General features: G+C 40.0%; 1 protein-coding gene and 2 pseudogenes across 3 annotated transcripts; 2 read left to right on the top strand and 1 right to left on the bottom strand.

The window, feature by feature from the left end:
- Window positions 1-24,005: 24,005 nt before the first annotated feature.
- LOC106991460 (histone-lysine N-methyltransferase SETMAR-like) lies at window positions 24,006-43,244 on the bottom strand (annotated as a pseudogene).
- Window positions 43,245-265,707: 222,463 nt separating this feature from the next.
- Window positions 265,708-268,704, top strand: LOC101102162 (cysteine dioxygenase type 1-like; annotated as a pseudogene).
- Window positions 268,705-274,356: 5,652 nt separating this feature from the next.
- KCNK2 (potassium two pore domain channel subfamily K member 2) lies at window positions 274,357-513,457 on the top strand. 3 transcript variants are annotated; one of them, XM_042229207.2, is made up of 7 exons: window positions 274,357-274,775; window positions 378,945-379,255; window positions 419,374-419,491; window positions 447,822-447,982; window positions 450,089-450,275; window positions 466,565-466,704; window positions 509,784-513,457. In XM_042229207.2, exons 1-7 carry the CDS (start codon window positions 274,742-274,744, stop codon window positions 510,099-510,101), a joined length of 1,269 nt encoding a protein of 422 aa, XP_042085141.1. In that variant the 5' UTR covers window positions 274,357-274,741; the 3' UTR covers window positions 510,102-513,457. The 3 variants fall into 3 exon arrangements, with proteins under 3 accessions (XP_042085141.1, XP_012043137.2, XP_004013930.2); XM_012187747.5 differs by lacking the exon at window positions 274,357-274,775 and adding an exon at window positions 375,013-375,344; XM_004013881.6 differs by lacking the exon at window positions 274,357-274,775 and adding an exon at window positions 375,013-375,479.
- Window positions 513,458-576,716: the final 63,259 nt, after the last annotated feature.

The raw sequence follows: 576,716 nt of genomic DNA, 5'->3' as shown, positions 1-576,716 counted from the left end.
CAGGTTATATGAGCTCCCTCTTTGCTGGACTCTTGTTTTGAGTATATAGCATACCCCGTTCAATCCCTACTCATAAAGTCTCTCATATTATATATGTACTTCCCTAGTGGCTCAGTTGATAAAAGAATCTGCCTGCAATGCAGGAGACCTGGGTTCGATCCCTGGGTTGGGAAGTACCCTGGAGAAGGAAATGGCAACCCACCCCAGTACTCTTCCCTGGAGAATTCCATGGACAGAGGAGCTTAGTGGGCTACAGTCATGGGATCATAAAGAGTTGGACACGATTGTGCAACTAACTTTCTTTCTTCTTTTTTTCCATTATGTGATACAGGTGTGTGTGTGTTTGTGCATCTCACACGTGGTTACATGGTTTTTATAGCTATGACTTTGACATAATACTGGACTCATAAGAGATTCTCATTCTGCATGTGTCAGTTAATAGGTTAATATTCTGAATTCTTGGTTGCTTACTTTGACATTCTTAAGGATTGTTTGGGAAATAGTCACACAGCTGTGTTTTCCTTCCTAAAACTTTATTAGTAGAACCCTCGAACACTATCTTAACATTTTAATTATATATTAATGTTGACTCTTTATAGAGTGAACTTTAAGAATTGTCACATATTAAAGTAATTGCTATCACATTTCCTAAAATTGTATTATCTCTATAAATGGCTGTTCTTAGGCATTTATCACTATATTAAAAAAAAAAGCTTTTGCTACTAAAACTTTCATTATGTAGATGATTATGATCATCTTAGAACTGAGATATAAAACATCTTTATGGAAGTTGAGTGGAATAATACATATTCCTCTTTTAATGTATATTTTTAAAAGATCTATAATATTTTTTGGTTAGTCAGTTCAGTTGCTCAGTTGTGTTGGACACTTTACAACTCCATGGACTGCAGCACCCCAGACTTCCCTGTCCATCACCAACTCCCAGAGCTTGCTCAAACTCATGTCCGTCGAATTGGTGATGCCATCCAACCATCTCATCCTCTGTCATCCCCTTCTCCTCCTGCCCCCAATCCCTCCCAGCATCAGGGTCTTTTCCAATGAGTCAACTCTTCACATGAGGTAGCCAAAGTACTGGAGCTTCAGCTTCAGCATCAGTCATTCCAATGAATATTCAGGACTGATTTCCTTTAGGATTGACTGGTTTGAGCTCCTTGCAGTCCAAGAGACTCTCAAGAGTCTTCTCCAACACTATAGTTCAAAAGCATCAATTCTTCGGCGCTCAGCTTTCTTTATGGTCCAACTCTCACATCCATACATGACTACTGGAAAAACCATAGCTTTGACTAGATGAACCTTTGTCCACAAAGTAATGTCTCTGCGTTTTAATATGCTGTCTAGGTTGGTCATAAATTTTCTTCCAAGGAGCAAGCGTCTTTTAATTTCATGGCAGCACTTACCATCTGCAGTGATTTTGGAGCCAAGAAAATAAAGTCTGTCACTGTTTCCATTGTTTCCCCATATGTTTGCCATGAAGTGATGGGACCAGATGCCATGGTCTTAGTTTTAACCAATTGTTTGACTCTCCTCTTTCACTTTCATCAAGAGGCTGCTTAGTTCTTCTTCGCTTTCTGCCATAAGGGTGGTGTCATCTGCGTATCTGAGGTTATTGATATTTCTCCCGGCAATTTGATTCCAGCTTGTGCTTCATCCAGTCTGGCATTTCTCATGATGTACTCTGCATGTAAGTTAAATAAACAGGGTGACAATATGTAGCCTTTACATACTCCTTTTCCTATTTGGAACCAGTCTATTGTTCCATGTCCAGTTCTAACTGTTGCTTCTTGACCTGCATACAGATTTCTCAGGAGGCAAGTAAGGTGGTCTCATATTTCCATTTCTTGAGGAATTTTCCACAGTTGGTTGTGATCCACACAGTCAAAGGCTTTGGCTTAGTCAATAAAGCAGAAATAGATGTTTTTCTGCAGTTCTCTTATTTTTTTCTGTGATCCAGCGGATGTTGGCAATTTGATCTCTGGTTCCTCTGTCTTTTTTAAATCCAACTTGAGCATCTGGATGTTCTTGGCTCACGTACTGTTGAAGCCTGCCTTGGAGAATTTTGAGCATTACTTTCCAAACATGTGCGATGAGTGCAATTGTGCAGTAGTTTAAACATTCTTTGGCATTGCCTGTCTTTGGGATTGGAATAAAACTGATCTTTTCCAGTCCTTTTGCCACTGCTGAGTTTTCCAAATTTGCTGGCATATTGAGTGCAGTACTTTCACAGCATCATCTTTAAGGACTTGAATAGCTCAACTGGAATTCCATCACCTCCACTAGCTTTGTTCATAATGATGCTTCCTAAAGCCCACTTGACTTTGGACTACAGAATGTCTGACTTTAGGTGAGTGATCACACCATCATGGTTATCTGGATCATTAAGATCTTTTTTGTATAGTTCTTCTGCCACCTCTTCTCAATGTCTTCTGCTTCTGTTAGGTCCATACCATTTCTGTCCTTTATTGTGCCCATCTTTGCATGAAATACTCCTTTGGTATCTCTAATTTTCTTGAAGAGATCTCTAGTCTTTCTCATTCTATTGTTTTCCTCTATTTATTTGCATTGATCACTGAGGAAGGTTTTCTTGTCTCTCCTTGCTATTCTTTGGAACTCTGCATTCAGATGGGTATATCTTTCCTTTTCTCCTTTGCCTTTCGCTTCACTTCTTTTCACAGCTATTTGTAAGGCCTCCTCAGACAACCACTATTTTTATTTTTGTAAAAGCAGCTAAATTAAAATAATTTGCTAAATAATGATTTGCTAAACTATTAAGAAACTTATTAGAATAAATATTAAAAATTATACCCAAATTATTAATGTAGTTTTAATGACAAAGCAAATGGATGCATTTTTTTCATGTAGCATTTTACTCTTCAAATTTTGTCTATATTGGTGTACGCCAGCATGCTGATTGCTGCTGCTGCTAAGTCGCTTTAGTCATGTCCGACTCTGTGCAACCCCGTAGATGGCAGCCCACCAGCTTCCCCCATCCCTGGGATTCTCCAGGCAAGAACACTGGAGTGGGTTGCCATTTCCTTCTCCAATGTATGAAAGTGAAAAGTGAAAGTGAAGTCGCTCAGTTGTCTCCAACTCTTAGCGACCCCATGGACTGCAGCCCTGGACTAGGCTCCTCTGTCCATGGGATTTTCCAGGCAAGAGTACTGGAGTGGGGTGCCATTGCCTCACCTCAGTTAACTCTTTGTGACCCCATGGACTGTAGCCCACCTGGCTCCTCTATCCATGGGATTCTCTAGGCAACAGTACTGAAGTCAGTTGCCATGCCCTCCTCCATGGGTCCTTCCAGACCCAGGGTTCAAACCTGTGTCTCTTATGTCTTTTGCATTGACAGGCAGGTTCTTTACCACTAGACTCACCTGGGAAGCCCATCTGTATTAGTATGTTTTTATAAATGACTCCAGCAAAAATAAACCTCTTCTGTTCAAAAAGATTGTACTGCTTGTATTTTCTTGGGGAAAAACGCAACCCTTTCACAAGCTTCTTCAAATTATCCAAGTTATCTGGCTGAGATAACACAGTAAATCAACCAAAAAAAATATTTAGTTTTTTTTGAGAATGTGACCCATGTATATTACTTAGAAAAGTTAATTAAATTATGAATAATTAACGCATGGGCATGGTTCATAATTTAAATGGTTCAAAGAGAGATACAATATGAAACAAATTTTGTACTTATCCTTCTTTACCAGTAACCCAATTTTCTATCTGAGTCATCTGCTATCAATTTTATTATATTCCTTCTAGAAAGAAAATCTATATTTACAGATATATAATGATATACATATTCTTCTTTTCATAGTATACAATACAGTTTTTCTTTTTTTAAACAAAGAATTTATATTGGAGATTGTACAGTTTCAGAACCTAGTTGTGGTGGCTATTTTTTAATGTGTTATATATAAATATGTCTTGAGCTTGGTGGACTATAGCCCATGGGGTCACAAATAAGTTGGACACGGCTGACCACGCACACACGTACACACACTTAAACACACATATGTACCAAGGTGTATTTACCCAGTCTGCATCAATGGGTTGTCTGCAGCCTTAAACAGTCTTTTGTTCTTGCTCAGCTAAAGCTTTGCACTTACAATGCTGAGGACGTGTTGGAGCATTTCTGTAGGACTCATTTATAGATGTAGAGTTGTTAGGACAAAGGAACCATGTTTTAAAATTTGGTAGATGTTGACATACTAACACCATAGTTCAGTTCAGTTGCTCAGTCGTGTCCGACTCTTTGCGACCCCGTGAATCGCAGCACGCCAGGCCTCCCTGTCCAACAACTCCCGGATTTCACTCAGACTTATGTCCATCGAGTCAGTGATGCCATCTAGCCATCTCATCCTCTGTCATCCCCTTCTCCTCCTGCCCCCAAACCCTCCCAGCATCACAGTCTTTTCCAATGAGTCAACTCTTCGCATGAGGTGGCCAAAGTACTGGAGTTTCAGCTTTAGCATCATTCCTTCCAAAGAAATCCCGGGGCTGATCTCCTTCAGAATGGACTGGTTGGATCTCCTTGCAGTCCAAGGGACTCTCAAGAGTCTTCTCCAACACCACAGTTCAAAAGCATCAATTCTTCAGTGCTCAGCCTTCTTCACAGTCCAACTCTCACATCCATACATGACTCCTGGAAAACCATAGCCTTGACTAGATGGACCTTAGTCGGCAAAGTAATGTCTCTGCTTTTGACTATGCTATCTAGGTTGATCATAGCTTTCCTTCCAAGGAGTAAGCGTCTTTTAATTTCATGGCTGCAGTCACCATCTGCAGTGATTTTGGAGCCCCTCAAAATAAAGTCTGACACTGTTTCCACTGTTTCCCCATCTATTTCCCATGAAGCAATGGGACCAGATGCCATAATCTTTGTTTTCTGAATGTTGAGCCAAGTTTTTCACTCTCCTTTTTCACTTTCATCAAGAGGCTTTTTAGTTCCTCTTCACTTTCTGCCATAAGGGTGGTGTCATCTGCATATCTGAGGTTATTGATATTTCTCCTGGCAATTTGATTCCAGCTTGTGCTTCTTCCAGCCCAGCATTTCTCATGATGAACTCTGCATAGAAGTTAAATAAGCAGGGTGACAATATACAGCCTTGACGTACTCCTTTTCCAGTTTGGAACCAGTGTGTTGTTCCATGTCCAGTTCTAACTGTTGCTTCCTGACCTGCATACAGATTTCTCAAGAGTCAGATCAGGTGGTCTGGTATTCCCATCTCTCTCAGAATTTTCCACAGTTTATTGTGATCCACACAGTCAAAGGCTTTGGCATAGTCAATAAAGCCGAAATAGATGTTTTTCTGGAACTCTCTTGCTTGTTCGATGATCCAGCGGATGTTGGCAATTTGATCTCTGGTTCCTCTGCCTTTTCTAAAACCAGCTTGAACATCAGGAAGTTCACGATTCACATGTTGTTGAAGCCTGGCTTGGAGAATTTTGAGCATTACTTTACTAGCGTGTGAGATGAGTACAATTGTGCGGTAGTTTGAGCATTCTTTGGCATTGCCTTTCTTTGGGATTGGAATGAAAACTGACCTTTTCCAGTCCTGTGGCCACTGCTGAGTTTTCCAAATTTGCTGACATATTGAGTGCAGCACTTTTGCAGCATCATCTTTCAGGATTTAAAATAGCTCCAGTGGAATTCCATCACCTCCACTAGCTTTGTTCGTAGTGTTCTAAGGCCCACTTGACTTCACATTCCAGGATGTCTGGCTCTAGATTAGTGATCACACCATCATGATTATCCGGGTCGTGAAGATCTTTTTGTATAGTTCTTCCATGTATCCTTGCCACCTTTTCTTAATATCTTCTGCTTCTGTTAAGTCCATACCATTTCTGTCCTTTATCAAGCCCATCTTTGCATGAAATGTTCCCTTGGTGTCTCTAATTTTCTTGAAGAGATCTCTAGTCTTTCCCATTCTGTTGTTGTCCTCTATTTCTTTGCACTGATCGCTGAGGAAGGCTTTCTTATCTCTCCTTGCTATTCTTTGGAACTCTGGATTCAGATGCATATATCTTTCCTTTTCTCCTTTGCTTTTCACCTCTCTTCTTTTCACAGCTATTTGTAAGGCCTCCCCAGACAGCCATTTTTCTTTTTTGCATTTCTTTTCCATGGGGATGGTCTTGATCCCTGTCTCCTGTACGGTGTCACGAACCTCATTCCATAGTTCATCAGGCACTCTATCAGATCTAGGCCCTTAAATCTATTTCTCACTTCCACTGTATAATCATAAGGGATTTGATTTAGGTCATACCTGAATGGTCTAGTGATTTTCCCTACTTTCTTCAATTTAAGTCTGAATTTGGCAATAAGGAGTTCATGATCTGAGCCACAGTCAGCTCCTGGTCTTGTTTTTGCTGACTGTATAGAGCTTCTCCATTTTTGGTTGCAAAGAATATAATCAATCTGATTTTGGTGTTGATCGTCTGGTGATGTCCATGTGTAGAGTCTTCTCTTGTGTTATTGGAAGAGGGTGTTTGCTATGACCAGTGCATTTACTTGGCAAAACTCTATTGGTCTTTGCCCTGCTTCATTCTGCATTCCAAGGCCAAATTTGCCTGTTACTCCAGGTGTTTCTTGACTTCCTATTTTTGCATTCCAGTCCCCTATAATGAAAAGGACATCTTTTTTGGGTGTTAGTTCTACAAGGTCTTGTAGGTCTTCATAGAACTGTTCAACTTCAGCTTCTTCAGTGTTACTGGTTGGGGCATAGACTTGGATTATGGTGATATTGAATGGTTTGCCTTGAAAACGAACAGAGATCATTCTGTAGTTTTTGGGATTGCATCCAAGTACTGCATGTTGGACTCTTTTGTTGACCATGATGGCGACTCCATTTCTTCTGAGGGATTCCTGCCCACAGTAGTAGATATAATGGTCATCTGAGTTAAATTCACCCATTCCAGTCCATTTTAGTTTGCTGATTCCTAGAATATCGACGTTCACTCTTGCCATCCCTTGTTTGACCACTTCCAGTTTGCCTTGATTCATGGACCTGACATTCACTAACAACATAAAGTAGCACTAATTTCACACCAGTGAAGAGATTAGGGGCTGTTTATCCCTACCCTTACCAAAAAGTATCAGACTTTTTGATTTTTGGAATTTTGTTTAATAAGGTGATAGATACGTAAGAAAATACCAGGTATCTTATCGTTTTATTTAGAATTTCTTTTATTATGCGTGAAGTGCAGTATCTTTTAAAATGTTGACAGGCATTTCTGTTATACTGTGAATCATCTGTTTATATCCTCTGATCATTTTTTTCTGTTGATCTGTTGGTCTTAATAGGAATTCAGTATATATTAATGGTTAATGACATATTGCTGTAAATATTTGTTTCTGTTTTTTGCAATGAAGAAATTTATTTTCTCTATGTGTTTGAAATATTTAGTCTTTTCTCTTTGTCTTTTGGATTTTGTGTCATATTTCAGTTCAGTTCAGTGGCTCAGTTGTGTCCGACTGTTTGCCACCTCATGGACTGCAGCACGCCAGGCCTCCCTGTCCATCACAAATTCCCAGAGCTTGCTCAAACTCATGTCCATTTAGTTGGTGATGCCATCCAGCCATCTCATCCTCTATCATCCCCTTCTCCTCCTGCCTTCAGTCTTTCCCAGCTTCAGGGTCTTTTCCAGTGAATTAGTTCTTCACATCTGTTGGCCAAACTTAGAAAGGCCTTTTATACCTTAAGATGAAAGATAAAATATTTTTTTTCCCTTGGTATTTGCTAATGGTTTATGGTTTTATTTTCTTGTCTACTTATATATATATGTAAAGAATAAAATGGCTTTGCAGTTGGCTCAGTGGTGAAGAATCTGCCTGCTGATTTAGGAGCTGTAAGAGAAGTGGGTTCCATTCCTGGGTCAGGAATATTCCCTAGAGAAGGAAATGGCAAACCACTCTAGTATTCATGTCTGAAAAATCCTCTGGACAGAGGAGCCTGGCAGGCTACAGTCCATGGGGTCACAGAATCAGACATGATTGAGCATGAGTAAAGAATGGAAGAGGAGTGAAGTAGTTTTTCCTATATGGCTACCCTGTTGATACAGCAGTATTTATTGAATAATAAATTTATCCAGTAATCAGTCATTATTTTGGGGAATAGAAAGAGACAAAGACCGCAATATGTTTGCCCCTATTTCTGGATCCTTTGTTCTGATCCATTGATTATTGTACCTTTAAAATAGACTTCAATATCTGGTGGGTCTACCATGTCTAGTCATCATTTCTCTTTAAATTTTTTCAGAATATTTTTTGTTCCCCCCCTCCATGGGAATTTTGGAATCAGCTTGCTTATATAAAAAGTAACTCCCATTTTGTTTTATAAATAGTTGCAATGGTAATAAACATTTATTTAGGGAAAACTGGCATCTTGGTAACAATGAATTTTCCTATCTAATAATAGCATTGTATGTTTTCCCACTTTCCAAGGTCTAATGTATCTCTCAGTCACATTTAAAATATTTCTGCATAGAAAGTTTTCATACTTGGACTAAGTTTATTTTTAGATATTTGATATTTTTGATACTATTTTGAGTGTCTTCTCCTCTAGTGTGTGCCTAGTGGTTTTGCCTATCGTTTGAATTAATTTTGAACGCCATCCTCTTTTGAATTCTCATATGTGCGCAGTATAATAGTTTTCTAGTGAATTATCTTGGATTTTCCAGGTTTATAACGATCTCATCTTGAAAAAAATGTACATGTTACTGATCTCTGGTGACTTTGGCCTGAATCGGCTTGAAGCAAGGTTCTTGGCCAGAGGTCAAGGTCGGGCAGAGGTAGGGAGAGCAGTGAGCCACTAGACCATCAGGGACCGTGGTCAGTGGCGAGACCCTGGCCTGTCAGCTGTATAGAAATGGATTTCCACAGAGAGATGGAAAGTAGTGAAACAAGGAAGTGTTTATTAGGAGGAAAAGAGTATGTATACACAGACACATGGGTAGGCTCAGAGAGAGTTATGCCCTTATGACAGTTTGAATCACATTTATGGGGCATTTCTTCTGGGTTTCCTTTGGCCAGTCATCTTGCTTTGCCTGATTCTGAGTCCGTATTTGGTGTATCTCAGGGTCCTCCCACGTGTGCACATGTATCTCTTAGCCAAGATGGATTCTAGTGATGAGGCCTATGGGTAGTCCACCTCACTTACTATGAGGTGACACCCCCTTCCTTTTGACCTCCAAGGAGCCCTTCTGTGCATGTGTAGTCAGAGAGCCTGACTTATTTCTTTCTGTTCGTTATTTGCCTTGGTTAGTAGGTTGAGAACTCTGCTAGTCAGTTGTGGCAATAGTTAACAAGCCAAGACTTATCCTTGATCTAATGAAAATTGTTGTTCAGTAGCTAAGTCATGTGCGACTCTGTGACCCCGTGGACTACAACTCACCAGGCTTCCCAGTCGTTCACCATCTCCTGGAGTTTGTTCAAACTCATGTCCACTGTTTTGATGATGCCATTCAACCATCTCATCCTCTGTCACCCCTTTCTCCTGCCCTCAGTCTTTCCCAGCATCAGGGTCTTTTCCAAATGAGTTGACTGTTTGTATCAGAGAATAAAAATTATTGTACTGCTTTTGACTCTTCTAGAAAGCAATTCATTTCATCTATGTTTTCTTATTTGTTTGCACATAACTGAGAAGTCTGCTTTGATTTGTGTTGCTATTTTTGTGATTTCTTTCTCATCTTTATTAATTTACTATTTATATGCAAAGAGCCACCTACTAAAACTGAAGTTCAAGTTTACTGGAAATAGGCATCTGCTGGGCTGGCTTTTATAGTCATGACTTTATTTATGGCATCTGGAGATTTGTTACTTTCTTACAAGCTCAGCAATGCATTTAAAAGTGTTTAAACTCTCTTATCTAGCATTTCCAGATGTTTTATGGCCCATGGCTTTCAATCTGCTGTTAATGGAAATCCTATGTGTTTTTAAAAGTTACCAATATTTGTTTTTAGGAAGTGCTTTTCTTCAGCTACTCTTATCCCTTTGTCTCTTACTATATTTCTTTCATTCTTTTTCATTTTTGTTATTATTTCCATTTCATAAATGGTGGATTTTGTTTTGCAAATGCAATTTGTTTGCTGAATATACTGGAATTAAAACATAATTAGAGAACCACAGAAAGTACAATGCTTCATTTGCTACCTATTGTTAATGAATTGAAGTTGTCTTTTGAAAGAATTCAGAAGAAATTGGCGATGAGAACACCAGGTTCTAAGACGCCCTCAGCCAAGGCATGTGGGTGCAGAATTTCAAATCATTTAAGTGAAACTCTTAACAACCAGTACTTTCACAAACCCTAAAATATCTGTGGTCTCCCTCATGGCATTTTTCAGGTAGATCGTTGCATCCTTGAACATGTTGGGTCAACGGCCCACAGGAACAGTGGGTGAGGAATTCTAATGGATGATCTTTCCAGTCCCTCCTAGTTCTGACACAGATGCTCCCACACACTACCTCTTGGCCTGGCTGTCACCCTAAATATCCCTTTGATGGCATTATTGGTCTGCCTGCCTTGCATTGGGTCTGAATATAATCAGGACTCATTATTCATAAAACCGCCTGAACACTCTTGCTCATTTTGTGGGGCTCCTGGGAAACATTTCTGGAGGTAAGCAGGGATGAAGAGAAACGCTAAAGCATTTCTTTTGTAGGATTTTAAATGCTGAGTTCAGTTTTCAATTTCTCTGCTGTCTAATTTGTTAAATAGAAAATACACAGAAAGGCTCGTACGTAATAGTGCCTATATGACTTTTAAAGTGATGCTTTTCATTTTTTCATAGGTCACTGTTGAATCTTGAATCATTTTGAACCAAACAGTGGGCTGGGGCTATGCTACTGGAGGGGCAGGACATGCTGCGAAATCACCATGTTCAAATATGTAACAACTTGACAGTCAATGAAAATGTCCTTGACCAATAAGCATTCAGTATTGTCTGAGGTTCAGTACTGTCCTATCCATTCTCCCCTGATACATTTCTCACCTGTAGTTCTGAAGATCATGACGCCTGCCCCCACTCTCTTTTCGTCCCATACCCAGCCTGCCCTTCTGTCTGGTATGATAGAGCACATGGCTTCATCCTTCCCTACTGCAACCAATTTTAACCTCACTGCCAATTAATCTTCTCCAGTCATTCATTGGTCGTGTCCTCTCTATCCTCAGAAAACTCCCAAGACTCTTCACTTCTGTTGACTACTGATCACTGCTATTTATTGAGCTTGCACTATATTCCAGTCACTCTGGAAAGCTGTTCCCATACACTTTCTGGTTTAAATATCACAAAAGCTCCAATGAAGTCTATTTTCCTGCCGCATCTATTCCATAGATGATGAAAATGAAATTTACAGTGTCCTTTGTCCACCCTCATGCAACTTCTGTATAGTGGAGCCAGGAATGAGAATTTGCTTGGCTGGCTAAACATTTTGTCTTGGTTTGAAAAAGCCCTTTACAATCTGCTCCAAATGCAACATAGTGCCTGACATGTAATTGTGACTCAATAATTATTTGCTGATGAATAAATAAGTGTCTTTATATCTTTACCTCTATGCTGTAGCAACAAAGGTCGGTTCATTGTTCTGCCTACCTGTTGTGTCCTCTCAGCTGAGTAACCTTTAAGGCTTAGGTAAGTATGTCACACCCCTCAATCTCATGTCCTTTGGGAAGTCCAATGTTCTCCCCAGAGCTCTTATAAATATCTGGAGGTTCTTATTCATATAGTCAGTTTTGATTCTGGGAGTCATGTATTCCCCTCTTAAGAAAAAAGAGGCTCTTGAAAGAGGAGGCTTAAAACTGGCTTAAAAGCTGGCTTAAAACTCAACATTCAAAACACGAAGATCATGGCCTCTGGTCCCATCACTCCATGGCAAATAGATGGAGAAACAATGGAAACTGAGAGACTTTATTTTCTTGGACTCCAAAATCACTGCAGATGGTGACTGCAGCCATGAAATTAAAAGACGCTTGCTCCTTGAAAGAAAAGCTATGACCAACCTAGAGAGCGTATTAAAAGACAGAGACATTACTTTGCCGACAAAGGTCTGTATAGTTAATGCTATAGTTTTTTCTAGTAGTCATGTATGGATGTGAGAGTTGAACCATGAGGAAAGCTGAGTGCCGAAGAATTGATGCTTTTAAAGGATGGTGTTGGAGAAGACTCTTGAGAGTCCCCTGGACTGCAAGGAGATCAAACTAGTCATCCCTAAAGGAAATCAGTCCTGAATATTAATTGGCCACCTGATGTAAAGAGCTGACTCTTTGGAAAAGGGAAAGATTGAAGGCAGGAGGAGAAGAGGATGACAGAGGATGAGATGGTTGGATGGCATCACTGACTCGATGGACATAAGCTCCGGGAGTTGGTGATGGACAGGGAGGCCTGGTGTGCATGGGATTGCAAAGAGTTGTACACGACAGAGAGACTGAACTGAACTGAAGATTAGTTGTATTTTAAGTTTATATTGTTATGTACTACTATTGTTAGTTTCTCATTTTATAAAGCACTCAATTAGTTGGTAACATCTTCAATGAAATGTATAATCTATATTTCCCTGAATCACTATCATAGTGCCTTGGTCATGTTCATGATTACTTGACTAGTGCTGGTTTTACCCTCTGGCCTCTGGCTCCATGATGGCAAGAGTCTTGTCTATTTTTTGCTAAATATTGAATCCGTAGGGCTGAATGCAGGAAGACTCTATAACAAGTGCTCAAAAAGTTAATATTCATACTCATTTTGCATTCTAAGGTACTAGAAAAATGTACTGACTTTTGAAACAGACTTTGCTTTTGCCCCTTAATAACAACGTGATCTTACACAAATTAATTAACCTTTCTGAACTCAGCTTCCTCATTTGTAAAATGAAACAATAATTGCTACCCACACAGGGTTGTTGTGAACGCTTTGCTCTTAGGGTGAGCATAATAAATGGCTTGGTTGAAATGAAAGTGGAATACAGATGAACTGTTACTGAGATTTATGTCGTGATTCAGAAAGTTCATTACAGAATAACATAAAAGTGCATTCCTTCTTGAAAAGTCCTAGAACACCATAAATCAAAGAATCATGGGACACATCCTAGGACTCTAAAATATCATCCATACAGCTTTTTGCCTTACTGCTCTCTAATCCAGCATTTCCCAATGGGCTGGCCAAATATGATCGATGTTTAAGATGTTTATAGATGTTCTGTGCAAAAAAAAGTTTTGTAGCAAAAACAAAATTTACAAGCACTAGATGAAAAATACTCAAGTATTCTCTACTGCAGGTCTTCTCATACCTTTTGATATGCCTTGAATGTGGTGTAACTTGTAGCATTTTCTTCTCTTACAGTTATTATTTGCTTACATCCTGTAGGATTGATTACTAAGTGTGTTTCTAAGACTATCCTTGAGAAAAATTTAGGTTGATTAGGTTCTAGTCTTGTGTCAAAGTGCTGTAACCTATTCCAGTGAAAAGAATGTTCTTTAAAACAGGGATTAGAATACATTTATGAATAAGTGAGATAGGTATTACTAGAAATCAGTGCTTTGTGATAATGACAGTTACTAAAATAATAATTGACTAACCAGTGTGATGCTTGGATAATGAAACAAATAAAGTCAGATTTAAAAATTTTCCCATTTTCCCATTTTCCCTGCAACCTCAAGCCTCAAACCACCGTTTATCCCACCAAGTGTGGAAGTTTTAATTGGTATGCTGGAGAGAAACTGACAACTTGTTTTCATTCTAAATGCATGCCTCTTGGGAGAAAAATTTAAGCATAACAGGATCCTTTAGGTGGAACTAGATATAAATAAATCAGACTATATCATCCTTCATTGCATAGCTGAGAGATTTTATTTTTTACTCTTTACAGAGGTCAGAAAATGACAAAACTCCTATTCATTAGCGATCATATGTTGCAAGTTGAGGCCTGGTTGCCATTTTTAAAGTTTTGAGATTATTTTCTGAATCTGAGAAATTGCTTCTATTTTTACATTGTGTTATGGCTATGATTATCTTCTATTGGAAGCATTTTTAAGTTTTTTTTTTTTTGGGGGGGGGTAGATACTGTCTTAAATAAACATCCTTTATTATTGAAGTTTACTTTTTAATGACCTCCAAGAGCTGATGTTGAAAAGTTGAGCTGTCCCCAAAATGGCTTGCTTGGATTCTTCATGTGATAGTCTGAGATAGTGGGAACAGTGTTCTGCTAATAATATCCTTTTTTTTCCCCTTATATTTTTTCTTTCACTTTCTTTTTAAGCAAAAATATCTCAACTTTGCAATGGACTTTTCTCTCCTTAGGCAGAAACCAGCCATTAAGTTTTCTCTTTTATGAACTAGGCCTTTGGAGAGCAAGAACTGAGGATTTTCTGACACTGTTCACAGTTTTCAATTATGTATGTACTTTAGAAAGGCAATATTCTATATCATAGGAAGATCTACAAGATATTTTTTGAATTTTCACATTAACTTACCAAGTAGGCAATTCAAAGGAAAAATTTTGTTCTCAAGACCTAATTTTTCTATTCAGAGGGCTTACTATTTATCAGACTATAAAATAATGATCTAATCATCACAGCAGTTTTATAGATGGAAAAGCAGAAGAGCCAGGATGTCACCCAGGCCACAGCTCTTGAAGCCTGGCTCCTCTTCACCTCCTTCTAATTGACCAAGCCAGGTGTTCCAACAGAGTCCAGGAGGATTATTGGGGAATAGAAGCTATACCTCACACTCCATCCCCCACCAACCTACTCTCTCCTTACCCCTTTTCTTGACCCTCAACTCTTGCTTCTAAAGTGGGAGTATACCTCTATTGCTGTGCTTGGTTGCTCAGTCATGTCTGACTCTCTGTAACCTTATGGTCTGCAGCCCACCAGGCCCCTCTGGGGATTCTCCAGGCAAGAATACTGGAGTGGGTTGCCATGCCCTCCTCCAGGGGATCTTCCCAACAGGGATCAAACCCAGGTCTCCTGTGTTGCAGGCGGATTCTTTACCGTCTGAGCCACCAGGGAAGCCCATACCTCTGTTAGTATAGCAAATAAATACCTGAGTAGTGAGTAGAGGTAAAATGCGGAATTGAGGATGGGGCAGAAAAGTGATGCCTGACTGTATTCCTTACCAGCTCAGCCAGCCGTAAATACCTGGTTAATGGTGTAAACCCAGAGTAACAAATGGCTCTGCCTCCCAGGGGAGCTTTGCCAGTGACCTAGGAGGAGGGACTGAATAAGAAGTAAAAACTAAATAAAAAAAATTAAGTAAAATTTGCACCATTAAGCATTTCTTTAAGAAATTGAGTGAATATCCAGAGTTGGTGGTAGGTTGCAGTGCAAGTGAATTTTCTCTATGTGACCCCAGTCATAATGAGCAGTGGGAGGATTATGGCTGGGGCTGTTATTTTCGCACCCTGGGAACCATTTGAGAATAGGAGTAGTGAGGGAAGGGTGGTGGCATTCATGCCATTTGTATGCCTGTGAGAGAGGCCCCAGGTGGCCTTTGACCTGGACCTGATACTAGGTGAGTGAGAGAAGTCACTCAGTCATGTTGAACCCTTTCCGACCCCATGGACTGTAGCCTACCAGGCTCCTCTGTCCATGGGATTTTCCAGGCAATAGTCCTGGAGTGGATTGCCATTTCCTTCTCCAGGGGATCTTACCAACCCAAGGATTGAACCCGGATCTCCTGCATTGTAGACAGATGCTTTACCGTCTGAGCCACATTCTCCTATGTGAAGTCAAGTGGGTCTTAGAAAGCATCAGTACGAACAAAGCTAGTGGAGGTGATGGAATTCCAGTTGAGCTATTTCAAATCCTGAAAGATGATGCTGTGAAAGTGCTGCACTCAGTATGCCAGGACTGGAAAAGATCAGTTTTCATTCCAGTCACAAAGAAAGGCAATGCCAAAAAATGCTCAAACTACTGCATAATTGCACTCATCTCACGCACTAGTAAAGTAATGCTCAAGATTCTCCAAGCCACGCTTCAGCAATACGTGAACCGTGAACTTCCTGATGTTCAAGCTGGTTTTAGAAAAGGCAGAGGAACCAGAGATCAAATTGCCAACATCTGCTGGATCATCGAACAAGCAAGAGAGTTCCAGAAAAACATCTATTTCTGCTTTATTGACTATGCCAAAGCCTTTGACTGTGTGGATCACAATCAACTGTGGAAAATTCTGAAAGAGATGGGAATGCCAGACCACCTGACCTGCCTCTTGAGAAACCTATATGCAGGTCAGGAAGCAACAGTTAGAACTGGACATGGAACAACAGACTGGTTCCAAATAGGAAAAGGAGAGGGTCAAGGCTGTATATTGTCACCCTGCTTATTTAACCTCTATGCAGAGTACATCGTGAGAAACGCTGGACTGGAAGAAGCACAAGCTGGAATCAAGATTGCTGGGAGAAATATCAATAACCTCAGATATGCAGATGACACCACCCTTGTGGCAGAAAGTGAAGAGGAACTCAAAAGCCTCTTGATGAAAGTGAAAGAGGAGAGTGAAAAAGTTGGCTTAAAGCTCAACTTTCAGAAAACAAAGATCATGGCATCCGGTCCCATCACTTCATGGGAAATAGATGAGGAAACAGTAGAAACAGTGTCAGACTTTATTTTTTTGGGCTCCAGAATCACTGCAGATTGTGATTGCAGCCATGAAATGAAAAGACGCTTACTCCTTGGAAGAAAAGTTATGACCAACCTAGATAGCATATTCAAAAGCAGAGATGTTACTTTGCCAGCAAAGGTCCGTCTAGTCAAGGCTATGATTTTTCCATTGGTCATGTATGGATGTGAGAGTTGGACTGTGAAGAAAGCTGAGTGCTGAAGAATTGATACTTTTGAACTGTGGTGTTGGCAAAGACTTGAGAGTCCCTTGGACTGCAAGGAGATCCAACCAGTCCATTCTAAAGGAGATCAGCCCTGGGTGTTCTTTTGGAAGGAATGATGCTAAAGCTGAAGCTTCAGTACTTTGGCCACCTCACCCAAAGAGTTGACTCATTGGAAGAGACTCTGATGCTGGGAGGGATTGGGGGCAGGAGGAGAAGGGGACGACAGAGGATGAGATGGCTGGATGGCATCACTGACTCGATAGATGTGAGTCTGAGTGAAATCCGGGAGTTGTTGAGGGACAGGGAGGCCTGGCGTGCTGCCTTTCATGGGATCGCAAAGAGTTGGACATGACTGAGCAACTGAACTGAACTGAACTGAACTGAACTGAACTGAACTGACACTAGGTATCAGTGAACTTAGAAGTGGCTCTTGTTAACTCTAATGTTGATCTTTTTGTACCCTCTGATCATTTTATTTTGGAGAGATATGGGTCACAAAGACTGATGTTCATGAATCTGAGAGAAATTTAGGATAGTTAAAAATTCATACTCTCAGTATGCCTGTGTTGTGCTTATGGGCTCTTTGATCTAATAAGTCTTCTTTTATTTAGGAATGAAAGAACAAGAGTCTGTTTATTTTCATATTCTTATTTCTGTTTTCAACATATGTCATATTTTCATTTTCTTATGTTTTATATTCCACTTTGACAGTTTTAAACTTTCCTATGAAAGAGCCATAATATTTGATTTGAACATATAGTTAAGTGGCTCAAAATCTGCATAATTTCTGAACCAGAAATTTCTTCTTTTTTTTTTTTTGGCTGAAACTCTCTAGTATACCATATTATCTCCTGAAACCCTAAACTAGAGGAGAAAATGTTCTCTCTCTACCAGGAAATGAATTAACCATCATAATATTTTTAAAAAGATTTAATAGAGTACCTGGTGGACATGTGAAAAATAATTCCCTTTCACTACTGAGAATTATGCCTGGCCAGAGTACACCAAGTTACCATGAAATGGATTCTTATAAACTTGATTTCTTAGTCTATCCATATCTATACAAAACATGCAAATTATTCTGGTTCAGTTATTGACATTTGCTAATAAATAAAAGATATATGTGTATATTTTAACATATGTCCATGTTTTCAGGTTTCAACAGGAGAGAGTTAGTTATGCAAATAAATCTAGGTTAACGAAACTGGACTTGGATGAATAATTACAATAATTTGCATTTTTGATTTTCTAATCAAGAGCATTTCCTCAATTAAAACTTATTTATGTCACTGACTTTCTTAGTTTATATTTCACAGCAGAGATGAATTTTTTCAAATGTCACTGTCTAGTCATCTTTTAAAAAGTCCATATGAATCTTTCAGTTCAGTTCAATTAAGTCACTCAGTCCAACTCTTTGTGACCCCATGAATCGCAGCATGCTAGGCCTCCCTATCTATCACCAACTCACGGAGTTCACCCAAACTCATGTGCATCGAATCGGTGATGCCATCCAGCCATCTCATCCTCTGTCATCCCTTTCTCCTCCTGCCTTCAATCCCTTCCAGCATCAGAGTCTTTTCCAATGAGTCAACTCTTCGCATGAGGTGGCCAAAGTATTGGAGTTTCAGCCTCAGCATCAGTCCTTTCAATGAACACCAGGACTGATTTCCTTTAAGATGGACTGGTTGGATCTCTTTGCAGTCCAAGGGACTCTCAAGAGTCTTCTCCAACAGCACAGTTCAAAAGCATCAATTCTTCAGCGCTCAGCTTTCTTCACAGTCCAACCCTCCTCTACAAATACAGTTTGCTTCCTTCATGTTGGTCTCCCTCCTGTTTCTTAGCCCTGCTATGCTCACATTTACCCTGAGTTTTAAAAAAATACATTTATATAATCTGGAAGGCCTTTTCCAGTCCTGTTTTACCATATTCTATAAGACCTCATTCCGGATATCTACACACATTGATTTATTTCCTTCTCTAAATCCTTCCAAATTTGTGCTACCTAATCAGAATCTTAATATATATATACTGCCTTGTTCTTCAGATGTTTCTGCTGTGTACTTTTACACAAATGGTAATGGATGTTAGTTTTGTTCATGAATTATTTCATTGTACATCCTTACTTCTTCAATTACAAACCTCCTCCGAGAAACTCTCTCAGTGTAATTATTTTGTGTTCCTTCATACCTAAAGAAGGGCTCGTATCTGTGAGAGGTGTTTAATAATTTCTTGGGTTGGTTGCAATTTTATGTTTTCCCGGAATAGCTTTTAATTAATCTATGGGCAGGTCAATTCATAGGCTAATTTAGGTAATTTAATAGGCTTCCAATGTTAAAAATGTCATTAGCAAGATATTTCTCTCAATTAAATATAAAGACTATATTTTTAAAGAGTTTTTTCCCCAATGTTTTGTACTCAGTTGCTGAGTGCTAACTGAACGTAAGGCATCCTTCTTATGTGCCCAAGTGGGTAGAGTGTGTGTAGTGCTTATTTTTTTAATCATATTTTAAATTCATCCTAAGGGGTTAGTTATGATATAGGATATAGTGTTTATTTTTTAAATCATATTTTAAATTCAGCCTAGGGGGTTAGTTAAGATATAGGATGTATGATAGGATACAAAAAATACTGCAGTTCTCTAAACATTTCCTATTGTATGTTTTTTAAAAAAGTATAATTACATAGTGTAGGAAACATGGAAAAGCAGAGCAAGATAAGAATCCCCCATAACATGATTGGTTTCTTCATTGTTAGTACCACGTATATTTTGGTCTGTTCAGTACTTTTTCTAGATCAGGAGTGAATCTAGAACTTTTATGAGATCCAAACTTTCACATTTTGGAGGACTTTTAAAAGAATACACAAGCATAGATACAAATTTGAGTTCAAAAGTGAATATTTATATAGAAAGGTAAAGGAAATCACAGAAATCATGAATTTTATAAACTTGAAAATGACCACAAATGTCACACAATCCAGAAAAATAACAAATTACTGTTTAATATTTTGTTTGATTATCCTCCCCCCTGCCACATTTTGGGTTGAGCAATCATTTATTGCTTCTTCATAAGACAACAATTTTGAAATAACATATTCTATAGAAATGGGCTTCCCAGATGGCTCGGTGGTAAAGAATCCTCCTGCCAAGCAGTAGATGAGGGTTTGATCCCTGGGTCAGAAAGATCCCCTGGGGAAGGAAATGGTAACCCACTCTGTTATTCTTGCCTAGGGAATCGTGTGGAGAGAGGAGCTTGCCGGGCTGCAGTCCATGAAGTTGCACAGAATCAGACATGACTTAGTGATTAAACAACAAGAACAACATTCTATATCAAACCTAGAAAGGTGTTTCCATCTAGGCAGTGACTAGGCGGTGACTCATTCAGATCCTTCTTTTAGGGGACAAACATAGGATCTAAATGCTGTAGAAGATTCTCTGAGGTGTGTGTTTGCAGACCTGGCAGATATGCAGGTAGGTCTGGAAGCCTGCAGGCTCACGAACTCCCAGATGATCCCCGGGATATAGACGGTGACCTCCAATCTAGGGCAGTGACTGAAGCTGTTCCTTTCCTCTTGAGCAAAGATATGCCTGACTTTAGAAGGGCGGGTGCAAAGTGGGGGTTGGAACTGAAGTGTACTGGCTTTGTAAGCAGTCCACCCCTTTTCTGGATACATATTTGAACAAAATAGTATTTGAGTGATGTGATTTTTTTTTTCATTTAACAATCTATTGTGACTTTTTTGCAGGATAACAAATATTTTTCTAGAACATATTTAATATATGCTTGGTAGCCACCATGTAACAAAATGTATTGTCATTTTCTTAGCCAGTCTTTTATTGCTAGATATTTAGGTTTTTCCTGATTTTTAATATGATTAACAATGTTGCATCTAACATTATTATGCACATATATGATGCCATCTTTCAGAGTAATTTTTTTCTTAGGATAAATTTCTAGAAGTTGCAGGTTTTGGACAAAAGTATGCAGTTTTTTTTTTAAGGCTTTCAAATGTATATTAGGGCTTAATACATTGTCAAGGTATTCTGTGGAAATACTGTAACAGTATATCCTATCAGTAAGTTTATGAGTGGAGAAGACTTTATAATTCTTGAATGGAGAGCAGTATAAATTAAGACTAATAATTAACTCAGCACCCCAGAGAGAGCCATTAAGGAACTGCTTTTAGAGAGAAATATACCAGGCATGTGTGCCTGACACAGCAGTCTGCATGAACAACTTTGCAAAAGCTTTTTACTGACATAAAAGCCTGTGTTCTATCATTGAGTTTTATTACTTAGTAGTATGATGTATGATCTGATACGGAAAGAAATTTAAGATGGAATCTTGAAGGTTTGGCTATCTTTGGGAAGCTGAGAGAATTTGGTGCAGCAGGAATTTAAGACCCGTTCATATTGAGTGTTTGCAGTGCAGTATTAATGTCTTTTGATTTTGAAGGATGGTAACAATCCGTGTTTCCTAGTCAGGCATGAATGCATTACTATGCTTTTCTGTCAGTAGATTTGATGGTGTGATTATTTTCTACCTATTGTATTTAATATAAAATGAGGGGAAATGGGGGCATATAGCATAATAAAAATGATAGAATACTGTATTGTTGTTCCACTGTTATTAGTGAAAGCCAGGAACGACAAAGAACAAAAGCTCTGTAACATACTGCTAAACAAATAAAACAATTATTTTCAAATAATGGCTAGAACCTCGACACATTACACAGGAAGGATTTAATTTATAAAGAATTTAATTGCTTTGGATATTTAAAATCTCTTATGAAGCCTAGAATTTAAAATTCATTAAAGCCTTACTGTCTGGGGAAAATACTTCAGTGTGACATGTTATAAATAAGTCAAAGAAATTTAATCAAAAAATCCGTTTCAGATTCCATGAAAACAAGTAATGATTCCTTCTAACAACTGGCTGATGTGTCTTTTCTAGGAAATGCACAGTGAAAAACTACAGACATAATATCCCAGCCAAATGTAGTTATAAAATTGAACTAGAAGAAAGAGAAATGCCATCTGAGTAAATGGCACATGACACTTGCTGCCTTTGGGCCTGCACAGGACATTGCTGTAAGCAGGCAAACGAGTCTCTGGCCAGTTTCCTTTAGTGAGGCACTGTCTCCATCACTCATACCCACTTCCAACTATAATGTGATTGTGTTTGCTTTCTTGGTGTCCAAGTCATGTGAGGAGCCCAAGTCGTTACATATGTATGTATATATATAATCAAATTTCTGGGAAGTACAGAAACTGTGGCTGGTGTGTCCCCAGGTCCCAGATTTCCAGCCTCTCTAGTACAAGAAGCCATGTTAGAAGGCTCCTTGCTTTCCAATAAGCACCTTTGTCATATTGGACATGGTGATTTAACTTTTCTTCACACAGAACGTGTGTCATTTCATGTGTTAGCAGTTGATGCAGTATGTGTCGAATTCACCCAATAATCTTATTCAGTCATATTTTGTGAGGGGATACGTACCAGGTGCTTTAGGATCCACAAAGAAAAATATTTAAATATTTCCATTCTAAAATGAGAAGAGAAGTCCATGAATAATTATAAGATGGAATACTATGACTGATGTAAGAGAAGAAATGCGAAATACTCTGAAAAATTCAAAAGAAGAAGAGATTATATGTTTTGGGCGGTAGATTTGCAAGGTATTATGTAGGAGGTGCCGTTGGAGATGCGCCGTAACTGATGGATGGAATTTTAATGGGTAGAGATGTAACAGTATAGATGGAGAGCACAGGGTAAGCAGAGGTACAGTATCATAAAAACATGGTGTGTGCTTTGGAGAACAGAAAGTCATAGCATTCTGTAGAGACAGAGAGGTAGTGGGCATAATGCCAGAAAGCTCATCCATGGTGAGAGGGTATCACTTAATTCAGTAGGTGGCAGAGGTGAGATATGTTGGTAGATGGCTACTAAGATTTTGAAGAGTGAAATGATCAGAGTCCAGACTTAGAATATTCTGGTTTAAATATCTTGGATTGCTTTAGAACAGAGGGATGCTGATGCTATGCTTCTGCATAACTCTTTAGATAATCCCTTGCCTCTCTCTTTTTTGGGGTCGGTTTCAGTTCAGTCACTCAGTCGTGTCCGACTCTTTGTGACCCCATGAATCGCAGCACGCCAGGCCTCCCTGTCCATCACCAACTCCCGGAGTTCACTCAGACTCACGTCCATCAAGTGAGTGATGCCATCCAGCCATCTCATCCTCTGTCGTCCCCTTCTCCTCCTGCCCCTGATCCCTCCCAGCATCAGGGTCTTTTCCAATGAGTCAACTCTTCACATGATTTTTGGGGTCAGGATGATTCTAGTCTTGCCCATTTTTTCACTTCAGTATTCCAAATGCCTATTCCAGTGCCTGGCACAGAGTAGGTTAATTAATTAACTCTTCCTCTAGACTTGACTATACCAGGGGGATTTTACAAAAGATAATCTGGCCTCTGGCCATACTCTTTTTCTTGTCCTCCAGGCAGTAGCTGCCAGTTTATTCTTTTGGCTCATCAGAAATAATCACCAGTGCCATACCATAATTTCCCTCATTTTTACCCATTATTAGAAGATGTCTGAAACTGTCAGCTTCCAATGAAACCATTGTTAGGTTCCATAGATTTGCTTCTATTTCAGAGCATTTACTGTATCTTGCATGGTAGCAGTCCAGCTTTTCAACTTTTGGATCCTTTTGGACACTGTGAACAAGTCTCTAATGACTGATTGTCTAATATCTGTGCATGTAAATGATGATGAATATGATCATACCAGTGAATCCCATGGCCCCTAGCTTTTTCCTTTACTATAAAGTGATTTGACTATTCTGAAGGAATGTTGTTTGGTATACTCTTACCATGAGACTTGAAAAGAGCTGGCACAGCAGCAGGGCTAGGCCAACTGGAGTAAGAGGTATATGCAACATGCTTGGGCAACCTGTGTCTTTAGGACTTGCTGGAGCCCAACTATACAAAATACACAGCGACCTGTGTATTTTTTTTTTTTCTTGAAGGTGGATATGCCAGAATTTATACCATCCAGATCACATACAGCTCAGATGCCATGGTCATTCATATCTTGCTATAAATTATACACTCTGAAACTAATTGTAGTTTTGGACAGTGAATTTTAAATCATTATAACTAGACTCAAATACACTTTTATTAATTGAAATAGGAACCATTACAATCAGCATATTTTTACCAACAAGAAATAAGTTTGTTTATTCTTGCAGCATAAAAATCTGTGCTTCAGCATTCATTGAACTCTTGGAAAGCATTTTCTGCCTCCTTCTGGTTGTGGAAGCATTTTCTCAGCAAAAAGTTGTGGAGATGCTTGAAGAAGTTGTAGTTGCTTGGCAAGAGGTCAGGTGAATATGGTGGAAGAGGCAAAACTTCGTAGCCCAAATGGTTCAGCTTTTGAAGTGTGATCATGCGAAGTGTGGTCAAGCATTGTCGTGGAGAAAAACTGGGCTCTTTCTGTTGACCAGTGTCAACTATAAGTGTCACAGTTTTCAGTGCATCTCATTGATTTGCTGAGCACACTTCTTAGATGTAATGATTTCACTGGGATTCAGAAAGGTGTAGCAGATCATACGGGCAGCAGGCTGCCAGACAGTGACTGTGACCCTTTTTTGGTGCAAGTTTGACTTTGGGAGGTGCTTTGGAGCTTCTTCTTGGTCCAGCCAGTTAGCTGGTTGTCTCTGGTTATCATATAAAATCTACTTTTCATTGCACGACACAATCCAGTCAAGAAATGGTTCATTGTTGCTGCATAGAATAAGAGAAGATGACACTTCAAAATGATAATTTTGATTTGGGGTCAAATCACAAGGCACCCACTTACCAAGGTTTTTCACCTTTGCAATTTGCTTCAAATGCTGAATGACCATAGAATGGTCAATGTTGAGTTCTTCGACAGCTTTTCATGTAGTTGTAAGAGGATCAGCTTCTTGATGATTGCTCTCAGTTGGTTGTTGTCAACTTCCAGAGGCTGGCCGCTACATTCCTCATCTTCAAGGCTCTCATTTCCTTTGCAAAAATTCTTGAACCACCACTGCCCTGTATGTTTGTTAGCAGTTCCTGGGCCAAATATGTTGTTGATATTGCAAGTGGTCTCCACTGCTTTATGACCCATTTTGAACTCAAATAAGAAAATCGCAGATAAGGTATGCAGATGACAACACTCTTATGGCAAAAAACGAAGAGGAACTAAAGAGCCTCTTGATGAAGATGAAAGAGGAGAGTGAAAAAGCTGGCTTAAAACTCAACATTCAAAAATGAAGATCATGGCATCCAGTCTCCCATCACTTCATGGCAAATAGATGGGGCAACAATGGAAACAGCGACAGACTTCATTTTTTTGGGCTCTAAAATCACTGCAGATGGTGACTGCAGCCATGAAAATTAAAAAAAAAAATGCTTGCCCCTTCGAAGAAAAGCTATGACAAACCTAGACAGCATATTAAAAAACAGAGACATCTCTTTGCCAACAAAGGTCCATCTAGTCAAAGCTATGTTTTTTCCAGTAGTAATATATGGATGAGAGAGTTGGACCATAAAGAAGGCTGAATGCCAAAGAATTGATGCCTATGAACTGTGGTGTTGGAGAAGACTCTTGAGAGTCCCTTGGACTGCAAGGAGATCCATCTAGTCCATCCTAAAGGAGATCAGTCCTGGGTGTTCATTGGAAGGACTGATGTTGAAGCTGAAGCCCCAATACTTTGGCCACCTGTTGCGAAGAGCTGACTCATTGGAAAAGACCCTGATGCTGGGAAAGATTGAGGGCAGGAAAAGAAGGGGATGACAGAGGATGAGATGGCTGGATGGTATCACCGACTTAATGAACATGGATTTGAGCAAACTCCAGGAGATGGGGATGGACAGAGAGGGCTGTCATGCTGCAGTCCGTGGGGTCACAGAGAGTCGGACACAACTAAACGACTGAACAACAAGAACAAATTAATTTGCTTTTTGTCTAATATCATTTCCGTAGCCTAAAATTATAAAATACGCAACAAGTAATGTCATTCACAAAGAAATATAAAGCAAGAAATGCACATTAAAATGATGTATAACTTAACCACTTTTATTTGAGTGTATTTAATATCAAAGGGCAAAGTTCAACAATATGAAACCGCAATTATTTTTACGCCAACCTAATAGCAAGGCAGTAGCTTCTAAAAGGGGCCTTCTATCAGTGAGTCAAGGAAACTTTTTTTTTGTTTGTTTGTTTAATATTGGACTTACAAGGACATATTTGTATGTTGAAAAGGAAAATCCACTTGCCTTGCTTTGTGAGTGTAGCTGGATTCAAGTGCAGCCTGCCCATTATTGGCTTCCCTTTTCCTACTCCACATGTCCCCAGAGAGGGGAAGAGGATAGATTTCACTGTTTTTAGTACCGATAAAGATTGAGTATTATGTAGTTATCATTGAAAACAAAATCCCATTGTCATCTGATTAATAGGCACCTTGTGATCACTGATTTTAACTATTCTACATTTAACATTCTGTGTAAAATATAGTTGAAAATCCCTGTATAATAAGAGAACTTTTTCTAGGTAATATGGTCCATCAGTTGTTTCAGTGATGAGTTGTATGGGCCTTTCTATAGTCCCAAGAGGAGCAATATGATTCAGTAATGAGAATACAGACTTTGATAGCAGTCAGACCTAATTTCAAGTTCTGGTTCTGCCTCTTCCTAATTTTGTATCTATTTTGAAAATAATAAATATGGATCTTAGCCAAATTAAAAAAAAAAGATAAAGAGGACTTTCCTTTGGAACCCAAGGGGACTCCTCTGTGATTGTCCTAGAGGAGTTTGTTACAGTCTCCATACAACAACTTGATCTGCCTAAGACCCTTTGAGTTTCCTGGCATCTTTGGGTCATAGCGTTGATGGCAAAAGTTCCGATGACTGGCTGGTTCTACCGTCTAACCAGCCAGAAAACATTATCTTGTTGTTGACCTCACTCAAGGCCAGTGGTTGATAGGTCATTTAGTAAATGTATCAGAGCATCTTCTCCAAGTGTGACTTATTTTGCCTTTCACATGGGAAGAGGCATAGGTATATTGTGCCTCTGCTTCCTATTGGTGGGGTGAGGAATTTTTTTCTTTAGAGGAGATATTCAGTCACTTGAAATGACTGTATGCTGACTTGTCTTCATTACTGAGCTGTCAAGCCTCTTTATTTCTCTAGGATCTAGCCCCTGCTCTCTAGTGCATGCATCTGTTTCTGAGGTATCAAGAGTATACGCCTTGGGCTAGTGAGCCAGTCTAGAGAGCTTTCCAGTTCCTGAAAAGATCTATTTCAGCTATTGGGTTAGAAACTGGGGAAATAACTTCAAAATATGTTGGTTGGTTTACTGAGATTGCCTTGTCTGAACTCCATTTATTATTGTCACACCAAACTTCTGTTTATTAGGTTTGGAACATTTTTCATTTAAAAAAAAATCAAATAGGATCTTAGCTGCCCATATATTTTCCTCTTACGGGCCCCTGGTCGTTGCCAAAGAATTGGACCATTTTGATTGCTTGCTTTGCTACCAGTGGCACTTGAACAGAGTGACAATCTATGGGTTCACCGTCTGCAGAGCAAAACTGGTGGTCTCACCTGGCCGGGGAATTCAGTGCCTCCTATGGGCTGATTTGGTCCCCAAATGTTCAGCTGCACAGGCCGTGGGTCCAGTGCACCGCAGTTAATTGATAGCCCCACCTACTACCGAATGGAGATTCCCAGGTGTCACAATGGTAAAGAATATGCCTGCTAGTTAAGGAGACTCGAGAGACGCAGGTTGGATCCCTGAATTGGAAAGATCCCCTGGCGGAGGAAATGGTAACCCACTCCAGTATTCTTGCCTGAGAATCCCATGGACAGAGAAGCCTGGTGGGCTATAGTCCATGGGATTGCAAAGAGCTGGACATGACTGAGCACAAATGTGTGCACACACTACTGCTGAATGTGGTATCTAATCCTAACCAACTAGTCGGCCTGACCAGAGTCCAGACAACCACAGAGCTCATCTTGCAGCCTTACTTGGATAGGGACCACGCCAGCAGTCTTTTCCAACTATCCTCAGCCTCAGCACAACACCCATCCCTGTCCTCAGAATCTGAATAGCAGACTTGCCCTCAAGTAAACCATAATAGCAAGCAGACCCTACTAGTCTAAGGACATTATCAAAAGACACATCTCGCAATGCAAACTAAACTTAATGGTAAAAAAAAGTCTCTGCTAAAGAAATGTGTGAATTCTGGAGGAGGGACTTGATTATGCAAATGTGCAATAAGGAATCAAGGGTCAGAAAAATAAAGTAAAAATGACATCAGCAAAGAAAAGCAAAATAAAGCTCTATTAACTAACCCTAAAGAAATGGAAATCTATGAATTGTCAAAGAAATAATTTAGAATAATTCTCTTAAGTTTAGTGAACTACAAGAAAACACAAATAAGCTAAACAAAATTAGTAAACAAGGAATAAACAAAAATGAGAAATTTGACAAGGAAATAGCAAACATAAAAAAGCTCAGAAATTCTAGAGTTGAAAGGTACCATAACTGAACTGAAGAATTCAATAGAGAGTTTCAGAGGTAGACTTGACCATGAAGAGTCAGTAACCTGGAGGATAAGACATTGGAAATACCCAGTCAAAAGGGCAAAAGAAAAGAGAATGAAAAAGAGTGAAGAAAACCTGTGGGAATAATGGGACACAATGAAAATAAACATGGAAACAATGAAAATGTGAAAGTTCCAGAAGAGGAAAAAGAGAAGGGACAGAAAGAATATTTAAAGCAATAATGACTAAAGGCTTCTGAATCTGAGGCTAGAAAGGAACATCCCAGATGGTGAGGCCAAATAGGTTGAACCTAAATAAGGCTACAAAGGTCAACAAAAGTCTGTCTAGTCAAGGCTGTGGTTTTTCCAGTAGTCATGTATGAATGTGAGAGTTGGACTATAAAGAAAGCTGAGCACTGAAGAACTGATGCTTTTGAGGGGTGGTGTTGGAGAAGACTCTTGAGAGTCCCTTGGACTGCAAGGAGATCCAACCAGTCCATCCTAAAGGAAATCAGTCCTGAATATTCATTGGAAGGACTGATGTTGAAGCTGAAACGCCAATACTTTGGCCACCTGATGTGAAGAACTGACTCACTGGAAAAGCCCCTGATGCTGGGAAAGATTGAAGGCAGGAGGAGAAGAGGACGACAGAGGATGAGATGGTTGGATGGTATCACCAACTCAGTGGACATGAGTTTGAGTAAACTCCGAGAGTTGGTGATGGATAGGGAGGCCTGGCGTGCTGCGGTTGATGGGGTCGCAAAGAGCCGGATATGACTGAGCGACTGAACTGAACTCGACTGAAATAGGGCTACATTGAAACATGTTATAATTAAACTGTCAAAGGTCAAAGACAAAGAATTTTAAGAGCAGCAGTAGAAAAGAGAGAAGTTTTATACAAGGGAACCACCATTAGATTGTTGGCAGATTTTCAACAGAAACTTCTCAGGCCAGGATGCAACAGGATGACATATTCAAAATATTGAAAGAAAATAGCTGTCAGCCAAGAATTATATACTGGCAAAGCTTTCCTTCAGAACTGACCTTTAGAATGTCTTCTTGAGAAGACTTTCCTAGACAAAAGCTGAAAGCATTCACTGTCACCAGACCTGCTGTACAAGAAATACTAAAGTGAATTCATTGAGTGGAAGTAAAAGAACACTAATTAACATCATGAAAACATAGAAAGGTAGTGTAAATCTCGCTGATAATGGTAGTCATAGTTCTGCAATATGGTACTAGTGATGCATAATTCACAAAAAACTCTAAAAGTTAAAAAAAGACAAAATAGTAAAAATAACCATAATTACAATAATGTCATGTTACATAATACAAAAAAAAATGTAAATTGTAACATCAGTAACCTAGCATATGAGGAGAAAAAGACAGAGAAATAAAAATGTTAAATTTACAAATGCTGTTCAGGTTAAGTTGTTATCAGTTTAAAATATGGTATTATAAGTTTAAGATATTTATGTAAACCTCATGGTAATCACAAGAGAAAATATTGTAGTAATCATTCAAAAAAACACAATTAAGAAGTTAAAGCATACTGGTACCAGAAGGCATCAAAATAAAAATATACTCATCCCTAAATGTAATATTGTCAGATTTTTAATATGTTTGCAAATCAATTGCTGTTGAGTTAGAAGAATGAAAGAAGTAGTTAAAGAAAGGGAACAACAGATCTGTAAACAACCAAAGAACATTTAACAAAATGGCAATAGTAAGTCTTTTAATTTAACTATAAACATGAACAAATTAAATTCTTCAATTAAAAGACATGGAATGACTAAATGGATAAAAGAACAAGATCCAACAATATGCTGCCTATGAAAGATTCACTTTAGCCTTAAAGATAAAGGAAGACAGAGCATGAAAGGATGGAAAAAGACATTTCAAGCAGATATTCAGTTCAGTTCCCCACTCAGTTGTGTCTGACTCTTTGCAACCTCATGGACTGCAGCTTGCTGGGCTTCCCTGTCCATCACCAACTCCTGGAGCTTGCTCAAATTCATGTCCATCGAGTCAGTGATTCCATCCAACCATCTCATCCTCTGTTGTCCCCTTCTCCTCATGCCTTCAGTCTTTCCCAGCATCAGGGGCTTTTCCAGCAAGTCAGTTCTTCACATCAGGTGGCCAAAGTATTGGATTTTTCAGCTTCAGCATCAATCCTTCCAATGAATATTCAGGACTGATTTCCTTTAGGATGGATTGGTTGGATCTCCTTGCAGTCCAAGGGACTCTTAACAAGCAAGTGTTAACAACAACCAAAAAGCAAGGGTATATATCCTTATCAGACACAATAGACTTTAAAATTGGTAAAGAGACAAAAAGGCCATTATATGATGATAAGTGAAGTCAATACATTAAGGCAAATAGAAGGGGAAATGGTAGAAGTGACAGTTTCTATTTTGTTGGGCACCAGAGTCACCATGGACAGTGATTTCAGTCACAAAATTAAGAGATGCTTGCTCCTTGGAAGGAAAGCAGTGACAAACCTAGATAACATGTTCAGCAGAGACATCACTTTGCTGACAAAGGTCTGTATAATCAAAGAAGGCTGAGTACTGAAAAACTGATGCTTTTGAATTGTGGTGCTGGAGAAGACTCTTGAGAGTCCCTTGGACTGCAAGGAGATCAAAAGAGTAGATCCTAGAAGAAATCAGCCTTGAGTATTCATTGGAAGGATTATTGCTGAAGCTGAAGCTCCAATATTTTGGCCACCTAGTGCAAAGAACTGACTCATTGAAAAAGACCCTCCTGATGCTCGGAAAGATTGAAGGCTTAAGGGAAGGGAATGGCAGAGGATGAGATGCTTAGACAGCATCACCGAATCAATGGACATGAATATGAACAAACTCCAGGAGGTAGTGGAGGATAGACTGATTAGACACATACTAGAAAAGGGATTGAGTCAGTAATCAAACATCACCCAATAAAGAAAAGCCCAGGACTATATGGCTTCACTGTTGATTTTTTACCAAACGTTTAATAAAGATATAAAACCAATTCTTTTCAAACTCTTCTAAAAAATCAAAGAGAACAGAACACTTCTACATGCCTTTTACACGGTCAGCATTATTCTGACACCAAAACCAGAAAAGGGACTTTCTAGGAAAGGGAAGTACAAACCAATATTCCCAAGAAATATAGATGCAAAAATTCTCAATAAAATACTAGCAAATCAATAAATGGGGCTGAGATAATTGAATTTCACATGTTAAAAGAAACTGGACCCATATATTTCACCACTCACAACATTAACTAAAAATGGATTAAATACTTAAGTATGAGATCTATAACCATGAAACTCCTAGAAAAACAGGAGGAAAGCTCCCTCAAGCTTCCCAGGTGGCACCAGGTAAAGAATCTGTCTGCCAGTGCAGAAGACCTAGGAGATGCAGGTTCGATCCCTGGTTCAGAAAGATCCCCTGGAGGAGGAAAATAGCAGCCCATTCCAATATTCTTGCTTGGAGAATCTCATGGATAGAGGGGCCTGATAGGCTACAGTCCATAGGGTTGCAAAGAGTCAGACATGACTGAAGCGACTTAGCACACATGAACACAAAGCTCTTTGACATAAGGTCTTGGTAATAATTTTTGGAAATGATACCTAAAGCATAAGCCAAAATAAAAGTAAAGAAGTGGGGCTACCTCCAATTAAAAAATTTCTGCAGAGAAAAACAAGTCATCAGCAAAGTGAAAAGAGAGCCTATGGAATAAGAAAAAATATTTGCAGACTATACATATGATGAGGGTTTCATGTGCACAATAGGTAAAGAACTTGTACAATTCAGTAAAAAAAAAAAAGCCCAAATAACCCAATTTAAAAAATGTACAAAGAACCTGGATGAACATTTCTACAAAGAAGATACACAGAAAGTCAACATGTACATGAAAAGATGCTCAACATCGCTAGTTATTCAGTTCAGTTCAGTTTGGTCGCTCAGTCGTGTCTGACTCTTTGCGACCCCATGAATTGCGGCACACCAGGCCTCCCTGTCCATCACCAACTCCCGGAGTTCACTCAGACTCACGTCCATCGAGTCGGTGATGCCATCCAGCCATCTCATCTTCTGTTGTCCCCTTCTCCTCCTGCCCCCAATCCCTCCTAGCATCAAAGTCTTTTCCAATGAGTCAACTCTTCTCATGAGGTGGCCAAAGTACTGGAGTTTCAGCTTTAGCATCATTCCTTCCAAAGAAATCCCAGGGTTGATCTCCTTCGGAATGGACTGGTTGGATCTCCTTGCAGTCCAAGGGACTCTCAAGAGTCTTCTCCAACACCACAGTTCAAAAGCATCAATTCTTCGTTGCTCAGCTTTCTTCACAGTCCATACATGACCACTGGAAAAACCAAAGCCTTGACTAGACGGACCTTTGTTGACAAAGTAATGTCTCTGCTTTTCAATACGCTATCTAGGTCGGTTATAACTTTTCCTCCAAGGATTAAGCGTCTCTTAATTTCATGGCTGCAGTCACCATCTGCAGTGATTTTGGAGCCCAGAAAAATAAAGTCTGACACTGTTTCCACTGTTTTCCCATCTATTTCCCATGAAGTGATGGGACCAGATGCCATGATCTTTGTTTTCTGAATGTTGAGCTTTAAGCCAACTTTTTCACTCTCCTCTTTCACTTTCATCAAGAGGCTCCTTAGTTCCTCTTCACTTTCTGCCATAAGGGTGGTGTCATCTGCATATCTGAGGTTATTGATATTTCTCCTGGCAGTCTTGATTCCAGCTTGTGCTTTATCCAGTCAAGCGTTTCTCATGATGCACTCTCACATAAGTTAAATAAGCAGGGTGACAATATGCAGCCTTGACGTACTCCTTTTCCTATTTAGTACCAGTCTGTTGTTCCATGTCCAGTTCTAACTGTTGCTTCCTGACCTGCATACAGGTTTCTCAAGAGGCAGTTCAGGTGGCCTGGTATTCCCATCTCTTTCAGAATTTTCCACAGTTTATTGTGATCCACACAGTCAAAGGCTTTGGCTTAGTCAATAAAGCAGAAATAGATTTTTTTTTTTCTGGAACTCTCTTGCTTTTTCCATGATCCAGTGGATATTGGCAATTTGATCTCTGGTCCGTCTGCCTTTTCTAAACCAGCTTGAACATCTGGAAGTTCACAGTTCACGTATTACTGAAGCCTGGCTTGGAGAATTTTGAGCATTACTTTGCTAGCGTGTGAGATGAGTGCAATTGTGTGGTAGTTTGAGCATTTTTGGCATTGCCTTTCTTTGGGATTGGAATGCAAACTGACCTTTTGCAGTCCTGTGGCCACTGCTGAGTTTTCCAAATTTGCTGGCATATTGAGTGTAACACTTTCACAGCATCATCTTTTAGGATTTGAAATAAATCAACTGGAATTCCATCACCTCCACTAGCTTTTTACGTAGTGATGCTTCTTAAGGCCCACTTGACTTCACATTCCAGGATGTCTGGCTCTAGATGCGTGGTCATACCACTGTCATTATCTTGGTCATGAAGGTCTTTTTCATACAGTTCTTCTGTGTATTCTTGCCACCTCTTCTTAATATCTTCTGCTTCTGTTAGGTCCAGACCATTTCTGTCCTTTATCAAGCCCATCTTTGCATGAAATGTTCCCTTGGTATCTCTAATTCTCTTGAAGTGATCTCTAGTCTTTCCCATTCTGTTGTTTTCCTCTATTTCTTTGCACTGATCACTGAGGAAGGCTTTCTTATCTCTCCTTGCTATTCTTTGGAACTCTGCATTCACATGCTTATATCTTTCCTTTTCTCCTTTGCTTTTCACTTCTCTTCTTTTCACAGCTATTTATAAGGCCTCCCCAGACCGCCATTTTGCTTTTTTGCATTTCTTTTCAATGGGGATGGTCTTGATTCCTGTCTCTGTACAATGTTACGAACCTCCGTCCATAGTTCATGAGGCAGTCTCTCTATCAGATCTAATCCCTTAAATCTATTCCTCACTTCCACTGTATAATCATAAGGGATTTGATGTAGGACATACCTGAATGGTCTAGTGGTTTTCCCTATTTTCTTCAATTTAAGTTTGAATTTGGTGATAAGGAGCTCATGATTTGAGCCACAATCAGCTCCCGGTCTTGTTTTTGCTAACTGTATAGAGCTTCTCCATTTTTAGCTGCAAAGTATATAATCAATCTGATTTCGGTATTGACCATCTGGTGATGTCCATGTGTAGAGTTTTCTCTCGTGTTGTTGGAAGGTGTTTACTACAACCAGTGCATTCTCTTGGCAAAACTCTCTTAGCCTTTACCCTGCTTCATTCCATATTCCAAGCCCAAATTTGCCTGTTACTCCAGGTGTTTCTTGACTTCCTACTTTTGCATTCCAGTCCCCTATAATGAAAAGGACATCTTTTTTGGGTGTTAGTTCTAAAAGGTCTTATAGGTCTTCATAGAACCGTTCAACTTCAGCTTCTTCAGCGTTACCGATTGGGCCGTAGGCTTGGGTTACTGTGATACTGAATGGTTTGCCTTGGAAATGAGCAGAGATCATTCTGTCGTTTTTGAGATTACATCCAGGTACTGCATTTCGGACTCTTTTGTTGACCATGATGGCTACTCTATTTCTTCTAAGGGGTTCTTGCACACAGTAGTAGATATAATGTTCATCTGAATTAAATTCACCCTTTCCAGTCCTTTTTAGTTTGCTGATTCCTAGAATGTCGACGTTCACTCTTGCCATTTCCTATTTGACCACTTTCATTTTGTCTTGATTCATGGACCTAACATTCCAGGTTCCTATGTAATATTGCTCTTTACAGCATCAGACCTTGCTTCTGTCACCAGTCACATCCACAACTGGGTATTGTTTTTGCTTTGGCTCCATCCCTTCATTCTTTCTGGAGTGCTTTCTCCACTGATCTCCAGTAGCATATTGGGCAGCTACTGACCTGGGGAGTTCCTCTTTCAGTGTCCTATCATTTTGCCTTTTCCTACTGTTCATGGGGTTCTCCAGGCAAGAATACTGAAGTGGTTTGCCATTCCCTTCTCTAGTGGACCGCATTCTGTCAGACCTCTCCACCATGACCTGCCCGTCTTCGGTGGCCCCAGATGGTATGGCTTAGTTTCATTGAGTTAGACAAGGCTGTTGTCCGTGTGATCAGATTGACTAGTTTTCTGTGATTATGGTTTCAGTGTGTCTGCCCTCTTATTCCCTCTCGCAATACCTACCGTCTTACTTGGGTTTCTCTTACCACAGACGTGGGGTATCTCTTCATGGCTGCTCCAGCAAAGCACAGCCGCTGCTCCTTACCCTGGATGAGGGGTGTCTCCTCACAGCCGACCCACCTACCTTGATCGTGGAGTAGCTCCTCTCGGCCCTCCTGCACCCACGCAACCACCGCTCCTTGGACATGGGGAATAAACCATTAAATAAGCCATTAAACCAAAGAAATCGTACCATTTTCAGTAACATTTACTTCAATGAATACCTTGAAGACATTTTGCTACGTGAAGTAAGTCAGATAGAAAAAGGCATCTGAAACAAAACTAAACTAAACTCATGGAAAAGTAGATCAGGCTTATATTTGCCAGAGGGAAAATGGAGAGGGCATTAGAGGAAGGTGGTAAAAAGATACAGATTTTCAGTATAAGATAAATAGGTATTATGAATGTAGTGTAAAACATGAAGAAGAGTAAATCCTGAGTTCTCATCACAAGGAGCCTTTTTTTCCCCTTTGTTGTATCTATATAAGGAGATGTATGTTAGATTAACCTATTGTGGTAATCATTGACAATATATATAAATCAAACTATCATGCTATATTCCTTAAAGTTACTACAGTGATGTGTATCAATTATTTCTCAATAAAACCAGAAAAGAAATCTTCTGTGAACCAGCCAAGCACACTTTTAGGACAACTGCCAGCTATTGAGCAAGGACATCAAATCCAGAATTTCTGTTAAGTGTGCTTGTATTGATAAATTTAGCCCCAATATAAAACTACTTTCTTTTTTTCCTTGATAAAATACTTCATAATACATTCTTGTACATATTCCCCAAGATTTTGCCAAAATCAACAAGCCACATTCTGAAGAGGTTTTGGTGTGTAATTCTTTATTCTTGAATTTGATTTTTTATTGGTCCTTTGGGATCTATTTGGATCTGGCTGTAGTAAGACTGGTGACAATAAGGGGTGTTTTGTGTGTGAGTGCCTGCCTGTTCCCACATATGTATTGGGGGTGGAGCATGATAAGAATTAACTTCATCTTTATAGATAAGTCTCTGAGGCAAGGAAGATATTCTATAAATGTATTTTACATATGAGTATCCAGTTTGAATTTGCAGATTGGTATGTAAACTGCAGCGACATAGAATAATGACTGTTCAGAAAATGTTGCCAAATTGTTGAAGTCTGATTTCCCCAGGGATTCATTATCATAAAATCTCTTTTCCAGACCAAGGAAGATTTCACTGGATCAAAGGGGTTAGATTTGGCTGGTTAGAATTGGTCTCTTACTTTCTAAATCAAAATCAAGACCAAATAATTCCACTGAGACCTTGCCTTGAATCTGATAGTCCTTGTGATCAAAGATTTCTTTCTGCTCTCTATAACCTCGCTTTTTCTTTCTTTTTTTCTTGCATCGAATCATCTGATCTTCTCAAGGATTTGATAAACAATCATCTATTGTTTGTCATAGATAATAACATAATAGACTTACACAAGCACTCAATTTGTCATACTCTTTTGGGCTTACAAGCACGTAATTTTGCAAGTTTGAATCAAAGATGGATTTTAGGAAACTGTTTAAAAGTAGAAACAGAAGCCCTGAGCCATCATTTATTATAGTGCTTAATTTTGCACAAGATGGTCAAGTGAACTCTGAAAGAGTATAATAAATGACATATTCCTCCAGTAACAAATATTAGCACACAAAACATGCAGACGTGAATCTACTCTATCCAGAATTTTACCCAGTAGAGTTTCTTTTGCCTGAGTATAATTTGTACTCACTTGCCTGGGGATCTGTGGAAATTTGCAGCAGAGCCAAGTTCTTTTGATTCCTGCTGAGATTCTTATGATGCCAAGTCACTTCTCACACCCCTGACCTTGGGTTGATACTGCTTGGGAGAATATTGTTTACTTAAGAAAGAACAAAGTTGCCCCCAGAGTTTAAGTTTTTATATATTATTTCTTAGCTTTTATAAAGACATTGTTAAAACAATTATAAAACATTATGAAAGGAAATAAAACTCTAGTTTCACTTGTAACTCAACTCCCTACCACAGCAGCTATTTTCACTTTCTCTTGTGTTCCTTTCATTTCTGAATGCGGACAAATTTAGGGGGCTTCTTGGGCAGCTTAGCTTTCTCAGGCACTTAGTACGCTTTCCATGTGTTTGATGCCAATCGATTTCATGTATCAGTAAGTGTATCACAGGTCGTTTCTAGACTTCTGTACTTTTATGCTTCTCTCTCTGTATATTTGGCTTTCTGCTTCCTTTTTCTCTCTTGACAAAATTATTAATTGGAAAATCTTTATTTATTTTCGTGCATCATGTCCAAAGCGGGTCAGCAGTGGGCTCTGCCTAATCTTTCATTTCTCTCTTTTTAAAAAAGCTGTCTGCTCCTATTGAATGTCTTTTCTAAATATCATGCTCTTAGCTGACTATTGCTCTCGGAGACGCTAATCCATTCAGAGATTTTAGCAATGAGTATGATTCTTTTGACTTGTTAGCTAGGATTGATCAAGGCTGAGTTTTAATCAACTTTGTTAGTTAAAGCATTTCTAAATTTTTCATTGTAGTTTTTGGGTCTGAGAAGCAGTTGCCTCTTTTCACTCTAACTCTCTGAATTCATGGACTTTATTACCTATCTCTCATCTTCAAACTGGGCCAATTAGTTTCTGTGGCCAGTTCGTCCCCTCCCTCTTGCAGACCTCGCCAAAGGCAATGACAGCACCAGTTCCCAGTATCAGCAGTTTGCTCCCACATGGCTTTCTCTGCACCTCTAAGTTTAGCACATGTGTGTTCTGCTTCCCAAGTTTTCCCAACACAGATTGGCGCCTTACCGGCCTCCATTAGCAGTTTTCCTGCTGTCTGCCAGTTGACCATGAAGCCAGTATCACATAGTTCAGGTTTTCATTAGAGCTACTACAGTACATTCTACTTTTAGGTTCCAATTTTTATATCTGTCCGTACAGGTTCAGTTATGGTGTAGTGACAGACAGCTCTGACGTCCCAGTGACTTGACATGGGGGAGATTTATTTCTTGTTCATAGCAGCCAACGGGGTTGAAGCCTTATAATGTCTTAGGGCATCAGGCTAATGGGGAATTCATCTGAGCACATCCTTGGATGGCTGCTGAGGCAAGAAAGGGGTGGATAGGATTGTGTGCTGGAGTGACACCCTGACATTGGGTTGGTCATTGTAAGTCATGTAATCAGGCCTAGCTTCAGAGTGGGTGGGGAAATGCTGTCCTTCTGTTGTGGGTTGAATACCACTCATCAGAAGATGTTGAGGCCCTAACCCCCAGAACCTGTGAATGTGACCTTACTTGGAAATGGGGTTTTTACCCAGATAATCAAATTACAATGAAGTCATTAGAGTGGGCTGTAATCTGATATGACTGATGTCCTTTTAAAAAAGAGAAATTTGGGCAGAGATGAGTATGTGTAGAGGAAGGATTATGTGAAAACACAAGGAGAACATTAACTACAAGCCAAGATGTGCCTGAGGTTACCAGAAGCCAGGAGAGAGTCTCCCACACAGCTCTCAGAAGGAGCCAACCTGGTCGACACCTGGACTTCAGACTTCCGGCCTCCAGAGCTATGACGTGATAGATTTCTGTCGTTCGAAGCGTCTCAGTTTGTAATGCTTTATTACTGCAGTTCTAATACACTTCCTGTATATCTAGGAGGAGAAGATTGGAATATTTATAAACAGCATTAATGACCATCACAGTGTCTTTATTGATGTAAAGCATACATCACTTTACTAGTTTTAATCCCAGTTTATAGAAAAATTTGCATCCCATTTTCTTCACTTAGCATTAATTAATGTCTTTGTCCTTTTATACCGACATATTTTCATTGCTAAATTGCTGTTATATATAGCTATTTATATTCTATCTTTAATTGTAGGATAATTACTTTATAATATTGTGATGGTTTTTGCCATACATTAACGTGAATCAGCCATAGGTATAGATATGACCCCTCCTTCTTGTGCCTCCCTCCCGCCTCCCTCCTCCTTGCATCCCTTTAAGCTGTCACAGAGGACCAGCTTTGGGTTCCTTGTGTCATAGAGTAAATTGCTGCATTATATCTTATCATATAGTCCTAAATGTTTAATTTATAATTTTCATGCTGTTAACAAGTACTATGAATTGCAAAATCAAAAATAGAAAAAAAATATAAAATTCTCAGATAATATCAATTTCCAATAAAGCAGTGAATATGAGGCACTAGGAGTGTAAATATATTGTCCAGTATTGCAACAAATGTACTTAATGCAGACTCTTAGAAAGTCTGAGATTATTGCCAAAAGTTGTTTATTATTACACAGATAACATGTATCAATTTGTTCTGTTACTAGACTTCATTGAAGCTAAAAAATATATATGCAATATAAAAAATTCTCTGTAAATATTCCAAGGAAATTTCAGTGTTATCCCTTAATTCAGTGGTAAAGTAAGTCCTGATTTTCTGGGGAATAGTCAATGGAAAAAATCCAAATTAAATTTATTCTTATTCTCAATATCTGGTGTTGCTCAAGAAGAAAATTCTTTGATCTTCAACTCCTACTCAGATATATATCCTTGTAAGGGATGTTGTACTACATGCTGGAACACTTTCTTTCTTCTTTCCTGCTCCAGCATTAAATTATGTATGACTCCCTAGTGTATATAAATATTTCCTTCTAGTTGGAATCTCACTTGCAGATGGTAGAATGTCATAAATATAACTTAAAAAACCCCCCCAGTAACAGACTCAGGATACTCAAGGTATATTAATGTCACACATCTATGAAAAATGCATGAGATTCTTTCATAGAGTGATGATGCCATTTTTATTTCTCATCTATATTTAACCCTGAGAAAAGTGAGCAGAATGACAGAGTAAAATGAAATATGTTCTTTAAGCTACATTTCATGGTTTCATGGTTGAATTAAAGATATCCTTATTTAGTGTCCTGAAATGTCTGCAAGTTTGCTGAGACCATTTCAGTACCAAGCCCAGTTTAATACATTGAAGAGAAGATTCAGCACAGTATGTGGGGAATAAGGTTCTCAAGTTGTGTTCTTGTATTCTGTGTGTGGCTTTTTTTTTTTTTTTAACTGTGTTTCATAAAGTTCCAGATAGAGGAGAGACAGAGTTTTGGTTATCTGAGGATGTCTAAGGAACTAACTTATAAAATCAGTTTTATAATTCGAGGCTTTTCATCAGAATCAACCAATAACTTCCTTACCACTCTTATGGAGATACAGCTGTTATTTATTGCAATTACAGCTTTATTATTACAAAGCTCAGCTGGTAAAGAATCCACCTGCAATGCAGGAGACCCTGGTTCGATTCCTAGGTTGGGAAGATCCACTGAAGAAGCGATACGCTACCCACTCCAGTATTCTTGGGCTTCCCTTGTGGCTCAGCTGGTAAAGAATACACATACAATGTGGGAGACCTGGGTTTGATCCCTGGGTTGAGAAGATCCCCTGGAGAAGGGAAAGGTTCCCCACTCCAGTACTCTGGCCTGGAGAATTCCATGGACTGTATAGTCCATGGGGTTGCAGTCACAGCAATTACTACGTACTGGGCACTGTGCCAAGTGATTTACATACACCACTCATGTAGTTCTCTCAAGAAACGGATAGAGTAGCTATTGTTATCCTTATTTTTTATAGATAAGGAAGCTACAGTTTAGAAAGGATTCGTCCAAGTTAATGGATACTGAAATGTGAATCTAACCAGCTTGCTGTCTCAGTCTCTTCTAACCATTACTCCAGAACTTTCCAATACCGTTTCATGTAGTAGCATGCATAGAAATTGGCAACACTTGCATACACACTTGAGAAAACTGAAGGGGATTTGGGAATATATATAATGGGGCTTGGTGGAAAACAAGTTATTAAATTTTCCCTGTGTTATGTAACTATTAGAAGAAAAATAAAAACAAAAGAACAAGGACTTTTTAAATAAAAATAATAAACCTTGTCCCATTTTATTTTTTCAATTTTAGAGAAGTATGGTTGATTTGCAATATTATGTTAATTTTTGCTGTACAGAAAAGTGGTTCTGTTATACATATGTATATTCTTTTTCATGTTCTTCTCTATTATGGTTTATCTCAGGATATTGAATGTAGTTCCCTTTGCTATACGATAGGACCTTGTTGTCTGTCCATCCTACATATATTAGCTTGGTACAAATGTAATTGTGGTTTCAGACTATGAATTTTAAATAATTATAACTAGGCTTAAAAAGCAGAGACATTACTTTGCCAACAAACGTCCGTATAGTCAAAGCCGTGGTTTTTCTAGTAGTCATGTATGGATGTGAGAGTCGGACCATAAAGAAAGCTGAGCACTGAAGAATTGATGCTTTTGAACTGTGGTGTTGGAGAAGACTCTTGAGAGTCCCTTGGACAGCAAGGAGATCAAACCAGTCAATCCTAAAGAAAATCAACCCTGAATATTCATTGGAAGGACTGATGCTGAAGCTTTAATACTTTGGCCGTCTGATGCAAGGAGCTGAAAAGACCCTGATACTGGGAAAGTTTGAAGGCAGGAGGAGAAGGGGATGGTAGAGGATGAGAAGGTCAGATGGTATCATCAACAAAGTAGACATGAGTCTGAGCAGGCTCTGGGAGATGGTGAAGGACAGGGAAGCCTGGTGTGCTGCAGTCCATGGGGTTGCAAAGAGTCGGACATGACTGAGCAACTGAACAACAACAACAGAAAAAAAAAAAACCAGCAAGGCTCAAATACATCTTTATTAATCAAAATAGGAACCATTACAGTTAGTTTTGGCAACGAGAAATAAGTTGGTTTATTCCTGTAGCATAAAAATCCATGCTTTGGAATTTGGTGAACTCTTGGAAAGCACGTCTGCCTCCTGCTAATTGTGGAAGCATTTTCCCTGGAAAAAGATGTCGAGAAGCCTAAAAAAGTGGTAGTCAGTTGACAAGAGGTCAGGTGAATATGGCAAATGAGGCAAAACTTTGTAGCCCAATTTGTTCAACTTTTGTAGAACTGATTGTGCAACATGCAGTCAGGTGTTGTGGAGAAGAATTGGGCCATTTCTGTTGACCAGGATTGGCTTCAGGCATTGCAGTTTCGGTGCATCTCATCAGTTTGCTGAGTTTTGCAGGGATTCAGAAAGCTGTGGTGGATCAGATGGGCAGCAGACTATCAAACAGTGACTGTGACCTTTTTTTGCTGCAAGTTTGGCTTGGGAAAGTGCTTTGGAGCTTCTTCTCAGTCCAACCACTGAGCTGGTTGTCAACGGTTGTCACTTATTGTTGTACATCACAGTCTGATTTAGAAATGGTTCTTTATTGTGTGCAATAAGAGAAGACACTTCAAAATGACAATGTTTTTGATTTTCGGTCTGCTAATGAAGCACCCAGTTTTTCAACTTCCAGTTTGCTTCAAATGCTGAATGACCATAAAATGGTCAACATTGAGTTCTTTGGCAACTTCTCATGTTGCAAGAGGATCAGCTTTGATAATTGCTCTCAATTGGTTCTTGTCAACTTCTGATGGCCAACCACTATGCTACTTACCTTCAAGGCTCTCGTCTTCTTTGCAGAACTTCTTAAACCACCACTGCACTGTAAGTTCATTCACAGTTCCTGGGCCAGATGCGTTGTTGATGTTGTGAGCTATGTTCACTGCTTTATGACCCATTTTGAACTCAGATAAGAAATTTGCTCAAATTTGCTCATCATTTAACATCATTTCCACAGTCATATAAATGGAAATACACATACATATAAAATAATCAAATAATAAGTCATTAGCAAAAAAGCATAAAGTAAGAAATGCACATTAAAATGACATATAAAACATAACCACATTTATTTAAGAATGTATTCAAGAATCAAATGGCAAATTTCAGCAGTGCAAAAACCGCAATTACTTTTGCACCAGCCTAGTATAATAGTTTGCATCTGCTCTTGGCATATTTTAAATAAGGGACATGAGCTTATTTCTATGACCATATAATTTTGGCATCAGATTTTAGGCTTGAAACATAATTTCTGACCAGATTGTTTTTAAGGACAGTTTCTTCAAATTCTTGACAGTGATCATCAACTAGAAACTTCTGCAAACAAACAGGCAAAAAAATTTGAATTCATTTTAATAACCAGTTCTATTTGAAGGGGATGACAGAGGATGAGATGGTTGGATGGCATCACCGACTCGATGTACATGAGTTTGAGTAAACTCCGGGCATTGGTGATGGACAGGGAAGCCTGGCGTGCTGCAGTCTGTGGGGTCACAAAGAGTCGGACACGGCTGAGCGACTGAACTGAACTGAATTATATTTAGTAACTCTAAGGATTCCTTTCATCATGTTGAAATAGTCAATGGTAGAATTTCATGTGAAAATGGATAAGCTTCGAATACCGACTTTTTCACATCAGGGATTTCAGAGTCATGATAAAGCTCTGCTTCTGCCTGGAACTGTCTGGACAGTTCTGGTCCCTAGCCCCCACCCCCAAGAGTGCAACTGGGGGCTTTGCACAGAATGTCTTACATGTTAAAGGGATCGCTAGGCTTTTTGTTAAGAATATGCTTATAAGGTAAAAGGGGTGAGCCTGAATATAGTTTGCTAATAAGATTTTAAAAAAGGAAGTCCAAAGGTAATAGATTTTGGCCTAGAGAATTGAAGTCACGTATGTAAGTTCATAGAAAATACATTAGGATTTGAACCCCAAACTCCAAAGCCTGAACCCCCTACTCCCACATTTGTCTACTAGATAACATTTATGGCCTGATTCTATTAGAGTCCTTCACTGTTGACTGATATTTAACATTCTAAAAATGGGCAATTTCTAAGTGCCATTCAGAGTCTTGGTTAATCTTTTAAATCATGATATTTATTTTTCTGTCACTTTTTTTTTTTTTTTAGTACTTCCCTAGACATAACTAGGTAAAAAAGAACATCATGCCTTATATCAACAGTGAGTTCCCAGAAGGCAGCTATGCCCAGAACAACATTGAATAAGTATGCATTCATATTTATTGGTCATCTAATATGTGCCAAACATTGTGTTAAATTGCAGGATAGCATACAAACAATTTAAGTGGTGGGGGTGGGGGGTGGCGAGGGAAGAAAGCCCTGTAAATAGAAAATGGATTGCTTTTTCTCATAGGATTACAGAGAATGAGGCCATGACCTATACTTGAGGGCATCATGAAAGGCTTTTCAAAAAGTGACATTTGAGGTGGGGTTTTGAAGTATGAATAGGAGTTTGACAAACTCTCTCTATATATATAAAATATGTATGTATATATACATATGCATCGTGATTATCTCAGTTCTCTCCATGTGGTGAGGTGATGTGATATAGTGAAAGAATATTGGGTGAAAAATCAAGAAAAACATGTTCCTGTCCTGAGTTGTACATTATAATTTAGGGGTAAGTCATTTAGCATCTCTGTCCTGTGGACTGTTTCGTGAAAGAATTTTGAAAAAAAAATCTTGACAATTCTCAGGGGATTAATGGCACCCAGCAATCAGCATTTCTACCCTCTGTTCTTTTACACAAGATTTTGTGCCTGTGCCTATTTAAAATCCACTTTTCCTCCTTTGCCTCTCTCAATATTACCTTTAATTAAAAGTCATCTCTTTTCTTTTAATGAAGCATTTCACAGATGATTCTCATTCAATACCACATGATTATTGAGGAAAAAACAAATTTTAAATTTAAATACATACATGAACTCCTGCGACATCGGGCTGTGTACCATGAGTATATAAAGATTGATATGGACTGCCCAGTCCTTGGGAATTTATAATCCAGGAGAAGATACTGTTACATTCAGAGATTGCTCTGGCACAGGCAGACAGGAATAAAATCAGGGAATCTGTGGTCCAGTGGTGGAGGGACAGATCCACTGTACATGAGGGACTCTCAGATAAGTGAAACTCTAAATGAGAAATAGTGTAGGTCCCAATAAAGTGTGGCAATAACCTAAGGCCTATAGAATGTTATTCTGTTTACACCACACTTTATTTTACATTATCTCATTTGATCCTCATAATAACCTTGAAATGTAGGAAGGTATCATTTCATTTTATGAGTGAGAAATTCAAACTCAAGGAAATTAACTCACCTCCTCAGGGTTCTTAGCAGTGAGTGGGAGAACAGGGACTGATTGCTAAATTCAGTAATTTTTGTGTAGCACCAGCTGGTTGGATACAGACTCTGGAGGCTGGAGGTGGAAAAGAATGGGCCTGAGAGTCAAGTTCTTCATATGGCTCCTGTTTTTAAAGAACTCTTACATGGGGGGGGGGGGGGGGGGGGGGGTGGTGTGTGGGGTGAAACTATTGAATACCTGCGTCACCAGTTTCATGGATTAACCGACAGGTGGCACCACGTCCCAGTACAAGCCTTTTCTCCTTGAAGCTATAGCACAGACCACTGACCTTCAGTTAAACTTGACGGACTAAAGTGAGGCTCATAACCCTGCTTCCCCCCTTCCTGAGATAATCAGGATCTGTTTACTTACGTACTTAAAATCAGTAAAGGAGTGGGAAGCATGAGGATGTTAGAATGTAATGGCTTGGGAATATCCACTCTGCCTTTCATTGCTGAATGAAAGTCCCTCTCAACTCTGGCTTTGGACAAGCAACAAAGTCCCTCTCAACTCCAGCTCTTCACCTCTCAAGTGAAGTAAACTTTCACAGAAGTTTTCGTGAAGGTCAGTCATAATGTGTGACTGTGGGCCAGCTACACAGCTATTCAGCAAACGGTAGTTATATTTACCCATAGCTAAACATGGCAAGGAAACCATGATCATACCATCATCTCTCTACCTACCCATTTGTTATTAGAAACACATCTTCAGGTAGTTAGTCTAGTGTCTACTATTGGTAGGGTGTTATTCTTGCATTTTTGGACTCTTCAGCAGAGGATTCTTTCATGAAGGTCGGGCAGGGAGAGTAGTAAGAGGTAGAAAGAGAATACGGATGGCCTTTGATTATGCTGTGAGGGCTTTCATCATCCTCCTGATCAACAACATGATTCTGTCAGAAGTCCCCAAGGTAATGAACTAATGCGCGTTTATTAGGTATATAACTAAGTGTTCTACATGGTTGAAATAGCATCGAAGTTCTTTCTCAAAATTTATATTGTTATAAGGGAAGAGAACTATTAACCGTGAAACAACTGAAAATACTAGATTATGGTTATGCATATAGTTAACTGCTAAATGATACTTTGTGTAGGATTAAGGGAAGTTTTTGATTTCCTGCTCATCTAATCTGGCTCTGCTCACTTCTGATACTGGTATTTTGAATAGCTGGTTATCAGGGTAGTTTCTGGGAAATCATAGCCAATTTCTCAATAAATAACCTGAAGAACAACAATAAGTGAAATCTACAGATGTCAGAAGTCAAGGGCCCCTTACAATAAATCTTTTTATTTTTATTTTTTAATTTATTTAATTGGAGGGTAATTGCTTTACAATATTGTGTTGATTTCTGGCATACATCAACATGAATCTGCCATAGATATACATTGTGCCCTCCCTCTTGACCCTCTCTCTCACCTCCCACACCTTCACACCAGTCTAGGTTGTCACAGAGAAACAAATCTCTTTTCATTTGGCAGGACAGGTCACCCTCAGGAAGTAATAGGGTGAGTCATGTGAACCTGTGAGCTGCTTCATCTCTTTCAGGTTGCAAGGTAAGAGAGATGTCAGGTCACCTAAGGAGAAGAAAGTCTTCTTGCAAGGACGTGTAGAATAGGAGATGAACAGTGGGAAGCTTTCACAGAAGGCTCATGGAATCTAGAAGTTTGTTCAAGTGCCACACTGTTCATGACATCTTATTCCTTCCGTGTCTCCTCAACAGCAGAAGTTTTTGCTTCCTTTCTCCTGCACAAGTTTGGACACTGTGTTTGTACTGCTGTTACTTTTATCATATAAGTTCCTATGGTCCCTTCTTTTTTCCCCTATAATTGCAGGGTTTCTGCTAACTTGTGGCTTATAGTCATGCCTTCTGTTATCTTCTGAATAACTTATTTTTTAATACTTTTCTTCCTTTGTTTCCTTTTTCTGTCTAACGACTGTCTGTCTGATGACTCTTTTGGAGTTGAGTAGAGGATTTGATTCTATCATCCATTCTTCATGGAATAGAGCATGCTCCTGGGTCACCTGCTAAACATCTGATAAACTATTTTGGTTGCCTTTGGTCAGATATCCTTTCTCTGTTCATTGAATTCCATTCAAGGTATTAATTAGGGCTACATGTTTCAGGGCATGGAGACCTATATGTCAGGAATCTAGAGATGGGCTAAGTCCATGGCAGCCAGTTTGAGGATTCTCAGCTGGGGCAGTGTCAATATAGTCACATTTCATGGTGTTCCTAATGGGCTGCGTAGCCCATAAGAAATAAGTAGATTAAAAAAATTTTTTTCTGCCTTTAGTTTTATTGGAGTATAGTTGCCTCACAATCTTGCATTCGTTTCTGCTGTACAGCAGAATGAATCAGCCATACATATACATATCTGCATCTCTGTCTTAGTCGTGTCCAACTCTTTGTGACCCCAAGGACTGTGTAGCCTGCCAGGCTCCTCAGTCAATGGAATTTTCTGAGCAAGAATACTGGAGCAGGTCACCATTTCCTCCTCCAGGGCATCTTTCTGACCCAGGGACTTAACTTGAATCTCCTGAGTCTCCTGCATTGGCAGGTGGATTCTTTACCACTGAGCCACCTGGAAAGGCTGCAAATACATGGATACATGTATGCACAATGTATCCCCTTCCTTTTGGATTTCCTTCCCACTCAGGCCACCTTTAAGTAGAGTTTCCCCATGCCATACAGTATGTTCTCATTAGTTATCTATACACAGTATCAGTAGTGTATGTATATGTGTAAATCTTAGTCTGCCAGTTGCTTCCCCCACTCCCATTTGCTCCTTAGTATCCATGTATTTCTTCTCTATATCTGTTTCTCTTATTTCTGCTTTGCAAATTAGATCATCTATACCATTCTTTTATATCCCACATATATGCATTAATATATGATATTTGTTTTTCTGCATCTCATGCAGCTCAACATAAAAAACAAACAACCCAATCAAAAAATGGGCCTAAGACCTAAATCGAAATAATGATTTTGAAAGAGGTTCCCCAAGCAAGCTCTGGGACCTGTGCCCATGTTAATTAGTTTTCTATTTTTGCTGTAATAAATGATCAATGTAGCGGCTTAAAGCAGCACAAATTCATTATTTTATAGTTATGTGGGTCAGAAGTTCTGTGTGGGTATCACTGGACTAAAGCTGGGTGTCATCAGAGCTACATTTTTTTTTTTTTTTCTGGAGGTTCTGGAGAAGATTCCACTTGCAGGATCATTTAGGTTGTTGGCAGAATTCAGTTCCTTGGAATAGTAGGATTAAGGATTCTTTCCTTGCTGATGGTCAACTGAAAGCTCCTTCTAGGAGCCACCTACCTTCTTTGGCTTGTGGCACCTTTCCTACCTTCAGAGCCAGAAACAGAAAGTCAAGTCCGTCTCAAGCTCCAGATCTCTCCTGCTTCTTCTTCTGTCTTCTCATCTGCTTGACCGATCCTTCTGCTCTCCTCTTCTGCTTTTAAGGACTCATGTGACTAGATTGGTTTACCAGAATAATCTAGGATAACCCCACTGCCCCAAAGTCTATAATATTAATCACCTCATCTGCAAAATCCATTTGCCATGTAAGGTAACATATTCACAAGTTCCAGGATTAGGACATGAACATCTTTGTGGGGCCGTTAATCTGGCCTAGCACACCATTTTTTGACTTGCACTTGTCTTGACCATGACAAATATAAATCCTCCAGAAACTATCACAGTTTTCACATCCTCCTGAAGCCTTGCTCACATATGATTGGCAATCCTGATTTTTTCTTTCTTAAACTTCTTATGCCATATTGTTTATGGTGTAACATGATCACATGATCACATTTTGTCACATGATCTTGTAGTACTCTTGATGCTTCAATAAATATTTAAAGTATTATATAAGTAGCAGGCTTTGGGGAAAGGAAGCTTGATGGAGTACCAGTCCCTGGGCTGATGATCACTTCACTGATGTATCTACCACCAAAGTGGAGCTACTAAAAGATTCTTATGTTTTCTAGTTCCCTCTCTTACTCTGGCAGCCAGAGTTGATTAGAATTTAAATCATTCTTTCAATAGAGTAGAGCTTCTGCCCTTGGATTTTATTGTTTGTTTCATGAAAGAGAGCTCCAGTTGACAATTCAGCCATGGTTAGAATTCAGGAAATCTTTGTTGACAAAGATCACATTATAATTACCCTGAATCCAAGTCTCTATGAAGATAATAGAATGTTAGGAAGTTTAGGGTCAAGCTTAATGCCTAGATTTCATCACTCCTTTTCTGTTCACTTCCAGAGTTCATTGAGTATGTCCATAAAGACAAGACCATGGATAAAAATATAAATGTTGTGAAAGTACCAAACAACAGTTCATTAATCTGTTTCTTAGAGCAGTGCTTTTTAGTAAGGGACTAAGTTGAGAAGTGTCCATTGAGAAATGACCTTGGGACCTGTGCTATTCTGGTTTACCCACTTACCTGCAGACAGAAAGCTTTAGGCAGGCAAGAAGCCAAATTAGATGTCTCTTTGCTTACTGCGTCACTTCATGGGAAATAGATGGGGAAACAGTGTCAGACTTTATTTTTTGGGGCTCCAAAATCACTGCAAATGGTGATTGCAGCCATGAAATTAAAAGACGCTTACTCCTTGGAAGGAAAGTTATGACCAACCTCGATAGCATATTGAAAAGCAGAGACATTACTTTGCCAACAAAGGTCCATCTAGTCAAGGCTATGGTTTTTCCAGTAGTTGTGTATGGATGTGAGAGTTGGACTGTGAAGAAAGCTGAGCAACGAAGAATTGATGCTTTTGAAGTGTGGTGTTGGAGAAGACTCTTGAGAGTCCCTTGGACTGCAAGGAGATCCAACCAGCCCATTCTAAAGGAGATCAGCCCTGGGTGTTCTTTGGAAGGAATGATGCTAAAGCTGAAACTCCAGTACTTTGGTCACCTCATGTGAAGAGTTGACTCATTGGAAGAGACTCTGATGCTGGGAGGGATTGGGGGCAGGAGGAGAAGGGGACGACAGAGGATGAGATGGCTGGATGGCATCACTGACTCGATGGACGTGAGTTTGAGTGAACTCCAGGAGTTGGTGATGGACAGGGAGGCCTGGTGTGCTGCAATTCATGGGGTTGCAGAGTCGGACACGACTGAACAACTGAACTGAACTGAACCTGCTTTCTGCATGGAGGAGGAAGCCAGGGGTTTTAAAAATGTGTTTGTTTTATAGACTTGAAGCAGGCAGCTCATAGTGAGTGAGAAATAAAGGAGTCTGTCTTGCTTTGAGCAGCTTGCTGGTTTTGTGGCCCGGTCTCATTAGTGACTCTGAATTCAACACTCAGAGAAGAGACTTGAAACTTCATTCCTGTTTTTCCTTCCTGGATAGTAGAACAAGAGTTCCCTTTCTTCTTCTTCTCTCCCTTCTACGCACTTGGAGCTTCCCAGGTGGCTCAGTGGCAAAGAATCTGCCTGTCAGTACAGGAGATGTGGGTTTGATTCCTGAGTCTGGGAGACCCCCTGGAGAAGGAAATTGAAACCCACTCCAGTATTCTTGCCTGGGAAATCCCATGGACAGAGGAGCCTGGTGGGTTACAGTCCCTGGGGTCGCAAAGAGTTGGACAGGACCGAGCGGCTAAACAACGACGATTGCTCCTTCCTGAACAGTGGAACAAGAGGTCTGTCTCCTCTATGTACATGTGAGGGCTGGGCATAGACACTAACCCATCTGTGGCCTTTCAGGAGCTAGACTTTACTGAGCCCCACTTATTTATCAGTCACCAAGTTGAGCTCTTTCTGAGTATATTTCCTCATCAACCCTCAATAGCTTTTGAGTAGACATCAATGGCACATGCTTTGACCTCCAAAGACTCTTACTTCTGTACTCCCCTGATAAGAGTTAAGGACCCAGATCAGCCGCTGATTATGGGTTGGAAGTTTCTTGGAAAGAGTAACAGTTGCTAGCCTGTGTCATCCACGTGTAGTTCCATTTTGCTTTTGTAGTTCCTTTCGCTGTGTTGCTTTGCTGTGTTACTTTATCTCCAGGATTCTTCTCTTCTGAATCCTGCCTCTCATGTAGCAGTTAAGAAATGGTTCTCTCTCCCTAATATCTTCTTAAAAAGCCTAAACATTGTAGGTTTACAGAAACATTGCAAAAATTGTGTCTAGTTCACATACACTTTTCACCAAGCTTTTCTTGATGTCAGGAACTTATGTAACCACAGTATAGTGATCAAAATAAATGACCAAAATCAAGAATTGAACACTGATACACTTGTGATCAACACAGAATTGTGGTTCAGATTTCACCAGTTTCCCTGTCATCAAAATATCCTTTTCTTATCCAAGAACCCGATCAAGAACTTCACCGGCACTTACTGCATCCGTCTCCGTAGTCTCCTGCAACCTGTGACACATTATTTCTGTATCTTTCATCAACTTGACAATTTGGATGAGTATTGTTGAGATGTTTTGCAGAATTGCTCTCTCATTTGGGGTTTGTCTGATGTCCTGTCATCATTAGAGTAAGGTTGTGCTTGTTCAACAAAAATACCACCAGTGATGTTGCGTCCTTCTCAGCGCATCCCAACAATAATTTTCATCACTTGGTTAAGGTAGTGTCTGCTGGGTTTCCACCGTAAAGTTATTATTTATGCATTGGAAACTGATAATTATAGTAGGGGAGAAATTTTGAGAGTGGAGTGATATCTTTTTCATCAAACTTTTGCCCAACAATATTAGCATCCATTGGTGGAGCTTGCCTGTAACAGATATTACTGTTGTGTTGGGATCATGGTAATTTTCTAATTCCTTCTTTATTTTTACATTTGTTAGTGGGAATTTTTCTGATAAGAGATATCCTGTATCCCCAACTTATTTATTCAAGTATTTATAATATATAGGGTCTCCTGGATATTTATTTTACTTACATGGCTTATAAATCCAACACTTTCTCTTTTCCTCTCTTTTCCTCTCTAATTTTCTTCCTCCCTCCCTTCCTTCCTCCCTTTCTTTCTCTCTTCTCTTCAGTGTTTTCTTTCATTGTTCAAACTTTGGCTGTTTGGATTTCCTTGCCATTGGCTCTTGTGTCTCTCTGACATATCTCATTCTTTTTGTACACTTCCTTATTTTTCTAGCATCATGAGATGTCCCAGGCTTACCTTATATTTTCTCTGCTCTGGTCCTGATATCAGCTAGTCCTCTCTGCTTTCATTTTTGGAGAACAGAATTTAGAAGATGAAGATCTGGGTACTGGGTGTGCTCCTTGTTACTGTAGTATCATTGATCCCAGGCCCTCTTAGTGGGCAGCATATATACTAACCCAACTATACACATATTTTGGAGAAGGCGATGGCACCCCACTCCAGTACTCTTGCCTGGAAAATCTCATGGACGGAGGAGCCTGGTGGGCTGCAGTCCATGAGGTTGCAAAGCGTCGGACATGACTGAACAACTTCACTTTCACTTTTCACTTTCAGGCATTGGAGAAGGAAATGGCAACCCATTCCAGTGTTCTTGCCTGGAGAATCCTAGGGACGGGGGAGCCTGGTGGGCTGCCATCTATGGGGTCACACAGAGTCGGACACGACTGAAGCGACTTAGCAGCAGCATGCACATATTTATTTACATTTTTGTCTATATTCATAAATCTGCATATACATTAAAAACTGAGTTCTTCGTATTGGTATCTCTGACTCCAGTCCAACACCATAAGGTCTTTGTAGCCTTCCTTCTTTCCTCATTTTTATGTATTTATTTATATTTACGGTTGCACTGGGTCTTCACTGCTGTGCACAGGCTTTCTCTGGTTCTGGTAAGCGGGCTTCCTGTTGCATTGCACAAGTTCTAGGTGCGTGGACGTCAGTAGTTGCGGATTGTGGGTCCTGGAGCTGGGGCTCAGTAGCTGCGGTACATGGCTTAGTTGCTGCGTGGCATGTGGAATTTTCTTGCACCAGGGATTAAACCCATGTCTCCTGCACTGGCAGATAGATTCTTACTCACTGCACCACCAAGGAATTCTGCTCCTTTCTTATTTTTAACTTCTTTCCCCCAACAATGAGAAAGCTGGATCTCAATATGTGCAATACCTTTACTTATTTGTTCAGTCCTAGAATACACGTAAAGGATTTTAGAATTGCTAGCCCATACTGCTATGAGAAATAGATTTGCTAACTAGAGTACAATATTTTTGTGTACAGTGTGAGATATTTATCTGGTTTTACCTTTTTTAAGCAACTTGTCAACATCCATAGGTTGTCCCAGCACCATTTATTAAAATGTCTGTTTTTAACTCGGTGATTTAAGATGCCATTTGTAGCATATACTTAGTGCTCATTGATACTTGTATCTGTTTCTGGGCTTTTTATTCTTTTCTATCGATCTAGTTGTCCACAAAGTGTGCCAGTACCACACTTTTATTAGTTACAGAAGTTTTGTAGTGCTGCATTCAATATGCCAGCAAATTTTGAAAACTCAGCAGTGGCCACAGGACTGGAAAAGGTCAGTTTTCATTCCAATCCCAAAGAAAGGCAATGCCAAAGAATGCTCAAACTACCGCACAACTGCACTCATCTCACATGCTAGTAAAGTAATGCTCAAAATTCTCCAAGCCAGGCTTTAGCAATACGTGAACTGTGAACTTCCTGGTGTTCAAGCTGGTTTGAGAAAAGGCAGAGGAACCAGAGATCAAATTGCCAACATCCGCTGGATCATAGAAAACGCAAGAGAGTTCCAGAAAAACATCTATTTCTGCTTTATTGACTATGCCAAAGCCTTTGACTGAATGGATCACAATCAACTGTGGAAAATTCTGAAAGAGATGGGGATACCAGACCACCTGACCTGCCTCTTGAGAAATCTGTATGCAGGTCTGGAAGCAACAGTTAGAACTGGACATGGAACAACAGACTGGTTCCAAATAGGAAAAAGAGTACGTCAAGGCTGTATACTGTCACCCTGCTTATTTAACTTCTATGCAGAGTACATCATGAGAAATGCTGGACTGGAAGAAACACAAGCTGGAATCAAGATTGCTGGGAGAAATATCAATAACCTCAGATATGCAGATGACACCACCCGTATGGCAGAAAGTGAAGAGGAACTAAAAAGCCTCTGGATGAAAGTGAAAGAGGAGAGTGAAAAAGTTGGCTTAAAGCTCAACATTCAGAAAACGAAGATCATGGCATCTGGTCCCATCACTTCATGGGAAATAGATGGGGAAACAGTGTCAGACTTATTTTGGGGGCTCCAAAATCACTGTAGATGGTGACTGCAGCCATGAAATTAAAAGACACTTACTCCTTGGAAGGAAAGTTATGACCAACCTCGATAGCATATTCAAAAGTAGAGACATTTCTTTGCCGACTAAGGTCCGTCTAGTCAAGGCTATGGTTTTTCCTGTGGTCATGTATGGATGTGAGAGTTGGACTGTGAAGAAGGCTGAGCACCGAAGAATTTATGCTTTTGAAGTGTGGTGTTGGAGAAGACTCTTGAGAGTCCCTTGGACTGCAAGGAGATCCAACCAGTCCATTCTAAAGGAGATCAGCCCTGGGATTTCTTTGGAAGGAATGATGCTAAAGCTGAAACTCCAGTACTTTGGCCACCTCATATGAAGAGTTGACTCATTGGAAAAGTCTCTGATGCTGGGAGGGATTGGGGGCAGGAGGAGAAGGGGACAACTGAGGATGAGATGGCTGGATGGCATCACTGACTCGATGGACATGAATCTGAGTGAACTCCAGGAGTTGGTGATGGACAGAGAGGCTTGGCGTGTTGGGATTCATGGGGTCGCAAAGAGTTGGACATGACTGAGTGACTGAACTGAACTGATAGTGTATTTTAATGTGTGATATGGCTAGTTTCCCTCTGTAATTTTTCTCTTTGGGTGTTTTCCTAGCTATTCTTGCATATTTATTGTTCTATGTAAGTTTTAGTTATCAACTTATGTAACTCTGTTAAATAATTTCTTGGTAATTTTATTAGGATGGCATTGAGTTAATAAATTAATATAAGGGAAACTGTCATGTTTAATGCCAAGTCATCTAACCAAGAACAGAGAATGCCTTGCCATTCCTTGAAATCTGCTTTTGTTTCTTTCAGGAGGTCTGATATGGCTGTGCTAATTTGCACCAGCCTCTTGGTTGTTTCCCTTCCTCAGACTCTCTGCACAGGCGTTCAGGCCATGCCCTTAAAGATCCTTCCCTATGTCTGGCTGCCTCATGGCACTTAACACACATTTTTTAAAAGGAAGAAAAGAAAAAGAAGAGAGAAAAGAAGAAAAGGTAACTTGTTATAGGCTCATTAGTGTCATCTCCCCCCACAAAAACAATTTGTATTATTGTCCTAACCTTAGAATGAAACCATATTTGGAGATTAGATCCTTATAGAGGTGATGAAGTTAAAATGATGTCATTAGGGTGACCTTAATCCAATCAGATAAAAAGGGGAAATTTGGACACAGATTTGTTCTAAGGGAGGATCATCTGAGGACACAGGGATAAGACAGCCATCCAGAAGCCAAGGAGAGACCTCAGAAGAAAGCAACTCTGTTCACAGCTTAAACTTAGCCTTTGGAACTGTGAGAAAATCAATTTCTGGGGTTTAAGCCACTCAGCTTGTGGTAATTTGTTATTGCAGCTTAGCAAGCTAATATATTTGTCTAGAGAAAATTTTACTTACCTCAAGAGATCAGCCCTATTGATTAATTAATAGTAAAGTGTTTCTTTGCAAATTCTACTCTTGAGATAGACTTTTTAGACTAGTATGGACGTGCTTTGAGCCTCAATATTGCTGTCATTGAATCAGCCAATATACAAGTGACGTGATCAATATTTTCAAGCGGTATCCTCAGGGATGCTACAAATATGACTTTATTTTTTTCTATCACTCACCCTTATTTCTGTCTTGATCCTCAGTGCTGCCTGATGGCAGAAAATTTACCCAGTTAATTCTAGTTTTAAGTATTTCAGATTAGGTCCGTTTGGGGACTTTGCCTTCCCAAATGACTTCTCAGAGATTGGTTCAGAAAAATGCAGTAATCAGTCATGCTTTGTCATGGCCAAGCTTAATAATGCCTCCTCTTATAATCTTCCCTGCTTCTCTCCGTGTCTTTCATGCCTGCTTTTTGAGTTCTCTGAAATGTGTAGCAGATACACCTTCTCTAGGCTCTCCTTTTTCTGCAGACTAAAATAACGCCTTGGCTTGTCTCCCTGGGCCCCAGTTGGAAAGAAGCTCAGTCTGCCTTTGCTCTCTGAATGCCAGGATTATCTGAGGAGCATTTATCCATCTTTCTTTTCCCTTATACTAAGACCTGATCCTGGGTTGGAGATGTAGGGTTAAAAGCCCCTTCTTTAAGGATGGAGACCCACTGCCTTCACTAGCCAGACCCATGGCACTTCCTCATTCTTTCCAGTGTCACAGTCCACTCTGTGTATATTCTATAATTTACTTAACTGGTATCCCATCAGTGGCTATCCTCTGCTATTGCAAACAGTATGGCAGTGAATATCCTTGTCCATTTGATGGACATTTGCAAATTGATCCAAATACGACATGTACAGTTTCTCATTGTCTGTACGCCGTCCTCAGCATTGTATGAATTTCATCCTACAATTCTCCAGTTTCACCAACACTGACGGCTATCAATCTTTGATATTTGACAATTTTGTAGATAAAATATTGCATATAATTTTAGTTTAGATGTTTATTTCTCATTTTCTGAGATAAGATACTTTTTAATCATATACTTAAGAGCTTTTTATTGTTTTTGTAGCTTATCTGTTCCTGTCCTTTTTTCCATTCTTCTGTTGGTTTGTTGGTGTTTTGGTTTTTCTGAGGCCATTATAAAGGAAATTATCTGTTTGTCTTTCGCTTGTTTTAGCTATCTTTTTTCTTTATTTTTCATTTGTAGTTTGACTTTTCTAAAAATGAGTATTTCCAGGAAGAATTTTTAATTTTGTTATTAACTTTATCAGTTGTTTTCTTTGGCATCTTAGAACATCTGTGAATATTTAATACTAGGAGTAGTAGCAAAGAAATTGCTTTTTTTCCTGTTCCTCCCTGCTAGAACTGAAAGCGGGAAGAGCACCAGTGCTGTTTTCAAACTTTGCCTTAAATACCTCCTCAGTAGGTCTACATCAGAGTGAATTTGAAGTGTTGTTACTCAGTTCTTACAGAATAATCTGTTTGATCCCAATTTACAGAGCTACTCCTGCCTTGTATAGTCCTTCAAAACTGTGGACAAGTTTTTCTAAAAAAAGAAAGAAACAGAACAAAACTAATGGTGCAGAACAATCACTTGACTTGATGCCGTGCGTGAGAAAAGCAACTATTCCACTGTTGATAACTGCTCTAATGTACTTCATTGCCCAAGTTAATGGATAACAGTGATACAGAGTAAAAAGATATTGTGCTTTTTGCTTTCCTTTTCTCAACAGATTTCAATGAAATAACAAAGAATATTCTTTAGAACATGTTTCAACATTTATAACACTTTTTCAAAACTTCTAGTATGATAATGCTACCAGATTAGAGCAGGTAAGAATGGCCTTCTTACAAAAGGAATTTCGTTTCTAAATGCTGCAGGACTGGAGTTTGTCATTTCCTTCTCTTATTACTAGTATAATTTAAATAATCGGCAGAGGTTCTTCAATTAATTTGGCGCATGCCTTCAGTGTACCTCAAGTAACCTCTTCCACGTTGACAGCCTGGTTTATTTTAGGAAGAAAGGGTGACCTTAAGAAACAACTCAGCCTGTGTGCTCATTGTTGTCAGTAAGGTGGGCTTGACATCAGCTAACTAAGACAAGAATTATAGTCTTGGTTAAAATTTTCTCCGAATATAAGTGTACTGCACCCCTACAGTTATCTTTCAGCAGAATATAGCAAAATAAAGAAAAAGCCCTTCTGTCAGTGCAGCTCATTCATTGGGTGATGGTAACAATGCTTATTTTAAAGCCACACATTAAGTTGTATTTGCTGTTTGTTAGAGACCCTCAAACTCTTCTGATGATCACATGAATTTCTTACTGAAGGTGCAGGAGCTGCCTGACTTAGGGATAAAGAAAGAGTTAATAAGAATTTTTGGGTTTTATTTTTTCCTAAAAATATTTGGCTCCCACATATGATTTTACTGTCTGTTGCTTAATACCGTTTGAAAATTACTGTTAAATGACATAAATTTATGAAGTTATTACCAAATATTCAAGTGTTGAAGCAGATTTAATACTTCCTTTTTTTTAAAGAAAAATCTTGGTCATTCTGTCTTTTACAGCAGAAGAAAACACATAGGAACTTAAATTAAAAAGTTGGTTATAAATTTTTTTCAAATTTTGAAATTGAGGTATAATTTACATATAATAAAGTACACAGATTTTGAATTTAGTTTTATTAGTTTCAGTAACTGTCCATCCACCATCCATAAAAACAGTGTAGAATATTTCCGTTTCCTCCAGGAATTTCCCTTGTGTCCCTTTTTAGTCTTTACACGCCTCTTCTTACAACAGGCAACCTGTGGCTGGACATTTGAATTGTTTCCAGAGCTTTGCTGTGTTGGGTAAGTTTTGCGAACATTGTTGTACACATCTTTCTGTGGATATATGTTTTCAGTTCTCTTGGGTAAATGCCTTGAAATGTAACTGCCAGCCGTGAAGTAGATGTATATTTGTATGAAACTGCCTAACAGTGCACCAAAATATTGTACCATTTCACATTTTCATGGCAGTGTATGAGAGTTCCAGGTGGTCTACATCATCACCAACATTTGGTAATATCAGTTTTTTATTAAAAAAAAAAAGATTTATTTATTTATTTTTGGCCATGTTGGGTCTTCATTGCTGTGCACAGGCTTTCTCTAGTGGTGAGTGAGGGCTACTCTGCATTGCAGCGGCTTCTCTTGTTGCAGAGCCCGAGCTCTAGGCACGTGGGATAGTTGCAGCGTACAGATTCAGTAGTTGTGGTCCACAAGCTTTGTTGGTCTGTGGCATGTGAGATTATCCTGGACTAGGGACTGAACTTGTCTCTTCTGCATTGGTGGGTAGATTCTTAACCACAGGACCACCAGGGAAGTCCCAGTGTGATTTTTGACACTAACTATTCTAGTGGGTATGAAATGGTATCTCATTTTGATTTTATTTTGAGTTTCCCTTGAATAATAATGAACTTCTTTTTATATCCTATTGATCACTTGTATGTATAGCTTTTTTTGGGTGAAGAGTTTGTTGAAATATTTTGTCCATTTAAAAACTTAGGTTGTTAATTTCTTTTTCTTAAGTGTTGATTTGTAAGAGTTCTTTGTATATACTGGGTACAGATTTTTAAAAACAGATTTAGCAGATATTTTTTCCCTAGTGTGTAGTTTGCCTGTTGATTTTTTAACTGGTGGTTTTCAAGGAGCAAACTTTTAAAATTGTGATGGGTTTGTTTATCAATTTTTTTCTTCAATAGCTAGTGCTCTTGTGACCTAAGAAATCTTCATCTACTCTAGAGCCTTATGGCTCTAGTTTTCAGGTTTATATCTATAATCCACCCCAAATTATTTATGTGTAGAGTGGCATCTGGTCCCATCACTTCATGGGCGATAGATGGGGAAACAGTGGAAACAGTGTCAGACTTTATTTTTTGGGCTCCAAAATCACTGCAGATGGTGACTGCAGCCATCAAATTAAAAGATGCTTACTACTTGGAAAGAAAGTTATGACCAACCTAGATAGCATATTCAAAAGTAGAGACATTACTTTGCCGACTAAGGTCCATCTAGTCAAGGCTATGGTTTTCCAGTAGTCATGTATAGATGTGAGAGTTGGACTGTGAAGAAAGCTGAGTGCCGAAGAATTGATGCTTTTGAAGTGTGGTGTTGGAGAAGACTCTTGAGAGTCCCTTGGACTGCAAGGAGGTCCAACCAGTCCATTCTGAAGGAGATCAACCCTGGGATTTCCTTGGAAGGAATGATGCTAAAGCTGAAGCTCCAGTACTTTGGCCACTTCATGCGAAGAGTTGACTCATTAGAAAAGACTGATGCTAGGAGGGATTGGGGGCAGAAGGAGAAGGGGACAACAGAGGATGAGATGGCTGGATGGATCACTGACTCGATGGACGCGAGTCTGAGTGAACTCCGGGAGATGGTGATGGACAGGGAGGCCTGGCGTGCTGCGATTCATGGGGTCGCAAAGAGTCGGACACAACTGAGCGACTGAACGGGAACTAAACTGAGAGTGGAATAGCAGTTGAAGTTTATTTATGTATTTATTTATTTTTAAAGTAATGCACAGAAGACTTTATTTCCCTCATAGAAATTCCTTGACAATTTTTTTTTTGAAAACCAAGCAATATATGTGTGTGGATCCCTTTCTGTAATCTCTATTTTGTTCTGTTAATCTGTTTATCTTTGTAGCACTAGCGCAGTGTTGATTACTGCTGCTACATTGTGAGATTTGAAACCAGGCAGTATACATCTTCAACTTTGTTCTTTCTTAAAAATACAACTTCTGATTCTTTGCATTTCTGTAAACATTTTAGAATCAGCTTTTCTGCTGGAATTTTGGGATTGTACTAAAACATTAATTTGGGTAAAATGTATATTGACAGTGTTGAGTCCTTCAATCTATGAACATAGTATCTTTCCATTTATTAGGTTTTCTTTAATTTCTTTCAGAAATGTTTATAGATTTTAATCTATGCAGCATGTAAATTTTTTGCTAAAATTATTCCTATGTACTTGATGGTTTGTGTTGCTATAGTAAATGGTATTGTTTAAGAATTGCACCTTATTATTGTTTCTTGTTTGTATGTAGAAGTACAGTTGATTTATATGTTTTGCCCTAATATTCTTCAAACTTGCTAGATTCACTTGTCAGTTCTAATATAATTTGTTTTTGCAGGTTCTATAGGAATTTCTGGGTACCCAGTCATAACTGCAAATAATGATAGTTTTATTTCCTACCAAAAATGTATGCTTTGTTTTGATTTTTTTGCTGTATTTGCCTATTAATTCTAGTACAATAATAGTACAATATTTCTAATGTCAGTTCAGTTCAGTTCAGTCACTCAGTCGTGTCTGACTCTTTGCCAGAATAGAAAAATGAGTAGAAATGGTAAGAATTAGTATCTTTCCTTCTTCCCAGTATTAGGGAGAAAGATTTCAGTGCTTCACTTTTATATTATTGTATTAGCTGTTAACTTTTTATTATTATTATTACTAATATTCACTTTATTAGATTTCCTTTTCCTCATTTAGAGTATTTCTATTCTTTCTAGTCCTATTTCCTTCTATTCCCTGTATTAGATTTTCTTCTCTTCCTTATTTGCTGAGTATTCTTTTTAAAATCATGAATAAGTACTGAACTTTGCTGAATTTTTGCTTTTTTGTTATTTTTAGCAATAATTTTATAATTTTTCTTCTAATTCTGTTCATTGTCAATTAACATCAGTTAATTTTTATACCAACCTTGCGTTCCGTGTTTATGTTTGTTGTATATTGTTGAATTTGATTTATTACTATTTTGTGTCTATTGTATATATATTCATAAGTATATAGGCCTATCAGTTCAGTTCAGTTGCTCAGTTGTGTCCAACTCTTTGCGACCCCATGAATCGCAGCACGCCAGGCCTCCCTGTCCATCACCATCTCCCGGAATTCACTCAGACTCATGTCCATTGAGTCTGTGATGCCATTCAGCCATCCCATCCTCGGTCGTCTCCTTCTCCTCCTGCCCCCAATCCCTCCCAGCCTCAGAGTCTTTTCCAATGAGTCAACTCTTCGCATGAGGTGGCCAAAGTACTGGAGTTTCAGCTTCAGCATCATTCCCTCCAAAGAAATCCAGGGTTGATCTCCTTTAGAATGGACTGGTTGGATCTCCTTGCAGTCCAAGGGACTCTCAGGAGTCTTCTCCAACACCACAGTTCAAAAGCATCAATTCTTCGGTGCTCAGCCTTCTTCACAGTCCAACTCTCACATCCATACATGACCACAGGAAAAACCATAGCCTTGACTAGACGGACCTTAGCCGGCAAAGTAATGTCCCTGCTTTTGAATATGCTATCTAGGTTGGTCATAACTTTTCTTCCAAGGAGTAAGCGTCTTTTAATTTCATGGCTATAGTCACCATGTGCAGTGATTTTGGAGCCCCCAAAAATAAAGTCTGACACTGTTTTCCCATCTATTTCCCATGAAGTGATGGGACCAGATGCCATGATCTTTGTTTTCTGAATGTTGAGCTTTAAGCCAACTTTTTCACTCTCCTCTTTCACTTTCATCCAGAGGCTTTTGAGTTCCTCTTCACTTTCTGCCATAAGGGTGGTGTCATCTGCATATCTGAGGTTATTGATATTTCTCCTGGCAATCTTGATTCCAGCTTGTGTTTCTTCCAGTCCAGCATTTCTCATGATGTACTCTGCATATAAGTTAAATAAGCAGGGTGACAATATACAGCCTTGACGTACTCCTTTTCCTATTTGGAACCAGTCTGTTGTTCCATGTCCAGTTCTAACTGTTGCTTCCAGACCTGCATACAGATTTCTCAAGAGGCAGGTCAGGTAGTCTGGTATTCCCATCTCTTTCAGAATTTTCCACAGTTGATTGTGATCCACACAGTCAAAGGCTTTGGCATAGTCAATAAAGCAGAAATAGATGTTTTTCTGGAACTCTCTTGCTTGTTCGATGATCCAGCAGATGTTGGCAATTTGATCTCTGGTTCCTCTGCCTTTTCTAAAACCAACTTGAACATCAGGGAGTTCACGGTTCACGTATCACTGAAGCCTGGCTTGGAGAATTTTGAGCATTACTTTACTAGCATGTGAGATGAGTGCAATTGTGCGGTAGTTTGAGCATTCTTTGGCGTTGCCTTTCTTTGGGATTGGAATGAAAACTGACCTTTTCCAGTCCTGTGGCCACTGCTGAGTTTTCCAAACTTGCTGGCATATTGAGTGCAGCACTTTCACAGCATCATCTTTCAGGATTTGAAATAGCTCCACTGGAATTCCATCACCTCCACTAGCTTTATTCGTAGTGATGCTTTCTAAGGCCCACTTGATTTCACATTCCAGGATGTCTGGCTCTAGATTAGTGATCACATCATCATGTTTATCCAGGTCGTGAAGATCTTTTTTGTACAGTTCTTCCATGTATTCTTGCCACTTCTTCTTAGTATCTTCTGCTTCTGTTAAGTCCATACCATTTCTGTCCTTTATCGAGCCCATCTTTGCATGAAATGTTCCCTTGGTATCTCTAATTTTCTTGAAGAGATCTCTAGTCTTTCCCATTCTGTTGTTTTCCTCTATTTCTTTGCACTGATCGCTGAAGAAGGCTTACTTATCTCTTCTTGCTATTCTTTGGAACTCTGCATTCAGATGCCTTTATCTTTCCTTTTCTCCTTTGCTTTTTGCCTCTCTCCTTTTCACAGCTATTTGTAGACAGCCATTTTTCTTTTTTGCATTTCTTTTCCATGGGGATGGTCTTGATCCCTGTCTCCTGTACAATGTCACGAACCTCATTCCATAGTTCATTAGGCACTCTATCTATCAAATCTAGGCCCTTAAATCCATTTCTCACTTCCACTGTACAATTAGAAGGGATTTGATTTAGGTCATACCTGAATGGTCTAGTGGTTTTCCCTACTTTCTTCAATTTAAGTTTGAATTTGGTAATAAGGAGTTGATGATCTGAGCCACAGTCAGCCTCTGGTCTTGTTTTTGTTGACTGTATACAGCTTCTCCATCTTCGGCTGCAGAGAATATAATCAATCTGATTTCGGTGTTGACCATCTGGTGATGTCCATGTGTAGAGTCTTCTCTTGTGTTGTTGGAAGAGGGTGTTTGCTATGACCAGTGTGTTTTCTTGGCAAAACTATATTAGCCTTTGCCCTGCTTCATTCTGCATTCCAAGGCCAAATTTGCCTGTTACTCCAGGTGTTTCTTGACTTTCTACTTTTGCATTCCAGTCCCCTATAATGAAAAGGACATCTTTTTTGGGTGTTAGTTCTAAAAGGTCTTGTAGGTCTTCATAAAACCGTTCAGCTTCAGCTTCTTCAGCATTACTGGTTGGGGCATAGACTTGGATAACTGTGATATTGAATGGTTTGCCTTGGAGACTAACAGAGATCATTCTGTCGTTTTTGAGATTGCATCCAAGTACTGCATTTTGGACTCTTTTGTTGACCATGATGGCTACTCCATTTCTTCTGAGAGATTCCTGCCCGCAGTAGTATATGTAACGGTTATCTGAGTTAAATTCACCAATTCCAGTCCATTTTAGTTTGCTGATTCCTAGAATGTCAACGTTCACCCTTGCCATCTCTTGTTTGACCACTTCCAATTTGCCTTGATTCATGGACCTCACATTCCAGGTTCTTATGCAACATTGCTCTTGATAGCATCGGATCTTGCTTCTATCACCAGTCACTTGCACAACTGGGTATTGTTTTTGCTTTGGCTCCATCCCTTCATTCTTTCTGGAGTTACTTCTCCACTGATCTCCAGTAGCATATTGGGCACCTAATGACCTGGGGAGTTCCTCTTTTGGTATCCTATCATTTTGCCTTTTTATGCTGTTCATGGGGTTCTCAAGGCAAGAATACTGAAGTGGCTTGCCATTCCCTTCTCCAGTGGACCACGTTTATATTGGCCTATAATTTTCTTATTTTTGTTAGGTTTTTATATTAGGGTTATACTGGCATCAAAAGGAGTTGAGAACTATTTCCTTCTTGATTTTTCTGTAAGATTTGTATAAATCATAGGATTGTCTCTTAATCAACATTACAGAATGACAACACTTGAAGCATGATGAGTTGATGGTTCAGCATTTTCCAAAATTTTATTTTTGAGTCATCTGATATTTTAAAGAAGATATCTAATAGACTTTTAATTATGAATTTCTCTACTTTTTGTAAACCTTTCCATTTCTCAGGTATATAATCAGAAGTTAGTTTTCATGGTTCTAATTCCTTGAAGATATACTTTGATTTTTATGTAATACCACCCACTGTATATAAAGATGATATAAAGTAATCATTTATAGTTTGTGTTATTTGCAATATCATGATAGTAAGTGTTTCCTACTCTCATCCAATGTCCCTGACATTAAAACCTGCACAATAAACACTTCATAGATTTCTCCAGAAAAAAAGTACTTTTTTTTTCAAGCAAATATATAGGTCTTTGAAGAATTTGAACTTTTTTTTTTTACAGAGCATACCTCATTTTGTTTTGCTTCAGGTCATTGCATTTTGCATTTTTGGAGGTTTTTTACAAATTGAAAGTTTGTGGCTACCTTATATGGAACAAGTCTATAGGCCCCCTTTTTGCAGCAGTATTTGTTAAAACTTAGTTACTATGAAGCTCAAAGTTAAATTTAACATTCAGTTGTAATGTCTAACTTACACCAGTTGCTTTATATAGCTTTGGTAGCTCAGTTGGTAAAGAATCTGCCTGCAATGCAGGAGACCCTGGTTCAGTCCCTGGTTGGGAAGATCCACTGGAGAAGGGATAGACTACCTACTCCAGTATTCTTGGGCTTCCCTTGTGGCTCAACTGATAAAGAATCTGCCTGCCATGTGGGAAACCTGGGTTTGATCCCTGGGTTGGGAAGATCTCCTGGAGAAGGGAAAAGCTACCCAGTATTCTGACCTGGAGAATTCCATGGACTGTATAGTTCATAGGGTTGCAAAAAGTCGGACAGGACTGAACAACTTTCACTTTCACTTCTGAATTGGCTGAAGAGATTGGGAAGAAAGGAATTAATAAAAAAATTTTCACTGTTGCCCATGGAAAGCTCCATTTAACTGAACACACAACACCAGATTCTTAAACTAAAGGCAAGTGGTATGATTTACCTGCTCCACACCACTTATTCCAAAGTGGAACATTCTTAGCCCAGGATTCTTTTTGTGTGTTTCGTAGTGGATGGGTGGGAAGAAACTCCTCTTGGATCATGACTTGACTCAGTTTTTGGTTAAAAGCAGAAACCATAGATGACATATCAGATCTCAGAGCATCTGAGTAAGCATACGGAAAATCTGCACCATAGTAGTCCTGATCCACTAAGTGTAGCCCTCACTGAATTCACTTTGTCCTCTGAACCTCTTTCTTGCTTCCAGTTGGGTCATCATAGATCCACCTGGCTTTGTCACTGGCCCACGGTCTTCAGTGCTCTTAAGTCATTTCTTAAATATTGATACATTTGGGTCATTGGAGACAATGTTCTTAATTAATACTAGGAATCAAAACAATTTTGTGGTTAGATCTCATTGACTGGTATAAACCTTTTATTCATTGATTCAAAATAATACGTTAATTTTTTTTCCCAAAGAGATAAAAAATAAAAAGATACAAAATTTCCTATGGAGTCTATATTTGGTATCTTTTCTTATTCTTGCAAAGTGTGATGATCATAAAAAGAATCAAAGAAATCTACCCATAGGTACTTGGCTTACCTAACTACTCTAATTGCCATTTTTCCTTTTTTAATTGTAATTGTCTTATTTTATGTCTCCTAAAATTGTAAGCTGCCTAACAATTTTTTAAAATTAAATAGAAGAGGTATAAAAATACTTAACAATCTAAAACATTGAACAGGTTGTGGTAAGTCATTTTTATAGTCCTTCCCCCAAGAAGAGTGTAGAGCCATCAAAAGTTGAAGGCAGGGTCATCCTCTCCACATGGTCAAATTAAATACTATTTCTGCAGGAAAAGAAGATGTATTATGCAGGAGAGTTAGGAATACCTAGACATAGGATGCTGCCTCTGTTCCAACAACTTCTACATTTGCATCTCCTGCCCAGACTTCTCCCTAACTCCACCTTGTATTCCCAGAATGTCCTCACATATATCTAAGTGGCATCATATGGTTAACATGTCCTAAACTGATTCTTGATCTTCCTCACCATGCCTCATCCTCCCATGCCCATCTCCTTTCAAGAAACGGCAAGTCCATACTTCCAGTTCCTATGACAAAGCACCTCGAAGCCATCTTTGACTCTTCTCTTTTACTCACATCCCACATCTGATCCACAGTAAATTTAATCATTGCATCTACAAAATACACTCTGAAAATGAACCTGTAGTAGTGATCACTTTCACTATCACTGCCATCACTTCAGGTCAGTCGCTCAGTCGTGTCCGACTCTTTGCAACCCCATGAATCGTAGCACGCCAGGCCTCCCTGTCCATCACCATCTCCCGGAGTTCACTCAGACTCACGGCCATCGAGTCAATGATGCCATCCAGCCATCTCATCCTCTGTCATCCCCTTCTCCTCCTGTCTCCAATCCCTCCCAGCATCAGAGTCTTTTCCAATGAGTCAACTCTTCACATGAGGTGGCCGAAGTACTGGAGTTTCAGCTTTAGCATCAGTTCTTCCAAAGAAATCCGAGGGCTGATCTCCTTCGGAATGGACCGGTTGGATCTCCTTGCAGTCAGTGATGCCATCCAGCCATCTCATCATTCTTTCTGGAGTTATTTCTCCACTGATCTCCAGTAGCATATTGGGCACTTAATGACCTGGGGAGTTCCTCTTTCAGTATCCTGTCATTTTGCCTTTTCATACTGTTCATGGGGTTCTCAAGGCAAGAATACTGAAGTGGTTTGCCAGTCCCTTCTCCAGTGGACCACATTCTGTCAGACCTCTCCACCATGACCCTCCCCGTCTTGGGTTGCCCTGCGGGCATGGCTTGGTTTCATTGAGTTAGACAAGGCTGTGGTCCTAGGGTGATTAGATTGGCTAGTTTTCTGTGAGTATGGTTTCAGTGTGTCTGCCCTCTGATGCCCTCTTGCAACACCTACCATCTTACTTGGATTTCTCTTACCTTGGGCATGGGGTATCTCTTCACGGCTGCTCCAGCAAAGCACAGCTGCAGCTCACTGCCATGGTCGAAGTCATTTCCCACCTGGATTATTGCAATACTTCTCTAACCTACTTCCAGCTTATTCTTTTCAGAATAATTTCAGTAATGCAAAGATCTTGTTAAAATCTAGGTCAGATCTTACAACTTTTCTGTGCCACTTCCCTGTTCTAGACTCTCCAAGAGCTTCCTTTTCCCTCTGACACAGAGTGAAAGCTAGAGAGAGACTTTCCAGTAGTCCATAGCTTGTCCATGATCAGGCCGTGGATCACCTCTCTGAGCTCATTTCTTCCTCCTCCTCTCCTGCCTAACATTCCACTCCAGCCACACTGTTTTCTCAGGGCGTCCTGTCTGAACCACTTTCTCCAGGTATCATCATGTGTTACTTTCTCATCACTTTCAGACTTTAATCACTGTGATTTTCTCATTGAGGATTTTCCCGGCCAATGTAATAGTGCACTCTCCTGGGTACTCTCTGTTCCATTTCACTGCTTTTTTTTTCTCCTTATCTTTTATTATCACTCACAAATTGTGCTAGTTTCCTTGGGCTGCTGTAACAAAGAACCACAACCAGCTGTCTCAAAACAGCAGGTATTTATTCTTCCGCAGTTATGGAGGATAGGAGTCCAGAATGAAGGTGTAGCAGGGTTTGTTCCCTCTGGAGGTTCTGACGGAGAATCTGTTCGTGCCTCTCTCCTGAATTTTGGTGGTTACTGGTCATCCTTGGCATTCTTTGGTGTGAAGCTGCATCACCCCAGTCTCAGCCTTTATCATCACAGGAGGTCTTGCCGTGTTTCTTTTCCCCCTTCTTGGAAAGACATGAGTCATGTTGGATTTAAGGCACACCTTAAATCATTATGGGCTTCCCTGGTGGCTCAGATGGTAAAGAATCCACCTGCAATGTGGGAGACCTGGGTCTGATCCCTGGGTTGGGAAGATTCCCCTGGAGAAGGGCATGGCAACCCACTTCAGTATTCTCGCCTGGAGAATTCAATGGACAGAGGAGCCTGGCGGGCTACAGTCCATAGGGTCGCAGAGAGTCAGACACGACTGAGCAGCTTTCACCTTCACCTTTTAATTGAGTGTGGCTTCCCAGGTGGCACTAGTGGTAAAGAAAGTGAAAGTGAGAGTGAAGTCGCTCAGTCGTGTGCAACTCTTTGTGACCCCATGGACTGTAGCCCAGGCTCCTCCATCCATGGAATTTTCCAGGCAAGAATACTGGAGTGGGTTGCCACTTCCTTCTCCAGGAGATCTTCCCAACCCAGGGATTGAACCCAGGTCTCCCGCATTGTAGGCAAATGCATTACTGTCTGAGCCAACCCAGCTGCTAATGCAGGAAATGTAAGAGACATGGATTCAGTCTCTGGGTTGGGAAGATCTCCTGGAAAAGGGAATGGCTAGCCACTCCAGTATTCTTGCCTGGAGAATCCCATGGACAGAGGAACTTGGTGGGCTATGGTCTATAGGGTCACAGAAGTCAAACACTATTGATGGGACTTAGCATAAACGTCTGGTCATCAAAGCCACCCTTTCTCCTTTTGATCCAGTATGATCTCATCTTACCTTGATTACATCTGTAAAGACTGTGTTTCTAAATAAGGTCATAGCCATCGATTCTAGATGGATATGAATTTTAAGGGAAAATGACACTATTAAATTCAGTACACTAATACATTTATCTTGTTTACTGTCTGTTTCCCTTACTGAAAGATACATTTGGGAGAACTTTGCTCATCACTACATCCCTTTTCATAGAATAGTCTGAGACACGTGGTAGGGCTTAGTGATGTTTATTAAATAAATAATATTCTTGGTTGGTCAGACTAGGTTTTAATTAGAGGGCAGATGCCCAGATATATTGCAGCTGATGGTGATTAGTGTGTTAAAGAGAGTCCATTTTTCTAAGTGAAGCCTATAAGCTAGTAATTCAATCATAATTCTTTACTCCTTGATTTTTCCTCCAAGATCTATTCACAGGCCTTGGACTAGCCTTCAGTCACCTCTGAAGTCATAACTTAGAAAATAATATTGGTTGTAAAAGACTCTGAGGTCTTGAATAAATGTACCATAACCATGCAAGAACCATTCCTTAAAGACAGTGCTAATGTCACTCAATGATAGAGGGCACTAAATAAACTTTTGATGTGTTTCTGACTTTTCTAAATTCCCCGGATGACAGGAAATCAAATAAGACAGTCCAAGAACAATATTTCCAAACAAAGCAAATAAAAGCCCCCAACATACTTTTGACGTCAAAGCAAAGCTCTTCTCACATTTAATCCTAGTGTGTAAACTCTTGGGTACAGATGAATCAACAGCAGCTAAGTTAACAAATAAAATATGAAACCTCATATCCCAATATGAGCCTTCCCATCCCATTCAAAGAAGGAAACTTGAAGGCATACATTTTTCTCTCAACTAATGGAAATTACATTTGATTAGCAAAAGTTGCTGCCGCTGATTTTTAAAAATGAAATGATTGTCTTACTTAAAAAGTGTTCTCAATTTTATTGCTTGCTATTAGTAGCAAGCTAAAAAGAAAAAAGAGCATTTTGGTGCTGGTGTCAGTCTTGCTGTGTGAGTTGATTATTTATTTGCTAAAGTTGTGGGTCATTCACTTGAGTGAGATTTCTTGCCAGGCTTTCACAGGGCTCTTTAGTTTTTATCGTAACCGTATTTGAAGTGAGACAGTGTCCTGCCAGTAGGGTGCCCTGAAGAAACTCAATGTTTTTCCTTTGGAGAGAGACTGTTATGGACTGATCTGTATCCATCTTCTACCCTTCTCCCAATTCATATGTTGAAGCTCTAACCCTCTGTACCTTAGAATGTGACCTTATTTGGAAATAATGTCTTTGTGATGTAGTTAGTGAAGATGAGTCAGTTAGGGTGAGGTCTAAATCCAGTATGACAAATGTCCCTATAAAGGGGGGAGGGCAGTTTGGACGCAGAGACATGTGCACAGAGAGAGCTCTGTGAAGATGAAGGTAGAGATTGGGCCGATGCTTCTATAAGACAATAAATACCAAAGATTGCCGGCAAATCAGTGGAGATTCATGGAATAGATGCTTCCTCACAGTCCTTTGAAGGAAAAAGCCCTGCTGATTGATTTAGGACTTCTAGCCTCCAGGACTCTAAGATAATAAATCTGTGTAGGTTAAGGCACCCAGTCCATGGTACTTTGATATGGCAGCTCTAGAAAACTGATATACCCTGGATGGCACTCTGGTGGAACTCTTTCAGTATGGCCTTAGCCTGGCTGCCTTCATGGTCTCCACTTGGCTTGGCAGACAGGAAGTCACATGCCATCTTCTCCTTCCAGACACCCAAGCCCTCCCTCTGTTTCCATGTTCTATAGTATTGGGAGATTCCAGGTAACTCCTCTCCTCAGAGTTTTCTATTTCAGCAAATATGCAGCCAGGGAAGTGATGTCACGTTCCCCTTTTGCAAAAACCCCAGACTCACTTGGAGTCCTCTTCACTCAACTGAGAAGTGAAGACTGAGGAACCTACAGTGAAGGAAATGTTCTCTAGTAACAAGTTCCTGCCATTCATTGGCATTCATGCATCCACCTCCTTGCATTCACGCATCCTCCTCTTTACCTTCATTCTGCTGGCAAATATTGTTGAGTGTCAAGCTCGAGGCATTAATAAAACAAGGTTTCTGCTCCCTTGTATTCTAGAGATGAAGACAGAAACTATTAACAAATAAATAAAATGTATAATATGTCAGATGATATTAGGTGCTAAGAACAATGAAACAATATGGGAAGGGTTGATTTTTATAGAAGAGGAAAAACCTCTCTGATATAGGAACATTTGTGTGTAAATTTGTGGGAATCAAGAGGAGAACAGGGAGGCTGTTTGAAGGAAGAACCATCCAGACAGAAGGAGTAATAAATGCAAAGACCCAGAAGTGAGCGTGCAGGTGGTTTGTTCACAGAAAAGGAAGCACAGCAGTATGGCTGCAGTATAGTGATCAAGGAGAAAATCGGTAGGAGATGAATTCCGGAAGGTGGGGTGCTTGCAGAACCAGAAAGGGCTTATGAACCATTGAAAGGACTTTTGATTTTACTCTGAGAGAAATTGGAAGCGTTGAATTATTTCAAGCACAGGAGTGACATGATCTAATGAATTTTAATGAGGATCTCTCTGGCTGCAGGTGAAGAATAGTCTGCACAGAGAGGAAAAGAGAGGTCAATGTGATGAGTCTGTGAGCTGCCAACTAGGGTCCATTCTCTCTATTTTTTCGTGTTTAGAAATTCCTAATTAACAGAAGTGATAATAAACTCAGATTTTGAAATTCCACAGACTACATTAACCAATCTTCCATGCACATAGGGGAGGTCTTGTGGCTATTTCTAGCCAATGAAATGTCATCAGAAGTTGTTAGGAGGGGCCTCTAGAATGCCACTTAGAAAGGGTGCTGCCTTTGCTAGCGTGTGCTTTTTGCCTGTTGTCTTTCACTTCTTCCTGCATGAAGTATGAATATGATGGCTGGAACCAAAGGAACTATCATTAGGGAAATACAATGTAAAAACATAATGGTATAAAATAGTTCATACAACTCAACAACAAGAAAACAAACATTTGTTTATTTCCAGTATTCTGGGAGGTGGATCATAGAGGATCCTGCTGTGATTTATGTTGGAGAGTGTTTTGCCTATGTTCTCCTCTAGGAGTTTTATCGTTTCTAATTAAAATTAAAAGCTTCTGCACAACAAAGGAAACTATATGCAAGGTGAAAAGACAGCCTTCGGAATGGGAGAAAATAATAGCAAATGAAGCAACTGACAAACAACTAATCTCAAAAATATACAAGCAACGTATGCAGCTCAATTCCAGAAAAATAAATAACCCAATCAAAAAATGGGCCAAAGAACTAAATAGACATTTCTCCAAAGAAGACATACGGATGGCTAACAAACACATGAAAAGATGCTCAACATCACTCATTATCAGAGAAATGCAAATCAAGACCACAATGAGGTACCATTTCACACCAGTCAGAATGGCTGCGATCCAAAAGTCTATAAGCCATAAATGCCGGAGGGTGTGGAGAAAAGGGAACCCTCTTCCACTGTTGGTGGGAATGCAAACTAGTGCAGCCACTATGGAGAACAGTGTGGAGATTCCTTAAAAAACTGGGAATAGAACTGCCTTATGACCCAGCAATCCCACTGCTGGGTATACACACTGCGGAAACCAGAATTGAAAGAGATACACTTACCCCAATGTTCATTGCAGCACTGTTTATAATAGCCAGGACATGGAAGCAACCTAGATGTCCATCAGCAGACGAATGGATAAGAAAGCTGTGGTACATATACACAATGGAGTATTACTCAGCCATTAAAAAGAATACATTAGAATCAATTCTAATGAGGTGGACGAAACTGGAACTGATTATACAGAGTGAAGTAAGCCAGAAAGAAAAACACCAATACAGTATAATAACATATATATATGGAATTTAGAAAGATGATAATGATAACCCTGTATACGAGACAGCAAAAGAGACACAGATGTATAGAACAGACTTTTGGATTCTGTGGGAGAGGGAGAGGGTGGGATGATTTGGGAGAATGGCATTGAAACATGTATACTATCATGTAAGAAACAAATCGCCAGTCTAGGTTCGATACAGGATACAGGATGCTTGGGGCTGGTGCCCTGGGATGACCCAGTGATATGGGGAGGGTAGTGGGAGGGGCGTTCAAGATTGGGAACTCATGTACACCCGTGGTGGATTCATGTCAATGTATGGCAAAACCAATACAGTATTGTAAAGTAAAAAATAAAAGAAAGAGCAAAAAAAAAAAGAAAACAACCCAATTGAAAAATGGACTGAAGACCTAAATAGACATTTCTCCAAAGAAGGCATGCAGATGGCCAAGAGGCACATGAAAAGATGCTAAATGTCACTAATTATTAGAGAACTGTGCATGAAAAGTAGAACGAGGTACAAGCTCATGCTAGTCAAATGACATCATCAAAAAACCTACAAATAACAAATGCTGGAGAGGATATAGGAAAAAGGGAACCCTCCTACACTGTTGGTGGGGATATAAATTTGTACAGCTGTTATGGAGAACAGTATGGAGGTTCCTTAAAAAACTAAACATAGAATTACCAAATGATCCAGCAGTCCCACTCTTGGGCATATACCTAGAAACAAACGAATTCAAAATGATCCATGCACCCCAGTGTTCATAGAAGCACTATTCACAGTAGCCAAGACATGAAAACGACCTAAATGTCCATTGGCAGATGAGTGGATAAGGAAGATGTGGTGCTTAGGTGCAGTGGAATCCTACTCACAATAAAAGGGAATGAAATAATGACATTTGCAAAGATGTGTATGGATTTTAGACGTGTATTGCCATACTAAGTGAACTGAGTCAGAAAGACAAATACCACATGATCTCACTTACACGTGGAATCTAAAGTATGGCACAACTGAACCGATATGAACAACAGCAACAGACTCACAGATGTAGAGAACGGACTGTGGTTGCTAAGGGAGGGATGTGGGGGGGGGAGGATGGATTAGGAATTTGGTGTTGGCAGATGCAACCTATGATATATAGGATGGGTAAACACAAGGTTCTACTATAGCACAGGGAACTATAGTCAATATCCTGTGATAAACCAGAATGGAAAAGAATGTGAGAAGAATGTGTACATGTGTATAACTGAATCACTTTGCCATACAGCAGAAACTAACGCAACGTTGCAAATCAACTGCATATTAATTTTAAAAAATAGGGTTATAACTACTCATGCCTATCAGAATGGCTAAAATGTAAGAAAAATGATAGTCCTAAGAGAACACTGCACACAAACAAAACCCTGTGCACACCAGGAGAAAGGAGCAGTGTCCCCACAAGAGACTGAGCCGGACTTGCCAGTGAGCGTCCAGGAGTCTCCAGGGAGGTGTGGGTTGACAGTGGCCTGCTGTGGCATCAGGGGCACTGAATATAAGTCCTTTTGAAGGAGTTCCCGGTTACTGTCCTCATTAGCTCTCCATAGTTTGGCCTCAGGCCAAACAATAGGGAGGGAACACAGCCCCACCCATCAACAGAAAATTGCCTTAAAGGTTTACTAAGCATGGCCACCTACATTAGAACAAGAGCCAGTTTTCCCCACAGTCAGTCTTTCCCATCAGGAAGCTTCCATAAGCCTCTTATCCTTATCCATCAGAGAGGAGACAGAATGAAAGCCACAATCACAGAAAACTAACCAAATTGATCACATGGGTCACAGCCTTGTCTAACTCAGTGAAACTAAGAGCCCTGCCATGTTAGGGCCACACAAGATGGACGGGTCATGGTGGAAAGTTCTGACAAAATGTGTTCCACTGGAGAAGGGAATGGCAAACCCTTCAGCATTCTTGCCTTGAGAACCCTATGAACAGTATGAAAAGGCAAAAAGATAGGACACTGAAAAAGGAACTCCCCAGGTCGGTAGGTGCCCAATATGCTACTGGAAAAGAGTGGAGAAATAACTCCAGAAAGAATGAAGAGACAGGGCCAAAGCAAAAACAGCACTTAGTTGTAAATGTGACTGGTGATGGCAATAAAGTCTGATGCTATAAAGAGCAATATTGCATAGGAACCTGGAATGTTGGGTCCATGAATCAAGGTAAATTGGAAGTGGTCAAACAGGCGATGGCAAGAGTGAACATTGACATTTAGGAATCAGTGAACTAAAATGGACTGGAATGGGTGAACTTAATTCAGATGACCATTATATCTACTACCGTGGGCAAGAATTCCTTAGAAGAGATGGAGTAGCCCTCATAGTCAATAAATGAGTCTGAAATGCAGTACCTGGGTGCAGTTTCAAAAATGACGCAATGATCTCTGTCCATTTCCAAGGCAAACCATTCAGTATCACAGTAATCCAAGTCTATGCTCCAACCACTAATGCCAAAGAAGCTGAAGTTGAATGGTTCTGTGATGACCTACAAGACCTTCCAGAACTAATACCAAAAAAGATGTCCTTTTCTTATTAGGGGACTGGAATGTTAAAGTAGGAAGTCAAGAGATACCTGGAGTAGCAGGCAAGTTTGGCCTTGGAATACAAAATGAAGCAGTGCAAAGGTTAACAGAGTTTTGCCAAGAGAACACAGTGGTCATAGCAAACACCCTCTTCCAACAACACAAGAGAAGACTCTACACATGGACATCACCAGATGGTCAACACCGAAATCAGATTGATTATATTCCTTGCAGCTGAAGATGGAGAAGCTCTTTACAGTCAGTAAAAACAAGACCAGGTGCTGACTGTGTCTCAGATCATGAAGATGTTATTGCAAAATTCAGACTTAAACAAAGTAGGGAAAACCCTAGACCAGTCAGGTATGACCTAAATCAAGTCCCTTACAGGTATGACCTAAATCAACTACAGTGAAAGTCACAAATAGATTCAAGGGATTAGATCTGATAGACAGAGTGCCTGAAGAACAAAGAACGGAGGTTCCTGACACTGTACAGGAGGCAGTGATCAAGACCATCCCTAAGAAAAAGAAATTTCAAAAGGCAAAATGGTTGTTTGAGGAGGCCTTACAAACTGAGAAAAGAAGAGAAGCTAAAGGCAAAGGAGAAAAGGAAAGATATATCCATTTGAATGCAGAGTTCCAAAGAATAGCAAGGAGAGATAAGAAAGCCTTCCCCAGTGATCAATGCAAAGAAATAGAGGAAAACAATAGAATGGGAAAGACTAGTGATCTTTTCAAGAAAATTAGAGATACCAAGGGAACATTTCATGCAAAGATGGGCACAATAAAGGACAGAAATGGTATGGACCTAACAGAAGTAGAAGATATTAAGAGGTGGCAGGAACACACAGAAGAACCATACAAAAAAGATCTTAATGACTCAGATAACCATGATAGTGTTATCACTCACCTAGAGCCAGACATCCTGGAATGTGAAGTCAAGTGGGCTTTAGGAAGCATCAGTACAAACTAAGCTACTGGAGGTGATGGAATTCCAGTTGAGCTATTTCAAATCCTAAAAGATGATCCTGTTAAAGTGCTGAACTCAATATGCCAGCAAATTTGGAAAACTCAGCAGTGGCCACAGGACTGGAAAAGGTCAGTTTTCATTCCAGTCCCAAAGAAAGGCAGTGCTAAAGAATGTTCAAAGTACTGCACAACTGCACTTATCTCACACACTAGCAAAGTAATGCTCAAAACTCTCCAAGCCAGGCTTCAATAGTACAGGAACTGTGAACTTCCAGATGTTCAAGCTGGATTTAGAAAAAGCAGAGTAACCAGAGATCAAATTGCCAGCATTCGTTGGATCATCAAAAAAGCAAGAGAGTTCCAGAAAAACATCTACTTCTGCTTCAGTAACTATGCAAAATCCTTCGACTGTGTGGATCACAACAAACTTGGAAAATTCTTCAAGAGATGGGAATACGAGACCACCTGACCCGCCTCCTAAGAAATCTGCATGCAGCAGTCAGAACCAGACATGGAACAATGGACTGGTTGCAAATTGGGAAAGGAGTACGTCAAGACTGTATATTGTCACCCTGCTTATTTAACTGATATTCAGAGTACATCATGCGAAATGTCAGGCTGGATGAAGCACAAGCTGGAATCATGATTGCCGGGAGAAATATCAATAACCTCAGATATGCAGATGATATCAACCTTATGGCAGAAAGCAAAGAGGAACGAAAGAGCCTCTTGATGAAAGTGAAAGAAGAGAGTGAAAAAGCTGGCTTAAAACTCAACATTCGAAAAACTAAGATCATGACATCCAGTCCCATCACTTCATGGCAAATTGATGGGGAAACAAAGGAGACAGTGACAGACTTTATTTTCTTGGGCTCCAAAATCACTGCAGATGGTGACTGCAGCCATGAAATTAAAAGATACTTGCTCCTTGGAAGAAGGGCTGTGACCAACCTAGATAGCATATTGATGAGCAGAGATATTAGTTTGTCAACAAAGATCCATCTAGTCAAAAGCTAGTTTTTCCAGTAGTCATGTATGAATGTGAGAGTTGGACCATAAAGAAAGCTAAGCACCGAAGGATTGATGCTTTTGACCTGTGGTGTTGGAGATGACTCTTGGGAATCCCTTGGACTGCAAGGAGGTCAAACCAGTCTATCCTAAAGGAAACCAGTCCTGAATATTCATTGGAAGGTCATGCTGAAGCTGAAACTCCAATATTTTGGCCACCTGATGTGAAGAACTGGCTCATTTGAAAAGACCCTGATGCTGGGAAAGATTGAAGGCAGGAGAAGGGGGTGACAGAGGATGAGACGGTTAGATGGCATCACTGACTCAATGGATATGAGTTTGAGCAAGCTCTGGAAGTTGGTGATTGACAGGGAATCCTGGCGTGCTGCAGTCCATGGGTTCACAAAGAGTCAGACAGGACTGAGTAAATGAACTGAACTGAACTGAAGAGAGTACTAAGAGAATGTGGTGCAATTGGAACTCTCATACGTTGAAAGTGGAAATGTAAAATGAACAACTCAAGTTTTCTTAGAAATTTTAATCTACCCTTACTGTGTGATCTATCTATCTCATCTATGTATTTACCCAGTAGACGTTTAAACTTAAGTTTGTGTAAAAATATATATATAAATGTCAATGGAAACTTTATATATAATCTCTAAGCGCTGAAAACAACTGAAATGTCCTTTAGTGGATGCATAGGTAAAGAAACTGTAGTATGTCCATGTAATGGAATACTACGCAACAACAGAAAAGAAAGAATTATTGATGCATGTGACAGCGTGCATGAATTTTTAATAAATTTTGCTAAGTGAAAAAGCCAGATCCAAAAGATTTAATACTGTCTGATTTCATTTATATGTCATTACAGAAAGGGAGAACTGTAGAGATAGAAAAGAGAAGAGAGGGGATATAGGCTGCAGAATGGATTGATTATAGAGGGCAGTGTGAGAAAATTTGGGGGAGTCAATGGACCTGTTCTACATCATAATTCTGGTGGGCATACATCTCTGTGCATTTGTCAGAGCCCATAGAACTGTATATCACAGGGTGAAAATTTTATAGTATATAAAGTAAGAAATAATTTTTTTTAATGGGGAAAAAAGGCTGGGAAAATTGTCAGTCTAAATCTGTATTTTCTATTAGAAAGTGGCAAAATAAAATTATCTTGATTCCTGAAACTCAGTTTTGTGGTTCAGTAAAAGATAATTCCTCTTCATGTATACATAGTCCATTTCCCATTTTTTAAACAAGTACTTGCGTTAGAAAGGCACCATAGGGAACAGAAGGGTCTGAACAATTGAGTTTGGTGTATTTTTTTCCATCTTAATATCTACTCCTGGAAACATTTGGAGAGGGTCAGAGCCGACAGAAAGATAAGTCATGCTTTTAGCTTCTTTTCTTTCTGGTACATAAATGTTAATATGCCAGATAAATTGCTCTATAACAGTTGTTGTAGGAATAACATAGGGATAAAAAAACCAATTTCCCCTCTCCCAGAAATCTCTCTCAGTTGAGATATGTAATTTTCAAAGTCTTTATATATAAATGATTTAGTTATTTTTGTTATTATGGATGAAAATGTTTTGGAAGGAATATTTAGCTCTGGGTAGCAACCGAATGAGACAGCTGAAATGCAGAATCCCAGTAAATAAAGCTGCAGTCTGCTCAGCCCACCAGATGGAGAGCCCTGCAAGGCTCTTATCCTGTCACCAATTAACCCCCATCAATCTTCTTTCCAAGGACAGGCTAAGAAAGTTCTTCACTTGAATACTCACATAGAAAATCCTCAAGTAATTCCCTGCCTTGTCCCCAGGCTACTCCGGGTCACTCTCCAGGAGAAGTGAGACGAGCTCGAATTTAACTAGCAGGGAACACCAAACGGGTGAACGACATTCATTCGACTTTGTGCCTGCACACGGCCCAAATGTTCTAAGATTAAAAAAAAAAAAAAACAAAAAAAAAAAAACCAAAGATTTATCTGGAGAAGCGGATGAAGTGGAACTCAGTCACTGTGTTTTTACTGAAGGAGATTTCTGAGTCAGAGACAGAGACAGACACTGTTTTATCTCCTTAGATGAGCTCATACCATGTGTGATGATGCCCTCGCGTATAGATGATTCCATGCTATTCGAAAGACAGCCAACAGAGGCAGTCCTGAACTGGTTGTCTTTCTTGGTGTATCCTGAACTAGGGATTAAGAAGGAACAGGGGAAGTAAATGTCTAGAAGGGCCCCAAAGCCTCTCTTGATCATTCTCAAGTCCAGCGGCATCTGGACTTTTTACTGGGCTACAAAGCAGTTCAATATTCTATTTTAAAGCAGTTCCTTGGCCTGCTGGGCGGTAGTGGTGTCCTGGCTCCAACAGTCATCTTTCCCAGCTGTGCAAGTGCAGGGCTTTCCAGGAGGGTGGGGTTGAGGGAAAAGAAGGGATGATGGGCCAAGCAGTGAAAAACCTACCCACCCGTGTTTATGGCTGGGTACAGAATCCTTCCTTTGTGACCTGAAATACACCTGACACACAGGCCAGGACCTGAAAATAAGACTTAAGTAGAGCTGAATCCAATGATATTGGCTAAATTGTGATTCCACATGGGAATAGTTTCCACAAGCCATTAATAGAGTTAAAATGGGAAGTTGGTACTGAAAAGTGTGTGCCTTGCACAGAGGAGAGATATTGTCCTTGGTCCCCAATCTCCATCTGCTTGCCCCAACCTTCTCTGAAGCTGTTGCACTTTTTCCATCTGCACTGTATCCTGACCCCACTCCCCATTTGTTCAAATCCCAGTTTTATTAGGATATAATTGACATATAACATTATTTTAGTTTAAGATGAACAATATAATAATTTGATATATGTAAATATTGTGAAATGATTACCCTTGAGTTTAGTTAATGTCCATCATTTCACATAGTAACAATTTTTTTCTTATATTATAAAACTTTTAAGATCTACTCTCTTCAGTTCAGTTCAGTCGCTCAGTCGTGTCTGACTCTTTGCGACTGCATAAACTGCAGCACGCCAGGCCTCCCTGTCCATCACCAACTCCGGGAGTTTACCCAAACCCATGTCCATTGAGTCGGTGATGCCATCCAGCCATCTCATCCTGTCATCCCCTTCTCCTCCTGCCCTCAATCTTTCCCAGCATCAGGGTCTTTTCAAATGAGTCAGCCCTTTGCATCAGGTGGCCAGAGTATTGGAGTTTCAGCTTCAACATCAGTCCTTCCAACGAACACCCAGGACTGATCTCCTTTAGAATTAACTGGTTGGATCTCCTTGCAGTCCAAGGGACTCTCAAGAGTCTTCTCCAGCATCACAGTTCAAAAGCATCAGTTCTGTGGTGCTCAGCTTTCTTTATAGTCCAACTCTCACATCCATACATGACCACTGGAAAAACCATAGCTTTGGCTAGACAGACCTTTGTTGGCAAAGTAATGTCAACATTACTTTTAATTTCTATTTTATTTTTAATTTTAGTTTCTACTCTCTTAGCAACTTTTAAATAGAAGAATATTTGTTAACTGTGGTCACCATTGCTCTGCATTGGTCCTGTAGAACTTATTCATCTTATAACTGGAATTTTGTACCTTTTAACCACCTTCACTCCTTTCCCTCACCTCCCACCCTGACACTGGCAACCACCAATATGTTCTCTGCTTACCTGTCTGTTTTTTTAGTATTAATTTAAAAGTGAGATCACATAGTACTTGTCTTTCTCTGACGTACTTCACTTAGCATAATGCAGTCAAGGAAGGTCTGTGCTGTTGTGAAGGCTTTCACTGAAAAATATTTTTCACTGAAAAATATTCCATGATGCCGTCTTCTCTGTCCGTTCATCTGTAACGGACACTTCGGTTGTTTCCATGTGTTGACTGTTATAAATAATGCTGCAATGAACGTGGTTGTTCAGGCACCTCTTGGAGATAGAGACTTTGTTTCCTTCAGATATGTACCCAGAAGTGGGATTGCTGAATTGCATGGTAGTTCTAATTTTAATTTTTTGAGGACTCTCCATACTGTTTTCCATAGTGGCTGTGTCAGTTTACATCCTTGCCAGCGGTGGACAAGGAACCCCTTTTCTCCACATATCTCTTCTCTTTCTGATGACAGCCATTCCAGCAGGTCTAAGCTGCTGTCTCATCGTGGATTTGCGTTTCCACAATGATTAGTGTTGTTGACTGTTGAGCACTGTTTCACTTTTCCATTTCTCATCAGGACTCATGCAGCAACCTCTTGACAATAATCTCTTGCTTCTATTCCAGTTTGTTTCCACATTATGTCCAGAGTGATCTTATGACCAATACACCAGCTTTTATATCTGCTTGTGACATCCAGTGATTTTCTTTCCGCTTAGAGTAAACCCCAGCATTTTTAAAATCATGGCTTATGAGGCCTTGAACTCACAGGCCTTGTACCCCCCTCTCTACCTTCAGTCTAAAACACTTGCCTACTTGCTCATGACATTCTTGGACAACCCTCCTCTTCTTCAACATTCAAAGCCCTTCCTACTCCCAGCCTTTATCCGTGCTGTTCCATCTGCCTAGAACACTCTTTCTCCAGCTCTTTGCATGACTGGTTTCATTCTCAGAAACTCTAGCCTTCCCTGACATCTCTTGATAAGATGGCCACCCCCAGGGACTCTGTGATCATTACCCCATTTATTTTCTTTAGAACATTTTCCCAAACAAACACTTATTTGCTTATTTAGTGTCTTCCCTACAAGAATGTATCGATCCCTGGGTCGGGAAGATCCCCTGGAGAAGGAAATGGCAACTCACTCCAGTATTCTTGCCTGGAGAATCCCATGGACAGAGGAGCTTGGTGGGCTACAGTCCACGGGTCGCAAAGAGTCGGACACGACTGAGCGACTTCACTTCCTACAAGAATGTATACACTGTGAGGGTAGACAGCTTGTCTTGTTCACAGCTCTTTCCCCAGTGCCTAGCACAGTGTGGAACATTGAAAAGAGCTTTTAAAATACTGGTCAAATGACTCAGTGAATATTACGAGAAGGAACAAATGAGTGATTGAGTGACTAGAAGGAACATCTGGTTTCCCGATCTTTTGTTGGCTCATCTCAGAAAGTTTTTGATGATGACTTTGCTGTCTGTGGCACTAGTGGTAAGGAACCTGTCTGGCAATGGAGAAGAGACACAGGTGCAATCCCTGGGTTAGTAAGGTCCCCTGAAGGAGGGCATGGCAACCCATTACAGTATTCTTGCCTGGGGAATCCCATGGACAGAGGAGCTTGGCCAGCTCCTGGATTTTTCTATATCTGGATTTCTTTTTCTGACATTCTGGGCCCTATTACTTGCAGACAGGGTGAACGTGTGATGACTGTTTGTCTCTTCAAACACCCGCTGTCCCCACCTTGCAGCTGAAGTACAAACCCAGACTTCATCCTTAGCTCTGTCTTTCCTTTCCTCCACACCTAGTTAATCAGCCACTGTGATGTCTTACGCCTACTTCCTAATATGGAGCTTGACTCTCCTACTTCTGTCTACCTCCACTGTCACCCTAGTCTACATATCACCAGTTTCCCTGCCTGGACTACTTTAGTAGCATCCTAAAGTCTTGAGAAGCCTTGAGTTAAGGTTTAATCAAATGCATCTTTGGCACCAAAGCCAGTGATATGAAAGAATGTAGATCAGATCACCTTTCTCCTCTGCTTCTATTCCTTAGTAACTTCTAACACTTAGGTAAGTCTTCACCTGACTCACAAAACCTTAGGAAGTTGCCCTTATCTTTCACACCTTTTGTATTGCTTCCCCTTCTCCCCCAGCTGGCATATTCTAAATTCTGGCTGTGATCTTTCAGTCTTTCAGGCCCCATGGACTCTTGTTTTCCCTTAAAACCATAGGATGCCTCTGGGTTTGGGATACTGTTTCTCTCCCACTTCATCTGGCCATCTCCTGTTCATGCTTCAGGCTGACCAAAGGGGTACTGATCCCAGGATTTCTCTCCTATCCTCTCTGCCTGGATGAGGCACTCTTTCTAAGATCCTCCTGAGGCAGATACTACTTTCTCCGTCACAACTTTTGTCCCTTCTGGACACAAGGGTTCCTCAGGGAAGAGACGCTTTCTAGTTGGTTCACTATTTCTGGCACCTGGCACAGTGCCTGGCACATAATAAGTGCTTAATAAAAATGGCACCAGTGGTAAAGAACTCTCCCTCCAATGCAGAAGACAGAAGAGATGTGGGTTCAATCCCTGGGTCGGGAAGTTTCTCAAGAGGAGGAAATGGCAGTCCACTTCAGAGTTCTTGCCTGGTGAGTCCCATGGATAGAGGAGCCTGGCAGACTACAGTCCATGGTGTTGCAAAGAGTCTGTCACGACTGAACTGAATTAGCCTGCAGAAATGTGTTGACACCAGGAATATCCCTGGATTCTTCTCTAATGCATTCAGTGGTAGGTGTTGGGAGACCTTATTTCTCTGTGCTGTTCCACTCTGATTCTCACTTTTTTCTTTTCTAAAATAATTTTATCTATTTATGGCTCTCCTGGGTCTTTGTTGCTCTGCGTGGACTTTCTCCAGCGAGTGGGGGCTACACTCTGGTTGTAGTGTGTGACTTCTCATTGTGGTGGCTTCTCTTGCTGCAAAGCATAGGCTCTGGGTGTGTGGGCTTCAGTAGTTGCAGTTCCCCGGGCTTTAGACCACAAGCTCAATAGTTATGGCACACAGGCTTAGTTGTTACAGGGCATGTGGGATCTTCCCAGACCAGGGATCGAACCCCTGTCTCCTGGATTGGCAGGCAGATTCTTTACCACGGAGCCACCAGGGAAGCCCATTGATGCCTACTCTTGACTTCACTCTGTCTGTACTCTGCCTATTGCCTTGGCACCTGGGTACCCCTCCACCCCCAGTGTACCCAGACTCTGGTTCCTCCAAAGCCAAGTTCAGTTTAGAAGCAGCTCTTCTCAGCATACTCTGTCCCACTCACCTTTGCTCAATTCTTTCATTAGATTTGGCAGCAATCAGAGAGGAAATAAGCATTTTTAATGCCCATTGTTGAATAGAAGGAAACTGGAGCCCCAAAATGAAGTACTTGCCTCAGGTAGCCATTCTTTTGATAAAGAAGTCTTAGGTCACAGGTGGTCCATGTGTTAAAAACTTTTCCAAATTCTGTGACTCCATAGCAAGCTAAATAGAAGGAAATGAAATTCTCTGGGATGACATTCGGGGACTTGGTAGATTGCCATTCTGTCTTGCCCACACTTGAAAAAATGCTACTCAGTGAGCTCCATCCCCTCTCCCGCTCACTTTCTCTGGAAAGCCCTGATTTTAGGTGTGAGGTCTGCCTGCCTTTGGAGCGGCTAGTAAAACTCCTGGAACTTGTCTGTCAGCCTAGGTCTCAGCAGTTCGATCCCATTATGAGAATCTCCCTCCCCTTCACTCCCACTCAGACGTTCTTTTCCGTATCTTGCAGTTTGACACTTACCCATGAAACATCAAGAAAAGTCACTTAAAATTGATTTTTTTTTCAGTCAGAATGTCGAAAATAACAAGATTCAGAAGGAGACTGTAGTAATAAACTTGACCCCTTTCTTACCTCCTCTGGCCGTTCTTTGGCATTCCCGCCTCAGCATTGCCATGGAAACCGCTGACTCCTTTCTTGTCAGGGTGATTATACCTTTTCAGATTTTGACAACTGGAAGATACAAGTGAAAGAAATCCAGACTCTTTCATTCCCGCTCCCCCTTCCACTGATGCTGCTTATGCAAATTGGAGAAAATGGGCTTTGTTATGTTTTATTTCGTATTCTGCTGACAAATAAGTGCATCTGTGAAGTGCATGTGTGATAGAAGACTGGTTGCCCAGACATTTGGGGAAGCATCGGATTTTCTTGCTTTTATTATATTACTTTAACTACCTGCTTGACAGATACGGTAATCATTACAGATTGGAAATAGCTTTGTCAGACAGCAATTTCCTGAGATGGGCAGCCTCAGAAGTGTGCATAATGTATTGAGTTGACATCTTGCAGGGAGATCCAGGAAAAAAAAAAAAAAAAACAAACTTGTGAAAGGGAAAAGCTTATTTTAGCATCAGACTTGGAAATTTCACAGACGTTATAGAGTTCTTTTAAAGTGATGCATGATTTTTCCCCATCAGCTGCTAATTAAGGACATTAATTTATGTATTTGTTTGACACTGGAGACATAAGGCTTAGTTTAGCACGAGTTACAATTGATCATAGTTTTAGTCTTTTAGGTAATCCAAAATTATCCTTTCCAATAAGTGATTTATGAGGAGTTTATAAGTATTCTTATTAAATCAGCATTTTTAAAAATGTATCATTCTCTGCCGTTATGTACCTCTGGAGACTATTAAAGTTTATTACTCAGTGTTCATTTTAATAAGAACCTTCTGACATTCCCAAGGGCCTGAGAAAAACTCTCCATGAGTTTCTGCCCAATACTGAATGTGGCTTTGGTGGTAAGGCAGTCTTCTTCATCAATACTTTGAAGGGAGAAATAAGTTGATGGTTCAGATTTCAGCTTTGAGGCAATGGCGTAGGCCAGAGCTTCCTAGTCATTTTTACTTCATGACTCACTTGTAAACTTCCAAATTTGCAGCCGCGAGACTGGCCCACAGTGAATGGGTGCACATCTGGAAAACAGGAGTGTTGATAGCTGCCGGGGAGGAGTATCCTAGCTGCCGCATGCCCCATGCACCTGAAGTTGGCTGGGTCCCGAGTTCTGACTCTGGAGGGAGAAAGGAGAGACAAGGACTTTCTGGGACATTGAAGAGGGTCCTAGACTATTGGGCCCGTGTTATTCTGGAAGCAGTTTAATGGAAAGAAATTGTCTGAGGTTCAGACAAAAAGCCAAACTCACTTCCCAGACAGTCATGGAGAGAAAGATAGAACCTCTGCCTTCCAGACACCCTGCCCTGTTACACACATGAAACCATCGTATGTCCCAGGTGAGAGGTGAAGAGTGTAACGCTTAAGAATAGGACCACAGGTCTTCTTTCTCTTCTGTCTGATATCTTTATTCTTTTTCATAAACTGTGCAAGGGTACACTCAAACTGCCTCTCTTCTTATGCTGCATTTGGCCTGATGTCTGACTGGCTGTCACTGTTGCCAAGCAGCCGTTCAGTGTTGTCTGTATAGTAGTGTTTGTCTCTGTTTATTTAAAGAAATATTTTATTGCATATAATCCTTAATATTTAAATATGTGTGGAAAACAGGGAAACCGAATTGTTGACATTAGTGATGAAACTATTGAGGTGAAGATTGTTCTCCCCCCTCCACCCCCAAAGTGTTTAATTTTTAGCTTCAATCGACGCTTATCAGACCTGAGTTGCCAGTGATGTTCAATTGTAAAGGAAGGGGAAAAAAAATAGAGGACAAGTTGGGAATATGTTGTTGAAGATGGTCTAAATGGCATGGTGTAATTAGGGATTTTCCTTTGTCTTTTAGCTTTTTTGGAATAGATCTTCCCCTTGTAATATGTAAGGTGATTGTTCAGCTTTTCTATTTGGTGTTCATGTGTAAAAATTAAGAATTATCTCGCTGTCTCATCACTTTTTTGCCTTTCTGCAAATGGGTGCTATTAGTTTAAGAAAATGTCTTTGTCTACTAATCTGCTAGCATAGTATTTATCATTAGATGTGTTAAAATCCAGGTGTCAGTGTTGCCAGTTTTCAAAACTAAAAACTCATTTTTAACACTTTATTTACCACAAATGCTATTTCTATATTTTATTGTATGTCTACCTTTGAATAGATAAGGGGAATCTTCCCAGGAAGACTACTTGTTAGAATTATCTAAATGCAACTGTAATTGCCCTGGGATTTTAAAACAAAAAGGAAATAAAACAATAAACCCAGTAGATATTACTGCTAACATTATTTTAAAACAATTATTTTTCTAAAAATCTTTACTTTTGTGACCTTGAAAGGCATAGACAGGAAATGGAAATAGTGGGTAGGGGTTGATGATTCCTATAGGACTAAGTCCTCAGAAATAAATTGAAATCAAATTGTTACTAACTTTTACGCAAAAGTTATATATTGAGAAGGACCATGGAATAACACTGTATTGACTGACACTAGAAAGTGAATTAAAACACATTCATGTGATAGAGGTAAATCTCCAGCACACACGCTAAATCTGGCCTCTATTTAAATTCTTCCAGTCCCTGAGGTATGTACTGAAATATATTAGTCCTGTATGCACCTGTGATGAAATACAGAATAGGTGAAATTCTAATGTAATTCAGTATAATTCCAACATAGTAAGAATCATACTCCAAAATGATAGACTCCTTTTCTTTTTTTTTTTAACTGAGATAGAAAGATGTTATACTGCTGTCTTTTAAGATGGAAAATGGGGCTGTCAGCTAAGGAATGCTGGTGACCTCTAGAAGCTGGAAAAAAAGAAATAAGGAAACAAATTTTTTTCCTAGAACCTCCAGAGGGTGCACAGCCCTGCCTATATTTTGATTTTAGCCCTGCTGCTGCTAAGTCACTTCGGTTGTGTCCAACTCTGTGCGACTCCATAGATGGCAGCCCACCAGGCTCCCCCGTCCCTGAGATTCTCCAGGCAAGAACGCTGGAGTGGGTTGCCATTGCCTTCTCCTGGTTTCAGCCCAGTGACACCCATTTTGAGCTTCTGATTCCCAAACAGTAGGATAATAGATTTGTGTTGTTTTAAGCCCCTATGATTATGGTAATTATTTTAGCAGCCATAGAAAATGGATACACTGATGACTGATGACTGTTAATATTTTGATAGCACATGGAAAGGAAAGATGACTCCTGCCCCTCAGTGCTATGAAATGGAAAGTATTTGATCTAAGCCAAGGCATGGTAAACCTATTGGCTTTTGTTGGCAGTGGTTTAGAAATGAACTTGTGTCCCAGTTCCATTCAGTGAGGCATAAAGGGAAGACTGATGGTAAAGAGACTTCCTGGGAAGAATTTTTCTCCTTTATATAAAGAGCTTTTGAGATGAGAAATCTTGCCCCTTCCTGCCTACCATGACCAAAGTTAAGGGAGGTTTGAATGGTTGAAGCTGCACTGAAAGACTTGATAATCATGGTGAAATCTGTGGTAATAAGAGGCTGAAAAGTGTGGTCAGAAGGACCGACCAATAGCAACTAATGACTGCTTGAGGCGAAGAGAAGCTTGATGTATTTCCGTTAGGGAATCGTGAAGAAAAAGCATTGTACTTGCAGTTCAGGCAGATTTAGTTTTCTGCAGGGAGTTTGCGGTTGATTCAGGAACATTAGATCATGAACTTAAGATGTTCTGTCAGAAAACAAGCATCGGACAATACACTGGCGTCGTTGTCCCAATGTAGGGCTGGAAACTCACACAGAGCATTTCAAAAAAATCTGTTTCTTCCACTGAGCTTTTTATGAAAGGACAAACAAATCAAGTCCCTGATACTGAACTTGACCAAGGCAGACTTGCTACAGAGAAGAATGCCATGTGAGGTGGGTCTCTCTGGAAGCTTCTACAAAGGAATCTCTCTCTCTGGAGAGCCTCCCTCTGTTTCTCCTGTGGTGGTGAAGAGAAGCCCAGTTGCATTTCCAGTTATCTAGGCCAGAAATCTGAGCCTCTGCGTCTTTTCCTGCTCTCCTTTCCCTCCTCGTAACACCTACCTGTGGCCTTTACTGTTTCCCGTGTCTCTGTCCTCCTCTGTTTCTTTCTTGGCTCAGCCTTTCCCCATCACGAGTCTAGATCTCCCAACCTGTCTCCGCATCCCCCTCTAATCCAGGCTCCGAACTTCAGGCAAATGATGTTTTCAAAATGCAGAGCTGATCATCACCATCTCCGGCCTCCCAGTTATTTGATGCCTCCTCATTCCCTGCAGGGTACAGCCCAAACTTCTGAGCCTTCACCTATAAATAGTAAGAGCCAGCATGTGGCTCTTCATTGAGATCGCTGGCTAGGACTCTTCCTTCTAGCATCTTTAAGTCTAGTCAGTCAGAAGGAGACCTTCAGGTCTCTGATGGAGCCTGGCTATTTCATACCTCCCCACCTGCCTTTCATCATGTTGCCTCCTCTCCTGGAATTGAAACCCTTTACCACTCTGCAAACTCAGCCAAACATCCCCACTTCTGTGATGCTACTCTGGCCCTCCTCGGTACTCAGGGGGAATGGCTATGTCCTCCTTGGTGCTACACCCTCCTTCAATACCATTTTTGTGTGACTTTCTTACCGTGTTACATTTTTGATAGTCTTAGAAGTTATTCTCTCCATGTTAGACAGTGAGCTTCTGTAGAATAGGGAATACCATTCTTAAGTTGTCTGTCTTTTGTTCAGGCTCAGCACAGTACCTGTTACATACGGGATACTCAATTTCAGAGATAAATAAATACATATTGGTGGGATTTTAGAAAATGATTAACTTCAGAATTGATGTTTTTAGAGCAAAAGGAAACTTTTATGTATTGTTTTGAATTTATGTATTATTTGTATCATATAGTTTATATATAACTTTATATGCTATTTAGTCCAACTCTTTCATTCTCTACTTCTAGACTGCACTGAGCAAGCTGTCCTTTAAACACTTGAAATGTGGCTCTTTTGTACTCAAATGTTCTGCAAGTATAAAATATACATCAGATTTCAAAGGCTTAGTCCTCTCTCATTAGTAATTTTATATGATTATATTTTTATAATGATAAGACTAAAATAGATTAAAATTTAATTCGGCCTATTTGTTTTTACTTTTAAAACATATGACTACTGAAAAATTTTAAATTACTTGTGTGATTCACATTTGTGGCTCACCTTATATTTCTCTTGGACAGTGTGATTCTAGAACAGGAGTTGACAAACTCAGGCACGTGGGTCAAATCTGACCAGTGACCTGTTTTTTGATGTCTATTAACAACAACAAATTTTTTTTTTTAAACATTTTTTTCCAGTTTGATTCTGATTATTTTCATGGTTGCATTTTAAATGTTTTTGTATATACCTATATAATAGCCTTGATTTTGCTTCTGGGCCCAGAGTCTAACATATTTATTATCTGGCCCTTTAAGAAAACGTTTGTTGATCCTGTTGTAAAACATAAGGCCTCCTGTGTGACATAAAGTAATGACGATAACAACACGAAACAGTAGATATTGCCTTCATAGTGATAGCTCACCCGTCACATGTTCTGTGTGTCGTGATCTGTTATGAGTGCTTTGCTTGTAGTAACTCATTTCATCTTCATAGCTTATTGGGGTGGCAACAGTTGTGCTCACCATAGTTTGGAATAGGTAATCAAGGCACGAGGAAGGTAACTAACTTGCTGAAAGATGCAAAACTGGTAAGTGTAGAGACAGAGTTTTAACTCGGGCATCTATTTTGAGGTTGAGAGGTCAAAGACGAGAGCCTTGAAGATGAGGAGCACAGTGGCCAGCCATCGGAAGTTGACAACAACTAGTTGAGAGCCATCATCGAAGCAGATCCTCTTACAACTACATGAGAAGTTGTCGAAGAACTCAGTGTCGACCACTCTGTGGCCATTTGGCATTTGAAGCAAATTGGAAAGGTGAAAAAGCTCGGTAAGTGGGTGCCTTGTGAGCTGACCACACATCGAAAAATCTTCTTCTTGAAGTGTTATCTTCACTTATTCGACACAACAGCAAGGAACCATTTCTCAATCAGATCGTGACATGCAATGGAAAGTAGATTTTATATGACAACTGGCCATGACCAGCTCAGTGGCTGGACCAAGAAGAAGCTCCAAAGCACTTCCCAAAGCCAAACTTGCACCAAGAAAAGGTCGTGTTCACTGTTTGGTGATCTGCTGCCCATCTGATCCACTACAGCTTTCTGAATCCTGACAAAACCACTACATCTGTGAGGTATGCTCAGTAAATCAATGAGATGCACCCAAAACTGCAATGCCTGCAGCTGGCATTGGTCACCAGAATCGGCCCAGTTCTTAACAACACCAATCGTACACTACACAACCAATGCTTCAAAAGTTGAACAAATTGGGCTATGAAATTCTGCCTCATCTACCTGACCTCTAGCCAACTGACTACCACTTCTTCAAGCACCTTTTTGCAGGGAAAATGCTTCCACAGCCAGCAGGAAGCAGAAAATGCTTTCCAAGAGTTTGTTGAATCCCAAAGCATGGATTTTTATGCCACAGAAATGAAGAAACTTATTTCTCATTGGCAAAAATGTATAGATTGTAATGGTTCCTATTTTGATTTATAAAGATGTGTTTGAGCCTAGTTATAATGATTTAAAATTCATGGTCTGAAACCACAATTACTTTTGTACTAACCTAATAAAACAATTATCCATTTGTTTTTGAATAGGTTACTTGTGTAGATGCATAAAATCTAAGTACCCAATGATATACCATTTAAGGAATGCTTATTCTGTCCACCTTGTCTGCCAGCTTCCTAGACCCTTGCTCCAGAGGCTGCCACTGCTCTTCATTTGCTGCACACAATTTTTTTCCTAGCTTTATTGAGATACAACCACATATAGCTAGAGAAGAACATGGTAACCCATTCTAGCATGCTTGCTTCAGAGATCCCATGAGCATAAGAGCCTGGTAGGCTACAGTCTATGGGGTCACAAAGAGTCAGACATGACTTAGTGACTAAACAAACCTCATGTAACCTTGTATAAGCTTAAGGTTTGATTTGGTGCATTTTATTTGCAAAATGATTATCACCATAGAGTTGTCTATACAGTTCTTTTTATTTATACTTTATTTTTATTTCTCAGAGGGAGGGAACTTTTCCGGAGTCCTGTCAATTCAGGTGAAAATATTCACTTTGATATTAGCCACGGTCATGCATATAAGGGAGACTTCCCAGGCGACTCAGGATAAAGAATCCACCTGCCAATGCAGGAGCTGCAGGAGACACAGGTTTGATTCCTGGTTTGGGAAGATCCCCTGGAGGATGAAATGGCCGCCCACTTCAGTTTTCTTGCCTAGAAGATCCTGTGTACAGAAGAGCCTGGAAGGTTACAGTCCATGGGTCACAAAGAGTCAGACACAACTTAGCATGTACACAGCACATTTCAGACACGAACACAGCACGGTATACACATGCATGTGAGGTTCTGCAGGTCAGTGATTTCTAACTCTGTGTTATAAGTGGAATTTCTTGTGCAAAATGCAAGTTAAATCTGTGAGTTAAGTGATTCAGATGGGAAACACCACTTCTGAAGAAAAGGAAGCTTGTTTTGGATAATAAGTATTGACCCAATGAACAACTTAATTTTTTGATTTACATCTTTGACTTATAAGCATAATCACCAGTAAAAAGCACAAAACCCATCACTCTCTCATGGAAGATCCATGGAGAATTTTGTGGGTAATATTGCTTATTGTGAACTTTCTATCCTAACACAGATTAACCCCTTCTGTTTAATAACTGTTTTTTCACTTGATAATAGTTAATCTCATTTAATAATTCTTTCTGATAAAATAAGAGAAGGATAACATTGATTCTAAGCCACATAAATATAAGATTTTATAAATACAAGATTAAAAAAATGTCTACATCAAACATATTTTTTCCTCTTTGTTAGTGAAAAAAGGGGAATCCTCAGTTCCAGAAACTTGCAGCCTCATTCAGGTATAGGCTTAATTGACTCATAGGTGTCAGCCAAATATGTGTTCCAGGAATGAATTTCCATCAGAGGCTTTGTTTGGGAAAGAAGGATGTCTATGTTTTTCAACAGTAATAAAAATCATACAACCTAGTTTGTAAAATTTTCCTATAATTTGGGGGCAGATGTTTGGCTGAAGAGTCTAAATACTTTTTTTTTCTTAAAGCAACTATTTGCTGAGCACTTACTACTTGCATGTCACTGAGATAAGAGCCTTACATGTTTTAAGATGTATGAATTACTATTTGCATGTTGCAGGTAAGGAAACTTAAGTTTAGTAAGTTTTACTAACTTGCTAGATTCAAACTAGACCTGTTTGACTTCAACGTTCTGTAATGTAATACCGCTTGTCTAATGACTTATATGTTTTAAACTGTTATAAATCAAGGATTATTTGAAAAGAGCTAAGGAGGTTCCTACTCAAAGGAATCTTATGGGGAGTCTTTTCATCAATCATCAAACATGTAAAGACAGTCCTTCTAATTTAGTCTTTTAAAATGGCAGCACTCATATTTATTTGTTGTGATTAGGGAGTGATTTAGCATGACAACATTGATTGGCAGGTTTCTAAAAGACCAACACATCTTTTTCTCAGGAAGAACTGGAAACTTCAGTGACTCTATGAGAAATAATCAGTGTAAAATTGTATAATCAACTAGAGTGGTAATGAGCTCCTTGCCTCTTTGTAGTTTAACTTCTTATGTCTTAACTGCTCTTGAAAAGATAGACTCTTTTCTGTGAGTGAGCCACTATACTGGTTTGTTTTCTTCAGAGAATTAACAATACAATTTAAGGCCCAGTCCACTCATTTTAAACCATATTTAAGCCTTCATCTGTCAGGGTCTTTAGCAGTTGACAAGCATCGATCCATCTATTCATTCATTCTCTAAATATTGTTTGACAGCCTACTTTGGGCCAGATATTGTGAGTAGGTATTGCAAATTGAGTGTTGTACAAAACAACTATGGTATACTTTCTGATGGACGTTAGAATCTCTCGAGGAAGATATTTCTTAAGTGAATAAATAAAGTTATAGAACACAAGAGGAAAGGCAGCATGAATTTTGGGAATAATAACTTCTAAGTAATTAAACGGAGAAGGCAATGGCACCCCACTCCAGTACTCTTGCCTGGAAAATCCCATGGATGAAGGAGCCTGGTGGGCTGCAGTCCATGGGGTTGCGAAGAGTTGGACATGACTGAGCGACTTCACTTTCACTTTTCACTTTCATGCATTGGAGAAGGAAATGGCAACCCACTCCAAGTTAAATAACATAATTTTTAATTACTTAAAATAACTTAAAAGTGATTAAAAGCTAAGTAATTAAAAGCCATCAGACTTCGCTCATGGTAAGGAATCCATCCGCCTACAATGCAGAAGACCTGTGTTCGATCCCTGGGTCAGGAAGATCCCATGGAGAAGGGAGTGGCAGCCCACTCCAGCATTCTTGCTTGGGGAAGAGCATGGACAGAGGGGCCTGGTGGGCTGCAGTCCCTGCGTTGCCAAGAGTAGGACCCAACTAAGTGACTAACACTATCCTAATGCCGTAGCCCTGACGCTCTTAAGTTATTGGACTGATCTACTTAAGACTTATTGACTGCACGTTTATAGTTAGTATTCCTGTAAATGGTGCTTAAGATTGCTTGAGAAATTTTATCTCTCAAGTTATTTAGAAATTATAACACTGTATTTATTTTTTCATTGATCAATTTATTCTTTTATTTAGGCATTGCAGCACTGTTTATAATAGCCAGGGCATGGAAGCAACCTGGATGTCCATCAGCAGATGAATGGATAAGAAAGCTGTGGTACATATACACTATGGAGTATTACTCAACCATTAAAAAGAATACATTTGAATCAGTTCTAATGAGGTGGATGAAATTGGAGCCTATTATACAGAATGAAGTAAGCCAGAAAGAAAAACACCAGTACAGTATACTAACAGATATATATGAAATTTAGAAAGATGGTAACAATAACCCTGTATGCAAGACAGCAAAAGAGACACAGATGTATAGAACAGTCTTTTGGACTCTGTAGGAGAGGGTGAGGATGGGATGATTTGGGAGAATGGGATGATTTGGGAGAATGGCATTGAAACATAAATATTATCATATGTGAAACGAATCACCAGTCCAGGTTCGAGGCATGTTACTGGATGCTTGGGGCTGGTGCACTGGGATGACCCAGAGGGTTGGTGTGGGCAGGGAGGAGAGAGGGGAGTTCAGGATAGGGAACATGTGTACACCCGTGGAGGATTCATATCGATGTATGGCAAAACCAATACAATATTGTAAAGTAATTAGCCTCCAGTTAAAATAAATAAATTTATATTAAATAAAAAAAAGAACTTGTATTGAGGGTCAGTGGTATAGCAATCTTGGCTCTCAGGAAGCTAGAACCCATGGAAGGGTCAGCATATTCTTACCATGTGATTAATGCTCAAATATGACTGCTTTGTTGTGAGAATATGGACTTGGAAATTTTTTTCAGGAGAGATGATGCTACATCAGTGAACAGAGCTTTGCCTTGGATAAAAGAGGGATGCATTCTAGGAAGAAGGAGCAGCATATGTAAGGGAATGCAGTTTCATGTATTTTAGGGACAGAAGGGACTTCAGCTAAGGGGAGTGTAGGAGTGTGGATGAAAAATGAATTTGGGGGGAGAACTAGAACCTGCCCATGGGTTATCTGGGTGTCCTGCAGAAAAGGCTGAGTTTACTCCCAGTTGACCAGAAACCTCTGATTTTTATTATTTATTTAGCAGTACAGTCTGAATTTTTCAAGTTTATCTTTCTTCTGAGAGACACACGGGGAAAATGTGTGTCTTAGAAGCCAGTTTGAGACTGTTAAAACACAAGTGAGAAATAAAAAGAAATACGAATCTGGGCCTTGTGGGAGGATCAAGAAGGAAAGTAGACTTGAGAGACATTTGGAAAGTAAAGTTAATTGATTGTGTTGTTGTCGAGCAGTATGATATACATGCAAGGAAAGGGAAAAATCAAGATGGCCACCGTATTTTTACATCGAGAGCTCCTGGATTGTGACTCTGTTAGTTCAGAGAGAAAACGGAGAGCAGAGCAAGCATGGGGCATTAGAACTTCAACACACAAGTCTTGGGAGTCATGCAGACATTCAAACCGTAGCAGCAAGATTAGCTAAGATACAAATCACCATTAAATCACAGCAGTGGTTATAATATGTAGGATAAAAACAAACCACAGCTCCCCAGTTACTCCTGTTTGATAAAAAATAGAGCCCAGGTAATGAGTTTCTAGGGCTTCCCTGGTGGCTCAGCTGGTAAACAGTTTGCCTACAATGCAGGATCGATCCCTGGGTCAGGAAGAGCCCCTGGAGAAGGAAATGGCAACCCACTCCACTATTCCTGCCTGGAGAATCCCATGGACAGAGGAGCCTGGTGGGTGGGCTACAGTCCATGGGGTCTACACATTGGCACTGTTAGGTCTTTGATTTTTTTCTCCTGGGCAAGAATTTTGTCTGGTTCTATGAATTCTAGAACACTGATATTTCTAACAAATGAATACTTATAAAAGAGTAATGAAAATGGCATTTGCTTTCTTTTGAAATCTCGCTCCCACTTCCATGCTTATCCCACAGCTGCTTTTTCTGGCTGGGGTTTTGATTGTTTCCTTTCTCATATCCTTTTCCTCTGGATATTTTCCTTAGTCTTTTTTTTTTTTTTTTTTAAATATGGCACCATCTGAGTTTTTGCCATTACAAATGTTATTATCCTCCAGGATCATTTACAGTGCCCTGAACTACCTTATCCTTGGGAAAAGAATGGAAAAAAAAGATCTGAGTTTGATATTCAATATATATTATCCTCACAAATATTTGGCCAATTTCTACAGCAACTTTTATTCACAATTTCCACTGGGGATTTTTTTTTTTTAATAAAGGGGCAACTAGAGTAGGTATTATTTTAGGGATTTATACAATTTAAAGCTTCTCTGCTGGCTCAGCTGGTAAAGAATCTACCTGCAATGTGGGAAGACCTGGGTTCAATCCCTGGGTTGGGAAGATCACCTGAAGAAGAAAACGGATACCCTCTCCAGTATTCTGACCTGGAGAATTCCATGGACTATTCCATAGGCTTGCAAAGAGTTGGACATGACTGAGAGACTTTCACTTTCATACAATTTAACAGGATTCTTCTAAGGATAATTTTGGTGTGGCAATTAAAGAGTGTGGTATATAAAGCCAATTATCCTAATTAAATATCTTTCTCATCATCTTATACTAGTGTATATTATATTAGTCTCTAATGAGTTACTGAAATTTTTACAAGCATAATTTTACTATTGTTATTTGAGGGAGAGTTTACCTTACTTCTATTACTTAATAGCCAAGAAGTCCATTCTAGAGGAGTGCTATAGATTCAGAGTTGCCGTAGTGAACCTGCTGTGGGCAGCTTTTCTCAACTCAATCCCCCTGCAGTTACGGTGAATGCTTGGATGGCTCCTTACTGTGGAACCCAGTAGCAAGGTCACAGGTGTATAACCCTGTACCAAGGTCACAGGACAAAAATCTCTAGAACTGACCAATCCCCATAGCAGCTGTTGCTGTGAGCCTCCAGATCTAAACCTGCCAGTTCCCTGACCCCATATTGGGCAAAATACCCACCCTGTTGCCCACCCTATAGCATCCTAACCAGTCACCTAATGCCGCCCTTCCAATAGGAATTTTCTGTCTTGATGCTATAAAAAATTGGCTACTAGCCCATGAAAAGGGGTTGACTCTCCCTTAATCTGGCCTGCTGTTCTAACAGCGTCTCCCACGCTAGTAAACTTTATTCTCCTCTCATTCTGTCTCATGTCTGGAAATTCTTTCCCAGCCTGTGCACAGACCACGACACTAAGTATTAATATCAAGGCTAGGAATTTCATTTGCTTTCCACAGTCCCTGTTCTTCCTCTGATCTTTCTGTTACAGAAACAGAGAGATTATCACATACAAACTTTGATTATTTTTGCTTTGGCCCTTAACTTTCTATTGCTTTAGCAGGGCTTATATAAACTAAAGTAGAAATGCTCCAGTTCCTTCAGCTACAGTTTCTTGTAAAATCTGCTTCTGAGACAGAATATGGATTGGCAGAATTTATTTAAATCAGAACCAGTTTCCTAAAGGATACAGCATTCTTCAAAGTTAAGTTATTTTAACCAACACTTAAAAAGAAACTCTAACCTGGAGCCACAGTCCTTCCAGCTGGTGCCTCCCCAATCCTCAAAATCAGCTTCAAAATAGAAAGAACAAATGAAAATTCATCAGTCTATTTTGTTAGTTGAAGAGTGGCTGATAATTGGTAAGAATACTGGTAACAACATTTTTTTTTCCCCTTGAACCCACAAACAAATCTTTGCTCTTTGGCTACCTTAACTATAAAGAGGGAGATAGTAATATCCTGTTGATAGGGTTGTGAACAGCATCAAATATGGCATGTGAAAACTATTTGAAATATTAAATATAAGCAGTTATTGTTGTTATTGTTTTTGGTAGTGGTGATTATAGTTTTAGATGTTGTAAGAATGGGAGTCATATTAATACCTTATCTTCCGCAGCCCAAGGTACAGGCAATGTCAGTGGAGAGAAAAGGAAAAAGCAGGGAGAAAGATGGTAGGAGAGGAAAGAATGTGCCTGGGACAGAGTGAGAGAGCTGATCAAGGACAACTTGTAAGGTTGAAGGATATTACTTCCGTAATAAATGGAGCAATCTTGATTTAATCAGAGTGGACAAGAGGTGGACGTTTAAGCAGCACTTGCACCATCATTGAGAGCTTAAAGGTGGTGTTTCACTGAATCTTCACAACTCCCTGATGCAAGTTTTATCAGATCCATTTTGCAGATGTGAAAACTGATGACAAGAGTGATCATACAGCATTCTCTTAAGTCATCACACAACTAGTAAATATTAGAAGCCAAGATCAGAAAGTGGAATATGGAGATCTACCAGAAAATAAAATAAGCAAGAACTCAGGTGCAGGCACGTGTTGCCTAAAGGTACCTGAATTTACTTCGCTTCCCCTTTGTATCCCAACACTGTGCTAGCCTCTTGTTATCATTGGTTAGTCGCGAAGTCCAGCTCTTTGAGACCTCATGGACTGTAGCCTGTCAGACTTTCCTGTCCTTGGGATTTCCCAAGCAAGAATACTGGAGTGGGTTGCCAATTCCTTCTCCAAGGGAGCTTCCTGACTCAGGGATTGCACCTGCGTCTCTTATGTCTCCTGCATTGGCAGGTGGCTTCTTTATCACCAGAGAAGCCCAGTGAGGATGCAGTTTTGACTTTACTTGACTATATAGGTATGAATAAAATTCGAATATGACTGGGTACTAGATGAAATGAAAGGATTATAGCTGTGTTAAGTTTTTTAATGTATTGTTGTCATGCAAGAAAATATTCTTTTTTTTTTAAAATATTCTTATTTTAAAAAATTCACCCTGAAGTACTTTGGACTTAAATGTCATTGTATCTTGGATTTGCTTTTCAATAGCTGAGAAGGTGAAAAAGCAAGAAAGAGTGAGAGAACGTGAGAGAAGGAGAAAGATAAAATATGGAAAAATACTGGCAATCATCGAATCTAGGTGCTGTATAAACTGTGGTTTATTGTGCTATTCTCTGATATCTATTTAAACTCTTTTATAATAGAAATTTAAAAAAAGAGTTCACTTGAGTTCACTGGAGCCCAGTGGTAATGCCAGCATCAGTATATGACAAATGAATGTGGTAAATACACAGGGCCAACTTAATACCACTAAGCAATTTACATGAAAGTATCATTTTATGCCACAGAATTATACTGTTTGCTTTTCATGTGTTAGTACTTTTTGTAAAAAAAAAAAAAGTAGGAAGGCAATAATATCTAAGTCTGTTTACTAGCAAAAACACTTGTATAATTGTTTTAATATGCTGTAGCTCCATATTTATTTTTAGCTTTCTTTGTTTTATTGGTTAATTAAAAACACAAACACTTCCTGGCTTAAGCAAAATCAGCATGTCACATCCACACCAGAAGAAGATCATAATCACTTGTTCTGTCTCATTTGAACTTTGTGAAAAGACAAATTTTCACTTTTTAAAAGTTCACAAGTAGAAGGCAAATATATTTGCAAAAATTTTCCCCATTTAATTACAGCTCAAATAACAAGCACATTTTTAAAAGAAATCTTTTTTTTTGCACATTCACAATTCTACTTTCCTATAATATACAGATAATTGAAAACCTAACATCTGATAAAAGTTCTTTCCACTTTAAAAGGTATATTCCTAGCTATATTACTTAGGTCAGTATAGATTTCGCCCAGTCTTCTTATTTTCTTTATAAATATTTGTCTTCCCAACTTTTTTAAATTTAATTTTTATTTTATATTGGGGTATAGTTGATTTACAATACTGTGTTAGTTTCAGGTGGACAGCAAAGTGATTCAGTTATTAAATATACATATATCCATTCTTTTTCGGGGGTTCCCAGGTGGCGCTGCTGCTGCTGCTGCTGCTAAGTCACTTCAGTCGTGTCCGACTCTGTGCGAGCCCATAGACAGCAGCCCACCAGGCTCCCCCGTCCCTGAGATTCTGCAGGCAAGAGCACTGGAGTGGGTTGTCATTTCCTTCTCCAATGCATGAAAGCAAAAAAAGTCATTTAGTCGTGCTCGACTCCTAGCGACCCCATGGACTGCAGCCTACCAGGCTCCTCCCATTCACCTACCCATGCAGGAGGTGCAAAGAGAGTTTGATCCCTGGATTGGGAAGATTCCCTGGAGTAAGAAATGGCAACTTGCTCCAGTATTCTTGCCTGAAAATGTCATGGGTAGAAGAGGCTTTCAGGCTACAGTCGCTGGGGCTGCAAAGCATCAGACACAACTGAGTGTACAACACACACAATTCTTTTTCAGATTTTTTTCCCATAAGGTTATTATATAATATTGAGTAGAGATCCCTGTGCGGTAGGTCCTTGTTGATTATTTATTTTATATATGCATGCATGCATGTTCAGTCACTCAGTCGTGTCCGACTCTTTGTGGCCCCAGGGACTGTAGCCTGCCAGCCTCCTCTATCCATGGGATTCTCCAGGCAAGAATACTGGAGTGGGTTGCCATTTCCTCCTCCAGGGATATCTTCCTGACCCAGGGATGGAACATGCATCTCCTGCCTTGGCAGCTGGATTCTTTACCACTGAGCCACCTGCAAAGCCCCTATTTTGTATGCAGTAATGTGTATATGTTAATGCCAGCCTCCTAATTTATTCCTTCCCCCACCTTTCCCCTTTGGTAACCATAAGTTTGTTTTTGAAGTCTGTGAGTCTATTCTTGTTTTATAAATAATAAGGTCATTTGTATCATTTTTTTAAGATTTCACATATAAATGTTATCATATATTTTTCTTTGACTTCACTATCACTAGTACAATAATCTCTAGGTTCATCCATGTTGCTGCAAATGGCATTATTTCATTTTAAAATTTTTATTGGAGTATAGTTGTTTACAGTGTTATGTTAGTTTTTGCTGTCCGGCAAAGTGAATCAGCTATGTGTTTACATCTATCCCCTCCTTTTTGGATTTCTTTCCCATTTAGGTCACCAGAGAGCATTGCATAGAGTTCCCTGTGCTATACAGTAGGTTCTTATTAGTTGTCTATTTTATGAATATACATAATAGTGTATCTGTCTCAATCTCCCAATTCATCCCTCCTTTCCCCTTGGTATCCATGTATTTGTTCTCTATGGCTGTGCCTCTGCTTCTGCTTTGCATATAAATTCATCCGTATCATTTTTAATGGCTAAGTAGTATTCCATTTATATATACATCACATCTTTTTTATCCAATAACCAATCTGACCTAAACTGATACGATGCTCCTTAGAATCTTTATTAATGTTTGTTGCAGACATAAGAATGCATTTGACTGCAAGTTGGGCTTTCAGATGCCATTGGAGACATTATGTGGTATATAGTGCATACCAAGTAATACTTCCCTAAAATCAGAAACACACAGAATTTGAAACACACTTGACTGCAAGGACTTCAGAGGAGAGATTATGGACCTGTATATGCAAATGGTAATCTTTTAAAATTAGTTCAGTTCAGTTCAGTTCAGTCTCTCAGTCATGTCCGACTCTTTGCAACCCCACGAACTGCAGCATGCCAGGCCTCTCTGTCCATCACCAACTCCCGGAGTTCACTCAAACTCATGTCCATCAAGTTGGTGATGCCGTCCAGCCATCTCATCCTCTGTCGTCCCCTTCATCTTCTGCTCCCAATCCCTCCCAGCAGCAGAGTCTTTTCAAATGAGTCAACTCTTTGCATGAGGTGGCCAAAGTACTGGAGTTTTCAGCTTCAGCATCAGTCCTTCCAATGAACACCCAATACTAATCTCCTTTAGGATGGACAGGTTGTATCTCCTTGCAGTCTAAGCGACTCTCAAGAGTCTTCTCCAACACCACAGTTCAAAAGCATCAATTCTTCGGCACTCAACTTTCTTCACAGTCCAACTCTCACATCCATACGTGACTACTGGAAAAAACAGAGCCTTGACTAGATGGACTTTTGTTGGCAAAGTAATATCTCTGTTTTTGAATATGCTATCTAGGTTGGTCATAACTTTCCTTCCAAGGAGTAAGCGTCTTTTAATTATTTCAGAATTTGCTAAATCAAACTTGGAAAGATGTTCACCACAGCAGTATTTACAATAGCCAAGACATGGAAGAACCCTAAATGTCCATTGTTCATTACCATTGGGATTTTAGCATTTCATATCAAAGACTCGAGAGCTGTATACTCTGGATAAGAGGTCCATAGTACTCTGGAGTCAGATCAGTTTTATCTGTGACTCTTAATAGGTGTGTAACAGTGTAAACCTCATTTTCCCCATTTGTAAAATGGAAATGATACCTACTTCATGAATTGTTGTGAAGATAATTTGTGCAAAGTGCTAGGCATAATGCCTGTTGATGTCAAAAAGCAGTAACCAGTCTATCCTAAAGGAAATCAGTCCTGCGTGTTCATTGGAAGGACTGATGTTGAAGCTGAAACGCTAATACTTTGGCCCCCTGATGTGAAGAGCTGACTCATTTGAAAAGACCCTGATGCTGGGAAAGATTGAGGGCAGAAGGAGAAAGGGACGATAGAGGATGAGATGGTTGGATGGCGTCACTGACACAATGGGCAATGGGTATGGGTGGACTCCGGGAGTAGGTGATGGACAGGGAGGCCTGGCGTGCTGTGATTCATGGGGTCACAAAGAGTTGGACACGACTGAGCGACTGAAGTGATTATAATACCGTGGGGGTTTCTCAGGTGGCACTAGTGGTAAAGAATCTGCCAGCCAAAGCTGGAGAGCTAAGAGATGCTGGTTTGATCCCTGGGTCAGGAGGATCCGCTGGAGGAGGAAATGGCAACCCATTCCAGTATTCTTGCCTGAAGAATCCCATGGACAGAGGAGCCTGGCAGGCTGTGGTCTGCTGGGTTGCAAAGAGTCAGAAACAACTGCGTGACTGAGCACCATTGTAATGCTATATTTGTACTGAATATAAAAAAGATGTGAAAAGCATTCTATTATTTTAAATCAATCTCCAGGTCATTTTGTGTTTGGGTAGGGTGTGTACTTGGGTCCAAGCTATTAAATACATTAAACCTTTGAATAATGATTATGGAGCTCTGACTGATGACTTTCACCCAAACTAAGCATCAACTAGGCAATATTCTGAATTAAAAACAATGGAATTTTCAAAAATTTGCAAAGTAATTTGTTATGAAGATTTGGTAAAAAGTCACTTCTGAAAGTTAAATTAACTTTAAGCACTAAAACAGTTATTTGCCATATTGTATATATTTTATTTGAAAAGTAAATATTTCTGAGTACACACTATATACAGAGCATTGAAAACCAGAAAACAGTCTCTATCCTCAGTTCTATTCCTTGGCCCATGGTTTATTATTTACCAAAAATTAATAAAATAAATATATAATAAAGGCATATTAAATCATCACACTTAACATGAAAGTTTCTCTTGTGTTTGCATAATACAGCTTTTTCTAAGCTTCAAGTTAGCATTCATTCAAAATTAAGGTTTTTCTCTAAATGGATAAAAAAAAATATGATCTCTTTTCTGAGGCCTGCTATATTTATATTTTGGTTTTTGTAAATGTGCATGGTAGGTTTATATTAAAGATTTTGTCATTGTTGATCCTTTTATTTAATTAAACATTTGAAAGATTGCATTTTTTCCACATTCATAAGTGATCATACAGATTTTCTCAAATTTTCCAGAGAGGAAAAAAATAACTATATTTGGGTGGAGCTTGAACATGAAATGGAAAGTTTCAGCCTCAAAGACATTTTTTTTCATCAAGTTATGAACATGTGAACATGGATTATAATTGAAACCATTCTGTATACTTCACCATCAAATTCATCTGAAAAGAATGTTTTACCAATTTAAGCAACAGTTATAACAAAGTCTCACCAGTCCCCAGGATTTATTCAGTATGCGCTGCAGCACTCCTGCGCTAAGTACAGGGGAGTGATGCATGAAATAAATGGTGAGTTATTAAGGATGTTGTTAATAGATACACATAGAATAGCTAAATGAAGCCTGCAGATGCATTTTTGTTTTATTATTGCTTAAAAATATTTTTAATGTTTTGCTTTTTATTTCAGACGTGAGGTGTAGTGGACATATAAAATTATAAGATATTTAAAGTTTACTTTGTGGTGAATTGATGTATGTGTACATTGTGAAAGGATTCCTTCTAGTCAATTAACACATTCATTATGTCACATATTTAACTTTTTCTTTTCGGTGAGAGCATTTAAGTTTTACTCTTTAATAAATTTCAGTTATACAGATTTCTTGTATAAGTGTTATTAGTAACACTTGTGTAAGTGTTGTTAAAATCACCATGTTTTATATTTGATCCTCAGACCCTATTCATCTTATAGTTAAAAGTTTGTACCCTTTCCCTTACCTCCCAGCCCCTGGTACCTATTTTTCTATTCTTTTGAGTTTGACCTTTTTCTTTTTCTTTCTTTCTTTTTTTTTTTAAGATTCCACATATAATTGACATCATGTAGTTCTTGTCTTTGTCTGGTTTATTTCACTTAGCAGTTTACCCTAAAAATACATCCATCTTGTTATAAATGTCAGGATTCCCTTCTTCTCCATGATTGAATCGTACTCCATCTTGTATATGTGCATCTTCTTTGCCCCTTCATCCATTGATGTACATTCCGGTTGTTTCCGTATCTTGGCTGTTGTGGATGGTGCTGCGATGAACATAGGGGTGTGTGTATCTCTTTCATATCCTGTTTTCATTTCCTTTGGATATATACCCAGAAGTGGATTTGTTGGATCATATGGTAGTTCTGTTTTTAATTTTTTGAGAAACTTCCATATTGTTTTCCATAGTGGCTGCACCAATTTACATGCCCACTAACAGTGCACAAAGGTTCCTCTTTCTCCATATCCTTGCTCAGTACTTGTTGTCTATTGTTTTTGTAACAGTAGCCATCTTAACAGTTGTGAATTCATATGTCATTGTGGTTTTAATTTGCATTTCCTGATGATTAGTGATGTCGAGCATGATTCATGTACCTGTTGGCTTTCCAGTGACTATATTTGATCATCTCTTTTGTGCCAGGTGTTATGATCAGCTCTGGGTAACTACTAATGAAGGAAACTGATAAAGTAATGGTCCTTGGAGTTCACAGTTGAGTTCAGTTCAGTTCAGTTGCTCAGTCGTGTCCAACTCTTTGCGACCCCATGAATCACAGCACGCCAGGCCCCCCGTCCATCACCAACTCCTGGAGTTCACTCAGATTCACGTTCATCGAGTGGCTGATGCCATCTAGCCATCTCATCCTCTGTCGTCCCCTTCTCCTCCTGCCCCCAGTCTCTCCCAGCATCAGGGTCTTTTCCAATGAGTCAACTCTTCGCATGAGGTGGCCAAAGTACTGGGGTTTCAGCTTTAGCATCATTCCCCCAAAGAAATCCCAGGGCTGATCTCCTTCAGAATGGACTGGTTGGATCTCCTTGCAGTCCAAGGGATTCTCAAGAGTCTTCTCCAATACCACAGTTCAAAAGCATCAATTCTTCGTTGCTCAGCATTTTTCACAGTCCAACTCTCACATCCATACATGACTACTGGAAAAACCATAGCCTTGACTAGACGGATGTTAGTCGGCAAAGTAATGTCTCTGCTTTTGAATATGCTATCTAGGTTGGTCATAACTTTTCTTCCAAGGAGTAAGCATCTTTTAATTTCATGGCTGCAGTTCCCATCTGAAGTGATTTTGGAGCCCCACAAAATAAAGTCTGACACTGTTTCCACTGTTTAACCATCTATTTCCCATGAAGTGATGGGACTGGATGCCATGATCTTCGTTTTCTGAATGTTGAGCTTTAAACCAACTTTTTCACTCTCCTCTTTCACTTTCATCAAGAGGCTTTTGAGTTCCTCTTCACTTTCTGCCATAAGGGTGGTGTCATCTGCATATCTGAGGTTATTGATATTTCTCCTGGCAATCTTGATTCCAGCTTGTGCTTCTTCCAGTCCAGTGTTTCTCATGATGTACTCTCATATAAGTTAAATAAACAGGGTGACAATATACAGCCTTGATGTACTCCTTTCCCTATTTGGAACCAGTCTGTTGTTCCATGTCCAGTTCTAACTGTTGCTTCCTGACCTGCATACAGATTTCTCAAGAGGCAGGTCAGGTGGTCTGTATTCCCATCTCTTTCAGAATTTTCCACAGTTTATTGTGATCCACACAGTCAAAGGCTTTGGCATAGTCAATAAAGCAGAAATAGATGTTCTTCTGGAACTCTCTTGCTTGTTCAATGATCCAGTGGATGTTGGCAGTTTGATCTCTGGTTCCTCTGCCTTTTCGAAAACCAGCTTGAACATCAGGAAGTTCACGGTTCACATATTGCTAAAGCCTGGCTTGGAGAATTTTGAGCATGACTTTATTAGCATGTGAGATGAGTGCAATTGTGCGGTAGTTTGAGCATTCTTTGGCATTGCCTTTCTTTGGGATTGGAGTGAAAACACCTTTTCCAGTCCTGTAGCCACTGCTGAGTTTTCCAAATTTGCTGGCATATTGAGTGCAGCACTTTCACAGCATGATCTTTCAGGATTTGAAATCGCTCCACTGGAATTCCATCACCTCCACTAGCTTTGTTCGTAGTGATGCTTTCTCAGGCCCACTTGACTTCACATTCCAGAATGTCTGGCTCTAGGTGAGTGATCACACCATCATGATTATCCGGGTCATGAAGATCTTTTTTGTACAGTTCTTCTGTGTATTCTTGTCACTTCTTAATATCTTCTGCTTCTGTTAGGTCCATACCATTTCTGTCCTTTATTGAGCCCATCTTTACGTGAAATGTTCCCTTGGTATCTCTAATTTTCTTGAAGAGATCTCTAGTCTTTCCCATTCTGTTCTTTTCCTCTTATTTCCTTGCATTGATTGCTGAGGAAGGCTTTCTTATCTCTTTTTGCTATTCTTTGGAATTCTGAATTCAGATGCTTATATCTTTCCTTTTCTCCTTTGCTTTTCACTTCTCTTCTTTTCACAGCTATTTTTAAGGCCTCCCCAGATAGCCATTTTTCTTTTTTGCATTTCTTTTCCATGCAGATGGTCTTGATCCTTTTCTTCTGTACAGTGTCACAAACCTCATTCCATAGTTTATCAGGCACTCCATCTATCAGATCTAGGCCATTAAATCTATTTCTCATTTCCACTGTATAATCATAAGGGATTTGATTTAGGTCATACCTGAATGGTCTAGCGGTTTTCCCTACTTTCTTCAATTTAAGTCTGAATTTGGTAATAAGGAGTTCATGATCTGAGCCACAGTCAGCCTCTGGTCTTGTTTTTGTTGACTGTATAGAGCTTCTCCATCTCTGGCTGCATGGAATATAATCAATCTGATTTCGGTGTTGACCATCTGGTGATGTCCATGTGTAGAGTCTTCTCTTGTGTTGTTGGAAGAGGGTGTTTGTTATGACCACTGCGTTTTCTTGGCAATACTCTGTTAGTCTTTGCCCTGCTTCATTCTGCATTCCAAGGCCAAATTTGGCTTTACTCCAGGTGTTTCTTGACTTACTACTTTTGCATTCCAGTCCCCTGTAATGAAAAGGATATCTTTTTGGGTGTTAGTTCTAAAAGGTCTTTTAGGTCTTCATAGAACCGTTCAACTTCAGCTTCTCCAGTGTTACTGGTTGGGGCATAGACTTGGATTACCATGATATTGAATGGTTTGCCTTGGAGACGAACAGAGATCATTCTGTCATTTTGAGATCGCATCCAAGTACTGCATTTCGGACTCTCTTGTTGACCATGATGGCTACTCCATTTCTTGTGAGGGATTCCTGCCCGCAGTAGTAGATATAATGGTCATCTGAGTTAAATTCACCCATTCCAGTCCATTTTAGTTCGCTGATTCCTAGAATGTCAACGTTCACCCTTGCCATCTCTTGTTTGACCACTTCCAATTTGCCTTGATTCATGGACCTGACATTCCAGGTTCCTATGCAATATTGCTCTTACAGCATCGGACCTTGCTTTTATCGCCAGTCATATCCACAGCTGGGTATTGTTTTTGCTTTGGCTCCATCCCTTCATTCTTTCTAGAGTTATTTCTCTGCTGATCTCCAGTAGCATATTGGGCACCTACTGACCTGGGGGTTTCCTCTTTCAGTATCCTATCATTTTGCTTTTTCATACTGTTCATGGGGTTCTCAAGGCAAGAATACTGCGGTGGTTTGCCATTCCCTTCTCTCTTGACCACATTCTGTCACAGTTGAGAGGAGGGAGATATAACAAGCAATGAAGCAGTGCATAGTGGCAAATTCTGAGTACCATATAAAGGAAACAAGCAGGATTAGAGGGGGCTTTCTCTTAAGGAGTCTGTAATGTTTGACCATGGACAGCATTCACATCCCACAACTCTTCCTTCCTCCCTTGTCCCACAACTCAGCAATAAACTTTCTAATAATAAAGTTGGGTTCTCCCTCAGTTAGTGCTGGCAGGGAGTTCAAACAATGTCAGGCCCATCTCTGAGAGGAAGCCCTCATCCAGTCCTGATCCTCCTAACCATCATATAATCCTACGCCAGTTGTCCCTCTGTGCTGTCTTAGAACTTGGTCAGGAGGATACACTGGAGTCCCAGAACAGTGTGAGTGATAAGCCTTTTCATACCCTCTCATGTGTGGCATGATCAGTCTTAATATGCAAACCAAATTTGGGGTGGTAGGTCCATCCTTTCTGTGAGATAACCCCAACAGGCTTGCTACATAAATATCATAGTCCCAACTAATATGATAATAACTATATTTATAATTTAGATGGTTTTAATGTGTCTATTTCTCTTAGAGTTGTGGCATAATTTTCTAAGAGTTCCAGAAAGAAATCTTAGGCAGAATTGAGATAAATAAATATATATTTAATAGATAAAGTCAGTATGAGCCCCTGGTGGCTCAGACGGTAAAGCATCTGCCTGCAATGCGGGAGACCCGGGTTTGATTCCTGGGTCAGGAAGATCCCCTGGAGAAGGAAATGGCAATCCACTCCAGCACTCTTGCCTGGAAAATCCCATGGATGGAGGAACCTGATAGGCTACAGTCCATGGGGTCACAAAGAGTCGGACACAACTGAGCGACTTCACTTTCAAAGTCAGTATATAAAAATACTTCCAGATTTTTCTTTTAGATTATTTAGATAGCATATTAAATTTAGTTCCCAAACTAGAGTCAGCTCTTCATTTAAGTAGGCCCTGTGGTCTGGAGAACAGAAGGTTTCCATCATCCAAAATACCTACTCCAGAGATATGTCACAGGCCTATCTTTAGACTCACTCTCAAGGGCTCTCTGAAATCATTTATTTTAATCATGGGAGGGCATTAAATAACCTGGAGAAAGAACTCCCAAGGAAGTCCATGTTAGGAGCAGCAGTCCCTGGAAAGGACCTAGCATTAGAAAGCCTGGACTCAGGCCCCTGCTCTGCTGGTTTCAGTCTGTGAGGTGTGAACACTTGTTTTTCTCATCTTTGAAAATAATGGTTTTCTTTTCAATATCTTTTTACTTCTGCTTTAACCTGCCACATCTGGTTGAACGTGCCAACGTGTCCGACTCTGGAAAGTCTGATAAAGGGACCAAGTTTCACTTCTGCAATTATTTTCTGATTACCCCATCAACAACAAAGGCTCCCTGGTAGGTGAGCCACGACAGGTGAGGAGAGTATGAGGTGTTGGAAAGTGAGGTGGTGCTGTCAAGAGCGCACAGTGTGTTTTAGAGTTGGTGACCCCAGGACTGAAGCCTGGCTCTCCAACTCCTCGTTTTCCTTCCATATAAAACAGAGATTTTAATAGTAACCCCCTGATAGACTTGTGAGAATTAAATACAGAATTTTAAGAAAAGTTCTGAGGAAGCCTTCAATAATATTAACTATTATTACTGCTATTATTAGCAGTTGTATAGTCATTTTGATTCTTTCTAAAAGAACTGGAGAGCCTAGAGAGTTTTAAGAGGCAGTCTCTAGAACTAACTTTGCCAGTTTTCCCCAGATCTGACTATCATTCTAACATTCTAACATTCTAACATTCTAACACTTAGTGTTATGAGTGAGCATGGGAAAAATTTTAAGACTATTGTTGATGCTTTTTTAATTAAAAAGATAGGATAAAATACCTGGCTAAGCAGCGAAGGGCTCTCAAAGTCAGATATTTGAATAGTGTCTGCGGCGGAGTGGTAATACCCATGGTACACAGTTGCTTTGTAGTCCTGGGCTCTTTAATTGAGCAGACCGATGTGTCGCTTGCATAATGGGTGTTTGGAATATCATGAGTGCCAGGCACTGCTATCCCTCCTCCCTCGAAGCTGTATATTTGAAGTGTAGGTGAATACAAACCAGTCAGGAAAGAAGGGGCCTGACACTGTAACAAGAACAGCCATGTTGGCAGCAGGGCATAGTGGTGTTAACTCAGGTAACAGGAGATCATGAGGCTAAGATATAGAACGCAGGATTTCCCCTGTTTGAAATCTATCAGCATAAGAAATAGAGAAGAATTACAAACACAATCCCAACCTTTTTGATGCTAGTCTTTTCATATCAGTAAAAAATTTAAAAAGCCTTCTGTCTTCAAAGTTAACTAAGTTGCAGCAAGCGAATTTAGAAGTCTATCCTTAATTTTTCCCCTTTTTTGGTTTTATTACGTCTGTATCGGGTTAGCAAACTATGGCCCAAGGACCAAGTCCGGCCCTCTACCTGCTTTTATAAATAGGTTTTGGGAGCGCATTCACGCTCTGTCACTTCCGTATTGTTCACAGCTGTTTTCATTCCATAATGGCAGAGTTTAATAGTTGTGCAGAGAACTTATGATCCGCAAAGTCTAAAATATTTCCCATCTGGTCCTTCACAGAATAAGCTTGCTGACTCTGTGAACTGTTGTCACAGGTCAGTCAAGTCCATTCCCATTTCTTTGATTAAAATCCTTAAATGACATACTGGTGCCTCCAGGGTAAGTCTGAATTTTGAACTTGATTTCGATGCATCTGACTATGTTTTATATTAAACCCAAAAGTTTTGGAGGTGGTTTGATGTAAAACAAGTAAGTTTAGCTAGTGTTATCTCCTAGAGTAGGTATTAAAATAAAAATTTGTCCTTAACTTGGCATAGTTTCTTTTTTTACTGTTCACTCTCTAATGATGATTTAAATGACCAGTGCAAAGGATTCAGATCAAGATGGCCAAGTAGGAGGACATGGAACTCAACCTCCAGCCACAAGTAGGTGGAATGTAAATCTACATGTGGGGCAGTTCTTTGGGGAGAGTAACTGGAGACTAACAGAAAGGCTCTTGTACAACCAAGGCTGAGAAAGATCCACATGGAATTGGCTGGGAGGGGAAGAGGAGAGGAGGGATCAGGTTGAAACCGGTGCCCCTGGGAGGGAACAAAAGAGGAGGTAGATGACACAGGCGGAGACCTGCCCTGGGAGTGCGTGGTTCGAGCCACATATTTGGCATGCCAGCTCTGGGTTCCGTCACTGGGAAGATGAGTCCCCTTAGCTAGTTAGAAAACCAGTGGAACTAACTGGAGGGCTGGGAGAAATCTAGACCTTGCTTGTAAAAAGTATGCACCCACTTGTTTACTATTTTCTAAAAAATTTCATTGGAATGTCATTGATTTACAATGTTGGGTTAATTTCAGGAATACAGGAAAGTGAATCAGTTGTACGTATACACATATCCAACTCTTTTTAAAGATTGTTTTCCTTTATAGACCATATTGAAACAAAGTGGAGACGGCAGCTTGAAAATGCAGTGAACTCTGGCCAGTTTCCCACAACCACCTTGGCGTGTGCCCCAGCCTGAGCCAGGTGCTCGCTGCAGCCCTGCTTGCTGCATGGCCCAGCTTCATCCTCTGCCAGGGTCTGCAGCAGCTGAGGGGAGTGGTCAGTTATGAAGGATATGAGCTGGACTTGGACCCAGAATGCATCTAAATAGGGTGAGGGTTGCTGGGATGGAGTGCTTGCATGGAAGCAGCATATCAGAGGGGGTGCAGAACTCTGCATGAGGCCTTGGCTGCCAAAGCCTGCACTCAGACCCATGCAGAATGGCTGCTTCAAGTCTCACTTGCTACAGTACCACTCCCTTCTGGGGCAAGGGCTTTGGTGCTGGGAGAGGGTAAGTGTGCACTTGTAAACACTGTAAGGGAGAGAAAAACTGAAAGGGTAAGAGGCTGTGGGCAGAAAGCAAATGGAGACTTAAGATGTTAAAGGTCAGGCACCTCTGGGTGATGACAGAGGAGGTAAGCTGAAAGCCAGGAGGGCTAGGAGACCCTGGTGCTTTTGCAGCAGCTACCCTTCTGTCACCCTGCTTATTTAATTCCTATGCAGAGTACATCATGAGAAACGCTGGGCTGGAAGAAGCACAAGCTGGAATCAAGATTGCCAGGAGAAATATCAGTAACCTCAGATATGCAGATGACACCACCCTTATGGCAGAAAGTGAAGAGGAACTCAAAAGCCTCTTGATGAAAGAGGCAAGTGAAAAAGTTGGCTTAAAGCTCAACATTCAGAAAACGAAGATTATGGCATCTGGTCCCATCACTTCATGGGAAATAGATGGGAAACAGTGGAAACAGTGTCAGACTTTATTTTGTGGGGCTCCAAAATCACTGCAGATGGTGATTGCAGCCATGAAATTAAAAGACGCTTACTCCTTGGAAGAAAAGTTATGACCAACCTAGATAGCATAATAAAAAGCAGAGACATTACTTTGCCAACAAAGGTCCATCTAGTCAAGGCTCTGGTTTTTCCCGTGGTCATGTATGGATGCGAGAGTTGGACTGTGAAGAAAGCTGAGCAACGAAGAATTGATGCTTTTGAACTGTGGTGCTGGAGAAGACTCTTGAGAGTCCCTTGGACTGCATGGAGATCCAACCAATCCATTCTAAAGGAGATAAGTCCTGGGTGTTCATTGGAAGGACTGATGCTAAAGCTGAAACTCCAATACTTTGGCCACCTAATGCAAAGAGTTGACTCATTGGAAAAGACTCTGATGCTGGGAGGGATTGGGGGTAGGAGGAGAAGGGGACGACAGAGGATGAGATGGCTGGATGGCATCACTGACTCGATGGACATGAGTTTGAGTGAACTCTGGGAGTTGGTGATGGACAGGGAGACCTGGCGTGCTGCCATTCATGGGATCGCAAAGAGTCTGACATGACTGAGCGACTGAACTGAACTGAACTGGACCCTTCTAGAAGCCTATACTTTCAAGTTTAGTAAAAGGGTGGCTTACATCTATCCTGCCTACTTCCTCTCTTTTTATTGACTTCTCAAACCACTGTACTAAAATTGTTCTTGAAAAGATTAGTCCTAACTTCATTTTATGTTTCCAGTTAACTTAATTGAGTTTCCTGTAGTATTTGCATTATTGATCAAGCTCTATTTGAAACCCTCTCTGCCTCTGGCTTCTCTTGATTTCCTTTCTATCTCTGAGATGAACAGTTTCTCAGCTTTTTCTTATTCTCCACTTGACTTTCTCAATTCCCCCTTTCCCTGACTGTCCAGTTTTACACTTTTCCTAACTCTCCCTGTCCCCTAACCCCCAGTGATGGTGACCCAGGGCTCCATGATATCTTTGCTGTTTATCCTCTCCAGGTTAATCATCTACTCTTTGGTTTAAATTCCAGCAATATTCTGGAGAAGTCCACATATATATCTCCTGTTTAAATGTCTCTTTAAAGCTTCATCTACAGCTCATTAAGAGGCATCTTCACTTGGATGTTGTGTTGGTTAGGGTCCAGTTAGGAGATAGAAAGTATACCAGTAATTTAAATAAGAGGTTATTTAATAGAAAAAACTGACTGTCGCCTACCAGGCTCCTCTGTCCATGGAATTCTCCAGGCAAGAATACTGGAGTAGCTTGCCATGCCCTTCTTTCCAAGGGAACTTCCTGACCCAGGGATCAAACCTGGGTCTTCTGCATTACAGGCAGATTCTCTACCATTTGAGGCACTAGGGAAGCAAAAGGAAACGTAAGTCTCTAAAAGTAGAAGATTATTAAATGCAGAAAGCAACTGCTACCTCTAGGGCTGTGAAAGAGCAAAAATGTAGGAAATTCAGAATTTAAAAAAGCCACCTTCCTCCCTCCCAGGGCTGACTCAGGCCCCTTTGGAGATTTTGGCTGTCAGAGGAAAGAGGAAAACTGGCCAGAGGGCATGGGAGCTGACCTGAGAGGGGTTCTGAGGTGAGCGCCCTGGCCTTCTGCATGCTAATTCACTTCTGCTGCTTTGGTCTCAAAGGGTCCCTCCAGTGCTGTCTGCTGATAAACCCTAACACTGAGTCAGCTAGTAAAGGATATTTGTGTACAGGGGTTGCTTTGGTACACAAAGCAAGGAAGGGTGGATTTAGGGGCCAGAGACAATAATTGATACCTGGCACAAATGGTTCCCTTGTTACCTCCAAGGCAATCTGTCAAAAATAGAGCTAATTACAGTATCTGCTGATTCTTGTTTTACTAAATGGTATCACTTATCTTCCCAGTCAGACAAATGGAAAGCCTGTAAAGCAACCAAGACTCTTTCCTTCTCCTAACCCTTCCATTTTATCAGTCAACAAGTCTGACTGATTTCACTTCCTAGATGTTTATTCATTTAATACATGTCTCTTGAGTACCTGCTATGTACCAGGCATCTTTCTAGGCACTGCAGATACATAGCAATGACCAAAACTACCCACATGGAACTTATAGTCCAGGATGAAATGAAGAGCATGAATAAAAAATAAAGTAAAATATTATACAGTATATTGGGAGATAAAAAGAACCATAGACAAAATTAATCAGGGAAAAGGGAATAGGGAAAGTTAAGGATGGTAATTTTCTAGAAAATTCCCTCTTCCATGAGGAAACCCTCATGGAGAAGATGGCATTTGGGCAGATTTGAAGGAGGAGAGGGAAGAAATATTTAGGGGAAGTCATTCCAGTAAAAGGGAAAAATCTCTAAGTCAGTAGTGTACCTGGTGTGTTTAGGGATGCATAATGGGAGAAAAGGTCAGCGAGATGAGAGGGGACAAGGCTGTATGACTTTGAGGCTCATTTAAAGAACTTTGGTTTGTATTCGCAGTATGATGCCAGGCCATTGGAGGATTTTAATCAGGGGAGTTACATAATCAGATCTAAGTTTCAGCAGAATCATTTTGGTTGCTGAGTGAGAATGGGTGAAGGCAAAGTGAGGAGGGAAATAGGGAGACCAGCTGGGAGGCTTTTGTGAAAATCCAGTCAAGAGATAATAATGGCTTGCCCCAGTGTGGCAGTGTTACCAGCAAGGGCCCGACATGCATAGAATCTAGTACTATGGCTTTTGAGGGGGGAAAAAGGGCTTTATTGTGAGGTCGACCAGCAAGGAGAGGAGGGAAGAATCAAATCTTTCTATTCCATCCAGGGTTGGGGCAAAATTGAAGGGTTAGGGGAACACAAACTAGAAGCTGATTGGCTAGTTTCTGTTCGGTCCATAGATGGTACTCTTGCTGCTGGAAACCTCATGGTCCCTATTGATGGGCATCTTGCTTTGTAAAGGGATGGGTAGCAATGTTGTTATTCTTTGAGCTCCCCAGACAGGAGATTCTTGGTTCTAGGATCATCTTGGAGATCTGATTTCCCATCTTGCACGCGTGCATTGCTGTCTGTAAAATAACTCAGGGTTTGATTAATCAGTCAACCTGTTTAAGGAAGTTGTGTGCTGTTTCAGTTTGGTTACAATCAACAGTCTGTGTAAGGAGGCAAAACCAGTTCAAGCAGGTCAGTGTTTTATGTGCTGTAGCGGTGGGGGAGTGAGAAACAGCCCTGCTGTGGATAAATCTAAAGTCTGTCATCTCTACCCACATGGTCATCATCTTAGAGTTTGTTTTTTGTTTGTTTGTTTTCCATTTTACCTCCTAATTCAGCTCCCCACTTGCACTTTCAATCTCTGCTAACCTCACTAAAGTTTATTTTTCACTTTAATGCTACAGTAGGCATGTGGTCCCATCGCTTCATGGGAAATAGATGGGAAACAGTGGAAACAGTGTCAGACTCTTTTTTTTTGGGGGGGGGGGCTCCAAAATCACTGCAGATGGTGACTGCAGCCATGAAATTAAAAGACGCTTACTCCTTGGAAGGAAAGTTATGACCAACCTAGATAGCATATTCAAAAGCAGAGACATTACTTTGCCAACAAAGGTCCATCTAGTCAAGGCTATGGTTTTTCCAGTGGTCATGTATGGATGTGAGGGTTGGACTGTGAAGAAAGCTGAGCACTGAAGAATTGATGCTTTTGAACTGTGGTGTTGGAGAAGACTCTTGAGGGTCCCTTGGACTGCAAGGAGATCCAACCAGTCCATTCTGAAGGAGATCAGCCCTGGGATTTCTTTGGAAGGAATGATGCTAAAGCTGAAACTCCAGTACTTTGGCCACCTCATGTGAAGAGTTGACTCATTGGAAAAGACTCTGATGCTGGGAGGGATTAGGGGCAGGTGGAAAAGGGGACGACAGAGGATGAGATGGCTGGATGGCATCACCGACTCGATGGACTTGAGTCTGAGTGAACTCTGGTAGTTGGTGATGGACAGGGAGGCCTGGCATGCTGCGATTCATGGGGTTGTAAAGTGTTGGACACTACTCAGCGACTGAACTGAATCATTCTAAAATGTAATTCTAAATTTCTTTAGCTCTTGACTTCCCATCTGTAATAGACTAAAAAGCTCGAATTCTTAGCATGGTATACAGACTGTTCAGTGCTCTAAATCTGTTATCTCCCAGCACGGTGCCTTGTGCTCTAGACAACCCAATTTATCCTTAGGTCTTCAAACTGGCCATAACCTCCCTTTCTTTTTTGCCCTGTTTGTATTCTATTGCTTCTCTCTAGAATACTTTAGCATTTCTTAGTATTAGACCCTTCAGTAGTTCGTCAACTTTTCCCTGACCCCTCTTCACGAGGTTCTTGCCCTTCCACTGACCCTGATTATCCCAAGTGTAGTTGCATTAGCACACTTACGTATGCTGTTGTTTGAAGTCTGTCTCCCTTACTAGTCTGAGAACCCATTGAAGGCAGTTAACCTCATTTTCATCTGTGTACTCACATTTAAAGTACTCAAACATTTGTGGAATGAATACATTAAACTAGTAAATGAGAAGGGTAAACAAAACTAATGCTGATGCCTCTGCAAAGGCTTCTCAGAGAAGAGTTGTGCCTCAGCAAAGCTCTGTGGATAACAGCTATGGGCCAGAGCTTAAAATGATCAGTCTGAGTCAACTGCAAGACTTAGATCTCTGTGTGAGATCTGGGACCAGGGAAATAAAGGAGAAGGGTACTTTCCTAATAGTTATAAATTATGCCATGGCTCAGTGCTTTGTGTGAGTGTAACCTTGAGATCTGGGCTCTGGACCTCTGCTCATATCAGGAGTGAGATTTATGCTCACTCCACAAACAAACGCTGAGATAGTATATGAGACTAGAGCCAATATTGTACTGTACACATTGCCACATTATATTATCATTTTATCCCAGCCTTCATCTTATCAGAAGAGAGTGGGTGCTTCTCTACTTGTGTAGTGTCAGGGCCTCACTAACCAATAACGGGGGCTTCTTTCTCAGGCTCTTTTGTGCCCTTCTTGATGTCTTCCTCTCTGAGAGAAGGCAGCGGATCACAAGGCCACCTTCATGTCTGCTACCGCTCCTGTCCCTAGCAAATCTTGGAAGAATGAAAGTGAAAGTCCCTCAGTTGTGTCTGACTCTTTGCGACCCCATGGACTGTACAGTCCAGGAAATTCTCTAGGCCAGAATACTGAGTGGGCAGCCTTTCCCTTCTCCTGGGGAATCTTCCCAACCCAGGGATCGAACCCAGGTATCCTGCATTACAGGTGGAATCTTTACCAGCTGAGCCACCAGGGAAGCCCGAGAATACTGGAGTGGGTAGCCTATCCCTTCTCCAGCGGATCTTCCTGACCCAGGAATCAAACTGGGGTCTCCTGCATTGCAGGTGGATTCTTTACCAACTGAGCTGTCAGGGAAGCCAGGAGGAATATTGCTAGGCTATTTATTCCTTCTTGTTGTTCATTCGCTCAGTCGTGTCCGACTTTCTATGACCCTGTAGACTGCAGCACGCTGGGCCTCCCTGTCCTTCACCATCTCCCAGAGTTTGCTCAAACTCATGTCCATTGAGTCAGTGATGCCATCCAGCCATCTTGTTCTCTGTCGTCCCCTTCTCCTCTGTCCTTCAGTCTTTCCCAGCATCTCAGGGTCTTTTCCAATGATATTGTTTATTAATAAACAGAATTCTCCTAAACTTCTGACTTTAATGTGCATAAGATAGGCAAAAATTGCTAGTTGCTTTTCATCACATAGATCAGAACATTCTTCCTTGCATATAATTTAATGTTATTTGAGATTTATTGAGCTAATAGGTATGGATCAGATACTTAATGAAGACCCCAGGAGGAGCCTTTAAGCCATCAGAAAGCAGGAGTTAGTGCACAAAATTTCAGTGATTACTAAAAAGCTTTCAGCAAGAAATATGCTGCTGGGCATTTTGGATGGACTTCTCAGAAGATTGTTTCCCGCCTTTTCAATCCGGGGCTGTGTATCCTCATTTTCCACACAGATTCAGCTGGTGGTTTGACACAGTCACCTGAAAACTGTGGGATGCAGGGCTGGTGTCCTGGTGGAGGGAGCAGATGACAGTGAACCACGTTGTTGAGTCCGTAGCTCAAGGTGAGAGCCCGGGCTGGAAGCAGGGTCTGTGAAGGAAATCTGCAGGAGGCCGAGCAGCACTGGTTCCGCAGGAGTACCAGGGATGGGGGAGGAGCTAGGCTGGGAAAGAGCTCCGAGCCCTGGAGGGGATTTAGCCCAGACTTGACCCCGCCAGCTCCTGTAAAATGCCTTGTTGCTCTTTAAACTGCTTTTCCAGTGGGTTGTAAGACTATGTAACTCTAGCTCTGAGAATATCTTTCTAAAAGTAATTTAAATTTTAATAAAAATGTACAAAGAAGAAGCAAATATTGAAAGGGTGCTAAAGGCTTATGAAAATGGTCATCTCCCCCGCCTAATTCCTAGCATCTGATCTACTCTCCAGAGGTAAATTATTCATAGTCTTTTAGTAGCTTCTTTCTGTATTTATCTTCATATTTCTAAATGTTGTTTAAATTATTTCATGGTGAACCAATTTTAGACTTTGTATCAACTTTTGCCTGAGGATGATTAAGAATTAGCTGTCATATACATAGACTTGTTGCCCAGTCATCTCACTTCCTACATACACTCTGAGTCCTTACACCCATCTTTCCAGTACAGTTATAGGACAACTTGGGATAATCAAAACTTAGAGTCTGCATTCTTATGACTGTTATACAAAACACTGTTCACTGCTGAGACAATAACATACTAAAATTTATTTTCTTGAAAGAAAAAAAAAGTTTTTTTTCCTGGAGTTAATCATTGCCTCCTTTCTTTGTTTGAATTTTCTTTGTATCCATTATTAACTATTTTCATTACCTTTCATGGCTTTTCAATACAGTTTTCCGTATTTGAATTGAATGAGGTCATCAATCAGATTCTTGTTTGCCCTTGAAGGAGTTTTTCAGCTTCTTGTTTCAATCCGAATGGTCTTCTCTAGCCTTCTTGGCATCCTGGGGTTCACACTGGGATTTACCTTTGAGTGTCTTCCTGTTCCTTGCTTCCTATACCCTGTGTCTTTTTTTGATTTTTTTCCCCACTTATCTCATTGTTGCCCTTAGGTGGTTTTTGAGAAAAGTATGTGGAAAATAAATTTCTGAGGCATTGTGTGTGTGAAAATGTGCTTATTATACCTTCACATCTAATTTATAATTTGATTTGGGGTAGGATTTAGGATTCAAAATGATCTTCCTTCCTCCTTGAAGGAATTGTTCCATTGTTTCTAACTTTAAATGTTGTTGATTACTTGTCAAGTGTCATTCTTTTTCATCCTTTGTATGTGGTCCAATTTTTCCTCTCTGGAAGTGTTTATGATTTCATTGTTTCATTTTTCAAAATGATGTGCCTTGGTATGGGCCTGTTTTTATTCAATGAGCTTTGTATCTAGTGGGTGCTTTCAATCCGGAAGCTTCTGTGTTCAGTTAAGTGAAAAGTTTTAGTAGTCTTTCTTTGATAAATTCCTCCCAACTTTTTTATTGTTTCACTCTGGAAATTCCGTTAGTAGAATACTGGGCCTCTTGAAGTCATCTTCTCATTTCCTGGTTTTTCTGTTTTTGTCCAGCATTTGGTCCTCTCACTCCATTCTGTTGTGCTTCTTGGCGATATCTTCTATTTTAGTGCATTATTTATTTTTTCCTTATTTTCTGATTGTTCTTTTTCTACGCATGGTGGGTTAAGGAAAGGAGGCATTTCAGCTGCTGCTTATATAATCCTCATCTATTTTCTGAGTTTTTTTTTTTTCTTTTACCACAACTCTTCACATTGCTTTGTGTTATAAGCTTCATGCTGTGAGTCTCGAGCCTTTCTTGTGAGACTTTCTGGGAGTAAATAGCACTATTCATCACTCATGTTGCAAATCTCTGGGCACTAACATTTTGTGCTCTCCTTTGTTTTTGCCATTTCTCTGACTTGCTTTCAGTTTTCATTTATTGTGGTTTAGCTGTCTTCTCTTTTTACCAAGGATGAAGTTTGTAGTTTTGATTCTTAACACTTTCTGCCATTTTTGGATAATTTATGAGGGTAGAAATGGACAGAAATATCTATTTTGCCATAAAAAATCCTTGGAATATATCTTAAAGCCATAATATAATTGTTCACTCAATAAATATCAGACTGAGCCCGTAGCCCATGACTCTATACTTGTGACTTTCACTTCATAATCACATATGTGTAGCCTGATATTTATTTACACAATGAGGAAAAATTGTAGCACTGTAAACTTGCCTCAACTTGAGGGTTTAATCTGCAACTTTATTAAATCAAAATAGCTGCTTATCTGAATCTATCCATTTCTTCAAAATTAGATAAGCTGTGCGCTGATCCTATGCTTTGGCTTAAACCCTTGACCTAGTGTTTTCCACAGCTAAAGGCTAATAATCTGACACTGGACAAGAACTTCTCTGTTTTCACACTGTTGCCTCATGCCAGTTGTATTAAAAGGTACAGGCACACCCTTCGACCCCACTGAGAAGAGCTTGATCCAGCCAAATGGGAGGCTATCTCGCTGGATCCCACCACAGACGTCAGGCAGTGCCTGGTAGTAGGGAGCTATAGCTTGCTTCCAATGTGATACCTGTTTGAAATGGTGGCCTTTGACAACTGTGAACACCTTTTAATGTTTGGAAACTTCCCCAACTTGTGATAACTCTGTCCTCAAGGTAGAAGTGAGTTGTTGGCCTTTCCCTTGCCTTTGTATCTCAGGTGCGTGACCTGAGCCCCTAGCAATCAGACTCACTGAGAGGCTTCAGTTCAGAAACTAATGGCCTTAAGCAGCAGGTGTTGTGGGGCATCCAGCCTGGTGAGGGTGGAACAAGAGATAGCAGGATGGAAGTCCAGTGACAGCGTCAGTGGGGAAACTGTGGGGTCCTTGCTCAGGTGTGGAAAACAGTGGCATCTCCACCAGGGAAAATCTATGGTGTAATTGGGGCATTGTGGCAGTAGCATAGCCTCTAAGCCTGGCTTTCTGAGACTCCCTGCCACTCTCATTTAGGAGTTGTGTTTTTGTAAAGGAGTCAGAGTTGGTTCCGTTTGCAGATCTTTTTTTTTTTTTTCTTTTTAAAGAAGGTTGTGTCTATTATGTATTTATTTATTTTTATTTTTGACTGCGCTGAGTCCTTGTTGCTGCACACAAGCTCTCTAGTTTTGGCCAGCAGGCATTGTTCTTTGTCGTGGTGAGTGGGCTTCTCATTGCAGTGGCTTCCCTTGTTGAGGAGCACGGGCTCTGGGGCATGTGGGCTTCAGTAGTTGTGCACGGGCTTAGTTGCCCTGCAACATGTCCAGGATCTTCCTGGACCAGGTATCGAACCCGTTCCCCTGCACTGGCAAGTAGACTTTCAACCACTGGAACACCAGGGAAATCTCCAGCAGACCTTATTAATTCATTCACTTGAGAGCAAGCATAACATCCTTTCTCACCCATGTTGTTCCCATTATTTCTGACATCTAGTTTGAACTTTGATTTTGTTGATCACTGTTGCCTTACCGGCTTGTGACTGGCTTTACTTCACGTGAGGAAAACGTTCTTTTAGTTGATTTTGAAGTTTTGATGCAAGAAGCTAAAAGCTGCCTTCTGAGAAAGCATTCTTAGTACTCCTAAGCAGGGCACATGAAGTGTGGATCAGGCTGGGTTTGGTGTCAGACCGGGAGGGCTCCAAGTGACTTGTGTCCTCCCCACTTGGGAGCAACATCACTTGGAAGAACTAGTGACCCTCAGCAATTCCTCATATTAGAATTCTTCCAGCAAAATTCAGTGGATGCCACGGCTGAGTAAGGTTATCCTTTTCCATGAATTTTTATGAGAACATTTATTTCTACATGTATTTCAGCTCTTTTTTTTTTTTTTTTCTCAGATACATTCTGTATACTTTGTGAGGAGTGATAAAATACTGACTTCCCAACAGGTTCTTGCTCCTTTCGTAGATGCAGTTCAAGAGGTGAATATGGTCCTTTAATCTCAAAACAGATGTAAATCCAGTCTGTTGCTTGTGCCCGGAGGAGAGACAAACAGCCTGATTATTTTGTTTTATCCATTGCTCAGCCTCGACATCAGGACTTTGTCTCTGCTGTAGAAATCAAGCCATTGCTTGTGATGTCCACTTTCGCTCTGCAATTCTGAGCCTTGAGGTAAATCTCTGATGTATTTTGCACCTTGGGACTTTTTGGAGGTAACCAGTTAAAGCTAATTATAAAGGGTATATATTTTCTTTGGTTTTGTGTAACCAAGGGAAAAAGTATTTGAAGGCAGCAGCTCAGGAATGCAGTGAACATTACAGATGCATCTCATGCATAGTTTGGTTTAAAACCAGCGGTCTCTAGGGACTTCTCTGGAGGTCCAGTGGTTAAGACTTTGCGCTCCAGTGGAGGGGTATGGGTTTGATCCCTGGTCGGGGAACTAAGATCCTACATGCCTTGGGGTCCAAAAACCAAAACACAAAGCAGAAGCAGTGTTGTAACACAAATTCAATAAAGATTTTAAAAAACAGTCTGCATCAAAATATCTTAAAAAAAACCCCAGTGGTCTCTAAACTTTTCTGATTGCTTCTTGAGCATATCTTCAATATGTGTATATTAATGTATAAATTATATACACATGCATCTCTAACATGCATTATATGTATATATATATAAATATATAGAAATAGTACAGATGGGTTATATTAAAATTAATATAAATAGAATTTTTGCTGTATTCTTTTCCCATCCCGATGGGTTGTTTTGTGTTTTGCTCAGCATCCACTCCAGTATTCTTGGGACTTCCCTAGTAGAATAGATGGTAAAGAATCTGCCTGCAGTGAGGGAGACCTGAGTTCAATCCCTGGGTTGGGAAGATCCCCTAGAGAAAGGAATGGCTATTCACTCTAGTATTCTTGCTTGGAGAATCCCATGGATAGAGCAGCCTAGTTGGCTACAGTCCATGGAGTCTCAAGGAGTTGGACACGACTGAGTGACTAACACTTTCACTTAGGGTATATGCTTCCAGTTTTGAAGATGACTACTTGTCTCTGTGTGGACAAAGCAAATAGGAAATGAGATAGCTCAGCATTCTGCAAGGAAATACCCTAGTTTTGAAAAGATGACTGGTTTGTGTCCTGCCTGGATTCTCATTCAACTTGGATATGCTTTCTGCCCTTTGCACTTGCCTTACAATATGCCTCTCTCATGGGTTCCTCCTCCTGCAAGAGAGGAAGCGTGGTTGAGTGGAAAGAGGATCACTAAGACTTTGGAGTGTCGATATTGCAGCTCCTCCATTAACTAACCTTGAGGATCAGGAATATGCTATGAAACATTCTTCCCCTGACCAAGTGTAAAGTATTGTCAGATCTATTATGAAAAGCTGGTGTGTTTAAGAGGGATCAAGATATTCCTTGGTGGAAAGTAAGGTAGTGTTGAAACTCTGAAGCTTACCAGAAGATAGAGCAGAGATATCTGAAAGTGATTCAGTGCCAGAATATCATCTATAGCATTTCTAACAGAGGGTCATCTAACTTCCAGCTCTTCGGATGGAAAACTCATTTGTTTTTTAAAAAGACAATTCATTCCATTAAGAAAAAATTGAACTGAGATTATATATTTAATGCTTTAAAACTAAGAAATAATGTACAAATGGAGAATAAAATGATTTACATTTATACATATACGTAGGGCTTCTCAGGTGGTGCAATGGTAAAGAATCCACCTGCCAATGTAGGAGATGCAGGTTCAATCCCTGGGTCGGGAAGATCCCCTGGAGTAGGAAATGGCAACCCACTCCAGAATTCTTGCCTGGAGAATCCCCTGGACAGAGGAACCTGGCAGGTTACAGTCCATGGGGTCACCAAGAGTCAGACACAACCGAGCATGCATGCACCCACAGATAAACATGGCAACCCTTTAAAATATCTGAAGATAACCATTATACTCTTCTTAATCTGTTTACCTTTAACACAAACATGATCAATCCTTTAAAAGTCTTCACTTGTAATCACTTCCAGACCCTTTGTTATCTCATTTGCTATTCTCTGAACAAACCTGGAATTGATTTGAAGGTTACTGGTTCCCAAAAGGTGGCTCCCAGAGTTGTTTTTCTGAGCAGGCCCCAGCCTCTGGAGACCATTGCCTCACTTCGAGAAGCACCTACTCTGTCTCTTTCTTATCTACTCCCTTCAAGGAGTCTGAAAACAGACAGGGCTTCAAGCCTTTTGGATGAAACCCCATTCTTCACTTGTTACCAGATAGCTGGCTTGAGGACTGAAACCTGAGTGTGGATGTATTTTTGGATTTTACTTCTACTGTGTCTTTCTGCTGGGCTTGGCTGTCTGAAAGTCAAACTTGGTCAATTTTCTTAGATAGAAAATTTGTTTGTATCATTAGGCTTGCCCTCATACCTTGGATTCTGACCCTCATCTCTGCCCACAGGACGCCCAGTAACATTCTGCTCTGCATGCCCAAATCCTAGGACTAATTTTCTTAACATTGCTTGTGTGGTTATCTTATTAAGCCTGGAACAGCGGTCTCTCTTTCCTCTCAGTTTCTCCAACTCTTAATGGCTGCAGAACTCATTTCACATTTAAATACATAGGCCTTCCTGTCATTTGCTTTTATAAGCACACCTCTTGTTTGCCCAGCTGGATTATACATATTCTATACGTAGGGACTAGGGTTTTTTGCATCTTGATATTCAGTACAATGCTTAGTGTAAGTCCTTGAATTACAGGCTTAATATTTCTTCTTAATAGTCCTTATTAAAGGAATGGCAAGATATTACTTCTACCTTAAGGTATTTTGGAAAATTATTACACTTTTCGGAGAAGGCAATGGCATCCCACTCCAGTATTCTTGCCTGGAAAATCCCATGGACAGAGGAGCCTGGTAGGCTGCAGTCCATGGGGTCGCTGAGGTCGGACACGACTGAGCGACTTCACTTTCACTTTTCACTTTCATGCATTGGAGAAGGAAATGGTGACCCACTCCAGTGTTCTTGCCTGGAGAATTCCAGGGACGGGGGAGCCTGGTGGGCTGCCGTCTCCGGGGTCACACAGAGTCGGACACGACTGAAGTGACTTAGCAGCATTACACTTTTTGGGCTAATCACTCTTTTTATGCTTTGGAGAATTTATTTCGTCCTCACTGATGTTGCACATTGTATAACATATTAGATGTCCCTTTTAGTTCGGGGTATCAGGAAAATTATAACTAAGTTCACTTATTCTATTGACTCTCTACTTCCCTACTCTCCTCAATGCTAGTTTTCCACTTCCATTTCTATTATATTAGTTTATTTTATGCTTCTTTCTTATTTTTTGTAAGGCATTTTTAATCCCTTTTGGAAGGAAAAGATATTATGAATATACTTGCATAAGACTTTTTAATAGAAATCTAACTTTTTAAAATTAATTTTCCGTTTAGTCATTCAGGAAATATTAAAGGAACTGAACTGAAGAAGATGTAAGAGGCAGTGAAGGTCTAGATGCCTACCCATTAAAGAAATATTCATTATTTTTCAAAACACACTGATCATAATTTTTTTGAAAGGCAATGAAATCTAGGGTAAGCTGAGTAACTGGAATGTCAGGTGGAAAAGAGACTAAAAAGTTCATGTATTTCAAATAATACTGTTAAATTACTCAGAATAGAGCCATCTGGACAAAGTCCATGTTAATAAATGAAAGAAAGACAAGTAATTTCCGTAGAGTATACCTTCATGAAATATTTTTCAAAATGGGCAAAGTATTAGTTTGGGGAGCAATGAGAAATACCGAACCTAAATCAATGTTAATGACCCTAAGGGACATAGAGTAACTACAAAATTTTCAATAGAAGTTTCATGTGTTGTTTTTGAAGTTATTCTTATTTGTTTTGTAGTCCTGTCTCCATATTACCATATGTTGATGACAAGGTGAAAATAGTGCGTTTCACATAATCATTTCTGGAAATTAGAATATATTCCCTATCCAAGTTTCATATGAGTTTGCTTTATACTACTCATTTTAGTACTTTAATCTTATATTGTTCCCTAATTGACTCAGCAAAATATTTATATACAGGAGGCGCAAATAAATAAGACTTGGTAATTGGCTTTCAAGAGTTCGCTACTTAATAGGGGAGCTCATACTCTGGATTAACCAATTATATCAGTTGCATTCATCTTGCTGGTTCAAAATATATGATGTGTAGCCCAAATAGTATGATATCTTTGATACCCTTCTGTTGTGTTGAGTAGCAGTAACAACCCACAGAAAAATAATAAGGCTTTTAACCATATGGTACAATACTGCTCTCAAACTTTTGAGTTAATCCTGTCATAAATCTGCAGTGTTTAACTTCAGAATAAGGAATCATGACCTTAATGGAATTAGAAAGGAACAAAAAAATAAGATGCAGTATTAGTTGGCATATAGATACTAAATATTTCTCATAGTGACTGGCACATGTGACCCAAAGAGTTGGTGTTTCACAGATCCTTAATGTTTGGTTGGTATACAGGAGCAGCTGGTCTGTTGGAACTTTGAGAAACAGGATCACAAGACCACACCAGTTTATAAATCAGTTGATGTGTACCTTATGCAAGGAGTGCCCTTTTCTGCTAGGGGCATGAAAGATATTGTTAGACATTAGGATGGTGGTAATAGAGGAGAAATGTATGAATGAAGGTTACGATAGTGGTGGAGTCTGGGTCTGGTCTCAGAAGGAGGATAGTGCTGTTCCTAGATCTGAAAAGATAATTGTTTGGTTGGTGGCTGGAAGTCACTCAGGAGACAATAAGTAGGTAAGAAATAGTAATCTTGGGATTCCACTAGCCATGACTTTTAGATGACTGGGAAAATAAAGGTCACAGAGAATGACCACGGTAAGGCAAATATCACCTTTGGGGAGAAGTTATAGGGAGAGGGGTTCAGTGACCCATCAGATTGAAGTATATCAATTGCTGAAGAAATCAGGGGATCTCAAGTCTACTTTCAAGTATTTATAAATCTAGTAGAGGAAATAAGAGAATATTAAACTATAGCCTAAGGTAATTGTCAAAAGAATGTGCCATGAAAAACTATGCAACTTCAGAGACTAAATGTGAGGGGATATAATGTCAACTAAATGTATACCATGTGCCAAGAACTTGTTTGGGTTTTTTTTTTTTTTTTAATGTACATGAGGACATTATCATGTGTGGTTGGAAGATCAGAAAAAGTTTTATCATTAATTCTTTTTAAAATTGAGCTTAGTCAGAGAACCAAGTCTAGAGTCCAATGATTTGAATTCTGATTTTTTTCATTAATCGTTGTACAATTTTTGGCAAATCATTTAAAAAGCTTCAGCTTGTCCTTCTTAATATATAAACTAAGGATAACAATAGTTGCATAACCTTGCAGAGTGATGGTACACACTAAATGTGGTGGCTGATTTCAGACCTTTTTTTTGCCAGCTCATGATATTTTTGGTTATGTAAATAAAAACTTGTTTGCTTTTTCTTTTACAAGGGTCCCAAGACAAGCTATGGCAAAATATGAAAAGCTATGACAAATCTAGACAGGGTATTAAACAACAGAGACATCATCTTGGCAGCAAAGGTCTGGCATATAGTCAAAGCTATTATTTTTCTGGTAGTCATGTACAGATGTGAGAGTTGGACCATGAAGAAGACTGAGCACCGAATAATTGATGCCTTCAAATTGTGGTACTGGAGAAAACTCTTGAGAGTCCCTTGGACTGCAAGGTGATCCAACCAGTCAACCCTAAAGGAAATCAGCCTTGAATATTCATTGGAGGGATTGATGCTAAAGCTAAAGCTTCAGTACTTTGTCACCTTATGCAAAGAGCTGACTTATTGGAAAAGATCCTGATGCTGGGAAAGATTGAAGGCAGGAGGAGAAAGGGGTGACAGAGGATGAGATGGTTGGATGGCATCACCGACTCAATGGACATGAGTTTGAGCAAATTCCAAGATAGTGAAGGACAGGGAAGCCTGGCGTACTGCAGTTCCTGGAGTCTCAGAAAGTTGAACGGGACTTAGCAACTGATCAACAACAAGAGCAAGACAATTCAATGAAGGAAAGAATAGTATTTTCAGAAAATCTATAGATACTCATTTAGAAGAATGAAGTTGGACTTCTAACTCATATTGTATTCAAAAATTAATAACTCAAAATGTATAATGGACCTAAATGTAAGGGTTAAAACTGTAAAACTCTTGAAAGAAAACATAGGAGTAAATCTTCAGGATCTTTCATTAGGCAGTGACTTCTTAGATATGATTCCAAAAGCATAAGCACCAAAAGAAAAAAATAGATAAATTACAATTTATCAAAGTAAAAGATTGTGTTGCAATGACACCATCAAGAAAGTGAAAAAGATAGTTCATAGAAGTTTGTGAATCATATATTTGGTATAGAGAACTCTTAACACTCAACAAAGTGGGCAAAAGATTCAAATAGAAATATCTGTAAAAAAATACATGAATGATTTACAAGCACATGGAAAGATGATCTGCATCATTAACCATTAAGAAATACAAATTAAAGCCACAATTATATACGATTCCACACTTCCTGTTGTTTAGTCACTAAGTCATGTCTGACTCTTTTGCGACCCCATAGACTATAGCCCTCCAGACTCCTCTGTCTGTGGGATTTCCTAGGCAAGAATACTAGAGTGGGTTACCATTTCCTTCTAGGACAGCCAAAATAAAGAGAAAGGCATAATAAGTATTGATGAGGTTGTGGAGAGTTTGAAACACTGTTACATTGCTGGAGGAACTTTAAAATGGTGCAGCCACTATGGAAGATACTTCTGATAAGTGGGTAAACAAAATGTTTAAGTGGATAAGCAAAATATCCGTACAGTGGATTTAAAAAAAATCAGGCACTGGCTTATTTTATAACACAGATGACACTTTAAAATAATTATACCAAGAGAAAGCAGTCAGTCACAAAGGCCACATGTTTTATGATTCCATTTATATGAAAAGCCCAGAATACCCATAGAGATAAAAGTATATTAGTGATTGCAAGGAGGTTGGGAGAGATGATATGGGCAGATTTTCAACATTTTTTATGATGTTAGCTGTAGCTTTGCATATAAGGCCTTTATTATGTTTGGGTATGTTCCTTCTGTGCCCAATTTCTAGAGATTTTAATCATAAATTATGTTGAACTTGGTCAAAAACTTTTTCTGTATCTATTGAGATGACCATATGGTTTTTATTCTTCAATTTATTGATGTGGTATATCATGTTGGTTTATGTATATTGAAAAACTCTTGCAACCCTGAGATAAAGTCCACTTGATTGTGGTGTATGATCTTTTAAACATATTGCTGGATTTGATTTGCTGGTATTTTGCTGAAAATTTTTGCATCTATGTTCACTTGTGATATCTTTGTCTGGTTTTGGTATCAGGGTGACTCTGGTCTCCAGAATGACTTTGGGAGTGCTCCTTCCTCTGCAATGTTTTGTAATAATTTGAATAGGCGAGGTATTAACTCTTCTTTAAATGTTTGGTAGAATTAACCTATGAAGCCATTTGGTTCTAGACTTTTGTTTGTTGGGAGTTTTAAAATTACTGATTCAATTTCACTGTTGTCAATTGGTCTATTTATATTTTCTATTTCATCCTCCTTCAGTCTTGGGGGATTGTTCCTTTCTAAGAATTTGTCCACTCTTCTAGGTTATCCATTTTACCCGTCTGTAGTTGCTCCTAGTAGTCTCTTATGATCCTTTGTATTTCTGTGGTTTTGGTTGTAACTTCTTTTTCATTTCTAATTCTATTGATTTGGAGCCTCTCCCTTTTTTTTTCTTAATGAGTCTTGCTACAGTTTTATCAATTTTGTTTACCTTTTCAAGGAACTGACTTGTAGTTTCATTGATCCTTTTTTAGTCTTTATTTTATTTATTTCTGCTCTGATCTTTTTGATTTCTTTCCTTCTATTAACTTTGGGTTTGTTCTTCTTTCTCTAGTTGTTTTAGTTGTAATATTAGGTTTTTTTTTTTAATTTGAGATTTTTATTGTTCTTTGAAGTAAGCTTCTATAACTATAAACATCTTTCTTAGAAGTGCTTTTGCTGTGAGCTCTAGATTTTGGATCATTGTGTTTTCATTTTCATTTGTTTCTAGGGATTTTTTTATTTCCTCTTTTATTTCTTCAGGGATTCAATCAATAGCATGTTATTTAGCCTCTAGGTGTTTGTGTGGGGTTTTTTGGAGTTTTTTTTTCTTATAGTTGATTTCTAATCTCTTAACACTGAGGTCAGAAAAGATGCTTGATGTGATTTTATTTCTCTTAAATTTGCCAAGGTTTGTTTTGTAGTCTAGCATAGGAAAAGGAGTATGTCAAAACTGTATATTGTCACCCTGCTTATTTAACTTCTATGCAGAGTACATCATGAGAAATGCTGGGCTGGAAGAAGCACAAGCTGGAATCAAGATTGCCGGGAGAAATATCAATAACCTCAGATATGCAGATGACACCACCCTTATGGCAGAAAGTGAAGAGGAACTCAAAAGCCTCTTGATGAGAGTGAAAGAGGAGAGTGAAAAAGTTGGCTTAAAGCTCAACATTCAGAAAACTAAGATCATGGCATCTGGCCCCATCACTTCATGGGGAATAGATAGGGAAACAGTGGAAACAGTGTCAGACTTTATTTTGGGGGGCTCCAAAATCACTGTAGATGGTGACTGCAGCCATGAAATTAAAAGACATTTACTCCTTGGAAGGAAAGTTATGACCAATCTAGATAGCATATTGAAAAGCAGAGACATTCCTTTGCCAACAAAGGTCTGTCTAGTCAAGGCTATGGTTTTTCCGGTGGTGATGTAGGATGTGAGAGTTGGACTGTGAAGAAAGCTGAGTGCCGAAGAATTGATGCTTTTGAACTGTGGTGTTGGAGAAAACTCTTGAGAGTCCCTTGGACTACAAGGAGATCCAACCAGTCCATTCTAAAGGAGATCAGCCCTGGGTGTTCTTTGGAAGGAATGATGCTAAAGCTGAAACTCTAGTACTTTGGCCACCTCATGCGAAGAGTTGACTCATTGGAAAAGACTCTTATGCTGGAAGGGATTGGGGGCAGGAGGAAGAGGGGACAACAGAGGATGAGATGGCTGGATGGCATCACCGACTGGTTGGACGTGAGTTTGAGTGAACTCCAGGAGATGGTGATGGACAGGGAGGCCTGGTGTGCTGCGATTCATGGGCTCACAAAGAGTTGGATATGACTGAGCGGCTGAACTGAACTTATGTGATCTATCCTGGAGAATGTTCCATGTGCACTTGAAAAGAATGTGTATTCTATTGCTTTCAGATAGAATGTTCTACATAATCAATTTAATGTTAAATACATTTATTCTAAATTTGAATATTACAAAATTAATATACAGAAATCTGTTGCATTCACTGACAGTGAAGCAGCAGGAAGAGATATTAAAGAAACAATCCACAAAGCCTTTGCACAGCAAAGGAGACCATTGACAAAACAAAATGACAGCCTACTGAATGGGGGAAAGTATTTGCCAATGATATGATGAATAAGGGATTAATAAATAGCTCATGCAACTCAACATCAAGAAAACAAACAACCCAATTAAAAAATGGGGCAGTACTTAATAGACATTTTTCCCAAGAGGAAATGCAGGAACATCCCTGGTGGTGCAGTGGATGGGAGTCCAGCTGCCAGTGCAGGGGACTCATGTTCAATCCCTAGTCCAGGAGGATTCCACATGCCGTGGAGCAACTAGGCCCACGCACAGCAACTGCTGAGCCAGCACTCCAGAGCCCATGAGCCGTAACTGTGGAGCCGTCATGTGACAGCTACTGAAATGTGCATGCTCTCGGGCCCACAAGCCACAATTAATGAGCCCCAGTGCTACAGCTGCTGAAGCTCACGCACCTAGAGCCTGTGTTCCGCAACAAGTGAAGCTCCCACAGTGAGGAGTCTGTGCACAGCATCAAAGAGCAGCCGCTGTTCTCTGTAACTAGAAAAAGCCTGGGTGCGGTGACAGAGACCTAGTGCGACCAAAGACAAATAAATTGTGAAAAAGAGGAAATATAGATGGCCAACAGGTACATAGAAAGATGCTCATCATCACGAAATGCAAATTAATACCACAATGAGATATCACCTCACACCTGTCAGATTGCCTATCATCAAAGGAACACAAGTAACACACATTGGTGCAGATGTGGAGAAAGGGGAACCCTTGCACATTGTTGGTGGGAATGTAAATTGGTGCAGCCACTGTGAAAAACAGTGAAGAGATTTCTCAAAATTGGAAATAGAAGTACCGTATGACCCTGAAATTCCAATCCTGGAAATTTATGTAGAAATTTATGTAGAAAACAAAAAGACTAATTTGGATAGGTACATGCACCCCTGTGTTCATAGCAGTGTTATTTACAATTGTCAAGATATGAAAGCAACCTAAGTGTCCATCTGTAGCTGAATGGATAAAGAAGCTATGGTATATTTATATGATGAAATACTACTTGGAACATAAAAAAAAGAGTGAAAACCTGCCTTTTGCAGTGACATGGATGGACCTGAAAGACATTATGCTAAGTGAAATTAGCCAGACAGAGAAAGATAAATGCTGTATAATATCACTTATATGTAGAATCTAAAGAATCATACAACAACAAAAAAGCAGAGTCACAGATATATAAAACAAAAGAATGGTTACCAGCAGGTGGGTGATATAGGGGAGGTACAAACTATTGGATGTAAGATAGGCTCAAGGATGTATTGTACAACTTGGCAAATGTAGCCAATATTTTGTAATAACTACAAATGGAAAATTACATTTAAAATTAGTGTAATAAATAAAAATAAATTTTAAAAAAAGAATATCATTATCCATTAACCATCATCTTTAGAACCCAGTAAGTCAAAACACTTTGGTTGACTTTCCAGTTTTGCTGTTCATTGCAGTAATTATGTCCATCTAGCCTCGGCCAGTCAAGTGCTGCCATTTGCCTCTGCATCCCAGGATCCTACCATCCCCATTTCTATAAAGAATCCAAATCCTCCCACCCCCACCGTCACTCCCAAATTACAGAAGATATCCAGAGCAGAATTTTCCAAAGACGCTACTAGCCTTTTCAAATGACAACAGTAACTGTCTTTGTGAAGAGAATATCCTAAAGGCCCCCTCCTGAGAAAGAGTTAGATGGAGGTGCTTGCACCCTATACAAGAAAAAAGGAAGATGCTGATCCATGTTCTGTTGCTCAGCCATGTCCGACTCTTGCGACCCCATGGACTGTAGCCCACCAGACTCCCCTGGCCATGGAATCCTCCAGGCAAGAATACTGGAGCAGGTTGCCATTACCTACTCCAGGGGATCTTCCTGTGGGGACTGAACCCGTGTCTCTTGCGTCTCCTGCGTTGGCAGGCGGATTCTTCCCACTGCACCACCTGGGAAGCCCGATGCTGATTCAGAGTGCATTTATAAGCAGTTAACTCCATGGGCAACTGGCACCTAATCCCAGTGGGCATCTCCGGGAGATGGTGTGCGTATGGAACTCAGAATGGTCTCACTCAAGGAGTGAGGGGACTGAGGGACCATTTTCTAATTCTCAAGTGGGATTGAAGGTTACCTGTAAAGGTGTGGACTCCCTAGCACTTCAGGCCATCCCAGCTGACCCTAAAGATGCACTCAGGTGAAGAGTTACAGGTGCTTGCAGTTAGACACCTTTGTGTGCATGCTCAGTTGCTCAGTTGTGTCTGACTCTTTGTGACCCCTCGGGGCTCCTCTGTCCATGGGATTCTCCAGGCAAGAATACTGAAGTAGGTTATCATTTCCTCCTCTAATGGATCTTCCTGACCCAGGGATAAAACCTACATCTCCTATGTTTCCAGCATTGACAGGCGGATTCTTTACTGCTGAGCCACCTTTGGCCTTATGAAAGCAGTGTGTACCAGGGGATATGGGCAAAATCTCAGTAAATTTCAGCTGGACAAATAAACAAATCCCACATTCTTTAGTATTTGACTCTCAAAAATCACATTCTTGATATTCGTTATTCTTGTATCAGTGGAGAATTGAGAAGTGAACAGAAGGATCATTTCAAACTTATATAGAAATGCTTCCTTTCAGCAGACTGTAGAAACCATGAGAATAATGATTTTATCTCCTTTGATCACTGTGACATTCCCAGTGGTCTAGTAGAATACCCAGTTAGTTTTTATTTGCCTCATTTTATAGTGTCTGCTTTCTCATATTATTGAAATGGGAGGATTCTCTCTCTTTCTTAATTTTTGAAATTATGGTTCAGAGCATTCTATGAGGTAGGAATCAGTTAACCTGGGCCTGGTAAAAAGTAGGTGGTAGGTAATATTAGTAGAATGAAGGAGAAGCACAGAAAATCATTATTAGTGTTATAATTTTAGTCATGCTATATTTTGATAAATTTTAATATTTTGCTGTTATAAATATTGTGTTAAATTTTCATGGGAGCTAGAGTGCTTATTCTGCTGATAAATATTAATACTAAAAGATATATATTTTCAGTAAATGATACATGAGTCTATTTCATCTGCATGCATTTATTATAGTGTAGTATTTAGAATTTCAGATTATCCAGTTTATGGCTATACTAAGGAATATTTTGACTTTTGAGATGCAAACACACAAATGTACAACTTGCCATTCTCCTTTATTCTGTTCATGGATATGTAGATGATTCCACTGAGTTCAGAATAATTGATATTTTGCACTGAACTATGTTAAGTAATTTATTCTTGCAAATGTTCTTCTTAAAGATTTTCCCCTTAGGTCTTGAAATTGGTTTGTATGCCCTGAACATATATCAACTGAAAGCAGAGAGAGGTCTGACCCACAAAATTTGGGATAGAGGGGAGAAACCAACCTAAAATTAAACATGGACTTTATAGGATCCACAAAATATAGATTTGGCTTTGTCTTTTCTCTGTCATATACCTATCTTTAGAGCATTTGATGTCTTCTTCATCTAAATTCTTCTTTTGCCAAGACTGTATCTGTCTAGATGCAGTTTTATTGGCCTATTTTATTGGCCTATTGCCCTGGTTTCTTACAAGTAGAGAAAGATGGAGCTAATTTGATGTCTGTTATTTTTCCAGTAGTCATGTATGTGTCATGGATGTAATAGTTGAACTATAAAGAAAGCTGAGTGCCAAAGAATTGATGCTTTTGAACTGTGGTGTTGGAGAAGACTCTTGAGAGTCCCTTGGACTACAAGGAGATCCAACCAGTTCATCCTAAAGGAATTCAACCTGAATATTCTTTGGAAGGACTGATGCTGAAGCTCAAACTCCAGTACTTTGGCTACCTAATGCGAAGAACTGACTTATTAGAAAAGACCCTGATGCTGGGAAAGATTGAGAGTGGGAGGAGAAGGGGATGACAGAAGATGAGCTGGATGGGTGGCATCACCAACTCAATGGACATGAGTTTGAGTAGGCTGTGGGAGTTGGTGATGGACAGGGAAGCCTGGTGTGCTGCAGTCCATGGCGTTACAGAGTCGGATACTACTGAGGAACTGAACTGAGCTGATACTGTTGGGAGGGGGTTCTCTGTAGGAAAATATTTCTTTACTCTTTTATTTCTGCCAAACATTTAGAAATAAATAGCAGATTTAACACTTGCAATTTCATCTCACAATTATCTCCAATTACAAATTAGCTGCCTAAAATTATTTATAAGTAACACTTTTGCTGACATATTCATTGTAAATGTCTGTGGCTGTATCATGCAAAATGTATATTTAGCTTTATAATGCATTATTCTGTGAAAAATAACTATTAGTTGAGCACATGATGAATTTAGGTTTTGTGAAGACCAAATTTTATAATTTTGAGAAGCCTGCTTTAAAAAATAAAAGCATTAATATTATTAATATAAAGTTAGGTATAAAGGCAAATATTTATTTAGAATGAGGAATCATAACAACTGAAAAATCATACTTAAGACAAAACCTGGACTGATAATACTACTTACTATTATTGACTATCTGATACATATGTCTAATAATGTTTCCCTACATTTTTAACTACATATTTTTGAAAGTCTCTTCATAACAGCTATGTAATTTAATTTTTCATGGAGAATAGAAAGATAATTTAGTCTTTTCTCTAAGAATGTTCAACCAAAAGTTGTTTTTATTACTGCTAGTTTAGAAAATTTGCTTTCTGTTCCCTAACTTGTTATGGACAATGTGCTATCCTTGCAGGGAGTGAGGTTGTATTTGGGAAGACTCTCAGATTTCTTTCCTATCTGAACTGTGAGTTTGTAGGACATCACTAGTCATCTCCTTATGAATTGCCTTTTCTGAACTACTCATCTCCCCTTAGAGAAATGTTGGACTTTTCCATTATATCCTCTATGCTTCCTACCTTTTCTTTCACTTATAATCTCCTCTCATTTTTTGTTGTGTTGAATATTTTCTTCTGGTTTATCTTTCAGTTAATATGTGTTTTCCAGATCTATTACTAAATCTGACTTTTAAGTTTTAATTTCAGTTATCAAGGTTTTTATTTCTAGAAGTTCTTTTTGCAAATTTACTTAGGTATGTTTCAATCCCTTGATGATATTATCAATCTGCTTTTTACTTCTTTAAACTGTAATGTTGGTAGCTATTTGATATTCTGTTCTCAACATTCCAATACCTGAATATTTTGTTTAATGTTGATTTTGTTGATTGATTCTGTTTAGTATTGATTTTGTTGTGTCCTGCATGGCACCATGTTACTTTGTATGTTTTGGTTTTGACTGTGAGCTCACATTTTCTAAAACTTGATCTAGAGGAATATTTTAGGGTTTGAGTTGCAGGTCCATAGAAGCAAATAAGATTTTTCTTTGTTCCTGCTTATTCATTAGCACTATCAACTCAGGATTACTTTAAAGTCAATTCTCAGCTCAAAGCTTTATTATTTTTCTTTTCTTTAAAATCTCATAGATAGTATGAATTTGTATGGTGTCTTGTGTCTCTGAATTCTTGGAGGGAATTTCCCTCTTGACTGGGCACTGAAGTTAGGATAAGTATGTTACCTTGAAAGACCCTTCAGTCCGTGGTTCGTTTCTAGTTCTGCCTCACAGTGAAGGTGAATCTCATTGATATCCCACATTTGTGCCGGGTCCCTATTTGACTCCCTATCTTGGGTTACCCTCGGGCTTGGTCTCTTTTGCCTCATATGCAGGGCGCTGGTGGTAAAGAAACTGCCTGCCAATACAGGAGACACGGGTTCCATCCCTGGGTCGGGAAGATCCCCTGGAGAGGGCAATGGCAACCCTCCACAGTGTTCTCGCCTGGAGAATCCCATGGACAGAGGAGCCTGGTGGGCCACAGTCCATGGGGTCACAAAGAGTTAAACATGAGTGAAGCGACTTAGCACGCACAGGGCCATCAAAACTCGAGCTCAAGTTCATCAGGGTTCAGCTGTTGCCCTTGGAGTGAAACCGGAAGCAGTGCTGTGCTTGCCTTTTCAGTTCCCCTTTCCCCGAATTTTTTTAGCCTCTGAGCATTCTTTACTTCCTTTCCACAACAGCAGTGCTTTTAAAAAGATGTTTAAAAAATGTCCACTGTGTTTATCTCTTTCAGCAAGAAATTTTTTTCAGATTATCAGCGTTAAAATAGGCATCTCTTTGGCTTTGTGTTTAAAATAGGAACCTGTGGAAATAGAACAGGTTGTGGGTTCCTACAGCTCTGTGTTTGGAGCCCAGTTTCACCAGTTACTTCGATAAACTTGCATTAATCACAATTTTCTTATATCTGTTTCTTCTACTTTAAAGAGAGATGGTATTACTTGCTCTACCTGGTTTTGTAATTATTATTAATGTGTGTGTTTTAGTTGTTCAGTCATGTCTGACTGCAATCCCATGGACTATAGCCCGCCAGGCTCTTTTGTCCGTGGAATTCTCCAGGCAAGAATAGTGGAGTGGGTTGCCATCCCCTTTTCCAGGGGACCTTCCTGCCCTAAGGACCGAACCCAGGTCTTCTGCACTACAGGAGGGTTCTTTACTGTCTGAGCCACCAGAGAAGCCAATTGTTATTAACAGTGTAAAGTAACTAGCTTAGTGTCTAATACATTGAAGATATTTAATAAATAGTAGCTATTATCATCATCATCACCCTAATATTTTTGTATACATAATTTACTACAGTATTTATTATTTTAATATCTTGTTAAAATATACACATACAATAAGATATTAAAATAGTAAATATTGTAAAGAGTTATGTATGTACATATATACACATATATGCACATGTATCTCCATGTTGTTCAGTTGGTAAGTTGTGTCCAACTCTGTGACCCAATGGACTGCAGCATGCCAGGCTTCCCTGTCCTTCACTGTCTCCAGGAGTTTGCTCAAGCTCATGGCTATTGAATTGCTGATGCTTTCTCTATACATGCTTACATATATACATATAAAGTTTATTCTTTAATCTTCATTTTTTTTTGGTTGATGACAATCGCAGACAAATTAATTCTATGGAACAACATTTCTCCCAATAATACTTCACTGCTTTTGCCCTAGTCCAGGCCATCATCCCCTCATCCCTCATTATTACGATATCCTATTAACCAGTCTTTCTTCACCCAGTCTTGGCCTCTTCCAATATACTCTGAACACCTCACTGAGAATTACCTTTCTGAAATGTAAGTCTCTTCATATCACCCCTGTGCTTCATGGTTCCATTGCCCTTGAGATGACATGAAACTCCTTTTTGTGGCCAGTGAGGCCCTTTGAGACCTGCCTTCACTATCTCAAGTTTTGCCTGGTACCTTGCCTTGCTTCAACCACAATGAACTTCTTCCAGTCTCCCTCTCCAGGCTTCTTCTTCCTTCTAAGCCTTGGCACAAAGTTTGGTCCTCTTGCCTGGAACGTGCTTCTTTTTCATTCCCTTTTCCATGGGAAATTCTCTTAAGGGCCCTGTTCTTCAAGAAGCTTTTCCTGAATTCTTGTCCCCTAAGTTGAAATTAGGTGCTCCTACTTCCTATTTCTGTAAGAGCTCAATTACCCCCCCTCCCATAGCACTGTGTAAGCCCAACAAGAGCAGCGTCACATCTGTTCTGCAGAACATCAGACCCAGCACAGAGTCTGCCATAATGTAGGTGCTCAAAATCTCAAAATGCATGAAAGGCTGAAGCAGTAAGTCATCAGTGATCTTTGCTGCCGGCTTCACTTCCCTCCCCTTCCACCTCACCCTACTCTCCCAAACTGAGTGTATTTTGAGCATATTTCCTCAGTGGCTCCAGGGGTTTTTTCCTTCCCAGGCTTGGCAATGCTGTTTTCTTTCTTTTCCTCTTTATCTCACTAAGTCCTCCTTCTCTGCGCTATCCACTTACAGGCCACCCTCCAGTGTCATGCCCTTCTTACCTTCTACCGCACTTCAGTTGATTATTACACTTCTGCCCTCCTGACACCACCTGCATGTTCTAAGAATGCTTGTTGAAATAGGCCTTCCCCATTCTCTTTCTAGTTCCTGTCACTGTGCCTGTCCCAGCTGATTTTTGTAGAATGAATAAATGAATGACCTAGTATTCTGCGGAACACACCTTGTGGAAAATACTTTAGAAATAGTTGCCTCCAGGCATTTATTTTATTCTTTCTGATTTCTTGCAAAACCTAAAATGAATTTAAATTGAATGTGTTAATAGACACGCTTTTCATTCTGAGTGTGAGGTATCAAATTTTAAAAAAGAGCTTCCTAAACTAGGGAGAAGGAGAGCAAGAGTGCAGACAAGCAGGAAGCTACTGAAATAATTCAGGTAAGAGATAATGGAGGCTTGGGCTGGGAGCCTGTAGCTGTCGTGGTGGGAAGTCTGCAAAGCTAAGGCTGTACATCCACCATGTGACTGGAATCAGCATGACATACACGAGAAAGAGAAGTCAAACATAAAATCCAAGAGAAGACATAACTGGCCTGAGCAACTGGGTGAATAGAGGAATCATTGCTGAAACAGAGCATTAGGTGTTGCCCCAGGATTTTGGCAGGAAAGGCCATAAATTTGATTTTGGATATTTTGATATGTTTATTAGGCAAAAAGTGGACATGTCAATAAGAGTTAGACACATTGTCAGGGTTGAAGATGGAAATTTCAGAACCATCCATGATAAGTTGACATTTACAGCCAGCAGGCTGGAAGAGATCACAGAATTTTCTTTTCTATCAGGTTTTCTTTTAGAAACATCAAATAATAACTTTTTTAGTCTTTAGTGAAGCAGTCTATTACTGCGCAAGAAAATCCAAGTGATGAGAATGATGTATGTCAGGAGTGCATTTTGTTGCAAGAGCTAAGGGTTCTTTTGGAAATTAACCATTTGTAAGATAATGATCTAAAGGGTTTATAGTTGCGATGCATTTTGACTTCAAAATGAGCCTTAGAATTTAAAGTAAAAATTTTAAAAATTAGTTCCATTTGAATAATGAAAATGAAAGGATACACTTTTCCAGGAATGCAAAAGGAATCTGAAAGAGATTGTGGTTTGCCAGTGGTGTAAAGCAGTAGATGTAAAACTTCAATTTGAAGCCAGGTTTTCTTTGTTTTCAGGGCCCATTCTTTAAGCTACACAAATGGCAAATCATCATGTTTGGAAGAGAACAAAGAGAATGCCATGTCTTCCACTTCTCTCATTTGCTCTTTTGTGAAATCCACAAAACATGCTTTTAAATCACAGAACTGTACCTTAAATTATATCAGAAAAATAATATTATTTTTCATGTAGCAATCTTAAACATATATTTACTTTTTGTTATATATTTCAAATGTTCCATTGACTTTTCTGATTAGAAAATGAAATATATATAATGCAGAAATTAGCATGATGCGAAAAATATAAAGAGGAAATTTCTACCACTTGTACCATGGAAAGATGGTCATGATTCAAATTTTGATGTTTTTATTTCAAGATTTTATTTTTCTGTGCATGCTCATTCACACTCAAGCTTTTATTTTTTAAAAAACATAGAAATATAACAAAATGGTAAGGCCATGACATACTCAAGCTTTAATTTTTTAAAGACAAAGATTGAAATATAACAAAATGGTAAAGCCATGAGGTATTATAGACACCTAAATATATGGACTAATATGATCTATATTATTTTTTGTATAAGCTATAGAGCATTACATTGGTAGAAAATCATAAGTTGTGTATATCAAATGTTCTACTGATGAACATTTCAACTATTTTAATTTTATTATAATCAGTGTTGTGGGCAGTCATATAAAGGAGTATATAACACAATAAAAATTTTTATGTCAAATGAGAAGTTGTTTTCTGTGGACATTGGTTACCAGTATATATTTCTTTTGGTACAATATGAGAGTGCTCATTTCTTCAAATTCTTGCCAACATTTTCTTCACTTATTCATTTTTTTTCTTTTTTAAATTGGGGTATAATTGATTTACAATATGAGTTTCAGATGAACAGCATGCTGATTAAAATTTTTTATAGATTATACTCTTATTATAGAGCTTCCCTAATGGCTCAGCAGGTAAAGAACCCACACCTGCAATGCAAGAGACGCAGGAGACATGGGTTCAATTCCCTGGAGAAGGAAATGGCAACCCGCTCCAGTATTCTTGCCTGGAAAAGTCCATGGACAGAGGGACTTGATGGGCTACAGTCCAAAGTGTTGTGAAGAGTTGGACATGTCTGACGACATAACGTACCACATAATTGTATGAAGTATTGAGTATATTCCCAGTGATGTACAATATATCCTTGTAGCTTATTTTATACATACCTCTTAATCTCCATACCTGTTTTGCCCCTCTCCACTTTCCTCTCCCCACTGGTAAGCACTGATTTGTTCCCTATATCTGAGTCTGTTTCTATTGTTATATTCATTTATTTGTTTTATTTTTTTATATTCATCATATAAATGAGAACACAGAATATTTTTCTTTGACCTATTTCACTAAGTGTAATACCACTCAGGCTCATCCATCTTGTTGCAAATGGCAATATCTCATTCCTTTTTATGGTTAAGCAGTATTCCATTGTATATATACACTCTAGTAATACTCTGTGGCTTTTTCTATTTTTCAAAGTGATTTCTTCTATAGTGGTGGTGGTGGTTTAGTCACTAAGTCATGTCCAACTCTTGCAACCCCATGGACTGTAGCCTGGCTGGCTCCTCTGTCCATGGGATTCTCCAGACAAGAATACTGGAGTGGGTTGCCATTTCCTTCTCCAAGGGATCTTCCTGACGCAGGAATTGAACCTGGGTCTCCTGCATTGCAGGCAGATTCTTTACAGACTGAGCTACAAGGGAAGCCTCATTATATCCATACAATAACTCTGAGATATAGGCCAAATAAACATCATTTTTCTAATTTCATTGAAGGGAAAGTTGAGACACAGTTAAGAAATAAGCCTGAAAAAAAAAAGAAAGAAGCCTGAGATTTCACAGGTAGGAAGTTTTCAGACTAGGAAAAGGACATTAAATTCTATTATGTTCTCTCCATGCTAATGAAAGTCTTGTTCAGTAACTGTTTATGTGTGTAAGATTTCTACCTTACCTCTGTGTCTTCTAATCCTATTTTTCCCTTTTAACAGCAGGAGTTGGAGATACATGGTAGATACTCATGAAATACTTTGATAGATGCTCTCTATCAGTGAGGATAATGGTTCCACCTTAAGTGACTACCATGATTGATTGTACTTGCTACCTAGGGGACTGTGAGAAATATTCTGAGAGAATATCTGGGCTCAGGTGGAAAGAGTGTGATAATCGATGAGCGACATCTGTTTTTGAGCAGAAGAGGGCCATATATTCCCGCTAGTGAAGAGAGTAGTCATGTGTACAAATTACTTCTCATTTTTGAATTTCTTATCTACTGTTTTTGAAGACTATTTTAAAAATAGTCTTTCAAGTCCTTGTTCTTTTTAATTTATGGATAAATTTATTCAATTCTAGGAAACATTACAGATCTATACTTATTTCAAAACAATGATTTTATGAGTTATGCATACTTCGTGTTTGTGTTTTATAAAAATAAATTCCTTGGGGAAGGATCCTTGGTTTTCTTGTTCATTGCTACATCCTTAGTGTCTGTGTATATTAGGTGCTTAATCAGTATTTATTGAATAAATGAATGAAAGTCTCAGTGGTTTTTATGTTTTTTGAAACCATGATTCCTTTATGTGTTGCTTTAAACTGATCAGAAGCTTAAATCCATCCTTGTGTGGGGGTTGGATAGACTCTGAAAATCTTAGAATCAAACTAGTTAAATAATTTACTTAATTTTAGTGAATATCTGTTGCTGTCTTATAGACCCTGTGACTATATGAATCAAAAAATTTGAAACTGCTTAGTTAGATTAATGCATATTTAGTAGAATAATGTGGGCTTTCTGGTGGCTCAGACGGTAAAGTGTCTGCCTGCAACGCGGGAGACCTGGGATCGATCCCTGGGTGGGGAAGATCCCCTGGAGAAGGAAATGGCAGCCCACTCCAGTACTCTTGCCTGGAAAATTCCATGGACAAAGGAGCCTTGTAGGCTACAGTCCATGGGGTCGCAAAGAGTTGGACATGACTGAGTGACTTCACTTCACTTCAGTAGAATAAGGTAGGTCTAGCCTTTGAAGGAGCTGATAGTTGATTCATCTGCCTTTTACTCCAACTGTGTGAGCCGTTTGTGAGGTTGTAATGCTGATCCTTCTACCCCTTTACCCAGCATAGTGCCTTGGGAAGGAACCAATTTTATCTTTCAAAAATGGAGGCGAAATTGAAAAGTCAACTGTTCAGAGGCACAATTTATTACATTATTGTGTTAAAGGACATTAAAACCCAGCACTCACTCATAGCTTCTTTTATATATATCTGTGTCTCTATATATCTATGTTTGTATCTACTATATGTACATATCTTTCTTGTTTCTTTCTTAGGAAAGTCATGGCCATAGGTGAAAGTTTTTTATTCATTTTAATTTTATTGTAACTAAATGAATTAAGAAGAGGTGGCAAGAATACACGGAAGAACTGTACAAAAAGATCTTCACGACCCAGATAATCATGATGATGTGATCACTCATCTAGAGTCAGACATCTTGGAATGTGAAGTCAAGTGGGCCTTAGAAAGCATCACTACGAACAAAGCTAATGGAGGTGATGGAATTCCAGTTGAGCTGTTTCAAATCCTGGAAGATGATGCTGTGAAAGTGCTGCGCTCAATATGCCAGCACATTTGGAAAACTCAGCAGTGGCCACAGGACTGGAAAAGGTCAGTTTTCATTCCAATTCCAAAGAAAGGCAATGCCAAAGAATGCTCAAACTACCACACAATTACACTCATCTCACATGCTAGTAAAGTAATGCTCAAAATTCTCCAAGCCAGACTTCAGCAATACATGAACCGTGAACTTCCTGATATTCAAGCTGGTTTTAGAAAAGGCAGAGGAACCAGAGATCAAATTGCCAACATCCGCTGGATCATCGAAAAAGCAACAGAGTTCCAGAAAAACATCTATTTCTGCTTTATTGACTATGCCAAAGCCTTTGACTGTGTGGATCACAATAAGCTATGGAAAATTCTGAAAGAGATGGGAATACCAGACCACCTGACCTGCCTCTTGAGAAATCTGTATGCAGGTCAGGAAGCAACAGTTAGAACTGGACATGGAACAACAGACTGGTTCCAAACAGGGAAAGGAGTACATCAAGGCTGTATATTGTCACCCTGTACATTATGAGAAACGCTGGACTGGAAGAAACACAAGCTGGAATCAAGATTGTCTGGAGACATATCAATAACCTCAGATATGCAGATGATACCACCCTAATGGCAGAAAGTGAAGAGGAGCTAAAAAGCCTCTTGATGAAGGTGAAAGTGGAGAGTGAAAAAGTTGGCTTAAAGCTCCACATTCAGAAAATGAAGATCATGGCATCCAGTCCCAGCACTTCATGGGAAATAGATGGGGAAACAGTAGAAACAGTGTCAGACTTTATTTTTTGGGGTTCCAAAATCCCTGCAGATGGTGACTGCAGCCATGAAATTAAAAGATGCTTACTCCTTGGAAGAAAAGTTATGACCAACCTAGATAGTATATTCAAAAGCAGAGACATTCCTTTGCCAACTAAGGTCTGTCTAGTCAAGGCTATGGTTTTTCCTGTGGTCATGTAGGATGTGAGAGTTGGACTGTGAAGAAGGCTGAGCGCCGAAGAATTGATGCATTTGAACTGTGGTGTTGGAGAAGACTCTTGAGGGTCCCTTGGACTGCAGGGAGATCCAACCAGTCCATTCTGAAGGAGATCAGCCCTGGGATTTCTTTGGAAGGAATGATGCTAAAGCTGAAGCTCCAGTACTTTGGCCACCTCATGCGAAGAGTTGACTCATTGGAAAAGACTTTGATGCTGGGAGGGATTGGGAGCAGGAGGAGAAGGGGACGACCAAGGATGAGATGGCTGGATGGCATCACGGACTTGATGGATGTGAGTCTGAGTGAACTCCAGGAGATGGTGATGGACAGGGAGGCCTGGCGTGCTGCGATTCATGGGGTTGCAAAGAGTCGTACACGACTGAGTGACTGAACTGAACTGAAATAATTGAATGAATTCAAGGCTCATCTTGTGACCCAGACCATCTCTCTCTCTGAAGGTAATTAACACATGCTGTATTCTACGTTTAGAGTAGGAATAATGATGGGAGTAGTTAACGTCACAAGCTTAGACTTAAGTCTGAAAAGGACTGAACAATCAGTAAGTTGATATTTTCACTTCTTTTCTCCTATTGCTCCTTGTTTATAGGGTTGTTGATCTGAAATCCTTCAGGGATTTTGAAAAGATTCATCTATTTCAAATAAATTGCCCTCTGATTGAACTATAAAATGTCAGCTACTTTAATAAGACTAAAGTTTTGAATTAGAAAATGAGAGTTCTGTACAATATTTTAGGGAAAATTTTGATCTTTGTAGAGACAGATGGTAGAGTTCTCACCTTCAAAAAAAAAAAAACAAACCCACAAATAGGAGCTTTTAGAAGCCTGGTGTTAAAATCACATAAGAATGGAAATTAAGGGAGGAAAGCTGGGATCTGAGAGATTATCTTAATGCATTTTAGATGTGTTCAATTCTATTTAGTGATAACTTGTCAATCATCTTTAGTATTAAGTGTATACTTTTTGTAAATGAAGAATTTGATAACCTCTAAGTTAAGAAAGAAGAGATAAAACATCTTTATCTAGCTGCTGGGAACACCCCAGCACACATGGAGAACATGAGCAGATGAAATGGAAGTTACTGGGTTGAAGATGCAGTTTAATGCACTGTACTGAGATAAAATGTGAATGTCTAAAAACTATTAAAAACAGCATCTATTGGCATTGGAGCAGGTATGGTATAAGAACAACAAGAAGACTATGATGTAAACCAAGACATATCCACTACAGGAATTTCCATATTTTATCCTGTGCCACAAACCCATCTTTCTCCCCTTCTTGGACCACAATTTGAATCCTATAATTTGGGGATTCCTATTAAATTCTTATGATCCAATGAATCACGCTACCAAAAATATTTTTATTTCCATTCATTTGGAATAAAATAATGATGATGTGATTTCTGTTGAAGAAAAATGAAAAAGGGAGATAAAAAGCAAATAAAGGAGACAGGCATAGGGTATCAAGTCCTGGGAGAGGTGCTTATCAAAAATAGGTGAAGAAACTGAAGACAAAGAGGGGCTCATTTTCAGCTTCAGCTCTCTGAACTCCCCTTATGTATACAAGGATTATATAATTTATTGTCAAAACAGAGACACCTTTCTGAGCAAGATGAAGTGCTGTTGATAATATGCCCGGATGGTGGTATAAATCTAACTTTTCTGGGGAAACGGGAATGCATGACCACTCTACCCACTTGGTTCCTTGTGGCATGAAATCCAGCTGCCATGATCAACACCTGTATTTTCTCTAGCAGATTCCCTGAGAGGTTGGTCAGTGTTCTTAACCACACAGGCTCCCACAGGTGGATCCCTTGCCTTTGTTTACTTTGTCCTCCTGGCACACAGCCTAATGCGACGGGTGTGAAACTGGCCAGGGATGCTTCCTTTCAAGAGAAACTCCAACAGTCTCTTTTTACTTTGGCTTCTCATTTGCATCCTAGACTCTTCCAGTGCGACGTTTCGGTGCTGTAAGTTGACCAACCAAGTAGCTTTTCCAGCCTTGGGCTAAGAACTGCCTCTGGGAACTTCTCTCCTTGCTGGTGTGTGTTCTCTGAATTTCCTCACCAGAAGTACAAGAGACTGTTGTGAGTTTAGAGGTAGAAGACAGTAACCTAGTTTATTTTTCTATCATTGTTTTTGCTCCCTGGGTTCATGTAAGCCTTAGCAAAAGTAACCTGATGAGTCGATCTAGTTTATTAGGGTCCTGCATTGAGATTTGAGCTCAAATTTCCAACTAATAAGTTATTCCTTTTCCTGGTTTATATAAGAGGAGTCTTTCCATTTTAGCTGTGTGACATTTTCCATTTTAGCTTTTTGGCGCTCACAGTTGATCTTCTAGAATATTCTTTTACCTGCCTAGAATATTTAGACAGTATCAGAAGTGTTTGGAGTTGGTCTGGATCTCTTTCTCAGAAGTCTGTAATTCTCCAGTTGGGACTATTCACAGATATTTGGAGACAAGGGTAGTTCTTTTTATTTACTTCCAGATATCAGCTTTTTCTGCTAGTCAGATACTTTTGGCTCTGCTTCTTTGCTGATAGATTGAACATCATTTCTAGCCTTTTGGGAAGGCTTTTTCTTTCCGTTTATTCCCTTTGTCCTCTCCCTGAGGCACAACATTGATTTTGCTTTGTGTTCTTTTTTACTTTATTTTTCCTTGTAAAAATGTAAAATATATTTCTATAAGGATGTGTAAACAAATACATACCTTTTAAAGAGTCAATAAAAATCTAATGTGTAGCCACCACTCAAATCAAAACTAGAATTTCACAGACACTTTAAAAATTCTCTGTATGCCCATTCCCAATTCTGTCCCCATCCTGGCAACATTCTGACTTTCCTGTTAACCATTCTCTTGCTTTTTAAACTATTTTTATTTTAAAGTCAACTTTGTATTATGTGTCTATAAGCAGTATATTACTTAATTTTACCTTTTCTGAACTTTTCTATAAATGAAAACTAGCTCTCTGGAATTTTGGAAATAATTAACTAATTTCAGTGGAAAAGTTTAACTATAATTTTAAGTAGTGGTATCTGAAATGATTAAAGCATAAATTATATCTGTTTAGTCATATTAATATTGATTAAGAAACTAGATTTGTTAAACAATTACATAAATTTTGAGGATTAACATTATTAAAAGTGTGACTTTGTTTTGCAAAATTATTAATAGTTTCCTTTGATGCATTTGGGCTTTCCTAGTAGCTCAGATGGTAAAGCGTCTGCCTACAATGCGGGAGACCTGGGTTTGATCCCTGGGTCAGGAAGATCCCCTGGAGAAGGAAATGGCAACCCACTCCAGTATTCATGCCTGGAAAATCGCATGGACCAAGGAGCCTAGTGGGCTACAGTCCATGGGGTTGCAAAGAGTCGGACATGACTAAGCGACTTCACTTTGATGCATTTAAATCTTGGCTAATAAGTAATTAACTGCTTTCAAAAAGCAAGGAGAAGGAAAGGCAGAAATTCTGAATGCTATACCTTTAAGGGCCATCACTTAGCAAAATAATTCAGGATTGGAGTTAAAGTATACCTAAGAGTATAAGGGAATAAAAAAGAAGTTGTTTTTTTTTTTTTAAACAATCCTGACATCTCGTCCTCTGCTGCCTTTTCCTTTTGCCTTCAGTCTTTCCCAGCGTCAAGGAGAGTCAATTCTTTGCATCAGATGGCCAAAGTATTGGAACTTCAGCTTCAGCATCAGTCCCTCCAATAAATATTTAGGGCTGATTTCCTTTAGGATTGACTGGTTTGATTAACTGGGTTTCCAAGGGACTTTCAAGAGTCTTCTCCAACACTGCAGTTTGAAAGCATCATTTAGTCAGTGATCAGCTTCTTTATGGTCCATTTCTTACATCCGTACATGATGACTACTGGAAAAACCATAGCTTTGACTAAATGGACCTTTGTCAGCAAAGTTATGTCTCTGCTTTTTAAGACTCTGTCTAGGTTTGTCATAGCTTTCCTTCCAAGGAGCAAGAGTCTTTTAATTTCATGGCTGCAGTCACCATCCACAGTGATTTTGGAGCCCAAGAAAATGAAATCTATCACTGCTTTCACTTTTTCCCCTTCTATTTACCATGAAGTGATGGCACCAGAAGCCATGATCTCAGTTCTTTGAATGTTGAATTTGAAGCCAGGTTTTACACTTTTCTCTTTCACCTTCATCAAGAGGTTCTTTAGTTCCTCTTTGCTTTCTGCCATTAAGGTGGTATCATTTTCATATCTGAGGTTGTTGTTATTTCTCCCGACAATCTTGATTCCAGCTTGTGATTTATCCTGCCCAGCATTTTGCATGATGTACTCTGCATATCAGTTAAATAAACAAGGTGACAATATACAGCCTTGATGTATTCCTTTCCCAGTTTTGAACCAGTCCATTGTTCCATGTCTGGTTCTAATTGTTGCTTCTTGACTAACATACAAGTTTTTCAAGAGACAAGTAAGATGGTCTGTTATTCCCATCTCTAAGAATTTTTCAGTTTGTTGTGATCCACACAGTCAAAGCCTTTAATGTAATTGATGAAGCAGGTAGGTGTTTTTCTAGAATTCCCTTGCTCTATGATCCAACAAATGTTGGCAATTTGATCTCTGGTTCATCTGCCTTCTCTCTACCCAGCTGGTACCTCTGAAAGTTCTCAGTTCACGTACTACTGAAGCCTAGCTTGAAGAATTTTGAGCATAACCTTTTGAGCATGCAAAATGAACGCAGCTGTCCGGTAGTTTGAACATTCTTTGCCATTGCCCTTCTTTGGGGTTGAAATGAAAACTGACATTTTTCTATCCTGTGTACACTGCTGGGGTTTCCAAATTTGCTGGCATATTGAGTGCAGCACTTTAACAACATCATCTTTTAGGATATGAAATAGCTCAGCTGGAGTTCCATCACCTTCCCTAGCTTTGTTTGTAGTAATGCTTCCAAAGGTTCACTTGATTTCACACTCCATGGTGTCTGGCTCTGGGTGAGTGACCACACCCTCATGGTTATCCCAGTCATTAAAATTTTTTTGTATAGTTCTGTGTATTCTTGCTGCCTCTTCTTAATCTCTTCTGCTTCTGTTGGGTCCTTATCGTATCTGTCCTTTTCTGTGCCCATCTTTGCATGTGATGTTCCACTGAAGAGATCTCTAGTCTTTCCCATTCTATTGTTTTCCTCTGTTTCTTTGCATTTTGCATTTAAGAAGGCCTTCTTATTTCTCCTTGCTGTTCTCTGGAACTCTGTATTCAGTTGGGTATCTTTTTCTTTCTCCCTTGCTTTTTTACTTCCCTTCTTTCTTCAACTATTTGTGAAGCCGCTTCAGATAACCACTTTGTCTTCTTTTTTTCTTTTTCTCGGGGATGGTTTTCGTCACTGCCTCCTGTACAATGTGGCAAAGCTCTGTCCATAGTTCTTCAGGCACTCTGTCTACAGGATCTAATTGAGTGAATCTATTCGTCACCTCCACTGTATAATCATAAAGGATTTGATTTAGGTCATATCTGAATGGCCTAGTGGTTTTCCCAACTTTCTTCAATTAAGCCTGAATTTTGTAATAAGGAGCTGATGATCTGAGCCACAGTCAGCTCCAGGTCTTGTTTTTGCTGGCTGTGTATATAGGTTCTCCATCTTTGTCTGCACAGAATACAATCAGTTTGATTTTGGTGTTGACCATTTGGGATGTCCATGTGTAGGGTCATTTCTTGTGTTGTTGGAAAAGGGTCTTTTCTTTGACCAATGTGTTCTTTCGACAAAACTCTGTTAACCCTTGCCCTGCTTCATTTTGTACTCCAAGGTCAAGCTTGCCTGTTACTCCAGGTATCTTTTGACTTCCTGCTTTTGCATTCCAATCCCCTGTGATAAAAGGATGTCTTTTTTGGGGGGCGGGGGTATTATTTCTAGAAGGTCTTGTAGATCTTTATTAGAACTGGTCAACTTCAGCTTCTTCAGCATCAATGGCTGAAGCATAGACTTGGATTACTGTGATGTTGAAAGACATACATAATAATGTGTTCAAAGACATATAACATTATAATAATGATGTATGTCTTTCAGTAAATCTCTTATCATCTTTCCTGTTCTGCTGAATTCTATTTTCAGAGGTCTTTCACATACTCTCCTCTTCTTTGAAATAGTTATATTACTCTTCTGAGGAAATCACCTACTTGAGTCCCTGTTTAGTAGCTGAGATCCATTTTACTTGGATCATGAATAGTCAATGAACAAATAGTTGGTGGCTATAGTGTATTGTTATTAGAAAAGGAATCAAAAGAAGGAGACTCCATAGTATTTGAAAATTCATTTTTAAGTATTCTCTTTTTTGGAAATAATCCTTTTTATGTTTTATGATAAATATGATAAACTTGCCAAATAGTGTCTTAAAATAAGGTGAAACACAGTTGAACATCTGAAACATAGAATATCACAAAGAGCAAGCTACAGTCCATGGGGTTGCAAAGAATCAGACCCAACTGAGCACAACACAAGCTAGCGATGTTATACATATAATCTATTTTTGCCTTATAAAGAAGCACAGAGTAACTTTACTTTTCTCATAGAGAAATTCTTTCTTGTTTTGCTTTCACCTCACAGTACTTACCCAATCTTATAGTAAGAACCATTTCTACTTAAGGATGGGAATATGTAAGAAGTACAAACTAATTAATGGGGCAACTTTCAAAGTAAATGTTTTATCCTCTCCATGATTAATCATCTAGCCTTTGCTTTAAATTCCATCAGTATTCTGGAGTCTTCCAAGTATAAATCTCCTGTTTAAATATCTCTTTAAAGCTGCATCTGCAAATCATTAAGAGGCATCTCCACTTGGATGTTGTGTTGGTCAGGGTCATGTTAGGAGATAGAAAATACATGACAATTTAAATGAGAGGATATTTAATATAAACAACTGACTGTGGCCTACCAGGCTGCTCTCTGTCAAAGGAATTTTCCATACAAGAATACTGGAGTGGGTTGTCATTTCCTCCTCCAGGGGATCTTCCCAAGCCAGGTACTGAACCCATGTCTCTGGCATGTCTTGCATTGGCAGACATGGATTCTTTACCCCTAAACCACCTGAGAAGACATATGTATAACATATTGGCTTACGAAATAAGTTGGCAGTGAAAACACTTGCAATAAAATAGCCAGAAATTATGTATATGTAATTTACATAGATAGCCTTCTTTGGTGTCTCAGCAGTAAAGACTCCACCCGCAATGCAAGAGACACAAGTTCAATCACTGCATTGGCAAGATCCCCTAGAGAAGGAAATGCAATATTCTTGCCTGGGAAATTCCATGGACCAAGGAGCCTGATGAGCTAAAGTCCATGGGGTCACAAAAGAAACAGACACGATTTAGCAACTAGGCAGTTTATTCAGTTCAGTTCAGTTCAGTCTCTCAGTCGTGTCTGACTGTTTGCAACCACGTGGACTGCAGCACACCAGGCTTTCCTGTCCATCACCAACTCTCGGAGCCTACTCAAACTCATGTCCATTGAGTTGGTGATGCCATCCAACCATCTCATCCTCTGTTGCCCGCTTCTCCTCTTGCCTTCCATCTTTCCAAGCATCAGGGTCTTTTCAGATGAGTCAGTTCTTCCCATCAAGTGGCCAAAGTGTTGGAGTTTCAGCTTCAGAATCAGTCCTTCCAATGAAAACTCAGGATTTATCTCCTGCAGGATGGACTGGTTGGATCTCCTTGCAGTCCAAGGGACTCTCAAGAGTCTTCTCCAACACCACAGTTCAAAAGCATCAATTCTTTGGCTCTCAGCTTTCTTTATAGTCCAAATTTAACATACATACATAACTACTGGAAAAACCATAGCTTTGACTAGATGGATCTTTGTTGGCAAAGTAATGTTTTTGCTTTTTAATATGCTGTCTAGGTTGGTCATAGCTTTTCTTCCAAGGAGCAAGTGTGTTTTAATTTCATGGCTGCAGTTACTATCTGCAGTGATTTTGGATTCCCCCAAAATAAAGTCTGTCACTGTTTCCATTGTTTCCCCATCTATTTGCCATGAAGTGATGGGACCAGATGCCATGATCTTAGTTTTCTGAATGTTGAGTTTTAAGTCAATTTTTTCACTCTCTTCTTTCACTTTCATCAAGAGGCTCTTTAGTTCCTCTTCACTTTCTGCCATAAGGGTGGTGTCATCTGCATATCTGAGGTTATTGATATTTCTCCCAGCAATCTTGATTCCAGCTTGTGCTTTATATAGACATGGAAATTATTTGAATATATATCATGTTAATACAGTTTTTGCTTCTTGCACACTAAATGATTTGATCTATTAGCTGTTGTCAGTTCAATATGGACAGATTCTCATTCTGACATCCAGAATATTTATATTTTAGAAAAAGATTGCAAAGCACATTAAGCTAGACAACCAGATTTGAGAAATAACTGCTACTTTCCACACTGAAGACTGACTGTAGGTTCAGAATAAAAGGCTGAGAGGTACTTTTCCATTCTTATCCCTTCTGGAGGATTAGCCAAGCATTTGTATTGTAGGACCTTGTTCTTGTTTGTTCCTGGTCACTTAGTCATATCCGACTCTTTGTGACCCTATAGACTGTAGTCCCCCAGGCTCCTCTGTCTATGGGAATTCTCCAGTCAAGAATACTGGATGGGTTGCCATACCCTCCTCCAGGACATCTTCCCAACCCAAGGATCAAACCCTGCTCTCCTGCATGGCAGGCAGATTGTTTACCGTCTGAGCCACCAAGGAAGCTCACTGTAGGACCTAGGCCAATATTTTTCCAAGTGTGGTCCTTGAACCACCTATTTCCAACTTATTCAAGGCCCTTCCTATAAAAGGATCCACTCAAAACTGACTGACTAAGATGTATACATTTAAAGGTATTTCAAGCTATACTGATCCAGAGTGTGTTTTGAGAATCATTGATCAAGGGCCCCTCCTTTTCCCTTTTGTATCACCTTCAGGTTTAGCCAGGTAGCCTTTGTTGGGGAAGTCAGGCTCAACAAGGGATGCCATGAAGTTGTCAAGAGAATAAGAGAATGAGGGGAGAGAGGCTGATGCTTAGAAGAAGAAGAGAGTGTTCTCAGCAGAGATTCACTGAGGCAGGCTGTGTTGATGGGTAATAGATTCTGTGGATGATGGAGATTTGCAAAGCTCCTCAACAGGTAATGGGCCACTGGTGGGAGTGGCTCATGGATGCTGGAGGACTTAATCCCTGTAGACAAGGTCTGGGAGAGGCACTTCTTTAGCTTTTCCTAAGAAGCAGTATTTAACAGGTACTTGAAAGTGGCTTCAAGTATAGCATAAGAAAGACAATAACTGTGGAAAGCACCACCATTCAAAGCCAAGCTGACCTCAGTTTCTTGAAACATGAGGATTCAGAGTTTTGTATAATCCAGTGGATTACAGGGTATGGGTTATGTGGGATAGAAGAATGAGAGCAAACTTAAATATTCAAATATACTCTTAAATGTAAAATACTCTAAAGACTCTCATAAGAAGACCAGCTAGGAACTCTACATAGAGAAGACACCATTGTGAAAATCCCAGAACCCAGGGTGAGGCTGAAGCACTCACTGGTCCACAGAGATGAGGAGAATTGGATTAGATGAGTTTGACAAGCAGTTTTGCTTTGACCACTTTGCTCCCATCGCTCCCAGGATGGCATAGCACTTCAACAATATAGCACCCGATCCCCACCCCTTGGCTCGTGATTTCTCCAGTGGCAATGCAAAGTGGATATCTAGCTTTCTCAGCATTGCAGGACCCTTCACAAGAGGTCTCCTTAAATTTCACTTCATGGTGATCATCAGGAGAAACACTGGGGATCAATCAGATAGACAGAAAGCAGACAGGGTTTCCAGCAACTGGGCTTCAGATATTGTTCAGATATTCCTACTTGCGGTAGATCTCTAGCAGAGATCTCAGCTAATGGGACCTTCCCATCCGAATCATATGAGGAGAGTCAAGTCAGTGGGCCCATTTAGCCAAGAGATGGAAACTGTCCCTGATTTAGACCCCTGGACAATAAGCCCTACCACTGTGGAGCTTGTTTTATGAATCCACTTGGGCCGAGAGACAAATATGCAGCTCCAGTCAACTGCTGAACAAAGCCTCTTGTCCGACTCAATCAGGAAGCCTGGTGAAAGCTGCAGAACCCATTCGACAGTCCCAGGAGCCAAGCCAGCAGCCCTGCCCAACCGTTGAGCATAGCCTGTGACTCTGCCTAACCAAGGACCCTCAGTAATGACCTCGAGTGGCCTACAGCCCAGCCCTGCAGCCCTGCTCAATTGTTGAATGTAGCCTGCGGCCTTGCCCAGGCAAGGAGACCAGCCAGTGGCCCTGTCCAGTCACAAAACATAACCCGTGGTACGTGGGAGCCTGAATAGTGACCCTGCTCTGCTGCAGCGCACAGGCTTCAGCTCCATACAGCTGTGGAGTACAGCTGGAGGTCATGCCCAGTCAGAGTGCCCAACCAGCAACCTTGCCCAGCAGTGCAACACAGCTGCACAGCCAGTGGGCTACTCGGGTTCAGAGCCCCAGCTGTGGCCCCACCAGACCCTGTAGCACTGCCCGTGGCCTCACCCTATCACAGACCACAGACTGAGTCCCCCCCAACCACAAAGCTCTGCACGCACCCCACTGAATATGGAGTCTTACAAGTGGCACCATCCAGTTTAGCACAGCCTGGGGCCCCGCGAGACCAGGAGCACTTGTTCAACCCAGCCCACAGCCATGCCAAATGGTAGAATCCAACCAGTAGCAGTGCCCTGCCAGGTTACTTAGCCTGCAGCCCCACTGACCAGAGCCTAGCTAGTGGCCTGACCTGACTGTGAAGCACCACCAGAAGCCCCTCCTGGGCACAAAGACCACACCATGGCCTTGCTAGAACAAAGAAGCCAGTCGGCAGGCTCACTCAGCTTAGCCAGAGGCATCTGCTGCCTCTCCTTGACCTGAGAGCATGGGCAGTGGTCTTGACCAACTAGAGGCCCTAAGAGCAAGCCCTGCCTGCCCATGGACTCTGCCTGTTGACCCAGCCAGTACCCCACCCTCAGCTAACTAGTGAATGTTTTTCCATGCTGCAGTGAATCTGTAAAGACTGGAGGAAGAGACCACTTACTTGAATGGTCTCCTCATCACTTCATAGCAAATAGATGGGAAGCAATGGAAACAGTGGCAGCCTTTATTTTCTTGGACTCATAATCACTGCAGATGGCAATGGCAACCATGAAATTAAAAGATGCTTGCTCCTTGGAAGAAAAGCTAAAACAAATCTAGACAGAGTATTAAAATGCAGAGACATCACTTTGCCAAAAAAAGTCCATATAGTCAAAGGTATGGTGCTAGAGAAGACTCCTGAGAGTCCCTTGGACTGCAAAGAGATCCAACCAGTCAATCCTAAAGGAAATCAACCCAGAATATTCACTGGAAGGACTGATACTGAAGCCAAAGCTCCAGTACTTTGGCCATGAGAAGAACTGACTCATTTGAAAAGACCTTGATGCTGGGAAAGACTGAAAGCAGGAGGAGAAGGGGACGACAGAGGATGAGATGGTTGGATGGCATCACCGACTCAATGGACATGAGTTTGAGCAAGCTCTGGGAGATGGTGAAGAACAGGGAAGCCTGGGGTGCTGCAGTCCATGGGGTCACAAAGAGTCAGATGCGGCTGAGTGACTGAACAGCAACTTTAAGTAAGGAGGATGTGGAAGCGGAGTACATTGGTTGTTTCCAGGGCCGCTGGGAGAAATGGGTGAAGGTGATCAAAGGGTACAAACTTCCATGTATAAGATGAATACATGTTATTCATCTTATAATGTACAACGTGATGACTATAGTTAACAACACTGTATTGCATACTTGAAAGTTTCTGACAGAGTACATCTTAAAAGATCTCAAGGCAAAAAAAACAAAGGTCCTCTGTGAGTTGAGAGGTGATAGATGTATAAACTAAACTTATTGTGATAAACACTTCATAATATGTAAGTACACCAAATCATCACATTTTATACCATAAACTTACACAATTTTATGTTTAATTATATCTCTCAGGTAAGCTGAAAGGAAAAAAAATACTCTGATCACACTTGACAGTTCTTGTATTCAGGATATATGGAGTTAATTAATATCATGAACCAGGTAGAATTTATATATTCATTGAATATTGAAGTTATACCTTAGAGGAATAATGAATGTTCTCTGTTTTGTTTCTTATTTCAATACATATAAAATATTTAAAACAAAATGTTTAGTTTGTAAACCTTACTGAAAAATGTCTATGGCAGGCACAGAAACCAAGTCATCTCTTTTTATTTGTTGAGATCATGGGAGATAAAAGCTTTAATGAAAATTCAAGGACATTTTTTTTGTTGTTGGAATTTCTATAGTATTTAATGCTTTTGGAAGAAACATCAAGTTATTTAATCTACTGCAGATTCACCTATCTCTTAAACTATTGGCTCAAGTCTTTATATTTCCTGGGGGAAAATTATACAATCATATAATGATGACAACAGTATTTTTTAGATTTCCTTTTTCCTCAGTTGTGTATGTATAGTGTGATGAAAATTGTTATTTTGACTATGCTCATTAAACCCTTTCCCACTATTATCTGGATTGTTGGAAATCATTTTAAAAGGATTTTTCTTGAACTCTATTATTTTACATCCACTGGTTTCTGTCTGAAACAGTACAAATGTTCTGAAAAAGTGTTATGCTTTTGTTTTGTTTTTGTTTTTTTTTTTTTTAAGAAAGGCAGTTTGAATCATAATATTATAAGCTCTATTCTAAGGTTTTGCCTTTTTTTTTTCTTTTGCTTTGAGTTTTAGTTAAGTCCTTGGGTATGAATGAAAGCCGTTGGTTTCAAAAATGTTTTTAACTGGGTAGGATGTTATCCTAGAAATAGTGGTAGGTGATGGGTAAGGCAGTCAGGTTATTTGTCCCGGCACTGACACCCACCAACTGGATGACTCTGAAGTGAGTCAGTTCATGCCTCTGCAACCTAGTTTTTCTACCTATAAAGTGGAGATAATATTTTTTTAAATTCTATTTTGCTAATGTACTACAAGTTTAAGTTTACCTTCTTTCTAAGGGCCAAATGTTTCCAGGAATAAAGACACAAAGACATTAGCAGTGAGGAGAAGAAGGAAGATCCGTTAGTAAATGTAAAATTTACTGGATCTTGAATTGGCACCAGAGGGATAAGTCAGGATACAATGAGTGTATGGGCTCAAATTGTACACAACTTGCTGGAGAAAGACTGCAAGGTCAACAACAGCAGGACCTAGGACTGCAGACACATGGAACTAAGGTACTGAAGCCCTGGGTATTGTTTCCTTGGTTTAGCGAGGGGCATCATCACTGTCAGCTATCAGTTACAAATGGAAGCCTTCAGGGATGCCCCTGGAAGCTCAGATAGTAAAGAATCTGCCTGCAATGTGGGAGACTCAGGTTCAGTCCCTGGGTCAGGAAGATCCCCTGGAGAAGTGCATGGCAACCCACTCCAGTATTCTTGCCTGGAGAAGTCCATGGACAGAGGAGCCTGGCAGGCTACAGTCCATGCGGTTACCAAGAGTCGGTCACAACTGAGCAACTAACACTTTCACTTTCAGGGCTGGAAAGACAGGAAGAAATTGAGAAGTTGGAGGCAGATGATCAGAAGACAGAGGATGAAAGAATGGCACAAGGGAAGAAAGTAGGTATTCCCAGTTTATGTTCTGTAAGGGCTGCAGAATAAGAGTATGAAGACCTTCTCAAGGAAAGATGTGGCTTAAGAATCTGCTGAACATCTAGTTATAAGAAGCAGTGTAGCCAGGGCATGTGTAGTGGGGACTGATTAGATATTCAATTTGGATGAGCAGAAGAAGTTTCTTTGTTATAATCCAAATTCTGGAGTCAGGGACGAATGCATTTCCCATCACCACAGAAGCTAGTTCTAATTGTAACCGTTTAAGAGAGACAGGGCTAGAATCTGTAGACTTCCTCATCTGTTACCTAGACTAATATAACAGTCTCTGTATTTTCTCCCTCTTGCCAGTCACTTTTTATAATTTATACTAGGCACATTGTTGTCAGAGTGTTCTTAAAATAAAAACAAAATTTAAAAATCCACAGGTCTGATCATTGCTTAAAATTATTGACTACCTATAGAATGAAGTCCAAATTTTTCAATGTGATATTAGTACTTTTGGTCATAGTCCAGCCTACTTTTCCAACCTCATCTCCTAACCCCCTTACATTATATAAATTTACTTTATATAAAGTTCAATCTATATAAAAAACCTTCAATCTGTAATACTGGTTTTCTTGCCCCAGAGTTATTGGAAGCTTTGAGATAAAATCTGTCCTGGATTCTTCTCACAGACTGAGGTTTCTTGTCTCCATGCTGCCCGTGGGCCACTGTGTATCATTTCAAGATCGCTTTCGGTGATCTCCAAATAAATTTTACTTGGATTGTAGCAGTGGTTAAGTCTGAGCTGTGAAAAGTCTGCAGTGTTACTGTACTTGCAAGCTAACAAGTTGGCCTGCCATAGTTTTCTGTCTCCGTCCTCGTATGTATGTCTCCAAACCCTTATCTGTGTGTGTGTGTGTGTGTGTGTGTGTGTGTGTGTGTGTGTGTATGTAATCTATATCTTTATATATATAAACGTAACATCTCAGGATCAGGGAGTGGACCCTTCTCATAGAGCAGCTTCCATCAGTTCCCTGACTCCGAATTCTCCAGGGGGTGAATGCACAGTGAGTGCTGTATGAACCCACCCATGCAGAGGTTTGCACTGTAGGCGAGGAATCCCCAGATTATGAAACTTGGAATTCATATAAGAGTTGCAGGCACAACTGCACATCGTGCCCTCTGGGAACTTCAAGGGGAACTGGGGAGGAAGGAGATGACGGGTAGAGGGAGGGAAAGAAAGCACAAGAAAGAGAAAATGGTTTTTGTTTTGTAATGTGAACAAATCCTCACTGTGCAGTGTGAACAAATGGTTGCAGGGTGATAACTCTTCGTTCTCTCCAGATGTCCATATCTTTAGGGTTGCTCTTCAGCTTTCCTTCTACACAGGCGTCAGTGCTGTTCGCTCAGAAGGTCCTGAGTGCAGAAATGTGAAAATCCTGATGGAACACTGCCTCCCAACAGCTGCACAGCCTGGTACTGTTCTCATCCTGTTACCTCCTTGTGCCTTCTCTGCTTTCCCTGGGTGGAAGATGAGTCAAGGGTATAAAATTTGGCACACTTTTAACAGAGATTTGGGAATAACAGGAAGGAAGCGCGACACAGGGAGGAATTTATTGTTGGTTCTAGATGGGCCCAGTTTCAGAACGGATAGACCCTGACACAGGCCCATCCTCTGGGGATCTCTTTGGGATCATCTCTTGCCTACATGACAGGAACCAAGTGCCTGAGCCCATTAAACCTCCTCCAGAGAAGACTTCTCTGGAGTAGTTCACTGTGCTTGGAGAGCCTGGCATTAATGTGGGGATAGCAATAGTGCAGCGGGCACAGTAGAGAGCCCTGGCTCAATTTCAGCTAGATGTTCCATGATGCTTGTGTTATAGATCAAGGAGGAAGAGAAATATGATTAAACAAGTGATTCTGGGACAGTTTTTCATATTGAAGGAAGTGAAAATACATTTTACTTCCCATCATAAGTAAACTTTAAAGTAGGTTAATTATTTAATTGTGAAAGGTAAAATGTGTTTTATTTTTTTGTGTAACTATTAACAAGTCTGTCTCAAAACCAGACTGTGTTTTCTGTCACATAGTATGAGTTTATTACATGATGTTTGAAAATGTGTTTTGAGACACAGGGGAGATATTTTTGTGTCTCTAGAGTGCTTTATCAAAAAAAACACCCCAATATCGTTTATTATGTCCCTACTGCCTTCATTTGTAAATTTTTAATATTTTAGATACAATTCTATAAGAATTTAAGATGAAGAAGTATCAGAGATATGAAAGAAAATTGGAAAACAAGGCAAATACAGAAAAGTTTAGGGAGAGAGTACACTTCTAAGATTTACTTTTTCTAAGACATTTTAAAATTTGAGTAATTTCCGAATGTTTAATAAAATATTTATGTAAGGCATTCTACATTGCTTCTCATCTCAAACAACTCTGAATTATTACTAAATACCACAAGTTGAGATTTGGCACTTAATAGATACTTATTGGATTGCTTGAATTAATGAATTGAAAAGAATTTTTAATGCCAGAAAATGTAAACTTCTGGCCATCATACTGTTGTTGTCATGATTCCGAGGTAGAAAATGAAGGTAACAGTGGCCAAAACTAATTAACATTTGATTGTGTTCTAAATACAACACCGTATTTACAACATTAGAAAGTGTGGTGGTCATTTGTCACTGTTTATTCAAACTCTTTGCAACGTTTGGGAATCCCCCACGTCGGCAGGAGACCGGGGACTATTGGCAAAGACCTCTCTCCTTCTGATGCGGCCCACTGGCTGGCTCAGACTGCCTTGCAGTTAGAGGGCGGGCAGATTACCCAGTGTGCACTGCGCAGCTGCCCTCCCATCAGGTATCGTGTCAGGAGCTAGGGACGTGGGGGAAGGAAGGGTCAGAGCAGAGGCAGCAGGAGCTGTCAGGTCGGGCTCCTGGGCGGAGAAGTGCACCCAGCTGTTGTAGTTCAGTTCAGTTCAGTTCAGTTCAGTTGCTCAGTCGTGTCTGACTCCTTGCGACCCCATGAATTGCAGCACGCTAGGCCTCCCTGTCCATCACCAACTCCCAGAGTTCACTCAGACTCACGTCCATCGAGTCAGTGATGCCATCCAGCCATCTCATCCTCTGTCGTCCCCTTCTCCTCCTGCCCCCAATCCCTCCCAGCATCAGAGTCTTTTCCAATGAGTCAACTCTTCGCATGAGGTGGCCAAAGTACTGGAGTTTCAGCTTTAGCATCATTCCTTCCAAAGAAATCCCAGGGCTGATCTCCTTCAGAATGGGCTGGTTGGATCTCCTTGCAGTCCAAGGGACTCTCAAGAGTCTTCTCCAACACCACAGTTCAGAAGCATCAATTCTTCGGCGCTCAGCCTTCTTCACAGTCCAACTCTCACATCCATACATGACCACAGAAAAACCATAGCCTTGACTAGACGGACCTTAGTCGGCAAAGTAATGTCTCTGCTTTTGAATATACTATCTAGGTTGGTCATAACTTTTCTTCCAAGGAGTAAGCATCTTTTAATTTCATGGCTGCAATAGCTGCAGCAAAATGGAGCAGTGGCTGAATTGGGGCTAGCGGGACGTTTGCTCTCCAGAGGGGAGCCTACTCACAACTCACTGTGTTGTCCTGAGACCTGGCAAAAGATCATCAACTCCAAACACTGTCCAAAATAAGTCTATTTTCCTGAGTCTGTGTTGTTCCCTTTTGAACAATACCATATGTTGAGCCTTATATTTCCAGTTTCTTTACTGTTTCTTGTCTGCGCACAGCAAATATCGTATGTCTTCAGTTTTTAGCATCTTTGCTCCCAGATTGCCTCTGAGAAAGCGCTTGAACTCAGGTACACACGCGCATGCACACATTGCTGCAAAAACAAACATGACAAAGACATAGGGCAGTTTCTGATCTTATAGAAAACTGGCAACATTTATCTCAACAGCCAGCTAAATCTCCAGAGACATAGCTCTGCTAGAAACATCTGTACTCAGGATGCTCAGGATGGATGCTCTGTTGTGCAATAGGTGTTTTTTTTGTTTGTTTGTTTGTTTGTTTGTTTTTTTCCTTTTTTCAGAAAATGAAGGGGAAGTTTGCCTCAGTGGTTAATTTGATTCTCCATCTGTCAGGAGACAGAAGTATTTGTAGTTTTAAAATGATGTTTTTTCTTCCCGATTTCTGGTCATAAGATTAAAAGAAAAAAAATTAGGCTGAAAGCATATCTTATAAAAAGGGAAGCAGAAAACTATGATTAACTGGACTTAAGGTGCATAAAATAACATGGTGTTAGTATACCAAGGGCTAAGTTTCTTCAGTCGTGCTCAGCTCTGTGTGACCCTATGGTCTGTAGCCCGCCAGGATTCTCTGTCCGTAGGATTTTCCAGGCAAGAATAGTGGAGTGGTTGCGATGCCCTCCTCCAGGGCATCTTCCCCACCCAAGGATCAAACTTGCGTCTCTTATGTCTCCTGCATTGTCAGGTGGGTTCTTTACTGCTGGTGCCACCTGGGAAGCCCAGTATAATAAAATGGATATATGTCTTTTGGCCAGCCAGGCAGCACAACACCGAACCAGTTTGATTTTTGAATGATCTCATTAGGTGAGCCAAAGTGGGATGCACAGCCCTTCATCCCTTTCGCTATGGAAATTGAAAAAGGCCAGTTAGTCCCTCCCCCATCTCTGACAGCCAGAGCATGTGCGCCTGGTTTCAGCTCCACCATTAAGATGCTCCTGTCTGGGAACCTGGTCCTTGAGAAGAAGCTGAGGAGCTGTGAGGCCTTTAGCAATGACTTCAGAAATGAGCGGTGAGAGCTCACACTCTGCAATCGGCTTCCAGAGCTTTCTTGGCTCCTGTTTACATATCAAGCCTGCTTCGATACTTTGTGAACCCTTCTATGGTTTTATTAATCTCATCTATGCATAAGAGTCAGTGTTCCTTTCTATGGCCTGCAATCAAGGATGCAGACAGGAGAATATGATAATAATTTTTTGAGTTAGGAGACTGAAGAACCTACAACATTGTTCTTTCTTGGGCTATAACCAGGCCAATAAGCAGCTCCTCTGTATTCCTTGCTCAAGTTTTTGACCAGTATAATTTTACTCACTTACCTTCCTTATCTCTTCCAACCTTAAAGATAGCAACATAGATCAATGAACACAGGATATCTCTTTTGTCTGTTTTGTTCATGGCTGAATCCTCATGATAGATTGTGGTTGTTTAGTTCTCAGCCATGTCCAACACTTTTATGACCCCATGAACTGTAGCCTGCCAGGGCCTCTATCCATGGGATTTTGCAGGCAAGAATACTTGAGTAGGATGTCATTTCCTCTCCAGAGCATTTTCTGATCCAGGGACAGAACCTGCATCTCCATGTCTCCTGCATTGCAGGCAGATTCTTTGCCAGTGAGCCACTGGGGAAGCTCCTTGTTAGATTAGTACCTGGTTTATAATAGGCACTTAATAATTATTTGTTGAATGGGTGAAGGAATAAATGAATGAATGGGAAAGGCATATGAAAATAAAAACATCAACTGTATTACAGATATGAGATTATATCTGAGAATTCAGGAAATGTATGCACTTAGTTGCAAGGCCCCTTAGGCCACTGGAGGACATGTGTTCACCAAGGGCAGACCAGCTGTCAAGAATAACAGGGAGGGGGAGTGATAATTATGCCAGCTTATCACTTCTAAATCTGCTTACAGATAATGGGGGAGAGTGAGCCAGGGGTGGACAGAGCCCAGGAGCTTCATGACAGGGAAGCTTGCTCCACAAGGAAAATAACAGTGGGCTGAGAAACAATGTCCTGTGGTAAGACTTCCAAAGAATAGCAAGGATATATAAGAAAGCCTTCCTAGGTGATCACTGCAAAGAAACAGAGGAAAACAGTAGAATGGAAAAGACTAGAGATCTCCTCAAGAAAATGAGAGCTACCAAGGGAATATTTCATGCAAAGATGGGCAGAATAAAGGACAGAAATGGTATGGACCTAACAGAAGCCAGAGATATTAAGAAGAGGTGGCAAGAATACACAGAAGAACTATACAAAGAAAGATCTTAATGAGCCAGAAAACCATGATGGTGTGATCACTCACCTGGAGCCAGACATCCTGGAGGTGTAGTCAGGTGGGCCTTAGGAAGCATCACTATGAACAAAGCTAGTGGAGGTGATAGAATTCCAGTTGAGCTATTTCAAATCCTGGAAGATGATGCTGTGAAAGTGCTGCACTCAATATGCCAGCAAATTTGGAAAACTCAGCAGTGGCCACAGGACTGGAAAAGGTCAGTTTTCATTCCAATTCCAAAGAAAGGCAATGCCAAAGAATGCTCAAGCTACCACACAATTGCACTCATCTCACACACTAGTAAAGTGATGCTTAAAATTCTCCAAGCCCGGCTTCAGCAATACGTGAACCGTGAACTTCCAGATGTTCAAGCTGGTTTTAGAAAAGGCAGAGGAACCAGAGATCAAATTGCCAACATCCGCTGAATCATCAAAAAAGCAAGAGAGTTCCAGAAAAACATCTATATCTGCTTATTGACTATGCCAAAGCTTTTGACTGTGTGGATCACAATAAACTGTGAAAAATTCTGAAAGATATGGGCATACAAGACCACTTGACCTGCCTCTTGAGAAACCTGTATGCAGGTCAGAAAGCAACAATTAGAACTGGACATGGAGCAACACACTGGTTCCAAATAGGAAAAGGAGTATGTCAAGGCTGTATATTGTCACCCTGCTTATTTAACTTCTATGCAGAGTACATCATGAGAAACGCTGGGCTGGAGGAAGCACAAGCTGGAATCAAGATCGTCTGGAGAAATATCAATAACCTCAGATGTGCAGATGACATGACCCTTATGGCAGAAAGTGAAGAGGAACTAAAGAGCCTCTTGATGAAATTGAAAGAGGAGAGTGAAAAATTTGGCTTAAAGCTCAACATTCAGAAAATGAAGATCATGGCATCTGGTCCCATCACTTCATGGGGAATAGATGGGGAAACAGTGTCAGACTTTATTTTGGGGAGCTCCAAAATCACTGCAGATGGTAATTGCAGCTATGAAATTAAAAGATACTTACTCCTTGGAAAGAAAGTTATGACTCACCTAGACTGCATATTAAAAAGCAGAGACATTACTTTGCCAGCAAAGGTCAGTCTAGTCAAGGCTATGGTTTTTCCAGTAGTCATGTATGGATGTGAGAGTTGGATTATAAAGAAAGCTGAGTGCTGAATTGATGCTTTTGAACTGTGATGTTGGAGAAGACTCTTGAGAGTCCCTTGGACTGCAAGGAGATCCAAGCAGTGCATCCTAAAGAAGATCAATCCTGGGTGTTCACTGGAAGGACTGATGTTGAAGCTGAAGTTCCAATATTTGGCCACCTGATGCGAAGAGCTGACTCATTGGAAAAGACCCTGATACTGGGAAAGATTGGGGGCAGGAGGAGAAGGGGATGACAGAGGATGAGATGGCTGGATGGCATCATCGACTCAATGGACATTGTTTTGGGTGGACTCCAGGAGTCGGAGATGGACAGGGAGGTCTGGCATTCTGCGGTTCATGGGGTCACCGAGAGTTGGACATGACTGAGTGACTGAACTGAACTGAGCGACTGAACTGAACTGAGCTAGAAAGATTCCAGAGTCCCCAGGTAACTAAGCCCATGTGCCAGAACTACTGAAACCCTTCCTCCAGAGCCTGCCAGTAGCAGCTACCAGTCTCAAGTACCTAGAGCCCATGATCCACAACCATAGAACCTGCTGCAGTGGGAAGCCAGAGCTCCACAATGAGGAGTAGTCCTGGCTTACTGCAACTAGACAAAGCCTGTGCAAAGCAATGGAGAGCAGCACAGCCTATATATATGTATATATATGTACACACACATGCATATGTGCACATGAGCTCAGTTGTGTCCAGCTCTTTGCAACCACGTGGTTCTGTGAATTGCCAGGCTCCTCTGTCCATGGGATTTCCCGGGCAAGAATACCGGAGTGGTTTGCCGTTTCCTTCTCCAGGGGATCTTCTCAACCCAGGGATTGAACAGATTGGTGATTACCAGGGGCTGGGAGTCAGGGGAGTACGAAGTGTGTCCTTGCTACTGCTAAGTCACTTCAGTCGCGTCCGACTCTGTGCGACCCCATAGACGGCAGCCCACCAGGCTTCACATCCCTGGGATTCTCCAGACAAGAACACTGGAGTGGGTTGCCATTTCCTTCTCCAATGCATGAAAGTGAAAAGTGAAAGTGAAGTCGCTCAGTTGTGTCTGACTCTTTGCGACCCCATGGACTGCAGCCTACCAGGCTCCTCCGTCCATGGGATTTTCTAGGCAAGAGTACTGGAGTGGGGTGCCATTGCCTTCTCCAAGTGTGTCCTTAATGGAAATGGCTTTTCTTTTGGGGGTGATGATAACATTTTGGAACTTCATAGGGGTAATGTTTGTACAGCGTTGTGAATGTGCTAAATGCTACTGAATTATTCACTAAAAAAAAAACTAGCTTGTTTGTATTTTTATTTTTTGGCCAAGATACGGGGCATGTGGGATCTTAGTTCCCTGACCAGGGATTGAACCTGTGTCCCCTGTAGTGGAAGCATGGAGTCCTAACCACTGGGCTCCCAGAGGAGTCCCTGAATTGTTTACTTTAGAATGGTTAATATTAGGTCATATGAAAATTGCCCCAATAAGAATGGCAACAACCACAAAAAATCCCATCTTTGGTAGAATACACAAAAACCTGATGATCTCTGGGAAGCTGTCAGCCACTTAAAAAGACAGAACCAGGAAGAGAGTGCTCAGGCTAGAGAGCCAGCACTACCAAAGCCATTCGTGCAACAGATTTTTACTGAGCATTTATCGTGTGCCAGGCTCTAGTTTACGTACTTGGAATGTATCATTGAATTAAAGTAAACAAAGCCCCTCTTCTCATGGAATTTGTGTTATAATGAGGGGAGACACACAATATATAAGAGACAATTTATAAAGGATATTCAAAGAATATAAAGTGCTATGAAGAAAAAAACTTGTGGTAGGGTAAGTGAGATCAGGAGTACTGAGGGGATTTTTCAGTCTTAAATAGGATGGTCAGGGTAAGTCTCATTGAACAAGCGATGTGAGCACAGATTTGAAAGCAGTGAGGGAATTTGCTCTGTGAAAGAGAATTTGCTCTGGGGAAAGAGCATTCCAAGCCAAAGGGATACGCTTGGTATTTCTAAGAACAAGGAGGCTGGAATGGGATGAGAGTGGGGGATAGCAAAGTAGGAAGAGCGGTATAAAGGGACCAGTGAGGTCAAACCCTTTAGTGTCCTGTGGGCAGCTATAGAGGTTGGATTTTGATGACCCAGTGCGTGAGAATTTTTGTGGTGTTTTGAATTATATAACTAAACTTTTATGTGTTTTATAAATGACTGTGACTGCTGCACTAAGCCCAGACAAAAGAGAGGCAACGATAGAATCAGGGAGATGAATTAGGCATCTGTTGCAGTTGCCTCTGAGAGAGATGAGAGTGCATGATAGCAGGATAGTAGCAATAAAGCTGAGGAGAAGTGGTCAGAACCTGGATATATGTTGAAGATGGTGCTGACAGGATTTCCTTGCTGGCTTGGCTCTTCTTTGTAAGAGGGGTGGGGGGTGTGGGAAACAACAAGGATAGCTCTGAGGTGTTGACCTGAAACCTGGAGAGATGGAATGACTGTGAATTAATATGAGAAGACCATGGACCCAGTGGTTTGGGGAAGGAAGATCCTGGTAGAGTTTTGGACACATGAGGTGGAAGATGTTCTTTTAATGTGCAAAGGGAGTTGTTATATAGGCTGTGGGCTATATGAAGACAGAGTCTGGGAGGGAAATCTGAGCTTGGATGTGTAAGTTGGAAGCTGTTGGAATGTAAGTAGTACTTAAGATCACAGTCAGAGAAGTGAGGAGGGCTGAGGACTGGGTCTGCGATCGCGCCAACATTAGGAACTTTGAGAGACAAAGAGGCACCATCACAGGAGATGAGAATGAGCAACAAGTGAGATGCGAGGAGAGTCAGGGAAACGTGGAATCCTGGAAAGTACAAGGGCAGCCATGGCTATGCAGTGTCATGGATACTACAGTGACCCCATGTATCAAACATTGCTGTGTGTTCAGTTAGGTGTGGACTGAGAATTGAGCACTGGATTTGTCAATGTGATTGTAACCAGGGACCTTTACAAGAGCAGTTTCAGAGCACTGGTGAGAGAGATCCTGCTCACGTGAATTTAGAAGGGAGCAGAAGAAGGATTGTAGGCAAGGAATGCAAAGAATTTTGTGGATAAATTTCACTACAAAGCAAGGGCAGAAGCTGGCAAAGGAAGTGGTTTCAAGAGAAGTTATTTGAAAGTGGGGAAAATAAGATCATATGTATAGAACACATTAGAGAAGAGTACAGATAAACCAGGAGGGCTTAAAGACTGGTGTTGAGTGTCCAGGTAAAGATGAAGACTGAAGATGAGTAAGGAGGCCTAGAAGCAAGAAGCCGACATCTCAGTGCTGATTGGATCACGTGGGATGTGAACAAGAGGGAGACTCTGTGAAGGGACCAGTGGAACTGATTCTGTTGCCTTCATCACACAGGCAAGGAGACATGGGAAATTCTTGTCGGAATCCACTGCATAGCACATTGTATGTACTTCTCCTTACAGTTGATAACAATGTGCTTTCCTCAGCAATACTTTTCATCCCCAAGGCTTGGTTTCTTCGGCTGTAAAATATGGCTAACAGGGGGACACCTCCTTAGTACACGGTGCATGCAAAGCTCTCAGAAGAGTGTAGGACACAGAGAAAACGTTATTGTTATAATGGTTGTTCTCAAGCAGCTCTTTTTTTCATCTTCACAAAGCCACAAATTAAGGAGAAGTATCTAACGGCCGGTTTATCATCTTCAGGGACCAAGGAGTGGCACCAGCTATGGTGCTTGAGCAGGGCTCCGGGGTCCCTTGCAGCGGGAAACATTATCCCTTTAGTCAATGGACTGTGGAGAGGTGAGTGTTTGGATGAGGACGCAGTGGGAAGCCTGTGGGGACTACAGCCATGGTAACCAGGGGACAGCTATTTTCAAACATGATATAATATTTCAGGATTATTACAGCCTGATGAATAGTGTGGCTCCTATCTGAATTTAGGAAAGAACTATAATTTTCAGAGCAGGTGACATCAGGGTGGGCAACCTTTACTGAAATGTGTAATGGAGATGCTTCTTTCTGTTGGCTAGCTTAGTTTTTTTTAAAAGCAGGGAAAGTTAGCAGATACAGAAACTTAGGATGAAAGAGTTCCTCTTTGTTAGCATGCCTCTGTGTGTGTACATATTGTGGAGTAGGGGGATATTTTTTCCTGGGCTGCCTCCTCTGCTTACCCTGCACAGAAGAACATTCTGATGTATTTATTGGTTAAATTGTTGGGAATACTGACTCACTGTGTGTGGAAGGCTGTGCATTTATTTACCCGTGAGTTGTTTCTACTGCAGCCTCCGCCAGATAACCAGATGCATGAGGTCAGCTGTTTTTCTCCTTTTGTCTTGCCTTATAAAATTCACTTGTTACTTTTTAGAATCCTGTACCACTTAACCAATTAGAGGATAATAGGAGCCTAGGTAGCCTTCTGATGAGGCTTTTAGTTTGGGTCAAGTGTTCTTCTGCTGTCTTTGATTTGGAATGGTGTCTTATATACTACTTTAATTCATTGAATGTTTGTTTTCATGGAGGAATTCATGGGTGTGGAAGGATTGACCACACACAATTAAGGCACCTCTAGTTTCTCTAATTAACACCATTAAAGTCTCATTCTAACTGCTAACTAGTAAAATGAACTTTAAAATATAAAAGGAATGATTAATGTAAAGGCCACCCTGCTCCTTTAATAAATGACAGAAGTGTCAAGGGATATGTTTTCAAAAGAAGCAAGTAATCGAGGTGAAGAAACAAAATCACAGAGTATTTGAAGAAACGTAGTAGATATTCCTGTAAGCTAATGCAATCCATGAAGATTAGAGATTGATATGAAAGGTTAAGTAACTGTGAATAGCAAACATTTGAGAACAAAGACAATAGAAATCAAAGTTAATGAAAGCACGTTTCTCAGTTGTCAATAATGACACCATCAAAAGCCAAAACACAACAGACTTCCTGAAATTTTCAAGAGGGAGGGAAGGGAAGTGGTTAGACTAAGAGATGAATACCACCGGGGCTTCCCTGGTGGCTCAGAGGTTAAAGCATCTGCCTGCAATGCGGTGAGACCCAGGTTTGCTCCCTGGGTTGGGAAGATCCCCTGGAGAAGGAAATGGCAGTCCACTCCAGTATTCTTGCCTGGAGAATCCCATGAAGAGAGGAGCCTGGTGGGCTACGGTCCACGGGGTTGCAAAGAGTCAGACATGACTGAGTGACTTCACTTTCACCACTTTGCTTAAAATGGCATTTATCCAGAAATGATGGAGAACACAATTATTAACTGAACTTTTAGCACGCACAGTGTGAATGATTGAATATTACCAATACATATTATAAATCACTTTGTCCTTTTGCATTTGAAAGGTTTAGAAAATAATAGTTATAATGCTAAATTCCTTTGTAATTTGACTATTTCTTCGTCTAAAGTATATAAATAAACATGTCCTATCAGTTAGCTTGGGTCAAGTTCTCTGGAAACCAGATGCAGAGGCACAGAGAGAGTGTGTGAAGGAAATTTAGTAGCGGGTACTCTTGGGATCAGCGCCTGTGAGGGAGTGAGGGAAGCAGTCTGTTGAACTGTGATGCACAGAGCCCTCAGCTAGAGTCTTTAGAGTGGCCCAGAATCAGTGAGTGACGTAAGGCAACTCTGGCTGACATCAGCCAGCCGTTGGATATGAATTGCCCTTGTCAGTGGGACATAAACTTGGATGAGGCAGGTCCTCTGACTCAGGCAGAGTCTCAGCGCTGAGAGGTCAGCGGCCGACCGTCCCGGCAGCCTGTGGAAAGGGTGCCAAGAGCCTGAAGGGGGATCTGGGTGACATTCCACAGCACCCACCCCACTAGTTGCTATGGAGTATTTTCTCTCAGGTAGGACATATGTCTTCATGTTATCCTTTTCTGCTAAAGAATAATATCCATTAACATTAGGGAGCTAGGCAGATCATATTGAAGGAGATCTTGTTAGGGCTATTTGAGAATAGCATATAGAGGAAGAAAATAAGATTTAAAAAATCAAATTACCACTGTCCTAGGGCAGATTCTAATAAGTACTTTTCTAGACATTCAGTAATCTGTATTTATTCTTTTATATCAATTACTGTAATATCCAACCCAGTGACCTGAGAGATTTAATGCAGCTACTAAAAAAATATGCCTAATTTTCACTAGGCAATGGTTCTTGCTGGATAATAGCTGTGCTAATGCTACATTTGCTTCCTTGGGACTCTCAGCTTTATCATTTTTTTTTTTTAGAATGGAAGTGATGTATGGCCCCTCAGACCCCTATGATTATCCTTATTCCATAGCTGTGAAAATAAGAAAGTCATATTCTGGAACATTTTGAATACATTTACCCGAAGAAAATGAGAACTGGGTTAAGACAAATAAGTTGTTAGAACTTAATAGGAATTAAACCAGCTGCTTAATTCGGATCTGCTACATCTCACACTGGTTTCTTCAACAAAACAGAAAACCCAGGAGGGCCCTGTGATGCCATATTGCTTGATTTCTGTGCAGCAGTGACGCTATGACCAGTTTGTCCTTCTGGAGACTTGCCCTCGTTGGCTCTTGAGACACTAGTTTCTTCATGATTATTATGTTCCTCCATTCTGCCAGCTCTGCTAGGCTCTCCAAGGACTTCTGTTCCTCTCTCCACTCTTTATGTGTGGATGTCTCCCTGAGTTATGGTCACTTTTCTTTTTCATCCACATTACATTGGTCTGGGATGATGTAATTTATTTTGTGGCTTCAAACCTACCGATGTTCTGGGGATGTTTAAATGTCTTTCTACAGAGTTCAAGATGAGCAAGTCCAATGGCCTGCTAGACAACTTCATTTGCATGTTCCACAGACGTATCAACTCAGCACATAAGATAGAACACACCAACTAATGATAATCGTCCACTATTTTCTATCTTGGTGGCTGTCATTATCGTTTATGGTCATCCCAGTTGTCCAATTAGGAAAACAGAATCATCCTTGACCTCATCTCTCCTGCCACAAGCTGGTGCCCAATCTGTTTATTCTGTCTTGCCATCTCTTAAAACAATCTTCTTCTTTTCCCCTTATATCTCTGTATCAACTATGTCTTTTTTTTTTTATTGCAACTTTGCCTTCTTTCAGTGATTTTTAACACGATGAAAAAGATCTAATTTGCTAACAGTTGTGAGAGTTTCTTCTGAGGAAGAAATACTCTTTATGGGAATATGCCTTGATATGCCTGCTTGGGGGTGGCTGAACCACTCCAGGCAGAGAAGTGTACAGGAATCTGACATCAGAGCAGAGGGCATCCTGGCCAAATAGAGAAAAAAACCATTTCTTGCTCCTAAGAATATGCCCAAAAGGAGTGAGAAAGTCACAGTGATACAGTAAGGAAAGAGAAACAGGTAACTGCTAAGGGAAACCCAGTTAGACTCCAGTGGGTTGCAGTGGATGGCCAAGGGGATTTTGTGTTGTTGACATGTAAACCTTTCTGCATCTTACCGAAGAAAATTTCAGTGTAGTCTTCAAAACAAAAGAAGAAAAAAAAAAAAACCAATAAACTGAAGACTTGATGTGGGCTTCCCTGGTGGCTCAGATGGTAAGAAATCTGCCTGCAATACAGGAGACGCAGCTTCGACCCCTGGGTGAGGAAGATCCCCTGATGAAGGGCATGGCGACCCACTCGAGTATTCTTGCCTGGAGAATCCCGTGGACAGAGATCCCTGACGGGCTACAGTCCATGGGGTCGCAAAGGGCCCGACACAGCTGAACAACTAATACTCACAAGGACTTGGTGTAAATGAAGAAAGTTTTTATTGTGTGTTTGAAATCAAAGGAGAAAGCTGGATTATCTATTGGGGTTGATATTGAAAGGGAATAGAAGCCTGAGAGACTGGAGAAGCCAGGAAACAAAAGCTCCTCAGGGAACTAGCAGAGCTCTCTGAGAGGACCCTGCCCTTGGGGGAATCCCAGGGCATTCTTATTGTGTCACTAGACGGGGTCAGTGCTGCTGACATCAGGGTTACACATTGGTCACGCTGTCATCAGAGCCACTGTGCTTTCTAAAGTACAAGCACATCTTTTGCAAAATACTTCAGTGATTCCCTGTCGTTTCCACATAGAATCTACACTTCTCATCAGTATAGAATCTATGCTTCTCATCAGTGAACACACAATCTATTACCACCTGCACCAACATCTCTTGTCATTGTTCTCCCGTCTCTAAACTCTGGTTCAATGCAGGTAATAAACATCCCCTTCTCTATGATTGGATGCCTACTTTGTCTTTGTCTGGCTAAGCTCATATATTGATAACCATGAAGATATTTTCCCTACCTTTTCTGTCTTCCCCTGCCTTTGCTCCTTTTTTCATTCACCTGAAATTTCCATTTCTTCGAATATATAACATTCCAGTATTTGAAAGGCATGTTCATGTAACAAAATGGATATGAGATGGAGAAAACAGCATTTATTGGAATTCTTGGAGAAGGAACATATTTGGAAGAAACTCAGTAGGTATGCTCATGGAATTAGGAATGGTGGCTAAGTGATCAAGTTAGCTTTGTAGGTATACAAAGAAAATTACAACACAATGTGGAAAGTGTGATGGAACGGGCCTACAGAGGGACCTAAGGAGTACAAAAAAAAGAGACACTTGACTAATTTCAAGGGCTAGGAGACTCTGTTTCTGAACCCTGAATGCCTGGATCCTAAAATAACTAGAAGCTATTTTCAGTATTTATAAAAAGCCAGTGGAAATGATTCATTATTATTGCAGACCTGCCCATGTTAATTAAAATGCCAATTTTCTTTGCTTTAGCCTGGAATTATAATTAGCACACTGTAGAAATACCAATTTTGCTAGGTTGTTTGAAATTGATGAAGGTAAAGTCCCTTATAGATAGTTGGACTTTTCCTTCTTCTGTCTAGTGAGGCTTCTATCGCCATACTCATCTGCCATATTGTCCCACTTTAAAAATGTCAATTTCTCCTCTCTTCTGGCCCCATTCTATCACTAGATCTTTCTCTTGTACACAAATTCTGTCCATTTCCCTAAGTACAATGCCTGCTTCATAAACTTGTGGTTTCACTGCTGTGGTAAAGTATAATTTCAAAGTGATATCTATTTCCCATTCTCTGATTTAAGCAAAACCTGTCTGTTTCGTTATCCTCCTGGTGAGTTCCATTTGCCGCTCTATAGATTACAAGTGTGACTTTCATTTGTGACAATGGGAATTCTTCCTGTGAAATCAACTCAAAGAACCCCAACTGGGGAGGAAGAGAGTCTCAGGAAAAAATAAAAGCAGAAACATTTGTTCTTCAAGGATGTTCTAGGCCTTTTGATGCTTCTTTGACTGCAGCTTTGTGTGGGAGTGCCCTCCGAGGGGGCTAGAGAGGGAAAGCACTTGGATTCTTTGTTCTTAGGACTTCTGGAACTTTTTTGGCTATGTTTTTTCATATAATAGTACCTTTCCAAAGCATCTGGTAAGTGTTTTAAGTGGTTTCACATCTATCATCTTATTTGATTCTCCTAGCAGCTGTTTCTAAAATCCATGAAATTCTGGAGCTGAAAGATAGCTTGAGGTCATTTAGGTTAATCCTGTTCCTCTTACATTAAAAGAAGCCCATTCTAGACAGTTTAAGTGGTAAAAATCTGACCATCACTACTAGGTCTTGGCCTGTGCCCTTTTTTGAACAAAATAGATCATCAGAGTCTCAAATTCCTCCCTTCCCAGTTCCCATCATGGAAAAGCCCACTCTGGGTTCTAGGTGAGTTCTAGGTGTTTTGCAGACAATGGAACTAAGGGCTTTAAATTTCTTCTACCAAAAAAAAAAAAAAAAAAAAGGTTGTGATTGAATAGTTATTGCTCCAGGGCCTACTTTTTATGCTCCTTTTTGTATTAACCTCATGCTAGTGATACCTAGCCCAGTTACACTTTGGTTCTCTCCTTTGATTCCTGGAGATAAGAAAATCATTTATTTTTTGGGGTCATGGAGGGAGGGTAGGTTTTGTAACCTGTCACTTATGCCAATTCCTATGGGAGCTTTCAGGCTTCCCAGGTGGCTCAGTGGTAAAGAATCCACCTGCCAATGCAGGAGACGTGGCTTTGATACCTGGTGACTGTCAGGAAGATCTCCTGGAGAAGGGAATGGCAACCCACTCCAGTATTCTTGTCTGGAAAATCCCATGGGCAGAGGAGCCTGGCACGCCTCAGTCCATGGAGTTGCAAAGAGTCCAGAACAGATGAGTGACTGAGCGTGCAAGCATGGGAGATTTCAATCAAGATGTTTAATAACCCAAATAGGAACTAAGAGCCAATTTATAAATATCTGGAAGAGCCCCCAGTAACCCATCTCCCAGGATGCTATTCAGAGCTCAATAGAGTTTGTAGCACAGTCCAGGGAGCCTGTAGGGGGACCCTTATCCTTTGCCTTTGAATCTTGGTTGGACTGGCAGAGCTGATTTTTGACCTGACTACCCATTTAACTTCCTCATGGCAGAGGTAAAAGAGAAAAAAGTGGCCCATGACCTGACTCAGAAGACGGGCTTTGCCCTGGTCAGCTTACCATAAGTGGTCTCACATGGGTCCTGTAATCACATTAAGGGAGTATGATCTTTCCTACCTTAGCAAGGCCTTTGCCTCCAGCTCTGAACTCAGATTGGCAACTCCTCCTGCACAGTAGAGGGTTAACTAGAGCAGTATGGGGTCAGGAGGCAAAACACTCCTTTCTCACACAAGGCTGACTTCAGAGAGCAGCTGTAAGGCAGGAAAGTATTAATGCAAGCAGACTCCTTGGAACACAATAAGGACTCACCACATTTTGGCTCTTATTGTTATTTTTTTTTTTTAAGATTTTTTTATGTGGACCATTTTTTAAAGTCATCATTGAATTTGCTACAATACTGCTTCTGTTTTATGTTTTGGTTTTTTGGCCCTGATGTAGGTGGGATCTTAGCTTCCTACCAGGGGATGGAACATGCACCTTCTGCATTGGAAGGTGAAGTCTTAACCACTGGACCACCAGGGAAGGCCCTTAGCTCTTATTATTCCTGGGTGCTCCTCATCCTCTGGGGAATTGTGATAACCAAAATAAATCCCATCATATAGGAAATATAAATGTTTGAACTACACTGGGAAAGGGAGCCCATAGGTAAGGTGAAATCTTTACTTTTTCCCCCTAGCTGAGGGGTCCAGTCTTGGTGAGCAGTAATTAAAGCTCCAGGAATCTTTTCATTTTTACAGGTTGAGACTAGGAGAAACCACCTATCAACTTCTATAGTTTTAGCAGATGTTTGTTCAGTTACAGTTTACATTTTGATTCAGACACCCTTTTAAGGGCTTATCTCATGTCCTTCTGTATGCCCTTGTACTAAAACATCTATTTTTTATGTCTCTGTCTGAATCATTCTATGTTGATAGAAAACGCTTTCCCCTATTAATGCCTCCTATCATTGTGCCTTCCAAGCTATTAATGCCCCTGAATTTAGGTGTTCAAGTGCTCTGTTAGTTTAGTCCTATTTATTAAAAGTTTAGGAAGTTCATGATTCCAAATACTTTCTAGGTCTTACCATTGGAGTAGCTCAAAGCCAGGCAACTGGTGTGTAATCTAAATTTTACTATTAATATTTACTTGTCCTAGAACTCTGATCAAGATACTTAGTCTATGTTTGTATTAGTTTCCACATTTGCAAAACAGAGGTAATAATAGAACAACCAAATAGGATTAAAAGAATTAATATACAGAAAGCACTTAGAGATCTATTGAATGCATATAGTAAACATCACCACTGCAATTATTCTGTAAGTAAAATTATTATTATCCGTGTGGATCACAATAAACTGTGGAAAATTCTGAAAGAGATGGGAATACAGACCACCTGACCTGCCTCTTGAGAAACTTATATGCAGGTCAGGAAGCAACAGTTAGAACTGGACATGGAACAACACATTGGTTCCAAATAGGAAAAGGAGTATGTCAAGGCTGTATATTGTCACCCTGCTTATTTAACTTCTATGCAGAGTACATCATGAGAAATTCTGGGCTGGAAGAAGCACAAACTGGAATCAAGATTGCCGGGAGATATATCAATAACCTCAGATATGCAGATGACACCACCCTTATGGCAGAAAGTGAAGAGGAACTAAAAAGCCTCTTGATGAAAGTGAAAGAGGAGAGTGAAAAGGTTGGTTTAAAGCTCAACATTCAGAAAACAAAGATCATGGCATCTGGTCCCATCACTTCATGGGAAATAGATGGTTAAACAGTGGAAACAGTGTCAGACTTTATTTTTGGGGGCTCCAAAATCACTGCAGATGGTGACTGCAGCCATGAAATTAAAAGACACTTGCTCCTTGGAAGGAAAGTTATGACCAACCTAGATAGCATATTCAAAAGAAGAGATATTACTTTGCCGACTAAGGTCCGTCTAGTCAAGGCTATGGTTTTTCCCGTGGTCATGTATGGATGTGAGAGTTGGACTGTGACGAAAGCTGAGTGCCTAAGAATTGATGCTTTTGAACTGTGGTGTTGGAGAAGACTCTTGAGGGTCCCTTGGACTGCAAGGAGATCCAACCAGCCCATTCTAAAGGAGATCAATCCTGGGTGTTCATTAGAAGGACTGACGCTGAAGCTGAAACTCCAGCACTTTGGCCACCTCATGCGAAGAGTTGACTCATTGGAAAAGACTGTGATGCTGGGAGGGATTGGGGGCAGGAGGAGAAAGGGACGACCGAGGATGAGATAGCTGGATGGCATCACGGACTCAATGGACATGGATTTGAGCAAACTCCAGGAGATGGTGATGGACAGGGGGGCCTGGCGTGCTGTGATTCATGGGGTCATAAGGAGTTGGACACTACTGTGGGACTGAACTGAGCTGAACTGAACTGAAAGGCGATCAACCCTGAATATTCTTTGGAAGGACTGATGCTGAAGCTGAAGCTCCAATACTTGTTGAGAAGAGCCAACTCACTGGAAAAGACCCTGATTCTGGGAAAGATTGAAGGCAGGAGAAGGGGGCAGCAGAGGAAGAGATGGTTGTATGGCATCATCGACTCAATGGACATGAGTTTGAGCAAACACTGGGAGATAGTGAATGATGGCGAAGCCTGGCATGCTGCAGTTCATGGGGTTGCAAAGAGTCAGACATGACTTCAGAACTGAATAACAACAACAGCAGTATTAAGATCCCTCCCACACAGGGAACTATATTTAACATCCTATGGTAAACCATTATGGAAAATAATATAAAAAAGAATGTCTATATATGTATAACTGAGTCACTCTGCTGTATAGCAAAGATTGGTACAACATATTAACTCAATTATACTTAAATAAAAAAATAGATTCTTTCCCATAATGCTTTATGGGAACCATGTAATTTATGAAATATGTTACTACCTTACTGCCTTGCAATATCAATATCAAGTTTGGGTCTTGGGATATCCTCATTGTTGGAAAGATGCCATAAACTATAAGATTAGAAATAAACATGTAAATAAAATAAAGGAAAACTCAACTATCGTCTAAAAACAAAAATGATTCAGTAGTTTTTAATATATCAGTAACTGTTCTCACTAGAAACTAAAGTCCATTTAATTTAAGAACTGATATAATTCTTCCAACCACAGACAAACAAATTAACGCTCAGTTCAGTTCAGTCGCTCAGTCGTGTCTGACTCTTTGCGACCCCATGAATCGCAGCACGCCAGGCCTCCCTGTCCATCACCAACTCCCGGAGTTCATTCAGACTCACGTCCATCGAGTCCGTGATGCCATCCAGCCATCTCATCCTCGGTTGTCCCCTTCTCCTGCCCCCAATCCCTCCTAGCATCAGAGTCTTTTCCAATGAGTCAACTCTTTGCATGAGGTGGCCAAAGTACTGGAGTTTCAGCTTTAGCATCATTCCTTCCAAAAGAAATCCCAGGGCTGATCTCCTTCAGAATGGATTGGTTGGATCTCCTTGCAGTCCAAGGGACTCTCAAGAGTCTTCTCCAACAGCACAGTTCAAAAGCATCAATTCTTCGGCACTCAGCCTTCTTCACAGTCCAACTCTCACATCCTACATCACCACCGGAAAAACCATAGCCTTGACTAGACGGACCTTAGTCGGCAAATAATGTCTCTGCTTTTGAATATATTATCTAGGTTGGTCATAACTTTTCTTCCAAGGAGTAAGCGTCTTTTAATTTCATGGCTGCAGTCACCATCTGCAGTGATTTTGGAGCCCCGAAAAATAAAGTCTGACACTGTTTCCACTGTTTCCCCTTCTATTTCCCATGAAGTGATGGGACCGGATGCCATGATCTTCCTTTTCTGAATGTTGAGGTTTAAGCCAACTTTTTCACTCTCCTCTTTCACCTTCATCAAGAGGCTTTTTAGCTCCTCTTCACTTTCTGCCATAAGGGTGGTGTCATCTGCATATCTGAGGTTGTTGATTTATCTCCCGGCAATCTTGATTCCAGCTTGTGTTTCTTCCAGTCCAGAATTTCTCATGATGTACTCTGCATAGAAGTTAAATAAGCAGGGTGACAATATACAGCCTTGACACACTCCTTTTCCTATTTGGAACCAGTGTGTTATTCCATGTCCAGTTCTAACTGTTGCTTCCTGATCTGCATATAAGTTTCTCAAGAGGCAGGTTAGGTGGTCTGGTACTCCCATCTCTTTCAGAATTTTCCACAGTTTATTTTGATCCACACAGTCAACGGCTTTGGCATGGTCAATAAAGCAGAAGTAGATGTTTTTCTGGAACTCTCTTGCTTTTTCGATGATCCAGCAGATGTTGGCAATTTGAACTCTGGTTCCTGTGCCTTTTCTCAAACCAGCTTGAACATCAGGAAGTTCATGGTTCATGTATTGCTGAAGTCTGGCTTGGAGAATTTTGAGCATTACTTTACTAGCATGTGAGATGAGTGCAATTGTGCAGTAGTTTGAGCATTCTTTGACATTGCCTTTCTTTGGGATTGGAATGAAAACTGACCTTTTCCAGTCCTGTGGCCACTGCTGAGTTTTCCAAACTTGCTGGCATATTGAGTGCAGCACTTTCACAGCATCATCTTCCAGGATTTGAAACAGCTCAACTGGAATTCCATCACCTCCACTAGCTTTGTTTGTAGTGATGCTTTCTAAGGCCCACTTGACTTCACATTCCAAGATGTCTGGCTCTAGATTAGTGTTCACATCCTCATGATTATCTGGGTTGTGAAGATCTTTTTGTACAGTTCTTCCGTGTATTCTTGCCACCTCTTCTTAATATCTTCTGCTTCTGTTAGGTCCATACCATTTCTGTCCTTTATCGAGCCCATCTTTGCATGAAATGTTCCCTTAGTATCTCTAATTTTCTTGAAGGGATCTCTAGTCTTTCTCATTCTGTTGTTTTCTTCTATTTCTTTGCACTGATCACTGAAGAAGTCTTTCTTATCTCTTCTTGCTATTCTTTGGAACTCTGCATTCAGATGCTTATATCTTTCCTTCTCTCCTTTGCTCTTCACCTCTCTTCTTTTCACAGCTCTTTGTAAGCCCTCCCCAGATAGCCATTTTGCTTTTTTGCATTTCTTTTCCATGAGGATGGTCTTGATCCCTGTCTCCTGTACAGTGTCATGAACCTCTTTCCATAGTTCATCATGCACTCTATCTATCAGATCTAGGCCCTTAAATCTATTTCTCACTTCCAATGTATAATCATAAGGGATTTGATTTAGGTCATACCTGAATGGTCTAGCAGTTTTCCCTACTTTCTTCAATATAAGTCAGTATTTGGTAATAAGGAGTTCATGATCTGAGCCACAGTCAGCTCCTGGTCTTCTTTTTGTTGACTGTATAGAGTTTCTCCATCTTTGGCTGCAAAGTATATAATCAATCTGATTTCGGTGTTGACCATCTGGTGATGTCCGTGTGTAGAGTCTTCTCTTGTGTTGTTGGAAGAGGGTGTTTTTAATGCTGCAAAGATTTTTTTCTACTAAAAGAGAATGAAGTAAGCTCTGTACATGAGTAGGAACATTCTAGAACTCTCTGCCAGGATTTCATTTACCCAGAGATTTCAGTCTTGTTCTAAAAGCTAAATTATTTGAATGTCCTTGTATTTGTCTATAGACTTTCCTGGGTTTTTTTTTCTTCAGCTGAAGTCAGTGATTGTCTATATTAGTGACTAAGATGACTGTGAATTTGCTGTATATAAACCTTGTATACTGTGCTTTAGATCAGTTTGAGGGATTTTTGAAGGATAGTTTTGATTATAAACAATTATGTCTTTAACCATGGAGACATAGGATTAATTTTCCTACCACTGATCCCCTGCAGGTTGGCCTTCTAGTTAAGTAATTGGGTTTCCTTGAAGTTCCATACAGACTGGTTTTGAGTCAGTGCTTAAGATGATCAGTCCTAATCAGCTGCAAATTTGGACACTGACCTCCTGTCTTCATCTGTACCATCATGGCAGGAAGGTGCTGGAGTTATCCTCAACAGTGAATACTTAAGATGAAAGGATATGATTGGAACCAAGGCTCTGTTAACTGACATTGCTGTTGTACCTTGGCCCCTGTTCAAACCAGGAAAGGGGCATGCTTCCTTAATTATGCAGTGTAGGAGCCCTAGAGGCCCAAAGTTTGGGTCGCTCTTTTATCATCTGAAATACAAATGTGATAGATTTCTATGCACAACCCAAGCAAGTCTGGTATATGGGACGATTGGCTATTTGCACCAAATTGTGTGATAACCATGGCTTGTATGGGCACATGCTAAGTCGCTTCAGTCATGTCTGACTCTTTGTGACCCCACTCAGTGTGGCCTGTCAGGCTCCTCTGTCCATGGGATTCTCCAGGCAAGAATACTGGAGAGGGTTGCCATTCCCTTCTCCAAGATGGAATAGTATATATACATATATTTTATACATTTACAAATCTTACTTTTTAAATTTTAAAGAGGCAAAATTCTCCCATTGCTTCCTCTATCTTTTCCAGCAGAGTTAGAAGGTTAAGGAAGACATAAGCCTAAAACCCTAAACCTCAGTTTTTCAGCCTTTAGCACTTTTCTGCTTGTTATATTATTGAAGTCTAGGCATTGTATCTATGTCATGTTGCTATAGTCTGTTGGCTTCAAGCAGCAACAACAACAGTAGAAAGTTTGAATATCATTTTCCAAGCACTTGTGACAAGCAGTTCAAAGTATTATCTTCCTTAATTCTCATAAGTACCCTCCAAAAAATTATTTACTATTTTATAAGTGAATAAACAGATGATCAGAGAGGATGAGGAACTTGTTTGTGGATCCATAGCAAAAAGATGACTGATCTTTGAATCAATCCCAAATCTGTCTGACTCCAGCTTTCAAGCTCTATAACTTAATCCTCTACCACCTTTCAACTCTGGGAGGGAGGTGGGGACCCGGATCTGCCACATCACCTCAGTCTCTATTCATGTCTCTTCATCCACAATATTATTCGAAGACTGCTTCCTATAAAGAAGCCTGTATTTTATTTTTCTTTAGATATTGGAGGCACTGACTGTGGAGTTGCTGTTTTTTTCTTAGAAATGTTATTTTGTGATACTTCCTTCATAAAACAATTATCTTCAGTAATTTATTTACAAGTTGATTTACAAAAGGACAATTCCTAAAGGCATTAATTTAATATACAGACACCTTCCTGATATGACTGATTATCTGATTTCAAAGTTCACTGTACTTTTGAAGCATCAAACAAGAGACAGCAGAGCGCGTTGATGCAGGCTAGGTGTGGTATATGACCACCTTCTATCCTACTCAAATTATCATTTTATTTTAGTTTTTATATATTGTCCTGACAAGTAAAGGAGTTGACAGAAAAATAACAAAATCTGATATGTAAACTTAAGTTTAAGATTTGGGTAAATAATTCCACTAACCTCAGGAGATTGTCAGGTGAAACTGTGTAGTAGTATTTTATGCTGGTTGATGTTTATGTGATGATGTTGAGCCATTCCATTCCATATATAGTCTCTCTTAAAAATGGCAATAACATTTTAAATATATATTTGGAATGCTTTAATTACAAGTTAGATTGTATAGTAAACATTTTTATGTTTATGAGGTTAAACCTAAATTAGAAATCCATCATTCAGAAAAACACTGTTTTTCAGAGGATGTCCACTTTTATGGTGGAGTACATCAAAGCCCATCAACACCTGAATCTACCATGGATTTACTTTCAAAATAATGATACTTTGGAGTCATTTGGTGGATATATTGAAAGTCTTCTCTCCTCAGCTAGTTTGCCTGTATGTTTCTCTTTTCCTTACGGTGGGAGTATAGGGGATTTGGAGTCAGTTCCGATGAGAATGAACCTTAGTGCTGTGACCTTGGGCAGGATTTACACCTCCTATTATAAGAATTTATTTTTAAACTCTGGTGGCTCAGATGGTAAAGCATCTGCCTGCAATGCGTGAGACCAGGGTTTGATCCCTGGGTTGGGAAGATCCCCTGGAGAAGGGAATGGCAACCCACTCCAGAACTCTTGCCTGGAAAATTCCATGGACAGAGGAGGCTACAGCCTCTAGCAGGCTACAGTCCATGGGGTTGAAAAGAGTTGGACACGACTGAGTGACTTCACTTTCATATTATAAGAATGTGGTAGCTACGGATTTTTTTTTCTTCCCTGAACATATTTTCTTGTCCTTAACTTTCTCTGGTCACTGAACTCTTCTTTCTATGGGGACCTTCTTTGTGTGGTTTGGTTGAGGCTGATTACACCCTCTCACTACATGATGGGCATGTGACCCACCCTGGCCAGGGTGCCCTGTTCAAATCATTGGTTCAGATAGAGTGATGTGATCCAAGCCAAAAAAACCAGAGACTTCCTTGGAACGTTTTTCCTCAGAATTGTCAGGAAAAAGGCACTCTTTCTCCCCTCTGGGATTGTGAGCTCTAAGGCTGATGTCAGCCTGGCACAATGGTGGTCATCCTTGACATACAAGGCGAGAGTCTGTCTCAGAATAGGGCCAACACAGAGGGAAACAAGACTGAGCAAAGAAGATGAAGCCAGCAGTATGATAACCTTTGAACCTCTGGCCTCAGCCAGGCCTGAAGGCAGTGCTGTAGATTTTCCAGTTGTTTGAGCCAACTAAATTCCTTTGCTTAAAATAGTTTGAATTGGATTCCTGGCAGTTTTACCCAAAGAATCCTTATTCATAGACTCCTTTGGTTTTCCAATTTGTGAAACGGTAATGAGATTCAGTACATCGTAGAGTAAGGTTTAAATAAAATGATGTGTGCCAGCTACACAGCACACATTACATCCTCAACAAATGAACTCTGAATTCAACAGCAGGCAAGCCCTCCGATTTTCTTCCCTAGGAAGAAATCTCTGTCTGCAGTTTCTGTCTGCCCGGCTCCCAGCTGACAGCCGTTGTTCTTGCCTTCTCCGGGATGGGTCACTTGACTGTGGGGCTGCCTGTTCCCGAGCCCAGTTGGTCAGAGAGGCTTGCCCGGCTCTTGGTGGGCAGATGTTCTTCAGAGGGTGAGGAAGGAAAGGTCTCTTCCCTGAGGCGTGCTGGAACTGAGAGAGGTCTCACCTAGAGAAGACAGCAGCTCTCACAGGAATGCCCGAGGAGACCACATTTAAGGCCCGGATGAGCTGATTTTGGTCCTCGTTCAGGGACATCTGGAGGAACAGCTGTGGGTGACAAGAAGTGTTTATCTCTTTCAAAAAGAAAAGTAGTGAAAAGGCAGGGACTGCAGCTCGACCAAACAGAGATGTGCTCCCATCATCCAAACTTGGGGTGGAGAATAATGGAAGAAAAACACAGCTTGTTTTTAAATCAAATAGCTTAAAGGGGAATGAGTTGAGGGGGCGGAAGAGAGAACCAGTCTTCAAGCCTTGATGCTTCCTATCTGCTGCTAGTGGTAGTGGTAAGAATCTAGAAAATATATCAATATCTGACTTCAAAATTTTCTCCACTGGCAAAACCTAAACTTCTTCCTTATTATTGGAAGATTAACTCCCTTGGGATTTTATTTGGGAGCTAGTATTATTGATGACCTGAAAAAGTCCCTAAAATTTACTATACTTTCACAAGTTAGAATTTTCTTTCTTTCTTTCTTTTGGCAGCATTAAAAAGACTACTATGACTTTTTCATGAACAAATTCAATAGTTTGGGCTTCAACCTTACAAATTTATGATCATGGCTTTTAAAAGAATTTTGTTTTCTAAAAAAGTGCCTGCCTCATATTTCCCAAAACTAGGAAAAATAAAATTTAAGCATTTATGATACTTGGAAAAAAGTAGGCTAGTTGCAGTTTTATGGTCTAAACTCTGACTATAATAACCACTTTTTTTTTCTTCTTGTAGCCAAGTTACCGAGGGTTTTTTCTGTCTCCTTATAAGCAGATGAAGCTTCAAGTAAATGAAGAAGAATTAGAATCTGATATTAAACTAGTTGTGGAGGCATGTTAGATTGGTTATTATTACATACTTTCTAATTTTCCTTTGTGGGGAAATGATAACAAATCATATCTAGAATACTCATTTGTGGTAGTGCAATGGGGAAATTCAGGTTTATTTTTAAGAGGGAGAAAAAGCCTTGCAAAACATATGGGCTTAGCTTTATAGGAAACAGTTTCTAGACAAACATGGATGAATGATTTAACAGCAGCAGGGCACCCATTTATGTAAATACTGAACTGTGGGACTCAAAAAAACAAATTCAAAGAAAAACATTATTAATCAGCTTGAGATCCCCCCGCCTCCTCTCAACATTCTAAAAGAACAAACAGATCAACATTAAGGAATGCTTTCAACAAGAACAACAAGCAAAGCATGATTTAGAGTTGCCCTTGATAAAACTTTTCAGAGTTAAAAAAAAAACTTTTCAGAATTATTTAGACTCTTTAGCTATTCTTCATTTTCATGCATCATACATGTGGAAATAGTCAAACATCAAAATACCATTCTGTCCTAATTGCTTTTCCTTTAAAATATTGCCTAATCAACTCTGGTTGACCCACCAAATATGCTCCACCCTCTATATGATGAAATCCTGCTTTCATATATACCTGACTTTCATAGAAGAGTTTACATACCAGTGCTCAAACTGCCTTACTGAAAGTGTCTTTGTAGAAAGATACCGTAGAGTATTAGCTAGAAATCTTATATTAACTAAATTTGCAAAGTGAAGTGGAGATTTAAAAAGCTCTTCTGAGTAATCTAGATCTGAAACACTTTCAGGGTAATCACCTAAAATAATTAAGAAATGGACAGAGAATAATTTTTGTTCCTTGATTTATCACTGTAATTTTCTTCATTGAATGCTTAGTTCAGCCAAAACTTGTGCAAAAGTTCTGATAGTCCCATGACAGACTCTAGGCACCTGTTAGATAAATGTTCAGTCACTCACATCTTACCAAGCGGAAGACAGGGCCACTGGCTCAGTTCCTCTCTGGCTAATCATTTTCATACTCATGTTCTTTAATCAGGGGTCTCCAACCTCTGGGATCTAATGCCTGATGATCTGAAGTGGAGCTGATGTAATAAAAATAAAAAGCACACAATAAATGTAATGTACTTGAATCATCCCCAAACCATCATCCTTCCAGTCTGTGAAAAAATTCTTTCTTGAAACAGGTCCCTGGTGCCAAAAAGCTTGGGGATCACTGCTTTAGATAATTTTGCTTACATTTGAAGAAGTTCATTGCAGGGTTGGGATGGGGGACAATTTTTAGATATAATAGTAAAACTGTCTGCACATTCCTAAACAGTGTTATTGACCATGAGGTTAATGCATTTAGATTCTTGGATGGCCGATGTTAATCTGTACTTGGATTTGAATGTCTCTTTATATATATCTTTGTTAGGGTTAAAGATTGTGTTTAAATGTAATTGTCAATGCAGAAGATGCTCCTTATTGTATTCTTATAGATAAATGGGTATAATCACACATAAAATGGTCAATAAGTTGTAAATGGGGGTAAATACTTTCTCAAACACATTAAATGGTGCATTTATAAAAATCTAACCCATGTTGAAAGATATTTCTCAATAGAAATAGGTACATAAAAAAAATTTCTCAGTAAGTCTATCACTTTTAGTGTCTAGATTAGAGAGCTAACTAGTAGATCTAATTTCTAGATATTTGCAACATTTAACAACCATTTATCTGCTATTAGGAATCCTAGTATAACCATTTTCAACTATTTGAGGATTCCTTATGAATTTTTCATAATGTTTTAATAGGTTTATAAACTATTACAGAGAAGTTCTTTGGACAATGAGATTGCTTACCTTTTTTTATGTGTATGACCAAAAAAAAAGAATAATAATGAGCAACTTTCCATAGTCAAATAGCTAGATTTTTAAAAACAGTTTAGTAGGTATGGTTATGTGAACAGTGTAAAATGACATGTAAGCAACATAATAACAGTGAAACATTTTTTAAAAAATCTTTATTTTCCTGGAAATTTTGTCTCTTCAACAAAATCTAGCTATTTTAATTTTTTTCCTGAGCTTTTTCTAGTCCTTATCTATATACTTACAACATTTTAATTATATAGCATGCATTTGTAAGTTATATGTATATGCTATAGAATTTACATTTAAAGTATTCTTAAATGTATAGTATATACTTTATAAAGTATATACTTTATATATTATTTATATACTATATAAAATTAGTATATATTATTTATATACTATTAAAATATACATAAATATTATAAAAAATATAAAGTATATACATAAAGTATACTTAAATGTATAATATATACATTTAAAGTAGTCTTATTGTTATTTACACCATTGGCGTTGTATTTCAGCTTTGGTTTTTATGAAGTGCCTTAGTCCATGCTTATTGGAGATCTACATTTGTAAACATAGAAAGTAAATGTAAGCCTTAGGGTACTAAAAATTGAAAAGTATTAAAATCAAATATTTCTTTTTTGTTACTTAAACACATTTTCTGGTCATGAGGATGAAATATATTAATAACATGATAATTTATTATGGATAATTTATTATTGGACATTAATAACATGTCCAAACAAAGTTGGACAACAGCAATTATTGTAGTTCTGTTACTAGTTTCTAATAGTCAGTCAGTCAGTCAGTCATGTCTGACTCTTTGCGACCCAACTGACTGCAGCATGCCAGGCTTCCCTGTCCATCACCAACTCCCGGAGCTTGCTCAAACTCATGTCCATCGAGTTAGTGATGCCATCCAACCATCTCATCTTCTGTCGTCCCCTTCTCCTCCTGACTTCAACCTTTCTGAGCGTCAGGGTCTTTTTCGATGAGTCAGTTCTTCACATCAGGTGGCCAAAGTATTGGAGCTTCAGCTTCAGCGTCAGTCCTTCAGTGAATATTCAGGACTGATCTCCTTTAGGATGGACTGGTTTGATCTCCTTGCAGTCTAAGTGACTCTCAAGCTTCTCCAACACCACAATTCAAAAGCATCAATTCTTCGGAGCTCAGCTTTCTCTATGGTCCAACTCTCACATCCATACATGGCTACTGGAAAACTTGAATCTAACTTGATCATGAAATTATATCAATATTATCTTTGTTCGGGCTGCTCTGGTGAGCACTGAAGGGTTCATCGTGTCAGTCACCGACTTTCCATTCTATAGGGAAGCAAACGAAGGAGAGAGTACTCAGCAGAGATGGGCTCCGGTTCTGACTATTTATACATAAATAAAGAGCAATGAATAGCTTTTCATCTCTACTAACTTTTTTCGATTGCAGTAAGTGTTGTACCAAATAGTTTCATCTATGTTTTCTTTCTTAAATGCTCCTAACAATCTTATAAAATAGATCCCATTTTGCAGATAAAGAAACTAAGATTCCAGTGCTTGAGAAACTTGCTTAAAGTCATCTCTCTACAGAGCAATGCCGTCAAGCCATGTGCTAAGCCAGGTGGTATGACTCCACAGCAAGTACATGTAACCGCTAAAATGCATTTCACCTAAGAGTGAAAAGTTGAAGGAACTCTAAAGATTTCATTGTCAACATCAAGGTCATTAGTCTGGTGAGACATTCTTGAGCTTGTCTTGGAGATGACTCATTTATCTTATTATGGATTTTATATATAATATACTGTGGTACCATGTTGTATATTGGATCATCACATCGTCTTTCAGTATCTGCTCAAGAGATTGAGCCCTTCTTTCCTGGAAGGGGCCTGGATTTACTTTGGGAAAAATAGATCCAAATATGTTTCACTTTTCTCTATGTAGATGATCTAAAAATTTATGAGACGGAAGAGAAGGTGGTGCAGATGCTACTCTCTTCCTGTTAGTGCCTGGCCATTATCACTGCATATTTGTCCTTTGCTACAAATGTGGAGCTGACTCAGTGTAGTGGAGGTCCCAGAGCCTAGATTATATCCATGTCTAGTCCCAGGAGTCTGGAGTGGATGGACATGGAGACTATTTCTCTTGGAGAGAGTTGATAACAGTCAAAGAGTTGGACTGTGAAGAAGGCTGAGCGCCAAAGAATTAATGCTTTTGAACTGTGGTGTTGGAGAAGACTCTTGAGAGTCCCTTGGACGGCAAGGAGATCCAACCAGTCCATTCTGAAGGAGATCAGCCCTGGGATTTCTTTGGAAGGAATGATGCTAAAGCTGAAACTCCAGTACTTTGGCCACCTCATGTGAAGAGTTGACTCATTAGAAAAGACTCTGATGCTGGGAGGGATTGGGGGCAGGAGGAGAAGGGGACAACAGAGGATGAGATAGCTGGATGGCATCACGGACTCGATGGACGTGAGTCTGAGTGAACTCCGGGAACTGGTGATGGACAGGGAGGCTTGGCGTGCTGCGATTCATGGGGTCGCAAAGAGTCGGACATGACTGAGCGACTGAACTGAGCTGAACACTACAGTCTAGAGCCATTTAAACCAAGATTTTCAGCTCAGTCTGTCTATAGGGTCACACAGAGTCGGACACTACTGAAGCGACTTAGCAGCAGCAGCAGCAGCAGCAGCAGCAGCAGCAGCATCCTGGAGTTAGTGAGAAAGAAAGCAACAGCTTGTTTCTAACCACTGAGTGCTGGAGTTGATAATAACTGTTCCAAGGGACAGGCATATTACAAAACAGTTTATTCACTATGGACAAAGTTCTGTTAAGAACTAAGGACTAGGATTGGCAAGGTGCATTATGATTGCCTGGGCAAATGGTGCTTCATAGTTTATCTCTATTGTGTTCTTCTTTAAGATATTTTTCTGGTCAGTTCATCTTTTGTGGCTTATACACAGGTGCCATCCAGTTCTTTTAGGCTGTTGAACCCTTTGGAGACAACAAAATCAACTGGAAAAGCTATCAAAGTTATGAGTCAGTTTTCTTCCTCAAAGTGGAAATCTTTCAAGAATTAACTAGGGAAAACATGTTCAAGATGTGTTCACTAGATAGATATGGAATAAATTTAGCTAGAAATAAGAATACAACTTTCTTTAAAATATCTTCATGATATTCTGCACTTATGTGAAGTTAATTTTCACTTAGATTAATCACTTTGCTTGGTTCTGTTTACATAATATAAAAATGTGTCTAAAGTATCATAATAATTATTCCAGAACCATCTGCTCCTTTGTGTCTCCAGAAGCAGAGAATGGCATGCTTGAGCATTTTAAGTTATTCAATTTCTAACAAATGAGAAAATTTTAGAACAAAGATAGATTTTTATGGTTCATACAACACTATACATAATTAGGCAACATACTTTTCAGTAACTTCTCAAGAATGTGAAAACTCTGGGTAAGAGAAAAATCAGATAAGAAATTAACCTCTTATAGAGAGATTTCATTAGGAAACTATCTAAGAATCTACTATATGATTCATTAAAGACTTAATCAATATTTGCAGTGAATTGTCAATGTGATTACTTCCTAGAAAGAACATGACTCTACAGTATATGATGGAATTAAAAGCCAGTAAAATTTAAGATTGTAAGAAATATTATACTTGTTGTACATTGTTTATCATTTTAGATTGATGACTGAAACATTAGCAGAACATGGTGATGTCTGGTATTATACAAAGAGCTCATATTAGAAGCTGTTAGTGTGGGATGTGCTTCACAATAGTCTTGCATTGACTTGTCAATAATGTCTTCTTTAGTGTTGCTTATGACTGGTAGCAGGAATGTTTAAAGCCATATGGAAGTAAGAAAATATGTTGTTTCACTAGAGCCTTCAACTTTACATGTTCTTGAGCTGGATAGGGTGAGTAGGAAGCAAGCAAATAGGCAAGTAAGTTGTTTTCCTGGCTTGGGATACTGATGCAAACAAGGACTTTCTGTCTCTAGCTTTCCGCCTAATCATTGTCATTGAGTCATCCATGTTTTATTATTTGGAAAGATGTGTATAATAGTTATGTCTGTATGGATTCAATACAGGTATGTTCACTATCAACATTTAATCTCTCTCTCTATTCCTTTTAATGAAAGTCTAAACCTTTGGCTTAGCTACAGGAAGCTTTCTTAGCATTTAAGCAATTAAACATTTTCCTTATCCCTCCATGTCCATTTCTGAAAACAAAAATACGGAAAATGATGGAATGGGTTTTAGTTTCAGATCTCTTCCTACATAGCCAATAATTATGGACAAGTTATGGGCAAATTGCTTAACCACTCTTGGTTTGGGTTTTCTTATTTGTTGACTTGAAGAGATTGGATCAGGTAAGTTCTAAGACTTGTATCATTGCTGTGTTTTTGAGTCTAAGCATTTTATTCGGAGAAGGCAATGGCACCCCACTCCAGTTCTCTTGCCTGGAAAATCCCATGGATGGAGTCGGACATGACTGAGTGACTTCACTTTCACTTTTCACATTCATGCATTGGAGAAGGAAATGGCACCCCACTCCAGTGTCCTTGCCTGGAGAATCCCAGGGACGGGGGAGCCTGGTGGACTGCCGTCTCTGGGGTCGCACAGAGTTGGACATGACTGAAGCGACTTAGCAGCAGCAGCAAGCATTTTATTGAGTTAGTCCTCTTATATACACTTATGGATAAGTCTATACAAGTACACATCTCCATTCTCCCCTTATTTTGTCTCCTGTGAACTTTGGAAAGAGCTATCTCTGTCTCTTTTTTGAAACATTCCTCTTTTTTCTTCAGTGACACCACACTCTGCTGGTATTCCTCTTAACTCTCTAACTGCTCTTTCTCAGTCTTTTTGCTGAGAACTTTTTTCCTCATTAAATATTTCTATTGCCTTTCCTGAGCCCTCTTCTATTTTGCATACGTTCTCTATCTATTATCTTACTGATACTCATACCTCTAAATGTTATCTATATCTTGCTGATTTTCATATCCATATATTTAGCTTTGATTTTTCCTTTGAGCTTTTGGCTTATAGTGTTTTAAACTGCCTGCTTGATCTCTCCATTTGAAGGGTTAATAGAAGCTCTAATTTTAACACGTCTTATCCTAAGCTCTTGATTTCTCTACCCTCGCCATTGTCAATCCTATTTTTGTTGTTGTTGTTGTTGTTGTTGTTGTTGTTTTGTTTGTGTTTTAGTTGCTCAGTCATGTCTGACTCTTTGCAATCCCATGGACTGTAGTCCACCAGATTCTTGTGTCCATGGAATTCTCCAGGCAGTAATACTGGGGAGGGTTGCCATTCCCTTCTCCAGGGAATCTTTCTGACCCAGGGATTGAATCTGAGTCTCCTGCATTGCAGGCAGATTCTTTACCATCTGAGTCACAAATCCTATTGGTAAATAGCAAGTCCACCTGTCTTCTGATTGTTCAAGCCAGAAATCTTAGACCCATTCTTGATTTCTTCTCTTTCTTCAGAATCCAACTGTCAGCATCAGTTCAGTTCAGTTCAGTCGCTTAGTCGTGTCCGACTCTTTGCGACCCCATGAATCGCAGCACGCCAGGCCTTCCTGTCCATCACCATCTCCCGGAGTTCATTCAGACTCACGTCCATCAAGTCCACGATGCCATCCAGCCATCTCATCCTCTGTCGCCCCCTTCTCCTCCTGCCCCCAATCCCTCCCAGCATCAGGGTCTTTTCCAATGAGTCAACTCTTCGCATGAGGTGGCCAAAGTACTGGAGTTTCAGCTTTAGCATCATTCCTTCCAAAGAAATCCCAGGGCTGATCTCCTTCAGAATGGACTGGTTGGATCTTCTTGCAGTCCAAGGGACTCTCAAGAGTCTTCTCCAACATCACAGTTCAAACGCCATCAATTCTTCGGCGCTCAGCCTTCTTCACAGTCCAACTCTCACATCCATACATGACCACTGGAAAAACCATAGCCTTGACTAGATGGACCTTACTCGGCAAAGTAATGTCTCTGCTTTTGAATATACTATTTAGGTTGGTCATAACTTTTCTTCCAAGGAGTAAGCGTCTTTTAATTTCATGGCTGCAGTCACCATCTGCAGTGATTTTGGAGCCCCTCAAAATAAAGTCTGACACTGTTTCCACTGTTTCCCCATCTATTTCCCATGAAGTGATGGGACCAGATGCCATAATCTTCGTTTTCTGAATGTTGAGCTTTAAGCCAACTTTTTCACTCTCCTCTTTCACCTTCATCAAGAGGCTTTTGAGTTCCTCCTCACTTTCTGCCATAAGGGTGGTGTCATCTGCATATCTGAGGTTATTGATATTTCTCCCGGCAATCCTGATTCCAGCTTGTGTTTCTTCCAGTCCAGCGTTTCTCATGATGTACTCTGCATAGAAGTTAAATAAGCAGGGTGACAATATACAGCCTTGACATACTCCTTTTCCTATTTGGAACCAGTGTGTTGTTCCATGTCCAGTTCTAACTGTTGCTTCCTGACCTGCATATAGGTTTCTCAAGAGGCAGGTCAGGTGGTCTGGTATTCCCATTTCTCTCAGAATTTTCCACAGTGTATTGTGATCCACACAGTCAATGGCTTTGGCATGGTCAATAAAGCAGAAGTAGATGTTTTTCTGGAACTCTCTTGCTTCTTCCATGATCCAGCGGATGTTGGCAATTTGATCTCTGGTTCCTCTGCCTTTTCTAAAACCAGCTTGAACATCAGTAAGTTCACGGTTCACGTATTGCTGAAGCCTGGCTTGGAGAATTTTGAGCATTACTTTACTAGCATGTGAGATGAGTGCAATTGTGCGGTAGTTTGAGCATTCTTTGACATTGCCTTTCTTTGGAATTGGAATGAAAACTGACCTTTTCCAGTCCTGTGGCCACTGCTGAGTTTTCAAATTTGCTAGCATATTGAGTGCAGCACTTTCACAGCATCATCTTCCAGGATTTGAAACAGCTCAACTGGAATTCCATCACCTCCACTAGCTTTGTTCGTAGTGATGCTTTCCAAGGCCCACTTGACTTCACATTCCAAGATGTCTGACTCTAGATGAGTGATCATATCATGATTATCTGGGTCGTGAAGATCTTTTGTGTACAGTTCTTCCGTGTATTCTTGCCACCTCTTCTTAATATCTTCTGCTTCTGTTAGGTCCATTCCATTTCTGTCCTTTATCGAGCCCATCTTTGCATGAAATGTTCCCTTAGTATCTCTAATTTTCTTGAAGAGATCTCTAGTCTTTCCCATTCTGTTGTTTTCCTCTATTTCTTTGCATTGATCAGCATATCCTGGTAATTTTTTCCCTGAGATTTATAATGACCGTATTTCCTCTCCTCATCGCTACTCCACCATCTTGGTCAAGAAAATCACTCTTTCTCATCTGGACCTTTACAGAATGAGATCCAGACCCTCACTTCCACTTTTGTCCTCTACAACCCTTTTTCCAAATAGCAGCTGGAATAATCTTCCTATTATGTAAATCAGATTATGTAAGACATCACACCAAAGATTGTCCCTTACTGGAAAATCAAAGCACTCTGCTGCTGCAGCTGCTAAGTCGCTTCAGTCATGTCTGACTCTGCGACCCCATAGACGGTAGCCCACCAGACTCCTCCATCCCTGGGATTCTCCAGGCAAGAACACTGGAGTGGGTTGCCACCATGGCCTTTAAAGACCCAGACTTTGACCCCCTCTGCAGCTTCATCTTGGGCTTCCCTGGTGATTCAGACAGTAAAGAATCCACCTGCAATGTAGGAGACCTGGCTTCGATCCCTGGGTTGGAAAGATCCCCTGGAGGAGGGGATGGGAACCCTCCAGTATTCTTCCATGGAGAAGTCCAAGGACAGAAGAGCCTGGCACGTTATAGTCTATGGGGACACAAAGAGTCGGCCATGACTGAGTGACCAAGCACAGCACACACAGCCTCATCTTATGGCCCTTTCCCCTGCACTCACGGCTCCACTAGCCTTTTAGTTCTGTGAAAAAAAGTTTTTTCTGCCTCAAAACCTTTGCATTTTTAATTCCTTCTGCCTCTAAGACTGACTCTTTCTCATCCTTCTCATCACACTTTATCACCTCTTTAAGAGGCTTCCCTGTGTAATAAGAGAAACATCCTATCTAATATAGTTTCATTCCTCATTAGTCCTCATTCCTTACTAGCAGCATCATACCTTTTATATTGTACTCATTACAGCAACTATTATTTTTTTGTAGATAGTCTTCTTGAGGTGGACACTGTTAGATGCCTTCCTAATATCTCTTCTGGCTTTTTTCTTATTGAGAAGCCCTTGGTATTCTTCAGAGTGTCATTGTGCCCAGGTAAACAGAAATGCTTCACTAAGTTTTCTTGCTCCTAGTATGGCAGTGTGATACAGGTCTAGTCAACGAGGCTTAAACTGATGGTTTCCTGTGAAGCTTAGAAACTCAATCCCATGTGTAATGCATTCTTGATCATTACATTTTCCTCTTGGATGCAACTGAACGAGAACAGCAGCCATGTCCATCTTGCAGTCCCTGCATGTTCCTTAAATGCCTGACACACAGTAAAGCTCTCAGTTAATGTTTGTTAATTTAAGACTAGAATTTGAGGCACAAAAACAACTGCTACAAAAAAAAAAAAAGCCAAAGCAGACATTGGGGAAGAATATTTTCAGCATACATCAGAAATAGTGTTAATATATTTAAAATATGAAGATTTGTAAAAAGCAATAGGAAGAAATATTAATATCAAAGTAATACATACTAAAACAATAAATTGGCATATTTTAATCAAATATTTGAAACAATCCATTGTTGCTGGATGCAAAATGAGATGGATATTTTTAATTGATTTTGTTTGTATTGTAAACAGGCTCAACTCTTTGGAAAGAATTTTAGTACAGTTCATTTCAGTACAGTCGTTCAGTCATGTCCAGCTCTTTGTGACCCCATGGACTGCAGCATGCCAGGCTTCCCTGTCCACCATCAACTCCTGGAGCCTATTCAAACTCATGTCCATCGAGTCAGTGATGCCATCCACCACCTCATTCTCTGTTGTCCGCTTCCCCTCCTGCCTTCAACCTTTCCCGGCATCAGGTTCTTTTCTAATGAGTCAGTTCTATCCATCAGGTGGCCAAATTGTTGGAGTTTCAGCTTCAGCATCAGTCCTTCCAATGATTATTCAGGACTGATTTCCTTTAGAATGGACTGGTTTGATCTTCTTGCAGTCCAAGGGACTCTCAAGAGTCTTCGCCAACACCACAGTTCAAAAGCATCAATTCTTCAGCACTCCGCTTTCTTTATGATCCATACATGATTACTGGGAAAACCATAGCTTTGACTAGATGGACCTTTGTCAGCAAAGTACTGTCTCTGCTTTTTAATATGATGTAATATTTTTTGGGGCTCCAAAATCACTGCAGATGGTGACTGCAGCCATGAGATTAAAAGATGCTTACTCCTTGGAAGAAAAGTTATGACCAACCTAGATAGCATATTCAAAAGCAGAGGCATTACTTTGCTGACTAAGGTCCGCCTAGTCAAGGCTATGGTTTTTCCTGTGGTCGTGTATGGATGTGAGAGTTGGACTGTGAAGAAGGCTGAGTGCCGAAGAATTGATGCTTTTGAACTGTGGTGTTGGAGAAGACTCTTGAGAGTCCCTTGGACTGCAAGAAGATCCAACCAGTCCATTCTGAAGATCAGCCCTGGGATTTCTTTGGAAGGAATGATGCTAAAGCTGAAACTCCAATACTTTGGCCACCTCATGTGAAGAGTTGACTCATTGGAAAAGACTTTGATGCTGGGAGGGATTGGGAGCAGGAGGAGAAGGGGACGACAGAGGATGAGATGGCTGGATGGCACCACAGACTTGATGGACGTGAGTCTGAGTAAACTCCGGGAGATGGTGATGGACAGGGAGGCCTGGTGTGCTGTGACTCATGGTGTCGCAAAGAGTTGGACACGACTGAGCGACTGAACTGAACTGAACTGAACTGAACTGAATAGGTTGGTCATAGCTTTTCTTCGAAGGAGCAAGTGTCTTTTAATTTCATGGCTGCAATCACCATCTGCACTGATTTGAGAGCCCCCAAATATAAAGTCAGCCACTGTTTCCATTGTTTCTCCATCTATTTGCCATCACTTCATGAATGCCATGATCTTAGTTTTCTGAATGTTGAGTTTTAAGCCAAATTTTTCACTCTCCCCTTTCATTTTCGTCAAGAGGCTCTTTAATTCTTCTTCACTTTCTGCCATAAGGCTGGTGTCATCTGCAAATCTGAGGTTATTGATATTTTTCCAGGCAATCTTGATTCCAGCTTGTGCTTCATCCAGCCTGGCATTTCACATGATGTACTCTGCATGTAAGTTAAATAAGCAGGGTGATAATATACAGCCTTGACATACTCCATTCCCTATTTGAAACCAGTCAGCTGTTCCATGTCCAGTTCTAACTGTTGCTTCTTGACCTGCATACAGATTTCTCAGGAGGCAGGTCAGGTGGTCTGGCATTCCCATCTCTTGAAGCGTTTTCCACAGTTTCTTGTGATCCACACAGTCAAAGGCTTTGGCATAGTCAATAAAGCAGAAGTAGATGTTTTTCTGGAACTCTCTTGTTTTTCTAAGATCCAACAGATGTTGGCAATTTGATCTCTGGTTCCTCTGCCTTTTCTAAATCCAGCTTGAACATCTGGAAGTTCATGGTTTATGTACTGTTGAAGCCTGGTTTGGAGAATTTTGAATATTACTTTGCTAGCATTGAAATGAGTACAGTTGTGTGGTAGTTTGAGCATTCTTTGGCATTGCCTTTCTTCAGAATTGGAATGAAAACTGACATTTTCCAGCCCTGTTGTCACTGCTGAGTTTTCCAAATTTGCTGGCATATTGAGTGCAGCACTTTCACAGCATCATCTTTCAGGATTTGAAATAGCTCAACTGGAATTCCTTCACCTCCACTGGCTTTGTTCGTAGTGATGCTTCCTAAGGCCTGCTTGACTTCACATTCCAGGATGTCTGGCTCTACGTGAGTGATCACACCATTGTGATTATCTGGGTGATGAAGATCTTTATTGCATAGTTCTGTGTATTCTTGGCACCTCTTCTTAGTATCTTCTGCTTCTGTTAGCTCTATACCATTTCTGTCCTTTAATGCACCCATCTTTGCATGAAATGTTCCTTTGGTATCTCTAATTTTCTTGAAGAGATCTCTAGTCTTTCCCATTCTATTGTTTTCCTGTATTTCTCTGCACTGATCACAGAGGAAGTCTTTCTTATCTCTCCTTGCTATTCTTTGGAACTCTGCATTCAAATGGGTTTATCTTTCTTTTTTTCCTCTTGCTTTTAGCTTCTCTTCTTTTCTCAGCTGTTTGTAAGGCCTCCTCAGACAACCATTTTGCCTTTTTGCATTTTCTTTTTCTTGGGGATGGTCTTGATCACTGCCTCCTGTACTATGTCGCAAACCTCTGTCCATTATTCTTCAGGCATTCTGTCTGTCAGATCTAATCCCTTGACTCTGTTTTTCACTTCCAGTGTATAATCAGAAAGGATTTGATTTAGGTCATACCTGAATGGTCTTGTTATTTTCCATACTTACTTCAATTTAAGTCTGAATTTTGCAATAAGGAGTTAATGGTCCGAGCCACAGTCAGCTCCCAGTCTCGCTTTTGCTGACTGTGTTGAGCTTCTCCATCTTTGACTTCAAAGAATATAATCAGTCTGATCTCAGTATTGACCATCTGGTGATGTCCATGTGTAGAGTCTTCTCTTGTGTTGCTGTTGGAAGAGGGTGTTTGCTATGACCAGTGCATTCTCTTGGCAAAACTCTGCTCACCTTTACCGTGCTTCATTTTGTATTCCAAGGCCAAATTTGCCTGTTACTCCAGGTATCTTTGACTTCCTACTTTTGCATTCTAGTCCTCTATAATGAAAAGGACATCTTTTGGGGGCGTTAGTTCCATAAGGTCCTGTAGGTCTTCCTAGAACTGTTCAACTTCAGCTTCTTCAGCATTACTGGTTAGGGTATAGACTTTCATTACTGTGATAATCAATGGTTTGCCTTGGAAATGAACAGAGATCATTCTGTCATTTTTGAGATTGCACCCTAGTACTGCATTTCAGACTCTTGTTGACTATGAGGGCTGCTTCATTTCTCTAAGGGATTCTTGCCCACAGTAGTAGATAAAATGGTCATGTGAGTTAGTGTTTTTAGTGTTTCACATCAAAAACTGTAAAAGTGATGTCCTTTGATTCAGTAGTTTGTATTTTTTTCCCCCGAGAAGGAAATTTTGATAAAGGACATTCTTCTTCACAGGAAAAGTAATTGAAATGTCCAACTGTAGAGGAATATGGGTTCCCCACCTTCTAATAGAGTATTATGTGACCATTACATATAATTATTAAGCCTTTGTAGAAATATAAAAATGATTAAATCAGGTGCTAGCACAGTTGAAATGAAAGGTAGGAATCAGAGGGCTCTCTGGTGAGTCGTGGACGACTGTGATGAGGCCTCGTTTATGGCTACCATAGCTGTAAGCTATCAAAGGTTTTCAGAATCGTCCAGGTTTAATAAGCCACAAAAGATGGGAAACTTGCTGTCTGTTAAAACTAGAGCACAACAGTGGGTGGTGCTTTGCAGTCTGAGGAGGTCTATTTTCCATCTTTGGTTGCAGTGTGGGCAGTATCCTCCCAGTAGCCTTATTGGCTGCAAAGTCATGCAGCTGCTCATGGTTGGATCAGCAGTCGTGAATGACACTCTAGATTTAATAGAACGAGCTGGAATCATGGTGGTGGTACAGGCCCTTGCCAGTATTCCACTGGTGCTCAGCTGGCTGGAGATCTTTCTCCATTGACTCCAGCCCAGTTATGCCCTCACTATGCACAGACTCCAGGCAAACCTCCACAAGCCAGGGTTGACAATGTATAATTTTAATATAATATAGCTTCTAAGTAAGCACAGGTAGACTTCATATAACCTCTTATCTCTATCATAAGAGTTTTGGGATCAATTACAAAGTGTTATGTGTTAGTCCCTCAGACTCTTTGCGACCCTATGGACTATAGCTCGCCAGGCTCCTCTGTCTGTGAATTCTCTAGCCAAGAATATTGAAAAGTATTTGCCATGAAAAGGGATTGCCATGCCCTTCTCCAGGGGATCTTTCCAACCCAGGAATCGAACCCTGGTCTCCTGCATTGCAGGCGGGTTCTTTACCATTTGAGCCATCAGGGTAGCCCTGATTAGGAAAAACAATTTCCTAATAAAGTATTTGAGCAAGTATTTTGGCTTTGGTGTACATGGGCACTGTAAGCAGGCAATCTGGCTAATTCAGAATTCAGTCCTGATTTCAGACTACCCTAACTCAAAATTACATATAGTTACCTTATTGCCTCCTACAGTGTTGATTGACTTTCATGTAAATATACCTATGAAGTTGGAAAATATAAGAAAGGATAAAGAAAAGAAAGTGGCTGAGTGGAAGGGCTAAATTGCTGATTCTGTGATGTATGAATGAAACAAATAATTATCCAGATGACTCTCTGTAGGATTCACTTCAGAGGGTAATCAGCTCAGCTCTATTTCCTTCCTCTGGACAGTCCTTTCCTGTTCTGTGTGAGATCTGATTCAGCTGAAACCGATATTATTTTCTTTTCTTTTGTCACTTGAACTCCTGGTTTTGTTTACATTAGTCAAATTAAATGGCCTTGGTGGAACTGAAGAGTTTTGTCCAGGAAAAAATTTAATAAAAATAGCTGCCATTTATTGAAAGGTCTATTAGGTGCCCATCTTCTGTGGTGGATTATCTCAACCAGTGGCTCAGTGGTAAAAGCATCTGCCTGCAATGCAGGAGTTGCCACTTCGATCCCTGCATTGGGAAGATCCCCTGGAGGAGGAAATGGCAACCCACTCCAGTATTCTTGCGTGGAGAATCCCAGGGACAGAGGAACCTGACAGGCTGTAGGTCCATAGGGTTACAAAGAGGCGGACACAACTGAGTGACTGAACACGCAGCATAGCACAAGCCTCAGAATAGTTCTGGAAGCTGGATATTATTATTTCATAGTTATTTTGCGTATCATGGATAAAGAGTCAGAGGCTTAAAAAGTTAAGCTATAACTATGACAAGTTACACTCATCCCTGGTTCCGAAGATCATGCTATTTGCCTCATATATGAAGCTTAAATTTTTTTTTTTCTCCTTTTGAGAGTTAACCTTGCCTGTGCAGATGTGATTTTAGCTTTTTATTAAGGACAAAGGTGAAGAAGAGTTATTACACATGTATGGCATTTGCAGATCTTAGGATCTCCGATTTTGGAAAGAATTGTAATAATGCCACTCAGTATTCCACCTACCTCTGGTGAAAGGAAGATTAGAAGATTGGAAAATTTGACATGACTTTGATGTGTTAAATGCTAAATAGTGCTGCACAGGATAAAAATTCTTTGGAAGAAGACCATAACTATTTTTGCAGGTGTTTTAAGAGCAAAAATCTGTTCACTCAGTGATTCCACATTTTTGGGAAGAAGGTAACTAGGAAAAATTTTAGTCTTTTTTTTTCCCTCAAGGAAGGAACATGAAAATGCCAGAAATATAGAGGTAATTATTTTGATCAAGCATTTATGTTACTCATTATGATGGCAAAATCAATTTGTCCTTTATAGAATCATTTGTCAAAAAGCTTGGGAGTATAGCACATTGATAATTGCGGCAAAAGCAATTATATTTGGTTTCTTGATTAAGAAGAAAAAAACAAGTATAACCCATTAATTAACAAAATTATGAAGAGTCTCAAGTCAAATATACACTTATTTTTCTTGATGACTATGAGGTGATTTGACATTCATAAAATCCCATAGCAGTTTCAGCAGTCCAGACTTTCTAAATGTCAAGAGAAGATAAATTGAAGCTTCACTGGTAACTTGTTCAATAAAACATGTAAGAAAAAGATTAAGGTTTGCGAAAAGGAAAATATTGATCTATCAGGACACTTGAAACTACTAGAGAGATGGGATCCACATAGAAATATTTGACATAGTCTTGGAATATAGCTTTGTATTAGGCTGTAATCCAAATTACAAATCTGTATTTAACCAGATGACAACTAAGGTCAAGATCTGAATCATCCAAAAGCTTGGTCCGGACCTTTTGTGAGGCCCTGCTAGCCTTTGAGACTTCCCTTGGCATCTGGGTTGACACAAAGAAGCATTAAATATACTGCAACAAGATCGGGAAACTGGCTCCTAAATAAGGCTCATTTCTTCTAAAACCATGGATTTAATATCCATTAAGCTCGTGAAAGTTCTTTCAGAAACTTCTTTGTGTGGGCTGTAGCTCATTTTCGTACTGTATTTTTTTCACCCCATCACTTAGGACAATTAAAAATCCACCAAATTTATTTGAAGTAACCAATTAATACTTTGAGAGGCAACAATTAATATGTAAATTATACCACATTAAGAGTCTCAGGAGGAATGAATTAAATTGAAAGTATACAACCCTTTAGAAGTTAAAAAAGATATTGTTTTACCATCACAGAATTTCTAAATCCATGTGATTTTTCTTCTGTGGTTCATTTTATTATCTCCTTGCCTAGAAGTACCAAAACAAATGACCGTGCCTGTCTTAAATGCATTACATCAGGAGACTAATAGAAGGATATTACACATGATAGTTACATTTGACAGAAGACCTGATGAGGCAAATAACAATGCACATAAATAAATGTGAATTCAAAACAGAATAATTACATCAAACAGTAAATAATTATCATTGCCATTTCCTTCTCTGAAATGCTCACAGGGAAATGAAGGACCAAGAGGTCATTTGGAAAACATTATCAAACAGGCAAAGTCTTTACTCATGCGTGCAAATTCTGTGGTACAATTAGATTTTAAATGGTTTTTCCTGGTGACTGGATAATGTTAGGGAAATATGACTGTTATCAATAGAACACTTTTGAAATAGTAGCTGAGTCTCCCTGGGTGCTTTTCACACACAGTTTGCTTTTCTCAGGGGTTGGCCTGTCATCTAAACATCACAACAGCTCTATGAAATAGGTATCGTGGTTACTGTCTTACAGGAGAGGAACCCCAGGGCAACGTGATTGACTGAGGCTGCCCAGAGAACAGGGCCAGGGTCTGAGCCTGAAGATCTAACTCAGGAGCCCACCTTTTCCACCATGATGTCATCTCTGAGAAAGGGGCCAGAAAATATCATTGTATTTTTTTGAGCTTAAGTATTAAACTGTTAGAAAATTAGATGAATATTGCTATTTAGATGATTGTCATCATGTTTACTTCTTGCTATTATTATTACAATCTAATTATTATTATTCTAAATATATGATAAAAATATGTTGTAAGAATTAATGCACAGGTGTATTGTTTTTCCACTGAGCTCAGGAAGGTTTAAATGTATCATCTCATTATTTTACCTTCAGTTCAGTTCAGTTCAGTCATTCAGTTGTGTCTGACTCTTTGCTACCCTATGAACTGCAGCACACCAGGCCTCCCTGCCCATCACCAACTCCCAGAGTTTACTCAAACTCATGTCCATTGAGTCGGTGATGCCATCCAGCCATCTCGTCTTCTATCGTCCCCTTCTCCTCCTGCCTTCAATCTTCCCCAGCATCAGGGTCTTTTCCAATGAGTCAGTTCTTCACATCAGGTGGCCAAAGTATTGCAGTTTCAGCTTTAGCATCAGTTCTTCCAATGAATATTCAGGACTGATTTCCTTCAGGATGGACTGGTTGGATCTCCTTGCAGTCTAAGAGACTCTCAAGAGTCTTCTCCAACACCACAGTTCAAAAGCATCAATTCTTCGGCACTTAGCTTTCTTTATAGTCCAACTCTCACATCCATACATGACTACTGAAAAAACCATAGCTTTGACTAGATGAACCTTTGTTGACAAAGTAATGTCTCTGCTTTCTATTATGCTGTTTAGGTTAAATTTTCCTTAATTAGAGATTAGAAGAAGCTACATTTATTCTCCTAGTGTAAATGACAAATATGGAGGTGGTTATTTAGTTATTGGTAGTGGATATTTGCAAGAGAGTTGAGCTAATTATTAAAATTATTGTGGAAAACAGGTATTTTACAAAGAACTACCCAGTACTAGATTCTCTTTTTTCTTATATATTGAGTTGGCCAAAAGTCTGTTTGGGTTTTTCCATAAGATATTATCATTATCATCATCACCATCATTCCTGTCTTTTTCCCCAAAGATATGAGACAATTGCTTGAACTATATGCTTCAGGTAGAAGTCACTTTTGGCCTAAAGGATAAATTAAGTCAATTAACAAGTGATTATTAAATGTGTATTCCATACAAAACACTGCATTAGCTGCTTTGTGATGATAATTTTGAAATGTTCTAACTTTTGAGAGCCTGCAGTTTCACTGGGTCAATAAATCATACACACAATTAAAATCAAGGATGTCTGAGGAAAATAATTTTACAAGTAAAAAATAACATAAGAGTGTATAGAGTATTTCCAAGTGGGAATTAAGGATAAGTAGGAGGAAAATCTGAAAATGGTCATGGAGAAGGTTTTTAAATTGAGTTTTATGAGCACAGTAAGTTGTGTACACTCATCTAAATCTATTTATTTTGTGACAGCTTACCAACTTTTCTCTTAAAGATGGAACTTTTTTACTTTCTGTGAAAAATACTGTGCTAGGCAGTCAGTACAGCAGAACTTGAACCACAGCTCTTCTGCTTAATCACTGTGTGATCTTGGGCAAATTCCTCTGCCTCTGTTTTCTTACCTTTGAAGTGGAGATGATAGTAATATCTGCCTCATAGGGTTCTGATGATAAGTGAATTAATATGAGTAAAGCCGTACAGTGCTTGGCACTATATAAGATGTAACTACTTGGATTATTATTTCAGTGAGGATAGCAAGTTCTAACCATGTACATTTAAGATGTAGAGGTATTAAGGCAAGAGTCATTTTGTATGTTTCAGAAATAAGAGGGAGGGCAAAAGACATGAGCTAAGAATGTGGCAAAAGCCCAGATATGGAGACACACAGGGCTTGTTTAATGTCATTCTGGTTTTTTTTGGAGGAAACAAATAAGTGTTATGTCTTCTTTATCATAAGGCATATTTATAGATCAGATAAAGAAAGATAAAGTTTTTGAGGACTCATGAACATTAAATGTTGAATTCCCGTTTTGCCTTAGACGTCTTAGGTTTTTGATAAGAGCCAATACATCATTCCCAAGACTGCCTACATGAAGTGGATAAAATATTGGGAGACAAAACAGGATAGAACCCACTGAAAATTAACTGACCTTTCAAGAGGATTAAAAGCAATCATTTCCTTCTCCCCCACGTATTCATGTAGTAAGGAGACATTTTATTCTTGGTTTTTCCTGAGAGTAAAAACTGTTCTCAACACTATAAGACAATGTAACTGATTTCTATAGGAAAATTCTCACTTAAGCAGTTATTCACCTCTCTGATAACGTAGCTCATTTGTTATTGTTAACCCAGGCAAAAGTGAAAGTCCTTCATTTCCAATCTTGTATTCCCAAAGCTTATTGACTTATTTTTATAGGGATGCTCAGGTTTTTATAGTAAAAATCCACTTGAAAATCTTGTCTAAATGTATTCAGGTGCATGCTAATTGATTTTCCTCCTTTTATTAAAATTTGACAAGAGGACAGCTGGAGACAGTTTATTAACTAATTGGAAATCTTGGGCTCGAGAAATACTTGGAAAAGAACAGGAGGGGGAAACTAGAATGATTTAAAAGAACACAAGTGTTCTTCCTGACAGTGAGATATAATATTTATACATTTGCCCATTGGCTACTTCCTCTACAAAACTTCTGGCTCAGAAATAGACTGGAAATTAAATTAAGACTGTCTCCTGCATGATGCTCCAATATATGTATCTTTTGGTATTTGATAGCTGCTACTGCTGAAATATATATTTCAGAACCTTCTGTTCCAAATGATAATCACTCAACTCAAAATATTTTAAGCAAAGGAAGGAATTTATTAACTCGTTTAACTGGAAATTTCAGAGTGGTTCTAACTTCAAGCATGGCGGGGACTCATGTAATATCTTTTGGATTCTATCTTGCTATATCTTGTAACTTTCCTTCCCTTGTGGTCTGGGTACACTTTCTGATGTGTTGTTGTTGTTTTGTAGCAGCAAAAATGGCCCTCACAACCCCAGTCTTAAATCATTGTGGCTTGAGGTTTAGAAGGAAAAGGAGCCCTTCTCCCTAATATGCATGTATCAGGTATGAGAGGAGTTCCTGACTGTATTTGCTTATAACAAAGGTCCTCTCATGTATGATAATTAGCTGCTCAAACTTTAACATATATACATATCATAAGTAAACTCAATAAACGTGTTAAACTGCAGATTTTAATTCAACCCACTTTTACATTTGTTATATAGGTAACTTAACTCCCAAGGCATATAAGTTGCCACAGATATCTTTTAAGCCGTATTATAAAAAGGAAGAAAAAGAATAAATGGAAAAAAGAGAAGTCTTCTTCTAGAAGGACCATGCCTTGAACACGCTGTATCACTGAAAACTATTAGAGCTTGTGTGCTCCATCAGTCAGCTGTGTCCGACTCCTTGAAGCCCCATGGACTGTAGCCCACCAGCCTCTTCTGTCCGTGGAATTTTCCAGGCAAGAGTACTGGAGCAGGTTGCCATTTCCTAGTCCAGGGATCTTCCCAACTCAGGGGTTGAACCTGTCTTTCATGCATCTCCTTCATTGGCCAGCGGATTCTTTACCACCAGCGCCACCTGGAAAGCCCATGTTGTTTTCTAAGAATTGAAAGAATAATATCCTCAAGGCACACTATTAATATTAGACCTCAGGGTTGAAACATTTCATATGTATTACTGAGTTGCAATATGTTTCCAGGAGAAGCAGTGAGAAATCCTTAGAAGTGAGAACAGCGGTGAATATGGGAACCTAGGGAGGTGGATACACAGATACGCTGTTCTTTTCTTGAGAGCACTCAAACCATGGAGACTTTGAGCTTACAATTTGATGGTTACACAAGATGCAGGACATACTGACAAAACCTAGATCTAAAATACACCTAATTGGAGATTCTGAGGTTCATAATAGAAAAATAATGAGAAAGAGAATTATTTGAAAAGATAGCTGTGAAGAGTTTTTTTTAGTCAACATGAGAATGTTAAATCTCTAAGATTTAACTCTGTTGTTTCTGTTGAGTTGCTTAGTTACGTCTGACTCTTTGTGACCCTGTGGACTGTAGCCCACCAGGCTGCCCGGTCCATGGGATTTCCTAGACAAGAATACTGGGAGCGGGTTACCATTTCCTTCTCCAGGGGATCTTCCTGACCCAGGGACTGAACCCGTGTCTCCTGTGTCTCCTGCACTGGCAGTTGGGTTCTTTACTACTGAGCCACCGGAACTCAAATGTTTCTATATCCTTAAAGTGAAGTGAAGTGAAGTGAAGTCGCTCAGTCGTGTCCGACTCTTTGCGACCCCATGGACTGTAGCCTACCAGGCTCCTCAGTCCATGGGATTTTCCAGGCAGGAGTACTGGAGTGGGTTGCCATTCCCTTCTCCAGGGGATCTTCCCAACCCAGGGACCGAACCTGGGTCTCCCGCATTGTAGGCAGACGCTTTACCGTCTGAGCCACCAGGGAAGCTCCTTAATGTAGGTATAAACTAGAAATAAAACCATTCCTCAGGAGGAAACAGTAAAGGATGTTGCTTATCCTAACATGCAGCTGAGTGAGAGGAAAAAACAATCCCTTGGAAATGTATAACTATAATCTTCATATAGATATGTGGTCTAGGTTCATCCTATCTATGTAGCAAACAAATAAACAAAATCCATTAATTTGTGATTTCGTTGAAAATCATTCTAGGATTGTAATGCCCAGAATTACAGTGCCTAGTAGAAGCAAACACATTGTCTCAGGAAAACCTTCCTTTTAGGCCTCGGACTTCTCACATGTCAAGATTAAGTTACATGAGTAACACAAATGTCACAAAATACATGCAGACATAAGGTACCATGAGTCAGAGCTAGCAGAAAAACAAACAAACCTGAGGACTCTTTAAATATCAACACAGAGTGCGTGCGCGCATGCTCAGCCGTGTGTGACTGTTTGTGACCCCATGGACTGAACCTCCATCACTGGCAGGCAGATTCTTTACCACTGAGCCGCCTGGGAAGCTCACAGAATATAAACATGTTTAATATATTTATAGAAACTAAAGAGGGAGTTGAAAGTGTAATAGAAGAGCAAGACACTTAAAATTTTCTTGGTAGGTAGAAAAAGAAAAAAACCCAGAACAGTAAGAAATGGAAAATAAAATAATTAAGAAAATGAAAAAATATGGTTGACATATATAAGAGGCTTTTTTTTAACTATATCATAATCTAATTATCTGGTCAAGCAGTTGATTACAGAAAGATTAGGGGGAAGAGTAAAGTATTGTTTAATAGCTGAGAATTTTCCAGAATTGGTAAAAAATACCAATGCTATGGTTTTTCCAGTGGTCATGTATGGATGTGAGAGTTGGACTGTGAAGAAAACTGAGCGCCAAAGAATTGATGCTTTTGAACTGTGGTGTTGGAGAAGACTCTTGAGAGTCCCTTGGACTGCAGGGAGATCCAACCAGTCCATTCTAAAGGAGATCAGTCCTGGGTGTTCATTGGAAGGACTGATGCTAAAGCTGAAACTCCAATACTTTGGCCACCTCATGCAAAAAGTTGACTCATTGCAAAAGACTCTGATGCTAGGAGGGATTGGGGCAGGAGGAGAAGGGGATGACAGAGGATGAGATGGCTGGATGGCATCACCGACTTGATAGACATGAGTCTGAGTGAACTCCGGGAGTTGGTGATGGACAGGGAGGCCTGGCGTGCTGTGATTCATGGAGTCGCAAAGAGTCAGACACGACTGAGCGACTGAACTGGACTGAACTGAACTTAACTGACCAATGCTTAGATTCAGGAAGTTCATTAAATCCCCATGCATGGTAAATTAAAAGAAAATTTCAGTTAAACACATTATGTAAGGTTGTAAACTGAGGTGGGGAATGGTGCAGATAAAGTGGGTGGGTGGAGGAAAATGTTTTAAATGTTGTTGTTGATCAGTCACTAAGTCATGTCTGAAATACAGTGCTGAACTTCCACAATAGAGAAGGAAGAAAAGGAATATAAAAATTTCGTTTAACTGAAAGATCAAAAAAGGAAAGAGAAAAAACACAGCTCAAATGTAAGTGCAAAATAATATTGTAGCAACAAGTCCACATATGTTAGTCATCATAATAAACATAAATGGACTAACTTTTCATTTAAGAGATAAAAATCGTCAGGCTCTATAAAAAAATAAAACATCCATTTGTAAGGGATACAACTAAATTGCAGGATACAGAGAAATTATAAGACTAAACAAAGATCCACAGGGCAAATGTTAAAACCTCCTCTGTAAAGTTAGAGTAATTAAAGCATTTCAGTAATGGTGCAGGGACACTCAAATAGGCATGTCATCCAGGCTCTGCCACTCAGTGGCACCCATGCCAGACACGAACTCTGGGCCTGGTGACAAAAGGCAGGAGGGCAGTAGTGTTGGTGATGGAAGTGGTTGCTGCAGTTGTTTCCTTATCAGACCAGTTCTACAGTGTGATTTTCAATGTTTTCCCTGGAAGATTACCTGGAGCTGGAAATTCTGTAATCTACCCTATGTATCACTCACCTAGAGCCAGACATCCTGAAATGTGAAGTCAAGTGGGCCTTAGAAAGCATCACTACGAACAGAGCTAGGGGAGGTGATGGAATTCCAGTTAAGCTATTTCAAATCCTAAAAGATGATGCTGTGAAAGTGCTGCACTCAAAATGCCAGCAAATTTGGAAAACTCAGCAGTAGCCACAGGACTGGAAAAGGTCAGTTTTCATTCCAATCCCAAAGAAAGGCAATGCCAAAGAATGCTCATACTACCACACAATTGCACTCATCTCACACGCTAGTAAAGTAGTGCTCAAAATTCTCCAAGCCAGGCTTCAGTAGTATGCGAACCATGAGATTCCAGATGTTCATGCTGGTTTTAGAAGAGGCAGAGGAACCAGAGATTAAAATGCCAACATCCGTTGGATCATTGAAAAAGCAAGAGAGTTCCAGAAAAACACCTACTTCTGCTTTATTGAATATGTCAAAGCCGTTGACTGTGTGGATCACAATAAACTGTGGAAAACTCTTCAAGAGCTGGGAATACCAGACCACCTGACCTGCCTCCTGAGAAATCTGTATGCAGGTCAAGAAGCAACAGTCAGAACTGAACATGGAATAACAGACTGGTTCCAAATCGGGAAAGGAGTATATCAAGGCTGTATATTGTCACCCTGCTTATTTAACTTATACACAGAGTATATCATGAGAAATGCTGAGCTGGATGAAGCACAAGCTGGAATCAAGATTGTCCAGGGAAATATCAGTAACTTCAGATATGCAGTTTACACCACCCTTATGGCAGAAAGTGAAGAAGAACTAAAGAGCCTCTTGATGAAAGTGAAAGCTGCTGCTGCTGCTGCTAAGTCGCTTCAGTCGTGTCCGACTCTGTGTGACCCCATAGACGGCAGCCCACCAGGCTTCCCCATCCCTGGGATTCTCCAGGCAAGAACACTGGAGTGGATTGCCATTGCCTTCTCCAATGCGTGAAAGTGAAAAGTGAAAATGAAGTCGCTCAGTCGTGTCTGACTCTTAGTGACCCCATGGACTTCAGCCTACCAGGCTCCTCCACGAAAGTGAAAGAGGAGAGTGAAAAAGTTGGCTTAACACTCAGCATTCAGGAAACTAAGATCATGGCACCCGGTCCCATTGCTTCATGGCAAATAGATGGGAAACAGTGGAAACAGTGACAGCCTTTATTTTCTTGGGCTCCAAAATCACTGCAGATGGTGACTGCAGCCATGAAATTAAAAGATGCTTGCTCCTTGGAAGAAAAGTTATGACCAACCTAGAGAGCATATTAAAAAGCAAAGACATTACTTTGCCAACAAAGGTCCATCTACTCAAAGTTATGATTTTTTCAATAGTCATGTATGGATGTGAGACTTGGACTATAAAGAAAGCTGAGCACCGAAGAATTGATGCTTTTGAACTGTGGTGTTGGAGAAGACTCTTGAGAGTCCCTTGGACTGCAAGGAGATCCAACCAGTCCATTCTAAAGGAAATCAGTCCTGAATATTCATTGGAAGGACTGATGCTGGCCGCCTGATGCAAAGTACTGACTCATCTGGAAAGACCCTGATGCTGGGAAAGATTTAAGGCAGGAGGAGAAGGGGACGACAGAGGTTGAGATGGTTGGGTGGCATCACCAACTCAATGAATATGAGTCTGAGTAAACTTCGGGAGTTGGTGATGGACAGGGAAGCCTGGTGTGCTGCAGTCCATGGGGTCGCAAAGATTCAGACACGACTAAGCGACTGAGCGACTGAACTGAACAGAACCCTATGTCTTTAAACAAACAAATGCTCTCCTGCTGTGCTTTTTCACTCAGAGTCAACTTCTATAACTTGCAACTAAGAATCCTGACTAATACAAAATATGCTTCCTGAGAGGAAGAAGAGAGTATTTTAAGGTTTTAGCCTTAAATTAGTCTCTGGATTGCTAGTTGGGATCCTGTCACTCTGATCTTTCCTGCAAAATGGGAGCACATTTCTGAATTCTCCCATGATTTGCAATGATTTCTTCTCTTCCATTTCCCAGCAAAATGTGAAAGATTAGACTCTATGTTCAGAAATACATCCAATTTACAAACAACCCGAAGCAAGAGATACTTTTTTAGGCAAAGTTCAGCTTTCAGAAGTTCTGGATGATAATTTTAAAAGAAGTGATAATTTAAAAAGAAACCTGAAGGAGGAGAGTTGATACATGAGGTACATAACTTTTATATTTTTAAATTTTATATTACACAATTTTATATATTAAAAGTGATATGTAATTTGTTTGGAGATTTTTTCTTTCCTTTCAAGTTTTTTTTTTTTTCTTGAAATTCAGGCCTAGTTATTTGTATCTTGACCCAGTATTACTTTTCTTAAATGATTTTTCATGTGACTTTGTTTAAATGCCTGCCTACCTGGGAGACTGTAAGCATCACGAAAGCAGAGAAGAGCTTGTCTTGTTTATTGGGTTCTCCTGGTGCCTAACAGAGTGCCTAGTATATAATAAGTGACTGAAAAAAATAGTCTCAGTTAAATGAAAAATAATGAATAAGTAGAATATGGTAAAGGCAAAACAGTTTTTACTCACTTATTTCACTAAAATGATAATTTCACACTGAGTGGTTTTAAATATAATACCATAGAAACATTTGAAAAATATATCTGCATGATTGATTAGCATGAAGAAGTACAAATTGTCTTTTTATATCTCCAAACCAACAAGATGACTTTTGATTACAGACAAGTTTAATGTTCTCATTCAAAATTCAACTATTCCAGAAAAAATTTAATTTAATTTTATGTATCAAATAGGCCCTCTCCCAGGATTTTCTTTCAAGAAGTTCATTAAATCTTCTGGATTTGAACAGAAGATTAATCTCCAGAGCTTTCATCTAAATGTCTGTGTAGCACTATCTACCCTAATGAACTTGCCTTTCTTTAGGAATTATTCTTTTTCAGTCTTTAAATAAAATTTCCACTTCTTCCCAGGACCTTCTAAATTAAACAATTCATCTGCCTGGACAGCGCCTATTCCTTCTTCCTCTAGATTAATATTATTTGGAATTTTTACTTAAAAAAACCTTTCTTGATATTTATGATGAAAGTGAAATATTAAGTCAAGTCCATAGTGGACTTCCATGATTGACATTGTACTTTGCTGGCCTTGAAATGTATGTCCATGCTGGTGGAGGTGATGGTGAAGGAGTGAGATGGAGTAGCCACTGTTGAATCTCTCTGGAGAGGGACTGCCTGCCATGGATATGCCCTAGGATGTACATCCCCCGGATGGTCTCCTCATCCTGGATCAGTCTCCAATGTTCTAATGCACTCCGCATTTCCAGTCCCTGCCTGATTGAACAATGCTCAGTGTGTCTCCTGTAGAGCCAGAGCGTCTGGGGGATTCTTCATTCTTTTTGATCTATTATCATGGCCTAAGCTGGTGGCTCAGAGGTTAAAGCGTCTGCCTCCAATGCGGGAGACCTGGGTTCGATCCCTGGGTCAGGAAGATCCCCTGGAGAAGGAAATGGTAACCCACTCCAGTATTCTTGCCTGGAGAATCCCATGGACAGAGAAGCGTAGTAGGACATGTCAGAGTTGGACACGACTGAGCGACTTCACTCACTAAGCGCTCTGTATTATTCTGCTAGGGCTGCTATAATAAAGTACCATGGACTGGGTTGCTTAAGCAACAACGGCTTATCTTCTCACAGTTCTGAAGCCTAGATGTCTGAGATCAAGGTGTCAGCAGGGTTGATTTCTTCTGAACTCTCTCTCCTTGGCTTATAGGTGTCTATCTTCTCCCCATTTCTTCATGTAGTCTTTCCTCCATAGTTGTGTATCCTAATCTCCTCCTCTCTCAAGGACATCAGTCATACTGGATGAAGGCCCACCCTAATGACCTCATTTAACCTTTTTCCAAATACAATCAAATTCTGAAGTACTGGAAATTAGAACTTCAGTGTATGAATTTGGGGGCCATACAGTTCATCCCATAACCCCATATATCTTGCTTCTTTGGGCTTCAAAAGCCTACTTGTGAATTGTAAAGGAAAAAGAAAAAGACAGCCCAGAACATTTGTTGCTGCTTCTTCATCTTCAGCCTTGAACAACTCTAATTTTCCATGAGGAAATGATTCAGCAATGGATGGCTATTTTAAAATAGTGTTTCACTGCTCCTACACTTTGCCATGAGTTGTGCTGGGAACTTCCTAAAATTAATCACCTCACTCACATGGGCACTGAGGTGAGAGTCTATGCAAGAGGCTGCAGACCCAAGAAGAGTTTGGGTTAGGTGTACAAGGTTAGTGATAGGATTGCAAAGCAGGACAGTCCATCTCTAAAACCCAAGCTCTCATTGTAAAGGTGACTGTTCTCAATGTTAGTTGGGCAAGAAAGTTGCAGTGTATGTAGATGCTATTAAAGACTCATACTGATTATAGCTAATGGATGAAGAGCATTGGGAGAGTAATATGGTGGCCTGCTCTAAAATTAGCATAGTAGTAATAATTACTGGAGTTCGTGGCAGGATCCTCTTCCTGCCATAAGACAGCCAATGAATACATGAGCCTTATGTTTTTGCCATGTGATTCTAAGGCTTTCAATAGGGCAGAGTGGGCAGGAACCTCGCTATTGTACTGATTGGAGCAGAACTCGGGCCTCTCAGCTCTCTAGGTTTTAGTCCACTCTTGGAAGAGGATTACATCACTTACTACCTCCAATATCCCTTGTCACTTTTTTACACTTCTTACAAAACACCACCAAGGAGTGACAGAAGCAGTAGGCATATAAGCTACTGGGTTAGGAAGGAATTTCAGTGGATATTTTTCTACATTTTTAAGAAATGTTTTCCTCTGCAGAAAGGAAAATGACCAATCTTATAATTTTGATTATGATGATCATAATGACAAAGAAACAGTATAAATTATTACCATGTGTTATGTTTTGGGCTATGCACATAATACTATTAATGAGTAAAAAAGTGATCTTTACAGACTGAAATGGAATAAATCACAAAATTAATTAAATCTATTTGTCATTATTCCTGGCAGATTTTATTTTTAGTGTTTTTATAACAAAATCAATGTATAAGTTTATTCATAGCAAAGTAACTTATTTATGTGAACTCCAAGTCACATAAATTACATTTTCTTTTAGGACCAATGTAGAATATATCTGATACCACTTATTAATAATTAAATTTTAAACAAAGAGATTGAAAAATACAAAGTAATGCAGTGACTTATTTGCTAGACCAGAGGTTACAGGGAGAGGAGCATAAAATTAGAGTGAAGAAGCTCATGCACGGTGAGATGGGGAACATGTGGGAATAATAAGAGCCTGTGCATTCTGAACTAAGAGTTCAAGGTTCTGAGACTGCTAGGGAGAGGCTGAAGGTTTGGGTTAATTTACATCATAATAGAAGAGGAGGGCGTGTGTAAGCAAAGAGTACTATGGAGGCATAGATGTGTTCCTCATCTCCAACAAAGGTGAATTAAAGATGCGTCTTAGTTACAGGTTTTAAAGAAATTTTCTAACTTAAAGTTGCCAAATCCAGATAAAGGTCAATAAAGGAAAATCATTCATTAACTCATTAAACCAACATTTGTCGAGTGTCTTATGTATAAGCCAGTGTGTGGGCACTGGGCTTGCATCGATAAGTAAGACAGAGATTTCTCATTGGCCTTATTTATCTTATAGTCTTGTAGAGATTATCCAGTCTTTCTGGATATCCTAATGAATAGAACAGAAGTCTTCAATTAGATTATTTTGAATTCTGAGAGCTCACCTGGTTAAATACAGAAGGGAACTTGCTGTATTCTCCCAGGTTTGCTGCTATTTTTGAAGTATAGAAGAAGCTTTTTTTTTCTTTTTTTTTAATCTCACAAGGGACTATGAGCAACATTTCCATTCAAACCGCCTCAAAATTTCAGGAAGTTTTTAACAAGAGCTCACTTGGAGCCCAGAACTTTGGAGTTAGGATAAGTGACTGCTTTCTGTGGTAGTTGGACAGAGCATCTCTTTCTTATGTATCTGGGAGCCAATGGGCTGCAGAAGAGGGGTAGAGGACTGCGAAAGGGAAGAGAGGAAGAGGTGCCAAGGTCAAGAGAGAGATACGCGATCAGTGAGAGGGAGGCTCTAGGCAGGGCAGTTTGCAAATAGACGAGTACAGTAAAGTTCCCTGCATGCAGACAAGTTCCATCCTGAGGTCACCCTCCTAAGTCCAATGTGTTTTGAAGTCCAACAGAGTTAGCCTAGGCAGCCAACTAACACCATTGGCTATATATTAATAGGACTGTACTGTAATAATTTTATGATATTTTTCACACAAATAATACATAAAAAACAAACACAAAAATAATACATTTTTAATCTTATACTACGATACCTTGAAAAGTACAGTAGTGCAGTACAACAGCTGGCATACAGGGGTTGGCATCCAGTGAAGAGGATGGACGTGTTACTAATTGGGGGGCGGGGGTGGGAGATGGCAGAGCTGAAGGAGCAACAGCAATAGATGGAAGACAATAGAGGGCAAGCTGCAGTTTCACTCAGGCCTGATGTTGATGGCACAGGTTCTGGTTCCTTGTTGGAACCAGATGTACGTTCACATCTTTGAAAGTTCTGGAATTGAAGGTTCATAGGTAGGGGACTTATATGTTCTTAGACTGCCTGTGATGTTTCCTCCTTAGCAAGATGGTGATGCTCATTTTGAGAGACTTTCCAAATTTCCTATTTCAAGGAGGTGTCTTTTAGGAGGTAAATTGCTCATCTGCTGTCTCTCCCATCCCAATACTTGGGAGGCAGCAGGGTCTATCGCTACAGGAACTCTACTGTCTACTGCTGGGTCTTCCTAATACTCACTTGCAGACAGAGTCCAATGCAGGTCCTACCAGAAAGGCTTCTTGCTTGAGGAGAATGAGTCTGCTCTTCCCTGTGCCCTTTTCAGTTAAATGGGCTCCTCATTGTTTCTTGCGATCAAGCCTTTATTTGTAATAGGGTCCTGGTCCTAAAAGTTCCCTAGTATCTCTATTGCTTGGATCCTAGATTGCTCCTGGGACTCCTTTGTCCTTTCTCTTTAGAATGCCTTCCCATGAGGTCACTGCTTTCTTCCATCAGGTCCTCCTGATGCTCAGTGCCTCTTGGCATTGGGTTTGCTACCTACTGGAATAGCCCCCTGACTTCCTACTCAGTCTCACTGATATGTAGTGCTGCCTGTACTTCTGTTGTTTTTGGTAAAAAGGGATTTGGGAAATAATTAATAATCCTTAACTCATCAGAAGCATCTCTCTCTTATGAAAGTATATGAAAGTGTTAGTCACTCAGTCATTTTCTAGATCTTTGTGACCCCAAGGACTGTAGCCCACCAGGCTTCTCTGTCCATGGACTTCTCCAGGCAAGAATACTGGAGTGGGTTGCCATTCCTTTCTCCAGGGGATCTTCCTGACGCAGGGATTGAACCCAGGTCTCTGCATTGCAGGCAGATTCTTTACTGTCTGAGCCACCAAGGATACTCTGTAAAGATGCTAATTCTGGGTTCAGTGGAGTTCTGAAAATGTTAGATATGATTAATGTTTACTGTGTGTACAAACCACACATTTTGGTTTTGTTTTTATTGAATTTGTTTTGGTTGAATATATTTATGTCTGAGAACCACATAAGATCATGGGAGAAAGGAATGCTGGCTGAAAATGTTGAACATGAATTAAATGACGAAGTATCTTTAATAGTTAAAATTACCTGTGAAGGTGCAAAACCGAGAGCATGAATACAGTTGGGCACTTGGCTTGATAAAGATCTTCTGATGCTCACCCTGATCACTGGAACCACAGACCAATATGTGGCTCTTCGAAGAGTGAATAGGTATTTTGAGAAAACCTCTTTAGGATGAAGTAACTTCATGGTCTGCTCTCTCAGAATTCTGTGAGGAGCAAGTCTTCCAGTCTGTCTGCTTGGACCCCAGGAGCTCTGAGGTACAGGGACTTGTCCAGCCACCCTCGGGGATCTCTAGCCTTTCATAGTCCTAAAATCTAAGCTTTATTTTGTGCTCTGGTAATTAGAGGTGCAAGAAAGAAGGCAAAGGCTTCAGCTTTTTCTTCTGGGTTCTCCTAAATAGTCCTAGGGCTAGACCCTTTTGGGGGAGGGGGGGAAGGAGAAAGGAACTTTAATTAGAGTTTTGAAATGCAAATCTGACTCACTTAGCTTACTGCCAGAATGCCTGATGGCCGTTTCTCTGCTTGTATTTTGGAGTGTAATTTTTTTTTTTATCAGACAAGTTACTATATTTTATTTTCTGATTCATTCTACTTAAAAATGAAAAATTTCATTAAACAACTATGTTAGGTTAATAGTTAAATCAATACAGTTCCTGATTTTAAGGAGGGAAACTAATGGATAAACCAGTAAGTGGCATGAAGTGATAGGTCATGGTAGAAAGTACGTACAGGGTGAAGGAATGAAGGTGAAAGGAAGAAGGGTCAGATACCGAATTTGAAATTACTCTTGGGTGAGTTTTAAAAATACCTTAAGTCAACCCGTTGGTGATGGACAGGAAGGCCTGGCGTGCTGTGATTCATGGGTCGCAAAGAGTCAGACACGACTGAGTGACTGAACTGAACTGAAGTCAACCCCAGTGACTGCTAAGCCCTGGCTCTAAGACTTGGGCTTGGCTAAGCCAGGCTTGCTTCCCATAACAAAGTCCATTGGCCTCTCAGATTAATTATTCCTATCCACAAAATAGCAAAGAAACATCAGGCCAAAGCACTTGATTATCTTCTGCTTGAGGCTTTAATTAATCAGGTTTTCGCTGATTTATCATAATCTCAAGCAAGTGCCAGAAAAACATCACGGTGGAATGGAAAGGCACCTTTATTTGCTCAGAAATCACGGAAGATTGAAAGCTCTAAAGAAGCAGCTTAGAACTGGGCTTTGCCATGTACCTGGGCTTCATCAGTCTGAGAATGAGGATGTTTCACTGCTATTTAAAAGCAGAAACAAAAACCTCACCTGCTACTTGCATTTTAAGAAACTGGCATTCAGCCTGTTTTGGGGAATTGACATATGGCTTCATTTTCCTGAATTTCTGTGGCTGTGCTTCTAGGGATTATCTAGAGATACAGACAGTCACGGTGGTTCTACTGCAATAGTTTTTCAAGTATTGGCTACCAATATTATAGGATATATGATGTTATTGATTATGGGAAAGAAAGTCCTTTTGCCTCTAGATGGAAGTGGGTTGTATTTTAACATCTAATGCATTTATTTGGTCTCACCATTTTCCCTGAGTTTGGCAAAACTTTGAGAAAGATCAAACTAAGGTTGTCACAAATGGACAAATTTCTGTCAGTGACCCAACAATAAAAAGTTTTAGGTCAAGAACAAACTCATCTTGAAAATGTTTATCCATCTTCTTCAACAGCTAGCTTTCTTAAGGAGAGCTATAGTTGTTCAATTTTAAGAGTGGCTTGGTAGAAAAATTTGTTACTATTATTTAAATGCTATCATCTCATTTTATACTCATGTGAACTATATGGTGTAGGTTGTATTATCTCTGTTTAATGAATGATGAATTCAGAGCAGATGAAATCTGCTTGTACAGGTGGCTTGTACAGTTTCAGACAGGTGGTATGGGGCAAAACTGGGACTCAACTTCACCAAATCCACATGGTTTCCATTAAACCACTCTGCAGTTATGCAACCAATATTGTAGGCTCCTTGAAAACTAGTGATTATTTGTAGCATTTTTTTTCCCCTCATTGTACCAGCTATCACTCTGGGAGTAGATGGCTTGATTTCCTCAGTTTATGGCACTATTTTCTAGAGATGTGTAGGTAACTATACCAAATAAATATGGATATATGGCTATACACTATAGCCAAAATATGGAACTATAAAATCCCATTGACTGGAGAAACGAACATAGAGAATAGACTTATGGACATGGGGAGAGGGGAGGAGAGGGTGAGATGTATGAAAAGAGTAACATGGAAACTTACATTACCATATGTAAAATAGATAGCCAATGAGGATTTGCTGTATGGCTCAGGAAACTCAAATGGGGCTCTGTATCAGTCTAGAGAGGTGGGATGGGGTGGGAGATGCGAGGGAGGTTCAAAAGGGAGGGGATATATGTATACCTATGGCTGATTCATGTTGAAGTTTGACAGAAACAATAAAACTCTGTAAAGCAATTATCTTTCAATAAAATTTTTAAAAATCCCATTGACTAACATCTTACAGAGTACTTTTAAGGACTGTGAATTAAGGATTAGATTTTACCCTACTTGCAAACTATGAAGTAAGCCTGCCACAGTTTCATAGAGGCTGGTGGAAGACCCAGATTTCTCAAAGTAATAGTAGTAGCCATCAACATTTTTCATATTGTTTCTCCAAGTTCTGCTTCCTATCTGGTGATACCAAGAGGGCCAGATAACACCTCTGTATGCAATGAGTTGTATTATAGGAAGGAACTATAATGGGATAGTAAGCATGCTTCTGGGCTTCCCTGGTGGCTCAGCTGGTGAAGAATCCGCCTGCAATGCAGGAGACCCTGCTTCGATTCCTGGGTCAGGAAGTTCCCCTGAACAAGGGATAAGCTACCCACTTCAGTATTCTTGGGCTTCTCTAGTGGCTCAGATAGTAAAGAATCCACCAGCAATGCAGGAGACCTAGGTTCCATCCCTGGGTTGGGAAGATCCCCTGAAGGAGGGAATGGCTACCCACTCCAGCATTCTTGCCTGGAGAATCGCCTTGGACAGAGGAGCCTGTGGGCCACAGTCCATGGGGTCACAAAGAGTTGGATATGACTGAACAACTAAGCATAGCACAGACAGCAAGCATGTTTCTACTCCAAAGTAAGACTGTATTTCATTAATATCTTCTCAAACTATTCACTATGCAAACAGTTTAGAAAAGAGTGTTATGGGAAGCAAGTCTGGCTTGGCCAGGCTCAGTTCTTAGAGGCAGGACTTAGTGTGCACTGAGGTTGACTAGAATGTTTTCAAAACTCAGCCCAAAATAATTTCAGCTCTGGCGTCTAGAACAAAGGGTATGTAAGCATCTTGCAAGAAGGTAGATAAAAGAGAGGACCGTGGAGAATTATCTCCCAGGACATACTCAACTCCTTTACTTGTGTTCGGCATACGGTTTCAGCGTCTGGGGAGGGCAATTTCCCCACACCATCCAACAATCAATTCTCTGACATCAGTGAGGTGTCCTTCAGTTCAACTCAATTCTGAGGCTATATACCTGGAGATAGCATCGGATTCCACACACCCCACAGTCCTGCAAGACTGCTCCCCTTTCCGATGCCAATCTCAAGCCCAGGTTCCTCTGCCTGCCTATAAATCAGAGGTTCCTATGACTCCCTCTTTGGTTTGATTAACCTGGTGGCTTACAGAACTTGGGAAACCCATGTACTCACTAGATTACCAGCTTATTATAAAGGCTATTAGAGGATGTGAATCAACAGCCAGGCGAAGAGATGTGTAGGGGAAGGCATGGGGAAAGGGCTCCATGCTTCCTCACTTCCTCTCCTTCTCCAGGCACACCACTCTCCAATTATGTGGTTGGTTCTCCTGGCAATCAATCTCCACTATCAGCTTCTTATTCTTTAGGCCTCAGTTTAAACCTTCCTCAAGGAGACTAATCCTACCCCCACGCCTTGAATGGTCTGAAGCTCTACCTTCTGTGTAAGCTAACATTTTATCCTGCCACACTTTCATAGATGCTGGCAGAAGACACAAAACTTGTGGGTCAGAGACAGTCTTTATTATTACCAGACCAGGTTCATTTGCCAGACATGCAACACACCAGATGCTGAAAGGCTGAGGCTTACAACAGAGAAGAAATTTACTTGCAAGGTAGCCAAGTGAGGAGTCGGGAGAACAAATCTCAGATCTGCCTCCCAGAAGATGGGGTTTAGGGATGTTTAAGGGTTAGAGGGGCAGGGTGATCTGAGGCATGGGGAAAAATGACTGCGGATAAGAAAAGTGAGGTCACGGCTGGTCTGCACGAGAGTACTCAGCTTTCGGGCCTGTTACAGGCTGCATGTTCAGAGAATGACTTCATTAGCTGCTCTAAGGGTGGAGTTTTGGGCCCTATGTTGTCAAAAAGTCATCCATCGAGCATTCACTCAGGCCCACTCAGATGGTCCATGGTCTCAACTGGTCCCAACGGGCAAGATCTAGCTCCAAGTTCCAGAAAGATAAGCAATCGTTACTCCAGTGACCCATATGTCAGAGGTGTTTTCTATAAGGAAGCTCTTGGGAGTTTAGTTTAAAATCCGCTAGAAGCCAGCAATCAAAAGCCAGTGAGGCAGTTAGGTTTGGCAGCCTTACTCAGATTTGCCCTTACTTTCATTTCTTTTAGTTCTTTTCTTTTTTTGGCTGCACTGACTCTTCAGTGTTGCGTGCGGACTTTCTCTAGTTGAGGCGAGCAGAGTCTCAAGTTGCGATTTGTGGGCTTCTCATTGCGGGGGCTTCTCCTGCTGCAGGCTCTGGGGCATGCAGGTGCAGCCGTCGGGGTGCACAGGCCCTGGAGCACAGGCTCAGTAGTTGTGGTGCATGGGCTTAGTTGCCCTGTGGCATGCGGAATCTTCCTGAACCAGGGATCGAACCTGTGTCCCCTGCGTTGGCAGGTGGACTCTTAGCCCCTGGTCCACTAGGGAAGTCCCTCAGCTTCCTTATTACTCACAGCACAGGAGGCAACACAGCTGTGCTTTTGCCTCAGTTCCTCTTGTCCCCGAAGGCTCAGGGGGATGGTGCAGAGTAGAGCATGTCAGTGCTGTACACACAGTGGGTTTGCCGCGCAGCTGCGGAAACTCATGCCGAAGAACCCTGATCTTCTAAAGGGGACTTTCGGCAAACCTGCCCATCCTTTGCCATGGAGGGTGCAATAGGAAACCTTCCCTGTGCTTCAGAGGGAGACACTATCTCTATCTTTTGAGGCTGCTTCTTATATAAACATCCATGAAAAGAAAGAAGGGAACAAAAGCTGACGCAAGATATACATGAATGTGAGAGACCCAAGGAGAATGGTCTCCCAATACCCCTTGACGACCTCATCTGCATTACGATAAGTTCTCTTGTTATAAATTCTCATAAAACTGTTATTTTCTCTTGGTAACACTTATTCCAATGACATTTAATAAAGTGCTAGTATAACTGCTTGTTTTATTTATGTCTTCTTCACTAGATTCTGAGTTCCAGGTGGGTATAGACTAATTTGAATGCTAAACATCTAACCCTTAGCAAAGCCTACACAAGGTGATCCATAGATGCTCATAGAATTTTGTAGAATGATGAATGAACATGGCTGGGGCCTCTCTGCAAGGAGGTCCAACCAGTTCATCCTAAAGGAGATCAGTCCTGAGTGTTCACTGGAAGGACTGATGTTGAAGCTGAAACTCCAATACTTTGACCATTGATGCAAAGAGCTGACTCATTTGAAAAGACCCTGATGCTTGGAAAGATTGAAGTCAGGAGGAAAAGGGGATGACAGAAGATGAAACAGTTGGATGGCATCATCGACTCAATGGACATGAGTTTGTGTAAACTCTAGGAGTTGGTGATGGACAGGGAGGCCTGGTGTGCTGTAGTCTGTGGGGTCGCAGAGTCGAACGTGACTGAGCGACTGAACTGAACTGAACTGGGGCTTCTCTAGTGCCTGGAACCTCCTTTGAGAAGTCTTCCCAGATTCTCTAAATATTGGTTTGATGTCCTGTGAGCTTCTGTCCTATCTTATATGTGGTCATATTGCAACGTTCACTGCACTGCTGAAATTATTTACATAACTTTGAACTTCTCCACAGCAGAGTCATCATTTCTTCCCCAGTGGCTGGAACAATGCTTTGCACAGAGTAGAAGCTTAATGGGTATGTGCTTTTGTCTACACAGACCTAAATCTCCCTGTTGACAGCCTTATACATTAAACTGCTCTTGCAGGTCATCTCCTAATATCCTGTAAGAAAACAGATAAATGAGTCAAAAAATATAAAGTTATACCATTTTGATTCAGTGTTTGACCCATACTTAACTCAAAGAGGAAAATATAGGTAGGTAGCTCAGTTGAACAGCAGTGACTATTTTGTCTGGGAATATCAAACCTAAATCAAATAAACATGATCACCAGTTTAAGATATTTTACTTTTCTTATATGTCTGATATTTCTGGTGTTGTCTAGAATATTGAATTGGGACAATTCTCTCTCTTTTTTAGAATAATTCTTATTTTATTAAAAGAAAGTGGCAGGATAGCTTAGTTGAAAGTTCATGGACTTTTGAATCAGAAAAAAATAAAACAGGAATTCTGGCTTTGTCATTATGAATTCAGGTAAGTTATACCTTTTTTGATTTCTCAATTCAAAAATAGGAATTGTTATATTTATTTTATTGTGCCAAGAAATGGATATTACCTCTGTCATTTGCTTTGAAAACACATCTGCGCCCCATCCCTTTTGACATTTGCGAATTCTTTGCAAGTTTTGCCGTGTGCCAAAGACCAGCTTTTCCCGTAATGCTGGAGATGGCCTGGATACTCAGGCACAGGTAGGTGACAAAGGGCTTGCCAATCAGAGACACCTTCTCCAGTGGTTGACTCTGTACCTAGTGACACAGCAGAGATGCTCACTTTGTGCCCCTCTCTCTGTCAACAGGGCATTAGCCATACTTTCCAGGCTTAGTTCTTGACACAGAAGTGACAGTGCCCAACCCCTGAGGATGGCTGCACTATTTTCTTCATCACGTCACTCCTATAGCATGATTTTGACCATTGTTCCCAGAACCTCAGCCTCGACCCTGCGTCCCTAGCGCTCCCTGTGGTTCTGGGAACTTTTTTGCTGTTGTTCAGTCGCTCAGTCCTGTCCGACTCTTTGCAACCCCATAGACTGCAGCACACCAGCCTTCCCTGTCCTTCACTAACTCCTGGAGTTTTTTGAATACTGGAGTGGGTAGTCATTCCCTTCTCCAGGGGATCTTCCCAACCCAGGGATAGAACCTAGGTTTCCCACGTTGCAGGCGGATTCTTTACCATCTGAGCCACCAGGGAAGCCCTCTGGGAACTACATGATATCTTTAATCTCATTTTCTACCTACTCAGTCAGAGACAGCTTCTGTCACTTTCATCTAAAAACCTCAAGCCGACACATGGCCCCGGATTTTGAAGGTCCAGTGGGTTCGGCAAGTGAGAGTCAGACCAATTAGCTCAGGTCCAGGCAGGGTTGAGAGGCTTCTCGACAAGCCCAGAGTCTGGGGCCTTAGATGACTGATGATCTGAGCACTGTACATAATTATTTAGGTCCAGAAAGGTGGAAATGAGGCAGTCGCTGATTCAAGCAAACACGCATGTTCTTTCCTTTGACTTTCTTTTTTAGGGCGTGTGGTTTGACTTCATGCTCAGAATTAACTCAATTTCATGCACTTGCCAGAGAGGCATGTGCCAGGGGCGTCAGTGAGTATGAAAAGCCTTTCCTCTAAAAAAGCAAGGAGCAGCCAATTTGAGGATGCACCAGGCCCTCAATCAAAAAGGAGGCATTTACAGAAATCCTAAAATTTTATGAAACGCTGGCACCAAATTAAGGCATTATTTCATCATCATGTATTTTTGGTGGAAGTGTTTAGGTTTTCTGATCATAAGCATTAAAACTTTATGTGCAGACTTAGCCTTTAATTTTGCTTTCAAAGACTTTCTAATTTTCCCCAAACCACAAAGAATAAAAAGCTATTTTAAAAAGTCCTATACAACTTGGTTTTAAATAAAAACAAAGAGTAACTTGATTTTAAGAGCTCTGGGCTTAAAGTCGAAAGTTTGTGATTTCTGCCCCTCCAACTTGCCCACTTCCCACTGTTTGATCCTTCCTCGCTTCTGTTTCCCCATTTGTGGAAGTGGGTCATAAGATTTGTTTCACAGAGCTGTTTTGAGGATAAAATCCTGAGACTGTGTTTACTAGAGTCCCTGCCTGGAGACTGGACATAGGAAGACGTTGAAGAAGATTGACATTTATACACTATTGTCCCTAAAGTAGGCTTCCCTGGTAACTCAGCTGGTAAAGAATCTGCCTATAATGCAGAAGACCCCGGTTTGATTCCTGGGTCAGGCAGATCCCCTGTAGGAGGGATAGGCTACCCACTCCAGTATTCTTGGGCTTCCCTGATGGCTCGGATGGTAAAGAATCCGCCTGCAATGTGGGAGACCTGGGTTCAATCCCTGGGTTGGGAAGATTCCCCAGAGGAGGGCATGGCAACCCACTCCAGTATTCTGGCCTGGAGAATCCCCATGGACAGAGGAGCCTGGTGGGCTGTAGTCCATGAGGTTGCAAAGAATTGGACATGACTAGGCAACTAAACACACACACACGTGTGTAAAATAGCTATTGAGAAGCTGCTGTATGGTACAGGGAGCTCAGCCTTGTTCTCCGTGACGACCTAGAAGGGTGGGATGGAGGTCGTGGGAGGGAGGTCCGTGAGGGAAGGGATGTATACATACAGATAGCAGATATACTTCCTTGTACAGAAGAAATAGCATTTAAAGCAGTTATGCTCCAATTGAAAAAAGAGGTTGAATTGATTTTGGTTCTGAAACTATTCTGACATAATTTAAGATAAACTATATGGCGAAGGGGAGAAATGTTAGGTTCTTCTATACTGCAGTTAATGTTTATTTTTGGGAAACTGCTCTCTCGTTATTATTATTTTCCCATAGTCTTAAAAATCTGAAAAGTGAAAGTGGCTCAGTCTTGTCTGACCCTACATAGTCCATGGAATTCTCCAGGCCAGAATATTGGAGTGGGTACCTGTTCCCTTCTCCAGGGGATCTTCCCAACCCAGGGACTGAACCCAGGTCTCCTGCATTGCAGGCAGATTCTTTACCAGCTGAGCTACCAGGGAAGGCCTTAAAAATCTGAACCCAAATGATTGGTCCAAATTCTTATTAGAGAGAGGAATTTTTTTTTTTTTAAATATAAGAATGTCAAGATGGGGGCTAAAAGGAGGGAAGATCCAGATTGTGATAAATGAGGACTCCATAAACCTAAGTTTGTTTCTTTGGGGCAGGAGAGAAGGCATCGTGGGAAACTTGGGGCATCCCATAGGAGGGTCTATCCTTTATTTCTGTCTGGTTTCCTGCTCCTGAGCTGTAAGCGCTACAAATACAGTGCGTATCAGCCCTCCTTTGCCATCTTCCCTCGCCCCCGCACACAAGAACAATTTGTTACTGTCCTAGGGCTTGCAATTACTGAGTCTAAGCCTGCATACACATAAAGGAGTACAGTTCAAGTTGAGCGTCAACGTGAAAGAGCGGATAGCATTTCTAAAAACCTGCCTCCTTTGAGCCTGAAGGATTGAGAGATGTGTGTGTTACACAGAACGTCTTGGAGCAGGGCATTTGTTTGTGCTTTGATGTGTGGCCAGAGCCATTTGCAGGGCTTATCATCATGTGATGTTGGTTTGAAGCCTCTGCCTGACGAGGGCCGGCTCCCAGCTCCTCCACCAGCCCTCTCCCGGGTTGTTAGTATCGGCCCTTGGTGTCTGAGGCCACTTGGTCACAGCAGTGCCTCCATGCACCCTGAAGTCACTCCTTTAACCTGCCAGGCTTCTGCTCTGGCTATTTCAGCTTTCCTGACAGTCTTGTCAGAGCAGTTCTGTTGGGCAATGAGGTTCTTCATCTCCAGCCTGGAACTCTAATACAGGCCCATGTTAAAGAACATCAAGGGAAGGCTGGACCCACAGAACTGGCACCAACGTTTAGGTCTATAGTTGTGCCTTGGATGGAAGGGTTACATAAGGGTGTTCATCATTCACTATGCCCAGCCTCGACGAGCCTGTACACCGGCTTGTGGAGGAGATGGCTTCTCTGGGACTCATTCGCACACATCAGGCACTTTCAGAAGGGCTTCTGGTTTTCGGGTCCCTGCGGGTTGGGTTCAGACTTCTAACTATTGGGATGGTCAGATGTGGCCAAAGCAGCTACTTGAAAAACTCATTCAACAAGAAGATGCTCTTTTTCATGGCTATACCACTGACCCCACTTTTTTCTACCCCACACTCCACAGACAGCTTGTATTTAACTAATTTTGCTGTTAGTCTCTCTGTCGTGTCTGACTGTTTGTGAGCCAGGGCTGCAGCCTGCTAGGCTCCTCTGTCCATGGGATTCTCCAGGTAAAACTACTGGAGTGGGTTGCCATTTCCCTCTCCAGGGGATCTTACTGACCCAGGGGTTGAACCCAGGTCTTCTGCACTGCAGGCAGATTCTTTTTAGTCAAAGCCATCAGGGAAGCATCAATTCTTTAATGGCTATACCATTGACCCAACTTTCTATGCCCTACACCCCCCAAAGTAGCTTGTATTTAATTAGCTTTGCTGAGCCTCAATTTTTCTTGTCTCAGAAATGGGGACAGTATTTTATATCTCATAGAGTTTCTTTGAGGATTAGGTGAAATAATGGTTAGAAATCACTTGACAAATCGGAGGCATTGTGTTTCCTTCTCTCTATGTTTATAACAATTGTCACAACTTGTCATCCTTAGGGAAGATTCCACCATCTGTTCTGTGTGTCATGCCAACAAAAATCATGCTGAAATATATATAGAACAAAAACTCAGCACTTCTGGCCAGTAAAAACCTAATGAGACCTGTTAATTAGCTAGATTATGTTCAACCCTGTGCTTTGGCAGAACAAGATAAGTGACAGAAATTAATCCATGACTCTTGTATCAGCTGAAATGAACAAGGAATTTCATGGCATGCACTAAGGGCTTATGTATACAGTGGTCTTAATTACATGTACGTTATTGCAGTGGGGTCATCAGTGAAAGTTGTGCGTATTGACTCTAAATCTGCTTAGATCCTTAGCTACCAAATAAATATTATATTCATTATTAGCCCTCATATTTGAGTAGCCTAGGCTTCCCTTGTGGCTCAGATGGTAAAGAGTCCGCCTGCAGTGCAGGAGACCTGGGTTCAATCCCTGGGTCGGGAAGATCCCCTGGAGGAGGCATGGCAACCCACTCTAGTATTCTTGCCTGGAGAATCCCGCGGACAGGGGAGCCTGGTGGGCTACAGTCCATGGGGTTACATAGAGTCGGACATGAGTGAGCAATGAACACACACAGACGATTCTGATGATGGAGATGATTCCAAATTCTTAAACTTCTGGTATCTCAAAACTTCGCTAAAGAGGTATCCGATCAGGAATGGTAACCAGTGCTTCATTTAGAACATGGAGATAAGTTGCCAGAGGTGGATCCTGACTCTCGTAATTAATTTCAAGACCACAATCGAAAACATCTAGCTTCCAATCAGAGTGTGTATGTGTTAAGTCACTTCAGTTGTGTCCAACTCTCTGTCACCTTGTGGACTGTAGCCCACTAGGTTCCTCTGTCTTTGGGATTTTCCAGGCAAGAATACTGGAGTGTGGGTGCCATGCTCTCCTCCAGGGGATCTTCTCCACCCAGGGACTGAACCCTAGTCTCCTGCAATGGCCAGGCGGGTTCCTTACCACTAGCACCACCTGGGAAGCTCCTCTAATCAGAGTAACTGCTAATTACGCTCAAGATCCCATTAGAAATTTTAACCTCGTTATAACTATATAACCTCGTTATATATATATATATATATATATATATATATATATATATCTTTCTGATTTAAATAAGAATGCTAAATAGTTGCTTATACCTTGTAGTAGTTTGGGGTTAAAGTATAAAGAACAGAAAGGTAATTGATGACAACATTATCTTCACAATCACTTGCATTGATTGCATTACTTCTGATTCAAAAGAGAGTCAGTTTGTTCAGATTATAATCACATGTGTTATATTTTTTTTAGATGGCACAATTTCATCGGGGGTGTGTCTGTGGTGCTTTACAATTGGCAGATTCATTAATGAGTGACCAAAGCTCTGCCTCAAGATTTAGCATGTTTAGTAGTAATTGGGGTCTCAGTAGAAAACATCCATTCCTAATATACTATGATTATTCTATTAGGCTGATTCTAGGAGATGATGCTTAATTCTCTATCCTGTCATTTATAGCTGGTTTTCCTAGTAATGGTGATTCACTTATATCTTATTCTTGATTGTCCGTAGCCAAGTGGCGCTTGTGGTAAAGAACCCACCTGCAATGCAGGTAGGCATAAGAGATGCGGGGTTGATCTTGGGGTCAGGAAAATCCCCTGGAGGAAGGCATGGCAACCCACCCCAGTATTCTTGCCTAAAGAATCCCATGGTCAGAGGAACCTGGCAGACTACAGTCCATAGAGTTAGAGTCTGACACGACTGAAGGGACTTTGCACAGCACAGCATACACAGCCAAGTACTGTAATACTAACTTTAGTAAACAGAGTCTACAGGTAACTGGACACCATATTTGGTTAGCTGTCACTTGGGAGCTGTATTTGTTTTGTGGAATTCTCTCTGCTAGATCTAGGAACAGGGAAAGTTGGCTTGAATATTTGAAAGAATACGATTCTGTTGGCATAGAACAAAGAAACATAGTACAAAATCAATGAAGAGTGATTTTGCTGTGTGTTTTACTACTGCATCGGCTGAACAGTTTATTTGTGTTTTTCTGTAACATGTTATGAAAAGCCCAAATGAACTTTTTGGCTAACCCAATACTTTACATTACTCACTTCCATCCTTAGACAGAGATAAGAATGTCTATGTATCAAGCTAAGGACCGAAGAAGAAAATGACCAGGACTGTGTGTTTATTAAGCAATTACTTCTGCTTCATTGATTACTGTAAAGCCTTGGACTGTGTGGATCACAACAAACTGGAAAATTCTTCAAGATATGAGAATACCAGGCCACCTTACCTGCCTCCTGAGAAACCTGTATGCAGGTCAGGAAGCAACAGCCAGAACTGGACATGGAACAACAGATTGGTTCCAAATTGGGAAAGGAGTGTGTCAAGGCTGTATATTGTCACCCTGCTTATTTGACTTATATGCAGAGTACATCCTGCGAAGTGCCAGGCTGGATGAAGTACAAGCTGGAATCAAGATTGCCAAGAGAAATATCAATAACCTCAAATATGCAGATGACATCACCGTTATGGCAGAAAGTGAAGAGGAACTAAAGAGCCTCTTGATGAAAGTGAAAGAGGAGAGTGAAAAAGCTGGCTTAAAACTCAACATTCAAAAGACCAAGATCATAGCATTTGGTCCCATCACTTCATGGCAAATAGATGGGGAAACAATGGAAACAGTGAGAAACTTTATTTTCTTGGGTTCCAAAATCACTACAGTTGGTGACTGCAGCCATGAAATTAAAAGATGTTTGCTCCTTGGAAGAAAAGCTATGACAAACCTAGACAACATATTAAAAAGCAAAGACATTACTTTGCCAACAAAGGTCTGTGTAGTCAAAGCTATGGTTTTTTCAGTAGTCATGTATGGATGTAAGAGTTGGACAATAAAGAAAGCTGAGTGCCAAAGAACTGATGCTTTTGAAGTGTGTTGGAACAGACTCTTGAGAGTCCCTTGGACTTCAAGGAGATCAAACTAGTCTATCCTAAAGGAAATCAGTCCTGAATGTTCATTGGAAGGACTGATGCTGAAGCTGAAACTCCAATATTTTGGCCACCTGATGCGAAGAACTGACTCATTGGAAAAGACCTTGATGTTGGGAAAGATTGAAGGCAGGAGGAGAAGGGGACAACAGAGGATGAGTTTCTTGGATAGGATCACCAACTCAATGAACATGAGATGGTGAAGGACAGGGAAGCCTGACGTGCTGCAGTCCACGGTGTCACAAAGAGTCGGCCATGACTGAGCAACTGAATAACAACATATGTACCTCTTGGTTTCCTAAACCAAATTTTGTCAGCAAGGCACCTTTTCACATAAAAATGCTTCTGCCACTAACCCTCAAATACTGTTTGGCCTTATGATGTCATGGAAATGATTGGAGACAGAGAACATGACTGTATACAGATGCCTGAATTGATACTGACTGGAAACAATCTTGTGACTTGATTCTGCGTTTATATAAAGGCAGGAATTGGAAGTTCCAGACTCATTGCCCTCAGAATTGAGAAGGCACTGGCACCCCACTCCAGTACTCTTGCCTGGAAAATCCCATGGACGGAGGAGCCTGGTAGGCTGCAGTCCATGGGGTCGCAAAGAGTCAGACATGACTGAGTAACTTCACTTTCACTTTTCACTTTCATGCATTGGAGAAGGAAATGGCAACCCACTCCAGTAGTCTTGCCTGGAGAATCCCAGGGACGGGGGAGCCTGTTGGGCTGCCATCTATGGGGTCACACAGAGTCAGACACGACTGAAATGACTTAGCAGCTAGTGAATTAGTTTAATCAAATGTTTTGAATCTCTAGCCATTTTCAGCTCTTAAACACCCAGCTAGGGTCTTTTTTCTGTTAGGGTCTCATCCCAAATTAAGGCACAAAAACAGTAACCAGAAACAGTTTCTTCATGACGAAGCCAAATCTGAAAAGTTGCCGTCTTGAAAGGTAGCAAATTCAGTCTTATTTGAGTAGGAAAAAGCAAAAAAGCGCCCATGTCAATTTAACTTTACTCTTGGGAATCACAATACCACAGTTTTGCAAGTGAAGTATTCCTTTGTATGGAATATGTAACAATGGGAATTTTTGAGCAGCTCGGATAAATTGGAAAGAACATGGACATGAGTAATGAAAATGATGAAGGAGCTGGAAGATCTGATTTATGGCAGAAGATGAAAAGAATTTAATATGGATATCTTGGCTAAGTAAAGAATAGATCCTTTGATTAATAACTATGCATTCTTGAAGTGCATGAGCACTATGAAAAAATCAGTAAGTTTGGGGGTGTGGAAAACATGAATAATGGAATCAATTAAGTAAAGGAAAATAGGCTGAATGTAAAATGGAAGATGTCTATTTCTAGATTTTTCAGATGTGCCTCTTGAGGTACTTTCAATGTTAAATATTTTCTAGTAAGATGAATAAGCTCTTAACATTTTCAATTGTTTTTTTTTTTTTTTCTAAAAGAAGCAAAATCTCCCAAGAGTTTTAAAAGGATGCATTTTGTCACAGGGGGATAGTGGTCAGATTCTGGGGTCTATGATCTTCAGGACAGAGACTTTGTATCTGATGTTATCCATCCTAAAGCTGAAGAACAGGGTTCTGATTTTTCTCTGGGAAGTTTGTCTCAGGCCTGTAAGAGAGGCTGAGGGAAACAGTTGCCAGGGCTTTGACACCCATTGATTCAGGATGACCTGAATGCACGTTGTCACCTAGTAAGAGGAGTCTGAGGCTTGGTTCAGAAGTTGGAAAAGTCTTCAGTTGAAAACTGTGAATGAAATACATCAGCATGGTTATGCTCAGACTTCAGTTGCCAAGACAGGAGTTACAAATGCACCCAAGGATGTGGAGGAGCGAATCTGGAGATTCCAAGCAGGCTGGTACCGTGGTTTAACTAACACATGTATGTGGATTATCCGTCATTCCAATAAATCTTGGAAGCCAGGGTGGCAGCTCCCTGTTTAATCTCAGGCAAATGCCCACCCTCTCTGCATCTCAGTCTGCTCTTTGTGGGCAGTTCCAGGAACTGTTGTGAGGATTGTGTCAGAGATGATATTTACAGAGCACAGCAAGTGCCTGATTTAGTAAGTGTTCATTGCACGCATGAGTGTGCAGTCGCTCAGTCATGTCCGACCCTTTGCAGCCCCATGGACTGTAGCTTGCCAGGCCCCTCTGTCCATGGCATTTTCCAGGCAAGAATATTGGAGCAGGTTACCATGTCCTTCTCCAGGGGATCTTTCCAACCCAGGGATTGAACCCGAGTCTCCTACATTGGCAGGTGGATTCTAAGTCACCTGGGAAGCCCCTAAGTGTTCAGTAAATCTTAGTAATTATTCTTGTTACTAGCTGGGTTCTTTACTCTGACTATATCCTCCACCACTCTGATCACACCTCTTCTTCCAAAGGTAAGGACCAGTGATGGGCTATTCTTGGGGAGACATGAAACAGAATAATGTCATCATTCCATGATAAAGTATGGGATATTTCACATATATGTAGATTTCAGGAAAACCTCCATGGTTTAAACTAAAATCTGAATGGTCTGACATGTCTAACTTATAATATTCTAATAGATATTCAATCTTATTCTATTATATTATGAATGATAATCACTTTGCTTATTTCTCTACTTTTTTCAAATCTTAATTCACTGCTTTTATTTGTATTCTTTCTGTTATTAACTTTTAAATTCTAATTTATATTTTACTAGGATTTTTGTGATTTCTAGTTTCACTGTAAGCCATCCCAAACCTTCCGTATAAAAATTAAGGGTATAAGCAAATAAATAAAATACACATAATTGAACTACTTATAAAACAACATTATATATATATAGTTTAGGAATATATGCTCATGTTCTTAAAGAATGGAGAAATTCGTGTCAACAAAGAATAGCAATCTAATGATGCTGATTCACCCTGGGGGAAAGAAAAGGGAGTTTGGGAAGGTGCATCCTGAAAGCTTTGGCTGTCCTGGGAATGTATGGGATGGATCTAGGGAGAACAGTAGGTTCAGGCTTCAGTTGTCATTCAGTCGCTCAGTCACGTCCGCCTCTGCAGCCCCATGGACTGTAGCATGCCAGGCTTCCCTGTCCTTCACCATCTCCCAGAGCTTGCTCAGACTCAGGCTTCAGTACCATGACATAGTTTCCATGTTGAGTGATCCTGGAAAAACTGGCATAAAGACTGTCTACGAAGATCAACTTGGTAAATTCAAGGGTGGTGAGAACTCTGAAGCACAGTTGGCTTCTGCATGGGCTGCTTGTAACTCGGGTCTCTGTGCTTTGTGAGGCACCTTCTGACAGTGCTTATGTTCCTTGCTGGTTTGAATCTTTTCTGCCCTTATTATTTTATTTTCTGGGAACTCGGTGTACATACAGGGTTCTATTAACAGCACTGACAGCTAGAGTTTTTAATACCAAATGCTTTACAGGCACCATCTAATCCCATCACTTTAATCTTCTCCTAAAAATCTTTGCAATTCTACACTCGAAATTAGAGCAGAATCAACTAAATTGCAAGTCCATCCCCTCCAGGAAGGCTAATCTAACAGTGATGTCAGCTACTGGGTTTTCAGGTACAGGGTTTGGCTGAGCACTTCTGCCTGGGTTAATTGTTGTGACAGCATAACTGCATTAGGAAGGCTTAGAAAATGAGCAATTTGAAATTAGAGGCAAAACTGGAAAATAAGAATCTTGGGGGCTGCAGATATAGATCAAGAAAAGGGATCAGTAACACAGTGTGGGATTGAATTACATGGGCAAGGCATTAAGTTTTGTAAATGGATAAATATCAGAAATCCAAGTCAGATGAGAATGTCACATCAGAAGAGGAAAATGAGGCTTACAGAGCATTAAGTGATGTGCTCATAGCCACATAACTAGTGGTGGGCAGAGCTGGCTTCAAATCTAGATTTGTCTTTCCTCTAGAGCTCCTGTCCTTGACCTTTAGGTCATGAATGTATGTGCAAATTTCATAGCTGCTTTTACTCAACTGAGCAAACATGTATATCTCCTCACATGTCAATAAAAATTTTAATTTCTCTCTCGAGCTCCTCTGATTTCTGTTGCAAACATTTTAATTTAGACATTACCAGGGAAACCCAGTCGTATTTAATTTTGTTGTCGCTCATTTCAGGTTTGAAGTTATTCTGCTACACACCCTGCTTTTCCCTGGAGTTAACACTGTGCTCAGCTGGCTACATAGACCGTGCAGAGGTGTTTTATTTTCTGACTTGGATGTGTCTCGGTGGCCCGCTGTTGTCCGTTCGACCTTCCAGCTTGTCTCCACCGTAATGTGGTGCCTGTGGCATTTTAATAGTGGAATCCCTACTGGACAGGCCACTTTATAGTCTCTGTGCTAGTGACCTGCTGTAATTCCTCTGTAATCTACCAGCACTCTGCACTTTGGCCAAATGCTGCTCCCAGCCTGGGGGACCACAACAACCTCTCAATGTGTTCCTGCTGATTCCAGGGTAGAAAGAGTCTCCTCTCCCCAGCCGTCTTCTCCACCTCACCCCCCCCCACCCCATTATAGTTTATTACAGTATATTGAGTGTAATCCCCTGTGCTATAGAGTAGGGCTTTATTGGTTATCTATTTTATATATAGTGGTTCATCTGCTAATTCCAAACTCCTTATTTGCCCTTCCCCCACCCTCTTCTCCCCTTTGGTAGCCATAAGTTTGTTTTCTATGTCTGTGAGTCTGTTTCTGTTTTGTAAATAAGTTCATTTCCATCTCTTTTTTTAGATTCCATATATAAGTGATATCATATGGTATTTGTGTTTCTCTGTCTGACTTACTTTACTTGGTATGATAATCTTCAGGTCCATCCATGTAGCATCATGGATCCAGCCCTCTCCTTTATCGTTGATGGTGCCCACACCACCCTGGCACAGCCAATTTCTTTCCAAGGTCCTCCCCAAGAAAACGGAGGCCCAGGTTTCCCCATTTTTGGAATTTAATGACTTCATTGAAAGGTTGAAGGTATTTTTGGCTTCCCAAGGAGGCTGAGCTTAAAGAATGGAGGCTTAGGATACCACTTCCTGCCTCTCTCATTAATGGATAACTCTCATGGTTTGTATCTGTTCTAGCTCTCATATCTTTTCTACCTCAGCCTGCAGCATTCTCTCTAGATTGATGTAGGGGTGAACAACAGAACCAAGCTGACGATGTCGTTGTTGTTGTTTAGTCGCCCAGTCGTATCCGACTCTTTGCGACCCCAGGGACTACAGCACGCCAGGCAGTTAACAATATCGTCTTCCTAATCCTTCGGTCTTACTCATGGATCTGAAATATTTGAGCTTACTGGTCCAGTTGTTCCCTTTGAAGCTCTTCCTTAGAGCAAAATGGCTTGAGGGCTCCCAGCCTTGTTGGGGAGGTCACATCTATGGGGGGGCGGGTGATGAGATGAAATAGCACTCCAGTTTGTGCTTACAAATCATTTTCCAACTTCAGTGAAATACTTACACCTTGTTGGAGGCATCTGCTGCTGCTGCTAAGTCTCTTCAGTCGTGTCCGACTCTGTGCGACCCCACAGATGGCAGCCCACCAGGCTCCTCCATCCCTGGGATTCTCCAGGCAAGAACACTGGAGTGGATTGCCATTTCCTTCTCCAATGAAGGAAAGTGAAAAGTGAAAGGGAAGTCGCTCAGTCGGAGGCATCATTTTGGGGGGGATTCCCAAAATTCATATTATTCTGTAAGTTGCTGATGTTGAAAGGTTGCCTAAATACTGAGGACTTCATAAGTTCAGTCAAAGTTACTTAATTTGCTACTCTGCTGTTACTTCAGGAACCTTGACATTTAAGACACATAAAAGGGAATAATTATGTAAGTCATAAAATTAACACATACTGCGGCAGTTCACAAAATACGTAAGCCAAGTCTGTCTTCCTGCAGGTGTTGGGAATTCAAGGGTGAGAAAACTTTGGCATTGACACGGGATGCTGATTATTATGTGGGCTTGTGCAACTTACATTATCAATCATCCTTGTTTGCACAAGAGAAGCCCTGTTACAATAGTCTTTAAGGAATTGCCCAGATTCTTTTGTTCACATCAAAATGGCTTTAATCCTGGACTCTTGGTTCATCTCCATATCCATGCAGAAACCAAATTCTGTCTTGCAAATATTTGTCCTGGCTTCTCCATCCCCATTATTACTGCCTTAGTTCAGACCCTTGTCTGAACTAGTTTATCTCTTGTCTATAATATTATAAGATCCTCCAGACTCTTCCTGCCTCACCCAGTACATACTTTGTGTGTACCCAGGTATTTCTTATTAAATACAGATCTGATCTTCCGTTCCCACTTGGGAAGCTGTGATGCCTGGCTGCTGCTTATAGAATAAAGCACCATCCCTTTGAGCAAAGTGTATAAGGCGCTTTTCTATCTGCATCTCAATCGTGTCAGCATGTATGCATGCGTTCACTGACTTGTTCAATAGATTTTTACTGAATGCGTCATGGAAATATATACAGAGATTAATGGGCACAGTTTCTGCCCAGGTAAGAGTGGGGTTCTGGGTAAGGAGTAGATAGAAAGGAGAAAAGGAGAGAAACCACTATATTGGCTGTAATAGAAGATGAAGAAGATAGAGTGGAGTGCGTGTGTGCGTGTGCTCAATTATGTCTGACCCTTTGTGACTCTATGAGAGATACAGAGGAAGTGTTCACTAAATCTGTTGGGGAAAGTTAGAGAAGACGTTATCTTCTAGTACTTAGACTTTCCTTCTCTAAGGCACCTTTAATTCAGCTGTTCCACCATCATCTTTCAATTCTGTGAAATTAAGAGTTTCATGATAAGAAGATTCTTTTTCCTTATCTTTGTTGTCCCAGAGTTGCCTAACAAAGTACTTGGAACTTTGTGGCCTCCAGTAACCACAGTTGAATTAGGATATCACACTGAATTTTGTCTGAAATATGCTGAGGTTTGGAACTGTGTTTGCTCCTGAGGGATGTTCATTTTAATGACAATTATTTATGAAAAACAATATATTTTTTCTCCTAAATATAGCCTTAGATGTTTGCCTTACTATCTGTTCTCTTTTAATATACTTGTTCGCATTTAATTCTTAAAGTTAATACTTAGCATTTTTAAGAGATGGGATTCCAATAGTCATAGAAAAAAAAAAGCTTCTTAATTATAAGGACAAACAACATAATAGAGAAAATACTGCAATAGAAGCACTGAGTAGCTGAGTACTGAGACTAATCATAAAAAGCTTCATGAAGAAGGTTAGCATCTAGACTGATTTAAAAAGGAGGGGTCAGGCAAAAAGAAGCAATGAGAAACATTTCAGAGAAAGTGGTCATATGCAAAGGTGAGAAGTATGTATAGGGCATGAAATATGGGTGGTTAGACTATAGGGAGAGGAACATTTAAGATTAAAAAAGAAAGCGCTTGGTATGCTTGTTTTTTTTTTTAAAGATTGTATCTTGTGCTTATAAGGTGCTTAATCCAAAATTTATTGATTTCCTGGATTAATAGAAGAATGATTAAAAAAATTAAGAAAATTGAAATCCAGATAGAATCTCCTGGAGAGTACATGAATTTAATTTTAAGTATATAACACTTCTTTTTAAAATCAAAGTTTTAGAATATAATACAGTGGATCATTTCTGTCTACCAGGGCTTCCCAGGTGGCTCAATGGTAAAGAATCCACCTGTCAATGCAGAGATGCAGATTTGATCCCGGGGTTAGAAAGATTCCCCGGAGGAGGAAATGGCGGCCCACTCCAGTATTCTTGCCTGGGAAATCCCATGGCGGAAGAGCCTGGCGGGCTGCAGAACCATGGGTCACAAAGAGCCAGACACAACTGAGCATGTATATATACATATATATATATATATATATATATATATATATATATATATGGAATAGTAAATGGTTGGGCTCTGATCCCCTAAACAAAGCCAGTATGAAAGAAGGAAGTTGGAAATCAAGAGAGGAGCTGTCTTGAGAGACTGGAGAGCATCATGGTAATATTAGCCCTCCACCCTCCCTACCCTTGTTTTCTCTAAGTCCAACTTCAGCTTAGGCCTAGCGGGTGAAAGGTCTCCCCACTTGTTTTGCCAGGTTAAGTTATGTTTCTTTTATTCGGAGCAGAAGCTGATCTGGCAAGGTTAGTGACATATCCACCGAATCATAAAAGAGACTTAATTTTATCGTGAGAAAGCGCTTACAAGGCCTAACCAATTTCTGCTTCCCACTGTCATCAATGCTCTGATTCAAAATGTGTGTTAAGTTGCTTCAGTTGTGTCCTGCTCTGTGCAACTCTATGGACTGTGGCCTGGCGGTCCTCTGTCTATGGGATTCTCAAGGCAAGAATACTGGAGTGGGTTGCCATGCCCTCCTCCAGGGGATCATCTTGACCCAGGGATGGAACCCACATCTCTTGTGTCTCCTGCATTGGCAGACAGATTCTTTACCACAAGTGCCAAATAATGCCCACCTATTTTTAGGATAGTCTAGATTAGAACACTGCTATCTCAACTTCTGGGAGAGGAGGGTGACTAAGAGTCATCGTCCCCCATCCAGGTCTGAATATCATGATTCCAGCTTTCACAGCATACTAAGAAGGCATTTGAGTGTAGAAAAGACTCTGTTTTCTGGTAACTCAGAATCTCATAAATGCTTGTTGCTTTAGCTGCATCTGACATTCTACTGGGGGACAAATGGGCCCCTGCAGTGGCCAGATTGTTTTCATGTTTTATCTGTTTTCCTTTGGAAAAGGTTGAACTCTCTACTTTGTTTTGTGATGTCTAAGGGTACTGTGTTTATGTGGTTTTTGGCAAGTTTGTTTGACCCTGGATTCCTCCAAATGTCATTCTCTAAGGCAACAGAATATTCACTGAAGACTCTTAAAAATGCAACAGTTTTTTTGGGGGGGAGGAGGGAGGGAAGTTGTCCTTGATTGATTAAGGTATAATTATTTGTAATAATGAATATACGATTACAGGAACATTTTGGAGCAGAAGCAAAACATGTAAAAATGCAACAATAACAACTGCATGTAAGAAAAACAAGGTATCTTTTGATGATCCCTTTAAGATTCATATCCCTATTCTCATTTTTGCATCAAATATTTATTTCGTAGGATCTAATAGAGAACATCTTGCCAAGACTTGAGGACAGCAAAAATGACTATATCTCCTGACTTTTCAGGAATTGCAATCTTGTACAGAAGTCAGGGCATATAACCAGAGTATATCTAGGCTCCACAGAAAAATACAGTTCACAGTGATAATAAAAAACAAACCAGCAATATTTCTCCAGCTCATCTACTATATATAGTTTGGTCTGCCATTTCCCACCTCAAATTTTCCCAGCTAATTCAGGAAACCCTGAGGGAGTATCTCACCTGTGCTAACCAGCAGCAGTTTCTTGTCTGTGAGGTAGGCTCCAGTTCTTCATCATGCCTTGGTTGGCTAGTTGGTTGTTTAGTTGCTAAGTCATGTCCAAGTCTTGCAACCCCACGGATTGTAGCCTGCCAGGCTCCTCTGTCCATGGGATTTCCCAGGCAAGAATACCAGACTGGATTGCTATTTCTTTCTCCAAGGGATCTTCCTGACCCAGGGATTGAACCTGCGTCTCCTGCATTGCTCGCAGTCTCCTGAGCCGCATGCGGATCCTTAACTGACTGATCCACCAGGAAAGCTTTCATCATGCCTTACTGCGCAGGTATCTTGGCCACCTTGAGAGCCTACCATGTTCGCTTTCCTGCCTTTTGCTCTGTTCAAGAGAAGAACATGCTTTCTGTCCCTAGTTGGTGGTATGGTCTACTGCCTGGACTAAAAAGAAGCAGCACTGAGTGTGCTCTGTGCCCGGTGGATCTTAACAAAGCATCACTTTCATTTAATCACGTTATAAACTCTAACTCCCTGGGATTTTGGCTAAGTTCTGCTAGAGTTATTAGGTAAGATGGTGATGGATGGGCTGAAGGAAAATGGGAACAACATACTTCAGTTCAGTTCAGCCAGTTCAGCTCAGTCACTCAGTCGTGTCCGACTCTTTGGGACCCCATGAATCACAGCACGCCAGGCCTCCCTCTCCATCATCAACTCCCGGAGTTCACTCAGACTCACATTCATCGAGTCGGTGATGCCATCCAGCCATCTCATCCTCTGTTGTCCCCTTCTCCTCCTGCCCCCAATCGCTCCCAGCATCAGAGTCTTTTCCAATGAGTCATCTCTTCGCATGAGGTGGCCAAAGTACTGGAGTTTCAGCTTTAGCATCATTCCTTCCAAAGAAATCCCAGGGCTGATCTCCTTCAGAATGGACTGGTTGGATCTCCTTGCAGTCCAAGGGACTCTCAAGAGTCTTCTCCAACACCACAGTTCAAAAGCATCAATTCTTCGGCGCTCAGCCTTCTTCACAGTCCAACTCTCACATCCATACATGACTACTGGAAAAACCATAGCCTTGACTAGACAGACCTTAGTTGAGTGGTGTTTAAAACTACCCCTCCTTTCCTACATGACCCACTGGTCTTGGATTAATCGTTGCTGACATTAATTTACTTTCATAGAATGCTTCTTTGCTTTTCAGGCACATAGATCTTGTGCTCTCTCAACCTTAATGTTCCTCTACCTATGGATTTATTTGATAAAATATACTGAGTACCTACTATGTGTCAGGTACTCTGTTGGACCTTGGTAATATACTGGTGGATGAAACAGTCCCAGTTTCCGTTATCATGCATCTTAGCAGAAAGAATTACAGCCCTAAATGGTCTGAATATTCATTAGATAGACAGCTTATGTTTTTGAAAAATTTACTTATTTTTAATCGGAAGATAATTGGTTTGCAATATTGTGTTGGTTTCTGCCGTATGTCAACATGAGGCAGCCATCAGTCGCCTCCCTCTTGGCTTCAAACCCCTGCTGCAGAACTAATGAACAGCAGAAGGCTGTTTGTTAAATGCAGAAGAAAGAAGCACTGTAGGGTTTCAGTGGAGCAGTTGATTACCTGAAAGGCTGGACTAAACTCTGTGAAAGAGATGAGAGTTGAGACCTTGAGAGAAAGGACTAGGCAGATGGAAATGAGCAGGAACAGCATTCTAGGTAGAGAAGGAAATGGCAACCCACTCCAGTGTTCTTGCCTGGAGAATCCCAGGGATGGGGGAGCCTGATGGGCTGCCGTCTATGGGGTCGCACAGAGTCGGACATGGCTGAAGCAACTTAGCAGCAGCAGCAGCATTCTAGGAGAACTGCATGTGGCGGGTCCCAGAAGAGAGAAGCAGTCCAGGTTTGTGTCCATGCATACCAGGAGAAATTCTCAGGTCAGTGTAAAGTCTCGATGACCTTGATTCAAATCACAGTCCAATGGCTTAGTGTGGATGTGAGTGACTTTGGGTTTCTAGAGACTAGATTCTCTGAGCCTCAGTTTTCTAATCTGTAAAATGACAATATTAAGACCTACTTCCCTGGTGGTCCAGTGGCTAAGGCTTCGTCTTCCTGTGCCAGGGGCGCCAGCTTGACCCCTGGTTGGGAAGCTAAGACCCCACATGCCTCATCGCCAAAAAAGGAAAACAACAGATTCAAATACAAGTTTAACAATGGGCCACATAAAAAATATTTTTCAAAAGGACCTACTTCTTGGATTTTTGTATTGATTATGAGAGCACAAAGTATATAAATATAGAAAAAGTGCTCAAACTGATAGGGCTTGCTGTTTTGGTTGAGCAGATGATGCAGGAAGTACTTACTTTTAGATTATTTATTTTTGGAGTTTACCTGTTGCTCTTGAGTGGGTGAAAATAACCGAGAAACATTCTCTTGTTTTGTTACCCGCAAGGTGAAAGAAAAACCAATAGAAAAATAAATGAAGAACACAGACTATTTTCTTATAATTCTTCCAACTTCTTATCATATGTGTTGAGCAGCTGAATTACTCAGCCAGATTCTGTGTTTGGGAACATGTGCTGGGCCAGTTGGGGGCTGCGAAAGGACAGCCCTTTTTTCCCCATTGCTCTTTACTTGGCAAATGGGGAGCAGAGCTGTGTGTGAGATGATCTAACCACATACATCATTGTTATGCCAGAACATCAAGTTAGGTTATTTGAATTTAAAGGCTATTAACAAACAGGGCTCATATGTTTCTACTTCCCATCATAAACACTAGCTTATAGACACTCATCTCTATTTGTTCTCATTGTGTCTTACCCTTTATTTGTGACAAAATCAGCTTCACTGATTTAACTTGCTCAGTCCTACTGTTGGCTTCCAATCTGTTTCCTTTATAATCACTTTGAACTCAAAGTCAATTGTAGTACCGTAAAAATGGCAGCTTCAAAGTGAAGATGCCGTTTCTCATAGAATAAAGTAGATCTTTAATTTCGATTCCACATAGTCAAGGCTTTGAACAAGTCCTTGTGGAAATCTCACCTGAGTTTCTGTTGTAGCCACACTACAGTAAAATGAGCAGAATCAGAAATAATATGTCTGGCTCTTTTTAGTTCTCAGTGTCTTTTGCTGAAAGAATGCCAGCTTGTACCAGAAAATCTAAAAGAGAAAGACAGAGAGTTGTCAGTGGGAGTGAGATATTTCATAGTTGCAATAAAAAACCAACTAAAATGAAAAGGAAAGTGAGAACATTTGGTAAACATGAAAAAAGAAAAGCAAGAAATAGGAGGAAAAGAATTACTAGATAAGTTAACAGTTTTCAAGTAAGACAAATGGCAAGGAATTGTTGAAAGAAGAATGGTATAAGATTACTGGCCAGCGATTCAACACTTGTTCCGATTGAATGAGATGGAAGACTCAAAGGGGATTATAATTCCAATCCAGTGGGTTTCTTTTACTCTGAATTATTAGCAAACTAGAACAGCTTGTATCATGGTTTAATTGAGCAAGGCATCTCTCAATTTGTAGCCCCAGTCCTTTTTGTTCCTAATATGGTTCCTTAGCCTTTCTTCTGAGATTGAACACCTGAGCACCGTTGTATTCAAGTTAATTGATTAAGTGTATCATTGTAGCTGCCACTGAGACTCTTGAGGGCATGGAGCCTGTTGTGTCCATCAATGAGTTTCCAATCCTGACCCAAGACTGGGCACACATTAGGTGTTCTCTGAAAGTTGTGACATGAATGAATAAACTAGTGACCTTTGGCATGGCCAAACAGGCTTTCAGCCCATTTCTTTGAGTATTCTTTCGACAGATTGCTTATTATTCTACTTCCTCTGAAGCAATGAATTCTCTCTGACATCCAAGAGACATTCAAAAAGAGAAATAGGACTTTGATTCCCAAAAGGGTTTCCCTGCAAACACAAAGTATTTCATGTGTAATGATGAAAGAACCCAAATCAGTCTGGCACCATCATGACAGTAACTGACAGGCTGACAAGCTGTGCTTTGCCTGAAAAATCTCAGAGGGCTGGGTGTGTTTTTCATACCCTGCCAGTTTTGAGCTTCCACCTGACAGATGTCTGTCGGGTGGCAGCAAGAAAAAAATAGCCTCGGGGAGGCCCAGTGGTGTTGCCTGTATGTGCAGCTGGGTGTGAAAAGTGGCCTCACTTTGACTACTACGTGATCTCATCTCTGGATCTGGAACCTAAGATATTTTCATTTCCCCAATTCTGGGAATTAGAGTCACATTCAGAAATAGGAACTTCATTGTCCCTTTGTTCTAATCTGTGTGTGTGTGCGTGCTCAGTCATGTCTGACTCTTTGCAACTCCATGGACTGTAGCCTGCCAGGCTCCTCTGTCCATGGGATTTCCCAGGCAAGAAGACTGGAGCAGGTTGCTGTTTCCTACTCCAGGGGATCTTCCTGATCCTGGGATCAAAACTGCCTCTCCTATGGCTCCAGCATTGGCAGGCAGATTCTTTACCACTGTGCCCCCTGGGAAGCACGTGAAGTGAATTAAGACAGCTTATTAAAAAGGTATAGATTTGGGAATCAGATGAATAGTTTTTAGGTAAGTGAAAGTGAGCAAGTATCAGTGAGTCTGTGATTCTTAATCCAAAGAAGTGTGTATACTTGTTTCACAGAGTTGTTGAGAATGGAGGTAGTATGCCTGGAGTTTATGTTTGTTTGTTCTCCCTGAAAATCCATATGTTGAAACCGAATCCCCAGGGTGATGGCATGAGGACTCATGGCCTTTGGAAGTGATTAGGTCATGAGGGTGGATCCCTCATCAGTGAGATTAGTGCCCTCTCAGACCTTGAAGTGCTTACTCTTCACTTCCACCCTGTGAGGACAGATCAAAAAAGATGGACTGTTTATGACCCAAGAAGCTGATCCTCACCAGACACCAAATCTGCTGGTGCCCTGAACTTACTTTCCAGTCTCTAAAATTGTGGCATATAAATGTGAGTCATTTAAGCCACCCAATCTATGGTATTTTTGTTATAGCAGCCCAAATGGATTAAAACAGGATCTATTGAGCAGTGGTTCTTAACTGGAACAATTTTGTATTCCCCACTATCTAGGGGCATTTGGCAATGTCTAGTGACATTTTTGTTTGTCACAGCTAGGGAAGTTGCTGCTGGCATCTAGTGGCTAGAGGGGTGCTGCTCAACATCCTGCATGCACCACCACCACACACAACCCCCTCCCTCTAAACGAGGAACTATTCTGCTCCAAGTAATCAGTACTGCTTAGCCTGAGAAATGCTGCTGGACAGCAGGAATGCTCAAGCCCTGAGCAGAAGCTTGTAGGTTTAGGTCCTAGAAGGCTTGTTGTCTTGTTCTCCTTAAATAAACCCCCACTCAGAAATCATCTGACCATGCTCCTCATTTAAAAAGCATTTGGGCTTTAATCTTTTAACACTAGGTTGAACCAGAATGTTCTGTAACATATTTTAGTGACTCAGGCACGCACTCTTTCAGGTCTGAGACCCATGTCATCCTCCCATAGTCTCACAGAGTCCTGCAAAATATTTCCCCGGGCTGTCTCTCATCTTGGGCCACATTCCATGGAGTGATGTGTGGGGTCTGCTCTCTGGCTTCTAACTTGCTGTGATTTCTGAGGCACTGTGTTGGCAGAGTTTGCTCATAACTCAGTTGTCTAGCTGTTATGGGCAACTCCCAAACCCCCAAATTCACATGATAAAGTCCCAAACCCCCAGTGCCTCACAATGTGACTGTGTTTGAAGTTAAGGTCTTTAAACAGGTATTCTAGTCAAAGTTAGGTCATTAGGATAAACCTTAATCTAATATGACTGGTGTCCTTCTAAGAGGAGATGAGGACACAAGTGCAAAGACTAGCAGTATCAGGGGCACTTGAGAGCTCATTAAAAATGCAGATTCTCAAGCTCTATCTCAAACTTACTGAATCAGGAACTGTAGAGGTGGGACACAGCAATATTATGTTTTTAAGAAGCCCTTCAGGTGATTCTGATTTCAAATTTGAGACTCATATTCAAATTTGAGACTCTAGATATGGCATCTTTGATCCTCAGAATTCTTTTTGTCTTCAGCACAATCTTTTGTCTGAAAGGGCACTCTGGTACCTAAATGTTGGAATTCCTCCCCAGAGTGACATACTATTCTTTCATTAAAACACCCTTCAGCTGCTTTTACTATGGGGAGATCATCAGTAGGTTCACAGATTTTATGATGGGAAATTCAATGCTCAATCATCCTTCCATCAAAATCAGAGCACTGGCTAGCTCATCCCCTGAAAATTATTTTTCCCTGACCAGGCTTGTAACATATTTATCCCTAGTTGCAACATTAAATGCCCTTGTGTGTTATCACCAGGCTGCAATTTCCAAATGTATGTGCTTGATGAGGAAAGGAGGAGGGGAGGGGATCCTCTCAATAGTTTTAGGCAAATAGTAACATGAATAGTTTCACGTTGTAAAGCATTTTCCAATGCACAAAACTCTCTTTACCTCCTGAAATGTTTGTGTCCTCATCTGTACAGCAGGGGTAATTCTGTTCAGCTAATAGGGATTTTAAAACACGCTCATGAGTTTGGTTCCCCATTTCTCAGAAGAGAAACTGAGGTTCAGAGAAATCACGTGACACAAGCTGTGAGTCCTGCAAAGAGATTTTCTGATGCTACCATTGGAAAGCAAGACAAACCCATTTGCTCCCATGTTGTAATGTTTTAGCACTAAATAGGAACGGTCTGCAAGGAGATCCAACCAGTCCATTCTGAAGGAGATCAGCCCTGGGATTTCTTTGGAAGGAATGATGCTAAAGCTGAAACTCTAGTACTTTGGCCACCTCATCCGAAGAGTTGACTCATTGGAAAAGACTCTGATGCTGGGAGGGATTGGGGGCAGGAGGAGAAGGGGATGACAGAGGATGAGATGGCTGGATGGCATCACTGACTCGATGGACGTGAATCTGAGTGAACTCCGGGAGAAGGTGATGGACAGGGAGGCCTGGCATGCTGCGATTCATGGGGTCGCGAAGAGTCGGACACGACTGAGCGACTGAACTGAACTGAGGAATGGTCCAGCCACCAGGACTCTCACTGACATGTGCCTGGAAGTCAAATTATGCTTCTTATGTCTTTGGTTGCTGATCCGTGGCCTCATTATAAATAGCTGAAATGTACAGCCCAAGGGGGCCGGCTTTCAATTCTCTCCTGTAAATTTACAGAAGGGGAAGACAGAGTTCTTACTCCAGCTAATTACAGCTAAAGTCAATGGGAAAAAAGGAGTTGAGACAAAAGCCAGCCATCAGTGGCAAGGTACTGTCAGCAGTGGGAGGACTTGGGAAGGCCGGTGATGCATGGCTGTGGAAAGCTCTGAAGATGAAGGTGGCTCTTCCTGTTACTGCTGGACACCTGCTGTAAGGAGCCTGAGGATCCGGGGGAAAAACGGGCTCTGTCCACAAGTTTGAAAACTTTCTGTATTAGAATGTTGAACATTGCCTGATGCAAAAACTCTGGGGGGATGCTACAGATGATTGACAATTCCCCCAAAAGAGAATGGTGATAGAGTCTTGTGAAAGACTTGCAAGAAACTGGAAAAACTCTGCTGAAACCTTGATGCTTGAATGAGAAAGCGTATGCATTTGTGTTTGCGTGTATGTATGTACATGCCCCCCACCCTCTCTGTTTGTTAGTCGCTCAGTTGTGTCCAGCTCTTTGCGACCCCGTGGACTGTAGCCTGCCGAGGCTCCTCTGTCCATGGGACTCTCCAGGCGTGAATGCTGGAGTGAGCTGCCATTCCCTTCTCCAAGGGCATATGCATGCCTACGTGCATGCAAGTGCCTGTGCTTGCGTGATTGTGTGTGCTTGTGTCTGTGTTTAATGCTTCCTTTTATTATACCTTTTAAAAGCCCCACAGATGTTTGCGGGAGAGGATTCTAAGTAATATGTGGGCATGTCAGGTTGTCTTTGAGAAAACATAAATTTCTGGGAGCCATGGAAATTGCAATGGAATTTTCCTAGGTTCTTAAAAGAAGTGAGTGCCAAAATTTAAGGTATAATTAGAATATGTTAAAGTATATTCTTGGCAACCACCTACTTAATAGGTATTTTATGTCTTTTTTTTTCCCTCCCTTTCAAGATGAGAGTTAATTGTTGGCCACTCCTTAGCATGTTGGCATAATTTGGATACGTAACCTTGTTCTGACTTTTGAAAACTGCCACCTTGGCCCTTTTGTTTTTCGTTTTGAATGTATAAGTTATTGTTGCTTCTTGCAGTATGATGATATAACTAAAGCTCCAAATAAGTCACAATAATAATAATACAAGAGTTGACGTTTATTTTCTACTATCCACTGGATATTGTTCTAAGATTTTATAGGTAATATCAACTTTAACTCCTACCGTTTAGAGGCAGACTGTACTTGCTTCCCTTTTTTTCTGAGTTCATTGTAATGAGGGCAGACATAATCTTTTTAAAAGTATAAATCAGAGATTGAAAGCTGACAATCAAGGTCTGCATTTGCCAGTGAACATATCTTGATTGGCCTGCAAAGTGTTTGGAAAGATATTATTTTCTAACCGTTTAAAAACTGATTGCTTCTCATAAGAGTTCATATCTCCGTCAGTTTTGAAAAAAGATTGGATATTTACCATTTCGGATATTTGACATTTCCTTCTCACAGGTCAGTGATTGGCTTGGGGTGGGATGTGGCTGCCATTTTAGATGAATAGTTGAGTCTTCAACATTCTGCTACATGGTTATTTTATCTTCCTCTAAAATGTTGAAGTACCTAGGGCTTGATCGCTAGATCTCCTATTTTTCTGTCTATACTCATCAATCTGTACTTACTCCCTGGGTGATTTCATCTAATCTCATGACTTTTAATATTCTGTCAATACAGATTAATGCAAAATTAATATTTTCATTACAAAATACTCTGCTTTTCAGTAAATGTCTATTAGCAGATGAATGGATAAAGAAGATGTGGTTCATATATACAATGAAATATTATTCAGAAGGAGTAATAAGAATAAAGGATGAAATAATGCCATTTGCAACAATGCCATGGATGGACCTGGAGATGATCATACTAAGTGAGAAAGAGAAAGACAAATACCATATGATGCCGCTTATAGGTAGAATCTTAAAAGATGATACAAATGAATTTATTTACAAAACAAAAGTGGATTCACAGACATGGTTACCAAAGGGCAAAGGTGGAGAGGGATAAATTAAGAGTTTGAGATACTATTGCATGCAAAGTAGATCAATGGAGAGGATCTATTGTGTAGCACAGTGAACTATATTTAATATCTTATAATGACCTATAAGGGAAAAGAATCTGAGAAAGATTATGTATACATATATATATATACATATATGTATATATTTATATCTGAATCACTGTATATACCTGAAAATAATACATTGCAAATCAACTATACTTCAATTTTAAAAAATGCAAGTCAGTTCATGGCTCTACACTGCTTAAAATCCTCCGCTGACTGCCCAGTTCACATAAAGAAAAGCCTCAGTTCAGTTCAGTTCAATCGCAAAGTCATGTCTGATTCTTTGAGACCTCATGGACTGCAGCGTGCCAGGCTTCCCTGTCCATCACCTGCTCCCAGAGCTTGCTCAAATTCATGTCCATCGAGTAAGTGATGCCATTCAACCATGTCATCCTCTGTTGTCCCCTTCTATGGCTGCCTTCAATCTTTCCCAGCCTCAGGGTCTTTTCAAATGAGTCAGTTCTTTGCAGCAGGTGGCCAAAGTATTGGAGCTTCATATTCAGCATCAGTCCTTCCAGTGAATATTCAGGACTGATTTCCTTTAGGATGGACTGGTTGGATCTCCTTGCCGTCCAAGTGACTCTCAAGAGTCTTCTCCAACACCACAGTTCAAAAGCATCAATTCTTTAGCTCTTAGCTCCCTTAATGGTCCAACTCTCACATCCATACATGACTCCTGGAAAAACCATAGCTTTGACTAGACCAACCTTTGTCAGCAAAGTAACGTCTCTGCTTTTTAATACATTGTCTAGTTTTGTCATAACTTTTCTTCCAAGGAGAAAGTGTCTTTTAATTTTATGACTGCAATCACCATCTGCAGTGATTTTGGAACCCAGAAAAATAAAGTCAGCCACTGTTTCCACTGTTTCCCCATCTATTTCCCATGAAGTGATGGGACCAGATGCCATGATCTTCGTTTTCTGAATGTTGAGCTTTAAGCCAACTTTTTCCACTTTCCTCTTTCACTTTCATCAAGAGGCACTTTAGTTCTTCACTTTCTGCCATACGGGTGGTATCATCTGCATATCTGTGGTTATTGATATTTCTCCCGGCAATCTTGATTCCAGCTTGTGCTTCATCCAGTCCAGCATTTCACATAATGTACACTGCATATAAGTTAAATAAGCAGGGTGACAATATACAGCCTTGACATACTCCCTTCCTGATTTGGATCCAGTCTGTTCCATGTCTGGTTCTAACTGTTGCTTCTTGACCTGCATACAGATTTCTCATGAGGCAGGTCAGGTGGTCTAGTATTCCCATCTCTTTAAAAATTTTCCACAGTTTGTTGTGATCCACACAGTCAAAGGCTTTAGCGTAGTCAATGAAACAGAAGTAGATGTTTTTCTGGAATTCTCTTGCTTTTTCAATGATCCAACGGATGTTGGCAATTTGGCCTCTAGGTCCTCTGGCTTTCCTAAATTCATCTTGAACATCTGGAAATTCTCAGTTCATGTACTGTTGAAGCCTTGCTTGGAGAATTTTGAGCATTACTTTGCTAGCACGTGAGATGAGTGTAGTTGTGCAGTAGTTTGAGCATTCTCTGGCATTGCCTTTCTTTGGGATTGGAATGAAAACTGACCTTTTCCAGCCCCGTGGCAATTGCTGAGTTTTCCAAGTTTGCTGGCATATTGAGTGGAGCACTTTCACAGCATCATCTTTCATGATTTGAAATAGCTCAGCTGGAATTCCATCACCTCCACTAGCTTTGTTCCTAGTGATGCTTCCTAAGGCCCACTTGACTTCACATTCCAGAGAAAAGCCAAAGCTGTCTTAAAGGTGTAAGACTTGACACAGCCCTTTGCCCTAACCTTGCGCATTGCCTTCTCATCTCATTGACTCCTCATCCTCTCCCCTGTACAAGCCACTTCAGTGGACTCTTTATTCTTCTTTAAACATGTTAGGTATGCCCCAGACTTGGAGCCTCTTTAATTTCCTGTCTGGAATGCTCTTTTCCTGGATATCTCATTTCCTTACCTCCTTCATATTCTTGCTGAAGTATCACTTTCTTACTGAGGCTTTACCTGACCACCCATCATGTATTTCATTGCGTTGCATTCCTACCTCCTCTCCTGCTTTATTTTGATCCTTTGGGAAAATTATCACCAGCTGAATTGCTATATGTGTTTATTTTACTTTATTATCTCTTTCTCTTTGAATTGCAATGTTGCTTTCCAAAGGCCAAAATGTTTTTTTTTTTCCATTGCTATGACCCATATGGTACAATGTTACCTGATACTAAGTAGGTGCTCAATGAATATCTGCTGAATAAATGAATGAATGAATAAATAACTTGGCTCCAAGTAAAATGTTTTCAATGTGAATGGAACAGACCCAAAGGAATAGATAAAACAAGTGGCTAAAAAATACTCAAAATTAGATTAAGAAGGTATATATTTCTTTTTCCAACCTGAAATAACATTTATGTGTACTATTTGAAATGAACATTCTTACAAACCAATAGTGTAAAGGGACACAGAAAAAAAATAGAGCTACGTTTAATAATGAATTTTTAAGTGTTGGCTTAAAAATCACTGAAAGTTGGAGTTAATTTTAAATGGACCAGGCTTTAGCTGATACCAACATTTTAAAGTCACAAGCTTAAAGAGCCTCTTCTGTGAACATTACTTTCACTTTCTTGCACTAACCCAGTGGATTGGATCCCCCAGGAAGAGCAGCATCAACATCCTTGGAACTAGTTAGACATTCAGATTCTCAGACCCCACCCCTATCTGCTGCATCAGAAAACAGATAACTAATGAGAACACGCTGTATAGTACAGGGAACTCTACTTAATGCACTATAGTGACCAGAGCTGGAAGTCAGTCCAAAAGGGAGGGCATATATGTATACGTATAGCTGATTCACTTTGCTGTAGAGTAGAAACCAGCACGACATTGTAAAGCATCTATGCTCCAATAAAAATTAATTTAAAAAAGGAAGTCCTGGGGTAGGGTTCAGAAATTGGAATGTTAACAAGTCCTCCAGGTGATTCTGATGCATGCGACAGTTTGAGAACCATGGCTGGCTGTCACCCGCTCTCGCTCTCCAAGGGACGCACTGCTTCCCTGCTGCCCTCCCAAATGGAAACTGTATTCCAGTTGCTTTCTTTGGACCACTGGCTTGAAGTGAGCTAGTGGTGTAGTTGTTAGGCCTCCTTGCCTCTCAGGCATTTTCACTCCCTCCTCTGACAGTGGAAACATGTACACACACACACACACACACACACACACACACACACACACACACACACACACAGAGGTTATCAGACCAGACTTATTACCCATTGCACCTTCTCATTTGATATCATCCTTGTCTTCTGCCTCGTGCACCAACAAGGTACGCTTTTCCCATTTCTAAAACAAAACAGGGCTTCCCTGATGGCTCAGTGGTAAAGAATCTGCCTGCTAATGCAGGAGACGCGGGGTCGATCCTTGATTGGAGAACCCACATGTCCCGGAGCAACTAAGCGTGTGTGCCCGCAATACTGAACCTGTGCTGGAGAGTCTGCGAGCCACAACTACTGAAGGCCACGTGCTCCAGAGACTGTGCTCTGCAACAAGAGAGCCACCACAACGGGAAGCTCACGCTGCAGCTGGAGAGCGGTCCTCTCCTGCCACAACTAGAGAAAAGTCCCTGCAGCAACGAAGACCCAGAATAGCCCCCAAATAAAATGATAAAAAATGAAACAAAAACTTGAAAATTCTCTCAAGAACTTCTTTTCCCCTAAGTCATTCTCCCATTTCTCAACTTATTTTTATAGCAGAACTTAAAATGAATTCTCTAACATTTCTACTTTTTCTTTTGAATCCACTAAATCAGGCTTTTTACTGACACTGCTTTACTAAAACTGCTTTTATCAAGGTCATCTCACTTTGCTACATCCAATGAGCAGTGTTTAGTTCTCATATAGTTCGTCTTCTCTGAGTACTGACCACTTCCCTATTCTATCTATGGCCATTCTACATCTAATACCATGGCTTTAAATACCAATAAAGAATCTGTCTGCAATGCCAGAGACCCAGGTTTGATCCCTGGGTCAGAAAGATCCTCTGGAAAAGGATATGGCTACTCACTCCAGTATTCTTGCCTGGAGAATCCCATGGACAGAGGAGCCTGCAGGCTACAGTCCATGGGATAGCAAAGAGTCAGACATGACTGAGCGACTAACCCTTTCACATTCATATATTGATGACTCCCAACTTTGTATCTCTAGATCCAAATGGTACCCTAGTTCTAGAGTTCAAACCTATATCCAAATGTCTGCTTCTCGTATCCATTTTGGTGATTAACAGGCATTTTGAAATTAATGTATCCAAAACCGATTGCCTGTATGTTCCCTCCCAGACATACTTCTTTACCTTCTTATCTCAGTTGATTCTAACTCCATTCTTCCAGTTGCTTAGACCAAAAACCCTGATAACCTTTTCACTTTTTTCTCGTTCACGTCACATGCAAAGCAACAGCAAACACTGTTGGCTCCATTTTCAAAATACATCCAGAATCTGACTGCTTAGATTCTTCTTCCAGAGCTCTTACACTGGCCCAAGCCACAATCATATCACGCCTGGATTGTGTGGTGAGCTCCTAAATGGTCCTACTTCTCTTGTTCCTGGTGAGTCCATCTCAGCGCAGCACTGGCCAGATCTTGCTAAGCCTAAGTCAGATCTCCACTCCTCTGCCCAGATCCTTTCAGTGATTGCCTCACCAGGCCAGAGTGCAAAGCAGAGCACTTATGATTGAAGAGGTCTGCTGTGATCAGTCCACCATTAAGTTTTTGACCTGAATTCCTGCTCACTCTCTCCTAGGCTCCCTGGCCTTCTTGCTATTTTCGTTCTTCCTTCTTTTCTGAAAAGTTTTGTCTGTTTGGACGCACCATGCAGCACATGGGATCTTAGTGTCCTGACCAGGGATTGAACCCGTGCCCCCTGCAGCGGAAGTGTGGAGTCTTAGCCACTGGACCCCAGGGAATTCTCATCTTTGCCGTTTTCTTAAACACTTACCAGGCGCAGTCCCACTTTAGGGTCTCTGCCCTGCAGTAACTGCTGCCTTTGCCTGGACTATTTCCTTGCAGTTTTCTGCATTCCTCTCTCTCACATCCCCCAAGGTCACAATTCCAATGTTCCTTGTCTAACGTTTTAATTCTCTCTGATAGCTTCTCTCTCCCTTCCATTTATTTATAACACAAACTTTATGACTTAGCACCATATGGCAGATGGTGTATTTTATTCATCTGTGTTGTTCATTGTCTCTCTTCCATACTAGACTATAACTTTGTGAAAGTAGAAATTTGTGTCTCTTTTGCTCTTCCCCAGCACCTAGAGCAGTGCCTGGCATGTTGTAGACACTGAATATCTCTTTACTGAGAAATGAATGAACTAAAATGTAAGCTCATAATTTCAAAAAGAGCATCTGTACTTATCCACAGGCCAAAGGGATAATATAAAACTCTTGCATTTTTAATGGAAAAAAATTTATAAATATTCTTGTGATGACTTTGTTAAGGCCTATCCCTCCTCCCACTTGATTCTGAATAGCATGAAGACTGGAACTGAGTCTCATTTGCTCACAGTTGTCCAGGAGCAACTGTGACAACTGAGGCTTGTTCTTTGGACATAAAGTGTAATTGGAGGAGGGCACACCAAGTAATCAAGATACATAATATTTAGATACAATATTTTTAAAATGTCAAGATGTAAAAATCTGATGAATAGCATATCAAAATAGGATTAGTATTCCTGACTGTCTTTAGTTTCAGTCTCCAATTTGGCTTCACTTGGTGCTAATTTTACCTTTTTTTTAACCTATATTTATATATATTGACTTGATTGATTGATTAGTGCATGGCTCATAGTAAGTGTTGGTTGCTTTAGTTATTAATGCCAAAGCATAAAGGAAGGTCTCTAAGAGATAGGTTTCTCATACTCTGTACCTTTGCTGGCCTTCATTTCTTTGTTCATGCAGCAAGTGCTTATCAGGTGGCAAAAGGTTATGAGTGTGTGTGTGCGTATGTGTATAATAATTTATTAATTTAAACATTCCCCACACACTATAAACAGTTATTTCTGCTATCACCCCCATTTTACAGATGTGGAAATTGAGGGCCAGAGAGATGAAATGACTTGGGTGCGTTCATAGTAAGTGGCAGCTCTAGGCTTGATAGTGGCAGATCTTTTGTGGATAGGAAGTCTGATAGTCTGGGCTGCACCAGGATACATTCCAGGAAAAGGGAATCTAAGCAAATTCCTTTTACTCTTATAGAGCAAGTTCACACAGACACCAAAATAAATCATGAAAACCTAGGAAAAAACATATGTCACGATCTAAACACTAGGCTAGGGAAACTAATGTGGAATCATTTTATGAAGCCTGTGAAACATATGGAACACGTTACAAAGCAGGGTCATTAGTTTCTTTGTTTTGTTTTGTTTTTTGTTTTAAAGTACAATTGGCTTCAGGAACCAGGGTGTAGTATACAAGAAAGAAGAATGAAAGAAGGAGGTAAATTATCCTACCCTCTACAGTAACAGAGACAGGTTGCTCTGATAGTTTTCTTATCATTATATACCTTTTAAAATGCTTTCTCCTTGTGAGAAATAATTCATGGCGCCCTTATGCGAATGCAGGCAATCCACTAAGCTCCAAATGGTTTTGTATATAACAGGTAGGATCCCAGGTAGAGATTACATGCTAGAGATTATTTGTAAGTCACTCATAGCGAATACCATTGGTGTTAGCTATACTAATTTGGAATAGTGCTTCAAGGCTATTGTTGATGTTTATCACCAGAAAGATAGCTTACCATTTAAAATATGTAAGCAAGTTTTCAGGAAATAACATTAACACATTTAAGTGAATATCATCTCTACGCCATTACTAAAAGCACCATCTCCCCTTGCTTTGTGCAAAATAGTGAACTTTTATCGCATTTGGTGAATATTGGCAGTAACATAAGTAAATCTTTGAGAAATGGGTTAAGGGTAAATAATGTGAGAGGCCTGTAGGTCTGGTTCAGGCTTCTGTCAAATTACTGTTCTTCTCCCTTTTCCTAGTGCATGTGAGGTTTGTGTGTGTGCCACCCTTGTGGCTCAGATGGTAAAGAATCTACCTTGTAATGCAAGAGACCCACTTTCAGTCCCCAGGTTGGGAAGACCTTCTAGAGAAGGAAATGACCACCCACTGCAGTATTGTTGCCTGGAGAATTCCATGGACAGAGGAGCCTGGCAGACTACAGTCCACAGGGGCGGAAAGAGCTGGAAATGACTGTCCACTTTTTGTATTTGCAAGCTCTGTCTTAAAACAAGTTGCATAATATTTGGGTAGTGACATGGTTTTGAATTCCAGGTGCTTAGATGACAACTTCTGGTTTCCCTCTGCCCTTCTCAAAAGTCATCAGCAAAGTGGGCTCCACCTGGACTTGAAGCCACAGGCTTCCCCTCCTGAACTCCTAAGCTGTTCACCCTGGCAGATGAGAAAAAAATAAGAAAATGAAAGTGCATCCACCCCCAGGCTCCGAGTGGAATTTTATATTCTGATCTGACTCCTTTTCAGAGGTGTTGAAATAAAGTCAGATTTTTTTTTACTTCCCTTTTACGTGATTTTCTGGGGCTCTTTGAACTCCCAGAGCGGACCAACAGCTTTACTTAGTTGTTTTAATGAGACCTTGTAATTGCTGTCCTCCTGTGCCGTTTTGCTCTGTGCGTTCTTGAGAGTAGAACTCATTGCTTTTTGGTGTATGTGAGGAATGATCCCTGTCCTAAATTACTGAACGCTTCATTGGAAATAAAGAGGCGTTTTAAAGTTGTGATTTCACATAGAAAGGGTCGTCTCTAGCAGCACAATTTGAAAGCATCAATTCACTACTCTATGCAATATGGATGACTAATAAGGACCTCCCATATAGCACAGGGAACTCTAGTCTGTAAAGACCTAAATGGGAACAGAATCTAAAAAAGAGTGGATATATGTGCATATATAAATGACTCATTTTGCTGTATGGCAAAAACTAACAGCATTGTAATTCAACTGTACCCCAGTAAACATTTTTAAAAATAGTAGTTATTTCAAAAGATGGGGGAGGGACATAGCCCCAAAGCATCATTTTCCAATGTAGACTAAAATCATTTGGTATATCCCAGTAGGGAAAAAAGAGTCCGAGAGCACTGAGACCAGACTTCTTTGATATTTCTGAAGTCAAACGCAGAGGTTTGAGAGAAAACCCTGGATTTATCATACTGTTCCTGTTAGGCAATATCACGATGAGTTACAGTCTAATGTTACAAGAGGGCTGAAGCAATGAGTGTGGCAGCCTTGTTAAATCACTCTACTATCAATCAGTTCTGTGACCTTCAGCAAGATACTTTTCTGGGACTTGAGCTTTTCTTTTTCTCTAATTCTTTTCTTCTACCTATGCAAGGAGAAATTTAAAAGTTCACAGATAAAATTTCATTCATTTGTTCATTGGACATTTGTATTGACCATCTACTTTTGTGCCAGACTGATCACAGGGTACCAATGATTTAACGCCAAGCAAAGTAAAACTTGGTTGCGACACTGTTGGAGTTTACATTCTAGTGGGAAGAGGTATGCATTATTCAAAAATCATAAAAAGAAAAATGTATAAATATAATAACTTTAAAGAGTTAGGGGAAATGCTTTGAGCCATGCAAGCATTTTAAAGGCAGAATTGAGCTAGTCCACCATGATTCTATTTTATGCAAGGGACAGTTTAGGAAAAAGAAAATGTTTATGACAAGATTTTTTTTCACTCAAAAACAGTTTTATTGAGTCACACCAGAGGAAATCATATATCTTTATTTCATGCTATGGAGAAAAACAGTATAGTAGATTATATAAGAACTCCTTGAAGGTAGAAAACCAGTTTTGTACAGAGAAACCAAGCTTCTAAGGACTGAGTATGGATGAGCTTCTGTGTGAGTGAGCAAATGGGCTACATTTGTGAACAGGCTTGAAGGTGTAGGATAAGAAGAGGGAATGGTGAGTGGCCAGAGCAAGATGACAGACAGGAGGCAGTATGAGCGGGACCCCTGCAGGGCTTCCCAGGTGGCACAGTGGTAAAGAATCTGCCTGCCAATGCAGGAAATGCAAGAGACGTGGGTTCAATCCCTGGGTGAGGAAAGATCCCCTGGAGTAGGAAATGGCACCCCACTCCAGTACTCTTGCCTGGAAAATTCCACAGAGGAGCCTTGTGGGCTACAGTCCAGGGGCTTACAAAGAGTCCTACATGACTGAGTGACTGATACCTCCCCATGCCCCAGATCCTTTAAGTCTTAAAGCTACTCAACCCATATAGTGTTTCTACAGAAATTGATACAGAGGTTGGACTTTGTGATTCTAGGTAATACGCCAAGGAACAGTGATCCTGAACTGTCAGGGATCTGCAAAAAGTGAAGCTGGGGTCTCTTTGGGTGTCACTAATTTTAAGTTCCATAAGATTTCTGTGAGGCAAGAGGATTCAGCAAATATCAGTGTTATACTCCATGTTCTATTATATGCTATATTTAATAGAAGACAGCCAAAGAGAAAATTCACTCTGCTTTTTTGCTACTAAAATGGTATCTGTTATCTCCAGTGACTATACTCAAATCCGCTGAGCCTCATCTCCCCATGGGCTTCAGTTCACCTCATGATATCTTCTGTTATGTACACATCTCTTTCTATAGACCCTGGTGGAAACCTGCTCTCTCAAGGATTTGAATGGACTTGGAAATTGGGAGAGTACCACTTCCAAGAGCATTCTTTATGGAGTGTGGGAACAGATGGATAAATTCATCCCCATGTGGATAGTTCTAAGATACATTAATATACTTTTTATAAACCCTCCAAGAACAAGCCCAAGTTGTCCACAGAAGTAACCTCAAAAATTAGCTTTTCCCTCCTCCTTAATTTTCCCTCTTCCCTCTCTCCTTCTAAGAATTGCTCCTCAACTGGACTACCTGGGTACAAGTCCTCATATCAGGATCTGCTTTTGTAGGGAACACTAAAGATGACAAGTGCTAAAATCTGTGTGTATTTGAAAAGAAGAATATGGATGCTGCTCTCTGTTTTTCCATTCCTGGATTTGTTTATGCCTTTTTGAATTCCAAAGTACTATTATTATTGTATTTTATCTTTGAAATTATTCTTAAAGTAAGAATTTTTATTATCCCCATTGTACAGGTGGAGAAATTAAGGCTCAAAGGAAAGAAGTGAAAAAGTAACTTGCTCAGTGTTGCACAGATGTCGCCCACATGGAACTAAAATTGGTTATTCCACAGTCACATTCCACACATGGAATGCCTACCATGTGCTATGTCCTGGGCTAGCCACTGGGCCTTGTTATTCTTCTTTCCCCTGGGTCTCCTTTCCAGACCTCTGTAGGATCTCTCTTCTACTTGGGCTGATCTAGGCCCGATCCAGAAGAGAAGGGCACTCCCTCTAGCATCCGGAAGGACTGGTGGACAGGATACTAAGATTCCTTTCTTCTTGAAGTTGCTCTTGTCCCAGTGGCCCAGAGATATAGTTCCTTCATCTTTCACCTCAGGGGTATCTTTATGGACTTCATTTCACTCTTCACTCTCAGCCAAATGGCCCAGGACCAATAATTCTGAAAAGATTCCTCTTTGAAAAGTTTGCCTTGGTTGTTTTCTTCCCTGATCCCTCTGCTTGGTAAGTTCTGAAAGGTTGTGACTGAAATTATTTTATAGAATGTATCTCAAGGCTGTATTGTCCATGATCTCTCCTCGGTGTTTTGAAGTGTGTTGACTCTTAGATAGGCCTTGAATGAATATGAAATTATCCTTCCCCCACAGACAGCAATGAATCAACTACAAATGGTTTGATTTCTGAAATGATCCCTAAGGCTGACATAAGAAAAGGATACTGATCAGGATCAATAATGCTGGACTATCAGTCCACAAATTACTATGCATGCCTTGATTTAGAATTGGGAAATAAGAAGGATAAAATCAAGATCACTTAAACATCTGTATTGTTTTGCTATGTATATTATAAAAGTATACTGCAAATGGCATTAGAAGTTTGCCTTATTTTCTACCCAACATGAAATAAAAGAGCACACATTAAAAAAACTGTCAAATGGACATTAATCTTAAAATATGCCTCTGCCATTAGCAGAGCAACTAAAACATATTTTTGGTTTCAGGCTTCATAACATTTAAGAGAGAAGTATTTTAAGCTAAAAAATGTCTTAAGCTAAAAGTCTTCATGGTGCTTATTTCATTTATATAGAATTTTGAGAGTCTGAAACCCCACTTTGCTAAAGGATTAGTGTTCTTAATGATCATTTTCCAAAATTTATAGCTGCTGTTTTACCAAGTTCATATTTATTACTTTGTGTAAAGCTTTTTTTTTCCCACTAGCAAAGAACAAAACAACACCATAAAGAGCAAACACAAATTCTAAGGTTTATAAATTCTTTATGACTTAAATATCTTATGTCATAATGTCACCATAGAGTACTTCGGGATTTTATGTGGTATGGAATTTTATATGGAATAGTAAAAGGAAATAAATTATCACAGGTTGTAATTTTTCATATATATCTATGTATTTATATATCAAACTGTATTTGTATAATTATATATATATAGTATATATAGGTATATATAAAATTATGCACATATATACATGCACAGATGTCTTCCCCTGGATTCCTTTGAAAACTGAATGTAACAAAAGGCTGCGGTGCTAATGCATTTTTGGAAAGAGAACCCCAGGGTAAGGACTTCCTTGATGGTCCAGTGGTTAAGAATCTGCCTTCTAATGCAAGGGATGCAAGTTCAAGTCCTGGTCAGGGAACTGAGATTCTCACATGCCTTGAGGCAGCTGAGCCCCTGCGCCACAACTATTGAGCTCGCATACCCCCACTAGACAGCCCGCATTCCACAGTCTTCAGAGCCCACGTGTTCTGAAGCTCATGCACCTAAGCTAAGACCCAATGCAGCCCCAAATAAAAGAATAAATAAAAGTTAAAAAAAAAAAATTGCAAGTTAACAAGAGTGAAGAAAAGGGCAAGTGTGGCAGTGAACAATGGGAAGCACATCCAAGCTGACATGTTATCATACTGACCACTGCTTTGCAAAGAGCCGCAGTGAGACGTAGCCACGCTGGCAGCTGGGCACCTGCTTGGCCATGTGTGGTATGGCCTACCCAGATGGCACGGCAGAACCTTGTATCTCTAACAGCCCATCTCAGGGAAGAAGTGAGATGACATTTATCTTCCTGCTCTCTTTCATTTTCTGTTTCTTGTTGGTTGCAGCTGGTCTCATGAGAGTTGATGCACATACACTTAGAAAGTTCTCTCACCTGGTCCCTTCAGCAGCTTTGGGAAAGCCATCACAGTCTGTGCAATGTGTGTTTCTAGAAGTGGTGGAAGGAACCAGGGGCTCCATATATTTGTGCTTGTTTGGTCTCAGGTATAAAATCACACATCAGACCCACAAGTAGCTCTCGGGGTCAGAAACTGGATGGAGGAAGTTGCTGAGGGCCTGGGAGTCAGGTGAGGTCAAGAGAATGTAGGTAGGAGGATAAAATGTGAAAATACAATATCAGCTAGTCAATCTCAGATGCAGCATCAGTACCAACATAATATATGATGCATCCTCAAACCTCTGCACTAAAGAAAGAGAAAGAAGTATTATAAGCTTGTGCAGAATACAATATGAAAATATGCCAAACTTTGGAATGGGTGTTTATATTTCCTGAGATCCAAGTTAAAAATCTGAAAACAGAGTAATGAAGATTTATTTGGGAGACTTGGCTTAGGAAGCTAAAGAAAACCATCTTTATCTGTCATCCTCTCTTTCACTCCTTGGATTAACCACTTGCAGTAAAAATTCGTCTTGAAATAGACAGGAGAGTCTTCCAAACAATGCCAAGAATTGGATGCTTAGTAAGAGCTGTCTCCCAGAGCAGAAGAAATAGATCTTTGGATTTTAAACAGCTTTCCCCTAGGCTGCCTGTAAACAAAAAGAGGTAGGAAGCCAACAATACAAGTGGAGAAGTTGAATCAATAAACCTGAAACTCAGAAAACGGCAGTGTGAGTAACAATCTTTCAGATAAACAAGGCTGAGAATTATAAGTGCTTAATTTACATGTATTTTCTAGGTACTGTAGGAAGAGATCTATATAGGAAAACATACATTCTAGAAATAAAAAAGATGAGGGTTCAGAATATTAGACCAATACTCTTATAAACAGAAAGTCATTATGTAGTAAAGTGTCACAAGCAAGTTGATTTAAAAATACCTAAGGGGCAGGTTTGGTCCCTATATGTGTACACAGTGCATACCCAGATCTACCACAGTGGATGTCTTGGCAAGGCTTTCTTTATATTGTGGCACTCGGGCATCTAGGGCTTTTGGGTCTGTGTGTAACTGTCCAGCTAGCAGCTAGGGACACTACCCTCCCTACCCCCTCCTCAGCTCGCTCAGCTCCCCCATTGCAGCCCAGCAGAGAGAGAGTTTGGCAAGGGATGGAGCAGGCAGACGGAGGTGCTAAAGCCATACTCCCTGCCCAGGCCAATCTGATCTGCATCCCGTGCCAGCACTTTGCAGGTGAACAGGTCAGTGTGGAGGACATGCAGGCAGTCTTGGAAGCCTATGGGAGCAAACCCTGCTGAGTGGGCAGTGTGTGCCAAGTTCGACCAGTACAAGTGTACCTGAAACCTGGAGAATCAAGGAAATGGAAAATTCAATCTCATGATTCTATGGGTGAAAGACATGGCAACAGTATCCATGATCGCACCGACTCCTGTGACTTTCTGGGTATGCTGCAGGGAAATCTAAAAGACATTATTCTTCAAACTTCAGATCAAGAAGTCTGAACAAATCTTGAGGGAAAACCAGTGTACCTACATCAACGATTCCATTGGCTTACATCGAGTACAGACTATCAGCCATACAGAACCTACCCTGAGCCTTCACTTGAACAGTTCTGCCGGGAGCCAGTGTGAGGAATCCCACCCATGGCAAAGGTCATGAGGAAGGAAGCCCGACAAAACGCAAAGGCGTGATCTGGCTTCAGTGGTTCCCCCTGAGTTTTCCTGAACATCTACCCTCAAAAACCAGAGCAGGCCTGATTTTATTGTACTGTGCTTTTCCACTCTTCTGACACTCTCTGGAAAAAGTTAACTTAGGGCTTCAGTCTTCTGCATTTGAAAGGAATGTTTCAGGTCAAACCCCCTGTGATAGCTCTCTAACTTGCCTAACAGGTTCCCCCGGACTTTTTACAGCTTGTGAATTGTTTACAGCCCCCCAACCGAGAAAGGCACAAAGCTTAAAGCATCTTAAAGATACAGAGCCTTTTCTAAAGAGCTAAAAATCATATTGGTGATGGGTTTTCACTGTTGAGTCAATGACTGTTGCCAGGCCTCCATATTCTTTATCTTTTAACACCTGAAGGATATTAATCAATGTAATTGGGATATAGAAAAAGGAATATAGTACTTTTGATGTTAACAACACTAGACTTTTGAGGTAATTACTTTCCTTTTGTTATAAATCACTGTACTCCTTTTACTTGTTGTAAAGTGTTGTGCCTTTGCTATGTAAGAATGTAACTTTATTTAGTGCTTTCTGAGAGGGGCACCAGACTTTGGGAAGAACAAGACAAATTAGTCTTCTGGTTGACAAACCCTTATCAGAAAAGGGCCGTAAAATGTTAATTGGCCCTCTGGCCAGAAGATGATGTAAATCACCTAAGACTTGTGTATACAACTAGGTATGCAGAAAGAAAGCCTGGTTTTAATAAGAGTCAGGGCTGCTGATGCTGCATAATTTTATATTATCCATTGATGTCTATGTACATAAAAAGGTATAAAAGGCCTTTCTGGACAATAGGGGATGGGCCAGTCACTGGACTGGTTTCCCCCATGTCTTTACTCTATTTTCTGGCTGAATTCCCACCTGGGGCATGGAGGTTCGCCATGTATACTTACTTGCCGTGGCTTTTAAGATCCATGCGAGAGGGAGCCTAAAGTGGGGCACCCCCCGCTATTCAAGAGGATGCCGGTGGCCTAATGTAGATGGTGCAAGTTCCTTGTCTGGAACTTTATTGGCTTTCCACATAAACCAAGTTATTCAGCCTCTTTTCTCCACTAAATTTTCCTACTACACTATTTCTTCTTAATCTCTCTTTATATTTCTAAATAAATAAGCTTTCCTCGCCTATGCTGTTCACCCTTCGAATTACCCTGGATCCACTGGGGCAGGACCCTGGCACAGTTCGCCTCACCAACTTGATGGACATGAGTTTGGGTGAACTCCGGGAGTTGGTGATAGACAGGGAGGCCTGGTGTGCTGCAATTCATGGGGTCGCAAACAGTCGGATACGACTGAGCGACTGATCTGAACTGATGCCTTTGATCAAAGAACAGGATGTAAAAACAGTCACCCTGACATACCATAGCAACTCTGGAATCAGGACTCCACCTACAACTTCAGGATCACTGGAGAACAACTAAGGAACACCAAACCCTCAGAGATCTTACTTTAAGTTCCAGGAAAAGTTTTGCCTTGGGAAAGGTCTCCCACCATTTGCTGTCCAGTAATACTACTCCTTGGGAGGAAAGTTATGACCAACCTAGATAGCATATTCAAAAGCAGAGTCATTACTGTGCCAACAAAGGTCCATCTAGTCAAGGCTATGGTTTTTCCAGTGGTCATGTACAGATGTGAGAGTTGGACTGTGAAGAAAGCTGAGCGCTGAAGAATTGATGCTTTTGAACTGTGGTGTTGGAGAAGACACCTTGGACTACAAGGAGATCCAACAAGTCCATCCTAAAGGAGATCTATCCTGGGTGTTCTTTGGAAGGAATGATGCTAAAGCTGAAACTCCAGTACTTTGGCCACCTCATGCGAAGAGAAACTCATTAGAAAAGACTCATTAGAAAAGACTCTGATGCTGGAAGGGATTGGAGGCAGGAGGAGAAGGGGACGACAGAGGATAAGATGGCTGGATGGCATCACTGACTCAATGGACAAGAGTTTGGGTGAACTCCAGGAGTTGGTGATGGACAGGGAGGCCTGGTGTGCAGCAATTCATGGGGTCGCAAAGAGTCGGACACGACTGAGGGACTGAACTGAGCTGAACTGAATATACTTTACAAGGCCAATGCTTAGATTATTAATACTGTAAAGCAGATGTTAATTATAAGGCATTAAGTAAGCAAATAGTGCCCTAAGCTACTATAGAAGAAAAAAAATCGCACTAACTTGTGATTTTAAAATACCAAATCAGGGGCACCACTGCTTTTACTCTCAAAATCCACTGGAACCATACTTTGAATGTTGATGAAGGTGTTCATGGTTTTTGGAAACACGTTCTCTGACTTGTAATTAGAAATAAATAAATGTAATACAAGACATCAAACCACCTGTCTAGTTACTTGAAGGACTAAATGTAGATGTCTTCAATATACTTAGTATGTTCTTAATATTTGAAGAGAATTCTTTACATCTGTGCATTTTAGTTTTCCAGTATTATTTTACAAATACCTGTTCTGTAAATAATAGAGTATTGTAGACAGAGAAACTTAAGGCACATTGCCATTTGGTAATGAAATGAAGGACATAAGATTTAGAAAAGTACATGTACCCAAACCCACAACAAACCAAAATTAGAAACTCATGTCTATTTTGTGTCCAGTGGTCAAACTTTGTACTGCTGCCAGAGTGGCCAAATAATTTTAATAAAATGGATTTAAACATAAAAAAATAAAAATCAGGGGCAATTAACTTTGGGGTGGGATTCTAGAAGTACCCATTAGAATTCTAGATAAAGAAGACAAAAATGCAAACTCTTGAAATGCAAAAGCTTTCAGGAGATAAAAATATCTTTATGGTGGTTGGTGGTTTTGCTGCTAAATCATGTCTAAGTCTTGTGACCCCACAGAATGTAGCCTGCCACGTTCCTCTGACCATGGGATTTCCCAGATGAGAATACTAGAGTGGGTTGCCATTTCCTTCTCTAGGGGATCTTCCTGACCCAGGGATTGAACCCAGGTCTCCTGCACTGCAGGTGGATTCTTTACCACTGAGCCACCAGGGAAAGCCAAAAATATCTTTAGGAATGTCTTAACTATGTGTTTGATATTCTAGGAAGATCTAACAGTTTTTACATTATTTATAGTCTGGTGGCAAATCACTTATATTGTTAATGTTAAATATATATATATATATTTGGAACGTCTGTTAGAGATTGCTCCATAGAAATGAAACCTCTACATATGGAGTTTCAGGTTTATGGCCTGTGGGCAAATCATGCCTACTGATGTTTTTCAAAATATTTTCAAAATTAGGAAAAATTATTGTAGAAATTTACTATCTGGCCATACTAAGTGCTCAATCGTTCACAGCTGATACTGGCTGAAGATAAGTGTAGCAAGGGTGCCCTTGACATGGGTGCTCTTCTGTAACCTCACTTCATGACTATTCTATTGAATAAACCTCATCGTCTCCTGTAGGTGTAACTGTGTGCCTCCTCAAACAGCTACCTTGAAGGAAATGAATCCAGAGAGATTCCCCCGAGTGTTCATCTTTTTGACTGTTAGTGCTTGCTAGTTCAGCATGGTTGGCGGCTTCCTTTGGATCTCACGCGTTCCTCGTTGCCATCTCTGACCGTCCCTCCAACTTCGTCTCTCTCATAGGCGCCATTTTGGGGTATTGCCTGTGCATTTTTAGGGCACTTTCCACCCACTTCAATTTGGGATTTGGTCTTCATCCTCTCCCTTGGTACTGAAAGCTAATTCTAGTCTCACAGGTTGAAGCATCCCAATGTTGTGTGTGCGCTCAGGCACTCAGTCATGTACGACACTGTGCAACCCTGTAGACTACTCTTCGTGGGATTGTCCTGGCAAGAATACTGGAGTGGGTTGCCATTTCCTCCTCTTGCAGATCCAAGGATTGAACCCACATCTCCTGAGGTTCCTGCATTGGCAAGCAGAGCCTTTACCTCTGAGGCACCTACAAAGCCGAAATTGTTGTGGATTCATCCAAGTGACTGAATATGACTGACTTCTTATTTTCGGTATGCCTGTGGTAGAGAGATTGTATGAATGGCCCCAACTTTCCATGCCTCTGTGTATCCACATCTTTTGATACTGAATCTCTGCCATCTCCAAAAACACACATTGACTCTGGGCTCAGCTGTTGCTGCTGCTGCTAAGTTGCTTCAGTCGTGTCCAACTCTGTGCAACCCCATAGACAGCAGCCCACCAAAGCTGACCCAAATAGAGACGTTAAAATGCACTTGTACATTTACACTTCCTCTCTTGTTTTGATTGACTGGAAAACACATTTAAGCTGGCCAGAGAGTTCCTGAGCTCACTTATTGAAGGGTTATGAAAAACAGGTACAAGTGAAGACACAAGAATTCAGTTTTCCCAGCTATTGAGTTATATGAGTCTATTCTATATCAGCTTGCAGAGAGCTAACCTCCCAAACATAATAAAGATCACAGAGTCACCTACTTGACATGCAGCTGTTGCCCAGATATGACAATCTGACAATTCTGGAATTGTCATGCTGACCTATAAAATAATCAATAATAAATGTCTATTATTTTAAGCCATTGAGTTTTAGAGTAGGTGTGTTACATAGCAATGACGAACTGATACAGTGTCCCAGTTAGTGAGATATTGGTTGTACTTACCATATAGTTTTCTCATGGAAACGAATCTATAGGAAGAGCTTGGGCAGCTATACATGTAACAGTACACCAGGAAAATATTCTTATAATATTTTGAAGTTCTCAGAAGTAAAATAATTTAATTGAAAGGTTCCTTTGGGGTAGGTTGTTTTTATTTGGCAGAATGTGAACATGTCTCATCTAAAAATTGAACATGTTCTGGGGACATTCAAACCCAATGTTTGTGTTGCAAATGGCGTTCCAAACCCATTTCCACATAGGTACGGGGCTCATGGGCTGGCATACAGGAAATATTTCAAAACAAACCATTGCATTCACTGTTACTTTGAGGTCTCTATGCAGGAATGTGATTGAAAATAAATGCATCAGGGACCTCAGAAAGTTTGGCAGTGCCTTTTAGATACTTATCTGAGCCACACAAGTTCGGAATCTGGGATGGAAATCTCCTAAGAATAACCATTCTCATGAAATTTCCAATCCCTCTTTTTTTTTTTTTTTTTGGCAGAATTTAAAATTCCGTGAAAATGGCTCATGTCGCAAGACTTCTGTGTGGTGCTGGCCAGCACCAGGCAGAAGGGTGGCCCAGCAAAGGAAAACCAAACCAGTGTGGCTGCATGTTTTCACGCCTTTGAAAAGGTTTGGGTTTGGCTCAAACCAAGAAAGAGCATTTGAGGTTTTTATTTTGTGCCAGTTCCTTCAAATACCATTCACCTGAATCATGGAACTTTGTGCATCAGGAGGAAACAAACCATCAACCATCATTAACCACTTGCTTATCTCTCAATCCCACATTAACCAACCATTCGTCATTCCCAACATGACTTTCACCCCAGTAGCTTTCACCCTCTCCATTCTAGGGTCACTTCATCAGCCTTCTCATTTGCAAATATATAAGGTCAGCAAATGTTCATGACTTAGGACTTTTTCATCCACTGGTCTAATTCTAGGATGCTAATTTAAAGAAATCTTAACTTCTAGACTCTAAAACCATTTACAGCTCTGAATTACGTGACATCTAATAATATGGTAATATTTGGATTTGAAATGCAGAAATTCTTTCCCACAAAATTAAAACAGGATAAAGATAATCTGATTAGTTTTCAAGTTGCCAGTGACTGGGTACTTCATCAGATTGCAGCATGAGATGGTACTAATGAAGCAAAGGTCAGGGGTTCATGTCTCTGTCTGGTCCAATTAGCATTGTTACTTTTCACCTTCCCTTTCCATTCCCCTCTCTCTCCTACCAGTTAGTGCAACTGTGCAAAGAGACGTCCAGAAAAGAGAGCATGGAAAGGATTCAGTGACAACTCATTCAATTCTGCATGAAGTCAGTTTATGTGCACTCGCCCCTTATGTATGTACATACGTTTGTGCCTGGCGAGGGTTATTTTGGTATATGCAGGCATAAATATGTGTCTGTCCAATTTCTCTCACTCCCACATGATTTGAAAAGCGTGCATTGTTTTAGTCAGATGGAAAGATTAGGTTACCTGAATACTGGTATTTAATGTACATTATCACATTTATTATCATATCAAAACCAGATGTTTAAAATTTGGGCTAGAAATTCCATAACATGGGTTGTATTACCTCAGGGTCACCCGACCGCCTTATGCTCACTGCTCAGCTGTATTTTGTTACGGCTCTAATACAGCAGTAATGTGTTTCCACAAGTCTTAGTCTGGTATTAGATGACATGTGGGCTAATTTTGGTGGGTTGAGCAGACTGGTAGGGGGTTATACAAACCAGAGCAATTTGCTTTCCCAACAATAAGAAAATATGTGAAGAATTATTGTTAATGGTCAAAGCACCCCCGTCTCTCTCTCTGGCTTTGGCTCCTTCTCCTAACCTCTCCTCTTCTCTCCTCTCTCTCTCTCTGCCTTTCATTTTTTTTTATCTTTGGTTTCTTTATTTAAAATTTGTTTTCATTTTCATTGTCTCCAAATGGCCCTCAAACTTACTCCAGAAACAGGAGCTGCCTCTAATTACTAACTTTCTTATCTCTGCAAAAGCTATTGGAAACCTTCCTCTTATTTGCCTGGCTTGCGTTGCTTCTGTACTGATCAAATTCAAACAAGCAAGCTCAGAAAAGTGATAGCATTCTTGATTTAAGAAATTATAATCAGTACAATTTAGATAAGGTTTTTTTAAAAAAAAAAAAAAAAGAAAAGGAAATAAAAGCCCATGTGGAACCAAGCCAACGATTCATCTGTTTGCATTAATAGGTTCCAGCTATGGTACTACAGGCACGGAAAGCCTGCTCGCCACTGCACTTAGCAAGCACATGAGCTTAAAAATAAACTTTGACAATGTAGATCTCTTTGTCCTTTCAGGAATGGAAAACATTATGTACTTCAAAGCATACTAAGCCTGATTTTAAAATATAGTTGGGATATTATTACTGTGGCAATTGGGAGTGTCTTTAGGCTGCACACAGTACATGATGCTTTGGGTGCAGTAGTACTTGAGCCACAAACTAATGCGAGTAAATGATTCTGACCATTTGGATATGCTCATTCACAAGGAAGAAACTTCTGCCTTTTAAGTTCTCTGGGACAACTGTGATATAGTTCCTCCTTTCAATGAGGGAATTTCTTCCTGAACCAAACCGCAAAAACAGTGTTTGAGTAGCACATTTTCACTTGCATACAGCAGCGTTTGTTCACTTTTGAGTGTTTCTGGACAGGAAATCGATCTACAGGGTAACATTCACACACAAAAAGGAAACAGTATGGGACAATGTCTTGTTAGTACAAGTGACTCTGTTTGGGAAATTACGGACAAGAAGCCTTGGAGGAAGAACGGCATTAAAGATCAAAAGCATGATGACTCCTGATGAAAACATCCCCAAATGATGAACCCACGAGCAAAAAGGAACTTCTACTGTAAGTATTTTTGTGATAATCAAGTATCTAAATATTTTCAAAATTTCTAGAGTATGTGGAGTTAGATTTCCAAGCAAGTACTTGCTGTAAGGAGTCTTCATTATAGTCAAGTCTATAATTAAACTCATTGGGTGATTCCAACAGAGGATTAGTTACTGGAATTTTTTCCATGACCTTGAAACACAAATAAATTGCAAGTTGACATGGGCATGTTTTATACAATAAGCATGTACTATCAGGCTTTTAATGTGTGATATATTACTCTGGCAATGTAAAATTGATCAATATTTGTATCTATAAATCCCCTTACATTTGGATTCCAGTTATTTAAATGATACTTAATTTGGTTTCATGTTATGTTTAATCCTGCAATTGTGTTTTTTCATAAATAGTTTGACACATTATTTGTAATTTTCTTAGAGAGAATATTAGTTCTTTCCTTAGTGAATCTAATTTATATACAGTAGGGGGGAAGAGGTGTGTTAGAATTTTGAAAATGGGAAAGAAGAGATATGATAGTTTTAAACTTGAGAGCTAAGGCATTTGAAAATGTTTACATTTGCATAATATATTGGTAAGTAATTCTGAAAATCATTTAGATTTCTCTATGTAAGACTTATAACTCCATATGAATATTGTTACGGTCTTGGAAATGTGAATCAAGCTCATCAATACCATAATGCTATCTAATTATTAAATATAGCTAAGTCCATATTTAGTGCCTGGCACAGAGCACGTACTTACTAGTTGTTGCATGTTGAGTATAGGCTGATGTTGGGTAATAGAACAGGTATCCTGATTGTACAATAGTCATTTCATATCAGGATTTCACTTTATGAACTTACCCATGAATGTGTGATTAAATTGTTTAACAAAGAACTGTAGAATAATGGTGTTACATTGTTTTGCTGTCTTCAATCAGGAATAGCTTTAAAAATAAAATTTTGAATGGATTTCTATTCCTGGTTGTTTGTGTAACATTGTTTATCTGAAGGGGTATCATAATGCTTCTGGAGCAATTCAGTATATAAACTATCAGTTTAGTTCCAATTAGTATGTGATTTCCAGGAGCTAGTTTGTGGCATTGAGACTTGGCATTAGCAATTTTGGAGCCCCCTCTGCTGAGGATTGATGGGTAGGTCAGGACACTGGCCAAAGCCTCAAATGGGGAGATCATTTTTTAGGTGTAAGGGACATGAAAACAAACTGAGAGGTGAGTAGATGAAGAGATTCTTGGAGTCAAGCCAAGTGTTTTTGGAATGAAAGAAGAGAAGCAGAAAATATGGAGAAAGCCATAGAGTGGGAGAGAGCTGGAGAGGCAATGGAAACCCATTACAGATGCCATCTCTGTCTCATGTGATGCCAGATAACACTGTTCTAGGACCTCAGTTTTTCCCTAGGTCACTTGCTATAGATACTTATCAAACTAAACACATGTCCTTCTACTACCACAACTAGGAAATAAGAATGCTATATGCATGATTTTGCTGTATCTTGTTAGAAGTGATGGGAACCTTTGAGTAGGAGATGATGGAAGCTGTAACTAAGCAACAACTGTCATCAAGGTAAAAGATTTTCGAATAATCATATATAACATTTAGATAAGCTTATATTATCCCAATAACTGTTCGGTTTAGTCTCCTACTTTCCATGTATTTTTATAAGTAATTTATCCAGGCATATCTATCAGAATGTAACTATAATTAGACCAAGATATTCTATAGGAATGATTTAGAAGTTCTTTTAAGAATTAAAAGGTTGGCTGATATGCTGATATTGTCTGCATGAGCACTTTTTCACATTAAATTCATCCTGATTTATTAGGCAGGATTCTGAGACCTCAGTCAAGAAATGATGCATTGGAGGAGTCTTAAGCCTTCACTTTTAAGGAACAGGAAAGGATCTGATTATAATCTGAAAGCCAATGTATGGTAGCCTGATTTTAAGGATTATCTTCAAAAGGAAAATGTAGGTTTAGGATGTGTCCCTCCCCACCCCTCCACCTCGCCAGTACTGATCAGAATATAGTTATTGATAACAAAGAATAATTGGAATTTTTATGGCATAGTATAATCTTCCCTCATTAGTTGTTTGACACCAGAAATACCTATTGCCGAACAGTTTAAGATTTGCTGTGTTGGGAGGAATAAACTCCTTGCTACTCCTACTGCTGGCAGATGAGGAGGTTCAACATGCAGGGAAAAGAAAACATTTTGAATCAGACAAATGTGCATTGGAATTCCACATTTCTCATTCATAAACTGTGTGACCTGGAGCAAATCACCTAAACTCTAAATGTCTGGTTTCCCATACAGAAAATGGGGTTAATAATTATTCCCTTTTAGATTTATTGTAAAGATTAAGTGAGATAATTTATGTCAACTGCTTGGCCTGGTAAGATGTTTAAACTACATGAGCTTTGGAGACCTGTCTAGTTTTCTCATTCTAGTAATTCTAGACACTTGCCTGCGTGGTGCAAAGTCGCTTCAGTCGAGTTCCGATTGTGCCATCCTATGACCTGCAGCCTGCCAGGTTCCTCTGGTCTGTAGGACTCTCCAGGCAAGAATACTGGAGTGGATTGTCATGCGCTCCTCCAGGGGATCTTCCCCACCCAGGGATGGAACCAGCCTCTCTTCCATCTTCTGCATTGGCAGGCAGGATCTTTACCACTAGCGCTACCTGGGATGCCTTCCGCTCTGCTAAGTCACTTCAGTCGTGTCCGACTCTGTGTGACCCCATAGCCAGCAGGCCACCAGGCTCCCCCGTCCCTGGGATTCTCGAGGCAACAGCACTGGAGTGGGTTGCCATTTCCTTCTCCAATGTATGAAAGTGAAAAGTGAAAACAAAGTTGCTCAGTTGTGTCCGACTCTTAGCGGCCCCATGGACTGCAGCCTACCAGGCTTCTCCATCCATGGGACACCTTCGATGTTTAAAATAACCTAAATTCCTTGCTTGTGCTAAAATGCTATTCAAACATGCAACTCAGTAGAAATATCTATTCTCCACCTCGTGGGCTCCTCAGGAGAAAATTGTACAGCAAAGCTATTACAAATGTAGTAAAAGAATAAGGCAATCAGAATGTATGATTTGAAAGTAAAAAAAGGTTTTTGTGATGTTTTTGATGTGTTCAGTTCAGTTCAGTCGCTCAATCGTGTCTGACTCTTTGCAACCCCGTGGACTGCAGCAGGCCAGACTTTCCTGTCCATCACCAACTCCCGGAGTTTACTCAGACTTCTGTCCATTGAACTGGTAAAGCCATCCAACCATCTCATCCTCTGTCATCCCCTTCTCATCCCACCTTCAATTTTTCCCAGCATCAGGGTCTTTTCAAATGACTTAGTTCTTTGCATCACGTGACCAAAGTATTGGAGTTTCAGCTTCAGCATCAGACCTTCCAATGAATATTCAGGACTGATTGTGATGTGTTAGGTGGTCTAAATTAATTTGAAAGACTGTTCTACAGTCTTCAATGACTAAGATGTTGGCCTTTGCTAGTGAATTTCCTCTTTCCTGTTTTTAACCACTTTAGGAAACACACCATAGCCAACAAGGTCATTCTCAGGAGAAATGGTTTTGGAGAGTTTCAGGTCAGATCAGTTCAGTCGCTCAGTCGTGTCCGACTCTTTGCGACCCCATAAACTGCAGCACGCCAGGTCTCCCTATCCATCACCATCTCCCGGAGTTCACCCAGATTCGCGTCCATCGAGTCCGTGATGCCATCCAGCCATCTCATCCTCAGTCGTCCACTTCTTCTCCTGCCCCCAATCCCTCCCAGCATCAGAGTCTTTTCCAATGAGTCAACTCTTCGCATGAGGTGGCCAAAGTACTGGAGCTTCAGCTTTAGCATCAATCCCTCCAAAGAAATCCCAGGGTTGATCTCCATCAGAATGGACTGGTTGGATCTCCTTGCAGTCCAAGGGACTCTCAAGAGTCTTCTCCAACACCACAGTTCAAACGCACCAATTCTTCGGCACTCAGCCATCTTCACAGTCCAACTCTCACATCCATACATGACCACAGGGAAAACCATAGCCTTGACTAGACAGACATTAGTCGGCAAAGTAATGTCTCTGCTTTTGAATATACTATCTAGGTTGGTCATAACTTTTCTTCCAAGGAGTAAGCGTCTTATAATTTCATGGCTGCAGTCACCATCTGCAGTGATTTTGGAGCCCCCAAAAATAAAGTCTGACACTGTTTCCACTATTTCCCATCTATTTCCCATGAAGTGATGGGACCAGATGCCATGATCTTCCTTTTCTGAATGTTGAGCTTTAAGCCAACTTTTCCACTCTCCTCTTCCACTTTCATCAAGAGGCTTTTTAGTTCCTCTTCACTTTCTGCCATAAGGGTGGTGTCATCTGCATATCTGAGGTTATTGATATATCTCCTGGCAAGCTTGATTCCAGCTTGTGTTTCTTCCAGTCCAGCATTTCTCATGATGTACTCTGCATATAGGTTAAATAAGCAGGGTAACAATATTCAGCCTTGATGTACTCCTTTTCCTATTTGGAACCAGTCTGTTGTTCCATGTCCAGTTCTAACTGTTGCTTCCTGACCTGCATACAGATTTCTCAAGAGGCAGGTCAGGTGGTCTGTATTCCCATCTCTTTCAGAATTTTCCACAGTTTATTGTGATCCACACAGTCAAAGGCTTTGACATAGTCAATAAAGCAGAAATAGATGTTTTTCTGGAACTCTCTTGCTTTTTCCATGATCCAGAGGATGTTGGCAATTTGATCTCTGGTTCCTCTGCCTTTTCTAAAGCCAGCTTGAACATCAGGGAGTTCATGGTTCACGTATTGCTGAAGTCTGGCTTGGGGAATATTGAGCATTACTTTACTAGCATGTGAGATGAGTGTAATTGTGTGGTAGTTTGAGCATTCTTTGGCATTGCCTTTCTTTGGGATTGGAATGAAAACTGACCTTTTCCAGTCCTGTGACCACTGCTGAGTTTTCCAAATTTGCTGGCATATTGAGTGCAGCACTTTCACAGCATCATCTTTCAGGATTTGAAACAGCTCAACTGGAATTCCATCACCTCCACTAGCTTTGTTCGTAGTGGTGCTTTCTAAGGCCCACCTGTCTTCACTGCCAGGATGTCTGGCTCTAGATTACTGATCACATCACCATGATTATCTGGGTTGTGGAAATCTTTTTTGTACAGTTCTTTGGTGTATTCTTGCCACCTCTTCTTAATATCTTCTGCTTCTGTCAGGTCCATACCATTTCTGTCCTTTATCGAGCCCATCTTTGCATGAAATGTTCCCTTGGTATCTCTAATTTTCTTGAAGAGATCTCTAGTCTTACCCATTCTGTTGTTTTCCTCTATTTCTTTGCATTGATCACTGAAGAAGGCTTTCTTATCTCTTCTTGCTATCCTTTGGAACTCTGCATTCAGATGCTTATATCTTTCCTTTTCTCCTTTGCTTTTCACCTCTCTTCTTTTCACAGCTATTTGTAAGGCCTCCCCAGATAGCCATTTTGCTTTTTTGCATTTCTTTTCCATGAGGATGGTCTTGATCCATGTCTCCTGTACAATGTCACGAACCTCATTCCATAGTTCATCAGGCACTCTATCTATCAGATCTGGGCCCTTAAATCTATTTCTCACTTCCACTGTATAATAATAAGGGTTTTGATTTAGGTCATACCTGAATGGTCTAGCAGTTTTCCCTACTTTCTTCAATTTGAGTCTGAATTTGGCAATAAGGAGTTCATGATCTGAGCCATAGTCAACTCCTGGTCTTCTTTTTGTTGACTGTATAGAGCTTCTCCATCTTTGGCTGCAAAGAATATAATCAATCTGATTTCGGTGTTGAACATCTGGTGATGTCCATGTGTAGAGTCTTCTCTTGTGTTGTTGGAAGAGGATGTTTGCTATGACCAGTGCATTTTCTTGGTAAAACTCTATTAGTCTTTGCCCTGCTTCATTCCGCATTCCAAGGCCAAATTTGCCTGTTACTCCAGGTGTTTCTTAACTTCCTACTTTAGCATTCCAGTCCCCTATAATGAAAAGGACATCTTTTTTGGGTGTTAGTTCTAAAAGGTCTTGTAGGTCTTCAAAAAACTGTTCAACTTCAGTTTCTTCAGCATTACTGGTTGGGGCATAGACTTGGATAACTGTGATATTGAATGGTTCGCCTTGGAGATGAAAGAGATCATTCTGTCGTTTTGGGGGTTGCATCCAAGTACTGCATTTTGGACTGTTTTGTTGACCATGATGGCTACTCCATTTCTTCTGAGGGATTCCTGCCCGCAGTAGTAGATATAATGGTCATCTGATTTAAATTCACCCATTCCAGTCCATTTTAGTTTGCTGATTCCTAGAATGTCGATGTTCACCCTTGCCATCTCTTGTTTGACCCCAATTTGCCTTGATTCATGGACCTCACATTCCAGGTTCCTATGCAATATTGCTCTTTACAGCATCAGATCTTGCTTCTATCACCAGTCACATCCACAGTTGGGTATTATTTTTGCTTTGGTTCCATCCCTTCATTCTTTCTGGAGTTATTTCTCCACTGATCTCCAGTAGCATATTGGACACCTAATGACCTGGGGAGTTCCTCTTTTGGTATCCTATCATTTTGCCTTTTCCTACTGTTCATGGGGTTCTCAAGGCAAGAATACTGAATTGGCTTGCCATTCCCTTCTCCAGTGAACCACATTCTGTCAGACCTCTCCACCATAACCTGCCCGTCTTGGGTTGCCCTGCAGGCATGGCTTGGTTTCATTGAGTTAGACAAGGCTGTGGTCCTCGTGTGATTAGATTGACTAGTTTTCTGTGAGTATGGTTTCAGTGTGTCTGCCCTCTGATGCCCTCTTGCAACACCTACCATCTTACTTGGGTTTCTCTTACCTTGGGCGTGGGGTATCTCTTCACGGCTTCTCCAGCAAAGTACAGCCGCTGCTCCTTACCTTGGACGAGGGTATCTCCTTACTGCCACCATTCCTGACCTTCATCGTGGGATGGCTCCACGTGGAGAGTTTAGGGACATAAAATGTTCATCTTCAAAATTTTTCCTATGACATGTTCCAATGGTGTCTACAAAGTCCAGGTTTTAAGGGGTTAGTATATGTTTTTGTTTTAATTTGTGTCCATTTGTTACCAGTGCAAAGCACTTGGCAGAACCATCATTCTTATACTACTGCTTAAACTAGCTTAAGCAATGTTTACATGACACAGATATGAAATAACAATCTAGCTGATAGATTTACTATCTGGAAAGTTGTGAGTGTGCGTGGACACGTTCAGTCGTCCCCAGGCTCCTCTGTCCATGGGATTCTTCGGGCAAGAATACTGGGGTAGCTTGTCACTACCTACTTCTGAGGATCTTCCTGGCCCAGAGATTGAACCCGCGTCTCTTGAGTCTCCTGCATTGGCAGGTGGATTCTTAACCAGCTGCACCACCTGAGAAACCCATATAGAGAGTTACTATGTATTAAGGAGAGTGTCATTAGTAGCTATTAAAGAAAATATTATCTTGCATCTGTCTAGTGCCATTTTCTTGTAAAAGTATTTCTACATATATAACTTCATTTTTTCTCATCTTTGGAAGTAGAGAGAGATACTACATTTACTTTATTTACTGCATAATATGAATAATAGGTCAGAGATTAGGCAGAATTGTCTAAGTTCAGTTCAGTTCAGTCACTCAGTCATGTCCGACTCTTTGAGACCCCATGAATCGCAGCACGCCAGGCCTCCCTATCCATCACGAACTCCCTGAGTTCACTCAAACTCATGTCCATCGAGTCCGTGATGCCATCCAGCCATCTCATCCTATGTCATCCTCTTCTCCTCCTGCCCCCAGTCCCTCCCAGCATCAGAGTCTTTTCCAATGAGTCAACTCTTTGCATGAGGTGGCCAAGGTATTGGAGTTTCAACTTAACCATCAGACCTTCCAATGAACACCCAGAACTGATCTCCTTTAGAATGGACTGGTTGGATCTCCTTGAAGTCCAAGGGACTCTCAAGAGTCTTCTCCAACACCACAGTTCAAAAGCATCAATTCTTAGGCACTCAGTTTTCTTCAAGTCCAACTCTCACATCCATACATGACCACTGGAAAAACCATAGACTTGACTAGATGGAGATTTGTTGGCAAAGTAGTGTCTCTGCTTTTGAATATGCTATCTAGGTTGGTCATAACTTTCCTTCCAAGGAGTAAGCATCTTTTAATTTCATGGCTGCAGTCACCATCTGCAGTGATTTTGGAGCCCAAAATATAAAGTCTGACACTGTTTCCACTGTTTAACCATCTATTTCCCATGAAGTGATGGGACCGGATGCCATGATCTTCCTTTTCTGAATGTTGAACTTGAGCCAACTTTTTCTCTCTCCTTTTTCACTTTCATCAAGAGGCTTTTTAGCTCCTCTTCACTTTCTGCCATAAGGGTGGTGTCATCTGCATATCTGAGGTTATTGGTATTTCTCCCAGCAATCTTGATTCCTCTTGTGATTCTTCCAGCCCAGCGTTTCTCATGATATACTCTGCATAGAAGTTAAATAAGCAGGGTGACAATATACAGCCTTGACGTACTCCTTTTCCTATTTGGAACCAGTGTGTTGTTCCATGTCCAGTTCTAATTGTTGCTTTCTGACCTGCATACAGGTTTCTCAAGAGGCAGGTCAGGTGGTCTGGTATTCCATCTCTTTCAGAATTTTCCACAGTTTATTGTGATCCACACAGTCAAAGGCTTTGGCATAGTCAATAAAGCAGACATAGATGTTTTTCTGGAACTCTCTTGCTTTTTCCATGATCCAGTGGATGTTGGCAATTTGATCTCTGGTTCCTCTGCCTTTTCTAAAACCAACTTGAACATCTGGAAGTTCACGGTTCATATATTGCTGAAGCCTGGCTTGGAGAATTTTAAGCATTAGTTTACTAGTGTGTGAGATGAGTGCAATTGTGCATTAGTTTGAGCATTCTTTGGTATTGCCTTTCTTTGGGATTGGAATGAAAACTGACCTTTTCCAGTCCTGTGGCCACTGCTGAATTTTCCAAACTTGCTGGCATATTGAGTGCAGCACTTTCACAGCATCAGCTTTCAGGATTTGAAATAGCTCAACAGGAATTCTATCACCTCCCCTAGCTTTGTTCGTAGTGATGCTTTCTAAGGCCCACTTGACTTCACATTCCAGGATGTTTAGCTCTAGGTGAGTGATCACATCATCGTGATTATCTGGGTCGTGAAGATGTTTTTTGTACAGTTCTGTGTATTCTTGCCACCTCTTCTTAATATCTTCTGCTTCTGTTAGGTCCATACCATTTCTGTCCTTTATCAAGCCCATCTTTACATGAAATGTTCCCTTGGTATCTCTAATTTTCTTGAAGAGATCTCCAGTCTTTCCCATTCTGTTCTTTTCCTCTATTTCTTTGCATTGATTGCTGAGGAATGCTTTCTTATCTCTTCTTGCTATTCTTTGGAACTCTGCATTCAGATGCTTATATCTTTCATTTTGTCTTTTGCTTTTCGCTTCTCTTCTTTTCACAGCTATTTGTAAGGCCTCCCCAGATAGCCATTTTGCTTTTTTTGCATTTCTTTTCCATGGGGATGTTCTTGATCCCTGTCTCCTGTACAATGTCACGAACCTCATTCCATAGTTCATCAGGTAATCTATCAGATCTAGTCTCTTAAATCTACTCAGTTCCACTGTATAATCATAAGGGATTTGATTTAGGTCATACCTGAATGGTCTAGTGGTTTTCCCCACTTTCTTCAATTTAAGTCTGAATTTGGCAATAAGGAGTTCATGATCTGAGCCATAGTCAACTCCTGGTCTTCTTTTTGTTGACTGTATAGAGCTTCTCCATCTTTGGCTGCAAAGAATATAATCAATCTGATTTCGGTGTTGAACATCTGGTGATGTCCATGTGTAGAGTCTTCTCTTGTGTTGTTGGAAGAGGATGTTTGCTATGACCAGTGCATTTTCTTGGCAAAACTCTATTAGTCTTTGCCCTGCTTCATTCCGCATTCCAAGGCCAAATTTGCCTGTTACTCCAGGTGTTTCTTAACTTCCTACTTTAGCATTCCAGTCCCCTATAATGAAAAGGACATCTTTTTTGGGTGTTAGTTCTAAAAGGTCTTGTAGGTCTTCAAAAAACTGTTCAACTTCAGTTTCTTCAGCATTACTGGTTGGGGCATAGACTTGGATAACTGTGATATTGAATGGTTCGCCTTGGAGATGAAAGAGATCATTCTGTCGTTTTGGGGGTTGCATCCAAGTACTGCATTTTGGACTGTTTTGTTGACCATGATGGCTACTCCATTTCTTCTGAGGGATTCCTGCCCGCAGTAGTAGATATAATGGTCATCTGATTTAAATTCACCCATTCCAGTCCATTTTAGTTTGCTGATTCCTAGAATGTCGATGTTCACCCTTGCCATCTCTTGTTTGACCCCAATTTGCCTTGATTCATGGACCTCACATTCCAGGTTCCTATGCAATATTGCTCTTTACAGCATCAGATCTTGCTTCTATCACCAGTCACATCCACAGTTGGGTATTATTTTTGCTTTGGTTCCATCCCTTCATTCTTTCTGGAGTTATTTCTCCACTGATCTCCAGTAGCATATTGGACACCTAATGACCTGGGGAGTTCCTCTTTGGTATCCTATCATTTTGCCTTTTCCTACTGTTCATGGGGTTCTCAAGGCAAGAATACTGAATTGGCTTGCCATTCCCTTCTCCAGTGAACCACATTCTGTCAGACCTCTCCACCATAACCTGCCCGTCTTGGGTTGCCCTGCAGGCATGGCTTGGTTTCATTGAGTTAGACAAGGCTGTGGTCCTCGTGTGATTAGATTGACTAGTTTTCTGTGAGTATGGTTTCAGTGTGTCTGCCCTCTGATGCCCTCTTGCAACACCTACCATCTTACTTGGGTTTCTCTTACCTTGGGCGTGGGGTATCTCTTCACGGCTTCTCCAGCAAAGTACAGCCGCTGCTCCTTACCTTGGACGAGGGGTATCTCCTTACTGCCACCATTCCTGACCTTCATCGTGGGATGGCTCCACGTGGAGAGTTTAGGGACATAAAATGTTCATCTTCAAAATTTTTCCTATGACATGTTCCAATGGTGTCTACAAAGTCCAGGTTTTAAGGGGTTAGTATATGTTTTTGTTTTAATTTGTGTCCATTTGTTACCAGTGCAAAGCACTTGGCAGAACCATCATTCTTATACTACTGCTTAAACTAGCTTAAGCAATGTTTACATGACACAGATATGAAATAACAATCTAGCTGATAGATTTACTATCTGGAAAGTTGTGAGTGTGCGTGGACACGTTCAGTCGTCCCCCAGGCTCCTCTGTCCATGGGATTCTTCGGGCAAGAATACTGGGGTAGCTTGTCACTACCTACTTCTGAGGATCTTCCTGGCCCAGAGATTGAACCCGCGTCTCTTGAGTCTCCTGCATTGGCAGGTGGATTCTTAACCAGCTGCACCACCTGAGAAACCCATATAGAGAGTTACTATGTATTAAGGAGAGTGTCATTAGTAGCTATTAAAGAAAATATTATCTTGCATCTGTCTAGTGCCATTTTCTTGTAAAAGTATTTCTACATATATAACTTCATTTTTTCTCATCTTTGAAGTAGAGAGAGATACTACATTTACTTTATTTACTGCATAATATGAATAATAGGTCAGAGATTAGGCAGAATTGTCTAAGTTCAGTTCAGTTCAGTCACTCAGTCATGTCCGACTCTTTGAGACCCCATGAATCGCAGCACGCCAGGCCTCCCTATCCATCACGAACTCCCTGAGTTCACTCAAACTCATGTCCATCGAGTCCGTGATGCCATCCAGCCATCTCATCCTATGTCATCCTCTTCTCCTCCTGCCCCCAGTCCCTCCCAGCATCAGAGTCTTTTCCAATGAGTCAACTCTTTGCATGAGGTGGCCAAGGTATTGGAGTTTCAACTTAACCATCAGACCTTCCAATGAACACCCAGAACTGATCTCCTTTAGAATGGACTGGTTGGATCTCCTTGAAGTCCAAGGGACTCTCAAGAGTCTTCTCCAACACCACAGTTCAAAAGCATCAATTCTTAGGCACTCAGTTTTCTTCAAGTCCAACTCTCACATCCATACATGACCACTGGAAAAACCATAGACTTGACTAGATGGAGATTTGTTGGCAAAGTAGTGTCTCTGCTTTTGAATATGCTATCTAGGTTGGTCATAACTTTCCTTCCAAGGAGTAAGCATCTTTTAATTTCATGGCTGCAGTCACCATCTGCAGTGATTTTGGAGCCCAAAATATAAAGTCTGACACTGTTTCCACTGTTTAACCATCTATTTCCCATGAAGTGATGGGACCGGATGCCATGATCTTCCTTTTCTGAATGTTGAACTTGAGCCAACTTTTTCTCTCTCCTTTTTCACTTTCATCAAGAGGCTTTTAGCTCCTCTTCACTTTCTGCCATAAGGGTGGTGTCATCTGCATATCTGAGGTTATTGGTATTTCTCCCAGCAATCTTGATTCCTCTTGTGATTCTTCCAGCCCAGCGTTTCTCATGATATACTCTGCATAGAAGTTAAATAAGCAGGGTGACAATATACAGCCTTGACGTACTCCTTTTCCTATTTGGAACCAGTCTGTTGTTCCATGTCCAGTTCTAATTGTTGCTTTCTGACCTGCATACAGGTTTCTCAAGAGGCAGGTCAGGTGGTCTGGTATTCCCATCTCTTTCAGAATTTTCCACAGTTTACTGTGATCCACACAGTCAAAGGCTTTGGCATAGTCAATAAAGCAGAAATAGATGTTTTTCTGGAACTCTCTTGCTTTTTCCATGATCCAGCGGATGTTGGCAATTTGATCTCTGGTTCCTCTGCCTTTTCTAAAACCAACTTGAACATCTGGAAGTTCACGGTTCATATATTGCTGAAGCCTGGCTTGGAGAATTTTAAGCATTAGTTTACTAGTGTGTGAGATGAGTGCAATTGTGCATTAGTTTGAGCATTCTTTGATATTGCTTTTCTTTGGGATTGGAATGAAAACTGACCTTTTCCAGTCCTGTGGCCACTGCTGAGTTTTCCAAACTTGCTGGCATATTGAGTGCAGCACTTTCACAGCATCAGCTTTCAGGATTTGAAATAGCTCAACAGGAATTCTATCACCTCCCTTAGCTTTGTTCGTAGTGATGCTTTCTAAGGCCCACTTGACTTCACATTCCAGGATGTTTAGCTCTAGGTGAGTGATCACATCATCGTGATTATCTGGGTCGTGAAGATGTTTTTTGTACAGTTCTGTGTATTCTTGCCACCTCTTCTTAATATCTTCTGCTTCTGTTAGGTCCATACCATTTCTGTCCTTTATCAAGCCCATCTTTACATGAAATGTTCCCTTGGTATCTCTAATTTTCTTGAAGAGATCTCCAGTCTTTCCCATTCTGTTCTTTTCCTCTATTTCTTTGCATTGATTGCTGAGGAATGCTTTCTTATCTCTTCTTGCTATTCTTTGGAACTCTGCATTCAGATGCTTATATCTTTCCTTTTGTCTTTTGCTTTTCACTTCTCTTCTTTTCACAGCTATTTGTAAGGCCTCCCCAGACAGCCATTTTGCTTTTTTTGCATTTCTTTTCCATGGGGATGTTCTTGATCCCTGTCTCCTGTACAATGTCACGAACCTCATTCCATAGTTCATCAGGTAATCTATCTGTCAGATCTAGTCTCTTAAATCTACTCAGTTCCACTGTATAATCATAAGGGATTTGATTTAGGTCGTACCTGAATGGTCTAGTGGTTTTCCCCACTTTCTTCAATTTAAGTCTGAATTTGGCAATAAGGAGTTCATGAATTGTCTAAGGAGGAGATTAAATATGAACTAAGATTTTTCACCTAGTATAATTTATCTGATGGTTTTATGACTATCTCTGATTTTTATCTGGAAGTATGAGACTCATCTGCTTATCTGATACCTTAATAGGACCCTTAAACTTGAGCAGTAATTAAAATTTACCTTGTTTTGTGCCTTCAGTGGGGGCCCAACCAATCAGCCACACAAAAAGAGATACTGCCACTAGGTTCAACCCTAGTTAGGCATGCAGAAAACCTGTGTTGTTGGAATTCTCTGTATTCTCTACTATCAGTATATCCTAGACACTTCTAGAGAGTAAAGTGGTTGAGACATGCTCTTTGTTTTACAAAGGAGTCAAGGTCACAGTCAACACTCTTGGCCATCTTCCTTATCTATAATGACATGGATCTGGACAATTTTATATATCTTATAGTTTTTCATTTATATGCTATATAAACAATAAAGCATATATACGCATATATATGCATGTATACAAAGATTCAAAGGTTGATAAACTACATCCTATAGGCATAGATACAGAGACTCAGGGTATGGTTATATCTGTTGATTTGTGTCTAATAATCAGAAGTCTTTCTTGGTGTGACTGAAGATTTTAGTCCGCAAGAACCACAGTTTACAGATACAAGAGAAAACCAAAAAACTGTACAGCAGCAAGGTCCATATATCTTACACAAGTTATCCACTAGGTGATTTAGAAATGAAATGCACTGGCTTTTTCTTAGCAGCAACCCTTTTTGTACAATATTGTGTTAGCTCAGTTCTTAGTTTTCTTTTCATTTAAAAGCTTAACATTGCCACATGTTCTGTATAATACTTCTGGTTGATGACATTTTATGAGAAATGTTGCCTTGAAGAGGAAACTTTGGAACCAAGGGCTTAGGCACATTTTGAATTTAATGCATTGAAACTTCGAGAAAACCTTGATCTGCGAGAAAATGGCTCAGAGAGCAGTACCATTATTACTCCTTTCTCCTGTGAGGGAAACAGCCTCTAAGATTAGACTTGGTGCAGCAGAGCTAATGGAGGTGCAATTACAGGTCATTAAATATCATGATGCCAAAGTGTTTTGTTTCCATTATGCTGTTTTTGTTCTTTTGAAACCCAAGGTGAGAGGTCAAGCTGAGTTGAACAGTCATGTATAAAAGCAGACAGTAAACTTTTCACACCTTGACATTTTAAGAGTTCTGAGTAGTGCAATCCTGGGAAAGTTCTTACTTCTCTTTCTGCCGGGGTCCAGCCCCAGTGGATCCAGGGAATTCGAAGGGTGGACGGAGTTGGTGAGGAAAAAACTTATTTATTTACTAATATAAGATTAGATTAGGAAGAAATAGTGTAGTAGGAAAATTAAGTGGAGAAAGAAGGCTGAATAACTTGGTTTATGTGGGAAGCCAGTAAAGTTCCAGACAAGGAGCTTGCACCATCTACGTTAGGCCACCTGTGTCCTCTTAAATATTGGGGGGTGCCCTGCCATGGGCTCCCCTTCGCGTGGATCTTAAAAGCCAGAACAAGTAAGTAGACATGGTGAGCCTCCACACCCCAGATGGGAATTCAGCCAGAAATTAGAGAGGAGACATGGGGGAAACCAGTCCCGTGACTGGCCCCGTCCTCTATTGTTCAGAAGGCCTTTTATTCTTTTGATAAAACATGGAGATCAATGGGTAACACAAAGTTATGCAGCGTTAGCAGCCCAGACTCTTATCAAAACCAGGCTTTTTTTCTCTGCATGCCTAGTTGTATACACAAGTCTTAGGTAATTTACATCATCTTCCGGCCAAAAGGGCCAATTAACGTTTTACAGCCTTTTTTCTGATAAGGGTTTGTCAGCCAGAAGACTTCTTTGTGTTGATCTTCCCAAAGTCTGGTGCCCCTCTCAGAAAGCACTAAATAAAGTTACCTTCTTACATAGCAAGGACACAAGAGGAGTGCAGTGATATATAACAGGGAGAAAAGTAATTAACTCAAAAGTCTAGTGTTGCTAATATCAGAACTACTATATATCTTTTTCCATATCCCGTTTACATTGATTAACGTCCTCCCAGGTGCCTAGAAGATGAAGAATATGGAGGCCTGGCAGCAGTCATTGAGTCAACAGTGAAAACCCTCTACCAATATGATTTTTAACTCTTTAGAAAAGGCTCTGTATCTTTAAGATGCTTTAAGCTTTGTGCCTCTCATGGCTGGGGGGATGTAAGCAATTCACAAGCTGTATGAGGTCCAGGGGAACCTGTTAGGCAAGCTAGAGAGTTATCACAGGGGGTTTAAGCTGAAACATCCCTTTCAAATGCAGAAGGCTAAAGCCCTGATTTGACTTTTTCCAAAAAATATTAGAAGAGTGGAAAAGCAGGCAGATTCTTATTTTTTTGGGGGGGGGGGGGGGGGATGCTCAGGAAATTCCAGGGGGAAAACCTGAGGTCTGATTAGCCTTGCCATCAGAGCTCTGCCGCATGACTTTGTCACGGGTGGAATTCCTCACGCTGTCTCCCGGCATCTTTCTTTATGCTTTGAAGTTTTTTTTGTTTTGTTTTGTTTTTGAAAATGGTACAAGATTCTTTAGGTCTTCCCTGGTAGCTCAGATGGTAAAGATTCTGCTTGCAATTCAAGAGACCCAGATTCAATCCCTGGGTCAGGAAAATCCCCTGGAGAAGGAAATGGCTACCCACTCCAGTATTCTTGCCTAGAGAATCCCATGGACAGAGGAGCCTGGTTGGCTACAGTTCACGGGGTTGCAGAGTCAGACATGATCGAGCAACTTACATTTCACGTCACAGGATTCTCACCTGTACATTTAAGATAGTCTGTGCACAGAAAAACCGATTTTTATATTGCTTATATGTCTTAGATTACTAAACAATGTACATAATATGAAATTAACTAATATTTCTGTGCATATATCTGTGAGTTTTGACAAATGTATAGAGTCTTGTAACCATTACCACAATCAAGATAAAGAACAGCTCCTTCATTGCCAAAATATCCCCTCATGCTGCCAGTTTGTAGTAAAAACCTCCCCATCCCCAACTCCTGGGAACAGTTATCTGTTTTAGTCTCTATAGTTTTGCCTTTTCCAGAAAGTCATACGAGTGAAATAATACAGCTTGCAGCCTTTTGAGTCTGGTGTCTTTCCCTTAGCAGAATGCAATCGTGATTCATCTGTGTCTATCAATAGTTTGCTTCTTCTTACTGCCGAGCAGTATTTTATTGTACCAGAGTTTGTTGATTTATTCACTAGTGTAGAACACTCAGACTATTTCCAGGTTTGGGGGATTATAAACAATGCTGCTGTAAACATGATACACTGTCAACACAGGATTTTGTGTGAATACGAGTTTTCATTTTTCCAGGGTAAATGAATTCCTAGGAATGAGGTTGCAGCTAATATGGTAAATGTGCATTTAAGTTTATAAGAAACTGCCAAATTGTTTTCCAAACCGACTTTACCAATTTGCATCCCCACCAACAAGATATAAGAGTTCTGGTTTCTCTGCCTCCTTGTCAGCACTTGGCACCACTGGTCAGTTTTTTGTTTTGTTTTTTAGACTGTTTCCATATAACTTTATTTTATTTTATTTTTATTTTTACTTTATTTTACTTTACAATACTGTATTGGTTTTGCCATATATTAACATGAATCCACCACGGGTATACATGCGTTCCCAAACATGAACCCCCTCCCACCTCCCTCCCCATGACATCTCTCTGGGTTGGTCAGTTTTATTGTCTGTTTTGCTCTTTTCATTTCTTATCCTTTCTAAGAAGTGTGTAATGGCATCTCATTATGGCTTTAAGATGCTGAGCATTTTTTCATGTGCTGATTTGTGATCTGAATATCTCTTTTGGTGAAATGTCTGTTCAAAACTCTTGTCCATTTTTCATTAGATATTTTTTTCTCTGGTGATGCAAGTAAAACCCAATGATGCAAAGAACAGTATTGTATAGGAACCTGGAATGCAGGTCCATGAATCAAAGAAAATTGGATGTGGTAAAGCAGGAAATGGTAAGAATAAACATCAACATCCCGGGAATCAGTGAACTAAAATAGATGGGAATGGGCGAATTGAATTCAGATGACCATTTTATCTACTACTGTGGACAAGAATCCCACAGGAGAAATAGAGTAGCCCTCAGAATCAACAAAAGAGTCCAAAATACAGTACTTGGGTGCAACCTCAAAAATGACACAATGATCTCGGTTCATTTCCAAGGCAAGCTATTCAACATCACAGTGTGCTGAATTCGAGTCTATGCTCTTACCACCCATGCCGAAGAAGCTGAAATTGATCAGTTCTGTGAAGATCTAGAAGACTTCCTAGAACTAACACCTAGAAAAGATTTTCGGTTCATCATCAGGGACTGGGAGGCAAAAGTAGGAAGTCCTGATACACGTGGAGTAACAGGCAAGTTTGGCCTTGGAGAACAAAATGAGGCAGGGTGAAGGTTAACTGAATTCTGCCAAGAGAATGCATTAGTCATAGCAAATACCGTTTCTCAACAACAGAAGAGACAACTTTGCATATGGACATCACCAAGTGGTCAATACCAAAATCAAATTGATTACATTCTTTGTAGCCAAAGATGGAGAAGCTGTATACAGTCAGCAAAAACAAGACCTGGAGATGACTGTGACTCAGATCATCAGGTTTTCATAGCAAAATTCAGGGTTAAACTAAAGGTAATCAGGAAAAACAGTATGCCAGCCAGGTATGATTTAAATCAAATCCCGTATGAATTCACAGTAGAGGTAACAAACAGATTTAAGGGACTAGATCTAGTTACCATTGTGCCTGAAGAACTGTAGACAGAGGTCCGTAATATTGTACAGGAGGTGGCAAACAAAGAAAAATAAAAGCAAGAAGGCAAAGTGGTTATCTCAGGAGGCTTTACAAATAGCAGGCGAAAGAAGAGAAGCGAAAAGCAAAGGAGAGAGGGAAAGTACATCCAATTAAATGCAGAGTGCCAAAAAACAGCTAGAAGAGACATGAAGGCCTTCTTCAAAGAGCAATGCTTATAACAGAAGGAAACAACAAAAGGGGAATGACTAGAGATCTCATCAGGAAAACTGGAAGCATCAAAGGAGCATTCCACCCAAAGATGGGCACAATAAGGGATAAAAATGGTAGAGACCTAGTAGAAGCTGAAGAGATCAAGAAGAGATGGTAAGAATACATGGAAGAACTGTATGAAAAAGGTCTTAATGAACTGGATTACTACGACGGTGTGGTTAGTTACCCAGATCCAGACATTCTGGAGTGCGAAGTCAAGTCAGCCTTAAGAAGCACTGCTGTTAATAAAGCTAGTGGATGTAATGAAACTCCAGCAGAACTTTTCACATCTGTAGCAGATGATGCCATCGAGGTTTTGCATCCATTATGTCAGCAAATCTGGAAGACCCAGCAGTGGCCACAGGACTGGAAAAGGTCAATCCTCATTCCAATTCCCAAGAAGGGTGGTATCAAAGAATGTGCTATCCACTGGACAGTTGTACTCATCTCCTGTGCTAGTAAGGTCATGCTTAAAATCTTGTGTGCTAGGCTTCAGCATTATGTGAACCAAGAACTTCCATTTGTCCAAACTGGGTTAAGAAAAGGAAGAGGAACTAGAGATCAAATTGCCAACATTCGTTGGATTATAGAGAAAGCAAAGGAATTTCAGAAAAACATCCCTGTTTCATCGACTACATTAAAGCCTTTGACTGTGTGGATAATGACAAATTATGGGAAGCTCTTAGAGAGATAGGAATACCAGACCACCTTACCTGTCTCCTGAGAAACCAGTATGTGGGACAAGAAGCAACAGTTAGAACTCAGAATGGAGCAACTGATTGGTTCAAGATTGAGAAAGGAGTATGATAGGGCCATCTGCTGTCACCCTGTTCATTTAATCTATGTGCTGAGCACATCCTGTGAAATTCTGGGCTGAATAAGTTACTAGCTGGAATCAAGATAGGCAGGAGAAACATCAACACCCTCAGATATGTGGATGATATCACACTAATGGCAGAAAGTGAAGAGGAATTAAAGAGCCTCTCGATGAGAGTGAAGGAGAAAAGTGTAAGAGCCAGCGTTAAGACTCAATATTTAAAAACCTAAGATTATGACATCTGACCCTATTACTGCATGGCCTATAGAAGGGGAAATGGTGGAAATAGTGACAGATTTTCATACTGTTCATGGGGATGGCCATCTGATGCGAAGAACTGATTCCCTAGAAAAGATTCTGGTGCTGGGAAAGATTGAAGGCACGAGAAGAGGATGACTGAGGATGAGATGGTTGGATGGCATCACCGACTCGATGGACATGAGTTTGAGCAAGCTCCAGGAGTTGGTGAGGGACAGGGAAGCCTGGCATGCTGCAGTCCATGGGGTCACAAAGAGTCAGACACAACTGAGCGACTGGACTGAACTGAGCAACAGATTTCCTCATCTTGGGCTTCAAAATCACTGCAGAGAGTGACAGCAGTGATGAAATCAGAAGACGATTGCTTCTTGGCAGGAAAGTGATGACAAACCTAGACAGTGTGTTGAAAAGCAGAGACATTACTCTGCCAACAAAGGTCTGCATAGTCAAGGCTGTGATCTGCCTGGTGGTCACGTACGGTTGTGAGAGTTGAACAGTAAAGAAGGCAGATTGCCAAAGAATTGATGCCTTTGAACTGTGGTGCTGGAGAGGACTCCTGAAAGTCCCTTGGACAGCAAGGACATCAAACCAGTCTATCATAAGGGATATTAACCCTGAATATTCACTGGAAGGACTGATGCTGAACCGGAAGCTCCAGTATTTTGGTCATCAAATGTGAACAGATGACACATTGGAAAAGTCCCTGATGCTGGGAAAGACTGAGGGCAGAAGAAGAGGGCATCAGAGGATGACATGGCTGGATGGCATCACTGATGCAATGAACATGACTTTGGGCAAACTCTGGGAGGTGGTGAGGGACAGGGAGGACTGGAGTGCTGCAGTTCCTGGGGTTACAAAGAGTCAGACACGACTGGTGACTGAACAACATTTGTCTTCTTACTGTTACTTTGAGAGTTCTTTAAATTATTGGTATAAATCCTTTGTTGGTTTTATGAGTTGAAGATATTTTCTGTAGTTTATTTTTCACTTTCTTCACCATCTTTTATTGAGAAGATGATTTTAGTTATGATGCAATATAATCAATCTATTATTTTCTTATGGATCAAGCTGCTAGTGTTATTCATAAGAATTCTTCACAACCCAAATTCATGAACATTCTCTCGCATGTTTTATCAGAAGATTTATAATTTTATGAATTATAAATTATAGGTCCATGATCCATATATAAACTAATTATTTAAATAGGATATGAAGTGTGGGTTGAGACATATAATTTTGCATATGAATTTCCAATTGTTTCGGGCTTCCCAGGTAGCACTAGGGGTAAAGAACCTGCCTGCCAATGCAGGAAATATAAGAGACACGGGCTTGATCCCTGGATTGGAAAGATCCCCTGGAGGAGGGCATGGCAACCCATTCCATTATTCTTGCCTGAAGAATCCCATGGACAGGAAAGCCTGGTGGGTTATAGTCCATACAATCACAAAGAGTCTGATACAACTGAAGTGACTTAGCACACACACATCCAACTGTTTCAGCACCATTTGTGGAAAAGATTTATCTTTTATCCACAGAATTGCTTTTGCACTTGTATTAAAATTCAATTGACTATATTTTTGTAGGTCTCTTTCTGGGCTCTCCATTTTGCCCCATTGATTTATGTGTGTAAACTTTCACTAAAGCCATACTGTCTTAAGTAGATTCTTTGCTGTCTGAACCACCAGGGAAGCCCTAAGTATCTGATATTATAAAATGAGCTCTTTTATCCTTATTCCACTATTATCAGTAACTGGGTATAGTATAGTTTTCTCCAATAAAACCTAGACTCCAAGCACTTTTGATAATAAAAAAGAAGCAAACACAAATATAGAGAATAAAGAAGCAACAAGCACAGTGGGAAGAGAGAAGGGAGGAGGAGCAATATAGGGGCAGGAGAGTAAGAGGTGCAAACTGTTAGGTGTAAAGCAAGCTACAAGGATATACTGTACAGCACCAGAAATAGCAAATATTTTATAGTAACTCTGAATGGAGTATGACTTTAAAAAGTTCCTAATCACTATATTATATACCTGTAACATATAATATAGCACATCAAGTGTACTTTAATTTCAAGAAAAAGGAAAAAAAATTAGGAGGCCCTTTTCTGTTTGACAGAGTAATATCATTTTACTTTTAAAATCTTCTGAACAGATAAAACTACCTACTTGTACGATGTGTTTTTCACCTTTTCTGAAGCAAAAAACAGACTTGAAAAGATAGGTTGCAAATAGAGGTGTTGTGTTTCGTATTCAGTTCACACAAAGGAAAAACACCTACCTCTATGTGAAAAGGTTGTATTTCTCCCATTAAGAAACAGCCATGAGCCACGCTCAAACATGTCCAGTACAATAGCGTCTGGATTCCCTGGTGGCTCAGTGGTAAAGAATCCGCCTGAAATGGATGCAGGAGACACAGGTTTGATCCCTGGGTTCAAAAGATCCCCTGAAGAAGGAAAGGGCAACCCACTACAGTATTCTTGCCTGGCAAATCCCACAGACAGAGGAGTCTGGCAGGCTAGAGTCTACGGGGTCACTAAAGAGTTGGACAAGACTTTGTGACTAAACAACAACAGTGATAACGTCTGTTCTAAGTGGCTCGTGTTGTTAGCTGACATACCTTTCTCATTGGTCTGTGCTGATGCAGTCTTTTTTTTTTTTTTTTTTTGGCTGCACATCTTGGCAAGTTGGATCTTAGTTCCCTGATCAGGTATCAAACCTGCTCCCCCTGAACTGGAATTGTGGAGACTCAGTCACTAGACTGCCAGGGAAGTCCCCTGATGCATTAATGTTTGTTAAATATTAAAAACTCACTCCACTCATGAATATTAACATAATATTTAAAATTTCCATTTGGAACATAGTTCATTTAATTCATCTTCTATATGGTTGGAATTAGAGATTGAGGATAGGCAACATTCAGACACACCACCTACAATCCTTTTAGGGGGCAAGGAAGGAAGACTGTCAGAGAGACTTATTTTATGTATTTATTTTTGTTTTATTATTTTTTAATTGGATGCTGATTACTTTACAATATTGTGGTGGTTTTAGCCATACATTGACATGAATCAGCCATGGGTATACAGGTGTCCCCCATCCTGGACCCCTCTTCCACCTCCCTCCCCATCCCATCCCTCAGGGTCATCCCAGTGCACCAGCCCTGAGCACCCTGTCTCATGCATCGAACCTGGACTGGCGATCTGTTTCACATATGATAATATACATGTTTCAGTGCTTTTCAGAGAGACTTATTTCAAAGATGTTTAAGGTCATCTCTTTTTGCATTGTCAGTTTTTCAGAATGCTTGGGTATGTTCCTTGGAGAACACTCCAGCTGGTTTGCCTCTGCTATGCTTTTTTCCCTTTCTTTGATGTGATATTATTGTTTTGCTTTTTAAAAAGAAAAAAAAATGCTAAGAGGATTTAGTTCATGATTCATCATAGATCACTTGGTCAAAGTTCATAGTATTAACTGTCTTTCCTCCCTTATTGAATGAGTGTGCATCTTTCATCATTTGTGGCAATCCTTTAGTAGCTCATTAGCTGTCCTTCAGAAGTGTGATGCTTTGGATATTTTCAGCGGAGTGTTCTTTGAGGATAGTTTTGTGCTGTGAACCCCGTTAATACTGTTTGGGACCAATTTATTGGGTAAGTGTATCAAGCTTGGAAATATTATTAATAGTCAAAGATATCTGATTATAAAGACTTTTAGACTACTTCAAGACTACCTTTCTTGAATGTCTACCTTTCTTGACTGACAGCACGTGTTTTCTTATGGGGCTTGTATACCATCTGAGAAGCCAACTTCAAAAGAGGGATTCCAAGAATATTTTCAGCATCAGTCCTTTAGATGTCAATGGTTTTCCAGTGTGATTGTTTCAAAATGGTAATCATTTGAATGTGGGAATTCTAGAAAGTTTCCTTTATACTTTATTCTTTGTTCCCATCATATGGGTGCGTGAGTGCTAACTCACTTCAGTCATGTCAGACTCTTTGTGACGCTATGGACTGTAGCCTGCCAGGCTCCTCTGCCCATGGGAGTTCTCCAGGCATGAATACTAGAGTGGGTTGCCATGCCCTTCTCTAGGGGATCTTCCCAAACCAGGGATCGAACTCCTGTCTCTTATGTCTCCTGGATTAGAGGTGGGGTTCTTTACCACTAGTGCTGTCTGCGAAGCCCTCCAATCACAGACACTCAGACAAATAATTAGGATTAAAAAGCCTTCAACTAAAATGTCATACATAGGTTATCACCTCTTAATTTCATTTATAAGACTCCTGGTCTGCCTAACACTAATAATCAAATCCGTTTTGCTAGTGAAGAGATTTAATCATTTCAACAGCTTCAAATGATCCAATTTTTAAAAAATCATAGAATGCATGTTTTCATTGATAGATGAAAGCTGGATATTGGATATTAAGAACATTTTTAAAATTTTATGGTAATTGTCATCTATGTTTGGACAGTGAGAAAAATATGCTTGAGGTAGTCATGTGAAGTGCTTATGATTTTCAACCTATAAATTTGAATGTTTAAGAAATATGATTTGATTTTCCTTTAAAGTAAACTGAACTTTTAGTTTACATTCCCTGTTTTACTTGAGAGAAATTTAATCTTGGGTTAATTTGGAGTTTCTTCCATTGTTTCAGGGTCTTTTCAGTCAATTCAGGATCTTCTCAAATCCTGGATTTGGCCGATTTCAGCAGTCTAAGTCCTTGGCATGGATATTTTGCCATCTCTCCTGGTAGCACTGGCAAGATTGTGCCATATCTGGTTACTGAGTCCTCGAAAGTTGTACTTCCTTGTCCTAAACATCAGTGTTCATCGAGTCTGTTTTGGCAATTTCTCAGCCCCTCTCAAGAAGACACGGGAAACGTGTGGCTGTCCCCTTGTGCCACTCTGGGTCCACAGGGGCTCTCTGATGCCATGCCCATCCTTTTTTGGCTGGAAACCTTAATGCCAGCCTTTGCTACTCAAATGCTACCATGCCAAGCATGGCATAATGTATTTTAAAGAAATGTGCTGCTTACTGAAATCTGCGAAGTGAGTTTCAGGTCGCAGGCTCCTGTGGGATTCCCCAAACCCCAAACCCGTCTAAGGAGTCGGATTCTCCCTGTGGCTGACTTGGTCTGGTGTCGGGGGAGGGTACAGGGCCCTTTCCCAAGGATTCAAGAGCATCTAATCTCACTTCCTCTCTCTGCTATTTGCCTCCTCTTCTCAACCCAGATTATCTTTACATTCTCTGAAATAGAAAAAATTAACCTTGAATTTCATACATCATGATTTTCCCACCTTTAATTTTTTTTTAAACATTTTATTTGGTATTGGAGTATAGTCAATTAACAAGCAAAGTTGTGATAGTTTCAGGTCCATCCACCTTTAATGTTTATATAAAGACTTTGGCTTCTGAAATGCAGAAGTCAGTGCTTTGCTTTGTTCTTTCCTTCCTAGAGGCTGGAACTGGTTTAATCAATGGGAGTAGAATCACATGAGTAGAAAGAAATGACTAGGAATGAAGAGACCATCCAGTTATATAATATCAAAGTAGGAAGAGTATGGTTGTGTATGCATGGCGTTCCTCAGCTTACAGAGTTTTAAACTGAAGGAAGTGACCCTAAAATGCAAGGCTTCCACTTTAATGGAGCTATTGCTACTGTGAAACAGCTGTGGAAATCCCTTTCAACTGACTGATCTTGTCTTTTAGAAACTTTCTCTAAGGCTTCGTTTGCTTTCTGTTGTTGCATTTCTTTCCCCCGTACAGTTAAATTAGGAAAGAAATCTTTTCTTGGAAATACACAGGCCCTTTGGGCCCTAGCCAACTCTATTACAAAGACATCTTTCTGTGTACCTCTATTTAACAAAGAGAATTCCTGCTGTATTATCCAGCTGTGCATAACCGAATGTGTCAGTTCAGTGACTCTTTAATGAATCTCCTTTTAGTGTCTGCCCTCTGGCCATAAGTATGTCACTTCAATATTACTTTATGGTTTGAATTGAGTTACATGGAAACATTTTGAGAATGGAAAGACACGAGAGTATTTTACTTTAAATAACTCCAGAACAATCATAGTCAATAGTTGAGTGTCCTGGTTAGTGAACCTGGGCATGTTGCAAGCAGAGTTAGCATCTAAGGATATGTATCACAGCTAAAGTCCATCCATCAGCAGGTGCCTTTTAGTGAGCACCAAATTCCTAACTTGGTTTTAACGCTGGTGTTGACTAATGATGGGAGGGGTGCAAAACAATTATGCATCTAAAGAAAATAATTTTTAGTTTACAAGACACTCTTTCCCAGGTGAGAAAATTTGGATGAGAGATGCTCAAAGCTTGGTTAATCTATTGTAATGGCTATGCTTGACTCCAGATCAGTCAGTTCAGTCACTCAGTCATGTCCGACTCTTTGCGACCCCATGAATCACAGCACGCCAGGCCTCCCTGTCCATCACCATCTCCCGGAATTCACTCAGACTCATGTCCATCGAGTCCGTGATGCCATCCAGTCATCTCATCCTCTGTCGTCCCCTTCTCCTTCTACCCCCAATCCCTCCCAGCCTCAGAGTCTTTTCCAATGAGTCAACTCTTTGCATGAGGTGGCCAAAGTACTGGAGTTTCAGCTTTAGCATCATTCCTTCCAAAGAAATCCCAGGGTTGATCTCCTTCAGAATGGACCGGTTGGATCTCCTTGCAGTCCAAGGGACTCTCCAACACCACAGGAGTCTTCTCCAACACCACAGTTCAAAAGCATCAATTCTTCGGCACTCAGCCTTCTTCACAGTCCAACTCTCACATCCATACATGACCACAGGAAAAACCATAGCCTTGACTAGATGGACCTTAGTCGGCAAAGTAATGTCTCTGCTTTTGAATATACTATCTAGGTTGGTCCTAACTTTTCTTCCAAGGAGTAAGTGTCTTTTAATTTCATGGCTGCAGTCACCATCTGCAGGGATTTTGGAGCCCCAAAATACAAAGTCTGACACTGTTTCCACTGTTTCCTCATCTATTTCCCATGGAGTGATGGGACCGAATGCCATGATCTTCGTTTTCTGAATGTTGAGCTTTAAGCCAACTTTTTCACTCTCCTCTTTCACTTTCATCAAGAGGCTTTTAGCTCCTCTTCACTTTCTGCCATAAGGGTGGTGTCATCTGCATATCTGAGGTTGTTGATATTTCTCCTGGCAAGCTTGATTCCAGCTTGTGTTTCTTCCAGTCCAGCGTTTCTCATGATGTACTCTGCATAGAAGTTAAATAAGCAAGGTGACAATATACAGCCTTGACATACTCCTTTTCCTATTTGGAACCAGTGTGTTGTTCCATGTTGCTTCCTGACCTGCATACAGATTTCTCAAGAGGCAGGTCAGGTAGTCTGGTATTCCCATCTCTTTCAGAATTTTCCACAGTTGATTGTGATCCACACAGTCAAAGGCTTTGGCATAGGCAATAAAGCAGAAATAGATGTTTTTCTGGAACTCTCTTGCTTTTTCCATGATCCAGAGGATGTTGGCAATTTGATCTCTGGTTCCTCTGCTTTTTTAAAACCAGCTTGAACATCAGGGAGTTCACGGATCACGTATTGCTGAAGCCTGCCTTGGAGAATTTTGAGCATTACTTTACTAGCATGTGAGATGAGTGCAATTGTGCAGTAGTTTGAGCATTCTTTGGCATTGCCTTTCTTTGGGATTGGAATGAAAACTGACCGTTTCCAGTCCTGTGGCCACTGCTGAGTTTTCCAAATTTGCTGGCATATTGAGTGCAGCACTTTCACAGCATCATCTTTCAGGATTTGAAACAGCTCAACTGGAATCAACAAAAACAAGACCAGGAGCTGACTGTCCCTCAGATCATGAACTCCTTATTACCAAATTCAGACTCAGATTGAAGAAACTAGGGAAAACTGCTAGACCATTCAGGTATGACCTAATTCAAATCCCTTATGATTATACAATGGAAGTGAGAAATAGATTTAAGGGCCCAGATCTGATAGATAGAGTGCCTGATGAACTATGGAATGAGGTTCGTGACATTGTACAGGAGACAGGCATCAAGACCATCCCCATGGAAAAGAAATGCAAAAAAAGCAAAATGGCTGTCTGGGGAGGCCTTACAAATAGCTGTGAAAAGAAGAGAGGTGAAAAGCAAAGGAGAAAAGGAAAGATATAAGCATCTGAATGCAGAGTTCCAAAGAATAGCAAGAAGAGATAAGAAAGCTTTCTTCAGTGATCAATGCAAAGAAATAGAGGAAAACAACAGAATGGGAAAGACTAGAGATCTCGTCAAGACAATTAGAGATACCAAGGGAACATTTCATGCAAAGATGGGTTCGATAAAGGACAGAAATGGTCTGGACTTAACAGAAGCAGAAGATATTAAGAAGAGGTGGCAAGAATACACGGAAGAACTGTACAAAAAAGATCTTCATGATGCAGATAATCATGAGGATGTGATCAGTAATCTAGAGCCAGACATCTTGGAGTGTGAAGTGAAGTGGACCTTAGAAAGCATCACTACAGACAAAGCTAGTGGAGGTGATGGAATTCCAGTTGAGCTGTTTCAAATCCTGACTCCAGATAGCCGACCCTAAATTTTACATTATGCGCTGATTTGTTTTGTCTCCCACCACTGCACCCTGCTGCTCTTGATGTCTTGTCATTAGGACACAGAACAGAAGGGCCAAATCTGCACAACCAGCCCTGGGGATCCCCGCCCGCCTCCCACCAGTGCAAGTATAACTACCATGGGCAGCAGCTGCTGCCAAGAAGCAGCCAGGAGAAGAGACATGTGCCCCCTTTCAGGATGGGGACATTTATTTTGCTTCTGGCAAAGTAGGGGTGGCATGAATTTCCTGAGGCAGGTGTAGGGACCTGATGGGGTGAAGGCTTCTGCCAGGCACAGCCTGCCCTGACACCCTAGGGACTCATCAGCCACATGGACTAAGAGAATCTCTGGATGGGCCCGTATTTATCGAGGACTTCCAGGCTGGGGCCATGTCAGGTGCCCACACAGCATCTGTGTCATCATCTCCTGGTGTGTGGTTCACAGTGTTAAGAGTCTCAGTGTTGCGGGTCCTCCTGCGCAGAGAATGTCCTGGCACTTGGCACTGTGTAGACCTTTGCACTCCTCTAGGTTCATCAACACTGTGTGCATGTGTGCTCAGCTGCTTCAGTCGTGTCAGACTCTTTGCCGCTCCATGGACTGCAGCCCGCCAGGCTCCTCTGGCCGTGGGATTCAGGCAAGAATATGGGAGTGGGTTGCCGTTCTCTCATCCAGGGGAATCTTCCCCACCCAGGGATCCAACCCGTGTCTCCTGCATCTTCTGCACTGCAGGTGGATCCTTTACCTCTGAGCCACCAGTGAAGCCCCTTATCAACCCTGCTGTCATGAAAAAACGCTTGTGCTGGCCCAGGCTCCTGCAGCAATGTAGGTTTTGAAGATGACTTGCAGTTTTCTGCTGAATTTTTTCTCACACTATTCTATGATTTCTCAAAATCTTACCTATACACTAAATATCACCTCCTTCATAAAGCTTTTCATGTCTGAAATTCCCACTGAACAAATGTTACTTAAATGTTAAAGCGCTCTAAATGAGAAAGAAAAAAACCCTCAATGATTCATGAATTGTTTTTGCTGTGTAGGAGACTATCTGACTGCTTATTAGACATGTATTAGTGATACAAAAGTCTTTATCATCATCCCCACCTACAAGAGCTAATAAATTAATAGCCTACAACCTAGCAGACTTCTGCAAATTTTTTTCTTGCTCAGACAAGCATACATATCTCTTGGAGTTTATCTTTTTATGGAAATAAAATTATATTATACCCATGACATTGCAATTGTGTATTTAGCTTAACAATAAGCCCTGGACATAAACTGGTTACAAAGCAATATGCCTAGTGGCCAAGGCTTCAGGGTCACACTGCCTGAGTTCAAATACAAGCCCAGGAGCTAAATATTGTGTAACTTTGGGAAAGTTATTTAACCTATTAGTTTTCTCATTTGTTAAATGAGCAGTAATAAATCATTTGAACCTCTTGGGGTTGTTGTGATGGTTAAGTAAGTTAGTACATACAGAGTGCTTACAAGAGCACACTCAATGACTGTAGCTGTTACACATTGCCTGTGTGGGTCAGAAAATATGTATATATACACACAAATATAGTTTTATGTAAATGAGATTACCAAAATGCTTTCATTTCAGTATAATATTTCCGTTTTGTTTCTCCTTTTAGTCTATTTCTTTTTCTTCCCGTATTTGCCTCTTTTGCTCCTACCACTTGAAGTAATATCAACATTAGCAAGTATAAACCCTCCTAACAGGACTTCCCTGTGGTCCAGGGGCTGAGAATCTGTCTTGCAATGCAAGGAACATTGGCCCAGGCCCTGGTCAGGGAAGGAAGATCCTTCATGGCCCAGAGCCACTAAGCCCTCTAGCTGCAACCACTGAGCCTGTGCACCACAAGAGAGTCTGCGCCTCAAATCAGAAGACCCCGCGTGATGCAGTGAAGATCCTGCATGCTGCAACTAAGACCTAGCCAAATAAAAAAATTAAAAAAAACCCTTAACTACAGTCATCGTACACGAATTATCCGTAAAGTCCCTGATGACTGTTGAACCAGATCTCACACATATGCTTATACATATAATATATACATGTGCCCACAGATGCTCATGTGTGTATGTTTGTGCCATTGTTTGCTCTGCAAAAGTGAAACCATATTTATATACACTTTTTGGGCATCTTTCTTCATGCACTCATTGCTTTTGGGAACCCCTCAAGGTTAGCATATATGAACAATAATATTGTGCCCTTTGGATTACCTGAATTTTCTGAATTATCTGAATAATATTGTATTCTATGGATTACCACAGTTTATCCCTTTGTATACACATTTATTGCCACTATCAAGAGTACTGTAATAAACATTTGGGCTCACATATCTTTCGTTACTGGTGATTATATTGTAATGGGATATATACCTAGGAGATAGATTGCCCTGTCAAAAGGTTTGTGTTTTTAATTTTAATAAATGCTGCCATACTGCTTTGTAAAGAAGCTGTACCCGTTTGCATTTCCACTAGCAAAGTAGAAAAGACTCTTTTCCACATATCCCATGGACAATGTTACCATTATTTAAAATTTTTACCAGTCTGCTAGGCATAAAGTAATAGTTTATTGTTGACTCTGTTTCAATTTCCCTATTAGTGAATTTCAAAATATGCTTATATGTATTTACTGGCCATTTGGATTTGCTCATCTATGAATTGCCTATTTATATCTGTTGCTCATTTTCCTCTTAGGCTGTTGCCTGTTTCTTTTCAATTTTTAAAGCTCCCTTTATATAATTATAGCTTTTAAACCCTATCTGTCATCTGCATTGCAAACATGTTTTCTAGGTCTGTTATTTGTTTGCTGTCTTTATTGTCTTCTGCCATACCACAGTTCTTTGTTAATTTTTATGTATTCCCTAAAGTCCTGATAATATATTTAAATAAGATTTAACACTTTTAAACAATCTACCTTTTAAATATATGACATGAACTAGAATTGTTACTTTAATGTTTTCAGGATGGATACCCAGTTTGGGGAGAAATTTTGTTAAATACAGATTTTTTTCCTCTTGATTCTCTCTTCTACTTTCTCTTGGTTTGTTGTATCATTGTCATTCTAATTCTCAGGAAATATACTAAGCTGAGTTATTTTAGTTGTTCTTTAATAGCAGAGACATTTAAACTATGCATTTTCCTTTGGCTGAAATTTTCACTCTTATAGGTTTTTGCATTTTTCAAAATTGTGGTTTATAACATTTGGTGAAGTGCACAGATTGTAAGTGTACAGTTCTGAGTTTTGACAAATGCATTCAGCATGTGACTATTAAGATACTCAGTCGGCTCCTGAACAGGACGGTTTTGAACTGTGCAGATCCACTTACACACATTTGTTTTTCAGTATATACAGCAAGCCCTCCATATCTGTGCTTGTGGAATCCAGGGATACAGAGAGCTGAGTATGTTACTTGAGCATCTGTGGATTTTGTATGGTTTTAGAGCATTTCCATTAACCTAGAAAGCACACTCATGTCTTTGTCTGGTAAATTCCTTACAACACCTAGGAAAACAGTGCTCTGATTTCTGTCACTCTAAACTAATCTTCCTGTTGTGGGACTTCATAGAAACTGAATAATTTAATTATTCTTTTAAAATTCTGATTTATTCCATTTAGAATAATATTTCAAATTCATTCATATTTTTACATATACCATTATTCAATACTTTTCATTGCTTAGTAGCCAATAATATATGGATAGAGCATAATCTATTTATACTCTCCACTGCTGCTAGATATTTGTGTTGTTTCCATCTACTTTACTAGTGTGAATAAAGCTGCTATGAATATCGTATACTTCTTTTTCTGGTCTGTTTAACTATTTCTCTTGATTAAATACTGATGAACTTTGTAAGTAACTTCCTGTTTCTGAAGGGGTTTTTATCATTTTACATCATCACCAGAGTGTGTGAAAGTTCTGGTTGTTTCACATGCTTGCAATATTTTCTGCTGTTAGTTTCTGTAATTCAAGCCTTTCTAGTATTTGTGAAATGATATCTCAGTGTGGTTTTAATTTGCAGTTCCTTGCAAACTAATAATGTTAAAAAAAATTAAGCACTTCACATTTGCTCTATTCTGTCTCTTTCTTTGTGAAGTAGCTGTTGGAATTTTGTGCCAATCTGGGGAGAGCTGATTGTATTTTTTAGGTTTTAATTTAAAGAATAGCAAGGAGAGATAAGAACACCTTCCTCAGTGATCAATGTAAAGAAATAGACAAAAACAATAGAATGGGATAGACTAGAGATCTCTTTAAGAAAATTAGATATACCAAGGGAATATTTCATGCAAAGATGGGCACAAAAAAGGACGGAAATGGTATGGACCAAACAGAAACAGAAGATATTAAGAAGAGGTGGCAAGAATACACAGAAGGACTATACAAAAAAGATCTTCAAGACCCAGATAACTACAATGGTGTGATCACTCACCTAGAGACAGACATCCTGTATTGCGAAGTCAAGTGGGCCTTAGGAAGCATCACTATGAACAAAGCTAGTGGAGGTGATGGAATTCCAGTTGAGTTATTTCAAATCCTAAAAGATGATGTTGTGAAAGTGCTGCACTCAATATGCCTGCAAATTTGGAAAACTCAGCAGTGACCACAGGACTGGAAAATGTCAGTTTTCATTCCAGTCCCAAACAAAGGCAATGCCAAGGAGTGCTCAAAATACCACACAGTTGCATTCATCTTACACACTAGCAAAGTAATGTTCAAAATTCTCCTAGCCAGGCTTCAACAGTACGTGAACCATGAACTTCCAGATGTTCAAACTGGATTTAGAAAAGGCAAGGAACGAGAGATCGAATTGCCAACATCTGCTGGATCATGGGAAAAGCAAGAGAGTACCAGAAAAGCATCTATTTCTGCTTTATTGACTAACCAAAGCCTTTGACTGTGAGGATCACAACAAACTGTGGAAAATTCTTAAAGAGATGGGAATGCCAGACCACCTGACGTGCCTCCTGAGAAATCTGTATGCAGATCAAGAAGCAACACTTAGGACTGTACATGGAACAGACTGGTTCCAAATTGGGAAAGGAGTACATCAAGGCTGTATATTGTCACCCTGCTTATTTAACTTTTATGCAAAGTACATCATGAGAAATGCTGGGCTGGAAGAAGCACAAGAGGAATCAAGATTGCTGGGAGAAATATCAATAACCTCAGATATGCAAATGACACCACATTTATGGCAGAAAGCAAAGAGGAACTAAAGAGCCTTTTGATGAAAGTGAAAGAGGAGAGTGAAAAAGTTGGCTTAAAGCTCAACATTCAAAAAACTAAGATCATGGCATCCGGTCCCATCACTTATGGCAAATAGATGGAGAAACAGTAGAAACCATGAGAGACTTTATTTTTTCAGCTCCAAAGTCTCTGTATATGGTGACTGCAGCCGTGAAATTTAAAGATGCATGCCCCTTAGAAGAAAAGTTATGACCAACCTAGACAGTATGTTAAGAAGCAGAGACATTACTTTGCCAACAAAGGTCGGTCTAGTCAAAGCTATAGTTTTCCCAGTAGTCGTGTATGGATGTGAGAGTTGGATTAAAAGAAAGCTGAGTGCAGCAGAAGAGAGTGTTTGCTATGACCAGTGCATTTTCTTGGCAAAACTCTATTAGTCTTTGCTCTGCTTCATTCCGCATTCCAAGGCCAAATTTGCCTGTTACTCCAGGTGTTTCTTGACTTCCTAATTTTGCATTCCAGTCCCCTATAATGAAAAAGAAATCTTTTTTGGGTGTTAGTTCTAAAAGGTCTTGTAGGTCTTCATAGAACTGTTCAACTTCGGCTTCTTCAGCATTACTGGTTGGGGCATAGACTTAGATTACTGTGATATTGAATGGTTTGCCTTGGAAACGAACAGAGATCTTTCTGTCGTTTTTGAGATTGCATCCAAGTACTGCATTTTGGACTCTTTTGTTGACCATGATGGCTACTCCATTTCTTCTAAGGGATTCCTGCACACAGTACTAAGATCATGGCATCTGGTCCCATCACTTCATGGGAAATAGATGGAGAAACAGTGGACACATTGTCAGACTTTATTTTGCTGGGCTCCAAAATCACTGCAGATGGTGACTGCAGCCATGAAATTAAAAGACGCTTACTCCTTGGAAGAAAAGTTATGACTAACCTAGATAGCATATTGAAAAGCAGAGACATTACTTTGCCAACAAAGGTCCGTCTAGTCAAGGCTATGGTTTTTCCTGTGGTCATTTATGGATGTGAGAGTTGGACTGTCAAGAAAGCTGAGCACTGAAGAATTGATGCTTTTGAACTGCGGTAATGGAGAAGACTCTTGAGAGTCCCTTGGACTGCAAGGAGATCCAACCAGTGCATTCTGAAGGAGATCAACCCTGGGATTTCTTTGGAAGGAATGATGCTGAAGCTGAAACTCCAGTACTTTGGCCACCTCATGCGAAGAGTTGACTCATTGGAAAGACTCTGATGCTGGGAGGGATTGTGGGCAGGAGGAGAAGGGGACAACAGAGGAAGAGATGGCTAGATGGCATCACCAACTTGATGGACGTGAGTCTGAGTGAACCCCAGGTGTTGGTGATGGACAGGGAGACCTGGCATGCTGCGATTCATGGGGTCGCCAAGAGTCAGACACGACTGAGCAACTGAACTGAACTGAGTGCAGAAGAATTGATGCTTTTGAACTGTGGTGTTGGAGAAGACTCTTGAGAGTCACTTGGACTGCAAAGAATTCCAACCAGTCCATCCTAAAGGACATCAGTCCTGAGTATACATTGGAAGGACTGATGCTGCAGCTGAAATTCTTTGGCCACCTGATGTGAAGAACTGACTCATTTGAAAAGACCCTGATGCTTGGAAAGATTGAAGACAGGAGGAGAAGGGGATGATAGAAGATGAGATGGTTGGATGGCACCACCGACTTGACGGACATGAGTTTTAGTAGGCTCTGGGAGTTGGTAATGGTCAGGGAAGCCTGGAGTGCTGCAGTCCATAGGGTCATAAAGAGTCAGACATGACTGAATGACTGAATTGAACAGAACTGAAGTTTTAATTTGGAATATTTTTTTATTTATATAGAAGTTGCAAAGATCCCATTGAGTTCCCTCTATGAAGATGACTCCTTCTCCAGCTTGCCTTAATGTTCAGTTCAGTTCTGTTGCTCAGTCGTGTCTGACTGTTTGCGACCCTATGGACTGCAGCACGCTAGGCTTCCCTGACTATCACCAACTTCCGGAGTCTACTAAAACTCATGTCCGTTGCATCAGTGATGCCATCCAACCATCTCATCCTTTGTCGTACCCTTCTCCTCCTGCCTTCAATCTTTCCCAGCAGCAGGGTCTTTTCCAGTGAGTTGATTCTTTGCATTAGGTGGCCAAAGTATTGGAGTTTCAGCTTCAGCATCAGTCTTTCCAATGAATGTTCAGGACTGATTTCCTTTACAATTGACTGCTTGGATCTCTTTGCAGTCCAAGGGACTCAAGAATCTTCTCCAACACCACAGTTCAAAAGCATCTATTCTTCAGCAATCAGCTTTCTTTATAGTCCAACTCTCACATCCATCCATGACTACTGGAAAAACCATAGCTTTGAATAGATGAACCTTTGTTGGCTAAGCACTTTTTAATATGCTGTCTAGGTTTGTCATAGCTTTTCTTCCAAGGAGCAAGTGTCTTTTAATTTCATGGCTGCAGTCACCATCTGCAGTGATTTTGGAGCCCCCCAAAAGTAAAGTCTGTCACTGTTTCCATTGTTTCCCCATCTACTCGCCATGAAGTGAGAGGACCTGATGCCATAATATTAGTTTTCTGAATGTTGAGTTTTAAGCCAACATTTTCACTCTGCTGTTTCATTTTCATCAAGAGGCTCTTTAGTTCTTCTTCACTTTCTGCCATAAGGGTGGTGTCATCTGCATATCTGAGATTATTGATAATTTTCCCGGCAATCCTGACTCTAGCTTGTGCTTCATCAAGCCCAGCATTTCACATGACGTACTCTACATATAAGTTAAATAAGCAGGGTGACAATATACAGCCTTGACGTCCTCCTTTCCTATTTGGAACCGGTCTGTTGTTCCATGGACAGTTCTAACTATTGCTTCTTGACCTGCATACCGATTTCTCAGGAGGCAGGTCAGGTGGTCTGGCATTCCCATCTCTTTAAGAATTTTCCAGAGATAGTTGTGGTCCACACAATCAAAGGCTTTGGCATAGTCAATAAAGCAGAAATAGATATTTTTCTGGAACTCTCTTGCTTTTTCAATGATCCAGTGGATGTTGGCAATTTGAAATCTGGCTCCTCTGCCTTTTCTAAACCCAGCTTGAACATCTGGAAGTTCATGGTTCACATACTGTTGAAGGCTTGCTTGGATTATTTTGAGCATTACTTTGCTAGGATGTGAGATGAGTGCAATTGTGTGGCAATTTGAACATTCTTTGGCATTGCCTTTCTTTAGGATTGGAATGAAAACACATTTTCCAGTCCTGTGGTCACTGCTGAGTTTTCCAAATTTGCAGGCATATTGAGTGCAGCACTTTCACAGCATCATCTTTTAGTATTTGAAATAACTCAACTGGAGTTCCATCACCTCCACTAACTTTGTTCATAGTGATGCTTCCTAAGGCTCACTTGACTTCACAATACAGGATGTTTATCTCTAGGTGAGTGATCACACCATTGTGGTTATCTGGGTCTTGAAGATCTTTTTTGTATAGTCCTTCTGTGTATTCTTGCCACCTCTTCTTAATATCTTCTGTTTCTGTTTAGTCCATATCATTTCTGTCTTTTATTTTGGTCATTTTGCATGAAATGTTCCCTTGGTATCTCGGATTTTCTTGAAGGGATCTCTAGTCTTTTCCATTCTGTTGTTTTCCTCTATTTCTTTACATTGATCACTGAGGAAGGCTCTTTAACCTCTCTTTGCTATTCTTTGGAACTCTGCATTCAAATAGGTATGTCTTTCCTTTTCTCCTTTGCCTTTTGCTTCTCTTCTTTTCTCAGTGATTTGAAGGCCTCATCAGACAACCATTTTTTCTTTTGGCATTTCTTTTTCTTGGGGATAGTCTTGATCACTGCCTCCTGTACAATGTCACAAACCTCCATCTGTAGTTCTTCAGGCACTCTGTCTATCAAATCTAATCCCTTGAATCTGTCACTTCCAATGTATAATCTTAAGGGATTTGATTTAGGTCTTACCTGTATGGTCTAGTAGTTTTCCCTACTTTCCTCAATTTAAGTCTAAATTTTGCAATAATGAGTTCATGATCTGAGCCACAGTCAGCTCCCGGTCTTGTTTTTGCTGACTGTGTAGAGCTTCTCTATCTTTGGCTGCAAAGAATATAATCAATCTGATTTCAGTATTGACCATCTGGTGACGTCCATGTGTAGAGTCTTCTCTTTTGTTGTTGGAAGAGGGTGTTTTCTATGACCAGTGCATTCTGTTGCCAAACTCTGTTAGCCTTTGACTTGCTTCATTTTGTACTTCAAGGCCAAATTTGCCTGTTACTCCAGGTGTTTCTTGACTTCCTACTTTTGTATTCTGGTCCCCTATAATGAAAAGGACATCTTTTGGGGGGTGTTAGTTCTAGAAGTTTTTGTAGGTCTTCATAGAAATACTCAACTTCAGCTTCTTCAGCATTACTGGTTGGGGCATAGACTTGTATTACTGTGATATTGAATGGTTTGCCTTGGAAACGAATAGAGGTTATTCTGTCGTTTTTGAGACTGCATCCAAGTACAGCATTTTGGACTCTTTTATTGACTATGATGGCTACTTATTTCTTCTAAGGGATTCTTGCCCACAGTAGTAGATATAATGATCATCTGAGTTAAAGTCGCCGATTCCAGTCCATTTTAGTTCACTGATTCCTAAAATGTCATTCTTCACTATTATAACCATGTTAACTAGAATGTTAACATTGGTACAGTGCTTTAACTACATTGCAGACTTTACTCAAATTCATCAGTTGTTGCAATTAGTGTACCTATATTTATATATTATTATTCATTAAAATCTGTATATTATTCGAATTTCTCTAGTTTTGACTCTCTGTGTTCTGTTCCAGGACTAAATCCGGAACACCACTTTGCACTGAGTTGTCATGTCTCTTCAATCTCCTTCAGTATGTGACCACTTCTCAATCATTTTGCTTCTGTTTTTATTTTTCATGACCTTGATAGATAGGAAAGTTCTACTGGGCAAGTATTTTGTATGATGTTCCTAAGTTTGAGCTCGTCTGGTATTTGCTCATGATTGGACTATAGTTACGGTTTTTGGAAGGATATCACACAAATGAAGCTCCCTTCTAATCACCTCATGTCTGATTACACACGGTCTCAACATGGCTTTCTGATGATGTTAGCCTTGATCACTTGGCTAACTTAGTGTGTCAAGTTCCCACTATAAATTTACTATTTTCTTTTTCCAAACTCAGTCTTTTTGACTCCATTCACTAAGTCCATCTCACACTCAAGGGGAGGGAAATTAAGTATCACCTCCTGGAAGAAATATCTATATATACTATTTGAACTTTTCTGTAAGAAAGATTTGTTCCTTCTCCACTATTTATGATTGACTTATTCATTTATATCTGTATAGATTTATATATATTTATTTTATTTATATTATAACCTAATCCAATTACTATTTTGGTTCACTTTATTCCAGCTTTGGCCGCTGGGAAGTCTTTTGCCTCCTACCTCCTTTGGATATTCAATATTCTTTTTCTTCTCCTTTTTCTCCTTGTTACCATTTTTCTTCTTGCACTTTCTTATTTTCTAGCATGAGGTGCTCCAGGCTCATCTTGTATCTTCCCTGAACGAGCCCTAAATTCAACCTTTTTCACAAAGAACCATGAGTCCTTTTATTGGACAAAGATATTAGAAAGCAAGATCTAGACAAATATGCATCCATATATTTATATTTATCTATATGTATATACTTTAAAACATACATGAATTCATGTTGACATTGATGATTCTAATCCAGCATCACAGAGTTCATTCTAATTAACCTACTCCAACCCCTACCACTTGCTCATTTGTAACTTCTTCCTCAGACAGTGAGAAAGCTGGATCCTGTTAGCACAGTTTGTTTACTTTTTGTTCACCTCTGACATACGTGCAGTTTCAGAATTTCTAAACTACACCCCTGTGAGAAACAAACTTGCCAACTAGAGTTAGTGTTTGCTTACAAATCATTTTGGTTTTTACTTACACTGTCTAGTAAAAACACAGTTTTCCAAGTTACTCTTTTCCATTCCCACTTTAGTGATGTTATGTCATACATATTTAATACAGTCAGACTCATTTATCACAGTCTGCATTCCATCCTGTCACCACCTGACATCTGGTTGAGTTTTTAATATTTGCATATGGTAAAGTTGCTTTGTATTGTACAGTTCAATGGGGATTTGACAGATGTCTAAGGTCATGTATCCATCATCCCAGTACTATACAGAACAGTTTCATCACCTTAAAATTCTTTTATGTAGCTTTATTGTCAATTTCTTCTTAATTTCCCAATTCCTAGAAACCATTATCTGTCTTCCATTTCTATAGTTTTGCTTTTTTCCCAGCATATAATCGAAAGTTTATATATGTAGACTTTTGTTCTGGCTTCTTCTCCTTAGCAAAATACACTTAAGTTTCACCCATATTATTGTTTGAGTAACTTGAGTAGTAATGCATTGCGTAGATATACCACAGTTTGTTTATCCATTCACCTGTTGGTGAGGTATCTTGCTTATTTCCAGTTTTCGACCATAATGAATAAAGCTACTATTGACATTGGTGTACAGGTTTTTGTCAGAACCTAAATGTTCAGCTCACTTGTATAAATTCCTGGGAGTTGAATTTCTGGTTTCTTTGGTAAGTATATGTTTACCTTTATAAGAAAATGTCAAATTACTTTTTAAAGCAACTGCGCATTCTGCTTCCCGGAGCAGTGAATCATGGTTTCCGTGCTCTGCCTCCTCTTCATCATTTGGCATTGTCAGATTTGTGATTGGTTTATAGAATTCTTTATGTATTCTGGACACTGGTCCTTTGTGAGATGCATGCATAACAGATATTTTTTCCTAGTTCAGTTTTTATCCCTTCATTTTCTTAACTGCCTTTTGATAAAATTTTTAAAATTTTCATGAATTCCAATTTATTAATTTTTTGTAGTTAGTGCTTTCTGTAAACTATGTAAGAAATCTTAGGCTATTTCAGGTTTGTGAATACTCTATGCTTGTTCTAAAATTTTATAATTTTAATTTTCACTTTTAATCTGTAATCTATCTAAAATTAATTTTTGTGTATGATAAGACAAGCATGACTATAAGGTCCATTTGTTTTCCATATGGATATTCAGTTGTTCCAGCATCATTTGTTGAAACGATATTCAAATACTTAGGTTTATTGAAAACCAGATTGTGTACACAAATATGGGTCTATATCTAGACGTTCTATTCTTTTCCAGTGATCTATTTTGCTATATTACATCAATATCACACTGTCTTAATAAAAAATAACATTATACAAAATTTTAAAACATTAGTGTAAGTCTTCCAGCTTGGTTCTTCCTCTCCACATTGCTTTAACTATTTTGTATTTTCAATTTTTTGAATTGGTTTGTTAATTTCTTCAAAATACCTACTAAGGTTTGAATTGATTTGTCTTTGATCTATAGATTATCTGAGGGAGAATTTGCACATTTGCAAGACTGAATCCTCGAACATACTATCACACTTCATTTACTTAAATTGTCTTTAATAATTTTTTTCAACAATATAGTATTTAGTTTATAGACCTTGAGATTTTTCATTAACTTTTCCCTTAGTACTTCAGTATTTTTTAATGTTGTTGTATATGGTATCATTTCCTTGATTTCATTTTCCAGTTGTTTGTTACTAATAAACAGGAGTTCAGTTGACTTTGTGTTTTGACCTTATATTCTGCAGCCTTAATAAATTCACCAATTTGTTCTCATACCTGTTCTGTAGATGCTTCAAATTTACTAAATGTATAATCATATCATCTGTGAATAGAGGTTATTTTACTTTTCCCTTTTCATCCGTTATGTTTTTTATTTTTTTTTTCTTGCCTTGTTGCACAGGATAGAACACCAACTCAGTATTGAACAGAACTGATAGGGATGTATATCCTTACTTTGTACCTGATCTTTGGAGGGCAAAGCACTCAGTGTTTCATCCTTAAATATGTTAACAACTGTAGCATTTTGAGGTTTTTGGCAGACAACTTTTATCAGGTTGAGAAAGTTATCATTTATTCCCAAGTTGCTGAGAACTTTTTCAATTTTTTTTTAAATCTTGAATGGGTATAGAATTTTGTGAAATGATTTTTCTATATTTACTGCATAATCACATTTTAATTTTTTCTTTTAATATTTTAATGTAGTGTATTATGCTGACTGGTTTTCAAATAGTAAGTCAATCTCATGTTCCTAAGATAAGCTCTAATTGGTTGTGATGAATTGGCTTTTTATGTATCTCCAGGTTTGACTTATTGGTATTGTTAAGGATTTCTAGGTCCAAATTCATATAGGATATTGGTTTGTAGTTTTATCTTCTTATAAAATCATTGTCATATTTTCATGAGTTGTACTTATTGACCTTGTAAAATGTTATAAAGCATTCCATTCTCCTTTATATTTGGAAAGATTTGTGTAAGATTGTACTATTTCTTCTTTAAATGTTTGGGTGAATTCATAGATTTTACCCAAGCCTAGAGTTTTCTTTTTGGTAAGGTTTTAAATTATGAATTCAACTATTTACAAGTTAATATTTCGATATTAACATTATGATCATCTAAGTCTTTTTATTAAGTCTTTTTATAATCTGTGTCATTCAGGACATTTATCAATTTTATCTGTGTTATCACATTTAGTGGCATCATATTTTTTAACACACCCTATTTCCTTTTAAGGTTTGTAGAATCTGTAATGATCTCTTTCATTTCTGATACTGGTCATTGTGTTTTCTCTCTCTCTTTTTTTTTCTTTTTTATTTTTGAGAGATATTCACAGTGGTGGGAAGTAGTTATGTATGTTACAGCAACAGGTAGGTTGTCAATGTCTCTTTTGAGATATAAGAGGAAAGCTTCTAGCTGTTCATTCTCCTTGTTCTCCTAACCTAAATGGTAAAGAAAACTTAGTCCCCATGTTTATCTCTTCTGTAAATCTTAGAGACCACAGAGACCCCACATCTCACTAAGAATATCATAGACCCACCCACCCATTCCAGGGTCTTCATCCATCCACCCTAAGTTGCTTATGTCCAACTCTATGACCTATGGATCTCAGCCCAGCAGGCTCCTCTGTCCATGGGATTCCAAGCAAGAATACTGGAATAGCTTCACATTCCCTTCTCCATGGATCTTCCTGACCCAGGGATCAAACCCACATCTCTTAGGTCTCCTGCATAAGCAGGTAGGTTTTTACCACTAGCACCACCAGGGAAACCCTTAACGACAAGCCTTCTCCTGGATCCACCTCACTTAGTTCCTTGATGTAGGGCCCATCAGTGATGTCCTTTTGAGTCAGGCCTCAAATGATACAGATTTATGACTCATTGACTCATGCCCTTTAATAATATTTTGCTTGCTGGTACCAACAGCTGCTGGTCCTTCAGGAGATTGTAGGGTAGCATAAGAGTTGCAAGTGAATGAAGTTGGTATATGTTAAGGTGTCCACATTTCCATTTCAGGGTCCAAATTTTATTCCTTAAAGTTCGTAAACATTGTCTAGAAGACTCTATCTAAATATTCCCACAGCATTTCTAGTACTATAGTCAAGCTCCGGAGTCACTTCTTATTTTTAACTCCGTATATTTCATTTTGTCCCCAAAGAATTTGCAAAGGGACACAGAAGCCAAATCAGTTAATTGTACTCTTGGAATAAGGAACTCTTTTCCTTTTTTCCTCAGAAAATTTTAAAGAAATATTATTTATTTAAAAATTCTAATCAAGAGGCATCACTATCTGATATTTTCTCTCAATTTGACCCTTCCTCAACATTCCTGAAATGACTGAAAATGTTGTATTCCAAGCATTTCTGCTTGCTGAATGCTACTTCGTTTGCTTCTATTTCTCTCCTTTCTCTCTTCAGTTATAAGACCATTTACATGAAGATGGCATCTGAAGATGGCTTATCAATACGTTATGATTATTTTCACCTGTAGCAAGGAATGCTCTCACATCTTTTATTGTTGCCATGGAAGAAATTATGCTATAAAATAAGAGAATTTATATTTCAGTTAGAGTAGAATTTAGGTTGGATAGATAATGTTTAAAAAATGAAAATGTGCCTGCTATTTGTACCCAAAGAAAAACAAAGTATAAATTAGATAGTGATTAGTTATTTCATTTTGAGACTATGTTTCAGAATATAAAAAATCAAATGTGGAGCTAAAGTGTGTGCATTTTACCCATTCAATAAAGCTAAGGAATGTCAATCTGTGTCTTGCCTGCTCTTAATCTTTGTCAGTTGAATCAGGTCACACACAAAAAATCACTCTAACTTGCATATGTGTGCATCCTCAGTCGTATCCAACTCTCTGCCACCCCATGGACTGCAGCATACCAGGCCCCTCTGTTCATGGGCTTTTCCTGGCAGGAATACTGGAGTGGGTTGCCATTTCCTCCTCCAGAGGGTCTTTCTGACCCAGGGATTGAACTGGCATCTCCAGGGTCTCCTGCATTGCAGGTGGATTCTTTCCCACTGAACCACCTGGGAATCCCTCTAACTTGAATATACTTCTGTTTTAACAAGCTAGCCTATAACTTAGATCATGATTCTTCCAGCAAGACAAGGATAATTCCATCTGTTCATGAAACTTCTCACAAAATTAATCTTCAAAAATGAAGTGTAGTCATTCATCACAGAGGTCACTGAGTTATACAGTAATTTCCTTAGAGTCTCTACTCGGGAGAATCTTTTTTCTAGTTTTCCAATAAAATTCATCCATGCGTGTTATGTCTTCATTATCTTCCAAATTATAAATAAATATTGTCAAAGAAGGTAGTATTTGAATATTGAAGAGAAGTAACTTGAAGGTAAGCTATTTTGAAAATTGATAGAGATGCAATTTAAATGGAAGGGTAAATTACAAAATTTAACTTGAAGTTGAGGCATAGTAGGTAAAATATATGACTTCAAAATAGTTCCAAAATTATTGTCAGAAACCAAACACAATTATGTCTAATGGACTATTTTGAAAGTTTTCTCTTTAATTTTATTTCTACAAATATTTTTCTTCTTTTAGGCTATCCATAGTTCAGTATTTGGATCCTTGCTATCACATATAATTTGCTTTCTAATAATTTTTTAATTTATCCTCTGAAGAACTCAATTACTCTGAACCTTCTGAGACTGGAGTGTTTGGGACAGAGGAGGAATTAATGAAGACTTTTTCTATCATTGTTTTCTTCCAGAAGAGCTGATTTTATGGAGCACATCATGATTAACTAGGGACTGAGCAATCTGACTGTGCCACTTTGCAGAACAGTATGGAATATGATTCTTTGGACAGTTTTAGAAATGGGCAAGGATATGCATGATGTAATTGAAGGAGCTCTGAGTTGAGTGTTTAATATATTGTAGTTCCTGCGCTAACTACTTTATATTAGAGTATTGTATTGGTCACAGGCTTCTGAACCAGTCTGGTTTTGAATTTAAACTCCTCACTTACTGTTACGAGATGGTGGCAACTTATTTAACCTATCTCTGCCTTTTATTAGTTAGGAAAATAATACTCTGTCTACCTGTAAGACTTGTTGCAAGGCACATAATCGGGGCTACATAATATTTGCAATTACCTTTAACATTTAAACCTATAAAGAAAGCACTGCTACTACTTTCATTTTACAGATGACAAAGCAGATGGTTAGAGAGGCTCCACAGCTTGCCCTAAGTCATCCTCCTAGTTCAATGGCAAGATCAGAATCTGAATCTAGGCCTATTTGCTTTTAAAGACATTATTCTTTATGATTATACCAGATGTGACTATGCTTCTAAATAACTGTACAATACTGGGGAAGCTAGTTAACCCTTCAGAGCCTCCCTTATACAACTGTATGACTAATGAGAGCCCTGGGACTTAATATAAACAAAAAGACTGACCCACTTAGCGGAAGTCTCTTGTTTATGAAGTGAGGAAGTCTCTGTCACTACAAGTGAATTGACATGATGCGGTTTGAAGCTAGCTACTTGCTAGCTGTGAGGTTTTGGGCAAACAAACCAGTTTTCTCAAGTCTAATTGAGATTCAGTCATTATCAATTTTCAGTGCCTGCCAGTGTTACACCAGATTTTCCAGGCAAGAGTACTGGAGTGGGTTGCCATTGCCTTCTCTGTTTCTAGCTGGACTGGGAAAACCATTCGATGCTCAGCAATAGAGTTCCATGTTTTGGGAACCAAACTGTCAGGAAATTATACTTTATTCCATTCTTCTATTTTTTATATATTTTTGGAGTGGCTCTGCGACTTCTTAGGGATTCGTTTTGAGTAATTACTTTTCTCACTAAGCCTCAGGTTTTTTTTTTTTTTCTTAAATTTGTGAACTGAGGATAAGAACCACTTCCATAAGTTAAATATGGTAGTAGAATTAAATATGATAATGCATATAAAGTGCAGAACAAAGTGTGTTCTAACAATAGCTCACAGTGTGTGCTAACTGTAGAAAGTTAACTGGTGAGAAGAGCTCTGAGGATATGAAATGAAATAAAATTTGAGTGTATAAATCTTGTTTCTTGGAACTCTGATCCAAGATGATAGAAAAGGCCAACTGTTTTCTTAAATTATGATTTTGAAATTTTCTGTGATTCATGTTTTCTTTGTCTACCGTTAATATGGATAACCAAGGAAATTGTATATAATCAAAATTTGATATTATTATTTTGCTAAAAATGTTGGATTTTTAAGCACAAATGTTTGTCCTCAAAACTGTGTGATGAATTCTTAAGTATATATAGGCCAGGGGAAAGGCAGAATGCCTACCATTGATGATTTTCAAATGAATGAAGGAGTTTGCAAGTGTTTTCTGAGGTGTTAACTCATCAGCAAGGGCATGAGCCCATAAAACATGGTTTTGTCTAGAGTATCAGGTTTTTTGAAAGCATGCTGAAATGGTCTTTTTTTCTATAGGAGTTCACAGTTTCACAAACAATATTTCTGAAGAAGGTCATAGAGAGGACATAAGCACAAAGGAACAAGTATTGAAGAAATCTTTGAATTGCATTTGTGGGCATGGCTTGCCCAGTGAGGATATTTTATTGGAGGCACTGCTTTAGACAAAATGAATAGGAAAAGGAGTTTGAGAAGGTTCCTAGAGAAGCTAGAGTTCTGTAAGGCAGATCAGTGATGGAGTGAAAGAGCCTGCCAATTTGTGAAAATAAAAAGTAGCACATTCATGTCCCCATGTAACTTTGGGAAGAGGCATCAGCAGGAGTAGAATGGACGGACTAAGGGTGTATTGAGCTAATTTGCCTAAGAATAATATTAGGACAGTAGAAACTACACTGTCTTTATATTCAATTTTAAAATTTCTCTTAGTGGCTCCCCTGCCAGACAGTCAATCAAGATGCTAAACTTAGAGTCACCTTTTATTCTTCTCTAAAAAAATTTTTTTTTTGATGTGGAGCATTTAAAAAGTCTTTACTGAACTTTTTGCAATATTGCTTCTGCTTTATGTTTTGATTTTTTTGGCCATGAGGCATGTGGGGTCATAGCTCCCTGACCAAGGATTGAATCCACACCCCCTACATTGAAAGGTGAGATCTTAACCACTGGACCACCAGCGAAGTCCCTCTTTCTTCTCTTTTACCAAACTCTTTTGGGTTGATTTTACTCTGTTCTCATGAACTCATGACTGGTTTTGCCATTTCCTATATGGGCTCAACTCCAGAAGACATTTCCAACAAAAATGACCATTTCTTACCTCAAATATTTACTTTTTTCTGAATTCACAATGACTCCCACTTTAACAGTGGACAAAGTACAAACTCATGTTTCCGTTCTAGGCTTTCTCTTTGAATGTAGTCTTCTCTCTTACTGTATATAACTCCTTCCTAAGCATCCAGTACTCTTGCCTGGAAAATCCCATGGATGAAGGAGCCTGGAAGGCTGCAGTCCATGGGGTCACTGAGGGTCGGGCACGACTGAGCGACTTCACTTTCACTTTTCACTTTCATGCATTGGAGAAGGAAATGGCAACCCACTCCAGTGTTCTTGCCTGGAGAATCCCAGGGACGGGGAAGCCTGGGGGCTGCCGTCTATGGAGTCGCACAGAGTCGGACATGACTAAAGCGACTTAGCAGCAGCAGCAGCATCCAGTATGTATCACATGTTCTCTTAGGTATCCATGATCATGTGATAAAACAGTGTGTGCCCTTGTGGGGCTACAAGATCAATATTTGAAACATTCCTTAAATCATAAGTTACTTCACACCCACTAACGTTGCTATTATCAGTTCACTTCAGTCGTTCAGTCGTGTCCGACTCTTTTCGACCCCATGAATCGCAGCATGCCAAGCCTCCCTGTCCATCACCAACTCCCAGAGTTCACCCAAACTCATGTCCATCGAGTCGGTGATGCCATCCAGCCATCTCATCCTCTGTCATCCCCTTCTCCTCCTGCCCCCAATCCTTCCCAGCATCAGAGTCTTTTCCAATGAGTCAACTCTTTGCATGAGGTGGCCAAAGTATTGGAGTTTCAGCTTTAGCATCAATCCTTCCAGTGAACACCCAGGACTGATATCCTTTGGGATGGACTGGTTGGATCTATAAGCAAACAAAAAAGAAAGAAAATAACAAGTGTTGGAGACACTATGGAAAAATTGGAATCTTTGTGCACTGTTAGTGGGAATGTAAATGTTGTAGCTGCTATGAAAAAAGCACAGCAGTTCCTCAAAATATGACACTTAGAAAAAAATACACAATCCAACAATTCCACTTTTGGACATATACTCCAAAGAATTCAAAGCAGACTCTAACAGGTATGTGTAACCCTTGTTCATAGCTGCATTATTCACAATAGCCAAAAGGAAAGCCACCCAAATGTCCATTAATGGGGGAATGGAAAATATGGCATATATGTATGCAATGGAATATTATTCAGCTTTAAAAAGGAGGGAAATTCTGAGACATGCAATAAAATGCATGAACCTTGAAGGCATTGTGCTAAGTGAAATAACCACTCACAGAAGGACAGACACTCTAGGCTTCTAGTTACATGTTGAGATAACAGTTGTCAAATTCACAGAGACATAAGGTGAAATAGAGGTTTCTGGAAGCTGGGGAAGGATGGAATGGAGAGTTAGTGTTTAAAGTGTCCAGAATTTCAATTTGAAAAATGAAAACGTTCTGGAGACAGATGATGATGGTGAATTTAAGTGTCATGTATATTTTACCACAATAAAAATAAGAGAAAGGAAATATCAGGTAATAATTAGCAAGTCATATACTCCCCCAAAAATTGAGTTAGCAAGGTATATGAAATCCATGTTGTTGTTCAGTCTCCAAGTCATGTCCAGTACTTTGTGACTCCATGGATTGTAGCATGCCAGATTTCTCTGTCCTTCCCTGTCTTTGGAGTTTGCTCAGATACAAGTCCATTGAGTCAGTGGTGCTCTTAACATCTTGTACGTCTCATCCTTTGCCATTCCCTTCCCCTTTTGCCTTCAGTCTTTTCCAGCATCAGGGTGTTTTCCAGTGAGCTGTCTTTTCCCATCAGGTGGCCAAAGTATTGGAGCTTCAACTTCAGCATCAGTCCTTCCAATAAATAGTCAAGGTTGATCACTTTAGGATTCCCTGCTTTGATCTTGCAATCAAAAGGACTCTCAAGAGTCTTCTCCAGCACCACAACGCAAAAGCATCAGTTCTTTGGTGCTCAGCCTTCTTCATGGACCAACTCTCCCATCTGTACATAACTACTGGATAAAAATCATACCCTTAACTATATGGACCTTTGTCAGCAAAGTAGTGGCTTTGCTTTTTAATACACTGTCTAGCTTTGTCATAGCTTTTTTAATTTTTTTTTTCTCAAGAAGCAAGCATCTTTTAATTTCATGGCTGCAGTCACTGTCCACAGTGATTTTGGAGCCAAAGAAAATAAAATCTGTCATCGTTTCCACTTTTCCCCCATCTATTTGCCATGAAGTGAGGGACAGGATGCCATGATCTTGGTTTTTGAATTTTGAGTTTAAAGCCAATTTTTCACCCCCCTCTTTCACCCTCATCAAGAAGCTCCTCAGGGCCTCTTCGCTTTCTGCCATAAGAGCTGTATCAGTGCATATCTGAGGTTGTTCATATTTCTCCTGGCAATCTTGATTCCAACTTGTGATTCAGCCAGTCTGGCATTTCTCATGATGCAATCTGCATATAAGTTAAATAAGCAGTGTGACAATATGCATCCTTGCTGTACTTCTTTTCTAATTTTGAGCCAGTTAGTTGTTGCATGGTTCTAACTATTGCTTCTTGAGCTGCATATAGTTTTCTCCAGAGACAAGTAAGGTGGTCGGTACTCTCATCAATTTAAGTATTTTCCACAGTTTGTTGTGATCTACACAGTCAAAGGCTTTAGCGTTGTCAATGAAGCAGAAGTAGATGTTTTTCTGGAACTCCCTTGCTTCTCCATAATCCAACAAATGTTGACAATTTGATCTCTGGTTCCTCTGCCTTTTCTAAACCCAGCTAGTACATCTGGAATTTCTCGGTTCACATGTTGCTGAAGCCTAGCTTGAAGGATTTTGAGCATAACCTTGCAAGTATATGAAATGAGCTCATTTGCATGGTAGTTTGAACACTTTTTGGCACTGCTTTTCTGAGACTGGAATTAAAACTGCCCTTTTCCAGTTCTGTGATCACTGCTGAGTTTTCCAAATTTGCTGGCTTATTGAGTGCAGCACTTTCACAGTATCATCTTTTAGGATTTGAAATAACTCAGCTGGAATTCCCTCACCTCCACTAGCTTTGTTTGTAGTAATGCTTCCTAAGGCCTTCTTGACTTCACATTCCAGGATGTCTGGCTCTAGGTGAATGACCACATCATTGTGTTATTCAGGTCATTAAGATTTTTTTTTTTTTTTGTATAGTTCTTCTGTGTATTCTTGCCACCTCTTCTTAATATCTTCTGCTTCTGTTAGGTCCTTACCGTTTCTGTCCTTTATCATGCCTATCCTTGCATGAAATATTCCCTTGATCTTTCCAAATTTCTCGAAGAGGTCTCTAGTGTTTTTCATTCTATTGTTTTCCTCTATTTCTTTGTATTGTTTATTTAAGCAATAAACTTTTCTCTCCTTGCTAGTCTCTGGAACTCTGCACTCAGTTGAGTATATCTTTCCATTTCTCCTTTGCCTTTCACTTCTCTTCTTTCCTCAGCTATTTGTAAAGCCTCCTTATACAACCACTTTGCCTTCATACATTTCTTTTTCTTTGAGATGGTTTTGGTCACTGCCTTCTGTACAGTGTTACAAATCTCCATCCATGATTCTTTAGGCACTCTGTCTACCAGCTCTAATCCCTTGAATCTATTTGTCACTTCTACTGTATAATCATAAGGGATTTGATTTAGATCATACTTGAATGGTCTAGTGGTTTTCCTTACTTTCTTCAATTTAAGCCTGAATGTTGCAGTAAGGAGCTCATGATCTGAGCTATAGTCAGCTCTATGCCTTGTTTTTGCTGACTGAAAAGAGCTTCTCCTTCACTGGCTGGAAAGAACATAATCAATCTGATTTCAGTATTGACCATCTGGTTATGTCCATGTGTAGAGTCATCTCTTCGGTTGTTGGAAAAGGGTATTTACTATGACCAGTGTGTTCTTTTGACAAAACTCTGATAGCCTTTGCTCTGCTTCATTTTGTACTCCAAGACCAAACTTACCTGTTACTCCACATTTCTCTCGACTTCCTACTTTGGCGCTCCAAAACTCTATGATGAAAAGGACAGTTTTGGGGGGTGTTAGTTCAAGTAGGTTTTGTAAGTCTTGTGTTCATAGAACTGTTTGATTTCAGCTTCCTCAGCATTAGTGGTTGGAGCATAGACTTGGATTACTGTGATGTTGAATCGTTTGCCTTGGAAACAAACCAAGATCATTCTGTCATTTTTGAGGTTACACCCAAGTGCTGCACTTTGGACTCTTTCATTGACTATGAGGACTATTCCATTTCTTCTAAGGGATTCTTGCCCACAGTAGTAGATATAATGGTCATCTGAATTAAATTTTCCCCATTCCCAGCCATTTTAATTCACTGATTCCTAAGATGTCAATGTTCAATCTTGCCATCTCCTGCTTCAGTATGCCCAATTTACCTTGATTCATGATCCTAACATTCCAAGTTCCTATGCAATATTGTTTTTTACAGCATCAAACTTTAGTTTCACCACCAGACATATCCACAACTTAGCATTGTTTCTGCTTTGGCCCAGTTGCTTCATTCTTCCTGTGTCTATGAGTAATTACCCTCCACTCTTCCCCAATAGCATATTGGACATCTTCCAATGTTCTGGTGTTACATCTCTTTTCCATTTCATACTGTCCATGGAATTCTCCAGACAAGAATACTGGAGTGGATTGCCATTTCCTTCTCCAGTGGACCACATTTTGTCAGAATTCTTCACCCAGGATGGATGACCCATCCATCTGGGTGGCCCTGCAGGGCATGGCTTATAACTTCATTAAGTTAAGTGAGCCCCTTCACCACCACAAGGCTGTGGTCCATGAAGGGGAGAGGAAGTCCATAGACGATGACAAAAAATATTATCATGATGAAACAAAATGAGAGGAAAGATAAATATATAATAAAAATTCTCCAAATAGGTAGAGAATAAAAGGATAAGACAAAGATAATTAATAAGATATAAGAGAAGAAAATTTAATTGAATTGAGGAAGAACACCAGTTTGAAAAGTGTACAGGCTCTTTATTAATAAGTACAATAAATTAATTAAAAAGAAAAACACATGTTTTGGTGCCATTTTTCCAAAAATACATTCAGAAAACACTAGTCCTATATGACATTCTGAGTGGAGAGAAAAGGTTACTATATATTAATATATTTTGGAACTAGTATGTATATATTATCTACCTCACAGTGTTAGTTGCACAGTTGAGTCTGACTCTTTGCAACCCCATGAACTGTAGCCTGCCAGGTTCTTCTGTCCATGGGATTTCCCAGACTGGAGTGGGTTGCCATATCCTTCTCTAGGGGATCTTCCCAACCCAGAAATTGAACCCAAGTCTCCTACATTGTAGGCAGATTCCACTTCATAGATGTTTACAAAACTCATGAGCTCTGAGGATCCCTATGATGAAAAAACTGTTAATTTGTGTCTAACCCAGCATTTTCGTGATCTATTTGAGCAAAAAGTCTGTTAATATTCTAAAACACACCTTGGAAAGAATTGTATAATTGAAAGCACATGGGTGACTTCCCTGTAGCTAAGACTCCACACTCCCAATGCAGGGGGCTAGGGTTCAATCGCTGGTTAGGGAACTAGATCCCACATGCTGCAGCTAAGAGTTTGCACGCTACAAGTCAATATCCTGAGTGCTTAAGACCTGGTGGTGCTGGTTCAGTTGCTCAGTCGTGTCCAACTCTTGTGATCCCACGGACTGTAGCCCGCCAGGCTCCTCTGTCCATGGGATTTTCCAGGCAAGAGTACTGGAGTGCATTGCCATTTCCTTTTCCGGGGGATTGTCCCGACCCAGGATTAGAACCCACGTTTCCTGCATTGCAGTCAGATTCTTTACTGACTGAGCTATGAAGGAAGACCTGGTGCAGCCACACAAATAAGTAAGAAAATAAATAAATATTTTTGGAAAGTGGATAGGATTTTTTTAGTTGCGAGGCCTGGGTTTGAATGCCATTTTTCTGTGTCCCAGTTTTCTCAGTTATGAAGTGAGCGTAATAATAATAATAATAGCATCTACTTTATGAAGTTGAATGCTAGAAGTTAAGATTGCTTGACAAAGTAACCCACTCATTGATTTAATTAATCATTTAACCAGTTACCACCTACTGACATACAGTATAAGGTAGTATCTTGAAAGATTAGGAGTCTGAAAGGGCACAAGTTGATAGGGAGATATGAAAATTGAGTCTATAATTGGGGATCGTCGTTGACCAGAGTGATGTCAGTTCTATAACTGACACCTGGGGATTTGTTTGTGTGTGTGTTGATGGTGAGTTGGCCAGAATTTCTTAACATATGAACAAAGTTAAAACAAATTTGGGATTAGCTAAACTATGAGTCAGTAACTACTCCTACCAATAAAATAAAACTTTGTGATCTCATATAAAACCGAGTACTGGCCTAGGAAACTAATTTGTCTGGGTCTTTGTACCATTAATTATGTCCCTATATGAGCTGCTGGATAGATCTAACCTTTTTCTCAGTGTGACAGTTTTCCTTTGCAAACTAAAATTCAAAGAGAACTCTAATGTTGCTTATTGCAGTTCATCAAAGGATGACCTTGTGTGTAATACTTGAGATAAGAAATTTTAAGGATTATGCATATCTTGGGTTTTTCCTAAGTGCACATAAAATAATTCAAATATGCGTAAAACCTTTGCTTAATTTGATAGACTGCATCTGAAATTCTGTCCTTGAATGATTATCTGAAAGTCCTGTTCTTCAATCTATGTATTTCTGACCTTGGGTAATTTTTTAAATAACAAAATGGCCTTGACTAGTTATCCAAAGTAGTACATGTGTTCCCAGCAGGTTTTCCTGGGCTCTTGCCTATAAATAGATTTTCCTTCCTGTGGTTCCCTCATTTTGCCATGCTAACAAATGCATGACTTCTGTAAGAGTGTTGACGTGTGCTCCATGATTATGTCCATTAATGCTAATAATGGTACAATCAATTTGCATTAATTACCTTGTTAAAGGACTCACCATTGGCAAAACAAAACAAAATCCATTATATTGTAAAAACAGTTCCAGAATGTTAACAAGTAGAATTTTATAGCTTTCTGTGTGATGGATTACACTTTTAATACTTCAAGTAATCACGGGAAACTCTACTATCCAAGAATTGGTTATAATTCACAAATATTTAGATCTTAAGCTAACTCAGACTTGTAAATTCTAGGTCATATCCAGGAAAATAGAACCTAATGGAATTGTCCCTTGGGATAAATGGTTTTGATTTGCAAAGTATGGTTTGAGAAATACAGCAGCTCTACATTTTATAGAGATGGCCCTCGGCATAAAAAAATAATGTATCTAAGAAAAAATTTAAAGGACTGAATATATACATATTCATGTACTTTAATTTTTGATGCTATATAAATTTAATACTTTTCAGGTGTTATGAATATGTTTGGGAACTATATTCGACTAAAGTCAAATCTGATGTATAAGAATGTGCCACTTAGAAACTTTATAAGAAAGTTTCATTTTCTGATATAAAATACTTATTCTGATGCTTTTGTTTCAACTTTGAAAGTTCAGGGGCAATTAACTTCATTTGGCATAGTTAGAATAAGGTTGTCCTCAGAATAAACAGATTCAGGTTGTGCTGATTATTACCATATTCATAGAATCAGATTAGTTTTCCTAGGATTTTTAAACATATACTCTTTTATAGAAACAAAATCTTATATCCTACTTTCATATAATAGAAAATTTACAAATATATATGTAACATGACTTAAAAATTAACTTGATAAAATAAATTTTACCTCGAAAGGTATACTTCTTGACTTTATCATGTGATATAAATTTAAGGCTTGACTTGGCTTGATTGTGAAGTGTGAGCAGAGTGTAGATCAATTTCGTGTTAAGTTTGTGGGAAAAGAGAAACTAATCTCTCTACAGTGATTTTCTAGCAATTGTCTAAGGTGATCAAGTCACACGATTTTAAAACTTCTTAGACAGAGCCTGGAATAGATTGAAAATGATTAAGAATAAGGTTCCTTGAACATTCAAAATGGGAAATTTCAGCATCATGACAGGAAAATATTGTCTGGTTTCAATTTACAGAAAGAATAAATATAATTTAATGTTCTGCTTTAGAAGATTTTTCACAGAATATAGACAAATATATTAGCACTAATTCCTATAGTGATCATTGATTTGGATGAAGTAGTTAGGATTATTATCTTCATTTTAGAGATGAAGTTGAGCAAAGTATAGGACCTAAGACTTAGATTAAGTAATAGCCCCAGATCACACACCTAGCAAATGAAAGAACCTAGATTTGAATGTAGAGCTCTTTGACTGCCAAGTCCCGAATCTTGATCATAGCTTGCGATATACATGATCGATACTATTAAGCAGTGCTATGATGTTTGCTCCCTCTATTAATGCATTAAAACTTAAAATATCCCTGAGAAATTTGCCAAAATCTTCTGAGAATTATTTCCTACAGTTGGAGTAAAATTTCGCCCTTGTTTTAACAATGCAGAAATTATAGCTTATATGTCTTCGATCTGATCAAGCATATTTTCTTTAGCAGTCTCTATACAGAGTTAAATATAAAGATATTCTTCATGCTGCTACAATCAGGTAGCACCTCACACCCACCAGAATGGCCATCATTAAAAAGTAGTCTACAAACAATAAATGCTGGAGAAGGTGTGGAGAAAAGAGAATACTCTTACACTATTGGTCAGAATGTAAACTGATACAACCATGGTGGAGAATTGTGTGGAGGTTTCTTAAAACACTAAAAATAGAATTACCATATGACCCAGCAATCCCACTACTGGTCATATACCCAGGAAGTGAAAGTGAAAGAAAGTGAAGTTGCTCAGTTGTGTCCAACTCTTTGTGACCCCATGGACTGTAGCCTACCAGGGTCCTCCGTCCATGGGATTTTCCAGGCAAGAATACTGGAGTGGGTTGCCACTGCCTTCTCCAAGAGATCTTCCCTACCCAGGGATTGAATCTGGGTCTTCTGCATTGTAGGCAGATGCTTTACTGTTTGAGCCACCAGGGAAGTCCACCATATACCCAGAGAATACCATAATTCAAAAGACACTTGCATTCCAATGTTCATTGCAGCACTATTTATAATAGCCAGGACACAGAAGCAACCTGAATGCCTATCAGCAGAGGAATGGATAAAGAACATGAGATACATACATACAATGGAATATTGCTCAGCCATAAAAAGAACAAAATCTGTTCATTCGTAAAGATGTGGGTGGACCTAGAGTCTGTCATAGGGAGAAAGTGCGGCAGAAAGAGAAAAATATATATTGCATATTAATGCGTATATGTGTAATCTAGAAAAATGTTATAAATGATCTTATTTGCAGAACAGAAATAGAGAATAAATGTATGGACACTAACAGGGGGAAAGGGGAGCGGGATAAATTGGGAGATTGAGATTGACATATATATACCCTATTGATACTGTGTATAAAAATAGATAACTATGAGAAGCTACTGTATAGCTCAGGGAACCCTACCCAGTGCTCTGTGGTGACCTACATGGGAAGGAAATCCAAAAAAAAAGAGGGAATATACGTACACATAGAGTTGATTCACTTTGCTGCACAGCAGAAACTAATACAACATTATAAAGCTACTGTACTCCAATAAAAATTAATTTTAAATGGCCATCAGTAAAAAGTCTACAAATAATAAGTGCAGGAGAGGATGTAGAGAAAAACGAACCCTCTTACACTCTTAGTGGGAACGTAAATTCATGCAGCTGTTTTGGAGAACAGTGTGGCATTTCCTTAAAAAAACTAACAAGAGAGTTATATGTGAGCCAGTGATTCCACCGCTGGGCGAAATGTCTGTATATTGAGAGAAGACTAATACAAAAAGCTACATGCATCCACTCCAAAGTGTGGGAGCAGCATTCACACTATAGCCTGCATGAGAATCTTCAGTGATATGAGGTTTTTTGTTTTTGCTTTTAATGCTTAGTGATTAAAAGAGAAGTTTCTTTGAACTTCCTATAGACTTTGTGGCTTTATTTCTCACACTGGCTGATAGTATGTGCTACACAGAATCGGGCTTTGCAACGAAACAAACAATAACAACAAATAAAATATAGTCCCTCACACTTTTTATTTTTAAAAGGGCTTTTATGCTTTTCGATTCAAGTTTTCCCCAAGTCAAAGGGGCCCTGCTGTTGTAGACAGATAATAGCCAGAGTAAACTCTATTTCCTTCTTTGCTAGCTCTGTGACTTAACCATTGAGCACTCAACCAAAGGGACAGGGGAGACAGGAATCCACCGCTCCCCATGCCTTTGTCAAGCTGTGTCATCCAGCAAGAATTCCTCCAAGCTTGGAGATGCATTCAAGTTTTGTGTGTGTCAGTAGTTTATAGTTTTGTTTTTTTAATTGCTGAGTAGTATTTCATGATATACCAGAGTTTGTTTAACCATTATCCTCTTAAAAGCCTCTGACTTGCTCCCACTGTTTGACTACTGTGAATAAAGCTTCTATGAACATGATATAAAGGTTTTGGGGAGCACATAAATTTTAATCTCTCTGATGCTGAACAGCACAATTTCTGGGTCATATGATAATTACATGTTTTGTTTCATAAGAAACCACCAGACTGTTTCCCAGAGTGGCTGAACATTTTCCATTCACATCAGCAATATATGAGTGATCCAGTTTCTCAGCATCCTTGCCAGCACTTGAGGTTATTACCAAGTTTTATCTTGGGCTTTCGAGGGGGCTCAGTGGTAAGGATACTGCCTGCTAATGCAGGAGATGCAGAAGACATGGGTTCTATCCCTGGGTTGGGAAGATCTCCTGAAGGAGGAAATGGCAACTCACTCTAGTATTCTTGTCTAAAATATCCCGTGGACAGAGGAGCCTGGCAGGCTACCATCTGTGGGGTCACACAAAGAGAGTCAGACACAGCTCAGCACTCATGCTAAGTTTATTTTAACTGTTTTGATGGGTATTTGGTGATGTCTCATGTTGTGTTTTCAATGTGCATTTTCCTAATAGGTAGGTTAATATATATATTAATAGGTTAATATATATATAATATATATATATATTATGCTATGCTAAGTCACTTCAGTCGTGTCCGACTCTGTGTGACCCCATAGACGGCAGCCCACCAGGCTCCCCCATCCCTGGGATTCTCCAGGCAAGAACACTGGAGTGGATTGCCATTTCCTCCTCCAATGCATGAAAGTGAAAAGTGAAAGTTAAGTCGCTCAGTCGTGTCCGACTCTTTGAGACTCTATGGACTGCAGCCTACCACGCTCCTCCGCCCATGGGATTTTTGAAGCAAGAGTACTGGAGTGGGGTGCCATTGCCTTCTCCCATATATATATTAGATAACCTAATATAAAGGCTAATTATCTTTTCATGTGCTTATTTGCCATCTGTACATTCTCTTCAGTGAAAGGGCTCTTCAGGTCTTTTTTAAAAATTAATTAATTTTAACTGGAGGCCGATTACTTTACAATATTGTGGTGGTTTTTGCCATACATCGACATGAATCAGCCATGGGTGCAGATGTGTCCCCCCATTCTGAACCCCCCCTCCGACCTTCCTCCCCACCCCATCCCTCTGGGTTGTCCCAGAGCACCGACTTTGAGTGCCCTGCTTCATGCATCGAACTTGCACTGGTCATCAGATTTGCACATACAAATTTCAATCCTGTTCTCTCAAATCATCCCACCCTCACCTTCTCATAGTCTAAAAGTCTGTTCTTTACGTCTGTGTTTCTTTTGCTGCCTTGCATATAGGATCGTTGTTAGTATCTTTCTAAATTCCATATATTTGTGTTAATATACTGTATTGGTGTTTTACTTTCTGACTTATTTGACCCTGTATAATAGGCTCCAGTTTCATCCACCTCATCAGAACTGACTCAAATGCATTTCTTTTTGTAGCTGAGTAATATTCCATGGTGTCTCTTTCATCTCTTTTAAAAAGTACTTACGTATCTGGCTGAGTCTGGTCTCCGCTGCAGCACACAGGACCTTTGTTGTGTCATGCAGGATCTTTTGTTGTGGTGCACAGGCTCTCCAGTTGTGGCATGTGGGCTCAGTAGCTGCGGCACCCAGGCTTAGCTGCTCTGTGGCCCATGGGATCTTAGTTCCCTGACCAGGGATCAAACCTGCATTCCCTGCATTGCAAAGTAGATTCTTGATCCCTAGGCTACCAGGAAAGTCCCATTTCTTCATATCTTTTGCCTGTTTTCAAATTGCATTTTTTAAAAACTGTTGTTCCTAGAGAACTTTGTTTACCTAGGTAGCAGTCTATTGTTGAATATGTAGCATGCAAATACATTTTCTCACCTTGCAACTTGTCTTTTCATCCTCTGAACAGGATCTTTGCAGAACAAATGTTCTTACTTTTGATGGGATCTGAGTTACCAAGTTTTCCTTTGATGTCCAGTCTAATAACTCTGTGTAGCCGTAGATCCCAAAGATTTTATTTTTTCCCCTATAAGTGTATTATTGTTGTGTATTCACCAAGTTGTGTCTGACTCTTTGTGACCCCATGGACTGTAGCCTGCCAGGCTCCTCTGTCCATGGGATTGCCCAGGCAAGAATACTGGAGTGGGTTGCCATTTCCTGCTGCAGGGGATCTTCCTAACCCAGGGATCGACCCTGCATCTCCTGCATTGGCAGACAAATTCTTTACCACTGAGCCACCAGGGAAGCTCAAAAGTTGTATAACTTTATGTTTTACATGGACATGCATGCTTAATTTTGAGTTAGTTTTTGAGTAATGTGTGATGTTTAGGTTCTTTTTTTTTGCCCATGAAAGTCCAATTGTTCGCATCATTTGATGAAAAAGTTATCTTCCTTCCCTTAAATTGCTTTACACCTTTGTAGAAAAATCAATTAGGCATAAATGTTGAATTATCTGTACTGGTCATTGAACCTGTGTATTTATTCCAATTACTATTATAGCTTTTCAGTGGGCCTTTGTATCAGAACAATTCCTTCTATTCTTATTTAATTTAGCTATCCTACAGCTTATACCTTTCCATGTGAATTTTAGAATAAGCTTGTCTATGAATTTCATTAAGCTGGTTGTTCAACTTTGGGGGAGATCTGACATCTTCACTGTGTTGAATCTTCCAATTCATAAACTTCCATTTGATTTCTTTCATTAGCATTTTGTAATTTTCAATATACAGATCTTGTGCATATTTTTAAAGTGTAAATCTAAGCATTTCATTAGCTTTCAGAATAAATGGTGCTAAATTTTGATTTGTTTCTACAGGTTAATATATAGAAATCTGACTGATACGTATGTTGGGATGATTTTTTTTTAAGTTGTTCCTAGTTCAAAGACCTCCTGTAGTATTATAACTTTTCATTAGGTAATTCATTCAGCAGATATTTACTTGGAGCCTTCTGTATGCCAAGAACTGTTCTAGGTAATAGGGATAGAACACTTAAAAAAAAAATAGAATTCCCTAGTGGTCCAGTGGTTAGGACTCTGAGTTTTTACTACCAAGGCCCCAGATTCAATCCTTAGTTAGGGAAATAAAATCCTACAAGCCATATGGTGAGGCCAAAAGATTAGGTAAAGTTTATGTACTGTGGGAATTAAATTTTAGTTGAGGAGTAGGAGCAGGGGGCAGGGGGTGCAGAGAGGAAACAAACAAAAAGTATCATGTTGTAGATGGTGATAAGGGTTATTGTGAAAAATAGTACAGATTAAAGATATGGTGACCACATCATTTACCTTCCAAAGTGGGACATCTTTCAGGGTGACAGATGGCACTGACCAAGTGGCGCATAAACAAGAGGTGTACACTTGGATCCTCCCAGCAACCTGGTGTTTATTGACATGTTGCTTAAAGTCATGGAGCATGCTTCTTGAGGTTGGTGATGCTATTGTTGATGCCAACCCCCCCAACCAGGCAAGATCTAACATAAACACACCTGTAGTCACACAAAGTTAGGTTTATTAACTCAGAGCAATGAAGAAGACTGCACATCATAGGAAGCTGGGATGTCTTGGTAAGAGGTTGTTAAGACAAGCCTTATTATAGGGTTTGACCTTGTGTTGTGTGATTTTGGAGAACTTTCAAGGAAGTGAGGTTTTGCTCTTGATTGTTTACTGTTAGAAAGTCAAAGCAATTCTATGATTTGCTTAATAGTCTTAATATGTGAGGTGTAGGGCCCAAAGTGGAGCTACGGCTGAAATTGGTAAAGATGGAGCAGTCACTCATATTAGCAGGAGAAAGGAGAGTGTTTGACAGTGTTCCTCTCTCTCTCTCTCTCTCAGTCTCTACTCACCACAATTACAGACTGCTTTTGTTTTTGTCTTGATCTATCACATCACAGAATAGCCTTGTCTAATGTTGGTGTTCTGTAAAATTGTTTATAATTCAAGAGAAAAATGCATTTGCCTGGCTGTTATAGCGAGGACAGCTCCAAGCTGATGGTAGATGAGGGCTGCATTTTCTTTCTTACTTTTTTATATAATGTAGTCAGGGCCAGCCCTTCTAACAAGAGGTCACTTGACCCAGCGGATGTGAGAGTCATGGGATGTCTAGGGTCCAGCATTCAGACTGGAGAGCAGCCAGTGCCAAGGCTCTGAAGTGGGCATGTGCTGGGCATGTTTAGGAGCAGAAGGAAGGCCAGCATGTGGGTCAAGTTTCGAGAGGCAAATGTTAGGAAATCATGCAGGGAAGGTAGATGTGGTCCAGATCATGCAGGATCTTGCAGGTAATTGGAAGGGCTTTTAACTCTGGATGAGATAAGAATCCTCTGAATTCTTTTTGTTTTTCAGAGTGTACAAGACCTTCCAAAACCCCAACTATCCTTTGCCCCTGCAACCATAAGTTCATTTTCTAAGTCTGTGAGTCTCTTTCTGTTTTACAAATAAGTTCATTTGTATCATTTCTTTTTAGATTTCACATACAAGGGATGTCATATGATATTCCTCCTCCGTCTGGTGTACTTAGTATGACACTCTCTAGGTTCATCCACGTTGCTGCAAATGGCATTACTTCATTCTTTTTAACAGCCAGGTAATATTCCATTGTATATGTGTGAAGTGAAGGTTGCGCAGTTGTGTCCAACTCTTTGTGACCCCATGGACTACACAGTCCATGGAATTCTCCAGGCCAGGATACTGGAGCGGGTAGCCTTTCCCTTCTCCAGGGGATCTTCCCAACCCAGGGATCAAACTCAGGTCTCCCACATTGCAGGTGGATTCTTTACCAGCTGAGCCACAATATATGCACCACATTGAATTGATTTGAGTAGAGTTAATCATATAAAAATCATATATTATTTTAAATATATAAAATGAAAATAATATAAATGAAATGAAAAGTAAAGTAAGAAATGAAAAGTGACTTGTAAATCCAAATAAAGATGATTAGATGAGACTGCAATACAATTAATATAGGGTAATGACATATAGTGTTTGGGAGAGAAGGGGGTTATTTACAGATGATGATTCTGGAAAAACTTGCTGAGAGATGATACTTCAATAAACTCTTGAATACTACAAAAAGGGTCAGCATTCCAAGGAGAGTATATGAATGTTCTGAAGCGGAAAACTTGGCAGGTTTGAAAAATAGGATAAAAGCAATGACACTTGAGAACCATGAACAAGGGGAGAGTGCTGGGAGGTGTTATGGTGAGCAGTGCCCAGTGTAGTGAGAAGCCACTGAAAGGTTTTAAGAAGAGAAATGTTATAACGTGATAGAGATTTTTAAAAGATCATGCTGACTATAGAACAGAAAATAGACTGAAGGGGTTACAGTGAAAAGCTATTGCTGTGGTCCAGGTGAGTGGTGAGCTTAGATCTGGGTCAGATGATAGATTTAGATTCAAGATAAATTTTGGAATTTCAGCTTTTAGGATTTGCTTTTGGGTTCAGTGATTCTTAGTTGAGAATGATTTTCAGCCCTGTCCCCCAGGGGATATTTGAAAATGTCTGGGAACATTTTTGGTTGTGATTGCTGGGGATGTGCTGTTAGCATGGAGAAGTCAACCAGAGCTCAGTTGCTCAGTAGCATGTGACTTCTTATGGCCCCATGGACGGTAACCAGGCTTCTCTACCCGTGGAATTCTCCAGGCAAGAATACTGGAGTGGGGCGCCATTTCCTACTCCAGGGCATCTTTCCAACCCAGGGATTCAGCCCATGACTCTTGTGTTTCCTGCATTGGTAGGTGGATTCTTTACCACTGGTGCCACCTGCAAAGCCCTGGATGCTGCTAAATATTCTGCTGTGACCAGGACAGCATCCCCACAATATGAATTATTCAACTCCAAACATCGGTGATGCGAAGACTGAGAAACCCTGGATTAGAAGTTGCGGGAGAAGAGTCAATGATGATTTCTATGTTTGGGACATCAGCCATGAATGATGTTCGTTAGTCATTAGTTTTATGATGAGAAAGAAGGGAAGGGGAACAGTTTTGCATTGTGACTATCACATAGAATGAAGTAGCATACTGTGGATGAAGAAATACTCAGGTATTTCACTGAATTTGTGCCAAGGTACTCAATTCCTGTCTTACCTGTCAATGATAGTTATGTTAAAGTCAGCTGAGTAGATTCAAGAACCCAAACCCAGAGGATTCGAGCTTCTCAAGTTTTCACTTGCAGGGTTTTTTGTATTCTGGGCTGAGCCAGTTAATGATGGCTCAACCATCATTATGCAACTCCCATCTATACAAGAGAGGCAAACCCGTGTAGACACACGAAGCACGAAACTCCTCTCAGGAAGGATGCTCGCTATGTGTCTCCTGAAACTTTCCCGAGATAAGAGTGACAATGACGGATATTTTTCCTAGATACTTTGGGTAATAAGTAGGAAGGTACCAACTGAAAAATGTCTGAGGCCCTGAGATGTATGAGGACATGAGGTTAGATGCTGGAAAATGTGTTAAATGAGCAGTGAATAAATGAATGAACAAACCAGCAGGCAGGGAGAGCGAAAAAGGCCAAGGCAAATTAGTACAGCTTGTGGAGTTTGTTAAATGTACTTTTTGGGGGACAGAAATTTATCTGAAAAAGTGATGTTTCATGCTCGAACTCAATTCACAATCACAACTAGAAAATTCTACTGCTACTGCTACTGCTAAGTCACTTCAGTTGTGTCCGACTGTGTGTGACCCCATAGACGGCAGCCCACCAGGCTCCCCCGTCCCTGGGATTCTCCAGGCGAGAACACTGGAGTGGGTTGCCATTTCCTTCTCCAATGCATGAAAGTGAGAAGTGAAAGGGAAGTCGCTCAGTCGTATCCGACCCTCAGCGACCCCATGGACTGCAGCCTTCCAGGCTTCTCCGTCCACGGGATTTTCCAGGCAGGAGTACTGGAGTGGGGAGCCATTGCCTATTCTAGTGAAGAGAAAATGATAAATGAACACTTTCTTCTTCACTGTGTTTCTAGCTTACAAAGGTAGAAATAAAGTCTTAGATACATATTTGTGAATGAAGCACAGCCCTAGCTGTTGCATTTTGATTTCTTTTTTTTTAATTGCTGGTTTTCAAAGCTGTCTTTTCTTAGTCAGTCAGAATGGTCTTCTACCTTACGTAAATGATGGCATAGATACCAGAAAATCTAGAATTTTGAGCTGCAATTATATCTTTGAATTTTTCAATTTCTGTTAGTATTAATTCCCCGATTAAAGAAATCTATGGTGGGGACTTCCCTGACGGTCCAGTGTTTAAGACTTAGCCTTCCATCTCAGGGGGTGTGGGTTTGATCCCTGGTGGACTTCCCTGGTGGCTTAGATGGTAAAGCATCTGTCTACAATGCGGGCTACCCAGGTTCGATCCCTGGGTTGGGAAGATCCCTTGGAGAAGGAAATGGCAATCCACTCCAGGACTATTGCCTGAAAAGTCCCATGGACAGAGTCCATGGGGTCGCAAAGAGTCGGACACAACTGAGAGACTTCACTTTCACTTTCAGAGGAGCTGATATCCTCCCACAGGCCCGGTGGTCAAAAAACCAAAACATGAAACAGAAGCCATATTGTAACAAATTCAATGAAGACTTTTTAAATGGTCCACATCAAAAAAATCTTTAAAAAATAAAAGAACTCTACAGTTGCTGAGATTTCATTTAATTCAGAATCGTCAATGTCGCTTTCCTTGATGCGAGGGAATTGGATAGTTAGGAGACTGTTAAAGGGAGTTTTGAGTCTTTCTCCTCCAAGTCGGAAAGGCTTATAAACAGCTCCTTATTTTTAGCTCTGACTGCTAAAGCCCCCAGGTCACTTTGAAAAACTTGAGGGGTCTCAAAGACTGCTTTGTTTTCGGCACCATCCTTCCACCAGGAAACTGTAATTCATCATGAGTAAAAAATGAGCTGTAGTCTCTTCAGTATAACTTAGCTTCCCCAGGCATGCACCAAATACCCATAGGAGTTGGTTGGTTCTCCTTGCAGGGGCCAAGAAGACACCAACTGTGAGTTATGCATGAGGAAAAGTCTGCAAACTTTGTGTCAAGGTCACTAGCATGTCTTTCTATAAATAGCAAGTGATAATGCAAACCATAAAGATATACAAAGACAAGGAAAGTATTGCTTGACTGGGGACATTTTCTTGGCTTTTCCTATACAAACCAGTCAAGGCTTGTTCAAAAAGATGATTCTCAGTGCACATATATTGATACTGTAAACCATTTTTCATTTTTTTCTTGTGTGTTCTTTCCACTAGGTTTGTTTTTACTTGTTGTTACCAAATACTATGTGTTCATGAAACCGTATTTGAAAGCACTAATTTGACTGTTGAGCACAGGATTCAAGTGTGAGATCCCTATTTTAAATAGTGAACGTAGAATTGAAATTTCATGATCATTGGACTGAATGAACTGCTTATCTCAGCATATTACAGGAATGTCATAATTTATCATTAAATCTAAAATACATCAGAATCCTGTAAGTTTGACCTTGAATGATTAGTTTATAATATAAGAAGTGTCTATGACACTCTGTCTTTCAAAGAATATTGCCATTATTCCTCAGTGGGTGAATGTGTACTAAGTCGCCTTAGTCATGTCTGACTCTGTGTCACCCTGTGGACTATAGCACGCCAGGCTCTTCGTTCATGGAATTCTCCAGGCAAGAATACTGGAATGGGTTGCCATGTCCTTCTCCAGGGAGTCTTCCCTACCCAGGGATCAAACCAGAGTCTCTTACATTTCCTGCATTGGCAGGCAGTTTCTTTGCCACTAGCAGAGCCTGGGAAGCCCATTCCTGAGTAAACTTCAATAGAGACTTTTTAAATGGTTCACATCAGAAAAATCTTTTTTTTAAAATGTTCTGCAAATAGTAACTAGAAGAGCATGTCCCTTTTCTTTGCTGCTCCACCTAAGCTTCTGAGAATATGCCTGTAACTATGGAGGCAGTTCTTTAGGAATGCTTTCCTGTAACTTGAAAATCAACTCCCAGTGCAACATCCATTTGTTAGTCCTTTTTCATGGCTTGGGGAAGGATACATGTCCTATTCTGTCTGAAAGATATTCCATGCACATAGTGAGAATCTCTAATCCCACAAAGTTATTGGAAAATATAAAACACTTCTCTGAAGGTGGTATAAATATACCCAGATACTGATAAATCTTTTGCTCTGCTGTTTACTCAGGAATGGGCTTCCCAGGCCATGCTAGTGGCAAAGAAGCTGCTTGCTAACACAGGAGAAGTAAGAGACGCAGGTTCCATCCCTGGGTCAGGGAGATCCCCTGGAGGAGAGCATGGCAACTCACTCCAGTATTCTTGCCTAGAGAATCCCATGGACAGAGGGGCCTGGCAGGCTGCAGGCATAGGGTTGCAGAGTCGGACATGACTGAAGCGGCTTGGCACGCATGCACGCACAGCATCCACGCTATGTTTGTAAGGCAGGATGTGCCTTAAACCAGGGGTCCCCAACCCCTGGGCCATGGACCAGTACCATGGATAGGAGCCAGCCGCACAGCAGGATGTGAGTGGTGGGCACACAAGCGAAGCTTCTTTGTCTGTATTTACAGTTGTTCCCCATTGCTCGCATTACCGCCTGAGCACTGCCTGCTATCAGGTCAGCAGTAGCGTTAGATTCTAATAGGAGTGTGAACCCTGTTGTGCTTCAATCATCCCAAAGCCATCCCCCCAGCCCTCCCAGTCCATGGAAAAACTGTCTTCCATGAAACTAACTGGTCTTTGGTGCCAAAAAGGTTGGGGTCTGCTGCCTTTAACACTCAGGCTGTGGAGACAGCAGAATCAGATCTAGCTCCCAGGAAACTTACTATCCTGGAGACTCAGCAGTAGAATAGGAATTATTTAATAGCTATCTAAAATGTTTGTTGGAAGAGCTAAATGTAAACAATTCATCACTTGTTTAGCTCAGAGTGGGTGATAAAGTTTCTTACTTGTCTATATTACTCCTTTTTGGATTTCTGAAAAATCCAAACCTGCTCATTTCCTAACCTGTTCTTAGCCAGCTCTCTGCAGTATGTAGCTGGATTACCCAAAAGTCAGGTTAAGTCTGCGCTTGGGGTAATAGCAAACCAGAGGTACAAATATACTTTTGGAGTGAATTTGAGCTTTTATATTTAAGCAGAGAACTGTTATAGGATAATCACAACTCTTTTGGACATTCTTGCCCTTATTTTTTGGGTCAATATTATTCTTGTTTTGAATTATACATAGTGAGTTATGTAGAGACTTGTAGGTGTAGGAATGTAGGTGTAAGTGTAGGAAAAATGATCTTTTAAGTGCTTAGAAGCCTGGTTGAGTATATGACAAAGGTCCCACATGTACAGAGGGACTGGGCTAGATGTCAGGGCAGAAAGAATAGTTTCCACAAATGGCCTGACTCGATGTGAGCATCAAGGCAGGACCTACCAGGTGACAATGGAAAAGGATGGTTTCTGCCTCTGTCTGTATTTCTATGTTAGGAGCAGTGTTTCTGTGGAATAGAAGCTACATTGACCTGCTTTTAAGCCTTAGCTCTGCTCCTGAAGTTCTCTCAGTTCTAATAGACCATAACTTCTAATTTCTATTTGTAATAATAAAGCAAATTTCAGATCAGGAATAGCCAGATAAGACAGAGGGACGAGGCAGGGTAGTCTGACTAGAGTAGAAGAAGGCAACGGAAGCAGAGAAGAAGAAGGAAAAACAGGCCAGGAGGAGGTCACGGGAAGCCAGAATGAAGGGGAGAAAGAAGAAAGGAGAGAGGGGTGGGAAAGAGAAGACAAGGAATATGAAGGAAGGAGAGAGGAGTCACAAGCCTGAGCGCTTAGGCAGACAAACTTGTTTCCACACTCAGCTCTGCTCCTTCCTGGCTGGGTGACCTAGCCTTGGGTAAGCTGCTTTGTCTTGTCAAGCCCAGGGTACCTTTCAAGGGGTCTATCACATCTCCCCCGGGGAAGTTTCAGTAAGTAATACAGACTGTCAGTGTGTGCTGGTTTAATGCTCTGTAAATAACGGCAGCAATGATGGTGGCGCTGATGGTGATGATGATGATACGATCATGATGATGAAGGGCAAAGCTAACAAATTTTCAGAAGTAAGAAAAAGAGAGGGAGAAGAAACCTGGAGAATAGGAAAGTATATTAGGAATAAAAAGGGAAAAAGCAAACATGAAAGTGGTTCATTTTTTGAATGCCATGTAGGTTCGGTTGAGGCTTCGCCCCAACCCTCTTCAAGGAATAGCATCTCTTTTTCTTCCCCGTGATGGGAGCCATGCCCCTCCACTAGATAGATACAGGTCATTTACCTATTCACCGTCTGCCAGAGGCACTCAGTCCTCACGTCTGTGATATTTACCACCTCCTTGCCCTTCTAGGAGGGACAGAATTGTGTCTTACGAGCTGCAATTTAACTGAACTAAAGATGAATCCAGGACTATAAGTTATGCAGATTGGGGATGGATATATGCTCATTCTAACTCTATATATCTTTTCAAAACATGCCAAAAGCAAAGAAATTATTCTTGATTCCTCTTTCTATCATTCATCAAAAAATCCTGCTCATTTTACCTCCAAAACGTGTACTAAATGCATCCACTTTCTTTATACTACTATCTCTCTAGCCTGAGCCTTCTTTGGCAGTCACCAGGTATTCTAAGACAAGCTTTGCTTCCACTTTTGCTTTCCACAGTCTTTCCCCAAAGGTAAAATTATTCCCCTATCAAAAGCATCCTATCGGATGGCCTCCTTTTGCACTTGAATAAAATCCAAACCTTTTCTCTTTGTTTACAAAGCCCTGCATAATCACTTTCATTGACCTTTCCAATTTCTATTCTACTTTTCTCTTTGCCTTTTACCCTCAGGCCAGACTGAAGACATTTCTCTCTATTTCTTGAACTGGCCAAGTTTTGATGTTTCCCTTTAGGGCTTTTCAAATGGCTCTGTCTTTTCTTTCTTATCTTCATATGCCAGATTCCTCCTTGTCATTCTGATTTTAGCTTAAAAGTCACTCTCTGAGCAGCTTTAGATTGCTACTCCATGCAAAAGTCACCCAGTCTCTTGGGGCATAGTAAACAACTTTATTTCTTCACACCAGCTCTTCTCACTTCTGTTTCTCTCATGTATGTATCTGGGCATATGTATGTATGTGTGTATATGTGTATGACTCCTTGCCCGAGAATTTCAGCGCTAAGAGTACAGAGGTCACGCCTGTCTTGCTTACAGAATGTTTCCTGGTGCCAAGAGTTATGGCTGGTATATAATAGGAACTCAGTACGTAATCTGTTAAATTAATGATTCAGACTCTGAATACAGAATCCTTGCCAGTATTTGAAATTCTTTATAGGTAATCAGCATTCTAATAAAGCTGTTAATCCACAAAGCTTTTCCAACCTTTTTCTAACTTGATAAGTTAATAATGAGTAAAATTTGCTAAGTCAGTAGTGATACAAATAGTAAGAAATGCTCCTTAGAAGAAAGTTCAGATGCTTTTATTTTATTTTTTACTTTCAACATACAAACAACTCAAGGCATCCATCTGCTTTGAGGTGAAGTGGGATTAAGACTGTTAAGAAAATTGTTTATTTTATGACTTTCAATACAGACTCTTGCAGCAAATCAGTGGCTTTAAAAGCCAGAGGCTGTTGAAAGAAAAAGAATTTTCTAAATCTCTATAGCTCCCATTTAACAGTCTAAAATGCCAGGCCTGGCCAAACTAGATCAGATAATTTTATATACAGGCAATCTGTGATACAGAAAAGATGAAGTAAAAGAAAAATCTGTCTAACTGAACCCTGGAGAAGGGGAAGAAAGATAAAAAGAAAATATGGGTAAAAAGTCAGAAACATACCCTCTTGGTCTGAACCATGAGGCCATAGGAGTGTGGGTTGTTGACATTATTAGGCCTTGCTTCTCTTCTGTGGCATGGTCCTCATGCATGGAGGGGCTGAGGCAACACACAGGGGTGGGCTTGGGGCCCAACACAGTTGACAGCACAAACCAGCCTGGTCAGTGTGCCTGGGGACTCTGCAGTCTTGAAGCTTATATAGATGGCAGTGTACGGCCCAGCTTCAGTTTCTCTGAAGCACGGGTTCCAAGGTGAGAGCCAGCAGACCCAGCCTAGGAACTGTAGACTTGGCCAAGACTCAGAGGGTCTGCAGGGCTAGCCAGCCAGAGCTGAGGTGAGGCTGAGTCAGCAGGCAGGGCCTGGACCCCAACCCACAGGCAGAATAGAGATGCTTGGTGTATTGACTCCAGAAGTCACGTGTTGATACTAGCAGAATGCTCTGGAAGAGACTGGCCTGATGACACTTCAGGGGGTCAACTAACTCGCAACAAAGGAGGGACATGCCCTCCTCTGTGGCTTCCTTCCTCCCAGTACCAAGAGACGAAGTAAATGTTGTCCTGATCCCTGGACCCCATGTCTGAAAGAAGCAAGGAGAAGGTATGACTGAGGACAGAGCGAATATTCCCAAAGGACAGGTTATATAATACCCAGGTGTCTGGTATAAATTAATGGCTCAGACAGACATCTTTTGTCTTTGGCTGCATCAGATCTAGGTGTGGATTTCTGTTGTGGCCCATGGTCTCCCCTCTCATTGAGGTGCTGCATGCTCAGTAGTTGTGGCTCCTGTGACTTAGTACACAGACTTAGTAGTTGTGGTTTGTGGGCGTGCGGGATCTTAGTTCCTTGACCAGGGAGCAGAACCCACATCCCCTGTTAGAAGGTAGATTCTTAACCACTGGACCACCAAGGATGTCCCTCAAATGGACTTTTGAACTGACTTGAACTCAGTTCATCCCTCCCTCCCTCACTCACTTTCTCTCCTTTTCTTATGCCATAGAGCAGGTAAGGGATTTGGGGAAGATCAGAGCAGTTTCAGACAAAATTATGAATCTACATTTTCTCTACATACCTATCATGTGAGTTGCTTTTGTAACTCATTTTACCATATTGAATGGAAGCTCATTCTTCATTCTGATTCTTTAAATATTTACTGAATATGAATTATCTTCTCAAACTGAGACTAATAATATCAACACCGAATATGATTTCTTAAGTTTATCACTTTTTGTGTGGATATAAAAACATGAAGGAATACATTTTGGAAGACATTTGTCTATTTAAGCCAAATATTAAGTTTAAGAATATATGATTGTACAGCTAGAAGATTATATATATTGTTGTTGTTCAGTCACCAAGTCATATCCGACTCTTTGCGACCTCATGGTCTGCAGCCTACCAGCCTTCCCTGTCCCTCATCATCTCCTGAAGTTTGTCCACGTTCATGTCCGTTGCATTGGTATATATGCACATATAAAATATTTTTAAAATTCTCAATAAATTTTCTAATTACAGAAGACATGAATGTTAGGAAAATTTGTTGTATATATTTAACCATATATAATAGAAATAGATTGAGCACAAAATTGGTAGCATGTTATACATTCTGTTTTTACCACCTTTTTAAAAATTGATATTATAGTAGATGGTTTATATATCATGCTATGTACCATGTTCAACTTCTAAACTCTTTAAATATTCATTTAATCAGATTGAGAATATTTTCCCATACCATTAAAATATCTTCAAAAAACAGTTTTTAATTTGTGTGTAATGTTCAATAATGCCTATATATCATGATTTATTAAACCATAGCTCTAATGATGGATGATAAACATTTCTTCTATAGAAATAATTCTGCTTATAGATAAAACTTTGTGTCTATCTCCCAATCATAGCTTGTATGAGAGTGAGGTTTATTATTGATGGATTCGCCTATTATCAGCTGTTATCACCTTCAAACAATATGGTCTTTGCTTATTCTCAAAATGCTTTGAAGCATCTGCTTTAAGCATCCACGTAAAATGAATGAGGTTTGACATACTTTAAATTTTGAAATTAGTTACAAATATGAATCTCTCGAGTATTTATATAGTTTATTTTTCAAATTAAGTTTCAATGCCCCTTTTAAAAGAAAAAACCTCCAAAGAACAAGTTTTAAATTGTATTATTGATCATTTTTAAGTGTCTGTTGATTTAAAAATTTATGATAGCTTGTCAAATATGCAAATAGTCTGTGGATTAAAACTTAATTAATTCACTGGTGCGAACTCTTTAGGCCTTCCATAAATATCTTAAGAATTACTTTGTATACCTGAGAGGATTTAAGAGATAAGTGAATTCCTTTAAAACTATTCCAGATGTATTGTTTTTCTCTAATAAAAAATAGTTGTCCTTATAGTTAATTTAAGTAATTAACAGTGGCTCAGCCTGTTTCTTTGGAAACATGTTATTTAGGAAATAATCAAGGGATAGTTGGGATAAAGAAGGATTTGTTAGCATTTGTTTTATTTTTAAAAGAAAATAATCTTAAAGTTATAGAAGCTTTAATTAAACACTGACTTTAAATTCTAAAAATTATTTCTAAATTATTAGGCAGTTTAAAGTAATTTTACAGTGTAATAATGGATACTAACAATCCTCAATGCAATATTATGATTTTAACAGTAACATTCTTCCTTTCAGCTCTAGTCAATACATGGCATTCATTAAATTCTACACAAGTCCCTGACAGAGTTAACTGTCTAAGCCTGTTCAAAAGGCCAAAATTTCTCTCAGGGAATCAAAACATTATGCTGGAAACCAAGGACACAGATAAGAGAGTGGACTTAATTTAAAGAAAAGAGATGAATCCTGCTCAATAAACACTCTCTACTTTGGTTTTAATAGCTACAACTTTTTTTTTTTTTTTTTTTTTTTTTTAAGCACCACTTCAGATCAGTTTAAACCCTTGAGATCCAAACAAGACTCGCGGTCAGCTCATAAGCCAAACTCACTGAATTTTGTGTCTCGTACCTTAGCAATTCTACAACATCCGGTATTTTACACATAGGTGGAACATAGTGGGAAAATAAATATATCAAGCTTCCAAAAGGCCAACTCTTAGAAGGAAGGTAAGACAAACATAGAATCTACAAGCCCAAAATGCAAAGTAAAATCTTTAAGCTGGTACTCATGATCCTTAGATGTGGAGTGGACTGAAGTTTAGTTCAACACTATTAATTAAACAGTGTAGCAACTGTGCAAATAAAATCACGGAAGATTAAGACCTGCTTTGAAAATCTTTTAATATGTTTAAAAGTAAAACTGCTGATCCCAAACTCATTTTATATACTCTTCAAACATTTATTAAAACTTCCACTACATGTTGGCCCCTGGTCTGAAATTTGTGGATCTAGAAAGTGAAAGATATACGCTCTGATTTCAAAGGAGAATGAACGCACCAGAAAATGAACGAATGTAATACAGTGAAATGGGAATTGTGAAAGAATCAACTTGGTGCTGGAAGGAAGAGTCCAGAAAGTTTCCTGTGAGAGAAGAGAAGAGGGAGACGGTAATGCTCAGTCTTGGAAGGTGTTCTGAAGGATGAATGGAAGTTAGCCAGATGGATCTGGGTCAAGGAGCAAGGGGATCTTATGCAAAGAGATGTCAGCTTGGGAGAGCTTGCGCTGTTTGGGGGAACATAGCAGTAAAAGGCTGGGAACTAGAGTCATAATATGTGGAAGCAAGATAGAGCGTGAACCTGAAGAAACATGCAAAGGAAGAGCCTCTGTAACCTGCCAGTAGCTGGAATTTTATTTTGAAGGCTGTGGGAAGCCACTGGAAGGTTTATAGCAAGGTTGGATTCTGACCAGGGGGAGGGAAAAGGTTAGAAAGAGATATGGCAGAGGCAAGGACACCAACTTAGAGCCTACAGCAGGAATCCAGGTGCAATATGATAAGGTCACCCTTCCCTGTCCGCATCTCCATGCATACGCATATTTTGAACTTTCTACTCTGTGTGTTGTAAGCATTTGAAAGATGCTTTTCCTGCCTCTTCGGAGAGTAACTGTGCTAATGATGATAACGAATATCTGTGTGTCAGACACTTCCATACCCTTTACAGTTCACAAATGACACAATCCTCAGAACCACCCTGTGAGGAAAGTACTATCATTATCTCCATTTTATAGGGGAAGAAAAGGAACAAGGCAGTCACAAATGGGTGGCAGAAACTTGCTTGAGTCTGTTTTTGACCAATTTGCTCTCATTACTGTCTTCAGTAACATCGTTCTTTGGATAATTTCTTTCCTTTATGTTGATTACTCTCCTTAGTTTGATTTTGATTTTGTTTTGGCTTAGTGAGTTTTCAGCCACCCATGCCCACCCACTTTTCAGTTTCTGCACCTAGACTTGATCCTGGTGGGACCCTAGGTTGACCTCTCAGCTGAGGTCACCCACCTCCAGGTAAGACTTCGCACTATAAACCGTGAGATGGAGAAGAAAGGGTGTAAGGTACTCACAGGCTAGAATTTGGGGGATTTGTTGACTAAATGCACATATTGGGTTAGGAAGCAAACAGGTACAAGGGTGTTAGACCACAATTATTGGTTGTCAATATTCAGTGTTTACATTATTAATATTTAAAAATATTATTCACTGTGACCCGCATAGTGAAATGTGACTGTATTTCCTTTTTAGTATTACTTGTCTTTTCTCTGAAATTAATAATCGCCTTAGGGCTTCCCTGGTGGCTCAGAGGTTAAAGCGTCTGCCTCCAATGAGAGAGACCCGGGTTCGATCCCTGGGTCAGGAAGATCCCTTGGAGAAGGAAATGGCAATCCACTCCAGTATTCTTGCCTGGAGAATCCCATGGACGGAGAAGCCTGGTAGGTTACAGTCCATGGGGTCGCAAAGAGTTGGACACGACTAAGCGACTTCACCTTCACCTTATTTTTTTAATTTGCTGTTTCCCATGTTCGTATCATTATATTGTTCCTCAAGTCTCTGACAGAAATAGAAATCTTTTCTCACTGTATCACCCATGAGGAAATCTGTCAAGTTCATTTTTTACTTGCAGACATCTCTCCGGCCTTCCTTATATCCTCTTTTAATCAGACAATTTGCTCCTTAAGGCTGTCTGATCTCTGAAGTCCTGGACTTTCCTCTACCATCTTTCTGTGAGTTGCTTTTGCCTCATTTCTATATCCTGTATTGCATGTCTTCCAATTTCTTATTCTGTCTCTTGGCTTTGTTGGAGCATGTGTGCTAAGTTGCTTCAGTTGTGTCCGACTCTTTCCAACCCTATGACTGTAGCCCACCAGGCTCCTCTGCCCATGGAATTCTCCAGGCAAGAATGCTGGCGTGGTTTGCCATGCCCTCCTCCAGGGGAATCTTCCTGATCTGGGGACTGAACCCTCATCTCTTATGTCTCCTGCATTGGTAGGTGGATTCTTTACCGCTGTATTATCCCACAATTGCTGAGAAAGAGCTCACGAAAAACTGGGCAGAATCCACATTATGCCCCACATAGATAGACATAGATAGTTAATGATGACATGCATCTGATTGATGTTGGTCTTCTGTCCTGATCGTTTTTGAATGTTTTAAATTTCTTGTCAACATATAAGGTAAAAATTTTGAGAATTTGCATGTCTGAAAATAACCGTATTCTAAGAGATAAGCAAGTATTGTATATTAATACACATATATGGAATATAGAAAAATGGTACTAATGAACCTAGTAGAGACCAGACTTGTGGACCCAGCAGGGGAAGGTGAGAGTGGGACACACTGAGAAAGTCTTGACATATATATACACTATCATGTGGAAAATAGATAGTAATGGGAAGTTGCTAAATAACACAAGGAGCCCAGCCTGGCCCTCTGTGATGACATAGAGAGATGGGGTGGGGAGGAATGGGGAGGCTCAGGAGGGAAGGGGCACATATAATATATATATATGTGGCTAATTATGGGCTTCCCTGGTGGCTCAGAGGTTAAAGCATCTGCCTGCAATGTGGGAGACCTGGGTTCGATCCCTAGGTCAGGAAGATACCCTGGAGAAGGAAATGGCAACCCACTCCAGTATTCTTGCCTGGAGAATCCCATGGATGGAGGAGCCTGGTAGACTACAATCCACGGGGTTGCAAAGAGTCAGACACGACTGAGCAACTTCACTTTGTCTAATTATGACCAACTATGTATATGTATATATATATATATATATATATATATATATATATAATTATGACCAATTTGCAATTCATGGCAGGAACCAGCACAAAATTGTACAGCAATTTTCCATCAATTGAAAAAAAAAGTAAAAATAATAAACTCATAGGATTAGTTTAGTAGGTATACAGTTCTCAGTTAGACATCATTTTTACTCTGAAATTGCAGGTTTTACTAAATTTTCTTCAAATTCTGGTGTTAGGGTTTATATGTCCAAGTGAAGTGAAAGTCACTCAGTCATGTCTGACTCTTTGTGACCCCATGTACTATACAGTCCATGTAATTCTCTAGGCCTGAATACTGGAGTGGGTAGCCTTTCCCTTCTCCAGGAGATCTTCTAAACCCAGGTCTTCTGCATTGCAGGCAGATTCTTTACCAGCAGAGCCATCAAAAGCTTACTTATACATTCAAAATCATTCTAAATTCTGCTTTGTAGTAAGTGACCTATTTCTTCTCTTTCGAAGTGTTATGGATCTTTTTTTTAGTCTCCATTGCTCTGGGAATTTCTACTTTTTTTCATTTATTAAGATGTATGTTCCATGAGGTATTTCAGTATGATGAGTTTTGGTCTTCATTTCTGGAAATTTTTCTATTATTTCCCTGACAATTTTCTCTGCTAAAGTCTCTTTTTCCAGAACTACTACTATTTTAACACTAGAACCTCCGAACTAATACTCCATCTTATATTTCCTCTTTTCTATTCTCTGTGATTTCTGTTAATTTCCAAGGAGTACCCTCAGATGTATCTGCTCAAACTTCGCTGCAATTTTTTATTAGGGCTACCCAAATTTTGATTTCCAAGAGTTTCTTTTTGTTTTCTGATCACTTCTTTTTTATAACCTCCTGTTCCTTTTTGGATTGTCTTTTTTTGATCAATAATTAATTTTATTGAATTTTCACTAAAAATATAGGTTTATCTCTTTATTTTACTGACATATAAACAACAAATAAAATTTGTATTTATGTAAAAAGCACAGTATGATGATTTTGTATAACTATGTATTGGAAATGATTACCACAATCAAGCTAATCATTACATCCGTCATCTCACCTAGTTACTTCTCTTAGCTCTAAGAATAAAACTTATAGTTTCTGTGAAATTATCTTTTGGTCTCTGGATTGTCTCTGTGTGCTGAGATTTTTTTTTTTTTTAAGTTGTTTTGCTCTTTTTTGCATTAAAGGATTTCCTCTTACGTTCAGCGATCCCTGGTGGTCCATTTGTGTTTATGAGAACTAAGATCAATGTATGTGTGTGGTGGGAAGTGCCTGTGGAGTGGTGAGTTTCTGAGTAGTGACTTTAATACAGGGATCAGGCAGACAGTGAGCTCCAGACCTTTCTTCTTGGGCCTGTCAACTTCTCCATAGAGGAATTACCTAATCCTTGGCCTGGGGAACTGACTTAAGCCTGCTGTCAGCATTCTGGGAGCCAAGTGAGGGAAGGGAGCATTTCTTCAAACTATCTGAAAAATAGCACTGACTCGTGTTTAATTTGTTCTGTATTTTGTCCAGATTTGTTGGGATTACTGAGACTTCTCTTCATGAACAATTGTGGTAAACATCTGGGCCAATCCTAGAAACTGTGATTGTCACTATACACTCTAAACACTGTAAGACTCTAAAAAATCATCTTTGAGGGTGATTAAATTGTTTCATCAATTTGCCATAATGACTGACATTTTTAGCACTAAACTTTGTGAACAAAGCTGCCTTTATATGCACCTATGTTACCTGAAAGAAGTATACGTCATCGAATCATATACAATGTTAGCTAGTTATCTCTTAATCCCGATTCTCTGAATGGCAGGCAGACAGATTTCTTTCGATTGGGAAGAGAGTAAAGGGAACACATAAAATGCATGGTATACTAGCCTTCATTCCCTACTGGGATATCATAACTGAGGAACCTGGCGGATTTGGTGCCGAGTAGAAATGGAGAAAGAACACAAAGAAATAGAACCACCAGAAAAATTAACAAAATTAATAGCTGGTTGACTCTGTAAAAGTAAGAACTTAAAAGTAACCAGAGTGGAAGGGGCCCCGTAGAGTGTGTCTGGGGGTGTTTTATGGATCAGTTCCCTCGAGCAGTCCTAAAGTAGAAAAAGAAATATGATGTGGAGGTGACATCACTGAGAAAAAGGGATTATTATCTATCTGTCGAAATATCTATCTATCTACCAGGTTATTAAGCATTTTCTTGTAATCTAAGTAAGCTATGTAGACTCACAGGTACTCATGCAAAGAGAATTAGAGAAACAGGGTTCTACATGAAACGTCAGAGTTAAAATACCACATTTATCTGAAATATCTGAATTATCCTGATCATTGAGACAAAATTGTGTCAAGTCTGCATTTTTAAAAGCTTATGTCTGTAAGTATTTAATATGGTTGGATCCAACCAAAGAAAATAAATAACTGGATTTCATAGAGTTTAGAAAATTCAGAAACTTCCCAAGTCCCAGAACCAGTGTTTGGCTGCATCACCTTGGTGATGAGGCTGCAGAATCCAATGTCTAGAACAGTTTTTATTTCCCTGGGTGATTCCAACAGGCTTGGCTTGCTCACTGTTTTCTAAGGACCTCGCTGCTCAGACACTGAGCTCCATAAAGGGATGCAGGTAACTGGGAAAGTTATGGCTTGCTCTAGGTACAGCTGGAACCTGGGACAGGGAGGAAGCCAGCAAAACTACTACTGAGTCTGCCCTTCCAGGAGCTGGGAAACAGGCCACTCTTGTTTTCTTAAACATCAAGGCCAAGCTTCACTGAAGGCAGGGTTGTTTAATATTCAAGAGCTCAGGCTGAAGTCCATCTCTACCAATTATATTACTTATACTTGAATTCCTTTGCAGTTTCAAAGAAAAGGTCTGTCTTCTTTCTGCTATTGCTTTCTTCCCACTGCTAGCTGTGTGCATGCTCAGTCACGTCAGACTTTCTGTGACCCCATGGATTGTAGCCTGGCAAGCTCCTCTGTCCGTGGGATTATCCAGGCAAGAATACTGGAGTGGGTTGGCATTTCCTTCTCCAGGGGATTTTCCTGATCCAGAGACTGAACCCACATCCCTTGTGTCTCCTGCATTACTACTCCACCACCTGGGAAGACATACATCCTGTTTATTTCTTGTGTTTGTGGGTTGCGCCGAGTTGTGGTACAGTGTTTAAATATTAGCTGTGTCTTATTAAACAGATTAGGTTATGATCTGATTTGGGGAAACTTTACAAATGAAAGGTAATAAAGGATGAAATATTTGCCAGTAATGCAATATACTACTTATTTAAACTAATTTTAAATTGAGGGATTAGGCATTATATTATCAAGGCTTTGCATTCTAACCCATAGAGATTTATCTAATGTTTTAAGCAAGTATTTTTTAGACTTTTTGTAAACAGAACTTTTAAAATGGAACAAGATTTTTAGAGGTACTCTAATTTGAAGATGCACTCAGATAAATCCTCTTGCAAAGCCAGAAGCTGCCACCTATTTTATCTGTCTTCAAAGACTGGATTTGAACCAGAAGTTAGAGAGAATTTCAGATGTTCTATAAATTTTTTCCCAAAAGACTTTTTATTGGTCCTTAGTCTTAGCTAGATTTTTTAGGGGAAAATAAAAAGAATGAAAAGTAAGAAATTCAAGCATCTAATTTGCGAGCTGAGTTATATGAAATACATTTATTGAAACATTTAGGATTTCAAAACTAAAGTTCTTTCCCTTAGCAGTACTCATCTGGTTATTGACTAGAGGTAAATTATGACTCAGTGTTTTGGTTTCATGTTAAATGAGAATTAGGTGCCTAGGCGGAGAAGGCAATGGCACCCCACTCCAGTGCTCTTGCCTGGAAAATCCCATGGATAGATGAGCCTGCTAAGCTGCAGTCCATGGGGTCGCGAAGAGTCAGACACGACTGAGCAACTTCACCTTCACTTTTCACTTTGATACATTGGAGAAGGAAATGGCAATCCACTCCAGTGTTCTTGCCTGGAGAATCCCAGGGATGGGGGAGCCTGGTGGGCTGCCGTCTATGGGGTTGCACAGAGTCGGACATGACTGAAGTGACTTAGCTGCCACAGCAGCAGCAGCAGGTACCTAAGAGCCAAATGATAAAAAGGACTTTGTGTAAGAAAATGTTTTTAGGAAACTGTGCCTGTGATTAACAAGCAAGTCTCTTCTAAGCTGCTGCTTTGTTTTCACAAACACTACAATCTTATTTGATGGGAAATGTGGACAGCTTACATTAGCAACCCATGTTCTGAGTTAATAGCCTGTCTAACTATTAAGTCATATATGTGTCTTTGAAGTAAAAACTGAGAGGAAAGGAAAAGAAAGATGTCTCTTCTTAAATTTCAAAAGAGAACCTCCCACCTCTTTTTCTTGCCAATACTCTAAACTGGGTGTGAATTTGGTGACTGCTGGACAGTTTTTGGTGTGGATCTTTGGGTCAGTGTGCAAAGTACATGCCCTGTCTATCACTTCTAATCCCTGGTTCTTAACTCAGGACTTTTTGCTTTGATAAAACAGTGAGTAGAAAGGGCTGGTCAAGGTAGTCAAACAACGTGAAAAGGCATGAAAGAGACTCTTTGCCTCATATTCATAAGACTTTCTTTCATTTTTATAACCTAAGGTAAGTATTAGATTTTAAGTGATAAAGATTTTTACTCAAAATTTGATTAGGGATCATTCTGAAAAAGCTCTGCATATCTCAACATGGGTAAATCTTGACAAGGTAAGCTTTAAGTGAAAAAAAAAAAAAAAAGCCAGTTGAAAAGAATTAATTGAATACAGTACCACTTATGTAAATTTTAAAATGCTTTGTATTTTTATGGCTACATAGGCACATGAGAAAAGCATATTTACAGTCATAAGAAGGATGAGCACCAACTCCAGGAGGGCCTCCACCTTTGGGAGGAGACAGAGGAGAGGAACCGGATGGGCTCAGTGAATCAGGACTATGGTTGTCATATTTTTTTTTAATCAAAAAAGGTGAAAAAAATATATCTGAAGCAAATATGGCAAAATGTTGGTACTTTTAAAATCCAGGTTTACACTATTTTAGGTTATTTTGTAATATTTGCTACTTAAAAATTGGCAAAATTTTTATAAACAAAAAAGTCTCCAAGGTTGCTAAAATACTGGAGATTTAGCAAGGCTTTATTGAGAATCTACTATGTATTAAGTATTAGGGAGAGTGGCATGAGGGTGACTCCATCTCTACCCTAAGGATTTCACTGTCAAAGGGGAAAGAGATACCCTTGACATAATAAATACCTATAATCATGTTATATGTGGTCATCACAATCATGTTATACATAATGGTTTCTACATGGAACGATCGACTCTGAGATGATGCCTTTACTGGCTGAATGTTAATGAAATCTAGCCCAAGTTAATGACAAAAAAATCATCATGAATTGAATTTAAAAAATAACATCTTCATATTTAATATTTCAAATGGATTGCTAACAAAGTATTCTCAAAGAGAGGTTCTCAAATATAACTGGCATATGCTCCCGTGTAATTTATTTAAATAAATATTCATTATGTACCTTAGCAGATTTCCTTTGTGGTACCTTCTAGCTCCATCTTTATGATTCATATTTTTGTTCATGGAAATGTTGTTTCCCCAGCTAGATAAATCTTTTCAGAGAGGGTTGTCTGGTTTTTATATTTTTATCTACCAATCCCTAGAGCTTTAAGTATATATGTATTATTTATGTGCAAACAATAGCAATGGTACAATAACAATAGACAATAGCGATGGAAAATTTTTATTGAATGCCTACTATATGTTATAGGATCATAGTAAAAGAGTACGTAACTCTGAACTCAGAATTCAGGGTCAAGGGTAGCGGGAAATATACATAGATTTAAAATCTATATTGCCAGAAATATGTGGATATAGTATGTGAAAAATGTAATGCCATATATGAAGACGTTACAAACAATATACATCACTGCAGGCAAAAGAAATACTGTGGTTAATTACCAAGAAGGTTGGCAAGGCATTTTGGAATCTGAACAACACACTACTGGTTCCCCTTCTTAAGAAAATATTAATGCAAAACAGTAAAGTTTTTTTATACCCAACTTTAGTCCAAAAAAATACTACCACAAAACAGCATTCTACTGTTGGGGTAGAAATAAAAACAAGAAAAAAAAGGCCATTTATTCTACTTATGGCTGTGCTTGGTGGCTAACAGATTTTCATCAGAAATTGTTAAAAATAAAACAGTAAATATTTGACATCTCAATTTTAATTAAAATGAGCATAATGTGATACCAAGGTGAGAAGAATAGAAGAGATCCCTGACAAATCGGCGAAGAGGGGACAGGTACAGTATCTGAGTCACAGGAGTAAATACACACTACACCTATTGCCTCAACAGAAAACCCCATTCCTGGAACCCTTACTGTGTATGTTATTTGCATACATTGGTCCCCTTAGCAACCAACTTGGGGTTCTAAAAATTTTACCTGAACCGAAGACCTGTTTGTGGAAGAGTTTTATCTGTGTCCAGAGGACAACATTGATAACAATGAAAGGGGGGGAGAATCAAGCAAACCCAGAAATGTTGAAAGCAATTATAGTTGCTAAGGAGATAGAAAGTAAAGTCAACACAATTTAAAGGCCAGTTGTGGCTCAGCTGGTAAAGAATCCACCTGCAATGAGGGAGAATGGGGTTTGATCTCTGGGTTGGAAAGATCCCCTGCAGAAGGTAAAGGCTTACCCACTCCAGTATCCTAGCCTGGAGAATTCCATGGACTGTGTAGTCCATGGGATCGCAGAGAGTTGGACACAACTGAGTGACTTTCACTTTCACTTCAGATAGCAACAGTTCAAAATGTTGGGGCCATAGCCAAAGGGAGATCTGAGTATGTGCACGGTAAAGAAAGTGGCAACATCCCATCTATAACGATGAGAAGAGAGCTTTAGGTCTGTTTCTGGGCTCTCAGTATAGCCTTATGAGCCCCCTCTACTGTCTGCCTTTCTAACCCAACTGGATCTCACCCATCCACCTTTGTTGGCTACATCCTTGTAAGGACTTCCCTGCCATCAGGTGGGATGGGCAAGGCTTCCTGCTCTAGGAAGAAGCCTTCTGAGTTGCCGAGTCCTCTTCATTCTAGATAAGAAAGGCTAGAATATGACCCCATCTTTTGCAGCTGTATTTTCCTTCCTGAATCCCTGTTGTTAATTTGGTTCCTAAAAGCCAGTTTCCAGGTGTTTGCTGACCAAGCCCCAGAAGATTAATGATCTCCTTTTTGTTTTCACTTACCTCGGATCCATCACCTTTCCCTCTCTCCATGGTTTAGGGCTATCAGTGCGAGTAATACTATTAATAGTGACCAATGTTTACTGAGTTCTTACCCTGTTTAGGGCACTGTTCTAATACTTATCATGAATTGACTCTTTTAGGTCTCATTAACAGGTTGAGGTTGATTACTTTTCACCCCCATCTCACAGATGAGGAATTAAGGCACAAGGAAGTGCCTTAAGTGGCTGAGCCTAGACTTGAATCTGGGCAGCTCACAGTTTTCACCAGTGAACTACACTGACCTTCATGTGAATCTTATGTGAAGACAGAATTATATGAGATAATAAAGAGCATGAAAGAAATACAGTGACTTTCAATGTGCTAAAAATACCTTGATGTGAAAAATGCTTTCTGATGATAAATGTCACGGTTACCGTGAAATCCTCTTTGAAAGTCAATAAGAGCTGGTGATTTTGTGTGTTGGGATACTGGTGGTCTTTAATTTACAACAATTCAAAAAAAATTGCATATACTATGTGTTTTAAGAAATAAAAAAATTCAGATAAGATATTTGTCTTCAGAGAGCCTCAGTCTAGTAGAGAAAGCATGACATGGAGACAAATATACACACAAGAGTAAAAGATGCTGTGAATTTATAGCAGGATCCATAGACAATTGCGATCAAATTTATCAGAGGTTAAGATGGTTTCACAGAGCAGGATAGTCAGGATATATGGTCAGGTAGCTGTCCTGATCAAATTTTCTAACTATATTTTTTGTTTTTCAATGTCTGAAGACCCAGATTTCACAGGAACTTGGGACTTCATTATATCTTGTTCTTATTCAAATTATGGTTACAGGGATTAGGCAGTATTGAAGTGTCTATGCTAGTTCTGTCTTCCCAGTGAGTGTTTTGACAATTCATAAATAGATTTGGAGAAGGAAATGGCAACCCACTCCAATATTCTTGCCTGGAGAATCACATGGACAGAGGAGCCTGGCAGGTCATGGTCCATACAGTTGCAGAGTCGGACACAACTGAAGTGACTAAGCACACAAATATTATTTGCATAACTGGGTATGTTAGTCCTTGCGTGAGGCTGACATGTCTTATGGCTCTTAAGCTTTGAAAAAAGCTTTCTAGAGATTGTGACAACCCTGAATTAACATTTTGCCTTCAGTTATTACCTAATTGTGCACATTAATTATCTCATGGAGGAGTCTGCTGTGATGATGGGTGAGAAGGTCTATATTGTGAGTGGCTGCTTAGGAAAGGTCACAGGGTTCTCTATAATGTCTAGCTTTAAAACATTTCAGATGTGATTTCTCAGCTGGAAGCTGAACCACCATAAGAGCATTCCAGGGTAACGAACCTGCATCTGTTGGACTCCACTGGCAAGCTGTTGCAGGGCTAGAGACAGGTCTCCAACTGAAGTATTTGGCAGTGTGGCAGAAGTAAGCAGGTATTAAGCTGAAATTATAGTTAAGGCAATTCCATCAGAAATGAGTTGCAACATCTCAGAGGAGAAGAAACAACAGCGCTCAAGAGGGATTCTTTCCAAGGAGGAAGAAAAACTTGAGATGCCCCTGGAAGTGTAAGTTATTTCATCATATGTGCAGTGCAATGCACATTTGAGCACAGTATTTTGAGTGAGTGATATTGCTTCCTCTGCAATACACACTGTACCTGGAGCTCCAGGAAAGGGACACGTAAGCAGTAAAAGAGAGTTCCCATGTGTGATCTAGCAGGGAGGGTGAACAGCAGCGAAACAAGACAGCAGGGCCAGGACTAAGGTGAGGCTAGTGAGGCCAGCCTCTGCACATGCAAGGTTGGATCCTCTTTATTTAAAACTGCAAGCTTTTTGTTCACCATGTATTTTTCACATTAAGATTGATTTTTAAATATTGTATTCAAATATTATTTATCTGTGTTTTGATGCCCGTTTAAATTTTGTGCCCCAGGCGAGTACCCTCTCACTCGCCTTAGCCTAGTGCCAGCCCTGCATGACTACAATTGAAGTGATATTTCAACACTTGCCATAGCCTAGAAGATAAAATCATTGCATTCTATTGCAGATGTGACCTCACAGGGCATCTGATGTTACCTGAACCCAGAGGCTGTAATCAGAGAGCCTCAGGACCATGTGCAGCCTACAGATATGTTTTGTTTGCCATTATCATTGTTTATTTTGGAACAATGACTTACCCTCCTTGCTAGATCACACACACATGGGAACTCTCTCTTATTGCCTATGTTTCCCTTTCGTGGAGCTTCAGGTACGGTGTGTATTGCAGAGGAAGCAATTATCACTCACTCAAAATACTGTGCTCAAACATGCATTGCACTGCACATATGATGAAATAACGTATACTTCCAGTGGCCCCAGACGTGGAACAACTGACTGGTTCAAAACTGGGAAAGTAGTATGACAAGGCTGTATATTGTCACCTTGTTTATTTAACTTAAATGAGGAGTACATCATGAGAAATGCCAGGGCTGGATGAATCACAAGCTGGAATCAAGATAGCTGGGAGAAATATCAATAACCTCAGATACGCATATGATACATTCTAATGACAGACAGTAAAGAGGAACTAAAGAGCCTCTTGATGAGGTTGAAAGAGGAGAGTAAAAAAGCTGGCTTAAAACTCAACATTAAACAGACTAAGATCATGGCATCTGGTCCCATCACTTCATGGCAAATAGTAGGGGAAAAAGTGGACGATTTTATTTTCTTGGGCTCCAAAATCACTGCAGATGGTGGCTTTAGCCATGAAATTAAAACACACTTGCCCCTTGGAAGGAAAGCTATGACAAACCTAGACAGAGTATTAAAAAGTAGAGACATCACTTTGCCAACAAAGGCGTATATAGTCAAAGCTGTGGTTTTTCCAGTAGTCATGTATGGATGTGAGAGTTGGACCATAAAGAAGACTGAATGCCAAGGAATTTATGCTTTTGAATTGTGGTGTTGGAGAATGCAAATCAGATGAATTAATCCTAAGGGAAATCAGTCCTGAATATTCATTGGAAGGACTGATGCTGAAGCTGAACTCCAATATTTTGGCCACCTGATGGGAAGAACTGACTCACTGGAAAAGACCCTGATGCTGGGAAAGATTGAGGGCAGGAGGAGACGAGGGCAGTAGAAGATTAGATGGTTAGATAGCATCAGTGACTCAATGGACATGAATCTGAGCAAACTCTAGGAAATATTGAATGACAAGGGAGCCTGGTGTGTTGCAGTCCATGGGGTTACAAAGTCAGATGTGACATGTGACTTAGCAACTGAACAACAACAATTTGAAATGGAAAGATTTCTTCTAAGACAATCTGGATATCTGACTTCTCTTGGAAAACTGGAAGGTTTAACACACTGGATCCATGTTCTTTCATGGATCGACTAAATATGACTAGAATATCTCCTCCAGTTCACTGGTTCACTAGACCCAGTTCATGCATATATGTTCCTGCCTGATGCTGTATGCATTGCGATTCTGAGCCCTAATTAACTGCAGGATTCTTTCAATAATATCTCTTTATAGTGGACTTTCATTCATTTAAGGAGTATTTATTTTTGTGCTTATTGTATGTAAGGTATTGTGCTTAGGAACAAGATGATGAGATCCCTTCTCTGTTGGAACTTGTTTTAGTCCCACACACAATGTTATGGGTTGAATTGTGTCCCCCCAAAAAAGGTATATTGAAGTCCTAGCCCCAGTACCTGAGAATGTGACCTTATTGGGAAAAGGGGTCTATACCAAAGTAATTAAGTTAAAAATGGGCTTCCCTGGTTGCTCAGTGGTAAAGGATCTGCCTTCCAATACAGGGGACACAGGAGACACATGTTAGATCCCTGGGTCAGGAAGATCCCCTGGAGAAGGAAATGGCAACCCACTCCAATGTTCTTGCCTGGATAATCCCACGGACAGAGGAGCCTGGGGAATTACAGTCCATGGGGTGGCAAAAGAGTCAGACAGGACTTAGCAACTAAACAACATCAACAATAGGAGGTCATTAGTTGTGCCCTGATCTAGTATGACAGGCATCCTTTAAGAAAAGAGAAATTGGGACACAGAGCCAGACACAAACAGGGAAAATAATGTGAAGACATGCAAGGAGAATATGCCCATGGGGCTGGAGTGATGCACATACAAGGCAAAGAATGCCAAGGGGCAGCAAGGATTGATGGCAAATACCAGGAGCTAGAAGCAGCAAGAAGGGATTCTCCCTGAGTGCTGTCAGCTTGATTTCTGACTTCTCGTCTCCAGAACCGAGATAAAAATGTCCGGTGTTCTTAGCCACCCAAGTCTTTGACACACTGTCATGGCAGCCCTAAGAAACTAACCTAGGGCAGTGACTAACTAATTTGATGAAGTAGTTAAATACCAATTGTGACCACAATAATGAGGGGAGAGTCCAGAATGTTACGAGAGTGTATCTGTTGGGGTGATAGGTTGCTCTTGTTAAGAGGTTATGGGGCCTTTTTTGAGGAAGGAAAATCCCATGAACAGAGGAACATAATGGGTCTCACAGTTGGACACGACTGAGCGTGCACACACACATGTCTTAGCTGAAGCCTGAAGAAATAGAGTAAGTTAGTTTCTAGTAGGAAGGGAAACAGGCACAGTCTAGGCTAGAAGGACTGGTATCTGTGAAGACACTAAGGAAAGAAGGAACAGGGGATACTCAAGAAACTGGAAATGAGAGGAAAAGCTGCTGAGCTGGGCCTATATAGTAGGTATATTGATTAATCAGCTATGTTACATTGGGGAAATTATTTTAACTACTCTGAGGATGATCACAGTGGTAGCTCAGAGGTTAAAGCGTCTGCCTGCAATGCGGGAGACCCGGGTTTGATCCCTGGGTTGGGAAGAGCCCCTGGAGAGGGAAATGGCGCCCCACTCCAGTATTCTTGCCTGGAGAATCCCATGGAAGGAGGAGCCGGGTGGGCTACAGTCCACAGGGTCTCAAAGAGTCAGACATGACTGAGCGACTTCACTTCACTTTCACTTTTATCTCATTGGTTGTTCAGTTCAGTTCAGTTCAGTCGCTTAGTCACGTCTGACTCTTTGCAACCCCATGAATCGCGGCACGCCAGGCCTCCCTGTCCATCACCATCTCCCGGAGTTCACTCAGATTCACCTCCATCGAATCAGTGATGCCATCTAGCCATCTCATCCTCTGTCGTCCCCTTCTCCTCCTGCCCCTAATCCCTCCCAGCATCAAAGTCTTTTCCAATGAGTCAACTCTTCTCATGAGGTGGCCAAAGTACTGGAGTTTTAGCTGTAGCATCATTCCTTCCAAAGAAATCCCAGGGCTGATCTCCTTCAGAATGGACTGGTTGGATCTCCTTGCAGTCCAAGGGACTCTCAAGAGTCTTCTCCAACACCACACTTCAAAAGCATCAATTCTTCGGCGCTCAGCCTTCTTCACAGTCCAACTCTCACATCCATACATGACTACTGGAAAAACCATAGCCTTGACTAGATGGACCATAGTCGGCAAAGCCTCTGCTTTTGAATATGCTATCTATGGAGGATTAAATGAAGAAGTAAATGAAATGATCTTAAAAGAATGGCCAACACACATGCTCTGTTAGATGTTACCTCTTGTTACGAGTCCCATTGTTCTTGTTGTTACTATGATTATTCACAGGGTAAACACTTTCAAGGCCCTGAGAATGCCCCTAGACTATTAGTCTCTATGGTGAAGGCAATGGGAGGTTAGTGTATGCTTCAGGGCTTCAGCTTAACTGGGTTTTATCTCTAAAAGCCTCCTCTGGCCACACTGTGGAGGATGGATCAGAGGTTAGTGGAGATGAGGCCACTGGTGAAGGTCCTGGGGACAGGTGGCCGTGGGGGTGGCAGTCTTCTTGCCTGGTTCACTTTGTAGAATTTGGAGAGATTGCACAATCAGCTCAACAATTTTAAAAATTCAAGAAAAAGCTGCCTTCTCTCTTTCTTTCTTATAGAACAAACATGCCTTGGGTGATGCATAGGTTTTTAATCTCAATTCTTCCATAAACTTAGTAGAGGGCCTTGAGCAAGACTTGTATATGCTCATCTAATCATAGACACAGAAACGTACGAGGGAAAGTTAGATTCTATGTGTATGGTGACACTGGGCTTCCCTTGTACCTCAGCTGGTAAAGAATCTACCTGCAATATGGGAGACCTGGGTTCTATCCCTGGGCTGGGAAGATCTCCTGGAGAAGGGATAGGCTGCCCCCTCCGAGATTCTTGGGCTTCCCTTGTGGCTCAGCTGGTAAAGAATCCACCTGCAATGCAGGAGACCTGGGTTCAATCCCTGGGTGGCAAGATCCCTTGGAGAAGGGAAAGGCTACCCACTCCAGTATTCTGGCCTGGAGAATTCCATAGACTGTACAATCCATGGGGTTGCAAAGAGTCAGACACAACTGAGTGACTTTCACTTACAATGACATTAATGGTGATCTGACATTAAGATCTCTGGTTACTGAACACATCAACAAATGTCTTTAAAAGAGTTCAAACCTCACAGTCTCTATTTGCTTTTCTATTGCCTTTCTATCTTGTGACTTAATTTTAGAAGAGAAATTGAATTGATTTGTTCGTCACACACAAAAATTGATTTGTTCTTCATTGTTGTCAGAATCTGCGTTCTCAGGTGAAGACAAAATGCTGGATTGGCAAGTTTTCATAACCAATACAAGTTAAATAAAGTACTGGATGTGCTGAAAATTCATTAAGAAATGAAAGCCATCAAGAAAAAAATTTAAGTTTAGTTCTCTCTGAATTTATGGCTGATTTTTATAAAAAGCACCACATTTGATATAATTAGTTTGCCTAATGTTGGCAGACTTTAAAAATTATTTAAAAATGAATCCATTGTTAGTTTAGATACATATCAGTGAAATATTCGTTTCCTGGTAATAGTTTATGATACTCAGCTTTGAAAGGAGGAAGAAAATTTGGAGTAGAATTTCCTCTTTGTAAACTAAGTAAATTCTAATGTTTTTGGAATTTAATCGTAACAGAGAACCATTATGATAAGGATTTTTTTTACAACACCCTTAATCAAGACCTTATTTTCTTTCGAGCAAAGTTATATACGAATGTTAACTTATTTTTATAAGTAACACTTAAATGTACTTACGGTTTAAAGAACTGATTTTATATGCAAAAGTTGGGTGTTTTGATTTTCATAAATTTTCAAAACTGAAAAGAAATCGCATGGGACTAAGAATTGCCATTATAAGAGAGAGTCTTGTTTACATTTTAAAATCTTATCACTCTTCATATTTTTGTGTAAACATGTATAGTATCATATATGAAACGAATCTCCAGTCCAGGTTCAATGCATGATACTGGATGCTTGCGGCTGGTGCACTGGGACGACCCAGAGGGATGGTACGAGGAGGGAGGAGGGAGGGGGGATCAGGATGGGGAACATGTGTATACATGTGGCGGATTCATGTTGATGTATGGCAAAACCAACACAATATTGTAAAGTAATTAACCTCCAATTAAAATAACTAAATTTATTTTAAAAAATAAATTAAACCAAAAATAAATTAAAAATAAAAAATAAATAAAGTAAGCAAATATATAAAGCCATTAAAAATATTGCTGAGTGTTATATATTTTAGAGTGACTTTAATTTTTGCAAAATGAACCTCTTGATAAATTTTGCAAAGTTTAGTGAAAAAAATGACATTTTTTTTTTCATTTTTTAGGGTGAGGTACTTTAATCTGAAACCCCCTCAGTAACTTGATGACATTTTTCCAATAAACACAGACATGGTTTCACTGGTGTGATTCTTTCCTTATTTTGACTCCATGATTAGAACGATTTGGTGTGTCTTTTTTCCTAGAGTGTATCCCTAAGTACTAGAAAAATGCCTGTCTGATACATGTGCATGCCTGCTCAGTCACTTCAGTCATGTCCAGCTCTCTGCTACCTCAAGGGCTGTAGCCTGCCAGGCTCTTCTGTTCATTCGATTCTCCAGGCAAGAATACTGGAGTGGTTTGTTGTTCTCCAGGAGTTCTTCCTGACCCAGGGATCGAACCCTGGTCTCCTGCATTGCAGACAGATTCTTTACCGCTGAACCACCAGGGAAGCCCCTTCTGATACACAGTGGTGCTTAACAGTGAGAGTGAATGCTGATATGCACCAGTGCCTGGCGTGATTTGCCAACCCTGGGCAGAGGGCCCGAGTTGTCATCTCGCCCAATTTCTTATCACTGCAGAAACCACCTCTGTGATGGTGAGCGTCAGTAGTTCAGTTCAGTTCAGTTCAGTCACTCAGTCATGTCCGACTCTTTGCGACCCCATGAAACCAACTCCCAGAGTTCACTCACACTCACGTACATCGAGTTGGTGATGCCATCCAGCCATCTCATCCTTTGTCGTCCCCTTCTCCTTCTGCATCACTCCAGCCTGAGACCTACTGCTTGAGACAATTCATGTATGGGCACTGCCTCCATCTACCTCTTTGTTTTCTTTGCTCTTCTCCTTATAAGTCCAACTTCCCTTCTGATCGACATATTTCAACTTTAGGTTTATGAATATTTCAAAATAAATACATTTTGGCCTTTTAAAAAAATTGTAATTTATTTATGGTTGTGCTGGGTCTTCCTTGCTGCACGGGCTTTTCTCTAGTTGTGGTGAGAGGGGGCGGCTCTCTAGCCGGAATGTGCTGGCTTCTCACTGCAGTGGCTTCCCTCGCTGCGGAGCACGGGCTCTTGGGGGGGTAGACTTCAATAGTTGTGGCTCCTGGCCTCTCGACACAGGTTCAGTAGTTGTGATGCATGGGCTTAATTGCCCTGAGCATGTGGGATCTTCCTGGATCAGGGACTGAGCTCGTGTCTCCTGCATTGGCAGGTGGATTCTTTATCAGCTGAGCCACCAGGGAAGCCTCACTTTGGCTTTTGAGGAACTGCCTTCTTAAAGTAACTTTCACAACTCAGGTCTGACTGATACTTCACAGCTTACTTGGAATTTAACTCTTAGAGGTTGTATTACTATCTGTTGCTGCATGGAGAATTATCCCAAAACTTAGCACCTGAAAACAAAGAAACATTTACGGTTCTTAGTTTTTCTTTTTTAATGTTTTCAATTGAAGTATAATTGATGTACAATGTTGTATTAGTTTCAGGTGTACAGCAAAATAATTCAGTTATATATTGATATAGACTAATATGCATATGTGTATGTATATATGTACTGTTTGTGTATTTTGGAAATTAATCCCTTGTTGGTCATCTAATTTTGCGACTATTTTCTCCCATTCTTTAGGTTGTCTGCTCATTTTATTTATGGCTTCTTTTGTTATGCAAAAGCTTTTAAGTTTCATCATTTGTTTATTTTGGTTTTCATTTCCATTAATCTAGGAGATGGATTCTCCCTCAAAAAAAAGTACTGTTGCAATTTATGTCAAAGAGTGTTCTGCCTATGTTTTCCTGTAGGTGATCTCACAGTTTTTGAGGCTTAAGCATTTGGAAGGAACTTACTTGGGTAGTTGCGATTCACGGTCTCTCAAGAGGCTGTACTCTCAAAAGGTGTTATCTATGACTATAGCGATCTCCTGACTCGAAGGGAGAGAGGTCGGCCTCCAAGCTCACTTATGTGGCTGTGAGAAGAGCATAGGAGACTCACTTCCAGGTTCACACAGGCTTCTCCTCTCCCTTACGACACGGAAGTTGGCTGCCACCAGAGGGAAAGATCCAAGACCCTTACCCCAGAGTAAGAGGGCACGCACAGGAGGAGAGCCACAGTCTTTTTATAACCTAACCTGGAAAGAGGCATCCCATTGCTTACACTTCATTTTGTTCATTGGTAGCCCACATTTGAGGGGGATGGGTTTACTGCAAGGCATGAATACTAGCACCAGGAATCATTGGGGGTCAATTTAGACATCCCCATATAAGTAAATCATTTCTCTCTTCCTCCAGTTCCTTGCTTTATAATGTTTTGATTAGGTCTTTCTAGTATCAGAAATCTCAAGACCAATTGGTTTATACAACAAGAAAATGTGTGTGGCTTATGGTGTAGTTTGATACAGGGAACTGATCAAATGTTGTCACAAGGACCTGGTCATTTTGGTTCTATCTGTGCTTTACTGGCTTCATTCTTAGGTAACTTCTCTTCTCTTGCTGGCATAATAGTCTCCCAAACCTTCAGGTTCAAGGTGAGAGGTATAGCAGGAAAGTCTCTTTCCTCGGAAATCCTGGCATAGGTTCCATTGACTGAGTGGGCCATAGGCCTGTGCCTGAGCCAACTGAAAGACCAAGAAATCGTGACTGTGTTACTGAGGCCCAGGACACACACAGCACCTGCAATCAGGGGTGAGTCCCACAGGAAACATAACAGCCATTAGCAGGGAAGGTAAGTGGCCCTGGAGGGACCATATCAGGCAGGCATTTCACAGAAGTACTGCCTATAGCTGTTGACTCCTCTGAGTTTGCATGAACTAGAACCTCTGGGATAATGGCCACACTCTCCCCCAGCGTTTCCTCCCAGTTGATCTACTGATGCCACCTCTCTTATCCTCTCTTCCGCTCCCATCCAAGTCACCACAAAGTTCTCACCTGCACTAAGCAAGAGCATCTAACTCCCTGGGTACATGTTTCCATTTTTGTCCATCTCCTGTCTATTCCCCGTGTAGCAACCAGAGTGATTTCTTTTAAATGCCATGTGATGAAGTTAGATGAAAATTCATCAAAGTCCCAGTAATTAAAATCCAAGGCATTAATACCTGGTCTCTGCCTGCCTCTTTAGCTTGACTGCTGTCTGTCACCAGTCTTCCTCTCGGAGCTCCCCACATTCTCCAAGCTTCTTCCCACCACAAGGAAGGGCCACAAGCTTCACCTTCTGCTGAGGAAGCTCTTTCCTTACATTATGTCTCCCCCTCTCTGCCCTTGCTCATCATCAGGGCCCAATTGTGATGTCACCTTTTACAGGCCTTCCTGGACCGTCCAACGTTAGGTACTCTCATTGTGTTCCATACCTTCTCTTTATTGCACTTTTCAGAATTTTCATGTTAGGTTTATTTAGCACCTTCCCCCTCTGGACCATAAGCTAATGAAAGCCATAGCCTTGCTCTAGCCACAGAGCTTCTGTTTGGTTCCTCGTAGGTACTCAATAGGCATTTGATAAATGTGATGCATTTCCCTCATTTTAGACCTGTGCAACTGTGTTCTCCAGAGGATTAAATAGATGACAAGATTTATTAGAGAGTTGAGATCTGTTGGTGGTCTTGTTCGGCTGGGAGCCCCCTGGTTCATTGGGTTAGGTCAAGCACAAGAGAGAACGAAATCTTTTTGAGGACCTGCAATGTTAAACATATATATGTGTTTAGTTCTTACAACAATCTCTTGCAAGTTCAGTGTAGTATTCTTATTTTATGGATGAGGGAACCGATGGTCAGAGAGAGAGAAGGACTCCCTCAAATTCACATCGTTCACAAGTGGCAGAGTTAGGTTACTTATAGAAGTGACCTTGATTGTAAAATTCCAGGCCTGAATGGAACTATGGAAAAGTCAGTGGCATGTTCTGTTTTGTTTTTTGTTTTATCTTTGAGTAGGGCAAGGTCAAAAAGAAAATCAAACATGAAAGTGAAGTAGTGTAGATTTCTTGCTTCTAGTTGAGCACAACAGAATTTGAAAGCCCTGGAATGAAGGGAGTATGGAATTTGGGGTGCAGAATTTTTATTTTGTATTTCAGGGTTTCCCATCCAGTAAAATAAAGTTAGCAGGTGTTGCATAGCCTGGGGCTGGGAGCATGAAAGAAATAGAGTTCATCTAGTCTTTCTAAACCACCTTTGAAGGTGGAGGTGAAGTCGCTCAGTCGTGTCCGACTCTTTGCGACCCCATGGACTGTAACCTACTAGGCTTCTCCATCCATGGGATTCTCCAGGCAAGAATACTGGAGTGGATTGCAATTTCCTTCTCCAGGGGATCTTCCCGACCCAGGGATGGAACCCGGGTCTCCCGCATTGGAGGCGGATGCTTTAACCTCTGAGCCACCACGGAAGATGCCCTGAAATGCAGACGTAAAATTAAACAAGATAAACCATCTCATTTCCTTGTTTCTCCAGTTGCAATGATACACAAACTAGTCTATTCCCCCTTTTTCCCTTTTATCTCAAACATGGTGAGTAAGCACAAGAAAGCTCTTAAAGGAGTAGGAAGCTTTAACTGAGGGACTGTATGGGGCTAGAGTCAGTGTGGAGACTAGTTTCTTGGTTCTTTTGAATTAGTTGTGAGGTGAGGCTAGCTTGTTGGAATGATTCCTACTAATGTCAAAGTTTTAAATTTTGTTTGTTTTTAAAATTTTAATTTAATGTCTCTGTAAGTTAAATCTGTGGCCCCCTACCCCCGGCCCTATATGTACGTGTGTGTGTGTCTGTGTGTAAGTGTCTCTGCATGTGTGTGTGTGTAAATGAGTGTGTGTGTGTGTGTGTGTGTGTGTGTGATATGAGGATATGCAAAGGGGACCTGAAAGACCACTGCAGCACCTGACTTGAGAGAAGGGAAAATGGCCAATCAACATTTGGGACTGGTGGTGTCTTACATCCCGTGAGTAAGGGAGGCACTACATAGGCACATTTATTTATTTTTATTATTTAAAATATTTATTTACTTACTTATTTGGCATCATCTGGTCTTAGTTGCAGGCTGCGGGGTCTTCACTACATTACTCAGCCTTTTGTTACGGCGCACGGACTCTCTGGCTGTAGTCCACAGACCCCAGAGTGCATGGGCTCAGTAGCCGCTGTGCAGTACATGGGCTTAGCTGCTCCACGGCATGTGGGATCTTAGTTAACTCACCAGGGATTGAACTGCTTCTCTTGCACTGCAAGGCGGTTCTTCACCACTGGACCACCAGTGAAGTCCCCACAGGCAGATTTAAACTATGAGTTAATCTCCCACTTTAGCAAGCATTAGCCAACTGGACAGAGGACTAGTGCTTGGCAAGGGGTGGCTAAATTTGCAAAAGACCCAAATGCAACAGAAAAGAACCATCAAGTTGTTAATTAAAAGGGGAAAATTAAAAAAAAAAAAAGGATATGCAAAATGTTTAGGGTTATTTTACTAGGAGAACAAGAAGCCTATAATACGGTAGAAAATGATTCTGAAGTGAATTCATTTCGTTTTCTATAAATGTAAGCTACCTAGTTCCAAAAGCCTAGAAGGAGGTCAGGTAAATGATGTCTGCAATCAGTTTCATTCATATGTTTATCAAACACCTATTTATCTGTAGTCACTGGTTACTGTTGATACTATGGGGAACATAGAGCCATGGTTTATATCCTAAGTGAACTGTAGTCAGTTCAGTCACCTAGCCGTGTCCGACTCTTTGTAACTACATGGGCTGCAGCATGCCAGGCTTCCCCGTCCATCACCAACTCCCGGAGCTTGCTCAAACTCATGTCCATTGAGTCAGTGACGCCAGCCAACCATCTCATCCTCTGTGGTCCCCTTCTCCTCCTGCCTTCAATCTTTCCCAGCATCAGGGTCTTTTCCAATGAGTCAGTTCTTTGCATCAGGTGGCCAATGTATTGGAGTTTCAGCACCAGTCCTTCCAATGAGTATTCAACTGAGCTTACGGTCTGATTAAGGAACTGAGCTTACTGAACTGAGCTTACGGTCTGATTAAGGAACTGAGCTTACTAAATTGAGCTTACAGTCTGGTTAAAGGAGCACAGCACAATGTGAGAGGTGCACACACAGAAGTGTAAGTGTGACGCCAGACTAGGGTTCAGGAGAAACTTCAACAGCTGGGGGATCTGGAGAGTAAGACCCACGATGGTTAGTTTCATGGGTCACCTTGGCTAGGCTATGGTGGTGGTGGTTTAGCCGCTAAATCATGTCTGCCTCTTGGGACCTCATGGACTGCTAGGCTCCTCTGCCCATGGGATTCTCCAGGCAACAACACTGGAGCGAGGTGCCATTTCCTCCTACGGGGTATCTTTCCCACCCAGGGATAGAACCTGGGTGTCCTGCATTGCAGGTGAATTCTTTACAGTCTGAGCCACCAGGGAAGCCCCTGGCTAGGCTAGATCACCCAGCTATTTCATCAAATACTTGCCTAGGTGGTGCTGTGGAGGTATGTTGTAGATACGGTTAACATCTACAATCAGTAGACTTTAAGGAAAGATTACCCTTGATGATGTGGGTAGGGCACAACTAAGGTTTTCTAGAAAAAAGGAAATTCAAGACCGAAGCATCAACTCTTGCCTGATTTTCCAGAACTATCCTAGAGATTTCAGATGGACCTGGCAGCCCCCATAGTTGTGTGAAGCAAAATAAAATTCACACACACACACACACACACACACACACACACACCTTATTTGTTCTGTTTCTCTGGAGAACCATACTGATGCAGGATCTTAGTCAAGTAAAGTTGGGAAGAGAACTGGGGAAGGTGTGTGACGCAAGCTGACAATATGTACAGAAGCCAGGAATGAGAAAAAGCAGCCAGACCAGGAAGCGCCTTACATGAAAGGGTTTTACGTCGGCGAGTGAGAGGATCAGATTCACAATTTACAAAGGACATCCGATTATTTTATTATTGAGAGCAGAAGTCAAGAACACCGTTTCAATTCCACCAGGAAGGAATTCCTAATAAGGGAAATATTTTTAATAGGAGAAAGAAGGAGACAGCCAGCTGAGTCTATTCTGGAATTTAAAAAGTAATTTGGCATTTCAAATCATTGATGGCTACAGCCTCGCATACAGCGTTCTTTTTACAATCCAGAGCCTTTCCGCTTTACCTCCCTCCTTCACGTCTATAGCTTTACGCGAGGAAATTCTCCTGGTCCCTGGGGAAATGCTCCAATCTGACCGAGCAGCGGTTCTGGAACATAAACTCTCTCACAGCGCTGGAGGTGGGAGGGCGGAGGGCAGCAGGGGATTCCCGCTGCGCAAGTGGGAAGGAGGATAGAGTTTACAAACCGGCTGAAGTTCCGTTACAGCCTGTGTGCGGCGAGACTTGTCCATCACAGCTGCAGCCGGGCGTCTGCCCACTTTCTGCCCGCTCTCGTGCGGGTTCGGTTCCCGCCGCCCCCCCCCTTCCCCCGCTCCCCGATCGCCGGGAGTCCAGCGGTCCCAGCGTGGCGGTCTGCCAGTCTGGGAGACGTCTAGGTTCCTGACAAGCTAGGATCCGGGTGCGGAGGTGCGCGCAGAGCACCGAGTTCAGACTGAGGTCCGGGGGTCCCCACCGACCACATTCGCAACCTCTGTGCCCGGCCAAAGAGGTCTTGCCCTGAGAACCAAATGGATTTTTCTTTCATTTCCTTTGCATCCCTAAATGTGTTCACCCTGGCTCCCGGTGCCCTCCCCGATTCGATCAACGTTGTGCTGACAAAAGCTAGTTGCCCAGGTCCAGCACCCTGGAAGATGGGGGGTGGAGGTCGCTGGGGCTTGATAAACCTTCCCCAGGCGCGGGCTGGAAGAAATCAGCATCCTTATTACTGCCCCCACTCCAGGGATCTCAGGGGGTACGTTTCTGTACAGCCCTGGTGGGGGAGGGAGGAGAGGATGCCCACGTGCTGGAGCCCAGGACCCCGCTCCCTAAAGCTCGGTCCCACACCTTGCAACCCGACCTGGAAGGAGACAGGTTGGAGCCGGGTGTACCCGAGAGCGTGAGTGAGGATGTAGAGAGAGGGGGCAGGGTTAGCGGACCGGTCTGAGAGGAGAAGAGGCAGCAGGTGAACCCAAGGGCTGGGCCCGCAGGCAGGGACGCGGATTGAGGGGGGGCCTCGGAAGAGCCAGGGGAGACGAGGCGAGGGTTGGGTTCGCAGGGCTGGCGGGGAGGCGAGCCCAGGCGGTGAGACGGACGGGGAAGGGGGGGCGGGGAGCCCAGGGGGAGGGAGTTCCGAAAGGAGGGAAAGGAGCGAGCCTGGAAGGGAGAGCGGCGGCGGCCGGCCGAGCTGCGAGCTGGAGGGCGCCCGGCGCGCCCAGACCGTGCCATCCCCACCTTCGCCCCCGGGGCGCCGAGGGCTCTGCCGGGGAGACGCACAAAGACATGCGAAGAGGGGCTGAGCGAGGCTCGCGCACAAAGACGCCGGGGCGCACGGCCGCTCGGGCTGCACCCACCGCCCCCGCGCCGCGCCGCGCCGGGGCCGGGCCAGCGCGCAGCCCGGGGCGGAGCGCGCGGCGGCGGCGGCGGCTGCGGGCCGGCGCGGGACCCGGGTCGCCCGCGCTCTCCGGGTGACCCGGGCCCGGCCGCAGGCGCGCGCGGGGGCGGCGGCGCCCCAGCCCAACTTGGCCTCGGCCTCGCCCTCTGCCCGGCCCGCGGGTGTCCCCTCCTTCCCGCGATTCCGTGTCTTCTCACGCTCCCCTCCTCCCTCCCCGCGTCCAGCCCTGGCTCTCCCCACCTTGTAAAACAAAGCCGGGGGAAAAAAAATGCCTGCCTGTGCAGCTCGGAGCGCGCAGCCCGTCTCTGAATAAGTGAGTACAATGGCGTGTTGTTTGTAAAAGCTTCAAGTCCGTCTTTTTCCAAAAACAAACAAAAAAAAATTGTGAATGCTGCATGCCTCATGCTTCCCAGCGCCTCGCGGGAGAGAGCCGGCTATAGAGCAGGAGGTGAGACCCCCGGGTACCCCCCCTCCCCATCTCCCGCCGCGCGTTTTCCGTCCCAGCCAGTCCCGGGAGGGTTGTAAAAGCCCCGCTGGCAGCACGCGGACGTTTTCCACCTTTCGTTTCCCGTCCAAGGTGCTGGATCCCAATCTGGGGTTGGAGGTAAAGCTATCCCCGGATCCACTCCTGGCTGCTTCTCCCCACTCTCCCGCGGGTGCCTGGGCGTTTTGCATGTCTTGGGTGTAGGTTTGGGACACTTAGGGGAGTTTCCGAAGGAGGAGGGTCAGCTCTTGGGAGTCGCCCGACGGGTGACCCTGGTCACACTTGTTGCCCGCAGCGCGGTGGCATAGGCAGTGGTGCTGAAAAAAAGCCCATTTCTCCTGGAATTGAGTCGTCAGTTGTGGCCGGGAACGAAGAAGACAGACGTGGGTGCGGATGAGAGGCTAGGATTAAGCGGAGGCTGTGAGGTGCTGCAGGCAGAGAAGGGAGGGCGTGATGGTGCCCAGAGTGTGTGGAAGGGGTGAATCTTTGATTCCTTATTCTAAGGAGCTTCTCTTCATGATCATACATCAAACGACATGGAGATGGAAACCCAGAGGGTTCCCCATATTCGTGCGGAAAGACTGTTGTTTTTTATTTTGGTGTTTCACCAGGTTCTGCCCATTCTGTCTGCCAAATGTGCATTATATATACTTCTACTAATTAAAAAGAAAAAGCAATAACTTAAAAGAATTAAAATACACCAGGAAATGTTTTAGCTTATTACACACAGTACACACACAGTCTTAAAAAAAAATCTCTTCCTTTTCCCCCTAATCATATAATATCTTAGTTTGGCATTGCAATTTAGGATTGGGATTTGGAAGCATCAAGGTAAATGGTCTTGGTGTTTTCCAGTGCTGCAGACAAGAAATCAGTGATGGGAAAAATCAGAAAGATGAGAAGAGAGCACAGAGAACTGGGGAGGAAAGGCTTGGACAGCTTCCTTCAGAGAGATAATGTGGAGTTTCTGAGTGATTTTCTGTTATTTTTGTTCCAAAGATGGCTTAATTTTAGATGATGACCTTTATTTTTCACTGAGACTCACTAAGCAGCTTGGAGGTGGGGTGAGGTGGCTAGACAGCAGATGACAGTAATTTCAGCTGTTATCAACATTTCTATTAAAATGTTTCAAAAAATTAAAGCCTTGAACACATGCTGTGCCATGCTTAGTTGATCAGTCGTGTGGGACTCTGTGGTCTACAGTCCAGACCCCCTGGTCTGTAGTCATGAAACACATATCCAATGCTTATTTGAGATGAAGTTTCCTTTATGAATATCACATGTTAAAAGGTGTCTGCTAATTTGTGGTTTTATTTGAAGCAGGTGACAGTATCAGGAGGGAAATGTGTACATATCTGTGCATAGCAAGTTGAACCATTTGAATCTGCTGAAATGACCTGTACTTATGTGGAATCCCCACTTGGAGCCCAGGCTACAGTTACTTCGTCAGGGCCCTGACTTCCCTTCAAAGTCCGAATCATTCAGAGTTATGCTGATTGAGGAGCGCTTTGTTACCTGCCATCATTACACAACACTCCTTACTTAGTTCTGGTGCTTCACATGGCTTTGTTTGCAAAGCTTCTTTCAGATGGGCACAGATGATTTATTTTATGAACTCCAACTGTGGCGGTCCTACATTTAACTCACAGTGGTAGACAAGAGGGCAGAGTATGTAGTCATGTGAAAATTGACACTCCTTATTCCCTTCTTATTTTCAAGTAATTTCAGCTACCTGTATGATGTTTGGGTGCAATTGCATAGGTATTTCTTATGTACTTACCTAAAAAGTGTTATTCAGATTGCTGCTGCTGCTAAGTCGCTTCAGTCGTGTCCGACTCTGTGCGACCCCGTAGATTGCAGCCCACTAGGCTCCTCTGTCCCTGGGATTCTCCAGGCAAGAACACTGGAGTGGGTTGCCATTGCCTTCTCCAATGCATGAAAGTGAAAAGTGAAAGTGAAGTCCCTCAGTTGTGTCCGACTCTTCGAGACCCCATGGACTGCAGCCTACTAGGTTCCTCCGTCCATTGGATTTTCCAGGCAAGAGTACTGGAGTGGGGTGCCATCGCCTTCTCTGGTTATTCAGATTAGGTTATAATTTTATTAAATACCAAAGTAATTTTGGGCTTCCCTTATGGCTCAGCAGTAAAGAATCCACCTGCCAACGCAAGAGACGTGGATTCAATCTCTGGGGTTGGGAAGATCCTCTGGAGAAGGAAATTCCAGTATTCTTGCCTGGGAAATCCCATGGACAGAGAGGCCTGACCGGCCATGGAGTTGAAAAAAGTCAGACGTGACTTAGCAACTAAATAACAACAACAACAACAAAGTAATTTTACTTATATTTGTAAGAATTATGGATGGTAAATCAATTATTCCGTCCGAGTTAATGATATTTTGAAGTGTCCCATCTTACAGCCATTCTATTACCCCTTTTGGTTCAGTGTTGCCTTTCCAATCAAATACTCTGTAGTAAATGGCTTATTTTCCCTTTAGCAAGTGGAAGTCTAGTATCTCTTGAATTTTCTAAAAATAAATCCATTAATGATATTTTGGAACAGCTGAGATAAATAATAAATGGATTTAGAGTCACCCCAGAGTATATGGGAATTTGTAAGAGAAACATAAATCCACTCTAATGGAGCAATTAGCTTTGTACAGAGCCTGTAGGTCTAAGGTGTGAGACAAGGTTTTAATTTTTTTTTTCTTGATAATGTTCATTGTTGAAATGGAAAGAACATGTCATCTCTTGGCTGCACCTGTGATTGAGCCAGAATGGGTGACAATACTTTTGTTTTTCTTTTTTCAAGATATCAGAGATTGAATAACAAAATACAGAGAATACTTAATCATGAGCCCACTTTGGACACGGGCAAAAATAAATGATAGAGCTATTGAGTGGTTTATTTGCCATCAGGTTTTACCAGATAATTACTAATGTTTTACTTTGAGCAACAATGTCTGGAGTGCAAATTCACTTATAATACAGTCCCTTTATTGTAACGAATTTTTAGATAATTTGCTTGTGATATAGAGTGTTCTTGAGAATAGGAATAGTACCTTAGCCTTCTTTATGAGCATTTAGATAGCTAGTTTTAGTACCACCAACTCTTAGGAGTTCTGCAAATGTGTTCACTAGCACATTGGACAGGTATACATTGTTAAATTAATTAGGAAGACCACAGGCATTCTTTTATTCATTTTTTTTAAGATTCTTGGTCCACCTCCTGGTTTTTTCCTCCTCCCATTGGAAACCCCAATAGCAGCAGAGAGCTGAGACCCACCCCCTTCTCCCTGAACCTCATATACGGTCCTGGATGCGACCTCATGGGCACACTTCTGGTTTAGGCTCTGGAGCTCTCACCAGGATAGCAGGCGGAGTCCAGACCACTTTTGCTGACCCCTCTAACCTCCCTTCTCTGTTGTTGGCAGTGGCGGCCCCTGATTTGCTGGATCCTAAGTCTGCTGCTCAGAACTCCAAACCCAGGCTCTCCTTCTCCACCAAACCCACCGTGCTTGCTTCCCGGGTGGAGAGTGACACGACCATCAATGTTATGAAATGGAAGACGGTCTCCACGATTTTCCTGGTGGTCGTCCTCTATCTCATCATCGGAGCCACCGTGTTCAAAGCCTTGGAGCAGCCTCACGAGATTTCCCAGCGGACCACCATCGTGATCCAGAAGCAGACGTTTATTTCCCAACACGCCTGTGTCAATTCAACCGAGCTGGACGAACTCATCCAGGTGAGGCACCCAGGAGTTGTTACTCTGTTTTCCGTGCGGGGAAGACAAGTAAGAAGAGGCAGTAACTCAGCATCTGCCTGTGGGGTCCTCTTCCCTTTTCTCCTTAGCCTGGGCCTCTTTGGCCACCGTTTCTTTTTCTTGGTATCGTGCTTTCTCTCTCTTCTCCTGCTTCCCCTTTATTTCTCCGTCTTGCTGCTCCTTCTCATCCCCTCCTGCCCTTGTGTTTCTCTGCTTCTTTCCTGTTGTCACCTCCCTTCTTTCCGTTTGCCTTGTCTTGGAACTGCCAGTGAATGCCCGTGCACGTGGGTCACCCTGCTGGAGGCCCTTAAGGTGAGAGGCCCCTTGCTGGCTGAGAAACTTGGCTTTGACGAATGAAGGGAAAACACGAGGCGGGAAAAGGGCAGTAATTGTGGCGCTGGCCGTCGTAGGAAAGAAAAGATGGGTTTGTGGTGCGACCCGCTTCAGGTGGGCACCCCTCATGGTCAACAAGCTGTAGCTCACTTCTTTAATCTCACCAAAGTATAACTCCAGTAACTGGCTTTTTTAGGTGTCTGGGCAGAAGTGATTAATCATTGCTTCTCTAAACCCCAACTAAAAGCAATTTACTACTAACACAGAAAAATGGAGTTTTTGAATAAAAAGTAATTTAGTTTTAATTTACTCTATAATGGCAGAGTAGTATCCTTATGGAAAAACTTTTTTTTTTTTTTTTTTTCAAAAAAATGTTAATCCCAAAATGATGTAAAAATTTCAGTTAGACTCCTTGGAGATGGCTATAGTTTTGTTGTAGATTTCTTTTGTTTAAAAGAATACATTGGTCCAACCAAGAATCTTGGTCAAGATGAAAACCCTAGAATTTTATTTCAAGGGGAGATCTGACTGATAGTTGAACACATTTTAACAATATATATATATATATTCATTTTTCTATGGAGCCTATTTTTCTTACCAGTTTTAAGTCAAATGAGATTGAACACCATCTGTGAGTCATCAACTGAGCAGTTTCTTCCTCATGTTATGCTTGGTTTTTTGCATCATTTGAGTGAGCTGGGATAGTCAATTGAGGGAAGAAATTATTAGTGATTTTTTATCCAGTTTCTTGCTCTATGGCCTTTCTTCTCATATTCCCTCTTGCCATGGATCCCCAAATGTTACTTCTGTCTTTTATCACCCTATTTATAGAACACACACACAAGTTCTCATTCAAGTTTTGTTAAAAGCTATGAAAGCTAGTACGCTCTTTTTCTCATCTACCACATTCAGCACTTCTGCATCTCACCTATTGGACTTAAATTTTGGAAAGGTTCTTTAGCCACTAGATACTGAATTCCCTACTGTTTGTAGATGATGGCACCATTTTCAGTATTGACAATGGACCTGCCAGAGAATATTGATTCAACCATCCCATTTCCTATTCCTGCGTAAGATCATTTCCACTTCACTCTTGATTTGTGCATGTCATCCGTAGTGGTACTAAAAATCTTTGAAGAATCCCCACTTCCCTTGAGTTTTAGAAGAGCTGCTGGTTATTTTGGCAGAGGGAGCATGAAGTTGTGGTAAAAATCTAAACTTTGGGATTGGATAAGATGTTTCAAACTCCATTTGAGTACTTTACTAGAGGTGTTATCTTGAACAAGTAATTTTCCTCTCTAATTCTTAATCTATCTAGAATGAAGGAAGAAAAACTATCAAACAGGTTGCTGTGAGGAGTAATGAGATAATCCATGTAAGGCATTGAGGTGCTCAAGAAGTGTTAGGCTTGTTTGCTGTTGTCGTTATTTTCCCTTCCCTGCTTATCTTTTAATTGGGTGGAAGCATCTGTTTCACGTAGTTGCATTCTTACCTTGTCCAGAGAGATTGTTTGTCTTTGGCAGAGAAAGAAAATGTTACATTTTTTTTTTTTGGAATAAACACAAATGGAGCTCAGTATATGACCTAATTTTTATTTCTTTCTGCTATCCACAGGCAATCCATTTTAGCCTTATTGATATTCACTGCTGATTGAGTATTTTTGCTTCTCAAAAAATCTTAAGGATTTTGGTGCTTATTCAGTACTTTTAAATGCAGAGGTTGCGTGTTATTTATAGTCATATCCATCACCTTTCTAACCCTGTGGTTTAAATAAATTATTTTTCTCTCTTTGAATATAACTTCTTCTTATCAGAGAAATCTTTGTAATGGCATGGCTCCAAGGGTCAAGATCAGTGTCTAAATAGGGAGGAAAGCGAATGAGCCAGGAATCGTATATTAGAATTACATTTCATTTGTGTGATTCTCATAAATTTCCAAGTGTTTTCCCCATGTTTATTTTCCTTTTTACTCCTGCCTTAAAGCCTCATGAGTAGTCATGTTAAGCAGTCATATTGCAGCTCTAAGGATTAGAAAACTAAGACACAGAAAGCCCCATTGACTTACTCCGGACAGTATCATTAGGATCAAAGTTCAGGTCTTCAGATCTGGTTTTATTCCTAGGCGTTTGCACTCTTCCATGGCTTTCAGAGCTGAGGGTGAGACAGGTGATAGAAGTTCAGGCCTAGTGCTGATAGAGAAGGAATTCTGGATTCTTTTTGTAATGAGTGGGAAAGGAGGAGGAAGTGGATAGTAAGACAGTAAGACCAACATCAGTTAACCTTAGGTTACCTACAGTTAACCTAATCTTTGTCGTTATTGTTCAGTCGCTAAGTCATGTCTGACTCTTTGTGACCCCATGAACTGCAGCACGCCAGGTTTCCCTGACCTTCACTATTTCCTGGAGTTTGCTCAAACCCATGTCCATTCAGTCAGTGATGCCATCCAACCATCTCATCCCCTATCACCCACTTCTGCTCCTGCCCTCAGTCTTTCCCAGCATCAGGGTCTTTTGCAATGAGTCGGCTCTGCCTCAAGTGGCAAAGTATTGGAACTTCAGCTTCAGCATCAATCCTTCCAATGAATATTCAGGATTGATTTCCTTTAGGATTGACTGGTTGGATTTCCGTGCAGTCCAAGAGACTCTCAAGAGTCTTCTCCAACACCACAGTTCAGAAGCATCATTTCTTTGGGGCTCAGCCTTCTTTATGGTCCAACACTCATATCCATACATGACTACTGGAAAAACCATATCTTTGACCAAATGGACCTTTGTCAGCAAAGTGATGTCTCTGCTTTTTTTTTTTTCTATTAATTACACCTCTGAGTGGGCGATTGCAACCTCATTCCACGCTGCGGTTGTGTCACAGGGTAGCCTAGGCTTGGGGGCAGGGGGGAAGGGGAGATAGGGGGATGCCGCCTTAAGGCACATGAGAGCGACTTCCTCTTCTCTTTTGATTCCCAACATGTGTGTTCCATCTAAGTGCTGTTTTTGGCACAGGCCCTCTAAGGCAAGATTGAGGTGGCGGCAGAGATATCAAGACAAAGAGATCTATTCTGGGATGAAATACTTTGAAAACTTTGATTTTTCAACTTTCTTTACATTTGTTAGTTTGATATCAGTACAGAAAAATATATGGAAACATCTTTAAATTTCAAGAGTCATGAATACATTAATAATAGCCAAAATTTAATGAGTAATTTCTATGTGCAAGGCAATGTTCTAACTCTTTATATGTGTTATCTCCTTTAATTCTCTTAAACAACTCTATGAGGAATGTGCTTTATTATGTATATTTAACTTATGTGAAACTGAATCAGAAGGAGCTAATTTTCTAAAAGTTAGACTGTACTGTTAGTCAAAGCTAAATGGACAGACTCCAGAGCCTATGCTTTTAGCTCTTGAATTTACTGCCTCTTAAAACAGGTAATAAGAATTAAAGTTTGCTGCAAAGTTCTATATCATTTTATTTAGTAAAGTGTAATGAATATCAAATTATAGTCCTCTGTATGCAGTGATTTATATTCTATAACATAGCTTTCCCTCCATATACATAGAGAATATATAACCTGTATTTTAACATTCTTTTTGGACAACACTGTTTGAATGTTGTTGTAAGCCAGTAGAGGCATAGTTATATTAGATATGTGAAAAAAAGTAAAAGTGTTAGTTACTTTGTCCTACTCTTTGGGACCCCATGGACTGTAGCCCACCAGGCTTACCTGTCCATGAAATTCTTCAGGCAAGAATCCTGGAGTAGGTTGTCATTCTCTTCTCCTGGAGATCCTCCTGACCCAGGGATCAAACCTGGGTCTCCTGCATGGCAGGCAGATTCTTTACCGTCTGAGTTACAGGTTGTTGTTGTTCAGTTGCCAAGTTGTGTCCAACTCTGCTCGATCCCATGGACTACAGCACGCCAGGCATGCCTGTTCCTCACCATCTCCTGGAGTTTGCCCAGGTTCACGTCCATTGAACTGGTGATGCCATCCAACCATCTCATCCTCTGTTGCCCTCTTCTCTATCTGCCTTCACTCTTTCCCAGCATCAGAGTCTTTTGCAATGAGTCAGGTATTTGCATCAGGTGGCCAGAATATTACAGCTTCAGCTTTAGCATCAGCCCTTCCAAAGAGTATTCAGGTTTGATCTCCTTGCTGTTTAAGAGACTTTCAAGAGTCAGCTCCAGCACCACAGTTCGAAAGCATCAATTTTGCAGCACTTAGCCGGAGAAGGCAATGGCACTCCACTCCAGTGCTCTTGCCTGGAAAATCCCATGGATGGAGGAGTCTGGAATCCCATGGATGGAGGAGCCAGTCCATGGGGTTACCAAGGGTCAGACACGGCTGAGCAACTTCACTTTCACTTTTCACTTTCATGCATTGGAGAAGGAAATGGCAGCCCACTCCAGTGTTCTTGCCTGGAGAATCCCAGGGACGGTGGAGCCTAGTGGGCTGCCGTCTATGGGGTCGCACAGAGTCGAACACGACTGAAGTGACTTAGCAGCAGCAACAGCCTTTATTGTCCAGCTCTCACATCCATATGTGACTACTGAAAACTCTTAAATTAGATGTACCTGGTTTTGATCTAGTTATTTCCATGTTTGCTGAATCAATTATGAGATTTAAAAAAAGAACAAAATTTTTTGATCTTTACATTGATAAAAAGTATTTCATGGGATATTTGACTTTTGTTTTACCGTTTGAGCTCTACCCTCTGTGAGGTAGGTTGGGAAGGTATTCATTCTGTCTGCTCTTTGGGTGAAGAAACGGACACATTTAACATGTGGTAGGTCATGTAGTAGCCTCAGATCTAGGTCTTGGAGTTTTCCTGTTGAGGGGATTATATTCTCTGCATGGTTCCCTCCTTTCCGTTTTGTTCTTATGGATTCATTCAGTGGTGTTTATTGAGCACTTCCACTGTGTTGACCTTTGTGCTGGATATTGAGCCAAGTAAAGTGATGGAAATAACTTGGCTTCTTTTAAGATCCTCTCTCCTCCAGTCAATGGAAGAGACTGTTATGAACTTAATCATGAGATAAGTACTTACAGATTGGAGCTGAGCTGCTGAGGAAGACATTAACCACCCAGTGAGAGTGGAGAAGACACAGAAACAGTGAAAGGGAAACTGGATTTTCATTGTGGAATCAGAGCTCTCTGGAGGAAACCTGGGAATCAGCAGATGTTTGAAGCAGAAGGCATGGTGTAACTGGATTGTCCGGGTGTGAGGGGCGGCATTATGAGCAACTCTGGCAGAGCAGAGCAAGGCCTCTTGTGCATATGAAGGAGGTGGGCTTTATCCTAGGCCTGGTCCCCTCCTTCTGGAGGAGGAGTGCCACTGAGGGCATTGGCTGGGTACCAGGGGATGCCTGGAGCTACCTGCCTTAGAATGCCAACAGACTATACTTAAAAAAAAGAAAAACTTTGCTTTATATTAATTCTACTATCATTATTAGTTCACAAGTATTTATTAAATTCCTGCTATGTGCATTGTCCCAGGCACTGAAACACAGTAGAGAATAAAACGTGAAAATTCTTGCTCTGGGTGAGCTTGCATTCTCCTAAGGGAAGAGAGTTTATTAGGGAGTGATAAGTCTCAAGAGAAAAACATAAAAGTGAAGAGGGATAGGAAATGTTGGATGGTCCTGGTGATGAATGTTAGATAAGGTCACTGAAGAAGCTTCATGGATAACGTGACTTTTAATGAGGGAATTAACTCAGGGGCCATCTGGGGAATAACACTCAGCAGAGGGCTCAGCGTATCCCAGAGATGAGAGCGTCCCTTGCGTGCAGAGGAGCAGCTGGGATGCTGGGAGGGCATGGTAGAGAGGGATGTCAGGCAGGTAATGATGGCCAAGTCCAGTAGGGCCTTGTAAGTGATAATCAGGAGTTTGGCTTTTTTGGTACAGATGAGTGTCCTCTCGCATGTGTTTCACCAGGATCCCTCTGGCTGCCGACTTGAAGATAGACTGCAGGAGGCGACGGGCAGAAACTGAGAAAGCAGTTCTGAGGCTCCTGCGGTAATCCTAGTGATGGATCAGGGATAAGGGGAGCTGGGAATACGGTAGTTGTGGTAAAGGCTGTAAGATATGGTTAGATTCTAGATATGGTTTGCAAGGCAAGCCAGTGAGACTTACTCATGGACAAGATGGGCAGGGCAAAGGTGAAGCGTTGAAGATAACCCCAATATTTTTGTCCTGAGGAACTAAGAGAAGGCAGTTTTCATTTTTCTGAGATGAGGAAGAGTGCTGGGGAGCTTAGTTTTGGGCTCTGATAGTGTCCATTAGACAGACTTTGGTTACTGAAGAAGAGCTGTGCGTGTGTGCACGCTAAGTCACTTCTGTCATGTCTGACACTTGGCAACCCTGTGGGCTGTGGCCCACCAGGCTCCTCTGTCTATGGGATTCTCCAGGCAAGAATACTGGAGTGCGTTGCCATGCCCTCCTCTAGGGGATCTTCCCAAGCCAGGGATTGAACCCACCACTCTTATGTCTCTTGCATTGGTAGATGGTTCTTTACCACTCGTGCCAAAGAAGATTCATAGGACCCCCAGTAACAGTGCGGGAACATGGCTCAGTACTGCAGACCCACAGTCCATGCCAGGCCATACTCTTAGAACCCCCTGTGTGTGCTTAGAACGCCATGAGACCAGGAAGACCAAAACGGCGTCTTAACTGGAGTTTCCCGTCCCCTGCTGGCCACTTCGGCATTTTCTTGCCATATCGTCAGCCTCGGTGGCACCGCTTTCCAGGAGACTTTCTGAGACCAGGTGCAAATCATCTGTCACACTGTTATCTGCAAATAATGCCAACAAGCTGATGCTCACCTCCCTGAAGTGCCTCAGGCCGTGGTTATAAAACAGCAGTCTTGATCAGTGTGTCTCATGCCTTTACCAGGGGATGGTGTTGTGTGGTTATTTTAGCCCAATGGCTCAGGCTAATTCTTGCCCAGCCAAGTCAAATCTGAGATGCCTGTGAGCACATCCAAGGGTTGATGTTGTGTGGGATCTTGGAGATGTGTTGACCTTTTGGGGGAGTGGTCAAGAGAAAGATATCCTTTTGGAACTCATCTTTATGCCAAAACCATTTGAAGTCAAGACTTTGGGTAAAATCACCTGGGGAATTGGTGTAGGTTGAGATGAGCAAAGATTATAGTAAACTCCCAGGAGAATGTCAACATGTCGAGGTTGCTAAGAAAGAGATCCCAAATTTACATGAATGATTGATTTACAACCTAAGATTTCAAGGATGTTTCCCTCATTTTAGCAACGTGTATCACCCCATTCCCCCAAGGTTTCATTTTTCTTTGCATAGGGACCCTTTAAAGAAACATGTAAAAAGTGGTCTCTAATCATGGGAGCCACTGAAAATGTTTGAATGGGGGAGCAATTATGTTTGGAACTGTGGCTCTCTTAATGGCAAATAGGATAGTTGGGCGTATGAAAAATGCACTTAGACCTGATTGTATATGGTGGTGAGTGATACTACATGGTTCTACATATAGTATTATGATTCACACCATTCTGTATACAATTAGGGTTAGGGTTAGGGTTAGGGTTAGGGTTGTATAAGCATCCAGGTATATAAAATATTTGGCTTCCATTTAGGGGATGAACCCACTTCTCTTGCATCTCCTGCATTGGCAGAAGAAATCTTTACCACTTTACCACTGTGCCACCTGGGAAGCCCGATATATATTATACACACACACATATGCTCATCTTTGATCATTTTATTTATGGATACAATATCATGTTGTCCAGAAAGCATCTAAAATGGCCGTCTTTTCTTTTGGATGAATTTTGACTTTAGAACATGATTTTAACACAAAAAAATACCCCCCAAATATTTAAACATCCCATAAATACTTTTGGGTTAATCTCTGGAGAAGGCACTTTTAGATAGCATAATGTGTAAACTTCTAGTTGCTGTTCGTTGTTCAGTCGTTCAGTGATGTCCAGCTGTTTGTGACCCCATGGACTACAACACACCAGCCTGTCCTTCACTATCTCCAGTTTGCTCAAACTCATGTCCATTGAGTTGATAATGTCATACAACCATCTCATCCTCTGTCATCCCCTTCTCCTTCTAGTGGCATGGATTATTTTACCAGAATATCCAGGAGTTATTTAAAAACCTAGGCTTCAAGGGTGAGGATTACTCAGGAGCACTGTCTTCACAGTTACAAGCAGGAATAAGGTATCAAGGGTGATACAGAAGTCTTAAGGAAAACCTTGTCCATTTCCAGTTTTCCTGGGATTTCCTGGAATTCTGTCATTTGCTACTTTCTTAGTGAGATGTGTTTGCCTCCCATCTCTCCCTATATTTTAATGCTATCTTGACTTTCAGAGTGAAAAAGCATTGAAATGGAAAACTTTTTTTCCATGTGTAAGTACATTAAGTAACAATTGAGATATTTTCATTCACTGTGTTCTAATTACACTTAAGTTTTTGTGTAAAGCATAAAAGTAGTTGTCAGGAAAATATTTTATCTCCAAAGGATATATGAAAATTAAGTAGTTAATATTTGTTAAAAGGTTAGTAAGGTACTATATGAATATTATATATCAATAAAATATGACCCAAACTGATATGATTAAAAAGGAATATTTTCACATAATGATGGCATGATTTGATAGCTGGAATGGTTATTGGAGAATATGAGAAATTCTTTTGCAAATACATTGTAAAACAATTAAAAATAGATTTGGCTGACAATTTATTTGGGCTAAACTAAAAACATGACTTAAATGTAAAGCTCAAATAGTATTAGAGTGAAGCTTGACTAGAATATATCTGTCAAGATCAATTATGATGGTGGCTGTAAAATTCTTAGAGTTGTATATCTACATTTTCATGTTGTCATATATTTGAATACTATTTTTCATGTTAAGGCATATTATATCACTTAATTCACACAGCCCCTGACATGTATATTTTAGTTCACAATTGTACAATGAGGAAACTGAGGCACAGACAGATTAAGTGCCTTGTAGTTTGATTAGATTCTTCCTTGTGACTCCATCTCCAGGGCCTCTTGCTTAGATGGTTACACAAGAATGTGTGTAGCATAATTTCTAGTGATAGTAAATACCCAATAAGTATTTAGTTCAAGGGTGTTGGACTGTGCTGTGCTTATTCCCTCAGCTATGTCTGACTCTGCAACCCCATGGACTGTAGCCCACTGGGCTCCTCTGTCCATGGGATTCTCCAGACAAGAATACTAGAGTGGGTTGCCATGCCCTCCTCCAGGGCATCTCCCCAACCCAGGGATCGAACCCAGATCTCCCACATTGCAGGCAGATTCTTTACTGTCTGAGCCACCAGGGAAGCCCAAAAATACTGGAGTGGGAAGCCTATCCCTTCTCCAGATCTTCCCGACCCAGGAATCCAACCGGGGTCTCCTGCATTACAGGTGGGTTCTTTACCAGCTGAGCTAACCTGGAAGCCCTAGTTCAAGAATACATCTTTTAAAGAAGTAATTTGATTTTGTTTGGTCAGGAGGCAGAGAGGTTATTCTTCATCATCCCCTTTTGTAGATAAGGAAACTGAGGCACAGAATGTCTAACTCCAGGTTACTCCGCCTTTTTTGGCTTAAGGTGCTGACAGTGGCATAACCAGCATTAGAATTGCGGAGTTGTCCTTCTGGTGATTCTGTAGTTCGTTTCCAAAAGCCTTTTCAAAAGCAACATTATTTTCTTGTGTGTTCTCACCCTGGGCCCCGGTTTTATCCAGTCCTGCAAACTAAATCAGATTTCTGACTTGTGCACCAAGGATACACTGTCTTCATTTGAAGTTGCTAGTGCATCTATACACTCCAGGCTGTACTTAGATCAGCAGCAGAAGGTGCAGCAGGTCTGTAAGTGTGAAGGCAAGATGTATGCTTGTGGAAAGCTAGAGTACAATTATAAGGCCACAATGAGCAGCTAAAATATAATGCAGAAACACGTGGTTGGGCTCAAGTCATGCTGAAGCCTGAGCAGGTGAGGTAAGTCAGGGAAGGTGATTTAGAGCTGGTGAATTCTTACCTGGAAGGAGGAAGGTGGACAGAAGTGAAAAGTGGAAAAGCAGAGGGAAATAAGAACAGACTAAGTTAACATTCTGTCTGTAGGATTATAGCACTTGCATCCCTTTCTTGATTTCTAACATTCACAATAGTATCTTGTACAAAATCCAGATGATTCCAGTAGATATCAAGAAGAAGGTAACAATCTGAAATCCTTCCCCCCAGAGTTGGCCAAGACCTCTCTTTAGGCATTATATACAAATGGAATAGACTGGTGTGTGTGTGTGTGTGTGTGTGTGTGTGTGTGTGTGTGTGTGTGTGTATGCACACATATGCATATGTCCGTGCAGAACTGTACACACAAGGAATCACATAGGCATGCCATTTTGCCATCTCCATTTTTTGCTCACCATTGTGTAGGGGTCAATTCAGGAATATTCCAAGTCTTCATGTTAGATATCGTAGGAAGGGTTTTGACATCGAAGACCTAACAGAGAGTGCTACCCGCCCCCGCAATGTCCCTTGTGGTGGGGGATTTAAATTCTCTTTTGGTCCTTTGGTCCAAATGGTTCATTCTTTTCATAAGCAATGTGTGGAGGAAACTGACGTATTGACTGAAGGGTTCAAGTACGGAGTACTGAAGAATATGGAGTAGAGCCTGTGGCATTGCAAGAGAGAACTACTCCTCTCTCTAGATCTTGGAGTAGCAGAACTGCTATATCCTGAAATGTTTTCATCTCAGGAAGTGAATGATGCTTCTTTTTAGCCATTAAACTGGGAGCCTCTGGTCTAAACTCAGAGGCATGGCCCCATTCATTCCTATTTTGTTAATTTTAAGTATTCACATAGATTAGATGATATCCTTTTCAGTAAGGGAATGGGGTGATGTTTTCTATCTTTTTCAGCTGTTTCCCTGCCTTTTATTTTTATGAACATTTGAATATCTTGGCTGAATCTAGAAGAGTAATTTATCTAGCTTAGGATTTCTTACTCTTAACAATGGTACCAAGGAACATTTAGAAACAGTACCATGGTTCCCTTTATAAAGCCAGCTTTAAAAGGGATATGTCTACCCTGTGCATCCTGACATAAAAATCTGTCATGGATCTAATATCCATAAGCTTCATTTATCTAAACTCTTTGAATTTAGCTGTATTTCATCCTATACCTTCTCTTGAGATATGTCTTACTTTCTATTCAATAAAGTTTTTCCTTTCAGTTGCTCTTTTATAGAATTACATCCCTTAAGTTTTAAGCCATTTGCCTAGTGAATTTTGCAAACAAAGAAATGTAATTCCCTTCTAAAGAGAGGGACACTGTCTTTTTTATTTTCATTCCCTACCGCATCTAAATTCATTTTCACTCAGCTTGTATGCTTTTATAATTCTTGACGATGTGTCTTGGGTCTTTGACTTTCTGGTAGTAATGATTTTTCATCTTTTCCTTAGCTTACAGCGTCTCCTAGATTATTTTACTTATCCTTTTTTGAAGGATAAGTTAACATTTTGATAAGTGTCAATTAAATCTGTGGGCAGTATTCCAGAAGAGGAGGCATCATAATGTAGCACAAGAGTGGCTGTCGGTTTTGTTTCTTTCTCTGTCCTTTTTTTCCCCTCCTGTTTTACTTCTGTTACCTGTCTAGTAATGCCTAGCGTTTGTATGCTGGCATTGTTGAATGATGCCTTCAGGCAAAGAATCGCAGTGACTTGAGGCTTCTTCTAGGTTACTGAAAACACTATTTGAAAAGGGTCCATGCATGCATGCTCATTTGCTCAGTCGTGTCCAACTCTGTGACCACATGGACTGTAGCCCATCAGGCTCCTCTGTCCGTGGGGTTTCCCAGGCAAGAATACTGAAGTGGGTTGCCATTTCCTCCTCCAGGGGATCGTCCCAACCCAGGGATCGAATCTGTGTCTCCTGCATTGGCAGGCTGATTCTTTACCACTGAGCCACCTTGGAAGCCCATTTGAAAAGGGTAACCTAGGTTATTTTCTCACCAGTCCATTAGTTTTCACTTGACAAAGATGAGCTTCAATTCTCATTCGTGTGCCTCTTTACCCAGGCACGTGAGATTTTAAAAATTTAATTGAACATCAGGCATTTCACAATCCTAAAGATCATAGTAGTACTTCCACACTTTGACATTTCCCTTTTTAGTGTAAAATTAAAACTGCAGAACAGATACCTTCAAACAAATTTAATCCTTTCAGATATATATTTATTGTATCTACATTTCTAAACTATTAAAGCCTTTCCTTTTAGATCTGTAACCAAATGTATGCATTTTTACAAATAATGTTTGTTTCTCAATCTTTAGTACATACTCTTCTTTTTATGACTTCTTACATTTTACTAATTAGTTTCTCTCTATGTCCTTATGTACTCCCTTATAATAGCTATTTGATTGGTGAAGCCTACTTTCTCTATGCACAACTGCTTTATTTCGCCTCTATGATTAGTTATCTTGCATATGTGTTCAAAAATATACTGTATGTGCTTTCATTCTGTTCTGCTTTTAATTTTTCTCAGAAGACTCCAGTTTATTTAGAATTTGTTGTTATATGTGAGAGAGCTCCAATTAGTCCTCAGTCTATAATGATGTTTTGTGAAAGTGCCGATACTTGCAGAATGTTAAGTTTAAAAATGGCTTCTCAGGTGGCTCAGGTAGATTAGCAGATAAAGAATCTACCTGCTAATGCAGGAGACACAGGAAATGCAGGCTTGACCCCTGGGTTGCGAAGATCCCCTGGAAAAGGAAACGGCAACCTACTCTGGTAATCTTGCCTGGAAAATCCCACAGAGAGAGGAGCCTCGCTGGCTATAGTCCACGGGGTCACAAAGAGTTGGACACGACTTAGTTACCGAGCAGCAACAGCAGCAGCCAGCCAGCAAGTTTACAGATATGTTTAAACAAGCAAGTTTAAAAGCTTCTTTTTAGGGGTACCTAAGAAATCGCAACTTACCAGAAACTTGTAGAAGTAAGTGATGTTCTCTGGTGATGTGAACATGAAGGGAACTCTGGGCAATAAGTAAAGTGACGAATGTGAGCACTTTGGACAAGGTGAAGGACCACAGCAGACACTGTCCCACGACCAGGTTGGTTGCAGTGATGCACATTTCAGTAAAAAGAATTTTTAATTCTTAAATGTTCCCTTTTTAGGGTCCCCACATAGTTTCTTGGCTATCGTAAAACCTCTTTTCTCCAGTTATGCATCTATTGTTATTTTGCTAAAACTCACTTCGAGGAATATGGGGGGCCATCAGAACTCATAAGCTAAAACAGGGCATGTTCCTTTTGGGCAAATGAAAAGTTCTCCTTTCCTGTCACTGTTATTCATGTATATATAGAGAGGGTGATTTAAAAACATTTGATTTAAGTGACAGATATGGTAAAAGGAGCTCCTCTCTCCTTGACACCATGTACATTAAGCCTAAGCGGACTCTAATGGTGCCAAGGAAGCAGAGTCTGAGATTCGTGGGTGAGGAGACACTGGCCTGTGTCTGTTTTGATATTTTGGTGTAGTTCTGAGAGCAGAGGTGACTCGCTTCTCCTCCATGTTTGAAGGGGCATCCTTAGGGAGGTTTTGTGTTAACCAAGAGTCGCGTGTGTCTGTGGTTCTGTGTGTGTTTCCAATAAGGTGACAGTGTACTCAGGATTCACTAACAGATTTCCAAGCAAGGCAAGGCCAAATGGGTTAGAAAGGAGAAGCATTGTTATTCGATGGTAGAGTTCTTATGTTTTATTTTCAGAGGGAATAAAGGGAAGGTCTTATTTTCTTTAAAATAGCCCTGGAGATGAATACAAATTATGTTCTTTAGTGGGCAGCATATTTTCACATAGCAGCATCCAGATGTTTCTTGAGCAAAGAAGCAGCTGGTGAATATGGCAGAAATCTCCTTGGCTTTGACTTTAGAGCATGCTTGGGCGATTGCGCCGTTTTCTGGTAAAACAGAGTTTACAATGTTAATTGCATATCAGTCCATAAGGAAATTTAAAGGTTTCTGGGTGCAATTCTGAAGATCTTGTTGGGTGAGGGAGGAATTTCTCTGAACATCTGTTTTACCCTTGCTTCTCAGAAGGTGAGGCAGGCTGCTGCTCTTCTCCATCTGTCCCAGTGGATGCACAAATCAAGAGCATATCAAAAATGGAGACGTTTATTCCCAGGTTTTATGAAAAAATTTTATAAGACAAAATTATATTTTGATTAGTCAACTTATCACTCATATAGGAGAAAAAGAATTGATTTGTAGCATAGTTTTGTGAATTCGAATTTTTTTGACATTTGGACACACACTGAACATCCTGAGTTCTCTCTTTCTGAATCATCAGTTCAGTTCAGTCGCTCAGCTGTGTCCGACTCTTTGCAACCCTGTGGACTGCAGCATGCCAGGCTTCCCTGTCCATCATCAACTCCCTGAGCTTGCTCAAACTCATGTCCATCGAGTTGGTGATGCCACTGAATCCTCACTCGGAAATATTTTTGCATTCATCTGTCATGTTCAACGGAGAAGGCGATGGCACCCCACTCCAGTATTCTTGCCTGGAAAATCCCATGGATAGAGGAGCCTGGTAGGCTGCAGTCCATGGGTCGCGAAGAGTTGGACACGACTGAGCGACTTCACTTTCACTTTTCACTTTCATGCATTGGAGAAGGAAATGGCACCCCACTCCAGTGTTCTTGCCTGGAGAATCCCAGGGACAGGGGAGCTTGGTGGGCTGCCGTCTATGGGGTCACACACAGTTGGACACGACTGAAGTGACTTAGCAACAGTGGCAGTCATGTTCAGACAGCATACCAGCTCTTAGAGAGACCTGAAGTAACATGATGTAAAGATCTACCCATCTAAAGGAAGTAGTTAAAATGCACTTTCATTCTGCAGCCGTGTTTTTTAAAAGGTGTGGTTTTAAGCAAGAGGGATCATCAACATAGAGCTATACTGACAGAGTGCTCTCTTGAAGCTGCTACACTAGTGGGAAGTGGCTGAAAATAAAGAAGCAGCTGAACAAGATAATTTCAGGAAGTGCAAATATTCTAAAGACCAAAGAATGACCCAATGAGATAGGGGAAGGGATCCTCTAGAAGGGCTGTGTTCAGATGAGTTTTCTCTGAGATGATGCCAATGAGATGAGGTTTGAATGAGGGTGTCAGTCATGTAGAGATCTTGGGAGGAACTGTTCCAGGAGGAGTTGGCAGCAAATGCAAAGGTGAAGAGCATCCTTGGTGTGTCCTAGGACCTATGCAAGCACTGGCGTGGGTGAGCCATTGTTTGTGAGTTGAGGGAAGTCGGCCAAAGCTTTCTGCTGCTGCTGCTAAGTCGCTTCAGTCGTGTCCGACTCTGTGCGACCCCATAGACGGCAGCCCACCAGGCTCCCCCGTCCCTGGGATTCTCCAGGCAAGAACACTGGAGTGGGTTGCCATTTCTTTCTCCAATGCATGAAAGTGAAAAGTGAAAGTGAAGTCGTTCAGTCATGTCCGACTCTTAGCGACCCGTAAATGGTCTAGGTTTTACATGCAATGGAAATCAACAAATAAAAAATTAAGAAAGAAACAAACGTAATTATGTCATAATAATGCTAGGCAAATAATACAGTGATTTGTTAGGGAGATTTAATCAAATAAAATTTGAAAGATTAGTTGGATAAATTTTAATGAAAGTTGATTTTGTGAAGAATTTTAAGTACGGGGGAACAAATGAGGTTTGGGCTAGTAGGAGAGGAGAAAGTCCTTCAGGAAGACATGTTAAAGGGTGATGAGCCTCGTAATGTGTGTACTTTTGGGGAAGATAAGGGAGGACAGATGACTAAGGGTTCTGAAGCTGATACTAGATATTCAACATAGTGTGTGTAAGATCCATTGGGAAGAAGATCATTTCAATGAGCATAGTAATTGCTAGATGATTTGCATGGGCTCTGTGTGGCAGAAGCCCTTTATTTTGTTTTTATTTTATCAAAATACATCATAATCTCTATTTTAAAATATAAGATGTGTATTTATTGCTTAAATTTTTTTTTATTTAAAACTTCCCACAATGGTGATATTTCTGGTCATGTTACAGCTTACATGCTACCATAAAAAATTGTATAATTACTTTTTCCTTGATAAATATCAATGTTCTTTATTTTTTTCCTCTGGTTAATAAGTTCCGAAGCTTCACACCAGTTTTCATTTTTCATTTCTGGAAGATGTTTATCTGATGATGACATTTGGCTCCTAATTTGAGCAGGCCTGAAGAATCTATTTCTTGAGGCTCGTTTTAAATAAATTGGTTTAATTAAAATTGTGAATAGTGTTTTTTATAATATTGGTATCATTCCTGGGGCATAATTTTCATGGACAGCCATATGGTGCTATCTATATGCATTATGCAAAAATAATGCAAAACCCATTTTTTTGAAAAGACAAGACTTCCTGCTTTATTCTCCTTTAGTTAGTACCTCACAGTCTTCTTATTTCTTGATCCATAGAGAACTTGTGTGTATGTTTGTATGTTTGTCTCTGTGTTTTATGCCCTGTGATTCTTCCCTTATGCAGGATTACATTGCTTCAGATAGCCTTCTTCCTTGAGCAAAAAGAAAAAAAAAAACCAAAATGTTAATCTCATTATTAACCAAACTGCAATGTGTGTCTTTGAGTCTCAAAATACAGAGAACAAGCAAAAGTGGTAACTTTTATATCTGAAAGTCAGGGAATCTCTGAAAAACATCAGATTTTTCTAATAAAAAACATCAAATTTTTTCATAATGTATTTTGAATTAATTGCATACAACATTTTAAGGAATAAACTTGTTGAATTTGGAACTTGGAATCTACATTGCCTAGTCAAACTCTGTCATTTTAGAACTAAACAACAGAAAAACAGTTCAATAATTTTTCTAAGAGCCTGCTACCAGTTAGGAACAGAATGATATTGGATCCATGAATTCAAACTCCCTGAAACTTCCCCCACCTCCCAATTTATCCTTTTTCTTTTTCTCTTATAAATATCAGCATCTTTCTAGGATCAGAGCTGATAGACTAACATTTTTTATTTTGTTGAAATAAATAATCCATATATTTTGCTTTTGCCCTCTGTTTATAGTTTATATTTTCATACAGATATGACTCATTATTTGCACCTATCCACTGCTTACTGCCTCTTACACTGAATGAATGAATGAATGAGACTATGATTTAAAATTGTATTTTATAATATGTAATTTTTATATCCTTATTGTCTCACTTTACAATATATCATGAATCTATATCTATATCTTTCACTATAGGTTTATGAAATCCTTTTAAATGGCATTTTAGTATGCCATTTTATGGAAGTATCATACTCTGTTACGATTATTCTCCTACTTCAGGGACTTCATCTTTTATTATTATTTCTTGATTGTGGAAAAAGCACATAGCCTGAGATCTGCCTAGTTGACTCATTCTTAGGTATGAAGTGCAGTGTTGTTAACTGTAAGTACAGTGTTGTTCAGCAGACCGCTGAGCTCTTGCGTCACGTGTGACTGAGGCTCTGTATCTATTGAAAAGCACCTGCACTTGTCCCCTCCCCCAAACCCTGACATCACCATCCTACTTTATGCTTCTGTTGTTTGACTACTTCAGATACCACATGTAAACGGAATCATGAAGTATATGTCCTCCTGTGACTAGTTCATTTAACTTAGTGTAATGTCCTCAAGTTTCATCCAAGTTGTTGCATGTGAAAGAAAGCCTTTCTTTTTGAAGGCTGAATAATATTTCATTGTATGTGTATACCACTTTATTCCGTTATCCATTCCTCCATTGATTGACATTTAGATTGTCTTCACCTCTTGACTCTTGTGAACAATGCTATGATGGCCAGCATCATCTTTGAGAAACAGTTTTGTATTGCTTTGGTTGAACATTCAGAGGTGGAATAACTGGATCATAAGCTAGTTCAATCTTTACTTTTTGAGGACTATATCCATACTATTTCCTATAGTAGCTGCACCTGCACTGTCTTACATTCCCACCAAAAGTGCCCAAACGTTGCAGTTTCTCCACATTACTGGCAACACATTTTTTGTTCTATTTTTTTGTTTGTTTGTTTTATAATGGCCATCCTAACAGGTGTGAGCTTATATCTCATTGTAGTTTTGATTTGAATTTCCATGATGAGTAGTGATGGTGAGCATTTTTCATGTTATCTCTTGGCCATTTGCATATCTTTTCTGGGTGAGTGAATGTTCAAGTTTTTTGCTTATTTAAAATATTTAAATTTATTTATTATTTTGCTATTCAGTTGTAGGAGATCCTTATATATATTGGACATTTACCCCTTATCAGATAAACAGTTGGCAGATATTTTCTCCCATTATGTAGGTTGCCTTTTCACTCTGTTGATTGTTTCCTTTGCTGTGCAGAACATTTTTAGTTTGATGAAGTCCCACCTGTGTATTTTTTGTCTTGTTGCTAGTGCTTTTGACAACATGTCCAAGAAATCGTTGCCAAGACCAATTTTATGAAGTTTGTTTCCTGTGTTTTATTCTAACAGTTTTATAGTATCAGGTCTTATGTTTAAGTCTTTAATCTATTTCAAGTTGATTTTTATGTATGATGTAAGATTCACTTTCATTCTTTTGCATGTGAATATCCAATTTTCCCAGCACCATTTGTTGAAGAGACTATATTTTCCCTGTTTGTGGTCTTGGTACTCTTGTGGAAGATCATTTGACAATGTACTTGCTGTGCTGTGCTTAGTCGTTCAGTCGGGTCCAATTCTTTTGACCCCATGGACTATAGCCCACCAGGCATCTCTGTCCATGGGGTTTCTCAAGGCAAGAATACTGGAGTGGCTTGCCATGCCCTCCTCCAGAGGATCTTCTCAACTTAGGGATTGAACCCAGGCCTCCTGCATTGCAGGCAGATTCTTTACTGTCTGAGTCATCAGGGAAGCCCAAGAATACTGGAGTCAGTAGCCTAATCCTTCTCCAGGGGATCTTTCCAACCTAGTAATCGAACCAGAGTCTCCTGCATTGTAGGCAGATTCTTTACCAACTGAGCTACCAGGGAAGCCCTTGACCATGTATGTGTAGATTTATTTCTGGGCTCTCTCTTCTGTTCTGCTGTCTATATGTCTGTCTGTATGCCAATACTATACTGTTTTGATTAAGTAGCTTTGTAATATATTTTGAAGTTAGGAAATGTGGGGCCTCCAGCTTTGTTCTTTCTCAAAATTGCTTTGGCTATCTGAGGTCCTTTTTAGTTCCATGTGAATTTTAGAATTTTAAAAAAAAATTCTGCAAAATGTAAAACTCCAAGTTCAATAGGATTGCATTGACGTTGCAGATAATTTTGCATAGTATGGACATTTCAACGATATTAAGTCTTCCAATATATGAACACAGGGGTGTATTTCCATTTATTTCTGTTTTCTTTCATTTCTTTCAGCAAATTTTGTGATTTTCATTATACAAGTCATTCATCTGCTTGGTTAAGTTTATTTCTAAATGTATCCATTTTGATGCTATTATGAATAAGAATTGGTTGTCTTTTTGTGCATTAACATTTTTATAGTTATAGGTATTTTTTATACTCTGGTATTTTGACTTCTATATCAGAATTAAAATAATTTATACACCACCTTAACAGTTCAACAATGTTCTATGTTTGTTTATCTGTTTACCTTTAATAATGAAGTCTGTGCTTTTATGTGCTGTCTTGTTGATCTCTAGCATCCTTTCACTTCAACTTGAAGTATTCCCTTGACATTTTTTTTAAAGCAGACTGGGTACCCTATTACCAAAACCTGACAAAGATCCACAAAAAAAGAAAACTACAGGCCAATATCACTGATGAACATAGATGCAAAAATCCTTAACAAAATCCTAGCAATCAGAATCCAACAACACTTTAAAAAGACCATACATCATGACCAAGTGGGCTTTATCCCAGGGATGCAAGGATTCTTCAATATCCACAAATTAATCATTGCAATACACCACATTAACAAATTGAAAAATAAAACCCATATGATTATCTCAATAGCTGCAGGGAAAGCCTTTAACAAAATTCAGCATCCATTATGATAAAAACTCTCCAGAAAACGGGAATAGAAGGAACATACCTCAACATAACAAAAGCTATATATGACAAACCCACAGCAAACATTATCCTCAATGGTGAAAAATTGAAAGCATTTCCCCTAAAGTCACAAACAAGACAAGGGTGCCCACTTTCACCACTACTATTCAACATAGTTTTGGAAGTTTTGGCCACAGCAATCAGAGCAGAAAAAGAAATAAAAGGAATCTAAGTTGGAAAAGAAGTAAAACTCTTACTGTTTGCAGATGACATGATCCTCTATATAGAAAAACCTAAAGACTCCACCAGAAAATTACTAGAGCTAATCAATGAATATAGTAAAATTGCAGGATATAAAATCAACACACAGAAACCCCTTGCATTCCTATACACTAAAATAATGAGAAAATAGAAAGAGAAATTAAGGAAACAATTCCATACACCATTGCAACGAAAAGAATAAAATACTTAGGAATATATCTACCTAAAGAAACAAAAGACCTATATATAGAAAACTATAAAACACTGGTGAAAGAAATCAAAGAGGACACTAATAGATGGAGAAATATACCGTGTTCATGGGTCAGAAGAATCAATATAGTGAAAATGAGTGTACTACCCAAAGCAATCTATAGATTCAATGCAATCCCTATCAAGCTACCAGTGGTATTTTTCACAGAGCTAGAACAAACAATTTCGCAATTTGTATGGAAATACAAAAATCCTCGAATAGCCAAAGCAATCTTGAGAAAGAAGAATGGAACTGGAGGAATCAATCTGCCTGACTTTGGCTCTACTACAAAGCCACAGTCATCAAGACAGTATGGTCCTGGCACAAAGAGAAATATAGATCAATGGAACAAAACAGAAAGCCCAGAGATAAATCCATGCACCTATGGACACCTTATCTTCAACAGAGGAGGCAGAATATACAATGGAGAAAAGACAATCTCTTTAACGAGTGGTGCTGGGAAAACTGGTCAACCACTTGTAAAAGAATGAAACTAGAACACTTTCTAACACAAAAATAAACTCAAAATGGATTAAAGATCTAAATGTAAGACCAGAAACTATAAAACTCCTTGAGGAGAACATAGGCAAAACACTCTCCAACATAAATCACAGCAGGATCCTCTATGACCCACCTCCCGGAATATTGGAAATAAAAGCAAAAATAAACAAATGGGACCTAATTAAAATTAAAAGCTTCTGCACAACAAAGGAAACTATAAGCAAGGTGAAAAGACAGCCTTCAGAATGGGAGAAAATAGTAGCAAATGGAGCAACTGACAAAAATTAATCTCAAAAATATACAAGCAATTCCTGCAGCTCAATTTCAGAAAAATAAATGACCCAATCAAAAAATGGGCCAAAGAACTAAACAGACATTTCTCCAAAGAAGATATACAGATGGCTAACAAACACGTGAAAAGATGCTCTGCTAAGTCACTGCTGCTAAGTCACTTCAGTTGGTGTCTGACTCTGTGCAACTCCATAGACGGCAGCCCACCAGGCTCCTCCGTTCCTGGGATTCTCCAGGCAAGAACACTGGAGTGAGTTACTATTTCCTTCTTCAATGCATGAAAGTGAAAAGTGAAAGTGAAGTCACTCAGTCGTGTCCGACTCTTAGTGACCCCATGGACTGCAGCCTACCAGGCTCCTCTGTCCATGGGATTTTCCAGACAAGAGCACTGGAGTGGGTTGCCATTGCCTTCTCCACTCATTATCAGAGAAATGCAAATCAAAACCACAATGAGGTACCATTTCATGCCAGTCAGAATGGCTGCTATCCAAAAGTCTACAAGCAATAAATGCTGGAGAGGGTGTGGAGAAAAGGGAACCCTCTTCACCGTTGGTGGGAATGCAAACTAGTACAGCCACTATGGAGAACAGTATGGAGATTTCTTAAAAAACTGGAAATAGAACTGCCTTATGACCCAGCAATCCCACTGCTGGGCATACACACTGAGGAAACCAGAATTGAAAGAGACATGTGTACCCCAATGTTCATCGCAGCACTGTTTATAATAGTCAGAACATGGAAGCAACCTAGATGTCCATCATCAGATGAATGGATAAGAAAGCTGTGGAGTATTACTCAGCCATTAAAAAGAATACATTTGAATCAGTTCTAATAAGGTGGATGAAACTGGAGCCTATTATACAGAGTGAAGTAAGCCAGAAAGAAAAACACCAGTACAGTATACCAACGCATATATATATGGAATTTAGAAAGATGGTAATGATAACCCTGTATGAAAGACAGCAAAAGAGACACAGATGTATAGAACAGGCTTTTGGACTCTGTGGGAGAGGGCAAGGATGGGATGATTTGGGAGAATGGCATTGAAACATACATATTATCATATGTGAAACGATCACCAGTCCAGGTTCAGTGCATGATACAGGATGCTCAGGGCTGGTGCACTGGGATGATGCAAAGGGATGATATGGGGAGGGAGGTGGGAGGGGGGTTCAGGATGGGGAATACATGTACACCTGTGGCAGATTCATGTTGATGTATGGCAAAACCAATACAATATTGTAAAGTAATTAGCCTCCAATTAAAATAAATAAATTTATATTAAAATATATACACACATACAAATAAATAAAGCAGGCTGGGTGATAATGAACTCCATCAACTTTTGTGTATCTGGCGAGGTTTTTATTTATTTTTCATTTTTGAAGGAAAGTTTTATCAGATATAGTATACCTGGGTGGCATTTCTTTTTTCTTTCAGCACTTTGAATAAATTTTTCTGTCCTGCAGATTTTCTGTAAGTGGGCTCCTTTGTATGTAATGAGTTACTTTTCTCTTGCTGTTTTCAAAATTCTGTCTTTGACTTTCAACAATTTGATTATATGTGTCTTGTCGGGACTTCTTTGGATTCATCCTGTTTGGAATATTTTGGGCTTCTTGAATTTTTTATTTTCTTCTTCAGAATTGGGATGTTTTGGATCATTATTTACCCAAATAAACCCTGCTTCTTTTTTTCTTTTACTTCTGGGTCTTTGGATATATATTGATCTACTTGAAGGTGATCTCTAAATCCCTTAGGTTCTCTTTGCCCTCTTCTTTTTTTTGACCATGCTGCTCAGCTTATGGGATCTCAGTTTCCTGACCAGGAATTAAACCCAGGACTTGGAACTGAAAACACTGAGTAATAACCACTGGACCACCAAGGAATTCTCTCTCTAGTCTCACTGTTTTTCATTATTTTTCTTTTTGGTCCTTTGACTGGATAACTGTAAATATCTTGTCTTTAAATTCCCTGAACCTTTTTTTTTTTCCCTTGCTTGGTTGGGTCTGTGGTTGAATGCTTCTAGAAAATTTTCCATTCAGTTATTGTATTTTTCAGATCCAAAATTCCTGTTTGTTTCTTTTTTATACTATTTTTTTTTCTATTCTCATTTTGTTCATGCATTGTTTTCTGGAGCTCACTGATCATCTTTATGATAGCTATTTTGTGTTCCTTGAGGTAATTCATATATCTTTGTTTCCTCAGTATTTGTTTCTGTAGGTTTGTGTTGTTGTTTTTTTATTGAGCCATGCTTCCCTGTTTCTTTGTGTGTAGTGTAACTTGGTGTTGTGATCTACACATTTGAAAAAACAGCCACCTCTCTCAGTTTGTACAGACTGATCATGTACAGGGAAAGACTTTCATCAGTCTGCTCAGAATGAGATTTGGTGGGCCTCTCAAACCTTGTATGTGGATATGTATGTGTGTTAGTTGCTCAGTTGTGTCTGACTCTTTATGGTCCCATGGACTGTAGCCCGCCAGTCTCCTCTGTCCATGGAATTCTCCAGGAAAGAATACCAGAGCGGGGAGCATTCCCTTCTCCAGGGGATATTTCTGACCCAGGGATTGAACATGGGTCTCCTGTATTGCAGACAGATTCTTTACCATGTGGGCCACCAGGATAGCCCAGACTTGTGCATATAAACTCCCAGTTAGATGGACTTGCCTGTTTGTAATCTCTTGCTACCTCTGGAGTATATGTATAGTAACTTCAGGTTTTCCAGAGCTACTGCAGGCTTCCCAGGTCTTTTATTCTCAGTAATCCTATTGTTTCTAGAATATGATGCATCCTATTAGTGGTTTGAGTCAGATGAGATAGAAACCAGTCCTTTGAGTAGCCTCCCAAGAAGCCAGAGTATTAGACACATGCTCCACTCTTGTCAGTGCCCTGATGGAGAGATCGTTGAGATGTAACTGATTGTCTGCTCTACCATGGATCCTTTGGGGCAGAAGCAAGCTTCAGTCTACTTAGCACTTTGGTTCTCAGTGTCTGCTAGGCATCTAGAGTGTATGGAGTCCTCTAAGTGCTCTAAGATAGGCAAGACCAAAACGTGTCCCCTGGATGGTACCCCCAAAATCCAGGACATTAGATGTGTGTTCCAATTTCTTTCCTAAGGAGAAGCCAGAAGCTGAGTTTTCTCCCAGTTGCACCACACTGAACTGTAAGGTTGGGGGGGGAGTTGTGCTAGGATTTTTTCTACCAGTTTTGATGCAGCTGATAGCATGCTCATTTGAAGTTTAGGAACTTCTTAACTGATTTCTGGATTTCTTGCTAAGGGAACTGGTCTGTGCATTGTTGAATTAATACCTCTTTCTGGGGAGGCAGGGTGGGGTTGGAGAATCTTGGGATTTCTATTTTACCATCTTGCTGATGTCATCCAACTTAAGGACATGAACATTAAAGCCATGAATAACTCAGTAAGATTTTTATAGTTATCTTAATAGAATAAATAAGTAAACTAATAAATATATAAGGTAATTATAAATAAAACCCCCACAATTCTAAGTGTTTTGAGAAAGTAATATAGTTTGTGATAGAGAGTCACTGTAAAGTGAAAGTTGCTCAGTCGTGTCTTACTATTTGTGCCCCCTTGGACTATATAGTCCATGGAATTCTCCAGGCCAGAATACTGGAGTGGGTAGCCTTTCCCTCACTGCCTTGGCTAATTAAATCAGCAGATCAGGGAACGCAGATATTTTAGCATGGATCTCGAAGGTAATAAATAACTATACAGACGTGAATAACCAGGGGAAGGCATTCCAGGTAGAGAGAACAAAAGCAAATGCCCAGAGATAGGCAGATTCTTGGCAGACAGGCCATGTAGTTAGAGGGGATAAATGAAGGGGGAATAAATATTTTAAAAGGTTAGAGGAGTAACAGGAGCTCAGATCCTATTTGTTGTTGTTGTTCAAGTCACTAAATCATGTCTGGCACTTTGATACCCCATGGAATGTAGCTTGCAGGCTCCTTTGTCCTCCCCTATCTCCCCGAGTTTGTCCATTGGGTCAGTGATGCTATCTAACCATCTCATCCTCTGCTGCCTTCTTCTCCTTTTGCCTTCAGTCTTTCCAGCATCAGGGTCTTTTCCAATGAGTTGGCTCTTCACATTAGGTGGCCAAAGTATTGGAGCTTCAACTTCAGCCTCAGTCCTTCCAATAAGTATTCAGGATTGATTTCCTTCAGGATTGACTGGTTTAATCTCATTGCAGTCCAGGGGACTCTCAAGAGTCTTTTAGCACCACAACTTGAAACCATCAATCTTCAGTACTCAGCATTTTTTATGGACCAACTCTTATATTCATGTATGACTACTGGAAAAACTATAGCTTTGACTATATGTATCTTTGTTGGCAAAATGATGTCTTCACTTTTTTTTTTTTAATTTAGTAAAGATATTTTAATGTAAGACTAATTTTTCTCAGGATATTTTTTAAATTTATTTTTTATTGAAGGATAATTGTTTTACAGAATTTTTTGTTGTTTTCTGTCAAACCTCAGAGATGTCTCCACTTTTTAATATGTTGTATAGGTTTATCATAGCTTTCCTTCCAAGGAGTAAGTGTCTTTTAACTTCATGGCTGCAGTCATCATCTGCTGTGATTTTGGAGCCTAAGAAATGAAAATCTGTCACTGCTTCCAATTTTTCCTCTTTTATTTGCCATGAAGTGATGGGATCAGATGTCGTGATCTTAGTTTTTTAATGCTGAGTTTCAAGTCAGCTTTTTCACTCTCCTCTTTCTTCGCTTTCTTGCCATTAAAGTGGTATCACCTGTGTATCTGAGATTGTTGATATTTTCCCCTTGATTACAGCTTGTGATTCATAGGGCCTTGTAAATTGGTATATGGCATCCTAGATTTTGCACAGAGTGACTTGCAGGACCATGAACAGACTTAGGACAGAGCAGGGACATGATCTGACATATAGCTTATAGGGATCACTGTGGTTGCCCTGTGAGGAGTAGAATGTAGTGGATGAAGCTGGAAATCCACTGCAAGAGCCCAGGGGGAGATAGTGGTGGCCTGGATAAGCAGGGAAGAAGCAAATGTGATGAAATTTCACATTGGGATCTTTTGAGGGTAAAACTAGCAGATTTTGATGTGAGGTGTGGGAGAAAGGAGTCAAGAATGATTCATAGGTTTTGGACCTAAAAAACTGGAAAAATAGAGTTGCCAACTGTTGAGATGGGAAAAACTCATATGAAGCTGGTTCAGGAAGGAGCGTAGAAGTTCGACTTGGCATGTGGTTGGTTTAAGTTGCCTTTCAGACATCTATGCAGGGAATGGTCCAGGATGAAGAATACCTCTGGGAGTTATCATCATATTGACAATATTGAAGCCTTGAGTTTCAATGAAATCACTTAGGAGTGTGTGAATAGATAGAGAACAGAATTGTGGGCTCAAAGGTGAGGGGGATGAGACAGAAGTCAGGAAGATTTGAGGAAGGCTAGACTGTGGTGTTCTGTGAGCCAGACACGTTGCCAGGTGGGAGAGATTAGCTGTGCCAAATGCTACTGCAAAGTCTTACTCTCTTTACCATGACCTGTAATATGTAATTAGAACTCTTATCAGCAAATGTTAGTGATTTTATGTGTACTTAGAAACCAGTAAGCACAGCCTTTGCCACAAATAATCCTTGAGCAGTCAATAGTATGCTAGACATACAGGCCATGTGTGACATAAAGATACAAGACAAGGCCTGATGAGCATTTGGGGTATGTTATACACAGGTAGACAAAATAAACAAGATATTCACCCAGCTTCAAACTTATGAATGGGACTATTACTTTAAAATAATTCATTTATAAATGTAATTCCTACTTGGAACTTTCAAAGTATTATCACGTATAAATAATACTATAAATAATAGTTATCTCTAAAGCTAGGTACCCAAAGCTATGCTGCTACTGCTGCTGCTGAGTTGCTTTAGTCATGTCTGACTTTGTGTGACCCCATAAACGGCAGCCCACCAGGCTCCCCCGTCCCTGGGATTCTCCAGGCAAGAACACTGGAGTGGGTTGGCATTTCCTTCTCCAATGCATGGAAGTGAAAAGTGAAAGTGAAGTCGCTCAGTCGTGTCCAACTCTTAGTGACCCCATGGACTGTAGCCCAGCAGGCTCCTCCATCCATGGGATTTTCCAGGCAAGAGTACTGGAGTGGGGTGCCATTGCCTTCTCTAACCCAAAGCTATAATACAGCTAAACTGTAACATGGAGACCAGTGACTGATTTTTCTGGTTATTTTATTATTTGTTGACTTACTTTGAAACTCATGATCCATTTAGTCTCTCTATACCTCAGCTTTTGTGGAAAATACACTTGAGACATCTAATTCCTGTAAAATGATACCGATAGTGGTCAGAGGGTTATTTTTATAAGATGATGAAGCATCTCAGGTCTTGCACTGCTGGTTCCCAATAGTTACTTAAGGAGAGATAGCTGTCTGGAACACACACAATAGTTGCACACAGCAGGGGACTAAAAATGAAAAAAGTGAGTAAGTGTTGCTTTACTGTGACTTTTCATTCCTCTCTCTTTCGGCCCAGTTTAAACATAGTCTATCCTGCTCATCCCACTAGTACAAACACATTCTTGTTCTGAAGGAGTTTGAGGGGCAGGAGAAGTGAAGATCACAAAGTATGTTTAGCCCATCTTGGTACCTCTCCAGGCAGTAGACCCAGTCTCCAGCACAGATTGCCCTGGTAATGGTGTCTTCATATTCCAGGCTTCTGAGCATAGGGGACCCTCTAGTCTCATGCTTATCACATGGATTTTAGGGCATCTTCCCTTTCGTAGGTCCCTGGGCTGGGAAGATTTCCCTGAAGAAGGAAATGGCAACTCATTCCAGTATTCTTGCCTGGAAAATCCCGTGGACAGAGGAGCCTGGTGGGCTGCAGTCAATGGGGTCACAATAGAGTCCGACAGAACTTAGCAACTAAACAACAGCGACCCTTTCCTAGGTTGCTGTGCTCTCAGATGGTCTTGGGATTGGTATCCTTGTGTGAATGAAGATCAACAATACTGCATATGTGAGTGACTAACATAAAAAACATGAAGAGAATGCCAGGCTCATTTTCAGTGCAGATGGGTGGTGTGACATTCCTAAGTCAGGCTGAGAGGTGCCCGAGGGAAGAGTTTAATTGCATTTTTGTGCAGTAACTACTGGACAGGTGTCAAAGGGTAGCTCCATCATTCCACTTGGCTTGAAAAAGTGTAAGAAATTCTATCAGGTTCCTATTTTCGACAAAATGGATTTCCACCAATTCACATTTGCTGTAACTGGTGAGTGTATGAGTGTGTAATTGAGAAAGATGGGGGAAATTTTGAGAAAAGCTAAGAAGCTAAGACAGAGTAAGTATGAATCACTACATTTTGGGAAGTTATTCATATATTATTTTTTTTCTGACTTGATTTTAAGAGCCCAGAAATATTAACATATTAAGCAGTTTTACAAAACTTCCTATTCTCTGCGTAATGTTAGCAAGTCATTGGTAAATTTACTCTGCGATGTGTTAAGAAGTTTTACCTGGATCTTGAAAGCATAGACATTTCTTGTAGGCTTATTAATGGCAATGAGTCAGTTCAGTTGAAGTGAGAAATACATAAACTTTGTGCTGCCTGAAACAGAGGGACTGTTTATCAGAATATTAATGGAATGTTTTAGTATTGTGATATTTTGCCTTTAGTATTGTGATATTTTGTGGTGTGAGAATTTTGGTTTACTTTAAGACAAACTGGGTTAATTACTTACTTTGTTGGCTCTGCAGGTGTACATAGACCTTAAGATTTTTAATCCTGTCGCGATGTTTTACGTATTCAGGAAGGGCAGGAAAAATTCATTTGTTTTTAAAATATATTATGAAAAAGAGATTGCCTTTCTGTGAAAACCTGAATAGCTTCCCTAACTATTTCCCCTGGGATCGATTTTAGTGTAGGTGTTAAGCACTTTTTGATTTAAACTGGTATCTATTATGGAAATATATGCTTAAGTGTGATGGAAAATCAAATAAGTGGAAGCCTGTGACACTTTGTGGAAAAGGCCAACAGAATCTCCAAATTTGGGAATTCTATGGATGTGTGTAATTGACGGAATAAAACTGCCTTTGTTCCATCTTGGACTATTTTTTTTTTTTTTTCATCAGTTTAGAACTTCAGGCTTTAGAAACAGAGCATGAATAAATGCTGGTTGGTGGTGTGCCTTGGGCAAACTGGTGTAAAAATATTGCCTAGTGCTGTCTCCTTGATCTCACTCTTCCACCTACCCAAATCCTATTTTAAGGATAACCTCTTTCAAAAGAACTTCCTAGACAGAGTGTGACGATAACTTGTATTCAGTTCCTATCTTATTCTTCTAGACCTGTCTTTTTGTTAACTAAACAGCCTTTATCTTTTTCTTTTCTGCTTGTTCTTTTGTTTCTTTCTGACTTCTTGCTCTGTCTCCTCTCTCCAAAGTTTCCTTTTCCTCCATTAACCTTCCCCCCTCCCCCCGCCCAATTTATGCTGAGATGAGGTGGAAAGGGACAGATAGACAGAGATTAATATTCTGATAGAATATTAATGGCCCATAATATGGAATGTAGGGAAGTTCATGGAAAAATGCACAGCTGGGGAAATGCAGGGTTGTCTGCTTGCTTGTACATGTATTTTTTCTGGCTCTTTCAGAGTTACAAGGACTCAGATCTTGGCCATGTTTTATTGTTTCTACATCACAGTGTTATTTCATGCAAGATTAAAAGAATAACAGAATTTCAGTATTTCCAGCTTGATCTTTGTCTGATGTATAAATCATCTCTATAATCATCTTTCAAATGATCGCCTGAACTTGGATTCTGTTATACAAATTCATTTAATGATAGAAGAGTAGTATGTAGCTACTCAGTGAGATTTTGATGATTTCAAAATGCCTTGGAACATGCTTATACTAGATGAAAACTTGAAAGCACATTGATTATGACAACTATTAAAACCAAACATTGAATATATGCATGTTGTAAAAAAAAACATTTTCAGGGACAGTGAGTGAACATTTTAATTCTTATTTTTCCAAATGTTCAATATTGTATATACACACATGTATGTATATCTATAACTTGTATGATTTAAAAACAGCTTCCAGAGTGGATAAAACAGGGAAGGTGACCCTCATACCCTGTAATGTGCTTCTTGCTTCTGGCCCTGCTGATAACATCCACCTCCAGCTTTCTGCTGTTTCCTACTTTGAACTTTAAGCTTTTGTTTCTACTAATAGGAAATAAATTTACACTTACAAAAGAACGAGAAAAAAACTGTACACTTCATTAGTCTGTATAAAAATAGCTTTGACATGCAATGGCATAATCCTTAAATAGAAAGAAAGTCTTGGGAAGGTAAGCAAGATGTTTACTTTTAGAGGTGCTTTCTAAAATCTGGTATGTGGAAATTGCTTTCTGTAGGTAATACTCTCCTTTCTAAGCATTAAGAATTAAGCTTTTTGTGTTTTTTACACAAAGGACTCTTCTTTACAAGAAGTTTCTAATTAATGTGTGGTTAAACTTTAGGTCAGGCATTGTGTGGAAACACATTCTAAGGGCTTTGAAAGCCTTTTTAAGATAATAGGAAATGTGTTTTGACTCAAATTGTGTCCAACAAAGACAAGAGATTAAAAACATTACTGCATATTACCTTTCTGACTTAAAAGATATACCTTGAAAACTTCCTCCTTTACCAGACTCTAAATATAGAGTTATATAATCACCTGTGTTCTGTATGAAATATGCAAATGTTCTACTCCATCTTTTTTTCTGCATATAAAATCAGAAATATATCTTAAAAAAATAAAGAAAATAAAAAGATTGATGTTAGATTTAGAAATCTGACCTTTGCCAATACTTAAAACAGTTCATTTAATTGAGATATATAATTTTGGGATGTATCTTTCTTTTTGGAATTTATGTAGGTGCCTCTAATTTTCCTAGACAGGAAAAAAAAGAAAAAAATGTCATCTTTATGTAACTATAGGATTTTTCTTATCTTGACTGATTATCGTTAGGAAATAAGTTACATAATGTGTTTCAGGTTCATTTATCAAACCGGAGGTTAGAATGTTCAGTAGTATGAAATATTTGATCAAAAGATGAATATATACATTTACTGATAGCAAATGTTATCATCTTAAATAGTAGATAATATCACCTGATTTCTGAGATGTGTGCAAAAGTTGGACATAACATGAATTTCCGATAAGGATGCAATGGTTGGTCCATATTTTCTCAGAATAGCATTCTCAACCATATAGAATTCTTCTTAAGCTAACACATACATATCCTTCACAGTAGGACTGTACACAAGACCATACTAGATTAATTTGCTGTTAAAAGTTTCCTGCTTATTAGAGTTAGCTTTAATTCTGCAGTATGATGGCTCAGTGGGTAAAAAATCTACCTCCAGTGCAGGAGACTCAGGAGATATGAGTTTGATCCCTGGGTCAGGATGATCCTCTGGAGAAGGAAATGACAACCCACTCCAGTATCCTTGCCTGGGAAATCCCATGGACAGAGGAGTCTGGGGAGCTACAGTCCAAAGAGTGGCAAAGAGTTGGACGTGACTTAGCAACTAAACACTCAACACAAGTGTTAAGCTCAATGAAATTTATCATGTTATAAACTCTTAGTGAAAATATATATACCATTCTGTTGCATGCTATTATGAAATTGTCATTTGATAGATCAAAAAGTGCTTGGATATTGGCCATTTGGCGTAGTTCAGTCAGTATCGTCATTAGCTGAGAGCTACTGCTGGAATGTTTTTGTGGAGCTGTGTGCTGATACTGTATGGTTTTCAGAAAGTTGTTTGATTCCTTGTTGGGTTGTCAACTATCTCAACTGACATTCTGACAGAAATATCTCATGCAGGGAAGCCTGTGGCACTGTTTAACTTTCCAGAAGACCAAGAAAGAACCCAAGTCGAAGAAGATGAGTTTGGTTTCTGGGGATTTTTCCAGTGGTACAAAGGATATCATGGGTTGCCTTTGTATGTAAACTTGCAATGAAACCCTAGAACGTTACTTCTTGGCTGAACCTGATTTCGTTTGTAGAATGGCCTGGGAAGCAGCCCCAGTGATTAAGACTACAACCTATCACTGACATTAGAATAGAAGCTTCTTATGCAACAGTTGCCTATAAATAACATTTAAGACAGATGTGTATGGCTAATAAAGATTTTCCAAAAAGCACCTAGGAAATGGATAAACAAATGTTATTATTCATTGATTAAAAAATGCCGATTGAGGTTACCTAGGATCTCCCAGTGTTGCATCTGAATGCTGAGTCTATAAGAGTAAAGGCCATTTTGAGATACTCTCTGGTTCTATCTGGGGCTTCTCTGATAGCTCAGTTGGTAAAGAATCCACCTGTAATGCAGGAGACCCCAGTTTAATTCCTGGGTCAGGGAGATCCTCTGGAGTAGGGATAGGCTACCCACTCCAGTATTCTTGGGCTTCCCTTGTGGCTTAGCTGGTAAAGAATCTGCCTGCAATGTGGGAGATTTGATACCTGGGTTTGATCCCTGGGTTGGGAAGATCCCCTCCAGAAGGGAAAGGCTGTCCACTCCAGTATTCTTGCTGGAGAACTCTATGGACTCTATAGTCCATGGGGTGGCAAAGAATCGGACACGACTGAGTGACTTTCACTTTCACTTTCTGGTTCCAAAGCAGCTCACATCATCTGATATTAGGTAATCATGGTATATTGGTACATACATAGCCAGAAGGTTAAGGATAAGCGTAAGGATCCTGTAGCCTTTGGCAAAAGTTCTCAAGCATTGCTGCATATTATTGATGGATGTTGATTGTTTTTTGTAGTGTAACAATAAATAGCAATGATACCTACATAATATCTTCCCACAAAGTCATTTGGCAATGAGAACATAATTATTTTGCTTTCCTCATTATGCATCTTCAAGTCTTTCAAAATAGTCTTGTTTACATGGTTGAAGTGGTCAGACCTGTGTGAAACGGTCAGATGTGTGATTTGACTTCTTTCCTAAAGAAGAGCATCCTCAGGATGAAATTAGTTCCCCCACAAGGATATAATGACCAAAAAGGTATAAAATTGTGTCTTACAGAAATTTGGCAAGAGAATATTTGTTCCTCTTTGTGGAACTTTGTAATTATACAGATGTCAATATAACTCTAGTTGGACTAAGCTATTATATCAGTTTAGTAGAAATAATGTCCTTTTTCAGAGGAGAAAATGTGAGGTCAGTCTTAAATATCCAGTTAAAAGAAGCTGTCACTGAACCAGTTACCTGTACATCATTGTGCCTTTGCGCTCGGTTGCTTCAGTCACATCTGACTCTGTAACTCTATAGACTGCAGCCTGTCAGGCTCCTCTGTTTGTGGAATTTTCCAGGCAAGAATACTGGAGTGGGTTCCCATGTCCTCCTCTAGGGGATCTTCCCAACCTAGGGGTTGAATCTGCATCTCCTGCACTGCAAACAGATTCTTTACTGGTGAGGCACTGGGGAAGCCCTGTACATCACTGTAGCCCAATTAGATGCCAGTGCCTTGTACCTGTAGTCTGAAATTCTTGTATCACTTCAAATTTTCAGATTACTAGCATGACCCTACTTTTAGGATTATAGGTGTAATAGCATATTTTAGTGACATCTTGATTATAATATTAACAGGAGAGGAATCTGTAGTAGGCTTTCAGGACAATCTGTATTGTTCTGGTAAACATGAACATCTGAGCATCTGAGCAAAGGAGGGAAAAACGTGAAATCAGAAACTGTATTTTAAGATTCACAATATAACCTACTCTGAAAACAATGTGTTCTTCAGGCCTTCCCTGGGGTTGCTTACTTTCTAATAAGCTATTCCTTAAAGCTAGTCAAGTACTTTAATACACATGTGAAAATTATTCCTAGGCATTGGACCCCCAGGAACATTTTCATGTTTGTCATTGATTGCCTTGAGTTCCAAGCCTATACTAGTCTCTTACAAATAAGTGTGTCTTAGCATGGTTTGGTGTTAAAGCTCGATACAGTTCCAAAATGCCAATGACATTGAGACATAAACAGTACAAGTCAAAAATGCACAAATTCCCATTAGAACTCAGTGAACTTTGATTCTAAAGCCACCATTGTCAAAGAAACCAAGATTTTTTAAATAATTATTTTTAAGAGCAATTACCTTTATCAACTCTAGAAGTATAAGCCTCTCAGAGCTCTGTTTCTTAAGTTTAAGCTCCTATTCTTGAATAGAATCATGTATGCAACTGCCTTTCCTTTCCTTTTTTTTCCACTATGCATATATATTTACTTTGTTAGATTTGTACAATTTTTTTTGTAACTTTGTGGGTATATCTATATCTATATATATTTAAAGCAACTGCCTTTCCTTAATGCACGTTCTATGATTGCAGATGAGCTGAAAAGCAAAATTGAGTATGAATCCATTGAAAATTATTTTATACTATTTCTGTTGTAGGTTTTATGTTTGGAAGTCCTCTATTAACCAATACTTCAGGTAATATGTTAGGATTAAATGCAGAGGATCCTACATTTCCTTTACCCTAACCTAAAAAATACTGCTTATTCATAAATTGTCAATATGTTTGTTCACAAGAGTTGTCTTTAGTGGAAAAGTGAGTCTTTATTGTATATGAGGTGGTTGTTGCTTTAATCACATAATATGGCACATACAGGAACACTTCTTAGGAAGGCACTTGTTAAGTGCTCTGATGGCCCAAGCCGACATGGAAATTACAGAGTCTCTTAGGTCTGTGTCAGTGCCCTTGCCAAGGGCATCTGATATCCTTTGGATGTTGACCAAGGGACCTTGTACAAATAGAGAAAATGAATTTATAAGAATATTTCAGAGAAAGGACCTCATGGTAGACTCATTCTCACAGTGATTTGACATGTTTCTGGTTCTATCTAAAGCCTCTGTTGCAATAATCACAGCTCTGATAACTGTTTACAACCCACACGTTGCCAGACATTACTGTCTCTAAATCTACATGTGCTTCTTTTGGATTTAAATAATTTGTGGAACTTATCCAATTGTCTGGGTAATGCTGCGAACCTTGTCATCGACAAGCAAAAGAATGAACTAAAATGATGATGCTGCCTATGGATGTTATATTGTCAGTTGTTGGAGGACTTAGCTGGCTTCTAGGGAATAAAATAATTAATTTTACTTAATTAAATGGAATCAACAGACATGTCTTATCTTTTCTCAATTATATCACCCGTGTTTTTACTTCTCTGTTGTCTCCCCATTGCCTAGCACCATAAACAATTGGTAAATATTTTTGAATAAATGAATATGTTGAAGATATACTTTTTAATTAAAGTACAGTTAACATATAATATTCATTTCAGTTGTAAATCAAGTGATTCAACATTTAAATATATTACAGAATAATCATCCTAGTTCTATACAAAATTATTAAAGTATTACTGACTATATTCCTTTTGCTATATATTACATCCTTGTGACATTTAAATATATTACAGAATAATCATCCTAGTAACCTCCTGTTCTATACAAAATTATTAAAGTATTACTGACTATATTCCTTTTGCTATATATTACATCCTTGTGACATTTATTTAATAAGGAAGTTTTTGTTATATATTACACCCTGGTGACTTATTTATTTTATAAGGAAGTTTGTACTCTTAGGCCCCTTCATTTATTTCACTCCGCTCCCTGCCCTTCCCCCTCTAACAATCACTAGTTTGTCCTTTGTATCTATGCTTTTATGTTTCGCTTTATTTTTTAGATTTCATATATAAGTGAAATCATATGGTATTTTTCTTTCTTTCTGACTAATTTCACTTAGCATAATACCGTCTAGGTCCATTCATGGCGAGATTTCACTCTTTTTATGGCTGAGTAATATTGCATTGTACATGTATCCATTTGTCTATTGGTGGGCCCTTAGGTTGCTTCCATATCTTATATCTTGACTATTGTAAATAATGTTGAATTGAACACAGAAATCCATGTATCTTTTTGAATTAGTGTTTTTCATGTTTTTTGAATAAATACCAAGAAGTAGAACTGCTGGATTGTATGGTAGTTCTGTTTTTAATTTTTTGAGGAATTGCCATATTGTTTTCCAGATTGGATGCAGCAGCATATATTAGAGTGTGACTGTTTTATATTAAGCCTGGCATTTCAGAGATTTATAAAATCCTAAAACAATGCCTGTCTTCTCACTAAATCTTTGTTTTGGAAAACATAATTCTTTTTCATAAAAATGTGTTAACATTTATTGTTATTTTTATGTGAATTAATCAAAACATTTGAAAGTTAGAAATCCAACCAAAAATGCAAGTATCAATAGCTGTAACTCACATTCTGATGTTCCTGGATGTCTGCAATAGTTTTTGAGACTGTAAACTGTTTTGGAGATAAAAAGTCTGAGAGTTGCTGGCTCAGAGAAGGGAAATATATATTTGTGTCTGTGTGTGTGCTCAGTCACTCAGGTTGTCCCACTCTTTGAGGCCCTATGACAGTAGCCCGCCAGGCCCCTCTGTCCTTGGGATTCCCCAGGCAAGAATACTGGAGTGGGTGGCCATGTCCTTCTCCGGGGATCTTCCCGACAAAGGGATTGAACCCATGTCTCTTGCATTGGGAGGCAGTTTCTTTACCACTGAACCACCTGGGACGCCCATATTTGTGTGTACAATAGCAATAACCAATTGTAATTTAAAATATAAAAAAAGTAAAATATCTAAAAATAGCCTTACAGGTCTATGTGAAGTATAATAAAAAATGCTCTATTTCAGAATATTAAAGAAGATTCAGTAATTGAAGATTCACAGCATGTTATTTGATGGGAAGTTTCACTGTCATAGTGGTATTCATTTTCCTTACTTAACTTATAGATTAGACATATATCTAAACAGCAAAAATATTTTAAACCAGTGAAAATGAAAATTTCTATAAAATTTAACTAAATAATTCTGAAGTTTATGTGAGAATAATAGGTTAGTAGCTGCAAAAAATTTTTTTCAGTATTTTTAAGGAGACCTGTTAATCTGACATTATATTTATAGTAGAGAGTCAGATAAACAAAATCAGTGATCTCAAAACTAGCTTCATTGTGTGCTATGCATATATGTGTACATATATATATTCATTAGTATATGTTAAAGGAAACAGGCAATGGCAACCCACTCCAGTACTCTCGCCTGGAAAATCCCATGGACGGAGGAGCCTGGTAGGCTGCAGTCCATGGGGTTGCGAAGAGTCGGACATGACTGGGCGACTTCACTTTCACTTTTTACTTTCATGCATTGGAGAAGGCAATGGCAACCCACTCCAGTGTTGTTGCCTGGAGAGTCCCAGGGATGGGGGAGCCTGGTCGGCTGCCATCTATGGGGTTGCACAGAGTCGGACACGACTGAAGCGACTTAGCAGCAGCAGCAAAGGAAACATTAGCACTCAACTTTGCTCACAATAAAGGACATATAAATGTAAACAATTCCTATTAGTTTGGTTAAGATAGATTATTAATATTATAGGTAAATTGCATTTGTAAATTACTGTGGGGGCAGTTATAAATTGTAACTGCCTTCTTGGATAGCTACTTGCTATTATATATCAAGTGCTTTAAAATATTCATAATCTTCAATGTGGCAAATTTATTTCTAGTAATCTCTTCCACAAAAAATATTCAGAAATGAAAAAATATTTATACACAAATATGTTCATAACAGCAGTTTTTATAAGACAAATTTTAGAACAGCATGTATGTCTACATATATGGCAGTGATTAAGTAAATGTGGTAATTGTGAGGAAAACCACATGTAGAATAATATTAAATAAAATAGAGAATACATTTCATATAGTGCATAAGTCTGGCTATGTAAAATGTATAACAGAATGCCTGGAGTAGACACCTTAATACATTAACTGTAGTTGTCTCTCAATTCTGGAATTGTGAATAATTTGTATTATCTTCTTTATTCCTTTCTGTATTTTCCTAAACTTTTTAAACAATGAATATATACTGTTGTTAAAGTAAATAAAAGCTTGCAATTCAATTAACTATTGAAGTTTCAACCTGTAGATTAAGACAAGTCAGACAAATGAAATTTTATATTGCATTTCAGCTCGAGATTACCTGCTCTTTTACATTTGACAGTAAGTTCTTTGGGTAGTACGTCCGCTTTCCCAGTGTAGCTTTTGTCCATTTGCAAATAAACTGTATGACTTAGTCACTTTACCTGTCTAGGTCTTTAATTTCCTTGCCTATCAAATGAAGTTCCTTCCAATTTTAAAATCTGGAATTGCGTGATAAATATTTAAAAACTATATTTCCAACAGAAACGCCTTTTGCCACAGTCTATATGTATCTCTCTCACTATACATTTTCTCCTTATTCTCTTCTGTGTTTGTGTTTCTGGAGCTCCGTCTTCCCTCCCTAATATCTGGTGATTGGGAAAGTGAAAGTGAAAGTGAAATTGAAGTCGCTCAGTCCTGTCCGACTCTTTGCGACCCCATGGACTGTAGCCTACCAGGCTCCTCTGGCCATGGGATTTTCCAGGCAATAGTCCTGGAGTGGACTGCCATTTCCTTCTGATTGAGAAGGGATTATAATATCATCTTTCTGTCTCCCAGTATTACTACTCAAGGCAGCATCTAGATTCTAGTGTTCTTGTATGAATATTGTTGACTGTCATTTACAAGTCATCGGTGATGTACACTGTCATAGAATTTATAAAAATCTGTAGAGATTCTATGAATCTTGATATCAGTGGATCGATTTAAGCTTGATGGTGAAGGGCAATTGCCTGTTCCTTGTCATCTTAGCCTGTATTGTTGGACCTTACTGATTTTATCATGAGTTTGAGCAAACTCCGGGAGATGGTGAAGGACAGGGAAGCCTGGCACACTGTAGTCCCTGAGGTCGCAGTGTTGGACACAACTTAGCGATTGAACAACGACAACTGATTTTATACTCTATACTGTTGTACACAATCCAGGATTGGATACTTATATTTACCATTCAAAATGACTAGCATTTTGGAAAAACTTGGTTTTTTTTTTGATGAAACTATTATATACTACTTAAATTGTAGTTGGCAATCTGATATTTTTAACTCAGTGGTACTTATTAAAATTATTGCTATATTTAGTTGTTAATTCAAATAAATTGCTAACAGTACTGGATGATATTATGAATACATATCATAATAGTATATGGTAAACTTTATGCAGATCCATTCTTGTGATATCAAATATACTTTTCTTATAATTTAATGTATTAAATTCTTTAGTGTAAAGTTTTAATCTATAGTGTATACTTTAAATGGAAGAGTAGACCTTAGAATTGATGCTTTTTGACTAATTGGTTATCTGGGGGGGAATATATGCTGTTTGATGCCTCCATGTGATTCATGTGTACTGATAAATTTCTTTTTAAACTTGCAGCAAATAGTGGCAGCAATAAATGCAGGGATTATACCTTTAGGAAACACCTCCAATCAAATCAGTCACTGGGATTTGGGAAGTTCCTTCTTCTTTGCTGGCACTGTTATTACAACCATAGGTAGGAGACAACTTATTTTGTTGTTTAATTTTGGTACAGCTTGTGAGTTAAAATTCATTTGTTTGAATTTTTTTACGGTTGGTCAAAATGGTCTTCTCAAGGTAGAAAACTTGAGTCTAGTAAATTGATTTTGAAAAGAGAGTTTAAAAGTTTGAACAAAGGAATGATGAAAATGAATTACTGATTCAGAATACCGAGTTGTTTAAAATCCACCCAAAACTCAGGAGCAGTTCAGTTGAGTCCTTTGACTAATGGACAAGAACATCAAAAAATGGCTTGAAATGATGGTCTTGGTAGAGGGGACAAGTAGTTTAAAAATTTCCTGCATCTTTGATTCTTTAGTACAGAAAGAAATGATTTGAGTACAGTTTTGACCTTCATTTCATGAAGTTCTTATTGGATATCACTTTCTTCAACTTATAAAATTTAATTCTACATTTTAGCAGATTGTTCTATTCTTATGTGGTTGTCTATTATGATTGCTTCAGACCTTTTTATGCATTATGTTTTTCCAGGAACTCAAATCTGTAAAAAATTAACAGTGAAACATGAGGATTACAGAAAGAATGAAACTTTAAGCCTTTTATCTTTTCATCACGCTGAATGTCATAGTGTTTGAAAGTGGAACATGGTCTCTTTTTGGGGACTGACTGCATCCACTCAGCACGCCCTAGGCAGCAGAATGGGTACATGTAGGCAACGTCTCTTCTGTTATTCTTCAGTGCCCAAGAAATATTCCGAGGATATAAACGCAGACCCCATAGTGAAAGCTATGCTTGCCATGCTGTGAGAATTGGGAGGGGTTACAGTTATCTTATTTCATGGAAGGAGGTAGGTTTAAAGAATAATTTTCAACAAAGGGAAGAAAATGGACCCATCACAGTTATGTAGAAAATATATGTGCAAAAGGAATTCTCTTGCACATATGCTTGTGATGAGATTTCCTCTCATGAGCCTGACCTCTGATTTGGGCACATGAATTCATTTTCTAAAGGCTTTAATTTTATTGTTTGTCATTAGTAGATTATGAAGTGCCTACAGTTTTCAAATGAGCACTTCTATCAAAGTCCTGAATAAGAGAACATGGACAGTTTATGGATGAACTCTTGCTTAAATTTTCCTTTGAGAAGAATTTGTCGCGTCCTGTCATTATGTCGATCCACTGTAATGCCTTTTTGTGCTGAATCACTTGCCAGTGGAATAAATCCCTTAGCATGTTGATGTTTGCCTTCGTTCAGAGGTCAGAGAACTATGTTTACTCTTACATTTCCATCAGCTAGGTCAAAAGTTGTGTGGCTGTGAAAATCTGGAAGAATGGCAACCTTGATTTCTAACCATAATAATAGGTTAACCGTGGAGCTTAGAAGGCTTGGCCATTTCTACTTGGAAATAACTGTTTATTGGGTAAACTACTTAGAGTCTGGAAGGAAAAAAAAGCTCACAGACAGAGTGAGAATGGTTTGTTTCTGCCCAGTGAAAACTCAAAAAGTCCACGTTATAGCTCATTGTGACCACCTCTAAATTATTCTCCAAGAGACTTAGTCATTATACAGACTTACTGTTGCGTCCTATGTTTATAAACAGTCTCATTTTTTGAATCCCAAATTCAGTAAGTTTTGCAGACATATACTTCAACACATGAAAAAAATAAACCATTATTACCAGCCTTCCCCCAAATTATAGCCATTAAGCACAGTAGCTGATTATTTAGGTTGTTTAGGTAGCTCCCTGACAGCCCACATCTCTTACTGTTCTACCTCCGGCTTTAATCTTAGGTCGATTAAGTCATTGTAGGCCACTGACATTTACTCCATGGTCTTCTACTTTAAGGTCAAGGCAGTCTCCTCTAACCTTAGACTAGTTTTATGTCTAGGGCAAGGTAAATGTTTGGCCTTTTTCGTAAGTCTCCATTTGACATCCAAGTCATTATTTAATAAAATTCAGTGTAATTATTAATATTGCTAATGATAATAATTGTCTGACCTTTGAATTGGTTTTTAGAAATTGAGGAAATTGTAACCTCTAGCACTAAGCTGCATTGCATTAGTTGTTTAAACAATAAACTTGAGACAGTCTGGGAGAATCCGTTTCAGTGGCTTCTTGTAGGGTGCGTGATACGGGCAGTGTTTCATGGAGCTTCATTGGCTGACACTGTCCCTGATTTTTCTGCTCAGTGTAGACAATTTATCTAAGATGTCAAAGTGACCCTTACTATTCATTACAAATATGCCCAAGAGAAGTTCAGTTATACAAAATAGAATGTTAACATTTAAGGTCTAATTTAATCTCTTCATATATCTACATGCTCTTTCCAAAACCATACTCTTCCAAACCCTTCACAAATTCCATTTCACAGACTAATGTACATTGTTGAGTATTCTTTTTCTCTCATTCCTTACTCCCAGTTCATCAGTCAGTCCTGCTGGCTATGCCTTTAAAGGAGATCTAGAATTTAACTACTGTTCCCCATTCAAACTGCCACCATTTTTGGCCCAAGCCAGCATCATCTCAGTGCCAGCATTCCTGTATAGAGAAACCTTCGGCCCAGGAATACTCTCTGGATTCCAACTAATTCAGAGTAAATACTGTTCTCCGTTGCTTAGGTTATCTAGTAAGATGCACGTTCTGGGTTTTTATGTATTTGAGTCTTTTCTGTATCCCCCAATGCCTGACACATAGTGGCTGCTGCTGCTGCTAAGTCGCTTCAGGCGTGTCCGACTCTGTGCGACCCCATAGACGGCAGCCCACCAGGCTCCCCCGTCCCTGGGATTCTCCAGGCAGACACATAGTGGATACTTAATAATTATTTTTGGAGTTAAAAAACAGATGTAGATTCTAAATGAGATGAAATACAGCTTGTTGGAAATTACATAACATTAAATTGATAACTTATTACACTAAATTCTTAATTCCTTAAACAGGTTACTAACATTTTTGTTCATTTATTTATTCAGTAAATAATAAAACATGATTTGTCTGCCACTGTAAAGATAAGAGGTAAATTATTTGAGACCAAGTGGCACACAGACCAGTCAGGGAGGTCAGTAGGCAAATTGTCATTTACCATGTAGCCTGCCAGGTGCTATGGCTTAAGAGCATTTAATGCAAATATACTGGGAAGATTCTTTGGAAAAAGAAATGGCAACCCATCAGTATTCGTGCCTGGAGAATTCCAGGGACAGAGGAAGGAGCCTGGCAGGCTACAGTCCATGGGGTCATAAAGAGTTGGACACAACTGAACAACTAAAATTTCACTTCAGGTAATTAAAGGCATTAATAAAATGAGAGCTTTGTAGGCATCGGGAGTTCATGTGGGAAAGATTAGAGGTAACAGAGAGTATGATCTGTTCAGGAACTGTTGTTGAGTTGCTCAGTCATGTCCAGTTCTTTTTCGGCACTATGGACTGTAGCCCACCAAACTCCTTTGTCCATGGGATTTCCCAGGCAGAAATACTAGAGTGGGTTTCCATTTCCTCCTGTAGGGGAATCTTCCTTACCCAGGGATCGAACCTACACCCCCTGCATTGCAGGCAGATTCTTTACCACTGAACAACCTGGGAAGCCCGTTTAGGAGTTATAGGCCATCCCAAATGGTTGTTTGTAGTTGAAGGGATTCATCTTTAGGACTGTGTAAATCAAGTCAACATAGTAGCTCCTACTGAAATCTATGCTAGTTCTGCTGCTGCTGGGAGTGTAAAAGGAAATAAGAACACAGTTTTGGTTTGCAATCTAATTTGAGAGATAAAATTTATGGTTAGGAAATAATGGGATAATGACAGAAATAGGTCTTGTAGAATCAAATATTACATGGAATGATTGTTTCAGTGCTATAAGAAGAGAAAAAGGAAAGAACATGTAGGCTAGAACAGGGGGAAAAGGCTTAATTAGAGAAGTTGGGTTTGAGCTATGCTTTGAAGAAAATGTTTTGGTTTAGATTGGTGGAGGGAATAAAAGCCTCCTGGTCTGTGAGATAGCCAGGGAATAATACCAAGAGAGAACGAACCTGACTTATTTTGAAGACAGAAAAGTATTCAAGTAGACCAGAGGAATTGTTTAACCAGGTAGTAGGAAATGTTATTGACTGATTCAAATGGGAAGAACACAGTTGAAAATAATTTGTTTTTTGAGAAGTTTGGACCTACTGTACTAAGAACAAAGGATTTTTTTTTTTTGAAAATGAGTTGATAGGTTAAAAGTAACCTTAGAAGATGCATCTGTCTGGAATGGAATATGTGGAGACCGACAGTGAGGGAATAGTTAAGAGGCCTTTACCGTGATCCACAGAAGAGTCAGAGTATTGACTGGGAGGATTGGAGCTGGTGTTGAGAAATGGGATTCGGACAAAAGGTTGAAATAATTAGATGCAAGAATCAACAGGCCTTGGGGAGTAATGCAATGAAGAGAGAGGTGTCAAAATGTTGACTATTGAATATTTAGGCAGCAGGTCAGCACAGTTCATAGGCAGTGCTAGTTGATGCTGTGAAGAAAAAGAAGTTTTAAAAAATGGTCAATTAAAATAAATAAATAGAATTTTTTAATGGCCAAAATTTTATACATGTTGTTGTCTTAGGAAGCTTCATTTTAGTTGTTTTCCTTCCTCAAATTTAAATTTGTTGGTTTATTCTTTAATTCAGACAGACTAGAAAGACAAGTTAAACAGGCTCCCTCCTGGAGCGCTTGGCTTTGAGGAGACCCAAAATCAGAGTCAGTGCCCTGAAAAACAAAATCAGTGGTGATAACTGCTCCATAAAAGTTCATGTGTGTGATGGAGAGTCGATTGTAGAGCCAGGGCAAGGAGTGGGAGGTGCTCTAGAGCAGACTGATTCAACAGCTCTCAGAGCAGGTAACAGTTAAGCTAAAGATTAAAGGATGAAACAAAATCAGCCAGGAAACCAACGAAGATGCATGTAGGCTCAGTTGTGTCCAACTCTTTCCAACCCCATGGACTGTAACCCACCAAGCTCTCTTGTCCATGGGATTTCCCAGGCAAGAACATTGGAGTGGGTTGCTGTCTCCTTCTCCAGGGAGATCTTCTCGACCCAGGGATCAAACGTGCACCTCCTGTGATTGGCAAGCCTTGGCAGGTGGATTCTTTACTGCTGAGCCACCTGGGAAGCCCAAGTCAGGAAGAGAAGAATGCAGAGATGAGTTCAGGCAGAGGGCACAGCATGGCAAAGAAGAAGCAAGGTTAGCAAGATGAACGGGGGCTGGAGCATGTTAGGACCTGATAGTTGTGACAATATCCTCAATTCAGTGGGAAGCCAAGGAAAAATTTCAGCAGAAAAGAGTCCTAATGTGACTCATGTTGCTGTTCAGAGGGCAAAAGGGAAAGCAGGAAGGCCATTGCGAAGGTTATTGCATTAATCCATAAGAGAGAAAGCAACATAGAGACTGTCATGCCGAGTGAAGTCAGTCAGACACAGAAAGACAGATGTCATATGAGATAGCTTATATGGGGAAGGGGATCCAAAACAAAAGAGTATATATGAGCTTCTTTACAAAAGAAAAGCAGAGTCATGAATGCAGAAAACAAACTTACAGTCACCAGGGGATAAGGGAGGGGAGGGGGATACACTGGGGTTTGGGACTGACATATACACACTACCATACATAAAACAGGTAACGAAATATCAGTAACCTCAGACATGCAGATGACACCACCCTTATGGCAGAAAGTGAAGAGGAACTCAAAAGCCTCTTGATGAAAGAGGAGAGTGAAAAAGTTGGCTTAAAGCTCAACATTCAGAAAACGAAGATCATGGCATCTGGTCCCATCACTTCATGGGAAATAGATGGGGAAACAGTGGAAACAGTGTCAGACTTTATTTTGGGGGGCTCCAAAATCACTGCAGTTGGTGACTGCAGCCATAAAATTAAAAGACTCTTACTCCTTGGAAGAAAAGTTATGACCAACCTAGATTGCATATTGAAAAGCAGAGACATTACTTTGCCAACCAAGGTCCGTCTAGTCAAGGCTATGGTTTTTCCTGTGGTCAGGTATGGATGTGAGAGATGGACTGTGAAGAAGGCTGAGCGCCGAAGAATTGATGTGTTTGAACTGTGGTGTTGGAGAAGACTCTTGAGAGTCCCTTGGACTGCAAGGAGATCCAACCAGTGCATTCTGAAGGAGATCAGCCCTGGGATTTCTTTGGAGGGACTGATGCTGAAGCTGAAACTCTAGTACTTTGGCCACCTCATGTGAAGAGTTGACTCACTGGAAAAGACTCTTAATAAGGACCTACTGTATAGCTCAGGAAACTCTACTCAGTACTCTGTAATGACCCATATGGGAAAATAATCTAGCAAAAAGAGTGGATATTTGTGAATGTATAACTGTTTCTTGAAATTGATACAACATTGTAAATCAACTATATTCCCATAAAATTTTTTTTTCAAAAGAGAGTTTATGAATAGAAATATACTTGTCTCTGAGAATAGTGCCATGGGAAGTTTAATGTTTTAAATTTTAAGTTATTTTAAAGCTAATAAGAAATCAGTTAAATTCTAGGAAAGTCTGTTGGCAAAAGTGATGTAATGGAAAACTGTATTCTATTTTGAGGTCAATTTAGAGATTAGAATAAGATGTAAGGTGATTTTGTTCCCAGAAGGCATTAAAATATAATGAAATTTTCCCCAGTGGAAAGTAAATTGAAATGCCAGAGCCAGGATTTGCCCAAGCTTATCACTGAATCATCATGATCTCTGAGTGTCAGAATGCGAATAACAAGATAGCACTATGGTCTATAGCAACTTCAAGATCTCAAAGCATCATGTTAGGTCTTATGGAAAACATTTCCTCAGAGTCATGTTTCTTGTATTTACAAAGGACTCTTGTTTTCTTCCCCTTGAGTTATAGAGATTGGATTCAAGTATATAATTTCTGTGTTTAGTTTTTCTGTATTTTGAACCAGCCACCGAGTCTCTCAATTTCCTTATACCTTGATTGAATTATTGAATTGCTGACACTGTTAGGACAATAGTCACAGATTTTTTGCAAGCTCCTGTTTCACCTGTTTAGCATAATGCTTACTTGAGTAGACAAAAAGGACAAAAAAACTAGAGAGTAGTTTAAACAAACAATTCCTGATAAAAAAAAGAAGGTCAATTTTGAAAATGCCAGAAGTATATTGAAAAGTGTAAAGCTTTATGCATATCTTTATCAGGGAATCTAGGGCCTTCCTGTTGGACATGATAAAAAACAAATAAACAACAGCAACAAAAAACTATAGCTTAAAAGGTGAGGAAAAAGTTGTAAGAGCTTTTCTGTACAATTTTGTTATCTCATGAAACCACTAACCGAACTTGGAAATGAGCAGACTTAAGGCAGTGGGATGTAGAATTTGATAGCCAGCGTTTTCCTGGGGGTGATGTCATTGCAGCTTTGGTTGTTAGGTGCTATCTTATTTATTTGGTATACTTGTAATTCGGTGGCATTTCACTACTCTCTTGGATATTTTCTGAGAACTGCATATTGGATTTTGGGAACCTATTTTAAAGGAAAGCTGAACTTCTTTCAGGCAGCTTAAAAGCTGAATTATCTCGCAAGGTGACTTCCAGCTCTGACTCCACAATCTCCTTGCATTTTTATTTATACAAGTTTGTTAAAGTAGATTATTCTTTTTCCAAAATCTGTAATTCTAATGCTGTACAGTTGAAATTCAGAAGTTGAAATTAAGAAATTGTTTTGGGTTATTGACGCTCTGTTTCTCTTCTAATCTACTAAAATGAACAAAAGGAAAACCTGTCTCAAGATATTTGTGTATATATATATGTTCCTACCATTCAAAATCTTCACATAGGTTTATTTTCTAAGTTAAAATGCATTTCTTTCTCAGAGAAGAAAAATGCCTTCTGAACAGTAGTTAAGTTTGCAGAGTGTAAGATTATATTTGATAGACAATAAAGCAGAATTTTTACTTAAATAGTGTTAAAGACTCTAAAGCAATAATAATGAAATAGATTAGTCATCTTCTTTTTTCATTATGTATGTTAGTATGTATGTTAGTCATCCACAAAGAGGTTTAATTCAGAGCACTGAGTGTTTAGAATCCTATGCTAATTGAAAGGAGTGTTATGGATGTAATCTTCCCAGGAGTGATCCAGTAGTGTTATGGATGTAGTCTTCCCAGGAGTGAAGCAGTGTTTATTATTATTATTTTGAGGTAGTAGAATGCAGAGCAAGAAAGTATAGACATGAAAGAAACTGGAAGTGCTAGTGAGAGGAGGGCTATGGTATCAGCTTAGTAGTCATCCATATCTTGGGTGTATTCAAGGCAGAAATTGCTTATATTCTGCAACAAAATAAACTTGTATGTATTTCTGTCTCCTTTCGAAAAGTTTGCGTTAACATACTTTTAATCTTCTGGAAAGCAATCACTGTTAAACTGTGTGATTGTGAAATTACCTTAAAGTTGGAAGCAAAGAATTGCCATGAAGTTCATGCCCTGAATAAATACAGAATCTATATTTAATCTTGTCTTTTCTCCTTTCCCAACCACTGACATGCAGCACGCTTGTCATATATTATAGGTTTTAAAGAACATCTGATTGACCCCTAAATATGCAAATATTGCTCGGAATGTGATTAAAACTATAGGTGGGATGATTATCAGAAAAACATTTTTTTTAATTGTCTCAAGTACTGCATTTGATAGGGAAGGAATGTAATAACATTTGTCTGGGCCTGTCTACTTTAAGCTAGTAATTATACTACATATTTGTTTTCTTCCCAATCCTTAAAAAAAAAAATCTAGACTTGTGCAATCTTACTCTTGGAAATTGGCATTGTTATTTATGTGGTACTGAAATTATAACATGATATATGCAAAAGAAGTGCCTGTGCCAAATGAGGTTCATGAGTAATTATTGTGGTTTGTGTGCACATAAGGTACAATGCAAATAATTAATTTTAAACAGAAAATAATTCCAGGCAGCCATTTTTTGGTTCTAAAGTACCACTGGAGGAAATATTGATCATATAAACTTTTGAAAATCACAGTTCAGTTCAGTTCAGTCGCTCAGTCATATCTGACTCTTTGCAACCCCATGGACTGTAGCATGCCAGGCCTCCCTGTCTACCACCAACTCCCGGAGCTTACTCAAACTCATGTCCATTAAGTCGATGATGCCGTCCAACCATCTCATCCTCCGTCATCCCCTTCTCCTGCCTTCAATCTTTCCCAGCATCAGGGTCTTTTCCAGTGAGTCAGCTCTTCGCATCAGGTGGCCAAAGTATTGGAGTTTCAGCTTCATCATCAGTCCTTCCAATGAATATTCAGGACTGATTTCCTTTAGGATGGACTGGTTGGATCTCCTTGCTGTCCAAGGGACTCAAGAGTCTTCTCCAACACCACAGTTCAAAAGCATCAATTCTTCGGTGCCACAGGTCTCAAAAATGCATGTTAATTACTAATCTTAAACTTCTTTCCCTATTAACGTTATTTTTAAAGCAAAAACAACAAACAAGTGGACAAATTTGGTTGATATGTTGTGCCTTTCCTCTCTAAGTTTAATCTTCCCGTATTGTAGATTCTAACAAAGAATTTCCAAAGGCAAGCAGCAAGAGAAGGAAAAAGAGAGGGTATGGAATAAATCATGATCCGCTTAAGCAGCTCCTGTTCAAACAATGCAGGTTTTAATAGGTCATTTCATTGCTACCTGTAGATGACTTACTAGAAACTCTGTTTAAATTTCATTTGATGCATGAAAAAAACAGATGTAGACATGACCTCCTAATAAATATTATACTGCAAGTCAATGAAGTTCTGTATGTATTCATGCTAGTTTTACTTACATTGTCCCTCTCAGAATGAAAATAGTTCTCCCTATTTTTTTAAAGAAGTGATGCAGGAGAAGGAACATCAGATTTCATTTCAGAGACGTTGTTTAGGTTTTGTCTTTACTGTTAACTAGGGTTGTGTTCTTTTAAGCAAATCACAGTTCTTCTATTATCCTTAACTTTCTTCTTTATCAAAGAGGGCTAATGTTTCCCACAATCAAAATTGTTGTGAAGGTTAAATAAACGTATATGTAGAAACAGTTTGTACACTGAATGACAGTATAATAAATTGAAACTAATTTTGTTACTAGGGTAATTTTTATTATTAAACTTTATATTACATTTATTTATGTTACTAATGTTAACAAAGAAAGTTCATTCTTTCTTAAAGGTTTGATCCACTCATTTTAATTATTATAATATTTATAATGTTGCCTTCCCATACTTAAGGTGTGCTCAAACCAGTTATTCTCACAATGCTCAGTGTTAGATTTAACTAGTTTCTTCCTCTAGTTAATTTGTAGTTTGATATAACAAAATGAGTTGATTTTAATGATATTTAGGTGATCTAAAATGTGATCATCAGAATAATATATAATGAAGCAAGGTGTTAACTATTAGTTGAGAATAATAAAAGTTAGTGAAAGTCAGACAGTCATGTATGACTCTTTGTGACCCCATGGACTGTAGCCCACCAGGCTCCTTTGTCCATGGAATTCTCCAGGCCAGAATACTGGAGTGGGTAGTCATTCCCTTCTCCAGGGAATCTTCCTGACCCAGGGATCAAACCTGGGTCTCCCACATTGCAGGCCAATTCTTTACCAACTGAACTACTATTTGAATAAATGTTTTTCTATATCATGAAAAAAAATCTGTGCCTCTGTATTAGTATCTGCCAAGTTATTTTCTGTAGTAAACAACCCTCACATTTTGTTGGCTTTACAGAATTAAATGTTTATTTCCTGATCACATTGTATGTCCAGTGTGGATCAATGGGAGGGCCCTGCCCTTGTAAGAAGGAGGGCATGGAAAACTGACCGCTGGCTGATCATGCTTTGTATGTGTGAACACACTGTATTTACCAACATGACATTAGCCAGACTACCTTCAAGAGTATAGGTGGGGAAATACTCTCCTGCCCTGAGATCAGAACAACCAGGGTATTTTGTGATAGCCCTACTAACTTCCACAAGCAAATATACTAATTAGATACTTCCTTGAATGTTCTTTGATAGTCAAAGTAATTAAACATCATAACAAAATATAGTTTGTATTTTAATTCGATTTTTCAAATTGTGTCTCCTTAACTCCGTCACTGCAATAGGATTTTCATTTTTCACATCTAATATTGGGCTACTGAAGGAGACTGTGTTCCAAATTTACCTCCGTCTACAGTGTTTCATCAGTGTTACTATCTCAAAATGAAAATAAGAATCAATATATAAAATTCTAGTTTTAGTTTCTTGGCAGAGATTTTGCTGTCACTCATTAGTGATATTGCATAGGGTTCCATTAGCATTTAGAGTACAGTCACCTTTTGATATACATGGAAGAATTGACTCCAGAACCCCCACAGGTACCCAAATCCATAGATACTCAATTCTCTTATATAAAATAGTACAGTGTTTGTATGTAACCTATAGATTATACTTTAAATCACTTCTAGATTAATTTTAATACCTAATGTAATGTAAATGCTATGTAAATAGTTGTAAATATGATATAAATGCTATGGAAATAGTTGCCAGCATTTGCCAAATTCAAGTTTTGCTTTTTGGAACTTTCTGGAAATTTTTTTTTCAAATATTTTTGATCCGTGGTTCATTAAATCTTCAGATACAGAAACCAAAGATATGGAGGGCCAACTGCATTTTATTAATGATCACTTATCAAGGTCAAAATTATGATGATACAAAAACAGTAAAACCGTTTAGGAAAATAAATTAAACAACTAAGTTTACCTTTGATGTAGAAGTGAAATAATGCAGGGGTCAGCAAACTATGACCCTGTGGGCAAAATCCAGCCTTGCTTCTGTTATGTAATTAGAACACGGTGATGTCCACTTATGTTAGTACCCTCTTTGGTTACCTTCATGATATAATGGCAGAGTTGAATAGTGCACCAGAGGCTGTATGGCTGCAAAGCTGAAAATTTTACTATCTGGCCCTTTATAGAAAACATTTGCCAAGCACTGGACTAAAGAACATAAAGCAAAAAAAAAAAAAAACAAAACAATTTGTAACTAGAAGACCCGGGTTTGTCCTGATTCTAACATTATTCACTGTGTACTTTTGACCAGATCACTGAACATCTCTGAGTTATTTTCTCATGTGAGTAGTCCATATGATCTCCTAATAAGTGAATAATGGTTGTGCTTCCTGTCCCCCAGGATTTTATGAAAATTCAAAGGATATTTAATAATGCTTCACTACTATGCAATTAAAATTCATCATTTTAAAAGAAGATGCTTTTTTTTCTCCATTTTTCCTCATTGTCCAATAAAGGTTGAAATGCGCTCTGTGACTCAAATTCTGTGAACCTCTGGAACGTTAAGCCTAGGGGTTTATAATCTTATTTTCCAGAGAGATGACCCATAATGTACATTAGATTCTCAAAGTGTCCCATAATTCTTAGAAGAGTTTAAAACCATTGGCATGAATAATTTCTATTTTAAATTTTAGACTGATAGAAAGTAACATTTTGTAGCACTTGAAAAATTTAGAAAAAGTACTGTGCCAGAAACATTGTAGTAAAATGCTGGTGTTGATGCTGGCGGACAAAATAACTGCTTAGAGAACTGAGTTACAGTGGTCAGAAAGAAGCCATGTAAGAGCACATTTCTAAAAATAAGAAAATGTTATGTTACTGCTGAGCTCTGAGTGATATTGTAGTGTCAAATATTTTCAGTTCTTCCAAAATCCTGCAGATTCTGAATTGTTTTCTGTAAACATGAGAAGAAATGTTAGGCTTTAGAAAACTAGAGTATTACAATCCCCAGCCATGACATTCTGGATTTTAAGAATCCAGCCTTCCTCCTGTTCTGTAATTGTTAGAACACAGCTACATCAGTTTATTTCAGTATTGACTTGACTACCTACACACTGTGTTGGCAGAGTTGAATAGTACAGCAGAGGCTATTTGGCCTGTAAAGCCAGAATCTCAAAAAGAATACACACACACACTCTCACACGTGTATAACTGAATCACTTTGCTGAACACCGAAACCGACACAGAATTATAAATCAGGTATGTATGCGTCCTAAGTTGCTTCAGTCACGTGCAACTCTCTGTGACCCTATGGACTCTAGCTCATCAGGCTCCTCTGTCAGTGAGATTCTCCAGGCAAGAGTACTGGAGTGGGTTGCCATTTCCTCCTCCGGGGAATCTTCCCAACCCAGGGATCGAACCAGTGTCACTTAGGTCTCTTGCACTGGTAGGCAGGTTCCTTACCACTAGTGCCACCTGGGAAGCACCCCACCCCCAAATTAACTGTATTTCATAAAAATTAAAACAAAAACAAGAAAAAGGAAGCATGCAAACATAACAATTAAAAAAGTGGTACTGGATAAAGGAAAAAAAAAAAGACTAGACCAGGAAAATAGGCTGGGAATGGGAGGCACAATTTTAAAGGAGTTTAAAAGATGATATTTCTTTTCCAGTTTTTATGTTATTTGTTCTTGCTTTGGATTTGTGTTTCTAAACTGTGAACATAGAGTGTGAATGGGGGCCTCAAAAGTTCTTCCCACTTAATTCAATGTGGGCAGGCTTAGTAGCAGGATAACGTAACTAGAGTTAGCTACCAATTAGTAATTTCAGTGCACTGCCTTCTACCAAGGAGAAGGCAATGGCACCCACTCCAGTACTCTTGCCTGGAAAATCCCATAGACAGAGGAGCCTGGTAGGCTGCAGTCCACGGGGTCGCACAGAGTCGGACACGACTGAAGCGACTTAGCAGCAGCAGCAGCCTTCTACCAAGTGGAAAAGCCTCCCATATTCTCTCTCTAGAGGCTCTGAATTGTTATGGAAACAAGGAAATCATGTTTTTATAGCCATTATCCTGAGCTATCTATAAGAGTGTCTTGTTGATTTCTTACTAAAATATATGGCAAAACCAATACAATATTGTAAAGTAATTAGCCTCCAATTAAAATTAATAAATTTATATAAAATAAAATCTTGCATTCCAGAATTAGGTTTTCTAATAGACTGAATTCAAGGTATGGGACTTAATCTGAGATAGTCTTCATAGCTGTAAAGAGATCATAGAAAAGAGAAAAATATACTCAAGAATTCACATTTCGGGCATGATGAGGCCTTCTTGTAATTATTTGTGTGTGTGTGTGTGTGTGTGTGTGTGTGTGTGTTCATGCTTCAGTTCAAGTTCAAATGAGACAGTATAAGAAATTAAGAAGTAAGAATGCAGGTGGTGAGAAACAGCGGTGGTCACACTCCTTCCCTGTCTACCACCTCTTGAACCCTTCCTTTAGATTAAACCCTAGGAATGTCAAATAATCTAAAACAGGTAGATGGAATTATTTGTGTGTGTGCATGTCTGTCTGTGGCAGGGCAGGGAGCGTGGATCATATCCAAGAGCACACAGCCTGTCTCCGTAGTTGGGAAAGGCTTCCAGGTGGCATAAATGTGCATTTAAATGCTGGTTGAGCCACTTTCAATTGCTCATGTCTGTTTTACTTAACATTTCTGAACCCTAAGTTTTAAGACACCTTTTCCAGAATGTTACTTTGGGAATTAATTGAGGAAAACATACCCAAAGTGCCTAGGATACCACAGTCTCTCCCTCATAATAGATTCTCAGTGTTAAGTTCCTTTTATACATCTTTCCAGTTCAGATGTTCCCGATGAGAGTTTGGGGGATGGGCCTTTCCCCACCCTCTTCTCCCAGTCCCAAGGCTGAGAAGAGCACATTTTCTACTATCTGTGGGAAATAAATTATAGACACCATAGGAAATGACCCACATAAAGCAGAACAAAACCAATGAAAATTAATAGCCTATGATTGATGAATCACCAACAGTTGTTGGGTGGGTTATTTGAGCGTTTGATAGTCAGTTGCTTGACAGAACTATGTAATAGATGTAGATTAGTTGTTGTTTGGTCACTAAGTCATGTCCGACTCTTTGTGACCTCGTGGGCTGTAGCCGGCCGGGCTCCTCTGTCCATGGGATTTCCTGGGCAAGAATACTGGAGTGAGTTGCCATTCCCTTCTGCAGGGGATCTTCCCAACCCAGGAATCCTACCCAGGTCTGCTGCACTGACAGGTAGATTCTTTACCACTGAGACTCCACTAGGTGTATATTGGTAAGACTTATAAAGCCAGTGCACAAGACATGAGAGACACAGGTTCCATCCTTGGTCAAGAAGATCCCCTGAAGGAGGGCGTGGCAACCCACTCCCATCTTTGCCTGAAGAATCCCATGGACAGAGGAGCTTGGCAGACTACAGTCTACAGGGTTGCAAAGAGTCAGCGACTTAACACACATGCATAAAACTCAAAAGACATTGAGAAATCAGCAAAACTGTGGCATCAGACTGAAATACTTGTCTTTTATATGGTCCCTCATGTAATAACATAGTAATAGCAAAGAAGTGTAACATTCAGTGGGCTTCCCTGGTGGCTCAAACGATAAAGAATCTGCCTGCAGTGTGGGAGACCCAGGTTCAATCCCTGGGTCGGGAAGATCTCCTGGAGAAGGGTATGGCAGCTCACTCCAGTTGTTCTTCCCTGGAGAATTCCATGGACAGAGGAGCCTGGTGGGCTACAGTCCTTGGGATTGAGAAAGAATCAGTCACAATCGAGTGACTAACACTTTCATAACATTCAGTATGTGCTAGGTACTGTTTTAAGTACTCTATGTATATATTCAAACATTTTCATCCCTACAACAACCTATAAGGTATTGCTGTCATTATCCCCATTTTAGGATAAGCAAAGGGAGGCATTGAGAGTTTAGATAACGTGCCTGAGTCATGCAGAGAGTAGATGGTGTTTAGTGGGGTTTTAAATCCACCTGGTTTGGCTGCAGGGTCCACATTCATAATCTCTGACCTCTATTGCATTATACGGTGAGAAAAGCAGGATATATGTGATTTACCGTAAATTCCTTCTGAACTGATCGTATCTGTCCACCTGTCTCTCCTAATGGTTAAGGACTGTTTCAGGACTCTACCTTTCTAGGTGAATGAATGATGCCATTGTTACCTTTGGAAAAATGTATAAGTAATTTGGAGAAAATCAACTTGAAAAGTGCAGGGCTCTGATGGATCCTCCAACACTTGTTACTCGTGAATATTGGATTAAGTAAAACATATCTGCCATTATCATGTGTGGAAAACCTTTTATATAAATGGCCTTACTCTTTTGATGTTGAGGATATAAATTTTTAGACATGAAAATAAGCATCCTTAATTTTCATTTTTTAGTGTATTTTTTTAAAAAATAAGATACACAAATAAATTAGTTTGAAGATATTTAATTTGTCAAAATCAAAGAATGCATGGAAATCTAATCTCATATCTGAGGTGCATCTTAAAAAATGTTGGATATTAAATTTAAATTAAATTTACCCAATGTCTCTTAATGGTTTGGGTGATATATTCTTTCATCTCAATGACCCAACTTTAGCTGTCATCACTCAGGTTCAGTATCTGGATAATCATACATCTTTCAGGTAGGTTGGCTGTCACATTCTCTTTCTTTCCCTTTTTGACACTGGCAGTAGTTGATGAGGTTTGAATTACTGCCCCAGGGTAATAGCCAAGACGAGCATAGAAAAATCCTTATACCATAATTCAGTTTTAACTTAAATTGTATTAAATATGGACACTCAGCACTTAAAAACTTTGCATTCCGTCTCTTCAGCGTCTGCTACCTAATTACCACCAGTACTTCAATTTTCTTGGTCTCAGCTTTTCGTATTTGTGTAATCATGGGGTTAGAATTCTATTTGCCATTTCAATTCTTACATCTTATAATTTTGTTCACTAACCTAAGGTGACTTTTCCCTCTTTATTTGTGGTACTTTATAGCGTGAATACAGAAAAGTAATAGACCATTTCAGATAAGATACTATCCAGAGGTCCTGTGAGAGATGTTGAAGTAGTTCCTCCAAAACAGTAGGTCTTGCTGTGATACAGTTACTACGTTTGCTGCTTGCTAATGACGGATGAAATATCTAATAGCTGCCAAGGCCTGGTTGGCTGTGACAATAACCAGTGAATTGCAGTAACACAGAGCACTCTGTTCATTATTTGCTTGGTATCATATAACTGGTTTTGTTCCATGGTGTAGTCTGCCCAGTGAAGAGCATGAAAAAAGAGCATGGTATGTGATTCAGCCACAAAAAGGAACAAAATGATGCCATTTGCAGCAACATAGATGGGCCTAGAGATTGTTATATTGCGTGGAATAGATCAGACAGAAAAAAAAACAAACAACATATAATATCACATATATTATAAGTGGTCACTTATAATATATGTGATATAATAATATATAATAATAATATAATATATAAGTGATATAATATTACTTATATGTATAATCTAAAGAAATGGTTATAAGAACCTACCTATAAAACAGAAAGAGAGTTACAGATGTAGATAATAAACTTATGGTTACCGGAGGTGGGGGGCAGGGAAGGGGAGGAGGGAAAAATTGGGAGGTTGGGACTGACATATACACACTACTATTTATAAAATGGAGAACCAACAAGGACCTAGTCTATAGCACAGGGAACTCTACTCAATACTCTGTAATGACCTATATGAGAAAAAAAATCTAAAGCGGAGTGGATATATGTGTAAGTATAACTGACTCACTTTGCTGTACACCTGTAACTAACACCATATTGTAAACCAACTATACTCCAATAAAATTTTTTCAAAGAAGAAAAACAATACTGGCTCAACTCCTCCTTACTCTAAACACATTCCAGTGGCAGAAGTAGCGTCAGCATAAGTACCACTATCTTTACCACCGTTGTTTTCATCAACAGTGGACATTTATTCCCCTGAAGAAGGAAATGGCAACCCAGTCCAGTACTCTTGCCTGGAAAATCCCATGGACTGAGGAGCCTGGTGGGCTACAGTCCGTGGGGTCGCAGACAGGCGGATACGACTGAGCGACCGACGTGTGTGTGAGATGGACATCCATTCAGAGCACCAGTGGCACGGCCTGAGCCAGCTTTATGGCAGAACAGTGGCATTGGCCAGCTGACACTCACCAACTGTTGGCCACGTGCCAAGCACCATAACCTGTCTTTCCTGTGTCGTATATCACACAATCCTCATCACTCTTCGCAGATGAGGAAACAGAGGCACAGTGTTTTTCAAAAATTTTTTAGTAACTTTCTCAGTGACAGAGTGGCAAAGCTAGAATTCCAACCCAGTTTTGGGGGCTCCAGAGCCTGCAGTTTTAATCACTATGCCATATTGCCCTCCGTATCCTTGAAGGGAGATGCGGGTGAGTCTGTTTGCAATTGAGGAAAATTATTGCATATCAAAGATAGTGTAGCTTTCTTGGCAGTTCAGATTATCAATGTCGTCCAAGATCCAACTCTCTAAAATGAAAAAGAGAAAAAAATGACACTAATTATGTCTAATATATTCTTTTTAAAGGTATTGTATAGTTTTATCATTTTACTGCTTATAATGTTAAAAAAAAGATTTATTCAGTGGCACTCATCAGAGTGGTAAGGCAGACTTCATTCAGGGCCGTGTGATAGCTGTAGGAACCTCTGCAGTAGTTTTGTAGTAAGGCAGAGAGACTGGGCTCAACTCTGAATAATGCAAAGCAAAGTAGGGATTTATAGCCAAAGAGCACAGGGTGGGGAATCCATAGATAGAAAGTGACTAAAAGGGGACGTGAGGACACACAAGGGGCTGATTTTCACCAAGCCACCCTAACAGGAGTTTTTCTTCCTTGATATGGCTGTACCAGGTCTTAGCGTGGGCTCTCAGTTGCAGCATGTGGGATCTAGTTCCCTGACCAGGGGATGAACTCTGGCCCCCTGCATTGTGAGCACAGAGTCTTAACCACTGGACAACCAGGGAAGTCCCCCTAACAAGACTCTTGCTAAAGGCCTGTCAGAGGTGATCAGGTATCACCTGGGCAGTGATGAAGGGTAAGGAAAAAAGATGATCAAATACTGAGAATGGGGGCGGAGGGCACAGTTCTGGATAAACTGAACTTCAACAGGATTCTTACTAGAACTGAACTTTATAAAAAAGGTCATGGGAGCTCAAGGCTTAGTCAAAAGAGAACTTAGAAGAGCAAGACCAGAGTTTGGTCCAAGACAGAATGTTTTCCAGGGTTCGGTCCAAGTCAGAATGTTTTCCAGTAGACAGTATGGTTTTCTTTCTTGCTTTGATGACTTGTCATTTGATGCCGTGTATGACCAGGAAGATAACATCAAATTATACTCAAATTCTTATCGGAAAATTCTTTTAACAATAACCTTTAAAGTATGATTTCCAGAAAATGCATTTGTCATAGTTCAGATTCTTGATTACAGTCTCTATATGTGTGGGAAAATGTAAGTTATTCAATTTGCTTGCTAAGAAATAGTTTTTGCCACTTCCTTGATGCTGTTGGATCATCTTTCTCCCCTCTTGGGATAAGAGGAGAACCAGATAATAAGAGGCAGTTAAATAGCACGTGAATTTGCTGCCATTTATAGAACTATCATTTCATTACACTTTGAACAGATCTCTGTTTATTGGCTTGAGCTTCAGATGAAATTGTTGACCAACATTTAGTGGCCGTGTTTTATCAAAATGCACATCTTTGAACACTGAGAATCTAATCCCGGACAATTAGGTGCTCTCACTAGGAGAGGCATATGGGGACTGAGAAGAACGTTGAGGTGAGATGTTTTACTTCTCCTTTGACCCGTATGGTCTAGGCTGTCCTCACCAGTGGCTGAAGCTCTGGTGCTGCTTAAATATGCTCTCCCCTCACTAGATCTCTTTCCTTCCTCCCACGTATTTGAATCAGTGAGAGGAGAAAGGGTGCAGTTCTAATGTATTAAGTGAAAAGCTAGAAGCAATGTACAAGTAGATGGCTACTGCTCTTTGGCAAGATTACTTTGCAAGAGACTTTCCCTCCAACCTTTACCTGCAGGTGCAGATTTTTATAACTGTATCTTGATAGCAAAAAATAAAAAAGCAACTTAAGAAATAGGGAGCTTCCTATACATTTGCCATTATTCAACTGGGATGTAGGATTTTATGATGTAAGTTGCAACTAAAGATAGCAAGGGAGCCATCTTGTGAAACACTGTTTGAACTGCAGGCTGGTGGCTTCTGGGCCAAGAGGAAAGCTGGTGATAGTAATGGTGAAACAAAAGGTCAAAATTTAATTCTTTTAACCGACGCAATCGTTCTGGTGCTCCTATACATTCTTTCCCAGTCTATGTAAATCAGCAAGTACTGGAGGAATAGTATGTCCAGGGATGGTTCATATTCACTGGTTATTTAACTGAGAAATCCCTTAAGTTTGAGGAATGATACTTCTAGCCTTGATCCTTAATTCTAAATACTTGCTGTAAGCGGTTAAATTAATAGTTTAAATTTCAGCCTTAAAGTCTAGTAAGTGTTTAACCTTGTACACATAACTGCAGTAAACCTGTTTGATTCTGAATGAAGATAATTAGCAGTACTTCTCTCATAGGGTTGTGAAAGTTGAATGGAGTGTACACACACGTGAAGCGCCTGGGCTTCCCTGGAGGTTCAGATGGTAAAGAATCTGCCTGCAATGCAGGAGACCTGAGTTCAATCCCTGGATCGAGAAGATCCCCTGGAGAAGGGAATGGCTACCCACTCCAGTATTCTTGACTGGAGAATCCCATGGACGGAGGAGCCTGGCGGGCTACAGTCCATGGGGTTGCAAGTAGAGATGGCTAAGTGACTAACACTTTCACTTTCATGAAGGGACTATCATTGTATCTGTGATGTAGTGAGAGGGAGAAATAGAGTGTGTATGTGTGTCAATAAATGGTGTTAGCCATTATTTTTATCATTGATAATGACAGTTATTTTATTTTTATTTTATTATTTTATTTTTGGTAATGAAAATAGAGTAATAAAGTAATGCCATAGGCTGGTCTAAAAGAGGTACTCTGATCACGGTCATCCTACATACAATTTGCTTCCTAATTTTGCTTTCTTTTCTCCTGAAGAGCCCTACCACACCCCTCCCCCCATATTGAATAGCTTTAGACCCACAAAACCATGCCCATGTCACAGAATGTAAATCAGAATCACATCTGTAGATATTTAAAAATACATGAACAGAATCCCCTCCTCTCCCAGGGGAAGATAAGAATTTAGGTGTTCTGGGGTGGATTTTTGAAATTCCCTCTGTGATTCTGATCTGCACCCTTGGTTTAAAAACAATGACCTAGAAGAACAATGTACTACTTTGTGAAAGTCCTGAAATGAATACTTCTTTTCTCAAAACATTGTTTAATTGTCTCTTAATTAAAATCATATTTTTTCTAGAACTACTGTTTCTTATTCGGTATTCGGTTAGCTTGTCTGTCAGTGCTGTGGGTTTGACTCACTTTTTAAAAATGACCAGGTGTAGGACTTTCCTGGTGGTCCTGTGGTTAAGACTTCACCTCCATTGCAGGCGGTGTGGGTTCGATCCCTGGTGGGGGAACCAAGATCCCACATGCCTTGAGGCCAAAAAAATCAAAACATAAGACAGACGCGATATTGTAACAGGCTCAAAAATGGTCCACGTGAGAAAAAAAATCATTAAAAACCAAATAAATAAAAAAGACCAGGTGTGATTATCATTTCACTTTGTTTTCTGAATAGTTTCCTCTTTTTCTTAGGTTGCTAACAGAGGACACCCCGAATTTACCCTGTTCTTCTTACCCTACCTCCAGTATTTTATCCTTATACCCTACTCTATTGATATTTTTCTGCATCTAAAATAATGTAAGTTGTTTTATATTAAAATACCGTTTTAGTTGTTACTTTTAGGGGTTACATTTTAAAAAATACAGTTTGCACAGATATGGAACTCTCTTTTTACTTGTCAGCTCCAAATAAAACTAAAAGGAGTAAAAAAGTACAGTAGGACTATTTAGATCTGAGGATGTCTGTTTAATTAAAATATATTAATAAGACCCATAGATGTTTCTTCTTAATTCAATGTATTTTCTTGGGCATCTGCTCTGAGCAGAGCACTACACAGTTTTGTATGTAAAGGAAAGAAAAATATCTCTGCTCCCAAGAAGTTTGTCATCCAGAAGAAAGACAAAAGCATGTAACCAAATGGCAGGAATTCAAGTAAAAGTCATATATAATCCCTGAAAAGGAAATAGCAAGTGTTATGGATGTTCGAAGAAGCAAGATCACAGCTGGCTGAAAGGGAGAGGAATGACCGTATATTGGAAGTGACGTGTGAAGGGGACAGAAAGGACAGAAAAGATTTCAAATCATGATCGAAGGGGCCACATTCGTACCAGTTAGAAGGAGAAAAAAATATAAAACGTGTAAGGAATCAAAAAAGGCGAGCTAAGTTTTTTTTCAATGAGTAATGATGACTCTGGTGTTACTGAAGGGAGTACAGTTTCATAACAGGGAGTTTGGGGAAATAGGAATGGTGCTTTGTAAGTAAAGGCCTTGGAACAGCTAACGGTTTTACCGATTATGGAGTATAAACATCTAACTGTGCTTTAGGGAGAATGAATTGTGGTGAGATGGGTTTGGTTGAGAAAAGACCACAGTCAGGCTGTTTGGATGGCCTGAGGTAGTGGCAGAAGAATCATCGAGAAGCAGAGATGGGGAATGGAAGGATTGTCATGGACTGGGGATCTGCTTCGTTGCCTGCAGAGCTATATGGCTTTGGGATCTTACGGGATTTAGACTACAATGCATGAAATAGCTAGCTAGTGGGAAGCTACTGTATAATACGGAGAGCCCAACCCAGCCATACATATATATGTTGGCTCTTTTGGTTACACACACATATGGCTGATTCATGTTTTGTGGCAGAAACCAGCATAGCATTGTCAAGCAATTATCCTCTGATTAAAAATCTTTTTAAAATATGGCACGACAAAGTGAGTGAAAATGATAGTTATCTGCTAGTCATCCACTAAGAACAAAATCCTGAATTACCAGAGGGAGGGAAGTTTAACATGCTAATCTGATTATTTTTAAAGGAAATGTACTATTCAGAAGTCAACACAATAAAGAGAAACCTCAACTGACAACTTAGGCACAGAGGAGATTTTGAAGGAATAACAAGAATCAGAAGGATTCCTTTGTGAACATCTTTCCATAACCCCACCATTTCATGAGAGCCACAACAAACCAGCTGTTTGAAGGCATTTTAGGTCTAAGCTCTGAAACTGAATCAAGTATTCTTGAAATCACCAACATTTGAAAAATGGAAACTGCCTGAATAGAAAGAAGAGAGGGCTTGCAGTTTCCTTTCCTGAAAGGGAGTTTCAGGAAGAATATATATATTTCAATTTTTATATTTTAGAATTGAGCTTTGTTTTGTTGCTGTTGTTATTTAAATTTTATCTTGTTTATTATTTGGTCGTATTGTGAGTTCAGCATGCAGGATCTTAGTCCCCCAGCTAGGGATCAAACCCATGCTCCCTTCAGTGGCAGTACGGAGTCTTAATTTAATATTCTTTTGTACTTACTAGATATTTAATTCCACCTACAACTAATATATTTGTCTTCTTTATAATACTCATTCCTTTTATATGTTTACTGTCATTATGCCTGCTAGAACTTTCAGAATAAAAAAAAAAAAAGTAAATTGTGAAATGGACATTTTCCCCCCTGACTGTAAGGGGATTCCTCTTATTGTCCTTTAATATTAAGTATGATATTGAATGTTTTGAGATAGTCACTCTTTGTCACGATAAGAATTATTTTCTGTTTATCACTTTTAAAGAATTATAAGAAATTATACAGATTGTTAATCGGATTGCTTTTTTAAAAGCTGTATAGTAGATATCATGTAGGGCCTTCCCTGGTGGCTCAGATGGTAAAAAATCTGCCTGCAATGCAGGAGCCCTGGGTTGCTTGCCTGGTTGGGAAGATCCCCTGGAGGAGGGGATGGCAGCCCACTGCAGTATTCTTGCCTGGAGAATCCCCATGGACAGAGAAGCCCGGCGGGCTATAGTCCATGGGACTGCAAAGAATTAGACATGACTGAGCGACCAAGCACAGCACAGCACGTATATCATGTAGAGCAAATCTTCCTACCTCATTTCCCCCCAAATATTCTTAGCTATTATTGGTTCTTTACTTTCTTTTATTACTTTTATAAAATTCCATTATTTTGTACTGAAAACTGTTGCAAAATATTTATTGCATCAGGGTCTTTTCCACTGGACCAGTTCTTCCCATCAGGAGCTTCAGCTTCAGCATCAGTCCTTTCAGTGAATATTCAGGACTGATTTCCTTTAGGATGGACTAGTTGGATCTCCTTGCAGTCCAAGGGACTCTCAAGAGTCTTCTCCAACACCATAGTTCAAAGCATTAATTCTTTGGTGCTCAGCTTTCTTTGTAATCCAACTCTCAACATCCATACCTGACTACTGGAAAAACCATAGCTTTGACTATACGGACCTGTATCAGCAAAGTAATGTCTCTGCTCTTTAATGTGCTGTCTAGGTTGGTCATAGCTTTTCTTCCAAGGAGCAAGTGTCTTTTAATTTCATGGCTGCAATCACCATCTGCAGTGATTTTGGAGCCCCCCAAAATAAAATCTGTCACGGTTTCCATTGTTTCTCCATCTATTTGCCATGAAGTGATGGGACTGTATGCCATGATCTTCATTTTTTGAATGTTGAGTTTTAAGTCAGCTTTTTCACTCTCCTCTTTCCCTTTCATCAAGAGATTGTTTAGTTCCTCTTCACTTTCTCCCATAAGAGTGGTGTCATCTGCATATCTGAGGTTATTGATATTTCACCCTGCAATCCTCATTCCAGCTTGTGCTTCACACAGTCTGGCATTTTGCATGATTATTTATTATTAACATATATAAATAATAAATTGATCTCTGTACTCATGGAACTCATAAATGATAAACTCATGAAATAATAAATACATATCTATAATAAATCAATCTCTACACTCATGGAACTGATAGTCAAGTGAGGAATATATATAGATAACAGATATTAAATCAGTTGTTACAAATAATTATATAATTGCAAGTGTGCAAAGTATTTGAAAAGGGTCTTATTTGTTTGTAGTATTAATAAATTCTGTCATAAAAGTGACATGTTCACTTGGAGCTGTTCAGATGGGGGTGGCATATATGGGCCTCCTGTAGGTATCCCACTAACAATGGACCTATGGCAGCTTTCTGCAGAAGGCCCTTCCCTGAAAGTGATGTGAAGGCAAGATGATAGCTGTTCTGATGATATATTCCTATAAATGTCAGCGGTTGGCCTAGAGGCGTTGGTTTGGCTTCCATTCAGATCTCTAGCACAGACTATGGACAGTCTCCCAAATTTGGCTCTTATTCTGTACTATATTGGTCAATATTAAGTAGCTGAAAAGGGCGAAGTCCTAAATTGTAGTGTTTGGCAATTTCTGAGGAGTAAATATGTCTATTATAGTTGGTTTCAGACTATCAGTGTGAAGTCAACTGACTTATAGCATTCCTGAGAATTGAACCACTGATCTCTCAAGATAGGGTCAAGATACCGTGGAACCCTTTCCTCCTCCCAGGTCCTGTCCCCTGGTTTCTGCCCCACCCAACCTCTTCCACAGTCAGGCCCCTTCAATCTTCAATCTAGTCTGTTCCCTTAAGCTCTTCGGAAGCTGGATCGACTGCCAGTCCTTTAACTTTGTTGCCAAGCATATGTGATGCTATAAACTGACAGCTGCTCTCCTCAGGCGAAGCATTTTGAGTGTGAACACCTTAATTTAGGAATTACAACAAAACTTAATATTGTTTCTTTTCCATTTTCTTCTTGCCAAAACAGTCTGTTTCACCCTGAGGCAAGGAAGATGCTGCTGACTAACCAAGGGAAAGAGTCAGGAAGTCCAGACAACCACTAAAATTAATCTTTTACAAGCTTGGCACACTGTGTTGCTTAGAGTCAATAAATACTTTTCATAAGTCCATTAATAGTATCAAGTCATTTAACTGGGGTCTACTCATTGCTTAAAATGTGGTAAACGCCTGGAGTGAAGACTGCTCTTCTTTTATGGAAGACAGGGAAGAAAACACGAGGAACATCCCTTGAACAGCCATGTGGTCCTCTCACTCGGGCAAATGTCCGGGGCATTGCTGGCATGTCCTTAATGTCAGAAAACTGCTTGGCGGCTTTGTGTATTCATGCTGGGTGGCTGTGTGAGGGCTTCCACCTCCAAGGCACAGGTTGAGCAGGAGAGATCAGCGTAACGTTATCGAGAGAAGGTTCATGTTTGGAAGATGAAGCAGGAACAGTCATATCAGGCTCCCTCAACCCTACTCCCTTCATTCTCCCAACTGCCAACTTTGAAGATAATAAGGGTGAAGCGTAGAGATGCCACAGGAACTGGTCTCTGTCTTTTGATCAGTGAAAGGTGGATCGGCTTTCTTTCCATCTAGAATTCTTTGGATTGGGGGCCATCTCATGCGGTGACCTAAACAGGATTTCTGAGGAAATCCTTTGTCCCCTTTTCTGAAGATGTTCTGGTTTCTTCTGGCCGAATCTGTCAGTGATAGATGGAAAGTTGGAGTCTTCTTTCTTATGTCCTTTTAACTCGTGTGGGGCAGATCAAATTGAGCCCTCGGACACTTCGGCTTTTTATTTTTTAAATGGTAGAGCCTATTTTTAGTGATACCCCAGTCAGTATTTGTTTTCGTTGTATCTTTTCTTTCTGATCCTTGATCCTTTCTGGTGGTAGGTTACTTCTCATGGTTGTAACTCTGAAGATGTTTATCCTCTTCTGCAGAAAGAGAAAATGGGATGATGTGGGATAACTCAGATGCTTGGCCCACTTCAGGTCACATGGTTGTTCCTCTGGTGGTGGTGGTGATGGTTCAGTGGCATGGTCGTGTCCGACTCTTTGCTGCCCCATGGACTGTAGTACCCCAGGCTCCTCTGTTCATCTGGAGAGACAATAGAAAAAGTGTTGGATCTTAGCAGGACTCTGGAATAATCAGAGGATCCAGGTCAAAACAGTCCACCCTGCAGTCTCTCTTGTTATTGATATGCTGCTTATTGATGCTAGAATAGAAGACAGGGTTGAGATGGTTGAGTTCCATCTTGGATGGTGTTAAGAAATGCTACTCTTCCAAACAGTCCAGGTTAAACATTCTACCTAACTTTTGTGATGGCCTTTCCGTCTTCAAATTACCTTGATACAAGACTTCTGGGACTTTTTCACACATGCCCTGGATGCATCTTTGTATATATTGCCCTGATGCTCAGCATTCCAAAGCATTAGTAGACAAGAGCAGATGCAAGGTAAATGTGTAGGAAGGTAAATGAGTTAAATGCGTAGACAGCTTACATCATATTCTCCAAGCAGTCAGTGGGTCTGAGAAGTAGTAAGGCAGCTTTTGAACTGAAGGCTTAAAAAATAAAAAAAGATTTGTCGACTAAAAAAAATGGACAACATAAGAGTTGCAAGTTAAGTTTTATTTGGGGGCAAAATAAGGATGATAGCCTGAGAGACAGCCTTTCATATAGCTCTGAGAAGCTGCTCCAAAGAGGCAGGGGGGAAGGTCAGTATATATGTGATTTTGGTGAAGGGGGAGTATATGTAATTAAGCACATTATTTATTTTTTTTGCAAAAGGTTTCTGCTAGTCACAAGGAGTAGTCATCACCATGAAAGATTTAAGGATTTTAGTGCTTTTCTAGACATGAAAAGATACAAAAATTTGGCTCATAAAATTGGCTCCTGGAAATGTCTGACTATATGCAGACCTGTTCTGCCAGATTTCCCCAGAGCACAGAGCACCTCATTTCTGCTCTCTACTCTGAACTCCTTGCAGGGGATTTTGAAAATCAGCAGTAACAGCTGCACATGATTTAATCCTTGTAAATGTAGATGGCAAGTGCCAATTTATAATTCACAGGGTTGTTAATTTTAAGTTTTCATTTAATGCTTTTTGGTAGATACTTGAATGAAAAAGATTTTTTAAGTTGTTATTAAATGTGTAATAATTTAAGCGTATTTGAATACTCTTAAGGCAATACACACTTAATAAATGGCAGCAAAAGCTTTGTAGTCAACAGCATTGGCAGCATAGAGAGGTGGAAGTAAATTGAATGAAAACATTGACTTTATCGTGTGTGTTACTCCCTCAGTTTTCATCATCTAGTTTAATTGGAACATTAGCTATACTTTGGAGATTGTTAGAGTGCTTGTTTATAAGAAGATTTTACATTAAAAGATTATGTGGTATAAAGAAATTCTTAATTGGTTGAAATCTAGGATTGATATTTTATAATATTTGGAAATTTTTGAATCAAGTTTGAAGTCATATGTTTTAAACTATTACTCATTTCTAAACAACTGAATTCTTCTTCTTCTTTGTATTTTTAGGATTTGGAAACATTTCACCACGCACAGAAGGGGGGAAGATATTCTGTATCATCTATGCCTTACTGGGAATTCCCCTCTTTGGCTTTCTGTTGGCTGGAGTTGGAGATCAACTAGGGACCATATTTGGAAAAGGAATTGCAAAAGTGGAAGATACATTTATTGTGAGTATGATAGCCATTTAACTGCATATGTTAATTGTCTCATTTTTCAAAAATATTATAAGTTTTCTGTTCACCTCAGATATAGTTAGATGTAAGCTATTGGGTTTTCTATAACAATTTACATGAGCTTCTTTTTGAAAATAACTCACTGTATAGTTGTTTTTATACTTCTCTGAATGAATACATTAATGAATGAGAAAAAGTGAAATATACAGAAAAGTAGAAATCTGACAGTCCTGGGCTCAAATTCCAGATGGATTGTATCCTGGCTATACTCACTTAAGCTAGTTATTTTACCCTTAAATCTCCATTTTGCCATTTATATGAATAATAGTACTGATGATGAGGCATTACTCTGAGATTTAGAAATATTCTAAGTGAAAGCTTAACATAGCTAGTAAACCTTAGCCCTTTGCTGAATGATTGAATAATATATAGCAAACATGATAAAGGGGATCTTATAACTTATTTTAATAATGTTGCTGATAGAAATTTAACTAAGGTATGTAATTTAGTAGGACCAAAAATAATATAATGAAGATGTGCATGGGCATATGATATTCAGTAGAAAAAATAAAATGAAAATGCTCTTAGAATTTTAAGTGAAAAATAGTAATAATACCATGATGACAAGCTTTTATTCTTGAAAATTATGAATGAAGAAAATAATTGTGTTAGAGAGTCAGATTATAGATGATTTGTTATTTCTGTCACTACTATTATGTTTTATTTATTATTTGATAATATTTTATCTTTTCATAAAAAGTTTGAGTATTTAACTATTGGTGAAATAAGATCACTGAGTGTTAGGTTTTCAATTGAAATTATAATTCCAGTTTTAACATTAGATATATTTCATATTGGGGCTTCCCTGGTGGCTCAGCGGCATAAAAAATATTCCTGCAATGTAGGTGCCATAGGGGATGTGGGTTTGATCCCTGGTTTGGGAAGATCCCCTGCAGGAGGGCATGCAACCCACTCTAGTATTCTTGCCTGGAGAATGCCAGGGACAGAGCAGCCTGGCGGGCTACAGTCCATAGGATTGCAAAGAGTCAGACACGACTGAAGCGACCTAGCATGCATGCACATGCTTCATATTAAATTCAGAGGTGAAGCAGTGTGGGTCCTCTGAGGGCAGCTCTAGCTTAGAGGTGTTGAAGACTTCTCGTTGTCTACATGTCATGTCTTGTATATTTAGTTGTACAGCTTGAGGTCGCAGAACAGTGAGATGGTTTGTCTAGTTCACATGGAAATCAGCTGTGGACTTTAAGTCTGCTAGTATTCCGCTGTAATCAGTTGAACAATGATGGGGAAATGTGGTGGGAGAAGGGAAAAGTCTCCATGAAGTTAATGATTTTATCAGTTATCAACAGTGGATATTTAATTTATGCTTCAGTTTTCTCAGTTTTCATGAATTTTTAGGTTGTGTTTGGCCCAAAATCAGTTGTTTGCTTGTGGAATAGAAATATTTAAAAAGTAGTTCAGGTAAAGAAAGAATGATGTAAATCTGAAGTTTTGTTCTCTGAGCAAATATTATGTACCTTAGAAAGTATTTTACCTGTTGCAAAGCTATATGAAAGTAAAGTAGCATCATTATTAGCATTGGTTGTTTACTGTTATTCATATTATACCTAATATGTTTAAGTAAAGACAATTGAAAATTAATTATAAAAGAATAAAATACCATTCTCATTTGCTAATTTGCTGATAACAGTGTGTATAGGTTATATGCATAAAATAAATATATAATAAGAACCTACCGTATCGCTCTGGGAACTCTCCTCAGAGCTCTGTGATGTCCTAAATGTGAAGGAAATCCAAAAAAGAAGCGATATGTGTGTGTGTGTGTGTGTGTGTGTGCGTGTGTGCGTGTGCATGTGTGCATGTGTGTGTGTGTATATATATATATATATATATATAGCTGATTCACATTATTCTACAGTAGAAACTAACATAACATTGTAAAGCAACTATACTCCAATAAAAAATAATTTAAACAGTATATATAGGTTAACTTTGCAGGTACCTCAATAATCGATCTCAGTCAATTTCTCTCTCTCAGTATCTGTCTCTCCCCCCCTCTCTCTCTCACTCTCTCATCCCTAGAAGTGGAATGTTAGTCAAACCAAGATACGAATCATCTCAACAATCATCTTTATTCTGTTTGGCTGTGTACTCTTCGTCGCTTTGCCTGCGATCATATTCAAGCACATAGAAGGCTGGAGTGCCCTGGACGCCATTTATTTTGTGGTTATCACCTTAACCACCATTGGCTTTGGCGACTATGTCGCAGGTAAGTTTCTGAAGAAACATTGCTCTCCTAACCCTTCTCCTTTAGTTAAACTTTTTCTCTTGGGTTTGTAGACAACACAGTGACTGCCTCTATTTCCCAGGGCTGTCATAGGAAAGTACCACAAACTGGGTACCTTTAAACAAAAGAAATTCATTCTCTTATAGAAGTTCAAAATCAGAGTGCCAGCAGGGGCAGAGTCCCTCTGGGACTGGTAGAATCCTCCCTTCCTTCTCCCCAGCTTCTGGAGGCCGAGAGCATCAGTCCCTGCTGGTCCTCAGGTGGTAGCTGCGTCACTTCATCTCTGCTTTCGTCATCATATCGTGTTCTCCCTGTGTCCCCGTGCTGTGACCAAATTTCCCTCTTCTTATAAAGACACCAGTCACATTGGATTAAAAGCCCACTCTACTCCAGTATGAATTCGTCATAACTGATTGTATCTGCCAAGGGCCTTATTTCCAAATAAGCTCATGTTTCAAAGTGCCAGGTTTGGGACTTCAACACATATTTTTGAAAAACACAGTTTCATCTGTAACAGTGATGGAGCCAAAAAAATTAAAAAAAAAGAGATCATTCCATGACAGTGAAGGTCAGCAAAAGGGTACAGTTGAATATTTATTTTTCATTCTATAAAAGAAATTTAAATTGCTGTCTGTTCAGAGTGTTATGCTGCTAAGTCCCTTCAGGCATGTCAGACTCTGTGCGACCCCATAGACGGCAGCCCATCAGGCTCCCCCATCCCTGGGATTCTCCAGGCAAGAACACTGGAGTGGGTTGCCATTTCCTTCTCCAATGCAAGAAAGTGAAAATTGAAAGGGAAGTCGCTCAGTCGTGTCCGACTCTTAGCGACCCCATGGACTGCAGCCTACCAGGCTCCTCCATCCATGGGATTTTCCAGGCAAGAGTACTGGAGTGGGTTGCCATTGCCTTCTCCGACCACTCTAATTTCAGAAAGCACTTCAGTTCAGTTCAGTCGCTCAGTTGTGTCCGACTCTTTGCGACCCTATGAATCGCAGCATGCCAGGCCTCCCTGTCCATCACCAACTCCGGAGTTCACTCAAACTCACGACATTGAGTTTGTGATGTCATCCAGCCATCTCATCCTCTGTTGTCCCTTTTTCCTCCTGCCCCCAATCCCTCCCAGCATCAGAGTCTTTTCCAATGAGTCAACTCTTCGCATGAGGTGGCCAAAGTACTGGAGTTTTAGCTTTAGCATCATTCCTTCCAAAGAACACCCAGGACTGATCTCCTTTAAAATGGACTGGTTGGATCTTCTTGTGGTCCATGGGACTCTCAAGAGTCTTCTCCATATATGACCACTGGAAAAACCATAGCCTTGACTAGATGGACCTTGGTTGGCAAAGTAATGTCTCTGCTTTTGAATATGCTATCTAGGTTGGTCATAACTTTCCTTCCAAGGAGTAAGCGTCTTTTAATTTCATGGCTGCAGTCACCATCTGCAGTGATTTTGGAGCCCAAAAAAATAAAGTCTGATACTGTTTCCACTGTTTCCCATCTATTTCCCATGAAGTGATGGGACCAGATGCCATGATCTTCGTTTTCTGAATGTTGAGCTTTAAGCCAACTTTTTCACTCTGCTCTTTCACTTTCATCAAGAAGCTTTTAGTTCCTCTTCACTTTCTGCCATAAGGGTGGTGTCATCTGCATATCTGAGGTTATTGATATTTCTGCCAGCAGTTTGATTCCAGCTTGTGCTTCTTCCAGCTCAGCGTTTCTCATGATGTACTCTGCATAGAAGTTAAATAAGCAGCCTGACGATATACAGCCTTGATGTACTCCTTTTCCTAATTTCAGAAACCACTTATCTGCCTCTTATTTGTTTTTTTAGTGGTACAAGAATTCAAGTTTAAATTATCTTTGCTCTTTTTACTAGGCCTTTCAATATCTTAGTTTTTCCTCCCAGCTTTCTTGAGAAATAATTGACATACATCGCTGGGTATGTTCAAGGGGTAACAGCAGGATGGTTTGATTTACATAGATCATGCAATGAAGTGATCACCACAGTTGGTTCTGCTAACATCCATTCTTCTAATGCAGTCTGCCTTGGTGTCTGGAGTCCCAGGGTGCTTCAGCCCCAATCCCATGTCCTAGGATTCTCTCAGTGGTGTCTTGTCCTTGAATAGTTGTTAGTTTTTCTTCTTGTGAGGGGGGAGTGAAGCCAGGAACAAGCTAGTCACCATCTTGGTAATGTCACTCTCATATTTTAGTTTTAGAAACATCTCAAACTTTTAGAAGATGTGCTGAGCTACTTAAAACCTTTTCTCTAAGATATTTATCTCCTCTAATTTTCAGTTCTAATATCAGTGTTTTTAATCTTTTTAGCAATTTATCCATATTTTAAAATTCATGATTTTAAGACGTTTCCTTTGTCTATATATGTTATTTCTGTTGCTGTTTGCTTTATTGTTTTATCTCTTAGATCTTATATCATTTCATCTCTCTTTTCCTATTATATTATGTCATTATTGTTACTGTTCAGGGGCTGCCCCAGTGCTCAGCGGTGAAGAATCCACCTGCCAGTGTAGGAGACTTGGGAGATGCAGGTTCGATCCCTGGGTTGGGAAGATCCCCTGGAGGAGGAAATGGCAACCCACTCCAGTATTCTTGCCTGGAGAATCCCATGGACAGAGGAGCCTGGTGGGCTATGGTCTATGGAGTCGCAGAGTCAGACATGACTGAGCACACACACACATTATTGTCCTAACTCCAGTATTAAATAAATTGTAGTAATAGTGGTAAAAGTAATGTAGTAATTCTCTGTCATGCATCATTTTGACCAGCTCCTAAAAAATCTAAATTTTTCTTTAAAAAAATAAGTTTGAAGTGTTAGAAAAACATGCTGATAACCATTATAGTAGGAATGTGCTAGTAAACTTCCCAGAATAAACTAAGTAGCCTAATTTAATTTTAGGAGGGTTTTATACTTTTGAGTTGTTTACTCTTCTTTTTTGACTCAAACCTCTTACTTAAATATTATCCAAAAAGAAAATATGTTGTGTAGCTTTATAAAAATTTCAGAGAAGGCATCTGTTTTTATTATTTGTTAATTACAGTTTAACTTGGCAAAGCCCTTCTTTCTGGGGAATGTATAATATCTTTGAAGACGGGGATGCTTCTACAAGCAAAGATTTGCTTTTGGTCCAAAACAGTACATTCACATCTCTGTGCTGGATGGGAAAGGGTAGAGATCTGTTTGTTTCCTAATTAGCAAAATGCAGAGAGAAGAATCTCAGACATTTGTAGCTAATATTGGACAACAAGCTTTTGTCCTAAAATGACCATTTTTCTACCTTTCATTAGTGTCATAGATATAGTTAGAAATGGAAAGAGCTTTAATGTAGCAGAAAGTGAGATGTAGGGATGTCAGGCAGAGTGAAGTAAGTCAGAACAAGCAAAACAAATATCGTATGTTAATGCATGTATGTGGAATATAGAAAAATGGTACAGATAGATGAACCGATCTGCAAGGCAAGAAAAGAGATGCAGACATAGGGGATGGGTGTGTGGACACAGAGGGTGGTGTGGGATGAATTGGGAGATTGGAACTGACATGTGTACAGTGCCATGTGCAAAGCAGATAGCTAATGGGAAGCTGCTATATAGCGCAGGGAGCTCAGCTTTGTGCTGCCTGTTGGCCTAGATGAGTGGAATAGGATGGGATGGGGAGAGGCTAGGAGGGAGGTCCAAGAGGAAGAGGATATGGTGTATGTGTGTATGTATAAGCTGGTTCACTTCACTGTATAGCATAAATTAACACAACATTGTAAAGCAGCTGTACCCCAATTAAAAAAATGTTATACTTGTGCTGTGTTAATCTGAGGCTATTGTGCGCGTGTCCTGTCACTTCAGTTGTGTCCAGCTCTTTGAGACCCAATAGACTGTAGCCCACCAGGCTCCTCTGTCCACGGGATTCTCCAGGCAAGAATACTAGAGTGGGCTGCCATGCCCTCCTCCAGGGCATCTTCCCAACCCAGGGATCAAACCCGTGTCTCTTGCATCTCCTGTTTTGGCAGGCAGATTCTTTACCACTAGTGCAACCTGGGAAGCCTGGGCTATTGTACTATTCTGTAAATATAATTAGTAATTATATTTAATTATAATTGGCAATTCTATTTAATTATAATTAAATTATGTATAATATAATTAACCAGAGGTCTTATAGTACCTGTGGAATATATAGGTATTAGGTGACAAGTCTTCCATTTTCAAGCCAACAGCCTTGTATTGCACATGTTATTATATCCTATTAAATTTTTGATGTTTTATGGTAATACATAGTTGTTTATTTATTAATGTATTTATTTTTCAGCTTTATTGAGGTACAATTGACCGATAAAATCATAAGATATTTAAAGTGCACATCGTGGTGTTTTCATACACATATATTATACATTGTGAAACAATCCAATTGATTAATACATTCCTCACCTCACTCTAGGCTTCCCCAGTGGGTCAGCAGGTAAAAAATCTGCCTGAATGCAGGAGACACAGGAGATGCAGGTTCAGTCCCTGGGTCATGAAGATCCTTTGGAAAAGGAAATAGCAAGCCACTCCATTATTCTTGCCTGGAGAATCCCATGGATAGAGGAGCCTGGTGGGCCATAGTGCTAAGGATTACAAAGAGTCCGTCACAGCTAAGCAGCTAAGCGTGCACATCTCATTTATTTATTTGTTTGTTTAATGAGAACTTTTAAGTTCTTTTATCTTAGCAGAGTTCAATGATACAATATGGCGCACATGTTATTTTAAATAAGTGTCAGTCCAGCGTGAACCTCATAATCTGAGATGCTCTAAAAAAAAAAAAGTTATAAATAAAAATGTGGGTGGAATCCTAAAATAGTGTTGTATTTGTGACCACAGTATAAACCAGCTTAAAAAAAAGACGACCAAATATTTTTACTTTATGGTTTTGTAGTAGATGAAGAAAGTGAGTTTTAAATTTCCCTTAGGAGACCAGCACTCTGAAACTGGCTGGATTGTGTTAGCCTCCCTCAGCTGTCTGAAAACATCTTGTATATCAGTGGGAACCCTGAATACAGTCATGGTCACAGTGTTGGAGGAGAACAGGGGAACAGAATATTTGCATGGCATTAGATATAGTCTAAGAAACATTGTTATTACTACTAAGGTTTTATTTTATTATACCCCTCTTTAAGCCCATTATTTTAATTTCATTTGTACAGAGGAATAGTGAAAAATGGTAGAAATATGCTTTGCGAACAACTTGCAAAGGAATTTAATGTGTTCGAAGTGACAAATGCTGAGAAAATTAGAGAAGCAGGATGGACACTACTTTCGTTGACTTATCTCTGTCTCCTTAACTTACGTCTTTGTACCTATTTTGGTCTTTGTGAAACTGTAGAACCCTATTCCTGGTCCTATAGTCTTTACATCCTATATCTGCGTGCCTGGGGAGCATTTTTGGATTGAAATGGTGGACAAGGGGAAAGATGTGGCAAAAGCTGCCTAGGAAATGTGTGCCCTTCATGAGAGTCTTTGGGAAAAAATAAATTGTGAGTTTTTTAAAGGATCTTGGAAAATAACTGCTATAGTTAAGTAGAATACATAAAAATAGTCTTTCCTTCTGGGTACCTTGTGACAAGTAAAATTAGCCACTAAGTTAAAGCAATGGCCCCATCTGGGAAACATCAGTTGTTTACTTTTTAGAGCCTTCCCTCTTGCTATTAGATGTCTCTACAGATAGGATTCGCACTTAATTTTCATATTTTTGCCAGGAAAAATCAAGCAGCATTGCTCAAACTTGAACCTTCTCATCTTTCTATTAGGCTATAAATCTCCAAAGAAAACAGAGACGTACTTCTCTTAGACACCCGCTGTCTGATGCCTTTCTCAAGTTTGCAAGTGCTACTCCAAACGGGATTAGAATTCAATTATATTTTTGTATTGGACTTCTTTGAAGACAAATTTAAAAACATTCACTTCAAACCATGGTGTTATTAAAGTAAAAGGAGTAACTTTTGGAATGTGATATCTAAATGTTTAGGATACAGTTTGTAACACTGGTGTAAGTATTAGGAGCATCTCAAAAGCAGCAAGAGATAATGTGATGTGGTAGTGCAGACAGCTCTGAAGCAGAGTGCTCATCCTCAGGGAGTGAGCATGAAATTACATGCAGCTAGACCTTTTGCCATGGGAAGAAAACAGGTCAACCCCTGTTGCTTTGTATTTTTAAATGTCCATTTCTTACTTTTTATTTTATTTTTTGGCTTTAGACCTATTATGTTGCTATGGTCCTATGATTCTTTTTTTTTTTTTTAAATTTATAGTATAACTACCTTTGGACTTCCCTGGTTGCTCAGATGGTTAAAAAAAAAAAAAAATCTGCCTGCAATGCTGGAGACTGGGTTTGATCCCTGGGTCAGGAAGATCCCCTGATGAAGGGAATGGCTACCCATGTCAGTATTCTTGCCTGGAGAATTGCGTGTACAGAGGAGCTTGGCGGGCTACAGTCTATCGGATCGCAAAGAGTTGGACACAACTGAGTGACTAACGCTATACAAAGATATAGCTGCTTTACGATGTTGTGGCAGTTTCTGCTGTACAGCAAAGTCAAGCAGCCATACGTATACATCTATCCCCTCTTCCTTGGACTTCCTTCCCAGTTAGGGCACCACAGGGCATGAGTAGAATTCCCTGTACTCTACAGTCTGTTCTCATTCGTTGTCTGTTTTATACTAGCGTGTATATGTCAATCCCAGTCTCCCAGTTCATCCCACTCCCTCCCTTCCCCACTTTGTATCCATGTATTTGTTCTCTACATCAGTGTCTCTGTTTCTTCTTTGCTAATAATATCATCTACACCAGTTTTCTAGATTCTACATAATTTCATAGTAATGTCCACGTCTGTCTGCCTCTCTGCAAATGGCACAATTTCTTTCCTTTTTATGGCTGCGTACTTTTCATTTTTTGTATGTCATAATGTTCATGATATAATCTATTAGGGCATAATATATTTCTAATTCATAAATAAATGTAAATTTACCTTTGCAGTCACCAGTCCTTTTCACTGTTGGCTATACTGTATCAGAAGCATTTAGCAACTACTAGCAAAGGGCAGCTTTCTCTGTGTATGTGACTGAACATAAGAATTCAACATTTAATGGTTTTTCTTCAGGAAGAACTCCCCCAGCAAATTTCAATCTTACATTTATATTTATGGAAGAATGCGTTTTACTGGCTGATTGGTTGCCTTAGTAATTTGTGTTTACTCCTTCCTGATGGCCTTTTTTGTTCTTTTACTAATGCTCAACATTCTAGAGCTAAAAAAGACCTGGGAGCCACAGGTCCATTGTAGCATTTTTGTTTTACATATGAATAAACAGACCCTCTGTTGCTAACTGTAGTTCACAGAGCAACTCTTCCTAAAAGATAAAACGAGAAAGTACATTATTTAGCCAAGTATCATTTACTTGATTTTAACAATGTCTATAATAATTTGTAGTCAAATTCGTAGAGGTAAGTTAAGTGTTACTCGTTCAGTCTTGTCTGACTCTTCGCGGCAGGCTCCTCTGTCCTTGCAATTCTCCAGGCAAGAATATTGGAGTGGGTTTCCATTTCCTTCTCCAGGGAAATCTTCCTGATCTAGGTTTCAAATCCAGGCCTCCCGTATTGCAGGCAGATTCTTTACTGTCTAGACCACCAGGGAAGACTGGTAAAAATTATATTTGACAGCTTACTCTTGGTTTCCTATAGTTCATTTCTTAACTTTTGTCATGTTATTTCTCGTTTGATGAGAAGTCTGACTTGATAAATTATTAAATCATGCTTGCCTTATAGGCCGAGAGTTAGATCTCATTAAAATCTAAGAAGTTATATTAATTATATAGAAATGTGTGAAAGATTGACCTCTACTTATTTAGGCTTGCTTATAAAACTTGTTGTCTAAATCCATGATTTTAAAAAACTCACTATGGGTTGGGGGATGGGCAAAATAGGTGAAGCTGATTAAGAGGCACAAACCTCCAGTTATAAAATAAATAATACAATAAATAAGTTACAGAATAGGGAGTATATTAACTAATATTATAATAACTTTAGTGACAGTAACTAGACCTATTGTCATGATCATGACATTTTTATACATATATATATATATATATAAATGTTGAACCACTATATTATACACCTGAAACTGTACGTCAGTTATATATCAGTAAAAAATTAGTTGATGATTCTTCAGAAGTGAAGTCAAATAATTACCTAATGTAACATAATTTAACATTATTTTTCAAAGTTAGCATCCTCTTTAATATATACTGTTAGGACTAGAATAAGTCATGGAAACTAAGAAGTGCATTTCTATGAACTGATAGACATTGCCCAAAGAAGTCTTTTTGTTCTTGTTTCGTCTCTTAAGCCTTGTCTGATTCTTTTGCAACCCCATGGACTGTAGCCCGCCATGCCAGAAGTCTTCAGCAACGCTCTTTTGTAAGCCAGGTTAGTTCATAAGAGATAATATGATTGAGTGAAAGCCAGATATAAATACATAGTTTCACAAAGCAAGGTCCTCACATTAGATACTTTTCTAATAAAAAACAAAAATTGTAACCAAAAGTTTAGATGTATTCTAAGAAACCCTTATAGTTGATATTATGAGAACACATTTTCGTCCTGAGCATAAATTTACTTTGCCATCCAAATATATATTCTTAGAATTTTGATCAGTGAAATTTAGTATATTTAGTTGAATAATGAAACTTTTTTTGTCTCACATGTAGTTTTGAGTACTTACTGGGTTAATCAGGCTTTAGGCTTAATGTCATATGCTTCTCTAAATAGAAAAAAAAAAGAGGGAAATTAAAGCAGGTAAAACTGGCCTTCCAGCGCATTTACCCTTTCAAAACTTTATAGATTTTCACAGTTTTTGAATCTTTTGTCTTCATATTTTTTGACTTGGGAAAAAAAACATATTTGTTTATCTCATATTAAGAATTAAGTTTTCTTGGAATTATGTTTCCAAAGTCATTATTGGAAATGCAGTTTTTTGTAACCAAGCCATTGCTTTCTGTTATAACCAAAAACATGACTCATTTAGTGGAGTGCTCAGAGCTTGCTTAATGGAAGATGAGTTTATTATGAAAACATATAAATCTCCATTGAAAAACCATGACAAGCATTTTTTGTTCCAGTTTGTCCTAATAGACAACTTCGAGAAAACAGTTACTGATGTGGTCTAAAAGTTTTGCAACTATTCAAAGGCCAGGTATTAAAATTGCTGTTTATTGGGCTGATCACTGAGCAGAGATTTGCCAGGAATTTAGCAAATGACAAGGAAAATACCTGATCAGAAGTGAGGTCAACTGAAGAACAGTCAGTTCTTCAGCACCACCATAGTGGCTCAGAAAATTTTCTCTGATTGAAAAGAGAGGGCTTACATGACTGTTAGGGAGATGCCTTATAGTCATCAGTCATATGTGCATTCATTCTGATGTTTAGTGAGCATGTATTCTATATTAGATAACTGTGCTTAGCACTTAGTGGTAATGATTGCACTAGTCTTGTTCCTATGGGACATAATGTTTGAAATCCAGGAGTAACAATTAAGTAGGAAATCATTTTCTCTTCTTGATAGATCTGTGTTAAAATGGAAAAATTCTGCAAGACATCTGGTAACCCCTTGAATCAGCTGGTGACTCTCAGAGAGCTCAACTTATCAGAAAACTGAGAGCTATGTGTGTAATTAACTAAATGGGATTAGACCCAAGCAGTTCAGAAGTTAAGGACTGTGGGCAAACCAAGGAGTTATTTAACTTCTAGGATTCAAAATGGATATATAGAAGAATTTTAGAACACATGGGAAAAAATGACAAGGAAAACATTGATTGTCAGTTGATTCTCAGTGAGCTAGGCAGTAAATTGTACTAAGTTCAATGAAAAAGACTGCAAATTACTCTCTATTGATATATAGACTTAAAGATAATTTGTAGATGTAACAATAATATACATCCTATATCCTATAGATTTCCATCCTTATAAAGGCTAAGACAATGTGTTGATTTTTCTTTCTTTATGATCACGAGACTGCTGTTTTTCTGATGGCAGTTTCTTTAGTCCTTAGACCAAGTACCTACCAGGAAATGGACAACTTCTTGAGTGCTGAAATTGAGAATCCCCAAATATAGGTTCAAATGCTAGAGAGATTTAGTTACCTTTTTTGGTCTTGTATTTTTTTGTTTTTGTTTTTTTAACTTGATAGCATAGGGAAAGCTTGATTTAGTGGGTGAGCTGTTGTTTAATACTGAAGTCATATTTTCATTTGCAAAAAAGAAAACATAATTTACAGCATTATTGAAAGAGCCTCTTAATTCTTGCTGCATTAAGAAAAGACTTTATTAAGTTAAATTGCTTTACTATAAAAAAGGAAAATATACTAAAGCAGAAAATAAGTTTTTGCCCCTTAATATTAAGACAGCATGCACGTGTGTCAGTCATGTCCAACTTTTTGCGACCCCATGGACTATAACCCGCCAGGCTCCTCTGTCCGTGGGGGTCTCCAGGCAAGAGTACTGGAGTGGACTAACACGCAGCTTTCATGAATAAAAAGAAAGTCAAATGTACCAAAAATACTGAAATCCATATTTGACACCTATATTAAAATACAGACCCATGTAAAACATGACCTTTATTTTCTTTAAAACAAAGTTGTATATTTTATCTATATTCTATAATATATATATAATTTTAGAAAAGCTGAGGAGAAACATGGAGTTTGATCCATAATGGCTAAATCATTCTTTAAATTCTTATTTGTAAATATTCTGTGAGTCAGCATCATCCAAAGAAAGAAAATTAAATTTAAGGGAGAGAGGGCAATGTACATTCAAGTGTTGTAGAGCAGAATAGGACCAACTTTTGGAAACTGTTGGAATGGGGACATAAGACAAGAAGCTACTAGTAAAACAGTGCTGACCTCAGACCCACCTGGTTTCTAGGTAAGAACCTTGAGGGAAAAAGAAGCACCTTGTTTGATGTAGCATCTCCAGCCCTAGCTAACTGTCTGCCATATAGTATGGATGAAAAAAAAAGAAGGTGGGAAAATGGGAAGGACAGTAACTGAATGGGAATGATGGGAAGGACAGTAACAGATCACAGGTGACATAGCCAACCTGGTTCAATGACAGGAGCCCATGTTATGAAGCCAGACAAGCCTGAGTGTGAATTCTAGCTCTGCTGTCCCCTTTGCTGTGTGACCTGACAACTGTTATTATACTTACCCTACTGAGAGGATGGCTTGTCTGTTGGAAAATGGGGTTACTTACTATTGGGATTTTAGGAACCCAATACAAATCTTCCATCCTTGAGTTCTGAACAGACTGTGAGAATTATGGCACTTGAAATATCAGCTTAACTACTGATAAAAACATCTGGAGATATGGCCTAAGGCTCAATGACCAATTGGTCTTACTAAGAATCTTGTGCTAAAAAAAAAAACAAAGGAATCTTGAGCTAAATCAGTGGAAATAGGAAGAGTGGGAAGGGTTTTCCTAGTGATTCAGACAGTAAAGAATCTGCCTACAATGAAGGAGATCAGGTTCAATTCCTGGGTCTGGAAGATTCCCCTGGAGGTAGAAGTGGCTTCCCACTCCAGTAGTCTTGCCTGGAGAATTCCATGGACAGAAGAATCTGATGGGCTACAGTCCATGGACTTGCAAAGAGCTGGACACAAATGAGCAACTAACACTTTCACTTTCATGAGGAGTGGAAATACAACACCCCATAATACCTTCCTACTCAGGTATTTAGTACGGCATGATTTCATTCGGGTAGACCATCAGTAAATCTTAGCTCTCATTCCCTTCTCTCCATCAGAGTTTGAATATTCTGTAAATCAGCCACAGTGAGCTTATTAGCTAGGACTGGGTTATCTAGGACTACGAGGCCAAAATAAGAACCTCAACCAACAACTCTTTGGTACCAGATAGGAAAGGGCTTCGTTAATGCTGGAACCAGGTAAGAAAGGGATTGTTGTAGGACAGTGTTTGGGAAGCTCATCTTAGGAGAGAATGGGCTCCTAGGAATAATGCTAGACTGAAATTGAAACTTTCCTGGGCTTGATGAGCTTTATTAGGCTCTGGTGATTTCCTTATTGAAATCTCAAGGAGAATAATTCCAGACAAAAATGGCGCCATCTAAAAGAGGCCATCATGTGAGAGTCAGAAAGAGGCTTATTTTAACTATTTTTAAAAGTTTATAAGATTCCCCAAACCTTGGTACCTCCACCCCTCTTCGCTGTTTTTATTACCATCCTCCTGCTCTCCTGTAATGATCAGCCAGAAAGCTCTTAAAATGGAAAGGACTTGCGTGCATGTTTTCAGTGGCAACACAGAACATGGCAGTGAGGTGCCAGATGAGGAGGGAAGAGCGGGTTGTAGCAGCCCACAGGCCACGTCTCAGGAGTCTGGGCAAGAAAGAAAAACAATGGAGTGGTGGAATGCAGATGGGAGTAGGGGCCAAATAGGGAGGGACTATGCCAGGACAGAGAGACTACGCTAGGTTTTTTTTTTCTGGGGGCGGGGGGAGGGAGGGTTAGAGTTGCTTTACAATGCATTAGTTTCTGCTGTACAGTAACGTCAATCAGCTATATGTATACGTATATCCCCTCTCTCTTGGTCCTCCCCTCTCCCGTCCCATTCATTTAGGTCACTGAGCTGAGCTCCCTGCACTATGCAGTAGGTTCCCACTAGCTAGCAAGAGACCCATGTACAGATTTCTTGAATGTGTTGGACTAAAATTAATACTTATAATTACATTTTAAAAATATTTCCTAATTTAAAAAAAAAAACAACTTTTTCAGCAAGTTATCTTGACATTATAGATTTTTAAAATTTGGCTAAGATCCTTGAATCCAATAGATCGAATACTGTGAAAATTAATTCATAAATCTTAGATATCAGAAAGTGTAAAGGTTTTGTGAGTATTGGATAATACTTGTATATACATTAGCTTTCCCTGGATCACTTGACTGCCAGTATTTCATCTTAAGAGTGGCAATTAAGAGTGAAAAAACATCCCCCAGCCCACACTACCTCCAGCCTAGAATCCACTAAAACTTGTGGGATGAACATTTTACCCAAATATAGACCTTTTAGTGATTAAGTTAATTTACTCTTTTCAAACTGTGACATCCTGTTTATAAGAAAGAAAGCTTATAAAAAGTCATCTTGAGCATGAACTAACTTCTAAAATCAACATTTTGGTGAACTTATGTGTTAAGTGAGTCACAGCTATTTGGATGAGGACTTTCTGGTTTTGAAAGAGAAAGTACTTGGGGAAAAAATGTCATTTTGGTTTCTTTGAAATGGAAACATTTAAAAAATGGAATTCACTAGTGAGCCTATCATGTAACGGATTTCCACACACATTTCCTAAGTCGCTTCTGTTAATTTGTAGCACTGCATCCCCCATGGGCCAAGTCTTCACCATCCCAAGATGCATTTAGCCTTTATAGTCCTTCCCAGAAATGATATTTTAAAAAATGCTGCACAAGGTAATTTTTTTTACAATATTTTGAAGGTAAATATTATTGACTTTATAAACTGAACCTTGAAAATTTTTCTTTGTCCCCAACAACGGCTGAACTTCTTTCTGTTCCTATTATTTGCCTGATGGAAAAATATTTTCTTTTACTCTGACCCTTTAATATTTGAAAATGTCATTGTGGGTAACTCACAGTCTAAGTTATAGAAAGTATGTTATATTCAAATTTTTATATTTGATTTTTAATGTATACTGGCTGTTTATTAGCTGTTCTGAATATACAGGTGGAGTTTTTTAAATTATGTCCACAACCCCTGTTTAAATATCCCCAGTCTTTATGCTTTTGATTCTAAAATCATTACCCGCTCTTCCCTGTTGTGTGTGTGCTAAGTTGCTTTGTCGTGTCCAACTCTTTGTGATCCCATGGGGTGTAACCCACGAGGCTCCTCAGTCCATGGGATTCTCCAGGCAAGAATACTGGAGTGGGTAGCCGTTCCCTTCTCCAGGGGACCTTCCCTGACCCAGGGATCGAACCAGCGTCTCCTGCATGACAGGCAGATTCTTAACTGAGCCACCAGGGAAGCTCTGCCCTGTTCAGTGTTAGATTTGTATTTAAGGATCCTGCTGCTTGTCTTGCCTGTTGGTACCTCAAGCACTTCAAAATTGTTTTGCCCCAGTTTGAATGCCTTTTCCTTTTATTGTCCCTGTTCCTTCTCCTGTGTTTGCTGTTGAATTGCTGGTACCTTCCACCCAATGAGGGTCTCTGGCCTCTGATCATGCTGGAGCCCTTCCTTTCCCTCACCACACCAGCTAAGTAATCGTCAGTCCCTGACGATTCTGCCTCCGATCTCTTTTCTTTCCATCACAGTCTGACTCTGCCTCAATCTTTCCTTAGCTAGCCCAGAACAAAGTTTCTCACTGGGCTTCCCTGCCAAACTTTCCCTCTCTGCCCCTAGATCTTTCTGAGCATGTAAGTCAAACACCAATCTGCCTAAAAGCCTTTACCTATGCCCCACTGCTTTAAGAACAAAGCAGTGTTTTTTGTTTTTTGTTTTTTTCCCAGATTCCTCTCTTCTACCTGTCTGATCTCCTGACCTCCTTCCAAATGTCGCTTTAGCTGATACTGGCAGCACCTCTGGGGTCTTTGCTGCTGTGTAAGGGCTTCCTCGAGTTGCGGCATGTGGCCTTCTCGTGTTGCTCCAGCGCAAGCTCCGGAGCGTGAGTGCTCAGCAGCTGCGCCAGGCTCGCTTCTCTGTTGAGGCATGTGGGATCTCATGTCCCCAACCAGGGACCGAACCCATGTCCTCTGCATTGGAATGCGGATTCTAAACCTCTGAATCACAGGGGAAATCCTAGTTCTTTGGATATATCAAATGTTTTCACACTTAAGTTTTTTTCTGTTTTGATCCTCATTGTTTGACTCACCTTCTGTCTTCTCATCTATGCCCTTCCAGAAGAAAAAATCATTTCTTCTGTGTCCTGTCACAGTATTTTTAATTCTTTTTTGCTGTCCTTTGATACGTCACATTGTGATCAGATGTCTATGTGAGGCTTTCTCAGGCTAAATTATTAATTTCTCAAGAGAGAGACTGCTTATCTCTCCTGTGAAAAGTATAACTGTTTTGAAACTTTAAGTTTCAAACATCATTAAGTTTGAAACTTAGTAAGTGCCCTATTAATATGTGCTAAAGTTGGGATACATTGAAATGTATTCAGATTCTCATAGGTGCAATTACTGCACCAAATAAATGGAAAAGTAACAAAGATTAAAACAGAAGAACTCCATTGCCATTTTTTTTTTCCTTGAGAGTAAGGATTTAAATTTATGACAGACATGGGAATTCCCTTGAAACTTCAAATAATAATGAATGGCAGTATCACCTGAAAATTGCTACTTATTCAAATTAGACCCACCAAAATATTGTCACTGGCATTTGTTATCAATCCATTGTACTGATGATTTTAAAGTTAGAACTAATTTCTGTCCAGGTTGTCTTTGAATTGATTGGTTTGCATGTACTGATTGGCTAGCGTGAATTGATAATAGGATAAATAGGATAAAAATACTAAGCTAAATGCATGCTAAAAAAGTATCAATTCTATTCCCTATCGCAAGAGAGGTGGAAAGAAAACTAATACACATAATAATTAAGTGCTAGACCAGTTGAGATTCATTACAATAAACAGAAAGTAACATGGGACAAGGAAAAATCATTATTACCTGAAGACGTAACGAAAGGTCTTATTAAGAACTTATTATATCTGAAACCAATATAATATTATAAATCAACCGTCAGTTCGGTCACTCGGTCATATCCAACTCTTTTCGACCCCATGGACTGCAGCATGCCAGGCTTCCCTGTCCATTACCAGCTCCTGGAGCTTTCTCAAACTCATGTCCATGGAGTCGGTGATGCCAGCCAACCATCTTATCCTCTGTTGTCCCCTTCTCCTCCTGCCTTCAATCTTTCCCAGCATCAAGGTCTTTTCCAAAGAGTCAGTTCTTCGCATCAGGTGGCCAAAGCATTGGAGTTTCAGCTTCAGCATCGACTGTACTTCAGTTAAAAATGAATTAATTTGAATGGTTCTTGAAAAGTAGATAAGGATTACATGCATGAAAATAAGGAATTCCTTATGAAGTAAACAACACGGATCAACTGATAAGATTTCTGTGTTCTGAAGGCCAACATGAAGTTGATAATTTCAGTAGGAATCTATGTTATTTATTTCTATAATATGAAGTTATTCTGTTCTGCTTTGTTTTTGTCTCACAGGTGGATCGGATATTGAGTACCTAGACTTCTATAAGCCTGTCGTGTGGTTTTGGATCCTTGTAGGGCTTGCTTACTTCGCTGCTGTCCTGAGTATGATTGGAGACTGGCTCCGAGTGATATCAAAAAAGACAAAGGAAGAGGTGAGAAATAAAAATGTGTGTAAAAATATGATTTAATTAATTCAGGAAAGGTTACTTTTAATGTTTTTTTAACATTTTTTAATATTAAATATTTACTAATTCATTTAAATATTTAAAAATATTTGAACATTACTTAAAATTTTTAATGTTTATATTTGCTGTGCATTTGCTACAGGAGGCTATCAATCATATAAGGTGCAATTCATTGACTTAACCAAAACTTTTAAATACTTCTCCATGTCAGATGATATCTTGGTGCTGAGAGTAATTTGTAATGAAAAAAAGATGCAGTTGAAAACATTTTCTTCATTATTTCTTTTTTTTCTTGATTTCCTCGATGACATAGAGTAAATTTTAATCCATAAAGAGACAGCAGGAAATATTTGTGTCAAGATATCAGTAGCATGAAAAAGTGAAGGTAATATATAATATTCAGTTTTCATTGTATTCAATTGTTTTCTTTTCTCCTAGGTCTGTATAAGTGTGTACACATGCACATGTACACACACACGTGTATTCCCCAAAGCTGTTTGCATTAGAACCCATTACCCTGTGTACAGATTTCAGCTGTTCAAAAAGATATCCTTTTATCTTTTTGATGCAACTGTATATACAGAAATGACCATTAGAATTTTTGACTCATGAGATTTTGGAAAGTTTGAAATTTCAGTCTTGACTCTGAAATTTTTTATAGTTTAGAAGTTACATTTTAATTTATTTCGAAAGGTCCATAAGGACTACTAGTTTGAGTGTGACAGAGTAGTGTTTTATTATGAATTCTATATTTTTTGCTTCTGGGTCTTAGCCAACTTTACTAATTTTTTTCACAGCACAACAAATTCATAAGACTTACAAATATAGTATCCACAGTCTTCCTTTAATTATCCCTTCATTTCATTATCTGGTGAAATTATCCCTTCATTTCATTATTTATAGACCAAGAGACATCAGTGTCAAAATCATTGACTGATACAGCAATTGTGATTCTTTAAACATACACCCAAGAGAAATAGACTGGGATAATAAATGATAAAATTAATTTCTCTCTACAAACAAGTATTTTCTTTGAGTATATCAAGTCATATCAGTTCAGTTCAGTTTAGTTGCTCAGTCGTGTCCGACTCTTTGTGACTCCATGAACTGCAACATGTCAGGCCTGCCTGTCCATCACTAACTCCTGGAGTTTACCCAAACTCATGTCCTATAATTTCTTATTAATACCCAGGGTGCTTATGATAATTAGAAGGAGTGTAAGTTATCCAAGATTTCCCTTCTTGGATACCATATTTCTCAGTTTGTAATTCATATATTCAGTCTGTGTATATTAATCTATATCTTAGTTATACCATAAAACCAAAAACTTTATTATAAACAAGTCAGCAGGACAATATGCTTGATATTCTAGTTTAACTCATGTGAAAAGTACTTTGAATAGGACCTCAACTGATTTGCCTCCGTCTTATTGTGTGTGTGTGTAGCCGGGGGTAGAAGGGGGAGTGAGAAAGGGAGGGAGAGAATAAGGTGGATGGAGAGGGAGAGAATTATGGTTATTTTAACTTCAGTGTACATTTAAGGATCTTGAGATGCTAAGGGGGACAAAAGAAATTATAACTAGGAAATATGCTAGATAACATAACTAAAAAAGGAACTTTCAAACTTTTAGCATAAGGTGGCATTAAAATACATTTTTAAAACACACACACAAACTTTTTTTCTAAATAAAATAGAGTCAAACAGAGAATATCTATGTTAGATAGTTTAAAATGTATTGTTTTGTGGAAATATCTATTTCCACATACACATATACAATAAATGTGGTATATATTATATATATATATATATACACAAACACACGCACATATATATGTATGTATACACACACACACACACACACACACACACACACACACACTAAGATTATTATGGATCACACTCCAAAAGTTTGAAAGCCACCAAGGCATGTCTAGTCAAGGCTACGGTTTTCCCAGTAATCATGTGTAGATGTGAGAGTTGGACTGTGAAGAAAGCTGAGCGCCAAAGAATTGATGCTTTTGAACTGTGGTGTTGGAGAAGACTCTTGAGAGTCCCTTGGACTGCAACGAGATCCAACCAGTCCATTCTAAAGGAGATCATTCCTGGGTGTTCTTTGGAAGGAATGATGCTGAAGCTGAAACTCCAGTACTTTGACCACCTCATGCGAAGAGTTGACTCATTGGAAAAGACTCTGATGCTGGGAGGGATTGGGGGCAGGAGGAGAAGGGGACGGCAGAGGATGAGATGGCTGGATGGCATCACAGACTCGATGGACGTGAGTTTGAGTGAACTCTGGGAATTGGTGATGGACAGGGAGGCCTGGCGTGCTGCAATTCATGGGGTTGCAAAGAGTCAGACATAACTGAGCGACTGAACTGAACTGAAGTGATTGTTAAAAAAACAAAAAACAAAAAAAACCACAAACAAACAGTGCATTTTCTGATAGGACTAGCTAGTACAAAGCACTAGCACATTTTTTCGAGAGCATTGAGATAATCATCTGTATTACTCTCCTTGGGCTGCCGTAACAAGAGTGACTTAAACAGTAGGAATCTGTTTCCTCACAATTCAGGAAGATGAAGTCTGGGACTAAGGTGCTGGTTTCTGGTGAGAGGTCTCTCCTTGGCTTGCAGGTGGTGCCTTCTTGCTGTGTCTTCACAGGGCCTTGCCTCTGCACACGTGCCTGCAGAGAGAAGGTTCTCTGTCGCCTTCCTCTTCTTACAGGGATACTGGTGCTGTTGGATTAGGGCTGCACCCTTACGACCTCATTGAACCTTGCATGCGTGTGCATGTGTGCTAAGTCGCTTCAGTCATGTCTGACTCTTTGCGACTGCAGCCCACCAGGCTCCTCTGTCCGTGGGATTCTCCAGGCAAGAATACTGGAGTGGGTCGCCATGCCCTTCTCCAGGGGATCTTCCTGACCCAGGAATGGAACCCGTGTCTCCTGCATTGGCAGGCGGGTTGTTTACCACTAGCGCCTGGAAAGCCCCACTGAATTTTAATTAACCTCTTAAAGGCTCTGTCCCCAGATACAGTGACAGTGAGGATTAGGGCTTCAACAAAGGACTTGCTGGAGGACCGGATTCAGGCTGTAACACAATTGTTCCAAAGAAATTTAAATTTCTACATTAACTGGCTTGTTTAATATGAGAAACAAGTTTGTTTGCCTCCTTTTGAATGATCTTCTTGATTCTCAGCCAGAAGTGTGAGATGTATCATTGTGTGTTTCCAACACTGAAAAGTAGAAAGCTCTTTTCTTCTTTTACCATAAGTCTTTTGGCTTGTCCCTCGTCTTTGGAGTGACATGTCCTTTCTGGTGACTGCATCTGGAGAAAGCTCACGTGAGGAAAGGCCATGAACAAGTTTACGGAAACCCTCTGGAGCTGCAGCTGCTCCAGACAGTTGAGCCAGTTGCAATGGAACTGTCACTTTGAGCAGATGTGTGTTTTCTAATTTGTAATCCAGTTTAGGGAAATGACAAAAGTGGGTCACAAATTCAACAGAGAATGTAAAGAGAGGAAGGGAGAGGTGATTTATAATTGTAAAAAAAGAAATAGAAAGACAATTTATAATTGTGAATGTATAGATTGTTAGGGCCAAAATTTTTATAAAGGAAATATGACTAAACATTTCTACAGCAGTGGAAAAAGATTATTGAATAAGTTTAATCTTGAAATAACTCACTAAAGTTAAATAATTAAATAAAAACCAACTAAATGCATCCTAGGTGTCATCTTTACACACACAAACCATATTGGGTGACTGCTCACTATGTATTCATTACTTTTGGTACTTAAACCATTCCAAACGCTCCAACTTTTAAAAACTGCCTAAATGTTCAGAAGCAACAAGAATATTTCCAGTTTTCAATTCCATCAGAATGCTAAATAATTGTTGATAACTTGGAATCCTTGCTATTAAAAATGTCATTGGTACAGAACATTAAAAAATCAAAATAACATATTTTAGCAAATTTTCAAGTGGTGATACAAAAACACAAGCTTTCCCTCCCACAAAAGATTCTGGCTAACAGTAAGTTCCAGTCTTGCATTACTTTTTCAAAAACAAATCTCCTTAAATCATATCAGGTAAGTGCAAACATAGAGCTCTAATCATATGTGACCTTATTTCTGAGTTTTATTTTTTATCTTAAAGTCTGTTCTGTTTCCAATGAAGATTAATTTTAATGAAAATATATTTAGAAGTAAGGACAAAGTTTTTGATGAACATGCTGAAATAAAACATTGATACAGCTAATCTATCTGAACTGTTTGAAAGGAAAGGGTTCAAATTGAGAGAGTAGCATTGGCGTGTATATACTACCGTGTGTAGTAAAATAGCTAGTGGGAGCTGCTGTGTACCACAGGGAGCTCAGCTCTGCTCTGTGATCACCTAGAGGGGTGGGCTGGGGGGTGGGAGGGAGGCTAAAGAGGACGGGACATTCGTATACATACAGCTCATTCACATTGTTGTACAGCGGACACTGACACAACATTGCAAAACAATTATATTCCAATTAAAAATAGAGTTAGTTGGAGCAACACTGTGTAGTTTCAGAAGTGTCGCATGTAATTATAGTTGATCTGCTTTCCTCAAGGAAAAGAATAATGACCTCAATAATTTTTCCATGAAGTCATATGCATCTCTGTAAAAGGATTAATCTATTTCATTATATCTTAAGCTCTAATGGAGAGTAACACTATTCAATGCTGAGAATTGATACAACTAATTATCTTTTTCTGTGAAGCCATGTACCCTCTTTTGAGGAAATAATGTTTCCATTTAGAAAATAAAGATTATTTATATATTCTAAATAACACAATAATACTGATATCTGAGGCAGGTAAAATAAAAAGTGACCACAAAATTCAGAAGGTAAATTCCTAAGCAGGGAGGGGATAGTGCATCCTTATGTAGATGTAGTTCAGTTTGCTACTGCTGACTTTCCTTGAGTTTGAAAGACCTGTAATTTCCATTTCGTTCTTGTACTGATGTACAAGTACCACAGTTTGTTGGGATGGTCTTGTCCAAATGTGTGACAAGCACCACTTCAGCCCCTGTATCAGCTGGCACTGTTGTCTGTAGTTCCAGTGGCAGTCTGTTGTTGCTGGTTAATGCCTGAGTTGTGTCTGACTCTTTGCTACCCCATGGACTGCAGCATACCAGGCTTCCCTGTCCTTCACTATCTCCTGGAGCTTGCTCAAACTCATGTCCATTGAGTTGGTGACGCCATCCAACCATCTCATCTTCTGTCATCCCCTTCTCTTCCTGCCCTCAGTCTTTCCTAGCATCAGGACTATAAGTTGGCTTTTTGCATCAGGTGACCAAAGTACTGGAACTTCAACTTCATCAAAAGTCCTTCCAATAAATAGTTAAGGTTGATTTCCTTTATAATCTATTGGTTTGATCTCCTTGCAGTCTAAGGGTCTCTCAAGTGGCACTGTAGCTAGCCATACTGAATGAATACCCAAGAGTTGCTTTTTTTTTAACCAGTGAACTATGATGTGCTTAGTTGCTCAGTCACATCTGACTCTTTGCGACCCCATGGACTACAGCCTGCTCCTCAGTCCATGGGGATTTTCTAGGCAAGAATACTGGAGTGGGTTGCCATGCCCTGCTCCAGGGGATCTTCCCAACTCCCAACCCAGGTCTTCCACATTGCAGGCAGTTTCTTTACCATCTGAGCCACCAGGCAAGCCCTTTTAAACCAATATCATTTCTTTAACCTCTGAAGGTGTTTGTGCAAGTAACATTCACTTGAGTAAGTTGACCTTACAATTATATTACGAAAACTCCCTTTGATTGGAAGCCCTAGTGCTAAGCAGCCTTGAAAGACTGTTCCTGGAACTTGTATTTGGCTCCAGCATTGTGCAGGGACCTGAGAATATGGAGGGACATAATTTTCTTCTGCTAATGACCTGGCCAACAGCATTTGGTCTTCCCTGGTCTTCACTCAGGGTGGTAATGCCTCCTGATAGTGAAAGAGCTGGGATTTAACAGCTCTTTATCTTGTCTAGAGATGGAGAACTAAAGAATAGTTGCAGCCTGAGCCTTGGAAAGCTTACAGAAGAGTACTTTATCATTAGGTCTTATGGGAGAAGTGCTTTTAATATGAAAGGTTTCATATGCCTTTTGAAATGTTAGACTTTATTCTGAAAACCTTAGGGAGCCATTGAAGAATTTTAAATAAGTGGAATGAAATATCTTGTCAACAGGAAGGCAGATGGATTATAAACAAAGCCTGGTGCTGATAAATCAGTTGCAAGATTATTGAGATTATTGAAGGAATCCTGGTAGTGCAGACTGAAGAGTCTCTGGTGGCAGCAGAATAGAGATGAAAGTAAGAATTTCAAAATTATTTGGGGGATAGAAGAGATAGGTTACCCTTTAGCCATGGACAATAAAGAGAAGGGGGGGATGACATTCATGATTCTAGCTTTGGATGGAATTACAAAACTCAGGAGAGAGAGATATTCTGAGTAGATGAGAGGAATGAGAATGTCATTTTGGACATATTATGATTGAGGGCTGTGTTGGACATCCAGGTAGCTCATCAAGTGTAGAGAATGGGATATGCAAGCCTGGAAAGTAGGAAGGGCGGGAGTTGCAGGGAGCTGGCTGGGTTGGAGCTGGGGAGACGGCATTCATGACAACATGCATGACAATGGAAGTTCTGATTCGAGATGAATTCACCTAATGAAGACTTGGAACGTAGCCAACCATAGCGCTAAAAATGGAACCTGGAATAAAATGGTCAAGAGGGTGGATGGAGAGACCATAAAGAATGGGGGAGCAAATAATATAGTCAAATAAATTGCTTCATGGAAGGGCAAAGGCATTGAGGTTTTGAAGAGAGGATGGTTCAAATGATGGGTTAGACTGGCTAAAGACAATGGGTAAAGAAAGGAACCCAAGAGAAGATTGACACAGTCACCTAAAAAATAAATTAGTGAGAGTTCTCTGTGAGGTTGTGCTTCAAGACTGCCACTCCTGTAGCAGAAACTTTAAATATTTACCTCTGGATTCTTGGAGGAGGAAATGGCAACTCACTCCAGTATTCTTGCCAGGATAATCCCATGTACAGAGGAGCCTAGTAGGCTACAGTTTATGGGGTTGCTAAGAATAGGACATGACTTAGAGACTAAAAAACAACAAGCAACTAAGCAACAACAATAGCTCTGGATTGTACAATGCATTGGATATATCCTATGAACATTCTTTAGGCACATCAAGAACAATTCCAAAGGGTATTATTCACAGAATACTTTATGGAAATGGGAGCATTGGAGCACAAGCAATAAAAAACTGTTGATTGAGCAGTGTAGCAGCGTTGACACTGGGTACTGCGGGGCATGCATCCGTGGTGAATATGGACAGTGTGGTGGGGTGGGTGGGACTGTGGAGAGACAGTGCCAAAGAGGCAGGAAAAGGAAAACTAGTCTCGTGGAGACCAGTTAGGGAGTTTAGTTAATGTCTAAGTAAGCGTTAGTCGCTCAGTCGTGCCCAACTCTTTGTGATCCCATGGACTGCAGCCCACCAGGCTCCTCTGTCCATGAGATTTTCCAGGCAAGAATGCTGGAGTGGGTTGCCATTTCCTTCTCCAGGGGATCTTCCCAACCCAGGGATTGAACCTGGGCAGATTCTTTACCTACTGAGCTACAAGGGAAGCACTTAATGTCTAATTTACTGCTAAATCACTCATTTATTCATTCATGTAAGAAAAGATTTACTAAGTACAATATGATGTACAGTATATTAGGTTCTGGGAGTAATTTTCCATCTGTGGGAGTTTGGGCCTTATCTCTTTATTGGAAAGGTTCCATAAGTGGTGTAATTCCTTATTTATAATGATAAATTAGCTTATCTTTATAATGATAAGTTAGCTCCTCTGGTAGGTTAGCTGGTAAAGAATCCACCTGCAATGCAGGAGACCCTGGTTCAATTCCTGAGTTGGGAAGATTCCCTGGAGAAGGGAAAGGCTACCCACTCCAATGTTCTTGGGCTTCCCTCGTGGCTCAGATGGTAAAGAATCCACCTGCAATGTGGGAGACCTGGGTTCAGTCCCTGGGGTGGCAAGATCCCCTGGAGGAAGGCATGACAACCCACTCCAGTATTCTTTTCTAAAGAATCCCCATGGACAGAGGAGCCTGGCAGGCAGCAGTCCATGGGGCCCCAAAGAGTCAGACACTACTGAGCGACTAAGCACACAGTGATAAATTTACCTTTACTTTCCTTCTCCTAGAGGTGGAAGAGGGACTTTTGAAAATGAAGGCCCCTAGTCTTTGATTAATTTTCAAAGTAGCCAATTTTTACTTTTTACTCTTCCTCCTTCCCTCCTTTCCTTCCTTCCTTTAATCCTCAAACAACACATCAGACTTTATAGTTGTTGCTTTGACTTCTAATATATTTGGAGGAGGAGTGGTATATTTTTGGTTTTTTCTGTTGAAACACTAAAGTCATCTCCAGTTTATATTTTAATGCAGATAACTCTTCTTCATCTAAAGGGTAAGACTAGAATAAAATACAGATGGTATCACGATTATTAAAGTGAGACTAAAGGGCCCTCGTCTTCTCCCCTCATGGGGAGGGAGATGTCCCTTACTATGCTTTGGGGAGGGCTTTCCTGGTGGCTCAGATGATAAAGAACCAGCCTGCAATGCAGGAGACCTGGGTTTGATCCCTGGGTTAGAAAGATCCCCTAGAGGAGGGCATGGCAACCCACTCCAGTATTCTTGCCTGGAGAATCCCATGGACAGAGGAACCTGGAGGGCTACAGTCCATGGGGTCACAAACAGTCGGATACAGCTGAGCACAGCACAGCACGTGCTCTGGGGGAAAGATCAAAGCAGACTCTGAGCTTCATCTGCTGGTTTATATTTCACTGTACCTCGCTGCGCCACGGAGAAAGTTTCTTCTCTTTTTCAGTCCTACCCTCAGCTCAGCAAATCATCATCTATGTAGTAAATAGGCAATTGGAACGGACAATAAAAGAACAAATAACATTATAAGACTTAAATTATGCTTTGCGATAATAGTAGCTCTCAGACACCAGGGCATGTCTAATTTCTAAATGAACTTTATGGACAGTCATTTTTTGAGAACCCAGTCCCCAAGTTGTGTCTCACTTTCATCTCAGTTTTGTGGTGCATACTGTGAACCTTTATGAGTCTAATGTTAGGAAGGTCTTAGAAGGGAAAATATATGTTAAAAACAAAATAGGGTTAAAAAAAAACACAAAATAGGGTTTGAAGTGGTGAAAATGGAAATACTTTCCTTCTAGAATATGCTTCACTTCTTTTTTTTAATCTTAAATGAGATAAAAGTGTTCAGTTGTCAAATAAGAATCACTAAAAGGGAAACTGAAGCACAGGGAGATGAAGACTTGCTTAAGGTTATACAGCTAGCGCATGATAGAATCAGTAATCAACCCACATAGCTTGACTGCATGGCCTAGCCTTTTGGCTAAACTAACTTTTTTTTTCTATACTGCCTCCCAAGTGCTCAAAAAAGTTGGTTATATATTGGGGTTTTTTTCTTATTATTTTACATGTAGGTAATATCAACACATCAGAAATGAATACCCAACTGTGACCCATTTGTTACAGTGCAGCTACCGAGAAGAGCTTTGTGAATTTATAAAATCAGTTTGGTCACTGGTTATGTTATGATCAGTGAAATCTAAAGCTTTGAAATTCTTTTAAATGATTGGAAATGATTTGTATCCTTTCTAAAATGTGCATGGGCTTTGGAACCCTTAAAACTGAGATTGAATTCTATCTTAACTATTTACTAGCTCTACAAACTTCACCAAAATATCTAATCTCTGTGTCTCCGTTTTCTGAGAAAATGCTATTTAACTCCCTTTATGGGGGAGCCTGGTGGGCTGCCGTCTGTGGGGTTGCACAGAGTCGGACACAACTGAAGCAACTTAGCAGCAGCAGCAGCAGCAGCATGAGGCTGCTGTAAAGATTCAGCGGGTCGAGTGTGGGATGTGGCTAAATTCTTCCTGAATGCTTATTCTTTTCCTCATGGGTTTTCTGAAGGAATTAGTATCAAATTATTGTCCCAAATCAAATGACCTGTAACATTCTAAGACTATCGTCTATACGTCATGATGCATTGTTCTCTATAGAGTATAAAATGCTGTGAGTGCTTATATGTCTAAACATCTTATCTGGTTGAAATGATAAAAACACAAAAGAAAAGAACTGTGTGCTGCCTCTGTTCATGGGATTCTCCCACAAGAATTCTAGAAAGGGTTGCCAGGGGATCTTCCCAACTCAGGGATCCAACCAGCGTCTCTTATGTCTCCTGCATTGGCAGATGGGTTCTTCACAACTATGGCCACCTGGAGGCCCAAGGAACAATTAAGGTTATGTATATTGCTAGAATTTGATCATTATCACAGAGTCCAAAATAGTCTAAGAAAAAGGTGAATTCAAAGATTTCAAATATGTTGAATGTTCTCTGGACTTGAAAGCTAGTTTTTGCATTAAATGTTCCTTGTTTAGGTATAATCTACCTAATTACTGCTATCTTAATTCTTCCCTTGATTTAGAGCTAGAGATTTTCTGGTGTCCTGATGTGTGGACTGAGGTAGAACCCACTTATATTTTTCCTTTTATTAAACTGAGAGTGAGTAGCTCAGTTGTTATATTAAAAAATAAAACCATGAAGGAAGATTCTTTTTTTTTTATGTTTTAGATTTTAGATTGAACCCTCACTGTTTATAAATTGTAACTTCTTTTTGCTTCAGTCATTTCACAGAACATCATCTGGTAATGAAAATGCAGAGTAATTTTTTCTTTTCATTTGTACACAGTAGGAAAATAACTTAAGATAATAGTTTTTGCCTCAAAGCACTTTATAAGTAATTTCTTTTTTTTTTTTAGCTAGAGAACACATTATGGAATTTAATGTAACAAGATGTAATGTTATCTCTCTCTTTTGACTGTTTTGATAATGTCATCTGTTCTGAGATTTTGTGAGAAAAGTGACCGCCATGAACTTGGCTTTCAAAATTGTTTTTGGACTTCCTTCATCAAAGTAAAGTATTGTACTCTCCTGTACTCAGGGCTAAAATCAATCACATCTTACAAAAACAGAAAATCAGGCCCATGTTTGTTGAAAACACAAGCAAGTGTGTTTTCAGAGATGGAGCAACACAAATAATTCACTTTTATTTCCTCCATGGATGGCTTTCTGAAAGAATATTAGTTTGTGGTCAGTCAGAGCTGAGAGTAGGCAGAGCACTTTGAAGTTTAATCAAGGATTTTTATTCATCTTTAGCAACAAAATATGGTGATTTGTTTAGTGTTTAGTGGACGGCATCCTAATTTTAATAAGGCAGTTTCATTGTCCTTGCCTCAATCTTGATTTGAACCAAAAGAATGGCTTCTCATTCATGATATTTGTGCCTTTGCACAGACACAGTAAATCTCCTGCTTTTGAACAAGGAGGAACCCATTCTTCCTCCAGTAAAACTGTTAGTCATCAATGCTATTCACCTATTAGACAAGTTTTATATGTTATTTATTATACAATAGTTCCATTTGTCTGTCCATCCAGACATATGGTAGGACTGTACTTGCCCTTGTGGTTGGTGAGCTATGGGAATAGTTCTGGCCACAGTTGTGGGCAGAGTGGGAAGATGATTTAATTGCACCTGTGAGTCCCTCAAGGGCTTACTTGCCTCTGGCTCGGTGACCATAAAGATCACGGTGCTGTGTCAGCCTGGTCCCTGAGTAACCGCAGTGAGCAGAGCCTGATGCCCACATGTCGTGGGCATTCCACAATCGTGAGGCATTAGCCTTTGTTGCCTTAAGCCACTAATATTAAGGAGCTGTTTGTTCTATGTTATAACCTCGCCTGTCCTGACTAATCCAGTAAAACGGTAAAATACAGTTGCTCTAACAGAATTAAAGTAGCAATAATAATTTAGAAGATTTAAATTTTATGAGCCATACTCATATTTGGTGAATTTTGTATTAGTTTCCAAGTCGCTGATAGGATTATGTTTATTATCTGCATTTATATTATTTAAGATATATTATCTGTATTTATCTTACGTAAGATTCGCTAGTGGTTTTACTAAAGTGGAAGCATCAAGTTAAGAGCTGAAGTAAAATAGAGCAACCTGTCTTTTAAAGAAAGTATAGGTGGGATTTAAATTATCCAGAGGCCAAATATTCCTGTTCCTATTTAAAACAAAAAACACAACAGTCTCTCCCACTATTCAGGATTATGTACCCACTCAAAATTGGGCTAGTGATATTAAATCTGTTGTATATGTAAGCTCTCTGAATTAAAGAAATTTGAACTGAAATTTAAGTTTCAAAAACCAGTGCATCATACCAGAGTAATCATAGATATGAAAAACGAGGATCTCCTTATATATTATTTTTGAAATTTATTAGGTTGAACTGTTGACATTCAACTATTTTTGACCTTAAGAATCACAATTTCATATGATTGAACCTAATATTCTAACATTCAACTGTATTTCCAAACCAGTTTCTATAAATAATTTTCATGTTATAATTTATCATTAGATTGTGACCTATACATTATGCAAAATCACATATGGCTAGACATTTCTGGTATCCTTTCTTTATTTAGTACTTGGCTAAAACTTTGCCAAATTATATTTTTATTATGTATAGACTGTAGACTGATCATCTCAAGTCAAAGACAGACTCATGTATTGTACTCTAACATTCCCAGATCCATCCCTGTCACTTGTCAATCCAAACTGCAGCTCAGAATTTCCGTCTTCTCTCTCCCAGCCACGTCATAACTGCTGAAGTTCTCTCTGGGACTGCTTAACTGCATTCATGGTTTTAGACTCCTTACTCTGTTTCCCAGAAAGCAGCTAGTGTGGGGCTGAAACAATTTATATAGTTTTGCGGAAGACTTGGGGATAACAAGGGAATTACAGAGTAGAAAAGGGAACGCTTTAAGCTTGGGCAATTAGACAGTATTGCTGCTAGAGTTCACTGGTCATCTTCGCAAAGGGTTCCCCCTTGGCATCTCACTCTTCAACCCCTGGCTCTGTAGCGTATTCCTGGGGTCTGCTTATCACTCTAGATCCATTCATTCTACTTGGATATTCCTTATCCTGAGTGCAGGAACCGAACTGGGGCTTCTCAGGTGGCGCTATTGGTAAAGGACCTGCATGCGGATGCAGGAGACGCAAGAGACAGGGGTTCGATCCCTGGGTCAAGTAGATCCCCTGGAGTAGGAAATGACACCCCAAACCAGTATTCTTGCCTAGAAAACTCCATGGGCAGAGGAGCCTGGCACGCTGCAGCTTGTGGGGCCACAAAGGATCAGACACGACTGAGCCACTGAGAATGCGCGCGTGCACACACACACACACACACACACGCACACACACACACGCACGCACGCACGCACGCACGCACGCACACACAGGGACCAGACCAGCTGCAGACAAGTTGATGCAATGAAGAGAACAGACTAACAGATTTGGGACACAGGGTGGAAGTCAGGGTACGAACTGAGAAAGTAGCATTGACGTATATACACTGCTTAATGAGACTCTGCTCTGTAGCACAGGAAGTTGAGCTCGATGCTCTGTGATGACCTGGTGGAGGGGGGAGGGGGGAGGGGTGGGGGTAGGGGTGGGGGAGGTTCCAGAGCGAGGGGATATATGCACACATATGGCTGATTCACAGTGTTGTACCGCAGAAACATTGGAAAGCAGTTATATTCCAGTTGTTTTAAAGAAGCATTCTACTGAAATAGAAAAAAAAAAGAATTCAATATATACTATATACGTATATATGTATAGATATATATTACATGCATACACAATATATGCATATATACTCTCCCACAAATGGAGATGGCTGTTTAAATTCTTAAACATGATACTAGATATCTTAGCCTAAAGCAACTTCATTCTTCAGTGACGATTGTTAGTAACTGTGGATCCGTATTTGACTGACATTTCTGTAGTTAAACAAAACAGACAGACAAATAGACAGGCTCACCAAGACAGTCATGTTTATAGTGAAAGGAGTTCCACTACAGGATAAGCTCTAGCTCCAGAATATCAGGCTGCACGTGATCCCTGAAATGTCTGTGTTTTCACCTGTAGAATTAAAACAAAAAGCTTCTTACGTCTTGTAACTGTTTATCACTACCACACCTAGTTCATGACCACTCTGGTCTTTACCAGTTTCATAATCTCTCCATATCAACTGCACCTAGTTATCTTTTAAGCAAAATGTTTCTGTGAAATGGTGGCTCAGACGGTAAAGCATCTGCCTGCAATGTGGGAGACATGGGTTCAATCCCTGGGTCGGGAAGATCCCCTGGAGAAGGAAATGGCAATCCACTCCAGCACTCTTGCCTGGAAAATCCCATAGACGGAGGAGCCTGATAGGCTACAGTCCATGGGGTCGCAAAGAGTCGGACACGACTGAGCGACTTCACTTTCACTTTCTGTGAAATATTGCCCTAAAGTTAGGTAGAAAATCAGCCATATTCAGAAATCTTACTCTACCAAGGAATTTATTTCCAAAATTGGAAGCTCTGTGTAAAAATATGATGATGTTTTTCATGGTCTTTCAAATGGCAACCCACTCCAGTACTCTTGCCTGAAAAATCCCGTGGACCGAGAAGCCTGGTAGGCTATAGTCCATGGGGTTGCAAAGAGTTGGACACGACTGAGCGACTTTCCCTTTTCTCGTACTTGCCAAAATTTGGAGTGTGTCTATGGCGCTTTCAGTTTTCCAGTGCCTATTTGTAAGAAGCTACAATATTTCTGTTAGTGAGGGTGTTTTTATGTCAACCGGCATTTCATACATTGTTGGTGTGAATGTGTGCTCCATCATGTCTGACTCTCTGTGACCCCCATGGACTGTAGCCCTCCAGCCTCCTCTGTCCATGGGATTTTCAGGCTTGAATACTGAAGTGGATTTCCATTTCCTACTCCAGGGGATCTTTCTGGCCCAGGGATCAAACCCTCGTCTCTTGTGTCTCTTGCCTTGACAGGTGGATACTTTACCACTGTGCCACCTAGGAAAATGTCACACATACTCATCTTTATACATAAATACAGGGCTTCCCTGGTGGCTCAGATGGTAAAGAATCCGCCTGCAGTGCAGGAGACCTGGGTTCAATCCGTGGTTTGGGAAGATGCCCTGGAGGAGGGCATGGGAACCCACTCCAGTATTCTTGCCTGGAGAATCCCCATGATCAGAGGAGCCTGGCGGGCTACAGTCCATGGGGTTGCAGAGAGTTGGGCATGACTGAGCGACGAAGTACAGCGCAGCACATAAATATATGGATATTATATATTCATCTTTACTCCAAATTGTGCCATTTCTACCATGCTTTCAGAGCCTGTTGGTTAACCTAAATATAAGTTCAGCTTAAGCGCTACTGTTTTGTGTTCAATATACATCTCCAAATGAGCTTTAAAGTCTGCAAGGACATACATAATCAGGGCAGGATGAAAATTGCTTTCCTATTTTGAAGCCACATGGAAGCAACATGCAAGCGTTATGGTAAATGTGGATTGATCCAAAGGCAGTATGGTCTAAGTCTGAGTATAGGACAAATAAGGATTTCACTGAGTTGTGCTTCTGCTATGCTAGTTGTAGACTGCTATACCACCCCGCAAAAATATGCACAAGGGGCTTCATTCCATAAGAACTAACTGACTGGTCTGTTCATCAAACATGTTTTGATTGTCCATGTACGCCAGGCATTTTAGTATTGGGAATGGATGCATAAAAAAGTGAAAGCATTTGCCCCTCGTGAGAAATTTACAGGTAAGATGATGCTATTAAAGTGCTGTACTCACTATGTCAGCATATTTGGAAACTTTTTGGCAGAGCCCACAGGACTAGAAAAGGTCAGTTTCTTTATTCCAATCCCAAAGAAAGGGCAGTGCCAAAGAATGTCCAGACTGCCATACAGTTGGGGTTATTTCACATGCTAGCAAGGTTATGCTCAAAATCTTTCAAGCTAGGCTTCAGCAGTATGTGAACCAAGAACTTCCAGAAGTAAAAGCTGGGTTTCAAAGAGGCAAAGGAACCAGAGATCAAATTGCCAACATTTGTTGGATCATGGAGTAAGCAAGGGAATTCCAAAAAAAAAAATCTACTTCTGCTTCATTGACTACGCTAAAGCCTTTAGCTGTGTCGATCACAACAAACTGTGGAAAATCCTTAAAGAGATAAGAATACCAGACCACCTGACCTGCCTCCTGAGAAACCTGTATGCAGGTCAAGAAGCAACAGTTAGACCAGACATGGAACAACAGTCTCTAAATTGGGAAAGGAGTATAATAAGGCTGTATGTTGTCACCCTGCTTACTTAACTTATATGCAGAGTATATCATGTGAAATACCAGGCTGGATGAATCAGAAGCTAGAATATAGATTACTGGGGAAAATATCAACAACCTTAGATATGCAGATGATACCACTCAAATGGCAGAATGTGAAGAGGAACTAAAGGACCTCTTGATAAGAGTGAAAGAGGAGACTAAAAAAGCTAGTTTGAAGCTCAGCATTCAAAAAACTAAGATCATGACATCTGGTCCCATTACTTCATGGCAAATAGATGGGGAAACAATGGAAACAGTGACAGATTTTATTTTCTTGGGCTCCAAAATCACTATAGAGTGTGACTGCAGCCATGAAATTAAAAGATGCTTAGTCCTTGGAAGGAAAGCTATGACAAACCTAAACAGCATATTAAAAAGCAGAGACATCACTTTGCCAACAAAGGTCCATCTAGTCAAAGCTATGGTTTTTCCAGTAGTCATGTATGGCTGTGAGAGTTGGCCCATAAAGGAGACTTAGCACCAAAGAATTGATGCTTTTGAACTGTGGTGCTGGAGAACATTCTTGAGAGACCCTTGGACTGCAAGGAGTTCAAAGCAGTCAATCCTAAATGAAAACAGTCCGGAATATTCATTGAAAGGACTGATGCTGAAACTGAAGCTCCAGTACTTTGGCCACCTGATGTGAAGAGCCGACTCATTGGAAAAGACCCTGATGCTGGGAAAGATTGAAGGAAGAAGGAGAAGAGGGCAGCAGAGGATGAGGGTTAGATAGCATCACTAACTCAGTGGACATTAATTTGAGCAAACTCTGGGAGATAGGGGAGGACAAAGGAGCCTGGTGTGCAGCAGTCCATGGAGTCACAAAGAATCAGACACGACTTAGCGACTAAACAATAACAAAAAAAGATGTGTTACAGGGTAGGGACTCTGATAGAAGTATAAAGAAGAAGCTTTGTGTTCAACGGTGTACAGAAGTGGAATTACTAATCTAGTTGAGTGAATTGGGGAAAATTACGTAAACAAGATGATATTCCTGACCTCTCTCTCTCCAGTTTAACTTTCAGTCCTACAGGATTGATTGGAAAACACATTCTGACTCAAACCACTTCTCACTTTGTCATGATCGTTTTCCATGTCATCACTAACTCACACCTGGGTTATTCCCAAAGCATCCTAACCAGTCTTCCTGCTTCTACTTCTGTTTTCTATGAAGTTTATACTCAACCAAGATGCTAGAGTAGTCCTTTGAAACAAGTTGTAATATATTATCTCTCTGCTTGTTTCCCAATGTCTCCCTATTGATCTCAGAGTGAGAGTTGGTCTGTAAAATGATATAAAAGGTTCTGTATAATCTAGTCCCCTTTACCCTGACTTCTCTTACTATTCCTCCCACCATAGACACACCCTCTCCCATTGCTTTTGGGCTGTTTCCTGGATTAGAAATACTCTTTTCCAGGATATCTATTTGCTTGCCTCGCTTCCTAATATCTTCTAGTCTTTAAAAAGAAATAATAAATTTTAAATAATGAAAACAATTCACCATTCCAGAAACAATTTTAGGGGAGAAAACTCTTTTGTATGAAAACAAACTCATCAAAATTATAAATAGTATGACTTTTTACTTCTTCAATTTAAAATCCTCCCCTACTGTTCTACCCCTCCATTCAATATCTTTCCTGTGCCATCTCATTTTGAAGATAAACAGTATTATAGCAGACCTTGATAGTTTAACTTAACAGAAGAATTTGTGCAGTGAGTTTTTTAAAACATCTTTGGCCTTAATGGCTTTCCTTCTATGTTGGAAGTGCTGCTGCAGTAACTATTGAGGAAGATATCTGCTTAAAAATTACACAACATGAGAGCTGAGAGTCAAGTTTCGTTTGGGGCAAAACAAGGACGATAGCCAGGGAGAAGACACGTCAGACAGCTCTGAGAAACTGCTTCAAAGAGCTAGAGGAGGTCAGTATGTATGTGATTTTGAAGGGGGAGTTCATGCAATCAAGGATATATTTTTTGCAGGAGGTTTCTGCTAGTCATGGGGAGCAGATGTCACCATAAAGAATTCTGGGGCCTTTCAGGTCCTCAGAAAATACAAGAATTGGGCTCATAAAATTGGCTCCTGCAAATATCTAACTACCTGAAGACCTGTTCTGTCAGCTTTTCCGGAGCACAGAGTTAGCACCTCCTCTGTGCTCTCCGCCCTGAGCTCCTGTCGGGCTGCGGTGGCACATGATTAAATTCTTGTAGAGGTAGATGGCAGGTGCCAGTTATAGCTGACAAAGAGAACATTTTCATCACCTACCATTTTGTCAGTGAGGCCACATCGACCACCCTATTTAAAGCTGAAACCCCTTTTCCCCCAGCTCTCTTGACTCATCTTGCCCTGTTCTAGTTTTTCATTATACTTACTAAATTCTAATATTCTAAGTGATTTACTCATTGATCATTTCATTGTTTAATTGCCTGTTTCTCATTTCAGAAGGTATTATTCATCGGAAGTGAATTTTTGCTCTTAATCCATTGAAATGAAGTAAAACATGGCTTGGCATACAATAGACACTCAGTAAATGCTTGTTGAGCTGAGTGAATGCAAAAGTGTAGAGAGAAAATGATTCAGAATTCAAAGAGTGTACTTTGGAATTTGGAAAATTTTGGAGATATCTAAAATAACATATGGAATTAGTTTTTCACGCTTATTTTCAATTTTAGCCTATTTGGTGCTTCAGTGCTAAAAGAGGAAAGGGCTAGTTTTCCTCTCTGTTGAATCAGATGATTTTAATTTTATTCATTTTTTAATGTTTTCAGTAGAACCCAAGTATACTTACTTTAGTGGTTTTTATTCAGCTCTGTTATTGTATATAGGAATGAAATAGATTATAATTAATATTTAAGAGATTAATAGCTTGACATATACACTGGTTATAATTTCCCGTATGCTAAAACAATTCATGTTTAAATTTTTAAAACTTGAATCATTACTGTAAGATGTAGTACAAAATTTGATACCATTAAGCTAGAAGTAGTTCAAATAGTTAAAGCTTTAAGAGCTTTTGTCATGAGCCTTTAACATGTTAAGTAAAATTGTGTGCATGCTCAATCATGTCCAACTCTGCAACCCCATGGACTGTAGTCTGCTAGGCTCCTCTGTCCACGAGGTTTTCCAGGCAAGAATACTGGATTGGGCTACTCCAGTATTTCCTATTCCAGGGGATCTTCCTAACCAGGGGATCGAACTTACATCTCCTGAGTCTCCTGCATGGCAGACAATTTCTTCACTAGTGCCACCTGGGAAGCCCTGAATAAAATTAGACTTAGGCAAAAATTCTGTGTCACTCCACCTTCTGTGATTGTTGGTTTAATGTGAAAGATAATGAATCCAGATGTACTTAGTATCAAATCGAAAACAACAGGTAACTCTGGCATTTGAATTTGTCATTGCTTCTCCCAGCCTCTTCTCACATTCCTGTATATTCCTTCCCCTCTAGGACTTGATGTAAGGCAAGCTTTCTAAAATAACCAGACCCAAGTATAACAGAGATCCACTATAACACAGCTCTCTGTTAAATGGATACAAACAAAAATAGGTCAAATCGTGTTCTCTAAAGCATGAAGTGATATCATAAGTGCTATATGGGAGAGTTAGCCTGGAGGAGATTCGCAGAAGTGACGAGGTTCCATTTCATTCCTTTTTTCGGTAGATTTCCGTACTCTTTGTATGGTGGGAATAGATGCTTTGGAGGGTCCGGCTGCCACAGTCATGGGGCATGTGTGCCCATTATGCTGCCTTTCGGGATATTATTTAGAAGCATCTATTGAGGGAGATTAATGTATAGTTCTTTAGCTTTTTTTCACAGTGGTTGCTTCCTATGTTTTATCCTTACATTCTGTGACATCATTTTCTCCTAAATTCTAAATCCACCATCAGTAGACACAGCTGGGGACAGAGGTTCACGGCCTTCCTGATGCGTGTACATCACTCAGGGAAAGCACCTGCACTCAGGTGAGAGGCCTGCTGTGCCTTGCTGTCCCATCCTCAGTATTTCCATTGCCCCTTCCTTAATTTTCTATCTTTCCCTCCTGTTTCTTAGGCAGCCTCATCATAGTTTGGCCAAGTTAATTGGAATATGGCGATATGCTTGTAAGACAGAGCCTCTCCAGCACAGTGAACAGCCTTTCCGTAGGATTCTCTTGCCATTGCCATTGTGATCAGTGCCATCTTGCCATTGTGAAGACTGGTTCCATATGCAGTGAGCATTGCATTATTCAACCTTTTCTGCCAGTTCTTTTTCTTTTGGCCATGTGGCATGTAGGATCTTGGTTCCTCGACCAGGGATTGAACCCATGACCCCTTGCAGTGGAAGCATGGAGTCTTAACCACTGGACTATGAGAGCAGTTTTATTTATTTATCCATCTTGCAGATTTATCCATCTGCCAGTTTTATTTGTTGAAATAGAGTGGGGGGAAATTGCTTATTTTGTATTACTTTCCAAAATTACATGACCACTTTTACTTGTTTTCTGAAAATTTTTGTGCACATTCATAAAAGCATAAAAGCATGATATTTTGAGTTCAATTTAAAAATAGCATTGGAAGGGGATTCTATGGACCACTCCTGCCCAATAGAAATAGAATGCAGACACAAATGCAGGTCACATGTGTAACTTTAAATTTTCTAATGGCCTAATTAAGAAAGTAAAAAGAAACATGAAATTAATTTTAATAATATATTTTATTTAATATATTCAGCAACTATCATTGTGATATGTAAATGTTGAAAATAGAAAACATAAATGAGATGCTTTACATTTTTTGTAATAAAATTTTATTATCTGATATGTATTATACATTTACAGTGCACCTCAAATCAGACTGGCCATCTTTAAAGTATTCAATAGCCAGAATGATAGTGGCCACTGAAGTGAACAGCACAGCTATAGACTAAGATGAAAATATAGACTGTAGCCTATAGTATAAAATAGAGAATAAGAATCTCAGGCCATAACTTGTTTTAAAACAGCTGCTTCTTCTGTGCTAATGATATAGATTGTGTTTTTTCCTTCTAGAAATTTTATTGTCTTAATTGATATCATTTCAAGTAGTTAGAAAGAATAAGAGCAAAAGGAAAGTTGCAAAGGCAGTGACATACACGTGTCAGTTCACCTTACTTGCTCTTTTCCCTATTTGAAGCAGTTCTGGGAGAATACCTTTGAGCTTAATATTAGGGTTACTATTGCTGCCCCTGCATTTCATCTAAAGTGTCAAGGTGAATAGCTATATGTGGATCATCAAATATTTCAGAGGGTTTCTGTAAAGGTTGACCACCCACACCCAAGCAGTTGTACAGAGGAGAGTTTACTCTGTAAGAGCAATTTTCTGGAATCAGATTCCCCTTTGAAAAAGAAGTTGGAAATATGATTTTTCCTGGATCTGTTTGGTTATACCACATTGAATATTTTCTTCACATTCCTTTGTGTAAATTTTAAATATGAGAAAACTATTCTTAAACTAATAGAGCAAATGCATTAACTTCTGAAAATAAGAACAACAGACAACAACAAAATGAAGACATTCTTCTCTCACTTCCTTATTACTCACTTCCCTTCTTTTTCACACCCTGAGATCCTCCAGCTCCTCATCTAGAACTTGCACTGACACTGATTCCAGAAATGCACCTGATCAGACGCTGGTTTACCCCGGGAAGCCTAAGTCACTTTTTTTAACTTTCGTAGGAAAAAAAAAAAAAAAGAATGTATAGCCGGAATTGCTTGGAATTGGATTTCCAGTGTGTTTAAATTTCATGAATACAGACTAGATTTAATGCTTTAAATGTTTTTTTTAGCTTTTTATTTTATATGTGAGTATAGCTGATTCACAATGCTGTAATAGATTCAGGTGGACAGTGAAGGGGCTCAGCTGTACATATACAAGTATCCATTCTCCCCCAGACTCCTCTCCCATGCAGCCTGGCACATGAGATTGAGCAGCGTTCCCTGTGCCATACATTAGGGCCTTGCTGGTTATCCACTTAAAATATAATAGGGTGGACATGTCAATCCCAAACTGCCTAACTATCTCTTCCTCCTTGGCAACCATGTCAGTTCTCTAAATCTGAGTCTGTTTCTGTTTTGTAATTAAGTTCACTTGTATCATTTCTTTTTATATTCTGCATAGAAAGGATGTTATATGATATTCTCCTTCTCTTACTGACTTCACGCAGTTTGACAATTTCTAGGTCCATCCCTGTTGCTACAAATAACATTATTTCATTCTTTTTAATGGCTGAGTAATATTCCATTGCATGTATGGACTACACCTTTATTCATCCATCTGTCCATGGACATTTAGGTTGCTTCCATGTCTTGGCTATTGTAAACAGTGCTACAGTGAACACTGGGGTGCATGTACCCTGTTAGAGCATGTTTTTCCAAGGAATGGGGTTGCTGGATCATATGGTATTTTATTTTAGTTTTTTAAGGAGCTTTTATACTGTTCTCCATAGTGGTTGTACCACTTCACATTCTTACCAGCACTGTAGGAGGGTACCTTTCTCTCCACACTCTCTCAAGCATTCATTGTGGATTTTTTTTTGATGATAGCCTTAATGCCTTTAAAATTTAAAATTAAAGGTAATTACCTTTAGTTGACTGACTGAACTGGATTCTTGAGCGTTGATAGGTAACATTTACCTATTTCAATAGATTTAAGGTAAATAATTAAAAGAAAAAGCAGTTATTTTTGTCTGCACAGTTCAGTTTTTTTAAAGTTCTGTGGGGCAGCCACTGTGTTCAGGCAATGAGATTGATGTTGGAGATAAAAAAAATGACCCAGTTAGACACAGTCTCAGGCTTCAATGATGAGGGTCCAGTAGAAAATGTAGTAGATGTAAGCCAGTAGCCATGATACGATTTGTGACTATCAAAGTAGGTGTACAGATAGTGTTTGAGGGAATTTATGGGGTCCTGGGAGGGTATAGAGGTGATGCTTTATGGGGAGTAGCTAGAATAGCAAAGGAAAGAGTCAAGAGAGACCAGTGGACTAAGACGCTAATGAACCGAGTGCCTGCAAGGCTCAGTGCAGTCACCGTATGGGATATTGGTGATAAGAGAGTAAAAGAGCTGGAGAGCCTGGACTTATGGTCAGAGATTAGGTCCAGGATAAGGCCATGCCAGTGGGTGCTAACCTAAAGCTAAGGTTATGGTGCCAGGGATGCTGGAGGGGGAGATTGGTGGGGCTCCTATGCTCACTGGAGATGGAAATTCTGCTGAGAAGTTGGCAGGAGCTGCTGTGCAAGAGATACTTTATAATAAACCACTACTTTTTCATCCCGAACTTAAGATCTCGTCTCAGGTTCCAACCCTTAGAAAATTATCACAACGTATATTCATTTGCTTATGCCAAAATCTTTGCAGTCATTCTTTTTTTTTTTTTTTTGATGTGGACCATTTTTAAAAGTCTTTATTCAATTTGTTATAGTATTGTTTCTGTTTTGTGTTTGGGTTTTTGGCCATGAGGCATGTGGCATCTTAGCTTCCCCACCAGGGATTGAACCCACATCCCCTGCATTGGAAGGGGAAGTCTTAACCACTGGACCACCGTGCGTCATTCTTGATACTTTGTTTTCTTCACCTCTGTGGTTTGTGCATCACGAGTTCTAATGATAATGTCACCAAAACACATTTAAATGCTTTCCTGTACATTCTGTGTCCATACTCCTCGTTTAGTCTGCCTGACCCATCCTAACTAGATGTCTTCCTTCCCTCCTCACCTTTCCATTTCCTCTCTTCAGTGGTTTCCAGAATTTTTGCTGTGAATTGTTATTAGTAAAAAAAGGTTTTGGGCATGTACCTCTACAGTATGCATATGTATTTATAAATTACATACCTGTACTACTGTATTCCTGTACCGATATTTACATATTTATTTACACATATGTAAAGGGAGAAATTTTAAAAGAGGAAAATTAAGCAGTTTAAAATGTATTAATTGTGCTTACTGGTAATTCAAATTTTTGCTCTCACAAAAAATTAATAATGAGAATAGTATGATTTGAATGTCTTATTACTTTGTCAGATCTGGATTTAGCACTCCACATTATAGTAATCCCCCATTCTAGTCCATAGTGTAGTTTATTTTGATTCTTGATTTGATGGCATGTCAGAGAAAGGTAACTCATAGTGCAAATGAAAGAAGTACATTTAAAATTCTGCCTTTTAAACATTGAACTCATTTTAAAATGTTATTCACTAGTTGTGAAAATTATTTTAGGTTAGGAAATATCCATCTTCTCTGATGCCAAACCATTGTTTTTAAGGTTAGTCCATTTTCAATATCCATGGAAGCCCTTTGTTTGAGAGTCTTTCCTACAGGTGGTAAAATCCTTCTTCCAAGTTTGCTAAGTATTAAGATATGTGATTTGATAAGTAACACCCCATTTGAGGGGACAAATATAACAATGACCATATGTGCAAACACTTATTTTTTTTCCTTCCATCATTGTACACACAATTTTTTTCTTTGAATAGCAGTTACCATCTTATCTATCTTATATCCTTTGAAGGGGCAGGCTAAATAGTTTCTTTGTTTCAAAATATCGGCCAAGTAGCATCCCATGGAACACCTTTCTCATCACAAATTAGGTCATCAAATTTTAAGGGAGAAAAATGCATAGATTATACCATGTGTCATGTGCCACCAGGATGTTGGTGACAGAGATTTTCATGGCCACGCCCCATCTCATTACTTTACTTTTACAAAAACTCTTATGATTTAAGAATTTTGGTTTTATCAAAGTAATCATATTGCTGATATCCAATAGCCCATAAATTCGAATGCACCAGAATATGCTAACAGCAAGGGAACAAGCGAGCCCCTGTCCCCTAGCCCATCAGGGAGATCAGGTTCTTCCCCTGGCATTCCTCCATGGAACAGGGACCAAGTGAAGGCCCTAGGGGCATCCCATACAGAAAATGTTAGTAGCCGCTTAATAAAAATAAATGAAACTAGAATTGTGTTTCTTTTTTCTGCATTCCCAAGAATTTTTTGTCAACATGTGGTGCGTGCAGAGAAATTAAAGCCCAGATCTGACAGTGTTATTCTCTGTTGCCTATTGTTGAGTTGCCTCAAGTTCGGAATCTTTTGATGACCATGATTTGTGCATTCATGTAACTTGGGCCCTACCTCCCTTTCAGGTCTCATCTTGTAGATTCACTACAATCTTGCCACACGGGTCTTCTTTCAGTAGTTCTCTGATTCAACCAGACTCTTTTTTTAACACATGTCCCTTCCCTTCTTACACATGGTACCCTGGCCTTGAATGTTCTTCTCTACACATTGTCACCTTGCTGACTACAGAGCTGCTTCAGATCTCAGATCAAATGTCACATCTCTGCAGACATCCCATCTGACCTCTTTAATATGAATTATTCCTCCTCTTTGTATGCACTCTTCACCTTTCTTATCTTGGCTTAACTGCATTTAATCATGATTTGTGATTAGGTGTGAGTATTTATTTATGAGGTTATCTTTCTCACCCAAGAAGTACCATGAAGTCAGTAGCTTTTCTTCCAACCCCTTTCCAGTGGGTCTTTGTGTCATGGCACACTTCATTTGAAATTTATAGCATTCTCCATAATCCTGTCTACCATCCTCTCCTCTGTTATCTACCCACCTCCTTATGACATCTAAAATTCATTTGGCTTCTGGGACATTTATTCGGCAAAAATTTAAAAGTGTTTACAATATGCCTGTACTGTGTTAGGCAGTTGACATAAAACAGTACACACCATGAAACTTAGAAAACATAGTGCTTTGAATGATGTTCCACTTTTAGTAAGGAAGATTCTACTTATAAACATCAGTGTTGAATTTACTTAATAGAGCAGGAGTTTATGACCTTTTTAGTGGGTCACATCCTCTTTGAGTTTGTTAAGAGCTCTGATCCCCTTTCACAGTGAAAAATGTTCAAATCCTAAGTGCATATACAGTTTTAAGAGGTTCGACTAACTCATAAAGATCATGGTTGGGTGACATTTCCTGAATCAATCATGTTCTTGGAATGTAAAAAATATTTACATTCTCTTCCTAAACTATGGGATAGAGAAGGACAAAAAGGTGAAAAGGAGGATAAAGAAGTGAATCACAACTTCTGTCTCTGGAGGAGGGGAAGGGAATGGATGGTAGGAGAAAACCTATTCTCATTGCTGCCTGATACCATAGTTATGAAATACTGGTCCACAACAACAGTCTGTGTGAATTCTCTGAAAGTATTTTGAGAAGTGGGGTCTGCCCACACATATTTTTAAAGTTAAAACCTAAAATATTTTATTTTAGGTTAAATAATTTTCATTGTAGGTTAATTTCAAGGGATTTAATTATCAGTGAACTTAAACACTGACATTTAACTATGACTATTACGTGGGGGTTTCCTGATGGCTCAGTGGGTAAAGAATCCACCTGCCATGCGGAGACACAAGAGACCAATATGTCAGTTATGTTTGTTGCTCTTTCGTTGCTAAATCATGCCTGACTCTTCTGCGACCCCAAGGACTGTAGCCCACCAGCCGCTAGGCTCCCCTATCCATGGATTCTCCAGACAAGGATACTGGAAGTGGGTTGCCATTTCCTTCTCCAGGGGATCGTCCCAACCCAGGGATCGAACCTGCATCTCATGCATTGTAGTCTCCTGCATTGCCAGTGGATTCTTTACTGACTGAGCCACCAGGAAAGCCTTATATACTTCTATTAAAAAATAATAATTACAGAGAAAATCATGAATTCAAACTGATATTCCCAATTCCAATCTAACACAAGAGTTCCTTCTAATCTGCCTTTTTTTGTATTTGTAATTACTTCCTCTTACAGCAAAATACCTAATCCTTGTTATTCCCAATATTTTTTTTCTTCCTGTATATAGCCAGGCTCGAATTGCCTCTGCTGCACCCACTCCCAGCCCCAGGGACGCTCTCTCCCTCCTGCTTGGTCTCCAGCTGTATACCCTGGACTTACTTGTGGGGTTGTCCTCCTTACCCTACTCAGGCTCTGAACCCCACACTGGGTGCCACTCCTTGTGTGGGTGCTCCCTTCATGCTGATCTAGCTCTGACATTTCATTCTGGTACCAAGGCCCCCTCCCCAAACCCGTCACACTGATGTCTCCGCAGTTCTGTTCATCTAACTGCTTTGGGGCTCATTTGTTTAGAAAGGAAAATGCAAGAAGAAGGGAAGCAAAGCTATTTTTTAATACACAGGTCTCGTATTCCTTATGGCTTCCCTGCTGGCTCAGTGATAAAGAATCTGCCTGCCAGTGTAGGAGACTTGGGTTTGATCCCTGGGTTGGGAAGATCCCCTGGAGAAGGAAATGGCAACCCACAACGTATTCTTGCCTGGGAAATCCCACGGGCAGAGAGCCTGACAGGTTATAGTCCATGGGGTCGCAAAAGAGTCAGACATGACTTAGGGAGTACACAGCAACTTGCATTCCTATAGGAACATAAAGTACCCTTTTGTTATAGGTAAACTACTGTTAACTCCAGATATCCTAAATGAATTTTGAAGTGTAATTACGTGTTTTGGTTTTATTAATTATATAATGAAGATATTTTGTGGAGAGTGCCTTTAAGGTTTTCAGCCCATCCTTTCATTTGAATGGGTTTTTTTTTTTTTTTTTTTTTGGTACAACTATACACGTTTAGTTTAAGGAATTAAATAACAAACAGATGATGACCACCTCCCAGCACCACCCCCCAAAATCACCCCCCTCCATCACAGAGTGTCCACACTTACTAACAGACACATATCTAGTTACTGTAACTCAATCATATAAAAGTGTGGAGAATTGTATTAAAACGTATGTAAATTACTTTGCTTCATGAATTTTAATTCCCATATTTTTATAACATAATAAAATGTTATTTAAGTTGGATGAGCTCTGTAATATAGGTTGTTAAAGTAACCTCAGACCAGGGGGGAAGCTTTCAGAGGTGTTCAGTGGAGAAGGAAATGGCAGCCCACTCCAGTGTTCTTGCCTGGAGAATCCCAGGGACAGGGGAGCCTGGTGGGCTGCCGTCTATGGGGTCGCATAGAGTCGGACACGACTGAAGCGACTTAGCAGCAGCAGCAGCAGCAGTGACACAGAACCAGTATGTTCTGTGTTATGCTGCTGCTAAGTCACTTCAGTCGTGTCCGACTCTGTGCGACCCCATAGATGGCAGCCCACCAGGCTCCCCCGTCCCTGGGATTCTCCAGGCAAGAACACTGGAGTGGGTTGCCATTGCCTTCTCCAATGCATGAAAGTGAAAAGTGAAAGTGAAGTCACTCAGTCGTGTCTGACCCTCAGCGACCCCATGGACTGCAGCCCACCAGGCTCCTCCATCCATGGGATTTTCCAGGCAAGAGTACTGGAGTCGGGTGCCATGGCCTTCTCCAAGTATGTCACTACAGTAACAATAATTAAGAAGCTGAGTTTACTGTACAACAAGCGAGTATCTGATTTCACAACCCCACCTTATTATGAATGCAGTTAATAATATACATTATCCTTTTGCAATTTTCTATGAAAGATAAAATCATGGTATTAGTATTATTATCCTTCTTGACTTTTTAAATTAAAACTATTGTACTTAATCTTTACACAGTTGTGTTAATATGTGTGGTATTAAGAAGTGGAGAAATTGCTAACTAAAAAAGATAGCTTAGATTAAGGAGACCTTATGAATATTACATATACTTTCCTGAAAACGAGAGAAAAACATCATGTATTGTTCTGTCAAGATAATGTGACACTTTGTAATCCTTTCAGTTGTTGGGTGTGTGGTGTTTTTTTTTAACCTGGTTGATAAAGAGAATACTTTGACTTGTTCTTTTAATAGTACAGTTCAACAATACAACGAAATGGGAATACTTCAGAAAATGAATTAATGATAATTGTCAGAAATTATAGTCTAGGCAACCTTTGAAATCGGAATACAAAGTAGGCTTCAAATTATTTTTACATATTTAACCAGAGGGATGATTTCAACTCAGCTACTTGCTTGTAATATTTAACTTTCCTCAAGTCATTAAGGTAGATAAGTTTCTGATTACTGAGAGGAGTAAATTAAAATCCACTGTCCAAAGGGTCAGGAGAAAACATTGGTCAAAGACAAGAAAAACCTCTTAGTGTTATGTCTGGCGAAGGATGTTATTTAATGGCTGTTAAATACTAAATGTTCAGCTTTGCTTTATATCCTCAGGGAAAAGGTTTTCTATTCATGCTACTCTGATCAGTTCTGCCTGTAAATAGAATTTTTTTTTTAAAGAAAACTTGAGGCTAAAGTATTATCCAATATTTGAGTTGGCTGTGGGTAATTGTGAAAACTTTACAAAAACCTTCCAACATTTCAGAAAAAATTTCCCCATCCAGTTATGACTCCATAAGAGGGATTAGCTTGCCTATAATGAGTGATTATTATTCATAGTTAATTGAGTGCACATAGGAAGAAAAAGTAAAGCCAATTAGAACAGAAAATATGGGTAAGGCAGGGTAAGATCTCCAGGGAAAAATCTTTTAGAAAAGATTGTAGCTCTGAAAAAAAAAATGTTCTTGTACATGAAGTGATAATGGGGATGGAGTGATGCAAGGAAAATGATTGTTGGGAGGGACTTTAAAGAAGGAAAATCTGAATTATCTTATCACAGAGGACCGGCAGAGTTGCCGCTACCAGCTTTCCAAATCATGCCACCAGTTTCTACTCAGAAGTAGCTGCGTGCAAATAATTGCTGAGATACTCATCTTTGGAAATGGGTACTTTAGAATATTAGCAAATTTTTATTATTACTCATCTATTAATGATCAAAACCCAAATCTCTATAAAGAGGATCGTAGAAATTCAAAGCTAGTAAATAGTTAGGCAAAGTGGGTAGTTATAATTCTGGTGAAAAGCTGACGGCAGAGAACACTTTCCGATATAAGGCTTTCCGATATAAGGGAAAGGTACAGAGGGCTAAAGATTTGTTCAAGATGGTGGAGTTTGGGGTGATTCTGAGGGTCATAGTGAACTAGAGAGTTAATGTAAATAAATGATTAAGGTTAGAATTTTTCTAAATTTGAGGAGTTTCACAGGTTTACTGCTTATCAAGAGTCAAAGTAGCATTAAGACTTCCTGTCAAAGAAAGCCCTAGATGCTTCATAAGGATTGCTAGTTAGTAAAGAAGATGTTAGTGATTCTTCCCTTGAGGATAGGGAAGCCCAGGATCCAGGATAAATCTATTAAGGTATTATTATGCAGAGTGATAAGAACAATAGGAAAGATTAAGGAGCCAGTAAGGAGAAGGGCTCAAAATTCTCTAAGCCAGGCTTCAGCAATACCTGAACTGTGAACATCCAGATGTTGAAGCTGGTTTTAGGAAAGGCAGAGGAACCAGAGAGCAAATTGCCAACATCCGCTGGATCATAGAAAAAGCAAGAGAGTTCCAGAAAAACATCTATTTCTGCTTTATTGACTATGCCAAAGCCTTTGACTGTGTGGATCACAATAAACTGTGGAAAATTCTAAAAGAGATGGGAATACCAGACCACATGACCTGCCTCTTGAGAAATCTGTATGCAGGTCAGGAAGCAACAGTTAGAACTGGACATGGAACAACAGACTGGTTCCAAATAGGAAAAGGAGTATGTCAAGGCTGTATATTGTCACCTTGCTTATTTAACTTCTATGCAGAGTACATCATGAGAAACGCTGGGCTGGAAGAAGCACAAGCTGGAATCAAGATTGCCAGGAGAAATATCAATAACCTCAGATATGCAGATGACACCACCCTTATGGCAGAAAGTGAAGAGGAACTAAAAAGCCTCTTGATGACAGTGAAAGAGGATAGTGAAAAAGTTGGCTTAAAGCTCAACATTCAGAAAACGAAGATCATGGCATCTGGTCCCTTCACTTCATGGCAGATAGATGGGGAAACAGTGGAAACAGTGTCAGACTTTATTTTGGGGGACTCCAAAATCACTGGAGATGATGACTGCAGCCATGAAATTGAAAGATACTTACTCCTTGGAAGGAAAGTTATAACCAACCTAGATAGCATATTGAAAAGCAGAGACATTACTTTGCCAACAAAGGTCCATCTAGTCAAGGCTATGGTTTTTCCAGTGGTCATGTATGGATGTGAGAGTTGGAATGTGAAGAAAGCTGAGCGCTGAAGAATTGATGCTTTTGAACTGTGGTATTGGAGAAGACTCTTGAGAGTCCCTTGGACTGCAAGGAGATCCAACCAGTCCATCCTAAAGGAGATCAGTCCTGGGTGTTCATTGGAAGGACTTATGCTGAAGCTGAAACTCCAATACTTTGGCCACCTCATGTGAAGAGTTGACTCATTGGAAAAGACCCTGATGCTGGGAGGGATTGGGGGCAGGAGGAGAAGGGAACGACAAAGGATGAGATGGCTGGATGGCATCACCGACTCGATGGACATGAGTTTGAGTGAACTCTGGGAGTTGGTGATGGACAGGGAGGCCTGGCGTGCTGTGATTCATGGGGTCGCAAAGAACTGAACGCGACTGAGTGACTGAACTGAACTGAAGGAGAGGGCCTGGAGAAGGAAATGGCAACCCACTCCAGTATCTTTGCCTGGAGAATACCATGCTCAGAAGAGCCTGGTGAGCTACAATCCAAGGAGTTGCAAAGAATCGGACACAAGTGAGTGACTAACACACAAGGAGAAGGGAAGTTCTTCACAGGTGGCGCTGGTGGTAAAGAATCTGCCTGCCGGCACTAGGAGATGCAAGAGACATGGATCCAATCCCTATGCTGGGAAGATCCCAAGGAGAAGGAAATGACAACCCACTCCAGTATTGTTGACTAGAAAATTCCTTGGGCAGGGAAGCCTGGTGGGGTCACAAAGAGCTGGACCTGGCTGACCATGCACGCACAAGGAGAAGGGAAAGGAAAGGAAGATTGATTTAAGGGAGGATCCGTACAAGAAGCATGATGTTCTTCACTGTGAAAGAAGACATTGGCAGCATCATAGGCTTCTTAGAATGCTGAGGAAGCTCTCCAAAGACTAAAAACTTTGGGGAAATATGCTTTGAACCTTTACTTCAAATAAACCTGGCCATGTCTCCCTTCTGAGGTAAACAAGATTATCCCAGTACTGTCACTAAGAAGCAGACTCTTTCACTGGAGTGTATATTCAAACCATGATTGATTGTCATTCATTCGTCTCAGTTCAGTTCAGTTGCTCAGTCATGCCCAACTCTTGGCATCTCCATGGACCTCAGCATGCCAGGCCTCCCTGTCCTTTACCAACTCCTGGAGCTTGCTCAAACTCATGTCCTTTGAGTTGGTGATGCCATCCAACCATCTTGTCTTCTGTCGCCCCCTTCTCCTTTTGCCTTCAATCCTTCCCAGCATCAGGATCTTTGCCATTGAGTCAGTTCTTTGCATCAGGTGGCCAAAGTATTAGAGCTTCAGCTTTAGTATCAGTCCTTCCAGTGAGTATTCAGGACTAATTTCCTTTAGGATGCACTGGTTTGATCTCTTTGCAGTCCAAGCAACTTGCAAGAATCTTCTCTAACACCACAGTTCAAAAACATCAATTCTTTGGTGCTCAGCTTTCTTTATGGTCCACCTCTCACATCCATACATGACCACTGGAAAAACCATAGCTTTGACTAGATGGACCTTTGTTGGCAAAGTAATGTCTCTGCTTTTTAATATGCTATCTAGGTTTGTCATAGCTTTTCTCCCAAGGAGCAAGCATCTTCTGATTTCATGACTGAAGTCACCATCTGCAGTGATTTTGGAACCCAAGAAAATAAAGTCTCTCACTGTTTCCAGTGTTTCCCCATCTATTTGCCATGAAGTGATGGGACCAGATGCTATGATCTTAGCTTTTTGAATGTTGAGTTTTAAGCCAGCTTTTCCACTCTCCTCTTTCACTTTCATCAAGAGACTCTTTAGTTCCTCGTTGCTTTCTGCCATAGGGTGGTGTCATCTGTTTATCTGAGGTTATTGATATTCATTTGTCTAACAAATGCTTATTGAACTTCCACATGTATACTCCTCCAGGTTCTGAGAATACTGAATAGTACATGGCAGACAAAACCTCTCTATTACCATGAAAGAGCCTCCCTGGTGGCTCAGGCAGTAAAGAAGCTGCAACTCACTCCAGTATTCTTGCCTGAAGATTTCCATGGACATGAAGCCAAAAGAGCATTTAAACTTGTAGCTGTAATAAGTTGTGATGAGGGTAATGTCAGGGAAGTACAGAAGTACAGGCTTATGTAGATACAGATATCAAGTGATCTGATGTCTAGAGAATCAGAGAATGGCCCCATAAAGATGTCTAATTTAGGATGAGTAGAAACTGTCCCAGGGAAAGACTGGGAATCAGCATTCTGGATAGAGAAAATAGTAAGTAATGAATGAATGAAAGACAAAGAGTGGTATGTTTGAGTAAATGAAAGAAATGTTCAGAGACTTCCCTGGTGGTCCAGTAGGTGAGACTTTGCCTTCCAATGCGGAGAGTGTGGCTTCAATCCCTGAGCAGGGGGCTAAGATCCCAAATGCCTCACTGCTAACAGCAAAACAAACAAACAAACAAATAAGCAGTATTATAACAAATTCAATAAAAATTAAAAAACAAATGTTCAGAATGGCCCCAGGAGTAGACTTCTGAGAGGGTTGAAAGTGAGGATTGAGCTGGAACAGTAGGTAAGCCTTGAAACATATGAGCCACTTTAAGGAATTTGATAACCTCAGCTATGCAGATGACACCACCCTTATGGCAGAAAGTGAAGAGGAACTAAAAGCCTCTTGATGAAAGTGAAAGAGGAGAGAGAAAAAGTTGGCCTAAAGCTCAACATTCAGAAAACGAAGATCATGGCATCTGGTCCCATCACTTCATGGGAAATAGATGGGGAAACAGTGGAAACAGTGTCAGACTTTACTTTTGGGGGCTCCAGAATCACTGCAGATGGTGACTGCAGCCATGAAATTAAAAGACGCTTACTCCTTGGAAGAAAAGTTATGACCAACCTAGATAGCATATTCAAAAGCAGAGACATTACTTTGCCATCTAGTCAAGATGACTAAGGTCCGTCTAGTCAAGGCTATGGTTTTCCTGTGGTCATGTATGGATGTGAGAGTTGGACTGTGAAGAAGGCTGAGCGCCGAAGAATTGATGCTTTTGAACTGTGGTGTGTGGTCATGTATGGATGTGAGAGTTGGGCTGTGAAGAAGGCTGAGCACCAAAGAATTGATGCTTTTGAACTGTGGTGTTGGAGAAGACTCTTGAGAGTACCCTGGACTGGAAGGAGATCCAATCAGTCCATTCTGAAGGAGATCAACCCTGGGATTTCTTTGGAAGGAATGATGCTGAAGCTGAAACTCCAGTACTTCGGCCACCTCATGAGAAGAGTTGACTCATTGGAAAAGACTCTGATGCTGGGAGGGATTGGGGGCAGGAGGAGAAGGGGACGACCCAGGATGAGATGGCTGGATGGCATCATGGACTCAATGGACGTGAGTCTGAGTGAACTCCGGGAGATGGTGATGAACAGGGAGGCCTGGCGTGCTGCGATTCATGGGGTCGCAAAGAGTCGGACACGACTGAGCAACTGAACTGAACTGAACTGAACTGAAGGAATTTGGACTAAGTGAAATGAATGTCAACTGTACGGTTTATGCAGGGGAAATAGTTGATTGATTTGTGTTTATTAAGGGGCACTCTGGCTGCTGTGTGAAGAATACACATTTGGGAGATAGACTTAGGTCAGCAAAACTTGTTAGGAAGCTGCTGAAATAATATAGATGAGACAAAATGATGGATAAATAGTGTTAGCAGTGGGAACAGAGAGAAGTACATGGAATAGTTAGAAAGAGGTAAACCAGCAAAACTTTGGGTTGATTTGGTGTTGATTGGGTGAGAGGAAGAATAAAGGATTAGCACTGAAGTTCCATTTAGGAAACTTGCTGGTTAATGGTGCTATTCACTGTGATAAGAAATTAAGTAAGAACAGGTTTAAGAAGTTAAAGGATTTCATTTGGGAATGTGCTGTATTTGAGATGCCTGGGGTCCATCTAGACTGAAGCTGTTTCATAAGCAGTCAGTTTTACAGATACAGAATTCAGTAGGGAGACTTGATCTAGAAATACGTATTTGAGAGTTGTCAGTAAATAGATTTTAATGGGCATGACTGGAAGAATATGGTTATCCAGGGGAAATGAGAAGAATACAAGCCTAAGGTACAAAGGTAGAGGAGGGTGAAAGGAAATGATCCCTCTAGGTTGATAGAGAATTAACCTGAATGGTTTTAAAAAAAGAAAAGAAAAACATGAAAATGTACTGATTTGGAAATTAAGAGCAAAGACTGACTGGGAGGGACGGAGTCTTCACCAATGCCTTTTTTTGCTACAAAGACCAGGCAAAACAAGGACAGAGAATGGTGCAACTCCATTTAGTCACAAGGATGAGAGCGTTTCCAGTAGCGTTTAGAAGGCAAGCGACCTTTTGTAGCACTCCATTTTCAGATTGCCGGGCTGTGAGAATTAAGTGAATGTTAAGAATACATGGAATACAGAGGAAGATCTCTTCTTTGAGTCACGTGCATGAGCTGCAGGCAATCCCCTAGGAGCTATTTCTGCTCAGGTTGGAGTCTTCAGCTTTGTTCTTATTGTTTGTAGATTTGCTTAGTTTTAAGGAGATGACATACTTCAGTATTTGAATAAGTTCTTGAACAATTTTTCTAAAGACCTGATGAAACAAGCATGCTTTAATGCATAAGGATTCATTGTAATTATCCATAAGCATTAACATTTCAATGGAGGAAAAATTTACTTATATAAACGTACTGATCTCTGGACCTTATTTTTTAACGTCTTTGAAATCAAAAGAGCACCTTCAGAGTTGGAACGTATAATTTTATCATCATTTAAAAATATGAATCTGTTCTTTAGGATACGATGTGCTATTTTATGAATAATGAATTCATTGGTATAGACAGTTCTCTCAGGTCAGGAATGTTTTAGACAGATGGGAATAAGTAACTATGTTGGTGGCCTTAGTTTTGTTTTTGAGAGACTCTCCTTTCTTTTCTTTCTTTTTCTTTTTTTTTGCTTTGAGTTTGAATTGCTGTGTTCCTTGTCTAGTATCGTGAAGAATAGCAAAAGCAGAAAAATAAGGGCACAATAGAGAGGAAATAGATCTCATTATTGAACTGGTAAGTGCTCCTAGTGCATTTTTTAATGAAGAAATTTTCATTCTTTTCAATATCTTTAGGAAATTATGGTGGTAGATCCTCACCATAATAACCTGCTCTAGGGTGGATTTCCACATAATGTGAATTTGCCTTGCACTCCTCCCAAAGATGTTTATCCTTTAGAATTAACAAGATTTTCCTGGTGAGGCAAAACAATATGCTGGAGTTAGACCTCCAAATTTGAATCCTGGCATATTCATTGCATGTCTAAAGTTTTTTAACCTCTCTAGCCTCAACTTCTTCTGTGAAACAATAAAAATCTTCCCCACAGAGTTGTAAATATTAAATAAGTTCATATTTTTCAAAAGAACAATGCCCAGCACATAGTGGGCTCTTATCTGTGCATAAAAAATTTACTCCTTCCCACTACATGGACCTATATTAATAATGAGAGTCCATTTTATTATGACTTATACATGTTTATTGAGTGATACAATAAATTCACTATTATATTTTACAGTATTTGTTTAGCTGTAATAATGAGGATAAGGCCAACACAAACAATCTCTTGCCTTGACATTCATTTGAGTGATGAAATATCTCATTCAGTGTCTCTGACTGGGATGATTGGCCAATTGAATTTTTATGTATGTCTCCATTCTCAAGCACCTCATGCCTTAAAGATCTCCAGAACTCTGGGTTGGTCCTCCTGTAGCACAGAACTTGGACCATGCTGCCCTTGAGTGCTTAGAACCTGCGAATTATATTCCAGGGGAAAATGTCTCATTGTTTTTCAATTCTGTATCATTTATTCTATATCTAGTACTTTTCTTTAAGCTGTTTAAGTGCCCTTAGCAAACCATATCATCATTACCCAGTGTTATCATCATAATCACTAACTGTGCAGTTCTTTATGTTGTAAGAACACAGACACCCACACACATACACACACATGCACACACACACCGTTTGTTTCTCCTGAGAAATAGATTATTATAACCTTATTTTATAGATAAGGAATCTGAAACTCAAAAAAGGTTAAATTGCTCGGCTGCAGGCACCCAGCTAAGTGACAGAGCTGGAACTGGAGGCTTCTTCTCCCCTCTTGCTAACCCCTCCTATCCCTGTTTGATGATATTTCCAGCTGCAGCCCTTATGACCTCCAGAGATGGCATTTCCACCCCTGGGAACTCCAGAAAAATTAGGGGGAAAAAAACACAACATTGTCTCTAGAAGCAGTATTCTACCAGCGTCTGCCAGAGATTGAGTGCAATTAAAGATGAGGAATTAAAGAGTTATGAACTCAGACAAGTCTGAGCTTTACTTGTATTTAGGCTTTTACTAATTTGCAGGAATCACTAATTTGTGGAAGCACCTTGCTCTGCAGAAAGCTGTGTGTCGTCAGTGCAACCTGAGTGATCATGGTGACTTCAAGAAACCTGCTTCTGGAGAAAAATCAGATGAAGTTAAGGAAAGCTTTCACTTTTCAGTCAATTTTTTATGACCAATTAAATTTCCAGTCACGATAGAGATGATTAAAATCTCGAAAAGAGTTTCTACGCAGGTTCCATGATCTGGTGTGTTTTTTGCTGTGAAAAGACAGAGGTTACCTCAGTGTGCAAAAAGAGGAAATAGTGGGGTGACTGGGAACCTTGAGTCTGAAGAGAGTAGGGATTAGATGGAAATTTCAGCATCCTCAAAGTCTGAAAATATATGTGTCTTTTGACACAGTTTTTCCACTTCCAGTAATACTTGATCACATTAACCAAGATATGGGTATAAGAATATTCACTGAAGTATTATTTTCTATAGCAAAAAAAGACAAATGAAAAACAAACCCTTATTCATCAACAGGGGCATGCCACATTCATCATCCTGTGGAATGCTGCTGCTGCTGCTGCTAAGTCGCTTCAGTAGGAAGCTAGTATAAACGATGAGGTGGTGTGTGTGTGTGTGTGTGTGTGTGTGTGTGTGTGTGTGTTAGTCGCTTAGTCGTGTCCAACTCTTTGTGACCCCATGGGCTGTAGTCAGAGTGGGTTGCCATGTCCTTCTCCATGAGGTAGTATAATGACTACTCATAGGAAAAAAGAAAAGACTAAAATTGGCTATGTGAAAAAAATCCATTTGCAAAACGGTATGTTTAATATAAGACCATTTTTGCAAAAATATTAATGGTCACCAAAAGGGAGGAGGAATGAGGTTAGAACAGAGAAGAAGGACCAGTGGTGGTATGCATGCTATCCTATGGCTCTAGTTATCATTCAGCTGCGAGATGACAGAGAACATGAATTTGGGGGCCATATACTCATTCATTTAACAGGTATTTCTTAGAAGTCAGCCACATACCAGGTACTCTCCTAGGTGCTGGGATATACATAGAACTTACATCCTAGTTGTAGGAGGTAGAAAATTAGCAAATAAAAGTATTAACACCTGCATTTTAGATACACAAAATCTATTATTAACAATAAGAGGATTTTTATTGAAGTATAGTTGATTTACAATGTTGTTTTTATTTCAGGTGTACAGCAAAGTGATTCCATCATACGTATACACATATCGATTCTTTTTCAGATTTTTTCCCTTATAACTTATTACAAAATATTGAGTAATGTTCCCTGTGCTATATAGTAGGTCCATGTTGGTTATCTATTTTATATATAGTAGTGTGTATCTGTTCATCCCAAACTCCAAATGTATCCCTCCCTCTAAATTGGGTGATTGGGATGGACATATACACACCACTGTATATAACATAGATAACTAATAAGGGCCTACCATATAGCTCAGGGAACTCTACTCAATACTCTGTAATGACATACAGGAAAGGAATCTAAAAAGCAATGGATATATGTATAGGTATAACTGATTCACTATGCTGTACGGCAGAAATTAACACAACATTGTAAATGACGACTCACCAATAAAAATTAATTTCAAAAACAGAATAGACCTAATTTTAGGTCCATCAGTTTTGACAGTGCCTCCAGACTTGAGGCATGATTTAGGGGCTTACTCAGATGGATGTCCTCTAAGAAAGTGATTATTTCCAGTTAACCAGTCATTTATGGGAAGAAATTGAATACAGTAGTTAATTCTTACACTTTTCACAAACATTTATTTAAGCAAATATTAGACTCTTAGCTCTTTTCTTTATAATATGAACCATACTATTAATATAAGCTCATAATAGAAAATAGTATATTAGTGTTTTTTCTTTTTACACTTAGAAAATTATGAATTCTCAAATAGAAAAGGTTAATTCCTTTTTAATAAAATCATTGGTAAGATGGGAATAAAAGTCATATGGAATGTTTAGTTTTTCATCAATAGCAATTGTTTTATTTTAAACAGCAAATTTCACACTGCTTGAGATTATCCATTTGTAATGTAAACTAGGAGAATTTAATGATATGTTGGACAATGATAACTGTTTTGTTCAAGACCATATTAATCAGGTTCTCTCTATAAGCATACGGCAATTTTAAGTCTTTAAAATTAAATCACAACTGATAGAGAAACAACTGAATCTCTTAACTTTTTTTACATTAAAGATATTTATTTCAAAACTTTATGAATAGTGTTTACTTATTAATTCAGTGCAATTCATCAAATTTCTACTGAGTGCTTTTTCTGTTCCAGACACTAGATGTGTTATATACACCAATGAATATAGTATAGACCCTAGACTCAAAAATGCTTAGTCTAATAAAAAAGACAGCTGGGCAAACAGAAGAAGAATATAAACAGTTGGAGGGTTTATTTATAAGTGTGTTTGGAGTGATTCAGCATTTCTAACCACTGATCGATACTGCCTAACCAGAGAGTTTCCCCAAGGCAGAATTAAACTTTCAATAATTGTTTTTGGAGCTAAGTGCAGTCACGCACAGTCCCTTATGGGAAGAGTAAGAATCTTCAGGCTGAATTCTTATAAAATTAGCACTTCTTTTCCTGTAGATTCCCTCTAAGATGCCTCAGTGATTAAGGAATGCTTGATCTTGCGAATTATGTGTGCCACGAACTTCTCATTTTTCCATTTTTGCTTTTTCCCAAAACCAGATCTGGAAAACAAGCAATTATTCCTTGTTAGGACAATATAAGTAGAAAGTGGACTTTTTAAAAATAAAAAGTAGATCATGAAATGCATGCATGTATGTAATTATGGGTGGATGCAGAAGAATTGATCTGCTATGTGCACCTTCCAAGGATATTTGAACAGTTCCATCTTGTGTAACACCCCCTCCCCATCCCACAACCCACACACATATCTATGACTTTCAGTGTAAATATTTAGAACCTCACTTAGTTCCATCAGGCTGCTATAACAAAATACCACACACTGGGGATCTTATAAACAACATGTATTTCTCACAGTTCTGGAGATTCAAAATCATAGTGTCAGCATGATAAAGGACTCTCTTCCTGGTTTGGAGCCAGAACCTTCTTGCTATGTCCTCACATGGTGGAAGGGGTAAGGGAATTTTCTAGATTCTCTTTTGTAAGAATGCTGCTCTCATTCATGAGGGCATCACTTTATGACTTAAGCACTTCCCAAACGGCCCACCTCCTGAGACAATCACCTGTGGAGTTAGGATTTCAATATATGAATTTTTAGGAATTCAAACTATAGCAGAAACTGTCAATTATGTTTCCCATATCAAAATTTAAAACAAAAAGCAACAGAGGTAACACAAGACCAAACAAAGCTGTAGTTATTCACTTGCCAGGTCAGGAGATGCCCACATCATTTAAAAAGTGAGTGAAGTGGGCCCCCAAAGCAGCAGTGCTACCAATGATGGATGGGGGACTTGTCCACCTTAGGAGATTATTCTAGGAAGTCTTCTTGATGACTGAATTCTTGTTGATTAAGAAAAAGTTTATCATGGGATTGGTCATTGTTCTGTTTTAGGTCACTAAAGTACAGAATCATTTTAAAGAGGTCAGAGAACATTATTATGCACATGCTTGAAAGGGAAAGTGTTAATCGCTCGGTTGTGTCTAACTCTTCGTGACCCCACGGACTGTAGCCCACCAGGCTCCTCTGTCCATGGGATTCTCCAGGCTGGAATACTGGAGTGGGTTGCCATGCCCTCCTCCAGGGCATCTTCCCAACCCAGGGATCAAACCCCAGTCTCTTGCATTGTAGGCAGATTCTTTAGGGCCACATGGTTAGGACTTGGCAATGTTTTTTTCTTTAACCTTCAAACAAAGGCTACATTGCAGTTGAACTACATTAGTCCAACCATCTTGTTAGGAATATGCTATAAAGATGCCTGTTCTGTTATAGCCACGCGTTCCAGGAAACAAACTCACTCAGAGGGACAATGCAGACAGTGGAGTGCAGTTTATTACACCGGCGGGCCCAAGACAGAGTCTCCTCTTAGCCGAGGACCCCGACCAGCATTTGTGAGAATCTTTTATACCCCATGTGCACGTGTCTGAACCCACCACCCCAAATTCCTTGAGACTTACATAAACCAAGGAAAATGCAATCCCAGTAACCCCAGCGTTCACGTGCTATGTGCTCATGTGCTCAAACAGTCAAACAATTGGCCAATAATCAATAAGCCCGAGGTTACACTCGGATAGATACAGAAAAATTTATGGCCTGTCTGGAGGAAAGGGTGATTAGTGTATGTTTTCTGTTAGGCAATGAGTAACCTAGATATGCTCTTCAAGGTTCTCCTGTCTGGAGGGGGTCTTATCCTTCTGTTGTTGTTTTCATAGGCACTAAACACAGAGTGCAGAGTCCATTGGAAAGGTGGCCGAGCATGGTCAACATGAACAGGCCTAAGATGGAGTCCAGGCCCTATGAATTCCTTCTTCAGTTCTACAACTGATGAAATGGGAGCTCAGACAGGTTACATTAATTAATTCCATAAACATTCATTGAGGAACTATTTCTTGGAAATTCTCCAAATGGGCCTCACAATAAATTTGTCAGTCCTTTTCTATTTGCTTTCCCTGGAAGCAGAGACAAAACATTTTGTTGCTTATTTAGTAAACAGAGGATTCCTAAATGACAAGTATGGGGTTGAATTCAGAGTTCTTGCACTCACCATTTCTGGTTTCTAAAATCTGTGTTTACATCCAGAGCAAATAGCATCGCTGCTATGAGAACCAAGTCACCTGGGTTCACGTTTCTGTCTTGCTGCTTCTCCTATGTCTTCCTGACTTCTTCACATTCAAATACTTCTTAAAATTACAAATTAAAAAAAAACTCACAGAATTTTAAAAAGTTAGAGATTGCCTTTTTATAGCATCAGTGACAGGACTCATCTCCAGAAACAAGGACATCTAGTACCTCTCATATAATTTGGTTAATAGAGTTTAAGCTCATAGATTCATTTTTAGAGTCGTATCTATATAAAATAGAATCTTGCTCTTCACAAATTGCACAGTGACCTCAATTCTCAGATGGCTCCTTTTACAAAAAGCTACAACCTCCTTTTCAAAGCTTCCAAATACAATGATCAGAGGATAAAGCACACAGAATGTTGACTGTCCTGTTGGTATGTCTGTCTTTTCTCTGCATGCGTGTTCCAGGTGGGAGAGTTCAGAGCCCATGCTGCTGAGTGGACGGCCAACGTCACGGCTGAATTCAAGGAAACCAGGAGGCGGCTGAGCGTGGAGATTTATGACAAGTTCCAGCGCGCCACCTCCATTAAGCGGAAGCTCTCTGCAGAACTGGCTGGAAACCACAATCAGGAGCTGACTCCCTGTAGGAGGACCCTGTCCGTGAACCACCTGGCCAGCGAGAGGGATGTCCTGCCTTCCTTACTGAAAACAGAAAGTATCTATTTGAACGGACTGACACCACACTGCGCGGGCGAGGAAATCGCTGTTATTGAGAACATTAAGTAGCCCTCTCTTTGAAGAGCCTCAGGCATAGCAATTAGGTGAGGACTTCTATATGCTCTTTATGACTGTTGCTGGTAGCATTTTTAAAATTGTGCATGAGCTCCAAAGGGGGGAAAAAATAGATACACCCATCATGGTCATCTGCCATCAAGAGAATTTGGAATTCTGAGCCAGCACTATTTTTGTTTTTTTTTTTTTTGATGATGCTTGTTGAACAGTCCACTTTCTTTGACAAGTGGAGAAAAACAAGCGATGTCTGATGCCTTTTTTGTGCCCAGACTGTTTTGCTCCCTTTTCCTAACGTGCCATAAGGCCTCAGAATGAATTATAATTGTTTCTGGTAATAATGTAGCTTTGAGGGATCAGTCCTTACTTTTCAGGGTCTACCTAACTGAGCCTAGATATGGACCATTTATGGATGACAACATTTCTTTTTGTAAATGGCAAGAAATTCTTATGCAGCCTTTTACCTAAGAAATTTTCTGTCAGTGCCTTATCTTATGAAGAAACAGAACCTCTCTAGCTAAGTGTGGTTTCTCCTTCCCTGCCCCACCCCTAGGCTCAACTCCACAGTCCTTTTCCCCACAACTCCCGTTTGAATACCATACCTTGCTGGAAACAAGTGCGTAAAATGACCCAAGTGATGATACCTGAAGAAGGAATAGAGGCCAAATTAAATGGACACTGAAGCAACACTCAGAAACCCTAGCGTTATAGGCACTGCAGAGAAATGAGGTGCAAAGATGGCCCCTCTGAGTATTTATTTGACTCGGGTACCAATGGTACATGTATACAGTGTAATTACCAGGCCAGTAAAATTGACTGCTCCCAAACAGTCCCTTCTTTTCCTGGCAGTATTTAAAATTTATCATTTATTACTAACTATGTATGTATATGTGTATATATATATATATGTATATATATATACATATATATACACACATTTTTTTAAAGGTGGAAGAAGAAAATCTATCTATCTATATATATCCATAAGTGATCTGACAAAAGAAAACTGTTAAAATGGATATTATTGAAGATGAATTTAGACAATTGGTGTGAATTGCCACTCAGATGACATGAAGAGAGCCAAACAATGTGTTATAAGCATTTGCTAATAAACATTATACTGCCAGCATCTATCTGTTTTCTGATGTATGAAAGGCTTATATGGTTTTCTTTCCCTGGGTAACTTGTGCCCGGTGAGGGGAGGGGATGCGTAGGCAGAGCTGGGCATGGCCCTCGCCTTCTGTGGGTGTACCTCTGGAGTTGTGGCTGAGTGTGAGAGCAGAAGCTGAAACTGGATCACTGTGATTTTGCACATGGAAAAATGCAGATTGCAGGCATAATTCATCTCTGACATTAGAGAAAAAGCTGTTATAGCACAATTTAAATCTTGAGAGCATTTTTTTTTTTTTAAGATAGAAAAGGCTGTTAATCCTCTTTAGTTTAATTTTATATCCTGCAACTCTTTGGAGGTTTTCAGGATTCAGAAGAAATTCAGTAAAGGCACCTAGTAGATCGCTCCTCTTTCTTTTATTTTCATACATAGATCTGCTGTACATTGTAAATAAAATTTTTAAAACACAGAAAGAAAATGATTTCCCTAAATATAATTGCAAAACATGACTTTTATTCTTGGGGGTGGGAGTATTTGAATAAGTGGCATTCATATTAGGGTCTTAAAAAATAAATCCAGGATCTTAAAAAAAAAGGAACATTTAACAGATGCTTATTTTTCAAAATTTAAGCTAGAAATGTAAATATTCAGCCAACTTGTTGACGGTACTTTTATAAACTTAAGAATTCTAACCAAAATTTTGGAAAATCAGGCTCTTTTAGAAGGAAAGCTACACCCATTTCCTCGATAACTATTCTGAAAGTTCATATGGTGGATTGCACCATGTATAAACTGTGAATTGTGTTGACAAATAAAGTTTGTAATTAAAGTCAGCATCTTCTGAGTCTCCTGCTTGCTACTGAGGGTTTGGATCTGATCCTGGCTGTGCAGAACTCCAGGATGTCACAGTCCATGCTGAGTTTTTGTGGCTCCTTTGTTCACAGTATTCAAGAAATATTTTTGATGCAGTATTTCCACCCTTGTTAAACACATGCAAATGTTCTTCTTAGTGGCTGTTAATCAAAAAATTAACCCTGAAATTTCACTTTTGAAATATGATATTTTAAAGAGCATATAAATTCAAGATTGTTTCTATTACATTGTTATGTCAATGTCTTATTTTGTCATTGTTAGACCTTGTCTTGACCTGCCTGAAGTAATTGGAATGCTGAACATGGGCACCTGAATGTTTTGTAAGGAGGAAAAAAAAAAAAAAAAGTCAAACATCCTGGCAGTATTAAAGCTTAAAGAAGATAGTTGCCAACTAATCTTCTAGACCTCATACCCCCAATATTTGGACTATATACCTTGTCAATAGCTTACATAAATTTAATTTTTCATTCCCAAGCACCTTGATATTCAGTAAATATCCTAAAACTGGTCCCCAACATTATCCTTAGAATTGGGGGAAATCTAAGGAAGTATGTACATACCATAGCAATTTTGTTTTTCAAGCTTCATTTTGTTTACCTCTTGTGGAGAGAACGTTGATTAACATTTTGACATAACCTATGAGTTTATTTTTAAAACAGACTAGTTTAAGAATAAGTGGTTTTGCCCTGAAGGATATTTGAAAACAAAAAGTACCAAGCCCAGCAAGAGTTAGGAACTCTCTTATCTGGAATCAGACATGGATTCTAGACAAGGCTTTTTACCTGCCGTACAACTAGTAACTGTAAAATGATTATTTTGGAGTTCTTTTAATTTATTACATAAATCTATGTACTCTACTACCATAGTTCATGTCACACAGCCTTTTTTTCCCAATATTTCATTCTTTCAATATAGGAAAAAGTGAAACTTCTAAAGCCAAGAGGGAATTGAATAATATGTCATGACCTTCAAAAAAACAACAGGCCATAAGGCTTGGTTTCTTTCTCAAATTCTAAGGCACACATAACATACATGAAGAACTAAATCCCACCTCACTCTGTATAAAAAAACCTGTAGATTGCTTTGATTCTGAAGGCTAGGAGTTCAAAGAGATCAAGAAAACTTTACATGGAACACTAGAAAAAAAAATGTAGACATTCTGAATATTTGAGATAGCTATTTACGCCTAAGAACTGGAGGCCTAGATCAACTTTTGTTTTCCTTTAAAAATTGTTTGCTGTTCTAGTAAAAATCATAAGTTATTTGTGGTTTGCGTTCCTTATCAAAGTGTGAGTATAAATTTGCTTTTGTATAAAGTAAAAGATGTCTCTATTTGAATACTCATAACTGCATTAAAATTAATATATGACTTTTGCTTCAGCATGACTTTACTTAAAAGGGTCTTTTCCAGAGAAACTTACCGGTCTTGCAATATGCTCATGTGTTGGTTCCAAGATGGCATGGAGTAACCTGGTTACTTTGGGTAGGAACTTTTGAGAGTAACTTATTGTGGCTATCTTAATAAGGGGAAAGCTTCATAACTCCATGAGCCACCTTCATCCCACCCTACCTTATACAGCTTTTGTCACACATGAAACTTTCCCACCCAGATCTCAGCTACCCCTTCTTAAAAGACAAGGATTAGTTCCAATGACCAGGACTTTTGACTCCGCTCTTTTGTTTGACTCAACACCATTTGTTCACTAGGCCCCACTTCTTCTTATATATCAAAGATTCATAAAACCATTTATTTTCCTAAGATTAGCCTTATAAAATACATTCACTGTTTTATGCTTGTCTCAGTTTACAACTATTTTTTTTCCCTCTTATCTGTCATTCTTTTCCAAGTTATTGATACTTCGCTGCATTGACAGAAAACTCACTGCGTGGTCTTTATTCTTTTTCTTTGCCCTCTCGGACTTGGATTCTCTCTGAGTTCCATATTCATCTAGCTAACTCCAGTTGGATTTCTCCACTTCTCAAAAGCACTTCAGCATAGCTAAAGACTCTCATCATCTTTTCCCAGACCTGGGCCTCTTTAGTGTCATCTATTTCTGCAAATGACATCCCCATCCATCTGGTTGGGCAAGTCATCTTTGATGTTGTCTTCTCTCCTTCAACTCCATACCCATCTATCATCAAGCTGTACTGACCTGTGCCCTGAATGTGTCTTGAATTTATACACAGTCATCACTTTAATCCAAGCCACTCCCATAGCTGCCCCTTCTACTAACTGCTTTTGTTTCATGCTCCAGTCATTGATGGAAGAGTGGTCTTTTTCATATGCAGATCGGATTGTGGTCACTCTCCAATTTAAAGCCACTAATTGTCTTTCATTTCTTTAGCAGTAAGATCAGAATCTTTCAAATAGGACTTCTTTTGGTCTCCCTTTTGCCATCCTCTCTGGGTTCATTCTTGGGCTTCCCTTGTGGCTCAGCTGGTAAAGAATCTGCCTGAAATGCGGGAGACCTGGGTTGGGAAGATCCCCAGGAGAAGGGAAAGGCTACCCACTCCAGTATTCTGACCTGGAGAATTCCATGGCCATATATTTCATGGGATGGCAATGAGTTGGACATGACTGAGAGACTTTCACTTTCACTTTCTGGGCTCATATTGAATCTCTCTCTCTCTCTCTCTGCATCTCAGTCCCAGTGTTTTCTCTTTTTTTCTCATGAAGCTATTCCTTGAATGTTTGCTCTCTTTTTCATCCTCAGCTTTTTTCATCTAACAAACTCATTCTTCATAACCCAGCTTAAGTATTCCTTTCCCTGATAGGCCTTCCCTGACACCAATTCAGGCACCTTTATAATATACTCTATAAAACCCTGTTTATATCCCTGTTTATGTTTAGCTATCCATCAGGATTCCTCTTTGATTATTATCTATCTTTCCCACTAGAATCTAATTCATTTTTTTCACTTACTAAAGGTACTTTCATTTCCAAATATTAGCAAAGTACATATAGTGAGTGTTCAAAAAACACGCGATGAACAAATGAAAATAAAAACAGGGATTTAACTATTGTAACCAACTGAAGTATCCTCATGTATAAGTATCCCATGTTTTCTCAGCTCTGGAAACATTTATCTGTGCTCTTCTACAAGTTTAGTTGTAAATGAGATACAAATATTTCTCCTATTAACTGACAAGCTGGTAATAGTTAACTCATTGTATATAAAAAACTCAAAACCAATTCTTCAACTAAAGAGGCTTGCAGTTTGTCATTATACTCTTACTCCTTCTAAACAAGGGTTTCATTATTTTCACTTTCAAATTTTGGCTTATAATAGATACTATCAAAGCTTTTCAATTATAATCCTGAAAATTTGTTTAGAAATTAATTGTAAAGCATATTTGCTAATACTTGTAAATGGGTGCCTTTTATTAGTAGAAAGCTAAATGCACATTTATTATCCTTGCCAAATAAAATTCAGTTTTTTTCATGCTTAAACAAATTTATAAGCAGTCTGGGAAGAAATCCATTATTGGGTACATTTTGAACTGTATCCAATTGAGAATATTAGTCACTTACATGGTATAATTTTGAGATCAACTCATAGAATAAACATTAGTTTCCATCCCATTGATACCTGAATTTTGTAGGTGGTATCCATTTCTGCTGTTGCTGCTGCTGCTAAGTCGCTTTAGTCATGTCCGACTCTGTGCGACCTCATAGACGGCAGCCCATCAGACTCCCCCGTCCCTGGGATTCTCCAGGCAAGAACACTGGAGTGGGTTGCCATTTCCTTCTCCAATGCATGAAAGTGAAAAGTGAAAGAGAAGTCGCTCAGTCGTGTCCGACTCTTAGCGACCGCATGGACTGCAGCCCACCAGGCTCCTCCATCCATGGGATTTTCCAGGCAAGAGTAAAGAGTAGTATGCAGATGATCTTTACCATACTACTTACTCGTTATAAAACATTTTAGGCTTTTAAGTATTATTGACATTAGACTGTATGTTTCTGGAATTTTATCAAAAATTCAAAGTGAGCATTAGTAAGGGGTAGTATCTGGTCCAGATTCAAGTTTTATCACTACCCAAGTATTAGATGGGAAGACATAGCATCAAGACACTATCAAGATATCTATCAAACCCATTCTGTTCCTTAGTCAGGTACACCAATTAAGAGTGTATACACATGTAAGAAAGTTTAATATTGCTAAAATATTAGCAATATTTTAGATTATGCAGACAGATATATGCAGACAGATTAGCCAAGTGTGTGAATCTCTTCAATAATTACTTTGTATGTGCAAACAAAATATGGCTCTGTTCATGGTTTACCAAGTCAACATTTCCCAAGAGCTCTTAATGTGCCAATCACTGGAAATACTAAGCCAAAGAAAAGTCTGCTCTCTAGGAGATGGCAAGACATGGACAAGCAGCACAGATGGAGGGGAAGTCTTGGTACAGAGGAGCCCTGAACACAAGGACTGTTTATGACCCTGGGGAGCCGAGGCAGAAGGAAAGGGAGAAGGGCTCACAGTGGAAAGTTACTGAGTCAGAGTGGAGAAAAGTGCCTCAGTTGAGGCCCCAGTAAGGAGGTCTCTGAGTAGAGGTGCTTGAGTCTGAGTCCTTGACTGCAACTTTCTCTCCAGACGATTACATTGCACTCTAGTGGGAGGGCAGGCCAAGGACGCCTGCCAAACAAAACCTTGACATTGTCTATGCCCGGGGCTGGGAGATCACACAGGGCATTCTGGCCTGGAGCCAGACTGCTCAGAAAGAACTGTGAGGCGTCTCCAAGAATTTTGCATTTGCCAGTGGGAAAGCCATTTCAAACTTTCAGGAATGAAATGAATACATCTGTCCTTCTAGAACAATCACTCAGGCAACCGTGTGGACTAGATGCTGGGGGAAATGAGGTGTGATGTGTGGCAGGAAGTCCCTGAGAGAGATTGAGGCTTGAACCCCATGAGGGCAACTGAGGGGATGCTGCTGCCTTCAGCACAGATTAGGCCAGGGGAAACGGGGAGGCTTCACACTCCTTCCCAGTAGGAGGCACCCTACTGGGTCACAGAAATGAAAACCCTCCATGCACAGTTAGAATATGCCTATGAACTCAGGTCAGAAATCCTAGGAAGAGAAATGAATGTAGGAATCACTGGCATTAGAAGTCTGCACATTGAAAATTAGAAATCGATGTCACCACAGTTAACATTGTTAAGTATATTTCCCCTTGTAAATATTTGGTGCTCCAGTAATGATACTTGTGTGCATGCTCAGTTACGACAGTTATGTCCAACCCTTTGTAACCTGACAGACTGTAGCCTGCCAGGCTCCTCTGTCCATGGAATTCTCTAGGCAAGAATACTGCAGTGGGTTGCCATGGCTTACTCCAGGGGATTTTCCTGACCCAGGGATTGAACCCACATCTCTTAAGTCTCTTGCATTGGTAGGTGATTCTTTACCACTGTGTAGGTTAGGTATATTTTAATGCAAGTGGAAAAAAAAAAAAAAAACAAAACTCTCTCATGTGAGTTAAGTAAGTAGACCTTGGAACATTTTCAACCTAAATGTTAGTCAAGAATTATTTGAGGGCAGGTCCAAATGGCAACCCACTCCAGTATTCTTGCCTGGAGAATCCCATGGATGGAGGAGCCTGGCAGGTTACAGTCCTGGGGTTGCAAAGAGTCGGACATGACTGAGCGACTTCACTCTCACTTTTCTAGTAATACTGGAGTGGGTTGCCATTTCCTTCTCCAGGGGATCTTCCCAACCCAGGGACAGAACCCATGTCTCCTGCGTCTCCTACCTTGGCAGGCAGATTTTTTTTTACCACTGAGCCGCCTTGGAAGCCCATCCTCTCTTCTTAGAAAGGAGAAATGTAACTTAGTCTTGCTTTAAAATAGAAAAACACAAATGAAAACACACACGACAGCTTTAATGGACAGTGTTGTTGTTACTGGGCCAGTGGCCCCATCACCAGCTGCTCTGAATGTTGGATACTAACACTTCACAGCCTCCTTTTCTGGAAAGCAGCCGTATGCAGATTAGAAGCCTCCTCACTGGAAAGTTACCTAGCCCCAGCCCCACCCCAATATGGGTGTGAAAAAGTGAATGTTTGTCAAGTCTTTGCGACCCCATGGACTGTAGCCCACCATGCTCCTCTGTCCATGGGATTCTCCAGGCAAGAGAATGGAGAATGGAGTGGGTTGCCATTGCCTTCTCTAAGGAATCTTCCCGACCCAGCAATTGAACCTGGTCTCCTGCATTACAGGTGGATTCTTTACCATCTGAGCCACCAGGGAAGCCCCAGAGTGGGGTGACCCAGGGCCAATAACTGACAGGGGGGTAACAGAACGCAGACATCTTTGCCTTAGGTGGCAGTACCTCTGTGATACAGCTTCCACTCCACAGCTCTCTGTGGGGCCAGGCTGAGGCCAGATTCCAGCTGAGACCACATTCTGGCTTAACACTTCCTCCCTTCACTCACATTTTCCACACTCCCTTTCTCCCAAGGGCAAGTCTCCAAATACCTCATGTACCCAAATCCCTGTCTCAGGTTCTGTTTTGAAGACAATCGTAGAAATTATCTATTGGAGTAAGGTCCAGGGTAGGGAGGAATGAAACATTTTTTAATAGATGATAACTTTGAGGACTTATTTGAGTTCTATTTTCTAGATAGCCACATTGGAAAGTAAAACCTTGATCGGTGAAACAATGACTTGGTTCTCATTGTCCATGATGAGAAAGTATATCCATGTCTCATGAAAACAATGCCTTTTCAGGGCAGATCTTTAAATATAGACATTTTATATGGGGCTTCATCCAGGTAATAGAGAAAAATGCAAAGTGAGACAAAACATGACATTTATACAAAAAGTGAATTTATAGTGAATTCTATGACTCTTTTAACATTGGTTCTAGATATGAGGTAATGGAATGGCACCAATTCTAATTTCATAAAATTATTTCTTTTACATGGGTCAAAATTATGTGATTCAAGTGCACATCTTTCTAATATCTGCCTTAGTAATATTTGAATCCACCTGCCAATGCAGGAGACCCAGGAAACTCAGGTTCAATTCCTGGGTGAAGCTGATCTCCTGGAGGAGGAAATGGCAACCCACTCCAGTATTGTTAACTGGGAAATTGCATAGACAAAGGAGCCCAGGAGGCTACAGTCCATGGGATAGCAAAGAGTTGAACATGACAAAGCAACTTAACAGCAACAAAACAATGGCTGATATTATCTAGAGCCTTTGAGAAGGGACTAAAACCCCTTGATTTTGTTTAATGGCTTAACTATTATTATTTTGTCTTGGTTGACTATTTTCTGTTGTTTCTTCATATTCTCATTTCTCTGATTAAATTTGTTCTTTGGAACTTGGGGAAAGCCTAGCAGGCTAAAGTTTTTCCACAAACAAGAGGCAGGTAGAGCGCATGGAATGGGCAGGTGATCTGTCCTGGGAAGATCCTGGAGGTTGCTACCCAGTTACAAGATGTCCCCTTGGGAGCAAATTACTCCTAGCTGACAATAACTGAACCACACATTTGTATATGTTATAGTAAGGAGTTTAGTAATATTCAACAAAGAGGAAAAGAAATACTATATAGCAAAATAAATGGGTGGGCAGCTAATTAAATATATGCAGTTGAGAGATACTCACAAACCAAGGAATGCTGTTAGAGAACTGGTTCAGACTGAAAATTTGTTCACATCAAAGCAATGAAACCAATGGATGAGGAGAGCTAGCCACGTTGCCTGCAATTCCTTTTGAGTTGCCTTGATTCAATTGAAGTGTTAAAGAGAGAGTGTTCCCTTGGTTAGGTTTAGATTAAGTGGAATTAAAACCATTTTTAACATTGTGGTCTGAAATTCTTACATTACCCATCCATGGGCAGCCATTATAACCAAGGGAAGTGGTCAGATAAGTGGTAAGCAGTTCCATCTGCTATGATTGCCACAAGCTTGGATAAGCTATATCTGCATTTTGGAGGTTAGTAGCCTTTCTCAAATCCCTTTTCTCCTGAGAGTCATGGAAATCCTCTTTGAGCTTTTCCCTCATGTGTTTTCTAAGGAAGCCTGCTGCGATGTAGACTCTTATCAAGGTCTTACTCTCATCTGAATCCCAGCAGCAATTTCCTTCAACAAAACAAGGATCTTTGAGTTTCAGCTTTGAAATTAAAAAAAAAAAATGCATTTCTTAATCATGTGTGGCTGCTCTCCCCCTAACAGAGTTGACTTTTAAAGATTTAACATTCACAACTTATTAATTTCTTATGATCAGCTATGGAATATGACCAACCTTACAGAGATGGACTCTAATATTTGTGAATTATTTTGGCAATGGCTGTTGGCAGAAAAATACCTATTTAATCAGATATCGATAATCTTCTGCCAATTAAGTGCTAAAATGCCCTCTGCATAGGAAATTCATGGAAGATCAGGAATTTGGAATGCTTCGACTTCTGTGCCTTACTCACCAAGTGCATCTGGGCTTTTCCAAATTTCTCTGAATTGACTGCTCTGAAAACTTTACTTACCTAAATGGATCTGATCTCTTCTTAATGTGACTGTGAGGCGTGACTGGGGCAGGGAGATCTATGTTGAAGATGATTCATGCACACGGCTGCTGGCAGGGGGCCTGTTATTTATCGGGTGCACCTCTTCACAGAACTCCTGAGGGTCCTCCTGACATGGCAGCTGGCTTCCCACAGAATGAGGCATCCAAAAAATCAGAGAGCAAGCAGAAAGCCACAGTATGTTTCATGATTTAGCTTTGAAGTCATACACGGTCACTTCCACTACGATTCTATGGGTTGGAAGTGAATCACTAAGTCAAGCTAACATTCTAAGGAAAGGGAATTAGGGAGCACTTTGAAGGAAGCATCAAAGAAGTTGTGGGTTTATTTTGCTGCTTCTGCTGCTAAGTCACTTCAGTTGTGTCCAACTCTGTGCGACCCCATAGACGGCAGCCCGCCAGGCTCCACCGTCCATAGGATTCTCCTGGCAAGGACACTGGAGTGGGTTGCTATTTCCTTCTCCAATGCATGAAAGCAAAAAGTGAAAGTTAAATCGCTCATTCATGTCTGACTCTTAGCGACCCCATGGACTGCAGCCCACCAGGCTCCTCTGTCCATGGGATTTTCCAGGCAAGAGTACTGAAGTGGGGTGCCATTGCCTTCTCCAGGATTTGTTTTGAACCACCACCTAATCAAATGGTTTAATCTATCACTTTCTTAATTTACTTGGCCACAGAATTCTCTCTGCCCATAATACCTATCAACATAGTTAATAGTCCTGTAGACTAGAACATAATCAACGGAATGCTGTATTATACTTTTTTATTTTCACTCACTGAAATGTGGACAAGAAAAGATATAAATGGTGTACATAAATTGGTAATTTGACAAAATATCATCTTTATGTTTTATATTTCTAATTTTGCAAATGTATCTTAACACATTTTTAGAGAGAACTTAGTTAATGTTACTAAAAAATTATACAATATAAAAACAATCCTTTTCCTCACATAACACTTGTAATGCTATGTACAACTTGTTATGGTTGGAGGAAGGAAGCAGTGATTACAGCCTCTGGGAACATTTCTCTTGAAGAGGTCTTGAGAGTTTGTAAGTATACGAATCCTCAAAATGAAAGCAGAAGGCTCATACATGCACAGGTCTGTTAGATACTGATACTCTTGATTAAACCAACTGAAGCTCATTTTATTTTTAAGAAAATCAGTTTGGTTTTCATAGGAACTCAGGCTTTTTGGCAATGTGAAGTCATGACATAATAACAGACAGTTATTTCTCAGATAATTCACAATCCATTCTGTGTACTTAAATGTAAATCTTGAAAAAAAAGAAAAACTGGTTATTAGAGATACAGGTTATATTGGTTTTCCATAAATTAAATGCATTCCATCTTGATGCACAATTAAATATGCCTTTATGACATTATATAAATATGTATTTATTACATGGTTATATATATATGGTATGGAGTATATATATAAGGTATATAGTAATATATACAAACACTTTATCATCAGAAAATATTTTTCATATGAATAACATTTCTAGAAATTTCTATAATTCCTTTTTGTCCAGCATGGGAAAAAAATAGACTATCAATTACCCTGTGAGAGTTGGACAGCTTAGACAACATCAGTATGCATCTTAGGTGAAAACTCTGACAAATCTATTGTAGATCCAAATAGTATATGTTACAGGTGAATATGTGTCAGTGGTTCTTAACAGAGAAAAAAATTGTGAATGATTAGCCTAATCAGTGTGGGTGGTTTGCTCCCTTGCAAAGAGTACGAATGGTGACAGTGTAAATCCTCTTAATTGCCAAAGAGTTACCCTCTATTTCATGGGCACAGTCCAGTGTTCCTGACTAGTCCTTTTTTTTTTTTTCTTTTAGAAATTTTTTTAATTAAATTTATTTTTTTACTTTACAATACTGTATTGGTTTTTCCATACATTGACATGAATCCACCACAGGTGTACATGAGTTCCTAACCCCCCTCCCACCACCCTCCCCATATCATCTCTCTGGGTCATCCCAGTGCAACAGCCCCAAGCATCCTGTATCCTGTATCGAACCTAGATTAGTGATTCGTTTCTTACATGATAGTATACATGTTTCAATGCCATTCTCCCAAATCATCCCACCCTCTCCCTCTCCCACAGAGTCCAAAGTCTGTTCTTTACATTTGTGTCTCTTTTGCTGTCTCGCATACAGGGTTATCATTACCATCTTTCTAAATTCCATATATGGGTGTTAGTATCTTCGACAAAGGAGGCAAAAATATACAATGGATTAAAGACAATCTCTTTAACAAGTGGTGCTGGGAAAACTGGTCAACCACTTGTAAAAGAATGAAACTAGAACACTTTCTAACACCATTCACAAAAATAAACTCAAAATGGATTAAAGATCTAAATGCAAGACCAGAAACTATAAAACTCCTAGGGGAGAACATAGGCAAAACACTCTCCGACATAAATCACAGCAGGATCCTCTATGATCCACCTCCCAGAATACTGGAAATAAAAGCAAAAATAAACAAATGGGATCTAATTAAAATTAAAAGCTTTTGCACAACAAAGGAAACTATAAAAAAGGTGAAAAGACAGCCTTTGGAATGGGAGAAAATAATAGCAAATGAAGTAACTGACAAACAACTAATCTCAAAAATATACAAGCAACTTATGCAGCTCAATTCCAGAAAAATAAACGACCCAATCAAAAAATGGGCCAAAGAACTAAATAGACATTTCTCCAAAGAAGACATACAGATGGCTAACAAACACATGAAAAGATGCTCAACATCACTCATTATCAGAGAAATGCAAATCAAGACCACAATGAGGTGCCATTTCACACCAGTCAGAACGGCTGCGATCCAAAAGTCTACAAGCAATAAATCCTGGAGAGAGTGTGGAGAAAAGGGAACCCTCTTACACTGTTGGTGGGAATGCAAACTAGTGCAGCCCCTATGGAGAACAGTGTGGAGATTCCTTAAAATACTACAAATAGAACTGCCTTATGACCCAGCAATCCCACGCTGGGCATACACACCGAGGAAACCGGAATTGAAAGAGACACGTGTACCCCAATGTTCATCGCAGCACTGTTTATAGTAGCCAGGACATGGAAGCAACCTAAATGTCTATCCGCTGACTAGCCATTTTAAAGATGTCTGCTTGAAGTAATTAATAAACAATGTGAGAGAAAGTAGATAGCTCAATAAAACACCACAAGTGATAACTGGACTGGATAAGACAGAAACAGTCTAGACAGTCAACAGCAGCAGCTGGATTTGCTTTTAACAGTAAGAGACCCTGGACATGGATGATAGCTACCATTAGAAGAACCCACTCCAGGCAGGAATAGTCTGGTCCTAAGATTCTTACTGTATCCCTGGTGGCTCAGACAGTAAAGAATCTGCCTGCAATGCAAGAGACCTGGGTTTGATTCCTGGGTTGGGAAGATCCCCTGCAGAAGAGAATGGCTGCCCACTCCAGTATTCATGCCTGGAAAATTCCATGGGCAAAGGACCCAGGTGGGCTACAGTCCTTGGGGTGGCAGAGGGTCAGGCATGACTGAAGTGAGTAAACACACTGTAAAAACAAAGCCTAGGGTTGAACTGTGTCGTAGATCCAAAACCGTGTGAAGTCGAAGGTATCGATCAGCTATGCATTGCACAGCAGGTTTTCTTGAGGTGAGCTCTGAACAGGGCTACCATGTCTGACACCAGTAGTTTGTCCCACACACCCTGTGGGGGATGGAGAGATCAGGGAAGTGGGCAAAAGGACAGGCCCCAAAAGAGACACCAAACAGTTCCTTGTTCCTGTTTTTGTCCAGATCTCCACTGCCTGAAGGGCTGAATGTAGTTAATATGATGACTAGAACTTGTGTTCTCCTTCTTCGAAAATCCAGAACTCTCCCACTTTTATTTCAAACTGGCCTTAGTCCTGTTCGCATACAGACTCTTGTCTTGACCTCTACGACCGAAAGTGTATTTGAGACAAAGGGAAAAAATTTGATATGGATGATGGAAAAAAGTGAGTGAGAAAGTTTTAAAGATACGTTGTGGTTAGATCACAGACCCCTTAAGGCTGTGGTTCTTAGACTTTAATTCTATTTACACATTGCTATGGAATATTAATTATGGCATTAGTGAATACGAGTCATTTGACCACAGGCAAGAAACTGTAACTGCACCTCACCATGGAAATAAAAGTACAAATGATGTCTATTATTTTTTTAAAAGAATAATAAATATGAAAGAAAATACGCACCTTTTCACCACTTATATGTGCTTGTTGTGTACTTAGTCAGTTGTGTCCCACTCTTTGCGACCCCATAGCCTGTAGCCCGCCAGGCTCCTCTGTCCATGGGGATTCTCCAGGCAAGAATACTGGAATGGGTTGCCATGCCTTCTTCCAGGGAATCTTCCCAGCCCAGGGACTGAACCCAGGTCTCCTGCATTGCAGGCAGATTCTTTACCATCCAAGTCACCAGGGAATTTTTTAAACTGCATCTGGGTGAAACCTTGTGTGTGTTATTTGCAGAGTTTTGCTTTTGCTGCCAATATCATTTCTCCAGGTAAACATATCTCACTCTATCTCATTGCCCAGTTGGAGGAAAGGCATTGTTTACCTTTTAGATCTTAAGCGAGTAGGTTAAAAAGAAAAAAACTAGACAAGTCAGGACTAACCCAGAGGCTGGAAAGCTTATGGAACTGCACGGGGCGAGTGATGCTGACCATAAGTCAAACATATCAGGAAATCTTCCTTTATCTTTTAGAGAAATCTATATCTCAAATGACTCTAAAATTAGACTAGCTGCAATCATATAGAATGGGTTGGTATAATTACTACATATCCAATTACATCTATTCGGAATCCAGATTTATTTATCAATTAAAGTTACTAAAGGGAGTCTTTAATTAGTGCCAGCTCTCTGAGAATGAAGAATGGGAAGATTAATACTGCCTAGAATATTAGGGCTTTCAGGGGTTTTATTTGCTCCTAAGTGTATTTCCTAGTAGTCTCCTAAAGGAACTCTGTCTTGAAAACTCCATTAGAAGTAAATGTAATTTCATGGGGACTTCAATGGTCATCCAGTAATTAAGACTCTGTGCTTCCACAGTAGGGGGGCACGTGTTTGCTCCCTGGTCAGGGACCTAAGATCCTGCATGCAAAGTAATATTTATGTCTTTGTAATTTCCAAAGACACATAAATATTACCCAGTATTTACAAATTACGCTCACTTCTGGGGTATTATCCTGAGGAAATAAGTGTAGGCAGGAAAAAATACCTATAAATTTAAAGATGTTTTAGAAGTGTTGATTATATAGCCAGATCCCTCAGGTATCACTAAATCACAAAAACTGATGGGGTCGCACTGTTAGTAAGAACTTGAGTCTGTTTTTGAGTTCTTGAGTCTTTCTCACGTCCTGGCAAATGCTCTTCCTCCAGGTATTTCTAAGAGTCTATAGAAGGGTCTCCCACATGCCCACAAACAAGTGTCCTGACGAGCATCATTCTTGCTTTGTGTCCCCCACCAGGCACTGCCATCTCCCATCAGGTGTTACCACCACTGCTCTCAGGAAACCCTCCATCTGCAATATATGTTGTCTTCTAATGTTTAAGCTGGGCCACTGATGGTGGCAAAATGGAGGGTATCTCAAAGCAATTTTGCTTCATGACCTCAGTAGTTCACTGAGAAACTGACTGTGTAAAATATTATGTTAATTTCTACTTACTGTCCTTTACCTCTCATATAGAGAAATGAGTCCATGTGGCTGAACTGCATAAGGATTTTGAGTGGCAGCTGCCAAGCTAAACTGAAAATCAGTATTCCTTGCTGATCCTGGCGTATTGTTGCTAAAATCATCACACTGTCCCTCTATTCCAGGCTCCCATTCAGACAGGCTTCTGTCGGGCACAGGTATCAGTTAGCCAGACATAAATAGATCTACGTAAACTTCATTGGAGGCTCAAAGTTAAACTTATGCCACATTTCTACTATCAAAAAACTAGAAACATAGTGATTTCTCAGTAGATTATAAGATGAAAAATTCAGTCAATGTGAATATTATAAATGCTAAATATTAAAGCATTGAAAATATATGGGAAAACATGGCAGTGAATGGACTCTAATGTTAAATATTAAAAAATCACTTATCAATCCCGTTTTATATATCCAGAGATTATATGTGCTCAGTCACTAAGCTGAGTCCAACTCTCTGTGAACCCATGGACTGTAGCCCCTCGAGGCTCCTCTGTCCATGGGATATCCCAGGCAAGAATACTGGACTGGGTTGCCATTATAGTAATAAGCATATATGAAAATGCAAGCTATACAAAAGCATATATGGTGCATGGTACATGTATTTTATACATATAAGAAAAATTATATACACTTCCCAAAATTATTGTGTGGAGCAGAGAGAAACATATATAGTAACATACTGACACTTGAATAGTTCACTAAAGTCCAGTAAGATCCCAAGGTTAATGGAGGTCAGATAGAAATGGTCTCAGGGCCTGGAAAGTAATTCTGGTCCAGAGACTGGGTGGCGGCCAAGGTGGGAGACCACACTGAGGTATGACCCCAGTTCAGTTCAGTTCAGTTCAGTCCAGTCGCTCAGTCGTGTCCGACTCTTTGCGACCCCATGAATCGCAGCACACCAGGCCTCCCTGTCCATCACCATCTCCCGGAGTTCACTCAGACTCACATCCATCGAGTCCGTGATGCCATCCAGCCATCTCATCCTCGGTCGTCCCCTTCTCCTCCTGCCCCCAATCCCTCCCAGCATCAGAGTCTTTTCCAATGAGTCAACTCTTCGCACGAGGTGGCCAAAGTACTGGAGTTTCAGCTTTAGCATCATTCTTTCCAAAGAAATCCCAGGGTTGATCTCCTTCAGAATGGACTGGCTGGATCTCCTTGCAGTCCAAGGGACTCTCAAGAGTCTTCTCCAACACCACAGTTCAAAAGCATCAATTCTTCGGCGCTCTGCCTTCTTCACAGTCCAACTCTGACATCCATACATGACGACAGGAAAAACCATAGCCTTGACTAGACAGACCTTAGTCGGCAAAGTAATGTCTCTGCTTTTCAATATGCTATCTAAGTTGGTCATAACTTTTCTTCCAAGGAGTAAGCGTCTTTTAATTTCATGGCTGCAGTCACCATCTGCAGTGATTTTGGAGCCCCCAAAAATAAAGTCTGACACTGTTTCCACTGTTTCCCCATCTATTTCCCATGAAGTGATGGGACCAGATGCCATGATCTTCGTTTTCTGAATGTTGAGCTTTAAGCCAACTTTTTCACTTTCCTCTTTCACTTTCATCAAGAGGGCAGCTGAAATCTTGACTCCTGGAAGGAAGGTGCCAGGAGTATATTCAGTTCAACTCAGTTGCTCAGTTGTGTCCGACTCCTTGTGACCCCATGGATGGCAGCAAGTCAGGCTTCCCTGTCGATCGTGAACTCCTAGAGCTTGCTCAAATTCATGCCCATTGAGCTGGTGACATGATCCAACCATCTTATCCTCTGTTGTCTCCTTCTCCTCTTGTCTTCCATCTTTCCCAGCATCAGGGTCTTTTCCAATGAGTCAGTCCTTTGCATCAGGTGGCCAAAGTACTGGCGTTGCAGCTTCAGCATCAGTCCTTCCAATGTATATTCAGGACTGATTTCCTTTAGAATGGACTCATTCGATCTCCTTGCAGTCAAAGGGACTCTCAAAGGTCTTCCCCAACAACACAGTTCAAAAGCATCAATTCTTCGGCACTCAGCTTTCTTTATAGTCCAACTCTCACATCCATACATGACTACTGGAAAAATCATAGCATGGACTAGACAGACCTTTGCTGGCAAAGGAATGTCTCTGCTTTTTAGTATGCTGTCTAGGTTGGCCATAACTTTTCTTTCAAGCAGTAAGCGTCTTTTAATTTCATGGCTGCAGTCACCATCTGCAGTGATTTTGGAGCCCCCCAAAATAAAGTCTGACACTGTTTCCACTGTTTCCCCATCTATTTCCCATGATGTGATGGGACCAGATGTCAGGATCTTAGTTTTCTGAATGTTGAGCTTTGAGCCAAATTTTCATTCTCCTCTTTCACTTTCCTCAAGAGGCTCTTTAGTTCTTCCCTTTCTGCCATAAGGGGGCTGTCATCTGCATATATGAGGTTATTGATATTTCTCCCAGCTATCTTGATTCCAGCTTGTGCTTCATCCAGCCTGGCAATTTGCATGATATAACTTCCATATGAGTTAAATAAAGCAGGATGACAATATACAACCTTGATGTACTCCTTTCCTTATTTGGAATCAGTCTGTTGTTCCATGTCCAGTTGCTTCTTGACTTGCATACAGACATCTCAGGAGGCAAGTCAGATGGTTTGGTATTCCCATCTCTTGAAGAGTTTTCCACAGGTTTTTGTGATCCACAGAGTCAAAGGCTTTGGTGTGGTCAATAAAGCAGAAGTAGATGTTTTCTGAACTCTCTTGCTTTTCCAATGATCCAGCATCAGATGTTGGCAATTTGATCTCTGGTTCCTCTGCCTTTTAAAATCCAGCTTGTACATCTGGAAGTTCACAGTTCACAAACTACTGAAGTCTTGTTTGGAGGATTTTGAGCATTACTTTGCTAGCATGTGAGATGAGTACAATTGTGTGGTAGTTTGAACATTCTTCGATATTGCCTCTCCTAGGGATTGGAATAAAAACTGACCTTTTCCTGTCCTGGGGCCACTACTGAGTTTTCCAAATTTTCTGACATATTGATTGCAGCATGTTCACAGCATTATCTTTTAGGATTTGAAATAGCTCAACTGGAATTCCATCATTTCCACTAGCTTTCTTTTTTTTTTTTTGCTTTCTTCTTAATGATGCTTCTTAGGGCCCACTTGACTTTACATTCCAGGATATCTGGCTCTGGGTAAGTGATCATACCATCGTGGTTATCTGAGTCATGATGATCTTTTTTGTGTAGTTGTTCTGTGTATTCTTGCCACCTCTTCTTAATATCGTCTGCCTCTGTTAGGTCCATATCATTTCAGTCCTTTATTGTACCCATCTTTGCATGAAATGTTCCCTTGGTATTTCTAATTTTCTTGAAGAGATCTCTAGTCTTTCCCATTCTGTTGTTTTCCTCTATTTCTTTGCATTGATCACTGAGGAAGGCTTTCTTATCTTATCACCACAATTGTGTGGTCACTCACGTAGAGCCAGACATCCTGGAATCTGAAGTCAAGTGGACCTTAGGAATCATCACTATGAACAAAGCTAGTAGAGGTGATGGAATTCCAGTTGAGCAATTTCAAATCCTAAAAGATGATGCTGTGAAAGGACTGCACTCAATATGCCAGCAAATTTGAAAAACTCAGCAGTGGCCACAGGACAGGAAAAGGTCAGTTTTCATTCCAATCCCAAAGAAAGGCAATACCAAAGAATGTTCAAACTGCCACACAGTTGAACTCATCTCACATGCTAGCAAAGTAATGCTCAAAATTCTCCAAGCCAGGCTTCAACAGTATGTGAACTGTGAAATTCCAGATGTTCAAGCTGGATTTAGGAAAGGCAGAGAAACCAGAGGTCAAATTGCCAACATCTGATGTTGGATCATAGAAAAAGTGAGAGAGTTCCAGAAAAACATCTACTTCTGCTTTACTGACTATGCCAAAGCCTTTGACTATGTGGATCACAACAAACTGTGGAAAATTCTTCAAGAGATGGGAATACCAGACCATCTGACCTTCCTCTTGAGAAATCTGTGTGCAGGTTAAGAAGCAACATTTAGAACTGGACATGGAGCAACAGACTGGTTCAAAATTGGGAAGGGATTACGTCAAGGCTGTACATTGTCACCCTGCTTATTTAACTTATATGCAGAGTACATCATGCAAAATGCTGGGCTAGATGAAACACAAGCTGGAATCAAGATTGTCAGGAGAAATATCAATAACCTCAGATATGCAGATGACACCACCCTTATGGCAGAAAGTGAAGAACTAAAGAGCCTCTTGATGAAAGTGAAGTGAAGTCGCTCAGTCATGTCTGACTCTTTGGGACCCCATGGACTGTAGCCTACCAGGCTCCTCCCTCCTTGGGATTCTCCAGGCAAGAGTACTGGAGTGGGTTGCCATTTCCTTCTCCAGGGGATCTTCCCGACCCAGGGATCGAACCCTGGTCTCCCACATTCCAGGCAGACACTTTAACCTCTGAGCCACCAGGGAAGCCCTGGTGAAAAGTGAAAGAGGAGAGTGAAAAAGTTGGCTTAAAGCTCAACATTCAGAAAACTAAGATCATGGCATCCAGTGCCATCACATCATGACAAATAGATGGGGAAACAATGGAAACAGTGAGAGACCATTTTTTTGTGCTCTGACTGCAGCCATGAAATTAAAAGATGTTTGTTCCTTAGAAGAAAAGCTATGACCAACTTATACATCACATTAAAAAGCAGAGACATTCCTTTGCCAACAAAGGTCTGTCTAGTCAATGTTATGGTTTTTCCAGTAGTCACATATGGATGTGAGAGTTGGACTATAAAGAAGCTGAGAACCAAAGAATTGATGTTTTTGAACTGTGGTGTTGGAGAAGACTCTTGAGAGTCCCTTGGATTGCAAGGAGATCAAATGAGTCTATCCTAAAGGAAATCAGTCCTGAATATACATTGGAAGGACTAATGCTGAAGCTGCAACTCTAATAATTTGGCCACCTGATGCAAAGAACTGACACCTTGGAAAAGACCCTGATGTGGACAAGATTGAAGGCAGGAGGAGAAGGGGATGACAGAGGACAAGATGGTTGGATGGCATCACCGACTCAATGGACATGAGTTTGAGTAAGCTCTGGGAGTTGGTAATGGATAGGGAAGCCTGTCATGCTGTAGTCCATGGGGTCGCAAAGAGTCGGATAGGACTGAGTGAATTAACTAAAGTCACAATCTCCTATAAATGCTCAGATAGGAAGTGTAAGAGGCAAATCCCTAAGAGTACTTCTGATTAACTTCAACAACTCTTCTCCATTCATGTAGCTTCAGGGTTACAAGACTTTCTAAAATCTTTGTGAAATTTCAGGAAGAAACCCAATGCTGGTCCAAGGCTGTTGAATAGAAAAGTTTGCAAGCTAAAAATATGTATAGCAATTACATGTTAGTGACCCCATTTTAAAGTGAAATGAGATATGTCTATCACTGTGCCCTAGAGTCAGCCTAAGAGCTCAGTATACTTGGCAGTGATTCCTCAAAACTTTTTCAATAACAGAGTCAAGATTGAGTACATTTCCTGTGTAAGCCACTGATTGCTGGGAATAAGATGTGTCTATTTGAGGTGTACAGAGAAAGAAGGAACAAAGATCTTAGAAATGTTGGTCTATTGATCTATGTCCTATGATAACGTGAGACAGGAGTATCTTCTATTACTCTCACAGAAAATCTAATTTCTTTACCTTAAAGTTCATGTATCATTTATATAATACATATTTTCTAGGGGTGTTGAATTATAGTACTTTGAAGGTAGGTATTTTTTCGTTTTATTTTCCTCTGTTCACCCATAATACACAGTGGCTTAAGCTTTTTATACATGGAAGGTACATCTCTGGGGCTGAGAGGGGAAAAGAGAGGCAGGCAGGCAGCTGGTAGAAGTTGAGAGGGAGGGAGGAACTGACCTAGAAGACTTCTGAAAAACAACGTGGCAGGACAAGGCTGTGACACAACTTTATTTTTTATTTATTTTTTAATTTTTTACAACTTGATAATTTTGTTATACTTGAGAGGCTTTGGAAGAGGTCTGCACTAGATTAGGTTGTCATCAGATGCCTATGGGTTCAACATTTTCTCAGAAACTCCAGTGTATAAATGAGAATCAGATTCTAAGGTCAGTTCCTTGGTAAACCATCCTCAGGCCTGGTAAGACTATCCTCCTCTCTTCACTCAGGATTCCATTCCATCACTAGAAGAGCCACCATCACAGTCATAACAGCCATTTAATGCTGAAAATGCACTGAGAGAACCACATACCAGTCAGATCTGTCAGCCTCCACAGCAGCTGGTTTGCCCACCATGGAAGCTACGTGCCAGGAAGCCCCACGGCCTAGGGTCACAGGGCCGCCATGTGCATCCACAGTCACAGTGAATACCAGCAATACTTTGCTTACAAAAGTACCTCAGAGGAACAATCCTGGGGGAGCACCCAGCTCCTTTCTGAGCCAAGATCTTTCTCTTTAAGCCGACTGTATGCTACCTACCATTAGAGGGTAGCTCTGGCTTTTCTAGATCTGTAAGCACCACTCAACATGGATGGTGTGACTTTACTGCCACTTTCTTAATCCTACCCTAGGTCAAGGAAGGAGCCCAGTTTTCAACTCAACCTTGAACTCTAAGACTGTCCTTTCCTTTAATCTCAGATCCATCTCATCATCTGTCAGCAGCCTGGGTACCAAATATAGTAGTAGCTAGGATGTGCATCAGGGGAGTGGTAAGTGTGGTCTTCCTCCTTCAAAGTCATTATCACCCAACAACCCAGACTTGCCCTCCCCACCTTAGAAACATGCTCTGGCAAATAGAATGGAGGCTAGAATAGGTGGATCCTTGAGTTTCTTTTTTAAAAAATGAGCTTTTTCTTCAAATTAAAGGGCTGTTGAAGTAATGTCTAAATTATACAGCAGTTTCTTCTTTGCTGGATTTTTGGAACAAACAACCTCTTTGTTTTGTGCAGGTCCAAGGCATATCTGTGGTGGGTTAGCAAGCTGACACCTTACATAGCTTTTGACTGATAAGTGTTTCTGAACACTAAAGAGCTGGGAGAGGCTTCTGACCCAGGAAGTATTTTGACTATTTGAAAGAGTCAAATATAATAGCAAGTCATTGCAGCTTTAGGACACAGAATGGAAGTTAGAAAATGTTTCGGACCTTTGCATACAATAAACCAACCTCTAGGCCTTTTAGCTGATCAAAGACAATCTTTGGATTCTCTTATCTTATGTAGATCTAGTCAAAAATAATTAGGTAATCATCACTGGACCAGACTCTGTATATTATGCCTGACATACTGGTCTTTAAACAATGTTTATTAAATTGAAGGCCCTTTGGGAAATTATTATTTCTTTTATTTTAGAGAATCTGTTTAGTGATAGTCTTTGCTGAAATTCATCATGAGGAGTATTGGCACAGAAAAATGGGTCCTTAGGTTGAACTTAAGATTGATTCATGGTAGAATGGAAACTGTCCTAGTCTTGGTTCTAGTTCTAATTCTCCTACTGCTTGACTCTGATGACAAGCAAGGTGAGATTCAGTTTCCTCGTTTTGCAAATACAGGGCTAGGACTGGCTAATCCTTTTAAGATTAAAATTTCTGGTATTTTAATGCCTTCAAGGTCAAGGTGCCTTCTTTTGTAAATTCCTGAGGAATTAAGATCTACCTTTCATGGTAAGTGTTAGAAATGGAAAAGGACCAAGGGCAGACCAATTCAGCCATGCAGAGATGAAAAGTAGTATGCACTCACATCACCCATGGAAGGAATGAGTGCTTAGTTCATCCTGACATCAGAGGACTCAGTTAATTTATTTCCAACCTCATCTCAGGCCAGCAAAATCCTTCCATTCAAGGCTGTGAGAGAAAAATCCAGGGCACTCTGGTCATTAATGTTTGGGACAAAGGATGTCATGACTTTTGTTCTATTCTGAGTGGCATTTCATTCAGTAGAAATTGTAAACATGCTTGGCATGTCTTAGTTGTCACTTTCCTATAGAAGATCCTTAGACAGCATGCTGGCCTGCTGCCAAGTGAGACATTTGTTCCTCTAATTTCCCATACAGAAGCTATTTATCTGTCTCCAAGGCAATTCTAACTATAGTGTCTCAGAAGCAGATCAGAAGTTTAGAGTCAAGAAAGACTGCAGGCCCTACTGGACCTAACTAATCAAATGGCTGTCAGAGGATAAATATGAGTGAAAATAAAACAGATGAGAGATTTTAACAACTACAGAAGAGAGATGTAGTGACTAGTTACCTCTTACTTATTAAAATATATTTTTTCAAGAGTATATATATCATAGCTATACATTATTTAACCTCAACAGTGAGACATTGGCTTTGCTCACAGTAATTATCACATGAAATTTGCTTGAATTTTGAAACTTTGTATTTCCAGCAGAGAACAGCCTCAGCAAATACACTAAGGAGGATGAATGATTTTGTAGGAAATGCATTTTGATTATTTTTCCAGTGTTTCGATTTATATTTCAAATTAAAATTATATTCCAAAAATATTGAAGAAGCTCACAGTAAAAGACACATGTGACAGAAGAATAAGATTATAACCAAGACTCACATTTACATATGCGTTTCATACTAAGTTGGCATACATATACAGTCTTATTCCTTTGACTAATTGTAAAAATTTGTGACTAGGCTGCCTGGAAAAATTGAGACATGTTAGATTTATTTGTTTCCCTCTGTACTGAGAGAGAGAGGCAGTAAATTTTACTGGGCACTTATGTATTAGGCAGCATCAGAGGCTTTATAAATATGCACATTTAAGCATCCCAAGAATTCAAGAAAGTGGATTTAATTTTTATCCTTTTGCATATAAGGAAACTATGTCTCTTAGTCATCCCAAATAATTTCCCGAAAATACACAGTAAATGAACTGAGATTCTACCCCAAGTGTCCTTGGACTGTAAGATGTGTGCTCCTTACACTATCTCCTGTGTTCCAATCAAAATATGGAGTTCAAACAGTGGTTGAGATAAGAATCAACTTTATGCCCACTCACTACCCATAGGCTAGTAAGAACTGTATTTCACTCAGGAGGTTGATGGGGGGCTTCCCTATCAGGGAAAAAGAAGTAGGTAAAGAATCTGCCTGCAATGCAGGAGCAAAGTGAGCAACGTGAAGTCGCTCAGTCGTTTCCGACTCTTTGCGACCCCGTGGACTGGGGCCTACCAGGCTCCTCTGTCCATGGGATTCTCCAGACAAGAATATTGGAGTGGGTTTCCATTTCCTTCTCCAGGGGATCTTCCCAAGCCAGGGCTCGAACCCGGGTCTACCGCATTGTAGACAGACGCTTTACTGTCCCTGGTTCAATTCCTGGGTCAGGAAGGTCCCCTGGAGAAGGGAGAGTTTACCCACCCCAGTATTCTTGGGCTTCCCTTATGACTCAGCTGATAAAGAATCTGCCTGCAATGTGGGAGACCTGGGCTCGATCCTTGGGTTGGGAAGAGGCACTGGAGAAGGGAAAGGCTACCCACTCCAGTATTCTGGCCTGGAGAATACCATGGATTGTATAGTCCATGGGGTCACAAAGAGTTGGACACAACTGAGCAACTGTCACTTTCAGGAAGCTGATGAAGAAAAAAGCCATGGTTATTTGGTAACTAGAGCATCCTCGTGGAGCCTTAGGAGTGACAGCTGTTAGTTGAGCCCAAAAAGGAGCCAGAAGGAGCATGGGCCGTGGGGATCCATGGAGAGTGAACACATAGACGGATATGATGATAATGAAAAAGGTTGGTGCAGTCACAAGAGCTGAGCCTCATTATTTGCATGCGTACGTTTACAAAATATTTATTTATTTCTTTGGCTGTTCCAGGTCTTAGTTGTGCACGCAGAATTTTTTAGTTGTGGGGTGTGGGTTCTGCTCTAGTTCCCTGAGCAGGAATCAGAATCAAGCCCCTGCATTGGGAGCACATTTCTTAGCCACTGAATGACCAGGGAAGTCCCCATTTGTACATTTTTGAGTGGTACATTTTAAAGGTGTAAAATGTGTAAGGTTAATCTGGCTCCAGGGGTTCTTCTTTTCTACATCACATTAGCATCTTGTGACTTCTCAGCTAATGGTTTCTCCCATTTATCTATTTAAGTTTTCTACTCACTTACTGTATATGTAATTTATATGTTAGAATTGTTAAACTTTCTTCCGCTAAAAAAACTGTATTTCTCAGTTTTTATTCCTTATTAATTCTGTACATGTATGCATATGTATGTATGTAGGTGTGTGTGTGCTCAGTCGTGTCCAACTTTTCAGAGCCCCATCGATTGTAGCCTGCCAGGCTCCTCTGTCCATGGGATTTTCCAGGCAAGAATACAGGAGTGGGTTGCTATTTCCTTCTCCAGGGGCTTTTCTTGACCCAGGGACTGAACCCGCATCTGGCAGGCAGATTCTTTGCCACTGCGCCACCTACGTGTATATATTATACATGTATATGAAATTTAGACTTTTTATGTATTCCAGTCTGAAAGGAGAGATCTAAGGTGAAGCATTAATGAGATGCTTTTCTCTTAAGGTTCAGTCCTCTCCTCTCCAATTTTCCCATTTTCTGTAATTGATCCTGTCCTAGGTTATCCTCGATTTTTCCTTATTACACTGATATATGTAGCTTCCAACTCCCCTTTCTGATCACCTTGGAGTCAATTTATCTTTGCATATCCAAATACTTTGACTCACCTGGAAGCTAAGCATATTTTGTGAACCAAACTAAATGTGACTTTTGGGAGCTAGAACTGCAGATGCTTCCAAGTGCTCCATGTCCAGGAATGCTATGTGCCACCACTGGCAGCTGCAAGGTATTCTTTGGAAGGAAGCATGTCAGTTTCCATGAGTGTAATAGGAGATCAACACATCATTTTCTTCCCTGGGATTGTACTTAGTGACCACTGTTGGCTGCAACTGTAACAACCCTAAGTGAAGTGTAACTTTTAAAACAAGTTGTGGGTTGTATGTTTAGGGTAGGGGAACGTACAAAGAAGACAGCATCTCCCTTTCTCATGACTTATTTTATCATTTCTTTTTTTCTCTCTCCTTAAAAAACTTTACTCTATTGGAGTACAGTTGATTTACAATGTTGTATTAGTTTCTGGTGTATAGCAAAGTAATTCCATTATGATATATATAATAGTAAGCATCTACGAATCCCAGACTCCCAATCCATCCCTCTCCCTCTCTTCTCTATGCTCAAGATTCAGTTTTCTTTTTTCGAATGAGACTTTCAGTTAAGGAAGAACGTACGGCAAACTTCTGATTAGAGAAACCATAAATAGCCATACTGGAGTTCCTCCAAAGGAGGGCAATTTCTAAAGAATTGAAAGATTTATCAATGAGGTCTCCATGGGGCAGACCCCGGTTTGGGTTCAGTAGACAATGTTTGATATTTAGTCAGATTTTGTTGACTACTTGTTTTCTTAATATAGCACTTCAAGGAAAAAGGAAATTGATTATATACACATGACCTGTGTGAATGTATGATTATAGCTTAAGACCATTCAACGTTGCATTCAATAGAGACTCAACATGAAATATTAAACTCTGATACCAGTATTATATTCTTCTCTCACCTTAATGTACTTACAAATAATCACTCATTTTCTACATAGGAGGACCTCAACAATCTTACAGTTAGCATGTGTGCAGACATCCAGATTTCCTGGCAAATTCTCTTTCCAAATTATGTTTAGCTTGAGGTCTAAGTCTGGAAAGTCAGCAAGCTACTACCAGTCCCCTATTTCCTCTGATTTGTTTTCCAGTTACTCTCTCCAAAGGTGGCTGGACCCTTGAGGGTTATCACTAGCTCTAGTGGATGATTTCTGCCCTGCCAGGTGTCCTGCAGTTGGGTTAGACTGCATCCTCACAGAAATTGCCTGAAATTAGGGAATCTTTAACAACTCTGCTTATCAGTTTAATCTTAAAAGATCTCAAAGAGAGTGAACTTTAAAAAAATATATTGCTGTAAGTCAGTGTATAAACAAAATTCTACTAATTAGATTTCTTCTTTTTTATTTCTGAAACTCTGAATCACTAGCTACAGTTAACTCTAGGCTAGGTTCTGCTGGGTCTCAGAGAGTTACTTTGGTAATATACTAATTATTCAGAAAATGTCAGAACAACTGCAAACACAGTTCAGTAGATGGTCTAGTGGTATAGAATCTGCCTGCCAATGCAGGAGAAACAAGAGATGCAGGTTTGTTCCCTGGGTTGGGAGGATCCCCTGGAGAAGGAAATGGCAATGCACTCCAGAATTCTTACCTAGAAAACTCCATGGATGGAGGAGCCTGGCAGGCTACAGTCCACGGGGTCACAAAGAGTCAGACATGACTGAGCACTCACACAACACAATAACACTCACACAAGTATATTTTTAATATATAGTATCAGCTCAACTAAGAAACATTTTGGAAATTACTCTTCTTTAATGAATTATTAAACAAATAAAAAGGCTTACATATCTGATAAGACTTTTGGGGTTTTTTTTGGTTGCTTGTGTGAAAAGTCAGCTGAAAGACAACTGGGAGTCTTTTATCACTGCTTGAATGCAATTTTTCAGTAGCTACTCGTTATTTTGTGTGTTCTGCACCTTTCACACCCTCCCTCTAGTAATAGTGCCCCAACTTTCTTTGGAGAAAGATTCCTCCCCATTCCATGCGGTTGTGTTGGTGCCTGCAATTAGAATGTTCCATCCATGTGGACATGTTACATGGTGCTGGCCACCATGACTAGCTTCCTATTACATGTGCCTCTTCAAAATTCCTGTACACTGGAAGAAATTTGTAGACTATGTATGTCTTTTTCAATTTGTAATTATGAATTCCCTACTCAGTACTAGTCTCTTCCAAAGATGCTCATAACAGCAATCATGAAGATAGAGATTTTTATACCTCTGAAGGCTCAAATAATTCCTAATACTAGACTCTGAAACACTCCACCAAAGTGCTGGTCTTTTTCTAACCTCACGGTCCTATTACAATCATATACATTTTCAGCCTTTTGCTTACATCTCATACTGTATCCCTCCCACACTTGTCAGTTTTTGGTAACAGGTGTTCTCTACCAGTAAACTCAAAGTGTGATCCATGGGACACTCTAGACTAGCTGCACAGATGAAGGGAATCCATTTTCAGTTGGTAGAAAAAGAGAAAAAAGTTTCAAAATTACTTAATTGAAATATGTTTGCCACAAACTTTCTCTTCCCTTCCAGAGAGAATTGATTTCCTAAGAAATTGATAAATCTGTTGAATCTGTGAAAAAATTAACCACAAAATTAATATCAAACTTTTGAAAGTTGATTAATTTCCTGAACTCACACATAATGTGAAACAAGTCAAATTCTCTGTACAGTCTTCCTGGGTCATGTAACTGCTGACTTGCAATAATTCATTCTCTGCAATGTGCCTCCAGCATTTAGAGGACCATCCCATTTTATGCCAAGTCAGTTCTCAGTTGCATGAAAAGGCAAGAAGCCAGAGACTCATAGTGAAAGTTGAAATTCTCTCTTGACATGAATTTGAGCAAACTCCGGTGGATAGTGCAGAGAGGAGCCTGGCATGCTGCAGTCTATTGGGTCACAAAGAGTTGGACACGGCTTAGCAACTGAACAACAGCAAATGGGATGCTAGATGTTAGACCTGGGGTCCAACTCCCACAGAGTAGCTCCAAAATATGACTAATATAAAGCTGCGCCTTCCGTTCAGTCTTAGCTAAGTGCTGCATTCAGAGGAAGTACACATCCAAATGTCCAGAAGGACTGTAAAACAATGGAAATCTTATGTGTCAGGGCAAAGGGAGGGATTTCATGTCATGCCATGAGCCAAAACTATTACACATGCATTCTTTCACCCCCTTCCTCAAAAGTTTTTTTATCACAGTATGACACCTACCACCCACCACATCCACAATTTTTCCTCTCTTCTGACTATCCTAATTTTTCCCCATATAGTTTTTTTTACCCCTCTGTTTCTCCTATTTTCTTTTCATTTTCCCTTCCATTGGTTCCTTGTTCTTCCCAGCAGAATTCAATGCATGCTTTCTAAGCTTTTATATTAGTAGAGGTCCGGTCAAGAGACAAAAACAAGAGCAAAAAGAACTTAAAGTGTTAACTAGGAATAAAGTTGGTAATTAAGAAAATGGAAAGGTAAAAAGACAACTTTAGGATATTGTACAGGAGCAACCACAAGAAGCCATGCCCACTCCAGCAATGACAACAAAGATGATGGTGAAATCCCTAAAGCTTAGAAACCTAGGGAATAACTCCAGGTAGCTAAAACTCTGATCTCTGAGGAGGAAGCACTGCTTGGCAGGTGCAAGAATGTAATGACCACTTCTACAGGTCTTGAGAAAACTTAAATCTGTGTCCAGTTACTGCTCTAAAAAGAAACTCCCTCTCCGGAAGAAAGAAATTTTGCTACAGTGACTTTCACAGAAAAGGCAAGCAGAGAAATAGCCCACAGGAAGCACACAGGAAGGAGCTTTTCTTGCTCCTCTTTGTGAAGTGAAAGCCGCTCAGTCGTGTCCAACTCTTTGTGGCCCCATGGTCTATACAGTCCATGGAATTTCTCGAGGCCAGAATACTGGAGTGGGTAGCCTTTCCCTTCTCCAGGAGATCTTTCCAACCCAGATATTGAACCCAGGTCTCCTGCATTGCAGGCAGATTCTTTACGAGCTAAGCCACCAGGGAAGCTCAAGAATACTGGAGTGGGTAGCCCATTCCTTCCCCAGTGGATCTTCCTGACCCAGGAATTGAACCGGGTTCCCCTGAATCGCAGGCAGATTCTTTGCTGGCTGAGTTGCCCGGGAAGCTCAAACTGTATTAGCTACCTATTGCGCCCTCTACTGGCAGAGCCTAGTGTAGAGTCAGGTGGCAAAAACAAAATGGGGTTCACAGAAGCTCAAGCTCAGCATCACGGACAGGTGACACAAGGGTGTATTTAGAGTTGGAGCAGTAGTGCAGTAACTGGCATAGTCTGCCTCTGGCTCCCTCGCATCCGCAAGCAGTATTCTACACATGTTTTTCCTTTCATACAATAAAATATGCTGTTTCTGCCTAAGACGATGCAACTACCTTCACAAATGAAGACATTATCTCTCTCTCTCCAAAAAGGAGTTACAAAGTCTAATAACCAGTGTATCCATTTTGGACCTCTGTGTATTACTCTTTAAATTCAGTCATAATTCTGTCCAAATATTCTGTTACTTAGGTGTTCTTTGGAAGGAATGATGCTAAAGCTGAAACTCCAGTACTTTGGCCACCTCATGCGAAGAGCTGACTCATTGGAAAAGACTCTGATGCTGGGAGGGATTGGGGGCAGGAGGAGAAGGGGACGACAGAGGATGAGATGGCTGGATGGCATCACTGACTCGATGGGCATGAGTCTGAGTGAACTCCGGGAGTTGGTGATGAACAGGGAGGCCTGGTGTGCTGTGATTCACGGGGTCGCAGAGTCAGACATGACTGAGCGACTGAACTGAACTGAAAGACTAAACAGTAAAGTCGACCTCCAATAAAACTTGTTTAAATTAATGATGAAAGAGGAGACAGAAGAAAATAGTTGATCCGTTTAGACCCATAAGCACACAAAGATATCAATATGTAGATATAAAGACACATACAGACAAAGCAAATCAGAAAATGCATGTCTACTATTTTTTTTTAAAATTTTGTAACTAGTCAAGAGGCCACAGTAGATACATATGTAACTTCCTTCTTGCAATACACATCCTAAATCTTTTTGCTTGCTTCCCCTCATTTAGTTATTTACCTGGTTAGGGCACTGAGCGACTGAACTGAACTGAGGGCACTCAGATTCATTCCTGGAGAGTCTGAATTCTTAATGAGCTTGTCTTTTGTTACTGGTTGCAGTAATTTTCTATTAACTTTTATTTCTGTAGAAATGCTGTATGGAAAACGATAACAGATTGAAAAACAAAAATCCCTTTTGTAAGTCCATGAAAGGGAGCTCTGGAAAAAACATGATATGCAGTAAAGAAAAGTGATGTCCAGAATATGCATTTGTTTCAGCGATGACAAATCAGTAGTCATGTGGGAAGAAACTCAGTGTCACAGGTCTGTTATCAGGTACCGGATGGTCTGTCTGGTCCCTGCTTTTGGCAGGTGAGGCATCTAGCCTTGGTGAGGAGAAGTCCATACTGCTGAAATCATGCGTTGTCCCTCCATCCCTATCAGCATTGCCACCACTGGCTAACTGGCTGCAGGGTGCACCCATGGTCATCCCAGGGATAAGAGGCTGAATGACACCCATAGATCAGAGAAAGCGGACAACCAAATGGACCACACAATGTCTGACCACTGTGTGGAGTACACTTTGGCCCTTTTTCAGGCTCCTCCTGAGTGATACTATTCTGCTGCCTTTGTCCACTTTCAGTGGGGTCTGCATACTGTGTAGAACTATCTGTAGGCTAGGAGTGAGCAGTGTTTTTCCTCACTTCCCTGTTATAAAATTATGGAATCTTAAATGAGAAGATGATGCTAGTAGAAGCTGATGTCAAAGAAGCATGAAGCACCTGCTCGTGCAACTAGCTAGTGCCTTTTGGACCCGCTCAAGGACAGTCTCATATATGCCTTTACCAAATGCCTTTACCAACTGATAACAGGTTGCTTCACTTGTATCTTAGTGAGTTAAGTAGCACTGAGCATACTGGAAATCTCAGGTTGCATGGCCACTCAAAGTCCCATGGTTCTACGTTCAGTCTCTCCCCGTGGTTCGATAGAAAGCCAGAAGCTGTTTCTCAAAAGAAAAACAATTATCAGCAAAAGAGAGTATAGACTTTCTCCAAAATTCTAAAGGTCTGCACTGAAATTATTCCTATTGGTGTTTATCAGAGGTTCCACATAGCATCTGGAGAAGACAATGGCACCCCACTCCAGTACTCTTGCCTGGAAAATCCCATGGATGGAGGAGCCTGGTAGGCTGCAGTCCATGGGGTCGCTAGGAGTCGAACACGACTGAGCAACTTCCCTTTCACTTTTTACTTTCGTGCACTGGAGAAGGAAATGGCGACCCACTCCAGTGTTCTTGCTTGGAGAATCCCAGGGACGGGGGAGCCTGGTGGGCTGCCATCTATGGGGTAGCACAGAGTTGGATACGACTGAAGCGACTTAGCAGCAGCAGCCACATAGCATCTGTATTTGTCTTGATACTTCAAGTATCACCGGATCCATTGGGTCATTAGGTAAAAGTGGAAGAAGTGGTTTGTACTGCACAGGACCAAAGGCTTCTCTTAACTCTGGTCCCTTCCTCCCCAAAGGCACCCTTTTAAGCTTCAAAGTAACACATTCAAATCTGGTGTACATTGCTTCAAAACAAACAGGCCGTCAAACACTACGGCTTTTCATTTTTACTGGAAGGTGTACAAAGTGAGTTTCACTGTCGAGAGCTAACTGGATAGTCCTCCGACCACTTCGCTTGAAGTGGCAGATGCCTGATAATTCACTTGGTTTATCTCCTGCTCTCACATTCACGTATGAGGAGGCATCTCAAATACTTCTTACTTATGCAAAATATATCCAATCAGCAAAATGCCATCAGTGGCATGAAATCAGGAATTTCATCTCAAATAGGACATTTCCTACTTTCATACCTGGTTTACAGAAGAGAGTCATCACAAGCTTTTCAGAGTTGCAGGTACTTCACACATGCATATACTTCTCAATAGCTGAGGAAAGGGAATGCCCTCTGAGCCCTGTTGGGAGATGTTGTTGACATACTGGTATACAGTTTGCATGTGATGTAATTTCTCCAATATTTGTATCTCCCTAAGCCTTTTAAATTAAAAGACACTTGCTCCTTGGAAGAAAAGCTATGACAAACCTAGACAGCATATTCAAAAGCAGAGACATTCCTTTGCCAACAAAGCTTCATATAGTTAAAGCTATGGTTTTTCCAGTAGTCATGTGTGGATGTGAGAGTTGGACCATAAGAAAGGCTGAGCACTGAAGAACTGATGGTTTTGAACTGTGGTGCCGGAGAAGACTCTTAAGGGTCCCTTGGACTGCAGGGAGATCCAACCAGTCCATCCTAAAGGAAATCAGTCTTGAATCTTCATTGGAAGGACTGATGCTGAAACTGAAGCTCCAGTACTTTGGATACCTAATGTGAAGAGCCAACTAATTAGAAGACCCTGATGCTGAGAAAGATTGAAGGCAGGAGGAGAAGGGAATGACAGAGGATGAGATGGGTGGATGTTATCACTGACTCGATGGACATGAGTTTGAGCAAGCTCTGGGAGATGGTGAAGGACAGGGAAGCCTGGTGTGTTGTGGTCCATGAGGTCGCAAAGAGTTGGACATGACTGAGTGACTGAACAACAAGAAGCCTTTGAATTCCTTTCGCTACATCTTGCCATGAAAGTTTTGCCATCTCTATCTCAACACACCACGGAAACTGCTTGAGTCAATTGTAGCTCTATAGCCTAACACATTAAATCTGGAATCTTTTAAAACTGCAGAAGCAACTGACAAGGGTTAATATCTAAAATATACAAACAGCTCATGCAGCTCAGTATCAAAAAAACCCAAGCAGCTCATCAAAAAATAGGCAGAAGATATAAATAGATAATGCTCTAAAGAAGACATTCAGATAGCAAAAAGTCCATGAAAAAATTCTCAACATTACTAATTATTAGAGAAACACAAATCAAAACTAAAATGAAGTATCATCTCATACTCATCAGAATGGCCATCATCAAACATTCTATCAACCATAAATTGCTGAACAGGGTGTGGACAAAAGGAAACCCTCCTACACAGTTGGTGAGAATGTAAATTGGTACAGCCACTATGGTGAACAGTATGGAGAGTCCTTAAAAAACTAAAAATAGAGTTAGCATACGACCCAGAAATCCCACTCCTAGGCATATATAAATGAAGAAAACCATAATTCAAAAAGATACATGATCACCGATGTTCACTGCAGCATTATTTAACCATGGGCAGGACACAGAAGCAACCTAAATGTCCATCCACAGAGGAATGGATAAGGAAGGCGTAGTACTTATATACAATGGAATATTACTCAGCCATACAAAAGAACACAATAATGCCATTTGCAGCTATAAAAAGGACTGAACATCTGCCATTTTTAGCAACATGAATGGACTTGGAGGACATTATGTTAAGTGAAATAAGTCAAACAGAGAAAGACGAATACTATATGGTATCACTTATATGTAGACCCTAAAAGATACAACAAACTAGGAACTATAACAAAAAAGCAGCAGACTCACAGATACAACAGAGAACAACTGCCCACCAATGGGGAGAGGGCAATATAGGGTAGTGAAGTGGGAGCAGCGAATAAGATAAGCTACAGGGACACACTGTGCCAGCAGGGGCATACAGCCAGTACCTAAATTTGTTTAATAACTATAGAGTGTAACCTTTAAAAATTGTATAGCAATTTTTACAGTTAAAAAACACTAAGGTAAAACTTCACCCCTATCCATAAATTAGGTCTGATTTTATTCTATATCCTATCTTCTTCATTCTACCTTTCCCACTTAGAGCTGACTTCGGCTCATAATCCCTAGGTTTCTAGCAACATATTTTTGCAAAACCATACAACTGTTTTAGTGTATCAACTATTTCCCTCGGGTCAGGTTTTGGCCAATAGAACATGCTGAGATCTGACCCTAGTTATAAGTCTAGCGGCAATAAGAGATGGTGGAGATTAATTGTGAACAAAACGCAGCTCCACTTGCAAAGCAACAGCCCCTGGTTAGATGTTTGCAAGTTTTCAAGCAAGGAAAGGCTAATGTTTTCAGACAGAGACAGGCAATCAGCTCCTATAGACAGGGGAGACTCAGTGACTAGGGTCTAAGATTCTCAGCCTCATCTGAGTCTAACTTGATGTGTTCATTTTGAATATCTTAGCCCCTCTTCTTCCTAATTAAGATCCCAACTTTCTTGTGAGACTCTAGGTGAGGCTGTGAATTCAATTCTGCAACACACACAGTTTAATTTTTTGAAATATTGTTTCTGTGCCTACCAAACAGAAGAGAGAGACTCATTTAAGGTTGGCATAGAGGATTCATGATTCTCTGGCTATGATTTGAGCTGAAAATTTAAAGACCTGTATTTGTCATTTCCATACTATAAGCACTTGAATGCACTCCTAAAAATGCATCCCATATCCCAGTCTTTATAGGCATCCTTATTCCCACAAGCCACATACAGACCCAGACCCTCGATTAAGTAAACACTTCATCCCAGCCTTCCCTGGCTTCCCTGGCGGCTCAGACAGTAAAGCGTCTTCCTGCAATGTGGGAGACCTGGGTTCCATCCCTGGGTCAGGAAGATCCCCTGGAGAAGGAAATGGCAACTCACGCCAGTATTCTTGCCTGGAAAATTCCATGGATGGAGGAGCCTGGTGGGCTATAGTCCATGGGGTCCCAAAGAGTTGGACACAACTTCACTTTCACTTTCTTTTCATCACAGTCTACTGCAAATAGTAACTTGATTAATTGTAATGAGACTACTTGCCATGGGCTATTAGAATCTCATCTCTCCCTAACAAGACCCTACTGTACAGTGCTCTGTGGTGACCTAACTAGGAAGGAAACTCAAAAAAGAGAGGATATGTATACGTATAGCTGATTCACTTTGCTGTACAGCAGAAAAGAACACAATGCTGTAAAACAGCTATACTCCAATGATAACTAAAAAATCTCATTTCCCATTGGTAAATAACTCAGGAATATGGCCAAGCTAATCCCAAAATAATTTGGAGGACCCGATATCCTAAAATGACCCCTGGAATAGTAATTTCTGGGTAAGTAAGGGCTCAGTCCCGAGTCAGACACAGCACTACCTATTTGAACCAAGAAATGTTAATATAAAGAATGGTTAACTAATTATAACCTTCTTCAGTAGATATAGAGAAAAATGCCAGTATAATACTAAGATATCTAAGACACCAGCTGCAGAAAGTAGATGTCACCCTTAGGGCTGAGGCAGCAAGGAGAAAAGGCTGGAATTATCAAAACTGAAAACTTCGTTTCTAAGTTTAATACTTTCTGTGGAGCTGAAATACAGGCATTAGAAGAAGAAGTGTCACTCAGCTAGAGCTGGGATACCCGAGCTCTGTGGACCTGGTACCCAGGTCTCAGGAAAGGGAGCATCAGACAGTTCTTGCTGGGGTTTTGGGGTGGAGGATATAGTGACGCTGATTCTGCAAGTGTGATTAAAAACTATGAATTGGTTTCAGTTGCTGCCACGGGGAAGTAATACACTTGCTACACGGTGAAGAAACAATTCTGAAGTGATGTTCATGGCTACTGCCCTCAGAGGAATAAAAAGTGTTGCTTGTTCCTCCGGTAGCCTTGTGGACTCTCTCTGGCTCCCCTCCTTGGCAGTGTTTAATAGCGGGCAGCTGGCAAAGCCAGCGTGGTTTACAGAGTTCAGCATCACAAAGCAGAGCAGAGAAGGGTGAGTCGGGAGCTGAGGACAATGATAACCGACACAGGCTTCTTCTAATTCTGCTCTTATGCCAACTGGCCTCGTAAATCCAAAGCAGGAATCTGTTTAGAGTGTAGACAAAGAGAAAGGAACCTACATCACTTTGATATTCTATTTTCAATTAAATAAAACCACATTGCTCCCGATGCTAGAGGCTGTGCTCAGTCATTTAGTCATGCCCGACTCTTTGCGGTCCCATGACTAGCCTGCCAGGCTCCTCTGTCCATGGAATTTTCCAGGCAAGAATACTGAAGCGAGTTGCCACTTCCTACTCCAGGGGATCTTTCCCACTCAGGGATCAAACTGGCATCTCCTGCATCAGTAGGTGTATTCTTTACCACCAGCTCCTCCTGGGAAGCCCAATTCTAGAGGCATTTGGTATTATTTTTGTACTATTGACAACCTACTCCTCTGGGCTTTTCTGGTCTTACTGTCGCCTCTCTTTTCTTTTTTTTTCTGTTTTTTAAATTTAATTTTATTATTATTATTATTATTAACTTTACAATATTGTATTGGTTTTGCCATACAGCAACATGAATCTGCCATGGGTGTACACGTGTCCCCAATCCTGAACCCCCCTCCCACCTCCCTCCCCATACCATCCCTCTGGGTCATCCCAGTGCACCAGTCCCAAGCATCCTGTATCACCTCTCTTCTCTGTGGCTTCTCTGACTTCTGTCAAGTCTCATTCACAGCCTTTAGGCTTCACCAGCTTTTCCTCAAACCTGCCCTTTCTCCCATATTTGACTCAGTAAATGGCATTAACTTTTATAACATCCAAGCTAGAAATGGAAAAGTCATTCCCCATCTTCTCCAGCCTGTGCATCTAGACGGATAACAAAACCTGTGTGTTCTGCTTCCTCCCTAATCACTCCCACATATCTTCCTTCACTTCCTTTCATTTTGCCCCTAATACTATTAAGGCCATCATCATTAGCCCCTTCTAACTCATTTCCCTGCCTCTATTCTAATCCATGCACCACACTTCCCTGCGTAAATTCTTTCTATGCTTCCTATCGCTTCTGCTCTGTGGTTTTTCACCCAAAACTGTGCCAGAATCACCAGAAGAACTTTACAAAATACAGATGCCTGACACCCTACCTCTAGAGGCTTCATTTAAACTGGTCTGGACAGGTGTCCAGGCTTTGATGTGTTTTAAACTTTCCCAGTTGATTCTAACGTTCAGCCAAGGGGAGCCACGGCTTGAGCTGAAGTATCCAGTGCTTCTTATAAACTGTCTCATTCCTGTTTCTCAAACCACATGTTCAACACCTTTCTCATAATACACCCTGTGGCCTAGTCTTAATAAACCACTTGCTTTCTGGCCTCAAATGTTCTCCCCACCACTTCTCTTCTTTAAAAATTCAGAACCTAAGATTCAACCTAGGCACCCATTTGGGAAGTGACTGTAGTTGACCCTTGAATAACATAAGTCTGAACCATGAGGGTTCACTTATACATGAATATTTTTCAGTAGTAACTGTTATGGTAATACACAATCCATGCTTGGTTAAATCCATGGATGGGGAAAGAGGCCCAGTCATAAAGGATGGACTATAAATAATGTGTGAATTAATCCCCACATTGTTCAAAGATCAACAGTATTGCCAACTCCTAACATTGTATAATTAACAGGTAAGAGCACAGGTTTTGGAGTCTGAGCATTATAATCTCAGCTCTAACAGGTGAGATTTACAACAGCTATGTGGCCTCAGGCAAGTTACTTAGCCAATCTAAGCTTTAAATCCTTATCTGTAAAATGGAGATAATATCTACCCTAGAAGGCAGGTATACCAAATAAATAATGTATTTGCACTGCCTATCATAGTGACTGGCAGTAGATATTATCTAAAAATCATCAGCTGCATACACTTTGTATTTTCTTTATTCATCATGAGTTGTAAGCACAGCATTTGTAGGGACTGTATTTTTCATTTTTGTACCACAATACTTAACACAACAGCTGAAACATCACAGATATTAAAAAAATCTATTAAATGAATTAAGATATGGTCCCTGTTCTAGATGTCTCAGAGTCTATTAAGAGAGAGAGTCAGAAAACTAACTTAACTCTTTAATTTTTGTCCATCTTTCATCTCACCTGCAGATATTTAATATGTGGTGTGTGGCTCACATAGATACTCATACATTTTAAAAATTATCTTCCATATGATAAGTGATAGAGCACAAAAGTTTTTCCTTAATCTATAAGTTAGAATTGTTCATCTCTCTGAGTTCCTATTTGAACACAATATACCCAATTTTTTCAGTAATACTTATTGAGTATCACAAGCATCAGGCATCATTCCCTACACTGGGGAGAGATGTGTGAACCTGTACTCTGGGGTATCACCCATTTGGTGGTGGACATCTTTTGGAAGGAAAGAGGATGGAAAGAAGGAAAGAAGGGAAAAAAGAATGAAAGGAAAGAAGGAGGAGCTGAGAGGAGGAGGGAGGAAGGGAGGGAAAAAGAAGGAAGACAAACCTCTGAGCTGGCTGCTTTTCCCCACAGCCTCCTCTGCCATCTCCACGTTTACAAATTCAGTTCAGTTGCTCAGTCGTGTCCAATTCTTTGCGACCCCATGGACTCCAGCATGCCAGGCTTCCCTGTCCATCACCAACTCCCAGGGCTTACTCAAACTCAAGTCCATCAAGTCGGTGATGCCATTCAACCATCTCAACCTCTGTTGTCCCCTTCTCCCACCTTCAATCTTTCTCAGCATCAGGGTCTTTTCAAATGAGTCTGTTTTTCCCATCAGGTGGCCAAAGCGTTGGAGCTTCAGCTTCAGCATCAGTCCTTCCAATGAATATTCAGGACTGATCTCCTTTAAGATGGACTGCTTTGATCTCTTTGCAGTCCAAGCGACTCACAAGAATCTTCTCCAACACCACTGTTCAAAAACAACAATTCTTTGGTGCTCAGCTTTCTTTATGGTCCACCTCTCACATCCATACATGACCACTGGAAAAACCATAGCTTTGACTAGATGGATCTTTGTCAGCAAAGTAATGTCTCTGCTTTTTAATATGCTGTCTAGGTTGGCCATGGCTACAGTCACAATCTGCAGTGATTTTGGAACCCAAGAAAATGAAGTCTGTCACTATTTCCATGTTTCCCCATCTATTTGCCATGAGGTGATGGGATCAGATGCCATGATCTTAGCTTTTTAAATGTTGAGTTTTAACATTCAGCTTTTTTCACTCTCGCCTTTCACTTTACAAATTTCGTCTGTATATTTCTTTCTCTTTTTAAAGAAAGTCTACAATCTCTCAAGACCTATTTCAAATGCCACCTTCCACAAAGGATCCTCCAGCTGGAATGAATCATATGCCAGTAAATGTGTGATCATTGTACTTTGTATCTGTATCACACTGCCTTCATCCCCTGCTGGAGACGCTTGCTCTACCTCTGACTCTTCCAACAGACTCTGCTGTCTGAGGCAAGGGTGACGCCATGTATCTTCATACCCCTCATGATATGTAGCATAGCTCAATACACATGGTGGTTATCCATAGTGGCTAACTATTTTTTATTGCAATTTTACATATTATCAAGAGTTTTTTTGTTTTTGTTTTTTAAACTCTCTTCATACCCTCACTTACTGGAGTATTTGTACCACAGTCAATAGGCTTATCGTCACTATCATCACTTATCATAACAGCATAAATGCTATTATGATTTGAGAAATTGTAAAAATTAGTTGAAAAGTAGTGATCTTCTTCCCTTAAACTAAATGGGAAAAAACACAACCACAGAATCACTTATCTTTAAAACTTCTGCAGTGAAGGTAGAGAAATGCCATAGGAAAACACATACTTCTGAAACCTCAATTTCCTGTGAGTCATCCTTGGGGAAATACAATATGAAAAGAATCAGCACAGATTCCAGGTGGGAGGGTTCCTTGAAACACCCTCAAAGTTGGATGAGGGTGTTCTGTAAATTGTTTGTGATTTATTGATCTGTACTGTGTCTGGCCAAGAAATGTGTGATCCAGTCTGGTCCCTCTCTCTCTCCTATCCCTCTTATCGCAAGGGTTTGCTGTGAATTTGCCTAAATAAGGATTTTTGTTTGTTTGCTTGTTGTTTACAGAATTTAATAACAATTACTGAGAACCTTCTTAGAGTTGTTCCTTTAAATCACTTGCTTTGAGAGCAACATATGTTCAGCCTTATTTTTTTTTATTACATGCATTAATTTTGCACTCTAAAAAAGAAGCAATACATCATGGAGATTAAGAGCACAGAATCTGGACTTAAATTTCCTGGGCTTGAATCCTAACCACATTATTATGAGGTTTGTGGCCATGAACAGGTTATTTAACCTCTTTGTCCCAGTTTTCCAATCTTACCTGTCTTTTAATATGTATTTGTACCACTAAATTAACTAATACTTATTGGGTTCTTAGAATAGGATGTAATCACTCAATAAGAGTAAATACTCACTAAGTCTCAGAGATTATTACCAAAATTATTAAAAATTTACCCTATCCAACCTTACCCCAAGGGCGCTTCTTCTTCCCTCCCTCCCTTTCTTCCTTCCTTCTCCCCTTTCCTTCCTTTTTGACTGTTTATTAAGAAATATTATTGAGGAACCATAGTATTCCAAGCTCCTCTATGTGCTGGAGAAAAAGACAAGAACGATACAGACAACCTTCGTTGCCTGAGGAGGAGGCTTTGTTCATGAGGAGGAACCTGACAATAAATGAACGGATCTATAGCTCAAGAACAGAGAGCAGCGACCGAGTCATGTTAGGGAAAACAAGACAAGGTAAAATGAATACATGACTGTTTCAAGTACAAAGGGGACAACGATACACGGAAATATGAACTGTACTAAGGTGGATGACTTTTGGATTTCACAGTATATTACCTCTGCTGGCTGTCTTAAACTTATGACAAGAAGTGCCGATTTAGACATCAACACTTTGCTTTGTCAACTTGCATTTTTCCCCGGGGTATTCTGCCCAGACTGTCGTAAAATAGAGCTAAATAGGAAGGAAAGGAACCTGGAGCCTTGACACATGCTTCCGGGTCTGCAGGGAATCCATAGACCCAGAAAAGCAACGATGGAGGAGAGTTCCATTTCTGGTCAACATTAGAGAGGTCTTGGTTAAGCAATAATAGTAATGATAGCATTTTATGAATTTTGAAGCTGAAACTTCAGGAAGTTAAGTAACTTGCCTTGGTTTTATATTTGTAAAATGGGAACTGAAAAACAGCTTCACGGAGTAGCTGCAGAGATTAAAGTTAATTGCTAAAAGTAAAGCATGAGTGATTCAAACCCATCCTGATCAGATTCTAAAGGCCGTGGTATCTCTGCCAGGCAGCCCTCCGGATCCCAGAGGGCAGACTAACATCAGTATGGAGGAAGTGTTGCTGCAGACAGGAAGTCCTTGGCACAGGGTGTGAGTGCTGCTTGAAGCAATAGGATTCAGCAGGACAGAAACAGTCCTCAGACAGAAACTGAGGCAAAAGGGAAGAGATTTGGAACACGGATTAGGAATGCAGATTATTAAGAAGTCCAGTTATCAGAAAAGAGTCTCAGGTTGATATGAAATTAACAGCAAAGTCTGCCTACTGATTCACCATAAACTCTATAGGCCTTTATATCCCCCATATCGGGCTGAAGTCAGCCCTTAGGCTTAAAGTATAGTGAAGACATGCAGAGTTAAGAAAACAGTTATTATGATGTTGAAAAAATATGTATATCACTGTTTTGCATCATTAGTGTTGATTATGAGTTAATATGCAATACTTTGGATTCCTGATTCTTAATCTTTAAATAGCAGCAGATGCCATGTGTTAATCTACCTGAATGTTTCTATTAGGTACAAAGGTTCAAAGGCAGACACTGTAGAGTAGATGATTAGGTGGTTTAGTCACTCAGTCATGTCCAACTCTTGAGATCCCATGGATTGTAGCCCTCCAGGGTCCTCCATCCATGGGATTTTCCAGGCAAGAATACTGGAGTGAGTTGCCATTTCCTTCTCCAGGGAATCTTCCTGACCAAGGAATTGAACTAGAGTCTCCTGCATTGCTGGCAGTGTCCTGAATTGCAGGTGGATTCTTTATCAACTGAGCCACCAGGGAAGCCCAATTTTTAAATAGAAATAGATACCATTTAATTTACCTGAATGTTTCTATTAGGTACAAATGTTCAGAGGCAGACACTGCAGAGTAGAAAGCACACGGGACTTGAAATTGAAGTCTGAGTTTTGAGTTTGATTCCCAACCAATGAGACTGTATACTTCTCATTTCATTTCTCTTAGATTCTACAACTACAAAATTGACACCATTCTTGTTTCATATTGTTTATAAAATTGTTATTAAGATAATATGTATGGAGAACAGTGTGGAGATTCCTTAAAAATTGGAAATAGAATTGCCTTATGACCCAGCAATCCCACTGCTGGGCATACACACTGAGGAAACCAGAATTGAAACAATGTGTACCCCAATGTTCATTGCAGCACTGTTTATAATAGCCAGGACATGGAAACAACCTAGATGTCCATCAGCAGATGAATGGATAAGAAAGCTGTGGTTCATATACACAATGGAGTATTACTCAGCCGTAAAAAAGAATACATTTGAATCAGTTCTAATGAGGTGGATGAAACTGGAGCCGATTATACAGAGTGAAGAAAGCCAGAAAGAAAAACACCAATACAGTATACTAACGCATATTTATGGAATTTAGAAAGATGGTAACAATAACCCTGTGTGTGAAACAGCAAAAGAGACACAGATGTATAGAATAGTCTTTTGGACTCTGTGGGAGAGGGAGAGGGTGGGATGATTTGGGAGAATGTCATTGAAACATGTGTAATATCATATATGAAACAAATCGCCAATCTAGGTTCAATGCATGATACTGGATGCTTGGGGCTGGTGCACTGAGATGACCCAGAGGGATGGTATGGGGAGGGAGGAGGGAGGGGGGTCCAGGATGGGGAACACGTGTATACCTGTGGCGGATTCATGTTGATGTATGGCAAAACCAATACAATATTGTAAAGTAATTAACCTCCAATTAAAATAAATAAATTTATATTTTAAAAATTTTTTAAAGATAATATGAATTAATACACAGAGTATATGAAATATTGACATATAAGGTGATAGCTTTATGTTCTTATACAGTTGCAGGTAAAAAGAAAGTTCTATATAGTAGAACATTTAGTGCTAGGAACTGCCATTATCTAGGGGAATTGTGCTAATTCTTTGGCCAAATTTTTAACTCATAAAAATGAATAGTTTCTCAAATGCATCTATTTATAATTTTGTATGTTGGCTTTACTTAAGCTTAACAAGCCAACATCTTAAGTCCAGTTTATTAAAAACATTTTAACCTGGTCACAAGCAAGTGGAGGACCACTTCTGTCAGAATGGTGAGGATAGCTGCTAAGATGGGTATTCAGGGTGACAGCTGACAGTTGAGTGTTGGATGCTCCTCAGACTCTTCCTCTAGTGGTAATATGAACTTAGTAGACTTCAGAGGTGGTTCTAACTGCAGATGGAAACTATCAAGAGACTGCTGTGACAAGAGAACAGAAGGCAGCTGTAAGACACAGTGGACCATGTCCTACTCGGGAGAAAGAAGCAGGAAAGATTGAGAGCAGGGTAAACGGAATCTGACTCTTGCATGAGCTCACTTATGCAACATCATGAAAGTTACTCATTCTCCATCACCAATGCTTATATGTCCAAGTCTTTTGCGACCCCATGGACTGTATCCCACAAGGTTCCTCTGGCCATGAGATTTCCCCAGCAAGAATACTGGAGTGGGTTGTCATTTCCTCCTCCAGAGGATCTGACTGACCCAGGGATTGAACCCACATCTTCTGCATTGGCAGGCGGATTCTTTACCACTGGTTACCAGAGAAGTCCCACAAATATGCTTATTTATCCCTTAAAAATGACTGGGATGAAAAGAGATACTTGGTTCTTTCACGTTGTTACCTGGAGACAGTGGATTTACATGGATCTTAGTAATATCAGAAATAAGAGAAGGATTGAGTAAGCTCCAAATGCTCTGAGTAAGTAAGAATATGAGAGAAGCTTCACTACTTTGATGATGGTGATTGCTTTTTTCCAAGAGTGAGAGAAACTCGCCGTAGTCTTCTAAGGCAGGAGAAACTGTTCAGTGGTTTTCGCCACTCACTATTTCATGTTATTTTTATAATATGAATCTTGAAATACTGAGTCTATAATATGATATTAAATGCCCGGGTTGCTGGTCCATGAGACAAAGCCTTCAGACACTTCTTGACTTCACTCAAAGTATTATTTCTCAGAATCATCTGTGTTTGGCAGCTCATAGAATTGTTGCACATGTCCATAGAAGTATCAGAAATGCCCAAGATAGGATTCTTTCTCTGATCAAAATTCCATCTAAATTAAAACCAGAGGCATAGTTTTCTTCCAACCGAAATTAACTTTGCAACTGTGTTGTCCAGATGTACAATCTCCTTGACAGTTTGTTTATGGGTTGTACACATGTATTGCTTTGGAAAACAGAAAAGCTGTTGTTTTGACAGTTGACTGTCTATGCACTTATAGCAGTTGTTTGTGGGACCTTTCCTGGAAATCTGAACATCTGACTGACTCAGATGTTGCCAATCAGTATCCTCCTCAGCCCTTAGAATCTTCTACACAACTTAGCCTGCTATCACATCCTAACAAGATACAGTTGTAGTTTAAGAGGATACATGTGGCATGTCAAATTATATAACCCAAGAATGGTATGTTCAAGTAATCGTAACTAGTTATGACTCTGGGCACCATTCTGAATGTCAGTGATTTTCTTGTAAAAGAAAGGAGAAAGGATACGTGGGTTGGCACTGTTGTTTCTTAGCTGAAGAATTTGTTGCAGTTCAGTTCAGTTCAGTTCAGTTGCTCAGTCGTGTCCGACTCTTTGCGACCCCATGAATCGCAGCACGCCAGGCCTCCCTGTCCATCACCAACTCCCGGAGTTCACTCAAACTCACGTCCATCGAGTCGGTGATGCCATCTATCACCATCCTCTGTCGTCCCCTTCTCCTCCTGCCCCCAATCCCTCCCAGCATCAAAGTCTTTTCCGATGAGTCAACTCTTTGCATGAGGTGGCCAAAGTACTGGAGTTGAATTTGTACCTTGCCTCGAACTTTATTTAAGAGTCATCTTGTTATTTTTTAATGGGTTATTTCTGTGATGAAATATAATGAAAATTAACAATCAGGTCATATCTTTGTAATGTTCAAAGTTCCAGTACAATCAGTCTTTAAAAAGTCAAATTGAGTCTGTTTCATTTGCAGAAAAATTCTGACTATTATTAGCAGAGATGGTAGAGGTGGTTTTAATTTCATTTAAAAGTTTCATTTAAAACATTTTGTGTTTTAGTCAACTTGGACTTCCATCACAAAATACCTCTAACTATGTGCATTAAATAGCAGAAATTTGATTTCCCACAGTTCTGGAGGCTAGAAGCCCAAGATCAGGGTACTGGCATGGTCAGGTTTTAGGGAGAGCTGTCTTTGTGGCTTGTAGACAGGTCTTTTTCCAGTGTCCTCACTTTCAGGGAGAGGAATGGCCCAAACTCTCTGGTGTCCCCATTTATAAAAGGATTAATCTCATCATGAGAGCCTCATGAACTTCTCTAAATGCACCGACCTCCCAAAGGCCCCCTTTCCAAATACCACCACACTGGAGATAGGACTTCAACAGAGGAATTTTAAAGGAGCATAATTCAGTCTACAGCAGCTTGCTTTGTCACTGCGCACATAAACGATTACTTCCTGCTCTGAACGTATGGCACCATCCAGACACTTTAAATTATCTCAGTTAGTGGTGTAAGTTTCTCAACACAAAATTGCATTTCTCTTTAATTCAAATAATATAAAATATGAAGCCTCCATCTTGGGAAAATTAATGACTAACATGGTAGGTAAATACCTATAAAATAATAAAGTAGGAGCTATTAGTGAACTCAAAACTGGCAAAAACTAAAACAAACACGAACATGATATTTCTATTTCAAAAAATTTGGAGTCATTGACAAAATGAAAGCTAAAACATTTGGGTGCTTGAGAGCTGAACTATCCATCTAATGAGCTTATAAATGCTAAACACTCTGACAGTGAGTAGGCGGTTTTAGTTCGGTAGTAAGTATGATTTACGCATTATTAGGTTTATTCACGCAACAGGACAGGGATGGCTCCAGCAAACCACTGCAGTGGGTCTCTGTTGTAGTTACCACTTTGGAAGCAGGACGCTTGGAATCAGGCTAGAGGAAGGACTCTGTCACAACCCTTTAAAATCACCACTCATCTTTTCAATACCCTGTTTCAGCTGGGCATTTGGCTCACATTTCAACTGGTGGCTCATAGGTAAAGAATTTGCCTGCAATGCAGGAGATATGGGTTAAGTTCCTAGGTTGGGAAGATCCCCTAGAGAAGGAAAGGGCAACCCACTCCAATATTCTTGCCTGGGAAATCCATGGCCATAAGACCCTGGTGGGCTATAGTCCATAGGGTCGAAAATACTCAGACACAACTTAGTGACTAAGAAACAAAAACAATACTAAATATTTTATTTCAATTGAATTAACTGATTAATTTATAAAAGTATAGCTTGATTTCCTATTAGTATGTTCTTTACTCCTTCCCAATACATTGAATAATCTCTTTTACCATAATTAATTGTCCACCTATTGTTTTTGTTATATTTGTAAGCAACATATAAAATAATACTTGAAGTGTCCTATAGGCAAGGATCTAGCCTCAGACTTGTGAACTCACATTTACTTAAAATTAACTCCTTAGCATTTAAATGTGTATCTCTACTTAGAATAGTAATTCTCAAAGTGTGGGCCCTGGATAGCATCATCTCTGAACTTGTTAGAAATGCAGAATCTCTAGCCAGCCACACACATAGCAGATCTATTAAGTCAGAAACTTTGATGGTGGAGACCATTACAATAATCTGTATCTTAACCAGCCTTCCCAGTTATTCTGATGCATGATGACTTTGTAAAACACTAGCCTAGAATATTAAGATATTAAGATATTGGGAGAATAAAAAAGAAAAAAAAAAAAAAAAGAAGAGATGGCAAGAATATACAGAAGAACTGTACAAAAAAGAGCTTCACGACCCAGATAACCACGATGTTGTGATCACTCACCTAGAGCCAGACATCCTAGAATGTGCAGTCAAGTGGGACTTAGAAAGCATCACTACGAACAAAGCTAGTGGAGGTGATGGAATTCCAGTTGAGCTGTTTCAAATCCCGAAAGATGATGCTGTGAAAGGGCTGCACTCAATATGCCAGCAAATTTGGAAAACTCAGCAGTGGCCACAGGACTGGAAAAGGTCAGTTTTCATTCCAATCCCAAAGAAAGGCAATGCCAAAGAATGCTCAAACTACCGCACAATTGCACTCATGCTATAAAGTAATGCTCAAAATTCTCCAAGTCAAGCTTCAGCAATACATGAACCATGAACTTCCAGATGTTCAAGCTGGTTTTAGAAAAGGCAGAGGAACCAGAGATCAAACTGCCAACATCCACTGGATCATCAAAAAAGCAAGAGAGTTCCAGAAAAACATCTATTTCTGCTTTATTGACTATGCCAAAGCCTTTGACTGTGTGGATCACAATAAACTGTGGAAAATTCTGAAAGAGATGGGAATACAGACCACCTGACCTGCCTCTTAAGAAACCTATGTGCAGGTCAGGAAGCAACAGTTAGAACTGGACATGGAACAACAGACTGGTTCCCAATAGGAAAAGAGTACATCAAGGCTGTATATTGTCACCCTGCTTATTTAATTTCTATGCAGAGTACATCATGAGAAATGCTGGGCTGGAGGAAGCACAGCTGGAATCAAGATTGCCGGGAGAATATCAATAACCTCAGATATGCAGATGACACCACCCTTATGGCAGAAAGTGAAGAGGAACTAAAAAGCCTCTTGATGAAAGTGAAAGAGGAGAATGAAAGGTTGGCTTAAAGCTCAACATTCAGAAAATGAAGATCATGGCATCTGGTCCCATACTTCATGGGAAATAGATGGGGAAACAGTGGAAACAGTGTCAGACTTTATTTTGGGGGGCTCCAAAATCACTGCAGATGGTGACTGCAGCCATGAAATTGAAAGATGCTTACTCCTTGGAATGAAAGTTATGACCAACCTAGATAGCATATTCAAAAGCAAAGATATTATTTTGCCAAAAAAGGTGTGTCTAGTCAAGGTTATGGTTTTTCCAGTGGTCATGTATGGATGTGAGAAGAAAGCTGAGAGCTGAAGAATTGGTGCTTTTGAACTGTGGTGTTGGAGAAGACTCTTGAGAGTCCCTTGGACTGCAAGGAGATCCAACCAGACCATCCTGAAGGAGATTAGCCTTGGGTGTTCATTGGAAGGACTGATGCTGAAGCTGAAACTCCAATACTTTGGCCACCTCATGTGAAGAGTTGACTCATTGGAAAAGACTCTGTTTCTGGGAGGGGTTGTGGGCAGGAGGAGAAGGGGACAACAGAGGATGAGATGGCTGGATGGCATCACTGACTTGATGGACATGAGTTTGAGTGAACTCTGGGAGTTGGTGATGGACAGGGAGGCTTGGCGTGCTGCGATTCATGGGGTCGCAAAGAGTTGGACACGACTGAGTGAATGAACTGAATTGAACTGAACCCTAGAATGTAAGCTTCATCTCCAGCACCGAGAATAAGCGCTTGCATTTACTAGATGCTCAATTAATAGTCATTGATTAAATTAATGAGTAAATTAAAACTTTTATCAATACATGGAAAAAAGAACTATTAGACATTATCATAATTAGCAAAGAAAAGGTGCTGTGCTTAGTTGTTCAGCTATGTCCTACTCTTTGCAACCCCTGGACTGTAGCCCACCAGGCTCCTCTGTCCATGGGGATTCTCCAGGCAAGAATACTGAAGTGGGTTGCCACGCCCTATTCCAGAGGATCTTCCCAACCCAGGGATTGAACCCAGGTCTCCCACATTGCAGGTGGATTCTTTACAATCTGAGCCACCAGGGAAGCCCATGAATACTGGAGTGGGTAGCCTATCCCTTCTCCTACCCCTTCCTGAGACAGGAATCGAACCGGGGTCTCCTGCATTGCAGGCAGATTCTTTACCAGCTGAGCCACCAGTAGGAGGTATAACAAATATAATGAATGATTGTATCAGAATCCTAGATGATCTCAGAGCATGGTTTGTTAGATTCAGCAAGAATAAACTCATCATGGATAAACATTATTCTTATATTTAGATAAGAAAAAAGTGCTATTACACCAATACATGCTAGGAAGATACGGTTTGGATGTACATGTAAACAAGTTTGATTTTAATTTAAAATATTTTATATGAGCCAATACTGTGTTTGGTTGAGGAAAAAAAAACATGCTAATGTAATCTCAAGCTGCGTCACAGGAAGTATGATATTCTATCTTGAATAAGTATGGCTTCAATCCTCTCTCTACTCACCAGACCTCATTTGAACTATTGAGTTGTGTTTCTGAGAGGAAGAGGCACATCGAAGCATTAAAGGGGAATAACTGAATCCATCCATCTATTTGTTCAAAAATAAATAAAAATGAAACTGCTAATAACTGGGCAAGGCAAATGGAAACACAGGATGAATAGGACACAGTCACTCATTCTAGGGAACTCACATATGACAGAGAAATCAGGCATCTAAGACAGCACAGCTGCCTGCCAAAAAAGAGTTCTCTTAAGGTAGTGAGCACACAAGGAAGATTTAGTCAGCAGGCTCTATGAGTCTCAAAAACACATCCCATCATGCACAGTTTTTAAAATTGGAAATTTCCAGCTTAGAGAAGAGTAAACCAAGTGATAGCAATCATAAAATAATGAAGTACTATCATGAGGATGGAAACGGGGCCTTTATCATTCAAGATCCAGGGGAGTGGACAAGGTCAATGGATATAACTCTGAGGAGGTAGAAAGTTTGATATAAGAGAGAACTTTCTAAAAATGAAAGCTTTCAAAGGCTGAAGGAATTTCTTGGAAAAGAGGGGAACATATGCTAGGGACTATTCTATAGAACACTTTGACTTTGGAAGGGCATTGGAGTATATAAATTTTATGATCTCTTTTTACTCTGAGGTTCTATATAATTTACTATGATTCTAATTAGGATGGAGAGAAAATAATTTTGTTTGGGATTTTTTTTTCCCCATTCTATTTTAAAGAAAAAATTTCTTTTAAACTCCTTTAGTTTTATTCAGCTCATATCCCTTGAGAGTACTTCCTATTTACCAAGCCTAACCAGGGAAGCCCAACAGTTAGAGGACAGGGGCTTATGAAGAGTAGGTTTTGAGGACAGAGTGGAGACATTTGGAGAATGGGGTTCAGTACAGAACAAAACTTCATGGGGGGAGAAGAAAGGGCCAGCTGTAGATTATGTGGGGATAAAGGAAAATGTAGACTGTTGGGCAAAGAAATAAAGGTTGACATCAAACAATGAAGGATGACTGGAAGTTCTTCAGTATAGGATGATGTGATCAAAACCAGCCTTTTAGGAAGCAGTATGTCAGTAGTATGAGGATTCAGCTATTAAGGAGGAGTCAGATGTGAGGTGTGGAAATTAAAAATGGGAGAAGGCAATGTACAACACATTAGTAAACAAGACTCATCAAGATTTGTTAACTGACTGCAACTGCAGTGAAAGAAAGAAAGGATGAAAATTTATAGCACAATTTCTGTGGGACTGAGAATGATAGGGGTCATTGATTAGGAGCATTAAAAAGGAACTTGAAGGAATAATGATTCTCACTCCAGTTCGGGTCAGGGGTTTTCCCCACGCCACCAAGAATTCTCTGATATCATCCGGGAGCCCTACAATTCAACACAGTTCTGACACTATCGACCTGGAGGTTCGCCAGATTAAGGGCTCACTGTCACGAGACTGCCCTCTGCTTCAGATGTCAAGTGCAAGCCCAGGTTGTCACCTATGCTTCTGAGCCACCAGCTATAAACCAAAGGTTCCCAAGGACCCTTAGGTCCTTTTAATTTGCTCAGCAGCTCACAGCACTCAAGAAAACCAGTTTACTCACTAGGTTACTGGTTTATTATAAAAGAATATGACTCGGGAACAGCCAGATGGACATGATGCACAAGGCAAACTATGGGGAAGGGTGCAGAGCTTCCATGCCTCTCCAAGTGCACCATTCTTCCCAATGAAGCTCTCTTGAAATTCCTTGTGAATTTGTATGTAGGCTTCAGTACAGATACAAAATTGATTAGGCTATCAGTCATTTGTGATTGAACTCAATCTTCAGTCGCTCCCCTCTCCCCAGTGATCAGGAAGAGGGACTGAAAGTTCCAACCTTCTAATCACAAGGTTTTTTTCCCTCCTGACCACTAGCTCCCATCCCAGTGCTTCCCAGAAGTTGCCTCATTAACATAACAAAAGACACCTTGATTACTCTCATCACTTGAAAATTCCAGAAGTTTTTCTGTGTCAGAAATGGGAAAAGACTACATACATATTCCATATTATAAATTACATTGTCACAAAGCATCTAGACAGAAACATTCTGGAGACATTTTTAAAGTTTTCAGGTTATTTCTTCAGCTCATGATCTCCTCTTATCTCAGGAGTCTGACCCGACATGAATGATTCAGTTATGCACCAAGTTATAACCTTAGTGAGTGAAAAGCTTCTCTTCCATTTAAGATTTATTGCTTGAATAGAAGATAATTAAATTACTGTTGGTTTCATATGACTTTACTTTCTGTTAACTTTCTGTTACTTTTGAAAAATGTCAATAACAACAAAACAATTTTTTTTTAACATTTTTAGAATTTGTCATTATTTCAGAGTAAAACATATTAGAGCAGTAACCGCTGCTGCTGGGATAGTTGCTCTTGGTTATGTAACTTACAAAAGATTTTTGTGTTAAATATCATCAGAGCAAATCTATGGAAAACCTTCACATCCAGAAAGACAACCCCAAGATAATACATGCTTTTGGCATGGAGGGTTTGGGAGATAAAAAGCTTTGTACTGCCACTGTTGGAGTTCCAAAGTTCTCATTCTGTGATGAATCTCATCCAAAGCACAGTAAAAAAAAAAAAGAACCTGCAGAAAACATGGAACCTCTGATTGTTAACAAAAAAACCTTAACTGGAGAGTTCTGTTGCCGCAGACCAACTTGGCAGGACTGTATAACTGAATGACTGCAACTTTTTGTCTGATTCATCTCCCCTTGGTTCTAGATATATGATATGCTGTAAACTGCAGTTTTCATATTCACGGCATTTGTCTTACTTGAAGCATTGTGGTGCACATGGAAAATAAGCCATGCACTGGTTTTCCAAGGAAGGGAGCAAGTTCTCTTCCTACAAGGGTCTTTAGAATTACAATATAATATTATTTTGATTTAATTATGTATTAAATTATTATAGTATTAAAAATAACACTCTATGTTGTAGAGTATAACAGTATTTCTCTTATATGACTAATCATTTCTTTCTTATAAAACATTTTATGATAGTGAATGTCTTCCATATATAAAAGTAAAGAGAATAGTATCATCTTATAGCCAATCTTTGTTTCTCTCTCACCACAAATTAAAGAAAAATTTAGACACCATATTATTTTATCTCTAAATACTTCAGCATGTATCTCTAAAATATATGTATAACCATAATGCTATTGCTGCATTTAAGTAAGTAAGTCAAGTCACTCAGTCATGTTCAACTCTTTGCAACCCCAGAGACTATACATATACACTCCATGGAGTTCTCCAGGCCAGAACACTGGAGTGGGTAGCCTTTCCCTTCTCTAAGGGATCTTCCCAACCCAAGGATAGGACCCAGATCATCCATGTTGCCAGCAGATTCTTTACCAGCTGAGCCACAAGGGAAGCTCATATCTAACAAATTAATTAATCCTTCTTTTGATATACAAAATTATCTTATAATTTTATTATAAAATTATGTTTCCTTTTTGTTTTGTTGACCTATAGCAAATAGACTGCCAGTTATTTTTCCAGCAAGAAAGAGTTTGTTCAGAATCAGTAAAGATTTGCAATTTGGGGTCTGAAGCCATGGAGAGTCTGTACAACTCCCTCTACAGATAGGAGAGGAGAAATCTTTTAAAGAGGAGAAAAGAAAATTCGGAGGGCTAGAGTTAACAAAATATCTATTGGAGGAGTTAAGAGTTTGAAGTACAGTGGCTTCCTATTGGCTGAGTCATAACAGTCTCTCATTGTCTGAGCTTTTGCCAAGAAAGAAGTCTATGTTCTTCTCCTTGGGCTCTGCTGTCATCAAAGAGTGTGAGAAACTGCCCTTCTGTTTTCTCAATTTTATGTAAGTAAGGTTTCTGTTTATTAATATTTTACATTTTCCCCTTTTGATGAAGATCTTTCTCTGAAAACACTGCTGATCTAGAGTCTGGATTTCTAGTTTCAGTTCCTTTCTATCCCTCCATATCAGAAAGGGCCTCTCCTATGTGTGGCGTCTCATGTTGGAGGGAAAGTGAATAGATTGGGAAATGAAACACAGGAGGTCAGTGTTACCCAAAGCTATTTCCAGCAGATCATTATGAACAGTCAGGAAGTGATATTTCAGCCTTAAGCAATCACGAGGGACTTCACTGGAGACGAAGGGGAGAAGAGTAGCAGTGTTAAGGCTATTACAATATAAAAATTATGTGAGGAGCAGTTAACTAAAGAACTTCATAGAAGGTGAGATGGTTGACTGAGAAATCCTGAGTAGGATGGGATTCAGGAGGACTTTTATTTCATGAGGTAAAAAATGGATAAAGAGGATCCCATAAAGATTTTCTTGATGGTCTTAACCAAAAGGTCAGTGGCAGTAATGGCTCTAAGGTAAGGGGGATCCAGTTGCTGGCTGTAACAACCTATGGGTTAATGGTGGTCCCAACGGTTTGGGTGAATACCTCAAGGGCATTCTCTTCATTTTTATACACAAAAAGGAAAATGAGAATCTGACCATTGGGAATCCAAGGGTAGGTGTGCTTATCAAACTCTTCTTCAAGGCCCTTAAAGTCTGGGTCACCCAGTTCTTTCCATAAAATTGTGTTGGGCAAGTTGCTCTTCAGTAAAAAAAAAAAAAAAAAAAAAAAAAACCATGAAAATTTGGCCATAAGAGAGAAATTTGGAATCCAATGCTGGCCATACACAACTGACTTAAGAAAACCTCACAGCTGATGCTTAGTTTGGGGTTTTGAACACCAGGAAGCCTATCAGAATATAGATGTAGCCCTTGTTTTAAAATTCAGTTCAGTTCAGTTCAGTTCAGTCGCTCAGTCATGTCCTACTCTTTGCAACCCCATGAATCGCAGCACGCCAGGCCTCCCTGTCCATCACCATCTCCTGGAGTTCACTCAGACTCACGTCCATCGAGTCCGTGATGCCATCCAGCCATCTCATCCTCGGTCGTCCACTTCTCCTCCTGCCCCCAATCCCTCCCAGCATCAGAGTCTTATCCAATGAGTCAGCTCTTTGCATGAGGTGGCCAAAGTACTGGAGCTTCAGCTTTAGCATCATTCCCATTAGAAATCCCAGGGTTGATCTCCTTTAGAATGGACTGGTTGGATCTCCTTGCAGTCCAAGGGACTCTCAAGAGTCTTCTCCAACATCACAGTTCAAAAGCATCAGTTCTTCAGTGCTCAGCTTTCTTCATAGTCCAACTCTCCCATCCATACATGACCACTTGGAAAACCATAGCCTTGACTAGACAACTTTTTTGGCAAAGTAATGTCTCTGCTTTTGAATATGCTATCTAGGTTGGTCATAACTTTTCTTCCAAGGAGTAAGCGTCTTTTAATTTCATGGCTGCAGTCACCATCTGCAGTGATTCTGGAGCCCCCAAAAATAAAGTCTGACACTGTTTCCACTGTTTCCCCATCTATTTCCCATGAAGTGATGGGACCAGATGCCATGGTCTTCGTTTTCTGAATGTTGAGCTTTAAGCCAACTTTTTCGCTCTCCTCTTTCACCTTCATCAAGAGGCTTTTAGTTCCTCTTCACTTTCTTCCATCAGGGTGGTGTCATCTGCATATCTGAGGTTATTGATATTTCTCCTGGCAATCTTGATTCCAGCTTGTGCTTCTTCCAGCCCAGCGTTTCTCATGATGTACTCTGCATAGAAGTTAAATAAGCAGGGTGACAATATACAGCCTTGATGTATTCCTTTTCCTATTTGAAACCAGCCTGTCATTCCATGTCCAGTTCTAACTGTTGCTTCCTGACCTGCATACAGGTTTCTCAAGAGTCAGGTCAGGTGGTTTGGTTTTCCCATCTCTTTCAGAATTTTCCACAGTTTATTGTGATCCACACAGTCAAAGACTTTGGCATAGTCAATAAAGCAGAAATAGATGTTTTTCTGGAACTCTCTTGCTTTTTCCATGATCCAGTGGATGTTGGCAATTTGATCTCTGGTTCCTCTGCCTTTTCTTAAAACCAGCTTGAACATCTGGAAGTGCACGGTTCATGTATTGCTGAAGCCTGGCTTGGAGAATTTTGAGCATTACTTTACTAGCATGTGAGATGAGTGCAATTGTGCGGTAGTTTGAGCATTCTTTGGCATTGCCTTTCTTTGGGACTGGAATGAAAACTGACCTTTTCCAGTCCTGCGGCCACTACTGAGTTTTCCGAATTTGCTGGCATATTGAGTGCAGCCCTTTCACAGCATCATCTTTCAGGATTTGAAACAGCTCAACTGGAATTCCATCACCTTCACTAGCTTTGTTCGTAGTGATGCTTTCTAATGCCCACTTGACTTCACATTCCAGGATGTCTGGTTCTAGGTGAGTGATCACACCATCGTGATGATCTGGGTCATGAATCTCTGTTTTGTACATGAAGCTCTTTTTTGAAGCTCTTTTCTTCTGTGTATTCTTGCCACCTCTTCTTAATATCTTCTGCTTCTGTTAGGTTCATAGCATTTCTGTCCTTTATCAAGCCCATCTTTGCATGAAATGTTCCCTTGGTATCTCTAATTTTCTTGAAGAGATCTCTAGTCTTTCCCATTCTGTTCTTTTCCTCTATTTCTTTGCATTGATCACTGAAGAAGGCTTTCTTATCTCTTCTTGCTATTCTTTGGAACTCTGCATTCAGATGCTTATATCTTTCCTTTTCTCCTTTGCCTTTCACTTCTCTTCCTTTCACAGCTATTTGTAAGGCCTCCTCAGACAGCCATTTTGCTTTTTTGCATTTCTTTTCTGTGGGGATGGTCTTGATCCGTGTCTCCTGTACAATGTCATGAACCTCCGTCCATAGTTCATCAGGCACTCTGTCTATCAGATCTAGTCCCTTAAATCTATTTCTCACTTTCACTGTATAATCATTAGGGATTTGACTTAGGTCATACCTGAATGGTCTAGTGGTTTTCCCTACTTTCTTCAATTTAAGTCTGAATTTGGCAATACGGAGTTCATGATCCAAGCGATAGTCAGCTTCTAGTCTTGTTTTTGCTGACTGTTTAGACCTTCTCTATCTTTTGCTGCAAAGAATATAATCAATCTGATTTTGGTGTTGACCATCTGGTGATGTCCATGTGTAGAGTCTTCTCTTGTGTTGCTGGAAGAGGGTATTTGCTATGACCAGTGCATTTTCTTGGCAAGACTCTATTAGTCTTTGCCCTGCTTCATTCTGTACTCCAAGGCCAAATTTGCCTGTTACTCCAGGTATTTCTTGACTTCCTACTTTTGGATTCTAGTCCCATAAAATGAAAAGGACATCTTTTTTGGGTGTTAGTTCTAAAAGGTCTTGTAGGTCTTCATAGAACCGTTACTTCATCTTTTTCAGCATTACTGGTTGGGGCATAGACTTGATACTAAGGCTATGTTTGAGCAAACTCCAAGTTTTCTTGCGATGACTTTGTATTTCTAAAAGCTTTAGCAAGTGGATGCTGTCTTCCTACGAGAAAGCTTGAGAAGAAGAGCAAAAGAACAAATGGTCCACATATTGTGACAAAGGAGAACTCTAGGAAGCTTTATATCAGGAGCTCAGCCTTCAGGATTTGTGAGCAATAAGGACTCTCAGTAAAACCCTGAGGCATTTCTGTCCAGGTAATTTTGGTTTTCTTCTCAAGTGAAGGCAGAAGGTATTGGCTAGCTTCATTGACAGGAATAGTAATGAATGCACTGCAAAAATCAGTTGCAATAAAGAATTTGCTTCTGATGAAAACGGATGTTGGTGGTACATGAGGGTTAGAAACAATAGGGTGTGTTGAGGGATAACAATGTTGTTTATTGCTCAGGGCCCCAGGACAAGATCTTGGGTTTTTCTCATCAGTAAAAAAAAGAGTATTACAGGGTCTAGCACAAGGATAATGAAGCCTTAAGTCTTGTAATCCTCTATTATGGGCTTTATACCTTGAAGGGTTATATTACTTATAGGTCATTCATTACTTCTAGGAAGATATTTTCAGGGATCTATTTGAATCTTGGTGGAAGGTATGCTATGAATTTTGCCAATATCAATTGCAGATTTTGCCTGTAAGGAATGTGATAACTGATTCAATAGAGACAAATGTTTCCTGTTTCCTGAATCAGCTCCAGTATCATCAGAGATGTAGCAAAGAAGATTTCAAAATGTCGTTTAATTTACCAGCTTGGCTGCCCTATTTATGGTCAAATTCTAGAATTACTTCCCCTTTTTGGGAAAAAGAATCTCTGGTATGATACTTTTCTAAGAAGTCCCAACCTACTAGGGCTTCCCAGGTGGTGCAGTGGCAAAGAATCCACCTGCCTGCCAATGCAGGAGATGTAAGAGACATGGGTTCAGTCCCTGGGTCAGGAAGATCCCCTGGAGAAGGAAATGGCAACACACTCCAGTACTTCTTGCCTAGAGAATCCCATGGACAGAGGAGCTTGGCAGGCTACAGTCAATGGAGTCCAAAGAGTCAGACATGACTCAGCAACTGAGCAACACACACACACACACACACACACACACACAGCCTAGTAAATAAACAGGGGCAGAGGGACTAAGGACCAAAGTGTACGTATCCAAGGACCTAAACAAAAGGGAATAGGTTCAGAGTTAGAAGCCTTCTGAGGTTCATCAGAGATCTCCACTGTTTGAAATGTTTTAGTATTCTGAGTTGGCTCTGATTTATGGTAGTGAGTTGAGTACTGACAGTGTGACTTCCATGTCATTTAGGACTGGAAGAGATTCATCCCCAGTCTGGAGTAGTGTTTCTCTAGCCGATTAAGAGGGAGGATTGGGAAGACCCTCTACAGTTGAGAATTTGGAGACATTGGAAAGGCTGGTTAGAGGCCTAGACGCACTTTGAAGCACTTAACTTTAAACACCCTAAACTGTTCAAGCAGCTTCAACACCTCAAACAGCTTAAATAATCTATAGGCCTCACACCAGCTAGTTCTGAGAAACAGTTTCATCCTAAAGGATCCATGCTGAAGTGTGTTTAGGGCAACTCTAATGAAACAGCCTAAATTCCAAGGAGCCAGGCTAACAGTTTACAAGCACAATTCCAACAGAACACTTCTCTTTCCTGAAAGTATCTGGCTGAGGGATAGCACAGTTTCAGTTGGAACAGCCTGGCTTCAAAGAGTCAGGCCAAAGTACAAAAGGAATATTCTCATACAGAAGAAAGTCTTAACCAGAAGAGAAAAAACCTTAAAATAGATCCCAAATAAGGCCTGGAGAACTTCAAAATGCAAAGAGTGAGGAAACTCAGATCCAGGAGAAACACTTTCCCTCAAACCCCAGAGTTGGCTAGAAAAGCAATGAGCAACAGGAGGCTCCACTTGGGTACTACACCTGTTTGCTTATCAGCCCCTGAGTCATTAGGGGTCTTCTCTGGATTCCTGTATGGACCGCCAAAATGTTGACTTAAACTCAGTAGACTGCTGACTGTTTCTCCAGCAAAAATGGATAAATTATTTGGGGTCAGCAAAGAATTACAATCTGAGGTCTGCTAACATGGTGGGATACATACATGATCCCTGCAATGAAGAAAGCAGAACTCTTTCAAAGAGAGGAAGTTGGGAGGCCTATAGCAAACAAAGTGTCCACTGGAGGAATTGAGAGATCAAGTATAGCAGGTTTTCACTGGTTAAGTTGTGACTGTCTCTTACTGGCCGAGCTCTTGCCAGGCAAGAGGAGAAGGTCTTTTTTCACCTTACTGGATTCCACTCTCACAGAAAACATAAAAGCTCCCCCTTTTGACTTCCTATTTTAATTGAGGTTTCTGTTTATTAATTTTTACAGTCTCTAATCCAAAAAATATTCATATACTGTAGTTCAGTTCAGTTCAGTCGCTCAGTCGTGTCCGACTCTGCGACTCCATGAATCACAGCACGCCAGGCCTCCCTGTCCATCAGCATCTCCTGGAGTTCACTCAGACTCACGTCCATCAAGTCAGTGATGCCATCCAGCCATCTCATCCTCTGTCATCCCTTTCTCCTCCTGCCCCCAATCCCTCCCAGCATCAGAGTCCTTTTCAATGAGTCAACTCTTCGCATGAGGTGGCCAAAGTACTGGAGTTTCAGCTTTAGCATCATTCCTTCCAAAGAAATCCCAGGGCTGATCTCCTTCAGAATGGACTGGTTGGATCTCCTTGCAGTCCAAGGGACTCTCAAGAGTCTTCTCCAACACCACAGTTCAAAAGTATCAATTCTTCGGCGCTCAGACTTCTTCACAGTCCAACTCTCACATCCATACATGACCACAGGAAAAACCATGGCCTTGACTAGATGCACCTTTTTTGGCAAAGTAATGTCTCTGCTTTTGAATATACTATCTAGGTTGGTCATAACTTTTCTTCCAAGGAGTAAGCACCTTTTAATTTCATGGCTGCAGTCATCATCTGCAGTGATTTAGGAGCCCCAGAAAATAAATTCTGACACTGTTTCCACTGTTTCCCCATCTATTTCCCATGAAGTGATGGGACCGGATGCCATGATCTTCGTTTTCTGAATGCTGAGCTTTAAGCCAACTTTTTCGCTCTCCTCTTTCACCTTCATCAAGAGGCTTTTTAGCTCCTCTTCACTTTCTGCCATATGGTCGTGTCATCTGCATATCTAAGGTTATTGGTATTTCTCCCAGCAATCTTGATTCCAGCTTGTGTTTCTTCCAGTCCAGCGTTTCTCATGATGTACTCTGAATAGAAGTTAAATAAGCAGGGTGACAATATACAGCCTTGACATACTCCTTTTCCTATTTGGAACCAGTCTGTTGTTCCATGTCCAGTTCTAACTGTTGCTTCCTGACCTGCATACAGATTTCTCAAGAGGCAGGTCAGGTGGTTTGGTATTCCCATCTCTCTCAGAATTTTCCACAGTTTATTGTGATCCACACAGTCAAAGGCTTTGGCATAGTCAATAAAGCAGAAATAGATGTTTTTCTGGAACTCTCTTGCTTTTCTCATGATCCAGCGGATGTTGGCAATTTGATCTCTGGTTCCTCTGCCTTTTCTAAAACCAGCTTGAACATCAGGGAGTTCACAGTTCACGTTTTGCTGAAGCCTGGCTTGGAGAATTTTGAGCATTACTTTACTAGCATGTGAGATGAGTGCAATTGTGTGGTAGTTTGAGCATTCTTTGGCATTGCCTTTCTTTGGGACTGGAATGAAAACTGACCTTTTCCAGTCCTGTGGCCACTGCTGAGTTTTCCAAATTTGCTGGCATAGTGAGTGCAGCACTTTCACAGCATCATCTTTCAGGATTTGAAACAGCTCAACTGGAATTCCATCACCTTCACTAGCTTTGTTCATAGTGATGCTTTCTAAGGCCCACTTGACTTCACATTCCAAGATGTCTGGCTCTAGATTAGTGATCACATCATCATGATTATCTGGGTCATGAAGATCTTTTTGTACAGTTCTTCTGTGTATTCTTGCCACCTCTTCTTAATATCTTCTGCTTCTGTTAGGTCCATACCATTTCTGTCCTTTGTCGAGCCCATCTTTGCATGAAATGTTCCCTTGGTATCTCTAATTTTCTTGAAGAGATCTCTAGTCTTTCCCATTCTGTTCTTTTCCTCTATTTCTTTGCATTGATCACTGAAGAAGGCTTTCTTATCTCTCCTTGCTATTCTTTGGAACTCTGCATTCAGATGCTTATATCTTTCCTTTTCTCCTTTGCTTTTTGCCTCTCTTACTTTCACAGCTATTTGTAAGGCCTCCCCAGACAGCCATTTTGCTTTTTTGCATTTCTTTTCCGTGGGGATGGTCTTGATCCGTGTCTCCTGTACAATGTCACAGACCTCATTCCATAGTTCATCAGGCACTCTATCTATCAGATCTAGTCCCTTAAATCTACTTCTCACTTCCACTGTATAATCATAAGGGATTTGACTTAGGTCATACCTGAATGGTCTAGTGGTTTTCCCTGCTTTCTTCAATTTGAGTCTGAATTTGGTAGTAAAGAGTTCATGATCTGAGCCACAGTCAGCTCCTGGTCTTGTTTTTGTTGACTGTATAGAGCTTCTCCATCTTTGGCTGCAAAGAATATAATCAATCTGATTTTGGTGTTGACCATCTGGTGATGTCCATGTGTAGAGTCTTCTCTTGCGTTGTTGGAAGTGGGTGTTTGCTATGACCAGTGCATTCTCTTGGCAAAACTCTATCAGTCTTTGCCCTGCTTCATTCCGCATTCCAAGGCCAAATTTGCCTGTTACTCCAGGTGTTTCTTGACTTCCTACTTCTGCATTCCAGTCCCCTATAATGAAAAGGACATCTTTTTTGGGTGTTAGTTCTAAAAGGCCTTGTAGGTCTTCATAAAACCGTTCAACTTCAGCTTCTTCAGCATTACCAGTTAAGGATAGGTTTGGATTACTGTGATATTGAATGGTTTGCCTTGGAGACGAACAGAGATCATTCTGTCGTTTTTGAGACTGCATCTGAGTACTGCATTTCGGACTCTTTTGTTGACCATGATGGCTACTCCATTTCTTCTGAGGGATTCCTGCCCGCAGTAGTAGATATAATGGTCATCTGAGTTAAATTCACCCATTCCAGTCCATTTTAGTTCGCTGATTCCTAGAATGTTGACGTTCACCCTTGCCATCTCTTGTTTGACCACTTCCAATTTGCCTTGATTCATGGACCTGACATTCCAGGTTCCTGTGCAATATTGCTCTTATAGCATCGGATCTTGCTTCTATCACCAGTCACATCCACAACTGGGTATTGTTTTTGCTTTGGCTCCATCCCTTCATTCTTTCTGGAGTTATTTCTCCACTGATCTCCAGTAGCATATTGGGCACCTAATGACCTGGGGAGTTCCTCTTTGGTATCCTATCATTTTGCCTTTTCATACTGATCACGGGGTTCTCAAGGCACGAATACTGATTGGGATATTTCTTAAATTTCTTTTTACCCTATTTGGACCTCTCTGATCTATTTTGCTTTTCTTTTCACCTCTTTGTTGAAGAGACTGTATTTTGTCTTACAGATTTTCCCACAGTTTAGACTTAGCTGATTTCCTCTTCATGGGGTCATTTTACATGTGTGTATTTCTTCTGCATTTCATATACACAGTTAAGAGAGATGGATCAGTGTCAAGTGTAATTTTATGTTAAGCAAAATTACTTCATAGGTGGTGTTGAACTCCACTGGGAGGTTCATAATGTCTGAGTATCCCTCTTCTTGTAATGTTAGCAGCCTTTAACAATCATTGTTATGAAGGTAAGTTCTTATATTAGTCATAAGAAAGTGCTAAAATTCCCTACCACTGAAATTACTCTCAGAAAGAGCTATCCATAAGTTCAACATTCCCTATTTATCTTTTATGTCATATCTTCACTTCTAAAATTATTTTAAACAAGTAACCTAAGAATAAATATATTCTAAAGGAGCAGCAGCTGTGTTTTGCTGAAGCAGCCATGAAGAGATACCCCACGTCCAAGGTAAGATAAACCCAAATAAGACGGTAACTGTTGCAAAAGGGCATCAGAGGGCAGACAGATTGAAACCATAATCACGGAAAACTAGCCAGTCTGATCACATGGACCACAGCCATGTCTAACTCAATGAAGCTAAGTCACGCTGTGTGGGGCCACCCACGATGGGCAGGTCATGGTGGAGAGGTCTGACAGAATGTGGTCCACTGGAGAAGGGAATGGCAAACCACTTAAGTATTCTTGCCTTGAGAACCCATGAACAGTAGGAAAAGGCAAAATGATGGGATACTGAAAGGTGAACTTCCCAAGTCAGTAGGTGCCCAATATGCTACTGGAGATCAGTGGAGAAATAACTCCAGAAAGAATGAAGGGATGGAGCCAAAGCAAAAACAATACCCAGTTGTGGATGTGACTGGTGATAGAAGCAAGATCTGATGCTGTAAGAGCAATATTGCATAGGAACCTGGAATGTCAGATCCATGAATCAAGGCAAATTGGAAGTGGTCAAACAAGAGATGGCAAGGGTGAACGTCAACATTCTAGGAATCAGTGAACTAAAATGGACTGGAATGGGTGAATTTAACTCAGATGACCATTATATCTACTACTGCGGGCAGGAATCCCTCAGAAGAAATGGAGTAGCCATCATGGTCAACAAAAGAGTCCGAAATGCAGTACTCAGATGCAATCTCAAAAACGACAGAATGATCTCTGTTCGTCTCCAAGGCAAACCATTCAATATCACAGTAATCCAAACCTATCCTTCAACTGGTAATGCTGAAGAAGCTGAAGTTGAATGGTTTTATGAAGACCTACAAGGCCTTTTAGAACTAACACCCAAAAAAGATGTCCTTTTCATTATAAGGGACTGGAATGTAAAAGTAGGAAGTCAAGAAACACCTGGAGTAACAGGCAAATTTAGCTTTGGAATATGGAATGAAGCAGAGCAAAGGCTAATAGAGTTTTGCCAAGAGAATGCACTGGTCATAGCAAACACCCTCTTCCAACAACACAAGAGAAGACTCTACACATGGACACACCAGATGGTCAACACCGAAATCAGATTGATTATATTCTTTGCAGCCAAAGATGGAGAAGCTCTATACAGTCAACAAAAGAAGACCAGGAGCTGACTGTGGCTTGGATCATGAACTCCATATTGCCAAATTCAGACTCAAATTGAAGAAAGTGGGAAAAACCACTAGACCACTCAGTTATGACCTAAGTCAAATCCCTTATGATTACTGTGGAAGTGAGATACAGATTTAAGGGCCTAGATCTGATAGACAGAGTGCCTGATGAACTATGGACGGAGGTTTGAGACATTGTATAGGAGACAGGGATCAAGACCATCCCCACGGAAAAGAAATGCAAAAAAGCAAAATGGCTGTCTGAGGAGGCCTTACAAATAGCTGTGAAAGGAAGAGAGGCGAAAAGCAAAGGAGAAAAGGAAAGATATAAGCATCCGCAGAGTTCCAAAGAAAGCAAGGAGAGATAAGAAAGCCTTCTTCAGTGATCAATGCAATGAAATAGAGGAAAACAACAGAATGGGAAAGACTAGAGATCTCTTCAAGAAAATTAAAGATACCAAGGGAACATTTCATGCAAAGATGGGCTCGATAAAGGACAATAATGGCATGGACCTAACAGAAGCAGAAGATATTAAGAAGAGGTGGCAAGAATACACAGAAAAAAAGTGAAAGTGAAAGTGAAGTCACTCAATCATGTCCGACTCTTTGTGACCAGTGTACTGTGGCCCACCAAGAACCTCTGTCCATGGTATTCTCCAGGCAAGAATACTGGAGTGGGTTGCCATTTCCAAAAAAGATCTTCATGACCCAGATAATCACGATGGTGTGATCACTCATCGAGAGCCAGACATCCTGTCAAGTGGGCCTTAGAAAACAGCACTACGAACAAACCTAGTGGAGGTGATGGAATTCCAGTTGAGCTATTTCAAATCCTGAAAGATGTTGCTGTGAAAGTGCTGCACTCACTATGCCAGCAAATTTGGAAAACTCAGCAGTGGCCACAGGACTGGAAAAGGTCAGTTTTC

This window comes from Ovis aries, chromosome 12, assembly GCF_016772045.2.
Source record: "Ovis aries strain OAR_USU_Benz2616 breed Rambouillet chromosome 12, ARS-UI_Ramb_v3.0, whole genome shotgun sequence".
NCBI lineage: Eukaryota > Metazoa > Chordata > Mammalia > Artiodactyla > Bovidae > Ovis > Ovis aries.
This window is presented reverse-complemented; position numbering and strand designations above follow the sequence as displayed.

Excerpts from the sequence above, each read along its gene's own strand:
- KCNK2 (XM_004013881.6), top strand. The coding sequence starts at position 375,434 with ATGCTTCCCAGCGCCTCGCGGGAGAGAGCCGGCTATAGAGCAGGAG. Across the intron at positions 375,480-378,944 it reads AGCCGGCTATAGAGCAGGAG|TGGCGGCCCCTGATTTGCTG; the intron begins GTGAGACCCCCG and ends TGTTGTTGGCAG. Across the intron at positions 379,256-419,373 it reads AGCTGGACGAACTCATCCAG|CAAATAGTGGCAGCAATAAA; the intron begins GTGAGGCACCCA and ends TTAAACTTGCAG.